The sequence below is a fragment of the Polypterus senegalus genome, chromosome 14, assembly GCF_016835505.1.
Source record: "Polypterus senegalus isolate Bchr_013 chromosome 14, ASM1683550v1, whole genome shotgun sequence".
In the NCBI taxonomy this organism is placed as follows: domain Eukaryota; kingdom Metazoa; phylum Chordata; class Cladistia; order Polypteriformes; family Polypteridae; genus Polypterus; species Polypterus senegalus.
The window spans coordinates 125,598,697-126,106,196 of record NC_053167.1 but is presented as its reverse complement, the minus strand read 5'-3'; the positions used below and the strand labels follow the sequence as shown (position 1 = coordinate 126,106,196).

General features: G+C 41.5%; 4 protein-coding genes and 1 pseudogene across 5 annotated transcripts in view; 1 reads left to right on the top strand and 4 right to left on the bottom strand.

Annotated features, from left to right (window-relative positions):
* Positions 1-920, bottom strand: part of uap1 (UDP-N-acetylglucosamine pyrophosphorylase 1) — a 118,499-nt gene extending 117,579 nt beyond the window's left edge. The window contains exon 1 of one of the 2 annotated variants that reach the window (XM_039734771.1): positions 714-920. The gene's annotated coding sequence lies outside the window, so the exon portion shown is untranslated. The remainder of the gene's footprint in view (positions 1-713) is intronic. The other variant, XM_039734769.1, reaches the window with a different exon arrangement.
* A 37,772-nt stretch (positions 921-38,692) lies between these two features.
* uhmk1 (U2AF homology motif (UHM) kinase 1) lies at positions 38,693-92,169 on the top strand. Its single transcript, XM_039735423.1, has 8 exons — positions 38,693-39,404; positions 45,957-46,249; positions 63,224-63,415; positions 68,508-68,602; positions 73,691-73,767; positions 87,309-87,407; positions 87,666-87,754; positions 90,131-92,169. Exons 1-8 carry the CDS (start codon positions 39,131-39,133, stop codon positions 90,275-90,277), a joined length of 1,266 nt encoding a protein of 421 aa, XP_039591357.1. The 5' UTR covers positions 38,693-39,130; the 3' UTR covers positions 90,278-92,169.
* A 46,741-nt stretch (positions 92,170-138,910) lies between these two features.
* Positions 138,911-162,247, bottom strand: LOC120515243 (uncharacterized protein C1orf226 homolog). Its single transcript, XM_039736063.1, has 3 exons — positions 161,391-162,247; positions 159,015-159,342; positions 138,911-141,767 (listed from the first exon to the last, which is right to left on the bottom strand). Exons 2-3 carry the CDS (start codon positions 159,329-159,331, stop codon positions 141,176-141,178), a joined length of 909 nt encoding a protein of 302 aa, XP_039591997.1. The 5' UTR covers positions 159,332-159,342; positions 161,391-162,247; the 3' UTR covers positions 138,911-141,175.
* A 14,767-nt stretch (positions 162,248-177,014) lies between these two features.
* On the bottom strand, positions 177,015-437,277 carry LOC120515242 (carboxyl-terminal PDZ ligand of neuronal nitric oxide synthase protein-like). The gene is made up of 8 exons (XM_039736062.1): positions 437,190-437,277; positions 397,229-397,287; positions 290,798-290,906; positions 284,254-284,395; positions 281,723-281,880; positions 215,197-215,355; positions 180,842-181,007; positions 177,015-178,106 (listed from the first exon to the last, which is right to left on the bottom strand). The coding sequence occupies exons 1-8, from the start codon at positions 437,235-437,237 to the stop codon at positions 177,667-177,669; spliced, it is 1,281 nt and encodes a 426-aa protein (XP_039591996.1). The 5' UTR covers positions 437,238-437,277; the 3' UTR covers positions 177,015-177,666.
* Positions 437,278-485,059: 47,782 nt separating this feature from the next.
* On the bottom strand, positions 485,060-485,467 carry LOC120514348 (annotated as a pseudogene).
* Positions 485,468-507,500: the final 22,033 nt, after the last annotated feature.

The following is a 507,500-nucleotide window of genomic DNA, read 5'->3' as shown; positions in this document are numbered from 1 at the left end:
CTACCCGTTATTGACAAAATGGGCACAAAACTGGGTGGATGGGTAGGTAAAGAATGGCTGAAGATGGCACACTACCGTCAGAGATTCAAAAGATAATTACTCATAATCACTGTCAATGCTGTAAAGGAATTGTGAAGGGTTATCAATTCAATGAAACTGACTTGTCATTTTGTTAGAGACGTTCCCTGTGAAAGAAGCTGCATAAGATGGAATTGCCGGATGTGGAGTTTCAAGAGAAGGAAAAATATGTTTATTTCGGCATCTATACAGTAAATTATATTTCATCGGATATAAGGAAGAAGAGTACTATTCGAAAATAATCAGACTCATAGTCATGAACTCGGCATGATTCGAGCGGTGTTTCGTTGTGCCCCAGCTCTTTGAATAACTGATTCCGTTTCCACCACTACTTTTTTCGGTTTCAGAATCATTTAGCAATTATGTGATCGCGACTAATAACACAGAATAAGTAACACAATAAGAAATCAGTCGCCGTGAACTTGTAACGTGGTCTGATTCTAGAGGGCTAGCGGAGCTTTTGGATGTTTCCAATACAGTACCACGAGCACGGAGGAGAACACGTTGAACAGCGGAACATCACTCCCAGAATCCATCCCTCGGACTAGCATCACACACACACACACACACCCTCCCCATGTAATGTGTTGGCCTGCGTATTTATGAGTCTTTCATTTAAATAATCGAAAGCTTACCTGGAGTATGATCCGTTTGAAAAAGCGGAGTTGCAAAGTAGAGTTAAGCTGATATCCACGCTAACGTGCCTCGAGCACCGCAGGCCAAGCTGTCACCACCGATGCTGCTCTAGTCGGCTCCAGCTACCAACGAGCAGTACAGACTGCCTGATACAAGTGCAATTCTCTCCAAATCCTTTCTTTTTCCTTGTATCCTCTTCTTATCGACTCCCCGCCCCTCGAGCTCTGCCCTCCCTGTTCTCGCCACCCTGTAATCCACCCCCCTCGCAGTTACCTCTCTCTCTCGTCACATCGACGTGGCACTATCGTTGGGTACCGCCCACTCGAAGCATAATCGGCGCCTGGGAAACGGTGAGCGTTTGGTCGTTAAGCGGAAGTCTGTGCAGCTTTCTGATACGATTGGCTAAAAGAAATAGATTTGGCCAATCATCTTCAAGAGCTGCGCAGAATTTTGCGCGCGAAATCGCAAGACTGCGTGTGAGTGGGGAGGACTGGAGACGCAGCGTTCTGTCTTCCACGCTCGTTAATCATTTGCATTTTATGGGGTTGACGCCCATTACAGATGTCGTCAGTTCAGTAATCTTAATTTCACACTCACACTTTTCCTATAGACAGATGGGCCTGATGAATGCGCTGATGTAATTTCATAACGCGCCCAGGCTGACGGTAAAGTAATCCTTAAAAGTTTATTTCAGTGGTTTTTAAATTCAGTTCCTGGAGTCCCCTGTGGCTTCTTTTCCGACCTTAGTTAAGCAAGCTGCTATTTCCAATTTCTATGTGTCAGTGTCAATCCAGAAATTACAAAACTAGGTTTGCTATTTTTTTAATTGGAATGGATGAAGTATTTATATATAGAGGTAATTTAGTGTTTTGATTTTTAGTGTTTTCATCACCATTATTATTGTCATTCTGATGTTTTAGGGGTTGAGATTAATCAACTTGTTATTTAATAATAAATACACTAGTGTATCTGAGGCAGAATATAGCCTTTTACCATTCTCTGTTATTTGACAAATAATAAAACAGAGTAAAACATTTAAAGCTATGTCAGAATTTATAGATTTGTAAATGTACGAGTTTTAACATTGAACAGTAAGATGTGCTTTAAACCTAGTCCCCTGGACTGAGGGCGGCACAGTGGCGCAGTGGTAGCACTGCTGCCTCGCAGTTAGGAGACCCGGGTTTGCCTCCCGGGTCCTCCCTGCGTGGAGCTTGCATGTTCTCCCCGTGTCTGTGTGGGTTTCCTCCCACAGTCCATACACATGCAGGAGGTTAGGTGGATTGGTGATTCTAAATTGTCCCAAGTATGTGCTTGGTGTGTGGTTGTGTGTGTCCTGTGGTGGGTTGGCACCCTGCCCAGGATTGGTTCCTGCCTTGTGCCCTGTGTTCGGATTCAACGACCCCCAACAGACCCCCCTGACCCTGTGTTCGGATTCAACGGGTTGGAAAATGAATGGATGGATGTCCCCTGGACTTAATGAGAATTTATTAGTTGTACTGAAATTGTACTGAATATTTTGGTATGGGGAACATGGACAGCATCTTGCTGGGGCAGGGGATGCCCTCACCGAAAATTAGGAATGGTGTTTACAGCTGGTCAATCCATTAGGAGTGCCATTTATGAAGGTTAAGGGGAGCACGCCCCATAAATTCTGCATTATGTACGTGGAGGGGCACCAGTTATGTAGCTGAAGGGTCATGTGCGCTCTGGACACTAAGGGAGACAAGATCGTTGTTAGAGCACCAGTGCCAATCAGGTTTCACATCTCACATTTCAGGGTTCACATCACAGCTTGCACGAGAGCACATAATATTAAGGGATGTATATTGAAGGAGATGTATGTACTAGTCATTTCCACATAAAGAAGTAGTAATTTGTAATAACTAAGAGCCCACAGTATCCTAAATCAATAAGAAAGTGTGTGTTTGATGACCAGAAACCACATACATACCTATTCAAATACATGTATGCTTCTTTATACCTGTATATCCTCAAATAAATCAGACATAATTCCTTTCTGAGCTGCTGTGTGGCATACTCTGAATCCTTTTAGCAGTGTTCTGACACTCTGGGGTGATCACAACATGTCCTGAACTCCTCACAGATATACAGTCTTCCTTTGTTACAGTCGTCAAAGTCTCATACTGATCTACCTCTATGGACAAAGAGAGGTGCTGTCCCTGTGCCCCCACCTTGGGCTCCAAATGGGTTTTGACCAGAACTGGGCATATCTAATCAACTACAGTATTTCTGAATGCAGAAGTATCTGAGAAGTGGAAAGTAGCAAATGCGACTCCAATCTTCAAGAATGGATCCTGGTAATTAAAAACCAATAAGTCTTACTTGTATAACATATAAAAATGATACATTAAAAATGTTGTTTATGAGAGGAGATCTTACCCAACCAATCTTTTAAATTTATTTTAGGAGGCTACTGTAGTAATTGGCAAGGGCAAAGCATTTGAAATAATTAGAAGCTATTAGCATCAGAGGAAACCTACCAAACTGGATCTCAAGTTGATTAACTGGCAGAAGACAAAGAGTGCACATTAGAGGAGAATGGGATGAGGTCATCAGTGGAGTCCCTCAGGGGTCTACGTTTTCTGATTTAATGGCATTGAGTCCTGTACAGTTAGTAAACTTGTGAAAATCAGTGGAATGGCAGATACTGAGGAGGCAGCAAAAACAATTCAAAAGACTTGGACAATATTTATAACTGGCAAACAGTACAGAAATATAAAAAAAGGACAATGTAATACACATGTCAATCAATCAATCAACATTTATTTATATAGCACATATTCATACAAAAAAATGTAGCTCAAAGTGCTTTACAAAATGAATAGAGAAATAGAAGACACAATAAAAAATAAACATAAGTCAACATTAATTAACATAGAATAAGAGTAAGGTCCGATGGCCAGGGTGGACAGAAAAACAAAAAAACTCCAAAGGCTGGAGAAAAAAATAAAATCTGTAGGGGTTCCAGACCAAGAGACCGCCCAGTCCCCTCTGGGCAATCTACCTAACATACAGTGGTGTGAAAAACTATTTGCCCCCTTCCTGATTTCTTTTTCTTTTGCATGTTTGTCACACAAAATGTTTCTGATCATCAAACACATTTAACCATTAGTCAAATATAACACAAGTAAACACAAAATGCAGTTTTTAAATGATGGTTTTCATTATTTAGGGAGAAAAAATCCAAACCTACATGGCCCTGTGTGAAAAGTAATTGCCCCTTGTTCAAAAATAACCTAACTGTGGTGTATCACACCTGAGTTCAATTTCCGTAGCCACCCCAGGCCTGATTACTGCCACACCTGTTTCAATCAAGAAATCACTTCAATAGGAGCTGCCTGACACAGAGAAGTAGACCAAAAGCACCTCAAAAGCTAGACATCATGCCAAGATCCAAAGAAATTCAGGAACAAATGAGAACAGAAGTAATTGAGATCTATCAGTCTGGTAAAGGTTATAAAGCCATTTCTAAAGCTTTGGGACTCCAGCGAACCACAGGGAGAGCCATTATCCACAAATGGCAAAAACATAGAACAGTGGTGAACCTTCCCAGGAGTGGCCGGCCGACCAAAATTACCCCAAGAGCGCAGAGACGACTCATCCGAGAGGTCACAAAAGACCCCAGGACAACGTCTAAAGAACTGCAGGCCTCACTTGCCTCAATTAAGGTCAGTGTTCACGACTCCACCATAAGAAAGAGACTGGGCAAAACGGCATGCATGGCAGATTTCCAAGACGCAAACCACTGTTAAGCAAAAAGAACATTAGGGCTCGTCTCAATTTTGCTAAGAAACATCTCAATGATTGCCAAGACTTTTGGGAAAATACCTTGTGGACTGATGAGACAAAAGTTGAACTTTTTGGAAGGCAAATGTCCCGTTACATCTGGCGTAAAAGGAACACAGCATTTGAGAAAAAGAACATCATACCAACAGTAAAATATGGTGGTGGTAGTGTGATGGTCTGGGGTTGTTTTGCTGCTTCAGGACCTGGAAGGCTTGCTGTGATAGATGGAACCATGAATTCTACTGTCTACCAAAAATCCTGAAGGAGAATGTCCGTCCATCTGTTCATCAACTCAAGCTGAAGCGATCTTGGGTGCTGCAACAGGACAATGACCCAAAACACACCAGCAAATCCACCTCTGAATGGCTGAAGAAAAACAAAATGAAGACTTTGGAGTGGCCTAGTCAAAGTCCTGACCTGAATCCAATTGAGATGCTATGGCATGACCTTAAAAAGGCGGTTCATGCTAGAAAACCCTCAAATAAAGCTGAATTACAACAATTCTGCAAAGATGAGTGGGCCAAAATTCCTCCAGAGCGCTGTAAAAGACTCATTGCAAGTTATCACAAACGCTTGATTGCAGTTATTGCTGCTAAGGGTGGCCCAACCAGTTATTAGGTTCAGGGGGAAATTACTTTTTCACACAAGGCCATGTAGGTTTGGATTTTTTTTTCTCCCTAAATAATACAAACCATCATTTAAAAACTGCATTTTGTGTTTACTTGTGTTATATTTGACTAATGGTTAAATGTGTTTGATGATCAGAAACATTTTGTGTGACAAACATGCAAAAGAATAAGACATCAGGAAGGGGGCAAATAGTTTTTCACACCACTGTAAGTCAAACAGTCCTCTTTGTATTTAGGATTTTCATGGAAGGACCTGATGATGATGGTCACGTAGACTTCTGGCTTTCAGTCCATCAATGTTGGTGCATCATGATGCTTTGAGTAGGTGGTGGTGGCAGGCGCCACCACAAAGAAACCGGAAAAAGAAACAGAAGAGAGAGTAGGGGTCAGTATGGATTTTGGAGCCACTGTGAAAAGTTATTATGAAGAATTGAACATACAGAGTATCAGTATTAAGTTAAAGTGAAGTTATAAAAAGGCCATGTTAAAGTAATATGTTTTCAGCAGTGTTTTAAAGTGCTCCACTGTATCAGCCTGGCGAATTCCTATTGGCAGGCTATTCCAGATTTTAGGTGCATAACAGCAGAAGGCCGCCTCACCACTTCTTTTTAGTTTAGCTTTTGGAATTATAAGGAGACACTCATTTGAAGATCTAAGGTTACGATTTGGAATATAACGTGTCAGGCATTCCGATATATAAGATGGAGCGAGATTATTTAAGGCTTTATAAACCATAAGCAGTATTTTAAAGTCAATCCTGAATGACACAGGCAACCAGTGTAGTGACATCACAACTGGAGAAATGTGTTCGGATTTTCTTTTTCCAGTTAGGATTCTAGCAGCTGCATTCTGCACTCGTTGCAAGTGATTTATGTCTTTTTTGGGTAGTCCTGAGAGGAGTGCGTTACAGTAATCTAGTCGACTGAAAACAAAAGCGTGAATTAATTTCTCAGCATCTTTCAATGATATAAGAGGTCTAACTTTTGCTATGTTTCTTAAGTGAAAAAATGCTGTCCTAATGATCTGATTAATATGTGATTTAAAATTCAGATTACAGTCAACGGTTACCCCTAAATTTTTTACTTCCGTCTTAACTTTAAATCCTAGTGCAACAAGTTTATTTCTGATAAACTCACTGAATCCATTATTGCCAATTACTAAAATTTCAGTTTTCTCTTTATTTAGTTTGAGAAAATTACTATTCATCCATTCAGAAATACCAGTAAGACATTGTGTTGGTGAATCGAGAGAGTCGGAGTCATCAGGTGCTATAGATAAGTACAGCTGTGTGTCATCAGCATAGCTGTGGTAACTCACGTTGTAACCTGAGATAATCTGACCTAACGGAAGCATGTAGATTGAGAAGAGCAGCGGACCCAGGATAGAGCCTTGTGGAACACCATATTGGATATAATGTGCAAAAGGAGAAGCAATTAAAATACAAGAAAGGGGACACTGGCCCACAGGAAGCAACCTCTGAAAAGGATTTAGGCATGTATGTTGCCCTGCGGTGGGCTGGCACCCTGCCCGGGGTTTGTTTCCTGCCTTGCCCCTTGTGTTGGCTGGGATTGGCTCCAGCAGACCCCTGTGACCCTGTAGTTAGGATTTAGTGGGTTGGATAATGGATGGATGGATAGATGTATGTTGACATAACATTTTCATCATCTAAACAATGTGCAGATGCAATTGAAAAAGTGAATAAAATGTTAGGTTATATCATTAAAACTGATGAATATAAATCAAGAGATATTATGCTTGGACTACATAATACATTGGTCAGACTGGGGCATATTGTGTGCAGTTCTGGTCACCATGCTACAAGAAAGGCATAGCAACACTTGAAGCTGCAACCAAGTGCATCCCAAGACTAGAGGACACGTCCTACTCCGACAGACTCAGAGGATTAAACCTGTATAGTGTTGAGCAGAGGAGACTACAAGGGGACCTAATCCAGGTCTTCAATATTCTCATAGGCATTGATAAAGCTGGTCCAGCTGAATTCTTTCAACTAAATGGTGAATCATGTACATTAGGAAGCCAGTGAAAATTAAGGGGTAAATGCATTCAGAACTGAAACCTGGAGGAACTTCTTTACACAAAGCGTTGTGGGAATTTGGAACAAACTACCAACACATGGAATTGAAGCAGAAACCCTGATAAGCTTTAAGAAGATTCTGGATGAGACTTTGGGACAGTTCAGCTATTAGCAAATCAAAGGAGCTTGATGGACTGAATGGTCTCCTCCCGTTTGTCAATTTTCTTATGTTCTTATGTAAATCTCCTATTGCTGCACTTTTCCTGACTCAAGTCAAATCAAGTTGGGGAGCATGCACTGGTACAGCACATTGCCGCACCCACCACACAACGAAACAGCTCGGGATCCTGGTTGGTAACCCCCAGGCAGACACGCAGTCCAGAAGACAAGGTAGCAGGTCAGGTCAGGTCATGTTGGGGAGCATGCACTGGTACAGCGGATTACCGCAACCACCACACAATGGAACATCTTTGGATCCTGTTTGGCAACCCCTCCAGGCACACATGCAGTCCAGTCCCACCCTCCAGAAATTACCCTCTATCTGCCACAGCCAGGTGTTACGTGGGCGACCCCTTGGCCTGGTCCAGCCACTCGAGTCCCCAACAGTGAGGATCTTACGAGCCGGATCACCCTCGGGGAAATGCGTCACATGGCCGTAGTGCCGTAACTGATGCTCCCTCACAATGCAGGCAATGGGCCTCATTTGGGACTCCATGAGCAACTGCTCATTCGACACAAAGTCAAACCAGCGGCACACAAGGACTCTCCAAAGAGACACAGTACCAAAGGAGTCTAGTCTTCATCTCAGGTCGCTGGATAGCGTCCATGTCTCACAACCATACAGCAAGACAAGAAGCACCTGGACCAAGACTTGTACCTTTGTCCTTTTGCAGTGATTTTTGGGAGAACCACACACCCCTTACCAGCAACCTCATGACCCCCCATGCTCTCCCAATTTGTCTACTGACTTCATAGGAAGAGTCACCAGAGACATGAACGTCTGCCGATGTAAGTAAACCTCTCAACAAGGTCGACATTCTCTCCACAGACAGACACACTGCTGATGGCTGTGCCCAAGAGGTCATTAAAGGCCAGGATCATCTACCAGCGACCGGAGCAGTCTGCTTGTATGCCTAAGAAGTCTACAATCAACCATATCCTGGAACTGAGGGTTCTCATGGAGCGCAAACGTAAATATTGGTAGAGTTTCTTTGTAGCCTTTGTCAGTTTTCATAATGTGTTTTATGTTGTTGATCGAGCTGCCCTGTGGGACATCCTAAAACTTTGCAGGATCCCCCTGAAGTTGCTGGAAACCATGGCCGGCCTGTCCACTGGTAGTGTGAGTGTTGTGCAGAGTGAAGGCAGAACCTCTTCTTTTTTCCCGGTTGATTCTGGGGTTTGTCAGGGGTGAGTTCTGCTCCAACTCTGTTCAACGCTTTCATGGACTGGGTGCTGGACAGGGTCATGGGGTCCAGCGACTGTGGGGCATCTGTTGGTGAAGAAAGATTCACTGATCTTGGCTTTACCAACAATGCTGTGATCTTTGCGGAGTCAATGGAGGCTCTGATTGGGGCTCTTGAGAGACAGAGTGAGGAGTCTGAGTGTCTGAGCTTGTGAGTGTCCTGGCTAAAACCAAGAGCCGGGCCGTTAATGTCCTCTTGGGCACAGCCATCAGCAGTGTGTCTGTCTGTGGAGAGAATGTCGGCCTTGTTGAGAGGTTTACTTACATTGGCAGACATTCATGTCTCTGGTGACTCTTTCTATGAAGTCAGTAGACAGATTGGGAGAGCATGGGGGTCATGAGTTTTCTGGAAAGGGGTGTGTGGTGCTCCTGATATCTCTGCACAAGGACGAAGGTCCAAGTCTTTAGAGTACTGGTGCTTCCTGTCTTGCTATGGTTGTGAGACATGAATGCTATCCATTGACCTGAGATGAAGACTGGACTCCTTTGGTATTGTGTCTCTTCGGAGAATCCTTGGGTACTGCTGGTTTGACTTTGTGTCGCATGAGCGGTTGCTCATGGAGTCCCGAATGTGGCACATTACCTGCATTGTGAGGGAGCGTCAGCTACGACACTACAGCCATGTTGTGTGACTCCCTGACTGTGATCCGGCTCGCAGGATCCTCATTGTTGAGGACCTGAGTGGCTGGACCAGGCCAAGGGGATCGATGTAACACCTGGCTGCAGCAGATAGAGGGTCATTTCTGAAGGGTGGGACTGGACTGCATGTCTGCTTGGGGGGTTGCCAAACAGGATCATGAGCTGTTTCGTTGTGTGGTGGATGATGTAATGTGCTGTACCAGTGCATAGTCCCCAACCTGATCTGACCTGACCTGCTACCTTGTCTTCTGAAATTTTATTACTTCAAGGAATATAAACGCTGGTCATAGGCAAGCAATGTCACACATCAAAACTGTCTGGCTGTTCTGTTCCAACTGCCATTATCAGAGCTTCAGTTCAAAACAAATAGTGAGAATGTCACATCTTCCTATAAATATTATTTTTAAAATTAATATGTACAGAAACTAAATGAGGTATTTAATTTGTAAGCAAGGTAGATTTTTAAGTGTGGTTTTAATGTTAGCGTCATTGGCAAATGTTCATCTGTTTTTACTATAGATCGTAGTTTCTTAAATTGTGGGTTGCTATCTATCCTGGGTCATGGTTTGACTAATTTTGGGACGTGCAGAGTCATGATTCACAATTTTATTAAATGGGAAAGGGTTGAGCATGGTTCACAGAATTTGTTGCGATGAGTTGCCATAGATAGATTAAGTAATTGACATTACTCCACTCTGACCCATGCTGGCGATTGTTCAAGAGGGCCCAGCAAGGATGATTGTTGGCAGAGATTCTGGGTCTCGCAGACACAAAGAAAGTATAATTCGGTCATAGGAAAAAAGTTTATGAACTCAGAACACACGAATTGTGTTTGACAAAAGTTCTATCTATCTATCTATCTATCTATCTATCTATCTATCTATCTATCTATCTATCTATCTATCTATCTATCTATCTATCTATCTATCTATCTATCTATCTATCTATCTATCTATCTATCTATCACAAAGCCATTCTAACATTGAGTAATTGACTCTAACTTAGTTCATTTTATGCAAATAAGTTATTCAGAAGAGTTTCTGCAACTGCAGCTCTTCCGTAACTCAGAAGTGTTCTTCACGGGAATGCAGTCAGAACTGTAATTAGTATTCTAATTCCATGGGAAGAGTAAGCCACTGGGTACACACACCACCTTTGGCCTCATGCCATAACATGGATTGGCCTGTTCATCTGCTAGTCTTCATTCCATTACAGTCATAATTCTGTCTGTTGAATCACATTGTGTTGCAAAACTTGGACAATTGACGTCTGTTAACTATGCCTCTGGGATTTCCAGTCTTTTCTAATTTAGTTGCAATATAGTGCAGCTTTGTTAACACACAAATAAACAAGAAAAAAATAGATGAAAGTAATCCACATTTATTCTGTAGTCACTTATTTCTGTCTAAATGTATAGGAAAATGGGGCCTAAACCACATGAAAGGGGTACAACCATTCATGGATGGGGTGCCTGTTATCACATTGTATTTTTGATTACTCTTGAGCAACCCATAATACAAACAAAACAGGCCTTAACAGTTAAAAGAGCTGTCACAGACATATTCCACTGCAAGTTTAATTGTATTATTAATGTTTTTAAAATGGTTGGAAGCATAAAGCCTTTGTGAACAAATGAAAGGAATCGAAGTTCACAACAACTACAACAACAGGAGGCAAACTGAAAATGTATCATAGCCTAATGTAACTATACCAAATTATTTCCTGATCCAAAATACAGCACATAATTGGCATATTAGTAGGAACCCCCTATCTCCCTGTGTTAATAGCCCAATACAAAAATCTGTAGGAAATATTACAAATTGGCTGATAGCAAAAGGGGAGTTAAGCCTCCAAAAAGACACACAAAATCAAGGACTTCCCAGAAATAGGCCTTACCAAAGGCAGCCTGACCCCAAACTATACCGTCATGCTTTGGCCTTTCCAGTTGCAAAAACGGGGAACAGGGTTTAAAGTTTAAAAATAACTTAAATGAACAAAATATATCAAAATTCACTATAAGGGAGATAATCTGTTAAAAGTCTCTGGCTGGGAAGAACAAAGCCAAAGAATAATCTTTAAACAAAGATGTTTATTTTAAAGTCACAAAACACAAAATGTTGAACAATTAGGGCAAAAAGGAGTTGCATGAAAAGGCAATCCAGAGTAAACAAGTCCCTATATATAATCCAACAATCAAAACCAAGGATAGAGACAAATAAATCAGAAGACAAGAAAAAGCACTCCAAACAACAATGTTATGAACATAAAATATAAAGTTCCGAACAATCACTCTAAAAGACCACTAGAGGGGTAAACCATCAACACAAAAAGTGCAACAAAGAATCTTTATAAGGAATAAAAGATTTAATTTCTATAAGCTCTGAAGAACGCAAAAGGCACAGCAGAAAATTCCTTTAAGAGGGAAAGGAAATCCAAGACAAACACATCCCAATCACAATCATCCCAATCAGAATATGAAGTCAAAAACAGAGCATTAGCTCAAATAATTCAATACTTCATAAAATGATCAACAAGCAATGTGCACAGGAGAACATGCCATCACCATCACCACCACTACCACCATGAGGGCATTCAATGAACTGCAAGGGACTATGGGTTTTCCTCAGCCTTTATAGGACTGAGGGCAGCACTCTGCCTCTTGGAGAACCACCCACAAAATATATGAAACATAACAAAATACACTGTGACACATGACAACCAAATAATCAATGCTGATAACATAAAAAATCAACAAAATAAACAAAAATCAAAGATTTCAACCCCAGTCAGCAGAAGACCCTGGCTGGAATGCAACAGACAATCGATCTGCTCCTCAGATTCACAATTTTTAGGCTGAGGGTGATCTCATCTCACTCAGAAAACACAAGGAACACAGGAGAAGATGTAGTACATATATAGTAAGTAATAGTTAAATAGAAAATGGCAACAAAAATACATAAATATAGTAAACATGTGAAAAATAATACTTTAAAAGAAGCATATTAAAGGAAATTACACATCAGTAATATCTTAAACGACAGGAGAAAGGTCTCTCGTGCAATGAAAAAACCTAGTAACCGCCAGTTTTTTCAAAATTGAGTTGTCTGTTGTTTGTTGTTTTTTTTTTTTTTTGGAGTTAGTAGGTCTTTTATGATGTTATAAGGTAGTGGCGATGGCCAAATATGCCTTGATTCCGGTCATAGCACGATGGAGGAAGTTAGTATGTACACAGTATTTTACATACTGCAAGCCAAAAACCTAGTAATTCTGCTGACCAATGAGGATAGAATGCCTACCAATGAAAACGTCGGATTACGATCACGTGATTTAAATACTGTGACCACGTGATTTAAATGTGTTGTTGATTCATGAAAAATACAATATTGTGCATGTGAAGCTCAGGAAAAATGAAATCTAGAGATCGTTAATTATAGGAGTGACAACATTTTCTCAATTTGCCAAAAACATGAAAGATGTGACATACTAGTTTTTTCCATAGTTGGTGTGATCAACTATTTTAAACATGCCATATTTCAGTGTTATAAATATTAAATACATTTTAGAACATCAGAACAACTGTGATAATAACGGACCATTCTGCCTTACTGGGAAGAAGGGTGGGACTAATTATTTAAACATATCCATCCATCCATTTTCCAACCCACTGAATCTGAACACAGGGTCACGGGGGTCTGCTGGAGCCAATCCAGGGCACAAAGCAGGAACCAATCCCGGGCAGGGTGTCAACCCACTGCAGGACACACACAAACACCAAGCACACACTAGGGACAATTTAGAAACGCCAATCCACCTAACCTGCATGTCTTTGGACTGTGGGAGAAAACCGGAGTGCCCGGAGGAAACCCACACAGACATGGGGAGAACATGCAAACTCCACGCAGGGAGGACTCAGGAAGCGAACCCGGGTCTCCTAACTGCGAGGCAGCAGCGCTACACACTGCACCACCATGCCGCTATTTAAACATATCATATTTCATAATATGCTAAACATTACTGAACAGTTTAGAGCACTGGAACAATTTTAACAAAAAATGTGCTTCTGCCTAATAAAAATTCTTAATCCTATCTAATTAATATCTGTAAAATAACATTCAACTGAGTTTTGAAGGTCTTTAAAGTTCTATTCTGTACTACAGTACATGGTAACATTTTCCATGTGTCTATAATTCTCTGTGTGAAGAACAGTATTCTAACTTTCTGTGAAATTTCACCTAAACCAAGTTTCCATCCATGTTTCCGTGTTTTTGTTGAATACATAAAGTAACAGCTTGGATCCATTGGGCTAATCCATCCATCCATTTTCTAACCCGCTGAATCCGAATACAGGGTCATGGGGGTCTGCTGGAGCCAATCCCAGCCAACACAGGGCACAAGGCAGGAACTAATCCTGGGCAGGGTGCCAACCCACCACAGGACACACACAAACACACACTAGGGCCAATTTAGAATCGCTAATCCACCTAACCTGCATGTCTTTGGTTTGTGGGAGGAAACCGGAGTGCCCGGAGGAAACCCACGCAGACACGGGGAGAACATGCAAACTCCACGCAGGGAGGACCCAGGAAGCGAACCCAGATCTCCTAACTGCGAGGCAGCAGCGCTACCACTGCGCCACCGTGCTGCCCTCATTGGGCTAATTCCTTTAATAATTTTAAACAGTCATGGTCTAGGATTTCCAAGCACTAAAGAGTTCCAAAGCATGCAGCCCGAAACACTAGAGGAGGATATTTATATTATAAAAGATTTATTTTTCACAACAGGCTCTGTTATATTGTAAATCTCTGAAGAGCACAAAAAGGAATAAAGGAGTTGCCAGCAAAGGTGAACAAAGTCCCAATACAGAGTCGAAAATAAGATCAAAACCAGAGCAAGAAGTTAGAAAAAAAAATCCATTATAACAAAAGGTGCAACAAAACACAAGTAAACTCACCTCTCCCAGGCACATTTGAAATGTCTACACTAATAAAGCGATGAAACACACCTGAAAAATCACAGGCACCTCCCATAGGAATGAAAAATCAAAAAAGAGATCTCCTTAATATCGTTTAGGTTTCTCCCAAGACAACAATGAAAACACAAAGAACTAAAATGGAGACATGTTCTTTTGTCTTCTGCTCCTCAGATGTTTCTCCTGAGACAAAACACCCCAGGTACTCTCACAAGCGTCTCCTCTTGAGTTTCAGCAGACATCTCAGCAAAGTCACCCAAGGGGCTCAGAGGTGTCTTGACATTTTTTTTTTTTTTGCAATTTGAAAGTTTTTGCATTGTGTGCTCAGTATGGATGGACCGCTGTTTGTGATAATAAAACATTTGATTTTGATTACAAAACTGTAGTCCTTGCTACTGAATGATGCTATTAGGTCAACGTTTCTCAACCTTTAAGTATTTGCGACCCGAGTTTTCATAACAGTTTTAATCGCGCCCCCCTAACGTTTTTTTGAAACCCTAATAAAATGTATTCCTATATTTTTTGCTGCCAATACACTGCTACAAGTTTTATTATACCTACTTAACTTTTATCAACATTTATCTAACTCTATATTTATTGTTCTAGTATCAGAATGTAGTTTAAGTTAATTTGTTTTGGTTTCAACAGATTTATTTTTCATATTTTCGATTCTTGTTTTCTTTTTTTCACATCTTCGCTCCCCCTTTTTTGTTACTTCGGGGGGTGCGCCGCACAGGTTGAGGACCGCCGTATTAGGTGCTCTAATTTATATTGCTGTGCTCCGATTAGGTCACACTCATTCTAGAAGAAAAGGCAGGTGGTGAGGCGTAGTGGTTAACATTTTGGACCTCAAACCCCGAGGTTGTGCGTTCAAATCCCACTACTGACACCACGTGGCCACGAGAAAGTCGCTTCATCTGCCTGTCCGCCAATTGGAAAAACAATCAAAATGTAACCAATCGTATCTCCAATGTTGTAAGCCACCTGGGATAAAGGCATCAATATGAATTCTTCAAAGAGATTAAAACAAGACTAGCGAGAGATCTCACAAAACCTAACATGCTTTTCAAACCAAATTCTCAATTTTGACTTTGGTTGTATCCTGAGTCTCCTTTTTGTCTAAAGCTATCTCTCCTAAGGAGTTTTAGGAGAAACATCTGTGGCAAAGTTGATTCTTAAATGAAATATAAATGAGAAAATCTTTTAAATCTGATGAGCCATCAAAGATCAATGTTTAAGCAGCAACATTTTCCTATGGGCTGTGACTCCAATTGTCCCAAACGTTAAGGTACCCTGAAATTTACCATGTAGAAAAAGTGTTGTCAATTCTACATGGAGTGACCAAGATCCCCTTAAATTGAAGTGTGAAAGGTGCTCTTTAATCATGCCTGAATTGTTTGCGTTGTCATTTTAAACTGTGGAGCAGAGGGGCAAATCAAGGAGAAATGTGTCTTTGTCTCACAGATAATGGAGGGTGCTGTATACTGTAGAAATACATTTCAGAATTCTACAGCACGCTTCAAACACTGCTCGACCTCAAGTTCACTACAAAGCCTCTGCTGCGGACATCCCTACATTGACCAAGCTCCATTATGTGGTGTTTTATGCAATCGGATATAAGGCAAGTAGCAAAATTAAAAGTGAAAGCAGAAAGCCTGCAAAGGTTAGTTAAAAGTAATGAGCGCTCATGTTAAGACTTGACTATGTGCTTGCAAACAAATGTAAGTATTTATTGCCCAACTTTACAGTCTAAAACAGGTTTACTGACAGCGAAGGCCATAAAACGTATTTATCTAATTTTTTGATCCCCTGGGTTAAACTGTCTGTTTTATAACTCTAAGTTTATACAAGATAATACGATGGTAGCAGAGTACATGTAACTTTAATTTCATTACTACCGGATTTAGAGTATGTGAAGGGTCACTTGTGGTGTGTGGAAGGCATCTGCTGTCTTACTTACATCAGATATGTTTAGATTACTTGACCTGACATCTGCACATTTTTATCAGTTTTCTGAATGTGGCCACTTTGGAGGCATCACCATATGGATATACTGGATATTTAGGGTGACCCTTGACCCTCGTCATTTGGAAACTGAAGGAGACATATGTGTGTGTATGAGCAGTCCAATCTGCTCATGATCAACCACAGCCACTAGATGGCGCACTTTTGCATTTTTGTTTTTGACGTTTGCATGCACCTCACTTCTCACTACGAAAGGCCCGTGTGTAGCAAACGCCTCCACGCAACAACAACGTCATGCTAATGACACAGATGAAGAGACACAACGTCAAAATGAAACAAACAATGCGGCTCACCAACTTGCAAGTGAAACACCTCAGCAAAGGAGGGCAAGGCTTGAAGTTTTCACTAAAAATGTTGTCTATCTGGAGGTATTTTCTCAAGACAAAGATTAATAGGACTCATATGCCAGTGATACAGTTAAGAAATGGCATTGACAGTGTCTTCTTACGAAAGCCAGGTGGGCAGCAAGCACAGGTGGGTCCACGTCCTATGCACTGGGGAATTCGTAAGGGTTAGCTGACACGCCTCCAAGTTCATGAATATAGTAAAACTGCTAAGGAGTCTCCAGGTTGTTTGAGGTCCCGAAGACCACACACAGCTAGTAGAAAAATAATAAATGGAAGAAGTAAGTCTGAGAAAAGTAGGTGGGAAGGGAAAAAGGCCATCTCTGTTCTATCAGACTGCAGTCAACCTCTGTGCTATGATTTGCTACTGTTACAATACAGACATCTTTATGCTTTTAATACCATATACTGTATACTCATGTTTAAGTTCTCCCATGGATAAGTCGGGGTTTGATTTTACTGTTTAAGTTCTGGTGTTTTATAATGTCGTTCATATAAGTCAAATGTGGAAAACTCGCGCTATTGGTCCAAGAGATTATGATATGCTAACGCCCACCTGAGAGAGGAACCATGGAGCACACAGCCTTTTTGTTTCTATGTATTGTGCCTACGTGACCACACAGTAATAACCGAACTATCTGAAGCGACATTTGCACTGTTTTGTGTTTTTTGTATCTCACGCCCTCATACACCTTTATTGTAAAAGCATCCCTCATCTACAATGGAGCGTTCGATCAGAAGAAAATATGAAGCTGGTTGTTGAAGTAGCGAAAGAAATTGGTAACTGCTCTGCTGCAACAAAATTCGATGTGCCTGAGAAACTGGTGCGAGATTGGAGTAGACAAGAAGAAGTAAAAAAAAAAAAAATTAAGTGTCGCATTTTTGAATGGATGTATAAGTCAGGGTCTGATTTTCTGATCGATTTTTAATGTTTTCTTATTAATTCTTATTTAGCATGTTTTAAGTTTTTGAATATCAAGGATTGTTTCACCACAATTATTTTTGTTATATTGGAATTACAGTATGTTTATAGTAGCCAAGTCAAGTAATAGAATAATTTAAAAATATTTGCTATTTCTTGCCCTATGTGGGTCTTTGGCACCTTTCCTCTGCATTTGCGTGTGTAAATGTGTCTTCACCGGTGTTCCCTCTCTCAAATTCATTCCTGTAAAACCTGCTTGTCAGGCTCTGTCAGTATTTTTGAGGCACTAATCTCACCTCCGGTCCAGTTTTATACTTTCCGTCTTTGAAGACAACTCTCTCAGCATGTGCCTTTATTCCACATTGTCCATCTCACACTTGAACACTTCACTTTTGTTGTGTCACCCAAAGCTAATCTGACAAATCACACCAAAGCCAAACTGACCAATCAGATTGTTCACAGGGACAGGAAGCACAGATCTTATGTTTTTTTGATTATATAGACGATAGATTGTAATGACCTGAGGGTGTGAGAGGCAAAAGGATGGAATTAGCCTGCTTATGCCAACTGCTGATCAGTGGCCCTAATAAAGGACCTTTGCCATCTTCAAGTGTCAATTCTGCTAAGCCATTTAGATGTTCTGTGGCAACACACCCTCTCAGTTGCTTTGTCCGCTCACACATGCCACCTGAGTCCACCTCACTTTTCACATCTTCTTGAGCTAACCCAAACCCATGGTCCAAATCCAAGCCTGGGCTGATGGGCTTTAATAGTTGGGAGAGATGACTAAAGTGCTCTCAAAGTGCTGTGCCTGCACCACCCATCCCATGGAGCAGCTTTTATGTCTTCTTCCCCAGGACAAGTCTCGACCACCTGAGGAGTGTGTCCCTCTCAGATCCGGACCCTGGGGTCACTACAATATTGTCATTATTATGTTTTCATTTTAACTGTGACACCATTTGGGTTTTTTTCTGCTCCTTACAGTAAATAGTGCAGCTCAGATCAACATTTCTGACAGGACATTTGCAGCCTTTGATGTTTTTATTCGACTGACATTAACGTCATCTGGAATGGCTACGTTACAACAGTAGAAAGGTTTAGACAAGAACAGGCCATTCAGACCAACAAAGTTTGCCAGTCATATTTACATAATTCTTCCAAAAAACATCAAGTTGTTACTTGGTAACTTCTTCTATATTTCTGTAGTTCTCTGTGTGAGGAAAAGCTTACTAATGTTTGTGCGTAATTTACCCTTCACAAGTTTCCAACTGTGTCCCTGAGTTCTTGATGAACTCATTTTAAAGTCACTGTCTCGATACACTGGACTAATTCCCTTCATAATTTTAAACACTTCACTCAGGTCACCTCTTAATTTTCTTTTACTTAAACTCTAAAGGCTCGGCTCTTTTAATCTTTCCTCATAGCTCATCCCCAGTAGCCCCGGAATCGGTTGCTCTTCTCTGCACATGCTATGTACTTTCTGTAGACCAAAACTGCACCCAGTACTCCAGTTGAGCCCTCACCAGTGAGTTATAAAGCTTGAGCAGAACCTCCTTGGCCTTGTACTCCGCACATCAAGGCGCTATATAACATCATATTCTGTTTGCTTCTTAATGGAGGTCTGGCAATTGATAGTGCTGAGTCCACTACGACTCCTAAATCCTTCTCATAAAGTGCAATCTCAATTTTCTGACCTCCCATTGTGTATTCAAACCTCACATATTTACTTCCTACTTGTAATTCTTTACATTTACTGACATTAAATTTTATCTGCCACAAATCTGCTCAAGTGTGTGTGCTGTCCAAGTCCCGCTGTAATGACTCTTCTAAATTATCTGCCAATCCACCTAGTTTGGTATCATTGGCAAGCTTAACCAGCTTGCTATTTATAGCTCTATCCAGATCACTTATATATATTATAACAGTACTCTTAACATCACCAAATTCAGATAAGGTTCCTCACACCCTCTGCTCCCTGTGTTTTAGCCAGTTCTGCTAACCCAACCTCTCATGTCGATAAACAAACATCACCTCTTGCTTCTGTCATGGAGAACAGGAAAAACTGCCTAAACCCTGGTGTGCAAAGCTTATACAGACTTACCAAGCAAACTAGAGGCTGGAATTGCTTACAAAGGGTGTGAATTAAGGGCGTGAATACTTACATGAATAAGAGATGTTTGTTTTTGATGTTTAATAAATTTGCAAGCCTTTCTGAAAACATATCTTCACTTTGTCATTACAGGCTATTGAGTACAGATTAGTGAAAGAAAATGGCAAATTATCAATTACAATGCCACAGGCTCATTACAAGTGTACAGAAAGTGAAGGGGTCTGACTATTCTCTGATTCCAATGTATATTGTGCTTTTAAATATATGTGGATTAAAGTGAGGCCATACAAAGTAACTTTATTGAAATGTCTAGACCATACTTAGAGAAACCTTGAATTAATCTTTTGCCATAACTGGTCAATGAGATATGATAACTGTATAATTTTATAATACACTGATTAAAAAAGATAAGGGAACACTTAAATCAGAGATTGGGTTTCGATATTCAAGTGGAAAATCTTTACTGAGTAATACTATGTAATTCATTGAGAACAAAATGATGTCAATAGAATGACATCAATAATCAATGGAATCCAAAATGCCCAACCCATTGAGGCGTGGATTCAGTCAAACACTGAAGTCACAGACTGATCCAACCTGTGTGAATTGTAGCGCAGTAATTCCTAATGTTCCTCAGTGGTGTGTGTGGCCCTCATGTTCCTGTATGCACTCCCGACAACGTCTGGGCATGCTCCTGATGAGATGGCGGATGGAGTCCTGGGGAAATTTTTTCCCAGACCAGGACCAGGGCATCAATGAGCTCCTAGACAGTCTGTGGCACTAGTTGGTGGCGTCAGATGCACTAATACATAACGTCCCAGAATGTGTGGGCCAGTCATTGCCTTCATCATCCAGGAACTGCCTACACACTCTGGCCACACAAGGCTGGGCATTGTGCTGCACAAGGAGGAACTCAGGGCCCACTGCACCAGTGTATGGTCTGACAACTGCTCTGAGGATTTCATCAGCCATCAGGGTACTGTTGCCTGTGTGACGCCTCCAAGGATATGCCCATCACGAACCGTACCACCAAACAGGTCAGGCTGGATGATGTTGCAGGCTGCATAACGGTTGGCACAGCATCTACAGACTTATCATGTCTGTCATATGTGCTCAGTGTGAACCTACTCTCAACTGTGAAGAGAATGGTGTGTCAATGGTGGAGCCAATGATGGTGTATTCTACAGCGAATGCCAATCAAGCTGCATGGTGACGGGCTGTGAGCACAGGTCCTACTAAAGGACATCAGGCCCTCATGCCACTGTCTTTGAGTTTGTTTCTGATAGTTTGGACAGAAACATGCATGCCAGTAGCCAGCTTGAGGTCATTGTGAAGGGCTCTGGCAGCACTCCTCCTGTTCCTCCTCACACAAAGGAGCAGATACCTGTACTGCCCTGGACTACTGCCCTGTCCAGCTCTCCTCATGTAACAGCCCACCTCAGTGCTCTTGAGACCGTACTGGGAGACACAGCAAATCTTCTTGCATTGGTATACATGGATGTGCCATCGTGGAGGAGCTGGACTACCTGTGCACCCTGATTCGGCTACAGGTATACAGCCTCATGATACCAATAATGACAAAGACAGTAGCAAAATGCAAACTAGAGAGGAATCAATCAGGAAGGATAAGGAGGGAGCAACTGTCCATAGCCATCATTCCCTTTTCATTGGTTGTCTTGCTTTTGCCTCTCCAGGTCACCTGTTGTCACTTTCACTTGCACTGAAGCAGGTGACGTTGATTCACAAATGCTTATGCTTCCTAACTAGACAGATGGATATCCCTGAAGCTTGGTGTCAGACTGGGTGATTAAGTGTTCCCTTTATTTTTTTGTGCAGTATATATACAATAATTATCATAGACCCAACCCACATACAGCACTTGTTTATAAAAGGAAACAAAAATTAGGAACGGCCTTTTGTTTCACTCCCAAATTAAGAAACCATTCCAGAATGATAACACACAAACCAGTTTTCAAGTGAAACTAGGTAGGGCTGCTGAATGTGAACAGAATGTACATACAGTAATTGATCATTGTGATTAGGCTTTTTTAAAATGTACTCTTGTGTGAAAATGCATGACCTGTAATCAAGGCCTGTTTTTTTAGTCTCATGGTAAGAAAAAACATCATCACAGCTCAGTGTGTGTTGGGTGTGTGAGAGTGAGAGTGCCGCACTGTCTTAATCGAACGCAAGAGATCCATTCTTACATCAATGTGTGTCTGTGCTTCCGTCTTACAGATACTTTAAGAGTTGATTAGGTGTCTGTGGTGACGCGTGAAAAGCCCAAGACCTTAAGAAACATAATATTTCCAAACCTACTTAATCTAATCATGGGGGCAAAGCCTATTCCGGCAGCAATTTACACAAAGTATGAACTAAGATCTTGTACAAGTCATTAACAAAAAAAGAAAACGCACACTTGTCCCATTCCAACAACAATGAACCCCCACCCAAGCTGTGGCCCACAAATAAATGGTGATTGATTCCACCATCCCAGCTGACTCACTGTTTTTAGAACTCATGTATTATTAAGAAGGAGTGCTAGTGGCTGAGCATCTGAATAGCTGTTTGTACGAGGGACGATCAAAAAGTTTTGCCACTTTTATATTTTCGTTGGAAACAGTTTAGGTGGGAGGAGTAGTTTTAGGGCAGTAGAAAGTTGGTACGACGCTGGGAAAATTGCATCGCAAAGGAAGGTGACTATGTAGAAAAGTGATGTCATTTGTTTTTGAAATTCTTAACAAATAGAGTTAAAAAAAAGTGTGCAAACTTTGTAAATTCACACTTAATTTTAAATAACAGTAAACATGCAGTGGAGCTGAAATATGAGTGAAAAAAATGATAAAATAGCAGCATGATATCAAATCTAATGTCACACATGTGTGCATGAGAGGCAGCTAAAGGGCCTGAATGAGAATAGTTCCATGCCAGACCAGGTGGTGGCGGACTGCACTAACTCTTTCTCTCACTTGTCTGCAGACCAGTTGCGGGAAATTCCGCCTGGCTCTGATGACATCAGTTCCAGTCCCGGCCTCAAAATTACGCCACTTCCTGTTTCTGCCCCCACTGATGACGTCACTTCTGGTTCTGCCCCAATGATGACGTCACTTCCAGTCCATCTTTGTGCCAGCAAATCAGTTCTGTCTTGGACTCAAACCTGTACACAACTGTACACCTAATTTTTGCAGCCAGGAAACAATATACGGGTGGCTGCCCTTAACCTTTTTATGACTCCAGTCTATTCTTGTGACACTAAATACAAATCACCAAAAATCAAGCTACAAAGGGGTGAGAAACCTGCAGGGCAGATCCAGCCCTGGGTTCTTTTTAAAGTGACCTCTTTAAAGCATTTATAGGATTTTTCCACATATCTATTTAATTTGTATGTTTGTTTTACGTTTTGAATTGAATTTAAATACATCCTCATTTTTACCATCTTTGTTTTCAGTATTTGTGAAACTCCTTGGTCCTGGTCACATGCCCTCATTGTCACATTTGTGACTCCACACAACACTATATATAGACATGGCAGCGGTTACGTATTCAGGTTATCCCTCGGCGGCGTTATGAATGGCAACTTTTATTCAGTTTTTGTGCTTCGCAAAGGTGCAACTTACTTTTTCATCAAAGGCTTCTCTGAAAAATTTACAATTTACTGCCATTTTCACTGCCTTTTTGGAGACTTGTGTTGTTCCTGCCATGGTAATCATTCCCATGATTCAGCAGGAGTGTGTGACACTCCTCATTAGCGAGAGCTTCAAAACAAGTAGGCCCTAGTGTCAGATTGTGATCTTTTGCTTTTGGACTCTTTGCTCCTCGACTCTAAACCTTTGTCATGCCATTTTGGTTCTGGTTGCTCAATTTCATTTTGCCTCAAAGTATTTTGACCTGTGCCTACAATTTTTTTGACTCTGATTATTGTTTTACGTCAGCTTTTGGCTTACAATAATCCTCTACGTCTTGTGTGTCATAACAATGGACTAGATCCTTTTTAAAAAAAGTCCACAGTTTGTGAGACTCGAGGACTGTGTTTCTAATATGTATGTGAGCACCACTGGAGCACCACAAGGAACAGTCCCATCTCCTTTTCTCTTCACTCTGTTCCCCTCAGACTATAAATACAGTAAATGTAACTTGTAGAAATTCTCAGATGATTCTGTATTTAGTGTATTAATAAGGGGGGGTGACACAGAAGAGAGAAGTCAGGGGGAGAACTTTGTTTCTTGGTGCAAAGAGAATTGTCTGTAACTTAACATCGGCAAAACTAAGGAACAGGTAATTGACTTTCACCACACCAAAGAGCCTGTATGTCCGTCACTATTCAGGGAGTGGATGTAGAGGTGGTCCACTGATACAAGTACTTGGGGGTCCACATAAGTGACATTGGACTGGTCTCGGAACACAGAGAAGCTATATAAGAAAGGGCTGAGAAGGCTCTTTTTCCTTAGTAGACTGTGTTAGCTTAACATGGATAGTGATATCCTTCATATCTTCTACAAGTCTGTGATGTCCAGTGTGCTTTTTCTACACTGCAAGAGAGTCCCACCAAATTAACAAACTAAGTAAAAGGAAAGACTCAGTTTTGAGATGCACTCTGGACCCCTTGGAAGTCGTAGCAAAGGAGAGAATTAAAACCAAACCGAGTGTCATTTTGAGCAACATTCTACATCCTCTCTGTGACACATCAACACTGAGGACTTTCAGCCATTCCACATAAGTGTGTTAAGGAACACTATCTATCTATCTATCTATCTATCTATCTATCTATCTATCTATCTATCTATCTATCTATCTATCTATCTATCTATCATATAGTGCCTTTCATATCTAGTTTATGTGCTATATAGCGTTATTCATATCTATCTAGTCATCTTTCTGAAAGATATGCTTGATTCCCATCAGAACTTCAGTGTGACAACGCACTACTGCACAGTTTTCATTCAGTGAGGCTCCTCATCAGGGGTTTTATCAGTTGCACCATGATTACTGCAGAGATCCTCGAGTAAAGAATAGTTTTTAAGACTAAATAAAAACCAAGAGCAAAACCCAAATTAATATTCTTTTCTTAAAATTAAATGTTAACAGTGAAAAGTAATATTTATTCATCCAATCCAGCCCCTGCTCCCTAGGCTTCTCTCTTCAATGTCTTTCTTCCTTCCATACAGCATCTTCAGCACCAGAGCACCACACAGAGAACAAACTAACTGACAGAACATTATCTGAAGGCAAAATGACCCTGGGGCTTAAACTTTCTGGTTTCTCTGTCTATCATTCTTCCCTTGTCCTTCTTGCCCCAGGGCAGTATCATTTTTCTCCTTCCTACTCCATTTTTGACTCCTCTGTTTGTAAATAATATCTCCCAGGGCATAACCTTTCATAAAGGTTGCGCAAAAATGCTACCTCTAATCTACAAAAGTATTCAGTTAGTGAAAACACATGACACAAACGAAATGACAAAATTAACACTGCAAAAAATAAAAAAAACAAGTAAGAAAATGTAGGTATGGTGTAATATTCAGATGTGTTCAGAGACTTGGTTATCTGGTTTGACAGTTGGACTATTTTTACATTTTCTTGTCACTTCACCAAAGAGTTTATCATCACAGTTTTGTTGATTACGTATTTTTGTAAATGTGCATCATATTCACAGATACCACCAGTAATATGAGAATGTAATTACATGTAGTGTAAATAAAGGTATAGTAGTGGCAGATGGCCAGGGCTCATGCCCAGCCGGAGAGCCCCTTAGACGCTTGGTCTGGGGGAACAGCCATGGGCTACAACAACAACAACAACATTTATTTATATAGCACATTTTCATGCAAAAAGTAGCTCAAAGTGCTTTACTTAATGAAGAAAAGAAAAACAAAAGACAAAATAAGAAATTAAAATAAGACAACATTAGAAAACATAGAAAAGGAGTAAGGTCCGATGGCCAGGGTGGACAGAAAAAACAAAAAAAACTCCAGGCGGCTGGAGAAAAAAAATAAAATCTGCAGGGGTTCCAGGCCACGGGACCGCCCAGTCCCCTCAGGGCCACAGGCATGGGACTCTGGAGCTCAGCCTTGTTGGGTTCCATGACCACCGACAGTGGGAGCTGCACGGGTTCCTGAGCCCGTCTGGGCAGCAATGCAGCCACACCCGGAAGTGTAGCCAGAGGCAGGTTATCAAGCAAGGTCTGTAAAAGGAGCCAGCAGCCACCACTCTGGCAGAGCCAGAGTCGGGAGGAGGAGGACAACGCTTGCCGGGAGGAGTGGTGGTGAAGAACAGTGTGCTTTTTGTTTGCTTTTGTGTTTCTGTTGTGCTTATGGGACTGTGCTGTGGCTGAGGGGCATGGGGAAGACGTGTCCCCCAGCTGAAGAAAAATAAATATTCGTTTGATTTTTACGCATGTCTCTCTGTGCCGGGTCGGGCGCCTACATAGCGCCTTTCACATAGTGTATATGTTTTTAATGCCATTTTACATTATCATTAGCAGAGCTGCCTGTCTAAGACAGGTTGGATTCTAAGTCATCAATATGGACCTTGTTGTGGCAAAACCTTTCCTCTATTTTCAAAGTCATTCTCGGAGACCAGATGAAAACACAGAACGATTCTTTATTTACACATATGGGCAAATATGCACAAATGTCTCTGGCCATGGTCATTCCATTTTATACTTTTCTATTGCAATTACCTTATCTAATAAATCACGTCATCTGACTCTTAATATATAGAATTCTGTCATCTTAGCCAGTTGACTACAGCCACCAGTAACTTAGTATGCAAGTTAACTTTTCCATTATTCTAAACATTGCTTTGTTAATAGGTGTTAGTCCTATGGGTTAACCCATTGATCTCATCACCACTTCACAATGTGGGTGTTTGCACTTCCTCACTAGTTTGTCCTTGCTAAGGGGGTGTTTATTACTCATTTACTAGGTTTTTACAGAAGCTCTTTAAATAACTTAAATACATAAATAGATAGGTAAATAAATATATATACACATACACACCAGAATGACTAAAAAGGAAAAAATGTAAAAAGAAATAAAAGTTCTGACTTGGCCATTGCAGTCACAGTGATGCAATGTACAGGCCTATCGCCGTTGTTATGAAGGAGCCCCTGTAGCATTTCTTGACTCACTTCTGTAAAATGGTTTGATTTATTGGCTGAAAGTCATCAGTGTTGATGTGTCAGAGAGAAGATGTGCAGCATTGTTCATAATGGCACTCAGATTTAATTCTCTCCTTTGCTATGACCTCCAGGGGGTCTATAGTGTGTCACATAACTGAGTCTGCCATTTTAATTGGCTTGTAAATCCTGAAGGAACTTGCAGGGTTAAAGGAGAAAATTTAAAAAAATCACAGATATGCATTAATAACGAAGAATTATTGTACTATGGTACACATACACATACTGTATATCAAGAATTAAAATGTCAAGTGATTAGAAACTGCACATACGTTGTCACACACGTGCGCTTAGGAGGCAGTCAACAAGCCCTGAGGTGTGTGATATAACGCAAGATAAGGGGTTGATTCTGGGTACTGATTCCTCTTTGTCTCTTCAGAATAAAAGAAGACAAAACCTAAACACATGCACTCACCGACAACACTTCCGGTCTCTCAAAATGGTTACCTCAAGACAACTCCTGTGGGTAACATCACGTCCGGCTCCTCAGGATGGCATCACTTTTTCCGGTACCTCAGTGATGGCGTCACCTCCGGACCATCTGTGATGACATCACTTCCAGTCCATCAATGATGATGTCACTTCCGCGTCCATCGTCATTTCCTCAAAACTCATTTCCTGCAGCCTTTTTGTATATAAACGATCATTGCATCTGTGTATTCTGTCAAATGTTTGTTTTTTTTGCATCAAATCTTATTTCCAACGTATTTCTACTTTGTCCAACGGACATTATACAGGTCAATTCCCCAAGTCTTTTTTGCAGTTTCTGTGTGAATTTACTTATTACAACGTATAAGTTACAATTTCACAGTACATGGTGCAGTAAATTGTCACAGTATATTGCATATAACATCATTTTCTGGTAAGCTGTCTGCTAGACCAGCTCAGTACAATTCAAGAAACAGGGAACAAGACCACCTTGGCCAAGGGGTGACTCATTATATACTCATTATAGAGTCTGATGGCTGAGGATAGAAGTGACCTCAGTTGTCTCAGTCTGTTAGTAATTGTTCCCCTGTGTTTTGCCAACGTTTCATGCATGGCATGAGAGTCATTGTGGAAGACAGTAAAGAGGTTCCTGAGTGACCTCAGTTCTACCACTTCCTCCAGTGAGTCCAGCCTGTCTCCCAAGATTAAACCAGCCTTTATTATTAATTTGTGTAGTCTGTAAAGAATGTCACAACCCACATTAATGGAATGCCTGCTAAGGAAAAAAACAAGCCTGCTCTGCCCTTTCTTATGTAGCTCATCGTTCGTTGTTGATGTGAACACCCAATAGCACACATCTGCAATATTAAAATAAAGGATATAACTCAACTTATAATCAGAAATTTAAACACTAAGCAGGTAAGAAGGCTCCCAGTGCACTGTTTTACATCAGCATATCTATATATATAATTCACTAAGGCAAGACAACCATTAAAAGCACGCCGGAAGGGGCGTGGATTCACTAAGCCGCCGACAAGTGAGACACCTATGGCGCACACAGGAAGGAGCCACGCCCACCAACTCCAAGACCATTGGATACGACGACAACTCGCAGGGCCACGCCCACCAACTCGGACACGATGACACAGAAAAAATGGTGTAGAGGCCACATGCAGTGCAGGTCAGGTTAATGTCATGTACCTCTGAGCTACGTTGACTGTTCATAGAGGCATGTTTCTCGCGGAGGTGAATCGGCTAATGCAGCATGTGAAACGGTTTGCGTGGGGTATCCCATGGGATCCTTAAAACAATCCTTTAAAACTGAGGTTAAAGCACAATGAAGGAATCAGTCTTTAAAAACCAATAAGCCCTGTGCCTCTGTTTCATTACCGTCTCACCTGCTTCACCAATGCAGGCCCTGCAACAGTCGAGACGCTCTGTCAGCAGCTGACCTTCACTGTGCCTGACCGGTTCACACAGAGGCAGCGCAAGAGAAAGCCGCGCCAGAGACAGACAGAGGCACACACACAGGCAGCTGGTGGGCTGCTCACCGTGAGTTTCTCTTGCGAGCGGACACATGATCATGCGGTGTGTATGCTTCGAGAACGAGGCTGGACGCGGCTTGCGACCGGGCACATGAGCAGGCAGTGTGTATGCTTCGAGTGCGAGGGTGGACGCGACAGGACCATCTAGGAAAAATCATGTTGCGGATGTGATTCGCTGTATGCAGTGTGTAAAACAGTTTGTCGCAGATGTGAATCGCTGTATGCGGCGTGTAGAACAGTTTGCGAGGGGTGTCCCTGTGTCTTTCCAGAAGTGTTCAACCATCAATAAATAATTATGCGGCGTTTGTTATGCCGCGGGTTCACTATTGTGTTGTATTTTGCTCTCTACAGAGTTCCATCTTTTCATTCACTTACTGTTGTATTCTCACACTAACCTGTTTTAGACAACCGTGTCTTTCCGGAAGTGTTTAGCATTCAATAAATAATTATGCATGAGATTGAGCATGTGTCTAGGCGTGGGTAAGCCGTTGAACCCCATTCGGGCTGCAAACCGTGGAATTGCCACTAAGTGCGACTCATACGCTCCCACTGTTTTCGTCCCTACCCTTTGTACACACCCCCCTCTCACACGTTGACTGTTAATAGAGGCATGTTTCTTGCGGAGGTGAATCGCCATGTGCAGCGTGTAAAATTGTTTGCGAGGGGTATCCCATTAGATCATTAAAACATTCCTTTACAACTGAGGTTAAAACACAATGAAGTGAGCAGTCTTTAAAAAACGAGTTTTCGGTTATGACGCACGACCGCGTGCACCATAGCAAACTGTTTTACACGCTACATACAGCAATTCGCATCCGCGACAAACATGCGTCATCTTAGATACTCCTGCACTTTGTACACACCCCCCTCCCAACTCGCTACGCCGCACGGACGATTGTGTGTTGGTTCGTTCCGTGCATTGTTACAATGTTGCTTTTCTTGATGATATATTACATTACCGATTTTGCAAATGTTAAATTTTCTCCATGTGCTTAAAAATTATTAAAAAACCGGCCTGATTATGCGGCATATGGTACGCCGCGGGTTGGCTAGTAACTCTCACGCATTAACTCGGAGTTGAGCACTTACCCTTTCAAATAGGACTTGGCCCAGCATCAGTCTTAAGGCAACACATAAACTTTATGGTCTAACTGGGGAATAACAAAATTTGGTCCTTCACCTCATTTGATGGCTTTGATCCATTTCTTTTCCATGCTGTTCTAATAAATCATTCAGCAGAAGTGTATCAGGAAACTCTACCTTTTATACCAATTGCAATATGATTGTGACGTTTCCTTTTACTTTAATGTTCTTCATTTTGAGTCATCCTGGTGTGTGTTCAGACTGCAGTGTCTGTGTATATCTTTAGTCACATACGTTCTCATGGAAGGTAGCTGATGGGCTCAGAAAAGGATAATTCCATGCCAGATCAGGTGGTGGCAGGGTGCAATAATCCTCCTTCTTTTGTATTGGCAGAACAACCACAGGAAATTTCACCTGGACTGGAGGACATCATTTCCGGTTCCTGCCCCAATTAGAATTAGAATTAGAATTAGAACAATCTAGACGAGAACAGGCCATTCAGCCCAACAAAGCTCACCAGTCCTATCCACTTGCTTCCTCCAAGAAAACATCAAGTCGAGTTTTGAAAGTCCCTAACGTCTTACTGTCTACCACACTACTTGGTAACTTATTCCAAGTGTCTATCGTTCTTTGTGTAAAGAAAAACTTCCTAATGTTTGTGCGAAATTTACCCTTAACAAGTTTCCAACTGTGTCCCCGTGTTCTTGATGAGCTCATTTTAAAATACAAGTCTTGATTCACTGTACTAATTCCCTTAATAATTTTAAACACTTCAATCATGTCACCTCTTAATCTTTCCTCATAATTCAACCCCTGTAGACCTGGAATCAGCCTAGTCGCTCTTCTCTGGACCTTTTCTAGTGCTGCTATGTCCTTTTTGTAGCCTGGAGACCAAAACTGCACACAGTACTCAAGATGAGGCCTAACCAGTGCATTATAAAGGTTGAGCATAACCTCCTTGGACTTGTACTCCACAGATCGTGCTATATAACCTAACATTCTGTTAGCCTTCTTAATGGCTTCTGAACACTGTTTGGAAGTTGATAGCTTGGAGTCCACTATGACTCCTAAATCCTTCTCATAAGGTGTACTCTCGATTTTTCGACCGCCCATTGTGTATTCAAACCTAATATTTTTACTTCCTATGTGTAATACTTTACATTTACTGACATTAAATTTCATCTGCCACAAATCTGCCCAAGCCTGTATGCTATCCAAGTCCTTCTGTAATGATATAACGGATTCCAAATTATCTGCTAATCCACCTATCTTGGTATCATCTGCAAACTTAACCAGCTTGTTACTTATATTCCTATCTAAATCATTTATATATATTAAAAATAGCAGCGCCCTAGCACTGACCCCTGTGGAACACCACTCTTAACATCGCCAGTTCTGATGAGGTTCCTCGCACCATCACCCTCTGCTTCCTGTGTCTGAGCCAATTCTGCACCCATCTAAAAACATCACCCTGAACTCCCACTTCTTTTAACTTGATGCCCAACCTCTCATGTGGCACCTTATCAAATGCTTTCTGAAAGTCCAGATAAATAATATCATAAGCTCCACTTTGATCGTATCCTTTGTTGCCTCCTCATAGAATTCCAACATGTTAGTAAAACACGACCTCCCCTTCTGAACCCATGCTGACTGTTCAGAATAACTCCTGTCCTTGTCATGTGTTGCTCAATCTTATCCTTAATAATTCCTTCCATTAATTTTCCTGTGATGCTTGTTAAGCTTACTGGCCTATAGTTGCTTGGATCTGCCCTGTCACCCTTTTTATATAATGGGATGATATTTGCCATTTTCCAGTCCTTTGGAATCTCTCCAGTGCACAGTGACTTCCTAAAAATATGTGTCAAGGGTTTATATATGTACTCACTAGCCTCCTTAAGAACACGAGGATAAATATTATCTGGGCCTGGTGATTTGTTTGATTTCATCTTATTTAATCTGAGCAGCACTTCTCCCTCTACAATTTCCAAATCCCTCAGTACCTCCTTAGTAGTTGTGTTTACCTCTGGCAGGTTATCCACTTGCTCACTTGTAAACACCTCAGAAAAATGTAAGTTTAGGGCATCTGCTATTTCATTGTCTGTATCTTTTAATTCCCTTTACTATTCCTGATGCACTTGACCTCCTCCTTAACTGTTCTTTTACTACTAAAATACTGAAAGAATCTCTTGGGGTCTTCTTTCGCCTTATCTGCTATATTCCTCTCCAACTGTCTTTTAGCCTCTCTGATATCCTTCTTAATGGTTGCCCTCATTTTCTCATACGCTACGGTTCTCTTTGCAGTCATTAGTCTTATATGCCTTATACAGCAGTTTTTCCTTTGCAACTTCTTTTTAAATCTTTATTAATCCATCGTGGAGATTTTTTAGTTTCCTATTACTTCCAAATTTAGGTATGTATCTGTCCTGCATTACATGTAAAACATTTTTAAACCTGTTCCACTGCTCCTCGACTGTCTCCACATTTAAAAGCTTATCCCAGTCTATCCTATTTAGACTTTGTCGCATCTGCTCAAAATTAGCCCTACTAAAGTTCAACTTAACAATTTTAGTCTTTGCATCTGTACTCTTACAAAATACTGAGAATTGTATTACATTATGGTCACTTGACCCTAGTGGTTCAATCACCTCTACACCCTCAATTCTATCCTGATTATTACAGAATACTAAATCCAGATAGGCTTCACCCCTTGTTGGTGCTTTAACATGCTGTGTTAAAAAACAGTCGCCGATTACTTCTAAAAACTCTTGTGCTCCTCCATCTGTAAGGTTATCCCAGTTAATATTTGGATAATTAAAGTCCCCCATGACTATAATATCCCCTGTAAACTTGCCTTTTTGATATTACTAAAAAGATGTGTGTTGAAATTACTGTCTGAATTGGGTGGTCTATAACACACTCCTAAAATAAGACCTTTTTCCCTAATATTTTCCAGGCGAAGCCACATGTCCTCACTAAGATGGGGCTCATCATCCAACTGAAGATGACTTACATTTAATTCCTGTTTGGCATAAATAGCAACCCCACCTCCTTTTCTGTTCTGTCTATCCTTCCTAAAAAATGTGTATCCCTCTATGTTACACTCATCCCCATCTTTGTTATTTAATTACATCACTTCCACTGCCTGGCTTTAAAGCCACCATCTTTACCTGTTATGGTTGTTCTATTGTTGGACTGATGTCTGTTGAGACCTGTTCTATGGAACCAACTTTTCAAATTTGGCAGCCTAATTCAAGTATACGAGCAGCTGTCCCCAAACCTCCTCCTGTGTCTGTCCAATCTTTTCACACTATCTATCTATGTACTATATAATGCCTTTCACATCTATCTATCTTTTATATATTGCCTTTCACATCCATCAATTATATGGTGTTCCTTCTATCTGTCTATTGTAACCACAAGAGGGTGCCACTGAAACCCAATCCACAGACACAATTTTCATCCATCCATCCATTATCCAACCCGCTATATCCTAACTACAGGGTCACGAGGGTCTGCTGGAGCCAATCCCAGCCAACACAGGGCACAAGGCTGGAAACAAACCCCGGGCAGGGTGCCAGCCCACCACAGGGCACACACCCACACACCATTCACACACTAGGGACAATTTAGGATCGCCAATGAACCTAACCTGCATGTTTTGGACTGTGGGGGGAAACCCACACAGACACGGGGAGAACATGCAAACTCCACGCAGGGAGGACCCAGGAAGTGAACCCACAGGTCTCCTAACTGCAAGACAGCAGCGCTACCCACTGTGCCATCATCTATGTGAATATCATTGGAAAAAATTTGTTTTGTCCTGCACAAAGTAAATGTCTTAAACGATATGCCAAATTTATAGTTTCTGAGTATAATATCTGCGGAGCAGTTATAAAGTGAGTTTTAAAGAATTCACCCTAAGTGCATGAACACTTCTGACTCAACTGTAGTTGTGCATCATCTGAATATGAGTACAAATTTAAGTTATGTTTTCCAATGATAGTTTCCAATAAAAGCATGCAAAGTAAAAACAGTTGAGGTCCCATGACTGAGCCACGCAGGACACCATATTTAACTTCTGGGTAGAATGACAGAGTGCTGATAGCACATTTCTATATGTGCTGAAATTTATTTGAAAAATATGAACTAAACCAGGCAAGGACAGGAGAAGAATGAGAGGCCAACATAATTTTTGTAGCCTATGTAACAGAACTGAATGGTCAATCGTGTAAAAGATCAATGGCGTTAATGGTATTAAACACCCTGTCAGTGGTTTCTTCCCTGTTCTGGAAGCTACCCAGGTGGACTCCAACCCTAAACTGGGTTCTTTAGATGGATTGATAGATGGATGGATGGAGGGATAGACAAGTGAAGGAATTGTTAGGAATGGCCACACCTCAACAATAGCTTAACAGAGATTGTGCCATTTACAATAAATTATTTAAAAGCGGTGTATCTAGGCTCTGGCTCGTGTGTGTCGCACTCCACTGCGTGATCTTGGGGAGTTCAGTGGGGGCAGTGTCTGGTGCATGCCCGTGCAGTTAACTCAGCTGTTCTCCATTGAGTCTCAGTGTCACGTTAGTCACGTGCCCACAGATAGAAAATGAGCCTGAGCAGAGAGTCTAGGAGACCAAGAAACACACAAGTTTAAGGAAAGAGAGAGTGACAGGCTGGATCGGGAGCGCCAGTGTTGTTTGGAATGACACAGGTGGTCAGGAGTGAGCCCCACTTATTAGGCCAGCATTCGATGGGGCTGAGGAGGGTTCTCCTACAGAACGACACTTTGGAGTATCAGCAGCCTATTAGGCGGTGTCTCTCGCAGATGCAGAAGGACTGGCAATGAAGATCCTAGCCAGGTATTAATGGCTGACTGCTCCTGTTGGAGGTCGTTTTGTTTTGCTGCAAAGCCAGGATGGGATAAGCAGAAGAGACACCAGATTTTAGAAGGAAGTACTGGGACTTGTGTTTTTAAAAAATAAAGAACTGTCTCTGGATTTTAACTTCTGTTTATTGGATCAATTCTTACTGACTTCTTAACCTCCATATGCACATTGCTTTAATGTTTTTTTTATTTAGAGATCAGCTATTTTGTGATTATCCATCCATCCATCCATCCTCTTCCGCTTATCCAAGGTCGGGTCGCGTGAGCAGCAGCTTGAGCAGAGAGGCCCAGACTTCCCTCTCCCCGCCACTTCTTCTAGCTCTTCCGGGAGAATCCCAAGGCGTTCCCAGGCCAGCCGGGAGACATAGTCCCTCCAGCATGTCCTGGGTCTTCCCCGGGCCTCCTCCCAGTTGGACGTGCCCAGAACAACTCACCAGAGAGGCGTCCACGAGGCATCCTGATCAGATGCCCGAGCCACCTCATCTGTCTCCTCTCGATGCGGAGGAGCAGCGGCTCTACTCTGAGCCCTTCCCGGATGACTGAGCTTCTCACCCTATCTTTAAGGGAAAGCCCAGACACCCTGTGGAGGAAACTCATTTCAGCCGCTTGTATTCGGATCTCGCTCTTTCGTCACTACCATAGCTCATGACCATAGGTGAGGGTAGGAACGTAGATCAACTGGTAAACTGAGAGTTTTGCCTTACGGCTCAGCTCCTTTTTCACCATGACTGACCGATGCAGAGCTTGCATCACTGTGGACGCCGCACCTATCTGCCTGTCGATCTCACGCTCCATTCTTCCCTCACTCGTGAACAAGACCCCGAGATACTTGAACTCCTCCATTTGGGGCAGGATCTCTCTCCCAACCCTGAGAGGGCACTCCACCCTTTTCTGACTGAGGACCATGGTCTCGGATTTGGAGGTGCTGATTCTCATCCCAGCTGCTTCACACTCAGCTGCAAATAGTTTCAGGGAGAGCTGAAGATCACAGCCTGATGAAGCAAACAGGACAACATCATCTGCAAAAAGCAGTGACCCAATCCTGAGTTCGCTAAACCAGACCCCTTCAACACCCTGGTTGTGCCTAGAAATTCTGTCCATAAAAGTTATGAACAGAATCGGCGACAAAGGGCAGCCCTGGCGGAGTCCAACTCTCACTGGAAACGGGCTCGACTTACTGCCGGCAATGCGGACCAAGCTCTGACACTGGTTGTACAAGGACCAAACAGCCCTTATCAGTGGGTTTGGTACCCCATACTCGGAGTACCCCCCCACAGGACTCCCCGAGGGACACGGTCGAATGCCTTTTCCAAGTCCACAAAACACATGTAGACTGGTTGGGCAAACTCCCATGCACCCTCCAGGATCCTGCTAAGGGTGTAGAGCTGGTCCACTGTTCCGCGACCAGGACAAAAACCACACTGTTCCTTCTGAATCCGAGGTTCGACTATCCGACGGACCCTCCTCTCCAGAACCCCTAATAGACTTTTCCAGGGAGGCTGAGGAGTGTGATCCTCTATAGTTGGAACACACCCTCCGGTCCCCTTTTAAAGAGGGGGACCACCACCCCGGTCTGCCAATCCAGAGGCACTGTCCCCGATGTCCATGCGATGTTGCAGAGACGTGTCAACCAAGACAGTCCTACAACATCCAGAGCCTTAAGGAACTCTGGGCGTATCTCATCCACCCCGAGAGCCCTGCCATCAAGGACTTTTTTGACTACCTCGGTGACCTCAGCCCCAGAGAGTCCAGGCTCTGCTTCCTCATTGGAAGGCATGTTAGTGGGATTGAGGAGGTCTTCGAAGTACTCCCCCCACCGACCCACAATGTCCGAGTTGAGGTCAGCAGCGCACCATCCCCACCATATATGGTGTTGACACTGCACTGCTTCCCCCTCCTGAGATGCCGGACGGTGGACCAGAATCTCCTCGGCCATCCAAATTCGCTCTCCATGGTCTCCAAACTCCTCCCATGCCCGAAGTTTTTGCCTCAGCAACAACCGCCGCATTCTGCTTGGCCTGCCGGTACCTATCGGCTGTCTGCAGAGACCCACAGGACAAAAGGTCCTGTAGGACTCCTTCTTCAGCTTGACGGCATCCCTCACCGCCGGTGTCCACCAACGGATTCTGGGACCGACCACCTTACGGCCACAGCTCCGGTCAGCCACCTCAACAATAGAGGCATGGAACATGGCCCATTCGGACTCAATGTCCCCACCTCCCTCGGGATGTGGTCGAAGTTCTGCCAAAGGTGGGAGTTGAAGCTACTTCTGACAGGGGACTCTGCCAGCCATTCCCAGCAGACCTTCACAACACGTTTGGGCCTACCAGGCCTGACCGGCATCTTCCCCACCATCGGCCAACTCACCACCAGGTGGTGATCAGTTGACAGCTCCGCCCTCTTCACCCGAAAGTGTCCAAGACATATGGCCGCAAGTCCGACGACACGACCACAAAGTCGATCATCGACCTGAGGCCTAGGGTGTCCTGGTGCCAAGTGCACATATGAACACCCTTATGCTTGAACATGGTGTTCGTTATGGACAATCCGTGACGAGCACAGAAGTCCAATAACAAAACACCGCTCGGGTTCAGATCGGGGGGCCATTCCTCCCAATCACATCCTTCCAGGTCTCACTGTCATTGCCCACGTGAGCATTGAAGTCTCCCAGCAAAACGAGGGAATCCCCAGAAGGTATGCCCTCTAGCAACCCTCCAGAGACTCCAAAAGGGTGGATACTCCAAACTGCTGTTCGCATACGCACAAACAACAGTCAGGACCCTTCCCCCCACACGAAGGCGGAGGGAGGCCACCCTCTCGCCCACCGGGGTAAATCCCAACGCACAGGCTCCAAGTCGGGGGGCAATAAGTATGCCCACACCTGCTCCGCACCTCTCACCGGGGCAACTCCAGAGTGGTAGAGAGTCCAGCCCCTGTCAAGGAGATGGATTCTAGAGTCCAAGCTGTGTGTCGAGGTGAGCCCGACTATAACTAGCCGGAACCTCTCAACCTCGTGCACTAACTCAGGCTCCTTCCCTTCAGAGAGGTGACATTCCACGCCCCAAGAGCCAGTTTTTGTAGCCGAGGATCAGACCGCCAAGGTCCCCGCCTTCGGCCACCACCCAACTCACACTGCACCCAACCTCCTTGGCCCCTCCCATAGGTGGTGAGCCCATCTTTTGCCTTAGTTTTAATTAACTTGACTCAGACCCCTTAGTTGTCTCTTTTTCCTTAATTAGCAGCCAATCAATAAGGAGAAACAAAACAAACTGCCACATGACCAGCTGTGCCCATCACACAATATCTGAAAATAAAGGTGATGGTCTCAGTAAGGTTGATCTCTCAGGTCACCTAAACATTTTGATGATGTTCTTAGCAAAAACAGAAAAATCAACAGTTTTAGAAATGTCTGCTGTGGCAGAATGAGAGCAGCAACAAGCCAAGGAATGAAGTAACAGGCTTAATTAACAGCAAGAATCGGCTTCTCATTAAGAGATTGGTTGGAGTTTGAAAACTCTGTTTAGTTGGTCATCTGTTGGCTTGTTTCACATCTCATTTCTGTTTGGCTACCATTTAATGAAGAAAGGAATACATACAGAGGACTGAATCCTTAAAAACAAGGCAATTAAAATGAAGGGAAAAGAAATTCATTAGCAGTGAAAACTAATCATTGATTAGGAAAAGGGTTGGAATGAAAACCTGCAGCCACTGCGGCGCTCCAGACCTAGAGTTCGACACCCCTGGCATATTGGATGGTAACTGAATTCATTTAAACGGATTTGGGATTGAATTGTCTTGTACTTTATACATTACTTTCCAGGGCAGTAGGTGGCGATATACTACCCTTCGAGTTGGAGCAGTCATACTCGATAAGGAGTAGAAGAAAATCGTCCTCCGGCACACAAGGTGGCGATAGAGACTAAATATTGTGGTGGCACTGGAAGAAAAACAGACCCGTTTCCGTCGGCAAAAAGATAAAAAAAAAAAACCGAAAAAGAAAGCAAGCGAGCCTGTGCAGCTCTTCTTTGGAGGATAACTTTTTCTTGGTTTTGCACAGAATTTAAATTTCATCTGATTATCATATCGATGCACGTACTTTTGTTTCGTTTATTTCTTCACCTAATATTTTTTTTAAAGTCCCAGCGAGATATGCAGTTGCAACTTTCCCGATTCACCTCCGAGGCGGTCTGTGGGATGCGCACTTCACCTGGCGAATGGAGCGAGAGAAGCTGCTGCAAAATGTAGACGCGAAGGCAGACGCACGCCAGGCGAAGCGCATTCGTCCTTTCTGAAGTCGCGGATTTCATTGTTTTATGTCTCCGACCCGCTAAAGGGAGCCGTCCACCGCCAACCTAGTTCTCCATGGCCTGTTATCGAGGATTGGCAGGCGGACACCTGCAGGGTCTGGATACGCTCGCCGCTTCTGAGGAGACCCCGGCGGTGTTCCAGGCATTTGGGCAGTTCTGGGACGTGCAGTGCAGGCTGGGCCGGGGGGTGTCCGCCTCGGTGTACAAGGTGTCCTCGGGAGTGGCCTCGGCAGCCGTCAAAGAGTTTGAGAGCAGCGCGCAGGCCGGAGATTACGGCTTTCGTAAGGAGCAAGCGGTGCTGGAGGAGCTTAAGGGCCACCGGAATATCGGTAAACGAAGGGAGATTTTGGCGTTGGGGTGGGTGGCAGAGTTGTTGGGTCTTACAGTGAAAATCCTCTCCATTCTGAAAAAACTTAACAAAACGAAATCTGCTAAGAATCGTTTACTGATTTACACGCTTAATAAACGCTTTAACAAAACGAATAACTGTTCTCTTGTTAGGAATGGTTTTGTCCGTTGTACACGTAAAGTACGTTGCTCAAGCTAGCTAGTTAACTAGCTCTGGCTACATTTGAAATAAAATATTTGAAATCGTTCTGCATAAAAGTCCATTCCAGCTTTCAGGGTGTATTCCTGTACAGCAGATTAATGGCATGGGTTTTGCAGTACATCGACTTGGGTTTGCAAAATGCCTGCATTTTTGTCATCTTTAACAGTTTAAAATACAGGTCAACCTTCCGTTAGAACGGAGTGTTTGAGACCGAAAAAATAATTCATTATAACGGAATTGAAACGTAGCGCCATCTTTCGGCACAAACGGGTGACAGAGCCTACTGCGGAATATCGAACTCGATGACGGCGTCCTTTTTCGTCTTGCTAGCACCCAGGGGTCCTCAATCACGGTCCTGGAGAGCCGCAGTGGCTGCAGGTTTTTGCTCCAACTCACTTGCTTAATTAAAAGCACGTATTGCTAAAGTAACACTTCTGCTTCACTTTAGTGATTTTGAGCCCTTATTGCTTAATTTTGTCTTAAACAGCTATTTTAATTGCTCCTTATTATCAATAACATGCAAATGACAAGAGAGAGCAGCATTTCTCCATTTAGCTTATTTACATTTACACCTGTGTGTATTTATCTGCACTATTGGGTTTAATTAAATACTTGAAAGAAAAATGAAGAGAAAAAAGTGAAGGACTGAGAATTACTCGTCCATTTTAGCCTTCAAGTCATTTGCATGATAGAAAGGGAAAGAAAATCTAGGATATGAGAATGACCTGACGTAGCAGAGTTAATTTAATTTCATATCTTGTTAGTGCTTTGTTGGCACGAATTGCTTTCTAATTAAGCAACCAGGTCAGAACAAAAACCTGCAGCCACTGCGGCTCTCCAGGACTGGGATTGAGGACCCCTGCTAGCACCAATAGCAGGGGACGTCCCACCTTTTTCTGTACATTAGTTAGTTAGATAAACGGTACCCCTCGGTGTCCTCCGCGCTTGGCCAGTATTATTGACTTGGAGGTCCGGCGGAGCCCCTCGATGTAAATAAATGAGTCTTTCCGGAGCGAGCGCCGCTCGGTGTTACTACTTTAACTTTTAAGAAAAATAGACCTTGTAATCAAATAAACACAGAAAACATAGCCGTGTTTAATACTGTATACAAGTCAGTCAGTCATTGTCCAACCCGTTATATCCTAACACAGGGTGACGGGGGGCCTGCTGGAGTCAATCCCAGACAGCACAGGGTGCAAGGCAGGAACATACCCCAGGAAGGGTGCCAGCCCACCGCAGGGCACACACATATACCCATACACCAAGCACACACTAGGGACAATTTAGGATTGCCAATGCACCAAACCTGCATGTCTTTGGACTGTGGGAGGAAACCCACGCAGACACGGGGAGAACATGCAAACTCCACGCAGGGAGGACCCGGGAAGCGAACCCGGATCTCCTAACTGAGGCAGCAGCGCTACCACCATGACGCCCTACTTTATACAAGGAATTTTCTAATTAAATATAACAGAAGCACATGTCCGCCAAATAAAGCTAAGTGTCAAAAAAAACAAAACATATTCCTTATAAACAGGAAATGTCAAATTCAAGCTTGGGAGCAGAACATTAAACAGGACTTGTCCTCACTCAAATCAACAACTTAAAATTTTCATGTTTGTAGTTTTTCAGTTTCTAACAACGTCGTTTATGGCACTGTCCTCCTTTAACGTCCTCAATGACAGATTTTGGTGACTTCCAAGTGTAGAAGTTGATATTTAATGCCCTGTTTTGCTATCAGCACATGACTGACTGACATTAAGGCTTGTGCACTATGCAGGGTGTGACGTCAAGGCACATGTCACCAATCAGTCAATCAATTTGGGTTTGCAATTACATTTTAGAGATGCGCAGAGTTGATAAGTTTTTGTTAAAATGTACGAAACAAATTTATGTAAGAAACTGTAGTTCAAGAATTGTGCTAAAAGAAATACATATAGTAATTGTGATGAAAAGACAGACTCGGGATACAAAAACAGAGAAACATAAGATGGAAACAAAAAAACTGAGATCTATGTGGAAAAACAGGGGGTAGTAACGCTGACAGTGTCTAAAAGCGCGCCCACCACCAGGGTGACATCGCCTAATAGATTGACCGGTACACTCTCTGGCTGCCGTCTGTTCTTTTGTGAGTCAACTTCTTTTTTAAGCCTGGAAAAGTTTTACATAAAAAAGATCATGATAAAATGTTCAAGGAAATTAAGGCCACATTTGTAAATAAGAATCATTGAATGCATGCATTTGCTTAACTCTCTTTTGTCATGTTTGGATTTGCTCTCTTAACTGTAATCCAGTAATGTCAGATAAAAGTCAGAGTAGACAACAGGTTAAATGAAACTGAATGATGGAAGTTCACAGCTGCTTTGGTATCCTTCCCACAAGAATGCTTATCTCTATATATAATCTTCATTTGGATCTTGATCTTTGTTTGTCCGCAAAATGAATTAGAAGAAGAAGCGCTAGATGGCAGTAGAGAGACAGCTAAAACACAGGCATTGCATTAAGAATCTCCTCCAGGCTTATACTACTGAAGACTGTAGTACTCCAGTCACACCTCAAAACACAGACATTCAAACTAAACAAATTGTTGTGCTTTAAATTAACTAAAGAGATCTTCATTTAGATCTTGATCTTTGTTTGTCCGTGAATTCCACGCATGCGTAGACCACCTTCCAGTTTAGTACGTTGTTGTTACTCACGGATGTCAGCAATGTGCTGGAATAACGAAAGGGGTGGTGGACAGTGTTACGCTGGTTAGCTCACGAGGCCTGGTTAGAGAATGAGATTGCCGAAGATAAAAGGTACGTGCCTACGTAACATATGAATGAAAGAAGGACAGTGGGTTAAATGAATGACAACGTAACAGCACGTTCTGGAAATTATTATTGTTACGTTGTAGCCAGCGAGTGCTGCGTGTCTCACAGTTGTACCGTGGCTTGCTCACATGTCAGTGAAGTGATCCATATTTATGCTTTAAAGAGCCTGGATACCTATGTGTCCCCCTTTTATAAGCATTGCTCCATGTATATTGCCTTACTCTTTGGATTGCCACAAAGCAACCTGCGAGATTGGAGAAAGGTTGAAAAGACAGGAGAGGAAACGATAGCGTCGTGAAAACGAGACGGACTGTGAACGGACAGGAGCAGAAATGCTCCCACACCACCACATAATTACTATTCAGACAGTGATCTATCGAATCAATGTCCAAGGGTTTTCTTTTGTAATTTTGTTTCCCTTATAAAAAATCATAATGCTGTGCGAAGGGCCCAGTTCACGACTGGCAGCCGTGTTTAAACAGGGAGCCCTTCACAGACAACTTTACCACGCGCAACGTAGTTGGACGCACATGGCTAGTTGGTATATAATAGATTAAAATAACAGGACTCAACAAACGTGTAATGAAAAACATAACCTAAAATACCAAAATAAAAAAAACACAGCTAGTGTGCCCCCTTATAACATTTATACATACAGTGCAAGTGATTTGTCTAAGATGTCAAACTGCACATCCTGTGTTTCTCCTGTCTGTGTGCTCATTGTAATACAAGGATTAAGACCTTTAGAGGCACTTAAAGCACTTAAAAGATTTTGGTGCCCCCATATATATGAGACGATGCACTCACTCTCAGTAGATAACTGAACAGGACAGGCGAAATGACCAAGACCAGAATGATCACGTGAGCCTCGGTGGACCGTATGGCACTTGCCAGATTCTAATTTTGTTGTATTCCCAAGAGTAATATATATGAATCATTAACGGCACACTGCATGAGAACGTGCTGTGAATACCCTTGACTCATAGTTTTCATCCTCTTTCTCTGCACATTAAGCATTCGTTTGCTCAGAAGTTGATGCGCTTGCTGCTTCCTGGGCAGCTCTTCTTTTCTCCACCCTAGCAGTCCGCTCCTTCTGTTCTTTCGTCGGCATCTTTTCGCGTTAAAACTGATTAAGTCAGTGTTTGTGTTGCAATTACTTAGTACGTTTTACTTAATTTTTCACTTAAGCTGGCACTTAAGTCTTCAAACTACCTCAAGAATGATTTAAGATATGAAGAGGTAGGGAAAGTGATGGCGAAGGTGGTAGGGATGTGAAATGGCCCCCGTACGCATGCGCCTCACTCTGCCGAGAGCTGATTCTATAATAAAATAAAAATAAAAAGAGGAATAACCTTGGAGATCAATCATCACCCCGAACGTGGATAGTAGACTTCATGCAGTATATGTGTTACCAAATTTCAGATCAACATGCAAAACGGTTTGCGAGCTACAGGTGGTTTAAAATCCTGGTCAGACAAACGGACAGCCACGGTAGCGTATTATATATAAAGATTTAATATTCAAATTGATAAGTACATATTAACCTTTATTATTACTATTTTATTATTATTTTTATGATTGTATACATATGTATGTCATTTTTTCATTTAATGTGGGAGCCCCTTTTTATGAAACCTGGTTCAGCTGCAACATTTGCATGTTTTGCACCCTATGGTCCATAATTAACCTGGCAATAGAAAATTTCCTTGCCTTGATGCCCTAAGCACAATCTTGTTTTGCTTAATGGTTAATCCAGCCTTGTACATATTTAAAAAAATGTATCTGACGCTGTTTGATATGATTTAGATAGGAATATAAGTAACAAGCTGGTTAAGTTTACAGATGATAACAAGATAGGTGGATTAGCAGATAATTTGGAATCCATTATATCATTACAGAAGGACTTGGATAGCACACAGGCTTGGGCAGACTTGTGGCAGATGAAAGTTAATGTCAGTAAATGTAAACAATTACACATAGGAAATAAAAATGTTAGGTTTTAATACACAATGGGCGGTCAGAAAATCGAGAGTACACCTTATGAGAAGGATTTAGGAGTCATAGTGGACTCTAAGCTATCAACTTCCCAGCAGTGTTCAGAAGCCATTAAGAAGGCTAACAGAATGTTAGGATATATGGCGCCTTGATGTGTGGAGTACAAGTCCAAAGAGGTTATGCTCAACCTTTATAATGCACTGGTGAGGCTTCATCTGCAGTTCTGTGTGCAGTTTTGGTCTTCAGGCTACAAAAAGGACAAAGCAGCACAAGAAAAGGTCCAGAGAAGAGCGACTGGGCTGATTCCAGGTCTACAGGGGTTGAATTATGAGGAAAGATTAAAAGAGCTGAGCCTTTACAGTTTAAGCAAAAGAAGATTAAGAGAAGACCTGAGTGAAGTGTTTAAAAATTATGAAGGGAATTAGTCCAGTGGATCGAGACTTTTATTTTATGAGTTCATCAAGAACACGGGGACACAGTTGGAAACTTGTTAAGGGTAAATTTCACACAAACATTAGGACGTTTTTCTTTACACAAAGAACGATAGACACTTGGTATAAGAGACCGAGTAGTGTGGTAGACAGTAAGACATTAGGGACTTTCAAAACTGGACTTGATGTTTTCTTGGAGGAAACAAGTGGATAGGACTGGCGAGCTTTGTTGGGCTGAATGGCCTGTTCTCATCTAGAGTGTTCTAATGTTTGAGAGTATACAGTCATGGTCTCATGTCTCTTGCCCAAGCCTCATGATGCTCATTGGTAATTTGATTAAGTTTAGTTTTGTCACGATTAATGCATGGTAGGGGAAAGAAATGGAGTGCACTCCATTGTGTGGTGAATTGAAAAGCAATGAATTATTTGATTTCTTTTTAATTCTGAAATTGGGGGATAGCATGCCAAAATTAAATGCTCATCATGAATATACAGTGGAGTTTTATGTATTTTACACGTTGGATTGCATTCAGTCTTAGCAGGGGGATAACTTATTGATAGCATTCCAGTGAGCGTTTCCTTGTACTTTGGTCTCATGACAATAAACTTGAATTTGTATATTCACAACTGACAACTTAAAGTTAAATTCACAAAAAGAATCCATAAAGTCATTTTTATCCAGCGATGTTGATGTTTTTCTTAAAGGAACAATATCCATTGAATGTCGCACTCAAGTCAGAACCTAACCTTGGCTGGAATGCCAGCACATTATAACTGATATACAGTTAGAGCAGACCATTTGAGAACTGGTAGTCAACCTAACCTGTCCCCTTTTGGAATGTGTGCCAATCTCATGACAAAGGGGAAGGACCCACACAGACTGCACACAGACAGAGTCACCCTGGTTGTAGAATCCATTACTGTGGTGCTGTGAGGCCGCAGTAGCACTGACCATTGCATCACTCGCATGTTTCTAATACTGATATTCTCCATGTATATAGCAGCCTTGAATTTATTTGATGCAGTTCCGAAGAAGTAAGAGATTAATGAATACTGATAGTGTTTTCTGTTTTTTGTCTTATTTTCTAGTTACCTTATATGGCACATTTACTAATTATTATGGTCCACACTTATCCACTAACTGCCTTTTACTGGAATTACTTGATGTGAGTGTCTCAGAGCTGCTGCTTCGGTCCAAGAGTCATGGCCACTCAATGTGGATGATTCAGCATTTGGCCAGGGACATTCTTGAGGCACTTTTCTTCCTACATCGAGGACACTACGTTCATGCTGACATTAAGCCCAGAAATATCCTATGGAGTGCTGACGATGAATGCTTTAAGTTAATTGACTTTGGCCTCAGCTTCAAAGAAGGAAATCAGGTAGGATTCATGTGTCAATTTACAGTAACTCAATATAATGTCGTTCTTTATGGCTGTGTTTTAATACAGTTTATAAATAAATTAGTGGTATGAGGTTAGAAGATGAAATTGTATGTATTGTCAGTGTGTTAGATGTTTATTGTAAAACACAAATAAAATGTACAGGACATAACCGAAGGTTAGGACTAGACTATCGGTTGGTGGTCCTGGCCCTGAAATAACAAACAAAACCAGCTTTTTCCGTGAGAGGTTAGTTTCCTACTTTGCATTAAGTCCTGGTTTCCATTGCTGTCAGTGTGTGCTGTGTACAATGTTTTATTCTTAACCTCAACACAAGCAGAACAAAGAACACTAATGTCTCAAATTTTGCAGAAAAAATATTGTCCAGCACGTGTGTTTCCTTACTTAAAGCTGTGATTTTAGCAGTAAAATATTGCAGGCCAATGTTTTGTTTTTCTATCCAGAAAAAATGTATTTGGAAACGAATGTGCAGCAGAAACACAGTCGTTATTTCTATATACCGGTAGATATATATACATTTTGGTCAAAGTCAGTCATTGTCCAACTCGCTATATCCTAACACAAGGTCACGGGGCTCTGCTGGAGCAAATCCCAGCCAGCACAAGGTGCAAGGCAGGAACAAATCCCAGGCAGGGCGCCAACCCACCGCAGGGCACACATACACACACACTAGGGACAAATTAGGATCACCAATGCACCTAACCTGCATGTCTTTGGACTGTGGGAGGAAGCCAGAGCACCCAGAGGAAACCCACGCAGATACGGGGAGAACATGCAAACTCCACACATGGAGGACCCGGGAAGATATTCAGGTGTCCTTACTGCAAGGCAGCAGCACTACTACTGCGCCACCGTGCCACCCACTTGGTCAAAGTCAATAGGCTAATAACATTTTACTGTTCTAATAACTGCGGCAAGATTAATCTAATTATTTAATGATGTTTACATACAAATATCTTGAAAGAGACACATTTTTTGCCTACACTGACAGGCAGGAATCACTCAAACACTAGTGGTCAATCATTGCTCTGGGATGCCTACAACAACAACAATTATTTCTACACTACTGGTCAAAAGTTTTAGAACACCACAGTTATTCCATGTCTCGATGCAAGCTCAATAATCAAGGCGAATAGCACAACACAGGAGAGCTACCTCATCAGGCCAGGACTCCACAGTCTGTTTACATCTACAGGACAGTGGTCACTCTTTCAGTGATGAAGATGTGCACATCCTGGACAGGGAGGAACGCTGGTTTGAGCAAGCAGTCAAAGAGGCCATTTACATGAAATTAATGACTATCTAGGAACCAAGGAGGGGTCCTAAGGGTACATCTCTCACCATCTTACAATGCTGTGATTGCAGCCAATCCCCAGATCTCTGTGAATGGTAATCATGGATATTGATCAATGGACAATTTGCATATCATTGATCACACAGCCCATTGTCAGTCAATGGTGCTAGTTTGGTCATTAGGCCAAGGTACTGTTTATAATGTTGGAGAAACCTGCAGTCAACTGAGACTAAGGGAGTCACTTGGATGAGTGATGAAACGTATCGGGGAAAGAAACCATGTCCAGATGAACAGAATCAACTTTCTAGAACACAGTTATTCCAGTTTATTTAAATTTAATTAGTTGAAATTCAGTGAATGACCTAAAATGGTGCAAAGGTAAGCAGTAAATTGGCAGAGGTTTAAATTTAAAGCTTAGGTTAGCAAAAAGTGAAAAGGGGAAATATCAGACTATTCCAAATGGGCCTTCTACACTGACCATCTAAAAGGTTACAGCCTACAGATGTTCTGCAGCAGTTAACGTAAATGAAGCCTTTCATGGTGAAAGAAACAATTTGCACAGGTATCCCAACCTCTGTTAATTTCTTAAAAACTCTCTTTGTGTCTTAAAGCAGAGTTGGAACAGACTGTGTTAACTGCACCCTCTGAAGTACCAGTTGGATAATATTACACTGTAGAAAGTGGTAAATTCCAGTGATAATAAATGGCAAGAAAATGACAATTAACAAATGAAATGAGTCAGAGCGTTGTTAACCTTAGAAGTGTAGGCCTTTCATTTAGAGAAATCGCAAAAAAATATTATATATATATAGCTATCAAAGTGTCAGTGAGCACAGTGTTGTCCCACACAGTTCAAAGAAATTCTGATAGAAAGAGATCTGGCAGACCAAAAGTCACAATCCAACCAGAAGACAAGTTTATGATAATCACCAGCACAGCACAGTCTCCACACTTCAACCCCATTGAGTTAGTTTGGGATGAACTGGAAAGAAGGGTGAAAGGAAAGCAAACCTACAAGTGCAACACATTTGTGGGAACTTCAGCAACAATGTTGGAAAGATCTTTCTGACCAGTATGTGATTTCCCTTATAGAAAGAATGCCATTTGTGTGTTTGGCTATTGTATCAGCAAAGGTTGGCTAATTTGATTAATGAAAAATCTGAAAAACTAACTTAATGATTCTTTGACTTATTTTTTTTTTTTTTATTTGTCCATGCTTATTGTTCTATGCCTTGATTTCATGATACACTAAGAATTTAAACTGCATTCTTTTCAATAAAAACTGAGGTTTTCTAAAACCTTTGACTGATAGTGTACAACACATCTCCATACAAACAGTGTAGCTCAACGAGCTGTACAAGATGTTAACAAAGTAATTGCATGCAAAGAAAAATTGATAAGAAAAATAATGCTTAAATAGTAAAAAAAAAAATGAATAATGCACTCTTACATAAGACAAATAAAAACTGAAGAGAAATAGAGTCCTTAAAAAAAAAAAAAAAAAAAAGAAATCTCTATTTAAGTTTCTAATTGATGGGTCATTGATAAGGTGAGTAGGCCAAGGAGGACAGAAAAAAAATAAACTCCAGTTAAGCTGGAGAGATAGAAAGAACAGAATCTCCAGGGCAAAACACAACTCTGCACCCACTGGGCATTTTACCCAACATAAATGCCCTTAAGTTGTTCATTGTTTTATTTTAAAGCTTTGTCTTGGAGGATTCAATGCAGTGGGTCTCATGGCAGGCTGGGGTATCTGCTTTCGTTCAAAATGTGTATTCCTTTGAAAAGATTAATTCTTGGTTTGTCTATGTATGAGATAATATAGAAACCTAGACAGTACATAAGTAAATAAATAGGCTGTCTTGTACTGGCAGTTTTATTCATATCAATCGCGTAAAACACAAATTAAATGAACAGCACACAACCTTTTTTTTTTCCCTTCCTGGGGGTCTAATATAACTCCTTTTATAGACACATTTCAGTTATAGTGGTGGTTGTTGCATGTTGCTGTATAAATTTTTAACACCTGGTGATGATCTTTTTGTTTAGCTAATGCTGTGGTTAAGTAAAGAAAGTGATTTGCAGTATTGGTCAAGAAATCAGATATCCTTTTTTTTTTTTTTTGAAATCTCTAAAAGAATATATACTAATTAAAAAATCTATATGGAAATTATTATTTTCATTTTAAAAACAATGATTTGACTTTAATTCCAGTCTGGCCTTCTGGGCTAAAATTGAGATTTTTAAAAGAAATATATGTTTTTGTTTAAAGGAAGAGAATGGCAGAATTATGAAGATAATGTCCAGAAAAAAATGAGCAGTCAAACTATTTTAGCTTGCACTACATGTACATTTCAATACAATATAAATGCAGTTGACAGCTATATTCAGTGCCAACTGTGCACAAATGTAATTACAAAAAATAAGAAATACAAGAAACGTCTCTCTGTAGGAGCCTGTATGTGCAGCAGCAGATGCAAGGGGGGATTGGAGTCCCATTTTCCCATAACTTCCCATAAGCACACATTCACCCATATTAAAGAAATTTTAAAGTTGTATGTTGACCTGACTAAGTGATTTGGATTGAAAAAGGAGAGCAACTGTACAAAAATGATGGGATTATGTAAACTCCAGATAGAAGACCCCTAATTCAAGTCAAGACCTCAGGATTTTCAGTTAGCACTATTGTGTAATGCAGACCATGTTTATTGGGAAGTTAGACAATAGATACAATAAGCTAACTTTGCACTAGCAGAGTTGTTCTAGGCTTTGCTGGTTATTTTAGTTTGCATGGTTCTTTTTTAAATGCTGCAGAAATTTGATGTATTCTTAAATGCGCGTCATTTTTACATTGTGGAGCTTGTTATCTTTAAGTGTACACACTATTTAATACGGGAAGTATGACTGGTTACATTTAAGACAATTCTAAAAATTGTACCTTAAAGCGAATAGCCACTTTGGATGAGTAAATGAATGTTCAGTTCAAGTTGTATTTGTAAAGTAGTACAAAAATGAGAAGGAGTGCTCAAAGAAAAGGCTTTTTTTTCTGAACATGGCAACTTTCCATATACAGTAATCCCTCGCTATATCGCGCTTTGACTTTCGCGGTTTCGCTCTATCGCGGATTTTATATGAAAGCATAACTAAATATATAACGCGGATTTTTCGCTGCTTTGCGGGTTCTGCGGACAATGTGTCTTTTTACTTCCTGTACATGCTTCCTCAGTTGGTTTGCCCAGTTGATTTCATACAAGGGACGCTATTGGCGGATGACTGAGAAGCTAACCAATCAGAGCACGCAGTTAAGTTCCTGCCTGCTGAATGCAGTGTTAACCAGGAAGTCTCGTCTCGCTCATTCAGCATCAACGTGTTTCGCTGTTTAAAGAGTTGTGCTCTTTTGTGTTTATCTTTGTGCATAGTCAAGCCCTTCATTATGGCTCCAAAATTATCTGCTACTGCTTCAGGGGCCGTGCCCAAGTGCAAACGGAAGATGTTAATGATTGCCGAAAAGGTAAACGTTTTGGATTTGTTGAAGGCTATGATTCTTTTTATTTAAAAAGTAGGAAAGGAATATAAGATCTACGGCCGCAGTGTCCTTTTAACCAGGGTGCAAAACGAGTTGTAAGTGGATGTAATAAGGCAGTAGTCTGAATGGAATCTGCTTTAGCGATTTGGATTGAAGACTGCCAGAAGAAGAACAACGGCAGTGCTACACATTCGCCTGAAGTGGCTCCTTTAAGGGCTGTAACGCTCTCCTTTGTTGTGCAGTAAAATAAAACTCATTGTTATCGGACAAGTCATCGTGTCATTGTTGGTGAGTAACCATAATTAATTTTCTACTTACAGTACTTAGTACATGTACGTGCGTTTAGTGTCACTGTACACACGTTTACTGTATACTATTTTTCTTGTATTGTACGTATTTATTGCTGGTGGCATGTCTATCGTAATGGCTGTAACATATGTGCTATCGGAGACACTCAATATCTTTAAAATAATATTTAGGTTTTACTGTATATAAACAGTGTGTTTATATACATAATTTCAATGAATCTTACCTAATATCTAAGAGAATACAAAGGGATTATGCTGTATAACTCTGCGGGGAATATTTATAAACAGTGTGGGAGAGTTTATAAGGGCTTAAAATATATAAAAATAACCATAGAAACATATGGTTTCTACTTCGCGGATTTTCACCTATCGCGGAGGGGTCTGGAACGCAACCCCCGCGATCGAGGAGGGATTACTGTACAGGGTTCTGTGAGACTGGCTGTGCAGTACGTGTGTTGCTGTGTTATGTCATAAGGGTCTGACATTTATTTGTATAGTCACACTTCATGGATTGATTGGGTTTGCCAGTAGTTTAAACAACTTTTTTAACATTTGTAATTTACAGCATGGCCTGCTACTGAAATTGGCTGATTATCCTTTTGGTTCTCATTTATCATGCATAGGTGTAAAATAAAGAGGCCAAGCCCAGTAGTGAGACACTAGTAAGTTATGTAACCCTTTCTGTACTCGAATCTGTGCTGTTGTCACTTGTCTATACATTTCTTTCAGTTGCTGATTAAAGTTCAGCGCACACCAGTGCATTAAGTGTTTCACTCACTGAGCAGTGATAGGAATGGAACTCCGTATAGCCCAAATACTTGTGTTTATTTTCTAAATTGGAAATATTAACCTTGACTATGCAGCAACATGTGCTCAAAATTGCAGAAATGACTTCCAGATGTCAGTCTAATTTGAAGTTCTGTATGACAGCTGTTGTGGCTCTGCTGCAATCTGTCACGATCAGTAATTCTGACATGTTGTAGAAATGTCCTTTTTTATTTTGCTTCTACTTGCATATTCTTCTTAAGAGACCTGAATTAGGGTTGTCAAAAATATTGATTTTTTTTTTTAATACATGTCAATTCTTAAATTTTGAATCCATACAAACACACACTTCTGTAGTATTGATTCTGTCCATTAAAGACAATTCTTTTGACAGCAAGTTCACATCCATAGGCTAACGCAAACAGACACACATATACACACTACACCTTGCATGGCAGATTAGCACCACCTCCCTTAAAAAGAAGGATTTAGTTATCTTACAATTTTTTTTAAATTTTATCCTTAATTTTGCATTTTGTATCTCACCTCCCCATGCGGCATAGAAAGCAGTTCTGAATATCAACATTTTTAAGTGTTGTAACGAAGTTTGGAATTTCAGTATTGTGACAACCCGTCCTAGATTATTAATTTACTTTCTCGGTGTGCTGTACAAAGCAGTGTACTGTAATGAGGTCAAAATTCAATGAATTTACTTGTTTTGGCCTCCCTTAACACAAGTTGGCCATTTGGGGCTCTGTGGCTGTCAAGATATTTGTCTGCCTATGGGATGTATCACTTTTTAACAGATCACTCAATCAAATTTAACACACTTAATTGCAGTCCTGAAATGCCAGAACACAATTTTAACATGGCAAAATCAATTCGTCAGAACTTCCATGTTATTGAATGCGATTGGGAGAGTTCGTAAAAGATCCCTTTTACGAACAGATAAATAGTCTGGAAGATCTGTTTTGTTCATGTCATGTATCTGAACATTTTAGAACACTCTAGACGAGAACAGGCCATTCAGCCCAACAGCTCCCCAGTCCTATCCACTTATTTCCTCCAAGAAAACATCAAGTCGAGTTTTGAAAGTCCCTAACGTCTTACTGTCTACCACACTACTTGGTAGCTTATGCCAAGTATCTATCGTTCTTTGTGTAAAGAAAAACTTCCTAATGTTTGTGCGAAATTTACGCTTAACAAGTTTCCAACTGTGTCCCCGTGTTCTTGATGAACTCATTTTAAAATACAAGTCTCGATCCACTGTACTGATTCCCTTCATAATTTTAAACACTTCAATCATGTCACCTCCTAATCTTCTTTTGCTTAAACTGTAAAGGCTCAGCTCTTTTAATCTTTCCTCATAATTCAATCCCTGAAGCCCTGGAATCAGCCTAGTCGCTCTTCTCTGGACCTTCTCTAGTGCTGCTATGTCCTTTTTGTAGCCTGGAGACCAAAACTGCACACACAACTCAAGATGAGGCCTCACCAGTGTGTTATAAAGGTTGAGCATAACCTCCTTGGACTTGTACTCCACACATCGTGCTATATAACCTAACATTCTGTTAGCCTTCTTAATGGCTTCTGAACACTGTCTGGAAGTTGATAGCGTAGAGTTCACAATGACTCCTAAATCCTTCTTATAAGGTGCACTCTCGATTTTCCCACCGCCCATTGTGTATTCAAACCTAATATTTTTACTTCCTATGTATAATACTTTACATTTACTGACATTAAATTTCATCTGCCACAAGTCTGCCCAAGCCTGTATGCTATCCAAGTCCTTCTGTAATGATATAACGGATTCCAAATTATCTGCTAATCCACCTATCTTGGTATCATCTGCAAACTTAACCAGCTTGTTACTTCTATTCCTATCTAAATCATTTATAAATATTAAAAATAGCAGCGGCCCCAGCACTGACCCCTGCTGGACACCACTCTTAACATCGGCCAGTTCTGATAAGGTTCCTCACACCATCGCCCTCTGCTTCCTGTGTCTGAGCCAATTCTGCACCCATCTAAAAACATCACCCTGAACTCCCACTTCTTTTAACCTGATGCCCAATTTCTCATGTGGCACCTTATCAAATGCTTTCTGAAAAGATAAAGTGTTAAGAATTCATTTCAAATATATTTTAAAGTTTCCAACTGTTTTTGGTTTGCTGTCATATTTTATTTACCGTGGAAAAAGGTTTTGACATCTGTGGTTCTGCTTGTTATGAATGTAATTTGGAGTATGAATGTTTGTAGTACTTGTTTGTAATCCTTGTCACTTTTGATCAGTGGAAACATTCTTCAAGTCACGGTCAAGAAGACCTGAAATGTCAGCTCTGCAGAACCTCCAATTTTAGTGCTTTACAGTTGTGTATATCATGTTTACCTTTGTCAAGTGATCACTGATTTCAGTTTCTTAATTTTAATTGTATATGGTGGAGCATAAAATATGCTTCCAAGAAAGTTGAGTGACTGCCATGATATGTTTTGAGCAATTAGTTAATAAAAAATTACGGTTACAAATGAAGTTTTATTACTTCATACCCAAATGTGAATCATATTTTATTTATTTTTTGCATTATGACAAAAAGTATTAGGGTTTATGGATGTGTTAAGAGAGGACATGCAATTGGTGGGTGTAACAGAGCAATATGCTGAAGACAGGACGACATGGAGGAGATGATCCGCTGTGACAACCCCTAACGGGAGCAGCCAAAAGAAGAAGATGACAAAAAGTATTAGTGTGATAAAGTGTTTATATCTATCTGTTTTAATGTATGTACTAGTTGAGCACACAGACCTCCAATCCTCAAATAAAAGGGGATTGAAAACCAAGTTACAGGGTGTGCAATATAAATTCTAAAGCAAAAGAAATGTATTGGGGGGGGGAAAAAAAGAGCACAGTAAACCAGAGCAAGAAGTAAGGAACACCAGATAGAAAGGTCCATAAGACTTCTTTGTAGACTAGATTAGTAGTTTAAAAACATTCATTCACTTCCCCATAAGAGAAGCATGTTGAAACATGACATTTTTATGTCCTCAAATCTAGAAACTTGCGGAAAAGGCAATGTGTAGTTGTCCATGAGAGAGAAAATGGGCAAATCTTGGAACAGTCCAGCTTTGTTGAAGGTTTGTGTTTAGGTTGATTGAATGGGAAATTGTCTGCATCAAATTTGAAAAGGTATTGTGTAGTGTTCGGTGCAGAGATCCATGCAAGGTCCTCCTGTTTTGGCTGCTCCTGTTAGGAGTTGCCACAGCAGATCATCTTCTTCCATATCTTTCTGTCCTCTGCGTCTTGTTCTGTCACACCCATCACCTGCATGTCCTCTCTCACCACATCCATAAACCTTCTCTTAGGCCTTCCTCTTTTCCACTTCCCTGGCAGCTCTATCCTTTAACATCCTTCTCCCAATATACTCAGCATCTCTCCTCTGCACATGTCCAAACCAACGCAATCTCACCTCTCTGACTTTGTCTCCCAACCGTCCAACTTGAGCTGACCCTCTAATGTCCTCATTTCTAATCCTGTCCATCCTTGTCACACAAGATGCAAATCTTAGCATCTTTAACTCTGCCACCTCCAGCTCTGTCTCCTGCTTTCTGGTCCGTGCCACCATCTCCAGCCCATATAACATAGCTGGTCTCACTACCGACCTGTAGACCTTCCCTTTCACTCTTGCTGATACCCGTCTGTCACAAATCACTCCTGACGCGCTCTTCTCCACCCACTCCACCCTGCCTGCACACTAACAAAAAAAATAAATCTAATGAAAGACCCTGTGACCTCTGCCTTAATCATGTTTTGAAGAAGATTTGGGAAGACACATCTGGTGATGTTGACTATACCTTTATTGCCACTGAGGTTTCTAGAGTTACTATTTGAGGTTGTAGTCCAGACTATGTCAAAAAGTGAATGAATTCAACAGGGAAGTTAAGTTGTTCATCTTCAGAAGTGATTATGACTCTGCTGAAGTGCGTCTTGTCAACACCCACCATAAGGTCGTATATGATGTGTGGTTTTGTGTCAAAACAGTTAAAAAGAATTACGCTGTTTTTGATGCAGTTTATGAAATCAGGGTAGATTTATCTATTCCTTCTAGATATTGAAGGATATGTTTGTTAGGGAATACTATGGACTCAAAATCTAAGGAGCTGTTGATACCGTACAAGAAAGATATCTTTCAGTATATTGCGGTGGTTCCCATAGTATAAGCAATACATTTCCATTTTGGCAACACAGTCTTTTGTCCCTCCTCAACTCTCTCTGGGGAAAATAGTGCCCCGCAGTGCGGACATAGCTAGTGCAACTTGCCCAACCTGATCAAAGCACCGTGATGTCTCTACATTGATGGGTTAAAAGCCAGAAGTCCACATGACCATTATCATTAAGTTCTTCCATGTGAACCCTGAATACTATGAGGACTGATTGTGAGGTCATTGATGTTAGGTAGAATACCTAAAGGGGGCTGGTTGGTCTCGTGGCCTCGGAACCCCTGCAGATTTTATATTTTTTCTCCAGCCGTCTGGAATTTTTTTTGTTTTTTCTGTCCTCCCTGGCCATCGGACCTCAGTTATATTCTATGTTATTTATTGTTCACTAATTCTATTTTCTTATTTATTTTGTTTTTTTTCTCTTTCTTCATCATTTAAAGCACTTTGAGCTACATCATTTGTATGAAACTATGCTATATAAATGAATGTTGTTGCTGTTGTTGTTTTTTATCTCAAATATTGCTGTGGGTTAGTAAAACCAACATTCATAAGTTTGTAGGAGCTGTTTTTGGTCCAGAGAGACATTTAACAGTGTTTGGCAGTCGGTATCAGGGGTTGAGGCATGTCAATGGGCCATGTTACACAGTGACTCTATATTCAGGCCTACCTCTTGCTTTGACCTGTGCTTAAGTATCTTTTTGTTTGTTGTTGGTTAGCAGTGAAACATTTTTCTTTGTGGGATTACTTTGTTTATGCTTTTCTTTTGTGATGAAGGGCATATAGTGTAGTTGTCAGTCCGTAGATAGCGCTGGTTTTCCTGCAGCCATTGATGTGCTATTCCCGAGCAGTGAGTTTCACAGGGATCAGGCGCGATTGTCGCCATCAGGTCATACTGTGGAATGTGCCGTTACCTTTGTTGAAAGCAGAAGGCCTTAAGGACTTGGAAGGGTTAATAAATATCTGATTTGCATGAGCATTGAAAAGGATCAAGTTAGCCTGCCTGTGTAATACAGGTCTCCATTAGCACATGTTGACGTGTTTCTTATGCCTTTTGGTTATGAGGCCTGAACATGTGTCTGAGCAGATGGTATGTGCACCTGTCATGAAAGCAAGCAGTCTCAGATACTCTGCTGAGATTATTGTGAGGGTCTTCAGTTACTGAAGTTAATTTTGTGTCAGACTGTTTCCTTTAGAAACAAAAGTTCCCTTGTTGGAATAAGTTATTATAAACTGTGGTGTTTTAAGTAACCTGAAACTATATAGATATAATGTAAAAGGCGATATCCTTCCCGTAGTGATATGGCGGTACACAAATCACATAAGAGAATTATAACTTAGCTTTCTTTAATGACGATTTACGCAGTATAACAGAAGAAAGGATGCCATAGCAAGACAATATCAAGGTAGGATATTGATCTATAGAGTCTGCCATTTTCATCACTGCGCTGAAAGGATTTTCCGGATGGATAACATCATCCATCCATAGGCTTCAAAGGATTTGGCCGACATCCAAGCCTTTTATATTGGCTGCTCCATGTGCTGGTCCTCTCTGGTCTCCAAACAAGGACAGTAAAGGACTCAACCCCACCTCCAAAAATACAATAATAGCACAATGCCTACACTGCAGTTGTTTATTCTTCAAACTGCTAAAGTAATGGTTTTCTAAATGCAGGCAGACTAGGCCCTGTGTGCCAAACTTAGCATGCACATGTGCATGAATCCTTTAAAAGTGTTTTACAGAGACAGTGACATTAACCTTTAATATTATAGCAAATGTATTATAACAAACCACCCTTTGTCACTGGATCTGTGACAAAACAATCCCAGTGGGTCTTATCTACAAAGCAAAAGGTACTTGATCCCCCTTCACAGTGTAGACATTTCAAGAACATTTCTGGAAATGTGAAGTGTAGTGCCACTATAGCTCCTGTTTCATTTATCTAATATACCAGCATAAATATTAACAATGATAAATTACAGTACATTTGGACAAACAGTTACATTTAACTTGGTAGTGATCATTGTATCTCACCAATGGTGTAGTTGGAAATTTCCTTTTAAGTCTTGCATAGTCAGTGTTGTACCTAAATATTACTGAATCCATGCAGTTGGTATCATAGTCTCAGAATATATTATAATTCTATATAGCATCTTGATGGATTTCACAATTCTTTGGCACTCAATACATTTCAAACTTCAGTATGTTGCTATATGTGTCCCACCCTTTGGTGTCTGATCCCTTTATGAGTTACAATAGTTGTAAAATAACTTGGATGCTATTCTAGATCTATTGCTATGATTATTAATTGTTCTTAACTAGTATTATTGCATAATTTTCTTTCACTATCTTTTATCCTCCCCAACTTCACTATCGGATGTTCTATTCCCTTTCAATTTACAATTCAACATCATTAATCATGTATATCCTCATACCTTTGAGCCCCTCTTGTAACATTTTTAAGTATATTCCTAAACTTTCTATATTTATGCCTTGTACAACCCAGTGGTTTGTTGGCAAAGTCTTTTGCTTGGTGGCTTTGCAGATCCTTGGAACAAACGTATGACTGCTTCAGGACACTAAAGTTTTTGTTATTACTGGAACAGACAATTTAACAGTCCTATTGCCATTAGAGAGCTCATGAGATGCACACATGGTAACTGTCCATTTTTAGTAGAGGAGCACTTTACTCTAGGCTTGAACTGGATACAGCAGTCATTCATGGGAGCCTTCAACAGCTGTCATCTCACTTCAGTGGCACAGACCTGCATCATGACTGTTCAGCTGTAGTTGACATGTCAGCAGTATAATGTGTTGCATGCTGGTGGCTTTGCCCGTCAGTGCTGCATGGGGCTGTACATGTTGTGTCGAAACTTCAAGTCGTGCTCACTGTGGGCTACACATACACAGGGGTCAGTGCTAGGGCCGTTGCTATTTTTAATATATATAAATGATTTAGATAGGAATATAAGTAACAAGCTGGTTAAGTTTGCAGATGATACCAAGATAGGTGGATTAGCAGATAATTTGGAATCTGTTATATCAATACAGAAGGACTTGGATAGCATACAGGCTTGGGCAGATTTGTGGCAGATGAAATTTAATGTCAGTAAATGTAAAGTATTACACATAGGAAGTAAAAATATTAGGTTTGAATACACAATGGGCGGTCGGAAAATCAAGAGTACACCTTATGAGAAGGATTTATGAGTCATAGTGGACTCAAAGCTATCAACTTCCCAACAGTGTTCAGAAGCCATTAAGAAGGCTAACAGACTGTTAGGTTATATAACATGATGTGGTGAGTACAAGTCCAAGGAGGTTCTGCTCAACCTTTATAATGCACTGGTGAGGCCTCATCTTGAGTACTGTGTGCAGTTTTGGTCTTCAGGCTACAAAAAGGACATAGCAGCACAAGAAAAGGTCCAGAGAAGAGCGACTGGGCTGATTCCAGGGCTACAGGGGTTGAATTATGAGGAAAGATTAAAAGAGCTGAGCCTTTACAGTTTAAACAAAAGAAGATTAAGAGGTGACATGATTGAAGTGTTTAAAATTATGAAGGGAATTAGTACAGTGGATCGAGACTTGTATTTTAAAATGAGTTCATCAAGAACACGGGGACACAGTTGGAAACTTGTTAAGGGTAAATTTCGCACAAACATTAGAAAGTTTTTCTTTACACAAAGAACAATAGACACTTGGAATAAGAGACCAAGTAGTGTGGTAGACAGTAAGACATTAGGGACTTTCAAAACTGGACTTGATGTTTTCTAGGAGGAAACCAGTGGATAGGACTGGGGAGCTTTGTTGGGCTGAATGGCCTGTTCTCGTCTAGATTGTTCTAATGCAAAATATAATGGAGGAATCATGTTTATGTTGGATCAGTGGCGTGTTCGGTTGGCCAAACTTGTCACGTCAGGTACGTGTGAAATAGCACACTTGGGGACATAGCCATGCCCTGTGAGGTCTGGTGCACTGTCGCCTCTTTGCCAGCTGTGTGAGGGACCAACTTCTGTCAGACCTGAGGTGTGTATATACAGTCCCCTCCAAAAGTATTGGAATATCAAGGCCAATTAATGTGTTCAGGCCTGTGCACTGAAGACATTTGTCCATGAGGTCAAAAAATGAATATGAGAAGAGAGATCAGAGTGTTAGCATTTATTGCCTAGTGTTTACATCTAGATATGTTAAACAACATAGAACACAACACATTTTTTTAACATACCACCCAGTTTTTCAAGTGAGTAAAAGTATTGAAGCAGAATGTTTTCAACTAAATTAACATCAAAAATACTTAATATTTGGTTGTATATCCCTTGCTCGCAATAACTGCATCAAGCCTACGACCAGATGTCTTGTTTCTTTAGAGGTTATGGTTTTCCAGGCTTTTACTCAGCATCTTTTAGTTGTCTGTTTTACATGGTTTTTTTTTTTTTTTCCTTCAGTCTTCTCTTCTGGAGGTGAAATGCATGTTCATTTTGGTTAAGATCTAGTGATTGACTTGGCCAGTCCAAAACCTTCCATTTTTTCCCCTGATGAAGTCCTTTGTTGAGGTGGCAATGTGTTTTGGATCATTGTCTTGCTTCATAATAAAGTTCTCCCCAATTGTTTTGGGTGCATTTCACAGTTATTGGCAGACAATTTTTCTGTAGACTTCGGAGTTCATTCTGCTACTACCATCATGAGTACCATCATCAATAAAAATGATTGAACCTATTCCTCAAACAGCCATGCAAGCCCAAGCTGCGACACAACCTCCACCATACTGCACAGATAATCTTATATGTTTAGGATTATGATCCCTTTTTTTTACTCCATTCTTTGTTCTTTCCATCATTTTGGTACAGCTTAATCTTTGTCTCCTCAGTCCATAAAACTTTCTTCCAGAACTGTTGTGCCTCATCTCTGTACTTTTTTTTGCAAATGCCAATCTGGCTTTCAGTTTTTTACTGCTGATGAGTGGATTGCATCTTGCAGCATGGTCTCTATGTTGTTGTTCTCCAAGCCTCCTTCAACAGTGGACTATGATATTTCCACTCCTGCTCTTTGGAGATTGTACATGATGTAGAGACTACTGTTTTGGGGTTTTTCTTTACTTCTCTCACCTTTTGTCTGTCATCAGTTGTTGTTTTCCTTGGACAACCGATTTGATGCCTGTTGTTCAGTACACCAGTGGTTTCTGTTTTTTTTTTTTTTTGCAGGACATTTCAAATTGTGGTACTGGGTATGCCTAATGTTTTTAAAATACCTCTGATGGTTTTTCCTGCTTTTCTCCCCTAGCAGCTTCCTGGTCTTCATGTTGGTCTACCCTTCTCAACTACCAATGCAGTCTTCACAGGTCAAAGCCAAAGCTCAGACTGAGAGTAGATATGCAGGGCAACTTAATGATTAAAGAATAAATCTTAAATGGCACACTTGGTTGGTTTTGTACAAAATGAGTTATGCTGTATGTTGTTTAACATATCGAGATGTAAATACCAGGGAATAAAAAGCTGAAACTCTGATCTCGCTTCTCATATTCATTTCTTGATCTCGCACACAAATGCCTTCAGTGCACTGCAAAAACGAATTGGCCTTGCTGTTCCAATACTTATGGAGTGGACTGTTTATACACACCTCAGGTCTGACACAAATTGTTCTCACGCCCGACTGGCACAGACAGGGCAGTGCACCAGACCTCACAGGACATAGCTATGTCCCCAAGTGTGCTATTTCACACATACCGTCCAAATGAATAACTAATGAATTTTAACGTTACTGTCTAATTAGAAATGCAAACATGCAATGAAAAAATAGCCACAGCGTTTTAACCCGTCGTATATCCATAGACTACCATGCAGTTGTTATGTCATGTAGTGATGCAATAGTTAAAACGAAGAAAGATTTATTGTGACTGACAGAGGCATTTCTCAATCACATGGCGCCCAGTAGCTGCAGTGGGTTATGTGTCTGTCTCCACTGTTGCAGCACTCATTACAATGTGCAAATTAATTATTAGGCTTCAGTTACCTTGTGCTATTAAGCTCCTGATTGGATAACATCTTTTACTTTTTTTTTAGTATCTTTTGCTCTCTCCCTGTAATCCTGGCGGCGGTTTAAAATGTTCAGACTGGAGAAATTGTGAGTGGGTGTTTAGGAAGAAGCCTAGGCTAGGGTGTAGTCTTTGCAGCACAGGATTTCACCTCTGTTCACTACACACTTTTTTAATGGGTTGTCCCCAGATGTGTATTCTCATTTGAGAATCCAGTCTTGTCCCATAAGTCTAGACTAAAGCTGATGTCACATGACACAACTTCTAATCAGAGGGGATGTGAAACTTGACAACTGCAGTTACTGATCTCGTTGTCATTGTATGTCAGTTAACACAACCACAAATCACTGGAGATGTCAAATTATGGAACTGCGTGATGATTTTCCAGCACAGTTTCACACTTACAAAGTACCATAAGCTCACACCTTTTTCTAACAGCCAGTAATGTGCTGCCTATCGAAGCCATTGGTTCTGTGAAGGGTTTACAGGTACGACTATTTATTTATTTTTTTTTTTCCACCATTCTGTTGTTGTATGAAAAACTTGAAACATCGGACGGAAGAGTCTCTTTTTGCAAGCTGGATAAAAATATTTGTTCTGTACCTTATTAATTACTAAGTGACTAAACAATATGGTTGACATCCGTATTAATTCCGTGTTTCTATTGAAATTACATGGAATGATATTGCAGAACAATTAGATATTTTGTTGTTTGGTTAGCTTTTCTAGGACTGTTGTATTACTTAAAATTAATGCCTTTCTGTACTCTTCAGACATATTCTGGGTTTACAAGTGATATGCCATCGCTTGTTATTTCAGGATGTAAAGTACATACAAACAGATGGCTACAGGGCTCCAGAAGCTGAACTCCAAAACTCCCTTGCTCAGGTTGGTCTGGAAAGTGATGTCGAGTGTACCTCAGCTGTGGACCTCTGGAGTCTAGGAATCATCCTGCTTGAAATGTTCTCAGGAATAAAGCTGAAAGAAACTGTTCAGTCTCAGGAATGGAAGGTATGCACATCTTTTTAACAATATTTAGTGTTTGGTGTGAGAATTTTGAGAAAATGCAAAATGTTAATTATTCAGTTTACTATGTAAGGCATTTTTGGCTTGATGTTTTATCCATCTGTCATTTTTTGTTCTTGATTCAGTATTCTGATGAACCAGATTATTACAAACAACACAATATTAATCATGCTTTAATAAAATGTATCCATTCTTATATTTGTTGCATGGTTCTCAGTTATAATATAGTGCCTCCATGTTCATAATTCATCATCAAGTTTATCATTATATTAGTGGACATCAGCCCTTTCAATTCCTTTTATTTGAGGACCAGAGGTCTGTTTGTTTCAATAGTTGTCCTTAATTGTATGGATTCTGTTTCCTGTGCTGTGGCACACACGTTCCCTTGGTCAGTATCTGTTCTTGAAGTAAGTGAACTGAGAACATGCTCGTTAATGGAGGTGTAAGATTTGTGTCTTTCATGGTAATATACCAAATAATTGTATTGGCACTCCTCTATTCCCAAGGTTGGTTCATTGGAATAGAACAAACCTCCCATCACATTAGGTCACAGTGTTCATACATGTCCTACCAGTGCTTTGTTTGGCTCATCATGATAAGCCAGACTTGTTATCTGTGCATCAAAGTTCTGTTAGTAAAGAGAAAAAGTATCTAAAAATAACATTGTGTCCTTGGATGAATCCCTTATCAATACTTGAAAATCAGTTTTCAGCACATTTATTTGAAAAAGTAATGCTCCTATCATTAGACAATACACATAACCACACTAAACTTTTAAACACATATTCATACAGTACATGTACTTAATGATTTGGAGTATGAAGCATTACAGTCTACTGTGACTGGTTGAAAGTCCTGCTTGCCTTGTAAGTACTTGCCCAGAGATGAAGTTAGATGATATACTGTGGTTTTTCTTTTCCATTTGTGAATCACTGCATTGTTATCAAAAGCTATAGGATGTTTAAGCATAAGGTTGACCCACTGTATATATCCTCAGTTAATTTTAGTCAGTTAGTCAGTCAGTCAGTCAGTCATTTTCCAACCTGCTATATCCTACCACAGGGTCACGGGGGGGATGTTCTGCTGGAGCCAATCCCAGCCAACACAGGGCGCAAGGCACGAACAAATCCCCGGGCAGGGCGCCAGCCCACCTCAGGGCACACACACCAAGCACACATACTAGGGACAATTTAGGATCTCCAGTGCACCTAACCTGCATGTGTTTGGACTGTGGGAGGAAACTGGAGCACCCAGAGGAAACCAACACAGGCACGGGGAGAACATGCAAACTCCACGCAGAGAGGACCCGGGAAGCAAACCCAGGTCTCCTTACTGTGAGGCAGCAGCGCTACTGTGACGCCCTCAGTTAATTGCATTTTGTGATTTAAAGTACAGTAATATTGCTTTGTTGTCATTTAAGTTTGAAACATTCTTTCTATAAAATTAGTAATAAAGCATGTGGTTTTGCTGATATTCCTGTTAATGAACTTTTTCAGTACATGTTCTGACTCAGGTTATGATAGCTTGCAAGAACAGAACTTTTTCCATATCCCTCGGGAGCTGACTGTATTACATCTATGATAAGCTAAGTATCAGGTTTGTGAAAGAAATCTGTAAGGTTTTGCTCCGAACAGAATTAAAAGGGAGCAATTGCAGATTTTGTATAATTTATAAGTAATATAACTCCCCCACCCGTTAGTCCCTTTACCCTGTCTTTTTCAGTTATTAGAACATTAGAACACTCTAGATGAGAACCGGCCATTCAGCCCAACAAAGCTCCCCAGTCCTATCCACTTATTTCCTCCAAGAAAACATCAAGTCGAGTTTTGAAAGTTGCTAACGTCTTACTGTCTACCACACTATTTGGTCTCCTATTCCAAGTGTCTATCGTTCTTTGTGTAAAGAAAAACTTCCTAATGTTTGTGCGAAATTTACCCTTAACAAGTTTCCAACTGTGTCCCCGTGTTCTTGATGAACTCATTTTAAAATACAAGTCTCGATCCACTGTACTAATTCCCTTAATAATTTTAAACACTTCAATCATGTCACCTCTTAATCTTCTTTTGCTTAAGCTGTAAAGGCTCAGCTCTTTTAATCTTTCCTCATAATTCAACCCCTGTAGTCCTGAATCAGCCTAATTGCTCTTCTCTGGACCTTTTCTTGCGCTGCTATGTCCTTTTTGTAGCCTGGAGACCAAAACTGCACACAGTACTCAAGATGAGGCCTCACCAGTGCATTATAAAGGTTGAGCAGAACCTCCTTGGACTTGTACTCCACAGATCATGCTATATAACCTAACATTCTGTTAGCCTTCTTAATGGCTTCTGAACACTGTCGGGAAGTTGATAGCTTAGAGTCCACTCTAACTCCACTCCTAAATCCTTCTCATAAGGTGTACTCTCGATTTTCCAACCGCCCATTGTGTATTCAAACCTAATATTTTTGCTTCCTATGTGTAATACTTTACATTTACTGACATTAAATTTCATCTGCCACAAATCTGCCCAAGCCTGTATGCTATCCAAGTCCTTCTGTATTGATCTAACGGATTCCAAATTATCTGCTTATCCACCTATCTTGGTATCATCTGCAAATTTAACCAGCTTGTTACTTATATTCCTATCTAAATCATTTATATATATATATTAAAAATAGCAGCGGCCCTAGCACTGACCCCTGTGGAACACCACTCTTAACATCGGCCAGTTCTGATGAGGTTCCTTGCACCATCACCCTCTGCTTCCTGTGTCTGATCCAATTCTGCACCCATCTAAAAACATCACCCTGAACTCCCACTTCTTTTAATTTGATGCCCATCCTCTCATGTGGCACCTTATCAAATGCTTTCTGAAAGTTCAGATAAATAATCTCATGTGCTCCACTTTGATCGTATGCTTTTGTTGCAACCTCATAGAATTCCAACATGTTAGTAAAACATGACCTCCCTCTTCTGACACCATGCTGACTGTTCCTAATAACTCCTGTCGTTGCCATGTGTTCCTCAATCTTATCCTTAATAATTCCTTCCATTAATTTTCCTGTGATGCATGTTAAGCTTACTGGCCTATAATTGCTTGGATCTGCACTGTCACCCTTTTTATATAATGGGATGATATTTGCCATTTTCCAGTCCTTCGGAATCTCTCCAGTGCATAGCGACGTCCTAAAAATATGTGTCAAGGGTTTATATATGTACTCACTAGCCTCCTTAAGAACACGAGGATAAATATTATCTGGGCCTGGTGATTTGTTTGATTTCATCTTATTTAATCTGAGCAGCACCTTTCCCTCTACAATTTCCAAATCCCTCAGTACCTCCTTAGTAGTCCCTGTTACTGCTCTGAGGTCATCCACTTGTTCACTTGTAAACACCTCAGAAAAATGTAAGTTTAGGGCATCTGCAATTTCATTGTCTGTATCTTTTAATTCCCCTTTACTATTCCTGATGAACTTGACCTCCTCCTTAACTGTTCTTTTACTACTAAAATACTGAAAGAATCTATTGGGGTCTTCTTTCGCCTTATCTGCTATTCCTCTCCAACTGTCTTTTAGCCTCTCTGATATCCTTCTTAGTTATGTGTGATTTATGACTATATCTTACTGGAGACATTACTGCAAATGTCTCCAGTTTAAATCCAAAGGGTTTTTGTGTTTTTCGCATTTTCTGCCCTGATTATGATCGAGCATATAGTACTGCACATGTGAGATTTTTAAAACTGCTGAAGTACCAAATATATCTTCAGATACATCTTTTGGCCTGCAGATTGTGTTTTGATCTCCAGCTTAACTGTTTTTTGTTTTTTTCTGTCTCTCTGTTATTCTGGCTATTTGACCTTTATCATTGTACTCCTCTGTAGAGACCTACAATATGTTATTATATATAAGGATCTTACTTTTCAACTAGTTTTATGTCTATGTTATATAAGCTTATGGATTTATCTAATTGAATAAATGAATGAATTATTGTTTGTTACCTATTCATTGCTATTCTTTAATTTTGATCTTCTTGTAAGTTTTGCTTTGGCATCTTGTAAGGCATTTTTAGCTGCTGTCTTTGTATGAAAATGTGCTACAGAAATACTGTTGTTGCTACTGTTCAAATTCAAGGTTGACAGTGCAGCATTTATATTTTATATGAATGTTTATTTTTTTTATCATTGCAGTTTTTACTTGTGCATATTGTTAATGTTTTACAGTGAGTGTAATTGAAAAAGTGTAAGTCTACTTTAAATGTATTAAGTCCTGTTATTTTGCTTCTGTTTGCTTCCGATGGTCCAGTTTTCATACACACCATAAGCAGGTGCGGGTTCAGTCGATTTACAATTCTGTCACAGGGCACACTTGCACACAACCCACCTTCACTTACACCGGGATAATTTTGAGTTCTAATTTAACCTTGCATGATTATCTTTCAAATGAAAAAATAAAATCAGTTTCCAGAGGTCTCTACACTTACCATTATTGACAAATGCTTTATATTCCATTAAATGTGTAGCTCGAACTTTGCATTCTCACAGCTGCCAACTTTTGGCATATTTTTGCTTAATGAGATGACCATATTCAGTTACAGTTTCAGCATTTGACATGATCAGTGCATTTCTTTGTCTTTCATATTGTGAACTTGTTAAAGTTCTATAAATCACAACCTGAACTTTTTTCTTTACAAGGGTAAAAGTAACTACAGCAACCTCAATTTGCTTGTGGATGAATTCAAGACTCACTGACCTTGTAGCATGTAAAAAGTAATGAGGACAGTGAACGAAGATGACGAGCAGCGCTCATACATGTGGGCATATTGTTTCAAGGTTGAAAACAATATAGTTTACTTTTATTTTCTGTATTAGTCAATCTTGTGAATAGTGCCATAAATGATGAAAAATGATCCCTGTTTTTTTCCAGAATGGATGGTCCTAGTTTGAATGTTTCTTGCATAATATTTTTTTCAAAATAGATTTTAGATAATGTTTAAGTATTATTATTAATGTGGTTTTATATATGCATTCTTAAAAATATAATAAAGTTATTTAGACATCCAGCGTTAGTTGTCTTTTTGTAACCATGTATTTCTAATGTTTAGGTCAATAGTTCTGCCATTATTGATCACATCTTTGTTAGTAAGATTGTGGTTGGTTCTGCTATCCCAGTCTATCATCTCAGAGACCTTATAAAAAGGTAATATATATATATATTTTTTTTTTCATTAATTTAAGTTTTAGCAATAAAAATAAGAATATAGGTAATATACAGGGTGTCCATAAAGTCCATGTGCAATTTAAAATATTTGTAACTTTTTAAGTATATGTAATAGAGAGAATTCATAAAAAGGATTAGAAGTTTTATTTTTGCCATATTTGGGGAACTGAAAATCCACATGAGTCTGTTGAACATGAAAGAGATTCTCCCAAAGTTAATGTGTGGTGTCAGTCAGTCAGTCAATTACCAACCCGCTACATCCTAACACATGGTCACGGGGGTCTGCTGGAGCCAATCCCAGCCAGCACAGGGCGCAAGGCAGGAACAAATCCCAGGCAGGGCGCCAGCCCACCGCAGGGCACACGCTCACACAGACACCCACACACCGAGCACACACTGGGAACAATTTAGAATCGTTAATGTACCTAACCTGCATATTTTTGGACTGTTGGAGGAAATCCATGCAGGGAGAACCGGGAAGCGAACCCGGGTCTCTTTACTGCAAGGCCACTGTGCTGCCCAACGTGTACTGTGTGTTGGGAAAAAAATCAAGTCATAGGGCCATTCTTTTTTGAAAGGTGTGTTGTTAAAGTTGTTAATGACGATAGCTATTAGGAAATGCTGCAAAATTACTTTATTCATCCATCCATCCTCTTTCGCTTATCCGGGGTCGGGTCGCGGGGGTAGCAGCTTAAGCAGAGAAGCCCAGACTTCCCTCTCCCCGGCCACTTCTTCCAGCTCTTCCGGGAGAATCCCAAGGCGTTCCCAGGCCAGCCGGAAGACATAGTCCCTCCAGCGTGTCCTGGGTCTTCCCCGGGACCTCCTCCCGGTTGGACGTGCCCGGAACACCTCACCAGGGAGGCGTCCAGGGGGCATCCTGACCAGATGCCCAAGCCACCTCATCTGACTCCTCTCGATGTGGAGGAGCAGCGGCTCTACTCTGAGCCCCTCCCAGATGACTGAGCTTCTCACCCCATCTTTATGGGAAAGCCCAGACACCCTGTGGAGGAAACTCATTTCAGCCGCTTGTATTCGCGATCTCGTTCTTTCGGTCACTACCCATAGCTCATGACCATAGGTGAGGGTAGGAATGTAGATCGACGGTAAATTGAGAGATTTTCCTTACGGCTCAGCTCCTTTTTCACCACGACAGACCGATGCAGAGCCCGCATCACTGCGGATGCCGCACCAATCCACCTGTTGATCTCACGCTCCATTTTTCCCTCACTCGTGGACAAGACCCCGAGATACTTGAACTCCTCCACTTGGGGCAGGATCTCACCCTGAGAGGGCACTCCACCCTTTTCTAGCTGAGGACCATGGTCTCGGATTTGGAGATGCTAATTCCCATCCCAACCACTTTACACTCCGCTGCAAACCGCTCAGTGGGGAGCTGAAGATCACGGCCTGATGAAGCAAAAAGGACAACATTCTCTGCAAAAGGCTGTGACCCAATCCTGAGTCCACCAAACCTGACCCCTTCAACACCCTGGCTGCGCCTAGAAATTCTGTCCATAAAAGTTATGAACAGAATCGGTGACAAAGGGCAGCCATGGCGGAGTCCAACTCTCACTGGAAACGGGCTCGACTTACTGCCGGCAATGCGGACCAAGCTCTGACACCGGTTGTACAGAGACCGAACAGCTCTTATCAGGGGTCCGGTACCCCATACTCCCGGAGCACCCCACAGGATTCCCCGAGGGACACGGTCGAACGCCTTTTCCAAGTCCACAAAACACATGTAGACTAGTTGGGCAAACTCCCATGCACCCTCCAGGGTTCTACTAAGGGTGTAGAGCTTGTCCACTGTTCCGTGACAAGGACGAAAACCGCACTGTTCCTCCTGAATCCGAGGTTCGACTGTCCGATGGACTCTCCTCTCCAGAACCCCCGAATAGACCTTTCCAGGGAGGCTGAGGAGTGTGATCCCTCTGTAGTTGTAACACACCCTCCGGTTCCCCCTTTTTTTTTTTTACTTTATTCCTCAACTTTAACAATTAGGACTGATAGAGAATACAGTGTTTCAACAAGATGGTACTCCTTGTCACTTTGCATGTCAGACAGTTTCTACATGAGAAATTCCCTAACAGATGGATTGGATAAGGTGGACCATTTTCTTGGCCTCCACGTTCACCAGATTTGACTCTTTGAATTTTGAATATTTGAATTTCTTTTTTTGGGGACATGTGAAAACTAATGATTATTCAGCCAAACCTTGATCTTTAGAAGACTTGCAAACGAGGATAACTGATGTGATTGCTGCTATTACTGAAAATCAGCTTGAAAATGTTTTTCTGAGAACTACAGAATAATATTACCCTTTGTATTAGTAATGATGATGGACATGTTGAAATTAACAAGAACAATAAAAAATGCAAGTGTTTCTTGTTTCTAATCCTTTTTACAGATTCTTTCTATCAAGTATACTTGCAAAGTTACAACTATTTTAAATTGCACACAGACTTTATAGACACCCTTATTTCAAATGTGAACATTTTTATAAAACTGTGAAAAGACTATTCTTTGTTTCTCCATTCTGCCTGAAAACAGGAGGTTACATTTTGTTCTTAGCATTCACTCTATAGTACAGTGATACCTTGAGATACGAATTTAATTCGTTCCGTGACCGAGCTCATAAGTCAAAATGCTTGTATCTCAAATCAATTTTCCCCATTCAAATTAATTGAAATGAGATTAATTCGTGCCAGCCTCCAAAAAACCACCCCAATTTTTTGTTAAATGTTTTCAACATAAGAAAAATGTATTTATAATGAACAAATATTGTATACAAACAAAATAAACATACATAAAAGAGAATCTAAAGAAATAGATGTTGGCAAAGCCGATTAGCGTATTGTAATGGTTTTTTTCTTTCACTTCACTTTTGCTTAATTTAATTTTCTTCTTCACTAGTTTTTTTTTTTTTTTTGCCACGCTTTCACAGGGCATTTCAATAGAAAGCTGTCCAAGGAGCTTTGTTTAGTCCCCCCCTTTAGAATGTTTCTGAAATGAGTTAGGCAAGTGTCATTAAATAGCGCCACTGCACGACCAGTTGCAACTTTTTCAGGGTGTTTCTTTTCACTAAAGTCAAGTGTTAGTCAAGTGTCATTAAACAGTGCGGCTGCACGGTCAGTTGTACCTTTTTCAAGGTGTTTCTTTTCTTTAAAGTTCGAAACTTTTTCCCACATTGAAAACACTTCCTTTATCTCACTTTAAGAGATAACCTCCTCCACGGTACCGATCTCCTGCAGAACCTACATATGTTGCTGCGTCTGTAGTTCCGTCAACTGCTCTGTTGTCAGTTCCTCGGAATGTGTGGCGACAAGCTCTTTGATGGCTCGTATTTTGAATTTTGGCTCGTAACTCAAGGCAAAAAATCGACTTAGTGATGGCTCGTATCTCAAAAAACACGTACGTTGGGGCACTCGTGTCTCAAGGTACCACTGTACAGTATATTGAACATGGAACATAACATATCAAACCTATCATTTTTGGGTGTATTTCATTTACAAACAAGTCAATCTATTCATAGAAGTAGTGTTTTGCATATTAAATTAATTGGTAAACTATGCCGAATATCCTTCTGGTACAGTGCATCCGGAAAGTATTCACAGCGCCTCACTTTTTCCACATTTTGTTATGTTACAGCCTTATTCCAAAATGGATTAAATTCATTTTTTTCCTCAGAATTCTACACACAACACCCCCTAATGACAACGTGAACAAAGTTTACTTGAGGTTTTTGCAAATTTATTGGAAAAAGTGATGCACTGTGAATACTTTCCGGATGCACTGTATATATAGAGTGCTGCACTCAAAAGAAATTCTCCTTCTATAGCAGGACATTCAACATGTATATTGTGTCATACTTGTTTCTTGATCTTCGCAATGCACCACTCTTATTCCAGTAACACTCCTAACTTTTATGGACTTAAAGGATATGTCTGGTATTTTTCAATTTGAAGTTATTTCTTCACCAACATAGTATATATGCATTTGCCATGTGAAATTGTGTTCTAAAGTTAATTATTTTCTATAAATTAATAAATAAAATAAATGTGAATTTCCCCTTGGGATTAATTAAATCTATCTATCGATCTATCGCCTGCTCTGCTGCTTTACAATAGAGGGTATAGGGCATGGAGGAAAAGCTTAAAAACATCCTAAGCCAAGGCAGTTGTGTGACAACAAAATAGATCTGGAAATACTAATTTTATCGCATATTTCTGGTGCTGTTTTTCACATGGAAATTAGGGAGTGGATTATTATTTTTCAGCAGAAGGGTCTTGCATCTTCTGTTCTCAGTTCATAAGGATAATTAGCTCTGCATGCTATGATATAGAAAGTGAATTTTGCATTCCTTCCTTTTAGAATTTATGTGTTATAGACTGGATTCCTTAATTACCTTGGTGATAGTTAAAACAGTGTTTGAAGTGTGGTGATCTGTCAGGAATGCTGTTCTGATCCATCTAAAATTTTTATTTAAGTTTTCTGTCATCCCATCCTTTTATTTTCAAACCTCTGATGGAACACCAAGTCCTGCACCTTGCAGTTTTAAGATTAGCATTACCTTTATCTATTGTGTGCCAAATCCACAGAGAATATGTAAGAAAATAACTACCTTTAACTAACTAACTGATGTATTCTCGAATTGGCATAGAATCCTGCGAAGTTCAGAATTAATGGTGGGGGGGTTGTACACATCTACTTCAAACACTGATTAACTGTGCACTGAAATACAGAAGTTCAAAATAAAGGAGTGATATATAATTTTTAAAAGAACTCTGTTACAAAAGTAAGCCATGAAAGAAGAATCGCATTGTTTTTTAAACAGCACATGCAAATCAGAAAGAGAACTGCTAATTAATTTTTTCTATAGCTGCTTTTGTTTTCTCTAAAGAGAAGTAGTAATTTAGCAAATAACACTGTTTTGAAGTTTATCATTTAACAAGATGTTGAGAGCACAAAACGTTTTAATGTAATCTTCTAAGTCCTTGAATTTTGAAGTGAAATTGTTGGCCAGTTAACTTTAAAATAACCCTTTTTTTATTTTATTTTAATATAAAGCATGCTTCAGAGTCATCGAGCACAAAGAATTACTGCTGAAAATGCCTTGTGTAGTCCATTTTTTAGCATTCCTTTTGGTAAGTACATTGAATATCAATGTTCTTTGTTTAATGCTCTGTTTCTGTAAGATGCTTTTCTTTGGAATGTTGAAAGATTGTGGTTTATGAAGTAAACACATGCAGACACTATGAGATAGATGTACAATTTCCACATGCAGTGCTGGTCACTATTCTGTTCAGTCTGGTTTAGTTTTGTATAATGCTGTACACCAGGGGTGTCAAACTCCAGGCCTGGACGGCCGTAGTGGCTGCAGGTTTTCATTCTAACTCTTTTCCTACTCTGTGATAAGTAAGTTTTCACTGCTAATTAACTTCTTTTCCCTTCATTTTAATAGCCCTGTTTTTAAGGATTCAGTTCTCTGAATTTATTCTTTTCTTCATTAAATGAGCCAAACAGAAATGAGACGTGAAAGTAGCCAACCGATGACCAGCTAAACTGGGATTTCAAACTCCAACCAACTAAAATGTGGTACCAGACAAGGATGCCCCTTGTCACCACTGCTATTTGCAATTGCCATTGAAACACTGGCAGTTCAATATCGAAATGCTTATGAGATAAAGGGGATTATCAGAGAACTGAAAATGTCTCTATATGCAGATGATATGGTACTGTATATATCAGACCCACAAAATACTGTGCCTGCAATCTTAACAACACTTACAGAATTTCAAAGGATCTCTCAGAATTAATTTGAATAAAAGTGTACTCCTTCCAGTGAATTCTCAAGCATACAATAATAGATTGGACAACTTCCCTTTTATCATTGCAGATCAGTTTAAATACCTATGGGTAAGTATCACAGGTAAACAAAAAGCTCTTTATCAGCAAAAGTTCGCCGTCTGTGTGGAAAAAATTAAGCAAGACTTGCATCATCGCATTCTAGTTGGAAGAATTAACTTTGTTAAGATGAATATCCTTCCTAAGCTTCTCTTTTTATTTCAAAACATTCCAGTGTCCAAAATCATTTTTTAAGCAAATAGATTCAACCATAACCTCATTTATTTGGAACTCAGAACATCCATGCATCCAAAGAGCGACCTGCCTAACTTTCATTTGTATTACTGGGCAGCAAACATACAAGTTATAAAAACCTGGACACAAATAGATGAACATACACGGGCTTGGTCCGCAATAGAAATAAAATCCTGCAGTACTACTTTATATTCTCTGCTTTGTGCCCCAACAAATGTAAGTTATCACCAATATACTAATAACCCACTTGTGCTTCACTCACTCAGAATATGGAACCAATGTAGTATTAAAAAATGCTTTAGTTGCCTCACATTTTTATGCAATCTTTTTGTTCAACCCACTGAATTAAAGCTGAAAGTCTGCACTTCAACTGCATCTGAGTTGTTTCATTTAAAATTCATTATGGTAATGTAGAGAAAAGCCAAGCAAAATGACACCTTTTATTGGCTAACTAAAAAGATTACAATATGCAAGCTTTCGAGGCAACTCAGGCCCCTTCAGGCAAGATGTAATCTGCCTGAAGAAGGGGCCTGAGTTGCCTCGAAAGCTTGCATATTGTAATCTTTTTAGTTGCCAATAAAAGGTGTCATTTTGCTTTGCTTTTCTCTACATTCGTAATGGCTAACACGGTACAACAACCTAGTATTATGGTAATGTACAGAACCAAAATTAGATAAAAGTTGTCTCTGTCCAAATATTTATGGACCTAACTGTAGACAACATCTTTGCATCCTATAAACAATTATGTGAATTTCCCCTTGGGATTAATACAGTATCCATCTATCTACATTCCAAATTTAACTTTCCAGCAACATATTTCTTTCACTATCTTCAAATTAGAAACTTTGTTAAACAGAACCTGCCCGAACCTGCAAAGCATACAATTATTCAACTCAAATTGTATATCGAGCACATCTGTCTCGCTTAAAACTATCCAAAATGTTTCCAGGGCAAGATCGAACCTGCGGACACTGCAGTCAAGTCCCAGCCTCACTGGGTCCCATGTTTTGGGCCTGCACCAAATTAACATCATTCTGGACAAAAATTGTAAGTGCCTTTCAGACAGCCTTGGTGTCACAATCCCTCTTAACCCGTTAACAGCTGTGTTTGGTGTTCTTCCAGATGGGCTTAAAGCAGAGAAGGACAAACAAACTGTGATTGCCTTCACTACACTATTGGCACGCAGACTTATTTAGCTAAACTGGAAGAATCCTAACTCTCCTCTTTTAAGTCAGTGGGTAACTGATGTTTTATATTATTTGAAATTGGAAAAAATCTAATTCTCAGTTAGAGGATCTGAACAGAACTTTTTCAAAACCTGACAGGATCTAATCAATAATATTTAGAATAAGCTGTTAAAGCACGGAGGAAGTAATTCTCTTCCCATTTCTTTTACTACTTCATTCATCTTTATTCACCTGTTAAACTCATCAATTTATGTATTTTTACAAGCTTTAAATTTTACTCCATTGGCCATGCACTCTTTCTCAGGATGGGGGTTGATTTGTTTTCAATCCTATTTTTTGTAAAAATTGGTCTATTTGTATGCAATGATTACAGTAAAATTAAAAACAAACAAACAAACAAACAAAAAACTCCAACCAATCTCTTAATGAGAAGTTGATTCTTGCTGTTAATTAAACCCATTATTTAATTCCATTGCTTGTTGCTGCTCTCATTCTGCCACAGCAGACATTTCCAAAACTGTTTTCTGTTTTTTCTAAGAACACTGACAAAATGTTTTGGTGACCTGAAAGATTAGCCTTACCGAGACCATCATGTTTCTTTATTTTCAGATATTGTGTGATTGGCACAGGTGAGCTGGTCATGTGGCGGCTCATTTTATGTCTCATTATTGTTTGGCTGCTAGTTAAGGAAAAAGAGACAATTAAGGGGCTGGAGTCAAGTTTGTTAAAACAAAGGAAAAATAAAATAATTAGCAGCAAAAAGCTGGTCACTAATAAAGAAGATGGTTAGAATGAAAACCTGCAGCCACTGTGTCCCTCCAGGGCCGGAGTTCGAGACCCATGCTCTACAGTAAGCATGCGTCCAAGTGTTGTAACAGTTTCTCAGGTGATATACAGTTATAACATTACAGATTACAAAATGCATACAAATTAATTTTTGTCTAAACACACAGTAAAAGATAGAAGTTCCAAAATTATTAAGTGAATTGACCCTAAAAATAGTATAACTTAAACCTCAGGTTTGATTTACTGTCCGTTTGAAATACAAAAACAAAAAACAAACTCCCGGAGACCACAGCCAACTGGCTTCCAACTCTGTCATGGGCATTCTTCAGCACAAGTCTGTGCTAGGCTGTCTAATCTGATGATGGAATCTTTCTTCCCTTTGTTTCCAAGGCTCTCAGTATCTCGGGTGCCTTTGCCATAGCCACAAAAACAGCTTAGAAGTAGATTAGTGGCACCAAGTGTCACACCACAGTAACAAGAAGAAAAACAGAATAGAGGATTATTCTAATACTTACATATTTGTAGAAATGACTGAAAAAACAATGCACAACTAGTCAACAGCTCTAATCAGGGAATGCTAGATTTAAGTAACGAGTATTCATCCCGGATTTAAAACCTGAGATCAAAAGGCACATCTCATACAAGCAGGCAGATTGTTCCACAGCTTTGAGTTACAGTGGTGTGAAAAACTATTTGCCCCCTTCCTGATTTCTTATTCTTTTGCATGTTTGTCGCACAAAATGTTTCTGATCATCAAACACATTTAACCATTAGTCAAATATAACACAAGTAAACACAAAATGCAGTTTTTAAATGATGGTTTTATTATTTAGGGAGAAAAAAAATCCAAGCCTACATGGCCCTGTGTGAAAAAGTAATTGCCCCCTTGTTAAAAAAAATAACCTAACTGTGGTGTATTACACCTGAGTTCAATTTCCGTAGCCACCCCCAGGCCTGATTACTGCCACACCTGTTTCAATCAAGAAATCACTTCAATAGGAGCTGCCTGACACAGAGAAGTAGACCAAAAGCACATCAAAAGCTAGACATCATGCCAAGATCCAAAGAAATTCAGGAACAAATGAGAACAGAAGTAATTGAGATCTATCAGTCTGGTAAAGGTTATAAAGCCATTTCTAAAGCTTTGGGACTCCAGCGTACCACAGTGAGAGCCATTATCCACAAATGGCAAAAACATGGAACAGTGGTGAACCTTCCCAGGAGTGGCCGGCCGACCAAAATTACCCCAAGAGCGCAGAGACGACTCATCTGAGAAGTCACAAAAGACCCCAGGACAACGTCTAAAGAACTGCAGGCCTCGCTTGCCTCAATTAAGGTTAGTGTTCACGACTCCACCATAAGAAAGAGACTGGGCAAAAACGGCCTGCATGGCAGATTTCCAAGACGCAAAACCACTGTTAAGCAAAAAGAACATTAGGGCTCGTCTCAATTTTGCTAAGAAACATCTGAATGATTGCCAAGACTTTTGGGAAAATACCTTGTGGACTGATGAGACAAAATTGAACTTTTGGAAGGCAAATGTCCGTTACATCTGGCGTAAAAGGAACACAGCATTTCAGAAAAAGAACATCATACCAACAGTAAAATATGGTGGTGGTAGTGTGATGGTCTGGGGTTGTTTTGCTGCTTCAGGACATGGAAGGCTTGCTGTGATAGATGGAACCATGAATTCTACTGTCTACCAAAAAATCCTGAAGGAGAATGTCTGGCCATCTGTTCGTCAACTCAAGCTGAAGCGATCTTGGGTGCTGCAACAGGACAATGACCCAAAACACACCAGCAAATCCACCTCTGAATGGCTGAAGAAAAACAAAATGAAGACTTTGGAGTGGCCTAGTCAAAGTCCTGACCTGAATCCAATTGAGATGCTATGGCATGACCTTAAAAAGGCAGTTCATGCTAGAAAACCCTCAAATAAAGCTGAATTACAACAATTCTGCAAAGATGAGTGGGCCAAAATTCCTCCAGAGCGCTGTAAAAGACTCATTGCAAGTTATCGCAAACGCTTGATTGCAGTTATTGCTGCTAAGGGTGGCCCAACCAGTTATTGTGTTCAGGGGGCAATTACTTTTTCAAACAGGGCCATGTAGGTTTGGATTTTTTTTCTCCCTAAATAATAAAAACCATCATTTAAAAACTGCATTTTGTGTTAACTTGTGTTATATTTGACTAATGGTTAAATGTGTTTGATGATCAGAAACATTTTGTGTGACAAACATGCAAAAGAATAAGAAATCAGGAAGGGGGCAAATAGTTTTTCACACCACTGTATGTAGCTGAAAGCTCAGACTCCCACTATTATTTTGTTAATCTTAGTAATCTTCAGCAGTCCGGAAACTTGAGATCTTAATGCACACTTTAGTTATAATAGGTAACCGGGGCCTTGGCCATTTAAGGCTGAATATTTAAAAAGGAGGATTTTGAAATCAGTCCTAAGCTTAACTAGAAGTAATTGTAATAACTTAAAATCAGGAGTGTTATGTTTGTTCTTGTTATTATTGCAGCAACTTTTTTGAATTAACTGTAAGCTGCATATGGAACAGTTTGAAAACTCTGAATAACGCATTGCAATAGCCAATCCTGTTACTAAGTAACAGTGTCATGCTTTTCAGTTGCAAAGAAAATGAGTAGCTTGCTATGAAAAAATGCTACAAACCCTTAACTGAAGAATTAATAATGAATTTGATTAATCCCTCATTTCAGCTGTAAAATAGTATATGTAGCTTTATATGAGCAGTTAATATTATTTTGTTACTGTGTGACTTGTATATTATTTTTCACCATTTTGCAAAGTCTTTGAAGCATCCTGAAGTAAATTTGCATGAATTATCTACAGTTGAAGCCAAAAGGTTAAATTTACCTTGGCTTAAGATTTTCAAACTCAAATGTTTCATACATTCCCTTTGTTAGGACCATTATGGGACCTACTTTATTTCTAAAAGTGGTCATGTCAAAGTAATAGTTAAGAGAAAGATTTATTTTTATATTAATATGTCAGATTTTCATTATGTCAAAACTTTACTTACACTGTTTTGGTATTTGGTGGCTTTACCTTTTAATTGCTTAATGAATCCAATGCTTAGGGTAGCCTTCCACAACCTTCTCACAATATGTGGCAGGGGTTTTTGCCCACTCAGTGGCCCTCACTTGGACACGCTTTTACAGTTCAGCCCACACATTTTCTCTGCAGTTTAGATCAGGCCTGGTGATTTAAGTCCTTTCACCTTGTCTTTATGGTCTGGTTTTGGGCTGCTCATAGTCCCGATTCACCATTGTATTTAATGGGAGTGGGTCACATATAGCTTGCAAATTATTTCACGATTGGTTGTCACGGGCATTTTAAGTAATCGACATTACTCTGCAGTGACCTCTGGTGGCGATTCTCAAAGGGGAATCAACCTTCCCCAGGATGATTGTCGAAGGTGATTCTCCAAGGGGCAATCGGGATGACGGTCAATGGCAATTCCAGGTCTAGAGGACACCAATCAAGGCAAAATTGGGTCGTGAGAGAAAAAAAAAGTTTAAGAAGTGCTGCTATTTTATTGTTATTTTGTTAAAAAATTTGGAGGACTTCCTGCCATCCATATTCTTCTGCATGTCAAATTTGCAACCCAAATTTGAACTTTCTCACTGATGTCATGAGGTGTTGCTTCAGTATTTCTTGACAATACTCCTTCATAATTTTATCAAGTGCCTTGGACCTTTCTTGCCACCTTCCCATGCTTTCACAGTTAGGATAGTGTTCTTTGAGACAAATGCCTCACCATTCTTCCTCCACACCTAGCAATGATTATTATGACGAAAAAGTTCCATTTTAGTTTCATTTTGACCAAAAACCACACCTCCAAAAGTTCAGGGGGCTCATGTATAATGCTGCGTACGCCTGTTTCCACACTCACATTGCAATGTATAAAAACTGAACTTGTCATAAAGCCACGCACATTCTTACGCCAGCTTAATCCATTGCGTACACGCGTTTTTGGCTCATTTTTGTAAACTGGCTGCACCCAGTTTTTAAAGCAGTGCTACTGTTCCTGTGTGGTTTTCCTTTATTTTTTAGATTCACACCCCTGATGCAGATTTATCAAATACACTGAAATTAACTGTATGTCGTTTATTAGTTTAAGGCAACCATATAATGGTGCACGGATTGGCCAAACTATTCCAAAAATCATAGCTGCTTTAGTGTTGTTACTTTCAGTGCACCACTGCACAATTTTAACCCACTGTATCTGAGTGTGGAATCACAGCTCTACAGTAGCTGATGGGAAAGTTCTATGGCAGATTGTGTCAAAAGCCGAGATAATTAACGGGATACAGCTTCTAGCACACGCTGCCTCAGCCATGGGCACAGTCTATTTGCACTTCTCCCTTACGGCAAATGCTTCAGAGCCTTTCCTGTAGGGACCTCATGGTTCAGAAAGAGTTTCATCCCAAGAGCTATAAACGGACACAACCAGTCCATCAAGTGCTCCTGGTAGAACTGTTTGTACTTATAAGTACAATCAAGTACAATCACCTCAGCTATAATATTGCACAACCTGAGCTACTTATGCTTTCATATTGTATTATTATTGTTGTTGTTTTATCATTTTATAGGAAAATAAGTGTATGGAGGATAGGCATATTGAATCTCATTGTACCATACAATAACAATAAAGGAATTCAATTCAATAGACGAGAGCATGTATTTACAGATGATGATGATGACTGGCAGTCAATTTAGATTTCCAATTTCTATCTTGGAGCTCTTGATATCATTTTTAAGAAGAAATGCAGTAAAGTATGTATATTACATTATACAGATACATTTTTAACTTCATTTAAACAATTTATACCATTAATAATTAAATGTGTGGACATGGTAGACAGAGGTAGTGATGAGCTGGCACCCCGTTCAGGGATAGTTCCTGCCTCACGCTGTATACTTCCTGGGACTGGTACGACCATGGATGGATAGATGGATGAAATTATTAAACATGTACTACAAAGATATTTCACTGTTCCTTAAAAGTGTGTAAGAATCAAGCTTACAGGTGGCTTGACATTTATTAAAGGACTGATTGTGCGGCGATTGGTTACTTGGAGAAAGAAAAGGAAGGGCAGGAATTAGGGGTTAGTACATTTGAAAGAGACAGTACTGCTGCAATAAATTATTTCATTGAGGGTCACTCATGGCTCAGCAAGGATCTTGCGGGAAGCAGGAACAATCTCTGGGCGGGGCGCGTGTCCCCATGTTTTATACATGCTTAAATTCCTATCATCATGAAATATCAAGTGTACATCTTAGTATTTAAGTTGTTCAGAGAGCTGTAATATCATGAATGTAATGGATTCTGTGTCCTGTCAGCATAAGAGAAAGCCCATTTAAGAAGCACGTAGTGATTCATACACATAGAGCACAGAGAGGAACACACAGAATGCAACACATTTAACATGCTATTTTAGTTACAGTTGGATTTGAGAAACTGCTAAATTAATCGATTTTAAGATGAATTTTACTTTAATGACAAAATACACTACGTGACTAAAGTGGAAATTTTGAGATTAAAGTTGACATTTCGATCTTCTTTTTTCATTGTGTCCCTATTTTTTTTTTTCTTTCCTCTGGACCTAATATGCTTCCGTATGACACTCAGATGGTGGGCTACGACTTGCCTTTTCACAATGACCCTGATATCTGACCACTTCTTTTCTATTTCGGGCACTGTGAACTTTCTGAACTTGAACCTTCGAGTTTTTCCTTCAGTTGATCAACTTCCTTCTGTTGTTTATACCACTGCTAACACCAACAAAAAGTACAGCTTCCCTTACCTCCACTAGGTATTCGCTGAATTTCTTCTATTTTTGCTGTGATTTTGCCATTCTCATTTCACAGATCACTGAACTTAAGGGACTATTTATATTTGTATATTCAAAGAGGCATAATTCTGGGAGGAGTCGGGGTGGGGCGGCAGGAGCATGCATGTGCGTTACATTTCACAGTGACCGGGATTTATGTATTAGAAGAACTTGGAAGTTGGCATACGCAACTTTTGCATCTGGATTTTTTTGTGTGTACGCACATTTCTGGTTTTGTCCGATCGCCATGTTTTAGTGTGAATTCTATGCACGGCGTTATACATGAGGCCCCAGGTCTTTGTTCTGGTAATCATCTGCAAACTTCAGTCTTTTTTTTTTTTTTTTTTTTTTGCGGAGTAGGGATTACTTCTTGCATTACAGCTGTACAGGTCATGGCAATGAAGGCCTCTTTTAATGGGGGATGTAGATACTTTGGTTTCTGATGCTTCCTGTAACTCCTTCGACAGTTCATTAGTTGTCTTAGGGCTCAGTTGAACTTTTCTCAACAAATTTCTTTCATTCCTGAAATGAATTTCTGACTCCTTCCTGAATGGTACAGTGTCAGTTTGGTCCCTAGATATTTGTTTTTGCATATAATTGTTTCCACAGAAGCCTGTTGTCCATCCATCCATTTTCCAACCCGCTGAATCCTAACTACAGGGTCACATGGGTCTGCTGGAGCCAGTCCCAGCCAACACAGGGCACAAGGCAGGAACCAATCCTGGGCAGGGTGCCAACCCACCGCAGGACACACACAAACACACCAAGCACACACTAGGGCCAATTTAGAATCGCCAATCCACCTAAACGGTATGTCTTTGGACTGTGGGAGGAAACCGAAGCGCCCGGAGGAAACCCACGCAGACACGGGCAGAACATGCAAACTCCACGCAGGGAGGACCTGGGAAGCGAACACGGGTCTCCTAACTGCAAGGCAGCAGTGCTACCCACTGCGCCACCGTGCCACCCGAAGCCTGTTGTGCCTTCAGTTATTTGGAAATTGTTCCCGAGGAGTAACTTGTCGAGGTTCACAATTTGCTTTCCGAGTTTCTTGGATTTTTTCTAAATTCACCAAGGCATTGGCTGTAAAGGCAGGCACTAAAATGCAAAAACAGGTGTACTAAACCAATTAAGACTTGCCAATTAGAGGCTTCTGGAAGTCATTATGTCAATTCCTATAATATTTCAGGCTGTCTAAACAGACATTGGTGTATGTAAACTTTTGACCCACTGAAAATCTGGTATTGTAAATAAAGGCTGCAATAAATCTGTCTCATAGCTATTATGTTGACATTACCAACTATGGTAATAAAGTTGATGTCCTGATTTACTAGGTATTTGTCTTTAGTCTAGGTATTATGTAAACGTTTGGCCTCATCTGTATATGCAGCAACAGTTCACAGCATGATTTTTTTGTCTTGATTTGATATGATTTGGGGGGATAATGATCTTTTCTTGTGACCTTTGGAGGTCAGCATGCAGGGTCTGCCATTGTATAGCACCCCGGAGCAATTTTTTTTCAAATTAAGGGCCTTGCTTAAGGGGCGCCATCAAGGTAGGATCCCCCAATCCCATGCAGTAATAGGATTTGAACCATCAATCTTCCTGATCCCAGTGCAGATCCTTAGCAACATTGCCATCACTCCGCCATAAGTCCTGGTTTTTGTCAACTGATTCTGATAGCTTTTAGATTTCTTGATCTTGCAAACATACATGTATCCATTCTATTTCGGGTCTCCATCACAAATAAGTTGTGACTTTGTCATAAAATGTTCACATACATAGGTGCATTATTGAATAAACTGAAATTTGGGAGCAGTCAATAATCTACCAACAAAAGTTAATTGTGTGTATCATTTACATAACTAGATTTCATTCAGCTTCAAGCATCTGCTGACATTTTAAAATTCACATTAGATTTGCCATTTAATTGATTTAGCATTCATCACATCCCACAATCCTATTTGAATAATATGAGAACAAATGTCATTAATAATTAACAACTTATTACTTATTTTAGGTAATGACATTTCATTCTCCCCCAAAGAGACTTTGTATATGAAGCTGTAAATTACATAGCATTGATGAAGAAGGCAATAAATGAATGGTGAACATGTAGGGGATTATAATGTTTATCTCAGTCCTAAAAAAATAATTTGAACTAAAATCTAAACTATTTCTGATCCTGCAAATAACACACCTTGACTTATTTATTTGTCTTTTTTCCCTGAAGTACAGGTGCAATAATCTCTTTGGATAGTTTGTCAGTATATCACAGGGCCAGTTTAGAGTTCCCATTTAACATTATCTGCACTTTTTTGGGGAGAAGATTGGAGAATCCAGAGTAGACCCTGTTTGAAAAAGGAAGTACATGTGATTGGACCCAGAATTCTTCACAAAAAGTACAACATCTATAAAAACATAATCCAGTGTTGCAGCTACATTGCTGGTGGTTTATTAGTCCCATATTATTTCAGAAACCTTTATTGCATCATTTAGTTTAAAATATCTTCCAGCATTCAAAACTGAAGCACGCTGTCAGTTCTTAATAAATTTGGTGAAATACTGGTTGTAAACTTTATGCCAATTTAACAAAAACATCCATCCTTCTTCCTAACCTTCCTATCCAGGGTCATGGGAAAGCTGGAAAGTATCCTAGCAAGAATAAAAGCGCAAGGCAGGAATGACACCTGAACAAGGCACTAGTCCACTGCAGAGTGAATACACACACAGAGGCCATTTTAACAATGACAGTTCACCTCACCTGCATGTCTTTGGACTGTGTGGTATAATCCTTAACACCCAGAGGAAACCTACGCAGAAATGTGGTTAACATGCTAACTCTACAAAGGGAACACCCTGGATGTAATCCCCTGTCTATTTGTCATGAGGCAGCTATCACTATAACACTGTACTAGCCACACCTTAATAATGAAAAATTATATATATATATATATATATATATATATATATATAATATATATATATATTTGTAACTATTCAGCATGCTTTACGCAGACAATGGAGAGTCGCTTCAACAACCACCAATTTGCACCAGCCACCTGGAATGATGCGATAGCAGCCAATTCTTGTGCCAGTACGCTCACCCAACATTAGCTATTAGGTGGTGAAGGGTTGTGATAGATAGTTAGCCAATAAGAGATGGGGGATCATAAGGGGGCCAGAATGACCAGGCTGTGGTGTGTAATTTAGCCCGTACATCAAGGTACATCCTTCTCTCTTTGAAAGATGCTCAGGGATCTTTTATAACCACAGAGAGTCAGGGTCTTAGTTTTACATTTTATCTGAAAGACGACACCATTTTTTTTTTCGTCGCAGCCTCCCCATCACTTCACTGGGACATTGGGATCCACATACAGACCACAGAGTAATCACCCTCAGATGGCCTCACCAACACGCCTTCCAGCAGGAACCACATTTTCCCTGGTTGGTCTCCCATTCTAATACTGGCCGGGCCCAATCAAGCTTAGCTTCAGGTGGATTGCCTGTTGTGAATTGCAGGCGGTATGGCTACTCCCTTAACAGAAACATTTAGAATGAATTTTGTGTCAGAGCTTTTGAAATGATTGGAAAATTTACCGTACAAATACTGCATTATGATTAGTAAATAAATAACGATTTATGCACATATTGATTCAATATAATATAAAGTTGGGTAACTTTTGCTTATTTTCTATTTAGCTGCTGAAAAGTGGAAGAATTTGATGTTAGAACAGCAAAAGGAGCATTCTGTATGTAGAGTTAAAAGTAGAAAACCTTAGCCATTGCATAACTTGTATTCTTCCTTTGAGATGACTGGATATTTGAAAAATCAATTCCAGCAGGTGATATTTAATAAATATATGAGGCCAGCATAGACCCATCATAGATGTTTATTGCTATTTATTTTATGTAGGTATAAAATTTTTGTATGTGTTATATATACTTGTCATTAGTAGTAGATCAAATACTACCAGCAAATCATGAAGTAAAGGAAGAGAAAACAAATTTTTATATTTCTTAAGTGTAACTTTCCATGGCAGGTTATGTTGTTCAAGCATAATTTCTTTTCTTTTCAAAATGCCTTCCTTTCTTAAAATGCTTATGAAGGTTTCAATTTTCTAGCCCAGTGTTAACAAAGAGATCACAAAATAAAAGCTTTACCATTGTATGCCTCTAGAGGTCAGTGTTTATTTAAAAATGTAGACCTCATCATAGACTTTCATTTCCCCGATGTTCTGGCAATTGCTTACTGTATATGTTGAGGTAAATTGCTGTTTGAAGATGTATATTTAAGAACATTTTAAAAAGTGGTTCTCAGGAGCTGCCAAAAAATACTTTGTATGCATTATTTTTATTATTAATTTTATTCTTTCTAATTAACATTGACACTTGTACTTAACAGATGATGTTAGTTTATAGAGCAAGTTGATATAAAAGAATAAAGTCTCTTGACTAGCATATTAAATTACTAAAAGACTGGCATGCTATTATTTTTGGGATAAAATGACAAAGCTTGTTTAAATTAGTATGCTTCTTTTGCCAGTTGTGATTGTGTTAATGTTAAATACTCAGCCTTTTTACAATTCCCAGTCTAGCATTCTGATCTAACCTCTTTAGTTTACCCTTCCAGATTCCCTAAACTCCTGCCTTTTCATGACATGATGTTGTGTTAACTGTAAAGCTGAGTAGGTTTAAGAATGCATAATGGATTTCTGCTTTATATATATTTTTTTAAATTTCTTTTCAAGCACCACATATTGAAGATTTGGTTATGCTTCCCTCACCTGTTTTGAGGTTGTTAAATGTAATTGATGAGCGCCATCTTCAGACTGAAGAAGAGTATGAAGGTTAGTATTTATCTGTATGGATACATTTCATGAATATACAGGCAAATTTTTTATCACAAGTTGCTGCTACAACGATAGGGAGTATGTAGGTTTATAGCTACAGGTTTTCAGTCAGTTTAATTTCATTAGCATATTCTTTTAGCATATCTCCCTTATTTCATTAGCTTTCCACTTCTCGTTTTAGTCCTGTAATCAGAAAGAGACCCCTAGTAGCAAAGTTAACTTTTCCATTATCTTTTATTCCTTTTCTTGTTTTAGATGTTGTTGAAGACATGAAAGAAGAGTGCAAGAAGTATGGAGTTGTGGTTTCTCTCTTAGTCCCAAAGGAAAACCCAGGCAAAGGCCAGGTAAAAGTGGGCTGGGACTGCAGGTTAAATATTTCACCCACACACTTAATTTAGTGAGTCACATCCTTGAACAAGTATTGTATTATAAATATACCACTGCATCCACAGACTTTTTTTTTTTTTTTAAATCAAACTTTATTGGGGTACTCAATTATAAACTTTTCATTTCATTGGATAAGCTCTCATGATATACTGAGACACTACTAGAAGCAGTAAGCTGCAGTTACTGCAGCTTTAACAAGCAGCGGATGTGAGAATGACTGCTCAAGGCATCAATACACATTTCTCTGATTCAGAAAGAGGCATGCAGGACTCATACAGCAGTGGATGTAGTTTTGCTCTTAATAGCAGTCCTGTAGATTGGTAGAGATAGGAAACTGCCAAATCCCCAAGGCTCACTTTTCTGGTCAAGTCAAATGTTTGTACCCAATGTGTACAGCAGATATTTGCAGAGCACAAAAGTTTGAACTTCATTCAGATTGTTGACGTTTTAATTTTTTTTAGTTCTCCGTAGATCTAGTCAGGACCCAGAGCTAATGGGTCAGCAAGGCATTCAGGCAGGAAAGAGAAGGCCAGCCAGTGGTGGAACAATTAACTTTATGTAATAGGTTTATAGACTCACTAGCTGTACCCCGTGATTTTGCCCACATAGTAATGAAACAGAACATACTTTCAAAATCAATAGACGGCACTATATCTGATTGTGTTCAGCTCTGACGGGAAAGCATTCTCCGCGTAGGGAGAAAAGCACATGGCTGTGATATCTATGGCAATCAACAGCTACCCTCTAAAACACACATAGCTCTGATCGATCTCTCTCTCAAAAACGTAAAATGTTATTCCTTAACAAACTCTAGATGATAATGTCTGTTGAACAAACAGGTATTGTTAGCTAAGCGAAGGCAAGGTGCACTCCCAACACTTGGTGAGACGTACACTAACTCGAACAGAAGCTGGCGAGTGAACGAGGAAGGCCCTGCTCTTGGCCCACAGCCACTCTGTTGGATTTGCATAAATACATCAGTACCGCAAGTGAACTATGGTACTTAGCGCGATGAGGGAAGTCGCAAAATCAACAGGGAAATTCAAGCAAATTATAGTAAACAACCAGATCTAAATCCATTAAGTAATTCTCTTGTGAAAAACAGACAGACAGACATACATACAGATAGAACGTGCTTGGATCACGAAATTTTTAAAACCGTTTCTTAGCGAGTACCTATAGGCCAAGTGTAACCTACATTCTGAATTTCAAGTCCCAAGTCCTCTTGGTTCAGCAGATTTTGTGATGAGTGAGTTAGTGGTATTTGAGATATATACAGTAAATATATATATATATATATATATATATATATATATATATATATACACACACACCAGTAACGGCGCCCTGCACGATAACATGCAGTGAGTACACTTGACTTAAACATTCCTAGTTTTCATCCTCTTTCTCTGTACATTTAGCATTCGTTTGCTCAGAGGTTGATGCGCTGGCTGCTTCTGGAACAGCTCTTCTTTTCTCCACCCCAATGACCCTCTTCTTCCGTCAGCATTTTTTTGCGTTGAAACTGATTAAGTCAGTTTTTGTGTTGCAATCACTTAATACATTTTTCTTAATTTTTTACTTAAAAGCTGGCACTTAAGTATTCAATCTGCCTGAAGAATGATTTAGTCGTACGCATGCGCCGCACGGCTGCCCTGCTGCTGAGAGTTGATTCTACAATAAAATAAAGTAAAAATTAAAAGAGTAATAAAAATCATCACCCCGAAATGGACAGTAGAGTTCACGTAATATGTGTGTACCAAATTTCAGGTCAATAAGTCAAATGGTTTGCAAGCTACATTTGATTTAAAATCCTGGACAGACAAACACGGTAGCGTATTATATAAGAGAATAGAGTATTGTCATGTGTACAGAGTACAGTGAAATTCTTACTTGCATGCCCTAATTAAAATACAACACATCATATGTCAGTGCAGTGCAAATATTTTATGTTAATATTTAAAATTATTTGTAAAAAAAAAAAAAAGTAAAACCTTTCAAAAACATATATTAAAACTTGAGTATTTGCACACTAATTTGAATTTATTTTTCATTATTTTGTTTCATGAAAGTGTAATTAACAGTAAACATAAACAGTACCTTTCTTATATGAACATTTCATATTGAGTGATTTACTGAAGCCTGCAGTGCAATATGAATTGTATTGAGTCTTAAGTTCATTGTCTCATGCCAAGGGTTAACATTACATCTTGACACTGTTCCTGTTTTCATCTTCATGTTGTAATTGAAAAAAAAATTATTGAGAAGTATTTGAATTTATTGACTTGCTTTTTTTAACAGTAAATTTCATAAAAAAACTTCCTGTGTTGCAGGTTTTTGTTGAGTATGCAAGTGCAGGTAACTCCAAAGAAGCCCAGAAGATGCTAACTGGAAGAACATTTGATGGGAAGTTTGTTGTAGCCACATTCTATCCTTTGAGTGCCTATAAGAGAGGATACTTGTATAAAACCGTGCTTTGAGTAAATTCCTTAAGTTGATTGGGATCGTTTTGCTTTTGTATTATGGAAAGAGGCTCTCACCAAAACCTTTATATTCCTAAAACCACTGCTAAATATCTAAATGTTTTCATATTTGGAAATGTTATGAGAATATGAATAGGTAAGAAATTTACCACCCCTTAGATAAAAGCCAAAGAGAGCCATCAGTCTTTAATCATGTGTGTCCAGTTTACTTTTTCATAAGAAAATTAAACAAACATTCAGGGTTGTCTCCTCAGGTAGATGAAGCAGGCAGAAGCTTATTGTTGTTGGCAGGTCATAATTTTCAGCAGGGTGTATCATTTTTTTCTTTTTCTTATTAACAAACTTCCTTTATTAGCACATATGTACCCAGGTACTTTGGAGATCAACTTGAAAAACTGAATTTTAATCCTGTGGATTCTTAGTTGAAAAAGTTAATGTTCATCCTATTTATTCTCATTGGTTCTCTAGAATCGTGCTGGCACTGAGAATTTTGTAGCAGTTTTAAATTATAGTTCGTAATATGACTTTCTGTTGCCTTGTAGTCAGTAGATTCAGAAAAAAGTAATTGGCATAATGAGGAATTGGGTTACATACACAATAATATATAAGGTTATATATACAGAAATAATGCAATCACTGATACGAAGGAGAATCTATATACAACTTATTGGCTCTGGCAGCAATTTGCCAGTAATGTACAAACAACTGTGTGTGTGTGTTTAGACATGTATGTACAGTATGCACTATTATGAGCTTGTGAACAGGAGCAGTTGTATTTTCAGCAATTGATCATTCGTGAAATAGAGTTAGTATTTTTAATGTTCTTTATTGGCAAAAAATGTATTTTACTAAAAAAAAAAAAAATTGTCACTTTTAAGCATGAGCAGAGAGACGTTTTTGGTAAAGGTGATTTTATAAGTACATGCTGTAATTTACATTGCAAAACATATTAAAAAAAAAAGGACCAAATGATTGTAAAAGTTAAAGTTGAAAGAAGCAGATGTTAACAAAACAATTTCCACTGCGTCCTAAGAATGTAATTGGTTGTACGCATTTGTAGATCACATTAAATTGTATGCACTGTACATTTTAATGTGATCCACGAATAGTGGCCTTTTCCAGTTCTTTGTTTATGTAGTCTAGTCATATCACAGTATCTCATTTTAGAATATTGCTGTAGGGATAATAGCCATTTTGATTTTAGGTTAAAAATTAAAATAAAAATTTCAAAGCATTAGCATGACAGTGTAATCCAAAGATATTAACAATACTACAGCTTAATGACCAAATAGGTGTACTTTTAATTATATGCACATTGTCTATACAATTCATCCAGAGACTCCTGCCGTTTAAAGAACTTGCGATTAAGAACGAAGTTTTCAAAATACTTGGTTTCTCTGGCTAAAAGCAGCAAATATTTCTGTTTCTAACATAATATTTAACATTCTGTACTGTTTACATTTAGCAGAAATCTTGTTTTAACTTTACATTTTTGCTAAGCACCACTTAAATTTAGATTGCTTAATGGTGGTACACTTTGTAGCTGTTTCCTGTTTGTCCAAAGTGTAATGAAATTGGACAAATTCCAAAAATCTAAAAACTACTGCATATATTTTAAAATCCGATTGTTTGTCTGTTGACTTGGAATTTACATGTGTTGGTTTGACCGTAGCATTTTAACAATATTTTAAAGTTTGTGTGTAAAAAGTGGCCTACAGTTGGCAAATAAGGATTGTTAGCAAATATTGTTTTGTTTATATGGCACTGCTGACTGTCCTAGCATTTTGCTAACAGCTTTAGTATAATTCATACTGTGCACTAAATGTTTTAACATATTTTTTAACTTTGTAAAGAGCCGTGAACTTGAAATACAGACATTCATGAATGTTGTCCCGTTTTATTTTTGAGACCTTACTGTCCGCTGTCGCCTCCACCCCTCAGGATGAATTGTGCAAGTTACTTGTCATTGTTCAGATGTTAATGCAGCTCCTTCACAGTCTGTGAAATTTGAATGTTCTCCATTTTGTAGAAGTAGCTCTTTTCTCAAGATATTCCTGTTTATTCCATCACCTGAACAATGATCAAGAGAAGTAATGTTAACTGGTCAATGGAATTTGGCCTGTTAAGCAAATATGTAGGAGTGTGCCCAGCAATGAACTGGCAGTCCCAGCTATTGTTTCTTTCCTCTTTTCTATTTTTCCATCAGCTAATTGAAAAAGTGAACTCAGAAAACAGCGTGATACATTCATTCGGCAAAATCAAAGTTTGAAAGTGTTTTTTCAAACAGAGGAAAATGTGTAGCTTACCTTTTCAAAACTGTTAAACATGAATAAAAAAGTAAAGCACAAAATGCATTCATAATTAAAACAGTGCACAAGAAAGCACCATGTATCTGTAATGTTGATTGCCTGAATCTCTGAATATCCTATAAATCCTTTGAACCTTGTGTTTGGAGCCATTAAGTATGAATGAGTAACACTTTGAAATTCATAGTGTGAATGTTATTTTCGAAGTCTTTTTGTCTCTTTCCTCATTGTTTTTAACCTCTTTAACTAGAGATAGTCGCACCTTTTATTACCTTTTGATTCTTTCCTGTTGGCCTTTGCATGTCTTGCAGCTCGTCACAGTCCATTTCTTTACTTTAAGGGCTGTGTTTCCCAATAAGTCTTGATATAATACACCTTTTCTTTATTCAGCATCCAATGGGAAATCTCACATGAACATTAGGATTAAACCAATTGTCAAATTCTAGATTGCACTATGATACACATTGTGATGTTAATGGTACTGTCTAATGTTATAATTAAGGATCGGTTTGTAAAGCCTATCCTTCAATATTGTTGCATGAATAATTAAAATGATAGAGAACGATAACAAATTATAAAGCATTCCTGACCTTGAATACAGGCCTTGCTGTATACAGATACTCAGCCATAGAAAGGATCATGGCAACAACAACATTTATTTAAATTGCACATTTTCATACAAAAGATGTAACACAAAGTTCTTTACAAAACAAAGAAAGAAAAATATAAAAATAAGATTAGGCAATACTAAGTAACAAAGAATAAAGTAAGGTGTGATAATCATGGAGGACAGAAAACGACAGCAAAATTTTCAAAATACAGTGGTACCTCTGGTCACGACCATAATTCATTCCAAAACTCTGGACGTAACCCGATTTGGTCACGACCCGAATGTAATTTCCCCATAAGATTTTATGTAAATAAGCTTAATCTGTTCCAGACCGTACGAACTGTATGTTAAGACTTTTACGCACAAAAATAATTAATTATACCATAGAATGCACAGTGTAATAGTAAACTAAATGTAAAAAGATTGAATAGCACTGAGAAAACCTTAAACAACAGAAAAAACTAACATTGCAAGAGTTCGCGATAGACCCTTACGAACTGTTCGTACAAGACTCTTGCAAACCGCTTGCTGTAAACATTTTTTTTATGAGTTTTAAGCTCAGGGTAAAAAAAAATAAAGTTTGAAAAATCCTTAATTTATACAAAAACTAACCCTAAACAGCCAAGAAAACTAACCTTGCATGACTTGAGTTCTGACGGAGAAAATAGGAAACGGAAAATGGGAAATCATTGGCACATACGAACTGGAAGGGAAACTGGCAGGCCAATGTTTTTATTTGCCACCCGAGCGGGTGGTCGTCAACAGATGCAAAATTTTGGTTAACTTTTTGATCGTAACCCGATTTGTACGTGTTTGAAAACATTCGTGACCAGAGGTTCTACTGTAAATCTCATTACATATGGAACAAAACTTGATTAAAACGTTTCTCGTTTTCTAAAAATAATAAACTGAATATTGTACTGTGAAAAGTCTCAATGTATACAGTACATCCTTGTCAATTCTAAGAAGCAGTGGCATGGCTAGACCTGTATTTTAGGGTTTGGAAAGTTGGTTCCCCCTTCAGATTTTTTTTTATAGGGAGTGTGTGCTTTTTTGTGATTATTTTAATGACACATGTATGTGGTTTTTAGGTGTCGTATTAGGTTCTCCTACATGACACTGACCGTGTTGGGACGTATAGTGTAAATGCTATTGCACAAGGCACAATAAATACTGTGACACTAGCTTTGCTCGGGGGAAAGTGAGGATAAAGCCATGGGATTTTTTTTCCTTGTAGCCTAACAAAACCTAATTGTTACATGCTGATCTGTTAACTCCTGATATAAATGTAACTTAAATTGGTATATTTGCATGTGTTTACACAAATACTGTGTATATATATATATATATATATATATATATATATATATATATATATATATATTAGCATATGGCAGGCATATGTTTAAGGTTGAAGAAATGTGGTCATCAGTTGTCCCACTGAGCAGTGATACAGTAGTGCAATATCAAAAATTACTGTTTTTTTTTAAAAATCCATTTGTATTTCCACCACTTTAAGTTTACATGATGTGGAAAATACTCAGTTTTACATTCCATCATTTCATAAGCATTTAGGTAGTGAACTTGCTGGTAAATATTTCCTAGTCTAAGTTCAATGATGGTGAGAGAAATATACCCATTAAAAGTTAATGACTGCTTATTTGTAACTTTGAGGACCATGAGATACTTAGTATGAAAATATATATAAAAAAAGATTTGCATTATTTTGTAATATCATTACGAGTGCAGGGAGCCTATTAATGGAGGTACAATTTATTAAAAATTAAATTTATTAAACATCAGTGATTTCCATGTGTTTGTTTAGAAATAGTTCAGATGTATTGGTCACTCACCAACGGGCAAGTGACCATTAAAATGACACTTGAATGCAATTTCAAAAGCATGTGCAATAAGCTGACTTTAAAATGGTAAACATAACATTCTCAAGCCCTTTTAGTTAACCAGTTCAGGACCGTGGGATCCAATAGTATGGTGTTCAAGGCAAGATGTAGCCCTCTGACAGGATGGCAGATCATCACAGAACTCACCTACGCACAACACCCACACTCACAGAAGGGGGGAAATTATGTTTATTCATTTCAAGCTGTGACAGCCTGTTCATCTTAACTTTGCATGTGCCATCTGACAAGGTTTTAGACCCAGATGGGCACCCATTGTTTTTGTGTTTACAGTGATTTAAAATCTTGCACCCTGTATTGTGCACTACTAATTAATTTAGCAGCAGATGACCACAGGCCTAGGTAATTTTCTCTTTGTAGCAGTCCTTAAGTGGGTATTTGGCTAGAATTTTGCTTTGCCTTAGAAAATGTTCTCCATCTTCGTTAAGCAGCATGTTTTTCTGACTGTGCTATTCTCTGATTTGAACTTTGAAACATGGAAAGTTATGATTTATTCAGGCCAATGTTCTTTCTTGTGGGCATGCAGTGTAAAGCCATTAGTATTCTGTTGATGGTGTGCGTTTTAAGCTGCTGTCTCCTTCAAGAGCCTTTGAAAGCTGACATTTAATTTATCTGCTTCTTCAGCCTGTAGAATGCCACCGGATACCTTTTTTAACTCCCCAATCAATAATGTTCATGTGGTTTGTTTATTTTAGTTTAAACTGATAATATACAGTCTGATAAATTTTCAGTTTGAGCAGAGCATATTTTGTTGGCAGGTTTAGAAAACATTTCTGTTTAGCCTGGAGGAGTGATGGCATTCCTGTAGCAAACAAGCAACTGGTTTCATCTAATATGAATGTTAGCACAATCTGAACTCTCCAGGTTTGACAATATTTATAGCATCTCTGGTACTCTGCATTTCAGAAAATGAACTGAATGTCATCATGGAATGGAAGAAGTCTTTCCTTTTGTTTGTTGTTTTTTTAAGATTGACAATCTTGATCTTAAGGTACTTGACATCAAAAAGAAGCAGTAGCTTACTGTCTCATTAATGGTCCAATACATATACTGTATTTGAAAGAGTGATGGCAGGGATAGATCTGTTTTAATGTAGATTTGGATTGTCTTATACTTTTTAGACTTTGCTTCTAAACGATCATCACGCTGCTGTATTTTTTTTTCCATTATTTGCTCTATTGAGATGAGCTTTTTTTGCCTTTTATAGACAAAGAACATTGAGAGTTCTTCATGAAAAACAATTTACATAGCAATAAGTTAAACATCTCTGCAACAGCCATATATTTCTTTTGACAAATCAAATAAAAGGAATGACAAGAAGTTCTTTTTGTGTGTGTGTTTATCCTCTTCACGCACATGGTTCACTCAAGAGCTTATAAATTACAGAAAGTAACTCAAAAGTATGTATTATGAAAAGTCTAGATTAAAAAAATAAATTGCCCATTTTATTTGTGTAGTAGGAGAGTGAAACATTTGCAAGACTTTAAAAGCTTTAGGAGAAGTCCATAGTTATTGGTGCTGTTTTAACAAAGTGTTTTAAGAAAATGACATGCCAAGAATACATTAGGAAACGTCAGTAGGTTTTTGCTTAATTAGAAGCCAGTCTTTGCTGATAACATAACTTATTTTATTGTATGAGCCTCACACTACAGTATGCCCTGAATCACATAGAGTGGAGGAAACCGATTTGAGCAACTGGCTAATCTAGAAAACCAGACCAGTGACTTGTTAATGTTTTCATTCTGCTATCTCAGGCCTTTCTTATATTGTAGATTTTTTTCCTTTCTAGGGATATCATTCAGATGCTGAAATTTATGGCCTGGAGCAAATTCGTAATCTCTCCTTCGTTTACTTTTTTAAAAATTATCCATTTCTTTCTAAAATTTTTTTATTAAAACCGATACTTCATGATGAACTAACACAGGTGTAAATATATCCAAGTTAAATGGTAACTTACTGGTTTCTTGGTCATTTTTATCATTGTGTTCATGGTGTACTTTTTTTTTTATCTGACTAAGAAAACAAGAAGCAATTACAAACTGAAAGAAGCAATTTACGTTTTGAGATTCTTAACAAGTGAATAATATATAATAAAGCACCAGAATGTTGTTTGAGTAGTAGTTGCTTTAGCTGCAGTATTTGGCTTTTAATTAAGAAACTGGGTTGGAACAAAAACCTGCAGGTACTTCAGCCCTCCAGGGCCAAATTTGAGTACCCTAATTTAAATAATCTCTGCTTTGGGCCATATTAATTCTTAAGTAAGCTCCTTAAACTTTACTCTTCCTAATGAAGACAGAGACATTATGATGTAACTGCTATTAGCCCATTCTGCTTATGGTTAATTTTTAGATTGCTTTCATTTGTTTAAGCTGCTTTAATTCCAAAATTCCTTCCAATTAAAGGGCAGCATTTCTCCGAGTCTGTTTCACACCAGCCAAGTACTGCTGATGTAACTGTGTTTCTATCAGAATTAACATCAATATACACTAGAATGGTATTTTGTCAGTTAATCTCAAAAATATGCTATATGTAGTGCAGTGTAGTAAAAAAAAAAATAAAAATAACTAAAGACATGCATAAAAATGCAATGTTATTAAAGTTGGGAAGAATATACCACATAGAGTCATTCACGCACTATAAGTGAGATATTAAATACTGAACTTGACTATTCAGGCTAAGGGCTTTACTTCTTCTTACATATTAATGTTAAATCTGGAAGTACAGTAAAAACTAATAGTTAAAAAAAAGCATTTCTTTTTCATTCCTACATTTTTAGAAGCTTGTATTTGTTTTAATTCTCAAAATGCACAAGCACGGCATTTATTATGTATGCATTACAAATAGTTTGATGGTAAGAAAAATGTATTTATTTAATCATTCACTTTTTAAGCATGATGGTCCTATTTGTGTTTGCATTTGTACAGTTTGTAAGCTAAATGAGTTCTTTGCACAAAAGGCACAAATTTGCACAATTCCATTAAAGTTAAAAATCTCTTCTGTGTTGAGTATCTGAATGTTATTCTCCACTACCCAAGAACGTTCTGCATTAAAAATCCGTCAGGATGTGTTTGCTGTATGGTCTAATATTTATTTTGATGTAGCTTTTTTTATTTGCTTGCTAATACTTTTGTGGAGAGTATTTGTTTTTGCTGACATGGCGAAAGGTGAATTTCCTGATAAGATTGTAATTGTCTTTCAAGTTCGACATTATCTAAAAAGTATGGATACTTATTGCAATTTCTGATGTGCATTGCTTTCATACACTAGCACTGAGATAGTATCTGATTCCCTATAGCCCTGTAATGGAGAAAATGGGATAGATGGGCCTGTCTAGCCATTGGCCTGACTCATTGTGAAATTTTGGCGAATCAAACCCAATGTACTTTTGCATATCAGCTGCTTTAATCAGCATTGCATTACATTGACACCTTAGAGTCTCCCATGTTTCTGGATATTTTGAAGTTTATATAGACTAAGCATATGATGTCTTTTTCAATGTAAAGTATAGTACAGTCAGTGTTAAAATGCATTTATTTTGTAACTGAAGGTCACGGTGTTGAATTTACAGAAATGCTGATGGATCCTTTCTCATCGTTGTAGGTTATGTCTTTTACACATGCTGAATTGATATTTGTTCATGCTGCACACGTCTGTGCTGCTTTTCTTTAGATTAATTAGCAGAGATATCGGACATCTTGAAGTGCCCATATATTGTGTGTGTTACAAAAGCTGAAAATGAGAAATCTAAAGTCAAGGTGAGGATGTATTGGTGATTGAATGTTAAATCTTTCAGGCAGTATAAATGCATACTATTCAATTTGCAGTTAACATGTTTTGGAATATAACATGACTCTTAAAGTGTTTGCAACGCTTTCATTGAAGAATATAATAATGTGAAATTCTTTAAGCCTTCATATGCACTTAGGAAAATTGTTAGTGTGGTTTCACCAGTAAAGGTGCCCTTCCTCACACCTGCAATGAGGGACTTGATTATGATATTTAAGGAAAGACCATATTCTGGCCTCTACATTTACTATGCTTAAGTCCTGATGACTTTTTAATGGGGATATTGAAAGGTCTAGAATTATCAGGTATAATTCCGGAGTTGTCAGAAATAATAATAATAATAATTATTTGCATTTATAAATGGAAAGATTATGTTAAGTGATTTTTTTTTTTATATATAAAGTAGGAGGCTCCCCCCCGATCGCTTCGCTCTTTCACCCCTGGGTTTGGTTTACCAGATATACAATTTAAAGAGATTATTTTCATGGGAATTGTTACATACATTATTTTCACTTTTACTTTACAACTTTTGTAAAAGCAATACTTGTCCTTTATTTCCGGGTCCAGGTGTGGTTAAATCTCTTTCTCGCAGGACATATAACGCTGTTCGCGTTGTGAAGGGGGGCGGCTGAATGCACGCTATGGTGAAGCGGTTGGATCATCTGCTGGCTTGTTGCTGCTGGCTCGCTGCGTCTTCAGCTTGTTGCGCTGCGTGTTGATCATTTAAAAGCCTGTACAGCAGCTGTCCTTTTGCCACTTCGTGTCTCTTGTGTTCGCGTTGTGAATGGAGTTTTGGTGGAGGTATGATTGCACGCTAAGGAGAAGCGGTTGGATCATTTGCTGGCTTCCTGCTGCTGCTGGCGTATTCTGCTTATCGCTTGTTGTTGTTTTAAGAGCTGGGAGCACATGATGTCTGCCTGCCAAAAGCATTCCAACAACTGCTAGCTCAGATGCCCGTGAACTTGTTTTAAATGTCTCAGTGCCTTGCTTTGCGTGACGTTAAAGAGGCTCTCGCGGGACATCAAATTACAATCTCTTGGCACCAAGTCTCATGTTTAAGGTCCCTGCGAGACACTCTGTGGCCAATCTCTTTCATCTCGCTAGGTCTTTTAAATGTCTTCCAAGAAGATCACATCTCGTCTCCCTGGTCTCTCTTCCACCAAGATTTTATTTTTAATAGAAGGAAAGTTTAGATTATTTATTTGTGCTGAGGTCAGTGACTTCTTACCAAACAGGGCCTTTAAGCTAGTCGCCCTTTAATGAAGTACTATTATGTAATGAACATGCCGGGCCAAACACCAAAACAGTAGACTTTTCTCAAAACCCAGGCCCAACATTCCCCTCAACCCATAATGCCCTCAGATTGATATAAGAACCAAGATCAGAAAGCAAAGTTAAAATGCTGTTGTATCATGGAAAAACTTTGGGGCGACCCTGCTTCTGACTAACCCAGCCTGTACTAATACATACATCCATCCATCCATTATCTAACCCACTATATCCAAACTACAGGGTCACGGGGGGTCTGCTGGAGCCAATCCCAGCCAACACAGGGCACAAGGCAGAAAACAAACCCCAGGCAGGGTGCCAGCCCACCGCAAGTACTAATACATATGTGTTTATTCCAATGCACACTGTATGTTCTTGTCTTTTAATCCATGCATTCACTAGTCTGGGAAGGAGACATGACCCTGCAGCCACAGTGCATTTACAGCTGGTTGCTGCAGTCCAGTTTCACCCAGGGTTGGCTGCTACTACTACTCTGCTTCCCTGATTGGAGGCAATCCCCACCTCACCTCTAAGACACCAGGTGACAAAATAGTGTGAGCAGGGGAGCACGCTCAAACTTTGTATTTATTTTTAATAACTCATTATGGATTTTACATTCATAATATGCCTGACGCAAAAAAAAAAAATATGACTAACATGCAATATAACCTGGATGGTTAGCAGCTTTCATTGATATTGCTGGGTGTGTCAGTGTTCAGGTGACTGTCAGTTCTTGAATTTCTCCTATGTGGGGTTCGTGGCATGGGTCTTCTGGTCTTCCTTCTTCTCTCTCCCTACATTTGCTTGAAGTTTCTGACATTTTATAGTTTGTTGGAGAAAAGGGTGAACACCCCTGGCCTTACTGTCTGTCCACCTACTTTTTGAAGATCATATCAGGACTTGTTCATATAGTGTGCATGCACAATGGTATATAGTTAATCAGTATTTATGTTGCTTGCATGTACACCAGTATGCAGTTGTTTGAGAGCCACGTACTATGTGCAAAACGTCCAGAAAGGATTATTTTAATTCTTTTCTTTAGTGCTCGACCTTTTGCTTGTCTTTCTTAAACAGCAAAAAATTCCCTTGCAAGCACTTCCTTTTTTGTGTGGTTTAGACTAGATGCTACCACAAATATATAAAATTTAAAAAATCAACTTAGTCTTGTGATTTTTATCATGTACTATCATAATGATTTTAACCCTTTAACATATGTAATAAGATAATGCATATTAATGATGCTAGAATGCTTGTATTTCCCATGCTTGCAAAGTTTATAAGGGGTAAGACTCCCTCATCCAAGTCAAGTGGCCATATTGTTATGCCATCCATACACAGTTTGAGATTTGGTGACCCTAATAGTCATCCGTTAGTCCAAATTTCTTTTAGCACTTTTCATAGACAGTACACTCACAAGACCCTTTCTAACACTAATTATATATTAACAGAAAGTCCTCTGAGTGTGCAGTACATTTGGCAGAAGCTGTTTTATAGCTGTTTTTTTTTTTTTTAAATATCCACAGACTATGCTAGGCTAAAATTGTAATGGAAAGCTTGGCGCACACTATCTGTATGTGGTATTAGACTTGTCAATCAGAAGAGAAAGAGCTGTATCAGTGTACCAGTGCCATCAGTCCTCTAAGGGTTCGCCCCAACCCTCTCCTTTATCTCGCCAACAGAACTCCACAAGGTAGCTATGCAGAAAACCATATTGAGTTGATTTCTGATTAACGTTAACACTATACAAGATTTTAGACTGTTACACCTGCCTCGCACTCGCCACCTTGCATTTTTTTACTTGCACTGCGCTTTTATTGCTCTTTAATTCATATTGTTATCATCAGTATGCTGCTGCTGGAGTATGTGAATTTCCCCTTGGGGATTAATAAAGTATCTGTATGTCTATCTGTCTATCTAAACCTATGCTTCCAGATTGCTAGCTCACTAACTGCTGTTTTGTTGTGGAATGATCTCATGCAGTGGCCTGTCAGAACTGTCTGCTTATGCGCTAACACACTAATTAAAGTTCTGACAAGTCACTTTGACACCCGTATTCTTTTGATCTGTTCTGTAGAAGCTTTTGCAAATCTCAGGGATTTAAAAGGCAGCAGCAGCGTAAATGCAGAATAGGACTAGAAACCAGGATCATTTCGTGAATTTTTTTAACAGACATAAACACTTCATCAAGCAGGTCATGTTAATCCCAGTAAGTCAGAGAAGCATTCCCTCTTGTCATTCTGCAGGAAACGTCCTTGTTACAGCACATGGTTTTACCTGCTGTCCAATCTTCCTGAACTATAGAAGACCAAAAGAAGTAATGTCACTAAATTGCCCACAATTCATAAGGAGTACAGTGGCACAGTGGTTAAAACTGTTGCCTCACAGTTCTAAAAACTGTCTCTAAACTTCAGCTGGGTCACTGTCTGTTCTCCCCGTGTTTGCCCGAATACACTGTTTTCCTTTCATATACTAAAGATGTGCAAGTTGGGATATTGTTGACTCTTAATCGTCATTAAATGAGTGTACCATGTGTTGAAAAATGAGCCCCACTCACAGCTGGAGTCTTGTTCCCTGGTTGGGCTTTGCTGTTATTTTGCTGGATTGTTAGCTTCCAGGGTTGCATTGGTGGACATTTTACTATTTTCTAAGTAGCTTTAAGAGTTCATTCTTCCACAACAGTTGCTTTTAAGAAGAGAAAGCTGTTGTATCTGTGATGGTATTTTCATACACTCCTAAAATGTTTATCGGTAAGTTTTAAAATCCTTGGTGCTAAAAATGGTGCATTACTTGCTTTACAGTAGCTGTACATCTGCATCTCACAGATATCTAGCTTTGTAGTTGCATATCTCTTTACAACTTATCTCTGTCACATATCATCTAGCCATCCACTTTCCGTTTTATGAACTTATTTAAACCAAGTTTATGGTAACATAAGTTTTGTGAAATGCTGGTAGTGACAGAATTTAGAGATCAGTGTCTGCATTTACCAAGCATCTCAGGATTACTCCTTGAAATTGCACTAAAAGTCTGACTAGAACAAGAGTTTGTATCACCTCAGAGTAGTTATAAAGTGTCCTACACCCACTCCATTCTTGAGTAGGATTTTGCGTTTGAGAATAAATAACGTTATAATATTACAGCAACCTGAGCCACAAAATGACACTCATGAAGGCGTTTTGTAATTTCCTTGGAAATTATGGTAACACTTTGTAGTTCTGTACGTCACTTTGTGATTAAAACCCTACACCCCCTTACGTATTTATCCAGTGTCCCAGGAGTCACTGCCTTCCTTCTTGAACCTTCTCGAGGTTGTAAAATGTATTGTGAATATTTCAGGGTTTCATGAAATGCACAACTCTATTTGTACCTGTGTGACATTTTGCTGTCAATATGCTGGCTTATACAATACAATTTGCATTCTTGACTAACTGTGTGTTGATACTTTGATTTTTGCTTGCAATTCAGAAATTCATGTTCATCCGTACTTGGGGCAATGATCTTTATGTGCATGCCAGTTTACATGAATGCACCTTGCTTTAACATTCCCTCACATTGAACTCTGGGGAAATGTATTAATCTGTAACTGCCTCACATATCGTAATGGTGTTCAAAGGTTGTTGCAGAAGTCATGAAATAGTTGGTTATGACATACCCATATCATTGCTATTACAAATCTGCATTTTCCCTGTGGCGAACAAATTTACGTGAGTGGATACAGACACATAGATGGAGAATCGTGTAACATACAGGATTTGTTACAAATATTATTCCATCTTTGTCAAATTGATACCTTCCTCAAGATCATTGTTGTCCAGCAATTCCAATCCCTTTTCCAAAGTGGGCATGTTGATCTTTGTCCGAAAAGCATCTTCTGACAGTTCCATAGCGAGTTAGGATAGCTCATGAGCTCTCCTAAATCCTGTTGTAGTCGGGAATAATGACCCAAATTAAGAATATTGATATGCTTGTACTCCTACTCCTTAAAGCAGGACCAAATTTTCGAGATGCTTGATAAATACAGGTACAGATAAAGAAATTATTTTATGTGAAAGATTTCCATGAGTGGTATGAAAATGAGAAATCTTAAACCTCATGATTATTTTACTACATTTGAATGTAAGAAAAGAAATTACTAATTTGACTGTCCTTCAAGGTCCTAGTCTGTAATATGTTTATCACTACTCTTGGGTTTGGGAAGTCTGGTTGGCACAGCGAGGAGCCGTTCATCTCATGTCCAAGATATATAGATACTGAGATATATGTATGTATGTGTGATTTCCAAAGCCTTTCATTATTTAATAATGTGGCTCTAGAATACTTTACATTATATTGTTCTGCAGAAATATAAGGAGGCAACTGCAGCTCTTAGAATAAAAGCAACACCTAGTGTCACCTCATTCCCCTCTAGATGCTAATGTGACAAGCTGGTGTGCACTTTTCTGTACTCTTGAGTGTTCAAAGGGAATAAACAAAATGAAAGTAGTTGTATGATACTGCTAAGGTTACTTACACAAAGGTGACAGTGCAGTACTCCACAGCGCTTTATTGTAATATTGAAAAACATTACATTATTTATTGAAGAGCTGGCTAAACTTTACTGGGTTAGGCCACGTTGTAGTCTTCACAGTCTTGTTCTTCTGCATAACATAATGAATTATTCTTTTTTTGCTTTGCAAATGAGAAGACCGTTCAGTCAGTTTGTTTAGCTGATAGCTAAGCTTTCCCAGTATCTCATCCAGATTCTTCTTAAAGGTTGTCAAGGTTTCTGCTTCAGCTCCATTTCTCGGTCGTTTGTTCCAGAGTCCCACAACTCCTTGTGTAAAGAATGCACTTCCCCTTAATTGCCACTGACGTCCTCAAGTACGTGATTCACCCTTAAGAATGTTGCTGGATCTTCTTTATCATTGCCATTGAGGATTTTAAATGACAAGATTACGCCACCGTGCAGTTTCTTCTGCTCAAGACTAAAACAGGTTTAATTCTCTGACTCTGTCACACTAGAGCATGTCCTTAAGTCCCATGAGGCACTTGGTAGCTCTCCTCTGCACTTGTTCCAGTGCTACTATGTCTTTCTTGTACTGGGGTGACCAGAATTGCACAAAATACTCTAGATGCAGTCTTACAAGTACATTGTATAGTGTGAGCATAATAAATGTATTTAATTCATAATTTAAGGGGACTTCTTACATGTGAATATTGTTTAAATTAAATTGTCAATAATGATCATTTCTTAGGATTTCAAATTGGTGCATCACTTGTAATACAAAAGAAAACTCTACCATCTATTGACAGAATGTGTGTAAGGAATGTACAGATTGACACAGTAAACATACTTGACTAATATGCATTCAGCTCTGCTTATTTCTAGACGTGCAATTTGTGGCGTTTATGAATTCATTGCCTTAGTTTTCCCTCTTCCTGAAGTTGATGGTTTGCTGGTGTAATCAGAAATTTTGTATGGTAGGCTCTTTTTTAATGGAAATGCTTATGTCTGAAAGTCAAAATTAACTAGCTGGAAAAAAAAAATCAATTTCTTGACTGCCCTGTTCCTTGTGGAGTTTTCGTGTCTAGATAACAAACACATAGCTGTGCTACAGGAAGTCTAGAGAAGAGCAACTAGACTCATTCAAGAACTGAGAGTTTAAACCGAGATTAAGAGGTGACATGATCGAAATATTTAAAATTATGAACTAGTACAGTGGATTGAAGCTGTTACTTTAAAAATAAGTTCATCAAGAACAGTTGGAAACTTGTTATGGATAAATTCTGCCCAAGCATTAAAATGTTTTTCTTCAAACAGAGAACTATAGATGCAGGGAGCAAGTGTGAACAGGACTTTAGGGATCTTCAAATCTCAACTTGATGTTATTAGTTCTATAGTTCTGATCACAGTTGTAATGTTGTCACTTATATTTATATGTCACCAGTGTGTAATGCAATTGTTTCCCCTTGTATCTGCAGTGAAGGTCCTGGCACGTGAAGTAATGTACCGAGTGTTCCATATGACCAAGTGGAGGAGATTATACCAGCAACCATTTTGAATTATATTACAGTATTTCAGCTACCAGTGGGAGGCATTGCTTGAATAATACCATTTTTTAAGTTCTAGTAATTTAGAAAAAGCCTTATTCTTCTAGGAGACCAGGTTTAAATGTTGGCAAGGTCACCACATAGAGTTTGCTGGTTCATCACATTTCTGCATGAGTTTTTCCTTTCACATCCCAAAAATGTGTTTAGGAGTAGTTGTTGATTTTCACTGCAGTGTGGAAAAGTGGTCTTAGTGACGGCCCCAACTAGAGTAGTTTACTTCCTTGCTTCCGTCACTTTTCGTTGAAGCTGTGCCTCTCCATGATGCTGAATTTGACTTGAATGGACTTGATAATGGTTGGAGGGAGGTTTAAATGAAGGTTTTGAAAGGTTTTTTCCTTTTTGTTTGCTTGTCCTTATTACATTGACCATCAATGGCGTAGCTTGGTTAAATGGTGCAGGAGAAAAAGGGTTAAATAATATATTGAACTAATATTAACATAAAGTACGCTGAATCCAAAATATGTTCCAACATTGCTTTAATAAGCCGTGAAACAGATTGTCTAATGAGTTAAATAGAGGTGTGATATGTTGCTTATAGAAGCATAAGAAAGGCACTTTATAGCAGTTATTTTTAAAGGAATACACCCAAAAGTATATACTTTTAAATACTGCCATACCCCTTATAGTTTGTAGTAGTAGGTGAGAAAAAATTGTAATCTCATGTTTTCATGCAGAACAGAGATAACAAAGTTTCTATGATTACGATTACCAATGCTGGACAACAATACACAATATCAAAAACCTCCATGAATGTTGTGTCACATAATCCATGCATCAGGTCGTCCAGTTGTGTGCTTAAACACATGTATTTGTACAAAAATTTAAACCACCACTTGAAGACAATCTTGTGAGCGAAAAATGAAGCACACTTAAATCCAGATAAGAATTTGAACTGAAGACTCTCCTACCATTGTTATATTCTTAGCAGAGAACTGCAAATAGACTACAGTGCGATTATTTAGCAGCAGTTTGTGAAACTTCAGCAGCGAATTGACCTTCTGTTTGTTGAAGCATCTTGGACATGCACAAGTCTGAGGCAGAGTCTCTTCCTGATAAGATTTTCACTGGCTTTTCTTTACCTCTTAATGTTAGTCGTACTCCTCTCCCAGTGTTTTAGCGATATTACATAAAGTGTGGTGTAAGCCAATAAATAAGCTGTTACTGAATTGAACTTCTGATGACTGAGTAAGACTGGTAGACGGATCTACAATTTAAATGCTCGAGCTTGATCATTTTTCTTCAGCCGTTTTCCAGAAGTGGTTTATTCAACAATGTTTTACTAAAACTACATAGGCTTGGAGCACAGTGAGCATGCAGCTGGTCAACTTGATATGTAGATTATGCAAGACGAGTAATGTGGGATTTTTTTCATGGAATTTTTCATTATGTTTGCTGGAGGTTTTGTTTATTTCTGTCCTCCTGGCCATCTGACATTACCCTTTTTTGTTACTTATTCTTTAATCTTATTGCCTAATCTTTTCTTGTAAATTTCTCTTTGACGTCTTGTAAAACACTTTGAGCTATACTGTTTGCATCAAAATGTGCTATATAAATTAATGTTGTTGCCCAGCGATTGTCACCATAGAACCTCTCGTATTATATCAGAAAACCTGTCTCTGTTGTGCATGTACAATAAGCATGAGATTAAAAGTGTTTTCTCCTTACAACCATCACAAACTACGTTGGATAAGTAAAATATGTATTCCTTTAAAGAGCAATCTGATAAGAAACCACGAGTGGGTTTACGGTAGTGGTTACAGTGTTCTATAAATCAGACAAATTTCCGCACTAAGGCAGTGCAGCAACTCTGGGGGTGGTGAATGTTTCAATTTTTACCCTTAATGGCCCGATGCACAAACTGACATTTTTACACAAAACAGTGTAACAGAGTGAGTGGAGCACTTTTAAGGTATAGGACACTGCAATTCATGCCTAGATTGATGTTTAGAGGTAGGATTAAAAGAGAAAAGGATAATTCATTTTATCCTGTTTGGATGCCTAGCGTGTATTTGTCAGATCTATTTTAAAATTGCAGGTTAGAATTTTAGGTGTACTTCTAAAATTTGATCAATCTGTGTGCATCTGTTTCTCAAAATTTTAAATATACTATTTCACTCAGAGATTTGCTATTTTTTTATATTATTGTTAATATATTTTTAAATTGTTTTATTCCACCCTATTTTTCTTTCTTTCTGTTTTGTTTTGTAGTGTTTTTTTGTGTGTATTTGCAAATATGAGTGTTTGGTTTCTTAGTTAGCGTGTACTGTGTAAACCTGAACGTTCTAAAAAGTCAATATATTTGACATCTCAAACAGATTTAGGTCCAACCAGGATATCATTCGACTCCAATCTCTCAATGATCATGTAATGGGAAGAAAAGTAATAGAAAAATGTTTTTTTTCTGTTGAGGAAGATCCATTGTGTGGTCACAGTGTGTGTGTCTTTCTTGCTCTTTATACCTAAATCCTTATTTATGACTTGACCATCTGCGTTTTCAATAGGCATTAGGTAAACAACGAGTGTCTTTGCATGTGCCTAAATAGCCCGATTATTCACCGAAACCCGGTTTTAGAAAATGCCATGTATTCCTTTATTCCAGATAGATTTCTGTGTGAGTAACTTGGTTATTTGGCAACGTAAACCTTTAACCAGGATGTACTTTTAAGTTATTTTGTTAGCCTCTGCAAGCCTGCGGCTTCGCACGCACATCCACCAGCTACGGGTGGAAAACTGGAAGCATCATCAAAGGTAAATTTCCAGTGGCAAATGCTCAGGCAATCGCATTATTCCTTCTCCTGGTTTAAATAATCTGTCTCGTCATTTAACAAATCACTAAATCTATGTTAATGAGCGGAACATACATTCTTAAAAACTCAGTAGCACAATCTTGGTAGTGGCGTAGAGGGGTATCGCACCAAATGTAACATGTTACTGCACATAGGTTACTCATTGTTTAAAAAAAAAAAAGAATAACTAACACAATACTTATTTTATTGTAGTAAAAATAACTGCGTTTTTATTCTCCTAGCAGCACTGAGTGTAACGCAAGAAGCACACGTGTCGGTATGCCGTTCTTTTACAGGGCTCAATCGCACAGTCAAGCTGTAACTGAAATAAATTAATGAAGTGTCTGTTTAGTTTTTAATCCAGCTATTTGCTGTAGCTATGTTGAGTCACATTACATTTTATAATAAGTGATATATTAACTTTTTTTTTTTCAAGTAATGAGTTATGTAACTAAGTTACTTTTGTAAGTGACGTTCCCACACTGCTCTGGAGACACAGGCTCCATGTTTGCTTTCGAATTTGTTGATGACGTTTGACTATATTTTTATTATATGGTAGGGTTTTACCAAAGGAGAACTTCGTAAGTGGTCTCACATATACACACAGAGTTTGTTTGTTTTTTTTTTTTTTTGTTTTTTTTTAAAAAGAAACCAGGTTTTGGCCTTTTACCTGATTACTTAATTTATCCCAGTTTTATGTGTCCATGTAAATGCACTCAGAGCTTGTTCCGTTTTCTATACTGCAGTGAAAATGGGGAAAATAATAACTCTGCCAGTATGTTTTTAAACAGACTTTTATGTAGCACACTCTTTTGTCCAATGTAACCAACGGGTTTAAAGCAAAGGAATGTAAATCATGCACTTACAAAGTGACTTGTGTTATGTTATTCTTTAATGTCTAATAGGCCATTTTCAGTACAGCGTTAGTTAAGAATAATGGTTGATAAGGCAGTTCATTTGCTAGGCAGCGAGGCTAATCTCTGTTTACTTAGCGTTCTCAATAAAACTACTAATTGGACGTTAAAGAGCTATTGTGACATCTAATGGAGAAAATGCAACAAATTATCCCATTAGCGTGACAAAACGATAAAGGCAAGTAGACAGAAAACGAGAGCAGTCTGTGTCAGAATCATTAGAAGTTAAAGACTGAAAGAAAGACATTGCTGACTGTTTTCGAAAACTGGAGTTCTAATCATGACAGGGAAAGTATTCAATTGCTGTGGGGTCAAGAATGGAAAAAACGACAAGCTGTAATTATTGTTAAAAAATTAAATCAAATAAATAGAGTTGATAGATAGAAGGCAGTTTAGCCATTAAGGTGGAATATTTGCATGTCATTCTCTAGAAACAGCACCGAGGTGTTTATGGTGCGTTTTTCATTGAGACAATATGGATAGTTCTGGTTTGGCCACAAATTCTGTATTGTGACACTAGTTTAAATACTTTTTTTTTTTTTATTAAGAACTTGTTATGTCTTTGCACTTCAATATTTAGAAAGAAAACTACTTGCTTTAGACACGCACAGCACTTATGCTATAGTGGGGAAATGCTGGAAAATGGAGGCCCTCGCAGGCTTAAAACAAATGGATGAATTACTTTTATTGTTTTTATAACCATTGCCTGTGTGACTCTCAGAATTAATAATAATAAAAGTGATATTAAAAATAAAAAGCTTTCTTCTGGTTTAAGTAATGTGCATGGAGTAATTTAAGAAGATAGAGTTTGTAAGCAAATAAATTTGTTTCATTTGTACCAGTACTTATCAGGAGCTAGAAACTCATCACTTGCACATTTAAACGACCAAATTGCAATAATCTGTACTACTAAACACCAGGCTTGCACTCTAGATACTGTGTGCATGTAAAATGTGCCATAATAGAGCCAAAAGAAAGCTTACCAGTGATGTCATTTAAAAAGGTAACGGAAAACATGTTGTTTTTTGAGCGTTGTGAAAATGCAACTTTGTTAAAATTGTGGTGCCTTGAATATGTGACATTTATCTTAAGAAAAAAGATCTTAAAAGTGATTTGGTATACTGTATGTGGTGTGAGAGAGTCCTGCAGTGGCGAACCATCCGGACCTGCTAAGCCTTGGTGAAAACTCCCCAAAAAATGTCCTGCATTAGTTTAGTGAGGTCTTCAGAGTCAAAGCAGACTCTTTAATGGCTACCTGGGGAATCTGAGTTTCATCTTTTATAATTGCAACTATTCTGGAAAAGCTCAGGGTAGTTTAGAAAAAAGTTCCGGTAAGGGCTTTGCTTTTGATGCTCTTTCATGCACTCATTGCAAATGGCTGCCATCAGTAGTTGGATTGACCACCTTTTTAGTTTTTTTTCTGACTGGTTGTTTAGCCAGTGATCACATAACGTAGGTGGGATTAGCGGCCCCCTTCTTTACATCACTGCATCACTCTGCTGAGTGTACCAGGTGAGTTCAAAGCTTGCATCATTTCATAAATGTGGTTCATTTCAACCATTTACAGTTCCATAAAGGACAAGAAGGGCTTTGTTTTCATTTGCTAAGTTTTGCTTTTTGATGTTGTTTTAATTTCACCCAGTTAAACACTGTTATATTTAGATTAGCTCTGTGTATTCCAAGATCTCTCTCTAGGTACCCTTATCCAAACAGGACCTTGGTGACCACAGGCCTTCCACAACTCTCTCTTCCTTGAGGAACACAGTCTTCTGACTGACCATTCAAATCTAATCAGAAAGACTTTTTGTAAAAATTAAGGCCATGTGACATTACGTGACTTTTCCAGCGATTTTCAGTCGCATCCTTCACTTACCTAATCTTAACGAGTCTGAGGCAGTCACAATGTGACTCACTCCCAACTAGTCCATGACTCGTTCCGGCAAACCAGTTTTTTTTCTCTTTAATTGTAGAGGTGGCTGTCTGTGCATGAGAACTACTAATTATGAATGTTCATCCGGAAGTACAATTGTAGAATTGAATTAGAAATATATTAAAGAAAGAAATTTGTCTTCAGTTTGGACCTCTTTGAGCCAGGAACCAGGCAGGAGGAAACTTGTTCAATGCGTCTTTTAATTTCTCTTCATGAAGAGGGATTACCACAGAACAGAGAACGACATTTATAGACAACTAGATTTCATAATAGAGCTGAATTAATGCTTACACAACATCTGACATTTACTCTTGATTGCTTTATGTGAAATTCAATATGGCAACATCTTTGTTTCCATAATAAAGCGACATTTTTCAAAAATCAATGTGGACTTTTAAAGATCAAGGACTACTCTTTAGCTTCAAGTAATTTTCATAACTTTTTGAGTGTTGGTTGCTTTTCAACACTTTCATCTTTATTGTTTTGTTAATTTTAAAAGCTCTTCAGCAAATGTAAGTTACTGTGACATTTGAGGCACTTATGGATTCAGAGCAACAGTTCAGTCAGAAGTTGAGGTGGAGATGTTTGTAAAGGGCTGGTGGATTCTCTGGAATAGGGTTTTTCTATTTTTTTAATAAAATTTTGGCAGCACTAATGATCCCACTGCAGGCCGACATAAGGTAACGTATGGTTCACCACTGGAGTATGGAGACTGGATGGTCATAAAACAAGTAAAAATGGATTTGTGTGCATTTGATGACATCTGGATTTCTGTGTGTTAGCTAAAGATGTCTGAGGCTAGTTTTACAATAAAGCATTTCTTATAATTAAACTTGTTCTCTTATGTTCTGTTATTCAGAAACTAAATTCTATAAGGCTGTCCGCAATTTTCACAGTTAAGTAGGTTACTTGCATTTAACGTCCATTTAACTTGCATTTTAATCTTAGGTACAGTGGCCTCTGTAATGTTTGGGTTCAAAGACACATTTTTCCTTGAATTCCCACTCTATGTTTTAAAATTACAACTCAAACAATTCAGACGCGAGTAGAGTGCACTTTGCAGACTTTCCTTTAAGGGGATTTGCACACATTACAGTCAAAGCATCACAAGAGAAGATCCTCAGCACCTGGTGATGTCTATGAATCTTATTGCATGCAAGGGCTATGCAACAGAGAACTAAATATGACGGCTTTAATGGACCTGCCTTTGCTGTGTGCCAGACGTTATGGTGTCCTGAAATGGTGGTGGCGGTGGCTGAAATGTGTGCAAACACCCATAAAGGAAAGTCTGCAATGTGCACTTTAATCACAACTGAATTGTTTGAGTCGGGTGCAGTGTGAGTTGGGTGGGGACCTTGGCGGTCCGATTATCGGCTAGAAGAATTGGCCGGGGAGAGGGAAGTCTGGGTATCTCTGCTGAAGCTGCTGCCCTTGTGACCCGATCTCGGATAAGCGGAAGAGGATGGATGAATTACAGTGGTGTGAAAAACTATTTGCCCCCTTCCTGATTTCTTATTCTTTTGCATGTTTGTCACACAAAATGTTTCTGATCCTCAAACACATTTAACCATTAGTCAAATATAACACAAGTAAACACAAAATAAACAGCGCTCTGGAGGAATTTTGGCCCACTCATCTTTGCAGAATTGTTGTAATTCAGCTTTATTTGAGGGTTTTCTAGCATGAACCGCCTTTTTAAGGTCATGCCATAGCATCTCAATTGGATTCAGGTCAGGACTTTGATTAGGCCACTCCAAAGTCTTCATTTTGTTTTTCTTCAGCCATTCAGAGGTGGATTTGCTGGTGTGTTTTGGGTCATTGTCCTGTTGCAGAACCCAAGATCGCTTCAGCTTGAGTTGACGAACAGATGGCCGGACATTCTCCTTCAGGATTTTTTGGTAGACAGTAGAATTCATGGTTCCATCTATCACAGCAAGCCTTCCAGGTCCTGAAGCAGCAAAACAACCCCAGACCATCACACTACCACCACCATATTTTACTGTTGGTATGATGTTCTTTTTCTGAAATGTTCTTTTACGCCAGATGTAACGGGACATTTGCCTTCCAAAAAGTTCAACTTTTGTCTCATCAGTCCACAAGGTATTTTCCCAAAAGTCTTGGCAATTATTGAGATGTTTCTTAGCAAAATTGAGACGAGCCCTAATGTTCTTTTTGCTTAACAGTGGTTTGCGTCTTGGAAATCTGCCATGCAGGCCGTTTTTGCCCAGTCTCTTTCTTATGGTGGAGTCGTGAACACTGACCTTAATTGAGGCAAGTGAGGCCTGCAGTTCTTTAGACGTTGTCCTGGGGTCTTTTGTGACCTCTCCGATGAGTCGTCTCTGCGCTCTTGGGGTAATTTTGGTCTGCCGGCCACTCCTGGGAAGGTTCACCACTGTTCCATGTTTTTGCCATTTGTGGATAATGGCTCTCACTGTGGTTCGCTGGAGTCCCAAAGCTTTAGAAATGGCTTTATGACCTTTACCAGACTGATAGATCTCAATGACTTCTGTTCTCATTTGTTCCTGAATTTCTTTGGATCTTGGCATGATGTCTAGCTTTTGAGGTGCTTTTGGTCTACTTCTCTGTGTCAGGCAGCTCCTATTTAAGGGATTTCTTGATTGAAACAGGTGTGGCAGTAATCAGGGCTGGGGGTGGCTACGGAAATTGAACTCAGGTGTGATACACCACAGTTAGGTTATTTTTAACAAGGGGCAATTACTTTTTCACACAGGGCCATGTAGGTTTGGATTTTTTCTCCCTAAATAATAAAACCATCATTTAAAAACTGCATTTTGTGTTTACTTGTGTTATATTTGACTAATGGTTAAATGTGTTTGATGATCAGAAACATTTTGTGTGACAAACATGCAAAAGAGTAAGAAATCAGGAAGGGGGCAAATAGTTTTTCACACCACTGTATTTGATTTGTAATTTTAAGATATGAAGAGGGGGTGTAATTCAAGGATAAATGTGTCTTTGTCTCAAACATTCTTCAGGGCACAGTAACAGAAGAACTCAAACAAGTCACATGCCGCATTCGATTTACCTTGGAAGTTGGATGTCAGAGAAGGAAATGAGGTCACACCCGAGTTGATCACAATCCATTAAAACATTTGGAAACTAATATTGTTGTGCTTGTTTCCATTTGAATAAACGGCCGTTGATAACAACGCATGACACAGTATTTCGCTTACTGTATACAAACACTGATGCAGCCTGTCCACTGACAGAAGCTGGACAGTACCGTGTGCACGACTGATTGAACAGTATAATATGACAGCTCTCACTAATGTTTGAGGTGTACGTCGCCATTTTGGATTGTCATCATAAATTGAAGTCAGACAAACTTGGACTTGACGGACAAAGCCCCAAGTTCCTGAGTTGGAAATCCAATATAAGGGGCCGTTCCAGTCGAAAATTACAACAGGAAACTCTGAGATTCTGACCTCCCAATTCAAATGGAGCGCAACAACAGTCCAGGAGACCCCGGCAAACTGGCCACCCCCACTCTCAGGGTACTGTATAGTAGAATCTATGCTGGACCACCTAAACCTTTCCATCCAATAATTCCAAGGCTTCTGGTATTACGTATGTTTCCATGGGCATATAAACCGCTTTGGCAGTAGAGCTGTCACCCCAAATGCCACAAGAAGAGAAACAATACAAGAGGGATAGTAAATGGCTTATACGAGGGGCGTTCAAAAAAGTTTCTGCACTTTTATATTTTCATTGGAAACGGGAAAGACGGGAGGAATATTAATTGATTGTGTCATGTGACTGGGGAAATTGCATCTCAAAGGAAGGTGACTATGGAGAAAAGAGATGTCATTTGTTTTTGAAATTCTGAATAAACAGAGGTAAAAATGATTGAATTACATACAGTGTAGTTAGGAAGTATTCAACCCCCTTCACTTGTTTCATATTTTGTGTTGCTGCCTTGTGTTTACACAAAAATGAAAAAAAAAAATTACATTTCTCATTGGCACAACAAAACAGCTCAAGATCCTGGTTGGCACCCCACCAGGCAGACATGTAGTCCATTCCCACCCTCTGGAAATTACCCTCTATATGCCGCAACCCGGTGTTACGTGGGTGTCCCCTTGGCCTGGTCCAGCTTCTCAGGTCCTCAAAAATGAGGGTCCTGTGAGTTGGATCACCTTTGGGGGAATCGGGTCACTTGGTCATAGTACCGTTAACTGACGCTCCCTCACAGTGCAGGTAATGTGCCTCATTCTGGACTCCATGAGCAACACAAAGTGAAACCAATGGTATCCAAGGATTTTCCAGAGAGACACAGTACCAAAGGAGTCCAGTCTTCATCTCACGTCACTGGATAGCGTCCGTGTCTCGCAACCATATAGCAAGACAGGAAGCACCAGGACTCTAAAGACTTGGACCTTCATCATTTTGCATAGATATCAGGAGCACCACCCACCCCTTACCAGTGACCTCATGACCCCCCATGCTCTCCCAATCCGTGTACTGACTTCATAGGAAGAGTCTCCAGAGACATGAATGTCGCTGCCTGAGGTAAGTAAACCTCTCGACGATGTCAACACTCTCTCCACAGACACACACTGCTGATGGCCGTGCCCAAGAGGTCATTAAAGGCCTGGATCTTGAGTTTTTATCAGGACACTCTGACTCCTAAAGAGAATCTCTGACCTCCACTTCTATAGACGGGTCTGTCTGTTAACTCAGATATCTAACGAGCCAATCACATGGCAGCAACTCAATACATTTTGGCATGTAGACCTCATCAAGACCACCTGCTGAAGTTCAAACTGAGCATCAGAATGGAGAAGAAAGGGGACTGAAGTGACTTTGAACGTGGCCTGGTTGTTGGTTTCTTAGTATTTCCGAAACTGCTGATCTACTGGGGTTTTCAGTGAATGGTCTGAGAAAGGGAAAATGTCAGTGAGCGCCAGTTCTCTGGGCGTAAGTGCCTTGTTGATGCCAGAGGACATTGGCAAGACAGGTTTGAACAGATAGAAAGGCAACAAGAACTCAAATAAGCACTCGTTACAAGTGAGGTGTGCAGAAGTGCAGCTCTGAACACACAACACATCAAACCTTGAAGCAGGTGGGCCACAGCAGCAGGAGACCACAACAGATGACACTTGTGTCAGCTAAGAACAGGCAATTGAGGCTACAATTCACACTGGCTCACCAGAATTGGACAACAAAAGATTGGAAAAAGAAGATTGCCTGGTCTGATGAGTCTCAATTTCTTCTGAGACATTTGGATGGTATGGTCAGGATTGGCCATCAACACCATGAAAGCATGGATCCATCCTGCCTTGTATCAGTGGTGGTGGTGTAATGGTGTCTGTGATATTTTCATGGTGCACTTAGGGCCCCTTAGTATTAAATGAGGATCGTTTAAATGTCACAGCCTACCTGAATATTTTTGCTGATCATGTCCATCTCTTTATGACCACAGTGTCCCCATCTTCTGATTGCTCCTTCCAGCAGGATAACACGTCGCAAAGCTCAAATCCTCTCAGACTGGTTTGTTGAACATGACAATGAGGTCACTGGACTCAAATGGCCTCCATAATCACCAGATCTCAAACCAACAGAGCTGGATTGTACTGGAATGGGAGATTTGCATCATGGATGTGCAGACCTCACCACAATGGTGCTAAATCCCAGCTCCAGTGGCCTGCCTTAGGCTTTGTAGGCCCAAAAGGGTTCCAAAATGACTGGAGGAAACCAAGCACTGCTCATCACTTGTGCAATACCATTCCAACAGTGATGCATGGTGCCGGTAGCACCATGCTGTGGGGTTGGGGACTGGGCGACTGTTCAGAGTTGAGGGAAAGCTGACAAGAGCAAAGTACAGAGATATCCTAAATGAGAACCTGCACAAGAGCCCTCTGGACCACAAGGTGGGCTGAAGGTTCACCATCTACAGGGACAGTGACCCTAACCACAAAGCGAAGACATCACAGAAGTGACTAGGGGACAGAGATGGGAATGTCCTTGAGTTATCCAGCCAGAGCATTGACTTGACCTCAATATAAAATTTCAAAGTGACCTGAAAATAGCTGATCATCGATGGTCTCCATCCAACCTGACAGAGGAGTTTGAGAGAATCTTCAGAGAAGATTGACAGAAGATCCCTAAATCACACCTTTGGGATGTGGTGGAACAGGAGATTTTCATCATGGATGTGCAGCCAACAGCTGCGTGATGCTATTATGTCAATATGGACCTAAATCCCTGAAGAATGTGTGCCACAAAGAATTACGGCAGTTCTGAAGGCAAAAGGGGGTCTAACCGGATACTAGCAAGGTGTACCTATAAAGTGGCCGGTGAGTGTATAAGCTGATGCATCAACTCCTGTGAAAGGTGAAGGGGGGTCTAGTGCTCCATGGAGGGGGGTGGGGAGGGGGCTCATCCACAATCATTTTCCCTTTTATCTGTCAGCCAGATCTCTATTAGTTCTTATTTTCATTCAATTAAAAGCTCATCTTTGTGCTCTTCTGGCTCCTGTCTTGTGTCACTCCTAACTAAAACCATCTCTCTTGCACAATTCAATTGGACTTTACTGGCCTTAAAGAGAATTGATTTTGTTTATTAGGCTCCTGCTTTAAATTGAAAAATAATTTGATTAAGAAGCCTTGTTATCTGCTGAACGATCTTCTATTGTGCTGTCATACGAATGAAACCTCTTAATAAGAAGACCTGCGCACGCATGTGCAGCTCTTGACACACTTCCATGTATTATCACACTTAAGAGGGATGCACTATCCCCTGACGGTGGTGCGCCCAGCATGGCCAGTTTTCTTCAGTATGAGACGGGCAAAAAAAAAAACAAGTGTTGTCTGATCTGTCATGCAATCTGTCCTTTGTGAACTTGTAGTGGGGCTACTTAAAATGTCGATCATGTTTGCTCAGTGTTTGTAAGTGATATGTTGCTCTGACCTCTTTTATGTATAAAATGTATATACAGTATACCTGAAAAAGAGTTTTCCTCGCTGCATTGGCAAGGACGTCACCCACCAAGCACTGCACTTGACCCTATAGGAAGTGGGGTTTTCCTGCTTAGTTCCGGGGTTGTGTACGTTATAAGCCAAGACCATGCATTTTCAAAGGAGGAAGAAGGAGAAAGCAGAGAGGAAGCATAAAATGACCATCATCCACCTCATCAAGCACTGCTGTTCTTTCAACGAAGGCAACCACAGATCATCACTGCTCATCAGGTTACACAAGACCATAAGGTATTTATTTATGCAGAACGTTTTCATCATCCACTTCCCGGGGCTGTCGGACTGCTAATCGGGTGTCATTCATGAGGCTGTGTTGGTTCGTACTTTGAAACAGCACTCTTTGAATTTGGGTTTTCTGTCATTTTTACTTTCTCGTATATGAAACATAGGTAAAGTAATGTAATGTCAAGATTTTGATGAAACTCCACATTTTAGACCTCCCTGACTTTCTCGTATATGAAGTATAGGAAAAGTATTGTAATGCTTCAGAAATTCGATATCGAGATTTTGATGAAACTCCACGTTTTAGACCTCCCTGACTTTCTCATATAGGGAAAGTATTGTAATCGTCCAGAAATTCGATATCGAGATTTTGATGAAACACCACATTTTAGACCTCCCTGACTTTCTCGTATAGAGAAAGTATTGTAATTGTCCATTAATTCGATGTCAAGATTTTGATGAAACTCCACATTTTAGACCTCCCTGACTTTCTCGTATATGAAGTATAGGAAAAGTATTGTAATCGTCCAGAAATTCGATATCGAGAATTTGATGAAACACCACATTTTAGACCTCCCTGACTTTCTCGTATAGAGAAAGTATTGTAATTGTCCATTAATTCGATGTCAAGATTTTGATGAAACTCCACATTTGAGACCTCCCTGACTTTCTCGTATATTAAGTATAGGAAAAGTATTGTAATCATCCAGAAATTCGATATTGAGATTTTGATGAATCTCAGTGTTTTAGACCTCCCTGACTTTCTTGTATATTAAGTATAGGGAAAGTATTGTAATCCTCCACAAATTCCATTTTGAGATTTTGATGAATGTCGACGTTTTATACCTCCCTGACTTTCTTGTATACTAAGTCTAAAAATACCATTTTTGAAATTATGTCAGTGTGTGTGTGTTCAGGTTGGATGTTTAGGAGACAAAGTCAGAGAGGCGAGATTGCATTGGTTTGGAAATGTGCAGAGGAGGGATGCTGGGTATATTGGGAGAAGGATGCTAAGGATAGAGCTGCCAGGCAAGAGGAGGTTTATGGATGTGGTGAGAGATGATGTGCGGGTGGTGGGTGTGACAAAGTGAGATGCAGAGGACAGGAAGAGATGGAAAAAGATGATCCGCTGTGGCACCCCTAACAGGAGCAGCCGAAAGAAGAAGTCGTCTGGCTCTGTGTGTCTGTATGTAAACACGATAACTTGAGTACGCTTTCACTTAGGTCAACCAAATTTTGCATACAAGTATTGGGAACAAAATTTAGATTTCTATAAATTTTTGGGCTATTTCTTTTAATCGGAAAGGGTACTTAGCCTTCTAATCATGCATCTGCAGAGTCCGATTTATTCAACTTCAGTAATTCAATAATTGCTCAGTCAGTCATTTTCAAACGCACTATATCCTAACTACAGGGTCATGGGGGTCTGCTGGAGCCAATCCCAGCCAACACATGGCACAAGGCAGGAAACAAATCCTGAGCAGGGTGCCAGCCCACCACAGGACACACACACACACGCACCAAGCACACACTAGGGACAATTTAGGATCACCAATGTACCTAACCTGCATGTCTTTGCACTGTGGGAGGAAACCCACGCAACAACATTTATTTTTATAGCACATTTTCATACAAAAAGTAGCTCAAAGTGCTTTACATAATGAAGAATAGAAAAATAAAAGACACAGTAAGAAAACAAAATTAATCAACATTAATTAACATCGAATAAGAGTAAGGTCCAATGGCCAGGGTGGACAGAAAAAACAAAAAAAAACTCCAGACGGCTGGAGAAAAAAATAAAATCTGTAGGGATTCCAGACTATTAGACCGCCCAGTCCCCTCTGGACATTCTACCTAACATAAATGAAACAGTCCTCTTTGGATTTAGGGTTTTCACGGAAGGACTTCTGATGATGGTCACGTAGACCTCTGGCTTTTAGTCCATCATTGTTGGAGCATCATGAAGCTTTGAGTAGGTGGAGGTGGCGCAGGCCTCCACCACAAAGAAACCAGAATAAGAAACAGAAGAGAGAGTAGGGGTCAGTATGGATTTTAGAGCCACCATGAATAGTTATTATGATGAACTGAACATACAGAGTATCAGGATTATATTAGAGTGAGGTTATGAGAAGGCCATGTTAAAGTACGCAGGCACGGGGAACACAGGAAGTGAACCCACAGGACCACAGCAGCGCTACCACCGTGCCGCTCAATATTTTATTCATTTGATTTGATGTTGATGGTTCTCAAATATCCATCCCCATATCCGAGTATACGAGAAGTCCAGAGGAGACGACTCCCGATATTTAGAATTTAGGACTTGGCCAGCTTTCATCCATTTCTCATCTCCACAGTTTCTGTGATTTCATTGAACATTTTTGTATATTCAAATGTTTGTCATTTTGTAAGTTATGCATATTTGCTGGTTGAAACAAGGGAGGTTTGGGCCGTGTGGTTTTATTTTTTTTTTCCTCTTCTCTAACACTGTGTATATTTGCACTTGTGTCGGGTTTGGGGGATACAGGGTTTTCTCTGTGTTATATTTCATTGTTCTTCCAATGTATTCATTTTTAAACATAATGAAGCTTTTGCTTGTGCCAATCTTGTTTGTTTTTACTATCGACTGGGGAGCTTGAGTGGAGGACAGGTAAGGAACAAAGGGGTAAGTACAGTTCGACGTGGCCAAGTCCGGACTTTGGTCCAGCACGGCTGGAGTTTGTAAGTTAAAGCCTCAGCGTGTGAGCGTGGTTGTTATTTTCATTACTTTCATTAATTAGAGCCACAGGAGGCCATAGTAGATCCCAGCAGCTTATGATACAATATGGAAACCATAGCTGGACAGGAGACCAGCCCACCATATGTCACACTCTCACTTACCCAGACAAGGCCAATGCGCATTACATGAAATTATGTTACGTTTTGTTACATCAATCCTCTTCACTCCTACTGGAGCATAACGTGCCAACAACTCTTCTTGAGCCCCCCGCGCGCGGTCTTGAGCAAGCCAGCTTATTTCATTCCAGGTCTTGCCCATCACTTTCATTTCTTCGTCAACAGTCTTTCTCCATGTGTCCAATGGTCTGCTTCTCTATCCTTTTCCAGATGATATCCATCTGTGAGCCGCATAATGGTGTCTGTTCTTGTCCATCTGCCGCTGCCAGCGCCTCTGCTTCACTTCATCTGTGACGTTGTTGAGACATGCTCTTCTATTGATTTTGCCGTTGGTGACACGCTGTTCCCTGCAAATTTTGAACATTTTTTAGAGGCCCCGTCCTTCAAAGCCTCCGAGTTGGCTTTGAAACTTCTTGTTAGTTCTCTGGGATTGTCTGATGCACAAATCGGACTTCTAGATCTTCAGCTCAATGCTGATAAACATTCTGGAGTCCGTTGAAGGTTTGGGGTTGCCAGACCAGTTTCGGTGGAAATCTCTCTTTCTGTGTTACTGTCAGCTGATATGCAGCTGCCCAGATGTTTGAAGTTTTTCCAGTTCTTTCGGCTCCATCCTGTGCACTGTTGACTTCATTGAACTTTTGGTGCTGATCTTCATGTTGTGATGGGGACACTGTACCGTCCTTCACATGAGACCTAAAACCGAGGTCCTGAGTCTCTGTGGTCATAAAAGATCCCAGGACATCCTTTGTAAACAGTAGAGTGTGTCCCGATGTCCAGGCTAAATTGCCCTTCACGGCCTAGTCCTTCTGGCCCCCTAATCATCCCCTCTTTTCTAATTGGGTATCATTCTCACTGCCTTACAGCTAATGTGTGGTGAGCGGACTGACATAAAAATGGCTGCCGTCGCATCATCCAGGTGGATGCGGTACATTAGTGGTGGTTGAATTGGATCCCCACTCGCTAAGTAAAGCACTTTGAGCAGTGAGAAGAGCACTATATAAATGTAAAGAATTATTATCATCATCATCATCATCTCTTTGGGGGCGGCATGGTGGTGCAGTGGGTAACGCTGCTGCCTCACAGTTAGGAGACCTGGGTTCGCTTCCCGGGTCCTCCCTGCGTGGAGTTTGCCTGTTCTCCCCGTGTCTGTGTGGGTTTCCTCCCACAGATCAAAGACATGCAGGTTAGGTGCATTGGCGATCAAAAATTGTCCCGTGTGGATGCCCTGCCTGGGATTGATTCCTGCCTTGTGCCCTGTGTTGGCTAGGATCATCTCCAGCAGACCCCGTACCCCAGTGTTTGGATTCAGCGGGTTGGGAAATGGATGTATGGATGGATCATCTCTTTGGTCTCGTCAGGGTCAGACAGGGCTTTGCGGTCTAACCTGTCATCATCCTAGTTGTCATAGACTCTGTGATGAAGAAGGCCACCAAGGACAAACCAAGAGGTCTGGTTTGGGTTCTGACAGCTCGACTGGAAGACCGCGACTTTGCGGATGCCATTGCCCATCTTGGACATGCAGAGAGAGATGCCCAGACACAGGGTCTCGAGATACAGCCGGGTCAATACACAACTGCCAGTTAACCGGAGCTGGACATGTTTCAATTCAATTCAATTCTTTATTGTCATAAGTACCATGTACAATGAAATGCTTGCTTGCATGTGTCCCTGCAGACCGTGGACATAGACAAAAAAAAGAAACAATAAATAAATGAATATAAATAAGTAAATAAATAAATAAATAAATAGACATTGAAACCCCTGCAGTGGGCTGGCGCCCTGCCCAGGATTTGTTCCTGCCTTGCACCCTGTGTTGGCTGGGATTTGCTCCAGCAGACCCCTTGTGACCCTGTATTAGGATATAGCGGGTTGGACAATGACTGACTGACTGTGGCTGGCTGGCAGTGCCAACATCTGTGCTGCAGTGCACCCCTTAAATGCACACTAAATACACCATGCAAGCATCATGGAGAACATCCTAATATGAAAACTCCAAGATTCACTTCTCGTGTATCAAAAATGAATATACTCTGAAGCAGGGCTGTTCAAGTTCAGTGTTGGGGGTCCCCCACCATGGCTGCAGGCTCTTATTCCGACAGATCTCACGATTAGGGTGCCATCTTTCCTGTTAATTGATCACATTCTTCAAAGAGTTGTCCCTTTTATTATTCAAAATAATTATGAAACGTTTGTATTTTTGCCAAAAGTTTAAAGGCTGACGCTGTCAGAGAGACGCCTTCGCGTATTCTGATTGGATTTCGATGTTTGTTTACAAAGACGTTATTGGCTGTGCAGTTTGATCACATGGGTAGCCTCGACGGACACGACACTTAACCTTTCAAGTCACGTTTAAGGAGACCCACCTCTGAAAGGATTGAAGCTCCTATTGGGAGTGTTTGGGAATTCTGGGATGTAAATGAAATATGTAGATAGAGTGAGGGCCTAGAAAAACTCTTCACCTCCATGGAAAGTCTCATTTTATTTTTATGTAACACTGAATTGCAGTTGACTTAACTTGCGTTTTTAGACACTGACTAACAGAAAAAAGATTTTTAAAGTCAAAGTGGGAGTAGATTTCTTCAAAGTGGTCTAAATAAACTATAAATAGGCCATCAAGTATTTTGTGTTTTATAAGTATTCACATCCCTCAAGTCGGTATTTAGTAGATGGCAGCCATGACAGCCCTCTCTGAGATTTCTCCCTATTCCTCTTTATTGAACTCTGTCTGGTGTCATGAAGATCGTGAGTGAGCAGCCAACCCCAAATTCTCAAGGGCATTGAGAATTCATCTGGGCTCTTGACTCGGCCATTGCAGGATATTTTCATTGTTGCCTTTAAAGCCATTCCTGTGTAGCTTTGGCTTGATCCTTGGGCTTCTTGTTTTGTTGGAAAACAAATCTTCCAAGGCTCAGGTTTCTTGCAGACTGCATCAGGCTTTACTCCATGCATTCATTTTACCCTCACAAGCAGGGGTGTCTTAACGCACGGGCACACTGGGCATTTGCCAGGGGCTCCATGCTCATCCATGTATGTTGTGAGTACCTGAGTGGTTGTATTATAGGTAGGGGCCCCAATGCACTGCTTTGCTGTTAAGCCTTCCAGGGCCTACTGCAGAGAAGCATCCCCACAGCTTGACGTTGCCACCACCATGCTTCACGGTGAGGATGGTGTTGTTTTGATAATGAGCAGAGCTCAAACATGGTTTTTAGTCTAATGGCCACAAAGTCCTTTGTTGGTATCATAAGACCACCAGACCTTCTTCCAAGTGATGGCCACAAAGCCCAGTATTGGTCTCATAAGACCATGAACCTTCTTCTAGTTGATGGCCACAAAGTCCAGTATTGGTCTCATAAGACCATGAACCTTCTTCTAGTTGATGGCCACAAAGTCCAGTATTGGTCTCATAAGACCATGAACCTACTTCCAGCTGATGGCCACAAAGTCCAATGTTGGTCTCATAAGACCATCTGACCTACTTCCAGCTGATGGCCACAAAGTCCAATGTTGGTCTCATAAGACCATCTGGCCTTCTTCCAACTGATGGCCACAAAGTCCTATGTTGGTCTCATAAGTACACTGGATATTCTTCCAGCTAATGGCTGGAAAGTCCAATGTTGATCTTATAACACCAGTGGACCTTGCCGGTCCCTCCGATGGTCTCAAACTCATGTCCTGGAGGGCCACAGTGGCTGCAGGTTTTCATTCTGACGCTGTTCTTAATTAGTGACCTGTTTTTGCTGCTAATTACCTTCTTTTGTATTCATTTTAATTGACTTGATCTTGAATACTCAGACATCTTAATTGTTTCTTTTTTCTTAATTAACATTCAAACAATAATGAGATATAAAATGAACCAAAACATCTGGTGTCCATCATTCAATATCTGAAAATAAAAAAAGATGAAGGTCTCAGGAATGTTGATCCACTCGGGCCCACAAAACATTTCAACAGCACTCTTAGAAAAGAGAAACTCAATAATTTTGGAAATGTCTGCTGCTGAGTAACGAGAGGAGTAACAAGCCATGGAATTAAAAGAACGGGTTTAATTAACAACAAGAATCGGCTCCTAATTAAGTAAGTGGTTGGAGTGAAATTGGTTGGAGTTTGAGGCCCTGACATACTTGGTCTTCTCACTTCACGTTTCATTTCTGTTTGGGTGCCATTGAAGGAAAGAAATGAAGCAACTCAGAGGAATGATAAAAAAATTCAGGGGAACAAATCTTAAAAAAACAAGTCAATTAAAATGAAAGGAAAAGGAGTTAATTAGCAGCAAAAACAGGACACCAATTAAGAAAAGGATTAGAATGAAAACCTGCAGCCACTGCGGCCCTCCAGGACTGGAGCTTGAGACCCCTAATTTAACTGAACTCCAAGGGATATTCGGTGACTTGGGACTTTTCACCGAGTTTCTTGGAGTGTTCTTTTTCTCTCTATTGTGTAGGATAGTCCACCATACTGACTCATCACAAGTGGGTCCTTTCATGTGTTGCTGAATGTTCCAAGTGGAATTTGCCACTACAAATTTTGGATTGGTGGAGACGCGGAAGCAGATGTCAAGTGTCAACTGGCTGGAGGGTGACAGCAGTCTTGTGGAGGATGAAAAGGATCTGGTCCTCATCGTCCATCTCCCTGAAGATCAAGCTTTAGCTACTTACCTCAGTTGTGATTCCTGTGGCCATTCATGCCGGTGAAACCTGGATGGTGTCAGAAAGTATCAACAAGAAGCCTGACGTCTACCATCAGAGGCGTCTACGCCGAATTCTCAAGGTCCGATACTACGATCACATCACCAACAGAGAGTTTCAGTGAAGAAGTGTCTCAGGCAAACTCCACATCAGCGTCACCCGCAGACTAATCTGACTGGCTGGCCACGTCCTTTGAATGGAGATCCTACAGATGGCAGTGACTTGGGTACCTCCTGACGCCAAATGACCACTTGGAGAAGAATGATGGTGTGAGATCTGAAGGTGCTGAACATCAGTTGGGATGAAGCTGAGACCTTTACTAAGGATCACAAAAGCTTGAGAGTGCTTGTTGCCTGATAGGCAATGTAGCATGGGAGGATCGAAGACTGCCAGACTAATTGGAATGGTTTTGGAGGTGTTGAATAATTAGACTCAACATGTGATCTCACCGATTCTTTAAATTAAGTTCTTTATAGCAAGTACGATTGCAACAGTTTGTCTGGTAAGAAGAGTCACAAGGAGATGTCCAAACAATTTATTTATTAAAATACAAATCCATACAAATACAAAGTCGTTTAGACCAGAGTTAAATAATGAGGTGTGTGTGGCTTCTTCTTATGGACGCACACTGATATGTTTCGGAGACGTTCTTGGAATGGAATAAATATAATATGCTTAATTTTGCTGCAGATCAGAATTTTTTCGAGAAGTCTCGTGTAACGATTAACTGGAGACAACAGGAGATGCTACAAGGCAGGCATTCCTCCGGAGTTGGCTGATGTGATAATCCTGGGGTCAAATATTAACTCCAGGGTAGAGCAAAAAGTGCTTGGGCCAGTCTCTTGAGGACTTTACAGATTGTCAGGTGTCACACACATGTTCATGGGAGGCAGCAAAAGGGCTCAAATAAGGGTGATTCCACGCCAGACCACGGGGTGGCGGACTGCACTAGCCCTTCTCTCTCTTTCCTCTGCAGAGCAGTTATGGGAAATTCCACCTGGCCCCGAAGACGTCACGTCCAGTTTTTCCGGTTCTGTACCCAATGATGTCATTTCCAGTTCTGGGCCCGAAGACGTCATGTCTGGTTCCTGGCCCGAAGACACCACTTCTGGTTCCGAAGGCATCACTTCCAGTTCCATACCTAATGACGTCACTTCCTGTTCCGTACCTGATAACATCACTTCCAGTTCCATACCTAATGACGTCACTTCCTGTTCCGTACCTGATAACATCACTTCCAGTTCCATACCTAATGGCGTCACTTCCTGTTCCGTACCTGATAACATCACTTCCGGTTCCGGCCTCAATGACCTCACTTTCTTCTGCCCGACCAACACAAAAACAGCATTTTGTTGCCTGTAAATCAGTTCTGTTTTGAACTCGGTGTGACTAAGATGGCTCATATCTTTTGCATTTTGCACCCAACTTACATTATATGGGGTGGCAAACCCAAACCTTTCTGTCTGTTCTTTTGAAACGGGTTATACTTAAAAGATTATTGGCTGCGGGCTGAATAGCAACCGGTCAGGGTTGCAAACAGGAAACGACTGCAGCTGAATGGCGAATCGTCTGTACAGAAACGGTTTGGGGAAAAGCTGCACCAGAATGTGTCTTTCAATCTGTGGGGATCGACGTAAAGGACGTTTATTAACCCTCCTTAGCATTACATTTTATTCCTCAAAAAAACACATAACACGCGTTGCATTTTTTGGCTTGAAAAATTACATCTCAGCTTTCTATGGTAAAATGTGCAAAACACGAAAAGTACAAACTCAATCGGTGACCAGTTTTCACTGCTAATTCACTTCTTCCCATCACTTTAATAGCCCTGTTAGAAGAGTTCAGCCCTCTGAGTTGATTCCTTTCTTCATTAAATGACAGCCAAGCAGAAATGAGATGTGAAATGAGCCAACAATACAATACAATACAACACAATACAATTCCTTTTTGTATAGCCCAACATCACACAAGAATTGCTGTAATGAGCTTTAACAGGCCCTGCCTCTTGACAGCCCCCAGCCTTGACTCTCTAAGAAGACAAGAAAAAACTCCCAAAAAAACCCTTGTAGGAAAAAAATGGAAGAAACCTCAGGAAAGGCGTTCAAAGAGAGACCCCTTTCCAGACAGGTTGGGCGTGCAGTGGGTGTCCAAAAAAAGGGGCTCAATACAATACAGTACAATAGAACAGAACAAATCCTAAATACAGTATACAAATAAAAATTTTAGAAGTATGTAGCAGAATTTAACAGTAGATGATATCACATAATATGATTTGGATTTGTTTAGAGTCCTGGAGACCTCATCCATCAAGCTGCCTCCCCCATTTGGCCATTCCACAGCTGAAATAGCGCTAATCTGATGTAAGGACCCCTCTTTCCCACGATTCCTGCGATCCACCATCAGGGATGACTTTACCTTAGGCAGGCAAAACAACTTGGCAGATGGGCCTTGGCAGATGACCATCTAAATTGGGGCTTCAAACTCCAACCAATTTCACTCCAATCACTTTCTTTTTGTTCACGAGTGAGGGAAGAATGGAGCGTGAGATCGACAGGTGGATCGGTGCGGCATCCGCAGTGATGCGGGCTCTGCATCGGTCTGTCGTGGTGAAAAAGGAGCTGAGCCGTAAGGCAAAGCTCTCAATTTACCAGTCGATCTACGTTCCTACCCTCACCTATGGTCATGAGCTATGGGTAGTGACCGAAAGAACGAGATCGCGAATACAAGCGGCTGAAATGAGTTTCCTCCGCAGGGTGTCTGGGCTTTCCCTTAAAGACAGGGTGAGAAGCTCAGTCATCCGGGAGGGGCTCAGAGTAGAGCCACTGCTCCTCCGCATCGAGAGGAGTCAGATGAGGTGGCTCGGGCATCTGATCAGGATGCCTCCTGGACGCCTCCCTGGTGAGGTGTTACGGGCACGTCCAACCGGGAGGAGGCCCCGGGGAAGACCCAGGACACGCTGGAGGGACTATGTCTCCGGCTGGCCTGGGAACGCTTTGGGATTCTCCCGGAAGAGCTGGAAGAAGTGGCCGGGAGAGGGAAGTCTGGGCCTCTCTGCTTAAGCTGCTGCCCCCGCGACCCGACCTCGGATAAGCGGAAGAGGATGGATGGATGGATGGCACTTTCTTAATGAGAAGCCGATTCTTGCTGTTCATTAAACCCGTTGCTTAATTCCACGGCTTGTTGCTGCTCTCACTCTGCCACAGCACACATTTCGAAAAACTGTAATTTTTCTGTTCTTTCTAAGAGCACCGATGTCCAAAATGAGAGATCAGCCTTACCAAGACCATCACCCCAAATCAGAAAAAGTTGGGACAGTGTGGAAAATGTGAATAAAAAAAGAAAAAAGCAAGTTATAAATTCTCCTCAAATTTTATTTCATTGCAGACAGTATGAACACAAAATAATTCATGGGTTTTTTTTGTCAACATCATTTGATTTGTAAATAAATATCCATTCTTGCCATTCAGGCTTGCAACACATTTCAAAAAAAGTTGGGACAGTACAGCATTTACCACTTTGTACAGATCCCCTGTCTTATAACAACACTTAAAAGACGTTTAGGCATTGAAGAAATCAAGTGACTAAGTGTTGCAGGTGTTAGTTTGTCCCATTCTTCCTGCTAACAACGTTTTAGGTGCGCAACAGTACGGGGTCTTCGTTGACGCATTTTTCGTTTCAAAATGCGCCAAACATTCTCTATAGGAGACAAATCAGGGCTGCAGGCCGGCCAGTCAAGCATCCACACCCTCTTCTTACGCAGCCATGCCTTTGTTATGCGTGCAGTATGTGGTTTGGCATTGTCTTGCTGAAATAAGCATGGGCGTCCCTGGAAAAGACGTCGTCTTGAAGGCAGCATTTGTTCCTCCAAAACTGAGATATACTTCTCAGCATTGATGGTGCAAGTTACCTTTACCGGAGGCACTGACACAACCCCATACCATGACAGACCCTGGCTTTTGGACTTGTGTCTGGTAACAGTCTGGATGGTCCTTTTCCTCTTTGGTCCGCAGCACACGGCGTCCATTTTTTCCAAAAAAAGATGTGAAAAACCGATTCGTCTGACCACAATACACGTTTCCACTGCACAATGGACGCCTCCGAGCCCAGAGAAGTCGACGGCGCTTCTGGACACTATTTATGTAGGGCTTCCTTTTGGCACAGCACAGTTTTTAGCTGGCATTTCCTAATGTAACTACGTACTGTAGTGCTTGAGAGCGACTTCCTGAAGTAGTCCTGAGCCCACGCAGTTATATCATTAATTGATGAACGACGGTTTTTAATGCAGTGCCGTCTGAGAGCTCGGAGATCACAGCCATTCAGTTTAGGCTTGCGCCCTTGGCCTTTGCGCACGGTAATTTCTCCAGATTCCCTGATTCTTTTCACTATGTCATGCACTGTAGAGGGAGAAATGCCCAAATCTCTTCCCATCTGTCTTTGAGAAACGTTTTTCTTCATCGTTTCAAAGATTTGTGCCCGCACTTGGTGGCAAACTGGCGATCCTCTGCCCATCTTTGCTCCTAAAGGAGTAGGCCTTTCCTCGATGCTGCTTTTGTACCGAATCATGATTGCAATCGCCTGTTAGCATCACCAGTTTCAAATCACGTCATCATTTAGTTATTATACCTCATTACTAGCCCTGAATTGCAACTTTTTTTGGAATGTGTTGCAAGCCTGAACGGCAAGAATGGATATTTATTTACAAATCAAATGATGTTGACCAAATAAAAACATGATCATACTGTCTGCAATGAAATAAAAGTTAAGGGAAATTTGTAAATGACTGCTTTATTTTTTTATTCACATTTTCCACACTGTCCCAACTTTTTCTGATTTGGGGTTGTAATTTCAGATATTGTGTGACGGGCACAGGGGAGCTGGTCACGTGGTGGCTTGTTTTGTGTCTCATTATTGTTTGGCTGCTAATTAAAGAAACAGAAACAACTATGGGGCCCGAGTCAAGTTAATTAAAAGAAGTAATCAGCAGCAAAAACTGGTCACTAATTAAGAAGATGGTTAGAATGAAAACCTGCAGCCACTGCGGCTCTCGAGGCCTGGAATTCGCCACCACTGATATAACATAAAAGACGATATACGATATGATACAGCAGTAAGAAATTACGTAGGAGAAATATCTTAGCTTTGTTTAATGTCGGCTTACACTGCAGAGAGTACAAAGACGAATGAAGCAAGTGACACAACCCGGTCCTGGAGTGCGGGTCTGAGGAATGGAGTCTGTCTGTGTCATCAATTCAGGCATTCTCAGGAAAAAAATGGCAATGTCTTCCATCCCTTCGTTGGCTTCAAAAGTGTGCTTGGCAAAGTTCAAAGGCTTTATACTGTGTCTCCACGTCCAGGGCCCCCCTTCAGATGAGCATGCAATGCCAAACAAGGCAACGGTTCTCTCCAAGTCTGTGCTGACTTAACAGATAGAAGCAGTACACGGTTACAGCTTCCCACAATCTGACTGGGTGCGGAGTCATCTAGAACAGGTAATACCACCCTGGGCCGAGACGGGGGGGGGTTGCTCATGCTAACCATCTTCTCCAGTCCCATCTGCTTGCCTGGCAGTTCTCTGTGTCAGCTTCTGTGCTTAATCTGGCTATGTGAGTAAAAAAATCAGGTTTTATAAGACTTACTTGCTCAGCTCTCAGTGACATTAAACTACAACTGCACATGTGCAAGTGACGCGAGTGTCATGTTTGGATTCCCAGAAGCCCTTTCAGTTTCACTGCCTGACGACAGATTGGCTTCGTCATCACTGCCGATGAGAGCCGTTTCTCACGAGACGCCATTATGAGGTCAGGAGAAGACGTGTCTGCACCGTTGCCCGGGTAACGCTTGGGCCTGACCATTGAACAAGACACGCCTCCACCGTCGCCCGAGTAACGCTGGGCACTAATGCTATTGTCACTTTTACAGCCTGTTTTGTCTTGGTGGAGTTCTGTTTTACTCGACTTTCCCCTTTTGTATTATTATTGTGTAGCCTTTTTCAGATTGCCTTTAGATCTCACTGACTTAATAATTCTTTATTTATTTGTCACATGCATAGCGTGTTTCCCCAAAAATAAGACAGGGTCTTATAGTCTTATTTCCTGTTCATCTGTGTACATTCGGTAGCAGTAGGCGCTTATCGCTCATTCAAAGTCGCCTGCGCAGGATCATAACTAGGGCTTATATTACGGGCATCCTGAAAAATCATGCTAGGGCTTATTTTCGGGGTAGGTATTATTTTTGGGGAAACACAGTAGTTAGACAGGACTACACGCAGTGAAATGCATCTTTTTCGCATACCCCTCGGAGTCAGAGCGCAGGGTCAGCCATTGTACAGCGCCCCTGGAGCAATTGAAGGTTAAGGGCCTTGCTCAAGGGCCCAGCAGAGTAGGATCTCTTTTGGCAGTGACGAGGATTTGAACCGGCAACCTTCGGGATGCCAGCGCAGATCCTTAGCCTCAGAGACACCCCTCTGCCCAAACTTACTACTGTTTATAAGGTATTGTAACATGTAACTTCTCCCCACCTTCCTTTCTACCTTTATAACCTCAGGCAACTAGGTGTAGTAAAAGACAAGCAGCAGTTAAGTTACACCAATGTATTATTGATAATATTCATAAATAATAACAATATACAAAGTACATTTGAATATTGGCAACCATACAACCTGATAAATGGTGATGTGTAGTTTCAGGCGGCACAGAGACTTGTTAGTTACTTAAAATGTGCTCTAGTTAAATTTGTGGTCAGCTTTCTTCAGAACAGGCCGCATGCCCGTCTCAATATGGCTGCCAAGCTGTGTTCTTCATTGTGTTGTCCTGTTCTGTTCATGATGTGAGATGGTCTTTCGTCAGTTTGGTAAGAGAGAGAGCGCTGGGTAAAGCAAGCCAATTTATAGGTTTTCTGTCCAGCCCCTACAGCCAATAGGGCATTGTGGTACTTAAAGGCTTCTGATACAAGCCAATTCCAAACAGCCATACTTCAGACCAATGGGGTAGAGAACACCTTCACGCCCGACCCCATGAAGCTTGCCAGTTTCCTGTGGTGGTTGACTGAGAGACTTTAGCAGAGAAATATTAGCCAAACTGGTTTGAGGGCACTTCCACCAACCCTGTTGTAAAATTACAAAGAGACTCAGTCCTAAAAGGGGCTTCTTAAACCATCAAACCATTGCTGTTCTTATCTATAATGTAACACTAATATTACATTTGCTTTGTCTAAGTTACAAATCAATATATACAGTGGAACCTCGGGACACGAACGTCTCTGAGCACAGTACAAATCGGGTTACGACCAAAAAGTTTGCCAAACGTTTGCATCTGTTCACATCCACACACTCGGGTGACGGACAAGCCAGTTTCCCTTCTGGTTCGTACATGCTGATGATTTCCGCACGTGTTCAGTCTCTCCCTGTGCAGCGAGCGAGTGAGAGGGAGAAAGAGAGAGAGAGAGAGCACGAGAGAGTGAGAGAGAGAGCGAGTGAGCGAGAGAGAGTGCGAGAGAGAGTGAGAGAGGGCGAGCAAGAGAGAGAGCGAGTGAGCGAGAGAGAGTGCGAGAGAGAGCAAGTGAGTGAGAGAATGAGCGAGAGAGAGCGAGTGAGTGAGAGAGAGTGAACAAGTGAGCGAGAGAGAGCGAGTGAGCGAGAGAGAGCGAGTGAGCGAGAGAGAGTGCGAGAGAACGAGCGAGAGAGAGCGAGTGAGAGTGCGAGAGAGTGAGAGAGGGCGAGCAAGAGAGAGAGCGAGTGAGAGAAGCAGTTAACGAATGCACCAGGCTTGTTTTTCAAGAGACTGTAATGTTAGTTTTCTCTGTTGTTCAATGTTTTTACATTTAGTTTACTATTACGCTGTGCATTCTATGGTATAATTAACTATTTTTGTGCTTAAAAACCTTAAAAATTTTTTAATTTACATACAGCTTGTACGGTCCAGAACAGATTAATTGCATTTACATACAATCCTATGGGGGAAATGACTTCAGGTCACGACCAAATCGGGTTGCGACGAGAGTTTTGGAGCGCATTACGGTTGTGACCCGAGGGTCCACTGTACAAAATATTTATCAACTTGTATGCCAAATTTCACATCACAACAGAGACTAACACGTCCAGCTCTGTTTTTACAGCCCCGAGTGACGTATGTCAGCGTACAGGGTGAGCGACTCCAATGCAAACCAAACGTTCCCGGCTCAGTACCACAACACACAGTCAAGATAGATACGTGAATAAATCATCTTTATTAACTTTCCGAATTTGCAATGAACAATTAAACGTCATGCCTAAGGCAAAACATTTTTACAGAGAATAAAATCCTCCCCCTTTAAAAAATACATTAAGAAGACAAATTTAAAGGATACATTTGAAAAAAATCAGCGTACAGTCATTTGATTATTCATTAAAATGATTCCTTGGTAGTGTAAAATAACGCTTCTCTCTCTATATAGAAAATCTAGACTTCCATTTCATTACCTGAAAAGAAAATAATAACTGAACATGACACAGTAAAATCATTCCAGAAAGAATTCCTTTCTCTCTTCTTCACAGGTTTAAATATATTAATATTATTATTATTATTATTATTATTCGGAGCAGGTGCAATACAAAGGGTCTTGCCTGGGTGGGTGCGGCTGCAGAACTTCATTTCCAGCCTGCCTCTCTCTATTGTACCTCACTTTCCAAACGGCTTCTTTGTTGAACAGCAGCAGCAGAAATGAATGTCGGAATGAGGGAATAATGCATGACGCCCTCTTTGGGTAGACGTGTGCCCCAGAAACGCCACTCACGTTGTCCTTCTGCAAGGATGGAATCTGCACTGCTGTATTCGGGGTCAGGGGGGAGTCATGAATAAAATACAGCAATAGTGCAATAAAAATCCGAGTCAAAATGAGCAAATGACAGGATCCTCCTGGCCGTCGTCTACGACCCTCGTCTCTCAGTTACTTTTTGTTGTTTACTGTTGCCTGCTTTGTACAGTTTGTTGAAATAGGACCCTTTATGAAAGGCACATCAGATTTTTCTCACCTTTACTTTCGGACACTTTGGTGTGAGTGAGAGTGCAAAAATGGCATTGGGCGCATCTGTCAATCTGTGGGTTACCCGTCGGGGTCGTCTAGAACAGGTGATACCACCCCGGGCTGAGAGGGGGCGCTCATGCTAACCAGTCCCTTCTGCAGCAGAGACCAGACGCCCAGGGAGGTCAATTGACTCCGCCCCTTTCAAGCCAGAGAGCGGCGATCAGTCCTGACTCGCCACAAACGATTGGCTTTTTTAGTCGCAGAGACGCACATCGCGGCCCTTTTTTCTTTGATTTGTTCGACCGCAACCCAACTGGGGACGCAGAAGGGATTCGGAGGTGTGCAGAAATATCGGACCTGACCTCAAGTTCCTGTAAGGGCTTCCAAACTCCCTGGACGACACTTCATTAAACAAATGGAAAGAAATTCTGGAATGGCCGAGCCAGTCACGTGATTTCAGTCCAGCCGAGCAGGCCTTCCATTATGCTGAAGGGTAAACTTAAGGGGGGGGTGCAAGACCCCCGGAAACAGGCCAGAGCTGAAGATGGCTGCATTTGAGGCTTCACCAGAGAAGATCCTCAGCATCTGGGGGTGTCGATGAATCACATGCTAGTCATTGCATGTAAGGGGTTTGTGGGGTTGTCTTTTTTGGGGGGTATGACACCCTAATGCTTCCTGCAAGGCCTTATTTCAGAGCACAGGCTTTAAAAATAAAGTAGTAATCCAAAAAACCCATAAATTGCTGACTTGACTGGGATAAATCTTAAAAAAGAAATAAACCGTAAAACAACGAGGCTGACTGGGGTTGGACGTGCAACCGAGACCCCCATACCTGTAAACGTATCGCCTAAACTTTAACTTTGAAACAGATTCAAGAATTAATTAGGGAAGGACGCCCGCTTTTAGTTGTTACAGAAGAATAAATAAAGACGACTACAGTGGATTACATGGTGGCATAGCAGGGGTGCGTTAACCCTAACTTAGCATAACGGAAAAATGGGCTTTTATGGTGGCGGTGGTGGGGGGGCAATTGCTTTTTTTATTTTCCCCCAGGTATGAACTCAGGTTACGCACTTCATTCTGCTTAGTGCCATTTATTCATGTGCAAGACACCATATAAATGTAAATCCCGCTGTCGTGTATTGGGTGGTCCCAGCGTCACTGCCCCGTCCCTCCGGCTCTTTCTTTCTATTCTCGTTGAATTCTCACGTATTCATAATATTGAATATGAAAGGAGCCTAATTAAGACAGCAATGCGGAAAACGAATCGGTCACTTCATGTAGGGGGCACCACGGCTTTAACTGGTACTGATTGATGCCCCTTGCAGCTCGTAGTATTATAACATTCATGCGAGTATAGAAAAGTAAAGGCCGACGCGGTACGGCGAGTTCCACAGCCCGGTAATCGTTCCAGATGTTCACAATGAAGACACCAGAAGAGGCAGCGCAGGAAAGACGACACAGCAGTGGGACTCAGATTTGCAACATTTTGTGTGGGATTCCCAAAATTTCAATAGGATTTTGTTTTTGGCTTAAGACAACAATTTTAACTTTATTACATAAAGTAGGTGAAGAAAGAGCCAGTCAGGTTTCTTTAAGGACAGTCCATCGCTCTGTGGAAAGAATATTAGTGGACAGAAAATGGCAAACAGTAAAAGGTAGACAGACAGCGTCCTCTGGGGGCCATAACTGGGAATGACGACGGTCACCGAGTAAGGGACATTTATTTACTGATTAGGGAAAAAATAAGATTTGGCAGGGAGGTTTAGTGCCCTCTGTGGGCCATTAGAGGAAAGCACAATATTACCAATAAAAATTAATATATGGCAAAGGAATAAGACAAAGTTACTACTCTGAATTGGTCATTAGCAGAAAAAAACTAATATTTAAAAAACTGGGTAGTTAGCTCCCTCTGTAGGCCATTAGAGGAAAGCAAAATATTACAAATAATTAAAAAATAAAATATATATGGCAATGGGGTATAAAAAAAAAAAAAAAAGGTAGGGCGGTTTAGTGCCCTCTGTAGGCCATTAGAGGAAAGCACAATATTACCAATAATTAAAATATATATATATATATATATATATATATATATATATATATATATATATATATATATATATATATGGCAATGGGGTATAAAAAAAAGGTAGGGCGGTTTAGTGCCCTCTGTAAGCCATTAGAGGAAAGCGAAATATTACAAATAAAAAGTAAATTATGACAATGGGGTGGAAAAGAAAACAAAAGGCAGCACAGTTTAGTGCCCTCTGCAGGCCATTAGAGGAAAGCAAAATATTACAAATAAAAATTAATATATGGCAAAGGAATAAGACAAAGTTACTACTCTGAATTGGTCATTAGCAGAAAAAAACTAATATTTAAAAACTGGGTAGTTAGCTCCCTCTGTAGGCCATTAGAGGAAAGCAAAATATTACAAATAATTAAAAAATAAAATATATATGGCAATGGGGTATAAAAAAAAAAAAAAGGTAGGGCGGTTTAGTGCCCTCTGTAGGCCATTAGAGGAAAGCACAATATTACCAATAATTAAAATATATATATATATATATATATATATATATATATATATATATATATATATATGGCAATGGGGTATAAAAAAAAAGGTAGGGCGGTTTAGTGCCCTCTGTAAGCCATTAGAGGAAAGCGAAATATTACAAATAAAAAGTAAATTATGACAATGGAGTGGAAAAGAAAACAAAAGGCAGCACAGTTTAGTGCCCTCTGCAGGCCATTAGAGGAAAGCAAAATATTACAAATAAAAATTAATATATGGCAAAGGAATAAGACAAAGTTACTACTCTGAATTGGTCATTAGCAGAAAAGAAACAAATATTTTAAAAACTGGGTAGTTAGCTCCCTCTGTAGGCCATTAGAGGAAAATGAAATATTAGAAATAATTAAAAAAAATAAAATATATATGGCAATGGGGTATAAAAAAAAAAGGCAGGGCAGTTTAGTGCCCACTGCAGGCCATTAGAGGAAAGCTAAATATTACAAATAAAAAGTAAAATATAACAAAGGAATTAAAAAAAAAAAAGTTACTCCTCTCAATTAGTCTTTAGCAGAAAAGAAACAAACAAAATAAAAAAAAAACCTGTCTTTTTAGCTCTCATTGTAGGCCATTAGAGGAAAGCAAAATATTACAAATAATAAACAAATAAGGAAATGGGATAAAAAAACATAAAAACAAAACAAAAAAAAACCAAACAATTACTGCTCTTCATTGGTCATTAGCAGAAAAGAGACAAGACAAATGAGAAAAAATAAATAAACTGACTAGTTAGCTCCCCCTGTAGGCCATTAAAGGAAAGCAAAATAGTACAAATAATTAAAAAATATGGATGTCCAAAAAAAACCAAAACAATTTCTATTCTCAAATCATTCAAAGAGACAATAATTTCCTTTTGGGGGTTTACAAAGTAGATTAAAACAAATCAAAAAGTAGTCATTAGCAGAAAAGGAACAAGAAAAATGTAAAAAAAACAAACTGGCTTGTTAGCTCCCTCTGTAGGCCATTAGAGGAAAGTGAAATCCTAGTAGTAAAAGCTGGTGTTGGTGATGGTATTGAAAATCAATCAGTGGCTGACTGTTTCTGCCCTCTAGAGGACTTTAGCAGAAACACTGTTAGTGCCCTCTGTTGGCCATTACTGGGAATAAATGTGGTAAATGAGTAGGTGATAGAAATGTTCTGCCTTGTGTAAGCAATTATTGGAAAAGGAATCGTTAAAAAATAAAATGCAATTTTTTAGTGTTCTCTGTAAGCCATCAGAGGGAAGGAAAAGACCAACATTAAATGTTGTTTATGGTAATTGTATATTAGCAGCAAAGATAACGAAAGGCAATTAGTTAATGCCTTCTGTGAAGCAGTAATGGGAATGGCAATAAATAAATAAGTGGCAGATAGTAACTGCCCTATGTAGGCCAATTGAAGAAATGAATCAGGAAAAATAAAAACCGCAGTGAACTATTGCCATCTGTAAGCCTCAGGGAAAGTCGTTCAAATTAAGTCAGTACGGTAGTGCCCACTGTTGGCCATTTGAAGAAAGGAAAAGAACAAATAAAAAGTTACTTATGCTAAGGGAGCTAAAAATAATCAATGACAGAAAGTTACTGCCCTCTACAGGTCACCAGTGGAAAACAAAATGCTACAATTTGTTCCTAAAGAATCTGTTCCCTGTGAACGGACTGTTAATCAGAGACATCACACATGGAAACACTGAAACACCTACAGGAAAACCTGCCATGTAAATGTTTCAGCCAGTCAGGTGTTTCTGGTGGCCATTAATGGGAACGACAATGAGAAACCAAAACAGTGACTGCCAGGTACCGCCCTCTGCAGGCCATTTATGGAAAAGAAAAAGGAATAATAAAAAGTCAAGTTATTTATATCTGTTGGTCATTAGCAGAAAAGAAAACCGCAAAGATTAAAAGTCGCTTAGCTAGTTCCCACTGTAGAGGAAAGGAAAAGAATAAAGATTAAGGTTAATTACATGAATGATATTATTTTTTAATGACTTAAAGACAGTTACTGCCCTCTGTATATCTTTACTGGAAATGAAAATTTAAAGTCAGTCAGCTGGTGCCCTCTGGAGGTGATGGTGAGAACAAAAATGAAAAATTAAAACAACAGTGCAGAGTTACTGCCACCTGCAGGCCATCAGTAGAAACGCATGAGCCGAGTAGTTTTACTGGGGTCTGCAGGCCATTCGGAGAAGGGAACTTCCACACAAAGGTACTTCAACATGTCAGCATTTTCGGGTTCACCTTAAAATGCTAAAGCAGCAAACCAAGAAACTCTTGGACGGCACTTCACACTTCAGCTAAGGTACTTCAATAATTCCCAGTAGTCTTTTGCACAACCTTCTTTGATTACAATACAAATGATAATAAGAGTTATAATAACAATAAAACAAATTCATTAAAAAATAAAGGAAGGACTCAAGTGGTTAAAGGAAGGGTTGAATGCCTGCCTTCGAGGACCACCGTGTTTCTGTCAGGCTCCAGCAGTTCTTCTCACAAGGTGGGCATTCCGAAATGGGCCACAGGAATGTATGTGTTTGAGGGGATGGCTATGCCCTAAACCTCCACCCCCTCAAGGTCTCTTATAAAAAAAAAAAATGGGTTGCATGATGGAAGCTCTCAGAAGATCAGATTTCCATTACACCAGTCAAGAGGTGCTGCAGGATCCTGGAAAGTGACATTTCCCACCTTGGAGGATACGTTTGTATTCCTTATGTCAATCAGATCATGAGGATGACAAGAGAAGTGATCTGTTTATAGAGTTCCTCGTGGTCAGCTTAGCAATCAACTCAATGGACGCCTGGAGAGCCTGCTAGCCACTTCAGAGGCATTTGGTGAAATCCAGGAAGAGGGGGCAAGAAGGGAGGTGGTGCTCAGCTTTCCAAAAAACTAAAGTCCCCTTCTGTTATGGAAATAATCCAAGAGGCCATGAGCACCTGTTTGCTCCTCACTCAAAAGACAGAAGATCGGGGTGATGCTCTTCCTCATCGACGCTGGAACTCCTCTGCCTCGGCACTCCGGAATCTTCTGATCCATTCTCCAGAAGGTCGTCCTCGCTGACGCTGATGTGCAGGCCCATCTTCCCAGACTGTGGTGTGGACGTCATCATCCTCCCCTCCTGCCCAGCAGACCGCTGCTTAAGGTCTAAAGTTTCCTTATGGATCAGGTCGGGCACAGAAAGCAACTGCTGGTTGGTGTCTTGCAAGATGTTGTTGTCCTCCTCCTCCTCCTCATCACACTGGTTGTCAAGCTCAGGCCGCAAAGCCTCACTGGTCTTGGCCTCATTTCCACCCTGCTCGTGGTTTGATGACATTGTTGGACTGCTTTGTTTCTCTTCATCTCGAGTGGCTTTCCCATTTTGGAGTAAAGGAGTCTTGTATGGTGACTCGTTGAAAGAAACATCTGAGGCTTCGGTGCTGTTGACCACGGGTCGGGAGGAAATCATCATGTCCTGGGTGGTCTTCAGTGACCGAGCCATGCGTTTCTTAACAATCGGAGGTGGCGGCTCCAGTCGAGGAAACGTATCCTGGAGCTTCACCCTGAGAACGAGAAGAGCAGAGTATGGAGTCAGTCTAACCATTGCCATGTCCCCCCATTGGGTCACACGTGTAGACAAAATGGACAACAAAATGTTAAGTTTATCGTCATGTTCATATGGTACACAGAAAATCATACTTGTGTGTCTCCTCAGGACAGATAAGAGAAAAAATGAAAGTAAATAAATACTGTCACGCATGTACGAGTAGGAGGACATTGTATGGACCAAACAAAGGTACTTCCACACCAGGCCAGGGGGTGGCTGGGTGTACTAAACCTTCTTCTGTTATCTCCACAGTCCAGCCATGGGAAAACCTGTCTGACTCATCGGTGAAAATGTCACTTCTGGTGCCCAGGCTGACCTCACTTCCGGTTCCGGCGCCCAGGCTGACGCCAGAAGGAGGTCACTTCCAGTTCCCCAACGTCACTTTTCAGTTAAAACCGCCATCGTTTCAAACCTCAAACAGTTCATTGTCTGGACTGCAACACTTCTATCAAAGACCAAAGTCATTGCAGCCAGGGATGATATATGGGTGGCTGCCCTAAACCTTTTTAAGTGTGTCGAGTCTGATCATTAAACAATACATAAAAACAACACTTAGTATGCAATCATAAAGAACTGCTTTTTTTACAAGCTTTATGGCAGGGGTAGTCAATTATGATTTAAGGAGGTCTGGATAGAAAATAATTTCCTCACGGACAGGTCCGCAGCGTCATCATGTTCAAGTTGCATTATAATTTTTACATTACAATTAATTTATATATTTTGAAGTAGCATTGCCATTGTATCAACACCTGCACTTTGTGAAGACAATGACTCAAATCAAACAAAGAAAGTTCAATGCCATTTCAACAATATTTGTTGAGGGCTACATACAATAAAATAAGAAAAAACAAATAACAGTATAAGTAAGTAAAAGCAAGGTAACTTTGACATTCAACTGAGAATTATAAATAACTAGCCGAAGCCGTAGCATATGGCGGTGTAAGAATAGGAACGGAAAACAGTGAGAAAGGAATTCAGTATAACAAAGGCTTAGGAAACCACCGTCGCAGAATAACGAAAATAGCGAGGAGTGAAACCAATGCCAATGGTCGAGAGAGTACCTTCCTGTAGCAGGCTACAGAAAACATAGACATATATAGATAAGACGCGGCATTCACTGTGTTGCCCAGTCGTCACGATAAGTCAGCGCGTCCGCCATATTGCGAGTGGTAAAAGTGCCATTTAAACTAATACAGGTAGACGTGGAAACCGGGTTTTCAGATGAAAAAACAATAACGTTTTAAACAGTATCGTTTACATACAACAGATTTTGGCGAATCGTTTACATGCAATTATTTATATCCATTTGTACACTAATAATGGCAATTATGAAATAATAATAATAAGTATTATTATTAAATAATTCCTCCCATATAAGTAACATTTCTCGGACTGCCTTCTTCCATCTCTGAAACATTTCTAGACTTCATCCTGTTCTTATGTAGCACAGTATTGAAGTACAGTGGAACAACTCGGTTTACGACCAAAAAGAGAGGGGGGAGGGTGCGTGCCTGCCTGGCTGGTTCATCTGCGCCGATTACTGTGTTTAAGCAGAGCCGCTCCCTGTTCATTGTTCTCAGTCAGACGTGCGTGCTTTACCTGCGCTCTCTTTGTGCTCTACAGTATTTCGTGTGCTTTTGCAGTTAACTATGGCTTCTAAGCAAGTGAAGAGTGGTGAGAAGAAAGTTTTGAAGAAAAGTGAAATCGAAGTAAAGAAAGAAATCGTAGATTTTGACTATTCTAAAGCAGAAAGAATCTACTGTATTAAAGCAGCTGATGTTGCAAAAGGAGTTAAAGCGTTAACCAGGCAGAGGCTTCAAGTGCTGGAAGAAGTGGAAAAACGGTTTACCAGTTTACTCATTTACCAATTTGAGAACCCTCGTGCTTTCAAGCAGTGCAATGTAAACACAGCCAGACTGCCAGTGATGTGGAGGGCAAACATGAAGGGTTGGGTCACAAGGACTTTGTTTTTGGAATGGCTGCATGAGGCTTTCGCTCCCACCAGCTAAAAACACCAGAAACCCAAGAAATCACAAGAGAGGAAACACCTGAAGGAAAACATCCCTCCATTGCGGAGCCAGACTCTTCCTCCTCTCCACCCAGTTCCTCCTCACTTCATGCCAGAACTCGACTCATGAAAGGTTAGTTTTCTTGGTGGTTTTTGTATTGCGGATTTTTCGAAAGTTAATTTTTCAGTTTGTAGCGTGAATTGTTGCAATGTTACTTTACTATTTTTTCAGATGTTCCTTTTTTTCCGCTCTGCTTAAAAATTATTTTTTAAAAAAAGTGTTTACAGCCATTGGGCTGTAAGGCTATTAGCATGAACTCCTGCAATGTTTTTTGGTTGCTTGTGGGTTGGTTTTTAAATTAAAGTTTGGATTTGTTCAAATGTTCCCCTCTGTTCAGAGCGAGCGAGCGCGTGCCGCTGACAGAGGGGGTTGTGTGCTACAGAAAGAGAGAGCGCGAGCGAGCGCGTGCCGCTGACAAAGGGGGGGATGACAGTGGGGGGGGTGTGCTACAGAGAGAGAGAGCAAGTGAGCGGTGAGAAAGAGAGAGCGCGAGTGAGTGCGTGCCGCTGACAAAGGGGGGGCTGACAGTGGGGGGTGTGTGCTACAAAGAGAGAGAGAGAAAGCGAGCCTGCTCGTGTAGCTGAGCAGGGAGCCTGGGTGTTTTGTGTCAGTGTTATTTAATGTTTTTACATTAGTTTACTATTAGACTGTGCATTCTATGGTGTAAATAACTATATTTGTGCTTAATCTTTACATATATTTACATAGTTACATACAGTTCGTACAGTCTGGAATGGATTAATTGTATTTACATACAATCCTTTGGGGGAAATTGCTTTGGTTCACGACCAACTCGGTTTACGACCAGAGTTTTGGAACGAATTATGGTAGTGAACCGAGGTTCCACTGTATTGGTTAATGCCCGAGTGGCCTCACGTATAGATTACTGTAATGCTATTCTATCTGGCATCCCACAAAAACGTATCCATTGCTTACAACTTCTTCAAAATTCTGCTTCCAGGATAATAACCTGCTGCTCTAAATCCACTGAACATATCACACCGATTCTCTCTCAACTTTACTGGCTCCCTGTTCACTACAGAATACAATACACAATACCGCTCTGAACATTTAAAGCTCTCCACAACCTCACTGATCTCCTCCAGACTGACACTCGTCTCGCTCACTCTGATTCTCATCTGCAGCTCTACTTTCTGTACCACACATCAAACTCTGTGCTATGGGAGCTTGAGCGTCTCTCATAGTGCTCCTCAACTCGGGAATTCTCTCCCCTCTCATATACGTCAGCTCGATTCAATAACACATTTTAAAGCTGCCCTCAAAACTTATCTTTTCAAACTGGCATACCCATTGTGAATTTTGCACTGTTACTGCCAGCTATCTTTGTTTGTTTGTTAATTATTGCTGTTGATCGAGAGTGACAGTGGACGCGAAGTAGGATTAGAGATGGTGGGCGGGGCTCTGTCGTGCGTATCTCATGGTCTTAGAATTGGTGGGCGTGGCTCTCTGTCTTGCTTGCCCTTAGTGAATTATATATATAGATAAATACTTTCATAATAACAAGTTTTAACGTTTCAACAAAAAAAAAAAAGACGGCCTCACATAAAAATAAAATATATAAGAGTTTTTAATATGGGCATAACCAGTTTCACAGTCAATCTGATCATCTTTAAATAACTGCATCGTATCCCCTGCCCACTCTCTCTTGTTCAGTGGCAGAAATGAGCTCTTGCTTGGTCTGCCAGGATTTGAAATCATCCTCATGCATGTGTGAAGATTGTCATCACTGAATGTTTTTTTGTGACGCCCCAAAATCTACGCAAGTCTGAGGTAAGACTCGTTAGCGAGTTGTTGGCCAGTAAATGAATGTGTTAAAATCCTCGTTGACCGATCGTTAGTTGGCCTCAACTGGCGAACTGGCGAATTTAGTGGGTAACTTTTCTCAAATGTAATTTTGCGCTTAGTTTCGTTGTGGTGTTTCACATTCCCGCTTTTAACCACTGCCACCGTCTCAGAGCAGATGAGACACAGCGGTTTCAAGCTTCCTACAGGAAGTATGAACATAAACGCCTCGGTCTATTCCGGATTAAAAGCCCGGTTTTCAGTGTCAAGCTTCCGCCGTTTAGCAAAAGCCATGGCTATTTCGTCGCTTTTCTCTCTCTTGTCTTCTCACTCCTGTATATTTTTCTCTCCAAGCCACTGCCGCTGCCACAAGAGTGCCAGCTGTTTTCACTCAGAATGCAGGTTTTCCGCTCCTCTATTCAGTGAAGGCCCGCCCTACGCTGCCTGTGATTGGCTGACATTCTTGCCTTCACTTTGACTGATATCAGTCTTCATGCTTAAACCCAACCAACTCGAACCCATGAAGGCAACAAGTACTGGCCAATCAGAGACACGTAGGAGGTCCAATTCACTGATTTGCGGTGTAGAAACACTGGCAGAAAAGAGTCGCCGGTAGAAATGTAATCTCCGGCAAAACTAAATTAAACTCAATGATATGTCTGGGTCCGGACAGAACAGAGTCTAGGTCCAGACCCGGACCGCAGTCCGCCTATTAGTGACCTGTGCTTTACGGTAATTTAGTCAGGAGTGTTCGTTTATGCAGCGTATTACAGTACTGCCAAAGACAGAGAGACGACTGCAGTAATGGTAAAGAAAATGGAGTAATAAACAGAAAAAAGAATCTGAGAAGTCATCCGGAGCATGGAGAGGAACAAAAATTCCCAGAATCGGTCAGTTGCATGGGAGTAGGGTGTAGTTCTAGAACATGCCTCTAGATGTCGTAGGTCTACAGTCTCGTTAATCAGCCCGCCGACTGACTTGTGCCGAGTTTGATTGAGTGCCTATTTCTGGGCTTCAATCTACTGTACAATCGGCCATGTGACTTTGACATTTTTTTTTCTCCTTGGTACCATGGCAGATTTTCAAAGCACAATGGCAATCGTGTTTTTCTACAGTCTTATATTTGTTCATAAAGAATCTGTTTCCCATAAATGGACTGTCAATCAGAGACATCACACACTGAACCGCTGAAACACCTACAGGAAAACCTGCCATGTAGATGTTTCAGCCAGTTAGTTGTTTCCAGTGGCCATAAGTGGGAACGACAATGAGAAACCAAAACAATGACAGACAGTTACTGCCCTCTGCTGGCCATTCATGGAAAAGAAAAAAGAATAATAAAGAGTCAGTTATTTATATCTGTTGCTCATTAGCAGAAAAGAAAACATCAAAGATTAAAAGTCGTTTCACTAGTTTCCATTGTAGAGGAAAGCAAAAGAATAAAGTTCTCTATTATAAAAGAGAATCTTGGAAGGTGACGAGACGTGATTATCTCAGTGACACTTTCACGTCCTACAAGATGAATCTTCGTGCCAAGCAATGTAACCACGACTGGGGCCGGAAGCTCATGCAAAGAGATTTGGAAAAGTCCTGCGTGGTTATATCAGACACATTTCAATTTAAATCCAAAGAGGACTGTTTCATTTATGTTAGGTAGACTGCCCAGAGGGGACTGGGTGGTCTCATGGCCTGGAATCCCTGCAGATTTTATTTTTTTTCTCCAGCCGTCTGGAGTTTTTTTTGTTTTTTCTGTCCCCCCCTGGCCATTGGACCTTACTCTTATTCTATGTTAATTAATGTTGACTTATTTTATTTTCTTACTGTGTCTTTTATTTTTCTATTCTTCATTATGTAAAGCACTTTGAGCTACATTTTGTTGTATGAAAATGTGCTATAGAAATTAATGTTGTTGTTGTATTTCTTGTAGAGAGAAAGAAACAATATTTACTCATGGGCAGTTCCATGTTGCGTTGTTACGATGTAATTCCAAACACGGAATCAAAATTCAATGTGATATCAACGAAAAGGTAAAAGCGAAAAGAGTTCAAATATATGGACATAGGTGATATGACAGAAGTGCGCCGTGCGAGATGCAGATCACGTGGCACGGCAGCAGCAGCAGCAAGCCAGCAGCTGATAGAGCAGAGAGGAGGTAAAAAACCAACTGTATGTGTTCCCCATTGTAATGCCGTTTAAGAGGGGGTGTCAGAGGAGCAAGCGTGTCGTCTTGGGGTGCGCTCAGTCCCCCTCTTCACAATGCGAGCGGGAGGGGAGGGCATGAGCGAAGTGAGCTGGGGGCGAAGCCCCCTAGTGATAATTAAAGAAAATCAATTTGAGACAATTACTGCCACCAGTGTATCATTACTGGAAATGACAATTTAAAGTCAGCCAGCTGATGCCCTCTGGTGGTGATTTTGAGAGCAAAAATGAAAAAGAATAAAAATACAGTGCAGACAGTTACTGCCACCTTCAGGTCATCAGTGGAAATGCATGAGCCAAGTAGTTACTGGGGTCTATGGGGCAATTAAGAGAAAGGAACTTCCACACAAAGGTACTTGTGATTACAAAAATGAAAACATACAGTTTACTACCATTTTAAAAAAAAAAAGACGTCCAGAGCGGTGATGCATCCTGTCACGTGCGTACTCATAGGGGACAGTTAAAGGACTCTGGTGATTGTCATTGTCTCCTATTCCAGGAGATGAAACTCTGTGATAACACCTTTTATTTGCTTCCCTCTGCAGACCAGAAGATCGACTGGCTTTTCCACTGCTGATGTCACTTCCGGTGTCTGGCTGATTGGACCCGCCTCTTCCTGCCAGAAAGAACTGTCATCTTTGGCAGTCAAAACCAGACTCCCGTCTGAAAAGGCATCTCTTGACATTCATACCCACGTTTCTTTTCTTTGTTATGGGATTCTAATTATACGAGGTTTGCCTCCGGCTGCCCCAACACTTCTTACTGTTTCTGAATTTTGCACCATGACAGTCGCCTGCAAACACCACATTTATCCGTCAAAGAGCTTTTGACCAAAACCAACGTGGTTGTTGCTTCATACTTTCTGTACTCACCAGATCTTGCTGCCTACGACTTTTTTTTCTTCCCAAAATTAATACGGAGACTAAAGTGAAGAAGATTTGCTACCTTGGAAGAAATACAGAAGAAAACACGAGAGGCTCTTAAAGAAAATGTTAACAGGAATGGGAGATGCGCTGGGTCAAGGGCATTGTGTCTCAAGGAGAGGAATTTGAAGGTGAATAAAAGGGAACTTCTGTAAGTTTTATAATATTGTTGTGTGTGTGTTTTTTTTTTTAATAATTTCTTCATACATGTTCTCCAGACAAACCAGAAGTAAAAGAAGGGTAGCCCTGGAAACTGAGAGGCAGAAATGAGAAGAGAAGCTGCCTTAATGAGTTCAGACGTTTTCATTTGGTCTGTTAATTCTTTTAGGGCGGAAGTCGACACCACAGGTTGAAGGCGGATGTTGACTAAAGTTGACACTCAGGGCCAGAGGGCGAAGAAAATGCTGTAAACATCAATTAAACTCACTGTTACGTTAAAAGTGGACCCTCTTTGCTAGGAGGACTGTTAGACTCATTGACCTGATGTTGAATCCCTGTGTGTGTGTGTGTGTGTGTGTGTGTGTGTGTGTGAGTAATGTGAAGTAAACAACATCTAGAATGGCATCGAGATCGGGGGAGACAGCAAAGCGAATGTGGAAAGCAAAATACTTTGTACGTATTATTTATGCATTGCATTTTATTGTTAAATCGGACTCTGACTTATCAAACTCCGATTTTGATGTAAGTGATCTGGAGATCAAAAACAAAAGTCAGGCACCTGCATCAGCTGCTACAGCAACATTCACCTAGGAGGACCACGCAGACACTTATCAAGCTCCAGTTTTGATGCAGACAATCTGGAAATCGAACACGAAAGACAAGTACCTGCATCAGCTGATTGGTCCACAGCTGATCGTAGTGCTGAACACACTTGTGTAGCTGACGAGCCTATGGCAACGTTCACCTTGGGAGGACCACCCAGGCAAAGACCCACGGGAGAAAAGCTGGCTGCCGGACTTCATCAAATGACAATGCTTGCTAGTGGACACTACGGACCACCAGTCACTCGACTATTTCAAGCAGTTTTTTTTCCAGAAAGTTCATTTGAGCTTATGAGTGATGAGACAGAGAGGTACTGTATGTAACAAGTATGTGAATTTATATACTGTAGAGGCTCACGGAATAAAAAGCATTTGTCATAAATACGTTGATTTATGTGTGAAACCATTGATTTGTGTGGTTTTTAGAAAATAGAGTATTTTGGAAAACTATTCAGCCCTTGGACAAAAGGAAAAAAAAAAAGTTAGGCCTAAAAGAGTTAATAAAACAGACAGCCATACTGTCAGTGTGTGGACGGTGAGTGAGCTCGTGTTTCGTTCAGCTGCTCCCATTTTGGAATTAGAAAAAGAATAAAGCATAATGGGACGGCACAATGGCGCAGTGGTAGCGCTGCTGCCTTGCAGTTAGGAGGCCCGGAGTTTGCATGTTCTCCCCGTGTCTGCGTGGGTTTCCTCCGGGTACTCCGGTTTCCTCCCACAGTCCAAAGAAATGCAGGTTAGGTGTATTGGCGATTCTAAATTGTCCCTAGTGTGTGTGCCCTGTGGTGGGTTGGCGCCCTGCCCGGAGTTTGTTTCTAGCCTTGCACCCTGTGTTGGCTGGGATTGGCTCCTTGTGACCCTGTAGTTAAGATATAGCAGGTTGGGTAATGGATGGATGGATAAAGAATAATGTGCTGTCGCGGCTTAGTAAACCGCAGGCTTGTTAGCTTAAGATTCAAATGTGTTGATGAAATCTTCTTGATAAACGAAAAATTTTAATTACGTTTGTGGCCTGTAATTATGACAAGCATTTTATCATCTCTTAGGCCCCATTTATTGTGGATTAATGCAAAGAGAACACTGAAAAATGTGTGATTTCCATTCATACAAATTGTAGAAATGTTGGTAGTTGCGATGTGAGATTTTGCATACAAGTTGATAAAAATTTTGTATATCTATCTGTAACTTAGGCAAAGTAAATGTAATATTAGTGTTACATTAGTGAGACGCATTCATGTTTAAAACCCCCCCGCCCCACCAGGACTGAGTCGTTTTGAATTTTACGACAGGATTTGGGAGGAAGTGCTTCAAACAAGTTTGGCAAGTGATTCTCTGCCAAAGTCTCTCTCTCAACTGCCACACAAAGCCAGGCTGCCTAAATGCCAAGCTTTACCTTAACATATTGTTTTTGGGGGGAGGGTAGGTGTGAAGGTATTCTGTCCCCCCATTGGTCTGAAGTAGGGCTGTTTGGAATTGGCTTGTATCAGAAGCCATTAAGAAGCTTTAAGTACCATGACACCCTATTGGCTGTAGGGGTTGGACAGAAAATCTATAAATTTGCTGACTCCCTCACACTCTCTCTCTCTTACCAAATAATGAAGGAGCGTCTCACACACCATGAACTGAAAAGGACAACACAATGAAGAGCACAGCTTGGCAGCCATATTGAGACGGGCATGCGGCCTGTTCTGAAGAAAGCCATAAAATGATGACTTAACTAGAGACATTTAAGTAACTACAAGTTACAACTTCACATCAGCATTTATCAGGTTGTATGGTTGCCAATATTCAAATGTACTTTGCATATTGTTATTATTTATGAATATTACCAATAATACATTGTTTAAATTGTAACTTAATTCCTGCTTGTCGTTTACTACACCTAATTGCCTGAGGTTATAAATGTAGAAGGGAACGTGGGGAGAAGTTATAAAGTACAATACCTTATAAAGAAACAGTGGTAAGTCCGTGAGATTTGAGGCATTCTGACAAAGGCCACATATTAATAATACAAAAGGGGAAAGCAGAGTAATGTATTTCTCTACCAAGACAAAACAGTAGTTTTACGTCTCTTTGGTCATTTCCTCTTACTACGCGGTCTTCTGGGGAGTTTTTATTCTCATAATGGAAATTAACAAAGGAGGCGCGGGGCCAAATGACACAAAACAATGAAGAGATGGACAGCGGAAACGTTAAAACAAGCTTTGTTAACTTTTACGGGGAACTCGTGTGTTACATGGAGAGAATGTAATCTTGGATTTGAATATTTTCACCACCTTTTCTATTCTCTTGCACAGTTGTTCTGGTTATATAAGCCATGGTGTGTTGGTGATCATATTAGTGGGAGGATGCAGCTGCTGCCTTTCTTCATTCTGTATACCTTTCGCGTCTGCGTCTTATTGGTAATTGTCATTAACATCGAGATGGCAAACTCAACAGAAGATGCTGAGTTAACAACATGACTTACAACTATGGCAAATATAAGAATGTGTTGAAAATTCTTATGAATGTAAATCTCATAGAAGTTGAGTATTGAGAAAGAAAAATTATTAGCTGTAATGATTATAAGTATTTAATTCACAATACCAAGAACTGTATTTTGTATTAATCATGCTGCAGAGAGCTATATGATTTATTACTTCTATATGATTTGTTCCTCAGTTATGCAGAAAAAGAATTAAGCTTTGTGAACAGAATTATGGGACTAATTTGCATCATTTATAAGAAACTGCTGACCTCTTGATAATAACGGTACACCCTGTGATATTACGAAATCAGCTGTGATCGGTTTCTGAACTCTTGCTTAAATTATTTTGAGCAAACTGCTAAAGACTTGGGTATTTAGCTAATTCCTCCTGGCTGTTGTGCAAAAACACTGCATACCTAAGCAAGATAAGATATCGATCACTAAAGCTTACTACGATAAGTTCTGCTTCGAACACGTAAACAGGTCGAGTATAAAACAAAGAATCTCCCTGTAATGTGAGGCTGACTGCACCAGACCAGCTGTATGCAGCCTCCTACTCACCAAGAATAAAAAGTCTCCTGTCATTCCTGACCCTCAGCGTCCACAGTTTCCCTTATCTGAAATGCCCAGGATCAGAAGTATTTTGGATATTTTCGGATTTTGGAATATCTGCATATACATAATGAATTATTTTGGGAATCACGTAGGGAAATGCAGGCAAACCCGCTAAATGATAACTCGCAAATATACTGTAAGTGCCTTGAGCATGGGAAAGGCGCTATATAAATAAAATGTATTATTATTACCTCCAAGCCAATTAATATTCTGTCATTATGTCACAACAAGTCAGTTGAAAATAAAGTAATGGCACTTTATAATGACGGACTGCATGATAATGTGCAGTGCATACACTTGACGTGAGCATTCCTAGTTTTCCTCCTCTTTCTCTGTACGTTTAGAATTCGTTTGCTCAGAGGTTGATGCGCTTGCTCCTTCCTGAGCAGCTCTTCTTTTCTCCACCCTAGCAGCCCGCTTCTTCTCTTCATCTGTCGGCATCTTTTCGCATTAAAACTGATTAAGTCAGTGTTTGTGTTGCAATTACTTAGTACGTTTTTCTTAATTTTTCACTCAAGCTGGCACTTAAGTCTTTAATATGCCTCAAGAATGATATAGCTGCACACATGCGTCGCATGGCCGCCCTGCTGCCGAGAGTTGATTCTACAGTAAAATAAAAATAAAAAGAGTAATAAAAAATCATCACCCCGAAAGCGGACAGCAGACGTCACGTAGTATATGTGTACCAAATTTCAGATCAATCAGTGAAACGGTTTGCGAGCTATACAGGTGATTTAAAATCCTGGTCAGACAAACAAACAGCCACGGTAGCGTATTATATAAGAAGATAATGTGACCAATAGTGGATCTTGCAGCAGCACAACCCCCAGACGCCACCTCACAGACAAAGGTTTCAGGTGCAAATGCAATTTTTATTGCAATAAAGTACTGTACATTACAAATAGGCTTCTTTGTAATATTAGCACAACACTTTATTTTTCTCTCTCTTGCTTCTCTTTGACTCCTCCAGGCGGGCTTTGCCCGTCCTCCACACCCGACTCCAACTCGATTGGATGAGGTTGAGTGGCTTCTTTTATCTTAGACCAAGGAATACTTCTGGTGCTAGGGCATGGCCCATTGGAAGTACTTCTGGATATAAGTGAAAGCTATACTAAGTAAAGATCATGGATCCTTGCAGCACCCCCTGATGGCACACATGGAACCAATACTCAATACTTTGTCGATGCACCTTTGGCAGCAATTCCAGCCTCAAGTCTTTTTAAATATGATGCCACAAGCTTGGCACACCTATCCTTGGCCAGTTTCACCCATTCCTCTTTGCAGCACCTCTCAAGCTCCATCAGGTTGGATGGGAAGCGTCGGTGCACAGCCATTTTAAGATCTCTCCAGAGATGTTCAATCGGATTCAAGTCTGGGCCACTCAAGGACATTCACAGAGTTGTCCTGAAGCCACTCCTTTGATATCTTGGCTGTGTGCTTAGGGCCGTTGTCCTGCTGAAAGATGAACTATCTCCCCAGTCTGAGGTCAAGAGCGCTCTGGAGCAGGTTTTCATCCAGGATGTCTCTGTACATTGCTGCAGTCATCTTTCCCTTTATCCGGACTAATCTCCCAGTTCATGCCGCTGAAAAACATCCCCACAGCATGATGCTGCCACCACCATGCTGCCACCGCCATGCTTCACTGTAGGGATGTTATTGGCCTGGTGATGAGCGGTGCCTGGTTTCCTCCAAACGTGACACCTGGCATTCACACCAAAGAGTTCAATCTTTGTCTCATCAGACCAGAGAATTTTGTTTCTCATGGTCTGAGAGTCCTTCAGGTGCCTTTTGGCAAACTCCAGGCGGGCTGCCATGTGCCTTTTACTAAGGAGTGGCTTCCGTCTGGCCACTCTACCACACAGGCCTGATTGGTGGATTGCTGCAGAGATGGTTGTCCTTCTGGAAGGTTCACCTCTCTCCACAGAGGACCTCTGGAGCTCTGACAGAGCGACCATCAGGTTCTTGGTCACCTCCCTGACTAGGCCCTTCTCCCCCGATCGCTCAGTTTAGATGGCTGGCCAGCTCTAGAAGGAGTCCTGGTGGTTTCGAACTTCTTCCACTTTCAGATGATGGTGGCCACTGTGCTCATTGGGACCTTCAAAGCAGCAGAAATTTTTCTGTAACCTTCCCCAGATTTGTGCCTCGAGACAATCCTGTCTCGGAGGTCTACAGACAATTCCTTTGACTTCATGCTTGGTTTGTGCTCTGACATGAACTGTCAGCTGTGGGACCTTCTATAGACAGGTGTGTGCCTTTCCACATCATGTCCAATCAACTGAATTTACCACAGGTGGACTCCAATGAAGCTGCAGAAACATCTCAAGGATGATCAGGGGAAACAGGATGGACCTGAGCTCAATTTGGAGCTTCATGGCAAAGGCTGTGAATACTTATGTACATGTGCTGTCACAATGTTTATATTTTTAATAAATTTGCAAAAATCTCAAGTAAACTTTTTTCATGTTGTCATTATGGGGTGTTGTGTGTAGAATTCTGAGGAAAAAAATGAATTTAATCCATTTTGGAATAAGGCTGTAACATAAAATGTGTAAAAAGTGATGTGCTGTGAATACTTTCCGGATGCACTGTATGTGTACCATATTTCAGGTCAATCGGTGAAACAGTTCGCGGAAGCCATTAACTGACCGGTGAGACGCTACATCCAATTTTCGTGCGGTGTGGGTGCACATCCATAAAACATAACCTGCTTTTGCCAACATAAAAGGCATTTTACAGCAGAGTCCAGTTCTCTTAATGTAATCAGAGCAATGGACTGCACTAATAAGGACACCTAGCGGGAACAAAGCTGCTTTTGCTAACTATAAGCAGTGACAATCCATGAACACATAATGCCGTTTGTAGTTTCAGAGGTGCCAAATGTTGTCAAGTGGCTTCAGTGCTGCACAAAGCTCATCATCCAATGTGTTTTGTGGATTTAATGGCACTCAATGCTTCATAGGGTCCCCTTGACTTCCCCCCGGATTATCAATTGTGTTGCTCTAACTTTGACAGACGACTCCCATTTTGTATTTTGGAGCATTTCAGATTTTGGATTAAGGATACTCAGCCTGTTAGTAGTGCTCTTTCCTGAATGCAGAATATGAAAAGAATATAAATATGAGTAATTATCCGTTGAGATCGGTAGAGGGACACGCAGCGCTTCATTTATGCTGTGGGGCTGCCCGGAGCTCATCTCTCGTAATTCGGATTTCCAACTTCTAGAATTTTGGCTGCTGATTGTTGACTCCATGATTAGAAATAAAAAAAATAAATAAATAATCATATAAAGAAACACTCCTGTTTTTGGGATTCTGGAGAAAGGCCAAGGGGTCCCCACATAGACAAACTGTACACTGCAAGGGGCCGAGCAATGCCTTTGAACGCTGGGCCTGTGAGGCGGCCGCTCTGTTACAGACCCTCGACCAGCACAAGATGATTCAAAAATAAAATTCGCTGCACACAGTGAAATGTACATGGCAGTAATATTCCGAATTATTGCTCAGTATTATTCAAAGTGTTTCTAGTGGGTCATCTGCTATGAAATGTTTATTAAAATGCTGATTTAAAGAGAGTCAATAAAATGTTCTGCCGAGTGCCAGAATGACTTAAAGAGCCGGCCGTTTATTCTCAAAACTTCTTAATCCCACTGGCCGTTGCAGGGGTTGAAATTTGGTGCAGTTTATGAGCAATAAGCATAAACTGATATTTTAAAATATTAATGTGGAGGTGATTCGGGAAGATATACCTTACACCCAAAGAAAATGGTAATAAATTAATAGTGTAATAAAAAAAATGCAATATTAAAGTGATCAAAGACACCTGACTTGCATCCAAAAACATTATTAAAATGTAATAAATGTTACAATAATAAATAAATATAATAGCAACAGTAGTAATATAAAATATATAAAAATAGCATTAATAGTGATTAAATAATGTTGTGTTTTAGTTATACGGCACATTTCCTAAAGTGGCAGTGCTAATTTTTAAGCCAGAGCGTAAGAATCAATTACTGTAACTGCGTTTGTCGAGGGTCTCCAAGCGGCCAGGCGGCCATCCCAGCCATTAGTTTGACCCACCATACGTACAAAAAAAAAAAAAACTCCACAGTCTAAGGGTCTTTGTTTTAAAGATTTTAGTGAAGCTCAAAGCAAACAAAAAATAAGGAAAATGTTGATAATACATCTTCTTGTCCCTGGTAAATACCCGGGTTACAATTCTTCAGGTTTCCATGTTTGACCTGCGTATGTAGCGGTCCGACAACTCTCTGCTCTTAACGCCTAACTGACTAACAGTTTGTGTTTCTTTCTGGCTGTCTAACTCCAATCCAAGTGCTGCGCTGCTGTCACACCGAGCTCACATTAAACACATTCCATTACTTTTAATTTACAGGGTTGGAACAGAACCTTCCATTATCTGCGTTAAAGTTGCACTACAGTCAGTTCAAACTCAGCTAAGTTCACCATTAACAATAACGTCAAGCTCTTACAGTTACTGTTACGTCACATTTATTGGGATAAACTCAAGCTTCCTCACGACCCTGGATGGACTGATTATATTAATATAAATATCAATTGTACAAATAACTTAGCAAGATGTGTGGAGTACAAGTCCAGGAAGGTTCTGCTGAAGCTTTATAACACACTGGTGAGGCCGCATCTGGAGTCCTGTGTGTAGTTTTGGTCTCCAGGCTACAAGAAGGACATAACAGCACTAGAGAAGGTCCAGAGAAGAGCGACTAGGCTGATTCAGGGGCTACAGGGGATGAATTATGAAGAAAGATTAAAAGAGCTGAGCCTTTACAGTTTAAGGAAAAGACGATTAAGAGGAGACCTGAGTGAAGTGTTTAAAATTATGAAGGGAATTAGTCCAGTGGATCAAGATGGTGACTTTAAAATGAGATCATCAAGAACATGCGGACACAGCTGGAAGCTTATGAAGGGGAAATTTCACACAAACATTAAGGAGTTTTGCTTCACAAAGAGAACCACAGAAACTTGGAATAAGCTACCAAGTAGTGTGGTAGACAGGAGGACTTGAGGGACTTTCAAAACTCGACTTGATGTTATTCTGGAAGAATTAAGTGGACTGGACTGATGAGCTTTGCTGGGCTGAATGGCCTGTTCTCATCCAGATTGTTCTAATTTTATGAAAATAATTACAATTTAGTACTGAATATGAAGAAGAGAACAATGGTAAAGTGCTCAGCACTCCCGGCTGTAAATCCTGGCCCATTTGTCAACCTCTAGCCGGTACTTAATTTGTAAATGACAAGCTGCTGGAGCTCATAGTGACTGCCTAGGGTGTACCAGTGACAGCAATTAGGGCACCGGAGTGCAACACTGAATTATGTAATCAATCAATCATGTAATAGATAGATAGATAGATAGATAGATAGATAGATAGATAGATAGATAGATAGATAGATAGATAGATAGATAGATAGATAGATAGATAAAGGCACTATGTGATAGATAGATAGATAGATAGATAGATATGAAAGGCAGTATATGATAGATAGATAGATAGAGAACTATATAATAGATAGATAGATAGATAGATAGATAGAAAAGGCATCATCTATCTATTATATAGTGCTTTTCCTATCTATCTAATAATAATCTATCATATAGTGCCTTATCTATCTATCTATCTTTGATGGACGTCATGCCGTTAGATGCAATGAATATCAAGTCACGTATTTGGCAGCCAGAAAAACGAGGCCCTATCCAAGCACTAAAGCCACAAAATGTTGCTTGTGATTAAATGAAAATAATAGTAATAATGATTTAAGTAAAGATCACATTGTTGTGAATAACAGAACTAACAAAATGACATGTAAAATGTTCAAATGCGTAACACGTCTGTTCTTCATGGCCCCCTACCTCTCTCAGGTTACACTCACACTACTACATTTTCTTTTATTAATGAAGACATTAATCTGCGTTTCCACCTTCTGGCCTCACTACCGGACATTTTTAACCCCCAAATTTAAAAACTGTTCGAAATGTTCTGTCAAGTCGTATATTTCTGAAATTTCTGAATGGATTAAAATGGAGAGTTTTGAGAAATGCAGACTGGAATTGCGCTCTGATTGGTTCCTATCCTTGTGTGGCCCTTCTCTGATTGGCTCATCACGTTTGCTCGCCCCATACTGTACTCGTGTATTACACTCAATAACAATTCCACCTCATTGTCAGTCAAACAAAACTATTTTTTTTGTAATATTTGCCATTGCTGTTCTCTTTACGTACGTACAGGCAAACAGCCTCATCTTATGTGTTTTTGGTCATTTTAGTGTGGACAAATTAATGTAAAAACTTTATTGTGGACAGAGCTCACTTTTATTTTTATACATATTTAACTCACCCGCCATTGCCGAGCTCTTTGCTTGCGCCGGTCAGCACGGCTCCCACGTTTTTGTTGACTTCGGTCACCCCAATATCTCCCAGGCTGCTCTGCTCCTTTCTACGCAGGAGGTCGTTGACTTTCGCTCCCATCGCCTTCCCAAGGTTGAGGGCATTCTTTAAGTGTTGGTGCCCACTGCCCGACTTGAGGCTGCCCGCTGTCGCGTCATGGGTGTTGGCTGGTGCCAAGGAGCTGGAGGACACACGCTTACTCTGGGCCGAGACTGCCCGGGCGGGCTGCAGTTTCGGCGTCTGGGCTGTGTTGGAATTCTCAAACATGCTTTGGTCAACTGGAAAAAAGGAAGACAAAAATAAAAAATTAAATTAATAAGAATTAAAGATAGGGAACTAGACAGAGAGAATGAACAAAAGAAAGGGACAATAAAAAAAAATGGAGAGCGAAGGAAGGAAAAGTGTCGCTGTATGTGTGGATGACAGTCACACCGAAAGGACAAAAAAAGATTAAAAAAATGAAAATGAAGTAAAGTAATAAAAACTGAATTGGAAAAAAGAAATGTGGATGACACCATTATGGGAGAAAAGGATCTGTGATAACAAATGGAGTGCAGGCTGGTCCAGAAAGAAAGGGAAAAGAAAAAAAATGAATATATGAGGCAGGAGGGGAAGAGAAAGAAAGACAAGCGGAAAAGTCAATGAGAAAGGGGAAAACAGAAATGAATGAGAGAACGAAAGAAAGAAAGAAAGAAAGAAAGAAAGAAAGAAAATTTTGAATGGAACTTTATTAATCAATACTCCACATGTCATTTACAATAGCAAAAGTAAAGCAAACATAGAAAACCCCATCTCACCCCAAAAAGAAAGAAAGAATGAAAGAAAGAAAGAGGAACAACAAAAAACACAAGAGTGAACAGACCAGTGAAAAAGCAAAGGAAAGGGAATATATAATGTAAATGAGAAAGAATGGTGAAAAAGAAGGGAAAAATTAAATTGGAAAGAAAGAATAGAAGCTGAAAGGAAAAAAGTAAGAGGCTGAAAGAGAACAAAGAGAAAAACAAGCAAAAAAAGGAGAAATTGAAAAACATGTAAGAGAATGAGAGCCTTGAAGATGAATGTGAAAAACAAATAAAACTTGACTGAGGGAAGAAAAAGAATGAGCCTAGTAAGAAAAAAGGCGTTTGAGAAAGAAAGAGATTAAGAGCCTTAAAAAATAAAGAATAACGGATTAAAGAATAATTGAAAGGAGAGAAAGTGATGAAAACCACCAAGCAGAATGAATGGTTATAAATTAAAGCAAGCAAATATTAAAAAAAAGGCAGAAAATGAAAAGTCAGAGGAGCAAATGTGTGAGCAGAGGGAGCAACATGAAAAATAAGGACATCTTAAAAAGAAACTGAAAAATGACAGTAAGTGAAAGAAAGAAGGAAGGAAGGAAATTAAAAGAAGGAAGGAAAGAAGGACCTGTATTAGTGAAAAAAGAAATGAGCAGGAGAGCGTGCCATTAAACACACCGTAACGCCTGCAGTGTTAAATTCATTCTTTTAGTGTTAAGTTATCTTTCAAGGTCTAAAACAGGGACGGGGGCCCGGCCCGTCTTTACTCTTATAGCGTTCATTTAGCACTTGTGATTTTTGTAGTGTAAACAGGGATGAGAAGACGGAGGAAGGAAAAATGATGATCTGAAACAACAAAAAGAAAAAAGAGAGACGGATACTTAAAACAAAATCGAGAAAATAAAAAGCGGGCAAAGGAAAGAATCCAAGAGACATTCAGAGGTGTGAGAAATGAATGAAAAAATGTGAAAAAAGCAAGAGAACAAGAAAAACAAGAAGGGAAGATATCTTATTTGGAAAAAGCTCAAAGAAAGATAAGTGACAAGAGAGAAGACAAAAGAAAGACAGGGAACAATGAAGGACAAAATGGAACTGAACTGAGATGTCACTGATTAATGAGAAAAAATAAAAATACAAAACACAGTGTTAAAGGCAACCATAGTAAAAATAAAATGCTGTGAAATAAAAATCCTAAAAATATTGAAAAGATGAAGACACCAAAAGTTAAAGTAGCAAGAAAGAAAAAGGAGTGAAGTTTGTGTGACTTGAGTTCTGCAAATAAGAATCACATTAACCCCACCCTCCTCAACTGGCTCCTCCAACCCACGTTAAATGAGATGCACATTAACCACACCCTCCAGGTTGTGGCCCCGCCCGTGGCTCCACCTATTCCTTTCCACCCTTGTTAACAGTATCATGATGGACAGATGGTGGGGCTTTAGGGTGGATGGGAGTCTGAAGACCCTAAAGCCCACATACACATGCAAACACAACCAGCACAAAACAACACTGAGCATCCATCCAGCATTTTCACACCAGGTTCTTACCTCACATTGTGAACAGCATTTCTCGGTAAGCAGTTATTAAATTAAAAAAAAAAAAATCCAATTTTAGGTTACAACAAAACAATCGGCTGGTACCTTAGTAAAAGTGAACAATGCAATGTTGTCCCAAGCATTACTCTCAAAATGCAAAAATTGCAAATAGGAGAGAACTGTATTGTGTTCATAATCCACCAGATGGCCTCTCTCTGGGACATTATTAGGACAGGAGCAAAGGACCACTAGCAGCAGATGGTGACACTCTTGACATTTTGTGTATTTAAGGACACAATCAGTTGTTAAATCATGTCATATGTGTTTATGCTAACTATACACCCACTTTATATATATATATATAGTTTTTGCTTTATGCATAGCTGCTTTTAAATTTGATTAACTGCACATCACTCTGAGCCAGAATACACAGAACAAAAAAAAATAAGTCTGAATCGACGGAATGGAAAAACACAACACCAAGTTTCCTGCAAATAAACACAAAGCCTTCTCCCAATCCCAATATTATCAGGTAAACATCTCCAAAAGCCGTTTGATTGGTTAAACCGAGCAGCTTTTCACATTTTTACTGAAGCATTCGTCAAACATGACCTACTCGCATATACTGTGTAGTCACTGCCAGGGCTGGGTGGGTAGCAGGGCTGCGGGGGCAAATCCCGGCTTGCTGCGTCTTCCCAGTGTCTCCGTGGGTTTTCTTCAAATCCCGAACACGTGTTTGTTAATGGAGGACTTGAAACAGGCCTGCTGTGCCCAGAAATTGTCTGCTTTGAACCCAATGCTGCCGTCACCGTCCTGCTCCACTGACAGACTGAGGTGATCGTTCCTCCCCCACACTATGCGACTCTTCAATTCCTCGCGGCCGGCGGGGTAAACGTTAATATTATACAAAGTTATTGTCTGTCTGTTATACCTTCATTGTTATCACTCTTTAACTTAATATTGTTCTTTATCAGTATGCTGCTGCTGGCGTATGTGAATTTCCCCTTGGGATTAATAAAGCATCTATCTATCTATCTGTAGAATGGATAAAGTGGGCTCCATAAAGTGAAAAGTGTAATCGCAGCACCCTCATGAGTGCTTTCTGCATACACGAGGGAATCCTCTGCTATTTTATAATCTCAAAGAAAACAACCGTGTGGTCATTGCTAGAGCTGTTAGTCACAGTAATGGAGGGAGAACTGGCAGCAGGAAGAGCCCAGCATGGAGCAGCTCCTCATCAATAATCCTATGAAGCATTTGGACTCAGGGCTGTGCCCCCAGTTTATGAATTAGGGGGGCAACAGTGACATGTTACCCGGCTAAAGATTTTGTTTTCAAAGTACAGTTTATACTCGCGTTTAAGTTCTCCCGCAGATAAGTTGGGACTTGATTTTACCGTATAATTTCCAGTATTTTATAATGTCGAATGCGGACAACTCACGCTATTGGTCCAAGAGATTATGATATGCTAAAGCCCACCTGAGTGAGTAACTACGGGTCACATGGCCTTTTATTTCTATGTATTGTGCCCACGTGACCACACGGTAATACCCAAACTATTTGAAGCAGCATTTGCACTGTTTTGTGTTTTATGTATCTCACACCCTCATACACCGTTATCGTAAGAGCATCCCATATCTACGATGGAGCGTTCGATCAGAAGAAAATATGAAGCTGGTTTTAAATTAAAAGTCATTGAAGTGGCGAAAGAAATTGGGAACTGCGCTGCTGCAACAAAGTTCGATGTACCTGAGAAACTGATGTGAGATTGGAGGAGGCAAGAGGATGTAAAACAAATTAATAATAATTATTGTATATTATTGGGCGTATAAGTAGGGGTCTGATTTTATGATCGATTTTTCGAGTTTCGAGACCATCCATCCATCCATCCATCCTCTTCCACTTATCCGAGGTCGGGTCGCGGGGGTAGCAGCTTAAGCAGAGAGGCCCAGACTTCCCTCTCCCCGGCCACTTCTTCCAGCTCTTCGGGAGAATCCCAAAGGCGTTCCCAGGCCAGCCGCGAGACATAGTCCCTCCAGCGTGTCCTGGGTCTTCCCCGGGGCCTCCTCCCGGTTGGACGTGCCCGGAACACCTCACCAGGGGGAGGCGTCCAGGAGGCATCATCCTGATCAGATGCCCGAGCCACCTCATCTGAGGTTTCGAGACCCAACTTATATAGTAATAATTCTTTACATTCATTTAGCGCTTTTCGAGTATATACGGTAAATGAAGTGTACAATCAATTTTAGCATTTCTGTTGTATCAGGCCCTCCACCATATCCACTGTCATGCCCAAAATAAGGATTTATACATAAACAGACTGTATATAAGGAAGGGGTGTGCGTTATCAACAACATAAAAAAAAGATATCTCGATATTTTCAGAGTTTTTGTCGACAGCGATAAGTAGACGATATTTTCAAAATATACTGCTCTAGCTCCGTGCTTCTTTTGAGCTCAAGTTGCTTCTCCAGGAGACGCCCGCCGAGACCACCACATTGGCTACTATGGACCGGCAGAACATTTCCAGCAGCTCGCCGCACACATCAGAAGATCAAGTCCAGCCTGCTCTGGCCTTTCTTGTCTAGCGGCCAGTGTGTGGTCAGACCAGTCCAGTTTGTTGTTCATGTGAACCTCCAGGTAGTTGTAGCTCTGCACCAGTACCATGTCCAACCCCCCAAAAACCCCCCAGATGTTGACTGGTGTCAGAGGCTCCTTAGCATACCTGAATGGTCAAGTCTCTTCATTCATCCTTAACTATCCATCCATCCATTATCCAAACCGCAATATCCTAACACAGGGTCACGGGGGTCTGCTGGAGCCAATCCCAGCCAGCACAGGGCACAAGGTGGGAACAAACCCCAGGCAGAGCGCCAGCCCACTGCAGTTCATCCTTAACTAACCCTCTTTAAAGGCTAACTGGTTATTAGAGAAACCTCAGTAAGTGTGTTAGCACAAATGAAACCTGTTTTACTGTTTAATAAAGCAACTCATTTGTCTTTCCTTGGGTTGCAAGATACGGTCGTCACTAAAGTTCAGTCATGGCTTCAAAAATGAATAAAATAACAAACCCACCTTCCCGAGAAACCTCAGCGTATTGTATTTCTTTGGCAGAGTGAAGATTATCGCATATGACAGATTACCAATAAAACTGAAGATTTCATACAAAGGTGTCTGTTACTATCTTGATGGAAGAAGGCAACTTGGATCTACCCAGGGTAGAAAAAATTAGTGGAGGGCCCAGAAGGATACGGACATCAGAGAAAGAGGAGCCTTTCAGGTCCTCAGTTGGCTGTACACTACAAATGTTGGTGACGTCTGCATCAGGGTTTTACAACACACACACACTGCACATCTCAAATACAGGACAAATACTAATAATACATTTTATTTCTATTTTATTTTTTATTTCAACTCTGTCCAGGAGTGGGTCCTGCCTTGTACCCCATGTCTGCGAGTCTGAAACAGATTATGCGATTCTCAGAATGTTCTGCTTTAAGTACTCAAAAGAACCCAACACTGCTGTGGGAGAAACAAAGTCGAAACGTCAAGATTTGAATTAATGAGGGTCCACCGTGCGCCCTTTCACTCGGCACTTTTATCTTCCATTTCCACAATGATTACAGATTAAAAGGGGGGTTTGCACAAGCAGAGCCTGCCTTTGAGGAAACAACGGAAGAAAAAGCCAAGAAACACAAAAAGTCGAAAGAAGAAAAAGCCGGACAGCTCTAAAGTCAGGAGAGAAATTTCACTCGGTAGACGCTGAGAAGGAAGGCGACATTAGCAGATTATATGAAAAATCAGCCGAGGGGATGCTTGATGAACCCCCTCAATCACAAGATGAGCATGTGAAGAGCTCTAATCCATTTCTTTTTCTCTCTCGCTCCTGATGGAGAAGAGGCTTCCCTGCCAGTACAGAATGTTCTCTCTTTTCTGCAAAATGCCATAATTACACGGCGAGGAGGTGCAAGAAATGGAGACTTAACTGTGTTCTCTATTGTTACCCAAAACGATTCTCTTTTCTTTATGCAGTTGTTTCACTCTTGGCAGGATCTAAAAGCCTCATTCAAGCTGTTAGGCTCTCAGTTGTGCCTCATCATTCACAATCAAATGGAGGCGAGCAGGTACCCGTCCTGCACTGTGCACTTCATAAAGCGACCATTAGAAGCACATTGAGGATTACTGGCAGTGTGCCGCCTAGTGGTCAGAGGGCTGCATTGCACCCTACAAGCCTCCTGCTCTGAATACACACACGCATTGGCTTCCCCTGCAGAAAGAGAGCTTGCTTTCTTATGGATAGTAGGGAGAAAACTCAAACAGTAGTATCAGTAAGGTCATGTCTATACGGAATGGCATTAGTGACAAAATAAAATGGCAACTATGAAATAAGTTAGCCATCTTCTAACATGCTTAGTCCTGCACAGGATTGTGGGAGGTACTGGAGCCTACCCGAGTGAGCACAGAGTGCAAGGCAGGAACAAACACTGGACATGGCGCCAGTCCATCACACACACACATTCGAACACTCTAGACGAGAACAGGCCATTCAGTCCAACAAGGCTCGCCAGTCCTATCCACTTATTTCTTCCAAAAAAACATCGAGTCCAGTTTTGAACGTCCCTCTTACTGTCCACCACACTACGTGGTCTCTTATTCCAAGTGTTTATCATTCTTTGTGTAAAGAAAAACTTCCTAATGTTTTTGTAAAATTTACTCTTAACAAGTTTCCAACTGTGTCCCCGTGTTCTTGATGAACTCATTTTAAAATACAAGTCTCGATCCACTGTACTAATTCCCTTCATAATTTAAACACTTCAATCATGTCTCCTCTTAATCTTCTTTATCTTAAACTGTAAAGGCTCAGCTCTTTTAATCTTTTCCTCATAATTCAACCCCTGTAGCCCTGGAATCAGCCTCGTCGCTCTTCTCTGGACCTTCTCTAGTGCTGCTCTGTCCTTTTTGTAGCTGAAGACCCAAACTGCACACAGGACTCCAGATGAGGCCTCACCAGTGTGTTATAAAGACTGACCAGAACCTTCTTGGACTGGCATTCCACACATCAAGGCGCTATATAACCTGACATTCTGTTAGCCTTCTTAATGGCTTCTGAACACTGTCTGGAAGTTGATAGCTTGGAGTCCACTATGACTCCTAAATCCTTCTCATAAGGTGTACTCTCGATTTTCCGACCGCCCATTGTGTATTCAAACCTAATATTTTTACTTCCTATGTGTAATTCTTTACATTTACTGACATTAAATTTCATCTGCCACAAGTCTGCCCAAGCCTGTCTGCTATCCAAGTCCTTCTGTAATGATATAACGGATTCCAAATTATCTGCTAATCCACCTATCTTGGTATCATCTGCAAACTTAACCAGCTTGTTACTTATATTCCTATCTAAATCATTTATATATATATATATTAAAAATTGCTGCGGCCCCAGCACTGACCCCTGCTGGTCACCACTCTTAACATCGGCCAATTCTGCCATTTGTCAAATCGGCCAGTTCACACACACATTGGCTTCCTCTAAAGAAACAGAGCTTGCTTTCCAATGCATAGTAAGAAGAAAACTCGAATAGTAGTATCAATAAGGTCATGTCTGTACGGAACGGCATTAGTGACAAAATCAAATAAATAAAATGACAATTATGAAATAAGTCAGTCATTAGCTAACCTGCTTAGTCCTGCACAGGATTGTGGGTAGTGCTGGAGCTACCCCAGCGAGCACAGAATGCAAAGCAGGAACAAACACTGGACAGGGCGCCAGTCCAGCACACACACACGCCCAGTGCCAACTTAGCGTCGCCTACCCACCTGACCTGCATGTCTTTGGACTGTGGGAGGAAACCCACAGAGACACGGGGGTAACATGCTAACTCTACACAGGGAACACCCAGCAGCACTACCATTGTGCCACCGTGCCAACTAATTACAAAAATAAGTAAGCACTTGAAAAAGTACAGCGATGTATACAGCGCCTTCAGAAAGTATTCAGAACAGGTTTGGCCTGGCATTGAACCTATTCAGGCAGCAGGAGCCCATCCGGGACAGGGTGGCAGTCCTTCACAGGGCCCATTTTTATTATGGGGTGTGTTGATAAGGGGGACGAGACAGAGGAGAGAAGTCAGGGGGAGAAGTTTGTTTCTTGGTGTAAAGAGAATTGTCTGCATCTTAACATCAGAAAAACCAAAGAAACGGGGAATTGACTTTCATCACCCCACTAATAGTGGCACTATGTCGGTCACTAATCAGGGAGAGGGTGTGGAGGGGGTCCATAAGTACTTGGGGGTCCATATTAATGACAGTTTGGAGTGGTCTCAGAACACAGAGGAACTACAGAAGAAAGGGCAGACTGCCCTCCTTTAATGTGGGGAGTGACATCCTTCATATCTTCTATTCTATTTACATAATACAGAGAATAAAGGGGACCCTGGGTCTGTAGCACAACAAACCTGCCTTACCCCAAACTTGAAAAGCAGACTCTTTAGTTTGCACAGGTCCAGCGTCATTAAAGGGGTAAAGGCTTCCACATCATATCTTGTGGGCCGAAAATACTTAAATAAATAAAACAAAACAAGGCACAGATCTAAGATGACAAAAACAAAGTTCCTCATATATTTCAAGATTTAATAACCAAATATATTCCACAAAACACATTTCAAGGCAAACATAACCAGTCTGTGACCCAACAGTCAGTACCCAAATAACAAAAGGACACTCAAAAAAGGAAACATCTACAATTATAATCCACAATTCTAAACACAAGCTAAAAAAGTGGAGTACAAATGAATACCCAGCACTAGAGCTGAGGCTGGCATAGCCTTAAAAAAAACGTCTGGTGGCAGTCCTGTAGCAGTGGCACCAGGTGGTGCCACCCTCTTAGGCTCAAACCGCAGCAAGTAAGGCTCATTACTCGAGTAAAAATTAGATAAGCTACTCAGAGGAGGTATGGAGACAAGATTCATGAACAAAACTCAATTACCATATCAAATTTAAAAAATAATATTTAACAGACAATAAAAAGATGAAGGGAAAAGAAAACACACCTGAGCCCTGAAACACTGGCTTCCCAACCATTTGTCGATGTGTACAACAAGCATTTGTCAGTGCGTCCAACTTTTGATGATAGATAGATAGATAGATAGATAGATAGATAGATAGATAGATAGATAGATGTGAAAGGCACTATATAGGATAGATAGATAGATAGATAGATAGATAGATAGATAGATAGATAGATAGATAGATAGATAGATAGATAGATAGATAGATATGAAAGGCACTATATAATAGATAGTGTGGTGGATGGCCGGCCATTTATCCCGGCCAATACCCCCAAGCCGCCAGGTGGAGCCCTCCTTGCAGCGTGGAGGTCCCCAGAAGTCCAGCAGGGCATCATGGACATTGGAGTTTTTATGCAAAGCCCTGCTGGATGCCGTGGGGGCCACAGGAGGGAGCTGCAGGGAGGACCGAGGGCTTCTTCGTGCCCTGTGACCCGGAGGTTCATCACAGGAAGAGCGACGGACTTCCGGGTTGAAGAAAAGAGCTTTTACCTGACCCGGAAGTGATTGAGGATCACATGGACTGGGGATTGAGAACACTTCCGGGTCAGGGAGTATAAAAGGACTTTGGGAACTCGCAGACAATGAGCTGAGCTGGGTGGAAGGGTGGCAACGCGTCTGGGAGCTGGAGGATTGGTTATTTGTGGTTATTATTGTAATTATATGAGTATTGTGGAGAAGAGTGTGCTTTGTACACTGTGGCATAAAAATAAAGTCAACTTGAGGACTTTTACCTGGTGTCTGGAGTCGTGGACAGGGGTTCAAGGGAGCGAGAGCGGCCCCTATTGTTCACAATAGATAGATAGATAGAGATAGATAGATAGATAGATAGATAGATAGAGCACTATATTACAGAAAGATAGATAGATAGATAGATAGATAGATAGATAGATAGATAGATAGATAGATAGATAGATAGATAGATAGATAGATAGATGTGAAAGGCACTATCTGATAGATAGATAGATAGATAGATAGATAGATAGATAGATAGATAGATAGATAAGGCACTATATAATAGATAGATAGATAGATAGATAGATAAACGGATAACAGAAAGATAGATAGATAGATAGATAGATAGATAGATAGAAAAGGCACTATATAAAAGATAGATAGATAGATAGATAGATAGATAGATAGATAGATAGATAGATAGATAGATAGAAAAGGCACTATATAAAAGATAGATAGATAGATAGATAGATAGATAGATAGACATGAAAGGCACTATATAATAACTAGCTAGCTACTGAACTATTTACTCATTGCCAGTTCTGTCCCATGCAGAACACTTCTGTCCACAGAGAGTCACAGACAGCCAGCCCCGTGTAAGTCAGAGTGTATTATATGCCTCAGTATTTCTAAAAGCTTGAAGAGCCGGTGTGGTGACGCCGTGTTGTGGATGATAGCCACAAGCAATTAGTGTCTTGCCAGGCCAGGAGAGGCCATTTTGAGTATCTTTTACTGAATTCTTCAGGTCTGGTAATGGACAGTAATTAAGATTTGAAGAAGCAGTGGTTGCTTGAGGGAAATGTAAGGAGCAAACTAATTACCCTTTCCTCTTTTTTCTTCTTTTTTTGCTGCTCTCCTCCTCTTGTGTGATCGCAGGTAGCCCGGAGGTCTTCCTTTCTGCCACACTTCACCGCACAGTAGACTTTGAGAAGGCTGCCACCTCCCAGGTCGCTCCCCCATTTCTGACGGATCAACAGGCTCCTCGCATACTGGCACAGGGTTCAGTCACCCTTTGTGGAGTGACTATGTGTCCCCATAAATTACGAGCTCCGGGTCAGTCTTTTCATGAGTTTTAACACCCTAGTGACCTACTCTGTGCTGAAGCGCAGGTAGCAATAACCAAAGCAAATAAATCTCAGAGATTACTTTCTCACAGAGCTTCCCAGGGGGCAATGAGGCATAAATCAAAAGCATACCCTTTGAGCACAAACCAGCGATGCTCCTTCCCATCATAAACTCTTTATTCCTTTAATGAATATTATTTTAGATCATTTAGATTGGACCTTTAATTACTGGGAACACATTTTTTTCTTTCCATTCATTGCAAGTAAAAAAAAAACCAAATGTTTAACTAAAGGAGTCTGCAGTTTACAGTTTGTTGCTCTGACTTTCTAAACGGACTTTCTGTTACAAACCCAACCCTCCAATTCTGCTCGACATCCATTGTCCGTAATGCTGCTTGTGACATGCAAGAGAAGTCAATCAAAATGACACCTTTGATTGGCTGACTAAAAGATTACAATATGCAATAAGCTTTCAATGCAACTCAGGCCCCCACTTCAGGCGAGATGTAAGTCGCTTCCATTTTTTTGGTCCGGCACCTCCTGGTTTTGCAAAGTTTCAAGAATAAAATATAAAAAAAAAAAAAAAAGATATCAGTGCACAGCTGTCCATTTCAAGTTTTCTAATCTTAATGGACAGAATTAGAAAGAGGACTGGAGCTCATCAAGCCACTTGAGCAGGTAACTTGAAAGAAGAGCCTTAATGGCACCAACGTTCGAGTGAAGGCCCCTGCAATCTACGTGAATTATTTAATGGGGAGGTTTATTAAGAATGTAAAAGCCGGCACTGCGCTGTAATGGGCTTTTCGGGGTCTGCGTGCGTTCATTTTAAGATTAAGTCAAACCCAGCGAGGGGTCGTCTTGGTCGACTGGGGTCCAGAGCAAGGGGATCTTTCATGAATACACCGAGGCGTGCTTTTTATCAGTGCTTCAGCAAAACCCATTTTACATAGAAAATCTATAAAATATTCATATAATGTACTGTAAATGAAATCAGTTATATAATTCATTACCATAGTATACAGTACAGTATCTTAAATTACATTTATATATTTTTTTGCATGTAATATGTGTCTACAAACACCAGATCTCCTGCTTGTTTAAAAATGTTACAGCATTCCTTATAGACAGTGTCTGGTGATGAAGGTGAGGAAGACTCTGGGTGGTCTCTGGCACTGCTGTGTCCTTTTTTATAATACAAGGACCAAAACTGTATGTAGTCCTTCAAAGGAGGCATCAGTAGTGCCTTATAAAGCTTAAGTATGACCACCATTGACTTGTACTCAACACATCAGGGCGCTATAAAGCCAAACATCCTACCAGCCCTCTGAATCATTTCTGTCCACTTGCAGGATGTGGACACTCAAGATTCTTATTGATTTTCAATATCAATAAGAATTTTTTTCTGTAAAGCTCCATTTATGTTATTGCCTTTATGATAGACGTGGTCACTGTGTCACCCCAAATCTTTATCTTTTCCTTTTTTACAAAAGATAGTGACGATTTGGGAATTTGGGAACATGTGTGTTTCCCACAAATGCCCAGCACCACAACGAAACCCCCATACACACTAGCAGTTAATGCAGGGAACAGAATTTACAACGAAGTACGCTGTAGTTTCACATCTCAAAAATGGCAGAAAAGTCCATCTCTCTCTCTATATATATATATATATATATATATATATATATATATAAAATCCAACGTCTGTCTGTCTGTCCGCTTTTCACGAGAGAACTATTTAACAGGTTTTAGATCGGGTTTTTTTCTATAATTTTCTTGAACATTCCATTTCATTTTGCGACTTCTGTCATCGCGCTAAGTATCATAGTTCGGTTACGGTACCGGTTTATTTGCACACATCTGAGAGACACGCAGTGGGCCAAGGCCCTCCTCACTTACGCACCAGCCTCGGGGTGTAGCTTACCTCCGCTTAACCAGCAAATGACAGAACTACTTCACGGATTTAAATTGTTTTTTTTTTTTCTAGAATTTGCTTGAACATTCCGGTTGATTTTGCGACTTTTCTCATCTCACTAAGTACAGTATCATAGTTTGGTTGCAGAAGCATTTTATTTATGAGAGTCCAAGAGACATGCGGTGGACCGAGGCCCTTCTCACTCACGCGCCAGCTTCGGGGTGTAGCTTACCTCTGCTTAGCTAATGAACGAGAGAACTACTTAACGGATTTAGATCGTTTTTTTTTTCTAGAATTTGCTGGAACATTCCAGTTGATTTTGTGACTTCTCTCTCAAGTATCATAGTTCGGTTGCGGTACCAATTTATTCTTGCTAATCCGAGACAGAGTCTGCGAGCTCAGGGGACGGGGAAGCGCGACGTCAGGAGTGGGGAGCCGGGCAGGGCCCTCCGAACTCACGTGCCAGCCTCTCTTCGAGTCAGTCTACCTCTCGTGATGTGTTGGAGCGTACCTTGCCTCTGCTTAGCTAGCGATACCTGTTTGTTTATTGATTTTTAAAGTTTGTCCTTTTACACTAGTCCACGGATGGAGTCGCGGGGTACAGCTAGTCTGTAATCAGTCAGTTAGGGGTGAAAAAAGACAGAGACTACTGACACAGACCAGAAGATAGACAACCCAAAAAAATCAAAATCAAAAATAGATCAACCAAAAGAACAAAACCAAATAGGCAAATCAGAATGAAACTGAAAGAACACACGAACATCATCCAAAGCCTGTAAATCAACACACTGCTAACATCCCCTAAAAGCTTTTGTTATCTGTAATCCTGAATCTTGGACAACCAGAAAATGCGAGACGCTAACCGTTATACCAACACAGTGATGATGTCATGTGTCAAGACCTAAAATGTTTCTGAGATGGACAAAATGATCTCAAAAAAAATAAGATTCTTCAGGTCTTATAACCCTGAACAGGAGGAACACCACCATGAAAATGAGAATGAAACAAATTAAAAAGAGTATAAAAAAAGCACAGCGATATCCAAATAACGCAATCAAAAGACGGACTCCTCGTGGCTTCTAGTAACACATTTAACTGGCGGCAGCCATCAGTATCAGAGCTGAGTGGGGGTCTTAACAGCGAATCACCACTGCCGATAAAGCAACAACTCTTAGGCCTTCTTTATGAAGATTCGATTATAGACATTAAGATCGAAATTTCTGAGTGAAGACTTGCTTCAAGAAAGGAAAAAAAGAGGTGTCTTTGGTATCAAAAATGTTCTTTCTAAGCTCTGCCATAAATATGAAATGTACAGTAGGTTATAGAAATACAGAAAGATAAACAGTATATTCAGAATGACATTTCTACTTCATGCTCTTATTAGTTTAAAATCATTTTACTGTTTGTTAACCTTACCATGCTGAATATTATGGGACAGACTTTAAGCTAAATTAAAAAAAAAAAAACAAAACCATTGGAGAGATAGCGGACCATCAATATAAAACCTACAATCGCATATTAGACTGAAACAGCATTTGAAGGAATTGCCGTCTAATGCTCATTTTCTGAAATGCTCAAATAACCGTAACTGTTCATTTCATTTATTGATTTTCTCTGGGACTTTACAAATAAAGGAAATGTTTATAAAGCTTGAGTCACCATAACTCACCTAACGGAACAGCTTTGGTGATTTTCACTGAAGATTAGTTCACTAGAAAATTGACAGACTCAATTGAGACACGTGCATTTTGACCATATCATGGCTCTCTGTACTCCCCCAAAACACCTCCCAGCTCAACACCATTGTGAAACTTTGGGAAATAATTTTCTTGCACAATGTTTTTCACAATGCTGTGTTCTCCCACAATGCATTGTCATTAACAGAAATACCTACAGTAACAAGTGTCAGGAGGAAGGCCATTTCAATTCAATCATCTCCACTGTATGCTCTAAATGAGCACGGGGGGAGTCAGACCTACCGAATCATCTCTACTGTATGTCCTAAATGATTATGGGAAAAAAGTACCTCAAGCATGGGAAAGGCGCTATATAAATAAAATGTATAATTGTTATTATTATTACTAAGGGGAGAGGCAGACTTACCAATTATATCCATTGTACATCAAAAATGAGTACATGGTGAGTTAAACCTACTAAACCATCTCCACTGTATGCTCTAAATGAGTACTGGGGGGAGTCAGACCTACCGAATCATCTCTACTTTATGTCCTAAATGATTATGGGAAAAAGTACCTCAAGCATGGGAAAGGCGCTATATAAATAAAATGTATTATTGTTATCATTATTACCATGGGAACAGTCAGACCTACCAGTCATCTTCATCCATCCTTTGTCCAACCTGCTATATTCTTACACTGGGTCATGAGGGTCTGCTGGAGCCAATCCCAGCCAGATTGTACATCAAAAATGAGCACATGGTGAATTAAACTTACTAAATCCTTTCCACTGTACATCCTAAATGAGTATGGGGGGAGTCGGACCTACCAAATCATCTCAATTGAACAATTGAAACAAGCACAGCGGCGGAGTTATTCCAACTGAATAATGCTTATCGAGTATGGGGTGAGTCAGACCTGCCAAATCATCACTCCACTGTGTGCCCTAAATAAGTACTTTTCAGGGGGTTAGACCTACCGAATTATCCCAACTGTATGTCCAAAATGACTATGGGAAAGGCACTATATATAAATAAAATGTATTATTAGTATTACTACTGCTACTATGGGAAGAGTCAGACCTACCAATTATCTTCAATATACATGAGTACATGGTGAGTTAAACCTACCAGATTATCTTCCCTGTATGTCCTAAATGAGTAATGACGGACCTACCAAATCATCTCCACTGGACATTTTAAACAAGTATTTCAGCTGAATCGTTTCCACAGTACATGCTCAATGAGTACAGGGGAGCCAGACCTACCAAATCATCTCTATTGTACATTTTAGATGAGTATAGGGGCAGAGTCATTTCTACTGAATAATCACTATTGTATGCGCTAAATGGGTACACGGATGTTGGGGTGAGTCAGACCTACCAAATCATTTCGACTGTAAGTCCAAAATAAATATTGTTTGGGGGGTTTGTCATACCTACCCTGTCATCCCAAGTGTCTGTCCTAAATGAGTGCAGGAGGGAATTGGACCTTCCAAATATCTCCATTCTACCTCCTAAATGAGTACCGGTGGGGAGTCAGACTTTTCAAATCATCTTCACTGTATGTCCTGAACGAGCATACGGGGCAGTCAAAATCCACCAAACCATCTCCACTGTAACCCTAAAAGAGTTTGTGAAGGAGTCATTTCTACAGAATTATCACCATTGTACATCCTAAATGAGAAGGGTGGGGAGTGGGGGTGGGGTCCAGATCTACAAAATGATCTCCACTTATTGTGATGCAAGATTTTGCATACAACTTGATAAATATTTTGTATGTCTTTATTTGTCATTTAGGTAAAGCAATGTAATTTAGTGTTTACCCCAAACTTTACGACTGAGTCTCTTTGAATTTTATGACAGAGTTGGGGGAGGATGAGTATTTCTCTGCTAAAGTCTTTCTACCCCTGCAAGAAAGCCAGGTTACAACAACATATGGTTTGGGGGCAGGTGTTAAGATGTTCTGTTCCCCCATTGGTCTAAAGTATGGCTGTTTGGAATTGGCTTGTCTCAGAGGCCTTTAAGTACCATGATGTCCTATTGGCTGTAGGGGTTGGACAGAACATCTATAAATGTACGTGCTTAACCTCACAATCTCTCTCTTGCTAACAACTGATGAAGACCATCACACCATGAACTGACAAGAACAGCACAGCTCAGCAGACATATTGAACAGGCTTGTGGCCTGATCTGAAGAAAGTTGAGCACCAATGATGCCTTAACTAGAGACATTTTAAGTAACTAACAAGTCTGTGTGCCACCTGAAACTACACATCATCATTTAATCATGTTATATGGTTGCCAATATTCAAATGCACTTTGCATTTTGTTATTATTTATGAATATTATCAGTAATACATTATTTTATGTGTAACCCCTGCTTGTCTTTATACTACACCTAATTGCCTGAGGTTATAGAAGGGAAGGTGGGGATAAGTTATATACAATAATACCTTATATATAAACAGTGGTAAGTCTGTGAGATTAGACATTGTGACAAAGGCTACATATTAATAACACAATAGGGGAAAGTAGAGCAATATATTACTCTACCAAGATAAAACACCACTATATGTCCTAAATTAGTGTAACGGAGGAGTCATTCAGTCATTCCAACTGAATTATCTCCATTGTATGGGCTTAGCGTGTATGAGGTGGCAGAGGGGCTGTTGGGGTAAGTTAGACCTACCAAATCATCTCCACTGTACATCCTAAATATGTATGAGGGGAAATCAAACCTACCAAATCATCTCTATTGTACATTTTAGATAAGTATTGGGGCAGAGTCGTTTCTACTGAATAATCACTATTGTATGTGCTAAACGAGTGCACGGCTGTTGGAGTGAGTCAAACCTAACAAATCATCTCCACTATATCTCCTAAATAAGCATAGGAATTGAGTCAGACCTACAAAGTTATCTCCATCGTATGTCCTAAATGAGTATAAGGGACAGTCAAGCCTAACAAATCATCGGCACAGTTCATCCTAAACGAGTTTAAGGGAGAAGATACCCCACCATATTTGCAATACTTTTCCAGCCCTCACAGTGCAGTCCCCGCACTAAGGAACATCATTATTATGCCCACTTGAGTTGGACTGACATTGACTATTCTCATGGACCACGACTGGTCCATTATGAAAACTTTCTAATGGGGCTTTTGAAAACAGTGTAGAGTTAGCTCATCGAGAATGACAAATTTGAATATAACATTAAAATACAAGGGTTCTGAAATTTATTTGTGTCACAATACAAGTTCATATTGCAAATAATCCATTTTTTTTCTCCACAATGTATAACATGGCTGAATGGTTCAGAAATGTGAAACTTGTCACAAAAGCAGTGAAGGTGAAACCTGGTGCCACGTGGCATCCATCATGCTTGCAAGGTTGGACGCTTACGAAAAGTTTCATCAGGACAAGGCTGCACTTTCACGAAACGTACAGAACGTTTGTTCTTTTTTTTTAGTCTGTAGATGGCCAGTCACCCATTAGGTCTCATTGCAGGAGGTTTGAAAGAAAAATCACCGAAATGAACATCTGCACACAGTGACTGAAGAGTAGACATCTACTGGTGTGATTCACAAATCACTGTTTGATGCATGCACACGAGAATGCCGTTACACGTCTAACACTTAAAGAGTTTAATACAGTGTAGGTGGCGTAATCTTCGTATTCGGTGCTGGAAACCTCAAAGTACTCTCCGGAATGTGTCGATAAAGGCAAAGACAACTTTGAAATGCAGGGAGAAGATTGAAAGATGGGTGCTTGCCGAGTCAATTATTGCCAAAGCTTGAACCAGGCTAGAAAAGACAAGTTGACGAAATGCATTTCTAGACTGCAATCTCATCGTCCAGGCAATCCGACGGGCTCTGCTTGTTTAACACGTTCAACAGCCTCAGATGGCCATCGTCGTGACCCCAGCTGTCCCGCTCATCGCTTTCATCCGTGTTGGATTCATACTCTGAGGCGATCCCCGACTCCCGGAACTTAATGAATTCCAGGCTACCCAAGAACTCATCCCTTGACGGGATGGGAGGCTGCTTCTCCTGGCCCTGCACTTCCTGAGGAGGCCCGGGAAGGAAGCGGAAGCATTCAAGTTTTACTAGACAGTTTTCCCTACCTAGGGGGCTGCCCAAGGGCAGTGAAAGCTGCGTTCCATCATTGAGCTGCGGCAGGGTAACTTCCTCAGGCTTTGGAGTAGTTGGGTCGCACAGCACCGGAGGCACATTTGCACGGAATGTGATTTCCAGCAAACTATCCTGAGATCCCACTGAAAGACAGAAGAAAAAAAATAAAGTCAGTATAGTAGAATACTTTGTTTAAAAAAACAGGGCATAAACAGCAAGAACGATACGGAATAAATAATGGAAATAACAATTCAACAAGGTTTGTGAATAATTGGACCAATAAGATGTGGAGGAAGAGAAGAGGAATCTGGGGGAGATATTGGGACAGCTTAGCTATTAGCTAAACAAACGGGCCTGACGGACTGAATGGCCTCCTCTCGTTTGTCAAATTTGTTACGTTATTATGTGACACCCTATCTGGGGAAGGTGGAAAAGAGCTTCAACTCTTGGAACCCGACAGGCCAGTTTTCAGTATAGCAGTATATACCCGTTGTCTTATCAAAAGGTTGTGACTACCGTATATACTCGTGGATAAGTCGGGACTTGATTTTACTGTATAATTTCTGGTATTTTATAATGTCAGTCGTATAGGTCGAATGAGGAAAACTCACACTATTGGTCCAAGACATTATGATATGCTAACGCCCACCTGAGAGAGTAACCACGGCGCACACGGCCTTTTATTTTCTATGTGGGTGCGGCAATGCACGGTATCAGTGTGTGCTACTATTCTCTCTGTCTCTCTATTGTGCCAACGTGACCACACAGTAATAGCCGAACTATTACAACGCAACGTTTGCACTGATTTGTGGTTTTGTATCTCACACCCTTTATCGTAAGAGCATTCCTTATCTACGATGGAGTGTTCGATCAGAAGAAAATATGAAGCTAGTTTTAAATTAAATGTCATTGAAGGAGCGAAAGAAATTGTTAACTGCACTGCTGCAACAAAATTCGATGCGTGAGAAACTGATGTGAGAGATTGGAGGAGGCGAGAAGATGTAAAAAAAAAAAAAAAAGAAATAAATAAATACATTTTTGAATGGCCATATAAGTCGGGGTCTGATTTTATGATCGATTTTTTGGGTTTCAACACCCGACTTATACTTGAGTATAATACGGTATACATTGTTCTCCTCTATTGCTAAATGAATCATACTCTGGACAGGTCTATTAATTTTTTTACATTTAAGATGTCTCAATTTAAGATTTACCAATGTAGTTACTTGTCAGGTGGCACGTGGCACAGTTGGTAGCGCTCCTTCCTCGCAGTTCGCTTCCCGGGTACTCCTTGCGTGGAGTTTCTCCCCGTGACTGGGTGGGTTTCCTCCGGTTTCTTCCCACAGTCCAAAGACATGCAGATTAGGTGCATTGGCGATCCTAAATTGTCCCTAGTGTGTGCTTGGTGTGTTTGTGCCTTGTGGTGGACTGGCACCCTGCCCAGGGTTTGTTTCTTGCCTTGCACCCTGTGTTGGCTGGGATTGGCTTCAGTAGACCCCTGTGACCCTGTAGTTAGGATATAGCGGGTTGGATAATGGATGGATGGATAGTTACTTGTCCTAGTATGTATATAAACACAGGGAACTCCAATTTATGTATTACTTCTTGCCTGAAGACGGGGCCTGAGTTGCCTCGAAAGCTTGCATATTGGAATCTTTCTAATTAGCCAATAAAAGGTGTCATTTTGCTTAACTTCTCAATAAATCCATAATGGCTAACACAGTACAACACCCTAGTACTGCAGTATATACCCTAAAGGCCAGTAAAATGGCCCGTATATCTGCTGTCACAACCCAGCTCTGCCTGAAAAATGGCCTACGCATATCTGTTAGGCTACACCACTGTTTAATTATTCTACAAGAGACACCATTCCCGAAAGACCGCTACACTTCTCTGCCGTCCCAACCTGGCTGGCTATAATACTTGCCTTTGCTATATTAGGCCACGCACATAAGATACTGCTGTCTTTTTATGCTACTTATGCAATTTACGCTGCTGCTTTTATTTCAGCTGCAGGTCGGTTTCATTTTTTCTTGTAGATTTCAAGAAGAAAATGGAAACTATTTCAGCTGGACTTTAACAGGGGCGCAGCTCAGAACAATAAACATGTAGTTTGTGCACAGAGAAGTACAAGCAGGCGAAGAGAGCTTCTGTCCTTCTGCTCCATGGCAGGTTTCTGTGACAGGTTTGTGCTCTGATTACATTTGGGATATAACCGGTGTCACGCATGTGTGAGTAGGACGACGTTGTATGGACCAAGTGAAGGCAATTCCATGCCAGGCTTCTCCTGTTATCTCAGCAGACCAGCCACGGGAAAATCTGTTTGACCCATCATTGATGACGTCACGTCCGGTTCTGGCACCTATGATGACATCAGAATAAAGTCACCGGTCTTCCCACTTAAAACTGCCATCTTTCCAAAACTCAGACAGTTCATGTCTGGACTCCAACAGAGACACTTCTGTCTACAAAAACAACCTCATTTCAGCCACGGATAATATATGGGTGGCTGTCCCAAACCTTTTTAAGTGTGTCGATTCACACTGGGGACACACACTCAGGATGAGAGGGTCTCAGTGCTGCACAAGAGAAGCAGAATCATAGCTAAGCAGACAAATGTGTCACTTAGTTGATGGAGATGTGCTTCAGTAGAGAAATGGGGGCTCTAAGGGTATGGGGACAAGCGGACACCTTGAGCCTTGACAGTACGAATCATTGGAAACATTCCATGGCAGACATTGAACACCCCGATATTTGCTGTCCAACACACTGCAACCTACAGATCTTTGACTTCTTTTTGTTGTTGTTGGTTGCACCACACCAGCTGAAATCTACTTTGAAGCCCCTCTTTCCCATCAGGATAAATGATATTTCTTACTTGAGTTGTGTCCCGAGAGTTTGAGCTCAAGCTCCTGGATCTGCTTGACCAGCAGAGAGATGTGCTGCAGCATGTCTTTGTTCTGAAGCAGGAGCTGGTGAACCCGGGCCTGAGCTTCAATTCGAGCCGCTGCTTCGGCAGAAAGCTGGTCTTTCAGTAGATGAACCTTTAGAGAGAGGAAGACATGTAGGTTAGCAATGCAGAGCTCTCCACGACTCCCCGGTGGCTTCAGCTTAGCCTTCAATCTCCCAGCTTGCAAGCTCAAGAATTATTAGAGCCTACTGATTACTTAAAATGTCAAACTATCATTTATAATGCAGGTCAACTTTCACATTCCAGCCTGCCTACTACACGAGTACAATTTACCCGTTTTTCTTGTGTCTCCATCTTGGGATAGAATTTTAGAATAAAACAAGATGCTATATGAAGTAGAGGTTGTTTGTCTGACTTCATACCTTCACCTCAACCACTCAGAGGATTCTGGAGAGCTAAAAGCAGTTATAGGTGGCACGCTCAGATGTGACCCACCACCAACGGAACCAGGGGTCATTCTTGACAGGACACTCTGAAGAGGCGTTGCCTGTTGATCAGACATGCAAAGAAGAATTTTACTGTACTCTGTGCACACGACCATACTGCTACTGGCATTATCATTTAGTAACCAACGTCACCGAGTTCAGGGTCATGGCAGGCAGGGGCGCCGTACCTGGGTAACCTGCAGAGCACCTTCAGCACACCTGTTGGTAGTCTTGGCTGTTTATCTTCTGCCATCAAACTATACAATTTATCCAAAGCTAGACATTAATTTTCTGCAGTTTTAATACTGTAATATTTTACGTTAAATAAGTTTTAGGTACATTTATTTATTTTACCATTTAGATACCATTATCTATCTTTCTACCATATAGTGCCTTTCATATCTATCTATCTAATACTGCCTTTTGTATCTATCTATCATTTCTATAGTGCCTTTAATTATCTACCTACCATATAGTGCCTTTCATATCTATCTATCTAATAATGCCTTTTGTATCTATCTATCTATCTATCATTTCTATAGTGCCTTTAATTAACTATCTACCATATAGTGCCCTTCATATCTATCTGTCTATCTATTATATAGTGCCTTTCATATCTATCTATCTACCATATAGTGCCTTTCATATCTATCTATCTATCTATCTATCTATTATATAGTGCCTTTAATTAACTATCTATCTCACATACATATATACATGGCAATGTTTCAGGTTTATGTGTTGAATATTGTGCCTTTCCTATCATATCTATTTATCTGTCAATCATACATTGTGTCTTTGTTTTCTTTCTACATAGTAACGGGCGCATGATGGAAACCAGCTGTAGACAGATTACTAGTATACTCTCTCACACACACACACACACTCTCTCACTGAAATGGTGCAAACTGACAGTCATAAGTTCAAATCCTGGCCTGGTCACTGTTGATGTAAAGTTAGTACTCCCCCCCCCCCAGTGTCCAAGTATGTTCTTGTCCTCTCACATCCCAAAGACGTACATGTTAGGTTAACTGACATCTCTATGTTAGCTCTGCATAAGTAAGTGGGCCCAAGAGTGAACCAGTCCTCCATCCAATGTCATTTCCCACTATGTGCTCCATGCTCATACTAATAACGTGGAGGTTTGATGTTCCTTATAACAGGTGGGTAGTGATAGTGGGCAGAAGTGCAGGTTTTATGACACTAGAGGTGCTTCCTCACAGGCAGGTGTCAATGCATGGACTGAGTTTGTGAGTGGCCTTGTTGAGTGTATTGCCTGAGGGACCTGCAGAACTTGACGACATCTTCAGCACTTTGGGTGAGGCTCATTCGTTCATTTTCATCTACAACCTCTCTTCTTACTCTCACGAATGCCCTTACTGTTTCCATGGGAATTTGGATCTGACTACCATCTACATGTGAAGATCTCAGTCTGAGCTCATTAGCTGCTCGGGCTCAAGTCTTGTGCAGAGGAGTGGGCAGTAGGAGCCTGAGCTGACAGTGGAGTCAGACCCACACCGCACATCCAAGCCAACTACAGATCATGGTACATCAGGTACGCAGGTGGGCACATTGTTCAAGACGTGGATAGAAAATTAAAGCACCCAAACGAGAAAAATCCAAATGACAAATGGAGGCTGCGCTCCGTATCCGACCCACTGCATGGGAAAACAAAAGGCTAGCAGCCTGAGTCGTGACGCTGCCATCTCTTCACAGGCGCTTATCTGCTTCTTAAGCGAATCACATGGCCGTTTTATTTGCTCCTAAGTCCCTGCGCAACATTTATCAAAGTCAGCCTAAATGAATTTGCTTATCCTGAAGCAGGCTGACCTGCGGCAGTAAAAAAAAAAAATAATAATAATTTGGTGTGGTTCGCTTGTACAAATTCTGTGGGAACTACAGAAGAGCTGATAAGAGACGCTGAGAGGATGTGGACATGGAGACTGAGGCCCTGGACGTGTGGTCACCACTGCCTGTGTGCCCACCTCATGAACTAGATTAAAGTCTGAATGCTCTTTATGAAACTCGACCAGCCTATTCATCAAGTACCAGAGGAGTGGAATTCTGCAATACGAATATGCCAGCGAGTGATGTCAAGGAGTTCAGCTGGAATTGGGAAAGCATTGTGGCCTGTCGAATGCTTGCCTATGGGCAGGGCCATCTTAACAGCACTATAGGCCCCTGGGCAAAACAGTCGGACCCCAAGGGGGTATGTGAAAACTAACAAATTCCTAATACAAGAAAGTGTGAAATAAAGAGCAAACAAAAAAACAGAAAAGAAATGAAGGGATAGGGAAAGTGTGAAAGAAGGTCAGGTGAACGAGTTAGCGTGGAGGACAGGAGGCACGACGATTGGGAGTTGGCACCACTGGGAGAGAAAGGATGACACTTCGGTGGAAGGTCGCCTTCAGTCTGGCTTCTGAGGAGCAGAAGACCGAAAGGGTTTTGGGACATCGACCTGCAGACGCCAGTGCCAGGATGGTGATTGGGTGATGGAGCTGAGCCTAAGCTCCCCGGCCGTGTAAAACAAAGGTGGCTGGGGTGCGAGCTACTTAAAAAGTTGACAGCGTATGCCGGTGTCTCAGCTTCCAATGGAGTGCACCGAAAGGGGTGGGCTGGAGCTGAGAGGCACTGGGGCTCAAAATCTGCTGGATCGGTTATGGATTGGTTTTTATCCTAACTGGTTTTTAAGGCCTTATTTATTGTTAATGATGCAACTGCATGGCACTTCATGAACAGGTTGTTTTAAATAAAAGCACTGCACACCTGGCACCTTACCTTACTGTGTGTGGAGGTCCTCATTGCTCAGCCCATCCCAGTCATACTATTGACAGTTTTAACCTTTGTGAATGATAGGGGGCGCTCTCGCTCCCTTGAACCCCTGTCCACGACTCCAGACACCAGTTAAAAGTCCCCAAGTTGACTTTATTTTGTCGCCACAGTGCACAAAGTACACTCTCCATCACAATACTCATTAAATCACCAATTCTCAAATAAACCAATCCTCCAGCTCCCAGACGTGTTGCCACCCTTCCACCCAGCTCAGCTCATTGTCTGGGAGTTCCCACAGTCCTTTTATATCTCCTGACCCGGAGGTGTTTCTGCCCAACAGTCCACAAGTCCTTATTCCTTCCGGGTCAGGGTAAATAGTCCTTTTCTTCAACCCGGAAGTCCGTCGCTCTTCCTATGATGAACCTCCGGGTCACAGGGCACGAAGAAGCCCTCGGTCCTCCCTGCAGCTCCCTCCTGTGGCCCCCACGGCATCCAGCAGGGCTTTGCATAAAAACTCCATTGTCCATGATGCCCTGCTGGTCTTCTGGGGACCTCCATGCTGCAAGGAGGGCTCCACCTGGCGGCTTGGGGTATTGGCCGGGATAAATGGCCGGCCATCCTTCACACCTTCCAGGAACTGTGGAGCCAACCTGAACCGTCACAAATTTAGGGATTACAGGGGGGGCATTTCACTTTTTTACAATGTTTAGGGCATGTAGGGATGGATGGATAAGGTGGACTATAATGGCGTAACGGTGGTGGTTTTTTGGGCGGGAGGACGGGTGGGGTGAACGCATGTCTAGTAATCAGGTCAGAATTGAAAAGATAGAAACAGGAAATCAAATTTGTGCTCATCACCGAAAGTAGATCTGTGCTTCAACTTTTCAAGAAAGCAAATTCTAGGGTGGCGATTGTCATGATGATCTGAATTTTGTTTTGTTTATTTGTATTCATTTATGTTTTTATTGGCCTCTAAAAATAATGAAATTAGAGGTAAAGGAATATTATGGTCTGGTCTGTTTTTGAAGACGTTAATTATGAAATTGGTCTCTCCATGGCATCATCTCGTTTTTAGTATTGGTGCCACCATCGCTTGCGGCTTGTACTACAGAGATGCCAGGTCATTGGCAGGCAAGATGGGTGCAACACCTGACGTAAATACTGTGACGGTTTAAAGGTCAGCGCCATCCACTCCTTTACTGTCCAAATTTGTGACTAATTCAAAAAACTCTAGCGTCATTACTGTTACAGATCTCTCGGGCTTGCTATTCCTTTCTGTTACATCTTACGTTTTGGCTTAAGCTACGCAAATCATTCTGATTTTGGACTTTCTTTGCTATGTCTCTCGATTTACGATTTTTCCTCACTTCCTGGTTATTGTTCATCTGATTCTCACCCTTCTCCGTTTTTCAACCTTTGCTATTGTCACTGACCATGTCCATCCCTTTATGTCCGCAGTGTTTCACTATTTCACTATTAAATCTCCTGATTCAGGTCAGGTCAGGTTGGGGAGCGTGCACTGGTACAGCTCGTTGTCACACCCACCACATGACGAAACAACTCGGGATCCCAGTTTGCAACCCCCCTGGCAGACATGCGGTCCAGTCCCATTCCCCTGGAAATGACCCTCTATCTGCCGCAGCCAGGTGTTACGTGGGCGACCCCTTGGCCTGGTCCAGCCACTCTGGTCCCCAACAATTAGAGTCCTGTGAGCCGGATCACCCTCGGGGAAATGAGCCACATGGCCGTATTGTCGTAACTGACGCTCCCTCACAATGCAGGTAATGTGCCTCATCTGGGACTCCATGAGCGACTGCTCACTCAACACCAAGGTTATCATAGTTTTGCCTTTTTATATTAGTTTTTACTCCTATATTTTTTGACCTTACTTGGAACATTCAGTTTAGTTTTAATTTTCCATCATCGCATATTTTTAGTTTTAATTTAGTTTTTATTTCACAAAGACATTTCTATTTTATTGTTATATCTGTTAGTTTCAGTTTTAGTTTTAGTAATTATAATATGGTTAAAGAGCTACTATGCAGTTCAGTTTTGTGTCATAATCAGATAGAACTGTAGACTTAATGGATTTGGATATGTTAGTGGAATCTTACTACACTTCATGGTTTACTGTCTGGTTTTGTTTCTGTCTGATAAAAACAAGCATAATCAAAACCACATACTGAATATGAGCAATTTTACACAATTTTCAAAATATTTTCTATGTCATTTGGGCTGAACAAATCTGCGCGGACTGCTGGCACTTTTAATCTTTTCCTTTAATTGCACAGAATGGGCCAATTTGTAATGAAATTTACGGTTTGAGGATTTTTTATTCAAAATATCTACAGCACAGTACATATCGCTTTCTATTTCACACGCTTTACGTGCCCGTATTCAGCTCACTCTGCCACCGCAACTGCCTTGTGTTGGCTGGGATTGGCTCCAGCAGGCCTCCGTGACCCTGTAGTTAGCATATAGCGGGTTGGATAATGGATGGATGGATTTTATTTCAGTTAGTCTTTCCAGTTACTTTAATAGTTTTGTTTAGTTTTATTTTTTCAACTAGGAAAATACCCGCGCTTCGCAGCGGAGAAGTAGTGTGTTAAAGAAGCAATGAAAAAGAAAAGGAAACATTTTGAAAATAACGTAACATGATTGTCAATGTAATTGTTTTGTCACTGTTGTGAGTGATGAGTGTTGTTGTCATATATATATATATATATATATATATATATATATATATATTTACACACACACACATAAACATATATATATACATATCTATACATATACATATATATATATATATATCTACATATATACACATACATATACACACACACACATAAATACATACACACACAAATACATATATATATATACATACATACACACACACATATATAAACATATATATACATATACATACATATCTACATATATACACACACAGCTATTTCAGATCAGTGCAATACGCTGCTTGTTAAAACGGATAACTCCGCTCTTACGTGCAAGTCTGCGTGGATATTATGAACTATATTATTTGTTCAAGTTCTATTTAAATTTTAAATAGAAGGAATTTTTATTTAGTCGACAGAAATATCTTTGGTAGGAATGGTAAAACAGACAGGAATATTATTCCTGAATAAATCAACTCAAACCTTAAACAACTTATAATATTTTGCTCTCCATAAAAATATATCCTGTCTAAATTATACAAGTTAGAAATAAAGTAAACGTTAAAAGAACAAACATTCAAATTTCTTTACTCTTATGTAATTTTATATAAAAATAAACTTAGATTTTAAATATCCCAAAAGATTTTGCTCTCCATAAAAATATATCCTGTCAAAATTATACAAATTCAAATATGAACATGCTGCATAACAAAACCTAGAAATATAAATAAAATGTGTTCCTTTCAGCAATAACAAATCAAATCATTCAGTTGTCTTTGCTCATATGTCATTTTAGAGCTGGACGCCTGGCATCTTTTTTTGGCCACAGGTTCGTTTCTGTTTGGTGTGAGGTTCTGTGTTGTGGAGATTCTCAGGATGGATTGCAGGTGCTCATCAGTGAGGCGACTCCTGTGTGCTGTTTTGTTAGTCTTTATCACTGAGAAGAGCTTCTCACACAGATATGTGCTACCAAACATGCACAAGGTTCGAGCCGCATGTAGACGGACTTTTTTTGTTCTTCAAAGTCACCAAAGCGCCGTGCAAACTCAGTGCGCTCAGTTTATCAGCAAAGTGCGATTTGGGAACACCGTAGTGACGACTTGGTTTAACATTACTTGGCAACAGGGAAAGTGGGGCAAGGTGAACTGGTGCATTTGTGTCTCCCATAAAAGCAGCTTCACTTGAAATCACTTTGTGATTGTGCACGGTAAAACGTCCGCTGAAGTGTCAGATTCTTATTTAATTATTCTGCTTTCTGTATCTTCTGCATTGCATTCAGGTTACCCTGATGTTTTGTCTCATAGTGCCGTCTTAGATTAAATTCTGTAATTACAGCCGCATTAGCTCCACAAATGAGACACACGGGTTCAGTAAACATATACTCAGCCTCCCATCGGTTTTAAAGGCTCTATTTTCAGAATCAACTTTTCTCTTCAGCATCGTGTGAGCTAGCTTCGCAATAACTTGCAGCATCATAAGCTAGACTTGATTAGCGCGTAAGTGTTGGCAAGGCAGCTGAAGCGCTGCATTATGGGATCTGTAGTTTATTGTGTTACCAGCGCTTCATATACCCGGGCCATTAATAACAATAATACAGTATATAAAATGATCTCGCGGGCCGGATATAATTACATGCGGATGTGGCCCGCGACCCTTGAGTTTGACACATATGGACTAAATAGAACTTGAAAAGATATATTTTTTCAAATGTGATCGCGCAATTCAGATAGAGTTGACGCACTACAGCCTGCATCCTCCCTCGCTCTTACTTTTTACCGTTCATCTAATGAATACACTGAGTATGGCTTTACCAAAACAATCATTGATGGCGAATAAAGTATCCATTATTCGAGTATGTAGATCGGGATATATATATATATATATATATATATATATACATATATATATACCCGTGTATCGCAGCGGAGAAGTAGTGTGTTAAAAAGCTAGAAAAGAAAAGGGAACATTTTAAAAATAACGTAACATGACTGTCAATATACAGTATTTGTTTTGTGAGTGTTACTGAGTGTTGCTGTCATCAAGGATTTGATTATCATTATTTGTTTCAATCAGGTTCGTATTTGTAGGATGTGTTGTGTTCAAGTTACATTCCGTGTTTGTCAATCGTTGTAAAGATGACAGGTTTCATTCATCGATTCGTTTCTTACTGCATCAATAAACAGCTCGTCTTCTTCTTTATCTGAGACCTGACACACTGCATGCACGGGTTTTTTACACTGTCTTCCTTTAGCGGGACATTGACTTTTTCCACCGTGTGCTTTGTTTCCGCAGTAGTTGGATTTATGAATATGCTTATCAGGCGCTTCATATTTTTGCTGCCTTTTCAATTGTGTAATTGGTTTTGTTCAGCGCTCTTTGGAACTGTTGCTTTTATCTGTGCACTCGTCAGTTCACGTGAGCCTCGGTGTACATGCATCGAAGTTTCCCAGCTGTGCTGGTGCCATCTTGTGCTATGTCCATGGCTGTATTTAATGTTACCTTAGTCCTGGCACTTAAAACTTTCTCTCGCAGTTTCGCTGAGTTTGTGTCAAACACCACGCTGACCATCTCATCTTCCTCTCCATAAGCACAGTCCTTCACCCGTGAATATTTAGTGGGAGTTTGCTATTGGATTGCCGCTGACGGACGGCCTTATATGGGCAGGCACTAAATTACAAGCGCCAGCGCAGCCTGTCTATGAACTTAATTTAAAGTGTAGGTTTACATGTGCTTTGTTTCAGTAGCAGAACTCATGAATATGGTTGTATATGTCACTTTCGCTTCGCTTCTTATTGTTTAGCTGCCTTCTCAATTATATAATGCATGTTTTCTTAAGCGCTTTTGGAGGTCTTCCTGGTTTTCTATGTACTGCGTGATTACGTGGGAGGCGTGATGATGTCACACGAAACTCCGCCCCCACGGCGTTGAAGCTCATCTCCATTACAGTAAATGGAAAAACTGCTTCCAGTTATGACCATTACGCGTAGAATTTGATATAAAACCTGCCCAACTTTTGTAAGGAAGCTGTAAGGAATGAACCTGCCAAATTTCAGCCTTCCACCCACACGGGAAGTTGGAGAATTAGTGATGAGTCAGTGAGTGAGTCAGTGAGTGAGTCAGTGAGTGAGTGAGGGCTTTGCCTTTTATTAGTATAGATTCTTTTTTTATTCATTATTTTTTTTCAGTTTATGAAAATGTTTTTTTTAATAATAGTTTCAGTTTTGATTTTAGTTTTCGTTAACTATTGTTACGCTTGGGTCACAGAATTGCACAGAAACACAGGAACTTCATTCAAACACCAAACAAACATGTCTCTTTCAGGAGTAAACCGAGCTCAGTATGCAGTTAGTTCTCGATTAAAAGAATAGGCAAACATCATAGGGGAGCACAACGTGTGCGGGACCCCCAACAGGAGCAGAGGATGTCTGGGGGAGGAGAGAGAAACAAAGCAATCAGCCAAAAAGGACAGGTGCTGTTCAGGCTTTTAAGCATGCGTACTGCAGTGCGAGACACATATCACGTGACAGAGCAACCACAAGTAAGCCCAGCAAGTAAGGGAGCAATGTGAAGATAGTCTATCTGCGTTTTTTAAGAGGGGTTTTTTGAAGAGCGTCAGTGTCTTCTAGGGGGGCGTTCAGCCCCCCTGCTTACACTATAATAACGTTATTCGACACAACATCAAACCCAAGTACCCAAGGGTTCTCCGATGAGACACGGTACCAAAGGAGTCCAGTCTTCATCTCAGATCACTGGATGGCGTCCATGTCTTACAGCCATATAACAAGACAGGAAGCACCAGGACTCTAAAGACTTGGACCTTCACCCTTTTGCAGAGATATTACCACCCTGTTCTCTACCCATTTGTCTCCCTCATTCAAAACAGACACGTGCTAACTGGATGGTTCCAAATTGACCCCATGTAGTTGTAGGTGGGTTTGTATGGGTAGGTGCATCCTGTCCAGAATTGGTTCCACCGGGTGCATCCCCCATACCCAAAGAGTAAGAAGATTAAAGAATGCTTCGCTGTGTAATACTTTCTATTACAGGGTTGTGGGAAACCACATTAGCAAATGGTGCAAGGCAAGATCTATCCTCCATGGTTCTTGCCCCACACTCATGTAAACTATGCCCATTGAGGGTCCATCAATTGAGGAAGAAAAATGAAAAACTCTCACTGCATTTAGTGAAGATACATCTGTAGTCATCCACAACTTCCCTTGAGCTCCTTGGTGTAGATGTATAGGAACTATTAGGATGGCACCTTTGTGACGGGGGCAGCATCAATCAAAAGCAAAGGCCGGCTCAGGTGACACGAAGAGATGAGCAGATGCCATCTGCCGATGCATCCTCGTCAGGGGAGAACAAAACGCGGGTCAGCAGCACGTTTAATCAAAATGAGCCTGGAAGCATTTAATGAAATTTTAACCCTTACACTTGGGCTGACAAGATAGGGGAAATGAAGGGCAACGACACGCGTGGGACTGGAGAGAAATAAGCAAGTCAATGCTTTCCAAAATGATTACAGCAATAGATGAGGGCGGGTGAGAAAAAGAAAATGCGGCCCACACTCTGTCATGAAAGTTGCTTGTAAGTGTCCCAGAACTTGAAAAACAAAGTCCTCAAAGGCAAAGCCAGGGTGTCACCTGATGAGGTGGTTGGGAGAGCGTGTGACACTGGATGGAGGGCACTGCTCATGCCCACTACCTAAAGTCAAGTCAAGTCAGATTTAATTACAAAAGCACATTTAAAACAACAGATATCAAGCCAACGTGTTGCACAAAGGCACAATAAAATAAAGAATAGAGTAAGAACAGTTTAATAAAACAATCAATTGATACCATCTCCCACACCCTTACATACAGTGAAAGGCGGGAGAGAAGAAGTAGGTCTTGATGTGGAGAGGCAGATCTTTCCACCAGTGTTATGTAAGTTCACACCTCACAAGAACTACAGATCACACAAATTAAAAGTAATAAATTCACGTTCACAGTTCACCATTTCAATGTTGAATTAGTACATGTTCAGTTCATTTTGTATTTTCTAAGGCAGGGGTCACCAATTCCAGTTCTGGAGGACCACCATGGCTGCAGGTTTTCATTCTAACCCTTTTCTTAATGAGTGACCTGTTTTTGCTGCCAATTCACGTCTTTTGAACTAATTTTAATTGACTTGTTCTTGAAGACTCAGACCCCTCAATTGTTTCTTTTTCTTAATTAGCAGCCAACCAATAATGAGATACAAAATGAGCCAAAACAACTGGTGTCCATTATACAATATCTGAAAATAAAGAAAGATGAAAGTCTCAGGAATGTCGATCTGCTCAGGTCCCTAAAACATTTTAACGGTGCTCTTAGAAAAGAAAGGAAATCAACAATTTCAGAAATGTCTGCTAATGCACCACGAGAGAAGCCACGAAATTAAAGAACGGGTTCAATTAATGACAGGACTTGGCACCTCATTAAGCATCTGGTTGGAGTGAAATTGGTTGGAGTTTGAGGCCCTGACTTAGCTGGTCTTCTGTTGGCTCCCTCACTTCACATTTCGTTTCCGTTTGGGTGCCATTTAATGAAAGAAATGAAGCAATTCAGATGAACGATACAGAAATTCAGGGGAACAAATCTTAAAAAACAAGTCAATTAAAATGAATTCACAAGAAGTTAATTAGCAGCACAAACAGAGCAAGTCAAGTCAAGTCAAGTCAAGTCAGGAAGCATGCACTGGTACAGCGCGTTGCCGCACCCACTACATGACGAAACAAATCGGGAGCCCGGTTGGCAACTCCCTAGGCAGACACGCGGTCCAGTTCCACCCACCGGAAATGACCCGCTATCTGCCGCCGCCAGGTGTTACTTGGGCGAACCCTTGGCTTGGGGTCCAGCCACTCGGGTCCCCAACGAAGAAAAAGGTTAGAATAAAAACCTGCAGCCACGGTGGTCCTCCAGGACCAGACTTGGCAACCTCTGGTCTAAAGAATGAGAATAAATGACCCATGAGTTTAGTTTTTTCAATTTTGCATGCCTTATATTAGGCTATTACAGTGTTCTTGAATAAAATACAATAATTATGAAGACTTTTTTTTATTTAAATACATAACCAAATATGCTAATACTGTATCCTTCCAATCAAAAAAGAAATTAAATAGATGCAAGTATACATATAAATTACCACTCTATTTCCTACCGTGTGACACAAATAGTGACTGTGGAACCAGCGTGTAGGTGAACTATCCTATTACGCTGCCGGTCTTTATTCACTTTACATATTGCATGTCCAACGGGGAAAAATATAAATTGGCCTCGCAAAGTACAACGTTTTCCGAAAAGAGAAAGCGGACCTTCACCGGCATGCTTGTGTCAGCAGGGGTGCAGCTTAAGCACAAGCAGGCAGACACAGACAGTACCTATTTGATTCAACGTTATTTTTTTCCCCGAATACAAATAAACAGCTAAAAATTCGTACAAAATAAATATTCGGAAAATCCACTTATTTGCGCTTATCCGAATACCATTTTTGGATTCGGCTCAACCCCTACATTACAGGGCAAAGCAAAACGTTGAATCTGGACCTAAACCAGATCCAGAATGTCACCTAAGACTGAACTAGCTCACGTTCAAGTTCTTCACTTGCAAATACGTTACGTTAAGTTCACCGTTCTTAGAAAAATGAGCTTGTTCAATGAACGCCGCACTCTTTTGAACTAGTTCACGCACAACACTGCATTCAAAAGCCTAGGAGTAACAACTGAGAATGCTCCGTGTTTCCTTGGCTTCTGCTGAGATCTCACAGCTATAAGGAGTAGGTATCCAGATGACCTCCATGTCCTCAGTGCAAGTCTGTCTCTGAGTTTTTTGCATTCAGAATTTGCCGTTGTTGCTTTTCCGTCAGCGGTAGATGCCAGATGTTCGGCTGTTTCAATTCAAGTCGTGAACGTTTGCTTAACGTCTTCCAACTGAACACCAAGTGCTCTTAGTTTACTCTCAAGCTTAGATGCATTTTCCTGACTTTGTTCCTCAATTTCTTCTAGCATATCTTCCTCAAAGGGATCATTTACACGTTTCTTTAATATCCTGCCGCAGCATCTTGTTTGTTTCGAGCAACACCATTTTAAAATCAACACAAAATCTACACCGGTACCCACTGGAGAGAGGCTAGTACAGGGCAGATGTGATCCTTTTTTCTAGTACGCGTTAAAAATCTAGCTGCTGCGTTTTGATCCAGATTTGGTCAGTGCCACACAATCGTCTAGTCGAGATGTGATAAAAAGCCCGAATGACTGTTTCCAAATCCTCCTGGGAGAGCAAAGATCTTAGTTTTGTGATTTTACTGTGGACTGGACTTTACTACCATGGAAATGTGGTTATGAAGACTCAAAGAGGATACCCAGGTTCCTGACAGCATGATCAATGATGGGTGTCCGTAACGGTGCCCGACAAGACAAACGATATTCTCTTAAGAGTGGGAATGTACACTCAATGGCCACTTTATTAGGTACACCTTGATAGTGCCAGGTTGGACCCCCTTTTGCCTTCAGAACTGCTGCAATCCTTTGTGGCACAGATTCAACAAGGTGAGGGAAACATTCCTTAGGGATTGTGGTTCATATCGACATGATAGCATCACGCAGTTGCTGCAGATAAGTTGGCTGCACATCCATGATGCGAATCTCCCATTCCACCACATCCTACCACATGGATTGAGATCTGGTGACTGTGGAGGCCATTTGAGTCCAGTGAACTCATTGTCATGTTCAAGAAACCAGTTTAAGATGATCTGAGCTTTGTGACATGGCGTGTTAACCTTCTGGAAGGAGCCATTAGAAGATGGGGACACTGCAGTTATAAAGAGATGGACATGGTCAGTGACAATACTCAGGTAGGCTATGGGTATTTAAACGATACTCGGTTGGTACTTAGGGGCTCAAAGTGTGCCAAGGAAATATCACAGACACCATTACACTACCACTGTTGATACAAGGCAGGATGGATCCTTGTTTTCATGTTGTTGATGCCAAATTCTGACCCTACCATCAGCAAAAATTGAGACTCATCAGACCAGGCAACATTTTTCCAGTCTTCTGTTGTCTAATTTTGGTGAGACCGTGTGAATTGTAGCCTCAGTTGCCTGTTCTTAGCTGAAAGGTGTGTCACCCCCTGTGGTCTCCTGCTGTTGTAGCCCACCTGCTTCAAGGTTCAACGTGTTGTGTGTTCAGAGATGCTCTTCTGCACACCTCAGTTATAACGAGTGCTTATTGGATTTCCTGTTGCCTTTCTATCAACTCAGACCAGTCTGGCCATTATCCTCTGATATCTGCCATCAACAAGGCATTTTCGCCCAGAGAACTGCCGCTCACTGATATTTTCTCTTTTTCAGACCATTCTCCGTAAACCCTACAGATGGCTGTGCGTGAAAATCCCAGTCGATCAGCAGTTACTGAAATACTCAGACACCAACAACCAGGCCACGTTCAAAGTCACTTCAGTCCCCTTTCTCTTCCATTCTGATGCTCAGTTTGAACTTCAGCAGGTGGTCTTGAGGAGGTCTACAGTCCAAAATGCACTGAGTTGCTGCCAGATGATTGGCTGATTAGAGATTGGTGTTATCAAGCAGTTGAACAGGCGTACCTAATAAAATGGCCGGTGAGGGTGTTTAGCTGTAGAGGAGTGTATAAGGAGAAGGCGTCTCACAAATTCAGATAAGAGGTGTCTGTCATGATCTGCGTTCAGGTCAGCGACTGTCCATTCAGCAGCAGTGTTAACGTTCTGCCCGCCCTTCCGTTCACTTACACAGACAAGGCCCAGCCTGGCATTTGAACCCAGGACTGCTGACCGCAACATCACTTGTGCCACCTCCCAGCACACCGTATGAATGTCACAGCTGTCAGTAAAATGCCACGCCAGGGAGCAGCTAACAGCCACAGCACTTCCAGTCAACTAAGAGCGGACAGGTAACTTAGTCCTTCTTCTGGGGGGGGGAGTCATCGGACCTGAATGCCGCTTCCCCCCCTCACCACATGGATTACTAATCAAAGATTTATTCTTTATTTTTTCATTCTGTTTTCACACAAACTACAATTCCTAATAAAAGTGAGCCGATGAGCCGATTTGGCTGGACTCCCAGCTCAGAGTTGTCTCCCGCGGTTTCCATAACGCTGCGCCAAAGTAAACTCTACAGAGCGACCCTCCCTGGGGGGTATCCGTTCAGCCTTTCATTTGTTGTGTTGTACCAAGGAGCCGGGGAAGCGAGTGTACAGATAAATGGCTGGAAATACAAAAAAACGATAAAAGTGACAGCACACATTGAATCTTTATCGCCATTTATTACTGCTTGACAGAAACATTAATGAATTTTCCCCCAGCTTTTACTACACTGGAGGTTTCCAATCCCAGGAACCATGACATCCAGGCACTGGCTATCAGTTAATCCAGCGGTGCGGATTGTTCTTTCTATCCTGAGGTCAGACAGTGTTGGGGGGGGGGGAATGTAAAATGCTGCATGGTAGGAGAGAAAGTGAGTGACATTACAGAAATGTTTGTCATTTAGGTCTTCACATATGCAGTTTACCCAGCATTCACAGGCTTTTTAATCCCCTTGAAATAAATTCATGACACTTTCAACAAATTAAACACAGACGGAATGATGATTGAGATACTTTCTCATCGGCCCTGTCGGCATTAATAACTGATAATCAGGCTGAACACAGACAACCATTTATAGGAGCCGCAGCCAAATCGTCATAAGATTGTGGCTTATAGTGCAGGTTGGAGTTTATTGTCACAAACCTGATAGCAAAATACCATAAACAATTAAACAATTCATTCAGTCATTCTTTTAGGCAGAGCCTATCAGTCAAGGGGCCGGAACCCACTTTGGATGGGCGGCCAGCAGTCCGGGCACAATGCACACTTGAACTCACACCAGTCCAAAGGACAGGAAAATAGAAGACGTCATCCCGTTATAGAAAAAAGGAGGATCGGGCAGATCCAAGTGACTTAACGTGCATCCCAGTAAATTAATGGAAGGAATGTTTAAGGGAAGGTTTAGCAACACATCGCAAGAACAGGAGTTTTAATGAAAAACAAGCCGGGCTTCAGATAAGTGAGCTTGCGTTTTACTAACACGCTGGAATTCCGTGAGGATGCAACAAAAGGGAATGACCAGAGTGGTGCCACCACAGGCTCATCCACCTGCATATCTCTCATTGTACCCCTTAACAGCTGTGGTAGGCTGGTGCCCAGCCCAGGGTTTGTTTCCTGTGTTGGCTGGTATTGGCTCCAGCAGACCCCCGTGACCCTGCAGTTAGGATATAGCGGGTTAGATAATGGATGGATGGATACCCCTTAACAGGGAAGGCTGGAGGGCACTGAAGACTCTGGAGAAGTCAAAAAACAGAATTGTCACAGTGCTGCCAGCTTGGTCCAGCTGGGAATAAGCCTCGGGGCGCAGACAGATAACTGCATCCTCTACTCCAGTCTTTGTCCAGTAGGCAAACTGCAGTGAGGGTCCAAGTGGTCTACCAAAAAGAGGACTGATATAGTCCAGGACCAGCCTCTGAATGGTCCTCATGGTGTGAGATGTAAGTGCCACTAGTCTGCAGTCACTAGGCGAAGAGGTGCCTGGTCACACATGATTGACATAGCATAGTAGGCAGGAAAGGCACTATGTGACAGACAGACAGACATGAAAGGCACTATGTGACAGACAGACAGACAGACAGACAGACAGAGATAGATAGATAGATATGAAAGGCACTATGCGACAGACAGACAGACAGACATGAAAGGCACTATGTGACAGACAGACAGACAGACAGACAGACAGACAGATAGATAGATAATGTCACACACATGCGCATGGGAGTCAACTAAAGGGCTTGAATGAGGACAATCCCGAGCAGACTGGGATCTGGCAGAGTGCACAGACTCTTTTTCTCACTTTTCTGCAGACCGTTCATGGGAAATTCCAGTTGGCCCCTTTGACGTCACTTCTTACACTGGCCTTTAAAAGCCTCCACCTTTCCCTTATCCCCTCAGTTCTGTTTTGGACTATGATCTGTGCACACCAGTGCTATCACTTGTTTTTTTTTTAATTTTGCAGCCAGGATACACAATATACGGGTGGCTGCCCTAAACCTTGCTATGGCTCTTTGTCGAGTTTGTGCCAATAGATGGATAGATATGTTAGGCGCTATATGATAGATAGATAGATAGATAGATACATACATACATACATACGTCTGAACATACACCAGAACGACTTAATCAAAGAAAGTTCTGACTTGGAAGTCCCATTCCCACTGAGGCCTCAAGCAGGTGTATTGCCTTTTGGTGTAGAGGAGCCCCAGTCACGTTTCTTGACACACGGCATACAGGATGGGCAGATAAAATTTAATGTAAGTAAATATGAAATATTACATATAGGAAGTAAAAATATTAAATTTGAATATTTGAAACCTGAGAGTACATCTTATGAGAAAGTCCTTGAAGTAATAGTGGCCTCATCCCAAAATCTTTGCATGCCTGTCAGACAGCCTTGGTGTCCCAATCGCTCCAAATCTGCTAACAGTTGTGTTTGGTGGGCTCACTGAGGGGCTGAAAGTGGAGAAAGACAAACAAACTGTAGTGGCCTTTACTTCACTATTGGCACGTAGACTTATCTTGCTCAACTGAAAGAATCCTAACCCACCTTTTTTTAAGTCAGTGGGTAACTGATGTTATATACTACTTGAAATTGGAAAAAATCTAATTCTCACTTAGAGGATCTGTGCAAAACATTTTTAAAAACCTGTCAGGATCTGATAAATAACATTTTAGAATATACATTTAAATTGGGGAAAAGGATTTTCTCCCCCTTTTATTGCTACTCTTAAAGTTTTACTCAGGCTGTTGGCCTTGCTCTCTTTCTCATGGGTGGGTAGTTGATTTGAAGTTAATTTTGTCAAGTTTGATTTGCTTGTATGTAATATTACTTGCTTTTAATAACTTTAATAAAATGTTAAAAAAAATCTTTTGTACCTGTAACCTTGAGATGAGGTAGCTGTTTCAGATAAGGCAGACAGATGTTTTGAGGTGTTAGATGTTGATTAACTTACGTAAGTAACAATGTCACTGTACTCAGCCCATGTGACAATACTGACCATATGGCCTCTCTAACCAGACGGTGTTCAGAAGCCATTAAGAAGGCTAACCGAATGTCAGGTTATATAGCGCCTTGACGTGTGGAGTACAAGTCACAGGAGGTTCTGCTCAAGCTTTATAACACACTGGTGAGGCCTCATCTGGAGTACTGGGTGCAGTTTGGGTCTCCAGCTACAAAAAGGACACAGCAGCAATAGAAAAGATCCAGAGAAGAGCAACTAGGCTGATTACAAAACGTCAAGGTATGAGTTACCATGTATGATTGACTGAAAGAATTTTCAGTTTAAACAAACATTGATTAAAGGGTGACATGATTAAAGTGTGTGCTTGGTGTGTGGGTGTGTTTGTGTGTGTCCTGCGGTGGGTTGGCACCCTGCCCTGGATTGGTTCCTGCCTTGTGCCCTGTGTTGGCTGGGATTGGCTCCAGCAGACCCCCGTGACCCTGTATTCGGATTCAGCGGGTTAGAAAATGGATGGATTGATGGATGGATGGATTAAAGTGTTTAAAATGATGTAATAAATAAGTACAGTGGACCCTGGATGCTAGTTTAAAAAAAAAGTTCTTCAACAACAAAAACAGAGGGATGCTCATGGAAACTGGTAAAGGGTATATGGTATTCTGCATAAACATGAGAACATTTTTCTTCATACAGAAAACCACCGACACATGGACTATGGACTTGGAGTGGTGTGGTGGGCAGTAAGACTTTTAGGAACCTTCAAAACTTGACTTGATGTTACTTTGGAGGAGTCAGCTGGAAAGGCTTGACACTCTTGCTAAGGCCGAACAGCCTGCTCTTGTCGTGCTCACTGTAAAGATAACATGCCCTCGATCGCTTGAGCAGACTGGCTTTCTGTGGTTTATGGACCCAAATTCAAATATCAGGCGTCCAGTGTGGATGAGCTCGATGGGAATGCCATTACATTCATAAATGTTCAATTTTGCTTTCAAACACAGTTTGAACTTAAATAAAAAATAATAACATTTACTGGGACTTAAAAAGGGGAAAAGTTATTGTGAAACAAGTGCAAAAATGAGACTTGCACAATGATCATAATAAAAATAATGGCTAAGATTCCTTTGCTACATGACATTCCTCCCTTTTGTTTAATCCTCGAGTCACTAATATGCTTTCCAGTGTTACGAATAACCTCTTCTTCTAATTAACTCCTACCTGATTGCCGTGCTCTCATTAATTAGCTTTTCTTTTTGTTCTAGTCACACTTGGCATTAATGCAAAACTGACTTTCATTCCATGCATAAGCAAGTGGCTTCAAACAGAACAAGAGCCATCAGGTAATCCTTGCCAAGTCTAATTCATTTTTTAACCTGCAAAAATGAGGAATTTGCACACATACAAAACAATAAAATACAAACAGGTGTCAGATGATTTGCAGGTCAAATGGGATGGAGAGGAGGCACTCAGATCTGCTTCAGAAGATCCTTGTCATTCCTCTTAAGCCCTCCTTGCTATGATGGCCATTACAGACTTAGAGTTTAGAGGTTTGGTTTTGATCACCTAAACTCTGACATCTTAAAATTTCTTTAAATGTTACAAAAAGTCATTTTATTTTGGTTAGAAAATGCTAAGATTCACAGCATCCAAAAACTATTATTTGTTTATTTAATTATGGGGATCGCAGGAATATATAGAGCCTTGACCCGGCAAGGATGCATACGCTCATATAGAGTTGCGAAAAAAGTGACTGAAAATGAGTAAATGATAAAGAATATATTAAGCAAATAATAATGAAAAAAAAACCCAATTATTAAGAAACTTATGCATACACAAAAGCCTCCCCAATAGCCCTGACGGCAATAACTAACTAAAAAACAAAATCAATGATAAACGACGCAGTACAAAGTCCAAACACAAAACTGTAAGGACAAAACAATCAATGATAAACAACGCAATACAAAGTCTAAATGCAAAACACAAAGTACAAAATGATCAATCATAAACAATGCCATACAACGTACAAATGCAAAACAGAAGTACAAAACGATCAACAATAAACAACGCAATACAAAGTACAAATGCAAAACATGAAATACAAAACGATCAATGATAACGCAATATAAAATACAAATGCAAAGCACGATGTACAAAACAATCAACGATAAACAACGCAATACAAAGTCTAAAAACAAAACTTGAACAAAAAGATCACCAGTAAAACAAATACAAATAAAAAAAAACAAAGTCCAAACGTAAAACACTAAATACAAAACGATCAACGATGAACAATACAGTAAAAAGTCCAAACGTAAAACACTAAAGTACAAAAATCGACAATAAACAATACGATACAAAGCCCAAACGCAAAATACGAAGTACAAAATGATCAACGATAAACAACGCAATACAAAGTACAAACACAAAACATCAAGAACAAAACGATCAATGATAATGCAATACAAAGACCAAATGCAAAACACAAAGTACAAAACAATCAACGATAAACAACTTAATACAAAGTCTAAAAACAAGACTTGAAGAACAAAAAGATCACAAGGTAAACAAATACAAAAACAATACAAAGTCCAACATAAAACACTAAACACAAAACGATCAAAAATAAACAATACAGTAAAAAGTCCAAACGTAAAACACTAAAGAAAAAAAATCGACAATAAACAATATAATACAAAGCCCAAACGCAAAACATGAAGTACAAAACGATCAACGCTAAACACTTCAATAGAAAGTCCATACACAGATGCAATCCAGATGCAGATGCAGACTGAAGGTGATAAATGAACGGAAATCCCAAGTGAACCGCTTTCAGTACGATATGTAAAGTTTGTCCTACCGTGATGGGGTGATGATGTTTATCAACTCTGATCAGACCACATGAACATCAGACACAAGACATGAACGCAAACTCAGAAACTGTAAGCCTCAGAAAACCGTAGTAATCCATTACTGGGGTGAAGTGTTGAGACACAAACGACAGACGACTGAGCACCTTTAAAGCCCGCATGATGCCTTATTTTGCCCAGCAATTCCAGCGGCAACACCTACAGTTGACCAATCGCGAAGTACAGTAATCCCTCCTCGATCGCGGGGGTTGCATTCCAGAACCCCCCGCGATAGATGAAAATCCGCGAAGTAGAAACCATATGTTTGTAAGGTTATTTTTATATATTTTAAGCCCTTATAAACTCTCCCACACTGTTAACATTATTAGAGCCCTCTAGACATGAAATAACACCCTTTAGTCAAACGTTTAAACTGTGCTCCATGACAAGACAGAGATGACAGTTCTTTCTCACAATTAAAAGAATGCAAACATATCTTCCTCTTCAAAGAATGCGTGTCAGGAGCAGAGAATGTCAGAGAGAGAGAGAGAGAGAGAGAAAAGCAAACAATCAAAAAATCAATACGTGCTTTTGGGCTTTTAAGTATGCCAGCGGCAGTTTTTAGAGGAACGTCCGTATCTTCTAAGCAAACAGCCTCTGTGCCAACAGCCCCTCTGCTCACATCCCCTCTGTCAGGAGCAGAGAATGTCAGAGAGAGTGAGAGAGAACAAGAAAAGCAAACAATCAACCACCACGCGGGAAGCATATCGTATATCATTGAGGAGTTTTATTTAATACGTAATACATGCTCTGATTGGGTAGCTTCTCAGCCATCTGCCAATAGCGTCCCTTGTATGAAATCAACTGGGCAAACAAACTGAGGAAGCATGTACCATAAATTAAAAGACCCATTGTCCGCAGAAATCCGTGAACCAGCGAAAAATCTGTGATATATATTTAGATATGCTTACATTTAAAATCCGCGATGGAGTGAAGCCGCGAAAGTCGAAGCGTGATATAGCGAGGGATCACTGTACTATCAGGGCCACTGGGATTTGCAGTTATTTGGAGTTTTATGCTGAAGTGTTCTCAGGTTATGTGACAGGATTTTATCATTTTTTGCAAAACTACTGAAAAGCAACAAACTTAAATACCCCAGTGACACAAGTATTCAGACCCAGTGCTGTGACACCATTTGGCTCAAATGAATCCCATTCTATTGATCATCACTGAGATGTTTCTACACTGTGTTTGAAGTCCACCTGTGGTCAATTGAATTGATTGGACGTGGTTTGGACAGGTACATACTTGTCTAAAGACGGTCCCACAGCTGAGCAAAAACCAGGCCATTAGGTTGAAGGAATTGCCTGCAGTAGTACTACAGTACCAGGGCTGCTGGGATTTGTAGTCATTTTGAGTTTTATACTGAAGTGCTCTCAGGATATGCAACACTCCTTGGATCAGACAGTGAGTCATTTGTTAGGACTCTCCACCAGGAGGAGCTCCAAGCAGCACAGGACTGTGACATACTCTTTTGTGAAAGCTGAACTCTCCCTAATCATGGCGCCAGAAAATGATGAGGTGTTAATTAGCTCATGCAAGCAAAGAAGTCACTGAAATGTGACAGTAAGGATCCTAGGACCTATGGAAATATAGAGCTTTAAAGTATGGAATTAGACAATTGTAGAATATAGACTGCTTACTGAGTCTTCAGTGGTCCGCCCTGTGGGACTGGTAACACAGAACTGTGTAGAAAACCATCTGTTAGGATGTGTCAACATTTAACAACCTCTTCATCTACTCAGAGTGCATCTGTCCTGTTGTTATGATTTGTTTTTAGAATCTTCTTGTCCTTTAAAAATGATTAACGTCTTTGAAACTTCAAGAATTCCTATACACATTTGTTTTTAAAGGATGGATTAGTTTACGTTTTATTAATTGTATTTTTATTTTGTTTTTGAAAATATCCTGATGCCTGCATGTCCTCTTTCACCACATCTATAAACCTTCTCTTAGACCTTCCTCTTTTCCTCTTCCCTGACAGTTCTATCCTTAGCATCCTTCGCCCAATATATCCAGCATCTCTCCTCTGCACATGTCCAAACCAGCAACATCTCGCCTCTCTGACTTTGTCTCCCAATAGTCCAACTTGAGCTGACCCTCTAATGTCCTCATTTCTAATCCTGTCCATCCTCGTCACACCCAATGCAAACCTTAGCATCTTTAACTCTGCCACCTCCAGCTCTGTCTCCTGCTTTCTGGTCTGTGCCAACATCTCTAACCCATATAACAAAGCTGGCTTCATTACCGTCCTGTAGACCTTCCCTTTGACTCTTGCTCATACCCGTTTGTCACAGATTACTCCTGACACTCTTCTCCACCCATTCTATTCTCTTTTTCACCTCTCTTCCACAATCCCTGTTACTCTATACTGTTGATCCCAAGTATTTAAACTCATCCACCTTTGCCAACTCTACTCCCTGCAACCTCACCAATCCATTGACCTCCCTCTCATTCTCACACATGTATTCTGTGTTGGTGTTACTACTGAGATCTCCACATCTCCAGGATCTCCTCAACCTGCTCCCTACTATTGCTACAGATCACAGAGGTCATCAGCAAGCATCATAGTCCACGGGGACGCCTGTCTAATCTTGCCTGTCAACCTGTCTGTCAACATTGCAAATAAGAAAGGGCTCAGAGCCGATCCCTGATGTAATCTCACCTCCAATTTAAATGCCTAAATAATGAGATAAACAGTACAGTATATGGCTGAAAATAAAAACGGCAGATTTATTTAATATGTGAATGGACCCGGAGAAACGGTGTCAAAAATATGGGCAAAAGTCAAAACTTTAAATTTATCTGATCTATTGAAAAATCAAAATGCAAATCTAAACCATAGTCAAAAATTCAAAGCAGATATTTCCATAACGCTAAAGACTAATTGAGGATTGCAATAACAACGTTTTAACGCGTGTTCACAAAATCGGGTGATGTGGAAGAGACAATTGCCAAACTTTATTCTGCCGCAACCATGATGTCACGTGCTGTGCACATCTGTTTGCTGGATAATTTAGAAATAACAATTCCCAAACTTTATCCCACTGCATCCATGACATCAGGTGTCGTGCACTTCTGTTTGCTGGATGATATAGAATTGGCAATTCCCAAACTTTATTCCACTGCATCCATGACATCAGGTGTTGTGCACTTCCAGTAGCCTAGATGATTTAGAATTGGCAAGTCCCAAACTTTATTCTGCCACATCCATGATGTTGGGTGCTGTGCACATCCGGTTGCTGGATGATTTGGAAATAGCAGTTCCTAAACTTTATCCTGCCACGTCCATGACATTAGGTACCATACACTACTGTTTGCAGGGTCATTTGAACATGGCAGTTGTCAAACCTTATCCCGCTGCGACCATGACATTTAGTATTGTACACTTCAGGATCTCTGAACTTGGCAGTGTGGTGGCGGCTTATCAAATGCACCACAAACTCATGGAAAACAAAACAGCACTCAAAAAAGACACGAAATATTCATAACTCTTAGAAATACTGTTGTAATTCAAAAATAATACATCCTCAAAAACAAAGGAAGCAACAAGCACATAAAATTACTGAAGAAAAATGTGAAGAGGAAATGAAACATTACACAGAATCATGGGAAACAGGGGTGGTGTGCACCAGATAGACAGATGCAGACTCCACGTACAGTGGGTTCAGAAAGTATTCAGACTCCTTCACTTTGTTCACATTTTGCTGTATTGCAGCCTCAGGCTAAAATAATTTATTCATTTTTTGTTTCCTCATACCAAGCAACACTCAATATCAAAGTGAAAACAGAATTTTAGAAATGTTTTCAAATGTATTAAAAATAAGAAATATCCCACTGACACAAGTATTCAGACCCTTTACTCAGAACTTCACTGAATCATCTTTGGCAGCCGTTGCAGCCTGGAGTCTTCTACGGTATGAAAGGACAGGCTTCACACGCATGGATTTGGTGATCTTCTGCCATTATTCTCTGCAGATCCTCATAATCTCTTTAAGTCTGAATGGAACCCATCCACAGACAATCAATTGTCACCGGGTCCAGGCTCTGTTTGGGCAGCTCTAGGACATTTTCAGAGTTGTCCCTAATCCACTCCTGTGTTGTCTCTGCTTTGCACTTAAGGTCATGGTCCTATTGGAAGGAAACCCCATTCTGAGGTTCAGAGTGGTCTGGTGCAGGTTTTCATTATGGATAACTCAGTATTTTGCTCCGTTTGGTTTTCCCTCAACCCTGACTAGTCTCCAGGTCTCTAACCCCACAGTGTGATTCTGCCACCACCATCACTGTTAGAAGGTTATTGCACAGGTGAGGAGCGGGGCCTGTTTTCCTCCTGATATGATGCTAATCTTGGATTCATCTGACCAGAGAATCTTGTTTCTCATAATTTGAGAGTCCTTTGGGTGCATTTTTTGTATACTTCAAGGAGGCTTCCATGAGTATTTTACTGAGGAGAAGCTTCTATTTGGCCACTCTGTCATAAAGTTTTGCAGTGATGGCTCTCCTTCTGGAAGTTCCCCCATCTCCACATAGGTTCTCTGGAGCTCAGCCAGACAGACTTTCTGAATCAACTGTAAATATGACTAGGCAGGGGATCTGAACCCACAATGTTGTACGTGTGAAGAGGCAGCACCACCCACGGCGTCACAGTGACATCCAATGTAAGTATCAAGTGGTATTAATTTCTGCATAGAAAGAACTGGAAAGTGAGGGGACTCGCTTATCCCTACAGTGAGGGTTAGTGTCAGTGTCAGGACAGCCCAGAAATCATGCGTCGCCTGGCCACTCTTCATAAAACAAATATTGGTGGAGTGTCACAGTGATTATTGTCCTTCTTAGAGTTTCTCTCATCTCTACACAGGATTTTTGGAGCTCAGAGTGATCATCATTTTCTCTGACACCTCTCCTTCAGGGTACTTCTCCTGGATTGATCATTTAGATCGAGTGGCCAGCTCTAGGAACAGTTGTGGTTCTTCCAATCTTGGCCCATTTTAGAATTATGGAGGCCATTGTGCTCTTTGGAAACTTCAGTGCTGCAGTATTTTTTGTGTAACCTTCCCCAGATGTTTGCTTTAACACAGTCCTCTAAACTCTGCAGTCAAATGTTAATGAAATTTTTACTCGCATGAGCTAATTAACACCTCACCATTCTCCGGCGCCATGATTAGGGAGCATGGATCCTAAGCTTAGCTCAAAACTTCTGCCTTCCTTACCTGAACAAAATCTCAGGTTTGAGTGTTTGGCTTTCACAAAGGAGCATTTCACAGTTCTGGTGGAGAATTTTAAGAAATGACTCACTGTCTGACCCAAGAAGAGTCGCATAACCTGAGTGCACTTCAACATCAAACTCAAAATGACTACAAATCCCAGCAGCCCTGGTACTGCAGTACTACAGCAAGCTATTCCTCCAAACTAATAACTGTTTTTTGCTCAGATGTGGGCCCTTCTATGGACAAGTATGTACCTGTCCTAACCATGTCCAATCAATTCAATTGACCACAGGTGGACTACAAACACGGTGTAGAAACATCTCAACGATGACCAATAGAATGGACGGATGCACTTGAGCCAATTGGCAAGTGTCATAGCACAGGGTCTGAATACTTGTGTCAATGGGGTATTTCAGTTTTATTGCTTTTCAGTAAAGTTGCAAAAAATTATAAAATCCTTTTTTCCTTTGTCGTTGTGGAATATTGAGCGTTGCTTGATGTGTAGAAAAAAATGAACTGAAAGGATTTGAACACAAAGCTGTAACATAACTAAATCTGAACTAAGTGAAGGAGTCTCAATACAGCAGGAAAAATAAGTATTGAAAGCATCAACGTTTTTCTCAGTAAATATATATCTAATGGGGCTATTGACATGAAATTTTCACCAGATGTTGGTAACAACCCAAGTAATCCACACATACAAATAAATCAAAACAAACAAGTCCTGAAATTATGTGTAATAAGTGGAATGAACACACAAACTGAAATGTATTTAATACTTAGTAGAAAACCCTTTGTTGGTAATGACAGCTTCAAGACGCCTCCTGTATGGTGAAACGAGACGCATGCATTGCTCAGGTGGGATTTTGGCCCATTCTTCCACACAAACTGTCTTCAAATCTTGAAGGTTCCAGGGGCTCTCCTATAAACTTTGATCTTCAGTTCTTTCCATAGATTTTCAATTGGATTCAAGTCAGGTGATTGACTGGACCATTCTAGCAGCTTTACTTTCTTTCTCTGAAAACAATTGAGAGTTTCCTTGGCTGTGTGTTTGGGATCCTTGTCTTGCTGAAATGTCCACCCTCGTTTCATCTTCAGCATCCTGGTAAGATGGCAGCAGATTCTTATCAAGAATGTCTTGGTACATTTCTCCATTCATCTTTCCTTGAATTATATGAAGTCTGCCAGTACCATATGCTGTAAAACAGCCTCACACCATGATGTTCCCACCTCCAAACTCCACTGTCGGTGTGGTGTTTTTGGGGTGACGCGCAGTGCCATTTATTTCTCCCCCAAACATGGTGTATGCAATGACATCCAAAGAGTTCAATTTTGCTCTCATCTGACCAGACTCTATTCTCCCAGCATTTCATTGGCTTGTCCAAATGTTGTGCAGAAAACTTTATAAATGAGCTTCAACGTGTTTTTTCTTCAGCAGTGGAGTCTTGTGCTATGAGCATTCATAGAGGCCATGGCGGTTGAGTGCATTACTTATTGTTTTCTGGTGTTTTTGAAGCTCTCCACGAAAGAGTGGTCCTTGGCTCTTGGACAACGCTTCCGACTCCTCTGTCATAAATCTTGTGAGGAGCACCTGGTTGTGGCTGGTTTATGGTGAAATGATGTTCTTTCCACTTCCGGATTACGGTCCCAATGGTGCTCACTAGAACATTCAGAAGTTTAGAAGTACGTCCCCATCATCAATGCCATCAGGATGTTTGTGAAGGTCTTGAGAGAGCTCTTTGCTTTTACTCATCATGAGATATTTCCTGTGTGACACATTGGGAATGAGAAACCTTTTTATAGGCCATCAATTAGGACTAAACCAGCTGATATTCATTTGTGCTGATAGGGGGCTATCAGGACTGACAGATGTCAGCTGCTTTCTTGGATTTCCACTCATTTTCGCACATCCATTTTTTCCGGTGTTCAATACTAGTAAGCTTGATTCCATCTGCACTTTTCTGTTGACCATACGACTTTTCGTTTAAAGTAATAATCCACCCAAAAAAAATTTTTTTTATATGCTACTAGGGGGCTTCACCCCCTGCTCGCATCGCTCGCCGACCTCCCCGGCCTGTGCTATGCACCTGCCACTTCGAGTCTCTGCCGCCCGCTCGTATATGTGGATTTCACTTTCACCAAACAACAAATCTTTTCATTTTAATTCTCGCGGATATGCCTCTTCATTGGGAAAGAACACTACTTTTCCCTGATAGCAACACAAATTAAACGATCTACAAGTCTCCGACTTAAAGTTTAAATCTGAACAATATCTACATACTTCTGTCATATCACCCATGTCCATATATTTGATCTCTTTTCGCTTTTCGGTTATTTCACCGAGTAATAATTTCCGTTTGTTTGCGCTAATGTGATCTTTACTATCATTTTCTTGAGACTTTCGAATTTTAGTACTTTCATTATCTCTAACCTGCTCTGCATGTGAATCATGCCAACGTTTCTGAATTCTTTACGACATTCTACTTTACATCTACTCTTTGTCTTTTACTTCCGGCCCCGGGCGTGGTTAAATCTCTTGGCAAAAGTCTCGTGTTGCCGGACATGAAAGCATTTCTCTGAAAAAAATCACGTCTCGTCCCAGGATTTTTGTATTATAACAGAGAGATTTACATATAAAATGGTGAAAAAAAATTTTAATCTCATGTTTTCATACAGAATGGAGAGAAAGAAAAACATTTAGGAAATATAATAATAGAAGTCAATGGTGACCATGCCTGTACAATAGTGGAATACAATGTGGAAAATGCTGATGGAAAAAAAAAAAACAAATCTCACAGTGCTGGTAAAAACTGCCCCCTCACAGTCCTAAGTGTGTTCATTCCACTTATTACACATAACTTAATTTATGGACTTATTTGTTTTGATTTCTTTGTATGTGTGTGGATTACTTGGGTTGTTACCGACATCTGCTGATAATTTCATGTCAATAGCCCCCCATTAGAAATATATTTACTGAGAAAAACTTTGATGCGTTCAATACTTATTTTCCCCGCTATACCTTCTGAATCCACGTTAACTACTGACAAGGCAGGTGATTTGGACTCAGGACGCGGAACCCGTGAAGAGGTAGCACTACCCACTGTGCCATGGTGACATACAACGCAAGTATCAGCTGGTATTTATTTCTGTACGACTATATCTGTTTTACTTTAATGCGAATCCTGGAATGCGAATGGACTCAATAACTGCCAAACTGTGGTTTGGCTGTCAGGACTGCACAGGAATCTTGCAGCATTGCAGTTTATTACCTTGGCCACTAGGGGGTCATGTTGTCAACAAGTGATCAGATCTTTAGACAGGGGCTAGATTGTCGATTGTGGTGGAGTGCACTTTTTAGTATGAAGCAGACATTAATTGATATGCTCTATAGTTTGCTTCTTGTTGTGGAATACTTGAAGAGCCTTTCATTTTTCTATGCCTAATTTTTTATCTAGTTTTCAGCAACATTAAAGAAATGCGTTTCTCCTCATTCATTAGTGGCAGCTCCTCTACTAACACTGCGGACCTTTTCAGATGCAGCTCCTTTCTCTATTGTAGCATGTGCAGATCTGAAGGGGCTGACAAGTCCTCAACTGTGCGAGTCGACTCAGAACCTGTTGTACTCACCATGCCCACCTACCTACATCCATCTGGAGAAATGGAGCCACCAATTGCAGTCGTGCTGAAATCCCCTCTAACTAACAGACCCCTAAGAAAGCACCTTCTGGAAGTGTCAAGAGGGCTGGACCCTAAACTGAAGTGGACAAACGTCACTAGAGGGCACCATCTACCTGTCTGCCTCCTAGAGCTTTTACAAATGCCATTCCCAGCCTGCTGCTAATTACATAACCGGGCCTTAGCAGACAACGTCTGAGCACTAATGAGACAGCAGGATGCCACAAGGGAAGCCTTTCATTTACAGGACAAGTTATATAAAGTGCCACCGGGCAGAACTGGAGGAACTGTCACTTTGGATCAAGGAGAGGTGACGCAGCAATTTTAATGATCAACCATTTGACCGAGTTAAGAAAATGAGCCTCGTTTAATTGGAGGGATAGGGGTGGGCATATAAGGGCACCCATTCTATTTAAGGGTCACTGACAATTTCAAGGCTACAGGTCTATTAAAAATAAGCAACACTGTAGAATTTATATATTGTGACAGGCTGCCCAGAGCAGAATGGATATCTGGGCATTGAGATGCAACCAGCGCTTCGTGAATACAAAAAAGTCAAACTAGTCATCCATAAACCAGTGACGGAAAAAAGGAGCAAATCGAGGGCTTTAACTCTCTGATGGTGTTGCCAGGGCTGGGATGGACTGAAGAGATGAGCCCAGTGGGACCAGGTGAGTGCCAGCTGTTTGTCCTTCAACCCACCCAGGCTATATTTCCTTATGCTGCCCACTGTTAATGTGTGGACCAGCATATAAACCCTTTATTGTTCCCATTTTCTAGTAAACTCAATCTCATCTGCAGTTTTTCGCTCGACAACCCCCCGGCCTGCACTGCGTGTCTCTGCCGCTCGCGTATGTGGATTTCACTTTCACCAAACAACAAATTTTTTAATTCTTGCAGATACGCCTCTTCATTGGGAAGAAACACTACTTTTCTCTGACGGCAACACAAATTAAATGATCTACAAGTCTCCAATTTAAAGTTTAAATCTGAACAATATATTCAATCTGTTTTTGCTGTTCCGTTATTTCACCGAGTAATAATTTCGATTTGTTTGCGCTAATGCAATCTTTACTATCATTTTCTTGAAACTTTTGAATTTTAGTACTTTCATTATCTCTAACCTGCTCTGCATGTGAATCAGGCCAACATTTTTGAATCCTTTACGACGTTCTACTTTGTCATCTACTCTTTGTCTTTCATTTCCGGCCCCGGGCGTGGTTAAATCTCTTGGCATAAAGTCTCGTCCTGCGGAATGTGAAAGTATCTCTCAGAAAAAATCGCATCTCGTCCTAGGCTAAAAAGTCTCGTCTCATCCCAGGATTTTTTTTATTATAATAGAGAGATTCACATATAAAATGGTGAAAAAAATTTTAATATCATGTTTTCATACACAATGGAGAGAAAGAAAAAACATTTAGGATATATAATAATAGAAGTCAATGGTGACCATGCCTGTACAATGGCAAACAATGTGGAAAATGCTGATGGAAAAAGAAAATAAATCTCACAGTGCTGGTAAAAACAGCCTGCACCTGCCCCTTCACAGTCCTGGGTTCAAGTCCAAGTATCAGCTTGGCCCAGCAGAACCCAGAAGAACAGATCCAGATTGAAAACGGCAAAAGACTTCTTGTAACATACAAATACCGAGGGAGGGATCAGAACAATCGACAAGGGGGGGATACTACTGGGCAGAGAATGGCTTTTCCATGCTATGACTTTGAAAATCGCTCATCCGTCACCAGTTGAGCTGTGCCAGCTAAGAGGCCACAGATTAGGAGTTTAGAGGAGCTCAGATAAGCCGACTGCAGAAGAAGAAAAGTTCACATTGAAAAGGGAGAAGAAGAGGAAAAACAAAGAAGCATTCTGTGCTTGTTGTTATCTCAGTGAAGCGCTGCTCTCACAAGAGCACCATTGTTTTCCAGGGCTCCAAAAACATGACTTCTCTATATCTGGGACCACCAAAAAAAAAAAAAAAAAAACAGAAAGCCAGGAAAGAATTTTTCATTACAAGAAACACCTCAACTTGAGCTCATACTGTGTGATAGTTGGATGTCACGGATGGCTGCGGCACTTGCTCAGCCGGGAGGCCGATATAACAAAGGACCACCCGGGGAAGCAGATATGCATAGGACACTGCTTCCCCCGAAACGCTAAAAGGGGCAGCCCCCTGGTTGCTGTGTCTCCATGGATTCCTGAAGGGCTTCATGGGAGTTGGAGTTCGGGACAGCGCTGCTCAGTTCCGTGGGAACCGCAGAGTGGTCCACCACACCTGCGTAACGAACCACCTGGAACACTCCCTGGGGAAGCCTCACTTCACTCAAGGAGCCAGAGTTGGGAGGAAGCAGGATGAAGCTTGAGGGAGGAGTGGAGGTGGAAAAGATAAACAGGACAGAGAGAAAAAAAGAATGGAGGGACTGTACTGTCTATTGTGTGATTGGCACTATATACCGTGTTGCTGCTGGGGAGTGAAGCCAAAAAGCTTCCCCAACTCTGAATAAATGTGTGTTGTGTCCTGGACTTGTGTCGGGTTGGGGCGGCTGTACGCCCCCTGGTGTTCCACAATAAGAACCTTTGATCCTTAAAAGAAGATATATAGAGTGAAACAGGAATTACATCTATACATTCCCATTACGTGATTAATTTTCTAAAGCTATTTATGACCCCACTTTTAGGGTCATTAGGATCTAGAGCCTGTCTTTGCAGCACCAAACACAGACTGGCTGAAATCTCCAGCAAGATACTCTCCCAGACTCCTTCTCTCACGTAGCAGACACCTTTGGGTTCAACAGTTTGTGAATGTAGAGAAGAAAACAGGAGGACCCTGAGCCGTAAGGAGAGGACAAGCTGTCCTTCTGGCCATGTAAAAGGCATTTGAGATACTGGGAGCCTTGAAATCCCTGGATGGAAAGATTCTGTCATCATATTGGATGGCCCAGCACTGATTCTACTGTATAATGCCCAATAGGGGGAGAGTGGCCAGATGACAGAGGTCTCCAGGACCGTGGCTGTGTCTGTGGCCCCCACCTGAGATTTATCTTCTCCAGGGATGCTGATGACCAGAGGTTTTGTTTTCCTCTCCTCTCCTCCATTGTCAACTGGCCACAGTTCAACTGCTCATTAATGGACAGATACTTCTGGGCTCCATTTACGCAAATCGGTTTTCAAACTACTTTGTTATTTTGTGCGCTTAAACAAATCTATTTTCTAATTCTGCATTTAGTAATTGGTCAAACGTATAGTTGCATTTTATCTGTGACTTTGTCACAATGCTCTTTGCCTGCACAAAATAAACTGAATTTAATTGTGACAGACCATCACCACGAGTCACCTGGAGGTGTGAGGCCACATTGCTAACCACTGCATCACCGTTAGTTTAACTGAACGAGCATCAAACTTATAGTGTTATTTTTTACATCGATCTGTCTTTCTAAAAACACACTTAATATCTAAATCATACTTTTTTAGCAAAAGAAAAAATGAAAATAATTTCTAAATATGGCGGATGGCCAGAAAGTAAATCACATTTATTTTTTAGTAAAAGTGACTACTGCAACAGGTTATTCACAGGCTGTTTAAATCATTCTTTATACAGATTTCAGTTATTTCAAAATGCTGTAGCAAGAAACATTACAAGAACTAAAAAGGATAACCACATAACCCCAGGCCTTGAATCCTTACAGTGGCTTCCAGAAAGTTTTGAGTTGATTTCAAAATTTTCCTTCTTACACATAAGGCTTTAAATAACCAGGGCCTTACTTACATAACTGAAATAAACTCCACATACAAAAACAAACCCACTGTGCATTAAGATCTCCTAAAGATTCCAATGGCTAATAAAACAGCAGTGGGAGGCTGAGATTTTAGCCACTGGGTCCCCAAAGCTGGTGAAGGACCTGCCTGCCTTTAAAGTCACGCTTACTACGTGCAGGCATTAGTTTCTATTTATGCCTTTCTTCCACACCACCTTGATGTTTTTGACTAACAAAAATGGAGACTACTGAAAGAGCGTGCCAGAACTGTATATACTGTATTTGAAAACACCGGCTCGGCACTGTAATGAAATCGTAGGCTTTTTAAAAAAGGCAGACTCTTAAATGTGCTAATGGAGCCAGTGCTCGAGCGTCAGAGGATTTCGGCTGTTGCTGTGCTGTGGCGTATCCTCAATTTGTTTTGTGGGGTTGACATTTTTCCTGGATTTCAGTTTGGTCAACCCTGTGGCGATGCTCGATTTCTCACCTGGTACACATTTATTAAGGCACTCAGACATTCAACATCTCAGATGAGGAGTGAGAACGTTCACTTACGGCCTGATTCTGAAACTTATCCTAGGATTGTGTGACACTCAAGATCTCTCCATCACTCCTCCTGATGTTATTTGCATGTCTGGTGTCTGGTCGAGCAGGCTGGATTTTTGTCCACTTAAATAACAGGCTACACTTCTAGAATCTTAAGACTGAGTCTTACTCTAGGTGGTTTCTACTCAAGGCGGCTGGGGGACTCACCTGGGCCACGGCGACTTGCGTCTGCTGCTGCTGCTGTTGGAGCTGCTGATGGAGGAGCTGGATTTGGTGATGCACAGAAAGTGGGGCTCCCGCCGGCAGCTGGCTGGAGGTTGGAAGGAGCATTTTTGGAGTTGCCAGCAAAATGTTCTCCTCAGGAACCTGAAAAACATTGAACCATACAATAATCAGGACATTCTTTTTTGTTCCATGAAGCAAAAAAAGAAAACAATTTGTGAAGCACCCTCAACCAACATGCTCTGTCGCTCATCATAGCAAGCCACGCTGGCCCAGGAAATGTAACCTCAGATCCAGGAGGGCTGCATTGGCTACAGGCCTTCAGTCCAGCCACTTTCTTCATTTAGACTCCCGTTAACCGCTGGTAATGATGCGCACGTCTCATGTCTCACTATTAGCAGACTGACTTTTTTAAATTTCAGGACACTTAATTGTTTCTTTTGACCTTCACCAGCAGCCAAACGATAACGAGAAGCAAAGTGAGCCAACAGTTGACACACACTCAGTTCCTGGGCCACTTACTTAATTTAAAAGCTGACCCACACTGTGTAGGAAAAGGCTTTTAGTGTGCCACGGTGATCTGTAAGGGTTATTCATACACATAATTTTATTTGCAATGAGAATCTAAATGACAGGGTGAATATGACAGGGAGACAAGATGAGTCAAGTGTGACACAATGCTGAAGTGCTGATGTGCCATGTTTGCTCATGATCAATACTATGGCTGGGGTCATCAGGGTTGACAGCTATTTCAAGATTTCCCAAAGCAAGCAACCTCGGCAATAATCAGCTTGTCAGCAAACCAACTGTACCCACCTTTGGAGGTTGCATGTTTAAAGAGAAGGTATACAAATCGAACAACTGCAGGGAATTCCAGAGCTCACTTACGGACGGATGGAAGACATCACTCCTGCCCGTGCCGATGACACAATGTTTTCCCACACTCTGCCAAAACTGGACAAGCGCCGATCGCAGGAAACCCCAACTGCATCATGCTTTGCTCAAGTTTAGCTCACCTTTGACTATTAAATCCTTGTGATTGTTAAACTAATGTTAAAACAGAAGCAAGTATAATCTTCCATTACAGTGTTTTTCGATCACCGCTGTACCACTAGGGTATGAAATATATAATGGTATATAGTGAACCACCAGGGGGCGTACAGCCTCCCAAAAACCCGACACAACAGACACAGAGCACAAGTCCAGCACACAACACACCTTTATTAAGAGTGGGAAACATTTTTCCCTTGTTTCCCACCACGTCAGCACAATACCAACAAGCACCGATACACCAAATACACAATCCCTTTCTTTTCTCTCTCTCTTCTGCTCCCTCAAGCTTTGACCGCCTCCTGCTGACTCTGGCTCATTGAACGGAGTCAGGCTGCTTATTTTAAGAGCACCTGGAAATGCGCCAGGTGTTCCACAATCTCCTTTGGGCCGCACTTCTGGGTAGATGTGGGCTCAGCTGCTCTCCAGGTGCCCCCTTGTTCAGTGACCATGGGCCCTGAGAGTGTTGAGGTTCCACACTCCAACCCTATGGCACCACAGTCAGCCAGGGGGGCTTGCCTGGTTGTCCCAGGGGAGGTATTGTCCCGTGCAAGCTCTTTCCCCAACGAAGGCGTCCACGAGATATCTTATATATAAACGTCTACGCGTGGAAGGGTGTCTGTCTGTCTGTCTGTCTGGAAATGTGAGGCTACAGCATAAAGCTCAAAGAACGCGACTCTGTCACCAAAGTGAAACGGCAGAGAAAAGAGAAACTCACTTAGCCGCTAATATACAACCGAGGCGAGCACATCGGCAAAGCGAAATCTCTGAGGAGAGAGAAACTCGCTTAGCCGCTGACAGACAACGGAGGTGAGCTCGTCGGCAAAATGAAACTTCCGAGGAAAGAGAACCTTGCTTAGCCGCTAATGCACAACCAATGTGATTGATTGATTGAAGTGCCAGAATGCATTGTTTCTAGGGCTTACACTGATAGTGTGTGTGTTTGTAATAATATATATATATATATATGGGTTTATTAAAGATTAAATGCTGCAATCACTAGTGAACCTCTGTCAGGGAGCACGTGCCCCCTGCTGGATATACACTGTCAGTGTTAAACTCGATACCCTAGATTATATACAGTGGTGCTTGAAAGTTTGTGAACCCTTTAGAATTTTCTATATTTCTGCATAAATATGACCTAAAGCATCATCAGATTTTCACTCAAGTCCTAAAAGTAGATAAAGAGAAACCAGTTAAACAAATGAGACCAAAATATTATACTTGGTCATTTATTTATTGAGGAAAATGATTGAATATTACATATTTGTGAGTGGCAAAAGTATGTAAGTACTTTTGATCATTCCTGCACACCGGCAAGCCCATTCCTCTGTACAGAACAGCTTCAACTCTGGGATGTTGGTGGGTTTCCTCACATGAACGGCTCACTTCAGGTCCTTCCACAACATTTCGATTGGATTAAGGTCAGGACTTTGACTTGGCCATTCCAAAACATTCACTTTATTCTGCTTTAACCATTCTTTGGCAGAACGACTTGTGCGCTTAGGGTCGTTGTCTTGCTGCATGACCCACCACCTCTTGAGATTCAGTTCATGGACAGATGTCTTGACATTTTCCTTTAGAATTCTTATTTTAAAACCTACATGTATATGTTTGGTATCATTCTTCTAAGAATTTATCAAACTTTATTGTGATGTTGTTAGATTTTCAGATTTTTATTCTGTTTTTAAATTATAAACTAAAATATCAAGAACTCACGTCCCACGAGACAAGACTTTATGCCAAGAGATTCAACCACACCGAGGCCAGAAATAAAAGACAATGAGTAGGACAGCTGCTGTACCGGCTTTTAAATGTTCTGGTAGTGGTAATACCACACTGCTCCAGGGGTTGGCGCTGTGTATTTATTGCCTCTCTCTCTTCCTCCTGACAGCTGTAACACCAAAGACGTCACTTGTCTGCCTGGACCTGCCTCTTCCTCTGGAAGATCCACCATCTTAGAGAAGTCACAACTGGACTCATGTTTGCCAAGACATTAATGCTTGTTAATCATAGTTTTTTTGTTTCCTTAAAATCAATTATATGGGGCTCACCATTTTAGTGCCCCAAACCATTATGCTGTCATGTCTATTCTCTTACAATAAAAAAAATAAATAAAATAAAAAAATGATTGATTGAATACATACAGGAGGAAAAAAGGGAATACTTTTATGTAGGAATGAAGAACAAGGTTCTGAGTATCAGTCGATTGGGGACACATTTCAAAGCATCCAGTGATGTACTTCATTTCCATTTAAAAATACATTGAACATTGGCTTTCTGAATAATTAAAGCTCATTAGCATTTATTTACAGCGCGGTGAGCCCAGCCGTACACAGCTGTTTACAGACCTGCCTTTTAAAAATGTGAGCAACCCACCCAAGTGGATGTGAAACACTCACAGCCCATCTGCTTCGGTGAAAAAAAGGTCAGCACAAGAGACAGCAGACGGGGCACTGTGACCCGTTTATGTAGTCAAAGCAACATGCACGGCTTTCTCTTTAATAACGTTAAGATTGTCAAACCCTCTTAAATCCAGTTGAGGGTCTCCAGGGAATGGAGCCTGGCCTGGTAGGGCTGGGTACAAAGCAGGGAAGAGAAAAGTGCCATCTCGTGCAGACACCCACACCGGTCCAGCTAGCCTAACCTGCAAGTCTCTGGGGACACGGCCCTTACGACCCCGTTTGGGTTTTAATTATTCTTATTTTTTTCAGCTAGTTTTCTGTTTCTAAGGGGGTTCTGAGTTATGTACTATTCAATTTTTGCAGCAGTTTTTCTTTATTTAAAAATGTATTTAATGTTATTAAACGTGTCACTTTTTTAATGCCACATTTGTTTGACCTGATCTTTACAATTCTGGAGCTTTTCTTGTAGTGTCACTGGAGTAACACACTGGAGATGCGCGGCACTTGACGTCAGTGGTGCTACGGTATAAAAGGTCAGGACTGACATTCCATTTCTTGTCCGAGATTGTGGATGAGACCTTAATGAAACTTTATGTGTGTGGACAATAGACTTTTGACTTCAAGTGAGGCATCAGACTTTATGCTCTAATTTCTACTACATCTCATTTTCTGGTCCGTCTTATTAAATATGCTGCCTTGTCATACCCCATATTTTACTCCAGTCTATCTTGTAGTCCCGGACTGAACAGATCAGAGTGAGAGATGGAGGAACTGACCAAGCACAGTGGGGCAGTTTACTTAGAAAGAGTAAAAATAGAATTCAGCGGCATGTGGTTCCCAGGATACGAAAGCCGACAGAGGACGTGCAATATCGTTACTTTTTTAAATTGCTTCCTCGAGATAACGGACTAATTTTATTGAGATCTCGAGAAAACAAACTTTGTTTTCTCAAGATAATGGAATCATTTTATCGAGATCTTGATAAAACAAAAGATCTCATTTTCTCGAAATTAAGAAATAATTGCATCTAACGTTTAATGTTAGGCGTTGCAATCTATGCGAGCCTGATGCCAGGAGCAAAGGTCAAGTTTCGTTTTCTCGAGATTGCGATAAAATTATTCCGTTATCTCAAAGAAACAAACTTTAGTTTTCTTGAGATCTTCATAAAATTATTCTGTTATCTTGAGGATTAAAAAATAACGATACTGCACGTCCTCTCTCGGCATCTATACCAGGACACAGTTCTCCACAAAAATAAGTGTGGCCTGTAGGGGGTGTCACTGTGCCCCGTGCCCCAGACACAACAAGACCAAACACAGTTCTGGGTTCAGATCAAGTGCTTTTGTTTTGCGGAGTACCTTAAACAGGCGTCCTTTGCTCCTTACTGTAAAGCACCATACAATTCTCTTTCACGTCCTCTTTCTTCTCCCCTCATCCCAGACCAAGTGCTGTTCTTCCCCTCTCCCGACTCCGACTAACCTGGGCAAAGTGGAGGGCCCCCTTATTAACCCGACCTGGGGGTACTGCCTGTGCCCAAATCACGGTCTACAGGAAGCACTTCTGGGAAAGGTTGGGACCATCTTGGAACACGGTATTCACCTCTTCCTAATCCCCTGCAGCAGCCCCTACGGAATTCAATAGGGCAGCCCTATGGGATCACAACTCCCATGTTGTCCTGCAGGGGCTCACCACAAGGGATGCTACCATCCAATATATAGGGGCACGACCTGTGCATGAGTGATAGTCTCTCACTTGCACACAATTCTGGCCTCCCAACTGGGAAAGTGACTGCTAACCATTCTGGTTAGGACGCATCTCCATCCAGGTGACTTATCTACTATGGCTGCCTCTCGTCCATTTCTGCTGGGATGCCAGTCCTAGTGACCCATATCACATACCTCCCTCCCTGACCATCTGTTATACTGGCCTCCCTGCCAGATAAGGGAATGGTGTCCATTCATCACAAGTGACCATAGCCAGTATTTAAAGTACGGTACATTCTCCAAAATCCAACAAAATAAATAAAAAAGAAACTCAAAAGGCGGTCTTCCTCTATAGCAGGTGGGCAATGTCAGTCGTGTCCAAACCCAATTGTATAATTAGAAACCAATCCTGGCCAATCTTATTTCATTTTATGGCTGGTTGCTCTGCAATGCTAGGCTCTTATATCGTAGATTTTTTTCGTTTCCAAGGATATAATCCAAATTATTTGAAGCCGAAAATGGACAATTTTCAGTCTGTCACATTTTTTTTTTTTAATAAGTCAAACAGTGCACGATGAACACAGACAGGTGTAAATGGAAACAAGTTAGATGGGGCACTGCTGGCTGCTTTGTCATTTACATCTCATTGCATTCAAGAGTGGAGAACCTTAACAAGCGAGACCACTAAAATGAAGCATCAAAATTGTCACTTGAGCAATAAGAGCTTCATCAGCAATAATTGATTTCTCGTTAAGAAACTGGGTTGGGACAAAAACCTGCAGCCACTGTGGCCCCCCAGGACCGACATTGCCCACCCCTGCTCTACTGGCAATACAGATCAGGAAGATATTCCTTTAAACAAAAACAATGTAAAATATTCAAAAATAAAATCCCAGAAATGTTCTACCAAAACTAACACTTGGAGGGTTATAAGAATATGAGATCTGTCCAGAAAAGTTCCAGCCATCTTTTTATATAATATGCTACCGTGGCAGTTCGTTTGTCTTTCCAGGGTTTTAAATCACCTGTAGCTCACAAACCGTTTGACTTATTGACCTGAAATTTGGAACACATATACTACGTGACGTCTACTATCCACTTTTGGGGCGATGATTGACCTCCAAGGTTATTCCTCTTTTAATTTTTATTTTATCCTATTGTAGAATCAACTCTCGGCAGCGGCCAGCCGTTCGGAGCACGCGTATGGGCGCTGTTCTCATCCCCTACCACCTTCGCCGTCACTTCTCCTACCTCTTCATATCTTAAATCATTCTTGAGGTAGATTAAAGACTTAAGTGCCAGCTTATGTGAAAAAGTAAGTAAAACGTACTAAGTAATTGCACCACAAATACTGAGTTAATCAGTTTTAATGCGAAAAGATGCCGACGGAAGAAGAGAAGAAAAGAAGAGCTGCTCAGCACATCAACCTCTGAGCAAACAAATGATAAATGTACAGAGAAAGAGTAGGAAAACTAGGAATGCTCAAGACAAGTGTATTGAGTGCACAGCTACTGGTTGTTAATATAACAAGAATGGTTTGCACGTCAATGATGTACCCTGGCAGCCAAGGAGAGTGAACTGAAAATGCGCATGCGTGAACAATGATGACTTCACTGTACTAGTGCTAGACGCCATTGAGTGAGCATGTGTACTGTGTGACCGTAACATTCAAAATGACTGACAAACAGAGCAACAAATCTGCATCAAATTTTGTGTTAAGCTTGAACATTTGTCAGCGGAAACTCTTCGGATGATTCAGAAGGCATCGTACTGAGGTTTTTGCCAGTTAAACACTTCAACACAGACTTCAACTGTGAGGACTGTGGCAGGGTGATGCCTTCATCTGACTGAATGGAGGGTAGGTGGTGGTGGTGGTGGTGGGGATGTAGCAGGCTGCATTCTGCTAAATCACACATCTGCAAAACAAAAGCGGGCTATTAGCGCTGTGATAAGGAGCTACCAGCTTCACGGTGTATGTCCAGAAAATTTAAGGAGGTCAGGGACAACGTAAAAAATCGCAAGCTTCGGGGATTCTAGTGTTAATACATGGATGAATGGCATGCCCATTAACTCATTTTGGTGTTAGTAGTGGGACTGGAAAACTGCAACAACACATTTCATTAGTCAGTAGGCCACAATACGCAGCATTACAGTTGACGAAACGCGTTCTCTTTGCAGTTTGAAACTATTTTGTTTTCCTATGTGTTTAAACAAATCTGTATTTTATGTGTACTAATCATGTAATTATTACATTTACTCTTTACTTATTTTGCTGATGCCTTTATCCAAGATGATTTATCCATCCATCCATTTTCCAACCTGCTAAATCCGAACACAGGGTCACGGGGGGTCTGCTGGGGCCAAACCCAGCCAACACAGGGCACAAGGCAGGAACCAATCCCGGGCAGGGTGCCAACCCACCGCAGGACACACACAAACACACCAAGCACACACTAGGGCCAATTTAGAATCGCCAACCCACCTAACCTGCATGTCTTTAGACTGTGGGAGGAAACCGGAGCGCCCGGAGGAACATGCAAACTCCACGCAGGGAGGACCTGGGAAGCGAACCTGGGTCTCCTAAATGCGAGGCAGCAGCGCTACCACTGTCAAGATGACTTATAACATCTATAATTATAATTATCTATATTTATGTATCTAGATTGCAAATACCATACATTGCATCCATGTTCATATTGCTAACTACACGTCAATATTGCTGCTACTTCTTTGTCTTGTCTTTGCACAATGTCAAGTCTTGTTTGTGTTTTCATTTTAAATTTTAATTTAAATTTTAATTCTATTTTTAATTTATTATTTGCACTTCATGTTGTTACACTGTGGACCCTGAGCTTCGCAATTTCGTCTATCTGTATACCTGTATATGGTTGAGATGACAATAAAGTTCACTTTGACTTGAACATTTGAAATACAATTGGTTCAATTTCTTTTGGAGTACAGGCAGGTCAATTGACTTACTCAGGGTCACACCGTGTCAGTAATGGGATTTGAACCCACAAACTCAGGGTTTGAAGTCCAAAGCCTTAACCACTTACACCACACTGCCTGTCTATTATTAATTTGTAAAATGTATAAACTGCTCAAAAAAATTAAAGGAACACTTTGAAAACACATCAGATCTCAATGGGAAAAAAAATCCTGCTGGCTATCTCAACTGCTATGGACTGATTTGGTAACATGTTAGGAACGAAAGGATGCCACATTGCTTGATGAATATGAAAATTATCAACATACAGAGAGCTGAATTCAAAGACACCCAGAAAATCAAAGGGAAAAAATGATGCGGCAGGCAGACTCGTCCATTTTGCTGAAATATCATTCCAGCAGCTCCAAATCATACTCAGTAGTTTGTTTGGCCCCCACATGCCTGTATGAATGCTTGACAATGTTCAAATGAGACGACGGACGGTGTCCCGGGGGATCTCCTCTCAGATCTGGACCAGGGCATCACTGAGCTCCTGGACAGTCTCAGGTGCCGGGCAACCTGGCAGCATCGGATGGACCAAAACATAATGTCCCACCCAGAGGTGTTCTATTGGATTGAGGTCAGGTGAGTGAGCGTGGGGGCCAGTCAATGGTATCAATTCCTTCATCTTACAGGAACTGCCTGCATCCGGGCACTGTCGTGCACCAGGAGGAACCCAGGACCCACTGCACCATTAGGGTCTGACAGTGTGTCCAAGGATTTAACCCTGATACCTAATGGCAGTCAAGATGCCGTTGTCTAGTCTGTAGAGGTCTGTGCGCCCCTGCATGGATGTGCCTTCCCAGACCATCATTGAACCACCACCAAACTGGTCATGCTGAATGATGTTACAGGCAGCATAACGTTCTCCATGGCTTCTTCAGACCCTTTCACATCTGTCACATGTGCTCAGGGTGAACCTCCTCTCATCTGTGGAAGGCACAGGGCACCAGTGGTGCATCTGCCAATTCTGGTATTCTATGGCAAATGCTAATCCAGCTTCACGGTGCTGGGCAGTAAGCACAGGGCCCACTAGAGGATATTGGGCCCTCAGACCACCCTCAGGAAGTCTCTTTCTGATTTTTTGGTCACACCAGTGGCATGTCTGCTGGAGGTCATTCTGTAGGCTCTGGCAGTGCTCATCCTGTTCCTCCTTGCCCAAAGGAGCAGATACCGGTCTGTCCTACTGATAGGTTAAGGACCTTCTATGGCCCTGTCCAGCTCTCCTAGAGTCTCCTGGAATCTCCTCAATGCCCTTGAGACTGTGCTGGGAGACGCAGCAAACCTTCTATGAATGGCACGTATTGAAGTGCCATTCAGGAGAAGATGGACTACCTGTGCCACCTCTGTAGGGTCCAGGTATGGCCTCATGCTACTAGTAGTGACACTGACTGTAGCCAAATGCAACACTAGTGAAAAAACAGATGAGTAGGGAAAAATGTCAGTGGCCTCCATCTGTTAAACCATTGCTGTTTTGGGGGCCATCTCATTGTTGCCCCTCTAGTGCACCTGTCGTTAATTTTATTAACACCTGCCTTGTGCCCTGTGTTGGCTGGGATTGGCTCCAGCAGACCCCCGTGACCCTGTGTTAGGATATAGCGGGTTGGATAATGGATGGAAGTTGATAAATATTATATGTCTTTATTGGTAACTTGTAACACTAATGCCTAATCACTGAGAAGAACAACAATGGTTAGATGGTTAAGAACTCCTTCCCCCCTTTTTAGGAATGAGTGTCTTTGAATTTTACGACAGGATTGAAGGAAGTGCCTGAAACAAGTTTGGCAAGTGATTCTCTGCTGGACTTTCTCAATCAACCCCAACAGGAACGCCAGACTGCCTAGCTGGCAAGCTTAATGGGGGCAGGTGTGAAGGTAATCTCTGCCCCACTGTTCTGAATCTTGTATCAAAAGCCTTTAAGTACCATGACGCCCTATTGCACGGCTGTCAAACTCTGGTCCTGGAGGGCCGCAGTTGCTGCAGGTTTTCATTCGACCCATCTTCTTCATTAGTGACCAGTTTTTGCTGTTAATTAAGTTCTTTTTCTTTAGTTTTAATTAACTTGACTCAGACCCCTTTGTTGTTTCTTTTTCCTTAATTAGCAGCCTAACAACGAGACACAAAACAAGCCGCCACATGACCAACTCACCCGTGTCCATCACACAATATCTGAAAATAAAGAAAGGTGATGGCCTTGGTGAAGTTGATATCTCAGGTCACCAAAACATTTTGACGGTGTTCTTAGAAAAAACAGAAAACTCAACAGTTTTGGAAATGTCTGCTGTGGCAGAATGAGAATTAAATAACCGGTTTAATTAACAGCAAGAATCGGCTTCTCATTAAGAAAGTGATTGGAGTGAAATTGGCTGGAGTTTGAAGCCCCAATTTAGCTGATCACCTGTTGGCTCGTTTCACATCTCATTTCTGTTTGGCTGCCATTTAATGAAGAAACGAATCAATTCAGAGGGCTGAATCCTTAAACACAGGGCTATGAAGATGAAGTGTAAAGGTGTTAATTAGCAGTAAAAACTGATCACTGATTAGGAAAAGGATTAGAATGAAAACCTGCGGCCCTCCAGGCCCAGAGTTCGACACTTCCTGCCCTATTGGCTGTAGAGGTTAGACAGAAAACCTATAAATTTGCTTGCTTTAACCCTCCCTCTCTCTCTTACTAACTGATAAAGGAGCATCTCATACACCATGAACTGAGAAGGACAACAAAATGAAGAGCACAGCTTCGCAGCCATATTGAGACAGGCATGCGGCCGGTTCTGAAGAAAGCTGACCACAAATGAAGACTTAAGTAGAGACATTTAAGTAACTAAGAAGTCTGTGTGCCACCTGAAACTACACATCAGCATGGATCAGGTTGTATGGTTGCCAATATTCACTTGTACTTTGCATATTGTTATTTTATGAATATTATCAATAACACATTGTTTAAACTGTAACTTAACTCCTGCTTGTCTTTTACTACACCTAATTGCCTGAGGTTATAAATGTAGAAGGTAAGGTGGGGAAAAGTTATGTGGTGCAATACCTTACAAACAGTGGTAAGTCTGTGAGATTTGAGGCATTCTGACAAAGGCTACACATTAATAATACAAAAGGGAAAAGTAGAGAAATATATTACTCTACCAAGACAAGACAACACCAAAGCAGCTGAAGCTGATTAACAAGCCCCTCTGCTACGTAACTGACCAGATCAATAGCCCAGAGGTTTCACTGACTTGATGCTATACTCTCATTAAAAAGTGTTCCTTTCATTTTTTTTTTTGAGCAGTACATTATACTTGCATTTTGCCGAGAACTTGCCACAGAGCTCTGCACCTGAACTAAGTGAAGAGCGTTACACAGAAACAAATTAAATTGAATTAGAGGAGGACAATACAGACTCTTCTACTTAGGAGATTCTACTTCTTTACGGAACAGAGCTATTCCATTTAGTGATTTACTTCTTCTGCTTCTACTGGGCATTTCAATCATTTAATACTCAAAGGCACTTTACATTAACATTAAAAAGCACCTGAAAAGAATGACCTTTTTTTTTTTATTTCTTTCCCATTAAGAAAAGAAGCTTCTGAAGTGACTTGTTGAAGGTGGCAGCGGTGGGATTTGACATTTATGCTTTTAAGCCCAATTCCTTCGCCGGCAAATCATATTTCCTACCTACATATGCAAAAAAAAAAAAAAATTAAAGTAAAAAGTTTTTCAGGAAGTAAACTGTTAAAATATTAATCCATCTATCTGAATATCTAGCTATCATTTCTCTTTCCAAAGCTCCATTAAAAAGTACTGAGATGAGTCTGATTCCAGCACTCTGGGGAATTCTGCCTTATGACACTGAAATCCTACACGGCCATTTAGGCCCTCCATTTCTACTGGATATTTCAATCATTTAATACTCAAAGGACTTTTAAAACGGAATGGAGCCACAGCCAGGCTAGTCAGGAAAAGAAAAATATCCATCAAAGTTTTAGCATTAAAGAAATTCAACTGTCAGCAATGATCAGGGCACTTTTAAATTGTTATTAATGACATTAAATCTTTAATGGATTTCAAAAGTATTTGTTCCTGCAGGAGTGCTTCCTGGCGAAAATGGATTTCATAAGTCACCCCAGCACGGCCCCGAATGCACTTAAAATGTGAGGAATTCACTTTTACTGAGAGTGACTCGAGGACAGCACCCTTTGCATAAGCGGATAAGAAAACTTTATATTTAATAATATTGTTAGGATTTCAGGTCTTTGCAGTGACTTTTGATGTCTTCCTTTTTGTTTTTTTGGTAATTTTCACCCATTGCCAGGTTTACTTACCTCGGCAGTGACATTCATGTCTCTGGTGTCAAAACATTGTAATGACTGCACAGGGCAGCAGAGGTTTTAATAGGATGGAATCAGCAGCAATGACATTCTTGTCTCTGGTGACCCTTCCTATGAAGTCAATAGACGGATTGGGAGAGCATGGGAGGGTCCTGAGGTTGCTCAAGATGGGTGTGTGGTGCTCCTGATATCTCTGCAAAAGGATGAAGCTCCAAGTCTTTAAGAGTCCTGGTGCTCCCTGTCTTGCTATACAGTATGGTTGCGAGATATGGACACTATCCAGTGACCTGGGACGAAGATTGCAAATTTGGTTCCGCATTACGTTAACCAATATCCGCCTTTTCACTGCATATTCTCTGTATGACTGCATGTACTGAACCATAACACCCGCACCGTGGCAGTTCAGTATAGATACACATACTGTTACAGCTTAACTGATGGGTAAAGAAAACGCTGGTAAACGTCATCTGATGTGTGCAATTTGATTGGCTCCTCGCCGGAGTGGAGCTAAACTTTACTGTAGGACTGTAGACACAAGGCCTTTAATGAGCTCTTGGGCAGTGTGTCTGTTTGCAGAGAGAGTGTCGACCTCATCGAGAGGTTTACTTACCTTGGCGGTGACATTCATGTCTCTGGTGACTCTTCCTATGAAGTCAGTAGACGGATTGAGAGAGCATGGGGGGTCATGAGGTCGCTGGAAAGGGGTGTGTGGCGCTCCTGATATCAATGTCTTTAGAGTCCTGGTGCTTACTGTCTTGCTATATGGTTGTGAGACATGGACGCTATCCAGTGACCTGAGATGAAGACTAGACTCCTTTGGTACCGTGTCTCTTTGGAGAATCCTTGGGTGCTACTGGTTTGACTTTGTGTTGCTCATGGAGTCCCAAATGAACAACATTACCTGCATTGTGAGGGGGTGTCATTTAGAGCACTACGACCATGTGGCACAATTCCCCAACAGTGATTCCGGCTTACAGGACCCTTATTGTTGAGGACCCGAGTGGATGGACCAGGCCAAGGGGACTCCCACGTGACACCTGGCTGCAGCAGATAGAGGGTCATGTCCGGAGGGTGGTAACTGGACAACGTGTCTGCCTGGGGATCTCAAGCTATTTTGTCGTGTGGCGGGTGCAGCAAAGCGCTGTACCAGTGCATGCTCGCCAACCTGACCTGACCTCACCATTGTCTTGGATTGTCTTTGCTTTGTTTTCTATTTAAATAAATAAAGATTGAAATTAATCTGGCATCCTAATGAAATTAAAGCTTGGTTGTGTATGACAAGTGTGTGTTTTAAATAGCGCGCAAGATGAACACAAAATACACTAAATAAGTACAATGACTTCATGCCATCAGATTTAAATACAGTAAAACCTCGCTTATCCGTCAGGGGGTCAGGACCGAAAACAGAACAGCTACTTTAAAACTGATATACAGTAGAACAGTTTAGCGTATAGTCATATTTATTTACAAAACAAAATTATATTAACAAAATACAGTATAATATAGCATTAACAAAATTAATTAAGTCATATAAAATTGTAACAATTATAATTAATAATAAGCAAACACAACTCAGAGGCAATTGAGTTTTCTACTGCATGGGTTTCCTCCCACAGTCCAAAGACATGCAGGTTAAGTGCACTGGCGATTCTAAATTGTCCCTAGTGTGTGCTTGGTGTGTGTGTGCCCTGCGGTGGGCTGGCGCCCTGCCCGGGGTTTGTTTCCTGCCTTGCGCCCTGTATTGGCTGGGATTGGCTCCAGCAGACCCCCTGTGACCCTGTAGTTAGGATATAGCGGGTTGGATAATGAATGGATGGATGGAGTTTTCTACATTTTACTTGGAGTCTTTGTTCCGTAACAAATGGTGCCCTGTCTTACACCCCGTTATCTGGGTTACTGCGCACACCTCCAAAACAATAAAAGAAAGCTCTCCCTACCAATCAGTTTATCTCCAGCCACTCACGTTCTGTCTTTCTCTTTAACGCAAACACTTCTGCTTATTGTCTCCTGGCTCCCTGCTCAAAACTCCCTTCGGCAGTATCTTCCTTTTTCTCCCAACTTCTCCCCGTCCCCCCTTACAGAATAGAAGCCCCTCATTCAGTCCCATCACTTACAGCACTCATTCCACCCTTGCTGCGCAGCGCATCACAAGCTGCCTGCACACCGCAATATATTAACAAAACATAACAGAATTTAAAATGAAAATTACAATGCAGAAGAACATTAATACAAAATAACATTACCGTCAGTGGTTTCTGTGTTTTTCAACTTTAATAATAATAATGATTCATTTTATTTATAAGGCACTTTACATTTGCAGAAAACCTCAAAGTGCTACATAAAAAAATTGAAACAAAGACACAACAAGATAAAAACAAAGAGAAAACATTAATTAGAGGCAATTTTATTAATATGCTTTCCTAAACAGAAAGGAATTTTGTCGGCATCACGCTTTTTATATCGTTCACTGTTGTTCTTCCTACCCCGTAAATTGAACCAATACTTGAAGCACTTTCGCCGTTTCGTGAACATTTAATAATTTCAGTTTTTTGTGATAATTCCAGCACAACGTGCATACATTTATCAGCCATACAAAGTATGGTAGATTAATTACAACAAAAGAGAAAAGCCACAAGACGCTATTAAAACTGAAGGTACATAACTGATGCCATGATTTCGAAATGCAGCCTGACACGTTGTGCTGGCGGAGAACACAATGTGGTAGCACGAGGGAGAGCTGTTTGAAAGCGCACAGCTCGTAGGGTACCGCGAAGCAGTAGGGATAGGTAGGCACTGGTGTTTTTCCCTTGGAGACTGACGGTTAATCGAAAGACGGATAATCGAGGTCTTACTGTAATATAATTTGTCATGTGAATACTGCTACCCTTCAGCTTTCTTAACATGTTGTATGGCGGTCTCTAAAAGTAAAAGCTCCCATTCACTGTCTCACCTCACCTGCCAGGGCTCATGTTACTGTGAAAGCATGGCAGTAGATGCGTTACAGCTTGGACTCTCATAGTCTCGCAGAGCAAGGCGTATAACACATACAGTGCATCTGGCGATCCCAAGTTTAAAAGTGGGTGGGAACAATTAGATGACTCACTGAGTGTCTAAACCAATCCAATGCCTCCTGAAGAGGGCATTGAAAGTAGGGGTGGGGATTTGGAATGGGCTGCTCCGACCGAGAGCAACGACAAACTGTCCAAAACATCTCCTAAAATAAAAAACCTTATTAAACATAAAAAATGTGTGTCTCGAGTGTAGAGAACAGATTTCAAGTGTTAAAACTAAACATAACTGGTAAAAACAGATTATAAATTGACAGTCAAAGACATCAATAGACTAGCAGTGAAAGAGAATGAAACATTGTCACTGCTGTTCATTGTTACGATGATAACGTTGGATGGAATATTGAAACAAATGGCAGCTATGTCCGTGGAAAATATGAAATGCAAAATACGCATTCAAAGTAAACGATGCATCACACCCCACCCAAAGGAAGTGAAGAGGACTGCCGTAAACAGAGTGGATAACAAGGAACCTCAGGAGATGCAGTTTCAGACCTTAGTACTTCTGAATCAGTAAATGTGCCTCATGACGCGGACAGAACTATGGACAAGGGTGCAGAGCATCCACCTTCTGAATGAATAACTAAATGAAGTCACCAATATAGCCACCACGATTCAACGAGTAGTATATTTATGGGCCACAATCCTTATCTAAACTCTATTTGTTGTTGTTATGCCGTATACTGCTGCAATGGTCAAAAGAACAAAAAGAAATCGTAGCTGACAGAGGCATTTCTCAAATGCATGGAGCCAAGTATCTGCAATGCCCTTGAGAAAATAAAATACAGTGGAACCTCGAGATACGATCACCTCTGTATACGAGAAATTCAAGATAACAGGAAAGTATGAGCGAAAAATTCAGATCTAAATACGAGCATTGGCTTGCGTAAAGAGCCACGAGCCAGGCTGTGGGTATGCGTGACGCGTTTCCCGATCCGCCTCGACTCGGGGATTCACCCAAGCTGACGCTGCCAGCCCGTCAGCTCACTCAGTGTTCCTTGTTCTCCTGTAGCGTGAGGATCTACATGTTTTTTGCGCTTGTGATTTCATTGTTTCGCTGTAGCAGTTCGCCGTGTAAGCGTATCCAAAAATATCGTGGACATGCAGACGGAGAATAGGAGATGATTGCCCTCAAGAGGAGAGAGAGAGAGAGAGAGAGGCGCGAGTGAGAGAGATAAGGAGAGAGAGAGAGAGAGAGAGGCATGCGTGTGAGCGAGCGAGATAAGAAGAGAGAGAGATAAGGAGAGAGAGTGAGAGAGACGCGTGCGCGAGCGAGAGAGATAAGGAGAGAGAGTGAGAGATAAGGAGAGAGAGTGAGAGAGACGCATGCGCGAGCGAGAGAGATAAGGAGAGAGAGACGCGCACGAGAGAGAAGAACCATCAGCTTAGCTATGATCACATGACGCTCAGCAGACAAAGTGTATCTATACTACTTGTATTGCAAGACATGGTCGTTTTATCAAGTCAAAATTAATTAAAAAATTTAGCTCATCTTGCAAAACACTCGTAAACCAAGTTACTTGCAAACCGAGGTTCCACTTGTATATATTATCAGTGTTATTTGTTAGGAAAATTGATTTTTATGTTGATATTTTTGGGGGTGCGGAACAGATTAACTGGATTTCCATTATTTTCAATGGGGAAGTTTGTTCTAGATATGAGAAATTTGCTATACGAGCTCAGTGCTGGAACGAATTAAACTCGTATCTCGAGGTTCCACTGTATATTGTAATACAATGTGGACAAGTTTTTCAGGATAATGTAAAATATATGTGGATCAAATATATATTTTTAAGATTATACAAGGGTAATTCAAAAAGTAAAGGCAATTTGAAAATTATGTGCTAACCACTATGGATACAAGCTGACGCAATACAACACATTCACAATGACTTATGGGTAGTTCGAACACACACAGTGCGGTAATCTGCCATTAGTTTATTTGAAGCCAAGGTCAAATGAACATGGACACTTCGCTATGGGACTGCGATATTGTTGAACAATGTGCCATACTGAGGTCTCTTTACGCAGAGGGTGTGAAACCTGCTGAAATTCACGGAAGGATGTTGGCCTGTGCAGTTCATTAAGCTGTTTCGATACCCATATTGTGCAAACTTTATGGTACCCAAAGTCCTCATGCGCAGTGACATGTGCAGATCTATAGCTGATATCCAAATGTGCAGCAACAGAGGACAACGTAATACACTGGTCTATGTGTGACACATTCTCCTGTGTTCCGTGTGTTTTGTTAATAGAACCCCAAGATGTGGGGCCACCACCCTGAGGCCACAACTAAAGGTCTGCCTCATTGATTGTGAGAATGGGAGTGAATCCTTCAATGGATCATTGTCTTCTGAATGCTTCAATCTTTCTTCTTCCTGAGGGTTTTTTCCAAGAGTGTCAAATTTGGGGCATATGCAAAATAGACATAGACAAGAATTCTGGGAATTTAAGTATACCATTGTTTGCTAGAATGTATGTTTTTGCTTCATTTTTTCCCACTTCTGTGTGGGGTTGATGTCCTTCATTAACCTTCTCTATACAGCTCAGTCCCTCACCTCCATGTTGGTCAGCCTCTTTTCCTTCAGATTTTCTCTTACTTTTTCCATCCATCTCTGCTTTGGCCTCCCTCACTTTCTCTTCCTCTGTACTTCCATTCCCATCACTATTTTGCCCATATAATTCATTGTCTTTCCTCATCACATGTCCATACTACTTTAGCCTACTTTCCTGTACTTTCTTAGATGTCTTGTCCACTTTTGCTGCACCTCTGATTGTCTCATTTCTTGTTCTGTGTTTTTTGTATCATCCATCTTAACATTATCATTTCTGACACATCTGACCTCTTCTCCTGCTCTTCCTTTACTGTCCATGTCTCAGCTCCATACGTCATTGCTGGTTTTATCACTGTCTTAAAAACCTCACCTTTAACCTTCGCCTCAATTCTGTGCTCATACAATACTCATGATACCTTCTTGCAATTGCCCTATCCACACTGCACTCTGTGGTTTATCGCTGCATCTAGTTTCCATCTTGGGTTACCACTGATCCTACAGATTTAAATTTATCCACTCTTTTCAATCGCTCTCCCAGTAGGCTAACTTCTGAATCCTGATTATCATTAAAAATCATATATTCTGTCTTTTTCCTATTTATCTTTAATCATCCATCTTCCAAAGTAATCACTTATGAGTATTCATTTTCTGCTTTATGTTTTTTTTTCTTTTGGATATTGTCTTGGGATTGCAGATTACGACTTGTTTGCAGTGGATTGCCTTTTTAGACAGCCCCTTTGTCTTGTTTTTGCGATTTTTTGTACTTCTTTTCAAATAAATTCCTTTTTATAAGATTCTTGATGGACTTGTTTCTCATGTCATTGGATTTCTATCTATCTATATTATATAGAGCCTTTCCTATCTATCTAATCATATAGTGTCTTCCATATCAATCTAATAGTGTCCTTCAATTCTATCTAATAGTGTCCTTCATATCTATCTAATAGTGTCCTTCATATCTATCTTATAGTGTCCTTCATATCTATCTTATAGTGTCCTTCATATCTATCTTATACTGTCCTTCATATCTATCTATCTATCTAATAGTGTCCTTCATATCTATCTATCTATCTAATAGTGTCCTTCATATCTATCTTATACTGTCCTTCATATCTATCTATCTATCTAATAGTGTCCTTCATATCTATCTATCTATCTAATAGTGTCCTTCATATCTCTTTAATAGTGTCCTTCATATCTATCTAATAGTGTCCTTCATATCTATCCATCTATCTAATAGTGCCCTTCATATCTATCTAATAGTGTCCTTCATATCTCTTTAATAGTGTCCTTCATATCTATCTAATAGTGTCCTTCATATCTATCTATCTATCTAATAGTGTCCTTCATATCTATCTATCTATCTTATAGTGTCCTTCATATCTATCTTATAGTGTCCTTCATATCTATCTATCTAATAGTGTCCTTCATATCTATCTAATAGTGTCCTTCATATCTATCCATCTATCTAATAGTGTCCTTCATATCTATCTAATAGTGTCCTTCATATCTATCTATCTAATAGTGTCCTTCATATCTATCTAATAGTGTCCTTCATATCTCTCTAAAAGTGCCCTTCATATCTATCTTATAGTGTCCTTCATATCTATCTAATAGTGTCCTTCATATCTATCTATCTATCTAATAGTGTCCTTCATATCTATCTTATAGTGTCCTTCATATCTATCTTATAGTGTCCTTCATATCTATCTAATAGTGTCTTTCATATCTATCTATCCATCTATCTTATAGTGTCCTTCATATTTATCTAATAGTGTCCTTCATATCTATCTATCCATCTATCTAATAGTGTCCTTCATATCTATCTTATAGTGTCCTTCCTATCTAAGTGTCCTTCATATCTATCTAATAGTGTCCTTCATATCTATCTATCTATCTATCTATCTATCTAATAGTGTCCTTCATATCTATCTAATAGTGTCCTTCATATCTATCTATCTAATAGTGTCCTTCATATCTATCTAATAGTGTCCTTCATATCTATCTATCTATCTAATAGTGTCCTTCATATCTATCTATCTATCTTATAGTGTCCTTCATATCTATCTTATAGTGTCCTTCATATCTATCTATCTAATAGTGTCCTTCATATCTATCTTATAGTGTCCTTCATATCTATCTAATAGTGTCCTTCATATCTATCTATCTAATAGTGTCCTTCATATCTATCTAATAGTGTCCTTCATATCTATCTATCTAATAGTGTCCTTCATATCTATCTTATAGTGTCCTTCATATCTATCTATCTAATAGTGTCCTTCATATCTATCTATCCATCTATCTAATAGTGTCCTTCATATCTATCTTATAGTGTCCTTCATATCTATCTTATAGTGTCCTTCATATCTATCTAATAGTGTCCTTCATATCTATCTATCTATCTAATAGTGTCCTTCATATCTATCTAATAGTGTCCTTCATATCTATCTATCTAATAGTGTCCTTCATATCTATCTAATAGTGTCCTTCATATCTATCTAATAGTGTCCTTCATATCTATCTTATAGTGTCCTTCATATCTATCTTATAGTGTCCTTCATATCTATCTAATAGTGTCCTTCATATCTATCTATCTAATAGTGTCCTTCATATCTATCTATCTAATAGTGTCCTTCATATCTATCTATCCATCTATCTAATAGTGCCCTTCATATCTATCTAATAGTGTCCTTCATATCTCTTTAATAGTGTCCTTCATATCTATCTTATAGTGTCCTTCATATCTATCTATCTAATAGTGTCCTTCATATCTATCTAATAGTGTCCTTCATATCTATCTATCTAATAGTGTCCTTCATATCTATCTAATAGTGTCCTTCATATCTATCTATCTAATAGTGTCCTTCATATCTATCTAATAGTGTCCTTCATATCTATCTTATAGTGTCCTTCATATCTATCTAATAGTGTCCTTCATATCTATCTATCTAATAGTGTCCTTCATATCTATCTATCTAATAGTGTCCTTCATATCTATCTAATAGTGTCCTTCATGTGTCCTTCATATCTATCTAATAGTGTCCTTCATATCTATCTAATAGTGTCCTTCATATCTATCTAATAGTGTCCTTCATATCTCTTTAATAGTGTCCTTCATATCTATCTAATAGTGTCCTTCATATCTATCCATCTATCTAATAGTGTCCTTCATATCTATCTAATAGTGTCCTTCATATCTATCTTATAGTGTCCTTCATATCTATCTATCTAATAGTGTCCTTCATATCTATCTATCCATCTATCTAATAGTGTCTTTCATATCTATCTTATAGTGTCCTTCATATCTATCTAATAGTGTCTTTCATATCTATCTATCCATCTATCTAATAGTGTCCTTCATATCTATCTAATAGTGTCCTTCATATCTATCTAATAGTGTCCTTCATATCTATCTAATAGTGTCCTTCATATCTATCTAATAGTGTCCTTCATATCTCTCTAATAGTGCCCTTCATATCTATCTTATAGTGTCCTTCATATCTATCTAATAGTGTCCTTCATATCTATCTATCCATCTATCTAATAGTGCCCTTCATATCTATCTTATAGTGTCCTTCATATTTATCTAATAGTGTCCTTCATATCTATCTATCCATCTATCTAATAGTGTCCTTCATATCTATCTAATAGTGTCCTTCATATCTATCTATCTAATAGTGTCCTTCATATCTATCTAATAGTGTCCTTCATATCTATCCATCTATCTTATAGTGTCCTTTATATCTATCTAATAGTGTCCTTCATATCTATCCATCTATCTAATAGTGTCCTTCATATCTATCTAATAGTGTCCTTCATATCTATCTATCTAATAGTGTCCTTCATATCTATCTAATAGTGTCCTTCATATCTATCTATCTAACAGTGTCCTTCATATCTATCTAATAGTGTCCTTCATATCTATCTATCTAATAGTGTCCTTCATATCTATCTAATAGTGCCCTTCATATCTATCTAATAGTGTCCTTCATATCTATCTTATAGTGTCCTTCATATCTATCTATCTAATAGTGTCCTTCATATCTATCTAATAGTGTCCTTCATATCTATCTAATAGTGTCCTTCATATCTATCTTATAGTGTCCTTCATATCTATCTTATAGTGTCCTTCATATCTATCTAATAGTGTCCTTCATATCTATCTATCTAATAGTGTCCTTGATATCTATCTAATAGTGTCCTTCATATCTATCTATCCATCTATCTAATAGTGTCCTTCATATCTATCTAATAGTGTCCTTCATATCTATCTAATAGTGTTCTTCATATCTATCTATCTAATAGTGTCCTTCATATCTATCTTATAGTGTCCTTCATATCTATCTATCTAATAGTGTCCTTCATATCTATCTAATAGTGTCCTTCATATCTATCTATCTAATAGTGTCCTTCATATCTATCTAATAGTGTCCTTCATATCTATCTATCTAATAGTGTCCTTCATATATATCTAATAGTGTCCTTCATATCTATCTATCTAATAGTGTCCTTCATATCTATCTAATAGTGTCCTTCAAATCTATCTATCCATCTATCTAATAGTGTCCTTCATATCTATCTTATAGTGTCCTTCCTATCTAAGTGTCCTTCATATCTATCAGTGTCCTTCATATCTATCTAATAGTGTCCTTCATATCTATCCATCTATCTAATAGTGTCCTTCATATCTATCTAATAGTGTCCTTCATATCTATCTAATAGTGTCCTTCATATCTCTCTAATAGTGCCCTTCATATCTATCTTATTCTATCTAATAGTGTCCTTCATATCTATCTATCTATCTATCTAATAGTGTCTTTCATATCTATCTTATAGTGTCCTTCATATCTATCTATCTAATAGTGTCCTTCATATCTATCTATCCATCTATCTAATAGTGTCCTTCATATCTATCTTATAGTGTCCTTCATATCTATCTAATAGTGTCTTTCATATCTATCTATCCATCTATCTTATAGTGTCCTTCATATTTATCTAATAGTGTCCTTCATATCTATCTATCCATCTATCTAATAGTGTCCTTCATATCTCTTTAATAGTGTCCTTCATATCTATCTAATAGTGTCCTTCATATCTATCCATCTATCTAATAGTGTCCTTCATATCTATCTAATAGTGTCCTTCATATCTATCTAATAGTGTCCTTCATATCTATCTATCTAATAGTGTCCTTCATATCTATCTAATAGTGTCCTTCATATCTATCTATCTAATAGTGTCCTTCATATCTATCTATCTAATAGTGTCCTTCATATCTCTTTAATAGTGTCCTTCATATCTATCTAATAGTGTCCTTCATATCTCTCTAATAGTGCCCTTCATATCTATCTTATTCTATCTAATAGTGTCCTTCATATCTATCTATCTATCTATCTAATAGTGTCTTTCATATCTATCTTATAGTGTCCTTCATATCTATCTATCTAATAGTGTCTTTCATATCTATCTATCCATCTATCTTATAGTGTCCTTCATATCTATCTAATAGTGTCCTTCATATCTATCTATCTAATAGTGTCCTTCATATCTATCTAATAGTGCCCTTCATATCTATCTAATAGTGTCCTTCATATTTATCTAATAGTGTCCTTCATATCTATCTATCCATCTATCTAATAGTGTCCTTCATATCTATCTTATAGTGTCCTTCATATCTATCTAATAGTGTCCTTCATATCTATCTATCCATCTATCTAATAGTGTCTTTCATATCTATCTTATAGTGTTCTTCATATCTATCTATCTAATAGTGTCTTTCATATTTATCTTATAGTGTTCTTCATATCTATCTATCTATCGTATAGTACTTTTCATGGCTATCCCTCCATCCACATATGTGTACTGATATCTGTGAAGCAAATTCAGAGGGAATTGTCACCAAAAAACTGCAGTGAAGACAAAATTAAGAGCACAATCACGGAGAAGTGTTATTAGTGATGCATACTGTATATTGTAGGTGTCAGATACACAATGAAAGTCTGTGTGAATGACTCACAAACAGGCACAGCAGACATTGAAAATATGCCCAAGTGGATGACACATTTAGTACGAGCAGAGCCTAAATGGGCAGCCCAACGATGGATATTAGTGAAGCACATGCTGTAGACAGGATAGTCATTGAGAATCTGCTTTAGGGAAGCACATACAGACAATCACATAACACTCCTGTCAATGAACTTAAGAACATAATACATTTGACAAAAGAGAGGAGACCACTTAGTCCACCAAGCCTGAGTGTTTAGCTAATTGCTAAGCTGTCCCGATATCTCTTCCAGATTCTTCTTAAAGCTTGTCAAGGTTTCTGCTTCATCTCCATGTCTCGGTAGTTTCCCCTCCCAGAGTCCCACAACTCTTAATGAGGGGCATAAAAGCAGGGCAGTTGTGGAGAAATGTGTATTTTTGAATCCCAGGCAGTCGGGATTAAAGCTGAGAATGACAGTAATGGCATAGAAGAGGAGACATTTTGGAAGGACAGGCACACAAAATGAATATTAGCAGAGCACACAAGGTCAGGGTGGCCATGGTTGAACCCATGCTTACATAGTTAAGGCAGCTACAGCAAGCCCAGATGAGTGCTGCACACACGTTATACAAGTTGAACTGAAGTTGAAAGCCTGTCTGGATAAAGTGCTGTCAGGCAAGGCCATCTTGGATTGCATATGTCAGTAGATGACCAAGCCGCAGGGCTAACTCTCTTTGTGTAAGAGCACAATCACGGAGCCTTTCATGCCGCAGTCACAGGCACATCGTCTTCTTTGTTATCTTAACACCCTGCATACCTTACATGAAAACACTCTGGCCTTTACAGGCACAGCGGCTACAAAAAGACGGCCATTTCATTTGGATGGAGCCTCTACCCGGAACTCCGCGGCAGTGTGAGTGTATGTGACAGTAGGAGTCCAGGATCTTCTGAGACTCCACTTTGTTCATTTGCCAAGAAAACAAGGCACACACACACATGCTTTTCATTCGAGGCACTGGAGCAGAGGGGGATTAAAGAGGGCCACACAGGAACCGCACCAAACTCACTCATTTACTTTTACGTGTTGTGACAGAGGAATGCGATTTTGAACAAACACAGCAATTCTTGTTCAACTCTGAGAGTAAAATGTACAGCAGCGCTGCTTAAACGCTCACATTCTATGACACAAATTCGAAAGAACTTTGCCGAGTATACTTTGTGATCCATTGTCTTCTTTTGTACAATTTAATCGACTTACAGTTTGATTTCAAGTACATTTTATTCTCCCCTCTGATCCACAAAAAAAAATTACCGTATGTGCCTCACGTCTGTTTGGGTTAGGGTTAGGGTAGGGGATAATGCCATAAAGGCCCGCAATGGCACACTTGGTTCCCTAATTAGACTCTAATTATTTTTCAGCTTTATTCCATCCCCACTAACTAGGGATCTGCACTGGCAATCGTGAGGTTGCCGGTTCGAATCCTGTAAATGGCAAAAGGGACTCTGCTCTGTTGGGTCCTTGAGCAAAGCCCTTAACCTGCAATTGCTGAGCGCTTTGAGTAGTGGGAAAAGCGCTATATAAATGCAAAGAGTTATTATTATATAGATTTCTTATTTTTAAATAGTGAATAAAATTATTTAGAAATTATTGATAAAAAAGGAATCTTATTTAATAAAATTAATAATATTAATATTGATACAATCAATATTAATAAAATGAATCATAATCCTAAAAATTTTAAAACTCCCTGACATGTTTTTAATAATCCATAAATACCCACTCATGAATTCCCCACTATTATTTTTCATTCAATCCTATTGGGAAGCATAATCCATTTATTTTCTGCTTTTAATCTTCTCGTTTTATTCCAATTAGCCTGCTGCTCCAGCCCAAACATTATCGGTTTATGTCCTTCTTGTGCAAAGTGAAAGTATAGAATTGTTTTTATCTTTTGGTTATTAAAAAGTCTGAGATACTGGACGAATCTTTCCCGTAAAGCGTTTTTAGTTTCCACTATATAGATCATTCCACAAGTGGAGCACTGTATCCCACATAGTGATCCCCCGCCATATCGCGGTTCAGCTAATGAGCCCCCACTATATTGCGTATTTTTCTGTGGAACATATCTACTTTTCTATCGCGGAAATCTGCAGTTTTATAGTGATCGTTTTTTTATGGGTTTTTGACAATTGTTAAGTTGAAGCAAGCATTTTTCTATGCTAAACTATTAATAATAACAATGTATTAATTATAACATATATATACCTGTACTGTATATAAATAAAAAGAAGTAAAAATTCAATAAGTACATACTACCTGTAGTGTACTTTGCAGCCAATTCATATAACAAAGCATACGCTTTTCATTTGTCATTACGTGTGCTAGACAAGAGTTCATTAGAACAATTATAATTTATAATAACTACAACATAACTGTAAATATTGACTAAAATGCAGTAAAAAGTCAATATTTAAATAAAATAATGAACATTTAAGCAATACAGTACAGTGAATCATTAAACATATGTACATTGTACACTACGGTAGACAAAGAGTTTTGCGTTGCAGTACCCAGATGATTTCTTACAAGGCCCGTTATTGGCTGAAAGAGGAGACTCAACCAATCAGAACAGGATTTTCATTCCCTTGGGCTCTGATTGGCTGATGCTAACGTCGTGTAATCTTGTTAGAACAGCAAGCGCGGGTTTCCGACGCATCTCAGTTCTCTGTGTATCGCATACGTTGCTTGTGGTCAGATTGTTGTGAGCAAACTTTTTGTGAACTTTTCGTTTTGTTTTAAGCCTATGATGGCTCCCAGGTGTCCTCTGCATCTTCTAAGCCTTCTGGTAGTAGTGAGCCTAAGCGCCAGGGGAAGACCTTGACCATTCAGGAGAAGGTAAAACTTTTGGATATCCTTCGGGAAGGAAAGTGTTACGTGGACGTCGCTCACCATTACAAGTTTACATGTGTTTACAGCATGCGGGAGGGGTATTTTAAGGCTTAAACTATAACAAAATGTTTATTTAAATGGTCTTTCTATATCGCGGATTTTCACCTATCGCTGATGGGTCTGGAACGTAACTTCTGCGATAGGTGGGGGATCACTGTATGTGGAATTTTTGTTTATCCCAGAGAGAGATTTGTTTGCAGCAGGAAAAAACAAAAAAAAAACAACAAACAGAAGGCCTTGCTACAGAGATCCAATAAATAAAGACACAACGTTTGACAAGCAAGGTTATTGCATAAACACACGCTCAAGATTAATAGAGAGAGGAGAGGTCAGGAGCATACACTGATACAAGGCATCACCGCACCCACCACATGGCAAACCACCTCACGACCCCAGATTATGACCCGAGTGCAGCCATGCAACAGGTGACATCTCAGCACCACACTCGTTCAGATGGAATGGAACCAGTGTGAGGTTTTTTATGGTGGCTAGAGTGCCAATTCTGCCACCAAGTTTTTCCCTGCAGGTTGGGGGGTCTACTTGCAGGGCTGGATGCAGGTTAACATCCTACCCAGGATGGAGCAATTGCAGATTAACTTTTTGAGGACTGAATATTTTTTCCAGTTTTCTGAAAAGCACACAAAGCAACACTTTCACAAACAAATAAATATAAAACGTTATTTACTGCATGTCATGGCTGGGGTCGGCGCCCATTCAGCGACTCTGGAAACAGCAGGGGCAGCTCAATGACCAACAAGAATTTGCGGTGGGCCGGATGCCTGGCTATCTTCGTGCAGCAGTAGCGGTTGCAGTGTGACACAATTTGGTTTGCAGCTCTTTTCATCGTAAGAGGTGGGTGAACGTTGGAGTAGGCGCATTAGCTACACGGACATGTTCATCACCACGATCAGCTGATGCTGGTCCCTTCACTTTTGTTTTCGACCTCCTGCTGTGTTTTAGTGAAACATGGCTAACGTCGATCATCCCAGATGCTAACGTGGAGCTACCCGGGTTTAGCACAGTTAGAGCGGACAGAGACGCAAATACCTGTGGAAAGAAGAAAGGAGGAGGACTCGCTCTCTATGTCAATACAAAGTGGTGCAACTCAGGACATGTAAACGTTAAAATCTCCACTTGCTGCAAGGACATCGAACTGTTGGCCGTAAGTCTGCGTCCCTATTACTTGCCTAGAGAGTTTAGACACGTGATTGCTGTTATTGTTTACATCCCCCCTCAAGCGAACGCGGAGATGGCGAGTGACATCATCCATTTTTTTGTGAATTTCCCCTTGGGATTAATCAAGTATCTATCTATCTATCTAGATCACTTACATCAAAATCCGACACCTCAGAGTCCGACTCAGCGATATGATAGGCAAGATGTCGTCCATGGAGTATTTTGCTTTGTGCATTCGCTTTGGTCTTTCGCCAGATGTCGATGCCATTTGAGGGGTTTGCCCTTCTATTCATGCACGCGCAGGAAATCTCGGTCATATCAACGTAGCTAACTTTAAAGAGAGTCAAACTAAAATATAATGGCGAGTTTTGTCCCATTTTACAGCTGGTTACCATCCTCTACCCCTGAATTTCGACAAAAGTCGACATCTGCCCTGAAACAGTTAAGGGCCTGTGAATATCCGGATTCTTCTCCAAGCTCCCGTCTCCGTTTTGGGAGCTCTCGATCCCAACACCATCTGTAAAGTCACCGGATGAGCTGGACTTTGAAGACATCACAACAAAGCAAGGGGATGGTGCAAAAAGGTGTAAACAGTGCTTTTATTTAAAACAAAAACAAAGTGTTCAAATAAATAGTGCAGTGTTTCTAAAAGTCATCAAATAATCCATTAAAACGGTTAAGAATGAGGAGGTTAAAATCCAACAAACAAATCAATCCTTCAAAAACGAGGTTAAAACAATGGCTGGAAGCAATCCTTTAAGACCAAACCCGGCGCCATCTTTCTACCTGGCGGGTCCCCTGCTTCACCCATCCAGGCTATGTATGCACCAGGGTAGTCGTCCTACCTGCAGCTGACCTTCTTGTTCCAGTCTTTAGCCTTGTGGTCCTAGACTCTCCTGACAGACTTGGGTTCCCCAGTGACCAGGGCACTCACGCTAGGGCTTCCACCTCCAAAGCCTCCTGACTCCTGCTACCTTTTGTGGCATGTCAACCATCTTCGGTAACTCCTGCTTCTCCAAAGCGCTCAGCAGGAGCGACCACTTCTAGCTGCCCCACCCGAGTGTTGGTTTAATGCTCCCGAGGGGCTCTTCTCCCAGCTGCCTGATATTATAGCGAGCCTGTTCTTGCTCGCTCACACTGCTCTTCTCCTTCTCTTACTACTTCTCTTTCTTCCTCCTTTAACCTCCGTTCGCTCAATCAGATTTTTCTCCCCCTCTGCACTTGCGCTCCTACTGATATATAATGGGGATGTGGCTCAGGTGTGGCGATTAGCATGTCTCAGCATCAATTATGGATGTGGATGATTCCTCACCTGTGCACTTAAGCAAGGATGCCCCCGCATCAAGCAGTGCCCGAGACCCGCTCTGGTCACACTACCACACCCCCTCTTTAAGCTGCAAGTGTGGTGATTATCTATTGTGATAGACTGCCGGGGTCCTTGCCACACTGGGAGGCCTGGAGAAGCAGGGGACTGGGAGTGGGGCAATTCTTTCCCCAGGATGCAAGAGGGCAGCCATCCTGGATTGTGCAGGAGCCATGAAACAGGGAGGCTCAGCCCTGTGAGGATCCGTGGCCACCAAAGGACCAAGGAGCCTTGGACTGCAGGAAGTTCTGCCGAGCCAAAAAGCAGGTACACCACCCGGAGTGCTTCCAGGTGCCCATGTAGCACTTACACCACACCAGGAAGTGCTGCAGGGAGATCATCAGGGAGCACATTCTGGGTGCATTATGAAAGGGGCCACCTCACACCATTCAGGGAGCCGGAGTTGGGTGGAAGAGGACTGAGCTTGCGAGGAGCGGAGTAGAGGTGGCAGAAGAAGGAAAGTAAAGGACTGAGTAATCGTGTGAGTCTTTGGGCACTGTGGTTGTGCTGTGCTGTAAAGAAGAATAAAAAGAGTGCTTTTTGGACATCTGGCTGTCTCAGTGCCTGTCTGTGTCCGGGCTGTTACACTACTTAAAAACTGGGCTTTGTCATCTGAGCTGTGGACCCGCTATACCGCAAGGCCTCACCCAAGGGCCTAACGGAGTAGAGTCACTTCAGCTGTTTTACACGATCTGAACTGGCAACCGTTCAATTGCCAGTGCAGATCCGTAGGCTTAGAAGCCACCACTCCGCCTAAAATTAATACAAAGTTTAATACCAAATCCTAAATTTGCCCGTGTGTGTGTGTTTGTGTCTTCACCTTGTCCAGAGTTTATTCCTGTCTTGCCTTCTATGATTGCTGGGATAGGCTCCAGCACCCTCCTCAACCCCCAGGCAGGACAAAGTAGTTTTGAAAATGGCTGACTATACAGTCAATAAGGGGCTCATGCATGATATGTGCTTTCACTTGGAGAAAGTTGGTAAAACTTTCATTTTACTCATTTACTGTTACGTAACCAGAACATAACAAAGACTTTGTCTACTCTTCATGACGCCCACAGAACATCAGTAGAGTGGTTACTCGTCCACACAGTACGTGCTTCACTCGATCAACTTTCTTTATGGTTGTCCTGCCTATTTAGGTCCAACTCGTACACATCTTCTGTGAGAGGTCTCAACGTGTGCATTCACTTAGGCACAATTTCAATGTCCGCCGCGCCTGCATGTGAGTCACTCGCACAGATTTTCTCTGCCTGTCTGACATCGACATGGCCTGCATTACTAATGAAGATTTTTCCGTGATTGCACTGTAAATTTTTTTCCTTTCCTAATGCTGTTTTTTTTTTGTAATACATCTTACACATGTTCTCTGACATCTCATATACGTGCTTCAGATTTTCAGTCATAGAGCTCCACAAGTTTCCATCATGTGGGTTTCTGGGAGCTCCTCATTATAAAACAAGGGATTTCTGCCAGCGGACAGTTTCCAGTCAGTCCAAATTAAAAACAAAACAAAAAACAAACAAAAAAAAAAAAACCGTTGGCCGAAATTTCTGTACATAAAGCTGTGTTGAAAACACATGCCAAAATTCTACAAGCTTTGCAGGCAGCACAGCCAGCTCCAGCACTTATTTCACAAGTCCATTATTTCCAAGAATTACTGTTCACAAAAACAATCCAATGTAGGTCAGGAAGGCCAGTCTTCGATGATTAAAATATTAATCTTTCATGATTTTTTTAATCTTCTCCAAATAATGGGAGACAAAAGCCAGAATGACGTGCAAAACTGGATCATCGACAGGAGGTCAGGTCACTTTTCCACGTTGGAGGCCCTGCAAGGCGTTACATTCCGCTTGTTTACATGGCGATTCACAGCAACGTTGGTCTCCGAATTCAAAATAAAAGCCTTTAGCAAACAGAAAAATGTCATGTTAAGGTGATTGCTCTTTCTGGGCAACCACAATAACGGACACTTGAAGTTTGTGAGACTCAAGAACTGTGTGAATAGCACAAGGAACAGGCCTGTCTGCTGTACTCTTCATTCTGTGACACCTCTAACTACAAGTATAGCAGCAGGTCAGGTCACTTGCAGATATTCTCAGATGGTCCTGCAGTTATGGAGTGTATTGATAAGGGGGATGAGACAGAGGAGAGGAGTCGGGTGGGAACTTTGTTTCTTAGTGCCAAAAGAATTGTCTGCAACATAACATCAGCAAAACCAAGGAACTGATAATTGACCACAGCAAAGAGCCTCTGTATCTGATCACTACTCTGGGAGTGGATGTGGAGGTGATGCACTGCTATAACTACATCGGGTCCGCATTAATGACAGGTTGGACTGGTCTTGGAACACTGAGGAGCTATATAAGAAAGGTATTTTTCCTTAGGAGACTGCTTTCCTTTAAAGTGGGAAGTGACATCCGTCACATCTTCTACAACTCTGTGATGGTCAATGTGATTTACTACTCTGTGGTGTGCTGGGCACGTAACATAACTTCAAGAGAGGCCCACCTAATCAACAACCTAATTAAAAGGACAGGCTCGGTTATGGGACACACTCTGGACCCCCTGGGAGGTCGTAGTGGAGGAGAGAATGAAAACAAAACTGAGTGCCATTATGAACAACACTACACATCTTCTCTGTGACACAACACCACTGAGGACTTTCAGACAACAAATCAGTACAGCAGAAGTGTGTGAAGAAACACTACAGGGGGTCCTTAATACCAACAGCAATACACCTGTATAATGCTTTACAATGACTGAGAAGTTTTCTTTCTTTTTAGTCATTCTGGTGCATGACTCTAATCATTGTGTATGAACACAAGAAGGTTATAATTGAGTCTAGTTTCTTAAATAATGATTTGTTCATGTATATAAGGATGCTTTGAAACAGAAACAAAAACTTGGGAAGGATTTTCATCTTCATAGTACTGATTCTCTCTGCTAAAGACAATCTTTATAGCCTGTTTTGGTTTTTATTTACCAAGTGTGTCAGTATAAGTGGAAAACTATCATATAGAATATCACCATATAGAATACCATGTGTCACTGAAGTATAATTACCACAACTGACAAAGAATTTTCTACCTGTCAAGTAAGACTCAAACCAATTTAAGACATTACTAGAGAGGACCATCCACTGACTAAGGTGATTTCTAAGAATATTGTGATCAATGGTATCAATGGCACTCTATCTATATATGTATTTATTTATTAAAAGAGATTCTGTAAAAGGTCAAATACAAACAGATAGATAGATAGAGATATTTATTTATCTATCTATCTAAATACAATGCAAAATAATACAATGCACAGAACAGAACAGAAGTCATCCTCAATACAGTCACTAGCACATAGCCCAATGTTGCACCCTGAACACTACCAGCAGGTTTCTTTGCGTAAGTTTTTTATAATTTTTTTGTTGCCTGAGCAAGAGAAGATAAAAGTAAATGCCTGACCTGCACAATCAAAGTTCTCCTTGTGTTGTTGTAGCCTTCGACAGCGCAAAGCATGGTGATTTTCACATTTCTCCTAACTTGAATATTGACAGTTGCTGCATTGTGAACAGTGCTTAGGGTGCCGACATCTTCCTTGTCCTCCCACTCGACTGCAATCATTTTGCCTTTTTGATATGCACTTGCACTGATGGGACTGAATTCACCAGGCATATCATGGTGGTTCAGTCGTCCAGTGCCACATGCATCAGTTTCACTCTCTGTGTCAATGTCTGATGACCAATTCACCTTGTCATTACTATTGATTGATTCAACTAATGGTAACATTTTAGAATGTTCTAAAACTGGCTTTACAGCTTCTTGTTAACACGCCATTCTGTATTTTGTTTGAAGGTTTCACACCCTCATGAATACTGATGAGGGGCAAAACACATAGAAATATATTCATGATTTTATTAGGGCATGATTTTTTTTCACCCACTAGCTGGCAACAGAATACCGTCCCAAGTGTTATTCAGGCTTATTGCTGTACATTCTACACTCGGGCTTAACCGTTTTTACATACAGTTTCGAGCCTCAGAGATGTTCGGGGTAAACACCAAGGAAGTTAAATGTGCAGCCATTCCTTGTGTTTTAGGGGTGGAGCCCAAGGAGGCAAGGCCACCCTGGCATCACTACTGCTTGGTCCTCTGTCTGCCTTTAAACTGAGGTCACAAAGAAGCCTCCAGCAGTGCTTCTTTGAGTCTAAGTATTGCTTTTCATTTTGTTATTTCTGATTTCTGGATTTTTTGCTTGAATTTTTGGACTTCCCTTGGGAATATGTATCGGGACTTGCTCTTTTTGTGCAATTTCCACTCATTTTTGCTCCTTCCTGATTTTTGTTAATAAATTCTCAAGCTTCTAAAGACTCCAGAGAGGACTGTATCTACAAGTCAGAATTTTACAGTTTTCTATTCTTCAATCTGTTTGGCTCTCTTCGTGCAATTGTCGCTAATTTTTGCTCTTTCCTGATTTTTGTCAATAAATTCTCAAGTTTCTAAAGGTTCCTGTCCGTATTGTATCTACAAGTCAGAATTTTACAGTTTTCTCTTCCTTGCATGACATTTTGGGCCTGCGTAGGCCAAAGCTTCTAGGTAGTAGTTGGGGGGCTGTCTGCCTAAAGGTGAGGCTACATCTAGACTGACCAGTGAAGGCCCTGGCCTGCTTTGTGGACTATTTGCAGGCCTCACACCCCATTTCTGTCATATTTGAAACTCCATATCACAACAACATGGTATCGAAGTTCTCTCTGCTATTGCATAAGAAGTAGCTTAATGATTGAATTTTAAAAATGGGAAATATCATGCAACTTATATGATGCAATCAATTTAGGATAGGGTTGAAATGAAAGAGACAATACAGAAATTAACTACAGTGGAACCTCGAGATACGAGTTTATTTCGTTCCAGCACTGAGCTCGTATAGCGAATTTCTCGTATCTAGAACAAACTTCCCCATTGAAAATAATGGAAATCCAGTTAATCTGTTCCGCACCCCCAAAAATATCAACATAAAAATCAATTTTCCAAACAAATAACACTGATAAATAATATATACTGTAGTTTACCTTTAATAAATAACACTGTTAAATAATATAACTGTAGTTTATCTTTATGAAGAGTCCTGGCTGGCTTGAGGGAGACAATAGGGAGGTGGGGAGGAGGAAACTTAGCCTTAGCGCAAGTGATAGCTTCTGACACCGAATCGTGTTTTAACTGCTTCTCGTTAATCCACATCAACAGCTTCTCAACATCTTCTAGGAGTTTTAAGTGGTGCTTGGATGTCACGGTAACTCTGGCCACATCAAGTTCCTTAATTTCTTCCTTCTTCTTCAGAATAGTGAGGATCGTCGAACGGCCGTAAGTCTTCACCAGTTCCGTCACTCTTATACCACTCTCATGTTTATCTGTGATTTCTTTCTTAATTTCAATGGCCATGGCTTCCTTTTTTTACTTTGCAGCACTATCTGAGGCAACAATCTTCTTGAGAGGCATCGTGGAATAATTATTTTCACGTCAAATGCAAAAAAACCAATGAAATCACAAGCGCACAAACGCGTAGATCTTCACACTACGGGAGAACAAGGAACACTGAGTGAGTGGACGGGCGGGCAGCGTCAGCTTGGGTGAATCCCCAAATCGAGGCGGATCGGGAAACGCGTCACGCATACCCACAGCCTAGCTCGTGGCTCATTACGCGAGCATTTAGATCTGAATTTTTCGCTCATACTTTCCTCGTATCTTGAATTTCTCATATACAGAGCTGTTGGTGCAAGTCTGCATGGTAACACCTGAGAGAGCTTCCCATCGAAACACGAAAATTTTATCAAAGCTAAACATACCGCCATCAAGGCTCAGAAATTCTATGACTTTTACTGCTACTACTGCTGTGCTGCAGTAATAATGCTGCTGACGTAATAATACAGGTGCCCTGCTGCACATTAACACTGTCAGTCCTTAAAGGGTGAATGTGCTGTAGCATTTCTACAAGATTGACTACCACAACCACTGCTAAAAATCACAATACTAGCATCTTCTAATAGTACTACTGCAATCCAACAGCAAGAAATATACACTGCTACAAGTAAATATGTAACCGCTGATAATAAATTGTAGGACTACAATAATCGGCCTATTTATCCATGAATTTTTATACATACATGCACTACATACATCAAACGCACTGTGAGTGCCATTGTGGACAGGAGGGCATTCAGGCTGGTTGACAGCATGAAGTCCTATCAAGGTGCTAAAAGATGGATGAGCAGAAGCAGGAGGCCAGAAACAGTTCCACCCACCATACGTTTGGGAGCAGTGGTCAGATGGAGGCATCCCAGCTTGGACACCCACAGAGGTTCATGGGAACTGGAATCTGGAAGTGTAACACCCTGTCAGTGTCCCTGGGTACCACAAGAGGGTGCTGTAGGGGGAGGATCGCCCTGTTCTCAAACAACCCAGAAATGCTCCACAAATGTCATGCCAGATCATCAGAAGTGCTTATACAAAGAGCCGGCTGCCTTGCCTCAGCGAGTCAGAGTTGGGAGGCAGCAGGGGGAAACACTCAAGAGTGAGAGAGGACAGAGTTTCATTGTTTGTATGGTCATTGGCTGTACTTAATTATATAATGTGCTTGGTGGATTAAAAAATCCATTATTTGAATTTGTGACTTTGCTGCATATTACTGGGTCTTGGGCTCGTTGGTGCCCCCTACTGGTTACACCATTTACTCTGATTCAGGGACATGGGGCCAAGAGTTTACCCCAACAGTATTAGGTGCAAGGCAGGAACCAACCTGGCACTGAACAACAGTCTGTTACAATTAAAACAATAACAACTATACTGGGCAGTACATCTCTTCTAAAGTTTTTCTTACTGCAAAACTTTTTGTTGATTATGATAGACAGCTTCAAGCTGAACACAAACATAATTTCACATTGACTGAATCATGCAGAGATTGGGAGAAATGTGACATTAACCTTTACTGAATTTAGTGTGTTTAATCACCTAATGGTGATCTTCAACTGAGCTACAAATGTACTGCTGTCGACTTTCATTTTTTATGCCATGTTTGTTGCTTCTCACTTCAGCATCCAACAATGGTCAGCTAGCATTGATGGATTCCATTGGTCCTGATGCCGCTTATCCATCTTGACAATGTCCTGCTGAAACCATTCACCACGTTTGTCACTGACTGCACCAAGAATTGCAGGGAAGAAGTCCAAGTGTGAATAAAGAAAATTAATCTTTATTGACATGATGCCCTTTATGGTTTTGTATACTTGAAGCATGTTGTCAATCACCTGGGCATAGTATGCTGCTCTGTAGATGCCAAGAAAATTCTCAGCATGTACTGCCGCCCTGGGAGAACAACTAACCCCGGGTCGCTGCACGATCAGAATACTGCTAGGGAAGTGCAGTTTATTATCAAAATCTTTTGGGGTAATGTGACCAACGCACATCCTTATTTATGACCCACTCCCTACATGCCCCAGATCGGCATAAGATAACAAGCATTAAAGTGATGAAAGGAAAAAAAGAAAAAGGTATATTTACATATTAAAAAACAAATCAGGTTAAGTAATTCCCCTCAAAAAAAAACAAGTACATAACAAGAATCAAAGACAAACTTTTACAGATTAGGGTGTGAGATGTCCTCGTCTGAGATAACCCGGTTACCTCAAAATTGGATCACTCTCCTTACAGTTCCTGAGCATGGTGAAATGCTGGAAGTCCCACGGAGTACGCCGTCAACCGATCCCAATAACAAAACGTTCTGTCCTACTGGTCCCAAAAGTTGAACGCTCCAGGGAAGCCACAAAAACGTTTGTCTTCAGAGACGCTTCTCCCCTGTATCCACGAGTAAAATAAAACCTTCTTCTAGCAGGCGGCACGCAGGTGGGTTCTTGGCACTAACTCGCTGCTTCTCCTTGCTCCACCACTTGATGTCTCTCACTATCCCTTTTCTGTTTTGGTTAAATTGTCTTCAGCCCCAACCATCCCGTCTGTGCTGTGTCTTCCCCCATTTTTGTGGAACCCTCAGCAACCCATTCCCTGATGTATATCCTATGAGATGCAAACGGAGTATGGGACAATAGAAAAGCCTCCCTTAGTATTGGCACCCACCCTGTGGGCAGACTCGTCTCCATCAGTGATCAGCCCCATTATTGTTGTATTGTCTGCAAATTTAATTATGGCACTTGTGTTGTGGGATGGTATTCAGTCATATGTATACAGAGAGTAAAGGAAAGGGCTCAGCACACAGCCTTGTGGTGCATCCTGACTGACTATGGCCGGTTTGTTAAAAAGTACCGTATCCATGGGCAGAAGTTATGCTGGAGGCCTAGGTCGGATATCTTGGGAAACAGTCTGCAGGGTATGATGGTATTAACAGAACTGTAATCCACAAACAGCATCCTCGTTGTTCCATGTAGAGAAGTACAGTATGGAGGAGAGTGGAAATGCCGTTGTCTATTGACCAATTAGATCTATAGAATTTATCACAAGGTAACCGCAAGAGTTTCGTATTAGTATGTTTTCCAGTACTAGCAGTGGTCATGTACTAAATACTAAACTTTTTTGCCCTCTAACATGTTGTATTTGGTATCATATCATTTGAGTAGCACAGTCTCGAAGGTAATTCGTTTTTCTTGACTATCTATCTCTGCTCTTAACCCCTTCCGAAATAATACTGCTGTGCCAGGACATGATGAATGTTTAATAGAGTCTTCCGTTAAAGTTCACACCATTAATACTGTAATAAGCAATCTCAATGCACGTAGAAAACCTAGGAAATACGGCATAAACTCCAATAATCTAATTAAAATCACTATTTTAGAGGAACAATGTATTAAAACTATAAAAACAGATCAGATCAGCTGCTCCTAACCGTTCCCAAGGCACGTTTTAAAGCTCGTGGTGAAAGGGCTTTCTCCGTCTGTGCACCCAGGCTCTGGAACTCCTGCCCTTAGTGGTTAGGCAAGCCGCTCAGTCGCCACATTTAAATCTCTCTAAAAACGCACTTCTTCACATTGGCTTTTAATTCTTAACCTGTTTCATTTTCCACTTGTCTTTTGCTATTTTCTCTATTTTATTTGGTCCCTTGACCTGTTTTTAGTATCTCTGTTTTAATTCTCTCTTAATGTTTATTTTTAATATTTTGCTTTTAGTCCTGCTTGTTGTAACTGTACAGCGCTTTGGTCAGTTGTAATGCTGTGTTTTTAAGCGCTCAACAAATAAATATGGTATGGTATGGTATGGTAAAAACAGATCACAGATTAAACAAAAAATATACACAGAGCGGCGCTAATAATAATAATTTAGTTCCTATTCCAAATAACAATAACGCACATAGTACTCATCTCTGCACCTCCGAAACATTAAATATGGCACTATTAAATGTCAGAGCTTTAACTAACAAAACGTTTTTATCAACGATCTTATTAGTGATAAAAATAGATCTTATTGCACTAAATGAAACATGGCTGAATTCAGATGCGCGTCAGTTTTAATCGAATCTGCGCCCGGATTACAGTTTTACTCATGCAAACCGCCAGGGAAAAAGGGGGGGCGGATTGGCTAACATTTACTCGAGCCGATTAAAATGTAAAGATATCAGTTTTGGTAAGTTCAAGTCCTTTGAGTATCTCGCTGTTGTTATTCATGGAGATTCTCAAGTTCTAGTACTATCCGTGTATAGACCTCCTAAATATAACGCGTTTTTTGAGGAATTCTCTGACTTAATGTCAATTTTAATTACTAATTATGACACACTCCTAATAGTTGGTGACTTTAATTTTCATATAGATAATCAGTGTGATCTAAAAGTAAAAGAATTTATGAACCTCCTGGATTCTTTTGATTTGAGACAACTCATAAATCAGCCTACACATAAAGCAGGTCATACATTAGACTTAGTGATTACTAAAGGACTGAAAGTTGATATAAAACAGATCATTGATATTGGTCTATCAGACCATTTTCTTCTACTTTTTAATATAGAAATAATGATAAAAACACTCATGAGAAGCATATTGTTAAAAACGCTTCTTTGATTCGCAGCAGCTTTAAAACTTACAAACATTTTAAGCAATCAGTCCGTTTATAGTGCCAGCTATAATAGCGAGGACAATGTAAATAGTAAGGTGGAAAGATTTAATTCTAAAGTGAGAGCTGCTGTTGACATAGTTGCACCTGAAAAGACAGTGAAAAAATCTTCTAGCATTGTTATACCATGGAAGACCCAAAGAGTGTCTGATTTAAAGAGAACATGCCGTAGAGCTGAGCGTCAATGGAGGAAGAGTAAACTTACTATCCACCATAAAATATTAAAAGTCAAAATAACAGAATACAATAACACTGTCCGTCTTGAGAGACGCTGCTATTTCTCTAATATTATAAATAACAATGCTAGTAATCCTAGAGTCTTATTTTCAACAATTGATCACCTACTAAACCCAGGTAGCTCAAAGGAATGCCTCCTAAGTGCTTCCAGTGAAACCTGTGAGGCTGTCGCTGTATTTTTAATCAAAAATTAATGATATTAGAAATAACATAGTATATCTCCCCAACACTAAGGATCCCCTAAACCCCAACATCCTGTTATAAACAAATTAAACTCTTTCACTAGGATAGATTTACCTGATTTAAAGAAAATAATATCTCAATTAAAACCCTCCACCTGCGTCCTTGACCCGATACCAACAAGGTTTTTCAAAGAAGTATCAGGCGTGCTAATTGATAATGTTCTGGACATAGTAAATTGTCACTAGATACTGGGGTCTTCCCAGACTGTCTTAAGACTGCTGTAGTTAAACCCCTACTTAAGAAACATAATCTTGACCCCTCGCTCTTGAAAATTTTAGACCCATCTCTAACCTGCCCTTCTTAAGTAAAGTTCTAGAGAAGGCAGTCATTATGCAGTTAAATGACCACCTAAATAAACATACTATTCTTGATAAATTTCAGTTGGGTTTTAGAACAAATCACAGCACAGAAACTGCACTCGTTAAAGTAGTAAATGACTTGCGGTAAATGCAGACAGAGGCCATTTATCTGTTCTCATCCTCTTAGATCTGAGTGCTGCATTTGACACCATTGATCACAACATTCTTAGAAATCGCCTTAGTCAATGGGTGGGCCTCTCTGGCAGTGTCTTAAATTGGTTTGAATCCTACCTGACAGGGAGAAAATATTTTGTTAGTTGTGGGAATTACAACTCGAAGACACATGATATCCAATATGGTGTTCCACAAGGCTCTATCCTGGGTCCGCTGTTATTCTCAATCTACATGCTTCCGTTAGGTCAGATTATCTCAGGGCACAACGTGAGCTACCACAGCTATGCTGATGACACACAGCTGTACTTATCAATAGCACCTGATGACCCTGATTCTATTGATTCACTAACACAATGTCTGACTAGTATCTCAGAATGGATGAATAGTAATTTTCTCAAGTTAAATAAAGAGAAAACTGAAATTTTAGTGATCAGCAATAATGGATACAATGAGGCTATTAGAAATAAACTGGATACATTAGGATTAAAAGTCAAGACGGAGGTAAAAAGCTTAGGGGTGATTGTTGACTGTAATCTGAATTTTAAATCACATATTAATCAGATCATTAGGACAGCATTTTTCACTTAAGAAACATAAGTAAAGTTAGACCTCTTATATCACTGAAAGATGCTGAGAAATTAGTTCACGCGTTTGTTTTCAGTCGACTAGATTACTGTAATGCACTCCTCTCAGGACTACCCAAAAAGATATAAATCGTTTGCAACTAGTGCAGAATGCAGCTGCTAGAATCCTAACTAGGAAAAGAAAATCAGAACACATCACTCCAGTTTTGATGTCACTACACTGGTTACCTGTGTCATTCAGAATTGACTTTAAAATTCTGCTTATGGTTTATAAAGCCTTAAATAATCTCGCCCCATCTTATATATCGGAATGTCTGACACCTTATATTCCAAATCGTAACCTCAGATCCTCAAATGAGTGTCTCCTTAGAATTCCAAGAACCAAACTTAAAAGAAGTGGTGAGGCGGCCTTCTGCTGTTATGCACCTAAAATCTGGAATAGCCTGCCAATAGGAATTCGCCAGGCTGATACAGTAGAGCACTTTAAAACACTGCTGAAAACACATTACTTTAACATGGCCTTTTTATAACTTCATTTTAATCTTAATTTAACTTAATCCTGATACTCTGTATGTTCAATTCATCATAACAACTATTCATGGTGGCTCTAAAATCGGTACTGACCCCTACTCTCTTTTCTGTTTCTTTTTCCGGTTTCTTTGTGGTGGTGGCCTGCGCCACCTCCACCTACTCAAAGCTTCATGATGCTCCAACAATGATGGACGGATTAAAAGGAAGAAGTCTACGTGACCATCATCATCATCAAGCCCTTCCGTGAGAACCCTAAATCCAAAGAGGACTGTTTCATTTATGTTAGGTAGAATGCCCAGAGGGGACTGGGCGGTCTCATGGTCTGGAATCCCTACAGATTTTATTTTTTCTCCAGCCGTCTGGAGTTTTTTGTTTTTCTGTCCCCTGGCCATTGAACCTTACTCTTATTCGATGTTAATGTTGATTTATTTTTTATAATTATGTCTTTCATTTTTCTATTCTTTAATATGTAAAGCACTTTGAGCTACTGTTTGTATGAAAATGTGCTATAGAAATAAATGTTGTTGTTGTTGTTGTTGTTGTTGTCTTCAGTGGTAATGCTACTGCTTTACAGTACGGAGACTGTGGTTTGTGTCTTGGATACTCCCTGTGTGGGGTTTACATCTTCTCCCTGTGTTCAAGTGAGTTTTCTTCAGGTCTTCCAGTGAGATCCCTAGCCTCAGAGTCACCACTCCATCCACAAAAGATGGATCCCACAAAAATGAAGCTCGCAACCTGTTCCACTGTCTGCCCATCAATCTTGATTTCGACCTTTTCTTGCTTCTCTGCACACACCATTTTATTAGTCTTTTTGACACTGATTTGTAGACATACGCGCCTGCTGGCCTCATTACCTCTATTAACTAAGTGTTGTAGATCTTCTTTTGTTGCTGCAATTAAAATGACATCATCTGCATCTTGTAAATTATTTAGTACTCTTCATCCAATTTACAATCCCTTTCCATAACCTTCCAGTGCACACCAGACCACAAACTAAACACAGAAAAAATGTCCCAAAACAAACTGTACGAATAAACGTACCTGGGGGGCTCAGGGAGCAAAAATGACAATTAGGTCAGATGACAGTCCCCAAACATATTGTTAATCAGTGGACAACTTTAAATTTTAGGAACAAGGCAGAATACATGTGTGTGAATGAGAGGGAGGTCAGTGGGATGGTGAGGACGAGGGAGTAGAGTTGGCGAAGGTGGATGAGTTTAAATACTTGGGATCAACAGTACTGAGTAATGGGGATTGTGGAAGTGAAAAAGAGAGTGCCGGCAGGTTGGAGTGGGTGGAGAAGAGTGTCAGGAGTGATTTGTGACAGACAGGTATGCGTAAGAGTGAAAGGGAAGGTCTACAGGACAGTAGTGAGACCAGCTATGTTATATGTTATATGGGCTGGAGACGGTGGCACTGACCAGAAAGCAGGAGACAACGCTGGAAGTTTGTGTGTGGTCATGTGACTGCATGGCTACATCTGATTGGTGAAACAGTCATGCAGTAGATCCACTGGCAACTTCTCTCTTGCAAAAATATAGTTTCATGTATAAATGGACAAAAAGTAACAAGTTAAGTGTTGCCCAATGTAGCAGAGTAAGAGTAGTGTTTCTTGTTCACAAATGTACTCAAGTAAAAGTAAAAAAGTATGGTGCAGTAAAACTACTTTTAGAAGTGCAAGTTTTTAAAAAAGTTAACTCAAGAAAATGTAACGGAGTAAACGTAACTCGTTACTACCCACCTCAGGGCACTGTATAACCGATACAAAACTGTCAGAAAAAAACAGGGTATACAGTAAATAATATACAGGCAGAGACGCCACTAGATATGTAGATAAATAGACAGACATAAAAGGCATTATATAAGACAGATAGATAGGAAAGGCACTATATACTAGGCAGAAAGGGAAACCAAAAAGTAATAATACTATTATTACTACATAGACAGATAGACAGGGAATTCACTAGACAGATAGATCTCAGCATTAGCAATATATTAGTTTTATTATATATATTATATATATATATATATATATACAGTATATATATACAGTATATATATATATATATATATATATATATACAGTATATATATATATATATACAGTATATATATATATATATATATATATATATATATATATACAGGGAGTGCAGAATTATTAGGCAAGTTGTATTTTTGAGGATTAATTTTAATATGGAACAAACACAGTGCTATCAGTCAATCCAAAATGTTAATAAACCTGAAACCTGAATGTTTCACAACGGAAATGTGAGTGTGAACATCATCAGGGAATACATATGTGCACAATTATTAGGCAACTATTAGTGTGCAGATTTATTATGCAACTAAACGAAAATGAAAATTTTCCCATCTCACTTGTTTATTTTCATCTGTTATAGTGAGAATAATAAACAAACACCTCAAAATTTACAAATAAACATCTCTGACATTTCAAAAAAAATCAATCAATGACCAATATAGCCACCCTTCTTTCCAATAACAGTCATGGAGTCTGTCAGTTTCTTGATCTGTTGACGATCAGCTTTTTGTGGAGCAGTGACTACAGCCTCCCAGACACTCTTCAGAGAGGTGTATTGTTTTTCTCCCCCATAAATCTAGTGTTTAAGAAGTGCCCACAAGTTCTCGATAGGGTTTAGGTCAGATGAGGAAGGGGGGCCATGTCATTATTCCTTCATCTTTAAGGCCTTTACTGGCTGGCCACGCAGTGGAGAACTTCGATGCAAGTGATGGAGCATTGGCCTGCATAAAAATCATGGTCTTTTTCCTGTATCACTGTTTGAAGAAAGTGTCTTCGAAAAACTGGCAGTAGGTTTGGGAGTTGATTTTGAGTTCATCTTCAATGCAAAAAGGTCCAACTAGCTCATCTTTAAAAATACCAGCTTATACCAGTACCCCACCTCCACGTTGGAGTGGAGCTCTGTGCCCATTACTGATCCACAGGTCCATCCATCTGCTCCATCAAGAGTCACTCTCATCTCATCGGGTCCATAAAACCTTTGAAAAAATCTGTCTTCAGATATTTCTTGGCCCAGTTTTGACGTTTCAACTTATGTTTCTTGTTCAGTGGTGGTTGGGTTTCAGCCCTCCTTACCTTGGCCATGTCTTTGAGCACTGAACACCTTGTACTTTTGGGCACTCCAGGTAGGTTGCAGCTAAGGAATATGAAAGTACTGGAGGATAATGGGTTCCTGGTAGCTTCACGTTTGATTCTTCTCAAATCTTTGGCAGCTAATTTGCGTCTTTTGTTCTCAACACGTTTCTTGCGACCCTGTTGACTATTTGCAACAAAATGTTTGATGGTTCTGTGATCACACACCAATATCTTAGCAATTCCAAAAGTGCTGCATCCCTCTGAAAGACTTTTTACAATTTTTGACTTTTCAGAGTCAGTTAAATCTCTTTTTTGGCCCATTTTGCCTGAGGAAAACTAGCTGCCTAATAATTCTGCACACCTTGATATAGGGTGTTGATCTCCTTAGGCCACACCCTCCCTCATTACACAAATACACATCACCTGACGTGCTTAAATCCAATAAGCATTCAAGTTAAAACAGCTTGGAGTTGGAATATACTCATAAAAATGATGATATGGTCAAAATACTCACTTGCCTAATAATTCTGTACTCCCTGTATATATATATATATATATATATATATATACACACACAGTATATGTGTGTGTGTATCTGAGATTTATGTCAATAACATAAATGAAAAATGATTCAGTCTGTTTATTATTCAACACACGCTGCAGGAAAGCAAGAAGGCCGTTAGAGTACATATAGATCTGAAAGGCACTAGATAGAGAGATAAATAGGAAGGTCACTGTATAATAGATGTGGGATGCTCTTTTTAAAAAAAAATAAAAATTGAGACTGCAATTAACATGAACAAGTGTCCTTATAACTGTTCTTATTTTTAAGTTCTGTAAAACATACACTGTCAGACAGATCACTGAATAATGCACAGACAGAGAAGTTACTAGATAGATAAACTGGAAAGGCACTGTATAATAGAAGATATAAAACTGTCAGGAGAAAAAAACAGCTAAAGGGATAGATAGATAGATAGATAGATAGATAGATAGATAGATAGATAGATAGATAGATAGATAGATAGATAGATAGATAGATATGAAAGGCACTATATAATAGGTAGATAGATAGATAGATAGATAGATAGATAGATAGATAGATAGATAGATAGATAGATAGATAGATAGATATGAAAGGCACTATATAATAGATAGATAGATAGATAGATAGATAGATAGATAGATAGATAGATAGATAGATAGATAGATAGATAGATAGATAGATATGAAAGGACTATATGACAGGTGCTGCAGAAAGGCAAGCAGGCAGTGAGAGTGGAGATAGATGTGAAAGGCACTAGATACTGTAAATGGATAGATAGGGAAGGCACTTATATAACAGGCAGACAGAGAAGGCACTAGACGGATACACAGTATTAGCTATATAGTAGTTTTGTTTTATATACAGGTATAATATATATGTATTTTACAACATGGAGAATTATGTCAAAAATAAATACATTAAATCATATATCAATCGACACACGCTGCACGCAGGCAAGCAGGCAGTGAGAGTGGAGATAGATGTGAAAGACGCTACATAGATTGTATACAACAGGCAAAAACAGCAAAAACTTGATAACAGTATTAGCTACAATCAATGAAAACATGAATTAATCAACAGAAATAACTGCAATCGACATTTTAAACTTAACGATTTATTTAAGAAAGAAAAAAAAGAAAAACACCCAGCACGTCTTTGAAGGCAGTTCGCTGCAGGCAGGCAGAGCGGCGAAAAGTGCAGAACAGCGCCACCTGAAATGGAAGTGGCAGAAAATAGACCACATTGGTAGAGGTTTAGCATTACCATAGAAAATGAATGGAAAACGGTTTAGGGAGTTTTAGCATTAGATTTTAGATTCCCGCTCTAGACTCCTGCTAGTAGCATATATAATGGAAAAAAAGTAATGATTCGAGTGTTGCCCAATGTAGTGGAGTAAGAGTAGTGTTTCTTCTTCACAAATGTACTCAAGTAAAAGTAAAAAGTATGGTGCAGTAAAACTATTCTTAGAAGTACAATTTTTTAAAAAGTTACTCAAGTAAATATAACGGAGTAAATGTAACTCATTACTACCCACCTCTATTTAAATGACAGTGGGTGATGTGATGCCTTACAAAGCACTGCATATAATGTATAGAGGATGGCCTGCGACTACGGGACACATCAAGAGAGAAACTGTAGTAGGATTCACTACTGCAATTTGGTGATCACTGGATGTTCAAATTGTTCTTTATGCAGCTTCCAGTTAATCCAAAATACTGCTGCAAGAATTATTACAAGAGCAAGAAAATACAAACAAATAACTCCAGTTCTTAAATCCATACACTGGCTCCCAGTTAAGTTTAGGGCAGATTTCAAAATCCTCCTTTTAACATATAAAGCATTAAGTGGCCAAGGTCCGGCTTACTTGTCTGAACTTATCATGACTTACAAACCAGAACACACATTAAGGTCTCAAGATGCTGGTCTGCTTAGGATTTCAATGATTAATAAAATAACAGTGGCAGGTCAAGCTATTAGTTGCAGGGCCCCCAAACTGTGGAATGGTCTGCCTGCTACTATAAGAGATGCCCCTTTAGTCTCAGCTTTCAAATCCTAGCTGAATACTCACTACTTCGGTTTAGCATACCCTGACTAGAGCTGCTGATTAACTGTACAGACTGCATCTCTGTAGTTAGTCATTAGCACTAAAACATAAGTGACATGACAGTTGTAATTTGTTACTAACCCTCACCTATTCTGTTTCTCTTCTCGGTACTCAAATGTGGCACTTGATGCCACTACCTACCTTCCAAGTTGTTCTGACTGCCTATGGTAAAATCATCTCTGAAGGAGGATTGCAGAAATCGTCGGGTAGAGGGGTCCTTTCATTGGATTGGCTGGCCCAGCGCTGTCTCAGCTGTGGAATGGCCAATAGGGGAAGGCAGCTTGATGGCCGAGGTCTCCAGGACTCTGAACAACTCCAAATCGTATTATGTGATATTATCTACTGTTGAATTCTGCTCTGTACTTGTATTGAGAATTACTGTGTTCATTTCTCTGTTTTGTATTGTATTGACCCCATTTTTTGTGACATCCACTGCATGCCCAACATACCTGGAAAGGGGTCTTTCTTACAACTGCCTTTCTCAAGTTGTCTTCCATTTTTTTCCCTACAAGGATTTTTTTGGGAGTTTTTCCTTGTTTTCTTAGAGAGTCAAGGCTGGGGGGGCTGTCAAAAGGCAGGGCCTGTTAAAGCCCATTGAGGCACCTCTTGTCTGATTTTGAGCTATACAAAAATAAATTGTATTGTATTGTATAAATAACACAAAGGATGGGAAGAAGCAAGTGCAGAAGAGACTGGAACCTCACAATCTTTGAAGGAACAGAAAAAAGATGATGCGTGGATAGAAAAAGAAAATCTTAGAGACTGAAATGCTTCAAAGGCCTGACTAATCAAATAAACCAGCCAGTATGATAATACCTTTGAGCATGGCAAAGGCGCTATATAAATAACATGCATTATCCATCCATTATCCAACCCAATTTTTATGATCATTATTATACCTTTACTAGATCAGGTCTGGAACATACTGGGACCCCCTTTCAATGCACATGGCCAGGTTTTGAAAACTAGGAGTGTGTGTGCCTTTATACACACACACACACACACACCACTGAGATATGGCAGGAGCTCCGAGGACATGGAGAAGACCCGTAAAGAAGTAATGAAAATTCCACACAGGCAGTGATCATTTTGAAAATCGGACATTAGGCTTGTATAACTGTGAGGTAGTAAGTGTTAATCACAGTGCCACAGTGTCAGCCATGATAAAGCGTGCACGCTAGAATAGCCACCATCAATATACAAATGTTTCTTTAATTCCAACAATAATACCCTGATCACGTTGTCCCTTCAAGTCCCCTCTTTGATTCTGCTCGCTGGTATCGCATATGCTTGCAAGCTTGGGAAGAAACTTTATTTTTTTTTCCCTTTACTTTTTAAGACTTTCCCAGCATTCAGTCCCACAGGAGCCATTACTTGCATTTATTGCTCGTTATGTAAAGGTGTTGTCTGTGCACTCCATTTTTTCTCCCCCTACAGCATTTGCTGAATTTTAAACACCTCAGCGGTGTCTCATTAAGCATTTTCAGAAAATGCTGACGTTCTACTGGTAATTAGGCCTTCTTGCGCCATTTCAAGGACAAATCGTGTGGGCTGTTTAAAATAAAAAGCAACAGGTTTAAGGATTTAAAGGGTCTTGACTTGTGACTTGGTCACTTGACCCATAGAGATTAGTAAGGCCACCTCAAGTGTACTCTACTGCTGTTAACACGGGACCGTTATTGCTATTGGAAATGTTGTCTCTGCCTCCTACAGATTACAAGTGATATATTTTTTAAAGAAAATGTGATAAAAGCTACTTGGATGTAGCTCTGGGGAATGCACCTGAATGAGAAGAAATGGGCCAACATCATTAAAGTGCTTTTAAAAATGGAGGTGGACATCTATTGAGAAAGCTACAATAAACAATCGACTTAGTCAGGCTTCAAGAGGGGGTCATTCCACCAAGATGGCTCTACTCACAACTGGCTAGAGCTACCAATAGGTCATCCTGCTAGATCCTTCCTCTACCTTTGAGAAACTCAATCTCCAGATCCTCCTTGCCCCCCTCTCTGACCTTGGCATCACTGGAACTGCCCTCAAGTGGTATGAGTTCTACTTATTGTGAAGATCCTACTGTGTGTCCTGGTGAGGAGAAACGTCAAGGGTGTACCAGACCAGCAAGAGGCTACCCCAAGTGGTATGAGTTCTACTTATTGTGAAGATCCTACTGTGTGTCCTAGTGAAGAGAGACGTCAAGGGTGAAGTAGGCCTACACAAGGCTACACCAAGGACTGGTGCTGGGTACCTCTTCACTGGGCCTATCATCCCTTCGCACGGTTTCTCATAACAGTGATATGCTGATCATACACAGCTGTACCCATCATTCCCTCCAGAGGACCACTGGGTATCATCTAGAATCTCTGCATGTTTCACTGACATTGCAGCCTGGATGTAGGAGCATCATCTCCAGCTCAAACTGGCCATAGATGGACAATTGTTGTTAGCCCAGCTTGTCCACCTATTCAGCACCTCATCTTTGTTAATTGTGGCTCATTATTGCCATCCCCCACCAAGTCTCTATGTAACCTTGGGATGGTGCGACCAGCTATCTTTCACTGACCATGTTGCAAAACTGTCTCTTGGTCTTGCAGATTCACTCTATACAACATTTGAATGCTCAGGCCATACCTGACAGAGTATGCAGCACAACACCTGGGCCAGACTTGGTCTGGTCACTTCTGAACTCTGTATCACTGGGACTGCCCTCAGGTGTTTTGAGTTGTCCTTTTTATGAAGATCCTACTGTGTGTCCTGGTGATCTGTTTATTTTTTTTTTTTTGCACACCTCTCTGTACTTTCATTTGTATTGAATGAGTGTAAATTGTGGAATTGTAATGGCAAATTTAGAACACATGGAGGGCGCGGAGCAAATGCGCTCTCTCCGCTCTCTCTCGCTGCTATAAATGTAACGTTCTTTCTTAGCCAAATAAGCTCCTTACCGGTGTGTGTGTGTGTGTGTGTGTGTAAAGAATGCTAATGAGATATGAAACATAACCAGTAGTCAACTGAATAGTCAATAAGCTACTCTTTGGGGTTCATATATTTGTAAATCTGACTCTGAAGGAGTCAGTGCCTCCCCAGCCATGAACCTCTCGGCACGTCACTGGATGGTAGGAAAGGCATCCATACACCTGTCAAAAATTGTTTCCAAAAGAACAATGCTGCACATCTACCACATAATTAAGATACATACTGTTATTTATAAGAGAAGTGTCAATGGGTGCCACTTAATAGTGTCAGGCGTTTTAGTAAAATAGACACTTTTCTGCAGCACTTCCACTGTCTCTTTTTAACACGCTAGTGCTAAATTTACACTCACGTACATAAGAAAGACTGAGAGATGTGAACGTGCCTGTCGAGTACTGGTTTCCAAGAGTTTTGTGTCTCTGTCACATAATAAGGAGCACATAGCATCATTTACAAGAGGACTGACAGTGGGTGCCAGCCAGTATTTCAAGCACTTTAATGAAGCGGACTCTTCTGTCCCGGCACTTCCAGTGCTTCTGTTCAACAGGCTTGTCCCACACATACACTTGTATACGTAACAATGGTCAAGAGACATTCAAATTCAAACAGATGCAAATAACACTTTAGTGCGTCTACCACATAATAAAACACATAAGCTTACTAATAACAGGAGTGTCTGTGGGTGCCTGCCAGTCATTCAAACACTTCAGTGAAGCCGACACTTCTGTACTGGCATTTCCACCGCCTCCTTTTAATGAGCTTACGGCCCACAGACACTTGTACAACATATATGTTAGAATGCTCTCACTGCCGTACACTTGTTGAACTGTGTAAAAAGTCTCAATTGTTTGGTTTGCTTGCAGCGTGTGAAGTTTAAGCTTAAGCGGGCAGGATAAACCATCACCGACACCTTGACTTTGCTGATGATATTATGATGCCTTCTTCAATACTTTCAGCACCAAGTAAGGTTCCCCCCCGACTCCTCTCTTCTGTCTCATCCCCCTTATCGATACGCCTCATAAGTGCAGAATCATCTGAGAATTTCTGCAAGTGACCTGACCTGCTGTGATATTTATAGTCTGAGGTGTTAAGCAGGCAGGCCTGTTCATGTGGTGCTTCAGTGTCGCTCACGTCTGTATCAGAAACACAGTCCTCAAGTCCCTCGAGGGTCCTTCCTGTACCTTCTGAGACGTCTCTCCCACTTTTGTTGTACCTCTGATTATCTCATTTCTTATTCTGTCTTTTGCTGTAACTCCACACATCCATCTTAACATTCCCATTTCTGCCACATCTAAATTCTTTTCCTGCAGGTAAGTCCACTATCCAGGACCCCACAGGCCCATCCACCTGCACATCTCTAAATTTAACCCTTAACTGAGAGATGGCTGGATTGCATTGAAGACATTGGAGAAATCAAAAAGACATCATCCTCACAGTGCTGCCAGCTTCGTCCAGGTGAGAACGAGCCTTGTGGAGCAGATAAATAACTGCATCTTCCACTCCAGTTTTTGTCAATTAGACAAATGACAGTGGGTCAGGGTGGTCTACCACAAGAGGGCTCATATAGTCCAGGACCAGCCTCTCAAAGGTCTTCATGATGTAAGACATAAGGGCCACTGGTCTGTAGTCATTAGGTGACAAGGCGTTCTTTGAAACAGGAACAATGCAGGATGCTTTCAACAGAAGTGACACTTTATGAAGTCTTACGGACAAACTGAACAGGTGACAGAGGACACCACAAGGTTGGTCAGCACAGGCTTTAAGATCTCAAAGACTGACTCCTTCTGATCCTGTGTTTTTTGTGTGTTGCTTCCTGGGTTGTCTCCTTACTTAATCTTCAGTTATGAAGAAACCATACTGACAGTTTGAGGTGGACTGGTCACTGGCCATTTCAGTTGACGTGATTGTAGTTGTGGATGTAGTAGGAATTGTGTGTGTAGGAATTTTAAAGTCACTGTCTCGATCCACTGGACTAATTCCCTTCATAATTCTAAACACTTCACTCATGTCTCCTATTTATCTCCTTGTCCTTAAACTGTAAAGGCTCAGCTCTTTCAATCTTTCCTCATAATTCATCCCCTGTAGCCCTGAATCAGCCTCGTCGCGCTTCTCTGGACCTTTTCTAGTGCTGCTATGTCCTTTTCATGGCCTGGAGACCAAAACTGCAACCAGTACTCCAGATGAGGTCCCACCAGTGTATTATAAAGCTTCAGCAAAACCTCCTCCGCGCTATATAACCTGACATTCTGTTAGCCTTTTTAATGGAACACTGTCGGGAAGTCAATAGCTTAGAGTCCACTAAGACTCCTAAATCCCTCTCATAAGGTGGACTTTTGATTTTCAGATCTCCCATTGTGTATTTAAAAGTCACATTTTACTTCCTACGTGTAATTCTTTACATTTACTGACATTGAGCCACAGATCTGCCCAAGGCTGTCTGCTGTCCAAGTCCCTCCATGATGATTCTTTGGATTCGAGATGATCTGCCAATCCACCTACCTTGGTATTATCTGCAAACTTAACCAGCTTGTTACTTTTTGAAGTAAAAAATACCCGCATTTGTATTATTCCATCAGCACTTAAGGCCAGAGGGACACGTATTGGTATGCCGCTCCTTCGGAGGGCTCAATCTCACAGTGAAGCTGTAAACCGTGTGCTCCATACAATCCGGTAACAGAAACCTAGAAATAAAGACGTGTCAGTTTAGTTCTAATTCGGCTCTTTGCTATTGATATGCTGAAACAGCGTGATCAAGTGACGCAGTGGCCGATGTTCAAACCGAGAATCATTGGTGGCTCACATCGAGGATATAAAATGAGGAGGAGTGCTATTTACTTCACAGCAGATGAAGGATTAATCTATGTAGCCCTAGGCTCATATAAAATTCCCCTTGATGGTGTTTGCTGGTTCCTTGGAATAGAATAACTATTATTATTTAGTTATGTCAGTGTTTCTGTAATGTGATTGAGTGGGCGAGAGGACAGGCTGGGCTCATACTAGGATAAGAGAAGATTATGAATACATGGAGGCTTGGGGAGTTTTTACGTTGTTGCGGAGGCTTTTGAGCTCCTGGTGGTGCACACATGAGAACCTGTTGGACGCGAGGACAGGAAGAAGCCGTTGTCGAAGAAGCAGTGTAGTTCAGATTGGCATTGCAGGCGAAATAGCTTGGTTGGCCTTGAAGAAGGTACAGGATACTTTGGATGGCGCTCCAGGTGACCAAGGGAAAGCCTGGCAGCTCCTCTGGCAACGAGAAAAAACAGCAAGTTTCACCCCATTTGGACGGACTAGCTCCTTTGTGCTTGCAGCGTTTTGCCGTGAGCCTGCCTGTAGGATGACTCCATCGTTTTTCCCACAACGTGGAAGTGCTGCGTTTGGATAACGGACACTGACATTCACTCCGCTTATTTGTGAGTACTGTGACACTTTATGTTGGCTTATTAGAGTGAACGGGCCTTAACGTTTTTGGCCACCACGTTCCCGAGCGTCAACAAGGCCTGCAACAAGGTGGCCGCTGGCTTGTGTGTGTGGGCCCCTAAAGTTGTTAATGTTAAAGTGAGGTTTTAGTAATTAAGTATGCTCATTTTATAGATTTGGTTATTGTGTTTTCTTTAACAGTGGGATGTTTTAAGTGCTGGTAAAAGCAAAGAGTTAAAAGTACATTTATAAGGTTTAAGTACACTGCTGAACCTGTAGGTATTTGTTGTGAAGGGTAAATATACTGCCATTTGTTTTCTAATTTCTGTAATCTAAAATTTGTGGGAATTTTGATTGGACTTAACTATACCGTAGATCCGGGAATACAGGCCGACCCGGTATATTAGCCGAACCCCTTCTCCACCTACTAAATTACATGTATTTGCCGATGACCGGTATTTAAGCCGACCCCCTTCCCCAAGCAAAATTTTCTAAATTTCCTTAAAAGTGTCTCTTCGGGTATATTTAGAATGTTTATCGCCGAGAATTTGAGACTGCCAGCATTTTTTATATATAATATAATGTGCATAATTTACCAAAACACCAATAATTTTTCTAATGTATTAACCAAAAAGTTATAAAAAGTGCCTAGCCTACTTCGATTAAGCTAGGAGCATGGCGGCACGCATGGTCGCAGCGGCTCAGGGCTCTCCTTTTCAGTGCACTTTTTTGTTGTTTTTGTACTTTTTTTTGTCCTTATTTGTGCACGATCGGTTTGGTGAACATCCGCTACACCATTCAGAACCTTATAGACATCGGTGTCCAGAGCCAGACATCTGTTTCGAGTGTTTTTCATTACACGCACAACATCCCAGACAACATAGCGAGACCAGCGGGCTCTCCGTGGATTGTTGTCGGGTCTAGGAGACAACACAGACGGAGGAGGGAAAGAAAGCAGAAGCGGGCCGCAGATCCGGCGTTATGCTAAAGCTAAAAAACAACCATACAAGCCCTATACAGAACTTTTTTCTGCACTGAAGGAGCTGCTTTTAATCTCATTGTAGCTGCGTATAGTGACAATAAAAGGCATTCTATTCTAGAAACAATTTCATACTGTACTCACCATTTAATTTGACATCTTTGGGCTGCAGTAAGGAAGGAGATATTTCCACACAATGTCCATCCTTCGTTTCGATTGCGATCGCTTACTTTAACCTTCTCTTCCTTCCTTAGCAATTATGTGTCTTGCTTGCATGGTCTTAATGAATTATATATATATAGGTAAATCACTGCAATGACCGAAATTACATCCACAAACACATGTATCTGGGCTCCGACTGACACTACTAACGCTCTCGGTTGTTTGTTTACAATCGCGCAAGCGGATACACTTGACCACATCCGTTTCGTAACGCAAGATGTCGATCGTAAATTAAAACAAAAAATTTCATTTTAAACTTCCCGATAATTTATTATTAATTTTATTAAAAAAATCAACAACTAAAACACTTTTTTGAATGAATTCTTTATTTAATTTAAAGTACCGGCATGCAAAGTTACTTCTTCATCTGAAAGATGGCTCTGTGGTTTCGTCATTATCTACTTCCGTATTCATCGGCAAAACTGGCATTGCGCTGGAAATCTTGAATCTGAAACAATACTCGTTGTATAAACCGACCCCCAAACTCCAAGCCAAAAATCTAGGACGAAATTCTCGGCTTATATAACGGGATCTACGGTAAGTAATTTTATAAAAATTTTTTTTTTTTTAGATATTTTTCCAATTTAGTCAATAAATGTTATATTTTGGGAACATATTTGTATTGTGAATTGTGTTACAAGTTACTAATTGTGAACCAGCAGGTAGCTTATTACTGGGGAGCAGGTATTAGTTACAGGATTCTAATTTATCCTCTAAAAATACGTATTTAAAATTAAAGGGGTTTTCATAAATCAGCTCAGGGGAATAGAGTTTACAAACTTAGGGTGCTATCCTATGGTTAAAGGGTAAAAAAAGAGCTACATGTATTTAAAAATAAAAAGACACCAGAACATTACCACAGGCTTCATGCTCGTTTTCAGATTCACAGCAGCTGACGATGACGTTTATCGCTTTTTTGTGCAGCTTAATGACATCAGACCATTTTATTAAAGGAGAGCTCCATAAGCGGGCTTGTGCTTGCAAAGTGGAGATTTTTAACAAATCAGGTTTTCTCCTTAAGCGGGTTACTCACCTTATCCTGGTGTTGAGTAGACAAATGCACTGACTGATGACAGGCCCTAAGCTTAGGGTTATGACTACACAGTTCATTGAACAACTGTAGTGGCCGGGTAGTGTGACTGGATCAAGTGCTCCGTTATGGGAAAGATGAATGAAGGAAGAAAGTGTGGCATGATTAACGCTAGCGGGACTGACACTGTTAAGAATGCTTCAGCTACGTCTCAATCCCTGAGGAGGCCCAATAACAATTCAAGTTCACCGTCCCTGAACCCCTAACGCAGTGTTTCTTTAACCAGTGTGCCTCGGAGAACCGGAGAGGAACAAGATCATCTGGAGGGTCGAGACCTGTCTGAGGAGATGCCGACATAAGAGCAGCTCTGTAATCGCTGTGATGGGGACACAGCACTTAGAGCGTCTCCTGGGTGCTACAGTCCATCTGACTGGCTCACCAATCTCACTTGGCCGGTAGATTGTGGTCATATGAGTCACCTCTGAAGTAGAGAGGGTCGGGCAAAGGGACGAAGCAGCTGGGAGATGCCACCAAAGTGCTCACTAAGTGCTGTGTTTGTGACGGTTGATCTAGTTGCTGCTTTATTTTTATAGGCTTCTCTGGTAGACCTGCACCTTTGAATGGTTGAGCACGTGCTATGAGATACAATGTGCTTGTGGTTAGTAGAAATGTGGTGTGCCTTGGGATGATTTTGGTTCTAAAAAGTGTGCCACCATAGAAAAGATGTTGGAAAACACTGCCTTGCTGAATTACGTGAGAAAATATTAATCGATGGATGTATGGATGGATGGATTTCTCAGATGCACACTGAATGGGGTAATACAATGCACCATTACTGCTCCATAGCATTGACCTCACGGGCATCCGGCTGCATTCTGTCATAAGTAGACTTCAGGAAATGCCAGCCAGCAAGTGATGGGATTGGAGGGGAGGAGCAGACCTTTATGACATAGCAGAATGGAAGGTAAAGTACCCCCAGGCCCCCCAAAGTAATTTAAACAATTGATCGGAAATGACTGCTCCCAGTGTTTGCTGCAGTTAAGGGGCTGGTTAATGTATCAACAGACAGACTGCCAAGAAGGTAATAGAAAAATCCCCGCATCACCTCCACTGGCCATGATGTTAATCTGTGGTTACAAACCATGGAAATGTTATATTAATCTATAATAATGTCTTCATTTCAGTGTCCCAGGAAACACAATTTCAAACATATTCAGACACAAGCAAGGAGTCAATATGGCATTTCATTTTGGAGTCTTCTGGCATAAATTTCATTTGTCCTATTAGTGCTGCACAGTTGTGAGTCCTCGGGGGATTATAATAAAGATGGCATGTTATGCGTGGAGCCAAGTCGACACCTCGGAAATTAGAAAAGGTAGAAGTGTGGCTTAGTGGCTTAGGATCTCAACTGTCGGCCTCAAGGCTGTCAGTGCAATTCACATAATGGGACAGAATTCCAGTTCCACAAATTAGAGCAATAAACATCAATGCTTCTCACTTGCCATAATCGTTAAATTTACAGCAATACAGTATTTGGAGGCTATGAGTTACAAGCAGCACAGCAGCAATAAGGTCGAGAGTCCACTTCATACGCAAGCAACTCACAGTCTACTTGTGCCTACTCACGGCAATGAGCTGTAGAAGAAAATTTTGAGATGTGCATCTTTCAGCAACGCCATGTGAGATTAATCAATAACACATCTGTGATGCCCTCAGATGTCTGGGGCTGCATGTGTGTTACACTAAATTGGGGGTGCTTGCACCCAAACTGCTGCTGGGGGTGCCAGAATCCATCGAGGAACAAAAATGAAAAACATTACTTGTACAAAATCTTAATTTATCTATCCATTCCTAAATAATTAAATCAGCAGGCTATTTTGTATCAGTGCAATACGCTGTTTGTTAAAACGGATGACTTCCGCTCTTACACGCACTTAGTGCTGCATGGGTATTATGAACTATCGTATCTGTTCAAGTTCTATTTAAATTTTAAATATAGGTAATTTTTATTTAGTCGACAGAAATATCTTTGGTAGGAATGTAAGTTAAATGTAGTCATCATTGCATACATTTTTCTTCACCATAGAAATTTAAAGACTAAATTCGACTTACATTCCTACCAAAGATATTTCTGTCGACTAAATAGAACCTACTTATATCCAAATAGAATTTGAAAAGATATATTTTTTCCAAACCTGATCGTGCATTTTAAATCGACTTGACGCGCACTACATCGAGCCCGTGTGGTATTGAGCTCTCGCCTGCCCGCCTCAATAAGTCACCCTCACTTCGCTCTTACTTTTTTACCGTTCATTTAATCATGGCTAGTTGCGAAAAAATTAGAAAATGGAACGAGGATTACACTGAGTATGGCTTTACCAAAACAATTACTGATGGCGAATAAAGTATCCATTATTCAGAAAGCTTCAATTGGTGATTTGTTTTTCTGCATTAACCTCATATTTTTTCATTCTTCTTCTCAAACCAAGGGGGTACGAAATCGGCCTCGTCCGTCACAGTGGGTGCGAGGGTAAAACGAATCGGGAAGCGTTGCAGTAAATGGATCAACGTGTGTCTACTGGGTGAACCCCATTCATGATTGGGATCGGAGCTTGCAATTGTTTCCGACAAACGAGGAATTCCCAGTAAGTGCGGGTCATGAGCTCACACTGATTAAAGCACCACTCCTCTGTACCCATTGCTACTACCAACTGGATGGTTTAGTGAGATACTAAAGAGGGTTCTGCGGTGGGCTGGCGCCCTGCCTGGGCTTTGTTTCCTGCCTTGCACCCTGTGTTGGCTTGAATTGGCTCCAGCAGACCCTTGTGACCCTGTAGTTAGGATATAGCGGGTTAGATAATGGATGGATAAAGGGGGGTATTCAGGATGGATTTGAGCTGACATCCCGTCAATTTTTCAGGAATGTAACCTTCGTAGGCAATGAAAACTGACTGCATCATCTTCTTATTGTATCCATTATGTAAATTTATCTTATGTACCTAGGCCTCTTTATGTTGAGTCCAAGGGGGTAGGGCCCCAACACAGCATCTGTAGGTCCACCCCCATACCTTTATAAACCCAAAGTCACTGTAACGTTGCACTTTGATGTGGTGGGATTCTCTTGCAAGTATTTGTTCAATTTTACCAGTTTTCAACTCCTTTTTGCATCTCTTTTTGACTTTGGTTATGGATTGTGGACGGGGTTTTGTTTTGCTTTAACTTTTTCAAAGCCATTATTTACTTTGCTTCTGGTTTTATGAATTCCTCTTTGTCAATGAATCTTTGAACTTGAAGGAATGTTGTTTTTTGTTATAGTGGGCTAGAGGTTTTCAGAGTCTCTCTCTCCCATTTTGGTTTTCTCTTTTGAAATTGAAAGCCTATTACTTTTGTTGGATCTGGGCAGGCCAAGTCGCCTGTTCCCCGAGTTTGGAGGTGAGGTTCATTTTAAATGCTAGGCCTAGATTTTTGAGAAAAATTCCCATTCTGAAGTTTATGTGTTGACAGAATTATAACACTGAGCGTGAGATTCAGACCCAGGCTGGTAAGTCTGCGGGGCAGCAGTGCCGTTCATTGTACCACTATGGCATCCCAGGTACAATGAAAATGTTTTCAAAGTTTAGTTGCATTCACATAAAATGCGAGAAGCACCTACTGCAATGACCATGTCTGTCTGTCCAAAAGTATGAAACAACGCAGTCCCACAAGGACCAATTTTATTAAAATTTGGCGCACTTGGTCTTTGAAGAAATCTATCAAGACCATTCAATTGTCATTGTAATATCTTACACAGATCACGCTGTATAAAGTTTTGCAGTTTCAAAATTACTCATTGCAAAGCACTGGTGAATCGGGACACTCATCTATTTTAAAACAAAGTAACATTCTGCGCGAGTTCAACTACAAATTAGTTTATTATGTCAATTGTACCTTAAAAGCAGTTTCACCAACTTGAGTATGTAGCAGTGCTACCATTGGTTAGAACTGCATCTCCCAGCAGTCCTTGCAGGGGCTGTTGGGGGCAAAGGTGGCCAGAGGGGTTTAAAAGGAGGGCAGGGGTCGAAGAGAGGAAAGTTTTTCTTCTTGTTTGTTTGGTGCTTGTACTATCTGTTGAACTGCCTGTCGTTTTCCTGCTTTACATCTTCGTGTCCTGGATTGTATCATTTGTCTACCTGTTTACTGTTACTGAGGACGTTGTCTGGATTCATTGGCTTTCACGGAAGAAGGAGCGCTCATGAACCATTCATCAGTCATCATACTTCAGCAATTACCGGTAGGACTGTGTTTTTCCATTTCCCTCGCTTCATACAAATCACTGGACATAACTTCACCGCTGATCATTTCATACATGGACTTTTCTGCGTGTTTATCTGTTAATTGTAATATCGCCGAAGGGATCAGGGGTGGTATTATTGTTTTCATTTAGTTAATTTAATTTCATTATACTTTTTTATCGTTTAAGTTCCCAGTGCGTCTTCTTTGTCTCTGTAGTGTGTGTGTGTCGTGCCAAGGCTGGGGTTGTCCCTGGTAATCCTCATATAAAATAAATAAATCACGTCTCTCACGACGGTGTTTAGTATATATTTTCCTCTTTTTGCCTCTGACGGCAAACAGATCCCCAGTACAAGTTTATTGAAACACCAGCAGACTCAGACTGCATGTGCAGGTCTTGCTGCCACGAGCGTCTCATGTGTGTGGAGCGGGTGATCCTGCATGTGCATGTCCAGATGCTTCATCATATCTGCTTTAAGAAATCTTCCCAGCTACCTCAGCGCAACTGGAATAGAACCAGTGCATCAGCATCTCTCTCTTCCTAACGCTTTGAGTCATAACAGTTAATATAACTGATCATCCTAAAAGTATAAAACGCAAGCAAGGAAAACAAAAGGACAGATATGAATGAGGTACCCTGTGGTACTTGAGTTTCTTGACACACTTCTCCTGAATAATTTGTTGGATGAATGTCCTCAGTGCTAGTGTGTCATAGAAAGGGAGGTGCAGCATTGTTCATAACGGCCAGCAGTTTTCTTTTTACTCCACTACTACCTCCAGCGGGTCCAGAGGGTGTCCCAGAACTGAGCCTACCAACCCAGCAAACCACAGACTGGCTATCATGGTGCTAAAAACATATACAGGATGTCGCTGTCTACAATAAGGATAAGTAGTTTCAAAAATAAAAAGCCTGCTCTTACATTTTCTGGTTATCATCTCCCAAGTTTCTATCCTCTGGCGCTCAAAGGGCTGATGTTCATGTCCGCCAATGCGCCAGTGTTGAAACACCCTAAAGACGTATTGACTTAGCGAGCTGCTGCTGCCCAGACCAGCGAAAAAAGTACTAAAAGAACGGCGAATGTAAAATAGGCAAAGGATTCATTCATTCGTCAGTAATGATGGCAGATAAACTTGGAAACAGACTCCATGACCTCCATGTGATAGGAACCAATTAAAGTAATAAACTCAGACATCCAACTAAGAGAAATAAGGGGGGCAAATATGAAGCCACTATGATACGTATGGCAAGTGTGTTAAAGAAATGCACAGAAGAAAAGAAACAAATCAATAATCACATAATCCTTCAGTTATGACCAATGCCAGACACTAAATAGCCACTCCAGTAAGTCTGCCTGAAGTCCCCTGGTGTAGGAGCTACTGATGTTGGATTATCCCCCCTAATGCCATACAGCAAAGATCCAGAGCAGGAGATTTGAGTAAAATCTATGGGCACAGAAGCCTTAAATCCAGGAGCACGGCTGAGACGTCACGACTGAGCGGATTCAAGAGATTGTTCAAAGGGAAGCTCAGCTGTTCACGCGTAGCCTTGGGAGAAAAAGGTTAATACCTGAAAGTCTTTGAAAAAAATTTAAAAGACTGATCTCATGGCGGCTGGGGGCCAGGGGGCAGAAAGGCGGTGTTGAAGCTCAGGTGCAGGAAGCTTATACTGGGCAACTTAGTTACAGTGGATTCAGAGTCTTCAGATGCCTTCACTTTGAACATGCTTGATTGCATTGTAGATTTAATTTTAAATGGATAAATTTGCCATTTTTGCTCATCAATTGACACTCAATAATCAAAAATGACAAAGTAAAATTACATTTTCAGAAAGGTTGGCAAGTTTATTATAAAATCAATACCTAAAATATCACCTTCATCTAAGTACTCAGACCATTAATGTAGTACTTTGTTGAAGCCTCTTCGGCAGCAATTCCAGCTTTGAGTCTTCTTGAGTAAGTCCTTACAAGCTTTGCACATCTGGATTTGGGCAATTTTCCCCATTTTTCCAGGCAGATCCTCTCAAGATCTGTTCGATTCAATGGGAAGTGTCTGTAAACTGCCATCTACAGGCCACAGATGTTCTATCAGGTGTAAGTCTGAGCTGAACACTCAAAGACTCGTCCCACCACAGGATACAAAAAAGTCACCTAAAAAGTTCAAGCAACCTCTACTTTGTAGGCAAGGTGGACAAAATAAAAGAAACATCACCTGCAATGGGATTTGAACTTGACAGCAGATAAAAGCACAAATACAAGATGTGAGTCCCATTAGGTCACCTGTCAATCAGCAGTATGCGTCAGCGAGAATGGAGACCTGACAATCCGCATTCAGACATGGGAGTCTTCAAAGTAGCCGGAGGTGACAGACAAGTGTTTTAAAGTGTACAAACAGTCACCACCCGAATTGCAGGTCACAAAATCAGCAAAATGATGTCAGAGAAAGAGAAACAATTTCAAAAATTAGGATGGCACATGTCAAAGAAGGAAATAGTGCATCAGAGGTTACATTGTGAGGTTCAACAACAAAGAGAGATGGACATTTCACAGGTTAGTGAAGATGCATAGCCATGCAATCCAGGAAAAGAGGAGGTGATGTGGGGCACAGCACAACTGGTGGAGAGCTAGTAGACCAAGAGCTTCTGAGATATCCACTAGAGGGATGGCTTGGCCTAGCCTAAACTAGTTTGTCCGGTAACATAAACACATATAGTGTACATAGCATATAAATGAATATATACACACACACACACAGAGTCATGAGCTGATATAAGGATGACTGATTTAAGGTGATTTGTACTTATGGTCAAAAGCCCTAGGAAAATAATAGGGTATTAATATTCCAAAAATTGCCAAAACCAGCTGCAGTAATACAATTTTGTTATTATCATGATTATTTCGGACTCTGGAAAGCCCTTTAAGGTTTGTTTTGATCGGTACCACTCCACTTCCCTAATGCATTCAGCACACATCGTCTTCCTTTTGCAAGTGTTTCTCAACTTTTATGGTCCTGCGACCCAGTTTTGCCTTTTAAAGTTCATCGAGGACCCACTAGAAACCATTGCAGACCGATCTCTTGGTGAGCCAAACACAATCTGGTGCCCCTCTTGGTAAAACAAGCTAACTTAGAAACAGGGAATCCCATCCCACAGAGCTGCCAACCATTTAGGTGACCCACTTGTGAACCAACAATAGCAACCAATGACCCATCAGCGGCCACTAGAGTCGTGACTCAGGGGTTCAGAAATACTTGCTTAGGCGACCCACCTGTGAACCAGTAGTGTTTGAGAAACAGTTCCTTACATGATGACGTGATGTGCGGACACACAGACCCCAAAGATCGGTTTGTGCTACTCGTACCAGCAGTTAAAGTACTCACACCAGACCCACAGAGCCTCAGTGTGCACTTTATGATTGACATATGGACAAATAGCTGGTCCGAAACAGAGCCGTAAGTCAGCCAAGGATTGGTTTTGCAGTATATACCTCGAGTTTTATAGGCTTTGTCTCCTTTGGAGTGCAGGCCACAAAGCCTGCTCCTTGAAATTTTGAATGTCAAGCCAGTGCTTTGAAAATGAAGCCTCATTCTGAAGATGATGTCTTCTTTTAAGGTTCATAAGCCCTGCAAATGTATAACAGCAATGGCACTGCCCCAGCTTTGCAAAATTATAATAAGAATAAGAATGAAATTAAACACATATGATGTAATCATTAACCTCAGAAGCAGCAGAATTTTGACCGAATAATGTGAACTATAGAGGGTGACATGGGAGACAAAATAAATGTCAAGCACATTATGAGGGATTTTGGCTGATCTGTATGCCAATGCCATCTAAACTTCAACAAAGACAGTCATTAATAGCTATGTACGACTAATTCTGTATAAAAATGTATAATGTCACATGCAGCTGAAATCTGAGATGGTAGGAATGACCGCAAAATGACCAAGAGCCTAGTTTCACCCCTTACTTTCACCCTTCCGCAGTTGTGATTACTAAAGTCTTTAACATGAGTCTGAACCTCCTGATACTACCTTAAGGCTCCTCGGACATCAAAACCCCCCAAACTATTAAAAAAAAAAAAGGCTTTGGACTATGCTAATTAGGAGGGTGGAAAAGCTTAAAGAACACTCAGAATCTCCAAAATAATCAGAGGCAGGAAGAGAACTGTCAAACTACTAGATCCAAAATAAGAAAATAAGTATATTTAACAAATCTTCAAAATGAATAATCAAAAGCGAAAAACGGATATGCTTAACCTCTTTTGTGTTAGCCCAACTGTCTCTTGGGCAATGGCATAGATGGGTTTTGCATAAGTGTTATACCCGAGGATTACTTGGGCTATAAATGTGCCAACTGTGCTAGTACCAAGCATTACTCGGGCAACGGTATAGGCGTGTCTCACATAAGCATCAGGCCTGTAATCAGAATATAAGTTTATATGTTTAATATGTCACTGTGCTCTGTACATAAAATATTTTATAGATCTGCTTCTTCTCATATGTACAGCTAAAGGCCAGATTTAGCACACACGGGCTTATCATTTAGAACTGCTCGGCAAGCATTAGAAGACACGAAAGGGACAACTACGAAAATGGGCTTTGTACTATTTCTGTGTGACAGAGTCAGCATGAAATGTAATCCTCTCTTTGCCTTGTTTGGAATGGCATGATTTACAGAGAGAGAGAGAGAGATTACTGTTATTTGTATCATTATGAGGTGTGATCAAAAAATGCGGTGAATGTTTTAAAAAGAAACGTTTATTGCAGTAAAAGATTTACAACTACTAGTCACCCTCAAAATACTTCAAACGCACTTACCCCAATGCTCCTGCCATTTTGCGAAGCAGTTTTGGAAGTTTTCTTTCGAGAGTGTCTTTAGTTGGGCTGTCATGGCTTCCTGGATGTCCTCAATGGATTGAAATCGTTTGCCATTCATGGTCATTTTCAATTTAGGGAAGAGCCAGAAGTCGCACGGTGCCAGATCTGGTGAATAAGGTGGATGTGGACACAGCGTAATGTTTTTATTCAACAGAAAGTGTCGTATTAGAAGGGGTGTGTGACAAGGAGCGTTGTCATGATGAAGAATGAAACCATTTCAACATTTTCCTCGGTTATTGATGTTGAAGGATGTCCTGATAATTTCTAGTCTTCAACCGAGTCAGATCCAATACGAAATCGATCATACCACTTGTAAACAGTCTTAATTGTCGGTGCAGTGTCGCCATAAACCGATTTTAACATCTGATGGTTTCCTGAGCTTTTTGTAATTTGAAACAAAATTTCATGTTAACGCTTTGCTCGTTATCCACTATTAACGACAAACGTGAAAAACGCTCAACAGTGGCTCACAAATGACTGACAGTATCAAACAAGCTGAAACTTTTTAAAAACTAGGTTCTAGGATGGACGTGTCAGAGCCGGCATTGAATTGTTTTGCGTTGCTCTTGGATGGTGTTCTGCATCAACATTCAAAATACTTTTTGATCAAACCTCGTATTATACTTTCTACACTTCAGACTCTGTATTTTTAGTGTTTTGCACACTTTACAGTAGAAAGATGAGTTTTAATAAAAATGTCAATTTTCAAGGCAACAAATGCAGTACCTTTTATGTTTTTTTGAGAGAAAATGTAATGCTAAGGGGGTTACCATAAATCTTAATCCTCAAAACAAGTTCAATTTCAGTAATCAGAAAAACAAAAAAAAAAAACAAATCCAAAATGATAGCACTAGCAGAAAAATCCATGAAATCAAACTGAACCAGAGCTCACAAGACACCAGTGATCCCACTAGAGACACAACAACTCAGCTCTGAACCGATAGGCTGAAGGCGGGTCCATAGCTGTGATGTTACTGGGGCACCGCCCCCTGAGGTTAAGAAACAAGGCAGGAAATATATTAAAAGAGAATACACATGGCTCAGAAATGTAGCAAATCCAATTTAACTAAACAATATTAATCAAAGCAATTTAAGAGAAAACAAAAACAATTTTTTAGTGAATTATCAACAGACAAACACAAAATGACTGAATAAAAACAAAATAAACTACAGCCAGGGGTAAAATTCTGGCCATGACATAAAACACCTACACTTCAACAAATCTTACCCAACCCATAAAACTCCTAAATAAGTCTACCTTTTTCTCTTTGTTGGTGTCCTGGTCACTCTTGGCAGCGTCCAGATCTGTCACCCCCCGGTTGAAATCATCGATGGTACTGTCTGGTAAGGGGGCTTCCTCAGCATCGATGTCGGTTTCTTCCAAGACAGTTTTCTCTGCACCGGTCAGCTGGCGAGCTAATGGGCATAGAATGTATGGCGTGAAATCACTAGACTGAGTATTTACAACAAAGAGTAAAAGTAACTAATGTGTTATAACGTGGTATGATAAAGCAGGTAGGCCTGCAAATGCATAATAATAAAGGCTCAGGCAAATAATATTAACTTTAAACGGCGTGCATTTGTCCAAGTGGTAAAGTGTTTTCCCCCCAAGATAAGGTAATTCATCTTGAATGAATACACCGGAACCTTTCAAACATTTTGCTTTCTTTCAAATTTTTGGTGATTCTTATAGGCAGCTTCACGCTGAACACATGAATTTGGAGAAACACGACATTAACTTTTATTGAATTTAGTGTGTTTAAACACTTAATGATACTGACACACTGTAGAGTTTAAATGAGCTAAAAATGTTTCTCCGTTAATTTGTATTTGCACTCAATATCTGATGCTTTTCATTTCATTTTCCAACAAGAAAGAAGAAGAATCTCAACAAGAACAGGTCATTCAGCCCAACAAAGCTCGCTAATCCAGTTAATTCTTCTAAAATAACAGGGATCAATCAGTCAGTTGTTTTCCAACCTGCTATATCCTAACTACAGGGTCAAAGGGGTCTGCTGGAGTCAATCCCAGTCAACACAGGGCGCAAGGCAGGAAACAAACCCCGGGCAGGGCGCCAGTCCACCGCAGGGGATGAATCAGTTTAGGCTAATTTATGTGTATATAGCGAGTACGACAGTGTAAAAAGAAATGGACCAGTGAAAAGTGGACACTGGGGAAATGGTCACATAAATCACACCAGTAGTCTCAAATGCTGTGCCCTAACATTGAGGGGCATTGCTGTGCTTTCTTCATGGGGTCGGATGGGCTGTTCCGCCATTATAAAGTCTGTTAATCACCTCCATCCAAAAGCTTCTGCTTTGTCACCTGGGAAACCTTGTAGTAAAAATACTTGTAGGAGATCACGACGGAGATGTGAAATGATGTGACTTTCATGTCAATGTCAACTTTATTTATATAGCACATTTAAAACAACATAGGAATGCTGTGGCCAAAGTGCTTTACAATAAAAGAATAAAAGCAAAACATACAATTCATGAATAACAAACAGAAATAAAATAAATGAACATAAATAAAATAAGTAATATAATAGAAATAATGTTACATAATCATAATGAGGAAACCATCAGTATTACTGAAGGTCACAGAATGCAAGTGAATAGAAATGAGTCTTTAATCTCGTTTGAATCGTAGACGACTCCTTTATGTGATGAGGTTACAGAGTTCCACAGGCGAGGAGCAGCAGCTGTAAAGCCCTGTCTGTCCCCATTAGTTTGACACTCGGTATGAGGGACAACGAGAGACAACTGACCAGAAGATCTAAGCACTCTGGATGGCTGGTGTAAAGCACACAATTCAGATGAATAGGCAGGAGCACACCCATGTAAAGATTTAAAAACTAGCAGCAAGGTTTTAAAATCAATTTGAAAACTGACAGGCAGCCAGTGTAAAGAAGCTAATATTGGAGAAACAGAATCAGACTTCCTTGCCCCAACCAGAAAGCGAGCGGCAGCATTCTGGACCAACTGTAACCTGCGTATCAGGGATTTGCTAATCCCAGAATACAGCGAGTTGCAGTAATCAAGGCGAGAAAAGATAAAAGCGTGAGTAGCTTTCTCAAGATTCCTAGAAGATAAAAAAGGCTTGATCTTACCTAATAGACAAAGCTGGAAAAAGCAACTCTTGACTACAGAATTAACTTGTTGCTCAAAAGAGAGGTTACTGTCAAAGATAACACCAAGACTGCAGACTTGAGGTTTGCAAAAGACAGAGAAAGAGCCGAGAAGTCCAAGACCAATTTGACTTTAGCTGATGGACCCGCTATAAGCACCTCTGTTTTATTTTGATTCAGATCAAGAAAATTATTAGCCATCCAGGATCTTAGTTCAGAAAGGCGGTTGTGCAGTTGATTTATTGCAGAGTTGCAGTCAGGAATATAAATCTGTGTATCCTCAGCATAGCAGTGAAAAGAAATGTTAAATTTCCTAAAAATAGCTCCAGTAGCATGAAGGTATATAGAGAATAAGAAAGGACCCAAAATGGATCTCTGAGGAACACCACATTTAAGAGGAGCAATCAAAACTATCCACTTTCCCATGGTGCCACATCCACTTTACAGACTACCAACAAGCTGATACATTCTACAGTCTTTTTTTCCACCATTTTGGTCACTTGGTCACTACCTGTATGCATAGTAGAGGCCTTGTACATTTTAAGCTTTAAGACAGCAACTGCTATGGCACTGCAAAAGAGACACTAGCTAAAAAACAGACTAAAAGCTGGCTTCTCACCCTGAACTGCACTTCAGAAAAAAAAGACCACCTTCATTACCTGGAACGCTTGCTTCATTGTTGTTCTTCTCACTGTCTCCATCTTCCTGCCCATCGGCATTCTGTTGGGTATGCTGCAAACTTAGCTTGTGGCACACTTCAAAAGCCTGGCCCACCGTACGCACAATACGCATGGCTTGACTCTGAAAGGCAAACAAGAGAAGATCAAAAGTTATAATGTGCCGACCAGCAGCAGCTCACGTGACACTGGGGAACCGAGGGGAAGACATGGAGTGCATGCAAATGTATGATGGGACTAGCAAAACACTAGCAGCAGTAGTAAGAGCCCAACTGCCAGGGGCCACTGAGAAAATGAACCTGTGAAGTGAGCTGAAGACAACAAGCTTAAAACAGAGAATAGGAGAGGGACAGATAGATAGATAGATAGATAGATAGATAGATAGATAGATAGATAGATAGATAGATAGATAGATAGATTCAAAAATCATTATATTACATAGGTAAATAGATAGTGAAACACAAGTCTGACAAAATGATAGATTAAAATGATATACTGTATATACAGATATAGTGTATAGTGAAAGACACTTTTAAAAAAATACACATATATGAATTTTATCTATCTATGACAAGTATATATAAAAAGTCCTATACTAGATACTGTAGATAAAAAAAGCCCTATATAAAACAGACAGATACAAAAGGCATTGAAAGACATAGATAGGTAGACAGATAGTAAAAGACATTGTATAAGGCAGATAAACAGATAGAAAATGAAATTATATAAACATGAAAGGCAAAATTAGAACAGGAATGACAAAAGGCAAATATATTAGAAAATCACTATATTAAAGGAACAGATAGGAAAGACACAAAATATGACAGTTACACAGATTGTGAAAGACATCATGATAGATAGATAGATAGATAGATAGATAGATAGATAGATAGATAGATAGATAGATAGATAGATAGATAGATAGATATGAAAGGCACTATATACATTATGACAGTTTTTACAGAAAAATGTTATAAATTAACTGCTGAATCATCAGATGACTATTAGAGTAGCATAAGACAACACCACATTGCACACAGTGTGTCACTAAGTCATTTTCCCTGCTATTGCTGGCTCAAGTTAACCTTTATAATGGGGCATTGTCTCTGGTGACTGTTCAGTAGACGGATTGGGAGAGCATGGGGGGTCATGAGGTCCCTAGAAAGTGGTGTGTGGCCCTTCTGATATCTTTGCAAAAGGACGAAGGTGCGAGTCTTTAAAGTCCTGGTGCTTTCTGTCTTGCTATATGGTTGTGAGACATGGACGCTATCCATTGACCTGAGATAAAGACTGGACTCCTTTGGCACTGTGTCTCTTTGGAGAATCCTTGGGTACCGCTGGTTTGACTTTGTGTTGCTCATGGAGTCCTGAATGAGGCCCATTACCTACATGTGTGAGTGTCAGTTACAGCTCTATGGCCATGTAGCGCAATTCCCCGAGGGTGATCTGGCTTAAAGGATAATCATTGGTAAGGACTAGAGTGGCTGGACCATGCCAAGGGCATGCTGTGGCAGATAAATGGTCATTTCTAGAGGGTGGGACAAGACTGCATGTGTGCCTGAGGGGATGCCAACCAGGATCCTGAGCTGTTTCGTCCTTTGGTTGGTGCGTCATCTGCTGTACCAGTGCCTGCTCCCCAACCTGACCTGACCTGTTGTGCATGACACTAGTGCCGATGTGCAGTGCCTACTTTGGGAACAGCCTGTATTTGCACAATTTTCTTTCAATAACTTCTTAAACACTCAACACTGATGGCAAATCTGAAGGGTGCGGCTCAGTAAAAAAAAAAAAATAAATAAATAAACAAGAACAACCTTAACATGGTTGATGCCCCGCCCCTAAAATGTAACCAATTGGTGATTTCCCTCCTGTATTGATTCTTGGAAAACCACATCAATCATTAGTTGTGGCAGAGGCACTCTCATATTCCAAGATCCTCCGTTTCAGCAAAAAAAAAAACAAAAGCTAAAATGAAGTCAGCTCTCAATTGTAGACAATGCAGTTTACAAGCTCAAGTCCCTCTGAACAGAAGCAGAACAACTGAGAGTTTTGTCTGAGTGATCGACTGCTTTCCGCGCTGAACACAGCAGATGCATCATGTAAAGTGTCCACCAGGGATAAACACGTCAGGAAGACGGACGCCCTGATTTACTCAACTATTTCATTTAGCCACTTGACTTTGGAGTTTAAGACAAAATGACACCTGATATTGAAAATTCTCAGCAGCTCTGTAGAGGTTGGCCAAATTTGGAAAGGATGTCTTTATTTTTTTCTTGTGTGATTAATTTCCTGGCTCTGTATTTGCAAGGACAACAGCACTAAGAGAGAGACTTCATCTGTATTCAGTTTAATCATTGTTGGCCATTTCTGCATTTGCATTTCCTCACAGGCCCTGTGATTTATGCGCCTATATTAAATATGCAACAATACCTCACTGGCATAATAAAGCAGCTCAACACAACGCTTTATATAACACTTTGAGGGAATTCTAAGCATTAAGTAGTTGGGTCCAGGAAGCCACCTTGGTGTTAGAGGGACATGGAATAGAAATGTGTGCCACCCTTTAATGGGACAACAGTTCTGCACTTGAATGAGCCCCCTAGCGGCACACCACATCTCTTTCAGTGAGCATCTCTGAACCAGTAGAAGAGTTTAAGAACCAGTCACTTCAAGCAAGAAGATACGGTGTACTGCACAGAAACTCCGACTGGAAGTGAGTGGAGCGGTTGTGGATTTAGGGAAGATGGGGTATAAGGAGTTGATGGGGGTGAAGAGATGAAGACAAAGTGCTGATACGGGAATGGGTGAGGTCATGAAAGAAAGAAGAACGAAGAACGAAGGGATAATGGCTAAGGAAAAGATATGAAAGAGGAGTAGGTGATGGCGAAGTGAGGATAGTATAAATTAAACAGGATGGTAGGATGATGAGGGAGTAGAAGGAGGTGATGGTGCACAGAAGGATGGTTCCTGCTAGGTGGCAGAGACTATGGGGTTGGCGGTTGTACGAGTTCTAGGGGGAGAGAGTGAATCCAGCAGAGAGCGTTAGTTCCCTGTGAATGAGCTCTTTCATGATTGTGGCATGTTACGTAACCCAAATCTATAGAGATGCAAAATAAAAGGCGTTACCCCTCCCTAGTGATATGGTGGCAAGAAATCACGCAAGAGAAATAACTTAGCTTTGTTTAATGTCAGCTTACGTTGCATAACAGACAAAGGAACCCAATGACAAAACCCAGTCCGGGAGTGGGGGCCCGAGATGTTGAGTCTGTTGATGTTCGCCGGTGCAGTGGAAGGCATTTTCAGGATCGCATGACGATATCTCCAATCCACCCGTCGGCTTCAAAGATGTGCTTGGCTGCTTTCCAAGGCTTCATATTGTTTTCTCCATGTGAAGGCCCCCACTTAGGTGAACATGCAATTCCAAACAAGGCAACGTGGACACAGTTTCATGCCGACTTTGACAGACAGAACAAAGTATACAGAAATTCTCAGTCTGACTGCACGTTTTCCAGATGTTGTAATCTGTCTTATAGTACACTGCTTGCCTTGAACCCCTGTGCTGGCTCTGTGTCAGCTGTGCATGTGAATAGAAAAAAACAGATGTATAAGACAGATTTGCACCGAGCACTGTGACATATTAAAGTTATGCTCTTATTACAGAGAGGTAACTGGTTGCGGTGAATGGGGTTTCTGCATTGGAGATCAGGGCTTTGATTGGTTTAGGGCAGTGGTTCCCAGGGCACCGCAAAATATCACAAAATTTTCATAATTTTATTGCCATTTTCTATTCATAGTGATAAGACGTCACATCGGGCGGACCTGGTTCAAACCAGTAACTCTCTTAGTATTAACTGTTTGCGGAAGTGCCTACAAATGGTTACAAGATGGCGCTTTACAATAATTACATTTCTCGATTGTTTAAGTAGTTTGTCAAACTTCTCGGTACTTCGTGTTCGTATATAAATAGCTGTTGGTTTCACGCGGTCTTAGTGTTGAATTAGTTTTCGGAGACTGTATCAACTGTATATTGTTGTGATTAAGTCAAGTGAAGTTTTTGAAGTATTTCTTCTCGTATGTATTTTTAAAAATGGATCGGTTTTTACTAAACAGTAATACATTGTAAAAGTATCGCTGCTGGTGCTAAGGCTCAAGACTTGTTCGAGATACTTGATACTTTTATATCTGAAAATAATTTGATGATGGTGCTCGTTCTGTGTGTCTGGCTGATTGCAGGCACTTATTGAAGCAAAGCCCCTGACGCACTTCATCCCTCAGATCCCTAGGGAGGACTCCTTCACGATCGTACCCACTCTCCCATTCAGTGGGCACGATCTGTCCCATGAGCAACCTTCGCTTGTCCCGGGACCCCTGAGCGTGCTGACTGCTCCCATTCATGCTGGCTGGCTGGCTCGTCCTCTTTTTCGCCCCAATGCTGCACCCTTGCTCTCCGAGCCTTTTTCCTTTCCTTTCCGTCTCTATTTTTTCCCTCTCCTTCTGTGCCGGCCCATTCTTATATGCCTCCGTTGGCGCAGCATCTCAACCGCGCACCGCAGAAATCCAATTAAGCAATTGAGAACGATCGCCCCCTTAGGTGCAGGTGCGACTTGCCCCAGTTACTCCATCAACTCCCAAGGAGACTGACACAGCGAAAGGATTACTTAAAAGCCGGCAATCTTTCGTAGCCGTGGACCTGCTGCACCACAATCCCACTAATTATGATTAGTTGAATTTGTTCAATTACATTTTTCTGTGATCTTAAATATGTGTTTTATTTATTTTTAACTTAACCATCCATCCATCCATCCATCCACTCTCTTCCGCTTATCCGAGGTCGGGTCGCGGGGTAGCAGCTTAAGCAGAGAGGCCCAGACTTCCCTCTCCCGCCACTTCTTCCAGCTCTTCCGGGAGAATCCCAAGGCGTTCCCAGGCCAGCCAGGAGACATAGTCCCTCCAGCGTGTCCTGGGTCTTCCCCGGGGCCTCATCCCGGTTGGACGTTACTTAACCGTTTAATGAAAAAAAAATAATGACTATTTTGCAAATTAGATTGGATGGGCGGTGCGCCTTGGGAAAACCTGGATTCAGCAAGGACGCCGAGAATCAACAAAGTTTGGGAACCACTGGTTTAGGGTTCCAGTGAGTTGGTGGACTGGATGGTTTTCCATGAAAGACGGGTGATCAGTTGCAGTGGATGAGTTTCTGCTTATTGGCAGAGACTATGGGGTTGTTGGAGGTGTATGAGTTCTAGGGGGAGAGAGGTGATTGTTTGTGGTAAACGTTTTCTGCAATGGTGGGCTCGGAAGAAAGGGGGCATCAGTTTGAGTGGACGGTTTCTGCTCGTTGGCAGAGACTATGGGGTTGGAGGTGTATGAGTTCTAGGGGGAAAGAGGTGAGCGATTGTGGGGGTTTGATTGGTTTTGGGTTCCAGCAAGTGGTTGCAGCAGATGGTTTCAGTGGGGAGGTGGGCGGTGGTGATCTGATGCAGTGGGAGGTTTTGTGGGGTTGAGTGGTTTGGCGTTCATGGACCCCCGGGTGACAGGCTCCACCACGGATTATGGGATTTTTTTCACTTTGCTCATAACACATCCATTTTCTAACCTGCTAATCCAGTTCAGGTTTGTGGGAGCTGGTGGCCAAGTTGGAAGCACATCCACAGATCCTGGATGTGGCAGCAGTCCATCAAATATGAGATGTGGGGAAAAGAACAGAAGTATCTGAATAGAAATCCAGCAATATGGAAGCGTTCAAGGCATCTTGGGCCCCTTCTTCAAGCAAGATGTAAGAGTTGCCTCAAAAGCCTGCATATTATAATCTTTCTAGTTAGCCAATAAAAGATGTCATTCTGCTTAACTTCTCACCACATCCATAATGGCTGACACGGTACAACACCCCAGTACTAATAGAAATCCAGGAAGACTTGGGAGAAATGCGCCAATTTCACACAGGCAGGACATCAGTGAGACAACAGTGCTACACTGTGCCATCCACAGTCAGCTTTACGATTTAAATCAGGACGTGCAAATCCTTCAAAAGAGGCCTTCTGCCGGTAGTTTATCTTTTACTTGTATGAAAGCTCCTCATAAAAGATGCCATTTTGTCAACTGGTATGCACGCTGACATGACGCTTGTCATTTCACAAATCAATTTTAGAAACAAATGCAAAAGTAGAACAAAACAAACTGAGGAGCATCGTAACTCACGGCAGAACGTCAACTGCCTGCTGATTCAACACACGCCAATTAATTCACTTGGCGCCTGCCCTCCTTCCCAACTTGAGATGCTTTCATTTGGAATCTACGGACGGAGCAAAGCCAGCCGTTCCACGTGTGAAAAATGAAAGAACTGCAGGCAGGCAGGCAGTAAACCCACACGCTCATCCGGTGAGCAATTAGAGCAGCAGATGCCATCTCTTATACTCACAGCAACTCAAGGAGGAAGCGGCGAATTCAGTAGAAACGAGCCAGAGAATTGCATGAGGATGGATGGCGTGCGGCCCAGAAGACGTCGTGGTCACCTGACTCGACTCACCTTCTTCTTGGACTTGAACACGTTGCATCGGAACACATTGGTTGCTCCATCCCTGGCAATGTAACTAAAAATCTTCAGGTCCTGAGAATCATGCGATACGTAGAAAATCCTAAAGATGAAAAAGGAAAAAAAAATATAATTAAGAAAACTTGTTACTTTACACTGGGAGATCAATATGGATGCCAGTGCGCACCCAAGGACCTAATAAGCTACTGGGAAAGGATTAACTCCACATTTGGAAATCAGAATAAAACCGAGACTTATTTGTATTAAAAATACTAAAAAGTTTTCCAAATTCAAATGATGCAAATAAGGAAACTGTTCTTCTTTAATTTCTTATTTTTATTTTCTTTTCCCGAATGAATTTTACATTTCCAACATATCCCACTTTGTGAACTTTCCAGCGATTTTCAGTCATGGCCATCATTAGCCGCGTTTCCAACAATCTCCTTAATGCACATTTTAAAATTGCAAATTAAAAAAATAAAATAAATGGGAATAGACATACGTGAAGGTCAGAAAACAAAAAACCTCTTGATATTAACAAAACAACTTATATGTTCGCTTGAGGTGGCGATTCGACAAAACGATAATTCACAAAAACGCAATGGAAAACGCATTGAGGTCACATGACACAACGTGACAAACAAAATATGGTGTGCTCAGACGAGGAGACTGAAATGTTCCTAAAATTAGTGCAAAAACAAAAAACACAAATTACATCCATTTGAGACTCAAACAACAAAGAAATGCGATTATTTATAAGGAGCTTGCAGCAGACAGGAGTTGAGACGGGTTCAGACTCAATTAGTTGCTGAATGAATGCTTACATATCACACTCTGATTGGTTAAAATACTAAAGGTGTTTTATCAGAGAGCACAAGCAGCCTAAAATAAAAGTCTTTCTCTGTTATATCCTTGGAACTCAATAGCTCTTGAATTCAGCTCTTATTCTGCTATGCCAACTCTATACGTGCCAACAAGCAAGTCTTACTGGGCGCACGAAAGAACGGCTATATTGACCAGTTTTTGAACCATCCCCACCCCGGGGGATATTTAGCTTGATTACTTGACCATTTCAGCCGTCTCTACATGACACTAGGAAAACAAATGCTTATACAGATCACTGTGTATTGCCAACCAAAATACTTAACTACTGTTACCTCTAAATGATTCTCTCCCAAGGCTGTGATGGGACATTTAGGACTTTAATGACCACAGAGAGTCAGGACCTCGGCTTTAAGTCTCATGGAAAGGACAGTGTTTACGGCACAGTGTCCCCGTCACTGCACTGGGGCATTGGAATCCACATTGAGACCACAGGGTAAGAGCCCCCTACTGGCCTCACCAGCACCTCTTCTACCAGCAACACAAGCTTTTCCTAGACAGTCTAACATCTAAGTATTGGCCAGGTCTGAACATGCTTAGCTGCAGGTGGCCGACCTCTTCAGAAGTGCATGTGGCGTGGCTGCTGGCACAATGTAATTAGCAGACGGTTTATACAGTGTGTCATGATCCGGGCTGAATTTTAGGGCCTTATGGCCTTTTCCATGTAACTACATGCCATTTGGCATAATCATCGTTAGAGTCGCATCCTGTGTTTCTAGGGAAGTGGTCTCTGGGGTCATGACCTCTGGTTTATCTGAACAATGGGATAAGAGGTCAGTGTTTGCATCAAGCTTTATCAGATCTGTGGGTAAATCCTTTAAACATGAAAAGAAACCCTCTCTTAGCCACTGACGTTCATGTCTTGCCTGGTGTTTGACTTGGATTCTTGCCTCTCATCCGGGTTTCAGTTCCCTCGTTTACATTTTATTTGTTTTGCCTTTTGCATACTTCACCTGATTTGTCTCAAAAGATTAGTTATCTGTTTCCGAGATTTCCTGTCAAAGGACAAAAAAATTGGATGTTTTGGGTAATTCATAATTTGGGTAACAAGTGTGAAACTTTGCTTTTAATGTACTTAGCTTAAAACTGAGCCCACCCCTTCATACTGGGGACAAATGTTCAATCTATCTATCTATTATATAGTGCCTTGCATTTCTATATATGTTATATAGTGCCTATCATACTCCACCTATCTATCCATCTGTTATATATTGCCTTTTATACTCTATTATATCTTATAGTGCCTTTCACATGTATATTTATCTATCTATCATATAGTGCCTTTCACATCTATCTATCAACATATCTTAGTGCCTTTCACATCTATCTATCTATCTGTTATATAGTGCCTTTCACATCTATCTATCTATCTGTTATACAGTGCCTTTCACATCTGTCTATCTGTTATATTGTGCCTTTCAAATCTATCAACATATCTTAGTGCCTTTCACACCTATCTATCTATCATTATATAGTGCCTTTCACATCTATCTATTTATCTATCTATTATATAGTGCCTTTCATATCTGTCTATCTATCTGTAATATAGTGCACTTTCATACTCTAACAATCTGTCTTACAGTGACTTTCAAATCTATCTATCTGTTATATTATTCTTCTGGTCTTTTTTCACTCCATCTGCTCTGCATAACAGAAACCAGGGCGACCACCATAGAAAGTTCTCCATGAGTATCCTAGTGATGCCTACTGTTGTACGTGTCCAAGTAATCAGACTGGTCTCTTTGATATATTTTGATATGATAAATTAAAGTAACAGGCAGACAGAAAATCAGCAGGTTAACAGAAAATATGAAATATCAGGTGAAAAATCAAGCTAAAGTGAGAGGTTGACAGAGACAACAAGAAATTTACAGGATACATCGAGAGGTCAACAGAAAAAAAAAATAAAACAGTGACCTGAAATGTTAAGAGATGAACAGATAAACAGAATGATGGACACAGATGAGGCACAGATCACCAGACACATTGAGAAAGAGACAAAGATAGAAAGTTCAAGCCTGACAAACACAAGGAAATCGTAGAGAAACCAAGAAACTGACAGGCACAGGGAGATCGATAGGCAGAGAACAGCAGACACATCAGACAGAAATAATGACAGAACAACAGAAAAACAGGGAGATGGGTAGGAAAAAAGAGAGATCAACAGACATATTGAGACAAGCAAAAGAAAAACCAAGAGATTTACAAAACATCAAAAAAAAAATTGACAGAAAAACAGAGACATCAATAGAAAAAAATGAAAAACTGACAAAATTATCAATGAGCATGGAAAATAGAAATTAAATAAGAATGTATGTATTAGCATAAATAGACACAAAAGTAATTAACAGCTTCTGAAGCATTAGATTGAGTATAAATTAGACATGTCAAGCAAATAGAGACATTAGTCATATTGCATTTTTTAGTTAAGCTTGAAGCAAAATGACCAATATTGGGAAACTTAGAAAGATAGAGCAGGAAGAAAATAACGTACAGAAACTACCACGAGGACAAAAGAATGGGGAATAAGAACACCTGTTGTTTGAAGGCCAGGAAGCAAGGAATGATACCAATGACGAAATACCGAAAATGTTGATGGTCATGGTAGACACGTGAAAAACCAGCTGCAGAAGGGAGTCAGGAGATGATAATGATTCCCATGAAAACGTGGGAAGCCAGCAAGCCAGCTGGAGTAGTGAGTCAGAATAGACAGCAAAGGCATTGTTTCAAGCGAGGTCAGGATGATAGGGGATCCGAGTTCGCTTCCCGGGTCCTCCCTGCATGGAGTTTGCATGTTCTCCCCGTGTCTACGTGGGTTTCCTCCCACAGTCCAAAGACATGCAGGTTAGGTGGATTGGCGATTCTAAATTGTCCCTGGTGTGTGCGTGTGTGTGTCCTGCGGTGGGTTGGCACCCTGCCCGGGATTGGTTCCTGCCTCGTGCCCTGTGTTGGCTGGAATTGGCTCCAGCAGACCTCCGTGACCCTGTGTTCGGATTCAGCGGGTTGGAAAATGGATGGATGGATGGTAAAGCACATAGAAGTCAGTCACGTTGCCGAACACGAGGAGTTACAACAGAAGTGAGCACAGACACTCAGGCTGAAAAACCTGGCACAGCTACCAAAGGGCTGCAGTCGACTCTTAAAGAAGCCTTAAAGAGAGGTAGGCTGTACCCAGGTAACGTTAGTAACGTTAGGACTGTAAACCGGCGTAGGGTTATTGTAGTTGTTTGAATAGAAAATAATCAATGTCTGTTTTAGTGAGGAGTACATTATATTTATAGCCTGATAAATGGACATACTTAGAACACATTTTCAAACTTTCCAAATTTATTACATCTTTACTTCATTTGGGCTGTAAAAACAATCCCAAATGCGGTAGTCCCGAGCATTAACCAGGCAACTGTATGGACGTTTCTTCTTCTCTCACCTATAGGCAATCCTAGTAATAATGACTTCTCATAAAAAACCAAAAAAACAAACAAGTTTTTAGCAGCCAGGTGTTGCACGATCTTGATAGTGATACGAAGAGTGATGGCGAAGTTAATCAGTCATCAGGCAGTGTCATTGAAACAGACAGTGAAAGCGAAAGTAATTGAGATGATGCTGAAACTGACGCTCGCTTGGTACAGAGTGGTGCGGGGAAACGGGAAATTTTCAATTGACGTTGAATGCACCAATAAACACATTACAGAATACATTTAATGATGAAATGTATTGCACAAGATATGCAATTAATGTTGGTAATCAATATTCATTTTATGTTTTGAAGAAAACATCATGAAGCTGTTGTCCATTTCTCCATACACATTGTGACAGCCTGTTTTGGAAATTCTGCATTGCTTGAAGTAACACGTCAAGAGGAGTACCGCCGATATCCTCTTCAATCCTCCTTTTTAGATGCGCAGTGGTTGCAGGATGTGGAGGCCATGGAATGCTATCATTGTGTGAAATGACGCGCCTTCCAAACAATCGTCTAATAGCTGTTATCGATTTTTGGGCAGTATGCAAAGTGGCTCCTCCAGGGAACTCCTTTTTTTAAGGCTGAACCCTTTTCTTCGAAAATTCCACACCCATGTTGTAAATCGCATGAGCACATGGGACACGATCATGACGTTCTAACTGGTAATGACGCCGAAATTCCCTTTGCGCAGCAGTCACACTATCACCATTCTTAGAAAAGACTTTCACAGCGAACGCTCATCGTGCACAACTCCTCTGCTCTAAACGAGGTCGCATTGGTCCCAAAGATCTGCCGACGCCCCAGGGTCGCCAACACCTAGTTCCAAAATTTCCCGTTTCTCTGAGCCACCCTGCGTTTGCATCATTATTATACTTTCTACACTTCTGACAACATACTTTTAGTGTTTTGTACGACTTACAGAAACGTCAAAAAAATGCAATGCTTTTTACATGTCTTTTGAGAAAAAAAATGTAACCATAACACTTGTTGCTGTTCCACAGATCATTGAACATCTTCTTATATAAAACGCTATGGTGGCTGTCCGTTTGTCTGTCCAAGATTTTAAATCACCTACAGCTCACAAATCGTTTGAACTACTGACCTGAGATTTGATACACATATACTACGTGACCTTACTGTCTGCTTTCGGGGAGATGATTTTTATTACTCTTTTCATTTTTTATTTTATTGTAGAATCAGCTCTTAGCAGGGCGTAGCAGGGCAGCTGTGCGGAGCATGCATATGGGCGCCATTCTCATTCTCCTACCTCTTCATATCTTACATCATTCTTGTGGCAGATTGGAGACTTAAGTGCCAATTTAAGTGAAAAATTAAGGAAAACGTACCAAGTAATTGCAACACAAACAAACACTGACTTAATCAGTTTTAACGCGAAAAGATGCCGACGGAAGAAGAGAAGAAGGGGCCCGCTAGGGTGGAGAAAAGAAGAGCTGCTCAGGAATCGGCAAGCGCATCAACCTCTGAGCAAACGAATGATAAACGTACAGAGAAAGAGGAGGAAAACTGTAAGTCAAGGGTATTCACTGCACGGTATCGTGCAGTCCGCCATTACTGGTGCTTAAGAATTTCTTTTTTTTTTACCGTGTCCTGTTCGGCTGTGAAGCAATCAGAATTGATGTCTGAATGCTGGCGACCAGCATTACAGTTTTTCTCTCAGGTAGAGCGTTACAGCTTCTGCTGACGTCACGCCTGATACCAAAACTTTATTAGAAATATTTTCAGATGTTCTTAAGATTCGAACCGGACACGGAGACAAAAGTGAAAGAAAAAGAACAGCGAGAAGGAACAGATGGAGGTAAAGGGGGTTTTCGTATAGAATAAACAATAAATGAACCAGAGTCCGCTTCTAGACCTGCAGAAAGAGAGGGGGGGAAAAAAAACCAAACCACAAGACAAAAACATTGCTGCATCAGCTACATGAAGATATATAAAAGTAAAAATGTTTGGTGACAATCATACAGTAATTATTACTAAGGCATTTAGGGCCAACCACAACCTTAGATCATGTGCTGAAGATGTCCAAGTCATACTTATGAAATCACCATGTGAGCACCTGTGTGCGTACGCACGCTTGTATGTGTAAGGTTTCTTTATCGGAGCATCCAATAGCGAGTGTGAAAGGCCACAGACCTGCCCCCAAAAACGTGCGGAAGATGGAGGGAGTTCCAAGCCCAGAGATCCAGAGGTCACCCCAGAGCGCGGAGACCCCAGGGAGGCCGTCACCAGAGAAGCCCCAACCCCCACTCGAGAGGCGCAGAGGATCACCCCGGGGGTCACAACCAGTAGCCGGCAGAGTCCCGGGAGATATCAACGGCAAGCCCTCAGGCCCGCCCACAGCCACTCACCCCCGAGTCGGCCGGGCCCGGAACCCAGCAGCCCAGGACCCAAGGGCGACCCAACAGAGCCCAGGGAACCAGATCTCACCAGGCAGCCACCGGGAGCGACCAGACAGATGCTTAAGGCAGAGGGAGGGTAGGCAAAGATGTTGTAGTATTGCCAGATGTCCCAGGAGAGGATAGGAGTCCAAAACCCCACCTGACATATACAGTCACACACAAACACAGTCATACACTCCCTCCCTCATGCTCTCACATACACATACAACCCAAGACTTACAAGGATGTACGCCAGACACCCATTCACACTCCCCATACACACCCTACCTAACTCTGGTCCCGGTGCTGCCGTACCGAAGGCCCAACCATTCCCGGACGCCAGAGTTAGCCCCGTTCCGCAGGGGTAATAGTGAGCAGGCACCCCCGTCCAACGCAGAGCAAAGCAACCCACCACTCCAGACCACAGGCAGACGGCCAGCTCCCACTCCTAGCCTCCAGCCCCGGGCAGCTAACTGAGAACAGAGGTGTAATAAGACCTCTAGTCTCCCTCCGCCTGCTCTAATGTAGTGTTGGTGTGTGTTGATAAGGTGCTTTTTGTGGTTGGGGGGGTGCGGGCAGTGCTTAAGAATTTCTGTTAATAAACAGGCAAATAGGTCTGATCTTTGGCACTATATGTAATAGTCTACTAATGCAAAGTCTTTGAAATGTGACTTTTTGATATTCACACATACTGTAAGTTTTTTATAGATGATTAACCATTCTTGGAAGATGACACTCTAGCTCCATCAGCATTGGTATCAGTATCGGCTGTGGCAGTAGGGGGCGCTAGTGCTCCCTTGAACCCAAACACCAGGTAAAAGTCCAAGACTCTTTATTTTCTTTTCCCACAGAAGTGCACCAAGCACCTTCCACACTACTCATAAACTATTCAATATTAATCAATAAACACAATTATATTCTCTCCTCCTCGCCCAGACACTTTGCTCCTCTCCCACCCAGCACAGCTCAGCGTCTGGACTGAGGCACCGTCCTTTTATAGCCCCTGATCCGGAGGTGTTCCTGTCCCATCAATCCATAGTTCCTAATTCCTTCCGGGTCAGGGCAATCAGTCCTTTTACTGAACCCGGGAGCACGACATTTCTTCCCGTCACGTGACCGTGACGTACTCCCGGGTCATACAGCCTCACAGGGCCCATAAGCCCCCCCCACAGCGACTCCTGGTGGTCCCCAAGGTATCCGGCAGGGCTGTGTAAAGACACTACAAAGTCCATAAGGCCCTGCTGGACCTCGGGGCACGATCCTGCTGTCGGGAGAGCTCCTCCTGGCGGCCTGGGGGTGCTGACCAATATGGGAAGCCGGCAGTCCTCCACACGGCAATACCGGCCTAAGTATCACCTGGTATCGGATCAAAAAGAAAATCAACAGGATTGCCTGTCACTACTGGGAGCTCTAAATCTTCCCAAGCAGCTGATATAAAAAAAGCCATGGGGGTCTTATTCAGCTCATCTGTGGTATTTACAGTTGCCATAGTGACTAATTTCATAGCTTATGTTTAACTTGTTAAAGACTTACAGTTTAAGGTTTCCACGTGGAACTCACACTTTCATTACGTTAACCAATCTTCGCCCTTTCACTGCATATTCTCTGTACGACTGCATGTACCGAACCATAACACCCGTACCGTGACAGTTCAGTATGGATACACATACTGTTATAGCTCAACTGATGGGTAAAGAAAACGCCGGTAAACGTCATCTGATGTGTGCAATTTGATTTGCTCCTCGCCGGAGTGGAGCTAAATTTTACTGTAGTACTGTACAACAAGGCCTTTCATGAGCTCTTAGACACGGCCATCAGCAGTGTGTCTGTTTGCGGAGAGAGTGTCGACCTCATCGAGAGGTTTATTTACCTTGGTAGTTACATTCATGTCTCTGGTGACTCTTCCTATTAAGTCAGTAGACGGATTGAGAGAGCATGGGGGGTCATGAGGTCGTTGGAAAGGGGTGTGTGGCGCTCCCGAAATCTTTGCAGAACGACGAAGGTCCAAGTCTTTAGAGTCCTGGTACTTCCTGTCTTGTTATATGGTTGCGAGTCATGGACGCTATCCAGTGACCTGAGATGAAGACTGGACTCCTTTGGTACTGTGTCTCTCCAGGAAAATCCTTGGGTACCGCTGGTTTGACTTTGTGTTGCTCATGGAGTCCCGAATGAGGCACATTACCTGCATTGTGAGGGAGCGTCAGTTACGGCATTACGGCCATGTGGCGCATTTCCCCCGAGGATGATCCGGCTCAGAAGATCCTCATTGTTGGGAACCCAAGTGACTGGACCAGGCCAAGGGGTCGCCCACGTAACAACTGGCTGCGGCAGTTCATTTCCGGAGGGTGGGACTGGACCGCGTGTCTGCCTGGGGGGTTGCAAACCGGGATCCCGAGTTGTTTTCGTCGTGTAGAGGGTGCGGGAACACACTGTACCTGTGTAAGCTCCCCAACTTGACTTGACTTTTATACACAAAGTTCAGCCAACTACAGAGCTGTTAGAAACAATAAGAAACGTACAGAGACACTGATAGAAAAATTAAAAAGCTGAGAAATGAATAAACAAATTCAGAGAATTTGAAAAACAAGAGAAGAATAAAATGGAAAACTTGGCAGAAAAAAAAGAGAAAATGACAAAAAAAAAAAGAGATCAAAGATAAACAAAGAGACTGAAAAACACCAGGAGATCAGTAGGCAACGAAATCAGCCGACATATCAACAAAGTACTACTGACCGAGGAGCTGTTAGAAACTATAAGAAGCATATAGACACAGAGAGGGGGAAACATTGAGAGACTAATAGAAAAACTGTCACACAAACAAAGAGATCAACAGAAACACTGAAGTCTGGCTGAAAAGAAAGAGACAAAAAAAAAAAAAGGAAAAATCAAGAGAAACTGACAAAAAGCAGGACATCAATAGTTCAGTAAGTACAGAGATCAGCCGACACATAAAGAAAATACTACAGACTGAGGGGCTGTTAGAAACATCTAGAAACTGACAGTCTCAGAGAGGTCGAGACAACAAGAGACAGTAAAACCATCCACTATCGCTAAGAGATATAATCCTAAAAAAATCAAAAGAAACATCGATATTGACAAAGAAAAAAAGGTCAAGACACAGAGAGGTGATTACATCGAGAGACTCAAAGAAAAACTGTCCGACAAACTAAAGAGCTGAGAGATCATTAGACAAATTGAGAGACTAACTGGCTAAGAGTCAATAGAAATTTGAGAGATCCGTAGAGAAATGAATGGAAAGGAAAAAAAAAATTTGGATAGAAATATCGAAAAACCAACCCATCGAGAGATTAAAAAAAAAAAAAAATGAAGAGACAAGAGATGAATTCAGCCAGAGATCAGCAGACACTAATTCACCGTATAAGCGAATTGTAAACTTTGCCTGTTTCGCTCATCATTATCGGTGAATTACACGGGTATGAGAAAAAATTTAATTTACGGCTAGGTGGCACACCACAAAACAGCATACAATGATGGCCATGGTCGGGCTCAGATGCAATGAAAACTGATATGCCTTTGCCACTTGTCTGCCACTTTGCTTTATACTAATAAAAATACATTATGGATGTAATAAGAAGTCAAGCAAAATGACCCCTTTTATTGGCTAACTAAAACGATTACAATATGCAAGCTTTCGAGGCAACTCAGGACCCTCCTACATCTTGCCTGATGAAGGGACTTGAGTTCCCTTGACAGCTTGCATATTGCAATCTGTTTAGTTAGCCAATAAAAGGGGTCATTTCTCATTACAATAATAATAATAATAACAAATTTGATTTATATAGCCCCTTTCCCATGCTCGAGGGGCTTTGACAGACTGGCCCACTGATGATAGCAGAACATCACCAATTAAAGAACCATAAAAGCAGACTTCATAGCCAAGGCAGCACAAAAACCACCATGGGCAGCGCCACCAGCACTGAAAATGGGCATGAATTTGTTTAAATGTTAGATGCCTAGTAATAATACTTGAAATTATTCTCGCTCATTGCTCTTTCCTCATCATCACTCCAAGCGTGTCTATTCCAGATAATTCCAAATGTCTCGCCTCATCTCAAATCTTTTTACACTTAACAACAGTTATGTTACAAATCTCTTCAAGTGCTTAATTCAATCCTGCAGCCTTGAAAAGTCAGCCGTACACAATGCGACTGGATGCGGTCATGATGTGCATGCAGAGGAGCTAAAATTTCATAAAATGGAAAAAAGACCCGGCAGACGTGCTCTGAATATTATCAATCGAGTGCATACGTTGACCCGATTGTACTGTACCTACTGATATGGCAGGCCATCGGGAGTTTGCAAAGAAAAATATTACTTAAGAGTGTAGTGAACGCAGTCAGGATACAAGCCATGGATTCTGCCTGTGATAAAAAGGTATCAGTGCGCCCCTCAGATATACAACACAGGTAAGAAATGGGAGAAAGAGCTTTGAAAGCACCACGAAATGGGGTTACTGAGATCATACCCTAATTCTTGTACCTTCATTACAACAGGGGTTCCTAATAATTAATCACTTTGTGTTTCGATTGGCTGCTTTGAGCAGAACAATCATTTTCAACCTTTATGAAGTTGCGACCCACTTTTTCACACGCAATTGTCTTCACAACCCACTGAGAGGACCATCTTGGTGAATCAAAGATTATCTTTGTCTAGGGGCTCCCACTTGGTGAATTGACTGCTGGGAGAGGACCATTTAGGACTCACTACTACCAATAGAAAGAATAGGAACATGCGACCCACCGGAACCAGCCCACGACCAATTGGTTGGGAAACACTGCCCCAGCAGTCACCTCGACACACAGTGTCCATACCACATGCACTTCAGAAGTGACTATCCACCTGAAGCTAAGTATGTTTGGGCCTGGCCTGTACTTGGATGGGAGACCATCTAGGAAAAAAGCTTGGGCTGCTGCTGAGGCTGTGATGGGTCAGCCTCATGCTACCAGGTCCTTCCGGCGGTTCTCTTGAACCCGCTACCGCCAATAACCAAGGGATGAGCCTAGCAAATGAGGACACAACACACAAACATAGCAAGGGGTGGAATTAGTGCCTTGGTGCTTTTAATCAAATCATTGAAAACAAACAATGTGCAAAAGTGCAGTGCTCTTAAACTACAATAAATAAACAAATAAATAATCCAATAAAACTGGTGACAATCTGTTAGATTAAAAATCCAGAATAAAACATCAACTATCGTGTCCTTCGTGGTCTGATGGATGAGCCCACCACAACTCTCTCTCTCTTCATCTCCCCATTTCGCCCATTGCTCGCTCAGCTGGTGGAGCCTCCAGCAGCTATGGTCCTCACGACTTGCCTGACACGAGCAGCATCAACCAGACAACTCAGGGTCGGTTGTCCTGCTGGACCCCTTGGGTAGAACTCCACCACGATCGCTCCCACTCCACTGCAATAAATCAGTGGAGACAATCCATCCCGGGACTGATGATCCTTCTCTCCGTCACAGGGACATCAACCGTGCTGCCTTCACAACCCTGGCTGCCTGGCCCATCTTGCTTCTCCACCTGATGCTGCTCTCATGGTTCTAGTTCTGTCTTTCGTCGTCACCCCCAACCTTTTCCTCATGCCATCTCCCCCTTAAATGGCTCTGTGGGCACAGCATCTCAATTACGTACCACAGAAAGCCGATAAAGCAACTGAGACAGACTGCACCTTCACATGCTGGCGTGTCTTGACCTAATTACTTCACCAACCTCCTGTGAGCACACACCCCCACGGAGATCGAGCCAGCCAGTAATTTATTTATTTAAAAACGGGCCACTAAAATGTTAAGCTGCTACACCACAGTGGCCAGCAAGGGGGTGCTTAACCTGTGGTCTGAGTGTAGATCCCAGTGCCCCCCCAGTAATATGAATGGGACAGTGTGCTGTTAAAATGGCACCGTTCTTCAGATGAGACATAAAACTGAGGTCCTGACCCTCTGTGGCCATAAAAGATCCTTGGGCATATTTCGAAAAGAGTAGGGGGGTCTATCCTGATGTTCAGGCTAAATGGCCCATCACAGCCTGTGAGAGAATAATTGAAAAGGTAACAGTAATTAATAATTCATTCATTCTTTATTTGTCATATACATAGTTATACAGGACAACATGCAGTGAAATGCATCTTTTTGCATACCCCTTGGGGTCAGAGCGCAGGGTCAGCCATTGTACAGTGCCCCTGGAGCAATTGAAGGTTAAGGGCCTAGCTCAAGGGCCTGGCAGAGTAGCATCTCTTTTGGCAGTGATGGGGATTCGAACTGCAACCTTGGGGATGCCAGCACAGATCCGTAGCCTCAGAGCCACCGCTCTGCCAAGTAGTTTTGTATTTTGGTTAGCAAAGCACAGTGACATATATAAGCATTTGCATTTCTAATGTCATGAAGAGACTGCTGAAATGGTCAAGTAAACAAGCTGAATGATTCAAGAAACTAGCCGATATAATGTTCTTTCAAGCACCCGATAAGAGTAGAATAAGTAGATAAGTTTTCACAGTAGAATAAAAGCATTAAGTAGATTAACATTTTAAAAGCATTTCAAGATTAGACAAACTTCACTTTATATACCTCCTTATCACAACTTCATCAGAGCTTTCTCAGATCACAACTTGCCTCAGTGAAATTAAAACTTTGAATGGAGCAGAACTCTTTAAAATTAAACTGCAACAAAACTGGACTGCTGCAAACTGGCACTAAAGCGCAACTTAAGAACACGAGCTCCTTCTCAGTCACTCTTGACGGTGAGCTCATCAGACCTTCTTCTGATGGAAGGAATCTTGGTGTCATTTTTGATTCCTCCCTTTCTTATTCCACCCACATAAACCACATTAAGAAACTTTATTACTTCCATCTCTGTAACATATCCTGTGTTCGTGCATTCTTCTCCTTTTCTAATGCTGAGAAACTTGGCCATGCTTTTATCACATCCTGCATCGATTATTGTAACTCCACTGGCAGGTGCCGCTTCTAATCTTCTATCACAGCTCCAGTTGATTCAGAACACGGACCAGCAACAGCGAGCACATCACACCCATCCTGCATCGCCTCCACTGGCTCTCTATGTCTTATAAGATCCATCCATCCATTATCCAACCCGCTATATCCTAACTACAGAGTCACAGGGGTCTGCTGGAGCTAATCCCAGCCAACACAGGGCGCAAGGCAGGAAACAAACTCCGGACAGAGTGCCAGCCCACCACAGGTTTTATAAGATTGAATATAAAATTCTATTAATAATCTACAAAGCGTTAAATGGCCTCACATCGGACTACATCAGTGACCTTCTCCATCACTAGGCTCCTGTTCGCCCACTAAGGTCCTCTGATTCTGGCCATCTTGTTGTGCCTCACACTAACCTGCACTCTGTGGGTGACAGCAGGGCCTTCAGCTGCACAGCGCCCAGACTTTGGAATGACTTCCCGAAATTCATGAGATCAGCTGACTCCATTCATTCTTTTACAAAACAACTTAAAACTCGTCTGTTCAGGAAGGCTTTTAACCGAATCTGACATTCTGACACTTCTTTCAGTTTGCTTCTCTGTCCAGATGTCAAGGATAGTTTGTGGGTGTGTGCTATATCCTAAACTAGCTGTCCTCCGCGGCTCTGCCCACATAGTAGTGAAACAGGACAAACTTTAAAAATCGATTAAACAAAAAAAAAAACGTAATTCTGTCCAAGCGAAGGTGGGTATACTACAACGTCAAACGCTGGCACTGTATCGTGATCGTGTTTTATTGTGATGGGAGTATGTCTCCCACTTGGGGAGAAAAGCACGTGGCTGTGATATCTCTGGCAATCAGCAGCTCCCCTCTAAAACACACGTAGCTCTGATCTCTGTCTCTCAAAAACGTTAAACGTTACTCCTTAACAATCTGTAGATGATAATGTCTGTTGAACAAACAAGTATCGCTAGCTAAGTGGAGGGAAGGTGCACTCCAACACATGGCGAGAGGTAGAACGACTCAAATGGAGGCTGGCGTGTGAGTGAAGATGGCCCCACACCCTCCCCTCGGTCCGCTGTGTCTCTCCCAGATTCTCGCAAATAAAATCGGTACGTCAAGCGAACTATGATACTTAGCACGATGAGAGAAGTCGAAAAATCAACCGCAATGTTCAAGCAAATTGCAGACAAAAACCCAATCTAAATCCTTTCAGTAATTCTCTCATGAAAAGCGGGCAGACATACATAAATACAGATAGAAGAATGTATATTTTATATATATATACTGTGTATATACTCTGTATATATATATATATATATATATATATATATATATATATATATATACTGTATATTGTGACAAGTCTACGGGACATGCCAGCCATCCAACCCGACAGCAGGCACACTTACAAAAGCACACGTGATTTTATTTTCTTTTCTTCTCTTCCCCACCTCCCACAAGCACAACAACACCGTCCTAAGCTCAAAACACTGCTCAATGCTTTCCTTCTTTTCTTCTCTTCTCTTTTCTCCTCCTCAACAAGCTTCATCTTCCTTCTCCTGACTCTAGCTCCTTGAGTACTATCTGCTGGCTCTTTTTACTGTATATGTTACCTGGAAGTACTCCAGGTGCTTGATGATCTACTTCCGGCAGTATTTCCGGGTGTGGTGAAACGATCGCCCATATGGGCTCAGGAGAAGCTGCAGCACCCTCTGGTGGCACACCTGCATCCCAACAGGGCTGTAGACAACTCCATCTCCCATGAAGCCCTGTGAAAGTCCCAGGTATTGCTGCAACCCACGGGGACTGCCATCTAGCGTCCCGGGAAGGTAATGTTCTTCCCAGGCTTGCTCCCCAAGTCCTTACAACAAAAAGGTGGCCCAGCTGGGTAAGGAACATGGGCGTATATGATATATATATATATATATATATATATATATATATATATATATATATATATATATAAAAATCCTAAGCCTAAAAGTGCAACATTTTATGTGATGTTTTATTTTACGTTTTTTGTCACACCTTTAAATCAGGCTTATTTTAAAACCTACATATATATGTTTGGTATCATTCTTTTCAGAATTTATCGAACTTTAATGTGATGTTGTTAGAGTTTCAGATTCTTATTCCATTTTTAAATTATAAACTAAAAAATATCAAGAACTCACATCCCGTGAGACGGGATTTTGTGCCGAAAGATTTAATCACGTCAGGGTCCAGAAATAAAAGACAAAGAGTAGTACAGCTGCTGTACAGGCTTTTAAATATTTTAAGTGCTGCGCGAGATGCAGATCACACGACACGGCAGCAGCAGCTGATCGAGCAAAGAGGAGGTTAAAAAAAAACAACAAAAAACTATGATATGTGATTCATTTTCTCCCTTTGTGGATCTCCAGCTGCATGCATATATATATATATATATATATATATATATATATATATATATATATATATATATATTATGTGATTTGTTCAGACATTTCTTTTAGTATTATACTCTGGTTTATTCTTTCTTTTATTCTATTTAATGCTTTTGTATATCCTGTGTTTATCGTTCTATGTAGAAACTATTTTTATCTTTTTCTTTTAAGTGCACTGAGGATGGGACTATATAAATAAAATGTATCGTTATTATTATATGGGGAAAAGAAATTTATGTACATCTTAGCTAATTCCTATTTTTTTTTTTGAAACAAACACCATAAAAGCAGAGAACGAGAGGTCTGAAACAATTTTGCGTCTATGACGGCTGCACGCTGCTATAATAAATCTTTCCTAAGATAATCTGCGGCTCCCTGCAAAAGAAACACGCGCCCATGATAACGGCAGCTGCACAATCATGGCACCGTGCCAGAGGATAAGTGCAATACATGTACATTGTTATGCAAATGAATCTTCTCTAATTGTTTGGGATATCGAGATGTGAGCACTGCTGGTATATCAAAGGAAAAAGCCAGAGCGTGTTTTGACTTCCCTTCATCAGTGAGTCTAACTTTATTTTACAAGTGTCGGTCCCGGAGGAGAATGAAGCTGTACAGTCTGCGGTTTAAACCAGTGACTGTTGAAAGAGCTGGCATACTCGTGTACATCACATACATACCACACAAGTAACCAGAGAGACAGAATTGTGGACAACTAGCAAGGCTTTTTGATTGCAGCAATTCATTATGAAATCAATGGTCTTGATGCACTAATGTTCTTCAAAACGACTAAATCATACTGACAGATCTACTGAGCAGTACAGAGTGATAACCACACTGACAAATAACTTGAAGTAACAGAAGCGATGATACACTGTTAAGATTTGAACCTGACTTTCAATCCTTTAGGACTTATTGCTTTATGTGAGACATAGCAGGCAGCTCTGCAGTTAATTTCACAGTAAATCTGCCCATACTGTGGTTAAGGAATTCAGTCGGAAACTACGAGGGACGTTCAAAAGGTTTCTGCACTTTTTTCTAAGTCTATTTATTAAGAATTTCAAAATTAAATGTCGTCACTTTTCTACATTGCCACCTTCCTTTGAGATGCCATTTTTCCCAGCATCGTACCAACTTTTTAATGGAATCAGCAAAAAATGTTTTTGGTTGAGCGCGTAGCCACTGATGCACCGCTGTTTTCACGTCATCATCACACGGCTGTAGCTGGATGTCCATAGAGCTCTGCATCCGTCACACCAGTACGGCCATTTTCAAACATTTCAATCCGCTCATAGACGACTCTACGAGACAGAACTTTACCCCATACTGAGCCGACATGCCGAGATGAATTTGTGCTCCCAGCACACCTTCTGCCCACAAAAAGCGTATGAAAGAATGTTGTTCCTCTTTGTTGCAATTTCTAAGTTTCGCCGCCATCTTCACCACAGGGTGACGGCTCATATAATAAACTTCAAGGGCAGCCGAAATAAAACTTTTAGTTATATAATACGAGAGACGTTCAAAAACTTTACACACATTATTAACTCTATTAATTAGGAATTTGAAAAACAAATGACATCACTTTTCTACATAGTCACCTTCCTTTGCGATGTCATTTTCCCAGTCACGACACTCCCGATTACACCTCTCTCCCGCTTTCACCATTTCTAACAAAAATATAAAAGTGCAGAATCTTTTTGAACGCCCATCGTATAAGGATATCACTTAATGTAATACTTCAGAAACAGGGGGAGACTCTGAACAAGTCACTTCGAACATCTCCCTTGCACAGACCACTGTACCTTCTGATCTCAAAAACAATATTATGGCCAAAGGAAGAAAATGGTCAGTCCAAATAAAAGGGACGTAAGATAAAATAAAAGAACGTTAGAACAATCAAGATGACAACAGGCCAGTCAGCCCATCAAAGCTCACGAGTCCTCTCCACTTCATACTTCTAAAATAACATCAAGTCGAGTTTTGAAGGTCCCTAATGTCCTACTAGCCGCGTTTCCATTGCAATTAACGACAAAACAGAAGTGACACTTATAAAAAGTCGACAAAACACAAATGCGAATTGTCTGTGCTTCCATTGAGTGATTTTATGAGAATAAAGTTTGTTTTATCACCTGAAGTTAAAAACGGCGACCAATATGATGGGTGTTGGTTCTGTTACATCAATTGCGTCTACAATCGCGATGATGTGACAAGAGCGGGTGAATAAAATAAAGGGAAGACAAACTCCCTATACTTGGCAGAGGCCATGTATTATGAATTTCTTTCAAAATCATTCACAGTGATTTTACTGAGGAATTCTGGGTACAAAGATTACCGGCTCAACATTCATGGAATTATGTAACGCAATAGGCCGTCTTGTGTCCATTGGCGTAGAATACACGAGGGGGCCAGTCCTGACTGAGAAGCGCCTAGTCGTCGCACTTTATAAACTGGCTACCTGTGCAGAGTACGGGGTCGCTGTCGAGACTTTTGGTGTGAGCACAACCACCAGTCACTGGTGTGATTATGGGGTGTGTCAGGCCATATATCACTTTACCTGATGTGGAAGAGGGACAGCAGATTTCACAGCACAATTACGAGGCACACAAAATAACTCAGGTGTATGGAGGAACCGACGGCTCACATTTCGCTCCAAGTCGCAGGTATCGGGATTATGTTAACAGGAAAGGCTTAGGTTGCCATTAACGATTGGGGACATTTGTGTTGGGTCACCCGGTAGTGCTCATGATGCTGCTGCAACATCACCACATCACATCAAATTTATGTCGTTATGTCATGTGACTTAAATGCGGATAAAGTCTTCCCATTGCAGTTTTGTGAATTACTGCTTTGTTGACTCGCCAGAAAAAGCACCTCAAGCGAGCATGTAAAATGTTTTGTGATTTTTCAAAGTTCGTGTTTCCATTACCATTTTTTTGTTTTGCAGTTTCACAATGTGCGATAAGGAAGTTAAAGGAAATGTGGCTCTCTTCTACCACACCATGTGTATGTGATTTCCTGTGTAAAGAAAAACTTCCGAATGTTTGTGCAAAATTCACTTGTAACAAGTTTCTAACTGTGTCCTCGTATTCTTACTGAAATCATTTTAAAGTCGCAGTCTCGATCCGCTGGTCTGATTCCCTTCATAATTTTAAACACTTCAATCAAGTCTCCTCTTCATCTTCTTTTTCTTAAACTGTAGATGCTCAGCTCTTTTAATCTTTCCTCATAATTCACCCCCTATAGCCCTGAATCAGCCCAGTTGCTCTTCTCTGGAGCTTCTCTAGTGCTGCTATGTCCTTTTAGTAGCTTGGAGACCCAAACTGCACCCAGTACTCCAGATGAGGCCTCACCAGTGTGTTATAAAGCTTCAGCAGAATCTCCTTGGACTTACACAACACATCAAGGCGTTATATAGCTTCACATTCTGTTAGCCTTCATAATGGCTTCTGAACACTGTCTGGCAATTGATAACGTTGAGTCCATTACATCTGCTAAATCCTTCTCATGAGGTGTACTTTTGATTTTCAGACCTCCCATTGTGTATTGAAACCTCACATTTTTACTTCTTACATGTAATTCTTTACATTTACTGACATTAAGGCACAAATCTGCCCAAGCCTGTCTGCTGTCCAAGTCCTTCTGTGATTATTCAACGGATTCTAGATGATCTGCCAATACTCCTATCTTGATATCATCTGCAAACCTTAACCATCTTGTTACTTATATTCCTGTACAGATCATTTATAAGTATTCAAAATAGCAGCAGCCCCAGCTGTGACCCCTGTTGGACACCACTCTTAACTTCACCCAATTCAGATAAGGTTCCTCGTACCATCAACCTCTGCTTCCTGTGTCTGAACCAATTCTGTACCCATCATCCTGAACTCCCACTTCTTTAAATTTGAAGCTCATCCTCTCATCCGGCACCTTATCAAATCAGCATGACAAAGAAGCAAGCGTCTGAACCTAAAGGTCTGAAAAAGCCAGCAGACTGAACTGGAAAGTTGAAACAAAAACTGTAGATTTAAAATTATGGAAATGGAGGTCCTTAACAAACCAGAAAGCCATTTCTTAATGATCTAAGTGAAGCACACTCATGTATTTAAAAGCTTGGACACAATGTGCAATGTGCTGCCATCTTAAATAATGTGGATATGTTGGTATCAGGCATCACATAAATGTACATTATATGGCAAAAATTTGTGGACACCAGACCATCAACACCTTTGGGAGTCAAAAGCAAGAAAGTACGCTGTAGTTATCGACTAATCGGCTAGGTATCGTATGTCTACCATCTTGTTAAATCAGTCCGCCGAATGGCACTGTGCCGATTTCATGCTGTGCGTATTTCTGACATTTTTTCTACAATCGCACACGTGACATCTGCAATTTTTTTTTCTCCAAGGCAAAAATAAAAAGTACTTCATATCGAACATCAAAGCGATAACTAAGTTTTGCAAATTGTTCCATGAACAGACCGTTATTAAGTAACACTCAACCGCTGAGGGAAAACATCGTTTGGGGAATTGGGAACGTCTGGAGCAGTGGTACACATAAAATATTTCAGTTGAGTTTTTTATTTTATGTAATTTTTCGGTCATTTATTTATGTTGGTGTTACTTTTGCTAATTATTGGATTTGTTTTCTAATCCCTTGTTATGTGCCTTGTGGGACCACCTACCCTTCACCACCAAGGACTGCTGTCAGCCCTATAAAGGCGAGAGTTTCCTGCAGCTCCTGGCGGATCATTTCGATGCACTGCAGTGAGGTACTGTGATTTTGCTATGCTGGTGTTTTTGTGATGTTTGATCTTTTGACCACCTACTGGATTCTTATATTGGGACTTTGTTCACCTTGAATTACCTTTGCTGGCAACTCCTTTTTGTACTCCAAGGAGCTTCATGGTGTTTCAAAAAGAATAAAATCTTTACTTTAATAAAGATCCTGTGTTTGTCCTTATATCTAGCTGGCTTTTATGGCTACTTTTAAGACTCTCTTGTGTTTTGGGATTCTCACGTCATAACACACATCTGCACTCACCCAAAACAGTGGTCCCGCACACACCGCGTTGTCAGTCAGAGAGCTTTTGACCATAAACAATGCGGTTGTTGCTTCTCACACCTCTTTTTCACCAGATCTTACTCCCTGTGAGTTCGTTTTAATTTGGAAATAAAAAGGAGACAGGAAGGAAGATGATTTAGTATCTTGGAAGTGTAGAGAATGTTAGGAAAAATGAGAGTTGGATGGTGACTAAAATGGAATTGCTCCAAGTTATTTAATTTTTATATACAGAACTAGCAAAATACCCGCGCTTCGCAGCGGCGAAGTACTGCCCTAAAGTTTTTATTAAGAAGAAAATTAAACCTTTTTAAACTGAGGGAAAATATACCAATAATTATTTGTTAAGGATCTCTTTGTATGTCACATTGTGAGTTCAGCCCTCCGGTTGTAATATGACCAAGCTGTGCGCTCAGCACAGTGTCCACTACTCAAATCGTCACCTGTCAATCTAAGATGTTTAAGAGGCATTGGCGGTTCTCCAAAGGTGTAAAATATTTGGACATTTCGGTACACTTGAAAGCGACAACTGAACAATTCAGCGGCAGCCATCAACTCACATGCAGAACCATAGGTGAAGGGCTTAAGCATTTCACTCTTCTAGTGCTTCTGTAGTATAATTATCTCCTGTACCGTCATCAGTCCACACCTTGAACCTGTCCCAGTCATTCAATACATAAGACACAATGTTCCTCCGGATATCAAGAGTGAGCCTGATATGGCCGTGCAATATGTAACAAAGAGAATGGAAAAGGTAGGTGCCATCTCCGGGCATGGAAACCACTCGGTAAGTGACAGTTCATTGATCGATGGTGATCACCTCGATAGACATGCTAATGGGGGTTGGAATGATAAAGGAAATGGGTACCTGAGAAATGTAAAGTAAGTCTAAAATACCTATACAATAACTATAACTGTAATAAACAAACAATAAAACAGCGGAGAAGCCGTGGATTAAACAAAAAGTCTGTAGTTATCAGCAGGGAGATGTGAATCCCGTGGCGAAGCAAGGAAGGGAATGTAGAGACCGGAGCGACGGATGGTCTTATATAGGCAGGCAGCCAACAACGTGGGAGGCGTTGAGATGGGGACCGCGCCACCTCACACGGTGGCGAGCTGCAGGCTATGGACGATATATATGTACGTAAGTAGGATTCAGTTAGCGTTGGGAACCCGCGTACCAAATTTCTTGAAGATGGGCCCATAAGTAACAAAGTAACAAAGACCGTTGGAAAGTTCAATATGGCGGCCGACAGTGGCATCATACCACTGAAATAAGTATGTACATTGGTTTCGGTTAGTGCAGGGAAGCCGCCTACCAAATTTCGAAAAGATGGGGCCGTAAATAAGAAAATTCAACTTGGCAGACGTTGTTGACCATTATGACCGTTACGCGTAGAATTTCGAAATGAAACCTGCTAAACTTTTGTAAGTAAGCTGTAAGGAATGAGCCTGCCAAATTTTAGCATTCTACCTACACGGGAAGTTGGAGAATTAGTGACGTTGGAAAGTTCAATATGGCGGCCGACAGTGGTGTCATACCAATGAAATAAGTACGTACATCGGTTTCCATTAAAAGTTCAATATGGCGGCTGACAGTGGCATCATACCACCGAAATAAGTACCAAATTTCTGCCTTCTACCTACACGGGAAGTTGGAGAATTAGTGACGTTTTGAAAATTCAATATGGTGGCCGACAGTGGCGACATACCACTGAAATAAGTACGTACATCGGTTTTGGTTAGCGCAGGGAAGCCACCTACCAAATTTCGTGAAGATGGGGTCAGCCTTCTACCTACACGGGAAGTCGGAAAATTGGTGACGTTGGAAAGTTCAATATGGCGGCCAACAGTGGCGTCATACCATCGAAATAAGTAACTACATCGGTTTCGGTTAGCGCAGGGAAGCCGCCTACCAAATTTCGTGAAGATGGGACCATAAATAAGAAAGTTCAACATGGCGGACGTTGTCGATTGTTATCGACCGTTACGTGTAGAATTTCAAATGAAATTGTAAGTAAGCTTTAAGGAATAAGCCTGCCAAATTTCAGCCTTCTACCTACACGGGAAGTTGGAGAATTAGTGATGAGTCAGTGAGTGAGTGAGTGAGTCAGTGAGAGCTTTGCCTTTTATTAGTATAGATATATATATATATAATATATATATATATACACACACACACACACATACATGCACACACATACATGCATACATACACATATACTAGGGGGATTCCCCCTACTCGCTTCGCTTGCCAGCCACTTCACATCTCTGCCACTCGCATTGTGAAGAGGGGGGCTGAATGGACCCAATGGAGGAGTTGCTCCTCCGAAACCCCCTCTTAAACGGTGTTACAATGGGAAACAAGTACAGTTTTTTTTTTGTATCTGCATCTGCATCTGCATCTCGCGCAGCACTTCAAAAATTTAAAAGATTGAACAGCAGCTGTCCTACTCTTTGTCTTTTATTTCCGGCCCCAAGTGTGGTTAAATCTTTTGGCACAAAATCTCGTCCCTCAAAGTGGTTGTTATCTTTTGGTTTATAATTTAAAAATAGAATAAGAATTTGAAAATCTAACAACTCACATTAAAGTTTGATAAAATCTGAAAAGAATGAAACCAAACATATATATGAAGGTTTTAAAATAAGCCCGATTTAAAGCGTGACAAAAAAGTGACATAAAAACTTCACCATTGCACTTTTTACAGCTTGGGGTTACATGGCTAGTGTATATATAAATATATTTTGTATTTTAAAAAATTCTAGGAATTTTCAAGTTCCTTCCCTTATATGAACTACTTGGACATCTCATTCCAAAAATATATGTATTAATATGGAGTTGGCCTCCCTATAACAACCTCCACTCTTCTTTCTGCAGGATTCTGGAGTGTATCTGTGAGAATTTGTGCCCATTCAGCCAAAAGATCATTTATGAGTTCAGGTACTGATGATGGGAGGAGTGGTGGTTGCCGGTTTGATTCTCGTAAACACCAGAAGGCCCATAACCTGCAATTGCTGACATTAACTTGCATCTAGCCCTGTAAGCAGGTCCTCCAACTTGCAGGGAAAACTTAGGAGGTTGTTGGCAGGATTGGCACTCCAGCCACCATATATAAAAAAAATAAATCTCACCCTGTTCTATTCGATTCAGACTAGTGTGGTGCACCTGTTACACGGCTGCGCTCGAGTCCTAATTTGGGATCCTGAGGCGATTCGTCGTGTGGTGGGTACGGAAATGCGCTCCATCAGTGTATGCCCACAACTCTCTCTCTTTCTCTCTGCACTGATGTTGGACGAGAAGACCTGACTCGCCCATCGACATTCCAGCTCATCCCAAAGGCGTTCAGTAGGGTTGAGGTCTGGACTCTATGCAAGGCACTTGAGTTCCTCCATGTCTTTATGGACCTGGCTTTTGTGCACAGGGGCACAGTCATGCAGGGGCAGAAGAGCATCTTCCCCAAACTGTTGCCACAAAGTTGGAAGCCCATAATTATGAAAGGAGTCCTTGTATAATGTAGCGTTAACAGTAAGCAACATTCCAAGCGCAAACCCTGAAACCATTATCTCCCTTCTCCAAACTTAACAGTAGGTACTATGCAGTCTGGAAGGTAAAAGAGTGGAATGGAGGACCTCAGGATCTTGGTTTATGAGTGATGGATGAAGAGATGATGAGATCAACAAGAGGACTGAAGCGGCAGCAGCTGTTCTGTGGGTACTGTACTGTTCCGAAAGGGTGAAGCAGGAGATGAATTTAAGGACAAAACTCTCACCTTATCGGTCAGTCTATATCCCTGTCCTCAGCTATGGGTAACAACTGAAAGAATGAGATTACAAATACAAGTGTCAGAAATGAGGTGTCTTCACAGATTGGCACGGCCGTCTCTCTGGAACAGGGCAAGAGTCAGATTACAAATCACTGTTCCCTTAGATGTTGTAAGGTTGCCCCAAAGAGGTGGTCTGGGTACATCCCACTGGACAGAAACCTAGGACATGCTGGAAGGATAATAACTCGGTTGGATGGATTGAGAGCTCCTGAGAATTGCTGGGGACAGAGAAGTTTGGGCTGACACGCTTGTCTCGCTGCCACCGCGACCCTCAAAAGGAAAAGCGGCTTGAGACGCTCAGATAAGCAAAAAGAAACAGATGTAAGCGAAACGTTTCATTAACGTTCATCTTTAGCAAGCTGCTCGGACTTGAATCTCCAGTTGTAGTACATGAGGGGTCTGAAAGCACACGTGCGTCGTGCTCGAATTGCAGTGCAGTTATCCCTGAAAGCAATCCTCCTGCTTCCCTGTAACACATTAGTTTCAAGTGCATAATGACAGGGAAAAAAACAGAAAAAATAAATAAATAAATGAAAGATGAATCTCGCAAGATATGCATTTCTTTTTGTTTAATTCAATATTTTCATATTTCAGTCAGGCACTCATAGATGAAAACGGTAAGCGTAGCACAGCGGCGACCTGTGACACTCCGGCGGCCACATGCTGATATACTGGCAGCTCTTTGCAAGTGTTGCCGAGATGGGCTGTGCTGAAAAACAACTATATATGCAAATAATCATTTCATAATAGGTAGGCATATGGCGAAATGACTCTTTATAATTTTAAACCATTGTGCAGTCTTTTTTTTTATTTCCTTGAGAAATAGAGAGGCACAATTTAAAATGTGATTACAGCCTGCATGTCAAGGTTCTATTAAAATGACAGTATGGAGATGTTATACTGCAAGCTTTGAAATCCAATAACTATGAAAGTAACATTAAAATGATGTCCTCGTATCTCATTCAGGCTTGGGGTGGGGGCTGCAGTCTAACCTGGCAGCACCGGGCACAAGGCAGGAAGCCACGCAGTCGACCGCAGGGCTCACTGACGTATACAACAACAACAACAACATTTATTTATATAGCACATTTTCATACAAACAGTAGCTCAAAGTGCTTTACATATTAAAGAATAGAAAAATGAAAGACATAATTATAAAAATAAATCAACATTAACATCGAATAAGAGTAAGGTTCAATGGCCAGGGGACAGAAAAACAAAAACTCCAGGCGGCTGGAGAAAAATAAAATCTGTAGGGATTCCAGACCATGATACCGCCCAGTCCCCTCTGGGCATTCTACCTAACATAAATGAAACAGTCCTCTTTGGATTTAGGATTCTCACGGAAGGGCTTGATGATGATGATGGTCACGTAGACTTCTTCCTTTTAATCCGTCCATCATTGTTGGAGCATCATGAAGCTTTGAGTAGGTGGAGGTGGCGAAGGCCACCACCACAAAGAAACCGGAAAAAGAAACAGAAAAGAGAGTAGGGGTCAGTACCGATTTTAGAGCCACCATGAATAGTTGTTATGATGAATTGAACATACAGAGTATCAGGATTAAGTTAAATTACGATTAAAATGAAGTTATAAAAGGCCATGTTAAAGTAATGTGTTTTCAGCAGTGTTTTAAAGTGCTCTACTGTATCAGCCTGGCGAATTCCTATTGGCAGGCTATTCCAGATTTTAGGTGCATAACAGCAGAAGGCCGCCTCACCACTTCTTTTAAGTTTTGTTCTTGGAATTCTAAGGAGACACTCATTTGAGGATCTGAGGTTACGATTTGGAATATAAGGTGTCAGACATTCCGATATATAAGATGGGGCGAGATTATTTAAGGCTTTATAAACCATAAGCAGAATTTTAAAGTCAATCCTGAATGACACAGGTAACCAGTGTAGTGACATCAAAACTGGAGTAATATGTTCTGATTTTCTTTTCCTAGTTAGGATTCTAGCAGCTGCATTCTGCACTAGTTGCAAACGATTTATATCTTTTTTGGGTAGTCCTGAGAGGAGTGCGTTACAGTAATCTAGTCGACTGAAAACAAACGCGTGAACTAATTTCTCAGCATCTTTCAGTGATATAAGAGGTCTAACTTTACTTATGTTTCTTAAGTGAAAAATGCTGTCCTAATGATCTGATTAATATGTGATTTAAAATTCAGATTACAGTCAACAATCACCCCTAAGCTTTTTACCTCCGTCTTGACTTTTAATCCTAATGTATCCAGTTTATTTCTAATAGCCTCATTGTATCCATTATTGCTGATCACTAAAATTTCAGTTTTCTCTTTATTTAACTTGAGAAAATTACTATTCATCCATTCTGAGATACTAGTCAGACATTGTGTTAGTGAATCAATAGAATCGGTTCATCAGGTGCTATTGATAAGTACAGCTGTGTGTCATCAGCATAGCTGTGGTAGCTCACGTTGTGCCCTGAGATAATCTGACCTAACGGAAGCATGTAGATTGAGAATAACAGCGGACCCAGGATAGAGCCTTGTGGAACACCATATTGGATATCATGTGTCTTGAGTTGTAATTCCCACAACTAACAAAATATTTTCTCCCTGTCAGGTAGGATTCAAACCAATTTAAGACACTGCCAGAGAGGCCCACCCATTGACTAAGGCGATTTCTAAGAATGTTGTGATCAATGGTGTCAAATGCAGCACTCAGATCTAAGAGGATGAGAACAGATAAATGGCCTCTGTCTGCATTTACCCGCAAGTCATTTACTACTTTAACGAGTGCAGTTTCTGTGCTGTGATTTGTTCTAAAACCTGACTGAAATTTATCAAGAATAGCATGTTTATTTAGGTGGTCATTTAACTGCATAATGACTGCCTTCTCTAGAACTTTACTTAAGAAGGGCAAGTTAGAGATGGGTCTAAAATTTTCAAGAGCGAGGGTCAAGATTATGTTTCTTAAGTAGGGGTTTAACTACAGCAGTCTTAAGACAGTCTGGGAAGACCCCAGTATCTAGTGACAATTTACTATGTCAAGAACATTATCAATTAGCACGCCTGATACTTCTTTGAAAAACCTTGTTGGTATCGGGTCAAGGACGCAGGTGGAGGGTTTTAATTGAGATATTATTTTTGTAAATCAGGTAAATCTATCCTAGTGAAAGAGTTTAATTTGTTTATAACAGGATGTTGGGGTTTAGGGGATCCTTAGTGTTGGGGAGATATACTATGTTATTTCTAATATCATTAATTTTTGATTGAAGAATACAGCGACAGCCTCACAGGTTTCACTGGAAGCACTTAGGAGGCATTCCTTTGAGCTACCTGGGTTTAGTAGGCGATCAATTGTTGAAAATAAGACTCTAGGATTACTAGCATTGTTATTTATAATATTAGAGAAATAGCAGCGTCTCTCAAGACGGACAGTGTTATTGTATTCTGTTATTTTGACTTTTAATATTTCGTGGTGGATAGTAAGTTTACTCTTCCTCCATTGACGCTCAGCTCTACGGCATGTTCTCTTTAAATCAGACACTCTTTGGGTCTTCCATGGTATACCAATGCTAGAAGATTTTTTCACTGTCTTTTCAGGTGCAACTATGTCAACAGCAGCTCTCACTTTAGAATTAAATCTTTCCACCTTACTATTTACATTGTCCTCGCTATTATAGCTGGCACTATAAACGGACTGATTGCTTAAAATGTTTGTAAGTTTTAAAGCTGCTGCGAATCAAAGAAGCGTTTTTAACATGACGTACATGCCGTGTAGACGGGCAGGAGGCCAGAACAGAAGGACAGATGAGTTGGCCACCAGAACAAAGAAGTGACTTTGTACCCAGCAGGAACAAATGAATGTGTGGACCAGTGGCAGCATACAGCCGGGAGCAGTTTCATCACAAGTACAACAGGTGGCAGTGGTCCTCTTGTGGAAGCCCAGTCGGGACGCACGCAGGGGTGCTTGGGAGTTGAAATCCAGAAGTGCAACCCTGTTGGGGTCCCCGGTATCAGGGGATTGACCAATAGATTCTTGGTCTGGCCTTCTGCTGCTATGCACCTAAAATCTGGAATAGCCTGCCAATAGGAATTCGCCAGGCTGATACAGTAGAGCACTTTAAAACACTGCTGAAAACACATTACTTTAACATGGCCTTTTTATAACTTCATTTTAATCGTAATTTAACTTAATCCTGATACTCTATATGTTCAATCTCCTCAAAATAACTATTCATGGTGGCTCTAAAATCCGTACTGACCCCTACTCTCTTTTCTGTTTCTTTTTCCGGTTTCTTTGTGGTGGTGGCAAAGCTTCATGATGCTCTAACAATGATGGACGGATTAAAAGGCAGAAGTCTACGTGACCATCATCATCATCAAGTCCTTCCGTGAGAATCCTAAATCCAAACAGGACTGTTTCATTTATGTTAGGTAGATTGCCCAGAGGGGACTGGGCAGTCTCATGGTCTGGAATCCCTACAGATTTTATTTTTCTCCAGCCGTCTGGAGTTTTTGTTTTTCTGTCCCCCCTGGCCATTGAACCTTACTCTTATTTGATGTTAATTAATGTTGATTTATTTTGTTTTATAATTGTGTCTTTCATTTTTCTATTCTTTAATATGTAAAGCACTTTGAGCTACTGTTTGTATGAAAATGTGCTATAGAAATAAATGTTGTTGTTGTTGGTCAACTCCCCAACCAAAGCCATTCTTATCGGGCTGCTCAGTTTAGCTAGATGGCCAACTCTAAGGCCGGGTTTAGACTTCACGCGACACATGCTCCAGTGGGCACTACTGGAACGCAAGCGTTTTCCTGTTCATACTTGTGCATGTACTTTACCTAAATCTGGAAGAATCCACCAGGTGTCAGTGCGAGATATCATCACGGTCAGAAAAGGTTTGTCTTTGCTGTGTTGTGAATTGCCTGAAACATCCATTAAATTTCCGATGACACCTGGCCGCAATATCTGTAAAAAGGATGTTTAAGGATTAAATCCATCAATCCAGGGATGTGCTCATTCCAGCTGGCATTGGGCACGAGGTAGAAACAATCCCTGGACGGGGCATCAGCTCATCGCAAGGTGAATACAAGCACTCACATACACACGCTGGCGTCATTTTAGTGTCACTAGATCCCCAAACCTTCATTTCTTTGGAAGGAAACCGGAACACACTGTGGAAACCTACCAGGAAAACATGGAAAACTCCAGGCAGGGAACACCAGCAACGTGACTCCCGGTGAGACAGTAGCATAACCGCTGCGCCAACGTGTCTCCCCCGTGTGTGCAATTATTAGCAGTGTTCATTATTTTAACGAAACTAACGATTTATCTGTAAAATGTAACATACATGCTTTAATGCATTTCATCATGAAAGTGATATCAAATATAAATCTAAGGATTCTAAATGTGCAGAGAGCTGGAATATCATACATGTAATGCGTTCTGTGTGGCGATCTAATGCTGTTAGCCGCCGCTGTCAGGTCAGGAGGAAGCCCCAGAAGCTCGTAGCGATTAACAACAGGGATGACGTTTGTGACGGTCTACTTTAATGATAAATTTAACTATGAGGTTAAAGTGGACATTTCGAAATCCATCCATCCATTATCCAACCTGCTACTGCATATCCTAACTACAGGGTCACGGGGGTCTGGTGAAGCCAATCCCAGCCAACACTGGGCGCAAGGCAGGAAACAAACTGCTAGCCCACCGCAGGGCGCACACACACACACACACCAGGGGCAATTAGAATCGCCAATACACTGTCACACACGTGTGTTTAGGAGACAACTAAAGGGCCTGGAGTGCAATACTACACCAGACCAGGGGGTGGCAGGGTGTGCGGACTGTCTCTCTCAGTTTCTTGCAGACCGTTCCCGGGAAATCTCACCAGATTCCGCAGCCTCTGATGACGTCACTTCCAGCTCCGGCACCTCTGATGACGTCACTTCTGGCTCCGGACTAGATGACATCATTTCCTTCCCAAGCCCTTAAAACCGCCATCTTACCTCAGAATGATCAGTTCTGTTTTGGACTCAGTCTTGCGAACATCCCTGTTCAAATATCTAAAAACTTTCTGCGGCCGGGATAATAATATACGGGTGGCTGCCCCAAACCTTTATTATGTCTGGAGACTCATTCTTCTCATGGCACCTAACCTGCATTTCAAGATTATAGCTGAAATTTCCATTTTAAACACAAAATACACCTTTTCCTTAATTATTTTCTCTGTGGCTCAAATACATTCTGATGCTGTTGTGAAGTTACAAAAAAAAAAAAAAGACGGCACGGAGTCTCTTAAAATGTATCGTGTCATTACTTTGGGGAACATGTGACGCTTGACAATAAAAGCACCACGAATGCATTTGTATGTTGCCATTTTGCTTCACCGCATTGAACCATTCATCAAACTTCGAAGCGCGCACATCGATCTCGTAGGATCTCCATAGAGGCTTTCTGTCACATGTAGATAGTAAAACAGAGACTCTGACGTCACGTTACGACTTTTATCACACTGCGTCCGCCAGCTTTTTGCTGGTACTGCAACTCACGCACGCATTGCGTTAATTTCTGAGCACCTGCTCAGATGATGTAGAAGAGAAGATGGTGAGAAGTTATGAAGTACAATACCTTCTAAACAGTGGTAAGTCCATTCTGATAAAGTCTACACAATAAAGAATACAAAAGGGGACAGTAGAGGAACAAAGAACTCTACCAAGACAAAAGTTCACAGGATGGATCTGAAATGCCACAAACGTGAATCAGCACCTCTGCGTGACACAGTTCTCTACGAAAACTGTCCATCGTCAGCCACCCTGAGTTGGAATTTTATGACAGGTCTGCCATCTGGAAACTGCGTGTAGCCCACCAAGAGGCATAAACTTTGGGTAAGAAGCAAAATATCTGGACCCTGGTGTAAAGAAGTAAGAGAAACGGTCCAGTGAGTCACCTTTCACACCATTTCTACCATCTGGATACCCGGGTGAACATTTTGAAAGAGTCAAAGGCTGCCAAACACTGTGGGTGATTTGTAAAGATCTGAGCAGCCATCTCACATGAGTCATTAGGCCAGATGATTAGCTGTCTAACGGCCAAGGCTGTTTTACAGGACCTGGTGCACACTATAATGCAAACGCCATTACCTCCTGATCTTCTCCTATCCCACCATGATAATGTTCATTACGCACTGCTGAACACTGTGATCAACTCAAACCCTTTCTATTGCCTTCTCAGTCACCAGGTCTAAATATCAATGAACTTGTATGTTCTTGTAGGTCTGGAGCACAGACAGCAAAGTAAACTTCCATCTCCATCAACACGAGCAGGGGTGGGCAGTGTCAGTCCTGGAGGGCCGCAGATGCTGAAGGTTTTAGTTTCAACCCCAGTTTCTTAGTGAGAAGTCAATTATTGCTGATGAAGCACGTATTGCTCAAGTGACATTCTGAGACTTCATTTTAGTGGTCTCGCTTGTTAAGATTTCCCACCCTGTCTGGGTGTCTGTCTCTGTGTCCATCTAGTTACTTTGTCATTCCAACAGAGGGTGCATCACAAACATTTGTAGTAGTCAACTGTATTGCATATACCATTCACAAAAATCAACACTGCTTTTACAAATCCCATACCAAATGGCACATAACAGGGATGAATGCATAGCATGGTGCACTGCAAATGTTAACACTGCTGTCTAAGTTGATTAGATTTCCATCAGTCTTAGACGGGTAGCACAGCTAGTGCATAAATAAATGGATTATCTCCCTCATAAAGAGAAAGGAGAAGAAGGAAAGAATAAAGTATTGTGGTCCAGCCAGCACTATAAGGAAGTAAAAACTCCAAAGGTGTTATTGTGGATGTTGTGTGTCCCCGAGTGCTTCTCTTCACAGGCTATACGGTTGTGTCTTTGTTGTGAAGGTCAAAGCTTTTTGATGTCCGGCTCACAATGAACACCGGCTTTCAGCAGCACAGTTCTTAAAATAACCCATTCAATGGAAGAGCTGGAACTTTCAGGGCCAAGCCAGAAGTGAGACAGGCTGGTAGTGATCACACTTCTCCTCACTGACGCTGGCACCTAATATGGCGAGGGGGCTCCCAACTCACTTGCATGCAACGTTCTGCACTGGATTTATAAAGCGCCTACAAATACTGTGCAGAAGAGTTCAAATCACAGAAATAAGTAAAGCCATGGAAAATAAATGGATCAATAAAATAACCAAACAGTATGCGGACAGACAGACAACAACAAAATTCATTTATATAGCATATTTTCATACAAAAAAAAAAGTAGCTCAAAGTGCTTTACATAATGAAGAATAGAAGAATAAAAGACACAGAAAATAAAATAAGTCAACATTAATTAACATAGAATAAGAGTAAGGTCCGATGGCCAGGGTGGACAGAAAAAACAAAAAAAAAAAATCTCCAGACGGCAGACCGATATGAAAGGCACTATATAATAGATAGATAGATAGATAGATAGATATGAAAGACACTATATAACTCTTAGATAGATAGATAGATAGATAGATAGATAGATAGATAGATAGATAGATAGATATGAAAGACACTATATAACTCTTAGATAGATAGATAGATAGATAGATAGATAGATGTGAAAGACACTATATAACTCATAGATAGATAGATAGATAGTAGATGTGAAAGACACTATATAACTCTTAGATAGATAGATAGATAGATAGATAGATAGATAGATAGATAGATAGATAGATAGATAGGAAAGGCATCATATAATAGACAGACAGACAGGACTGTATAATTGATAGATAATGTGAGGTGAAAATAAGGTAGAGGAAAACAAAAGAAAAGTTGGGTTGCCAGCCCGGTCACCCCATTTACAAAAATTAAGCAACAGCGTCCACCTGTGGCTCGGAGTGTTATTACCATTAGAGAAGCCCTGAAGTTGTCTCCTAAGTGCATATATGTGATGGCAGATGGACAGATAGATAGATAGATAGATAGATAGATAGATAGATAGATAGATAGATAGATAGATAGATAATCAGGAGCATCTTCACAGCATTATAGAGATAAGGACATAGGTGTGAACATTGGGAGGATGCGTGATTACTAACAGCCTCTCTTCCTTTAGCGTGCAGCCTAGTTGACGAAGCCCACTGACGTCACTTCCTTGATGTATGTACTTTAATTCTTTATGATTTGAAGAAACACTTTGCGGGTCCATTCTCGGCCATCGAATTGCTAGATGCCCCATCATGGGCTGTTGGCACAGGACATAACAACCACACCTCCAGAGCTCTGGTTTCAGATCCTGACCGGCGGGTTCACTTTTAGAGTGGAGTTCAGACCTTTCTGGGTGGTCTGTTTAGAGTGTGTGTGATTTTACACGAGTTGAGTGAACCCAAACCTGGCAGGGTGGGCTCCCACCTTGTGTCCGATACGTACTGTACACTCACTTCCCGTGAGTCTAACATTGGATTAAAGGATGTTCAGTGAATGAATGAATAGATGGATTGTGGTTTGTTGCGATACGTAATGGATTTTATGACTTTTATACACAGGTTAGCAACTTCAAATACAAAGTCAATGACGTGATTTTCTTTTATAACTGCAGAAAGCGTTCTGCTCAGGGCTGACTCCTACCGTGAGTCTGATCCTGCCAGATTTGGCTTCAGTTTCCCCTCACAATCTCAAAATTCGGTGAAGCCGGTTTGATGGATTTCAGAGAATGCCATGCAGATTCATTTGTTCGCTTAATGAGGAGCAGTTCAGCATGTACACCCAGCTTGATGTTAAAGCATACAAAAGCCATCTGCACTTTGAAACGGCTGCTTAATGACCCGTTCCTATGTCACTAATAAGCATGGATAACAGCTGATCAGCAGGATCGAAACAAACCAATTGGGTGTCTAATTGTTACTGTAATTTGAACGGAAAATTAATTTGACCAGCCGCAGTATGAAGTGGGCACTCCAGACTGAGAGAGTGCATCACGTACGCCAAAGCCTAAGCGGGTACAGTCAGAAAGCCTATTAGATTTACAGAACAGTCCAAGCTGCCCCCCTCTCCAGGTGCAGCAGTAGGGTCGCCGGGGGCACAGCACTAACTAGAAAATGTAGTGTTGGCACTCAAGTGCCACTCCCTATACCCAGCCCCACCTGCCCACACCACCACCGCCAAGTGTCACAAACACTCCAGTGGGATCTTTCCACCTGTTTCAATAAGGTGAAGAAGCAATCTGCCACCATTGGCATGGATGGCACTCGCTCCCTCACAGTCTGTGTTTATTCCTTAAAATTAAAATAATATTAAAATTCCTGGCAACCAGAAACATAAGATTCAAGTCTGTTTTTGATGGAATTAGGCTTTAGGAGAAATGAAAGAGAATGAACAGAATGAGCCGCCCTCCCGCGACCCTGACTCGGATTAAGCAGGCTTGAGATTGAATGGAGTGGCGGATATAAACAGAAAAAAAACAAAAACCGAGCAGACTGCCACTGGGAGGAATTAATGGCTTCAAGCTTTTTAAATACTGTTTCTAAAGAAATTCAGACTGTGTCTAAAGGAAAAAAAATGACAGCATGTAAAATAAAGATATATGGTGCCAATAAAAAGTATTCTCCCCCTTGGAAGGTTTCACATTTTACTGTTATACAACATTGGATCTCGGTGGATTCCATCTGGCCTTTTTGACACTGAGCAACGGAAAAAACAACTGCTTAATATGTCAAGGTGGAGACACATCTCTGAAAAGTGGTCTAAATTAATTCACTGATCACGTCAGGTCAGTATTTAGCAAACACATCTTGGTCAGCCATGACAGCCGTCCAAGTCCGAGTGCTCCATTTGAACTGGGAAGTCAGAATTTCCAAGTTCACAATAAGAAGTTTCAAGTGGAACACAAAGGTGTCGGAGTTCCTACTTGGAAAGCTGGGATGGCCTCCCCAGGCCTGGACTCAAACTCCATGCAAGATGGCTGCACAACATATCAAATGAAGTGAAAGCATTAGAACAATCTAGACCAAGGGGTCTCCAACTCCGGTCCTGGAGAGCTACTGTGGTTGCAGGTTTTCAATCTAACCCTTTTCGCAATTAGTGACCAGATTTTGCAGCTAATTAACGCTTTGCCTTAATTTTAATTGATGCACAACTTAATACTCAGGTCCCTTAATTATTTCTATTTTCCTTAATTAGCAACCAAACAATATTAGGACCCAAAATGAACCCATAAACAACAACCTGCGTCCATCACACTATAACAGAAAATGAAGAAAGGTGAAGGCCTCAGTGATGTTGATCTGCTCAGGTCCACAAAACATTTTGATGGTGCTCTTAAAAAAGAAAATCAACAGTTTTGGAAATGTTCGCCATGGCAGAATGAGCGCCATGGAATCTAATAACGGGTTTAATTAGCAACGAGAATTGGCTTCAAATTAAGAAACTGAATGAAGTGAAGTTGGTTGGAGTTTGAGGCCCCAACTTAGTTGGTCACCTGTTGGCTCACTTCACATCAAACTCATGTTTAGGTGACATTTAAGGAAAAAATTATAATAATTCTTTGCATTTATATAGCGCTTTTCTCACTACTCAAAGCGCAAATCAATTCAGTGGCTAGAGTCTCAAGAAAAGTCAATTAAAATAAAGGGAAATAGTTCATTAGCAGAAAAATTGATCACAAATTAAAAAAAGGGTTAGAATGAAAACTTGCAGCCACAGCAGCTCTCCAGGACTGGAGTTGGAGACCCCTTGGTCTAAACGAAATCAGGCCATTCAGCTCAACAAAGCTCACCAGTCCTATCCACATAAATCCCCCATTATAACATCAAGTCCCCAAAGCCAACCTGTCTACCACACTACTTGGTCTCTTATTCCAGGGGTCTGTGGTTCTTTGTGCGAAGACAAACTTCTTAATGTTTGCTTACTGCATTTACTCGCATTTACGTTCTCCCGCGGATAAGGCGGGATTTGATTTTACCGTATAATTTCTGGTATTTTCTAATGTCGGTCGTATAAGTCGAATGAGGAAAACTCACGCTATTGGTCCAAGAGATTATGATACGCTAACGTCCACCTGAGAGAGGAACCATGGAGCGCACAGCCTTTTATTTCTATGTATTGTGCCTACGTGACTACACGGTAATGCCCAAACTATTTTGAAGAAACGTTAAAAAAAATTAACTGTCGTATTTTTGAATGGCGGGTGGCACGGTGGCGCAGTGGTAGCGCTGCTGCCTCGCAGTTAGGAGACCGGGTTCACTTCCGGTCCTCCCTGCGTGGAGTTTGCATGTTCTCCGTGTCTGCGTGGGTTTCCTCTGGGCGCTCCGGTTTCCTCCCACAATCCAAAGACTTGCTGGTTAGGTGGATTGGTGATTCTAAAATTGGCCCGTGGGTGTGTTTGTGTGTGTCCTGTGGTGGGTTGGCACCCTGCCCAGGATTGGTTCCTGCCTTGTGCCCTGTGTTGGCTGGGATTGACTCCAGCAGGCCCCCGTGACCCTGTGTTCGGATTCAGCGGGTTAGGAGATGGATGGATGGATTTTTGAATGGCTGCGATGGGCTGGCGCCCTGCCCGGGGTTTGTTTCCTGCCTTGCGCCCTGTATTGGCTGAAATTGGCTCCAGCAGACCCCCATGACCCTGTAGTTGGGATATAGAGGGTTGGATAATGGATGGGTGGATTTTTAAATGGGCGTACAAGTCAGGGTCTGATTTTATGATCGATTTTTCGGGTTTCAAGACCCAACTTATACGCGAGTATATACAGTAAGTATCTAACTCTGTTCTTGATGAACTTCAATCATGTCACCTCTTTGCTTAAACTGTAAAGGCTCAGCTCTTTTAATCTTTCCTCATAACTGTAGCTCTGGAATCAGCCTAGTCGCTCTTCTCTGGACCTTCTCCTAGCGCTGCTCTGTCCTATTTGTAGCCTGAACTCCAAAACTGCACCCAGTACTCCAAATGAGGCCTCACCAGTGTGTTATAAAGAATTGAGCAGAACCTCCTTGAACTTACACAACAGTCCATCATCAGGCAGAGAAAACAAAACTTTTTTTGTCCAAACTCTTGGAAAAAGTCATCTGCACCCAACTGAAGTCCTTCCAGGACGAACATGCAATTCTGGAAGTGTTCCAGTCTGGGTTTAAAAATCACCACAGCACTGAGTCCTCTCTGTTAAGGGTTTTTAATGATATTCTTTTAATGGTGGAATCTGGTGACTGTGTACTACTTATGCTTTTGGATTTAACAGCTGCCTTTGACATGATAGACCATGAGATTCTCATCTCCAGATCTGGAGCAGTGGATGGGCATCACAGGTTAAGCTCTCCAATGGTTTAGGTCCTGTCTCTCAGATAGAGGTTTTTGTGTTTTTGTGATTTTACCTAAACCCCTGTTGCCCTCCCCTAGGGGGGGTACCACAGGGCTCCATCCTGGGACCTCTTCTGTTCTCCTTGTACCTGCTGCCACTCGGCACTATTTTCCAGAAACATGGTATTTCCTATCATCTTTATGCGGATGACCGTCAGGTTTATTTCCCTCTAAAGCATCCATGTTCTGCCCAGCCCCTGCTTGATTGCCTTATTGACATAAGGAGTTGGATGTCATTACATTTTCTAAATTTTAATGAGAACAAGACAGAAGTCATGCTATTTAGACCCAATGGCACCAGCGGGACCCCCTGCATCGACCTGTCCACTGTGGCTCAATATGAGAAATCCATGATGACAAATGTAGGTGTGAAAATGGATTCTACTTTAAAACTTGATAGCCATGTGAACTCAGTGGTAAAATCTCACTTTTTCTAGTTGAGGCGGCTGTCAAAATCAAACCTCTTTTGTCTAAACGCAATCTTGAAACAGTGATCCATGCTTTTATATCCTCTTGTCTAGAATACTGCACTGCGCTTCTCTTTGGAATTAGCCAGGCCTCCATTGCTCTCTGCTCAGCAAGCATGAGCACGTTACCCCGATTTTGGCTTCCAGTTCATTTTCGAATCCATTTTAAGATCCTTACATTTGTTTTTAAATCCTTTAATGGTCGTGCCCCATTTTATTTGTCAGAACTGCTGCACCCTTATGTACCGTCTCACTCTCTCAGGTCAGCAGGCCAGATGCTTTCACCTCACTCAGAGGTGATCGGACTTTCAGTTGTAGCCCTAAAACACTGGAATGATTTGCCATTGCACATTAGGCCGGCTCCTTCACTTGCTATCTTTAAATCTTATTTAAAAACACACTTTTATTCCCTGGCCTTTAACACAGTATGATATGTTGGCTATCTGTGTATTTTTTATTATGAATCTCTTCAGCTCTCGTGTGTTTCTGTGTTTCTGTTTCATTTACCCTTGGTTATTGTGTGTCTAATATGTTGGGTTTTTATTGTACAGCACTTTGGTCAGCCTTGACGTCGTTTTTAAACTGCTTTATAAAATAAATAAATAAATAAATAAATAAATAAATAAATAAAACACAACACCTTAGAGAGATAACAGTATCACCAGGAGTGGTCAAATCAACCATTTGGTAGATTCGTTGAAGTCGAAGGAGCACACTGGTAAGCTCAGCAACACCAGAAGGCCTGGACAACCACAGAAGACAACAGTGCAGGGTGATCGCAGAATTCTCTCTTTGATGAAGGAAAAACAATTCACAACATTTATTCAAACCAGGAACACTCCCTCTTGGGGAGACCGGTCATTGCCAAAATCTACAATCGAGAGAAGACTTCTTGAGAGTAATGACGTAGGGTTAGCCATAAGGTGCAAACCACTGGTAAGCCTCAAGCATAGGAAGGACAGATTAGACTTTTAGACTTTATTTTGGAAAAGGTTTGGATTTTTTTTTCTCCCTAAATAATAAAAACCACCATTTAAAAACTGCATTTTGTGTTTACTTGCGTTATATTTGACTAATGGTTAAATGTGTTTGATGATCAGAAACATTTTGTGTGACAAACATGCAAAAGGATAAGAAATCAGGAAGGGGGCAAATAGTTTTTCACACCACTGTATACCAGAATGAAGGATAGAGAAGAGTATGGAGAAGAGAAGGAACGGCTCATGCTCTTCAGCATACCACATCATCTGTGAAACATGGTGGAGGCAGTGATATGTCATGGGCATGTGTGGCTGCTAATGGAAGTTGGTCACTGGTGTTTATTGATGATATGACTGCTGACAGAAGTAGCAGAATGAATTCTGAAGTGTACGGGGGGCTACACTGTCTGCTCAGATTCAGACAAATGCTGCACAAGTGATAGGAGAACACTTCACAGTACAGCCAAAACATCCTGGGACAGCAAACCAAGTGCTTTTCAACACACAGAAGTGGAATATTCCTCAATGGCCAAGTCCATCAACTGGACATGCAGTTCACTAGCTGAAGATAAAACTCCCCCACCCTAAACCCACGATGACTTCACTTCCATACCACCCCAAACACTCCCCACCCTCCTCAAAAACCATCATGATGACATCACCCCCTCTCCCCCAAAACCATGGCAACGCCACTTGTTCCGGCCACGATGATGTCACTCCCCCACACCCCAAAATCCATGACGAAGTCACTTTCGGTTCCGGCCACGATGACGTCACTCCCCAAGACCCCCAAACACATCCAAACAAACAAAACCATCATGAAATCATGAAGACGTCATTTCCGGTTTCCGAACCCTATGACGTCATTTCGAGTTCTGGCCACAATGACGTCACTCCTCCCCCAAACCCCAAAACAATGATGACGTCACTTCCGCACCACCCCAAACACCCCCGCACTCCTCAAAAACCATCATGATGACGCCACTTCTGGTTCCGGCCCCATATGATGTCACTTCCGCCGGCCTGCCTTAAAACCCCAACAACTTCATTTTGTAATCAGTTCTGTGTTGGACTCAAACCTGTTCACACCATTACACATATTTAACCATTTTGTGGCCAGGGATGAAGTATACAGATGGCCGCACCAAATTTTTTCTTTTCCTGGGTGTCAAGGTCGTTTATTTCACAGCACTTTAAATTAAAACTGCAGGTTTACACTTCAGTACCCGTCTTGATTGCTTCATTTCAAATCCATTGTGGTGGCGCACAGAGCCAAAATGATGAAAAGTGTACCGCTGTCCAAATACTTCTGGACCTGACAGTATGTTGAAACTAATCCGTAAATTTAGACAGAAAAAAAGAAGAAAAAAAGGCTGTATGGCTCAAAATATGCAGTAAAGAAGAAAGAAAGAACTTGTTAAGAACTTTACGTTGAGGTTCATTCAGCCAAATGCACGTTACTCAGCTACCCTATCATAAGACACACCCGATGATTTGTGCAAAGTCGGCGACCTAAGCTGGTTTGGTGGGCACCGTACAAATACATCAGCGTTTCGTGCTCTTTATTGTTACTGAAACACTTGACTTTTTTTTTGCTACATATTTGACATTATTACACCCCATTTGTCAGGGAAAACAAAAGGTCATACGCTCTATCAATTAGTCGCCCATAATTCTATGTTTCACATTTCATAGTGAGACTGTCAGCAAGTGCTTAACATTAATCAGCAGGCGGTCAATAAGCTGTACATGCAGAAAGAAACGGACGCCATTACCCTCGAGATGATTCTTCACCGTTTTCAACGCTTCACGGAAGCCAATTAGAAGCCAATCACAGCGTGTGAGTATGTACTGCCTGGACAAACACACGTGTCATATACGTGCGTCTACACATACAGTAAGGTGGCTAAATGCACTGTATGTATGCATTCACATATAAGGACAGTGGAGATCTCCATAATGTTAGGCACCAAGTCACATTTCTTTTTTTCTTGATTTCCCCCTCTGCTCCACAATTTAAAATTACAAATCAAACAATTCGGCTATCGTGATTAAAGTGCACTTTGCAGGCTTTCACTTAAGGGTCTTTTCACACATTTCAGTCACGTCACGTAGACATGTCGACGCTTTTTCTACATTTTCCCCCCAAATTAAAAGTATAATTTTATTTAAAAAATAAACGAATGCAACGGACATCTTGGGGTACAGTAAACAATATTCAGATTAGGAGTCCCTACCACTAACTGGACATTGACCCTAAACACAAACACAGCTTTGGGACAAACTCTGGGGATGTCCTTGAGTGGCCAGACCCCAATCAAACATCTCTGGAAAACACCTGAAATGAGCTGCCCAGAGACTCTCGACATCCAAAGTGACAGAGCTTGAGGGGATCCACAGAGTTGAATGGCAGAAAAACCCCAAATCCAGGTGTGCAAAGAATCCAGGCGGGAATCCCTGCCAAAGGAGCTTCAACTAAGTACTGAGGGAAGGGTCTGAATACTTGTGTCAATGGGAGATTTCAGGTTAATATTTTACATGCATTTGCAAAATCGTGTTTCACTTTGCCATTCTGTGCTACTCACTCTTGCTCGAAGTGGGACAAAAATGAATTTAAATGATTTGAGCAGAAGGCAGCAACATAACAAAATGTGAAAAAAGTGAAGGAGTCTGAATACTTTGTGAAGACATGGTATATTCTGTAAGTGGCATTCGAGATGGGCGGGCACCCCGACCAGGAGAGGGGATGGTACCTTACCCAAATGGGAGGCTCCTGGAGGACAGACAGATGTCCCGGCAAAGGGAGAGAAAGGCACCAGACTCAAAAAGGACTTCTCAAGAGAAGGGATGAACATCCTGGATGGGAAGCCCCAGGCAATTTGAAAGGCGCCCCGACCAGACAAGTTTCAAGGACCTTCCTTGGCCATGAAGAAAAAGAAGGACAGGGAAGAACTGCCACTGGGGACTGTTTATTCCCTGAGGCTGTTATATGGCAGTGGTCCAGGATATCGATACCCAGTTGGGAACCAGTAGGGCAGGCTGGGAAATGTAGTTTAGCAGCGCACCCCTGCTGGGGTCTATAGGTGCCACAAGAGGACGCTGTAGGGAGTATCTGGGACTTCCCCATGACCTAGAATCGGAAGTACTCCTGGGTCCTCAATTAAAGGGAATGCACTCCCTTGCACTGGCGAGTCAGTTGGGAGGAAGACACTCAACTGAAGGGGGGCAGAGTGGTCCCTTTTATTGAGGCCTTTCTCTCCCTTGGCCAGGATGTGTGTCAGTCCTCCAGGAGCCGCCTGTCCGGATTAGGTACCGTCCCATCTCCTGGTCGGGATGCCTGTTCCTCCTGTATACCACCTACAGTATACACATACACAACAGTATAGACAGTATACTTAGTTTATATGAACCCTAAGATTCCAAATCAGAACAGCAGAAACATATCTAGTAAGGAAGATGCAAGTCATGGTTGAACCCCAGACAGGTGTCACTCTATTGCAGGGCACACTCCTGCACACCCACACTCACTTCTACATAACAAGTTGTCAATCAACATAACCTGAATGTCTTTGGATTAGTGGAGGAAGGCCTGGAGTACCTGTAGAGGACCCAGCGTGAGGGTGTATGCTGCCCACAGATAGTGACCTTACTGAAATCTGAACCCGGGAGTCTAAAGATATCAGGCAACAGCAGTGACTGAAGCACCACCAGAGACTCCTTACTACAGAAGATATTCAGTAATGGTACCAAGATACACATGTGGCATAGGCTTTAGACTTCAAACACCTTGGCTGTAAGCTTAAATCCCACTTCTGACACCAAGAGTGTGTGACCACACTGGGCTCCAAATGGAAACAGAAACAAAATGTAACCAATTGTATCAGAAATGTCGCAGTGTCAGCCAAATAAACAAAAGCAACGTAAATTCCATTCCACACCTGAGACAGCCAATCCGATGAAAGGACCCCCCTACAGTACAAGACGATTCCTGTGATCCTCCTTCAGAGCGGACTTTACCACAGGCAGGCAGAACAACTTGGCAGGTGGGCAGTGGGCACCGAATCGAGATTCATTAAAATCTCGAGGTCAAGTTTTTGAACGATTGCAATATTTTCTCGATATTTAGTATACGAGAAAGTGAAAAAAACAAAAAAACAAAAAAAAAAAACAAACAAAACACTGCGAAGCACTTTTTGCAGGAAATGTGTTTACAGTGAAAGCAAAGAATAAAACCACATGGAAGAACACAAGTGTGAAGTATAAAAGGAAATCAATCGGCAACTAGCAAATTGGTCTCAAGCTTTATAAAGTGCCTTTCAAAATAACCAGACAGAACAATCCATCACAAAGCAAACCAAGGTAAGACTGATTTGTAGCTGAAATAAACATATTTACAGAATTCATTCTTTATGTGATATACAAACCTCCCCAGGGGTTAACACAGAGGAACACAATCTGCCAAACAAAGTACGGGGCAGAGCGAGCCAACATGGCAGCGTCAAGTCAAATCAGGAGAAGAGTGACAGCGCAGTAGAGTCAGCACAGGTACGGCAGGAATAAAATGAAATTCAAAAATTAAAATGAGGCCGAGCAGGAGTGCTGAATGAACTGTCCGAACAGATGTGCCTGGAAACCATCAGTCCTGGCTGGCAGTCGTGGGGGGTTTCTGACTGCGGCCGCTTGCTGGTAATTCAAGGTTCAAGATGTCACAGAGTCCACCTTCTCATTATTGATTATTGAGCAGTAGAGTGCTACTTGGCAAGCTTGGAGAAATCTTCCTCCCTTGTGACCCTAAACTGGATAAGATGGTACAGAAAATGGAGTGGGAGAAAGAAAGAAATACTTTGTGTCTCACAGGAAAGAAAAAGGGAAGCCAAAAAATACTGCAGACCCAAAAACCTAAGCTGGAAAAGCGTATAAGGGAGAAGACAAATAACAGTATACAACCAGTGCAGCCCCCCACCCCCCAAAATCCCCCATCACCTGATTATTAGGCTAATGACACACACACCCATCCGCAGCGCTCTGTCGTTTACATCGGGCTCATCTGCCGCTTGGAATAAATGGCCTACACTGAGAAACAGCTTAAATCCATTGGAAACATTGATTTCATAAGGATGAAAGAGCGGCGAGAAGAGCAATTACTTCAACCTAATGATGGGAGTAAAAATGTTTTGACAAGAATTCAAAGGTGGAGACATGCAGTGATTTACAAGCGGATTAGAATACTGAGCACCAGCTGGTACCCTCTCACGCACTCGATCTGTCGCCACGGCGGCCCCCTAGTGGCAAGGCTGGTGAACTGAAAATCACTAGCATGCCAACTGGGGCAGCAGCACTGGTGCAATGCGTGACCCTGAGAGAGCCACATGTCTGAGTGGGCTTCATTTATTTAGGGAGGGAAATGGGGAGTGCGTGACTGGTGAAGTTACTTTGGATTAAGTGAAGGTAATAATATGAGAGAGGGAGGGATAGATAGATAGATAGATAGATAGATAGATAGATAGATAGATAGATAGAGTCATTGACGAATAGTAACAATAGGACCTCAGGCAGAATGTTGGGGTGCCAACCAGGCCACCCCGTTTACTTCTTTCATACTGGAACAAAATAAAAAAAACACAATGTCACAAAAATAGACCAGAAATCAAACAAGCCATTGGCTATTATAATGTTTTCGAATAGGTTTGTCAGGCTTGTCGTTGAACTGCCTTGTTTTTAGGAGTGCCCTTTTATTTACAGCTCTAGGACTGGACGTTGTGGGATTAGTTGCCCTCACCGGGTGGCTTCTCTGGCCCGTGGGTGGAAAAAGAGACAAAGTAGTTAGCAACTGCACCCCCTGTTGTCCCTGGGTGGTAGTGCTTACCTTTGAGGAGCCAGAAAGGTGACACTCTAATGCACATGCATGGAGATAGATAGATAGATAGATAGATAGATAGATAGATATGAAAGGTACTAGATAACACAGATAGATAGATAGATAGATAGATAGATAGATAGATAGATAGATAGATAGATAGATAGATAGATAGATAGATAGATAGATAGATAGATATGAAAGGTACTAGATAACACAGATAGATAGATAGATAGATAGATAGATAGATAGATAGATAGATAGATAGATAGAGGAACTAATGTAATTAATGTAATGGTTAATTTAATTAACACAGTTCACCTCCAAGCCATCTTTGTGAACTTCATTTGGGACTGAAGTCTTTTTTGGGAACAAACTACTGAGTCATGGAGTTGAAACAGCAATATTGCCAACGTTTCTGAAGTATCTGGAGGAGATATTGGCACAGCTTGGACTTTAGCTAAACAATTGAGCTTGATGACCTCTTGTTTGTCTCCTCTTGTTTGGCACATGTCTTCTGTTCTTATTAATGCTCTGCTGCTCGAGTGTAGGTATTCATCTCTCTTTAACCAATGATGGCACAGCTTCACTTTCACTCACTTGCCCATTTACACTGTTGCTGCCAAGCAAACCCAGCACAAGACGCGGCTTCTTCTTGTCCCCACTTGCCAATCATGTTAAACCACACAGTACTCTGGTGATTCTCTTAAAAAGGAAGGTTCACTTATTAAACAAAGATCACATACACATCCGAACATAAAGGTATTACTCATAGGACACTTAAATCACAGTTTGGTTTCCTTTCACATTCACATTTTGTGTTTTACGGTTACATGCATTTGACTCATGTTTAGCATACCAATAAAATGGTTTTCTCAAACTCCATTCCAGACAAACCAGTATATCACCCACTACTACACAGAGCTGAACATCACAAAACTCCAAGTTATCCAAGACACATCTAACAAGTTGAGCCACTGCAAGTCATTTAACTGGGAGTCCGAGGGAAAACTGCAAAGGAGTTCTTTTCATTCCTAAATCCCATGGCTGCCATGACTGATGGACAGAACCCACACAAGAGCCAGAGAGGGAAAAGAAGACTACAGATGTCTTGCCCTTGTTACTCATTTCACTGCTACAATACCATACAGTGCCATTTTTAAACTCAGTTAATCCTTTACAGGGTCAGGAAGAGAGGGCTGGAGACCAGTCCCAGTAAGTGCAGGGCAATCCACTGGTCAGGACACCAGTCCATCACAGGATAAACACACACATACATGCACACTCACACACAATGGCCAATTTAACTTTGCCAATCTACTTAACCTGCATGCCTTTGGATTGTGGGAGGAAACCCACGCAGACACGAGAACAATATGCAAACTCCATTGACGCGACGTGAACCCCAATGTCCTTACTGTGAAGCAGCACCACCACGACTCCGCCACCATACTGCCCTATTTCATTGATGATTCGCTTTATGTTTTCTTGTCGTCAGCTTAGCTTTCTTGAGCTTGACAGTATTTTTGATGCCCTGAGCAAGTCCACTGAGAAAGGTGCTGCATAAGAATAACTTAAATTCAGCACTGCTGCAGGCTTCACGTTATTCGTGTCCAGTTTGTAAAAGGACAAGCCTTACATGTGCGGGAAGACAATTTTATGGTTTTGCGCTTATTGGACAGGCTTTAACAAGCATTAATAACAACATGGGGACCAGTGTGGCGACTTTGATTTTCACTGAGGACAATTAAATCTTCATTAGCTTTTAAATGAGTACTGGATGTGAAAGTCACAAGGGGAGGAAATGTTTTAATTAAACTGTGAATTAGAATGTGTGTGACGCCTCATGTTTGGCCACTGCTGCATCAACAGACAACATGGTGCTTATGTGTGCGATACAGGAGGCTCGAAGATGAGCAACAGTGATGTCAAGTGGGCTCTTTTATATAAAACATTTTATATTAATAAGGTAGGTAGGTAGGTAGGTAAATAGATAGATAGATAGATAGATAGATAGATAGATAGATAGATAGATAGATAGATAGATAGATAGATAGATAAGGCACTATAAGATAGATAGATAGATAGATAGATAGATAGATAGATAGATAGATAGATAGATAGATAGATAGATAGATAGATAGATAGATAGATAGATCTCCCGCAGGGCTTTATGGGAGTTGGAGTTTGGAGCAGCTGAGCTTTTGAATAGTTTTTTCCGTCACACCCGGAAGTGCTGCCAGAAATGTGTAATCAATCACCTGGAGCACTTCTGGGAGCCAGCAGCCACTACTCAGGGAAGCCAGAGTCGGGAGGAGAAGGAAAAGACTGGAGAAGGAGTATTGTTTGTGTGCTGTGCTTTGGACTGTGTTGTGCCTGTGGGAAATGGGAAAGGCGTTTCCCATAAACAAAAGAAAACATAAAACCTGTGTGCCTTGAACTTGTGTCCCATGCTTGTCTATATTGGGTTAAGCTGGCGGTGCCAGCCTGGTGGGCCACAGTAGATAGGTAGATAGACAGGAAAGTCACTGTATAATACATGATAGATAGATAGATAGATAGATAGATAGACAGATAGATAGATAGATAGATAGATAGATAGATAGATAGATAGATAGATAGATAGAGGCACTATATCTATCTGTTCAGCCATCCTTTTAGCTATACTGTATATATTACGTAGTAACACATGCGAGCCTTGGGAGGTTACAGGTTTAGGGAAGCACATGGGGAAGACAGAGCATGAAGCACAGCCACTAACATGGTTTCTTTTTTATTACAGAGAGGAGGAGAAAATGCTGGAATATGAATGACATCACTTTAGGTTGTAATGCCACAAGCCCCACCTCCTCTGGCTCCCACAGTACTTAAACCATCACCTTCCCTGACGTCAGGGTACATTATTGGAGCCAAGTACTGACTGTATAAATGACCATACCTTTCAGAAGTTGGTCATTTCCGTATTGTGAGTCCTTTTTTGATTGATCACAGGTAATATTCTAAAAAGCTGAGATACTGAATTTCTGATTTTCATGAGCTATCTGCTATAATCATCAACAAAAAGAAAAAAAGGCTTGAAATATTTCATTTTATGGGTAATAAATTTAGCATAAACAAAGGTTTACCTTTTTGAAATAAATTATGAGAGCAAATAACCTTTTTCACGATCTTCTAATTGTTTGAGATGCACCTGTATGTTGCACTATGACAGCACAACTTCACATTCTGAGTTGTCAGTCAAAGTTGTACAGTTGCACGCCCCGAATTCACCAAATCTCTCACTCTTTGTGACTTCTTTTTGTTCCAGAAATTAAAACCGAGTCTGAAAGGAAGACGATTTGCTGTCATGTTAGAAATACAGTAAACTCTTTACATGCATGAGTACAGGAAATGTGAACAGGGAGGGAAGACTTGCTGGGACAAATGTATTGCATCTCAAAGGGATTATTATGATTGTGACCAAAACAGAACTGCTGTAAGCTGTATAATAATTTTTTTTTCTTTAACTATTCTGGGAATTTTTAGATCCCCTGTCGTAAGAGTACACCAGCGGAGTAAATGTCAGCTTTCCTGTCAATCAGTTCTACCGACCTCATAACAGCAACACTTGGTAGTGCAATTGTGGAATACTGTACATGTCAAGGATTCGTCGCAAGACTAAATGACACGCTTCAGCGTGATCGTAACTTCATGGGATGTAGAAATGTGTAATTTAACAAACTCCCAACCGATACTCGCCCAACTGCAATCGGGACTTCACAGGGAAGTAATGCTTCTATGCGATTGGGACTTCACGGCTATCAAGAGGGAAGCGATGCATAGTGCAGCATGATGGCGTGGCACACCAGGGAGGCCAGCAATTGTCTGGTGGACCAAGAACCTGGAGTAAGATGGTGTGGGTTTTGGAGTTAGCTGGTATTTGCTTCTGAAACCTTTTAGCACCAGTATTGAGGGCCGATAAGCTGGTATCAATACTAAAAGTTAAAATTTTAGTATCAACCCAACACTAATACACACACACAGGCAAGTATTGAGATTGTTATCATCATCATCACCACAGGTTGAGCAGCCATTTTCTGGGTTTACTCAGGTTAGCTGGTTGCCCTCCCACATTTTTTTCCCCACACTCCTAAACATGCTGGTTCTTCAATGGCATTTAATTGTTCTTTATTGGGTTGTGTGGTTCCTTGTAGAACTATTGCACCATTTCTTTATTGGTAGAGTTTTTTTACATATGTATTTAGCTCTTTGTGCTTTGAAAATTTCCTAATATGTGCAAAAAGCTGGACACTAGCAGAACAAGAACACCTGAACTTGGCCTGTGTTAGGTTAGTGGAGGATGCTCTTCCGAGGGGGAAAATGCACAAGTACACTAGATAAGAGTATTCAAATTAATTTTAAACAATCTTTGACATCAGACAAAGAAATCTCCAAAAATAAATAATTAAGTTATATTAGACTGTAAAATTGGTATCATTCAATTATTTAAAAAGTGACTATTAAAACCCCATAAAAAGTCCTAAAATTATACAAACTCAATAGGAGGTCCAGTAAGGGACAAACCCATGCGTCTGATAAAACCATGACTTAAATTAGGCCTAAAACAGTCCTTAAAATAAATATTAATAGATATACTATAAAATACAATCCATACACATAACTAAAGCCTCATAACCAGATCGTTCATAGGGTACAAAACCTGCTGTGTACTGTTTAACATCAGGGCTATTATTGTGAAATTTCAAATTAGGGATTAAATATAAAAATGTAACATTAGGCATATGAAATAGGGTTTAAAATGTCCATTAATAATAGCCCTATCCACTGACTTAACATCAGGGACCGTATTCACTAATTTTAAGTTTAGTGTTTGGGTGAGGGGAAGACAGTCTATAAAACTCTAGAAAGTGGCATTATAAGATTTGACTCTCATAATGGAGCCAAGTCTACCAAATATTCAAAATCTTGTTGTGCAATCAGCCAGGCAAAATCAGGTTTTGTATTATCTAAGAAACTAGCACTAAGTAAGACACTAGGTCCAGTGAGTGTTTCCTCAAAAAGATCATCTAATTCCTCCCTTTCTTTCTTAAATTTAAAATCCCTCAAAATAGGGGGTAATAAAAACGATAAATAAGCTGATGGAAAACAATTTCTGATAACCTTAAACTCTTGTAAAAGTTTCTGATTTATTTTATTCTGCCATACCATATATTCCAATCCTACACAAAACATGACGTCCTTAACGTGAGCTTAGGGTGATACCTTTTTAAAAAACTTAATAAAATCCAGTATATTATTGTTCTCAATGATCTCTAGGATTAGGCTTAGAGATAGGGTTAGGGTTAGGACTCTGTACAAATACAAGCGTCCTATAAAAATCATAAACAACTGGTATTTCATAAATCTGTTACCATCCATTTACGGTTGTTTACTGTATGGAGCCTGTTATGGATTTAAATAAATTAAAGGTTCTTTCTGGAACTTTCATGTAGATGGGTCTTTCAGGAGCCAAACTTGGTTCCCCTCTGGCATCGCTCTGAAGAGCCCTTCTGGGACCTTTAGTTTCAAGAGTGCACTCTCTCTACCCCCTTACCATCCTTTGGGGGTGAAATTCATTCTTTTTATATTATCTGACTTCACCTCCAGCCATATCTTGTGTGGCCTACTGCTCAGCTTCATCCCCTCCACCTCCATCTTGGTGTACATGCACTCAGCCATACCCTCCGCCCAGTCTGCTTTTGCCTCTCTCAAGTCAACAGTCATTCGAGTTGAACCCAGGACACAATCTGTGAGGTGTTATGTGAATCTACTGAACTCCTGAGGTGTTAGCTAGAGCAGGGGTATATATATATATATATATATATATATATATTATATATACACACACACACACACACACACACACATACATATATACCGTAATCCCTCCTCGATTAGGGGTTGCGTTCTAGAACCCCGATAGATGAAAATCCGCAAGTAGAAACCATGTGTTTGTATAGTTATTTTTATATATTTTAAGCCCTTATAAACTCTCCCACACTGTTAACATTATTACAGCCCTCTAGACATGAAATAACACCCTTTAGTCAAAAGTTTAAACTGTCCTCTATGACAAGACAGAGATGACAGTTCTTTTCTCACAATTTAAAGAATGCAAATAGATCTTCTTCTCTTCAGGAGCAGAGAATTTCAGAGAGAGAGAAAGAGTGGTTCAAAGAAAAGCAAACAATCAAAAATCAATACATGTGCTTTTAAGTTTGCAGCGGCATTTTTAGAGGAGCGTCCGTATCCACTAGGCAAACGGCTTCTGTGCAAACAGCACCTCTGCTCACAGCACCTCCGTCGGGCAGAGAATGTCAGAGAGGGTGAGAGAGGCAGAGACAAGCAAACAATCGGCGCCGCGGAAGCATATCTTATAGCATTGAGGAGTTTTATTTAATACGTAATACATGCTCTGATTGGGTAGCTTCTAAGCCATCCGCCAATAGCGTCCCTTGTATGAAATCAACAGGGCAAACAAACTGAGGAAGCGTGTAGCATAAATTAAAAGACCCACTGCCTGCAGAAATCCGAACCAGCGGAAAATCCGTGATATATATTTAGATGTGCTTACATTTAAAATCTGCGATAGAATGAAGCGCGAAAGTCGGCGATATAGCGAGGATTACTGTATACATATTGTAGCGACCGCAGTCAGCGCTGCGGAGTGATGCATTGTGGGAAGGTTGTACGTTCATTGCTTTTTATAATGTTTTCCTGTTGTATTTATTAATGTCTTAACTTGTAAATAATTGTTGTGTTTGTGTTCAATTAGTTGGGTGGGTTTGGGTCATCGCCGTCCGGGGTTATTTATTTTGTAAAAAGTACCGGTTATGTGAAATGTGTCTTCGTGCATGACCTTGACCATGGCAGTGCAATAATTTCGAGCTTTGTTTACTGGCTATCTGTGAATAAAGAGATACAACAGGACAGAGCTGTTATTTATTGCTAAGATTTTATCTAAGCAATTAATGCCGAGACACTCGGAGTCGTGCGGTGTATGGGACACGAGTGCTCGTTACTTGAGAAGCTGGGTACAGCTGCGTGCTGCCGAGACACTCGTAGTCGTGCGGTGTATGGGACACGAGTGCTCGTTACTTAAAGAGCTGGGTACAGCTGCGTGTAACGCTGGCAATCCGCTAGCCGACAGCTTGGGAAAGGTGCGGCAGCGATCGGCTTTAAAACTTCAAGACTCGACCCCAGGTCGCTACAATATATATATATATATATATATATATATATATATATATATTTTTTTATTTTCGGAAGGAAGTCAGTTTCGTAGTTTTTATGAACAGTTCGAAAGTGCCTTTCCACATTTTCCTTCTTTGGAATAGCAATGATAGATTGACAGATCAGACAAACGCATTTCGATTGTGACATTGTGAGAAAACAATCCTTTTCCAATTCCACATCCAGCCCATACCCTCCCTAAAAATTTTTTTTTTAAATCCCTTCTTTAGTCGAAATAAATTGGAAAGCTAACTAGATCACAGCTGGAGTTTTGCAGTAGTCCGTGCGCTTGATCATGCGTGCGGGATGACCAGTGTGTTAGAAGAAAAGAGATCTCAGACTGGCCGCCCTGTATGTCAATCAAGTGGCAAACGCCATAGGGAGGATATATGATAGGCTAATGTTTAAAAATTTTTTTTTGAATGCAACGCGATCTGCCTGCACTACCTTTGCGATCTACTGGTCGATCACAATCGACGCATTGGGAACCCCTGAGCTAGAGTCTCTGAATGTCTTACTAGGTGGGCAGTGTGTCTGGAGTCCCAGGAACATCTTAAAAGCATCATAGACCCCTAGGAAAAGTAGTGCGCTGGGGACCCTCTTTTTATAGCAAAACAGAAACATACATAGGCATCAGAAACATCATGGACCCCATTCTCCTGGGGTCACCGGCCAGTGCCTCTACGTTAAGACGGCCCTGGATCTGGACTACTGCAACTCGTTCCTGGCAGGAATACCCGCATGTGCTATCTAGCTGCTGCAGATGGTCAATGTATTGCATTTACCTGGCCGAGGCAGGCACACATCACTCTACTCTTCAGGTCGCTACATTGGCTCCCTGCAGTAGCACACATTAAGTTCACATCCCTGATGTTTGCCTTCAGAGTAGTCAGTGGGTCAACACCTGCATATACAGAGACACTGGTGAAGGGCTATACACCTGCTGTGCCAGGGTATGGCATCTGGTGATGCCACCTCTATGTGGCATCAAGTCTCAATCTTGTATGGACTGGGTGTTGGGCAAGGTCGTGGGGGCCAGCAGCTGTGCGATATCTGTTGGTGAAGACAGATTCCCGGATCTTGACTATGCTGATGATGCTGTGATCTTTGCAGAGTCAATGGAGACTCTGCTTGGGGCTCTTGAGAGACTGAGCGAGGAGTCCGAGTGTCCGGGCTTGCGAGTGTCCTGATAAAAAACCAAAGATCCAGGCCTTTAATGACCTCTTGGGCACGGCCATCAGCAGTGTGTCTGTCTGTGGAGAGAATGTCGCCCTTGTCGAGAGGTTTACTTACCTCGGCAGGGACAGTCATGTCTCTAGTGACTCTTCCTATGAAGTCAGTAGATGGATTGGGAGAGCATTAGGGGTCATGGGGTCGCCGGTAAGGGGTGTGTGGCACTCCCGATATCTATGCAAAAGGACAAAGGCCCAAGTCTTTAGAGTCCTGGTGCTTCCTGTCTTGCTATGTGGTTGCGAGTCATGGACGCTATCCACTGACCTGAGAGGAAGACTGGACTCCTTTGGTACTGTGTCTCTTCGGAGAAGCCTTGGGTACCGCTGGTTTGACTTTGTGTTGCTCATGGAGTTCTGAATGAGGCACATCATCTGCATTGTGAGGGAGCGTCCGTTACGGCACTACAGCCATGTGGCTCGTTTCTCCGAGGGTGATCCAGCTCATAAGATGCTCATTGATGGGGACCCGAGTGGCTGGACCAGGCCAAGGGGTCACCCATGTAACTCCTAGTTGCGGCAGACAGAGGATCATTTCCGGAAGGTGGGACTGGATCGCACGTCAGCCTGGGGGGGTTGCCAACCGGGATCCTGAGTTGTTTCGTCGTGTGGTGGGTGCGGCAACGCAGTGTATGCTCCCCAACCTAACCTGACCTGACCTGCCCTGAAGACCCGCCAGTTCGGTGAATATCTGTCTAATTCTGGGGGTTTCAAACTCGGTCCCACTGGAGACCCCCTGTGGCTGCAGGTTATTGTTCCCGCCAGATTCCTAATCATTTAGAACACCTGATAACACTGATCTCATTTTAATTAGCTGCTATTTTTCTCTTTTCTTATTGTACATTCAGTAAAGCACAGCAGCACGATCTTCACTTCTATAAGACATTTAGAAGCTCTATTTTTGCTATAAATTCAAATGCTTAACTCTCTTTTGTTGATTTCATTCGATTTTGCCCTTCCTCTGTGCAGTTTGCTCCTTTCATTGAATCTTAATAACGATAAGTAAAAATGAGCAGAGCAGACACCCAGGTAAACTACACTGAATCATCAAAAGCCACAACTACTTTAGTGTCAGACCCACTAATTAATGGATTAGTTAAACAATTAGAACATCCGGAAAAATCGAATAAAAATCAAGATGAAAATATGGCTAAACAGAAAAAAGATTATTTCCATTTAACAACTTAGTACATTTGAATATACAGTAAATATATACTTTGTTTACCAAACTTAGTTTTCTAATTTTTATATTGTTCCCAAAGCATAGAATCTGGGAAATAACAGTTCGCTTAATTAGCCCAGGAGCCCAATTAAAAACGGAAGCTGCCTGGAAGAAAAACCTGCAGCCACAGGGGGTCCCCAGGACCGAGTTTGGGAAGCGCTGGTCTAATAGACTGGAGAGAAGAAAAAAAAAGAAATTTTGCTCTGTGATCTTTCATACTGTTGATTGTTTGATTGATTGTTACATTAAATTTAATTGCCTTATTGATTGTTAATCTATTTTTGTAAATGTATGAGTTATCACACCTTTTCACTCGTGGTGGTCAACTCTTGTTACCGGTCCTTCTACACTTGCTGAACAGACAGGCCGGAGCCTCACGTTACTCATGTGTTTCTCTCATTTTCAAGTCGCTTTGGATAACAGCATCTACCGAGCAAATAAACGTAAATGTTGTACTCTCGGGGAGGAGGACCCTGACCTTTCGGGAATCATCCAGCGCTCTATTAGACCAAGTAACCTCCCGCCCCGTCTACTAAGCAGGACTGCACTTGAGAAACACCCTGGAGGCCCGGCATGTGTTACACAATCTACTGATTAGAGTACGAATTAAGAAGCTTAGCAGTTTGTTCTGTTTCATAGCCAAAGGATTTAAGAAGAAGAAGAAGAAGAAAAAAAAAAGTGCTCACTTAAAACTGATAAAATGGAAAAATGTCTGCCTAAAAAGTAGGTCAAGTGTCATGTAGTGGGTCGTGGACAATTTATTGTCCAGCAAACGTGATTAACATCCTTAGCATTGCATTTTACTCCAAAAAAACATGTAAATACTGTTGCATTTGTTTGGCATGAAAAATTACATTAAAAATCTCAAAAGTATAATAATGATTCAAACAACAATAGTAATGATGAATAAAAATAATAATATGAAAGAGTTAGGATATAGTGGGTTGGATAATGGATGGATGGATGAATAATAAGAAAAATATAATAACAGTAATAATGATACTATTAATGATGCCAAAACAGTATATAGTCTCAAAATGAGTCCTTGTGTGGTAAATCTTAAAGTACGGTGAAAGACAATCCAACGTCACAGTTGGGACAATAACAGTGTGTTTAATTTCAGATTTTCTGTTCTGTCAGATTTTGAACAGCATACTGCACAGGTACGAGTTGAATTCTGTTTTTTTTTTTTTTTCTTTCCTGTTAGAGGTATATAATCAATAAGACGTTCTGAACTGGTCCGTGATGTGCTGGGTCAACCGCGTCTCTTTAGCGGTAGTGTGGATGTGTAGCAATGATTTATTCTACAAGCTGGCATGTCAAGTTTACATGAGCTACAGACAAGCTTTGCCAGCTTTTCCTTTATTTATAACACAAATGCATTCCCAATGCACCGTTCCACCAGATGACAATACATCTTTTAGTACTATTTTTTTTGCTGCCACCGCATAACAGGCTAGAAAGATAATTCTTGATCCAGACGATCCACGCCATCCATCGTACTACTGTAGTCGACCACAGCACAAGGCCTTACAACCTGCGTGTTGCCTTTTGGTGTAAAGTGATTATAGCTGCTTTACAGCTACAGTACAGTACAGTGCTAAGAGGACAAACTACTTTATTGTCTTTCCATTTCACTTTACCCTTTAGCCAAGCGACTAGCGCACCTCGCTGTAATTTAGCTCGGCCAGAGTCTTCAGGCATGCCATGACGGTTGGGACGCACTGTTCCACAAGCGTTAGTCTTTCTTTGCAGCAAAATGTCAAATAGCTCTGGTGAAGTATAAAAATTGTCCTAGATGGTTACACAGTAACTTTGATCCAGCAGAGCATCTATCAAAGTCAGCACCGATAACGTAGCAACATCATACTGATTGTACTTCGGATCAAACATCATCAATTTCCATGTGTACAGAGCTGAATTCCAAATGTATTCCGTTTTAGATTCACAAAGCTTGTAAAGCTTTATGCCAAATCTTATACTTTTTGACACGATGCACCCTAACCCTAACAAAAATCCATGACATTCTGCCCTAATAAGCCATGAGACTTTCATCGATGCGGACATCACGGTCCGGAATGTAAACGCTCTGAAATTGTACTACAATGGCTTGGTATATCTCCCAGATTTTCTTCAGTTTGGGTGCTGGATGGGTATTCTCATCAAAATGTTCATTGTTAGTAAAGTGCAGATATTTCATAATTAGTGACGTAATTTCTCTAAGGAACGGCAGCAATGACAACACTTTTACAGCTCGACTGATTCATGGTTCTAACACCTACACAAGACGCATCTGTACAGTTGTACGAGTGACACTCGGGATTAACACTTTTAGCTTGGTTTTCACAGCCTGAGTAACGCTCGGCCCTAACGCTAACGAAGCTATGAGCTACAAAGAATAAATAGTAAAAAAAAACAATCAATGAACACCGGACACATCACACATTTTGTCAGCAGGTAACTTAAGTGGATTTTCAATTGGGGAGAAAAGGTACAGTGTGGGTTTTACAAATCAGACGTTGGTACGTTGATTTTCTCTAAATTTGGGCGTTAATAGCTGTTCCCGGGCTATACCATCTTAGTATTTCCTCAATGGCAGCTGAAAATCTGAAACTGGGCAGACAATCTCAGCACGTTTGTTTGCAGGATTAATGTAGGAAGGTGACTGAAGGAAAGAAATGCAGTGATTAGGAAACAAACTCTCAAGAGACTCAAGGCCTGAGCCTGATAGGCCAGACCGAGCAACTGGCAAATTTTTTTTTTGCACTATTTCACCCTAAGAAGATAAAGGATTGAAGGCGCGTATCCTCCCACTTCTCACAATTTCCTGTCCGTCTGAAGTTCATTCCCTATTATTTGTCTGTCTCCGGCTTGTTCATTTCATTTCTGTGTCATCCCACAGAATGTTAACCTCATACCATTCATCACCTTCAGTGTTGATCTCTTGACCTCCATGATCTATTCCCTTCTTTTGCAGGTTTTGCCTTCTGGATTTTGTTATATGCCATCTTGTTTCAATCAACGATGGAGTTGCTCTCATAACCTTCTTCTGCCTTGCTATCTCATTTTCCTTCTTCACCATCATTGTGGCCTCCTCTTTAGAACATTAGAACAATCTAGACGAGAACAGGCCATTCAGCCCAACAAAGCTCGCCAGTCCTATCCACTTGTTTCCTTCAAGAAAACATCAAGTCGAGTTTTGAAAGTCCCTAACGTCTTACTGTCTACCACACTACTCGGTAGCTTATTCCAAGTGTCTGTCGTTCTTTTAGACTTTCGACTTGTTAGCTTTGGTCCATAACTCTCTCGCTTTGTTTGCATGTTGCTAAGCTCTGCCTCCCAGAAGGCACTGTGCTCCACATTGTCACCCATGGGCCGTGGAGGACTCCTCCGAGACCTAGGGAAAGGTATGTAATAACTCACCGAGAGAAGGGGGGCTACCGCTGACTTTGTCCTGTTTGTTTTTCTTCTTTTTCCCTCACAGCTCCAAGAGACCACCCAGTAAGGGCACTTAGCGCCGCCTCTTCGAAGAGTTTCACCATAAAAGACACGCAGCCTAAATAGAGGTGTCATTTGCTGGAAGACCAGAATAAGTCAGACGGTGGAGCACGAGATTAAAACTCCAAAGAAGGAGGAACCCCGCACCAGGGAGCAACACATTTCCATGTTTTTTTCTTTTCTTTAATTTTGTTCATCTCGTCTTGCGACGAATAAAAGAGAGAAAACAAAAACTGAATGTAGTGCCTTGCCAGTCAGTTAATGACTTTGAGAACAGCAGACATAATGGAGTGAATCTTGACGGAGAGAAGTGACAAACCAAAAAATGTCTTCTTGTGCAAATGTGTAGCATTGGCCCTTTTAAAGGGGAACTAAAGCACAATCTGGACATCAGATTCAACACTTTTAAGATGCGTTTCTCACATCAACGCATATCAAAATAACGGCTCAGAGATATGAATTATTATGCATGTGAGTCGTCCTTTAGCTGGTTTGGTTGCATTTGTAAGGGTGCTGTCATTTCCCAGTTTCTCTGAAATGCCACGTACGCATGGGTCAGAGTTGCCGTAAATATACGCAAGCTTTTGTGTTAGGATTTCTTTTATAAATTCTGACATTTGCATTTGTAACCAGAATGTAAGTTTAATGTCACTGTGCTCTGTACAAGAAATTATTTTATAAATTTATTCACATGTGCAGGCCAAAGTTAGCACACAGGGGCTAGTCAGCATTTAAAAACTGCTAGCATTTGGAGAATGAAGGAGACAACTGCGAAAATAGGCATTGTACTATTTCTGTATGTTAGAGATGAAACTGAATCCTTTCCTTTCCTTGTTTGGAAGCCAAGGAAGGGCCTACACGTGTAGAAGACAGCATATAAATATATGCGACATAAACACTTCAAAGCTGATGGCCGAATGAGTGATATCATCATTCGTCTCGAAAATCCTTTCAGCGCAGCGACGGAAAAATGGCACACTGTATACATCAAGCTCCCACCTTGGTATTGTCATGCTATAGCTTCCTCCGTTTCTAATGCCGCGTAAATCGTCAGTAAAGAAAGCTAAGTTATTTTCTCTTATGTGATTTTTACCACTGTATCACTATGGGAAGGATATCGCCTTTTGCATTATATCTGTATAGATTCTGGTTACTTAAAACGCCACAATTTAAAAGAACTTATTCCAATTAGGGAGCTAGATTGCCCCCTAAAGGAAACAGCATTTCACGCCTGTTTTTGTACATACGCACGCTTTATAAATGAGGCCGCAGGACTTTCACACTGTTGTTTTGAAGCCATCGATGCTATCCTGTGACCTGAGACGAAGACTGGATTACTTTGGTACTGTGTCTCTTTAGAGAATCATTTGATACCGCTAATCCGAGAGGCTGAACCAGGCCAAGGGCACACCAATGTAACACCAGGTTGCAGTAAATAGATGGTCATTTCCAGAGGGTAGGACTGGTCCACATGTCTGGGGGGTGGTTGCTTGCCAACCGGGACCCTGAGCTGTGGCAAAACACTGTACCAGAGCATACTCCCCAACCTGACCTGACCTGACCGGTTTTGAAGCTATTCCTTTGTGGCTATGCCTTTATGTTTGGGGGTGGATATTTTCCCAAGGTACAGATTACTTGCAGAATGCATCAGGTTTTCCTCCAGGAGTTCCCTCTATTTTGTTATATTCATGTTGCCCTCAAATGTCTTCCCCAATAGCATGATGCTGCCACCACTATGCTTTATGGTGGGGATGGTGCCTTTTTGATAATGTGGGGTGTTCAAAAATTCTCACGTTACTGACGTCACATGATCCACATGTCTGTCAACCAGTCTGTCCAGAATGCTCAAAACTTGCAAAATGCCTACACTTTTTTGTTAAAATATTATTAATTATTTCCGGGGAAAAAAAAAAAAAACTCAAAGTACATCATCAACAGGAACGTACCGCATAGTGCATGGAAAAATGAGACAAATCTCACATTTCTCGTGTCACATAATCCAAATGTCTGTTACCCTTGAACCTGTCAGAATATTCCGGAGTCAGAACATCTGGTGCCAAACGGGTATACAGAAACCACTGAGTGTACATACATGGAAAAACCCTCTTAATCCAAGTCAAGCTTATGCCATGAATAAATCTATCCCAGCAGCACTAGGTACAGAGTGAGACCCCATCCTCGAACAGGGCATCAATCCTTTGCCGGGCCCGTTCACAAACACACCCTAAGGAGCAACATCTAACCTGTGTATTTGAGTGAACCGCTGCAGCTCTCTCAAATCCGCACCAGAATTGGTTCCTACCTTATGCATCGTATGCTCCAACGATGTGAAAAACATCCATGGAAAAAACAAACAATAAAAATTCTCACGTTACTCGCGTCTCACAATCCACATGTCTGTCATCCAGTTGTGTGCTCAAAACATGCAAAAGACGCGCATATTTTGATAATCTATTTACAGTTATTTCCAGAAAAAGTAAACTGTATTGTAAACAGGAAAATGTGTTCCCATAATTCTGGCCTTTTTGAAAACAGTACAGGACTCTTGACCAATGAATGAAGGAGAGAGGCGGGAAATCAACTCAAAAGCGCAGACTTATAACAGCACGTTTTCAAATTTATGATGTACATTGCTTTTTCGGGAAGTAACTGTAAATATTTTATAAAAAATGCATGTCTTGCGCATGTTTCAAGCATACAACTGGATAACACACAAGTGGATTCTGTGACGTAAATAATGTGAGAAACGTCCCATGGACGTTTTTCACTATTTACAGTTCTACAGCATGGATCACCATTGGCTTTCTGTTACAACATAATTGCTTTTCTTTCTGTTCTGCATGAAAACGTGAGGTCAAAATTTGTTTTTCTCTTCGCGTCACTGCAAACTACATGGAGTGAATCACATATGAAAAAAGGAATATGACTTTAGGGTGGAGTATCCCTTTAAGGTTAGTTGTACTTGTTCTAAGTTGTGATGTTCCTTCTCATCATATCAGCACAAGCAGAGGCAATTCATCGAAAAAGCCATGCTGACCTTGACGTTTTGCCTTTTCTTTTTTTCCCCCTCCAACATACATCTAACCTTTACCTCAAATATCATTAATTCATTCAAAAAAATCATCATCATTATCATCCAGCCAGCCTGTTCAAAGAGGCACTGCCACCCATTAGGGACCTCACGCTTCTGACAGCTTGAATTTTTGCTTGAGGTCTGACAGAAACCAATAAAATCCAAATCAATACTTTATTAAGAGTTTGAACACGAGCACTCGCACACGCATGCACACACCAACTCCAGCATTACTCCGACAAAAGCGACACACATTAATAAAGCAAGTGACAAGCCATCGACTGCCTCAATTAACAGGAGTCAGGGTCATACCGAATATTTCATCACGGCCTAGTTATCTGTTTTAAAAGTATAACTTGCAAAACAGTAATGTGTGTGTGTGTTGGGTGGGTGGGTGTGTGTGTTGGGTGGGTGGGTGTGTGTGTGTGTTCTGGGGTGGTCCTTAGTTCAAAAAAATCAAGGCTGCCTTTAATCAAATCAAATGTAACCACTAGAAAGTAGAAGGGTGGAGGAAGATTTCATCATTCTTAGCGTGAAAGTACCTGTGTGGCTTTGAATTGGTGGTCAGCACGTCCATTTTGGATGTCTCAGGTGGGACACGTTAATAACACTTGATTTTGTGCTGGAATTCTAGTTAGGTCATCTACAAGTGCGAATACTGCCATGGTGAAGAACACTCGGTGGGACTGAAGCTTCACACTGTGGACCCTCTGTTGTTCCGATTACATGAAAACCTGCACAGAGAGCAGGTGACATCTGAAAAAGGAAAAGAATTTCAAAACCGAACACTGAGTCAGAACATGATGGCTGTCACTGGTGGGTTAAAGCCCCTTCGCAGCTCTGTGCCACACATCTGTCGAGCCGAAGTCACAGGCTAAGTTTCAAGTTGATTGAATTACAACTCTGATGTGCTTCCAGGAACAATATGCTTTACTAACAACGTGGGGACCAGGCTGGCAACTTTGATTTTACAATGAGGGCAATGAAGTCTTCATGAGCTTTTAAAAGCGTACTGGATGTGACCGTCACAAAGGGTGGGAGTGTTTTGATTAAACTTTAAATTGGCTTACATTTGACTACTGCTGCGTCACCAGACAATATGGTTAATGTTTGGGATACACAGGCTCAAGACAAGCCATAGTAATGCCAAGTGGGCTCTTATATATACAACGCAGTACATACACTAGTAATATACACACTGAATGATAATGTGCTGATTGGCTGAAGCAGAAAGACGGTCCTGGGACAGCAACTTTGAGGAATTTCCAACAACAAAACAAATCTGATGAGATCACATCCACCATCACACAGAGGCCAAAAGACCTCACCAAACTCTGTGCAACTGCTCCTCTGTAGGGTGTGGAACAGACTGCATTGTGGGTAACATCTCAAAATGGCTTACAAATAAGACTGCCAGAGGTAGTGCTTTCAGGGACTAGTACAATACAATTTATTTTTGTATAGCCCAAAATCACACAAGTAGGGAAACAACGGGCTTTAATAGGCCCTGCCTCTTGACAGCCTTGACTCTCTAAGAAGGCACGAAAAAACCCTTGTAAGGAAAAAATGGAAGAAACCTTGGGAAAGACAGTTCAAAGAGAGACCCTTCTATGTAGGTTGGGTGTGCAGTGGGTGTAAAAAATACAATACACAGAACAGAACAAATCCTCAGTACATCCATCCATTATCCAACCTGCTATATCCTAACTACAGGGTCTCGGGGGGTCTCCTGGAGCCAATCCCAGCCAGCACAGGGCGCAAGGCAGGAAACAAACCCTGGGCAGGGCAGGGCATGCACGCACACACACACACACACACACACACACACAAAGCACACACACACACACACACACACACACAAAGCACACACTATGGACAATTTAGAAACGCCAATGCAACTATCCTGCATGTCTTTGGACTGTGGGAGGAAACTGGAGCACCAGGAGGAAACCCACACAGACATGGGGAGAACATGCAAACTCCACACAGGGAGGACCCGGGAAGCGAACCCAGGTCTCCTAACTGCGAGGCAGCAGTGCTACCCAAAGCGCCACCGTGCCGCCTCCTCACTCTCACCCTAACCCTAAAAATTTTACAAGTACGGAGCACAATTTAATAGTAGATGATATTACATAATATGATTTGGATTTTTTTTTTTAGAGTCCTGGAGACCACAGCCATCAAGATGCCTTCCCCAATTGGCCATCCCACAGCTGAAACAGCACTGGGCCAGCCAAACTGATTAAAGGACCCCTCTTTCCCACGATTCCTGCGATCCTCCATCAGGGATGACTTTACCTTAGGCAGGCAAAACAATTTGGCAGGTGGGCAGTGGCACCATATTTGAGTACCGTGAAGAGTGTCCTGGGGCCTCATTTATAAAGCTTGTGTCTGCACAAAGAGGCTTGAAATGTGTGTACGACTTGTCCCACTCAAACACTAGCATTTATTAAATGGTAAATGGCCTGTATTTGATATAGCGCCTACTAGAGTTCAAGAACCCCCCTAGGCGCTTCACAACACAACAGTCATTCACCCATTCACACACACATTCACACGCTGGTGATGATAAGCTACTTTGTAGCCACAGCTGCCCTGGGGCGCACTGACAGAGGCGAGGCTGCCGAACACTGGCGCCACCAATCCTTCCGACCACCACCAGCAGGCAAGGTAGGTTAAGTGTCTTGCCCAAGGACACAACAGCTGCATTCTCATGCCGGGAGCCAGGATCGAACCTGCGACCCTCCGATTGCTGGACAACCCGCTCTACCGCTCTACCGACTGAGCTACTGCTGCCCAAAAAAAATAAAAAACACTTGATGGGGGAACGTGCAAATATTTACAGCAACTCTGACTCATGAGTATGTAACTGGGAAATGACGACACACTTGAACAAGTACAGAAATATTATAGAGTGCACTATATAAACTATTAGCTTTGCACGCGTAGACGTGAAACACGACAGTGAGGAGGGCCCTGCCCGGCTCCCCACTCCTGATGTCATGCAAAGCTACGCCTTGCCTCTGTCTTTGGATTAGTGCAAATATATCACTCAGGCAAATGAACTATTATTCTTGGTGCGATGAGAGAAGTCGCAAAATCAACCGTAATGTTCAAGCAAATTATAGAAAAAAAAAAAAAGATCTAAATCCATTAAGTAGTTCCCTCTTTCACTAGCTAAGCAGAGGTAAGCTACACGTCCTGAGGCTGGAGTGTGAGTGAGGAGTGCTGGCCCACTGCGTGTCTCTCTCAGATTCACTCAAATAAATCGGTGCCGCAAGCAAACTTTGATACATAACATGATGAAAGAATGTTCAAGTAAATCTTGTTGTGCCTCACACTAACCTGCACTCTGTGGGTGACAGCAGGGCCTTCAGCTGGATTGCGCCCAGACTTTGGAATGACCTCTAGAAATTAATGAGATCAGCTGACTCCATTCATTCTTTTACAAAACAGCTTAAAACTTGTCTATTCAGGAAAGTTTTTAACTGAACCTAACTCTCTAACACTTCTTTCAGTTTACTTGTCTGCCCAGATGTCAAGATAGTTTGTGGGTGTGTGTTATATCCTACACTAGCTGTCCTTTGTGGCTCTGCCCACATAGTAGTGAAATAGGACACACTTTAAAAATCAAAAAAAACAAAAAAAGAAAAACGTATTTCTGGCCAAGGGGAAGGTAGGTATGCTCCAACATCAAACGCTGGCACTGTAACTGATCGTGTTTTATTGTGATGGGATAGTGGGAGAAAAGCACGTGGCCATGACATCTCTGGCAATCAGCAGCTACCCTCCCCTCTAAAACACACATAGCTCTGATCTGTCTCTCAAAAATGTCAAATGTTACTCCTTAACAATCTGTAGATGAGAACGTCCACTGAACAAGCAGGTATCGCTAGCTAAGCGGAGGTAAGGTGCGCTCCAACACGTGGTGAGAGGGACAGCGACTCGAACGGAGGCTGGTGCGTGAGTGAGAAGGGCCCCCCCACCTCCCCTCGGTCCACTGTGTCTCTCTTGGATTTGCGCAAATAAATTGGTAATGCAAGTGAATTATGATACTTAGCGCAGTGAGAGAAGTCACAAAATCAACCGGAATGTTCAAGCAAATTACAAAAAAAAAACAGATCTAAATCCGTTAAGTGGTTCTCTTGTGAAAAACAGACAAACAGACAGATGTTGGATTTTATATATTGAGAGAGATATAATGTATATATATACTGTATATATATATATATATATACTGTATATATATATATATATATACTGTATATATATATATTGTATATATATATATATATATTGTATATATATATATATATATATATATATATATATATATATATATATATATATATGTATATTTATACACACACACACACACACTACAGTCCAAAGACATGCAGGTTATGCTAATTGAAATTGGTAAATTGGCCCATGTCTATGTTTGTGTGTGTTCACCCTGTGTGGGACTGGCACCCTGTTCAAGGATTCTTCCTGCCTTGCACTCAACGCTTGCTAGAACAGGCTCTAGCTTTCCCATGAAGATGATAAAGATAAGATGGATAGATGGATGTGTTTTATATATATATATATATATATATGTTGCATAGTTTTACTACCAAATAATGCAAAGAGTATGCAACACATGTTTCACCCTAATTCTGGGCTCATCAGGCATACACACTCACACTATACACCCTCTCGGGGATCAAACTTCGGACATCAGCATCAGAGACGAAACCCCTTTACGCTGCGCCATGGCGTGTGGTTCATTTATTTGACAGCATGTAGATCAGGGTAATTACATTCATAGCATTCATAGTCTGAATCACAGTCTGATTGTATGGGTGGTTACCTACCAGGTAACGCTTGAGGTTGGTCTGCAAGTCGGCAAACATTCGCCATGGTGCCCTCTTCAGTTGCGAGAAGCAGATCATAGAATGTTGCATAGTTTAACTGCAGACCAACCACAAGCGTTACCTGGTAGGTAACCACCCATACAATCAGATTGTTATATCTGTCTAATGAGAGTGAATATTTTTATAAGCGTTTTATATGTGTACATACATAAATTTTCATTTAATGCGATTCAGGGTTGAAAAGGCCAGAGCCTACAGCAGGAGCACCTGGCACACCACTGTGCTACCATGAATGCAGACAGATAGATATTTATGTAAGACACTATATGATAGATAGATAGATAGATAGATAGATAGATAGATAGATAGATAGATAGATAGATAGATAGATAGATAGATAGATAGATAGATAGGGCACTATCTATATATATATAATTCACTAAGGCAAGACGACCATGGAAAGTACGCCGGAAGGGGTGTGGATTCACTAAGCCACCAACAAGTGAGACACCTATGGCGCACGCAGGAAGGAGCCACGCTCACCAACTCCAAGACCATTGGATACGACGACAACTCGCAGGGCCACGTCCACCAACACAGAAAAAATGGCATCATTTACATTCGTCTGTCGTAGAGGCCATATGCAGTGCAGGTCAGGTTAATGTCATGTGCATGTCATGCACCTCCGAGCTACGTTTACTGTTCTAAGAGGCATTTTTCTCACGGAGGTGAATCGCCATATTTCATATCGGTTTGCGAGGGGTATCCCATGGGATCCTTAAAACAATTTTTTACAACTGAGGTTAAAGCACAATGAAGTAAGCAGTCTGTTAAGAAGGCTCCTGTGCCTTTGAGGCGCTGAAGCATGATCACGTGAAAACCGTGGCGTGTGCAGTGAGCATGTGCGTTTCTTAGATGTACCTCGTGAAAGCTGGAACTACTGGAACCACTAGAGAAAGTTTAAGTTTGTGCGTTGTTGACCAAATGTAAGTGCTTATGTACATATTTAGAAGTTAAGTGTTAAAAGTTAGAGAGAGAACTGTTCTGAATTAGTAATTAGGTTAATATTTTACGTTACCACATTGAAATTGTAATTGCAAACACCTTACGTTGAAAGTGTGAAGCTATAGTGCCACCTATTGGACATTTGTGTATGGCATAGTGAGATAACATGTATATATGTACTAAATGTCTTATTTTGTTGTTTGCCTGTTAGAACCACACATACATCTACTCACCTACCTGTACAGTTGTTCTACTTCATGTGAAATTTTGGCACCTCAACATTAAAGCGATGTTCCTGAAATGGTTGGATTAGTTCCTGTGTTCTAACCGACACACCACAGCGACTACAGTGTATTGCAAGTCTGCCATCTCAAAATTTCTTCATAACAATTTTGGTCCTTCGAGTCGGAACGCAGTGGTTACTGTGGAACATGTATCCTTACTCCAACCAGCAAGCTGGAGCGACCTATCCAAGAAGACAGTCGCGCCCTCCGCGTTACTTAGAGGATTTTGATTTAGGCTATGCAGGCTACAGGGTTCTAGAAGCATCATCTTCACTGAGGCCAGAAGTACTGCACACAATTTACCAAGAAGAGGATTATGATACCAGCAGTATGTTGTTACCTCAAACTCTGCAAGCTCAAGCAACACCAAATCGTAGAGAACTAGAGATAACTTCACCAAGAGCACAGTATAATTTTCATAGAAAGCTACAGCTTGAGAGAGACTATGAACACTCACGATCAAAGATGGCTAGCCTTTCTAAAATTAGTCCTGACTCATTACGAAGGGCTGGACCAGTTCTTGCACCACGGACTGTCTATCGAACACCAGTGCCATCTCCTAGGACTTCAAATGCCCCTTGTAACTACAACTACAACGAGGACCTGCCAAGAATGCAGAAAAATAGTGGGAAGGAGATAATGTAAGTAATAACAGTTTTAATGCACCTTTATCACCTGTCCACGAGCAGGAGGATCCTCCACCTAGCCAGAAGTCTGATGCGATGCTTGACCTAATGGAAGAGATGGTGGCACGGATGGGTGAAATGAGAGCCCAAAATAGACAAGCCAGAATTCCGTCCTGCTCTTCTCCACCTAGACCAGATTCCCTTTCCCATTTGAATCGTGATGCACTTCCTCAAAGGACACCAACCAGGCAACATCCACCCTTACATCAGTACTGTGTGGATCCTAACACACATACACCTACTCACCTACCTGTACAGTTGTTCTACTTCATGTGAAATTTTGGCATCTCAACATTAAAGCGATGTTCCTGAAATGGTTGGATTAGTTCCTGTTTTTTAACCGACACACCACAGCGACTACAGCGTATTGCAGGTCTGCCTTCTCAAAATTTCTTCATAACACAGTCTTTGAAAACCGAGTTTTCGGTTACGACGCACAACTGCGTGCACCATAGCAAACTGTTTTACACGCTACATACAGCTATTCGCATCCGCGACAAACATGCGTCTTCTTAGATGCTCCTGCAGGAACACGGAAGACGTTTCCCTGCCCACCAACACTCCTTTTTCACCGGCCGGCGTCTACCCTCGCTCTCTAGGCATTCACACTGCCTGCCCATTTGCCGGACGCAAAAACTCACCGACCACCCAGTTAGTCCCTTTCGTCTGTGCTAAGAGTCCACATGCACGTCTGAGCCACGCGGCGTTTGTTATACCACGGGTTCACTATTGTGTTGCATTTTGCTCTCTCCAGAGTTCCATCTTTTCATTCACTTACTGTTGTATTCTCACACCAACCCGTTTTAGACAACCGTGTCTTTCCAGAAGTGTTTACCATTCAATAAATAATTATGCATGAGATTGAGCGTGTGTCTGGGCGTGGGTAAGCCGTTGAACCCCATTCGGGCTGCAAACCGTGGAATTCCCACTAAGTGCGACTCATACGCTCCCACTCATTACGTCCCTACCCTTTGTACACACCCCCCTCCTACCGTGGTCGGGTGTCTTGGTGGATTATATATAGAAAGGCAGCCAAAACCGCACGGAGCAATGAAAAGTCTACGTGAGTCACAGGTGCATGTGGACTGTGCAAAGACGACGAGTTGGAGGTGGGCACAAGAGCAGCCAGTGCATACTGAGGGAGAAATCAGCACACTAGCATGACGGAGGCAGCGGAATGGACGTCCTTCTCCTCTCCTCCCGTTCCGCGCCATATGCAGCGTGTAAAACGGTTTGCGAGGGGTCTCCCATGGGATCTTTAAAACATTCCTTTACAACTGAGGTTAAAACACAATGAAGTGAGCAGTCTTTAAAAAATGAGTTTTCGGTTACGGCGCAACGACCGCGTGCACCATAGCAAACTGTTTTACACGCTACATACAGCAATTCACATCCTTGACAAACATGCATCTTCTTGGATGCTCCTGCACTTTGTACACACCACCCTCTCACCTCGCTGCTACCGTGGTCGGGTGTCTTGGTGGATTATATATAGAAAGGCAGCCAAAACCGCACAGAGCAATGAAACGTCTACGTGAGTCACAGGTGCATCTGGACTGTGCAAAAATGACAACGACTCGAGTGACGAGTTGAAGGTGGGAACATGAGCAGCCAGTGCATACCGAACGAGAAATCAGCACACTAGCATGACGGAGGGAGCAGAGTGGATGTCCTTCTCCTCTTCTCCCGTGCCACCCTCCACGCCTGAGCGCCGCACAAACGATTGTGTGTTGGTTTGTTCCGTGCATTGTTACAATGTTGCTTTTCTTGCTGATTTATTACATTACCGATTTTTCAAATGTTAATTTTCTCCCTGTGCTTAAAAATCATTAAAAAACTGGCCTGATTATGCGGCGTATGGTACACCGCGAGTTGGCTAGTAGAGTATAATAGATAGGCAGGATCACCAAGACGCAGAGGCAGCGCTGGCACCTCATGCATCCATCAGTTGTTGTCCATGTGAAATCTGCACATTTTGCCAATCCACATGGGTTTTCCTCTCACATCCCTAAAGATTTATATGTTACGTTTACTGGTGATATCAAACTGCCCTTTGTAGGTGTGGGTGTCTGTGTGAGTGGTCCCTGTGATGGATTGACATCCCTGTCCTAGGCTGTTTATTTGATTAGATTAAATTTATCTGAAAATTAAATATTATGTTATGTTACTGTATATTTGAAGCCTGAATGAAGACAATACATAATACAGTAGGCATTCATTAATTTCTTGTCTTCTAATAATTATCTGCTAACAGTAGTGCAGGTGACTTCTCAGTGGGGCACATTGTAGCAGAAGTCAGTTCTTGCCTCGCCTCTTGCGGGTATTTGCTGCCTTTGCTTTGGGATCAATTGAGCCGCCATGCTTGCTGTGTCGAATGTTTTTCTCCTGCTGTATTACAGGATTGGGCTCCCCTTCCTCTCTCTTTGGCCCAAAGAATGGGTCACCCATGGGCATGTGGAATGCTCTACTTGCTGTCACAGATGAGAATGTATAATCGGTTTAGGAAAAGGCCTTTTTATCTGTTGGCCAAGGGCAGGGGCTTTGCTTTATTTATTTTGACAGGATGTTAAAGTGAAGGGCATTTGTTCATGATTACCAATAGAAAAAAATTAGATTCAAAAGAGACTTAAAGGCAAAAACACGTCATATTTCAACCGAACCAGTCGAGCTGTCACTTAGACTTTCAGATTTGAGTCTGCAGGGACTTATCACCCTCCTCCTCCGCCTGACAATGGAACGGTTGACTAATCATCAGCTGTGTTGCATCCTGAATGGTGCCAACTTAACCAATAAATGCACATATTAAGCTCCTGGAAGGCACAATTTTTCTAGGCACTGACCCCAAAGGAAATAATCATGCAGTATACAGGATGATGGCGGCGCGGTGGCACAGTTGTAGTGCTATGCTACTGCCCTGCAACAAGGAGACTGGGGTTCATGTCCTGGATGATCCTTGCATGTTCTCACTGGGGCCATGTGGGTTTCCATCGGGAGCAGTGGTTTCCACTCACAGTCTATGGACATGCAGGTTAGGTGAAATGGCGATGCGAAATGGGCAAAAGTGTGTGTGTTCACCCTGCAATGGACCGGTGCCCTGTCTGTGGATTATTCCTGCCTTGTGTCATATGCTTGCTGGGATTGGTGCCAGCTTCCCCACAACCCTGCCCTGAATAAGTAGGTTAAGAAAATGATTGGATAGATGGAATACTGTGTGCTTTATTAATGTACTGGTAACGGAAATTACCAAAATTGTCAAAAACAAAGAGAAATCCACTACAGGTAGTCCCCAGGTTACGGACATCCAACCTACGACTTACGAATGTGGCCGCAGCTGTGATGCATGCACCTCATTAACTGCCACTCCGTCATCTTTGGCCTGGGGACGCTGCAAGCAGTGGCTGGAGGGGGGCGATTTCGCTGCTCGTGCAGTGTAGTGTCCCTCGGGTGGCTCACGGCGGCAAACAGTGACCCGTGGTCCATAGTCACAGGGGCCACAGCTATCGCTCATGTGCAGGACGGAGGCTTGATGGGGTGGTTCGCTGTCCGCCCACCACGCCACCACAGCTACTGCTCCTGACTAGCTGGATGGAGCGGAGAGGGGGCGTTTCACTGCCCGCCCACTACACATGGCTGCCCCCTTCATTCTCGGTGGGGGGCTGGTAATGCTGCAAGCGTTGACCTGGTTGTGGCTGAGTGGAGGCCATTGAGGGTGAACGGGGCGGCAGGGGGTAGCATTGTAGTGTGCTTCAGGTGGCTGCCTGTTGAATGGGGGTGATTCATTACACGCCTTTGGCTGCACCGTGTTCGTTCTTGGTGGGCGGATGCTGCAGGCAGCATATTGTAGTGGAGCTGACTGTGAGGTGGGCTGGTGATCTGCCCATCGATGCCCCCATTCATTCTCAATAGCAAGCCTGCTTGTACTGTTACACACATAGCAGGAAGTTGTCTCTTGTCAGTACATCTGACGTGTTGACGACGGGTGCCTTCCTGCTGTAATAGCGTGGACTGTGCTGTGCAGAAGAGGTCATCTTAACCTTTTGTCTTCACCCTTCAACAATGTCTCTGAAACACAAATCTGATGCACGTGACGGTGATACAGTAAAGAAGAGAAAAACCATCACCATGGAAAATAAAGTAGAAATAATAAAAAGGTCAGAGAGAGGTGAAACTCCATCATTCATTGGTAGAGCACTTGGTTACAGTCAGTCAACAACAGCATTTATTAAAATAATGTACCTGTTCCGACTTACACACAAACTCAACTTAAGTACAAACCTGCAGTCCCTATCTTGTACGTAACCTGGGGACTGTCTGTATATGCCACTACCTAGAGAGCATGACAATCACAGGCAGGGCCTTGTGTGAGGCAGTCCATGGATGTGTTTTCTGCATTCCCTTATCCATTTCTGGTGTTTGTATATAAAGCACCCCCATAATATTTGAGACAATGATACATTTATTTCCCTCATATTCTCCTCTGCTTCATAGTTTAAAATTAAAAATCAAACCATTCAGAAAGACATTGTGATTAAAGTGCACAATGCAGACTCACATTTAAGGGGATTTGCATACATTTTGGTTACCGAATGTAGAAATGACAACACTTTTTGCACTTGACCCCCATTTCAAAGCACCATAATGTTTGGGACAATTGGCATTCCAGGTGTTTGTGATTTCCCAGATGGGTTTCTTTGCTTCATAAGATACCTCGGCTTACTTATACCCTTTGGGGTCTGCAGTTGCCATTGTTCAAGATGAGGACAAGAGCTGAGCCAATGAAAGCCATTATAAGGCTGAAAAATGACAATAAAACCATTTGAGACATCAGGAAACCCTTAGGATGACCAAAATCTGCTGTCTGGAATATCATGAAGAAAGAACACACTGGTGAGCTTGGTAATCACAAAGGGACTGGTAGGCCAAGGAAGACCACCACTGCTTAGGACAGAAGAATCCTCACTATGGGAAAGAGAAAGCCTCAAATGCCTGTCTGATAGACCAGAAACAGATTTCAGGGGGCTGAAGTGTGTGTGTCAGAGACGATGATCAGCAGATGACTTCATGAACAGAAACACAGAGGCCACACTGCAAGATGCAAACCACTAGTTAGTCACAAAAACAGGATGGCCAGATTACAGTTTACGAGGAAGTACTTAAAAGAGCCTGTAGAATTCTGGGAAAAGGTCTTGTGGACAGACGAGACGAAGATGAACCTGATCAGAGTGATGGCAAGAGCAGAGCGTGGAGACAAACAGGAACTGCCCAATATCCAAAGCAGACCACCTCATCTGTTAACCATGGTGGTGGGGTGTTATGTCTTGGGCATGTATGGCTGCCATAGGCCCTGGCACACTTCTCTTCACTGATGATGGAACTGCTAACAGCAGTCACACAATTAATTCTGAGGTGTACAGAAACATCTGATCTGCTCAAGTTCCAGCAAATACCTCCAAACTCACTGGACGGCACCTACATAAGTTAATGACCCAAACACACAGCTGAGGCAGCACAGGAGTTTATCAAAGCTAAAAAATGTAAAATTCTTGACCCGATTTAAACCCAACTGAGCAGTCCTTCCATATGTTGAAGAGAACACTTAAGGAGACAAGCCCCACAAAACAAGCAGGTGCTGAAGATGGCTGCATTAGAGTCTTGGCAGGGCATCACCAGAGAAGATCCTCAGCACCTGGTGACATCGATGAATTACTGACTTCAAGCAGTCATTGCATGCAAGGGATATGAGACAAATAACTAAATATGACATCTTTCATAGTCCTGCCATTACTGTGTACCCAAACGTTAAGGTGCCCTGAAATAGAGGGGGACACCATGTAGAAAAAGTATGGTCGTTTCTACACGATGTGACTGAAAAGTAAGCAAATACCTGAAAAGTGCACATTAACCATGACTGAATTGTCTGATTTGTAATTTTAAACTGTACAGCAGAAAAATGTGTCTTTGTCCCAAACATCCTGGACGGCACTGTATCTATAAAGGAGCGATTCATCCCTTCGTCTTATCCATCGACAGGTCTCCTGAAGCCACTAAATTCTAACCGTTCTCATGGGTGTCAAGACAAACTCTTTCCATTCGGTCTAAATCAGATCGGCTTAAATTTCACATGCACTTGTCATGTGGCAGGCTCAGAAGGGGGATTAAACCTTACCATATAATCAGAGGTGGGTAGAGTAGCCAAAAATTGTACTCAAGTAAGAGTAGCGTTACTTCAAAATAATATTACTCAGGTAGAAGTAAAAAGTAGTCCACCAAAAACTTACTCAAGTAAGAGTAAAAAAGTACTGAGTAACTGTTTGAACATAATAAATGATTTATTTTTTTTAGAATTATTATAATAAGACAGACATAAATATAAAATTCTGTGCAAATTCTGCTATTTCCAAATAATAAAAAAATGAGTAAAAATAAATCACATCTTTACAAAATAAAGATGCACAAATAACACAAAGTTCCAAATCTCAGTTTTTCACAACAAAGCTTTTGAAGCCGAGACTTACAGCAGGTAACATGTATGTTTGAACAGTGCAAACTACTTACAGTGACGAGATATCCTGTACACTGACAGTATAATACTGCATATGCACTTTGTGGTGTAGCGGGTCTGCGGCTTCAAAAATAAAAAAAAAGGGCAGTTTCAAATCCATAAAGCCGTGTCACTCTCCGTTGGCGCAATTGCACGACCGCAGGGAATCAATGAGGTAGCTGGAGCGAGTCACACCTGCTGGTCCGATCATTCTCAATTGACTTATTGGCTTCCTGCAGCGTGTCCAAGGCCCACGGAGACAGGAGCGTATACAAGGTGGTCCAAATCTAATTATGCAGATCCAGATCGTCTGGCTGACTTTGATTTATGCGGAGACGATTCCAGTTCGGCGCAAAGACGATTCTTCATGTCGTCAGTTCGCACACTTTCTCAATGGTCTGGGATTTTTCGGGTGATTTTCTATGTAATAAATTTAATAAGTTATAGTATAATGAAAATTGCATAATTAGATCTGGACCACCCTATATATACGGGTCAGTACAAAAAAGAAGGGGGAATCAAAGAAAAGGAGAAAAGACATGAAAGACAGGCTTGGGAACGACGATCTGGTTCTTGCAGTGAAGCTGCGACCGTTTAGCAGTGAACAGGAGCCCCGCATGACTAAAAAGTCTCTCGCAGGCTGCAAGACGCTGGAAGTTTGTGTGTGGTCATGTGACTGTATGGCTATGTCTGATTGGTGAAACAGTCATGCTGTAGATCCACTGGCAACTTCTCTCTTGCAAAAAGATAGTTTAATGTATAAATGGAAAAAAGTAATGAGTCAAGTGTTGCCCAATGTAGCGGAGTAAGAGTAGCGTTTCTTCTTCACAAATGTACTCAAGTAAAAGTAGAAAGTATGGTGCAGTAAAACTACTCTTAGAAGTGCAAGTTTTTTTAAAAGTTACTCAAGTAAATGTAACGGAGTAAATGTAACTCATTACTACTTACCTCTGCATATAATGAACTACAGTATACAGTACCATTACAGGCTTACTACAACGTGCTGTCAGGTCTGCTTGGAGTTGGTTCTCCTTCCTACCCTGCCAAGCTCTCTTCACATTCTCCCCAGCCCAGAGAGTTATGTGTCACAAGCACTTCTTGGGCTGGAAGACCTCCATGTCAGAATGTGGGATGATGCCAGTGGTCCTAGACCTTATTTATTTATTTACCAATAGACTCTATTGGATCAAGAAGGAAAAAAAAATGAAAAAGGAGTACGTCACAAGGTTGCTGACATGACTTAAATGTCAAAATCTCTTACATATATTTCTCTATCTTGTTCGTCCTGCTTCCTCTTTAAACCCGGTCATCTCACGGCCCTATATCTAGCCTGACCGCGTGACCTTTCAATTCGGCAGTGACGCGACATGACGGGGTCATGAGAGAGGAGTGGGGAACGCGGTAGTCCGAAGGAGGAATAGGAATCGAGAAAAGCTGGGTGGGGGTGTATGAGAGGGCACAGCCAGCGTGGGGAAGGGTTTGGATGAAGAGGAATAGGAATCGAGAAATGCCGTGTGGGCTGCGTGTGGGGGGACCGGGTTCGAAGAGGAAGCAGGACAAACCAGAAGAGAAACATGAATATCAACAAGTCCCAAGGACAAACGTTTGCAAAGATTTGCGTTAATCTACAACAACCAGTCTTCAGCCACGGTCAGTTGTACGTGGCTTTTTCTAGGGCTAGATCTGTCGTCTCCAGCAAAACACCTATTCACAACTGCGTCTCTCAAGAAGTATTTCTTTCTTCTTGATTTCTGAATTACTTTGTCACCGTTTTTCGTTCCTACACTGTGTGCACAATTATTAGGCAAGTTGTATTTTTGAGGATTAATTTTAATATGGAACAAACACAGTGCTATCAGTCAATCCAAAATGTTAATAAACCTGAAACCTGAATGTTTCACAACGGAAATGTGAGTGTGAACATCATCAGGGGAATACATATGTGCGCACAATTATTAGGCAACTATTAGTGTGCAGATTTATTATGCAACTAAAGGAAAAATGAAAATTTTCCCATCTCACTTGTTTATTTTCATCTGTTATAGTGAGAATAATAAACAAACACCTCAAAATTTACAAATAAACATCTCTGACATTTCAAAAAAAATCAATCAATCAATGACCAATATAGCCACCCTTCTTTCCAATAACAGTCATAAGCCTTTCCATTCATGGAGTCTGTCAGTTTCTTGATCTGTTGACGATCAGCTTTTTGTGGAGCAGTGACTACAGCCTCCCAGACGCTCTTCAGAGAGGTGTATTGTTTTTCTCCCCCGTAAATCTAGCGTTTAAGAAGTGCCCACAAGTTCTCGATAGGGTTTAGGTCAGATGAGGAAGGGGGCCATGTCATTATTCCTTCATCTTTAAGGCCTTTACTGGCTGGCCACGCAGTGGAGAACTTCGATGCAAGTGATGGAGCATTGGCCTGCATAAAAATCATGGTCTTCTTCCTGTATCACTGTTTGAAGAAAGTGTCTTCGAAAAACTGGCAGTAGGTTTGGGAGTTGATTTTGAGTTCATCTTCAATGCAAAAGGTCCAACTAGCTCATCTTTAAAAATACCAGCTCATACCAGTACCCCACCTCCACGTTGGAGTGGAGCTCTGTGCCCATTACTGATCCACAGGTCCATCCATCTGGTCCACCAAGAGTCACTCTCATCTCATCGGTCCATAAAACCTTTGAAAAAAAATCTGTCTTCAGATATTTCTTGGCCCAGTTTTGACGTTTCAACTTATGTTTCTTGTTCAGTGGTGGTTGGGTTTCAGCCCTCCTTACCTTGGCCATGTCTTTGAGCACTGAACACCTTGTACTTCTGGGCACTCCAGGTAGGTTGCAGCTCTGGAATATGAAAGTACTGGAGGATAATGGGTTCCTGGTAGCTTCACGTTTGATTCTTCTCAAATCTTTGGCAGCTAATTTGCGTCTTTTGTTCTCAACACGTTTCTTGCGACCCTGTTGACTATTTGCAACAAAATGTTTGATGGTTCTGTGATCACACACCAATATCTTAGCAATTCCAAAAGTGCTGCATCCCTCTGAAAGACTTTTTCCAATTTTTGACTTTTCAGAGTCAGTTAAATCTCTTTTTTGGCCCATTTTGCCCGAGGAAAACTAGCTGCCTAATAATTGTGCACACCTTGATATAGGGTGTTGATCTCCTTAGGCCACACCCTCCCTCATTACACAAATACACATCACCTGACGTGCTTAAATCCAATAAGCATTCAAGTTAATACAGCTTGGAGTTGGAATATACACATTAAAAATGATGATATGGTCAAAATACTCACTTGCCTAATAATTGTGCACACAGTGTATTCTTACACCACCATAAGCTACGGCGGGCGTCGGCTAGTAGCACAATATTCTTAGTCCTGACAGATCCAATATATTGCCATGACTGGGCTGATCCAACTAATTAGTGGCTAGGAAGGTTAACCTGCAATTATTAAGGGAGAGAGAGAGAGCGCTGCATATCCTGAACAAGTGTGGTAGCAATTACCACGGGTTCAGATGAGGAAGGTCCAATCTTAGAATGTTAAATTCACACAAGTGTCTGCTAATTTAAACAGAATATCCGTTTCACAGTTACTTAGATAATGGTATCATCTTTTACCCCCATGTAAGAGAACTTTCTTTGTTATTCCTGTAAAAACAGAGCATTCATTAAGTCAGTTAGGAAATGCTGCAGTCTCTCTGCTAGAAGCACAGGCTGTTAGATTAGTGTACAGGTAGAACTTTTCTGACCGTTTTATAAAATGTTTAATGAGCAGTCAGTCATTTTCTAATCTGCTTTGTCCTGAACAGAGTCGAGGGGGCCTGCTGGAGCCTACACCAGCAAGTACTGGGCACAAGGCAGGGAACAAAGCCTGGACAGGGTGCCAGTACATCACAGTGCAAATACAATGGGCCAATTTAGGACTGCCAATTTACCTAGCATATATGTCTTTGGACTGTGGGAGAACATATGAACATTTAAAATTATGATGATATGACCCTATAGAAAGAGATATGAAAAACAAGATAAGAAATCCTTAAACAGAACTTTTTTTAAACCTTTCCTTCCTTTGGAATATCAATTTTTTATTAACTTTTGTGTGAACTGTGTTTCTTTGAATTTTACCAAATCGTTTAAAATGAAGATACAGGGACTGTGGAATTGCGAGGGCTGATTACCGCATTTTCCCAACGATTGGCCGCGGCTTATACATTAATTTTACAAACCTGCGTATTGGGTGTGGCTTGCTTAAATGGGGCGGCCGATCTAAAAACATTTCAGTCGCCATTCCTCGTGCCTTCATTTTGTTGAAACTATCCAATTGTTCTCACGCTGCGCGAGAATCCATTCTTTAAGTCGCTTCTCCAAGTATGGCCATTTTGCTTCCCTTGTACGCCTTGCACGCCTACATGGCGGAAGCGCGTGCAAAGCTTCTTCATCTCTCCGCCAACTTCTCACATGTTTTTCATCTACTTCAAAGTTGCATCCAGCTGCATGATTGTTGTTTTCTTTCACGAAAGCAACTACCTGGATCTTAAATTCTGCAACGTTGGACTTGCGTTGCGGCATGATATCGGTAAGTGCAAAATCTGATCAATTTAATTGTTCACGCTCAACTATAATATCATTATAGAGTTACAAAAGCCTACAGGGATGTGCCGAATTAGATGCTTTTACTCCAGATTGGTAAATTCAGTAACGCCGCGGCTAATAACTTGGGGTGGCTTATCTTAGAGTTCTAAAACATAAATGACCATTTTCTGTGGCTTATAGAATGGGGTGGCCTATAATGTGGGCAGCTTATCGTTTAGGAAATAAGGTAACCTCCTTAGAGTTAGACCCGAGCGTCACTCGGGCTGTAAAAACAGTGCTAAAAGCATTAGTCCCAAGTATCACTTGGGCAGCAGTATAGATGTATCTCACGAGGCTTACTCGAACTGTAAAAGTGCCAACAGTGTTAGTGCCGAGCATTTCTTGGGAAACGGTATTGATGAGTCTTGTGGAAGCGACAGGCCCAAGTGTTATCCAGGCATCGGTGGAGACACGTCTTCTCCTAGTCTCATAAGAAACGTTTATCAGCAGCCCTGTTGTTGCATGATCTTGACAGTGATAAGAGCAGTGATGACAAAATGAATGTATTTTCGGATAGTGAAATTGAAATGGACCTTATATAGAGCGATATGAAACAAGATAAGTAATCCTTAAACAGAACTGTCTTTAAACCTTTCTTTTTTTTGGAATATAAATTTTTGTGTGAACTGTGTTGCTTTGAATTTTACCAAAACGTTTAAAATGAAGATGCTTGGACTATAGAATTACAAGGACTGATTAACCCAGGGGTTCTTAAACTGTGGGGTGGACCCCCCTAGGGGGGTGCGAAGTAACAAAAAAGGGTGCGCAAAGATGTGAAAAAAGGAAAACAAGAATCGAAAATATGAAAAAATACATCTATTAAAACCAAAACAAATTAACTTAAACTACATTCTGATACTAGAAAAATAAATATAGAGTTAGATAAATGTTGATAATAGTTAAGTAGGTATAATAAAATATGCATCTATGATATATCATTAATTAAAAAAGAACAAATTGGTATTAGTGCGCTCCTTTCAAAAAAACCTTAGGGGGGCGCGATTAAAACGGTTATGAAAACTCGGGTTGCAAATACTTAAAAGGTTGAGAAATGCTGGATTAACCTCCTTAGAGTTAATTCCGAGCGTCACTCGGGCTGTAAAAACGGTGCTAAAAGCGTTAGTCCCAAGTGTCACTCGGCAACAGCATAGATGCATCTCGCGAGGCTTACTCGAACTGTAAAAGTGCCAACAGTGTTAGTGCCGAGCATTGCTTGGGAAACGGTATAGACGAGTCTTGTGTAAGCGACAGGCCCAAGTGTTATCCAGACACATCTTCTCCTAGCCTCATAATGGCATCTCGTAAGAAACGTTTATCAGCAGTCCAGTTATTGCAAGATCTTGACCGTGATATGAGCAGCGACGACAAAGTGAATCTCTCTTCTGACTGTGAAATCGAAAGCGATTCTGATGAATCTGAAAGTGCCGCTCGGGTCAATTGGACACGTGCAGTGTGCTGTTCAAAAGCTGATAAGTCTGGAAAGAAAGTCCACAAGGAATCACACTACTATTGTCCCGACTTTGTCGCTGTTTCAAGATGTATTACAAAAACAACACAGCATATATAGTATTAGCATTATTTGTATTATTATCATTATTACACTTTCTACACTTCTGCCTTTGTACTTTTAGTCTTTTCCATGCTTTACAGTAGAAACATGACATTTAATAAATACATCATTTTTCAAACCAAAAAATGCAATGCTTTTTATGTTTCAAGAACAAATGTAACACTATGGAGGTTAAGAAGTAATGAGTCTGTCCCTGTTTCTCTTTCAGGAAGGTAGACACAGGAATGTCTTGCAGGCATTTGTGAACGGCATACATCGAACACGTGTGAACCTGCAGTTGGACCGCCGTATTCTTCACCGTTCGGTCACAGAGAGTGGAAGCACCTCGTATGTGTTGTCATGGTGGATGAAGATGACGTTTTCATGAGAGTATGGCAGAAGTGTGTGATTAAATTTGGAAAGAGCGGTAATGAGACTCTTGAAATGTTATGGCAAGCATACGGTGATGAAATGATTAGCCATGATGTCGTACGTCAGTGGTGGAAGCACTTTCGGGTCGGCAACAAGTAAGTGGATGACGAAGTGCATTTGGGGAGGTCATCCACTGTGGTTATGGATGTCAACATCACCCAGACTAACAAACTGTTGAAAGAAGATAGAAGGCTCACTCATTACAATCAAGGTTAAGAAATTTCATTTTCGTAATCACATTTTTAGTTGTTTTGTCACAGAACATCGAGTTTGTTCAAACAAGGCGGCAAAGGTTCACGTAAAGTGAGCAATCCAGATGGCTTCTTACGGCTCCCTTTTAAAAGTAGCACCTCATCTTATTTGGTGGGTTGGCACCCTGCCCAGGATTGGTTCCTGCCTTGTGCCCTGTGCTGGCTGGGATTGGCTCCAGCAGACCCCCGTGACCCTGTATTCGGATTCAGCGGGTTAGGAAATGGATGGATGGACCTCATCTTATCTTGTCCAGCAGCTCTCATGGCAACCACTGAAGCTGCCCAATGGAGCACAATCCTCCAGTTTTCTTCCACACAAAAAAACTCAGACACGTGGAATAAATTAGCAAGTGGTGTGGTAGACAGTGGGACTTTAGGAAAGAACTTCAAAACTTGACATGAAGTCATTTTGGAGAGATTATGAAGGTAGGATTGGTTTGCTTGCTGGACTAAGTGGCATTTTCTCGTCAAATTGTTCTAAGGTCTCGTGGGACCCAGAGTTGATTCTAGTAGCACTGGGTACAGAGAACCAGAGATCATCCTTGTGTGGGGTGATACACTCTGGCAGCCCAAACACACAATAAACCAAAAGACAGCGTGGTGAATGGCCAGGATGCCCTGATCATGGAAGAACCCAGGGGAGAGAATATTTTCGAGACCATTTTATCCCCAGGACCGACAGAGGGCAGCCTCCTTGGCTTAAAGCGGGACCACTGATTATGAGCATGGAAGCCCTGCCATGCTGGGGCCCGTGGTCACCGCCAGGGGGCACCTAGACGTTTGCAAGGTCCTCTTCGGCAGCACTTCCACCACACCCAGAAGTGCTGCCAGAAGAAGCTCATTGGGCACCAGGACTCCGCCACTCAATGGCCGAGTCTGGAGGAAGCTGACAGAGCTCATTAGGATGAGTGGAGGCAGAAGGACTGGACTGGGCTGTGTAAATCAACCATGTGCTGTGTGGACTAGAATTAGTGTCCTGCCTGTCTGTGTCGGGGTTAAGGTAGCTGTATGTGCCATTTGGCATCAACCATCTGGTAAGACATTCACTCAAGTACTAAAAACCATGGAAATAAACCTATTCATCCCATCAACCCCAGATGAGTATAATAGAGAGGACGCTATTGAACTATCAAACTGAGCTCAGTATCACTGAGTGTGCTTCACAAAATGATGCGACATATCATAATGGCTCAAACTGGGAGTGCGTGCTGCCATGCCATTAAAGGCTAAAGCTTTTATAATGAGCAATATAATTCAGACTCAGAAAAAGACAGTGATAGGATGATGATAATCATGCTCCAACAACGATCTGGCACCCCTTAATTCATGTGCAGCCTCCATTCTAGAATGTATACAAATCCGACAAAGGGAGTTGAAAATGGGAAAGGGCACGTTCAGCAGGCTAATTCAGATTTCACTGCTGGCTGAAGCCCATTTAAAGGCATTGGGGTTTGTACCCCTAGGTGTCTATAGTGGGAAGTCAGTATTATGCCAGAGTGCACGCCCCTGTATGTACATGATTTTGATATACGGCACCCGTAACGGATTAACTGGCTCTGGCTATAATCACCATTCTGAATTTTTTTTTTTTTTTAATGCGAGTGTCCCGTGCCAACCCCCAGGCAAGATGCCACCCTAGGCGGTGGCCGATGTCGCCCATTCCTAAATCTGCCACTGCTAATTCTGATCATCATTCCTCCATCCCTGAAAATGCCAACGTGCCAGCTTGCCTAAGCGGCTGTCATGCAAGTATACACACTTAATTGCTTTTGAGCTCTTCGTTTTTTTGGCTGAACAGCACCTCTTTTATTTATTGCACTTCTCTAGTTTTTAATTTGCCTTGTAATTGAGGCGATGACGCAGCCTGACCAGAACCTGTCAGGGAACAACTCATACATGACGAGCGGGTGCCTATTAGAAGCAAAGCACATTTTGGATTCATTTAAACCATTTTCAGCATTTTTTTTCCTCCTTCTTCAACATTAGTCCTTCCACAAGGATGGATATTAAAAGTTGAACACTGCATGCATTCACTTGTTGTGTTATCTTAGCTATTAATCAGGTCAGGTTGGGGAGCATGCACTGGTACAGCGTGTTGTCACCCCCACCACACAATGAAACAGCTTGGAATCCTGGATGGAAAAATCCCAGGCAGACACACGGTCCAGTACCACCCACCAGAAATGGCCATTTATCCGCCGTAGCCAGGGGTTACATGGGTGTCCCCTTGGCCTGGTCCGGCCATTTGGGTCCTCAGCAACGAGGATCCTGTGAGTCGGATCACCCTCAGGGAATCACGCCACATGGCTGTAGTGCCATAACTGATGCTCCCTCACAATGCAGGTAATGTGCCTCATTCAGGACCACCTGAGCAACCAACGGTACCCAAGGATTCTCCAAAGAGACACAGTACCAAAGGACTCCAGTCTTCGTCTCAGGTCACTGGATAGCGTCCATGTCTCACAACCATATAGCAAGACAGGAAGCACCAGGACTCTAAAGACTTTACATAGATATCAGGAGCGCCACACACAGCTTTCCAGTGACCTCATGACCAAATGCTATCGCAAACCATCTACTGACTTTATAGGAAGAGTCACCAGAGACATAACCTTGTCCCCCTCTACCTCACAAAGCTCCTTACACTCCTTGTCGCTCTCTCGGGTCCTCAAACAGTAATCCCCTTACTGTCCCACGTGCCAGACTCTCCAACCTAGCAGGCAGGTCCTTCATTGTTATGGTCCTTCAACTATGGAACTCTCTTCCTCAGTCTCACCAAGATGGCTCCTCTTTCTCCACTTTCCTCTTCTGTGTAATTTTTTTTTACTCTGTATGTAAAGCAACCTTGGGTTTGTGAAAGGTGCTCTATAAATACAACTTATTATTATTTGTCCCTACATGCATGAGTGTAGTAGTTGTCCTCTTACTCATTGTGTAAAAGGAGATGCTTCAGAGGGCCTTTGTAATCCACACTTTGTGAGTTTGTGACTGGCTGTGAGAGGTTATCACCGTACAACAGTCTAAACTGGGACAGACAGTAGTGTGAGTTCCACCTACTCCTCAACAAAACACTTAGCGTAGTTGGCAGGATTTGCACTGTAGAAAGATGGAGTGCAGTGGCCCATCTGTGCTGGGAAAAAAAAGGCAGGTGCTGAGTGAATGGCAGAAAGCTCATCAGTTGCAGTGTTTAAAGGTCATCCCTGTCGCAAGAATGTCAAACTCCAATGCAGAAAAAGTTACGGAAAATGAAAGAAAAAAAAATAGAGATTCTTCAATTTACTTTAACTTTTATTTGATTGCAAGCAGTATGAGGGCAAGACATTTCATGCTTTGTCTGGACAACTCCATTTCATCTGTTAATACACATCCACTGCTGCGACATAATTTATGGTAATGTGTGGCGGCTGGTCATAGGTGGTCCTCCATATCATTGACTTTAACAAGGTGGTCCTCACTTGAACACTTTGAGAATCACTGCTCTAGAGGCAGCACCCAAGGCCTACTGGTGATTGATGACAACTTGATTTGAAAAAAATGCATTAAAATATGATGTGATCCTGTTATGAATGTTCACTCCCATCACCATGAAAAATAAAAGCCTCCTAAAGCGCAATTACCCTTTTTTCTTTGGGATGACACATGAGACTTCCAGCTGCAGCTCCTTCACTGATACTTAACTTCAGCTAAAGAGGGAGTTTCACAAATGCTACACTCTTTGGATTGCACATTTGTGAATCTGACACAGTCCAATGATACTGGATGTTTGTTTACCACCATGGTTGCAAAGCAATATGATCATAAGTCAAACGTCGCCAACCATGATGGACAAAACCCTGCACCATTGTCATTTCAAAAGGTTGGGCTTATGTGTACTGAAAAAAACAATCACAAAATGTCAGCTTGTTTCTCACTCATTAAACTGCTCTGAGCCCCTCGACCAAACTGGGATTAACCTTTGTGGTGGACAGCCAGGGCCCTTACCTGGCTGGGACACCTATGAACTGGAAAGATCGGGGAAGAGAGCAGACATAGGGCACTACCTCCCCAGGTAGGATTGTGGATTCCCACAGGGGTCCATGGAAGTTGGAGTTTGGTGATGCCCTGTTAGGTTCTATGGGTGCGGCCAGGGCCCTACTTTGTTGGGCTTCCACCTCACCTGGATCATGCTAACGGACCACCAGAAATACTCTGGGGTGTGGCATAAACCCCTCTCCCACTTGGACAGAGGCAGTGGTAGTGTAAGAATTATTTTTCTGGACTTCTCCAGCACCTTCAACACCATCCAACCTCTGCTCCTTAGGGACAAGCTGACAAAGATGGGAGTACATTCACACCTGGTGGCATGGATCGTGGACTATCTTACAGACAGACTTTAGTATGTGCGTCTCGGGACCTGCAGGTCTGACATTGTGGTCAGCAACACAGGAGCGTTGCATGGGACTGTACTTTCTCCGATCCTGTTCAGCCTGTATACATCAGACATCCAATATGACTCGGAGTCCTGCCACGTGCAAAAGTTCGCTGACAAAACTGCTATGGTGGGCTGCATCAGGAGTGGGCAGGAGGAGGAGTATAGGAACCTAATCAAGGACTTTATTAAATGGTGCAACTCAAACCACTTACAACAGAACACCAGCAAAACCAAGGAGCTGGTAGTGGGTTTTAGGAGGCCCAGGCCCCTCATGGACTCCGTGATCATCAGAGGTGACTGTGCAGAGAGTGCAGACCTCTAAATAACTGGTGAGGAAGGCGGGCTCTATTGTAGTCATGGAGCTGGACAGTTTGACATCCATGGCAGAGTGACGGGCGCTGAGCAGACTCCTGTCAATCATAGAGAATCCACTGCATCCACTGAACAGGATCATCTCCAGACAGAGGAGCAGCTTCAGTGACAGACAGACTGCTGTCACCGTCCTGCTCCACTGACAGACTGAGGAGACACCACACTATGCGAGTCTTCATTTCCACCCGGGGGGGGTAAACATTAACATTATACAAAGTTATTGTCTGCTACACCTTCATTGTTATCGCTCTTTAATTTAATAGTTTTTTTTATCAGTATGCTGCTGCTGGAGTATGTGAATTTCCCCTTGGGATTAATAAAGTATCTATCTATAAGGAGCCAGCTGCCATAACTACACCAGTCTGGAGGGAGAAGACAAAGCCTTCCAGAGGAAGAGTGGAGGCAAAGAAGGAGAGAAATAGAAGAGGAAAACAAAGGCAAAGACAAGAAGACAAAGTGCTGTGTGCCATTTTATTCTGCTCTGTTACTGCGCTGATTGGGAATAGTTTCCCATTGAATAAAGCCTGTGTCACACTTCTGTCTGTTTCTCTCTGTCTCAGGTTTGGGGAGCTGGTGCACCTCCTGCAGGCCACAATTTCATGACCCCTACCGACCAGGTGAGCTGAAACAAAGGTGGGATTGAGCCCTCTACTCCAAAATTTAACTTAAACTAGTGCCATACTGTAAGACTGTGCATAACAGAGTTGGACGTGGGTGCTACACGGAGCCCGGTCTTGCTAAAGAACAGCACGGTGCGCAAGAAAATGAGACAAGATATGTAAAAGAAGCACGTTCGTCACACTGAAGAAGGGAGTTGCTTGATCACCAACTCTCAATAGGCATATTTTAATGCTTGAAAAAGAAGACCACCATGTGTTAAATGTCAGTGTATAATTGCTGTACGGCCAACAGCTGCAAAGAGAAGCTGCAGCTAAAAGAGAGTAAAGCCTCACAATGACAAATGACAAAGTGTGCTAAGCATTCTTATATGTGTGTCAGTCCTTCGGATTGAAGACATAGCATTGGCTCCTTAAGAGGACAGGAATCGAGACAAAGCATTAGAGCACTGCTTATACAGGGTGTCCCAAAAAGAATATTGGAGTTTTAAAGAGCTGTAGCTTGGCGCCCATTCATCGGAGACTACAAAGCAACCTAGTGGCATCTTGAGGAATTAATCTAGTTTCATTTTGTATATAAAAAAAGAATATCGGAGTTTCAAAGAGCTATATTTATTGAATTATACAAGCATATACTGTACAAAAACTGTTATATTCACGTGTTTCCCACATTGTCTATAAATGTTCTATGTGCCCCCCATGAGTAACTGTAACAATATCGAGGCGGTATTCAAATTACTGCCAAACTCTCTGTAACATATCGGGATTGACACTCTGAATGGCAGCTATTATCTTCAACTTCATTTTGTCCAAAGTTGTAGGCATTGGTGGTTGGAATACTAATCTTTTGACGTATCTCCAAAGGAAAAAGTCACATGGGGTGATATCTGGGGATCTTGGAGTCCAATGGTGGAGTGACAAATCTCGATTCTCAGATCTTCCCATCCAACATTGGGGATAGGTCTCATTTAGGAAATGCCGCACTGGAAGAGACCAGTGAGGTGGTGCCCAATCCTGTTGAAAAATGAAATCGGCTGGTTCTTGATCTTCCAATTGAGGAAACAGCCAATGTTGCAGCATTTGCAGATACACAGCCCCTGTTACTGTGGTTCCTTCAAAAAAGTAAGGCCTGTAAACTTTTGACTTGGAAATCGCGCAAAAAACATTTGTCTTGGGGGAGTCTTGTTCATGTTCGATAAATGCATGAGGGCTTTCTCCAACCCAAATTCGTACATTATTACGATTTACCTTCCCACTAATGTGAAACGTGGCCTCATCGCTGAAGATAATCAAGTAACAACAATCTTCATTGGTCTCCAAATTTTGCAGGATGAAAGCTGAAAACTCAACTCGACTCGGCTTATCCCCTCGTCTAAGGGCCTGAACCAACTGCAGACGACGCGGTTTCATAACTAACCGGCGTCCGAGAATTCTCCATACACTTGACATTTTTATCTGTAATTCATGACTTGATCGTTGAACTGATTTCTATGGGCTCCAAGTGAACACAGCACTCGGGCGACATTCTCAGCAGAGGAGTAAGTTCGAGGTCACCCGGTGCTTTTACCTTTGTAGATACATCCAGTATCACCAAAATTGCTGGTACCATCGACGGATGTTATTGTCATTCGGAGGGTCAGTACCATATTTTTGACGAAATGGCCGCTGCACAGTAATAACCGATTGAGTTCTGGCGAATTCGCAAATGCAAAAAGCTTTTTGTTGTGGCACAGCCATAACTGCAAACGTAACTATTAGAAACAACACACTGTTAGCTTTTTGATAAGCACTAGCACCATCTACCGGCAACAAAATGAAACTAGATTAATTCCTCAAGACGCCACTAGGTTGCTCTGCAGTCTCCGATGAATCGGCGCCAAGCTATAGCTCTTTGAAACTCCGATATACTTTTTGGGACACCTGTTATTTTTGGTTCTGAGATTGTATTGTGTGTAACTAGGAGTTAGGGTAAAGACAGCTGGTGTATAAAATAAAAATTTTTGGTTATTGGCGTTGCCATAACTAAAACAAGTAAACAGTATGAAGGAAAAGTCTAACCCTAAACCTAACCCTAAATTCAACAGGAAAACTAAATTAACCTTCCATTAATTCATACACACATCTTCACAAGGAGCCGAGATGGGAGAAGCGAGTGCAGCCAACACATGTTGTAAATCATCGCCAACCATCAGGGGAGGTGAACACTCAGAAACCTACAGCTAGATAAGGGCTGATCTGCCTAATATTTACGAGCTGGTTATTAACAAATACGCTTTTCTAAGGCAAGCATGTAAAAAAAGAATTATTCATTATAAGTCTATCCTTTTCCCCTGTAAGAAACAGGAGATGAAATCAAGCTAACGTAGACTGAAGTTTTGTGTGGTTTATGTATTGTAGTCTCTCTTTCTGTATGTATACATTTTGGCCACCTGGGGGAGCTCCATCTCCCAAAACACCCGGCCCAGACTGATGCAGCCACAAGTCTAGCACAAACAGCATTTATTTGAGAAACTCTTCCCAGAAGCGTTTCCCACAGAATAAAGCACAGTACAAAAGTAATTCAATACTTTGTGTCTTCTTTCATTTTTCTCTCTTCCTCCGCTCCTCCCAGCAAGCTTTGTCCTCCTCCCTCCCGACTCTGGTTCCACGAGTAGTGGCAGGCAGCTCTTTTTATATAATCTCCATAAGTCCTTCTGGTAACTGAAAGGCTTGGTCTGGGAGCACTTCCGAGGTGAGGCGAGAGCCCCATGAAGTGGGTCTCGGTAGTCCCTGCAGAACCCTCTGGCGGAACCCACAGAACCTAATAGGGCTGAGCCAACGAACTCCAGCTGGAATGAAGCCCTATGGGGATCCGAGGAGCTGCTGCAACCCAGGGGTGCTGCCATCTAGTGTCGCGGGGAGACGATGCCCTGTGCATTAGAATTATAAAAGTTGTCCATGTATTCATTAGCAAAGGAGTGCAATAACAGATTGCAACACCATTCATACCCATCACAGGGCACTATCACACTCATACCCATAATCACTCAATGGGGTCAATTTAGAGTCAAAAGTTTAACATGCAGAGACAGACATCTTTAGGATGTGGCAGGAAACCCAAGTATAAACACACAGAGAAATTGAGAAGGTCTGTAAATTCTATACTGGTAATGTTTAGGTGGGAATCTAAACTCATGAATCAATTTAAAGCACCTCCTAAACTAAAAAGTGAGATTTGTTTTGTGCTTGTGGCACCGCAGCAGAGCTCGCTATGGAGTTTGGTCCCATGGCTGCTTGATAATCCCTTATCTTCTCTCCCAGACCGTTCTCAGAATTAATATTTGCCTCTCTTTCACGGTGATGAAGGAAGGTCAAATTACAGCTGGTGGCTCATTCAAAACTGACATTTATTCAAAGGTGACATAATCGCAGGGATCTGGATTTACATCACATTCTCAAGTCCACAACTGTCTGTTGCCAGGGTACAAATAGCGACCATGTGGGTTCTTCATCTGTGAACAATTACGGCACAGCACTTGATCTGAACCATGGGGAGCCTCTCTCCATTGTATGCCGACCAAACATTAGTAGAGATGCATGTCAGAAGAGTTTGAACTTTACTGAGAAGAATTCAAACTGTGCCCACTTTAGGAGATCCACTTACACTTCATAAATTACCAACTGTTCAGTCAGAGACATCATCAAATATTGAGGTGAAATTGTTTAAACAAAGTTGAGGGAATCATCTGTGTGTGTGTTCATGCACAGTTCAGAAGAAAATGGCTAAATATTTGACTGTCTTTCCATGAAAAATGACGGTGGGTGCCAGAAGAGCCAGTATGAGGGTATCAGGGCAGCGGTCCTAAAAAAACAGAGCAAGGCTACATGCTGATCAAGGATGGGCTATAACCAAAATGGCAAAGACAAATACATGAGGCTGCAGTCGATGGTACTGAAAGTGGCACATCAGAACTGTGATCCAGCATAGAACTTTGAACTGTTATGCCAAACAAGAAAAAGGCGGCCACAAGGGCAAAGAAAAAAGGACTGGGAGAACAACAGGAATCACAAACAGACACAACAAGGGCCTCCTCAGTTTGCAGGTTGGCACTGTGGTAACAGCTGGTAGGCAGTCACAACCCCAGAACATGTGGATTGTAATGGTCCTCTAAATCAGCCTCCTTGGTAAGTGTCATTTTGAGCTAAAGAAGAAACCCCCTTATTCTCTAGACGCAAGAACAGGCTGCAAGTAGACAGCGACTTGCTGATATTGGGTGGGCTCCAGAACCCCCACTCTACTGTGCAGCTCTGCACCTTCACCACACTGCACTCACACTACAGTGCAAACACTGCCGACTATGCCAATTGTTCTGTCATGATTTCATACACACAAGTGGGCGGAGTGGTGGCTCTTTGGCTAAAGGATAGGGGCTGGTAACTCAAAGGTTTCCGGTTCAAATCCTGGTAGTGACAGAAGGAATGCTACTCCGTTAATCACTTGAGCAAGGCCCATAACCCAGGGGAGCTGAACAAATAGATGACCCTACACTTTGACCCCAAAAATTCTTTGGAGAGTAAGTTGGGGTATGCGAAAAATGACAAATTCCTATTACAAGATATAATATATGGCAAATAAAAGATTTTAAAACAATAAATAAATTCTGACCCTTTTCAGTTTACAGATTTGCACTGTGCAAACCAACGACTTCTGGATTCTAACAGCCCTGCAAATCAGCCTCCTTTACAGGTTTCAGGGGCTAAAGGAGAGACTCCATTAGCTCTAGGCAGAAGAACAGGCGGTAAGCGGATCTCCTCCTGGTGATGCCAGCTGGGCTCTCTCTCACACCCTGCCACCACTCGACTGCGCAGTTCTCCACCGACGCCACAGCTCGTTATCAGGGAGTAGAAAAATTTATCACCCAACCCAAACCAGAAGTTATTACTCAAAAAGAATACACTAGATTTAAATCGCGAGTGAAACTTTTTCTTTATCTGCAAACTCAGGGAATTCAATGGTCTAGATTGTGTGCAGTCTTTACGTAATGATTTGTGACATCACATTGGGCACAGGATTGGGCATCAAGTCAAGTCGGGGAACATGCACTGGTAGAGTGCATTGTCACACCCACTACATGGCGAAACAACTCAGGATCCCGGTTTGCAACTCCACAGGCAGACACGCGGTCCAGTCCCACCCTCCAGGAATGACCCTTTATCTGCTGCAACCAGGAGTTACGTGGGCGACCCCTTGGCCTGGTCCAGCCACTCGGGTCCCCATCAATGAGGATCTTACGAGCAGGATCACCCTCGGGGAAACGCGCCACATGGCCGTAGTGCCGTAACTGACGCTCCCTCACAATGCAGGTCATGTGCCTCATTCGGGACTCCATGAGCAACAAAAAGTCAAACCAATGGTACCCAAGGATTTTCTGGAGAGACACAGTACCAAAGGAGTCCAGTCTTTGTCTCGGGTCACTGGTAATGGGCATCACTTCATGGCAATTGCACTGCAACTAAAACACAACCTGTGGAAACTGGCGATGCCCATGAAATTAAAAAAATGGTGTCATGGAAGGAAATAAAAAATAATTTATATCTTCAATGCAGTTGAAACAACAAAACCCAATGTCAAAAATGGATTCAGCACCTTGAAAATCGGTACACGGAAAAGAAAGACACTATACAACCAAGTGCCAGTTACAGCACTAACAGCAGACTTCGATACAAGGTAGGGACAGGGCTAGGCACAAAGTGACAGAAATGGAGGACACCAGCTACGTGTGGCGAAAGAGTGTCTGGAAGGTAACCACTCCATGGGCACAGAATGAGAAGAACGGTAGAGGAGGCAGGCAGCAGTATGGCAGACATTCTCCATCTTGGTGTGTCGCAGCCGCTTTGTGCCAGGTGATGGCTCAAACTCAGTCATGGCCATTATTTTTGTCCACCATTTGCCCCAGGCCTACCTTTCTATGCACGTTAATGTTGCAGTCACAAGGTCACCAGACTGGAATGTAATACAAAAATGGAAGCTAAATGGAGGAAAATGCAATTGAATCCCAAAGTGTATTGTAGGGCTGCACCTAACAGAAATATTTTTTATTTTACTCTAGAAGTCTTCTGCAGTGTTTTACATGAAGGACCTGTGGAGGAACCAGGCGCTGCCATGTCGATTGTTTGAAAGATGACAAAAACGTGATTGGTCAAGGTATGCCGCACCAACCGATGTACTGTATTTAAATAATCGATGCACTATAACAGCACTAGTATTTTGCACATACGTTCAAGATGAAAGCTTTTAGGTTGAACCATCCATCATTAGAACAACCAGCCAGTGACTGGTGGGTAACAGCATGAAGTTCAGTAACTCAAGAAGGGATCACTTGGGGGCCGTAAAGAAGAAAAGTTCTTCCAGCTGGACATCAGCGCTCCAGCCCAACTTCTGCATCAAGACAAGACTCCTGAAGACGTTGGCCCACGGACGTCAAAAAGCAAAAGTATACAGCAGGGTTAACTTTAGGATTAGGCACCTCATCTAAATTTTAAGAATAGGGACCCTTGTGTACCTGGCCTTACCCCCATGAACCTTAAGTTCAGGGTTTGTAGTAGGGGTAGGCCAGTCTAAGTGACGTCCTCTTTTTGAACAAGACCCTCATGCAGATACATCCTTTATGGACACTACTCGCCACCATTTGGTTCCTTCCTGAAAGTATCATTTTTTATTCAGCACTGTGAAGCTTTTCAACGTTGAGACAAGCATGTGTTTTAATTATGGCTTTACACTCAGACTTTCCTATTATTGATTTACTAGCATAGTGAATCGCTCATTTATTTAGAAACGGGCCAAATAGTACAATGGTCTGTTTTCGATCGCACTGCACTTGAATGAACCTCCATTCACCAGATATTCCTTACATTCCTCTTTCTTTGTGTTTCTTGTTGCCTTTCATCATCAGGCTCTCCGGCCCTGTTGTGGAAGCCAGGCGACATAACGCACAGACGTTTGCTGCATGGTTTACTGTCTTACGTTGGCCACTTGCCTTTGTTCATGGGACATTCCCGTCCTCTTGTGGATGCCAATTAAGAACCCACCCAAGATTACATAAATAATAACAGTCACTTCTTGCCACCCCTCTTTGACCTTGGCATCACTGGGACTGCTCTCAGATGAGTTTTGCATCTCGGGCAGATCCTACAGCATATCCTTGGCATTGAGTGTTGTCAAAGGTGTACCAGACATACACAGGTGTGCCCCAAGGACTGGTGCTGGGTCATCTACTTTCCTTTCTGTACAGCACCACGCTGGGCTCAATCATCCAATCCCATGGGTTCTCATATTAGTGCTTTGCGGATGATACACAGCTGGACCGGTCATTCCATCTGAAGGGCAATACGGTATCAGTTAGAACAGGGGTCCCCAACTCCAGTCCTGGATGGCCGCAGTGGCTGCAGGTTTTCATTCTAACCCTTTTCTTATTTAGTGACCTGTTTCTGCTGCTCATTAACTTCTTTTGAATGAATTTTAATTGACTTTCCCTTGAAGACTCAGACCCCTTAATGATTTCTTTTTCCTTAATGAGCTGCCAAACAATAATGAGGTATAAAATGAGCCAAAACCTGACTAGCAAACTGTGACCATCACACAATATCTGAAAATAAAGAAAGATGAAAGTCTCAGAAATGTTGATCTGCTCAGGAAACTGGTTGCAGTTTGAGATCCTGACTTAGTTGGTCTTCTGTTGGCTCAATCACTTCACATTTCATTTGTTTGGGTGCCATTGAAGGAAAGAAATGAAGCAATTCGGAGGAACAATGAAGAAATTCAGATGAACAAATCTTAATAAGTCAATTTAGATTCATTCAAAAGAAGTTAATTAGCAGCAAAAACAGAGCACTAATTAAGAAAAAGGTTAGGCCAGGTTTATACTTCAAGCGACGTGACACATGCTCCAGCGGGCGCACCTGCTACACAAGCGTTGTACCGTTTATACTTGAGCGCGCACTTTACGTAAATCTGGAGGAATCCACCAGGTGGCAGTGTGAGATATCATCACGGTGAGAACAGGTTTGGCTTCGCTGTGTTGTGAATTGCCTAGAACACCCATTAAATTCTGATGACACCTTACCGCAATATCTCAGAAAAGGATGTTTAATGATTAAATCCATCCATCCAAGGATGTGTCCATTTCAGCTAGCATTGGGCACGAGGCTGAAACAATCCTGGGACGAGGCCTCAGCTCATCGCAAGGTGAATACAAGCACTCACGTACACTGGCGTCATTTTAGTGTCACCAAATCTGCACATCTTTGGAAGGAAACCGGAGCCCACTGTGGAAACCCAGCCGGAAAACATGAAAACTCCAGGCAGAGAATACCAGCGACGTGACTCCCAGCAAGACAGCAGCACTAACCGTGTGTAATTATTAACAGTATTCATTATTTAAATTAAATTAACAATTTATCTGTAAAATGAAACCTACATATTTAATTGCTTTTCATCATGAAAGTGATATCAAGTATAAATCTAAAGATTCTAAATGTGCAGAGAGTTGGAATATCATACATTTAATATGTTTTGTGTGGTGATTTATTGCGGTTTGCCGATGCTGTCAGGACCGGAGGAAGCCACAGAAAAAAAAGATGGCACAGAAGATGGTATGTGAGACTTTTAAAACGTATCGTGTCATTACGATCGGAAATATGCAACGCTTGAATATACTGTAAAAGCACCACGAATGCATTTGTATGTCGCCATTTTGCTTCACCACATTGAACCATTCATCAAACATCAAAGCATGCCATCAATCTCACAGGATCCGCAAAGTGGGTTCCTGTCACATGTAGATAGTAAACAGAGACTCTGACGTCACATTCCAACTTTTAGCACACTGCACTCCCCGACTTTTTGCTGGTACCGCAACTCGCGAACATGTAACGTTAATTTCTGAGGATCTGCTCAGAGGACGCGTCAAATGAATGCTGGGAACGTGTGGCAGCCATGATGTGTGTGCGTATGCGTTCAGTGTGTGAAGTATAAACGAACCCTTAGAATGAAAACCTGCAGCCACTGCGGCCCTCGAGGACAGGAGTTGGGGACCCCTGAGCTAGAGTCTCTGCTGATCTTACTGATACTGTATTTCACCTTGGATGAAGAACCACCATCTACCAATCGAGCTTCTTGTGATCCCGGCCAGCCAGTCTGTTCAGCTTGGCTCACTGACGCCAACACCCGCCGGGCAAGTATGCCACTTTGGGGTGGTGACAGATGAGCAGCTGCCACATTTCTACTGTTTCTCATTCATGCAGGTTCAGCCTCTACAACATCACACCTCATCTGACAGAGCATACAACACAACTTCTGGTCCAGACTTTGATCTTGTCGCGTCTGGACTACTACAACTCATTCCTGTTGTTCTATAAAGCCGCTGCAGATGGTCCAGAATGCAGTGAGTGGCCCATCTTGTATTTAACCAGCCGAGGCGGGCACATGCCACTCCACTCTTCAGATCGCTGCACTGGCTCCCTGTAACAGCCTGCATTAAGTTCAAATCCTTGATGACTGCCTACAGAGCAGTCAGTGGGGCAGCACCTGTGTATATGGAGACACTGTGGTGAAGGGGTATACGCCTGCTCGCCCACTCAGGTCTAACAGGGAACAGCGTCTGGTGATGCCGCCTCTGCGTGGCATCAAATCTCAATCCAGACTCTTTTCCTGTGTGGTTCCTAGTGGAACGGGCTGCCCACCTCCATCTGTACTGCCGACTCCCTCAATGTATTTAAGAAGTGTTTGAAGACCCCTCTGTTCTGCGAGTATCTGTCTACTTAAAAACAGAAAAAAAAACTTTGTAATATTTTATATTGTCAGTTAATTTGTATTTATATTGGGGTATTGATTGTAATCTATGAATGTAAACTTATAAGTTAACTTTTCACTTGTGCTAATCAGCTCTTATTGCCTGTCTTGTTACACTTGTTGAATAAACAGGCCCGAGCCTAAAGTTACTCGACTATGTTTACCTATTTTGTAAGTCGCTTTGGAAAAAAGCATCGGCCAAGCAAATGAATGTAAATGTAGTAACAATACAAATAAAATGTTCAGAATGGGGCAAACCTCAAAATGTTTCACAATCACACCAAAGTTTCACAGGTAAGCAAGCGATCCTTAACAGACAAAAATGAGCCGTGTGGAGTTTCGATTCTACAAATACCAACTCATCAAATTGGTTTGTGGACCCCCACCCTCTTCTGAGGTTGGCTGTCTAATGAAATAACACAATCCTTTCACAGTATCTCTGGAACTCATGGATGCTTCCATGAAGAGAGAGAGAGATAGAGAGATAGAGATAGATAGAGAGATAGATTTTATTAATCCCAAGGGGACATTCACATACTGTACTCCAGCAGCAGCATACTGGTAAACACAATATTAAATTAAAGAGGTAAAACAGAAAATAACTTTGTATAATGTTAACGTTTACCCCCCCGGGTGGAATTGAAGAGTCGCATAGTGTGGGGTCTCCTTAGTCTGTCAGTGGAGCAGGACGGTGACAGCAGTCTGTCTGTCACTGAAGCTGCTCCTCTGTCTGGAGACGATCCTGTTCAGTGGATGCAGTGGATTCTTCATGATTGATAGGAGTCTGCTCAGCGCCCGCCGCTCTGCCACAGATGTCAAACTGTCCATCTTTATTCCTACAATAGAGTCTGCCTTCCTCTCCAGTTTGTCCAGGCCTGAGACGTCCTTCTTCTTTATGCTGCCTCCTCAGTGCACCACCATGTAGAAGAGGGCGCTCACCACAACTGTCTGATAGAACATCTGCAGCATCTTATTGCAGATGTTGAAGGATGCCAGCCTTCTAATGAAGTATATTCGGCTCTGTCCTCTCTTACACAGAGCATCAGTGTTGGCAGTCCTGACCAGTTTATCATCCAGCTGCACTCCCAGGTATTTTTGGGTCTGCACCCTCTTCACACAGTCACCTCTGATGATCACGGGGTCCATGAGGGGCCTGGGTCTCCTAAAATCCACCACCAACTCCTTGGTTTTGCTGGTGTTCAGGTGTAAGTGGTTTGAGTCGCACCATTTAACAAAGTCCTTGATTAGGTTCCTATACTCCTCCTCCTGCCCACTCCTGATGCAGCCCACGATAGCAGTGTTGTCAGTGAAGTTTTGCACGTGGCAGGACTCCGAGTTGTATTGGAAGTCCAGTGTATACAGGCTGAACAGGACTGGAGAAAGTACAGTCCCCTGTGGAGGTCCTGTGTTGCTGACCACGATGTCAGACCTGCAGTTCCCGAGACGCACATACTGAGGTCTGTCTGTAAGATAGATAGATTAAAGCACTTTGTACGAGGAAACTTAATAATAATAGATTTTATTTATATAGCGCCTTTCCCATGCTCAAGGCATTTTGTTTATGGTGGACAATGATCGAAAATACTCCCAGGTACACTTTAAATGTCATCCATGTAGACCACCCAACATGCCCATCTGCTCTATCCATCCATCCATCCATCGTGTTCATTTTCTTCCACTTATCCAGATTTGGGCCATGAGGGCAGCAGTCTAAGCAAAGATGCCCAGATGTTCCTCCTCCCTGCCACCTCCGGGATGATACCGAGGTATTCCCCACCCAGCTAAGAAGTATAATTTCTCCAGCATGTCCTGGAGTTTGCCTTGAGGTCTCCTTCCAGTTGGACATGTACGAAACATCTCCTAATAAGATGCCTGAACCACCTCAGCTGGCTCTCTCCAATGTCGAGGAGTGCTGGTTCTTCCCCAAGATCCTCCTGAATGTCTGCTCTCCAAGTCGAAGTCCATAAATTCTATGAAGGATGTGCATTTCCAATGCATCTCTCTGTAATCCAGTTCATTTGGTCACAAACCACAGCCCCTGACCATACAGTAGGTGAGGACAGGGATGAAAATCGACTGGTAAATCAAGAGCTTCAGCTTCCGGACACCTGATCCAATCACCTTCATATTTGGGATCTAAACAAGACGACTTTAACAAATTGGAAATTAAAAGACAGGTGAGAAATGAACGGAGAAGATCATTGAGCTTCTCTGCCGTCTGAGATCTCTGTGTAGTACTTGAGTGTCCTACAAGTCTACCATCAGGGAAAAATGCCAGAAACGTCAGGTGAGGACATTTCTCAAGTTACAAAGATGAAGTTGGTAAACCATCCCTTTTTTTAAACCTTCTTTTAAGTTTTTTGGCTGTGTTCAACTTTGAAGAAAAGATTCTTTAGAAGTTATGTGGGGGAGACAGGAAAAAAAAAAAAACGCACAATTATCTTCTGTACTTCCACAGCCCTGCCAGGGGCACAAAGGCGTTTTGTTGGGATAAATTCAGCCTACGAAAGGGAAAAAAAAAATTTTTATTGTGGGAAACTAAAAAGAAAATGACAAACCAGTCAGCCAGAAAGGGGTTTCATGGTGTCATATCCAAGGAGATGAATCACTTCTTTCTGTGCATGCCAGGCTTGACTGGCAATTCGGAGACAGACAAGGAAGGGCCCAAGAGTTTTAGAAAAAGTTCTGATGAACAGTGCGACATTCCTCTATTACCTCCACACACAACTAGACTGTAGACGTACAATGAAAGAGAATTTATGGCCACATTTGTACAGTATCAGCACATGAAGGTTAAGTGACTTGAATGACGTCAAAGCCTGAGTCAGTGGTCAGGACTGAAGTGTCAAGCTTAGCATCTTCTGTAGCGCCCACCTGGAATGGAGCACAAGCTAGGAGTTCCATTATTGTGCTTATTGTGTTACAGGAAGTTGATAGCCAGGAGTGAACTAGCTAGCTTATGATCTTATATAGCGCCCCTCCAAAATGTCCTGTTAGTGGTACAGTTGATCTTGTAAGTCTATAATCTGTTGGCTTGATGGTGTGACTTGCTTATTGTGTTATAAGAAATTAACAGCAAGGAATGAATCAGCTCAATTATGATCTTATATAGCGCCCCACTGTGATGGAGCACATGCAAGGTCTCTTAGTGGTGCAAACGTTCTTGCAAGTCTATAATCTGTGTCTTTGCAGAGTCACTAACTTAGTGTGATATAAGAAGTTAACAGCAAGGACTTAACCGGTGAAGCTTATGACCAGAGCCTGGTCCTGGATGATACGAGTCCTCTTGTGGACCCACCGCAGTTTGCCTGTCGAACAAAGACTGGAGTGGAGGAAGCAATTCTCTGTCTAATCCATGAGGCTTATTGGACAAAGCTGTCCGCACTGTGACAATTCAGTTTTTTGCCATCTAAACCATCCGGCCATCCCTGTTAAGGGGTAAACTCATAGATATGCAGGTGGGCAAGCCTGTGGTGTCCTGATGATGGACTATCTGTCAGGCAGACCACCATCTATAAGACTCAAAGACTGTGTGAGCAACACTGGAGCAGTACATGAACAGGCCTGTTACTCTTCACTCTGTGACACCTCCGACTACAAACATAACAGGAGGTCAGGTCACTGGCAGAAATTCACAGATGATTCTGCACTTATGGGGTGAAATGATAATGGGGTGAGACAGAAGCGAGGAGTTTCTTGATGCAAAAAGAATTATCTCCACATTAACAAACCCAAGGAACTGATTATTGACTTTCACTGCACCAAAGGGCCTCAGTGTCCGGTCAGGGAGTGCCCATAGAGGTGGTCCACTCCTGCAAGTATTTGGGTATCCACACCAATGATAGGCTGGAATGGTCTCATCACACAGAGGAACTACAGAAGATAGGGCAGAGCAGACTCTTAGGAGACTACACTCCTTGAGTGTGTGTAGTGACATCCTTCACATCTTCTATACTGTAATTCTGTGATGGCCAGTGCGACTTTCTACACTGTGGTGTGCTAAGCTGGTAACATCACTTCAAGAAAGGCTCAGCAATTCAACAAGCTAATTAAAAGAGGGGATTCACTTATAGGACCCACTCTGGACTCTGGAGATGATTAAAACAAAACCAAGTGCCATTATGAACAGCGCTACACATCCTCTCTCTGACACACTGAAGACTTTCAGCCAACGAATCATTCAGCAAATGTGTGTCAAGAAACACCACGGGAGGGTCCTTTATATCAAGAGCAGTATGCCTGTATAACACCTCACTGGGACTGGGACTGTCAATCGGAAGTTTTACTTTCTTTTTAGGTTTTTCTTCTTTTTTAGTCATTCTGGTGTGTGTTTAGACTCTGTGTGTATGTGTGTGTATATATTTAATTATTTATCTGTCTACCCATTTATGCATTTATTTACTTAAGGAGCTTCTGTATAAAGCCAAATTTAACCAAACCATCTATCTGAATGTGATAAAATACAATTTTAAAATCCATCCATCCATCCATCCATTGTCTAACCCGCTGAATCCGAATACAGGGTCACGGGGGTCTGCTGGAGCCAATCCCAGCCAACACAGGGCACAAGGCAGGAACCAATCCAGGGCAGGGTGCCAACCCACCGCAGGACACACACAAACACACCCACACACCAAGCACACACTAGGGCCAATTTAGAATCACCAATCCACCTAACCTGCATGTCTTTGGATTGTGGGAGGAAACCGGAGCACCCGCAGGAAACTCACGCAGACACAGGGAGAACATGCAAACTCCACGCAGGGAGGACCCGGGAAGCGAACCCGGGTCTCCTAACTGCGAGGCAGCAGCGCTACCACTGCTACTGGGGACTCCTTTATAAAACAGACTATATTCTGTGTGTGTGTGTGTATATATATATATATGTGTGTGTGTGTGTGTGCGCGTGTGTGTGTACACACAGTAAAGAAATACATGTAGTTATTTATTAACTATATTATAAATATATATGTAGTTATTTATTAAAATAGCTTCTGTACAAAAGAAAAATGTCTCCCTGGGAGGAAGGAAGGAAGGAAGGATGGATGGAAGGTAGGAAAGAAAGAAAGAAAGAATTGTTCATTTATTCCTTTGTTTGTTTGTATTCATTCTATCTATCTATCTGTCTATCAATCAAACATTTCTTCTTCTTATTATTCAGTAGAGTACAGTTGTTTCCTCAATGTATTTTTAAGCCTTGGCAGGTTTAGGACTTTACAGTATATAGCATATTGAACACCACAGCACATACATACTAAACGCTATGCCAACGCTTTTTATTGCCATATACACGTATTCATACTTCCAATTTATGAGCACGACCGAGTAAAGAGACATGACCCGGCTAATTTAAAGGTCTAGACTGGCACATTTACACATTTCAATATCACTCATACAATATAAGAAAAGGGGAGTTTATCTACCATAAGTTAGTTGAAGTCATATTTGTTAACATAAATCTCATGGATATCACATAAGTATAGGATACATGAAACTCCATGTGTGTCATTTTTGCATTTAATCTGTTTTTTCTTCCATGTATAGAATTGAATTCTTCAGTTTGTTTGTTTGTTTGTCATAATTGTGACCATTTTGTTTGTCAGTAATTACATGACGCCTTGGTGTTTTGGTGTTTTTCACCCAATTCCTTCAAGACGTGCCCAGACTTACAGTAAAAGATGAGGATTTTGTCATCCTCCTCCGCCTCACCTGGTGTGTCATCCTCTGTCGGCCACTTTCTCCTCTCCCAAACCCCCTGGTCTCGAAAGTGGAACAGAGAAATAGTTCCACTCCAACAATGCAGGAGAGCTGCTCTCTTCTTCAACAACTGCCTCCCTGAAAATCCTCTTTTTTTAAAAATGTTGGCTACAAACTCAGGTATGCGGACTAACCGTAAAGCTCTCTCTCCGGACAGCGATGATCCATTTAGATCGAATTTCCGCATCAGAGGGAAATGTATGAGAACTATGCACTTTGTTGCACATACTGGAAAGCTCGACACACAAAGGTACAGAACAATCTTCAGCTGTAGGTCCATCTGTACCCTGAAACATCAACTTCTTTTTCTTGGACTTTCTCACCACTAAACAAAAATCACAAGTGCAGTATGGACAACAGAAGTGACTGAGCCGGCTGAGATGTCACCGGAGGTACGTCAGTCCTACTGTCTGCATATAGTCTATTAGGGAAAAAAAAACCAAACGTAATCACTTATATTCAAAATGATGGGAAAAGATGTCAGTCAAATAATAAGTAATGATAATAAGTAATAACCTTTCCACAGGGAGTCTCTTTAGAAGTACAGTTGCTCAGATAGTTTTAGAATTTGAATGCAGACAGGTTAAATGACTTAGAATCGCATAATAAATAAACCAGTCGTAAGGAGTAAGCTGTCATCCTTCTGGCTTCTTGTAGCGTCTTTCCATAGCGAGTCCCTCGCAAAGATGCTTTGGTAGAAAAGCACAGCTCTTGTATGCTGTTAGAAAGTGGCTTAGCGACTCGGCCTGCATCACGGTCATGATGGTTGAACCCCCGTAACATGACGATATGACAGAGTGCCATTTCACATTCAGTGTGCGTAAAGCCTTTTAATAGTTAACACCATGCCAAGGATCATTATTAGAAGGACATACAAATGTCTCCATACTCGGAGTAACACCACCTGACAGGAATCATTTGAGCCACAGAGCCAACAAGCCCATGCCATCCAGTAGCATCTTTTCACAGTGAATCCCACGCCAAGGAATATTAAAAGCAGAACGCAATTTGTCTTATACAACTCTAATGAACGCCTTGGCAGAGAGGCTCACTTGTGTCACTAAGTGTGGTGGTGACAGATCCAGAATCTTTGTGTTTTACAACGCAACGCCTCACTTACCATAGGGGGGCACGCTGCCATCGTTCAGATGAGCCTAATGTCTGCAGTGCCCAAGTCTTACCATCCACAAGCAGGGCGATATTCACATGCATTAGCAGCAGAGAGACCACCAATCGATGCCTGCCTGTCGTTCAGCTGCTGCATTTAAATCGCCGAGATGGTGAAGAGAAGACAACTGAACAAGCAGCGGCTCAAAGCCACTTACACCGAAAGACGCACTGAACCTCGTCGGGTGGCACACAGCAGATGTCTCAGTGACAGCTCCGAGATTGTTCTCCCAGAGGGAAATGCTCTTCTACACAAAGTCATTACTCATTAGCGGGACGGAAGCAGAGACTTTTTTTTTTTTTTAACAACATTTATTTCTTCTGTACTAAATGTCGTTCATGCTGCCTTGTAAAACCGCTCTTTAAGTAAAGAACAAAATATGCAGCCACAATGTTAGAGCTCTCAAATACCGGCTAGAGACGAACAAAAAGCAGGCGAAGGTAACAAACAGTAAGCGTCTGTCCTGGAGTTTAAAGTAAAACTGCAGACTGCATAGGTTTTAATTTTGCTCAGATGAATTTACAGTACAGGGGCAATTTTCACTGAAAGTATCGCGCCAATAATTTACAACTTTAATGCATCTGTTTCAGTCAGTTTATAACTTAATGGTTTATAACAGGTTTATAACTTGCACAGGGAGACGCATACAGAATCAAAAGACTATGAGCAAAGTCGAGCATCACACAGTCAGCCGGCCAATGACATGGGTGTAATATCACATGACCTGAGCCCCCCATGTGGAATTATAACATCAATAACGGCCCACCCAAAGGACCGACAAAAAGAAAGCAAAGAGCGGAACGACACGGGAAGCAGCGTCAGAGACCAAGACACGTCAGAAAAAGAAAGAGGGGCCGTGTTGTCTGAACTTCTTCGAACAGAACTTATGGATCACACTGACCACTAAATTAAAAAGGCGCCCAGGCCGACATCCATCTCTAAAATTGCTGATTGATATCCAGACTTTTATATTCTGTTATGTTTTACTCTACTGCAGGGGTGTTGAACTCCGGTCCTGGAGGGCTGCATTGGCTTTTATGGTTTTCATTCTAAACCATCTTCTTTATTAGTGACCTGTTTTTGCTGCTAATTAATTTCATTTGCCTTATTTTTAATTCAATTGACTCGGGCCCTTTAGTTGTCTCTTTTTCCTTAATTAGCAGCTAAACACAAAACAAGCCGCCACATGACCAGCTCACCTGTGCCCATCGCACAATATCTGAAAATAAAGAAAGGTGAGGGTCTCAGTATGGCTGATCTCTCAGGCCACCAAAACATTTTGACAGAAAACAGAAAAATCAACAGTTTTGGAAATGTCTGCTGTGGCAGAATGAGAGCAGCAACAAGCCATGGAATGAAATAACAGCAAGAATCAGCTTCTCATTAAGCGGTTCCGACATTAAAGGCGCACACCGCTCAGTTGTGCGTTTACATATTAGTGGCCTGGCGGTCTTCAAGCAGTGCGCCATTCTCATTGTTATTTTAATTAGAACTGCACTTTTATTTCCAGTAATTCGGCTGTGATTGTAAAAGACAATATAAACACATTTCAATGTGCAAGTTGTTTACAAAATCATAAAGAGTAAAGGGAAATATCTATAAAAGTTTTACTAATTTTCGGTGATATTAATGTTTTTATTATTATTTTTATTTTCTTCTTTTTAACCTGAAGCAACTACATCGTCGATCGCAACTTTCGAAGATCGGCGCCTGGTGTGGGTGCACAGTTCGCACCACCACTCCTTAGAAAAGACGCTGACTGCAAACTGGCGAGCAAAAAACGAAACACCTAAGTACTGGCATCATATCTGCAGCCACTCTGTTTTTCAGATTTCAAAAATGTATACAAGCTTGCTCGGTTCCAGAAATCTCAATAAAAACTGAACTTTCCCAACACATTTCCTTGAAGAAACACTGCAAAAAATTGCAACAAGATCAGTCAGCTGGGAGCCAAGCTTGTTCATGAGGACGGACAGACATGGTGGCGACAGCAGTAGGTGCTTTTCACATTTTATCCCAATGCACGCAAAATGAAAACACTTGAAGTGACAGACCGTAAAACATCCGACAAGCAATTTCTGAGAAATTCCCACCACTGAAAAAAGCTAAATAAAAACCAGGGTTATTTACCGATAAATGGGATCCTGCATCACCATCATCTTGCTCTCATCCCAGGTCCACTCTTTTTTCTGTAAAGGCAAATAAAAACAAATTAGACAAAGTATGTAAGGTGCAACAATCAGGCGCGTTCTTCGACTAAGCAAACTGACATGAAAGTCGGAGCATTTCACATTTTTATTTATTTCATCTCAAGAGTCGGTTGTCACATTTTGGTTGATTACATATTTTTGTAATGATGAGTCATATTTGAAAATAGAAGCAATAACAGATTGCAATTCCTTGCGTCAGTAGGCACCATGAAATATGTGCTTTTCAACAGAATTTTACAATGGAGTTCAAAACGGAGCCCAATGGCTTCAATACACAGCAGACTACAATTCAAGTGATGGGACAATGTTAGAGGTAGAGAGGGTCTGTGACGAACTTTTCCAATTTTCTTAAACATAAAAATTTTGAAAGTACACCGAATAGAGTGGTACCCAATAAATTGCAACTGCAAAATATCTAATAACCTCCTTAGCATTACGTTTTCTTGAAAAAACATGAAAAAAGCATAGCATTTTTTGGCTTGAAAAAAGACATTTTGACGTGGAAAACACTAAAAGTACAAAAAAGAGAAATGTAGAAAGTATAATAGTGATACACTTAAAAATATTAAAAATAATGCCAATGCCATATATACAGTACACCCCTGAAATTCACGGGGTTACATTCCTAGAGCACCCGTGAATTCTAAAAAAAAAAAACGCAAATTATGGATGTGGTTAAAAAAATGCCTATTTTATAGATTAAACCCTAAATATGCCCCAAAACAATTTCATTTAATTTCAAACTTAGCTTAACACATTACTTAAAAAAAGAATGTACAGGTAAACCCGTATACTGTACAGTACTGTACTGCTATGTCTCCCGCAGTGCTAGAATATAAAATATCGATGTTACCACTATATGTACTGTAATTCATGCAAGCGCGTTTTCATTGCCAGAAGCCTTAGAAGGTGCAGGGTGTTTCGAGTGCCATCTTGGGGCTTTAAGAAGAAGAAAACGGAAAACACGAGAACACTCAGCTGGAAATGCATCAAAGGGCAGCAGTCAATCAGCAGCAAGGAGAAATGAATAAAGTTGTAGCGGTCCGGTGCCGCTAAGATTCACACCATCGAGAAGATGGTGATTTATTTATTTTTATGGTGGAGATTCCAGGGACGCACCCAGCCTTGGCCCGACCCGCACGCACTCACAAACAGAGACAAAAACAAAGCAAACCGGTAATCAAACAGCAAAGAAAGAATGTAATGAAAACAAATGAAATAAATGAAAACAACGATACAACCCCTGTTCCCCTTACGGCGATTATACATTAAATACAACAAAGCAGAAACAAAACAAACAGTAAAGTCCATGAAAAACGGCAAATAATGAAATGTAATGATGAAGATACAGTGGGATGCAAAAGTTGGGGCAACCTTGTTAATAGTCATTATTTTCCTGTATAAATCGTTGGTTGTTACGATAAAAAATGTCAGTTAAATATATCATATAGGAGACACACACAGTGATATTTGAGAAGTGAAATGAAGTTTATTGGATTTACAGAAAGTGTGCAATAATTGTTCAAACAAAATCAGGCAGGTGCATAAATTTGGGCACCGTTGTCATTTTATTGATTCCCAAACTTTTAGAACTAATTATTGGAACTCAAATTGTCTTGGTAAGCTCAGTGACCCCTGACCTACATACACAGGTGAATCCTATAATGAGAAAGAGTATTTAAGGGGGTCAATTGTAAGTTTCCCTCCTCCTTTAATTTTTTTTGAAGAGTAGCAACATTGGGGTCACAAAACAACTCTCAAATGACCTGAAGACAAAGATTGTTCACCATCATGGTTTAGGGGAAGGATACAGAAAGCTGTCCCAGAGATTAAAGCTGTCTGTTTCCACAGTTAGGAACATATTGAGGAAATGGAAGAGCACAGGCTCAGTTCAAGTTAAGGCTTGAAGTGGCAGACCAAGAAAGATTTTGGATAGACAGAAGCGACGAATGGTGAGAACAGTCAGAGTCAACCCACAGACCAGCACCAAAGACCTCCAACATCATCTTGCAGCAGATGGAGTCACTGTGCATCGTTCAACCATTTGGCACACTTTACACAAGGAGATGCTGTATGCGAGAGTGATGCAGAGGAAGCACAAACAGAGCCGCTTGAGGTCTGCTCAAGCACATTTGGACAAGCCAGCTTCATTTTGGAATAAGGTGCTGTGGACTGATGAAACTAAAATTGAGTTATTTGGGCATAACAAGAGGCGTTATGCATGGAGGAAAAAGAACACAGCATTCCAAGAAAAACACCTGCTACCTACAGTCAAATATGGTTGTGGTTCCATCATGCTGTGGGGCTGTGTGGCCAGTGCAGGGACTGGGAATCTTGTCAAAGTTGAGGGACACATGGATTCCACTCAGTATCAGCAGATTCTGGAGACCAATGTCCAGGAATCAGTGACAAAGCTGAAGCTGCGCCGGGGCTGGATCTTTCAACAAGACAACAACCCGAAACACTGCTCAAAATCCACTAAGGCATTCATACAGAGGAACAAGTACAACGTTCTGGAATGGCCATCTCAGTCCCCAGACCTGAATAGAATTGAAAATCTGTGGTGTGAGTTAAAGAGAGCTGTCCATGCTCGGAAGCCATTAAACCTGAATGAACTAGAGATGCTTTGTAAAGAGGAATGGTCCAAAATACCTTCAACCACAATCCAGACTCTCATTGGAACCTACAGGAAGGGTTTAGAGGCTGTAATTTCTGCAAAAGGCGGATCTACTAAATATTGATTTAATTTCTTTTTTGTGGTGCCCAAATGTATGCACCTGCCTGATTTTGTTTGAACAATTATTGCACACTTTCTGTAAATCCAATAAACTTCATTTCACTTCTCAAATATCACTGTGTGTGTCTCCTATATGATATATTTAAATGACATTTTTATTATCTTAACAACCAATGATTTATACAGGAAAATAATGACTATTAACAAGGTTGCCCAAACCTTTGAATCCCACTGTAGATAGTCCAGAGACCCGCACGTCGAATGGGAATGTACAGATAGTCCTACCGGTAGTTCCTGAAATGGTGAAAACGGGTGGACGGGTTCAGGAGCGCTCCTTTCCTTGCAGGATGGCCATGAATCCACTTACAGTCCTCATGTACACAGGCAGACAATCCAGATGCCAACCACAAAACGATCAAGGACAAAATGAATAAGTACAGGTAACCCAACAGAAGGCAGGCAGACAGACAGGAACTTGAAACACAAATTATAAAATCTTTTTTTTTTTTTCTTTTGGTCACCGGCCCCCTAAAAGCTGCGATGACATCCTTTGACCCCAACAGCCCCTGCACCCTCAGCAGAAGACCAATCAGAGTCACTGCATGATCTCACACACAAACTGTGGTGGCATAGTGGCACAAAACTCCTCACAGACAGTGGACAGGGAAAGAAAGAATACATGAAAAATGGCAGAGGCAACTCTCTCTAATGCTAAAACTGAAGAGGATGAGGATGAACACCCCTGGCCTCATATAAAAAGCATGTTTCGCTTACACACAGTGCAAAAGAACAGTTATATAATGCAATGTCTTCTGAGTCTGCCAAAACAAACAGACATTTCAGCATACAAAATCTCAGCGTCTAACCTGAGGAAACACGTTGCAGTAAGTTTTACTTAAATACACTTTTTACTGTTAGGCGGATGTTAGTCTTGTTAGCTTTGTTGTGAAAAACTGAGATTTGGAACTTTGTGTTATTTGTGCATCTTTATTTTGTACAGATGTACTTTATTTTTACTCATTTTTTATTTTATTATTTGGAAATAGCAGAATTTGCACATTATTTTATATTTTTGTCTGTCTTTTTACAACATTATGATCAAAGTTACTTGAGTAGTCTTTTCACCAAATACTTTTTGACTCTTACTTGAGTCATTTTTTGGAGGACTACTTTTTACTTCCACTTGAGTAACATTATTTTGATGTAATGCTACTCTTACTTGAGTACAATTTTTGGCTACTCTGCCCATCTCTGGAGTAGCACCGTGGTCGCAGTAGTAGCGCTGCTGCCTCACAGTAAGGAGACCTGGGTTCACTTTTGCATGTTCTCCCCGTGTCTACGTGGATTTCCTCCGGGTGCTCTGGTTTCTTCCCACAGTCCATAGACATGCAGGTTAGGTACATTGGCGATCCTAAATTGCCCCTAGTATGTGTGCTTGGTGTGTGGGTGGGTACGCCCTGCGGTGGGCTGGCACCCTGCCCGGGATTTGTTCCTGCCTTGCGCCCTGTGCTGGCTCGGATTGGCTCCAGCAGACCCCCGTGACCCTGTGTTAGGATATAACGGGTTGGGAAATGACTGACTGACTGACTGACTACCCACCTCTGATGAGAACAGGATGTTCAGCCCAACAAAGTTTGCCAGTCCCATGCACTTACTTCCTCCAAAGTAACATCAAGTGGAGTTTTGAAAGCCTCTAAAGTCCTCCTGTCTACCCCACTTCTTGGTCACTTACTCCATGTGGCTTCACTGCGTAAAGAAAAATTTCCTATTTCTGCGAAATTCACCCTTCACAAGAACTCATTTTGAGGTCACCGTCTCGATCCAGTGAACTAATTCCCTTCCTAATTTTAAACAATTCCATCATGTCCCATTTTAATCTCTGTTTGCTCAAACTGAGAAGGCTCAGCTCCTTCAATCTTTCCTCATTGCTCATATCACTGTGTTATTCCAGTCACCTTTCTGTGGACGTTTTCTAGCACTGAATGTGGTAAAATGAGTAAGGGGTCTGTGGTAGTGCGCGTGTGTTTAATTAAACACTTAGGCTCAGGGAGGGGGATGTAAGTGCATGTAGTAGCATTGCCAGGCTGATGGGGAAATTGACTGATCGCACATTCACATCCATTTCAGAACAGTACTATATAGGGTGGTCCAGATCTAATTATGCAATTTTCATTACGCTATAACTTATTAAGTTTATTACATAGAAAATCACCCAAAAAATCCCGGATCATCGAGAAGTGTGCGAACTGACGACATGAAGAATCGTCTTCGCGCCGAACTAGAATCGTCCCCGCATAAATCAAAGTCAGCCAGGCGATCTGGATCTACATAATTAGATCTGGACTACCCTGTATTTTGTTCTTAGCCATTCTTGGGCGCTCTTAGCTGTATATTTTTGGCTTATTATCCTGTTGGAGGATCCAAGACCTGTGACTGAAACGGAGCAGTACGTTTCCCTCTAGAATGTCTTGATGGTCTTAAAATTTAGTTGTTCCCTGCACAGACTCAAGGCACACCATGGCAAAAACAGAAAACCAGCCCCATAACATAAGCGAGTCTTCTCCATGTTTCACAGTAGCTATGCTGTTCTTTTCTTTGAAAGCTTCTTTTTCGTCATCTGTAGACACAGAGCTGATGTGTCTTGCCACAAAGCTCTCAACTCATCTGTCCAAATCTCCCAGAAGCGTTGTGGATTGACAATATGAATTTTAACAAACTCTAGACTAGCTTTTTATGTGGTGTCCTCCTGGGTCTTCTTCCATTGATCCCAATGTTACTCAAAAGCCACAGAGGGTGTAATCAAACCCTGATGGACCTTGACCTTGGAGTTCAGCTTGCATCTCTTTGGAAGTTTTTTTTATCTGCCATTCTCACTCTCCTTCTGCCCATTCTGGCGTCGATTACCCTGTTGTGGTCGTGTCCAGGCAGGTTGGCTACAGTGCCATGGACCTTAAAGTTCTTCATAATATTTGCAACTGTTGGAGTTGCTGTTGGAGAGATGATGGTCTTCTAAGCCTTTACCTTTCATGCACTTGTCTATCATTTTCTTCCTGATTTCCACTGATGACTCTCTCCTCTGCGTTCTCTGGTTCATGTTCAGTGTGGGGCACACAAACAGCAGAGTGATGACTTTTCTCCATTTATATCGGCGGAATGACCGACTGCACGATTGGAGACGTCTGGGATGTGAATTCAAGAAAACAACATCTACTTTGAACAATCACTCAAATCCAATTATTAAGGATCTTTTCTAGGGGTCCGAATGAGAAGACCATACCTTTGCAGAAGAAGCAACACTTGATCTCCTTTCACACTCGCTTTGCTGAAAGGTGTACAGGGGATAATGGCTTTTCATTTCATCCTTTTCAAGAGGCACAAAGCACTTTTCCAACGAGCTCTAAGGGGACCAACAAATTTGCCCACATTTGTACGATTATAAACTTAAGCATAACCTCCTTTAACTCCAAATATCGGGACACTATATAACCAAACATCTTATTGGCCATTTTAATCACTTCTGTACATTGTCTAGATGTACAATAGACCAGTGGTCTCAAACTCCAGTCATGGAGGACCGCAGTGGCTGCAGTTTTCATTCTAACCCTTTTCGTAATTAGTGACCTGTTTTTGCTGCCAATTCATTTCTTTTGAATTCATTTTAATTGACTTGCTCTTGAAGAGTCAGACCCTGTGACAATGCAGGTTCGCTGCATGCTCCCATCGTCCGTCCAGGAGACCTTGAACCCTGCACCGTCCGTAATGTTACCGATGAGCCCAGAAGTGAGGCACAACAATGGAGCAAGGGGATGGTGCAAAAAGTGCCAAGTGCTTTTATTTAAAACCAACAACAAAAAGAAACAGTGTTCAAATAAATAGTGCAGTGTTTCAATAAGTCTTCATTAAATAAATAATCCATAAAAACAGAAGTGAAGTGGTGGTTAAAATCCAACAGAAAAAAGACTTTTAAAAACAACGAGGTTAAAACAATGCTGGAAACAGTCTCTTTCAAAAACAAAGCCCGGTGTCTTTTTATCTGGCGGCCCCCCTGCTTCTCCCATCGGCCTTTGCAACAGGAGAGTCGCCATACCTGCAGCTGACCTTCTTTCCACTGATCTGGTGGCCTTCCGATCCCTGGCTCCAGTTCAGCTCACCTAGATCGAAACTTGGCTTCCCTGGCGACCAGGACACTCACATCAGAGAATTCACTGCCCCAGCCTCCCGACTCCCGCTGCCTTCTTGGCCTTATGCAGCCAACCGTCCTTCTGCCGGTCACTCCCGTTCCTTCATAAAATGCTCAGTGGGAGCGACTACTTCCAACTGCCCTAGGTGTTGGCCAAACACCCCTGCTAGGGCTCACTGTCCAGCTGCCTACGAGCGCTCACTTGCTCGCTCTTGCTCACATCGGCTTATTCTCCTCGCTGATTCCTGCAACCTCCGTTCTTCCTTTTCTTTCTCTTTCTAACTTCCTTCCCACCACCTCACGCTTCTATTTATGATGGGGACGTGTTTCACCTGTGGCAATCAGCGACTCCTGGGAACAATTACAGATATGGACGACTCCTCACCTGTGCACTTAAGTGAGAATCGCCCACACCGCAAATCACCCCAGGAACCACTTCAGCCGCACATCACTTTGCCCCCTTACTAAGCCACGAGCGCGGTGATTATTTATTTTAAAACTGGCCTCTTGACGTGAGCTGTGGAACCGCTATACCACAGACCCCTCAATTGTTTCTTTTTCCTTAATTAGCAGTCAAACAATAATCTATACTAATAAAAGGCAAAGCCCTCACTCACTGACTGACTGACTGACTGACTCACTCATCACTAATTCTCCAACTTCCCGTGTAGGTAGAAGGCTGATATTTGGCAGGCTCATTCCTTACAGCTTACTTACAAAAGCTGGGCAGATTTAATTTAGAAATTCTACACGTAATGGTCATAACTGGAAGCTATTTTTCTCCATATACTGTAATGGAGTTGAGCTCGATGGCCATTGGGGGCGGAGTTTCGTGTGACATCATCATGCCTCCCATGTAATCACGTGAACGTGAGAAGGCAGCGAAACAATAAGAAGCGAGCGAGTGACATATACAACCATATTTATGAGTGCAGCTACTTCGGAAAGAAAGCACGGTGTAAACCTAAAGTTTAAACTAAGTTCATAGACAGGCTGCCGCTGCCGTTTGTCATGCCCACGGCTAATGCGGGATACAAGTTTAATGAGAGGACACAGGATATAAAAGAGAGTTTTGATCACTTTGTAACTAAGTTAAAATTGTAGGTGAAGGGGTGTGCTTATGCAAATTCCGAAAGACTGTGTTTGTGGGGATTGACAGTTAAGGCGGGTGGGGGAGTCACGTCATCATCTCCCCTCCCATTCACCTCATTTCTCTCTGAGCTGAGCTCTGCAGGCAACGCAGACTTGCGGAACCAACTTTGTGACGCTGCCACCAAATACTCACAGAAAAATCCACAAGTTAATACACACGCTGTCTCTACAGTTTCTCCACACTCTGAATCCTCCAGGCACTACTTACAAAAGGTTACATTGACAATCGTGTTACGTTATTTTTAAAATCTTTCCTTTTCTTAGCGCAAGCACAGCTGAGAAGCTTCGATGCATGTGCTCCATAACGCGTTAAAAAAATAACGCATTTAATCACACTTTGCATTACAAACAAAGGGGAACTTCTCTCAATGCATGATTTCCTGGTACACCGATTACATTGATGCACACATCAGAGCTACAAAAATGTAACAGTCGGAAGAAAGCGCATTGCTACGACTGATTGGAGGAAAATTTCATTTCAAAAGACTACCCGATGGAAGCCTTGATAAAAGCGTGGTTTTCTGCACATATATATATATTGTCACGCACGCGCGCATGGGAGGCAGCTAAAGGGCTCGAGTGAAGGCAGTTCTGAGGCATGTCGGGATGTGGCAGAGTGCACTAACTCTCTTTCTCACTTCCCTGTAGACCAAACCCGGGAGGCTCCACCTGGCTCTCTTGACATCACTTCTGGGACCGAACCAATGGAAACAGACCTTACCAGCTCCGGCCCCCCTGATGTCACATCCGGGCCTGATCCAATGAATAATAAACACGTGCCCGATCCTTATGACCTCACTTCCTGTCTTCCCCTTTAAAAGCCTACCCTTTTCCCTTCTCCCGCAGTCTGGTTTTGGACTCCATTGTATGTACTTCAGTGCTAGTTGCTTTGAAAACGACTTTTGCAGCCAGGATACCAAATTATATGGGTGGCTGCCCCAAACCTTTATCTGTCTTTGTCTCGTTTTGTGACAGTGGCGTAGTCGGCAGGATGGAGAAGTCCCAGAAGAGAAGGGGACAGGACCTGCAATACACCCAGGTGGGAGCGTACCGGGGCCGAGTATTCAGGCGGGGAGGGTGCCTCGTGGTTCGGCGAGACCCGGTGCGGGTCCCGCTCCCAGCACGCAGAACTAGGCCACCTAGAGAGGCCAGGGAGTGTGCGGGTGGGGCTCACAGAGTTGGGCTGCCCTGGAGGGGGGAGGCAAGAGGGACTCAGTATGCTCCCTTGGGGGAGAGTGCCTGCCTCCCAGTGAAACCAAAGCCCCATTTACCACCTAGGGGTGCCCCAGACTGACAGGTGAGTGAAATAAAAAAATGGAGGTTGGACCCTGAGCGGCCGACCAGTAAACAAGCCTGGTCCTTATGGGCAAAGGTATGGCAGTGGCTACAGCCGTTAGAAAACAAGCCCTACCAGGTAATAGAGCAGGTAGCTTGCTATCTGCTTCTGAAAGCGCTTCCCCATGGCTTCACCCAGCCAGTCTGGGGCAAGCAGTTCTACGAACATGTCTGGGCTCATAGAGCTTATGGAGACGCAGAGGGCGGCCTCACACTCTGGGAGAGAAGAACCGTCCTTCTGTCAAACTCAGCCGGGGTACGTCCCAAGACCTAGCCCCTCCCTGTACAACACGGAGCTCGTATGACGCGCAACCCGCTTCGAGACAACGAGGAATGCAGGTGGAGGGGGAGGAGGGGTTGGTGTGCTCTGATAAACCCGTTGACGGTCCCGCACACAGACGTGGTAATCGTTAACGGGTTTAAAACTTCCACTCTGCTCGATTCCGGCAGCAACATTTCCATTAGTGCCAGCCGTTTTGTGCTCCCGCGACAATGGCTAAAGTTCAAGACCAGTATAACCTGTGTCCACGGGGAAACCCGCTGGTACAGGACCGCCGCTTGTGTCATCAGCTACGGAGGATCGGTCCAGAAAGTAACCGTGGCAATTCGTTCTGATCCTCCACACCCGGTGATACTGGGGCGGGACTGGTCTGAAATTAAAAGCGGTGAGGCACATACCACACCCGGGGTTAATTTGGGCCTCGTTATGGACAGAGATGAACCGTCTCAAGCTGCCTCCACGCCATGTAATCAGCTGGCAGAGAGAGACGAAGTGGCCGTCCTTAATGACGTGGAAACTCCCGGGCCGTCACAGGCTGACACGTCATCCACCAACGCCGAGGCGGAGCGGGAAGAAACCATGCCCATTGAGGTCGACGCTGACCCTCTCTCCGTGTTGCGGTTTCAATTTAAAAGGACGCCGGCTTCTTTTAGAAGGGAGCAATGGAACAATATCTGAAAATAAAGGTGAAGGTCTCAGGAATGTTCATCTGCTCAGGCCCACAAAACATTTTAGCAGCGCTCTTAGAATAGAAAAGATGAACAATTTCAGAAATGTCTGCTATTGCACAATGAGAGTAGCAACAAGTCATAGAATTAAAGAACGGGTTTAATTAACAACAAGACTTGGCTCCTAATTAAGCAACTGGTTGGAGTGCAATTGGTTGGAGTTTGAGGCCCTGACTTACTTGGTCTTCTCACTTCACATTTCATTTCTGTTTGGGTGCCATTGAAGGAAAAAAATGAAGAAATTCAGGGAAACAAATCTTAAAAAACAACTCAATTAAAATGAATTCAAAAGAAGTTAATTAGCCTACGGTGGGCTGGCGCCCTGTCCGGGGTTTGTTTCCTGCCTTGCGCCCTGTGTTGGCTGGGATTGACTCCAGCAGACCCCCATGACCCTGTAGTTAGGATATAGCGGGTTGGATAATGGATTGAAGTTAATTAGCAGTAAAAACAGGTCACAAATTAAGAAAAGAGTGAAGAATGAAAACCTGCAGCCACTGTGGCCCTCCAAGACCAGAGTTTGAGACCCCTGCAATACACAGTGACCAGTCCACTATGACTCTCAGGTCCTTCTCATGTGGGGTACTTTTAAGTTTCAGACCTTCATTGTATATTCAAACCCAACATTTCTACTAGCTACAAGTAATACTTTACCTTTATTTATAAGACGGATAAATCAAATGATGAATCATGCTGGCTGGCAAATGGAACAGTAAAAAAAATAAATAAATATGTATATACAGTATATATATATATATATATATATATATATATATTTTTAATTTCCTTGCATAGGTTCACTCCAGGCTATTTCAGTAGCCTCAATGTCTTCTGGAACTTTTAGTTCTTTCAGACAGAAGAAAAGAAACTTTCACTAAATACTTCACCACAATTTTACTGATATAAAAATGAAGCGTCCATTAAGACCATATAAATAGCTTTCACTTCACCAATCAAAAGTACTTAATTTATTCATTCAGAGGAAAAAAAAACAACAAAAAAAAACTTAAGCAAATGCATTAGTCATTTTACCGAGACCTTACCTAAGTCTTACCTTCCCTAGACTTATAAAAAGGGTCATTAGTTCTTTTTTTCTTCCGAGTTTCTCTTCGTCTTTTTACAAGTCTAAGCTCTCCTTTATTCTGTTAACCCCTCATTATCACTCTGACTTACTTTAGTCTGAATCTTATTTTTTGATGTTGTTATTTTATCTGTGTTGTTTTCGCCACCTTTTTGGTTTCAGCCATTTTGTACCATCTTGTTGTTAGGACAGCTCAGTGTTGTCAGGGGGCGTGTCCTCAGAGGTCATGAGCCGCCAGTAATAACGTGACAGGTTAAAAGGTCATCGTTTTGGACACTTCTTTGTAGTGGGGCTACATAATAGTAGATGTTTTCTGTGTCTTGTGCCGAGTCACGTTTTGTTTACATCATCCCATTTACTATCGTGGGTGTGTATGTAAATGTTGTCCCCGGAAAACAAACGGGAAAGGACGATGTAAGGAGACAGCGACCCCAAGACTGTTACCACCAATTAAATCTGGAATACTTGTTATTTAAACGAGAGGAGAGAAGAACCAAAAAAAAAAAAAAAAAGAGCAAGGAGAGAGAAGGTGAAAAAAGATCAAGAGGAGAAAGAAGTCATTGTTTCACATTCATTTTCTAAATCGTCACCAACGTTCAGTGTGCAACTTTACCACTTGCTTTATTCTTTATCCAGAACGTCATAACGACAGCCAGTGCAGAGAAACCCCCGGGGTTCGGATTTCATTCAGCCATTGCCGAGGACTCACACGGTGAGATCGTTTTGTATTTTTTCGGGAAGCAGCAAAATATCATTTCAGCCAGTATTCGTTTAATTCAGGACTTTAATAACTCTGGACTCATATACCACATCCACTCCAATTGCCATTTGCTTTTGATCTGTGTTTGTGTTTTGTGTTCTGTGTGTGATTCATTTATTGTTTAGGGGCCCCACGAGAGGGCTTTGTATTTTTTTTTTATTGCGGTATATTCGTGTGCATGTACTAAATAGTATATACACATTTCACTGTTGTTTTTGGAATAGTGGGGTATTTTGCATGCATATATATATATTATCACACACGCGCACATGGGAGGCAGCTAAAGGGCTCGAGTGAAGGCAGTTCTGAGCCATGCCGGGATGTGGCAGAGCGCACTAACTCTCTTTCTCACTTCCCTGTAGACCTAACCCGGGAGGTTCCACCTGTCTCTCTGGACGTCACTTCTGGGACCGAGCCAATGGAGACAGACCTTGCCAGCTCCGGCCCCCCGGATGTCACATCCGGGTCTAATCCAATGAATGATGAACACGTGCCCGATCCTTATGACCTCACTTCCTGCCTCCCCCTTTAAAAGCCTTCCCCTTTTCCCTTCTCTGACAGTCTTGTTTTGGACTCTGTTGTAAGCACTTCAGTGCTGGTATTTGGGAAAAAGAAAACGACTTTGCAGCCAGGATACCAAATTACATGGGTGGCTGCCCCAAACCTTTTTCTGTCTTTGTCTCGTTTTGTGACAGTGGCGTAGTCGGCAGGATGGAGAAGTCCCAGAAGAGAAGGGGACAGGACCTGCAAACACCCAGGTGGGAGCGTACCGGGCCGAGTATTCAGGCGGGGAGGGTGCCCCGTGGTTCGGCGAGACCCGGTGCGGGCTCCGCTCCCAGCACGCAGAACTAGGCCATCTAGAGAGGCCAGGGAGTGTGCGGGTGGGGCTCACCGAATTGGGCTGCCCTGGAGGGGGGAGGCGAGAGGGACTCAGTATGCTCTCTTGGGGGAGAGTGCCTGCCCCCCAGTGAAACCACAGCCCCATTTACCACCTAGGGGTGCCCCAGACTGGCAGGTGAGTGAAATAACAAAATGGAGGTTGGACCCTGAGAGGCCGACCAGTAAACAAGCCTGGTCCTTATGGGCAAAAGTATGGCAGTGGCTACGGCCCTTGGAAAACAAGCCCTACCAGGTAATTGAGCAGGTAGCTTGCTATCTGCTCCTGAAAGCACTTCCCCAGGGCTTCACCCAGCCGGTCTGGGGCAAGCAGTTTACGAACATGTCAGGGCTCATAGAGCTTCTGGAAACACAGAGGGCGGCCTCACACTCTGGGAGAGCAGAACCGCCCTTCTGTCAAACTCAGCCGGGTATGTCCCAAGACCTAGCCCCTCCCTGTACAGCCGGAGCTTGTATCGGCGTCGCGCGCTGGCACGCAAACCGCTTGGAGGCGAGGAGGAATGCAGGTGGAGGGGAGGAGGGTTGGTGTGCTCTGACAAACCCGCTGGCGGTCCCGCATACAGACGTGGTGATCGTTAACGGTTTAAAACTTCCGCTCTGCTCGATTCCTGCAGCAACATTTCCATTGTTGCCCGCCGTTTTGTGCTACCGCGACAATGGCTAAAATTCAAGACCAGTATAACCTGTGTCCACGGGGAAACCCGCTGGTACAGGACCGCCGCTTGTATCATTAGCTACGGAGGGTCAGTCCAGAAAGTAACCGTGGCAATCCTTCCTGATCCTCCACACCCGGTGATACTAGGGCGGACTGGTCTGAAATTAAAAGCGAGACACATACCACTCCCGGGTTAAGTTGGGCCTCGTTATGGACGGAGATGAACCGTCTCAAGCTGCCTCCACGCCGTAATCAGCCGGCAGAGAGAGTGAAGCAGCCGCCCTGGCTGACGTGGCAACTCCCGGCCGCCGCAGGCTGACACGCCATCCACCAACGCCGCGGAGCGGGAGGAAACCACGCCCATTGAGGTCGGCGCTGACCCTCTCTCCGTGTTGCGGTTTCAATTTAAAAGGCGCCGGCTTCTTTCAAAGGGAGCAATGGAATGACGACTCCCTGAAGTTTGTAAAAATGCAGTGGTCCTTGTCAATGGCCAGCGCACTAGTCAGTCGATGCCACAGGGCCCCTACTTTGTGTTAGATAATGACCTCCTTTACCGTGTAGCAATGCATGGCGGGCAGGAGGCGAGGCTGCTGCTAGTGCAGCGTACCTTCCGGCGGCAGGTCTGCGAGCTAGCACACGCCCACCTCCTAGGTGGCCACCTGGGCACCGAAAAAACTCTGGAGCGGATCAAGCTCCGGTTTTACTGGCCAGGAATTAATGAGGAGGTTAAGTAGCTTTGGCGCTTCCTGCCCGGAGTGTCAACTGCGACAGATTCCTAGGATGGACCGTGCTCCTCTTGTTCCTATTCCCTTGATTGACGTTCCCTTCCACAGAATCGGGTGACCTGGTGGGACCCTAGAGCCCTCAGCCCGAGGACACAAGTACATTTTAGTCCTCGTGGATTATGCTACACGATACCCGAAGCTGTTCCGTTGCGCTCAGCTACCTCTAAAGCCATCGCATGGGAATTACTAGGGTATTGGCGTGGGGATCCCCAAAGAAGTCTTGACAGACCAGGGGACCCCCTTCACCTCGGAGACGTTCAAGGAGACTGCCAGGTTACTGAAAATAAAGCATTTAAAACCTCGTGTATCATCCTCAAACCGGCGGATTAGTAGAGAGGTTTAATCAAACTCTCAAGCAAATGCTGCGTAAGGTGGTCAGCGAGGATGGAAGGAACTGGGATCAGCTCCTCCCCCTCGTCCTTTTTGCCTATCGGGAAGTCCCACAAGCCTCCACGGGTTCTCCCCTTTGAACTACTGTATGGGCGACAACCTCGGGGCATATTGATATTTTGAAAGAAGGCTGGGAAGAAGAGGCTCTTCCCACCACAACATACTGGAGTATATCGCAGTTACGCGATAGATTTGGAAAGATTCGGCCTGTCCTTAAAAGTCACATGGAGGAGGCTCAAGCAGCACAGGCCCGGTACTACAACCGCGGCACGTCTCTTGGGTTCGCGGGAGATCGGGTCATGGTCCTAGTGCCTACCTCCCACTCTAAGTTGCTTGCCCACTGGCAGGGCCCCTCTGAAGTTAAGGAGAGGAAGGGACTGGTCGACTATTTGGTGAGTCAACCCAATCGTCGGCCAAAGGAGCGGGTTTATCATGTGAACCTGCTGAAACCGTGGAAGGACAGGGACCCCGCTCCCTCCTCCGGCCAGCCCCGCTCACTCTTCGCTCACACACACGACCTTAACTTCGGCACGGACTTGAGTCCCAGACAACGGCAGGAGCTGGAAACAGTTATCCGGACCGTTCGAGGTAGTCAGTGAACACCCCGGAAGGACCTCTCTGATTGAGCACAACATTGTGACAGAGCCCGGGGTTGTTGTCCGAGAACGCCTGCACCGTCTTCCCGAGGCAAAAAAGGCTGAAGTGGAGCTTGAGATCAAGCGCATGCTGGAACTAGGTGTGATTGAGGAAAGTTATAGTCCCTGGTCCAGCCCCATTGTGCTCGTCGGTAAGCCTGGCGGAGTTGGAGGTTCTGCAATGACTTCCGTCGGCTTAATCAAGTCTCCCAATTTGATGCCTATCCAATGCCACGCGTGGACGACCTCCTCGAGAGGCTTGGACAGGCTCAATACCTGACCACACTTGACATGACAAAAGGGTACTGGCAGGTTCCTTTAACGGACTCCGAAGGAAAAACGCTTAGTACCCCTAGCGGACACTGGCAGTATCGTGTCCTTCCATTTGGGTTACACGGGCTCCAGCAACCTTTCAGCGTCTGGTGGACAAAGTGCTTCGCCTCATAACTCATACAGTGCTGCCTACCTGGATGGCGTGGTCATCTATTCCAGCACATGGAAGGAACACCTACAGCATGTCCAAGCGGTATTACGGACACTTGGTGAGGCGGGCTCGGATTAATCCCAGAAATGTTTCTTTGGATTAAGCGAGGCCAAATATTTAGGCTACCTGGTGGGTCGGGTACCGTAAGGCCACAGTGCTCCAAAATTGATGCCATTCTGAAATGGCCCGTCCATGAACCAAGCGGCAGGTCCAAGCCTTTCGGGTTAGCGGGTACTACCGCCGGTTTGTACCCGGTTTTGGAGAAGCGCGCCTTGACTGATTTAACAAAGAAGAGGGCCCGAACATTGTGGTATGGACTGCAAAACAGACACTGCATTTGGTGACTTGAAGAAGGCCCTTACGTCCGCACCTATTTTGATGGCACCTAACTTTTCTTTGCCTTTCATCCTCCAGACGGACGCCGGACACAGGCCTGGGAGCCGTGCTGAGCCAAAGTGTCGATGGTGTGAACACCCGTCATGTTCCTGAGCGGAAACTGTTGGACCGGGAGACCAGGTATGCGCGGTGGAGAGGGAGGCTCTGGCGATTAAATGGGCGATCACTCAGCTGAGGTACTACCTGTTGGGCGGAATTCACCCTTGTCACGGACCATGCACCTCTACAGTGGATGGCCCTGCACAAGGAGTCGAATCCGCGGGTCACCCGGTGGTTTCTTGACCTGCAGCCGATAAGTTTTCGCCGTTCATCGCCGGGTGCTCTCCATGCCAACGCTGATGCTCTCTCGGGTTCACGACCTCTCGGTTAGGTCGCCCGACCCGACGGGTCTGGGCTGAGGGGGCCTTGTCACACACGCCGCATGGGAGGCAGCTAAAGGGCTCGAGTGAAGGCAGTTCTGAGCCATGCGGGATGTGGCAGAGCGCACTAACTCTCTTTCTCACTTCCCTGTAGACCTAACCCGGGAGGTTCCACCTGTCTCTCTGACGTCACTTCTGGGACCGAGCCAATGGAGACAGACCTTGCCAGCTCCGGCCCCTGATGTCACATCCGGGACTAAACCAATGAATGATGAACACGTGCCCGATCCTTATGACCTCACTTCCTGCCTCCCCCTTTAAAAGCCTTCCCTTTTCCCTTCTCTGACAGTCTTGTTTTGGACTCTGTTGTAAGCACTTCAGTGCTGGTACTTGGAAAAGAAAACGACTTTGCAGCCAGGATACCAAATTACATGGGTGGCTGCCCCAAACCTTTTCTGTCTTTGTCTCGTTTGTGACAATATATATATATATATATATATATATATATATATATATATATATATATATATATATATATATATCCATCCATCCATTTTCTAACCCGCTGAATCCGAATACAGGGTCACGGGGGTCTGCAGGAGCCAATCCCAGCCAACACAGGGCACAAGGCAGGGAACAAATCCCAGGCAGGGCGCCAGCCCACCACAGTTGCACACACACACCAAGCACACAATAGGGACAATTTAGAATCACCAATGCACCTAACCTGCATGTCTTCGGACTATGGGAGGAAACCGGAGCACCCGAAGGAAAACCACGCAAAGACAGGGAGAACATGCAAACTCCACGCAGGGAGAACCTGGGAAGCGAACCCGGGTCTCCTAACTGCGAGGCAGCAGTGCTACCCACTGCGCCATATATATAGTGGTGTGTGGCGGGGGGGTGGTACCCAGCCGGAACACCCAGCAAGATTGGAGGAGGGCTTACGCCTCCTCCAGACCACGTGGGGGTGACCGCCCTGGTTGGTTTGGGGACCACGGTAACTGAGCTTGGAAGCTCAACCCTATAGGGGCCCTGTGTTCACCACCAGGGGGTGCCCCAATACCTGAGGAGCCCTGGCCCTCAGCACTTCCATCACACCCGGAAGTGCTGGGGGGAAGAAGACCAGGGACACCCAGAATGTTTCCTGGTGCTCAGTCAGTACTTCCGCCACACTGGGGAGTGTCGGTGGAGGCTAATCGGGAGGCACCTGGCGCACGTCCGGGTGTGTATAAAAGGGGTCGTCTCCCACCATTGGATGGCTGGAGTCGTGAGGACGAGAGATGAGGTTCTTGGTGGAGACTCATGGAGGTGGCCTTAAGAATGAAAGAGGCTTTGTGAGGCCTGGACTTTGGGGGTGTTTTGGGGGTTTGTGTGCACTTGTGTAAATATTAAGACTGTAAATAAATGTGTGTGTGGTGCTTAAACCATGTCTACTTGTCTGTGTCCATGCTGTCTTCCACTATATATATGGTCATTTATATAATATTGAACATTTCTCTGTCCTTATATATTCATTTCACTTAGTTTTACATCACTGATTTGCATTGCCTATTATTTCGTCACTTGGGTAAAAAGAGTGCTTGTAAGGGGTACGGCTTATTATCTTGAGATTCCTCAGTTTAGCCAAGTCAATAGTCTTGGTTGTGTAGTTGACAGTCTGGGTAAAGGGGTCGGCCGTTACATCCTCTGTTCTAAACCACTGAACATATCACACCGATTCTCTCTCAACTTCACTGGCTCCCTGTTCACTACAGAATACAATACACAATACCGCTCTGAACATTTAAAGCTCTCCACAACCTCACCGATCTCCTCCAGACTGACACTCGTCTCGCTCACTCTGATTCTCATCTGCAGCTCTACTTTCTGTACCACACATCAGACTCAGTGCTATGGGAGCCTGAGCGTCTCTCATTGTGCTCCTCAACTCGGGAATTCTCTTCCCTCTCATATACGTCAGCTCGATTCAATAACACATTTTAAAGCTGCCCTCGAAACTTATCTTTTCAAACAGGCATACCAATTGTGAATTTTGAACTGTTACTGCCAGTTATCTTTGTTTGCTAATTATTGCTTTTTGATTAATTGTTCTCTTGTTTTAATTTTACTAATGTTTAATTTTATTGTAAGGTGACATTTGGACTTTGATTTTTGACTTTGGGAACTGTGTGGTGGACCTCTGGGATGGATGGCCACCTCAGCTGGGATAGGGCAAGGTTCCTTATCTGGATGGGAGGCCAGCCCTTCAAAGGCATTAGAAGGAGGGTGAAGACCATCCTGCCTCAGCCAGTGGACAGGCAGACAATGCCAGTGCAGTAATGGGTACACTGGCATCCCATCAGGGTTGGACAAAGAAACAATACCTAGCCTGAACAACAGTGTGGTGGCAGGACAGTGGGGACAGCTTGGCAGGGACAACATTACCTGCGTGGACTCCCACAAGGTATGCTGGGAACTGCAATCTCATAGAATAGCCTTATCTCGCTTCGTGGGGGCTGCCTGAGGGTGTTGCAGGTATCTATCATCCCTACTTTGTGAGGCTTCTGGATTAAACAGATGTCCAGACAGGTAGCATGGCCACCTTGCATGTTTGGGGAGCCATTTAGCCCTGCCAGGTTGTCTCCCCGCTGTCCACCCCCCAGTATGGGGACTGTTTCTCGGTCCAACCCTGTTGGTGGTCCAGTGTACCCACTGCCACATTGGCATCTCCTGCCTGTCAACAAGCTGAGGGAGGACAATATTCACCTTCATTCTTGTGCCTCCGAAGGGCTGGCCTCCCATCCAGGAAAGGAATCTTACCCCATCCCGGCTGGGATGCCCACCCATCAAACCTCCTAGTTTTTGACTCTTTTTTGATCTATCAATACATCTTTTCTCCTGGTTACTTTAAAAAAAAATATTCTTACTAGGGCTTATAGAGTAACACCCATTATTATATAGGGCAATGTAGGTGTGTTACACATAATTTATAGACTTATTTGTTTTGATATCTTTGTATGTGTGGATTACTTGGGCTGTTGCCGACATCTGATGAAAATTTCATGTCAATAGCCCCCCATTAGAAATATATTTACTGAGAAAAACGTTGACGCGTTCAATACTTTTTTCCCCCCGCTGTACATAATAGCAAATGAGTAAAAGATGGATCATTGCAGTACATGAACTAAAGTGTTACCAATACAATTTGTCAGCGCCGTCACAAAATTAATGGAGAGATACTGCTACAATCTGTTTGAGTCAATCACTATAAAATAACTCGCTTTACTGTCGCTTTCATCTAATCTGTTGATTGATGTGTGCTTATGATATAATCTCTAAAATTATTATTCTTCTTGTATATTGTATTATACCCATAAACGTAGCTAAGCCAGTACTCAGTATAAAATAAACTGAGATGGGGTGGCTGTGTTGAGGGTATGTGAAGAAGGCCACCCATGCCAGGGCCAGCCAGCTCATAAGATGAAAATCCAGTGCAGTGGTGGCACAAAATCCCAAATCCAGGAGCTTGGTGGTCAGCAGTGATGAAATGAGAGTGTTACAGTGTAGTCTAGTGACACACAGACAGACAGGCAGATCTTTATTTACCCCATGGCGTTCTCTATGAACGGTTTATAAAGATATGCATGCTGGAGGTGGTCCAAACTACAGTACCTGGAATATGCCAATAAATGCTTCCCATGTCCAGACTTTTGATCACAGTGGGAGTGAGTGCCATCGGTACGTAATCATTGAAAGATGTGTCTATCGGGAGGAGTACATTGAGGAACAACCCACGCAGACGAGGAGAGAACATCAAGACCAATTACAAAAAACAGCAGGGTATGTTTGAAACAAGTACGTGAAGAATGTTAATGTTATCTGAATCGAATATTCTTGTTTGGGGTAGTCGCAGGATCCTTTAGTGTGGACCACTTATCATGACATTAATTTGTATAAATGGCCTCAACTACCTTAAGTGGTTTAAGTAACCTAAACTGAGAAATTATATTGGACGAATCAGGAAATAAACACTGTAGTGCCACGTCACCATTCTCTCAGGCAGTTCAGGACTGAAGACACACTAAGGATATATACGAGGTGTGGCAGAAAAGTAATGAGACTGATTTTTTATTTACCAAAGTTTTTATTTTTTTTCAAACATCAATGTTATCCCCTTCAAAGTAGTTTCCTTGGGCAGCTACACACCGATGGAGAAGTTGTTCCCACTGTTGGTCGCAGCACTGGAAGTCTTCAACCGGTATGGTCTTCAGCATGTCCGTTACACTCTTTTGGATGTTTTCTAAAGTCCCGAAATGACGTCCTTTGAGGACATTTTTCAGTTTAGGAAAACGAAAAAGTCACACGGACTGAGGTCAGGTGAATAAGGGGGCTGGGGAACCACAGGAATGCCTTTTGAGGTCAAAAATTCTGTTATGGAGAGGGCAGTTTTTCGGCACCATTTTGGCACAGACCTTTCGCATGTGCAAATGTTCAGTCAAAATTTGATGAACGGTAAATCTGTTCAAATTTAATTGTTCACTCAACATTCTTAATGTTAAACGACGGTCTGATCTCACAAGAGTGTTCACACGTTCGATGTTTTCATTGGTTTTCGAAGTTGAAGTCCTCCCTGAACAGTGTTCATCTTCAACGTGTTTTCTGCCTTCCAAAAATGATTTGTGCCAGCGAAAAACTTGAGCTCGGGATAAAGAATGTTCCCCATAGACCTGTTTTAACTTTTCAAACGTCACACTTGCCGTTTAATGGCACAACGTTGCTCCAAATTCCGCTGTTCCATTTTGCGTGACGCACAACCAAAAACACAACTTCGCTAATAGCAGTCACAAAAATCACGTAGTTAACGGAAGGAGTTGAAACTCGCACTGAGCTATGGGAGGGTAACTGATACACGTGCTCTATCAAGGACAACAGCGCAGCGTTGCCAGATCGCTTGCAGTGTTGCCAGTCTCATTACTTTTCTGCCGCACCTCGTATATTCACACTGGTGAATTATTGCCTTTATTATTATGATATTTACTGTAATTTCATTGGTAGTTGGTTACATTTTTTATAGACTTTGAGTGATTTTTGATTGTCTGCCTTGCCCTGAAGAAGGTAAGCAACGATAAAAGAAGACTTAATTGGATGTTAATGACCGGACACTTTTTCCAGGTCCCTGTTGAAGTCTATCTTCATGTGTGCATTGGGATCATCTGAGTGGCTTTGGAAAGTCAAATACCACCATGAGGCAGGAGAGGGAGCTCTCGCTAACAGCATCTCCCGATTTCTCAGAGAAGTCACCAGGAGAAGTGTAGCCCCGCCCCCAAAAGTGCAGCGGTAGTTCCGCCCACCGAGGCCCACATAAAGGTGGAGCAGGCAGAGAGACTTTACTGATTTATTTGTCTCACAGGGAGATATTTTTACAGAAGATTTTTAAATAAATTAATACATACATTAGTAGATAGATAGATAGGAAAATCACCATATAATAGATAGATAGATAGATACAGTATCTCATCAAAGTGAGTACACCCTCACATTTTTGTAAATAATTTATTATATCTTTTCACGGGACAACACTGACGATATGACACTTTGATACAATGTAAAGTAGTCAGTGTACATAACAGTGTAAATTTGCTGTCAAAATAACTCAACACACAGCCATTAAAATCTAAACCACTGGCAACAAAAGTCAGTACACCCCTAAGTGAAAAATGTCCAAATTGTGCCCAAAGTGTCAATAATTTGTGTGGCCGGCCACCATTGTTTTCCAGCATTGCCTTAACTCTCTTGGGCATGGAGCTCACTAGAGATTCACAGGTTGCCACTGGAATCCTCTTCCACTCCTCCATGACGACATCACGGAGCTGGTGGATGTTAGAGACCTTGCGCTCCTCCACCTTCTGTTTGAGGATGCCCCACAGATGCCCAATAGGGTTTAGGTCTGGAGACATGCTTGGCCAGTCCAGCACCTTTACCCTCAGTGGTCATCTTGGAGGTGTGTTTGGGGTCGTCATCATGTTAGCATACTGCCCTGCGGCCCAGTTTCCAAAGGGAGGAGATCGTGCTCTGCTTCAGTATGTCACAGTACATGTTGGCATTCATGGCTCCCTCAATGAACTGTAGCTCCCCAGTGCCGGCAGCACTCATGCAGCCCCAAGCCATGACACTCTCACCACCATGCTTGACTGGAGGCAAGACACGCTTCTCTTTGTACTCCTCACCTGGTTGCCGCCACACACACTTGACACCATCTGAACCAAATAAGTTTATCTTGGTCTCATCAGACCACAGGATGTGGTTCCAGTAACCCATGTCCTTAGTCTGCTTGCCTTCAGCAAACTGTTTGCAGGCTTTCTTGTGCATCATCTTTAGAAGAGGCTTCCCTCTGGAATGACAGCCATGTAGACCAATATGATGCTGTGTGCAGCGTATGGTCTGAGCACTGACAGGCTGACCCCCGACCCCTTCAACCTCTGCAGCAATGCTGGCAGCACTCATACGTCTATTTTTAAAAGACAACCTCTGGACATGACGCTGAGCACGTGCACTCAACCTCTTTGGTCGACCATGACAAGGCCTGTTCTGAGTGGAACCTGTCCTGTTAAACCGCTGTATGGTCTTGGCCACCGTGCTGCAGCAGCTCAGTTTCAGGGTGTTGGCAATCTTCTTATAGCCTCGGCCATCTTTATGCAGAGCAACAAGTCTTTTTTCAGATCCTCAGAGAGTTCTTTGCCTTGAGGTGCCATGTTGAACTTCCAGGGACCAGTATGAAAGAGTGTGAGAGCGATAACACCAAATTTAATACACCTGAGACCTTGTAACACTAATGAGTCACATGACACCGGAGAGGGAAAATGGCTAACTGGGCACAATATGGACATTTTTCACTTAGGGGTGTACTCCCTTTTGCTGCCAGCGGTTAAGACATTAATGGCTGTGTGTTGGACCCATATCCGTCAAATCATTCACAGCGTTTAATTTAATATATCTGATGCAGCAATGACAATTTTTTTTTCATTAAGGAAAAACTGTTTTCAAAGAGGGGCGGCATGGTGGGTAGCTCTGCTGCCCCGCAGTTAGGAGACTCGGGTTCGCTTCCCGGGTCCTCCCTGTGTGGAGTTTGCATGTTCTCCCCGTGTCTGCGTAGGTTTCCTCCCACAGTCCAAAGACATGCAGGTTAGGTGGATTGGCGGTTCTAAATTGTCCCTAGTGTGTGCTTGGTGTGTGGGTGTGTGTGTCCTGCGGTGGGTTGGCGCCCTGCCCAGGATTGGTTCCTGCCTGTGTTGGCTGGGATTGGCTCCAGCAGACCTGCGTGACCCTGTGTTCGGAATAAACGGGTTGGAAAATGGATGGATGGATGTTTCCAAAGAGGAGTAATCAAATCATTTTGATGAAGGTTATTTTCATTCTCGTTTGTCCCATTATTCATTTACACAACACAACAGATGTGTCACATGACTGTGATCGTTGCACCGGCGGTCTCACCAGAAATTACGGTATACGCAAGGCGGCTGATATTTTAGGCAGGGTTCCTCCCCTAGCCGAGATTCAAATTATTTTAAGTTTTCTTTGTTTGTGTTTGATTCTTTTGTTTAAGTTAATACAGTGGTAGATATTTGATATAACTGATGTATTTTATTGATTTGGTGTATTGTTTGGTTTCTTAGTGTATAAGCTGCCTTTTAATACCTTGTGTTTTGTGGGTGGTCCCCTAAGATCTAAGTAAATCATATCTGGAGGGTCTCCCACAGTTCCTGGCAGTTCATCTTGAATGTGCTTAAGAGTGTTTGGCGAGTTACTGCGATTTTTTGGATATTTTAAACCTGTGCTCTGTTTTTTATTTGACTTCACTTTGGATTCTGTACTTGGCCTTTGCTCGTTTGGATTCCCTTGTGTTTGTAGCTCCTTTTTACCTTGTGTGCTCCACAGAGCTTCATGATTTTTGTGGTGATAAATCTTTGATTTTTTTTACAATTCTACGAGGTCCTTTTTTGTAACTCGCCAGGGTTTTTGATGGAATTTCCCCCTTTAGTGGCCATTTTTAAAAGTGTGCTTTGGGATTCTCAGCCCTTAATATTGTCAGTTCCATTAGGCATGATCTCCCTGCTTGGACACTTCTTTGAACGAGTATTCCTAGCATTCACTTTCATTTTGGTTGCCAGCACTTCGTCCTTGACTTCTGACTCCCGTTTTGTCCGTGTGCTTCGTTCATTTGATCATTCGTTTTGGTGTTGACCAAAGTCACGCAAAACAAAATTCCTTGTCTCCTTTTTTTCATGTCCTGGTTATGTTTTTTTTCTCACAATAATCCTTGGAGACATGAGTTTTGAGAGACAGGTCTGCACGGTTATGACGGCAAAACACAATGAGAAGCCTGCGGGCTCAACACTGGTAGCTGTAGAGATCCAATGAATTGTTCGTTTTGGAGGTTCTTCACAAATGTGTTTCAGTGTACTATCTGTAGTGCTAGGATGTTGTACCATGTTAGCCGTTATGAAAGTAGTGAGAAGTCAAGCAAAAGGACAGCTTTTATTGGCTAACTAAAAAGATTAACAATATGCAGGCTTTCAAGGCAGCTAAGGCCTCTTCTGCAGATGTATTTGAAGAAGGGGCCCGAGGTGCCTTGAAAGTCTGCATATTGTAATCTTTTTAGTTAGCCAATAAAAGCTGTCATTTTGTCACTACAATGTACGGTGGGCATAGAAAATACCCCCCGCCTTCGAAATATTCCCATTTTTTTGCTTTACACCCTAATGAAAAAACACACAAAAAATATTTCTTCCCAGCTTTAGTTACGCAATGCAACCTCTAACATCCAAGTGAAAGATATCACAGCTCAGAAAAATTATAAAAAAATATAAAATTAAAAGTGAGATTAATAAAGGATCCCCCCCATCAATGTCAATGTCATTTTGTTGGACCACCTTTTGCTTTAATGACAGCCTTGAGTCTGTTGGGATGCTTCTCTATCAGCTTTGCACATCTAGATTGAGTAATATTTGCCTCCCACTCTTCTCTACAGAACTGTTCAAGTTCGGTCAAATTGGATGGTGAGCGCTGGTGGACTGCTGTCTTCAAATCTTTCCACAGATTTTCAATGAGATTTAGCTCTGGGCGCTGACTGAGCCACACCAGGACATTCACTTAGTTCTCCTTTAGCTACTGTGTGGTCCATTTTGCTGTGTGCTTTGGGTCGTTGTTGTGTCGAAAGGTGAACATTCTGCCCATCTTCAATTTTCTGGTGGAGGGTAGCAGGTTTTCCTCAAGAATTTGATGGTATTTTGCCCCATCCATTTTTCCTTCTACCCTAATTAGGGCCCTGCGGCAGAAAAACACCCCCACAACCGGATGCTGCCACCTCCATGCTTTACTGTAGGTATGGTGTGTTGTGGATGGTGAGCTGCATTGGTGTACTGTTTGGTGTTGAGGCCAAATAGTTCGATTTTGGTCTCATCTGACCATAAGACCTTTTTCCACTTGGCATCAGAATCTTCAAGGTGCATTCTGGCAAAGCTCAAATGAGCCTTAATGTGGTCTTTTTTTGAGAAGTCGCTTTTTCCTTGCAACCCTCCCGAACAAGCCACCATTGTGGACCGCTTGTGAAATTGTTGTCACATGCACACAATGACCCCGACTTTCCAATAAAATCCTGTAACTCCTTCAAAGTGGCCATTGGCCTCTTGGGTCTTCCATTCAGTTTGGAGGGACGGCCGGATCCAAGGAGGGTCCTAGTAGTACCAAACACTTGCCATTTCTTTATTATGGACTTTACTGAGCTCCTGGGGATTGATAAAGCCTTTCAGATTTTTTGTCTCCATCTCCTGCCTTATGTCCGTCCACAACTCTACTCCTGAGATCGTTTGAGAGTGGCTTGCCACCCATAGTCGTTGTTTGCTGTCAGTTGCACTACCAAGAAAGGGAATAACTTCTCCAGGAAGAGCTTCACTAATCACACTCATTACAGATGATCACAGCCGGTAACCACGGTGGGCACTTACACCTGATTGAGTTTTGGGGGGTGATCCTTTATTCATCTCACTATTTCTTGTTTTTTATTTTTTAAAATTCTTCTGAACTGTAGCTGTGATATCTTTCACTTGGATGTTATAGATTGCATTGAGTAAGTAAAGCTGGAAAAAATATTGGTTTGTGTGTTATCACTTAAGGCTGTAAAGCAAAAAAAAAATGGGAATATTTCGAAGGGCTGGGGGTTCTTTTCTATACCCGCTGTACTTTCTGTAAATACACTCGGCTGTTTTTTGTAATCGGTGGTGTTAATATTGCAGTGGGCTCCATTAAAAAAAAGGATTGTGGTATGAGAGAACTGAACTCCGTACAGACAGTGACCAGGCACAGGGAGCACCACGATGCCATGATGCCACTCACCTGAGAGCACAGACAGTAATAAATAGCCTGTGGACGTCTCCTCTCCCATTAAATTGCCAACGTCATAAAATTCGCCAGAAGGCTAAGAGTGCCACCGAAATGGGCGAAGCTTTATAAAAAGAAAACAAAAAAATTACAAAAAAGACAAGCTGAATGCGAGTTCCTCAAAAGTGTGAAGAGCCGGCCAATGCTACAAGGTCAGAAAAGGCCACTCTGGTGGGCAAAACAGGCCCACCCACCCTTTCCTATTCACTTTTTGTTCCATTCTAGGAAGTCTCCATTGTTAATTCATGAAAATTTCTAGGAGGGCTGGCATAGCTTACTTAGCACTTCTCCTCCAGTGCATTTAGAGTTCGGGCTCTGCCTGAAGGGTCTTTTATATTCTTCACAAACTCATTCCTATGAAGGCATTTTTATCTTTCCTTATGATTTATGGCAGGATAATACACTTTAAAAAAGCTGCTAAAAACCCATTAATTTAATATGGCTTTCTCATAGCTTCATTTTAGTGTAACTCTGATATTCTGTATATGCATTGAATTATCGTTTTTATCACGGCTCCCCAATCTGTACTAACCCCTACTTTCTCTGCTGTTCTTTTTCTAGTTATCTGTGGTGCTGATCTGCGCCACCACCACCTGACCAAAGCACCATAATTTCCCTCCTTTGATGGATTGAAGGCCAAAGATCCACATGACCGTCATCATCATCTAACTCTTCCACGTGAAGCCTGAAACCCATGAGATCATTTATGTTAGGTAGAATGCCCAGTGGGAGCTGGGTGGCCTTGGAACCCCTGCAGATTTTGTTTTTTTTTCTGCTGCCCTCTGGAGTTGTTTTATTTTTTTCTGTCCCACCTGACCACTGGACCTTACTTATTCTTTGTTACTTAGTATTGCTTAATTTTTATATTTTTTTCTTTCTTCATCTTGTAAAACACTTTGACCTACATCATTTGAATGAAAATGTGCTATACTCGCGCATAAGTCGGGTATTGAAACCCGAAAAATCGATCATAAAATCGGACCCTGACTTATACGCCCATGCAAAAATGTGACACATTTTTTCGTTAACATCTTCTTACCTCCTCCAATCTCGCACCAGTTTCTCAGACACATCGAATTTGTTGCAGCAGTGCAGTTATCACGACTTCCACGACTTTTAATTTAAAACCAGCTTCATATTTTCTTCTGCTCGAATGCTCCATCGTAGATAAGGGATGCTCTTACGATAAAGGTGTATGACAGTGTGAGATACAAAAAACACAAATCAGTGCAAACGTCACTGCAGAATAGTTCAGGTATTACCGTGTGGTCACGTAGGCACAATACATAGAAAAACAAGGCAGTGTGCTCGGTGGTGTCACAGATGTCTGGGGTTCTTACCTGGCCGGGATGCCTGGAGGGACCGAATAGAGACATTAAAAGCTTCCGGGTCAGGAGGACACAAATGCCCTGGAGCAGGAGAGGACCACGGGAGAGGAGAGACTTTCCAACACGTTGGGACCCGTGGCCTACCGCCAGGGGACGTCTTAAGCCTCCTAGAACCCGAGATGGAGGAGGAACCTGCCAGGGACGCCCGGAGTGCTTCCGGGGCAAAGGGCAGCACTTCCGCCACACCAGGAAGTGCTACCGGAAGTTCGTTTCCAGCCACCTGGAATGCATCCGGGCGGGGATAAAAGGGCCTGCCTCCTAACAGTTGGGGAGCTAGAGTCGGGAGAGGGAGCAGGACGAAGCTCCCCAGGAGGAGATTGGCGGCTAAAGTTCAAAGAGGGGTGATTATTGCAGTGAGCATTGTGTATCGTGTTTGGGACTGTGTTTATTTCATGTTTAATAAACGTGTGACTTTTATAAAGATGTGGTCTCCGGGCAAGTCTCACAGTGGTTACTCTCTCATTTGCGCGTTAGCATATCATAATCTCTTGGACCAACATCGTGAGTTTTCCGCATTTGACTTATACGATCAACATTATAAAATACCAGAAATTTTATGGTAAAATCAAGTCCGGACTTATCCGTGAGTATATACAGTATTCATCTGTATAATGTGGCCCATTAAAGTAATGCCACTTTGGGACGATCCAAAGTGTCTTAAGTGAGACACGCATCTCTTGATGCTGCATATTTCAATATATGGCCAGTAATTCCACCATATCCATAAGTCACTTTGCCAATATGTCAAATGCCACACAGCACAGAGATGAAGAGCCACCTTACTGATGCTTTGAAAGTGTCATTAACACCAGAGGAAGCCTTTGCTAATTTAAAACCAGCTTCCTATTTTCTTCTGATCGAACGCTCCATTGTAGATAAGGGATGGTCTTACGATAAAGGTGTATGAGGATGTGAGAAAACAAAAAAGCACAAGTCAGTGCAAACGTCGCTTCGGAACAGTTTGGGTATCGCCGCTTGGTCACGTAGGCACGATACCTAGAAAAACAAGGCAGTGTGCTCGGTGGTTACTCTCTCAGGTGGGCGTTAGCATATCATAATCTCTTGGACCAATAGGGTGAGTTTTCGCCATTCGACTTATATGACCGACATTATAAAATACCGGAAATTATACGGTAAAATCAAGCCCCGACTTATCCGCGGGAGAACATACAGTAAAAGTTGTTGCTTCTATAAATGAGCACCACAGAAAAGTCAACTTTATTAATGTCATGCCTACGTAGTGCTGTGAAATCCGTACTTGCATGTCTCATTAGACCAGTTGACCAAAATACAAAACAAAAGAAATTAAATGAAGAGACAGAATAAGCATACAACGTGCAGTGGATTCAGAGAGTATTCCGACCCCTTCACGTTCTGCACACTTTATTGTGTCGTAGACTTCATTTGAAATGGTTACATTTGATATTTTTGCCAATCAATCCACACTCAATAACCCAGAATGACAAAGGGATTCCAGGTTTTCTGAAAGGTTTGCCGTCCTCCAGAGCAAAAAGTGATGAATACATGACCTACTTAGGCGTCCATTTTGTTGGTTTTAATTCCAAGAGTGGTCTCATAAATGTGACGCTTTTTGTTATCGGTGATGTGAACGTAATAAAATGACCCTGGATGCCGTTTCGGAAGACAGATGCTTTCACATCATACAGGGTGATTCAAAAAGATTCACCCGATTTCAAAAAGATTTATTCCACTTGGAAATCATCACAGAACAATGTAGTTAATGGTAATGGTTTAGGTGAACATAAAGTTTATTATTTAATTTTGCAATTGCTCAATATGACCTCCTCCAGCTGTACAGACAACCGTCAACGTGATAGTCAAATTCATCGCATACTCTATTGAGCATGTCAGATAGATGTCACTGTACTCACGGCTCTTCCAATGCGATTTCAGAGATCATCCAGTGTGGTTGGGAGTGGTGGCACATAAACAGAATCCTTAACGTACCACCAACAAAGGTGAAGGTCTGGTGATCTTGGGGGCCAGAAATGGAGGGCCATATCGTGGGCTCCTTAATGGCCAATCCAGTGACAGAAACTCTATGACCCCCGTCTTTCAATTGCCATGTGATTGGTTCCTAGGCACATCACGGTTGTAAAAATATGGCACTTTGAAATCGGATGAATCTTTTTGAAGTTAGGTACAGCAGGTGACTTGGAATTATGAATGTGATCCATCAAGATAGGCCAATCTCATCTGAGCAAAAGGTCGGAATTGAGCAATGAGGTCCGTAATATGAACGTAGCCTAAGTAATCAACATAGAAATCGAAATAATCGACCCAGACCTCATGTTTTTTTATTAATTTGTAACCCTGAATCCCACCATACCCTACTGTCTATGATGGAGGAGCAAAAGCTTTAGTTTCGTCAAATATTCCTATCTCCGGTTTTCGATAGATCTTGACGTTTTAGGGTCCCCTGATACCGAAAACGTCAATATCTTGATGATGGGTGTGTCACAGTTTCTTCAGGACAGTCTGGAGCTAAATCAGCTGGATGGAAAAATACCAAACTTGAGACTTAAACCTGTTATGGGATGACGATGTGTTGATTAGTTTTTAATCCAAATCGTGCAAGCGAAAGAGGCACTCTAGAGAAATCCACAAATATCGTAATTCTGCAATGAAGTATGAATTCTCCTTGTCAATTGCTACCATAATGACCTATTTTATGATCAGAATCACAGCGGTAAATAATCACTGCAATGTTATAGAATAGTTTTTTGATATTTGGGTTGTCCATTCGGTCTGGTATAATAATATGCACCTGTTCCGTTTCCCATACAGCAGCCCGTTCCTCTTCAAACAAAGCTGACCATTTTCACTGCTTCCTCTCGGTGTCACTTGTTGAACTGACCACTCTTATAGTTGAAGTGTTTGGCCAGGAACATGAGCCAAACATTGTCCTAGTCATGGTGGAACTTTTGCTTCCAGACAGCACATTGATTTACCATTACTTTCACTTATCCTTTGCCCACTATGTGAAGTTATCAGTGTGGCAGATTTCCGGGGTCATTACCTGGCTGGGATGCCTGAAGGGACCGTAAAGGGACAGTAATAGCTTCCGGGTCACGAGGGGGCAACCGCCCTGGACAAAAAGAGGACCACAGGAAAGGGACAAAGAGGTTCTGGCCTGTTGGGAACCGTGCTCACCGCCAGGGGGCGACTTAAGACTCATTGGACCTGGGGAACTGTCACTTCTGCCACACCAGGCAAAATGGCGGATGAACCTACCAGGGATGCCCGGAGTGCTTCCAGGGCAAAGGGCAGCACTTCTGCCACACCACACATCTGGGCGGGAATAAAAGGCGCTGCCTCCTTGCAGTCGGGGAGCTTGAGTCGGGAGTGGGAGCAGGACGAAGCACCCAGGAGGAGATAGGCAGCCAAGGACTGAGGAAAATAAGGTGTATTGTGGTGATTTATTTGCTGAGTGCATTGTGTGGTGTTCAGGACTTCAATCCTGTGTTTATTAGTGATTAATAAACGTGTGCTTTTTTGATAAAGATGTGGTTTCCAAGTGGTGGTGTCCGGGCAAGTCTCACATCAGTCATTAGCATTACAGCTATAAATCTCGTGGCCTAAACGAGTGCGAGAAAGTCATCACTGCACTACTGTTGCTGGCGTATATTGTCAGGGAAAACTGAATAGGCCGATGTGACCAATTTTCTTCATTTTACACCCTTATTTGGTATTTTTTATTATCATTTTGAATTTTTGACCTCTCTTCTACATGTTTTGTCTATTTTAAAAAGTGTTCTTCTTAACCCTAGTAACCAGCTGGACGCACAGACACACACAGAGACACTTGAACGTTTATTAAGGTGGATAAGTCGATTTCTATCTGACCAGCAATTATTACCTGTTGGAAGTATTTAACATTAATTTTTGCAGGGCACCACCTATTGGAATTTATTCTGTAATGCATGTAGTAATAACATGCACTGAATTTTTCATTCCAACAGATGGTGCATTAGAAATATTAGTACTGCTTTTACGAATCCCACACCAAATGGCATTTATCAGAGACATAGCGTCCAGACAGACTCACAGATTCACACACACCTGAACTTTTCTTAAGGTAGATAAGCTAATTTCAGTCTGTCTGGCAGTTACTCTCTGTTGGAAGTATTCAGCATTAACGTTTGAAGGGCACCACCTATTGGAATTTATTGTAATAATAACATGCATTGAATCTTTCATTCCAACAGATGGTGCATCATAAACATTAGTACTGCTTTTAAGAATCCCATTCCAAACTGCATTTAACAGAGACATAGCATCCAGACAGACTCACAGATCCACACACACCTGAACTTTTCTTAAGGTGGATGAGCTAAATTCTGTATGTCTGGCAGGTACTTTCTGTTGGAAGTATTCAGCATTAACGTTTGCAGGGCACCACCTATTGGATTATATTCTGAAATGCATATAGTAATAACATGCACTGAAATTTTCATTCCAACAGATGGTGCATCACAAACATTAGTACTGCTTTTACGAATCCCATACCAAATGGCATTTATCAGGATAAAACACGATTATTTGAAGGAACGGACTGAATAATGATTCTTATGAAAGACGAGGGTTAAGTAATTCACAAATCCCTACTTGGTGATTCTGCCAAGGATTTTATAAAAGGGCCTTCAAGGAGATGTGCTGTACTATAATGCGGCATAGTGGTTAAGGCTTTAGACTTCAAACCTTGAGGGTTTAAGTTCAAATCCCACTACTGACACCATGTGACCATGCGAAAGTCACGTCATTTGCATGTACTCCAACTGAACAACAAACACAAAAGAATTGTAACAAATTGAATCTCAATGATTATAACTCACCTTAGGTAAAGGTATCGGCCCCATAACAAGTTACAATAATAGTGATTTAATAATTAAGTGGTGTGCTCTGCAACAGCGGTGATTTATAAAGTGCCTTGTAAAAGTACTCGCTGTGATGGATTCTCAAGAATTTCACACAAATGTTAGGAATGTCCTTCACTCACAGACACATGGAATACAGCGTAGTGTAGTGGACAGCATGACCTCCAAAACTGGACGAGATGCTTATTTGGAGGAATTAGGGGGATAGGAATGGCCAGCTTTTCTCACCTGAACAACATGTTGTTGTCAACATTTTTCCAATGTTCTAAAAAAAAAAAGACAATAAATAAAAAATTCAGCAGCGGCAATATAGTGCTTTCCATTTCTGCTACTGCCGAGTGCATTCTGAGATTAGAACGCTGCAAACCAACTGTAACAGGCCCTGTTGGCAATCTGAAGGTAGCTAACTATGGCTCTCCAGTTACGCTTTAGGCCAGAAAGGAAGAGGATATGGAAACCCAAACAGTTATTGTCAGCAAAATGTAAATACGCTGGCAAAAAGGTACCCATTAGAAGCGGAAAGAGGGATTTACAAGAGACGCTTATCTACCAGGATGCATGAGGGCACATGGGAGAGGGAGGGGGCAGGTTGCTTTGAGGGGCAGGTCACATTCTTAATATTACCCACAGCGAAAATCTGTTTGGGACCTTAACCCTTAAATTTCCACATACTTTGGGGTTAATGTACCCCCGGGATGCCAAATACTTTTTTGCTGCACTTTTTAAGTAACAATTCACAATTCACCAAGAAAAAGTGAAATTTTAATGGAACACTTTTTTTTTCTTCCCATGCAAAGAGCATCACAATTACTGCAACACTGATAATTTTACACACTGCCAATGAACTGTAAAAACTATTAAAAAACTACCAGAACAATGTGTACAAGGTGCAAATGACGCCATTGATGAAATTCAGTTAATTTACCGAGCCAACTGCACTTGAACTGCCTACACGCAAGCAGACAGAGGCCAACACTGATGCTGGCAGGCTAGTCGAGTGCAGCAGCTGAATCCCAGGGACAGTGATGCTGATTCACTAGGGGGCGCCAGTGGTCATGAGCTGGCTGCTCAACTAAACGTACGGCACTGACTGATCAGCTCCGATGTGCTGGCAAATTGCACCGGGAACTGACTATAGCCGGTTGCAGCAGTTTAAGGGTTAACACATCACAGTTGTTGTAAATTCAGTTCCATTTATTGTTATTGTACCATATTATACAATGACAGGCCTTTATTAGTCATAACACTGGTGCAGAAGACTCAGCTACAGAGTAACAAATGAGGAAGAGGGCCAATTAAAAGTATTCACCACTTTGGAGGTGTGAAATTTTGTATATAACTGGATAAATATTTTGTATGTCTTTATTTGTAAGACCCCCATGACCCTGTGTTAGGATATAGCGGGTTGCATAATGGATATATAAAGCAATTTAATATTAGTGTTAAATCATTGATAGGAATGGTGGCATGGCTTGTTGAACTGAGTCTTTGTAATTTTATGACAGGGTCGGGTGGGAAGTGCCCAAAACCAGTTTGGCAAGTGATTCTCTGCAGGACTCTCTCCATCAACCCCCACAGGAAAGCCAAATTAACAACAGCTCATAAAAATGGCTTTGGGGGGCAGGTGTAAAGGGTGTTGTGTGCCCCCCGTTGGTCTGAAGTAAGGCTGTTTGGAATTTGCTTGAATCAGAGGCCATTCTGTAGCACGATGCCCTATTGGTGTAAGGAATTAGACACAGAATGTATAAATTTGGTTGCTTTATCACTCTTTCTCTCTCTCATACCATCATGATGAAAAAGCATCTAACACAGGGGTGCCCACACTTTTTCGGCTTGTGAGCTACTTTTAAAATGACCAGGTCAAAATGATCTACCTACATTAAAAATTACATATATATATATATATATATATATACACACATATACATATATAATATACATATATAATATATATATATATATATATAATATATAATATATATATATATATATATATAGATATATAGATATATAGATATATATACTGAGTATACTTTATAAATAAAATATATGTTGTTGTACCGGGCGGCACGGTGGCGCAGTGGTAGCACTGCTGCCTCGCAGTTAGGAGGCCCGGGTTTGCTTCCCAGCGTGGAGTTTGCATGTTCTCCCCGTGTCTGCGTGGGTTTCCTCCCACAGTCCAAAGACATGCAGGTTAGGTGGATTGGTGATTCTAAATTAGCCCTAGTGTGTGATTGGTGTGTGGGTGTGTTTGTGTGTGTCCTGCCGTGGGTTCGCACTCTGCCTGGGTTTGTTTCCTGCCTTGTGCCCTGTGTTGGCTGGGATTGGCTCCAGCAGACCTCCGTGACCCTGTGTTCAGATTCAGCGGGTTGGAAAATGGATGGATGGATGGATGTTGTTTTACCTTGCATAACTGAATAACCTTTATGGCAAAATAACAATTCAATACATTTATGGTCACTACAGTACTTGGATTTAATAATCTTCATGTGGGAAAAGGCTGACTCGCATAAATAAGTAGAGTTGAATAATGCAGTCAAGGAGCTTTTGAATTCAGCCGAGTGAAAAATGACGGCTGTCCGATTAACTGCGATTTTAGTTTCCTCTCCTTTCTTTTTCTCAGATCGCTTTTCAGAAGGAAGTCGGTTTTATAGTTTTCATGAACAGTTCAAAAGTGCCTTTCCACATTTTCCTTCTTTGGAATAGTAATGAATAGATTGACAGATCAGACAAATGCACTTTGATTGTAATATTGTGAGAAAAAAATCATCTTCCAATTCCACATCCAGGCAATAACCTCCCAAAACAATTTTTTTTTAAATTCCTTCTTTTGTCGATATAAATTGGAAGGCTAACTAGATCACTTAGATAGCCAGAGTTTTGCAGTAGCTCCCGCGTTTGATCATGCATGCTGGATGACCAGTGTGTTAGAAGAAAAGAGATCTCAGACTGGCCGCCCTGTATGTCAATCAAGTCGCAAATGCCATAGGGAGGATATACTGTATGATAGACTAACATTTAAAAAAATGTTTTTGGAATGCAACGCAATCTACCTGCACTACCTTTGCGATCAACCAGTCCATCGCGATCGGCGCATTGGGCACCCCTGATCTAACACACCATGAACTGAAAAGAGGACTACAATGAGAAACCCAACTCAGCAGCCATACTGAGACAGGCATGCGGCCTGTTCTGAAGAAAGCGGACTAGAAATGATGACTTAACTAGAGACATTTTAAATAACTAATAAGTCTGTGTGCCACCTGAAACTACACATCAACATTTATCAGGTTGTATGGTTGCCAATATCCACTTGTACTTTGCTTATTGTTACAAGTATTATTTATGAATATTATCAATAATACGTGTACATTATATAAGTTGTAACTTAACTCCTGCTTGTCTTTTACTACACCTAATTGCCTGAGGTTATAAATGTAGAAAGGAAGGTGGGGAGGTTATGTGATAGAATACCTTATAAACATTGGTAAGTCTGTGAGATTTGAGGCATTCTGAAAAAGTCTACATATTAATAATACAAAAGAGGAAAGTAGAGGAATATAGAACTCTACCAAGACAAAACAGAGGTTTTCATATCTTATCGTTCTACAACAGTGAATTTCAAAAGGCTTTTTCATGAACAGAAAAGGACTCTTTAATGTCAAAGGGAAGACAGATTTCTGCAAGGTGAGCTAAATTAATTATAAATCTAACACAAAAAACAAATATTTATCCCCTTTAATACGACACCCCTAAAATATCAGTGGTGCAGCCCATTGGCTTTAGAGGTCACATGATTAGCTCAACGGAGATCACCTGCCAGGAGCTTCAGATGGCTGCAGTATAAAGGCACCTGACTGGATGTGGAGGGGCCAACTTGTGGTGTGAGTCAGTATGGGGGGGCTAACCCTGCATATTGAAGACCAAAAACAAAAAAACAACACAACAAGCAACTCCATGAAAAGGACAAGTCAGGGGATAGAGACGAGAAGATCTCCAGGTAACAGAATATCCAGATAAATCAGTCAGGAAGAAATGGGAAGAGTCTGGCCGAGCTGTAAGTCTCCCAAAGCAGGCCATCCACTAAAAAACGAAAAGGAGACGTCAGGGAAGCCACCAAGAGACCTGTGAGAGATCCGAAGGAGCTACAGTGGCTCAGATTGGAGGGACTGCTGCAGATTTATGGTAGAGAGAGAGAAGAAAAGAGTGAGAAGATACTTTGGAGACTCTGAAATGGAAGAAAGTTCAATGGTCTGATGGTACCAAAGTTTTCAGCTTAACTGACAGGACTAAAGGCCATGTTGGACCACTGCACGTTTTCAACAACGGACCATTTCCACCTTGAAGCATGGTGGTGGTGGTGGTGGCGGCAGCATTAGGTTTTTAGGGTGATACTCCTCTGCAGCAGGTCCCAAAAACTTGTGATTGTAAAATGAATACAGCAAAATACAGGCTAATCCTGGAGAAAAAGCTGATGGAATCTACAGGAAACCTGCTCCTCGGGAGGAGATTTGTTAACCAGCAAGATAGCGCGCCTCCCATGATGTAAGACAAAGCTACACAAGAATTGCTTCAGAACAACAGTGGCCGAGGCACAGCCCAGATCTCAAACCAACAAAGAATTTGTGGCTAGACTTGGAAAGAAGGCTTCGCCCTCACGATCACCATGACACCTGACACTGTGGAGTAGCTTAGCAAAGAAGAAGAACGGAGGAAGACAGCAGAGTCCAGATGTGCAAAGCTGACAGAGAGAGAGAGGCCTGAGCACACAGACTCAAGGCTGTCATGGCTGCCAAAGGTGTATGTGTGAAATACTGATGTGTACACTTAAGTGTGTTTTATATTGGTCATTAATTTAGACAACTTGGCAGAGATGTGTTTGCACTTTGACATTAAAGAGTCTTTATCTGTTGATCGGTGTCAAAGAATCCAACTGTAATAAGAATAACTAGTTCTAAATAAAATACTTGTTAACAGCATTGCCCATGGATATGGATGGCATCTCCACCGGACGGACTGACAGACAGACAGACAGACAGACAGATAGATATGTAAGGCACTAGATGACAGACAGACAGACAGATAGACAGATAGACAGACAGACATGTAAGGCACTAGATGACAGACAGACAGACAGATATGTAAGGCACTAGATGACAGACAGACAGACAGACATGTAAGGCACTAGATGACAGACAGACAGATTCTGGTTTCATGAACATAACCATGACTTCAGTGTTCTACAGTGGCCTTCTCCATCACCTTTAGGACGCAGTCTCAGTATATAACGTGCTAGTGAGACTATCTGGAGTACTGTGTGGAATCCTGGCCACCATGCAGCTGTGCAGAGGAGAGCAACCAAATGCATCTCAGGATTTAAGGACATGCCCTGCTCTGACAGACTCCTTCCTATAATGAAACTTGTTTAGTCTCGAGCAAAGGAGACTGCATGGAGACCTAATCCAGGCCTTTAAAATTCTCAATGGCATTGATGAAGTCGACCCAACAGAACTCTTTCATCTTAACAGTGAGTCACGTACTCAAAGACACTGATAGAAATGAACAGAAAGTGTATTGAAAACTGAAGCTAGAAAGCACTTCTTGACGCAAAGAGTTGTGGGGCTCGGGTTCAAACTACCGAGACATGGAGTTGAAGCAGAAACCTTTAAGAGGTTTACGGATGAGATACTGAGACAGATTAGCTAATAGCTAAACAAACAGGCTTAATGGACTGAATGGTCTCCTCTAGTTTGACACACTTCTTATATGGTAGAACAGGAGATTCTCAGCATGAATGTGCAGCTGACAAATCCAGAGGAACTGCGTGATGCAATCGTGCCAACATGGACCAGAATCTCAAAAAAAGGAATGCTTCCAACATCTGGTGGAATGTATGCCATGAAGAACGGAGGCTGTTTTGAGAGCCAAAGGAGGCCTTATCTAGTATTAGCTTAGTGTTCCTAACAATTTGCTGAGTGAGTGCGGATTGCACTTTATTTGTCCCCAGGGAAAAATCTGAGAAGTGTTTTCCGTAAATGTTACAGAGGATCTCAGCCCACCAAAAAAAAGAAAAAAAAAATATCTGACAGCTGAGCCACCTCTGCACAATGCAGTGAAAAAAAGAAATTGAAAGCCAAAGCAAATGGCGGCACTCCAGAAAGCTCCGTCAAACAAAGCGGGTCACTGTAAATACTTTTCAGAAGCGTGTAAAGCAGCATGAAATTGGAAGCTTGAAACAGAGAGACTGCAATCTAGCCGGCGATCATACAGCAGAGTGAGGGGGAAATAAAGCACTTTGAAAGCACAAGAAATAAACGCTACTTGCCTTTTTTTTCTTCCTGAGAGCCACCTTGACTCCGTCCACGGACACCATAATGTACACCTTCTTCTTCTTTATATTCTTAGCTTTAAATTCATACTGCAAAAGAAAGAAAATAGAAAAATCAGGTGGTTGGTGGGTGACCTTGATACGTTTTACAAGCGTGAATAAGTAAGCGCCATTTACGGTGTGGGGATGATTAAGCCTGGAATTTTTATGGGTTCTATGCATGAAAGAGGCTAATGGGACAATTACGGTATATGTTGGGATGGGACGTGGGGGAAGCGCAGACGATGGAAATACGAAATGATGGAACAAAAAAAAATCTCTAAATTAGCAGGTGAGCACAACTGGAGGGATACAGAGGGGCCAGGCCATCTAGCCAAAAGGAAGGAGGCACAAGTTGATCACAAAGGCAAAAAAAAAGACACCAGGAGATGGCTGGGAGGGCACATGGAAAACCAAAATGTCATGCAAGACTATTTATTATTTATACACTATATGCCGAAAAGTAATCAAATTCTTGATTTCATTGTTAAATTATCCATTGGCAGTAGATGGGTCCCCATTGCTGAGCAGCTGCACACCAGCCTAAACTCACTATGAGCAGTGCCAAGCATCCACCACTGGACGCTGGAGTGATAGAAATGTGCCCTCTGAAGCGATGAATCACATTTTACTATCTAGCAGTCTGATGGATAAATCTGTATTTGACGGATATCAGGAGAACGCTATCTAGACTGCAGATTGCCCACTATAACGTTTGATACAGGAAACATGACGGACTGGTATGCCTGTACCTTCTGGACTGCAGAGTGCCCACTATAAAGTTTGGTGGAGGAGACATGGGGGTCTGGTATGCCTCTACCTTCTGGACTGCAGAGTGCCCACTATAAAGTTTGGTGGAGGAGACATGAGGGTCTGGTATGCCTCTACCTTCTGGACTGCAGAGTGCCCACTATAAAGTTTGGTGGAGGAGACATGAAGGTCTGGTATGCTGCTACCTTTTGGACTGCAGTGCCCACTATAAAGTTTGGTGGAGGAGACATGAGGGTCTGGTATGCCTCTACCTTCTGGACTGCAGAGTGCCCACTAGAAAGTTTGGTGGAGGAGACATGATGGTCCAGGGCTGTTTCTCAGGGTATAGGCTCGGCCCCTTGGTTCCAGTGAAGGGTACTGTTAATGCTACAGCATACAAAGATATTTTAGACCAGGGGTCCCCAGCTCCGGTCCTGGAAGGCCCAAGAGGCTGCAGTTTTTCATTCTAACCCTTTTCTTAATTAGTGACCAGTTTTTGCTCCTTACCTCTTCAGTGACATTCATACCTCTGGTGACTCTTCCTATGAAGTCAGTAGATGGACTGGGAGAGCATGGGGTTGCTGGAAAGGAGTGTGTGGCACTCCCGATGTCTTTAGAGTCCTGGTGCTTCCTGTTTTGCTATATGGTTGTGGGACATGGATGCTATCCAGTGACCTCAGACGAACACTGGACTCCTTTGGTACCATACCGCTGGTTTGACTTTGTGTCAAATGAGCGGTTGCAGCCAGGATTCTGAGCCTTTTTGCCATGTGGTGGGTGCAGCAACACGCTATGCCAGTGAATGCGCCCCAATTTTGCCTGACCTGACCTGGAACATCACCAGAGCTAAGGGACAGGACCATAGGATAGGCTGCAGATAGGCATGCCATATGTCAGCACTGCCAGACTCTATGGATTGAGCTGCTCCATAGTGTCCTCAATGCAGGCAAGGGTTCAGGACACCATCAAAGAGCTGGTCATCCTTGAGTAACCACATTAGAATGGCAACAACACATCGTACTGGTCCATCAGATGGTCTGATCAAGTCTGCCTCTCATATTGCTACTAAAACTACTGACAGACATAGCACCAGGAGAGCCCAGGACAGACTTCATGACGACTGCCTTTGTTTACACCACCTACAGCAGGGCAATGCCAGGCTAAACACAGCTGCTGTGGGCACAACTGTCCCGAGGAGTGAGAGCTTCAGGGCCTTCTTTCCAGATTTCAACCCTTTGGAATCACGATAGTCAGAGACAGGACACTTCTCCATGCCAGCTGATCAGGCGCCTTTGTAAAAAGTGCACTTACATTAAAAGGTCATTGGTTCTCTGTGCCAGAGGTGCCCAGCAGCAACGGTCACACAAGACTCCAAAGATCTGCTTGACAACTGGCATTTATGTTCACAGCTGTTCTTGCTGCTGTTTGGACTGAAGGTGGCATAAGAGTTTTGCTTTCATAGAGTGGCGGTGGTCAAGCCTGCATTTTACTTATCGCCTGATTTGTGTGCCGGATGCATCATTTTATTCTATTTAGTTTTATTGCTTTTTCAAAGAAACGAGATACGTTTTACTGCCTTATTTCACCTTCAGCTCTTACTGAATCTTAATGTCCTGCCAGTTAAGCAACTGAGTGGACTTCACTGTTGGGCTGGGCTTAGGGCATCAGTAGGCCATAATCTGGCCCTGACAGTATGACGTGATGAATATGAGCAAGCAAAGTATGTAGTTCTGTGTTTAATAATGCAACATTCTAAAGTGATGATACAAATATAACAAGATAGTTAAAACATTGATCAAAATTTAAAATAATTAGAGGGCTGTATCCTGTATATCATCCTGTGACTCAGTTGTTCGCAGCCTTGAACGTTTTCTCTTTTTCCTAACAAATACGAGGACAATGAGGTTACAAACAGCAAGGTATTTTCCAAAAGTGCATAGTGTCGATTCACAGCGATCAAAAGTCAAATCGCTTTCATCAGAGTGCAGCTCTTTCAATAAATAATCCTTAGAATAGTGCAGTGAAGTTTAAAGTCAATAAATAATTAAACAAATCCATTAAACAGTTAAAACCAGGAATAATAACAATGATTGGATCTGCTCTTCCCGTTCGTTCCCCAGTGCTTTTTCTTTTCTTATCTCCTGCTGCTCACTGATCAGACGTCCTCAGCACGGCCGAGACGACAGCAAACGCAGTCAACCCTCCAGCTCATATCCCAGTCATCTCAGCCGGTCGCCACTGGGGTCCGCCACTGGGGTCCACCGAGCTCTGCTCCTTATTATTTAGAGAAGCAGCAGTTCACTCCAACCTCACTTGGGTTATTCTGGGACACAATGCCCAGGTGACAGTCTGCTTCCTATGTTTTCATTGGCTAGTACTATTGCATTAATGACTTCCTGTTTTTTTTTTTTTTCCTACCCTGCCCACATCCCCCCCAACCCAATATTCCCGTCCTGGACTGTGTTTGTTTGTCCGTGCCGGCAGGAACCCAAACTACACGCAGCAGGCTCTTTGACAATTCACAATGTGTGACATACTTCCAGTTAAACTGCTTCCATGCAATTATGAAACTGCTCAGTGCCAAGTACTGGGCAAAATTTATGACTCACATAGGGATGGCAAGCAGACTTTGGAATATCTCAGAAAAAAAATACAGGAAGAGCAAATCTAACGTGCCATGCTCAGCTTGGTAAACCAGTAACCTCTGCCAAGGCAAGTGCTCTGCACAATGGATGGATGGATGGATGGACAGGAGGGGCAAAAACAGCCATTTTTCTTTATTTACTTCAACAGTTAGACACACGGGCGGCACGGTGGCGCAGTGGGTAGCGCTGCTGCTTTGCAGTAAGGAGACCTGGGTTCACTTCCCGGGTCCTCCCTGCGTGGAGTTTACATGTTCTTCCCGTGTCTGTGTGGGATTCCTCCAGGCGCTCCGGTTTCCTCCCACAGTCCAAAGACATGCAGGTTCGGTGCATTGGCAATCCTAAATTGTCCCTAGTGTGTGCTTGGTGTGTGTGTGCCCTGCGGTGGACTGGCACCCTTCCCGGGGTTTGTTTCCTGCCTTGTGCCCTTTGTTGGCTCCGGCAGACCCCCGTGACACTGTAGTTAGGATATAACGGGTTGGATAATGGATGGACTGACTTAGACAGACACACACACACACACTTGCACACTTAGGAAATTGCAAAATTTTCAATGAGTTGAGAGATAACCCTCCTAAAAATCTTTAAAACGTTGGATAAGTGAAAATCTTCAATCTGACCATATATTTAAACTACACCTTGGCATTTCTCACTGTTAATACTTAAAAAAAAAAAAAAGTAAAATGCAAATGCAAAATGTATCACAGAAAAGACTCTGCACTCACAGAGACTGACACAGCTAGATTATTTATTAAAAACTGGCCTTTCGTTTGGAGCCGTGGACCCACTATATCACACTCCTCACCCCTTAAGCCACAATGGTCCACTACAATTGATAACACATTTTCACATTTTGACCATAAACAGGTTAAGGTTACACGGCGCGTTCAACGCAGAGTACCAAATGGAGAATTTTTCAAAAATTTTCTACCACCCTATTAATTAAACAAACGCTTTCCTTAGGAAAAATCTCAATACACTTGAAGCCACCAATGCCAAAGCCCGCTCTCTGTTCTTGACTAGTGCCCAGTGCCTGCTGGGATAGACTCCAGTTTTCCTGTGATCCTTTTCAGTACAAACAGGTTAAAAAAAAAAAATGAAATAAATTCATGTACCAGAATAAAAAATTAAAAGTTATTTTCAGAACATGGAAACCTGACAAGATCAGATCAATCCCAGGCAGTCAGGCTGTAGCAACACTGTAGTTTGCAGTGCACCAACATAACCAGGAGGGGGCAGCACTGCCTGCCTTAAACTAAAGCTGAGCACTGCATAGACCAGGGGTGTCAAACTCTGTCCTGGAGGGCCGCAGTGGCTGCAGGTTTTCATTCTAACCCTTTTACTAATCAGCGCCCAATTCTCACAGCTAATTAACTTCTTTTCCCTTAATTTTAATAAACTTGTTTTTAAGGATTCAGTCCTCTGAATTTGTTCTTTTCTTCATTAAATGGCAGCCAAACAGAAACGAGCTGTTGAACGAGCCAACAGATGACCAGCTAAATTGGGATTTCAAACTCCAGCCAGTTTCACTATCTCTTAATGAGAAGCCGATTCTTGCTGTTAGTTAAACCCGTTATTTAATTCCATGGCTTGTTGCTGCTCTCATTCTGCCACAGCACACGTTTCCAAAACTGTAGATTTTTCAACTTTTTTTTTTTTTTTTTAAGAACCCCGTCAAAATGTTTCAGTGACCTGAGAGATCAACCTTACTGAGACCTTTACCTTTCTTCATCATAATAACTATTCATAGTGGCTCCAAAATCCGTACTGACCCCAACTCTCTCTTCTGTTTCTTTTTCCGGCCTGCGCCACCACCACCTACTCAAAGCATCATGATGCTCCAACATTGATGGACTGAAAGCCAGAAGTCTACGTGACCATCATCATCGAGTCCTTCCAAGAAAAACCTAAATACAAAGAGGACTGTTTGATTTATGTTAGGTAGATTGCCCAGAGGGGACTGGGTGGTCTCTTGGTCTGGAATCCCTACAGATTTTATTTTATTCTCCAGCCGTCTGGAGTTTTTTTTTTGTTTTTTCTGTCCATCCTGGCCATCGGACCTTACTTATTCTATGTTAATTAATGTTGAGTTATTTTTATTTTTTATTGTGTCTTCTATTCTATTCTTCATTTTGTAAAGCACTTTGAGCTACATTTTTTTGTATGAAAATGTGCTATATAAATAAATGTTGTTGTTGTTTATTTTCAGATATTGTTGGGCACAGGTGAGCTGGTCAGGTGGTGGCTTGGTTTGTGTCTCATTATTGTTTGGCTGCTAATTAAAGAAAAAGAAACAACTAAAAAGCCTGAGTCAAGTTAATTAAAAATAAGGCAAAAGAAGTTAATCAGTAGCAAAAACTGGTCACTAATGAAGAAGATGGTTAGAATGAAAACCTGCAGCCACTGCGGCCCTCCAGGACCAGAGTTCGACACCCGTGGCACAGACCTAATGAGTGGGCACTCGACTTCACATTCTGTCGGAGTGGGCATTTACAGGTCAGCTTTATTGGTATTTGGTGTGAGTGTGTGTGTGTGTGTGTATAACCTTGTGTTATCCTTTTAAAAAATTTGAATAAAATTGCAAAAGGCAGTTAATGTTCCATGACTTACACAAAGCACTCGGGCGAGAGCCGCTTCTGTGGAGGCTCGTTTTGATTTATTTTTTCTTTACGCCCATTCTATCGCATCGCTTTGAAAAGTGTCGTCAGTCTTAACTGCGTTTCAAAATAAAGATTGATTACAAATATAAAATAAAAAAAAAGAATTGCTTGTGGGTTAATGGAGCGTTTTGGACAAAACTCATGTTTCACAATAAGTTATTATGACAAAATTAGCTTTTAAACAAGCTCCGAGTTTATGAAGCTAAAGCTTTGCGCCCCCCTCTCCTCCACTGGTCTATCCTGATCATCCATCTAGTTCTTCTTGTTATGTCTCATGATGAACATCCACTGGGAACACAAAGGGTATAAAAGTGGGATTAAAATTCAGCAAAGGAAAGGAGAAAAAGAAAGAAGCACACAATTGGCATGGATGGATGGATGGATAGGGGGCCGGGGGTACATCAAAATGAGCTTTGCCCCGAGATCAAGCCTCTCTTGAAAACAAATTGAATTTTCTTCAGAGTCGCTTGTACTGCCCGTCTATTAGAGCAGCGGCCCTCCATCCCGAGTCAGAAGGCAATTCAAGCAGCACTCGGCACCCGCCGGTTATAATCTTTTTTCTTTCGTTAACGCTGAATTATTTCGCCTCTTCATCTTGCAGCTGCAATCATGATACATGGGGCTGCTTTGGAAGCCAATGCCGTCCGCTGCGATGCAGATGATTTATGCACACCTACCTCGTGGCCTTGCATTGTATTTTCTTCTTTCATATAGCAAACTGTAGTCAGTATGAAAGGCACTCCTTAAAGACTGTTATTCCAGTAGTGTGCAATCATCCAATCAGAAGTGAGTTTTTTTTTAATTGGTTGAATGTAGCAAGGTATCATATACCCCACAATTGGGACCCTCTGTCATCTGTGAGTGCTCAGAACTACAGTATATCAGTGAGACGATTCACAGTGCTGGAAAGCTGCAATGGAATCACGGAATTTGTCATATCCTGCGATTTCCGATTGTGGGTTACGAGATCAATGATGGCAGTTAACGAGTTTGACATTCCCTTGTGATTAGAAGTCGTGCAACGTGACGACAGCTGGACACCCCTTTGTGACAACTTTACAGGTGAAAAGATTGAGGAGCACATGTCTAAAACAGGAAATGAACCAAATACAGCACATAATATTTGAATACAGTTATGGCGTTATTTCAGTGCCACTATTCTGAGCGCATGTAAAAAAATATTGCAAGTGCAAGTGTTGCATTTTGAGGAGAAATTTATTTTGAGCGTACAAAAGCTGAATTTGAGTGAACAAAATTCATTGCTGCGTGCAAAAAATGTATTTCAGTGTTTGCGCTTATCCATATACACACACACAATAGCACCCCTCTCGCTCAGTTTTTTCATTTGCGCTTGCTCGCAATGTGTTGCTTGCGCTCACAACATTCTCTGCTGCAAGCGCTCAACTCTCTGTACACCGTTATAAGTGTGCCACAAAACCAACCAATCACAGACTTGGTTTCAAAAATTCTGATTGGCTCTTACGGTCTCCAATCAGCTCGCTAGCTGCTGCTTCTTGTTATCCCTACCTACCAAACAACCAACTAATTGAACTCCCCATCTCTGTACAGCTTGACTCAATGTCACTAACACCTGCCAGATCACTACGCAACCTTGGGAGCTCATCAACCATCACCCCCCATCTTTCTTTGACCACATTTCAAATGTCTGTCATGGTATAAAATCTGCAAAATCAGACCTTATCATGGTGAGTATGCAGCACAACTTCTGGTCCAGGCTTTGGTCTTTTTTAGGTCTGGATTAATAGATAGATAGATAGATAGATAGATAGATAGATAGATAGATAGATAGATAGATAGATATGAAAGGTACTATATGATAGATAGATAGATAGATAGATAGATAGATAGATAGATAGATAGATAGATAGATAGATAGATAGATATGAAAGGTACTATATGATAGATAGATAGATAGATAGATAGATAGATAGATAGATAGATAGATAGATAGATAGATAGATAGATAGATAGATAGTGTGGACTTGACCCGGACACAGACAGACGGACATGTTGTTTGTCACCACCACACGTTTTATTATTTACAATATTTACAGATATGGTCACTCAGACCCAGTCCAAAATCAGTGCACAAACCCCACCACAGCAATTCACATAATCCAGCAGCAGCATACTGATACAAAGAAACAATATTAAATTAAATAATAATAAAAATGAAAAGAATTAAAATAAAATTAATGTTTGCATTTACTCCCCCGGGTGGAATTGAAGAGTCGCATAGTGTGGGGGAGGAACGATCTACTCAGTCTGTCAGTGGAGCACTCGCCACAACCGTCTAGTAGAACATCTGCAGCATCTTACTGCAGATGTTGAAGGATGCCAACCTTCTCAGAAAGTATAGTCTGCTCTGAGCTTTCTTACATAGAGCATCAGTATTGGCAGTCCAGTCCAATTTGTCATCCAGCTGCACTCCCAGATATTTAAAGGTCTGCACCCTCTGCACACAGTCACCTCTGATGATCACAGGGTCCATGAGGGGCCTAGGCCTCCTAAAATCCACCACCAGCTCCTTGGTCTTGCTGGTGTTAAGGTGTAAGTGGTTTGAGTCGCACCATTTAACAAAGTCCTTGATTAGGTTCCCATACTCCTCCTCCTGCCCACTCCTGATGCAGCCCACAATAGCAGTGTCATCAGCAAACTTTTGCACGTGGCAGGACTCCGAGTCATATTGGAAGTCTGATGTATATAGATTGAACAGGACCGGAGAAAGTACAGTCCCCTGCGGCGCCCCTGTATTACTGCACACAATGTCAGACCTGCAGTTCCCAAGACGCACATATTGAGGTCTGTCTGTAAGATAGTCCACAATCTATGCCACAAGGTGTGAATCTACTCCCATCTCAGTCAGCTTATACCTAAGGAGCAGAGGTTGGATGGTGTTGAAGGCGCTAGAGAAGTCCAAAAACATAATTCTTACAGCACCACTGCCTCTGTCCAGGTGGGAGAGGGATCGATGAAGCATATAGATGATGGCATCCTCCGCTCTACTAGTAGCAGGAGGACCCGCGTGTGTCATCAAGCAACTGCTGATGTTCCAAAATGAAGAAGCCCATCTTGTATTCAGCTAGCCAAGATGGACACATGTCATTTCATTCCTCAAGCTGCTACACAGTCCCCTTGTAGACGCACATGTTAAGCTCAAATCCTTGATGTCTGCCTAAAGAATGGTCAATGGGTCAGCATGTGCGTACATGGAGACATTTGGGAGGTCTTATGCTGCCACTCCACCACTCCGGCCTGCCAGTGTATAGCGTCTGGTGATGCCACTTCTGCATGGTATCAAATCTCGATCTAGACTCTTTCCATTTGTAGCTCCTAGTTGGTGGGGCGAGCTGCCCACCTATATCTGAACTGCTGACTACCTCAACACGTTTAAGAAGAGGTGGAAAATTATTTCTGTGAAGATCTGTCAAATTCTTAATGTACATGTTTTCTTCTTTGCATATTGATAATTTATCATGTTTTTTTGTTATGCTAGCTTTAGCGGTCGTCACATGCTGGTCAAGTTTTGTAACCTGTCCCACTACACTTGCTCAAAACAGTTCCTAGAATGGTGTAACTCAATTATATTTCTTCCTTTGTAAGTCACTTTGGATAAAAACATCTGCTAAGCAAATAAAGACAATAAGATCCACAGATTTACAGTTTTTTGTGAGAGAGCTGTGACCACATGGGTGACTCTCCAAGTACACTATAGGGTGACCTCAGGCTTCGGAGCTCCATTTGGAAATGCCGGACTCCAACTCTTACCATTTCACCATCATAAAAAGACGGTGACCAGTTTCACGGAATGGAGGGTCTTTCATTTACCCCTAAAACCATGGTCTGTGCCATGAGCTACCTCTACTGTGGGCCACATCCTCACATTTTAGTTTCATCAGTTTCAACACTATTAGCAGGCATCATTCTTCAACTCCTTATTTCAGCCCTCATAATTCATACTCTTCAGTGTCGGAGTGAAGGACACATAAAATGTGGCACTCCAAAGGAAACAGTTCACCAGTATCAGACAGATCTCTTGAATTCATTTTGCCCTCTCTGTGTGTTATTATTGCTTCTGGCCCTAATGAAGAGCAAAGGGACTCAACAGCCACAGGGCATAACTTGGTGGGAACATAAAAAATATATGAAACTGTACAAAGATAACGCAGCCACATATACATGAGCTAATATTTCAGCAAGCTAACAATATACATAAGACAGATAAGTAATGGAGACCCTCATGTATAGTACATGAACGAATAATACATGGATACACATGGTATAGCGACGACCCCTGGTTTCAGAACATCTGGACATTCAGCAGTTTGCCTATCAGGCACAGATAGGTGTGGAGGACGCTCATCTCCATGCTCCACAAAGCCTACTTTTACCTAGACAATGCCAGTACTACAGACACAATCACCTCCTTAGAATGGTGTGAAAGACACTAGAAACATCAAACTCATCGACAGGGCAAAAAGCTCAAGGCAATGCATCTTGATGCCCTCCCCACAATCTCCTGGATCATGGACTACCTGACTAACAGAGAGCAGTTTGTGAGGCTGAGGGACTGTGTCTCAGAAATGGGGAGGTGTAACACTGGAGCACCTCAGAGAACAGTCCTATCATCTTTCCAGTTCACCCCTCTACACAACTGACTTCCAGTACAACACCAGCGACTCCTCCATCACAGGCTACATTAATAATGGAGATGAGTCAAAGTACAGGATGGCTATGGAAGACTTCGCCTTGTGATACAGGGACAACAACCTGCAACTCAACATCAGCAGGACAAAAGGGCTAATGGTGGACCTCTGGTGTGCCAAGAAGCCTCTTGAGACCTGTCACCATTCAGGAGGAGGATGTGGAAGTGGTGCAGAGCTACAAGTACCTAAGGGTTCACATTAACAACAAAATGGACTGGTCTGACCACAATGTACAAGAAGTGCCACAGCAGACTGGACTTTATGAGGAGACTCTCAGGTCTTTTGATGTGTGCAGCGAGCTGCTGGAGATGTTCTACCAGTCCATAGTAGCTATTTTGGTGTTCTACACTGGGAAAGCAACTTGAGCTCAAAAGAAGCACAATGCCTGAAAAAACTTATCAGGAAAGCGTGTGCCATCACAGGGCCAACCCTGGACACACTGGAAGCTGTAGTACAAGAGTTCCCAAAGTGGTCGATATCGACCCCCTGGGATTGATAGTTTCAATAAAAAAATTTGGGGGTCAACGACAGCAAAAATAAACCCCCTTACTACTGCTATTTGTTTGTTACTTCAAAATATCTATGATTCCAATAGGTACCTAATTAAGAAGTAAAATAATTCAAAAAACACTTTTTTGATAAAAACACATTACATACCAAACTTGCAAATGAAAAGGTAAAATGCGTCATTAAAAGAGTCACACGTAAGAATGCATGAAAATACACGTAGCGCAAACATGTCTGTGCATCGTCTTATCGAAAGTATCAAAGCAAGTGCGGACTTGAAAGACTGTTGCATGTCCTCACTTGCTCGCGGTGGGACGAGACGACGGATATTCGATATTAGCAGAATCTATCAGTCTTGTACGGTCGAGCTTTCATAAAACAATAGAAACTGGTATGTTTGATGTGACATGTACTTATTTGTAATTTGAACTTTGAATATAATTATTTATTGAGGAGCAGTACTACGAAAAAGAAAATCAGAGGACGCAGTTTATGTATTCGAGTTTGAACAAAAATCTGTTTCAAGTAAGTACATACAGTATTTTATTGTTGTTTTTTTTTATCACAGGGGCTGTCGAAATTGTTTGTTAATAAAAGTTTTTATTTCTTCAGATAATAATATGATTGAACCAAAAAAGAAATGCAGACAGTGCAGCTTGGACTATTTGTACCTATTTTGAATGTACATATTTATTTCATAAATGTCAAAAATATTGGTATTTTTTTTTGCTTTAATTTTTGTTAGTGCAGGTTTCGATATTAAATGTTGCACAAGATAATTCCATATTCCGTAGTCCATTTATCTTTTTCAATCATTAATTACAAGTGGTTAAAATGAAAAGTTTGATATCTAGTGAAATATTTCATATCGAGTACTGTACAAATGTATTAATTTAAGTAAGTAAAGTAAATGACTAGGGGGTCGATGGTTTTAAAAGTTTTTGGTAAAGGGGTCTGCGGCCGAAAAAAGGTTGGGAATTCTTGCTGCAGCAGAAAAGAGGATGGTGGAAATAGAAATTGGAGGCCATCATGAAAAATCTCCTCCAGGAGGGGCCCTCTTGGAACACTTTTAGCCACAGGCTCATTCCACCACAGTGTGCTAAGAAGCGCCTCTGGGGGTCTTTTCTGCCCACTGCTATCAGGCCATTCAAAGCTCCCTCCCAATGTACTCATTAAGTTGTTTTTGAAATATGTGCACAATACACATTTATTTATTGATTAATTGACTGATTGCGTTATTTATCCTGTGAACGTGCATCCTTGTTTTTTTACATTTCTGCTGCTTAATGCATTTAAAATTTCCCCATAGGATTAATAAAGTTTACCTAATCTAATCTAATAACTGAACAATACACATAAAAGTCAAAGAACAAAATAAGTAGGTAGGTAAACAAAACATGCACACTTGTACACGAAGACTGACGTGTAGTGTGGATGGCTAGTAAAACCAAAATAATAATTACATAAAGAATTGGGGACAGGTACACAAAAAGGACAAACTCAGCAAAGCTGACGGCTACTTGAACATCCCCATAGGGTGGGCTTACTCACTCACCCCTGTATGCCCATTCCTCTTCACCTGATCATATACAGTACAAGGGGGAGTCAAGCTAAAGTTACAAAATGGAACGAACCTTAACAAAACTGATCATGTCATGTCTCAATGTTGTCTCCACCCTTCTCAATGCACTTGTGCCAACCTGCCTGGCAGTGCCCAGATTCCAGCAGAATAAAAGATTGTTGTCTCATCCTATCAGCCACTCGTGGGCTGCTTTCTTCGTGTCATCATCTGTCTTGAATCGACGACCAAGCGGGTTTTTTTTTTTAGCCGTGTAAAAAGGTGGACATCACACAGTGCCAAATCTGGCGCATGAGGAGGATGTAACAATACCTCAAAGTTCAGTTTCTCCAGACAAGCCTCGGTGTTCTTAGCTGTGTGTGTCATTGTCTGGCAGTAAAAGGACTCCTTGAGACAGCAGTCGCCGCCGCTTGGATCAAATAGCAGGCTTCACATTGATCTCCAGCACGTCGCAGTAACTTTCACTAGTGACTGTAGTACCCCTTGGCATGCAGTGTTCGACAATAACTTTTATTCTGCTGGAATCCAGGCAAGTGCATCGAGAAGGGTGGAGACGACATTGAGAAACGACATGATCAGTTTTGGTAAGGCTTGTTCCATTTTCTAACTTTAGTTTGACTCCCCCTCGTAAATTGCCATCTCTGTATCACCTCAAGGCTCCCAGTCCCCCTTTATCCCCTCAAAGCCCCAAACTCAAAGTACGACTTGTGCGGACTTATAATCAGGAGTCCCCCGGTTCATTTCTGACTGCCTCGTATTTGCCGTTTTCAGTAGTGAGTTGCTCTTATTGTTAATATTATACAGTACACACATACATTTGGTTTGCATCTGTAACAGACCGTGTACATTTATAGTACTGTACTTGTAAAAGTTACCGTTTTTTTTTTTTTTTTTACTTCACTTCATGATCACGATATACATACTACCACCCTAGGGATCTGACGCGGTTACTTTTTATCTGAAACTGGGAGTAACTGTAGATGTGAGTGGTGTTTTGAGGCAATCGAACTGTAAATTCTCCGATCTGGATGGACACACAAACGCTGGCGAATCGGCCTTCTTCGTTTCTGTCACTTGATTTTTTTTTATTCAATTTTATTGAGTGTTCCTGCTTTCGCTGAATTAGTGTGCGCCTTATGGCCCGTGATATCAAAGCCGCACTGACAAAAAAACAGAGACATAGGTATACATGATATTTGGAATTATTCATTTTATGACCTGTATAGTACATTTCGAAAAAACATTGTGGCACGGATGCAACATTATTCATATTCATTCGCGTACCTTCTGGCGGTTGTAATCAGTGACCGCGTTTTTTATCCCCCCGATCTTGCCCAGTTTGCACAGGACATGCAAGGTGAGCCATGACTGCTCTTCTTTTCTCAGTGGACCGCGTTCATGCCTTGCACAGTACATGTGCTTTGTTATAGCACAAGCGACCGGCCACCTGCGTGCTGCTTCTAGCACTCAATAAACTCACGCCTTCTGGTGTCAGCGCGCAGCACCGGAAAAAAAAAAAAAGAAAGAAACAAATATATGTGACATTTTGAAGAAATCATCATATGACCTGAATAGTACGAATCAAAAAACATCATCGCGCTAATTTGAAAACGGGTGTAAATTTGGTACTTGTAAAAGTTAGCGTTTTTCACTTTTATTTTCTCAGTCTCGCTCATGCTCTCCCTCCCCTCCTGATCTGACCCTAACTAACTAACTAACTAACTGCGCCTGCATAAATTCTCAAGAGACGGCGGCATCACAGCTCCAGGATGCTTGTGTTTCAGATGCTCATGCATCGCGGTGGTGCTGCCATGAAAAGAAACTCCGCTTTGTATAATCTGCATTCAACTTTATTTTCTTTTTTGCTGAAGTGCTCCCTCACTTTATAAAGTTTCTGTCTCCATTTTTTTCCAACTCCTTCTCCCTCCTCTATCCGACTCTCCATTGCAACCACGTTTATATTCCTCTACATTCTTCTTCTCCTCAGACGTTCTTCTTTGTTGGTAGGACTGTGTGCAGTCTTGACAAACATTAACAAACGATACGGTCCCCGGACGTTCATGTAGTGCATTACTGTTACAAAAACCAATGTGGTTCTTTGAGTCTGGAGTGTCTATTGAAGGTTCGGTTTATGATGCGTCAACAATAAAAAAAAAACACGTCAACGATTTTTTGTAGTAGATGTCGTCGATCACGTCGACTAATCGTTGCACCTCTATTTATCTGACATCTCTACATTTTAATTTTTTTCTGATGATTTCAATAGTTTCTAGGACCCCGGGCTTACACAGCTTGTCAGCTAGTAAAAATCTAATCATTGTCTTGCAGTTTACTCCTCAAATATCCATCCCCATATCTGAGTATACAAGAAAGTCTAGGGGAGCACTCTCGATTTTTATTTTTCTAACTGCGATCACTTCAGCTGCCTTTCAGGACTTTTAACTATTAGACTCCACACAATCTGAGGTTCTAACACAAAGCCCCAAATCAAGCAACTATCCTGGCTAACAGCAGGGAGGCTCATGCTGTCTCAATGGCTCCAAGCACTCCTGGCCGGTCTGCGCCTGCAGAATGGCTTGCTGAATGTCCGACTCTCATGGCTCCATAGAAGCTGTGTCAGCTTCTCCAATCTCAAAAGAAAATTTTAGTAACACAATTGTCAGCTCTAAGAAAGTTCCTCGTAAAAAATAAATAGCAAACCAAATCCTATTTTCTAGGTGTATTGATATAGATGGCCTTTCTGCATTACAAATTTACTTGTCAGCTTCTAGTGGTACAGGCTGTTATAACACTTCAAAAAACATGTTGTCCTTTTTCATGGCAATGCTCTAAACAGCTTCTCAAAGGACAGTGTAATATATTATAATTTTATATATATATATATATATATATATATATATATATATATATATATATATACACACATACATACAGACAGGGTGGTCCTGATCTAATTATGCAGATCCAGATCGCTAGGCTGATTTTGATTTATTCCAGTTCGGCGCAAAGACGATTCTTCATGTCGTCAGTTCGCACACTTCTTGATGGTCCGGGATTTTTTGGGTGATTTTCTATGTAATAAACTAAAGTTATAGCATTTTATATACATATATTTATATACATATATTTATATATATATATATACACACACACACATATATATTTTATATATATATATATATATATATATATATATACACAGATAGATATATACAGATAGATAGATATGTAAGGGACTATATAATACATGATAGATAGACAGACAGACAGACATGTAAGGGACTATATAATACTAGATAGATAGATAGATAGATAGATAGATAGATAGATAGATAGATAGATAGATAGATAGATATTCTCACACATACATGTCAGTGGATCATCCTCTGGGCTCTTCTGATGTATATACTTTAACCCCGGGTCGAGAGGGAGCACTAGAACTAACCTTATCCCCTGTTTTTCCCTCCACAGTGCCAGGAAGACGCTCAGTGAGGGTAACTGACTCTGCCCCTTCTGCTTATCTCCCCCATCCCATTACAATATCCCATGATTCCCGAAAGGAAGGCATCATTCGTTACAAGAACACACTGCAGAATGGAACTCCTTTCCACCATGACTGTCACAGACTTACCAGACAGGAAAGGGACCCTGACTTTTGTTTTTTTTTTAGCGCCACTGAGTGTACATTTTGCACCGGTGATTATCCTAATTAAATGAGGATGACCAGGTTAGTCCTCCAACATTTTCACTTTGTGGATCTGCAGTTCCTACCAATGACTACAATATATATATCTATCTATCTATTATATAAAAAAAATTTTGGGTCGAGACGTGATCATCTCAGAGAAACATTTTGAAGTCCCGTGAGACTTCTTGCACGTCATGCCCTACTTGCAAACAATTTCTCGGAGACTCTAACATCCCATGAGACAAGGAAGTGAGACAAAATGACAGCTGCTGTACAGGCTTTTAAATGATCGACACGCAGCATGACATGCAGATCACACAGCTCGGTAGCAGCAAGCCAGCAGCTGATCTGTCTTTAGCATTTTTCAGCCCTCCCCCTTCACAACGTGAGTGGCAGAGACGTGAAGTGGCGAGCGTGAAGCCCACCCACGGGGGTGGGAGTTGGGCAAGCGAAGCGAGTAGGGGCAAAGTTTGGGGCTGCATTTCCACAAACAGCATTGGTAATTGGATCAAAACTGATAGCAAAGATGTACAGGCAGAGTCTTATTCATCACACGATACCATCATGAAGGCATGTTTCAATCTTCATTCTGTAGTATGACAATGATCCAAAAACAGAGACAAAATCATAAAAATAGAAAAAGGGATCCCTGCACCAGAACATATGGCCACCACAGGGCACTGATTATAGAGCCAATTTGGGACTACAAGTGAGACGTCCAAAGTCTGCAGTGGAGAAGGGCCAAGGGGACAAGAGACAGGCGAGGACCTGCAGAAATTGCATGACAGTGGAGCTGAGAGAAGGCAAAGAGTGGGCACACCAAGCTTTCATTTCATTTACACATTTCTATCTGTTTGCTGTTCTTTCTGAGATGTTTATTGATTAATAAAAGTTATTCTTGCCTTTGTTTTTGAAAGCATTCATGCTTTACAGCAGTTTTCACAAGTGCTTAAGGCTTTTGCATAGTACTCTATTAGATAGATAGATAGATAGATAGATAGATAGATATGAAAGGTACTATATGATAGATAGATAGATAGATAGATAGATAGATAGATAGATAGATAGATAGATAGATAGATAGATAGATAGATAGATAGATAGAACACATGGATCTATGGCCCTAAAATAAAACAACATTCAAACCCAAGTTAAAAAATAAATAATTTACGAATCCTGAACATGTATGTTCCATGTTATTAGGGAATATCAATAAATGTGTTGGTGGGGACCGTGCTTAAATTGGAATTAAGTTTTCTGCCCACAAGAAAAATGGCCCCCATGTTGTCACTCCCTAACATCTATTGAAACTCCAGAACATATTAGGTTATGAGCTTTCAGTTAAGACAAAGAGCAAAGTCTTAGCCCCATTAGTTTGTAAGTAAAGGTGTAACAGACATACAGACATTTGCATCTTATACACACATTCATTTTATATACAGTATACAGCATTAGTCAGCCAGTCAGCAAACATCTCCCACGCCCTCTCAGTTGCAAGAAGCAGATCATAATCAAGTTATATATGTGTGCTGATTGGCCAACCAATCACAAGCGTTACCTGGAGGGTAACCACCCAAATAACTATAAATATTAATTAGTCAGTCAGTCATTTTCTAACCTGCTTTGTCCTGAACAGGACTGCAGGGTTCTGCTGGAGCACAACCGGGCACAGGGCGAACACACAAAATCACACCCAACTCCCACCCCTGCCCAAACCCAATCACCTACTAGGGTCAATTTAGGATCACCCATTTACCTAACCTATATGTCTTGTATATGAAAACGTAGACCTCAGTATTATTTTTTACTACATACATTATGAGAAATGTGTGTGATGCACCACTTGTTGGAATGACAAATGCAATGCATGCAATTACTACAAATGTTTGAGATGCACCATTTGTTGGAAAGACAGAGATACAGCAATCAGATGGACATGCAGATAATCTTTTTTTTTTATGGTGTATATGCCAAGTCAGTGCATTCCAGAGACCTTTAAAACAACTGTGCACTTCAAACCACCGTCAGATACAGGCATCTCTGGAGGGTCTCCTATGCCGCCACCTGCTAGGCCAAGGATGACCAAACAGCACCTTGAGAGGTTCTCATGGTCACACCAAACACCTCACTCTCACACTTGTCTATCTTTCAGCTTGCAGGTGTAGCCGTGCTCATGAGGAATAAGCCCACTTTAAAGAAGAGGCATCTTACCACTCATTTGGGGTGATAGAGTTTTTGGCTCCACTGGCTAAGTATAGTTTGGAGGCCTCAATCTGCATTCCTGGAGCCCAGCAGGAATATGGCGTGATGGGAGTGCCACCCAGGCCAAGAGACCCCAGTTACAAAGTATCTGTATTAGAGGCACCTTAATTAAGGATGGCCGCCTTCTGGCAGTCCTTTAATCCCACCCTGGCATCTACAGGACCACCTATGTAGGTTGTTATTCGTTCTAATTATGGACCTTCTTGGCTCTCTCCTATCCCATGCCAATATCCTGCCCTTTCTACAGCTGGCAACAACAAAATAAAGATGTCACTCTAATCTCAGCAAAATACGACAGAGATAAAACATCTAAGGATATTAGCATTTGGGGGTTTGGGCTTCTTTAATTCTTTTGCTAACATATTCTATCACATCTGACTCTGGAGGGTAACAGTCTTGTGAAACAAGCCTGGCAGACATTTTCTTTTAAGAAGAGTGATGATGATTTGAGACAAAAGTGTGCAGCTGCATTCAAATGATCAAGCACACGTGCCAAGCACTGCAGATGGCCTTTGTTATTTTCTTTTTTTAAATCTGAAGAAAATTAAGGATCATTTTGTGTGCATTTTATTATTACGGGCTGGAGGCAGATGGAGGCACTAGAGGCAGGAAGATGAAAGCCCTCAATTTTAAATGGCATGCCCAGGTGCCCTTGTGAGAGTCCATGATAGCAGCAATGGCTGCCCCCTACAAGACCTGCTTGTGTTAGCTTGTGGGGCAGCAGGGTGGCACAGTGCTTAGTGCTACTGCCTCAAAGCCCCAGCAGGTGGGTGAAACTCTGAACTGGTCACCATCTCTGGAGGGTGTGCAGGTCTTCTCTGTTACAGGGATTTTGAATTTGCTACCAAAGTAAACTTATTTGGCCTCACAGGAGCCTGACTGGTTGTGCAAGGGTGCTCTGGTGCTACATTCAGAGTTGTTCTAGGCTTGAACTCAATGTGGGTGGGATAGGCCCCAGCTCCCCACAATCATGGCCTGGATTAAGGTGATTTGAGAATTTGTAAATTTAACTTGCTGTGGTAAGAATAAGTGTGCACTCCGATGGCTTGTGCCTTCCTGGGTGGTCTCTCTCTCTCTCTCTCTCTCCAAAAATACTGGAATAAGCTGGTTCTTTAAATGGTTTGTGGACACAATGTACCACTCATAAATCTTCCACCAAATCCAATTCAAACACTCTTTCCTGAAACCATTTTCCCTCTGTGGCCATAAATACTGCCTCTTAGTGGCTCACTCGTTTGGAAAAATGTCGCCGTACTGCAAAGACGAGATTCACAATGTGATCCCTTATGGTGGTCTTGACCTGTGAGGCTCAGACTGGCACATATTATCTGGAATGCATTGCTGAGCTGGCATCCTCCCCACAGGCATACGATTCTGTCTCAGTGCTGACTCATGAAGGACCAGCTGGCATCAAGGGGGCATTTCCATATGGCAGCCTCTCGATAGTAAGAACGTTTTCAGGGCCTTCATATGTAGCATCAGTAGGGCACTTGAATGCTGGCCAATCTGGGCTCTCGTGCCACAGTGCGCAGAGAACAGGGCACGTATTGTGCTTCTGGGCAACACAGACGTTCTTTGTCAAATGGCACAGTCAGGAACAAAATGACAGCACTGGCTTCACTGGGCTGTAAGATGTACAATTTAATTATCGGGGGGGATGTTGGGGGGTGCCGACAATCATAGCCATTCAGGCTTTTTGGCCGTGGCATTGTCGACCAAAACAGTGGACTCTTGTCCTGAACACTTGGCGGAAATGGGGCCCAAAAATACTGCTCCAAAAAATGACAACCCTCTTAAAAGACATGAAGTAGTCATTTAGTGAAAAACACGGCTTCACTCAGCACACTGGTCAGCTTCTGGTCAATGCCAGGCGGGTTCACCAGCAATCTGCCGCTCTGGATCAGAAGAAGAAGACGACATCTTTAGGGAGATCAGCTCCAAATTCAGCATAGTCAATATCAGCAAATTTGACATTTATCAAGTGTGATGCTTAAAAAGATTCCTAACACGTATGTGTATATCTATGTATATGTGAATAAGTGTGGGTGTGTGTGGGTGTATATATATATATATATATATATATATATATATATATATATATACACACACACACACCCACCCACACTTATTCACATATACATAGATATACAGTACACATATATGTGTGTATATGTATGTGTATATACACACACACATTATATGTATAATGCCATATATATAAGGCATTCGTAGTCTGAATCACAATCTGATTGTATGGGTGGTTACCTACCAGGTAACGCTTGTGGTTGGTCTGCAAGTCAGGAAAAAATCCGTCATGGTGCCCTTTTTCAGTTGCGAGAAGGAGATCATAGAATTTTGCATAGTTTTACTGCATCATTTGGCAATAAAACTATGCAACATATATATACATACTGTATATATTTTCTCTCTCTCTCTCTATATATACACATATCTATATATATATATATATCTATATATATATCTATATATACACATATCTATATCTATCTATACATATATATACACATATCTATCTCTATCTATCTATCTATCTCTATATACACATATCTATCTCTATCTATCTATCTCTATATACACATATATATATATATATATATATATATATATATATATATATATATATATATATATACACATATATATACACATACACACACACACACATACACATATACATATATATACACACATATATACATCCTTATATTATTTCGCTTGTGTCCATCCGTGCTCGAAATAAACAATGGTTGCTCACAACTTCTATATCTCTCCACAACAATGGTGAGGAATCTGTGCTCCTGGCAGAGTTTTGTTCTTAGGCTTATCTTAAAGTCTTCAGTTCTTCAATGCGGTATTTGACTGTTTATTCGGTGCATACTGTACTTTGTTACTGACTGAAACTGCATTATGACACTACCTCTTTACACCTCCTTTTTCCTTCGCTTCAAGGTAAGCCTCCTGATAAAATGAAAAGGCACATACAGCCGAACTGTGACCAACAGAAATGGTCTTGCTGGCCTACATACTCACACCAACATGCAGAAACATCTACATCATGCCAGACCAAACCAACCAGCAGAGGCAAGATGCCTTACAACAACAAAGACAAACCACAGAGCGACATCATCTGAAGATCAGTGGCAGCAAGTCTCACTCCTAGACAGTAAACGAAAAACAAATCACACACACAACCTTTCTGAAGAGCAGCGGCAAACTGCCAGACAACAAGTAACATTACGATGGAAAAAATACAGGGATTTCATAACACTGACAACTCAAAACAAGATATTCCTTTTATATTAAGGCGTAGAGAATTCCCCGTTCCTTTAGCACATCGGACGACTATCACCAAGTCACAACAACAAACATTTAATAACATTGGAGTTTATTTACAAGGCCCAGTTTTTACCTATGGCCAGTTGTACACTACATTTTCCAGAGTTACATCGAAATGCAGGTTAAACGTACAGATTCTTGCAGGTTACACACAGGGGAATATTCTCGCTGACAATAATGTTTATTCAACAAATTGCGTTTTTTGACAATTATTAGAGACACCGGAATACTACATCACCTGAAGGCCACACTTCACACATACTGACTTACATGTGCCCTACATTTCCCTTCTTATCCAATATGTTCTGTCAACCTGTTCATGTTACAACAGCATGAATATTTACAATACAAAGTGTAAGTGACTATAATAACATCCCATATTAAATCACGTTACTATTCTAATGTTGAGTCCTCTGACAAGTCACTACTTATTAAAATAATCTCCTTTCTTACTGTAACATGTGATGTTTTTTTCTTCCTCATCATTATTTCATTAACACTTTTATACAGATATACACATATACTGTATATACATATATACTCACCTAAAGGATTATTAGGACCACCATACTAATACGCTGTTTGACCCCCTTTCGCCTTCAGAACTGCCTTAATTCTACGTGGCATTGATTCAACAAGAAGAAGCATTCTTTAGAAATGTTGGCCCATATTGATAGGATAGCATCTTGCAGTTGATGGAGATTTGTGGGATGCACATCCAGGGCACGAAGCTCCCGTTCCACCACATCCCAAAGATGCTCTATTGGGTTGAGATCTGGTGACTGTGGGGGCCATTTTAGTACAGTGAACTCATTGTCATGTTCAAGAAACCAATTTGAAATGATTCGAGCTTTGTGACATGGTGCATTATCCTGCTGGAAGTAGCCATCAGAGGATGGGTACATGGTGGTCATGAAGGGATGGACATGGTCAGAAACAATGCTCAGGTAGCCCGTGGCATTTAAACGATGCCCAATTGGCACTAACGGGCCTAAAGTGTGCCAAGAAAACATCCCCCACACCATTACACCACCATCACCAGCCTGCACAGTGGTAACAAGGCATGATGGATCCATGTTCTCATTCTGTTTACGCCAAATTCTGACTCCACCATTTGAATGTCTCAACAGAAATCGAGACTCATCAGACCAGGCAACATTTTTCCAGTCTTCAACTGTCCAATTTTGGTGACCTCGTGCAAATTGTAGCCTCTTTTTCCTATTTGTAGTGGAGATGAGTGGTACCCGGTGGGGTCTTCTGCTGTTGTAGCCCATCCGCCTCAAGGTTGTGCGTGCTGTGGTTTCACAAATGCTTTGCTGCATACCTCGGTTGTAACGAGTGGTTATTTCAGTCAAAGTTGCTCTTCTATCAGCTTGAATCAGTCGGCCCATTCTCCTCTGACCTCTAGCATCATCAAGGCATTTTTACCCACAGGACTGCCGCATACTGGATGTTTTTCCCTTTTCACACCATTCTTTGTAAACCCTAGAAATGGTTGAGCGTGAAAATACCAGTAACTGAGCAGATTGTGAAATACTCAGACCGGCCCGTCTGGCACCAACAACCATGCCACGCTCAAAATTGCTTAAATCACCTTTCTTTCCCATTCTGACATTCAGTTTGGAATTCAGGAGATTGTCTTGACCAGGACCACACCCCTAAATGCATTGAAGCAACTGCCATGTGATTGGTTGATTAGATAATTGCATTAATGAGAAATTGAACAGGTGTTCCTAATAATCCTTTAGGTGAGTTTACATATATGTATAACGAAGAAGGGTCAATAAAAAACAGAAAAGTTTGGGATGGCAACGTGGCTCTCCCAGTTTACTAAAAAAATCCAAAAATAAAAACAACGCTCAGTGGCGTGAAATTGATAAAAAGAGGCAAGTGCCACGTAACCAAGTGTTCTCTAATTATTCAGTTGTGCTGTCAGGTCCTTCAGCTTGCAGCTCCTCCCTCCAGGCTGCCTCTATGATCAAATGACACCTCCTCCCAGGCAGTTGTCCCTTTCAAGTTTGGGACCGGAAGGGGCGGAGTCAGTTGCCCTTACTGGGATGGTGATTTTATATTATATATATATATATATATATATATATATAATGCATTTTATGGGTCCACTACAATTAATTCCACGTTTTTGTTTTGTACCCTCCTCGACCACAGCCTATCATCTACAGGGGAGGAGTGAAAGCTTTACATTCATCTAAAATCTCGACCTCCGGTTTTCAACGGATCTCGACATCTTAGGGTACCCTGATACACGGTTTAGTTTTCATCAACAATGATTATGTCTCAGTTTTCATTATTAAAGGTGCATTTTGTTCAGTTTTTGTTCCATTTTCGTAACAGAAAAAATTGACGAATTTTTCTGGGCTGGGCAAGTTAACGTGTTATTATCGCGTTAACGCATTAATTAATTAACGCTGACAATTATTTTATCGCATGTTAATGCAGTTTTTATTTATGATTATTATTATTATCATTATTATTATTTTGAAAGCCTCAGTTTCGGTAGCAATCGATAGAGATCAGTGATTTTCTTGTTACAGCGATTTTCGATATGCTTTTGCTAGAAGGAAAGTTAGCTTTGTTGATTTGACCTCGATTCCCTGTGCATGCGTGAGTAGCGAAGGACAAACAGCTTCTAAAATGGCACGTGGAGAGATACCAAAGTGAATGCTCGCAGCAAAATAATCCATGGATAACTTTTATATCTATATATACTGTATATACACTTATATTTTGCATTGCATCTGCATTTTTCAGATAACTGCATTCACCAAATGGCAAAAAAAGTATTTAGATTCGCTTAAACTCTATGACGTTAGGCCGTAATCTTACTGCTTTGTTGATTTTCAGTTTCATAGATATATTTTTATATGCATGTTTGCTTATTGTTGGTTTTACGATTTTATTGTGTGCACAATGTCTTTGGGTGTTTAGAAAGTTGACTTTAAATAAAATGTACTGTTATTAAATGTATTATTCTGAGCACAGTCTAGGGACATGGGGGGCTTGGTTTAAATTAAGCCGTATAGCAAGTGTCAAGTCCACTACGGCTCCTTCTCATAAGGTGTAATCGGTTATCGTTAATCTCTCTTCTCTCATTCTTTCTGTTTTGTATTTGGTTCTTGTAGTGCTTAAAGTTTAATGAAACACAAGTAACTCCAAGAGTTCAAAAACTTTGACTGACTGAATCTCCTATGAGACAAATGAGGAGTATCTCTGTGAAAACCTGCTACTTAAAAATGGTGGTCTTTGAAACCTTATCAATAAACATGTGGTAGCAAAGCCAAGAGGTTCTGGAGACCAGATTGACGAAAAGGAAAAATCTAAAATGATAATGGACGTGTTAGGTTAACACTAATCACAATGGGCAGTGCATTTGTTTTTTAGAAAGTTGGATTAGATTTTGTGAAGTTTAGTCACTGTCCTCTTGATCTTTCCTCCTCGCTCGTCCTGAAGGTAAGAGGTCCAAATCCAACAGTAATAACAAAAACAGTGGCAGCTGGCTGGACGGATCTGTATTGTCTGAGTGGTCAAGGTTCTCATTTGGGGTGGACAGGCTCAATTGTGTTGTCAACTGAGCGTCTCTCTTATTTGGATACCTCACTTCCTGCTTTATCCGTTATTAGCTGCATGTGATCGTTGGGACTGAAAACAACCTGAAGACTCCCTATCAGTTTTACTGTATTGGTGAACTTGTAGATAGCATCAGCTAACTCTTAAGAATTACCCCGTGAAGAGGACATGGACACCCATCTGCAGTCGGGACAGGTTGTATCTCGTCTGACACGGACATGTAGTCGAGTGCAGCTGTGGCACAAACTGAGCGGGACAGGCGGCAAATGTATGGCAGCTCATTGTGTGAACTTACAACATGCGTGTACCACAAAGATGAGTTTGTCTGCTTGGGTTGAATGTGAAGTGAGGTGCATGCACAAAGTTGAAAAGTGTGTGCATGCGCCATCTCACCAAGTGCAAGTCTCACTTGTATAAGCTTCTACATCTTCCATAGAATTAACACCAACTCCTGTGGCTGTGGTTGGGCGTGAGCAGAGAGGACTGCTCCATAAACAAACACACACATACACGCATGCATGGATCTTTCATTTATATACAGTATGTCGAATATCGTCTAATTTTTTTTTATCAATAGCGCCTGATGACTCCGACTCTCTTGATTCAATGACACAATGTCTTGTGTTTCTGAGTGGAAAAATAGTAATTTTCTCAAACTAAATAAGGAGAAATCAGAAATCTTAGTGATTGGCAAAAATGGATATAGTGAGGGTATTCAAAATAAACATGATCCATTGGGATTAAAAGTCAAGACGGAGGTAAAGAATTTAGGGGTAACTATTGACTCTGACCTGAATTTTAAATCACATATTAATCAGATTACTAGGACAGCATTTTTTCACTTATAGCTAAAGTTAGACCTCTTATATCATTTAAAGATGCTGAGAAATTAGTTCACGCTTTTGTTTTCAGTCAGCTACATTACTGTAACGCACTCCTCTTAGGACCACCCAAAAAAAGACATCAATTGATTGCAACGAGCATAGAATGCAGCTGCTAGAATCTTAACTGGGAAAAGGAAATCTGAGCACATCACCCCAGTTCTGATGTCACTACATTGGTTACCTGTGCCATTTAGAATTGACTTTAAAATACTGCTGTTGGTTTACAAAACCTTAAATAATCTGCTACATCTCATATTTCAGAATGTCTCTCACCTTACACTCCAAATTGTAACCTTAGATCTTCAAATGAGGGTCTGCTTAGAATTCCAAGAGCTAAATGTGCAAGAAATGGTGAGGCGGCCTTCTGCTGTTATGCGCCTAAAAACTGGAATAGCTTATCGACAGAAATTTGACAGGCTAATACGGTAGAGCACTTTAAAAAACTGCTAAAAACTTCATTATTTTAACATGGCTTTCAAAGCTTCATCTTAGTTTAATCCTGATTCTCTGTATATTCAATTAAGGATCATTATTATTCATGGTGGCTCCAAAATCTGTACTAACCCCTACTTACTCTTCTGTTTCTTTTTCCGGTTTTCTGTGGTGGCGATCTGCACCACCACCATCTAATCAAAGCACCATGATGTCCCCACATTGATGGATTGAAGGCCAGAGGTCCACATGACCATCATCATCAAGTTCTACCAAATGAAGCTTGTAAACCATGAGGACCGATTGAGATCATTTATGTCAGGTAGAATGCCTAGAGGGGGCTAAGTGGTCTCGTGGCCTCAGAACCCCTGAAGACTTTGTTTTTTTTTTTCTCCAGCCCCCTGGAGTTATTTTTTTTTGTCCTCCTGGCAATTGGACCTTACTTTATTCTTTGTTTCTTAGTATTGCCCAACCTTATTTTTAGATTTGTTTTCATTTTTCATCTTATAAAGCACTTTGTATGAAAATGTGCTCCATAAATAAATGTTGTTGTTAGACTTAAAGTTAATCAGCGTGAAACCAAACGTGTCTGAAGCTATTTAGAGCAATCTGATCTTTTGAAAAAATGGTTTCAAAATACACAAATATCCAGGGTGTATATATAATTTTTATTTTTCTGTCCTCCCAGGCACATCGGACCTTCCACTTAACATGCACACGTACCGGTCCCGGTACATAACGACAATTTTACGACGTCACAATCATGTTACAGCCATGTGTGCATGCCCCTCTGTCATGCACCTCGACATACTACACATCAAATGAAAATTCAGAGTCTCGTCTTTCCGATGATAGAAACCATTTTGACACACAACAACCACAGCACTGACACTAAATCCTTTTTTACAGAGAAGTAAATACTTTTAAGAGCTGACTTTTCCTACCTTTGAAGGCTCTCTGCAAGTCAAACATCAATATTTCCGTGCAATATTGATCTCATTCTGTCCGTAAGGCTCCAGGGAATATAATCCAGTAAAACGATTAGGTCCAAAACACAAGATAGATCCTCAAAGGAACAAAAACTCCAGAAAACGTTTCTTAACTTGAGACTAGCTCCGACATTTTTTTTCATTTCTATTGGTCATATCAGATGTAATTTGTTTCTGTCGGCAATAACCATGCTAAAGCATGTTACACGGAAGTGTTAGCTTCTGATTGACACCTAAGTTGGCCAATTAAGAGGGGTCTGGGGTGACTGGCACCTCGTATAGCCAACGAGTGTCACAGACAGCTGAACGATGACGCACAACTCCAAACTCTGGTAGAATCTACCAGTTTGATTGGACGCTGTGGGTGACACTCCAAACTTACAGCCAATGAGCAGCTGAGCACGCCGATATGTAACTTGCCATGCTAACTTGTAAACAAAACCGATCGGAGCTGCGCGAAGCTGGCATTTGTGCCAGTCTGCAGACTTGGTGCGTGGTTGTTTATTGTGATTTCACCTAGTTTTTCGCATTTTAAATATGGATAAAGTACAGATAAACGTAAATACACTCTCGATTAAGTCGTAGACGCATGTACGCGGCGTCACAGTGATCAATCGGACCAGGATAAGTCTGAGGCAGAGAGCGACATGTGACACGCCTTGTGCTTTCTGCCTGCTAGGGATTGCTACAATCAGTGGCACATGGAAAAACGCTGAGCTGTGTTGTAACAGTTTGTAAAAATGTATATAGTTTGTGTGCATTTTATAAAAAAAAAAGTAAAAAATAAAATATACTGTATGTATATTTTTGGCCTATAAGACTTGTTTTGACTATTTTTATATTGAAATGTGTATTTTTATTGTTTTATTATGGAATATGAATTTCCATAACTAATAGAGTGACACTGTGTGTAGATATAGATTCCTTTAGGTGTAAGCTTTCAGTAGAGCCCTCATTGATATCTGTGGGTTGAAGCATTCAAAAGTTATTACACTTTTTCCATACGTTCCAAAATGTGGATAATGGATAAACCATCGGTCCCTCTAAAAAGCACCTGGACATGCCCACATACAAACTGGTGTAAAAAATGTCATTTTTACAGGTATTCTTTTCAAATTTGAAATGTGAGTAGTCAACAAGTTATTCTGTTGGTACATAGTGTGTTTCTGTCCCCACCTACCTACTGCAGCTATAGAGGCCTTTATTTTCACAAAAAAACTTAGGCGAGAACAAAAAAATTCATTTTTTCTGTGAGTTCTAATGTGCATAACTTTTGATCAGTCACACCTACAGTGATTCTGACTACTAAGGGTGAAACTAGAGAATGTTACCTTTACAAAGAGACCACACATGTGTTTATACTCCAGATAGTTCAATAACAGCAATGATTCTAATTTGGAGAGGTCGAATTACAAGCGATTTAGCAAAAATGACCCCGCTTGATAAGGGGTTTTAAATTTATTCTATGTTAGCTAGTATTGCCCAATTTTATTTTTTTTATATTTTGTCTTTTTTCATCCTGAAAAGTACTGTGAGCTACATCTTTTGTATGAAAATGTGCTATACAAATAAATGTTGTTGTTATTGTATTAAGGTGCTATGTAATAGATAGATATGAAAAGTACTATTTAAGTGAAACATGCTATAAAATAAAGATACATATAAAAGGCACTATATGATGGAAGAATAGACAGACAGATATACAACATAGTGTATGATAGACAAGCTGCATGTGGCTTTCAGGACAAAAAAAAAAAACAACCCAAAGATTCCCCATCAGTTTTACTCTATTGGTGAACTTGTAGGTGGCATCAGCTAACTCTAAAGAATCACCCAGGGCAGAGGATGTGGACCCCCCACTGCAGCCAGGACAGGTCGTATCCTGTCCGAGACGGACGTGTAGTCGAGTGCAGCTGTGGCACAAACTGAGCAGGACAGGCTGAAACCTGGCTCAGGCAAACCTACGGAGGCTCGTTGTGTGAACGTACAACATTCACGTACCACAAAAATGAGTTTGTCTGCTTGGGTTAAATGAGAAATGAGGTGCATGTGTGGCTGAGTTAGTTTATTATGTTTTACTAGCCAACCCACGGAGTACCATACGCCGCATAATCAGGCTGGTTTTTTAATGATTTTTAAGCACAGGGAGAAAATTAACATTTGAAAAATCGGTAATGTAATAAATCAGCAAGAAAAGCAACATTGTAACAATGCACGGAACGAACGAACACACAATCGTCCGTGCGGCGCTCAGGCGTGGAGAGTGGATCGGGAGGAGAGGAGAAGGACGTCCACTCAGCTCCCTCCATCATGCTAGTCTGCTGATTTCTCGTTCAGTATGCACTGCCTGCTCATGTGCCCACCTTCAACTCGTCACTCGAGTCGTTGTCGTCTTTGCACAGTCCAGATGCACCTGCGACTCACATAGACTTTTCATTGCTCTGTGCGGTTTTGGCTGCCTTTCTATATATAATCCAACACGACACCCGACCACGGTGGTAGCGAGGTGGGAGGGCAGTGTGTACAAAGTGCAGGAGCATCCAAGAAGATGCATGTTTGTCATGGATGTGAATTGCTGTATGTAGCGTGTAAAACAGTTTGCTATGGTGCATGCGGTCATGCGTTGTAACCGAAAACTCGTTTCTTAATGACTGCTCACTTCATTGTGTTTTAACCTCAGTTGTAAAGGAATGTTTTAAGGATCCCATGGGATACCCCTCGCAAACCGTTTTACACGCTGCATATGGAGATTCACCTCCGCGAGAAACATGCCTCTATGAACAGTCAGCGTGGGTCGGAGGTGCATGTGGCCTCTACGACAGACGAATATAAATGATGCCGTTTTTTCTGTGTTGTCGCGTCCGAGTTGGTGGGCGTGGCTCTGCGAGTTGTCGTCGTATCCAATAGTCTTGGAGTTGGTGGGCGTGGCTCCTTCCTGCGTGCGCCATAGGTGTCTCACTTGTTGCCGGCTTAGTGAATCAACGACCCTTCCGGCGTGCTTTCCTTAGTGAATTATATATATAGATTTTTGTGAACATTCTCAAAACTGTTTTTTTTTTATACTGAAATGCTTCTGTTTTATATATTGTGAATTTTGTTTAATGTGAATCATTATCAATGTATCTTTTGTATATAGTTCCTGTTTGCCTGTTGTAGCGGGGGGACTTTAATTAAAGTAACACCCATAGGAAGAACATGTAGCATAAAGCAGACCCCTGGCAAAAGCTGGATGACGCTTTTTGCAGGAGACTGAGAGAGCGCCTGTGGCTGCGTGTGCTGACTGTGCCCTACTGCTTGATTTGTAGTTGCAGAATAAACGGCAGAATCCGGATATTGGTGTGTCTGTCTTCTTTTAAATCATCAGCAACCATTTTAAAGCAGCTACACATGCAAGTGCTGATAAAATTGAAAAGTGTGTGCATGTGCCATCTCGCCAAGTGCAAGTTTCTACATCTTCAGTAGAATTCACACCAACTTTGGTGGATGTGGTTGGTCGTGAGCAGACAGGACTGCTCCATACACACACACACACACACAATTCTTTCATAATGAGAACTGAGGCGCATGCAAATGCTGAAAAAATGCAAAAGTGCATGCATGCGCCATCTAGTGGCTGTGGTTGAGCGTGAGCAGAGTGGATTTTTCCATACACATACACACACAGGTCTTTTGCAGTGAGAAGTGAGGTGCATGTAAGCGCTAAAAAAAATGTAAAAGTGCCTGCATGCGCCATCTAGTGGCTGTGGTTGAGCGCGGGCAGAGCGGACTGTTCCAATCTCACACACACACACACGTCTTTCGTTTACATGTGTCTGAAGCCTACCAGATCTAAATGGACAGCACAGCTTTCCTTCTTGTATTCTGGGAGGATGATCCTTGGTATCACAGATGGCGCACACACTCTGTCCGCTACGTAAAGCCGATGACTACCTGCAGCTCCCACTTTACAGACTTTACCTGACTACTGGTTTCGTTCAAAGAGCGGAGGCGGTTGCATGTGGCGCTGCGGTTACTTCAGCTGAGGCGGCTGCACCTGTTTGTTTCAATTTAAGCATCAAAGAGTTTGCTCGAAAAATGAAGGCCTGCATCAATTCTAGCCTGAATAGCCTAGGCGCCACTCCTGAGGTTGAATTATTGAATGCTTTCGAGAAAAGACACCCTGCAAGCTGAGTTTGGATGCACAGACTAGCAACAAGAAGTACGGCTCACTTGGAACGAGGACCACAAGGCTCAAGTACGGTTGCTCTAGTGAGCCCCGGACTCGGTGGGTTAATTAGTCAAAATGACTGGAGGTAGAAGCTGGAGAGGCTTACACTTTAAAGCGTGCTAGAAAATAGAGCCATCTTGAATTCTTAAGGAAAGAGAAGAAAATGACGGCTCTGTGGCACTTTGTGCGGGATGAATAGGAAAGCGTTTTGCTATTGAACTGTCATCCACTTTAGGCCGATGTGAGAGCCTCTCAAAGTGTTCTCCATCAGACACTTGCTATACAGCCTTAGTTTAACCAAGCTCCCCACATCTCCTGGTCCCACGTCGTTCATAAAGGCAGGCAGGCAGGCTGTAATTGCCAAAGCTGGCACCATGCAGCACGTGGCAAGTTCACCGTGACTAATGAGGTGCCTAAGTGCTGCTGCTGCTGCTAAAGTGAAGAGCCAAGCAAACGCACAAAGCAGCGTCTTCATCATGGGCCAGTGGCTCAGCTGCCAGCAATGTGCTGCAGAGGGGCTGAACGAGTGGCAGGAGGCTCCCTGAGGACAAGTTAGAACAACCTGGATGAGAACAGGCCATTCAGCCCAACAAAGATCACCAGAATAACATCAAGTCGAGTTTTGAAAGTCCCTCAAGTCCTCCTGTCTACCACACTACTTGGTCACTTACTCCAGGAGTCTGTGGTTCTTTGTGTAAAGAAAAACTTTCTAATGTTTGTGTGAAAGTTTCCAACTGTGTCCCCGTGTTCTTGATGAACTCATTTTAAAGTCGCAGTCTCGATCCACTGGACTAATTCCCATAATGAAATTAAACACTTCAATCAAGCTGTGATGGGCTGGTGCCCTGTCTGGAGTTTGTTTCCTGCCTTGTGCCCTGTGTTGGCTGGGATTGGCTCCAGCAGACCCCCATGACTCAGTAGTTAACATATAGCGGGTTGGATAATGGATGGATGGATGGACTTCAATCAAGATTCTTCTTTTCTTAAACTGTAAAGGCTCAGCTCTTTTCCTCATAACTCATCCTCTGTAGCCCTCTAATCATCCTAGTCGCTCTTCTCTGGACCTTCTCTAGCGCTGCTATGTCCTTTTTGTAGCCTGGAGACCAAAACTGCACATAGTACTCCAGATGAGGCCTCACCAGTTTGGTATAAAGCTTCAGCAGAACCTCCTTGGACTTGCACTCCACACATCAAGGCGCTATATAACCCGACATTCAGTTAGCCTTCCTAATGTTTGTGTGAAATTTACCCTTCACAAGTTTCCAGGTGTGTCCCCATGTTCTTGATGAACTCATTTTAAAGTTGTCGTCTCGATCCACTGGACTAATTCCCTTTGTAATTTTAAACACTTCAATCGTGTCTCCTCTTAAAAGCTCAGCTCTTTTAATTTTTCCTCATGAATCATCCCCTGTAACCCTGGACTCAGCCTACACGCTCTTTTCTGGACTTGTAGCTGCCATCTTTTCCAGGTTCCCAAAATCGAGCAGCTACTCATTTGCCAAGGTAGGATCCAGCATGAGTCAAACACGTAACAAAAGAACTTTCACAGTCTAAAAAAACACTCATTTTTAAAGTTTAGTGGAAATTTTAAAAGTTAACACTCAAAAAAAAAATCAGAAAAAAAGTTATTACACACACAGAATAAGAGGCAAAAAAGGTTTCTTCTGCAATCGTAGCTTTTTCCTGTTAAACTTCAGTTACTTTCACTTCTTAAAGGTTGTGTTATTTCTCTGTAGGCTTCACATAATACATTCAGTATTTTCTGTCAGTACATGCGGTACGGTTTGAAATGGTTTGCACTTCATGCCTTGCCAACAGCAAGGCAGATCATAAACTGGGACTAATCTGTAGTCAGAGGGACAAGAAATAATTAGAATATTCCACTTATAGTTTATCTTCTGGGGGTTATAATCGAACCTACCACATGCTCCAACATATTTAAGCAAACATTTTAACATAACTAAGAAAATATTTGCATCCATTTAATATAACCTTACTAACTAACAAAGGGCTGGTACATAACTTTTTCTAGCACTGTGAGAACAGGCCATTCAGCCCAGCAAAGCCCGCCAGTCCACTTAATTAATTCTTCTAAAAGTATTGAAGGTCCCTAAAGTCCTCCTGTCTACCACACTACCTGGTCACTTACTTCATGTCTCTATGGTTCTCTGAGTGAAGAAGAGCTTCGATCCACTAGACTAATTCCCTTCATCATTTTAAACACTTCAGTCAGGTCTCCTCTTCATCTCCTTATGGCTCAGCTCTTTTAATCTTTCCTTATAACTCATCCCCTGTAGTCCCTGAAATAACCTAGTTGCTCTTCTCTGGACATTTTCTAGTGCTGTTATGTCCTTTTTATATCCTGGAGACCAAAACTGCACACAGGACTCCAGATGAGGCCTCACCAGTGAGTTATAAAGTTTGAGCAGAACCTCCTTGGATTTGCACTGCACACATCAAGGCGCTATATAACCTGACATTCAGTTAGCCTTCTTAATGGCTTCTGTCTGGCAGTTATGAAATCCTTCTCATAAGGTGTACTTTTGATTTTCTGACCTCCCATTGTGTATTCAAACCTCATATTTTTATTTCCCACGTGTAATACTTTACATTTACTTACAAAAGATGCTGCTCAATATTACCGTTTATATAAAGCGAGCACTGAGCTGCCAACCAGCAGCACCATCAAGCTCTGGGTGCCGATCTCAACACAGACTGATGATGTGACTTGCCTCGTCTTTTTATTAAATTTAGGGGCTGTGCTGGGATAAGTTGATTCTTAAAGTTTATCCAATGGTGGGCTACAATTACCCATGATTCAAGGCTGGAAAAAGCCAAATTAGACAAGTAAGAAAATGAAGGCAATGGTGTAATTGTAATCAGAATATAAGTTTAATATGTCACTGTGCGGGGAGACACGGTGGCACAGTGGTAGCGCTGCTGCCTCGCAGTTAGGAGTTTGTTTCCCAGGTCCTCCCTGTGTGGAGTTTGCATGTTCTCCCCGTGTCTGCATGGGTTTCCTTCGGGTGCTCCGGTTTCCTCCCACGGTCTAAAGACATGCAGGTTTGGTGCATTGGCGATCCTGAATTGGCCCTAGTGTGTGCTTGGTGTGTGGGTGTGTGTGCCCTGCCCGGGGTTTGTTTCCTGCCTTGCACCCTGTGCTGACTGGGATTGGCTCCAACAGATCTGTGTTAGGATATAGCGGGCTGGATGTCACTGTGCTCTGTACAAATATTTTAAATCTGCTTTTCATTTCTTCTCACGTGTACAGCTAACACAGAGCCAGATTTAGCACACAAGGGGCTCAACATTTAGGACTGCTAGGCAAGCATTAGAAGACAAGACAGGGACAACTGTGAAATGGGCATTGTACTATTTCTGTATGTCAGAGTCAGCATGACATTGGATCTTCTTTTCATTGTTTGGAATGGCGTGATTTACCTAAGTCGGGGCCTGCACGTGGAGAAAGAGTATAAAGCCTTGGGACATTGCCCGGCACACCTTTGAAGCCGACAGACGGATGGGAGATAACGTTATCCGATCTGGAAAATCCTTCACAGAGCAGCGACGAAAATGGCACCCTCTATACATCAGGCTCCCAATTCGGTGACGGTCTTGTCATGGCTTCCTCATTTGTTATACCGTGTAAGCCGTCATTAAAGAAAGCAAAGTAATTTCTCCTATGTGATTTCTTACCGCCGTATCACTAAGAGAGGGGTATTGCCTTTTTATATTATATCTGTATAGTTTCAGGTTATGTAACATGTCGCAATTACAAAACAACTTATTCCAACCAGGGAGCTAGCGCCCCCTGCTGGATTCAGTGCATTCAGATACTTGGTCAACTTGGTCAATTTGACAAACGAGAGGAGACCCGTTCAGTGCACCAAGCATGCCTGTTTGTGTAATCTGCGAAACTGTCCCAACATCTCATCCGTATTCTTCTTAAACTTTTTCAAACTTTCTGTGTTGGTAGTTTGTTTCAGATTCCCACAGCTCTTTACGTAAAGAAGAACTTCCTGGTTTCAGCCCTAAATGCACTTCCCTCAATTTCCGCGAGTACGTGATTCACAGTTATGATCAAAGAATTCTGCTGGATCAACTTTATCAATGGCTTTGAGGATTTTGATCACCCGGATTAGGTTACTACGTAGTCTCCTCCGCTCGAGTTTAACTCTCCAAGTCTGTCAGAGTTCAGTCCCATGATGCACTTGGTTGCTCTCCTCTGCACAGCTTCAAGTGCTGCTATGTCTTTATTGTATTGTGGTGACAAAAACTGCGCACAATACCCCAGAGGTGGTCTCACTAGTGTATTAACGATTCTAAGCATAATTACCCTTGACTTAAATTCAGCAATTTTTATGATATAACCTAACATTTATTTTATTTTCCTTTTTAATTGCTTCGGACGTAGTGGTGACTTTCAGAGTTGGGATCTGAACCAGCAATTGGAAGGTTGCCGGATTCAAATCCCGTAAACACCACAAATGACTCTACCCTGTTGGGCCCTTGACCAATCAACAAAATGTAACCATGGGCAACCAGGCATAATCCGTATTATGGGATTCATTCCTATACACAGCTAAATATGAGTTGTAGGCAACCAGGTATTTGCTGTTGCCATGATAACAGTTTACTGATGCTTATTATAATTATAATGTGTTGAAAATACACTCACTTATTCTGCAGCAGTAGTGTCCATACAGTGTGTTATTTCTGCACACGGACTCATTGTGTTGGCGGAACACACACCCTGGAAAACAGTGGCAGGCGAAAACGTGACTGATTAAGGTTGTCGTCAGATTTAAATTTAAATGAAAAACCGGGACTCACTTTGGATTTCACAGAGTAAACGGAGATCTTGAAATGACTGCGGCCATGTGCAAAATTTGCCACGGCAAAAGTCACGTGTTATGGTAATACCACTAATATTCACCCTTATCTCGCTCGACCCCACCCGATGGCGCCAAACCCGCAGCAAACTCTAGACGCCACTTAAAATCAGTTGGATAAAGAAATCGATTGCATATTTTATTTGAAACGACCTTCATCCACACATGTGGGATTCTGCAACATGATTCATACTTGTGAGCCAAGGTACGTTATTCTATCGTGATTCTTCTTCTCAGTATACAACAAGGCTAAATCGGAACTAAACAGGCAGCTTTGTAAAGAAGAAAGAGTTACCTGGGGCCCTATGATTTCCACGATACGGAAAACATGGACAGAATCACGGAATTAATGCTTAAAAACAGCTTTTAGATTTAAAAATGGAAATTTGTGGAATTTAGACACTGAAGAGGTGACGGTTACAAAACTTCCCATTAAATTAAAATGATTGAATAATCTACAGTTCTATCATTCAGATACTATTTTCTAGTTTGTTGTTTTTGAAGCGAATTTCAAAATTCGTAGAAATCCAGTCTGTTTGTGTGCGTGTTTTTTTGTATGTTTTTGCATTAAAGGCACGCAAATTAACCCGCTGCACAAGACAGAAATGTCAAATCGAGCAGTATCAGATACCATAACTACATCGAAACAACTAAGAAAAGCAAGATTAACTGCCAAATTCAGGGCACAACGATATCCGGGAGACTTTTATGAATCTGGACAACAACATTTGTGCAAGTTTTGCCAGCATACCATGGACTGGACATGATACTTGCAATGACCACGTCAAATCTAAAACCCATCTCAAGAACAAGGAGGAAATTAAGATCAAAACGTGATCCCCTTCAGGTAACAAGAGAGGAAACAACAAAATCGTCAGATGCAAGACGCCAGTTTATGTCCATGCTGCTCAAAAAAATGAAGACGACGCATCCTTTCTTTATTAAGCATTGCAAACAGGGAGGGGTGCTGCCAGAAAATGAGTGGTCTTTGTCAACCTCATTTGCCCCGTGTCCTTGAACAACATATGAACGCCGTTCTTCAAAAGATTCATGGCAAGCAAATACAATAAAATACAATTTATTTTTGTATAGTAGCCCAAAATCACACAAGAAGTGCCGCAATGGGCTTTAACAGGCCCTGCCTCTTGACAGCCCCCCAGCCTTGACTCTCTAAGAAGACAAGAAAAAACTCTCAAAAAAAACCCATTAGGGACAAAATATTAGAAACCTTGGGAAAGGCAGTACAAAGAGAGACCCCTTTCCAGGTAGGTTGAGCGTGCAGTGGGTGTCAAAAGGAAGGGGGTCGATACAACACAATACACAGAACAGAACAAATCCTCAATGCAGTATACAAATAAAAATTTTAGAAGTACGGAGCAGAATTTAACAGTAGATGATATCACATAATATGATTTGGATTTGTTTAGAGTCCTGGAGACCTCAGCCATCAAGCTGCCTCCCCCATTTGGCCACTTCACAGCTGAAACAGTGCTGGGCCAGCCAATCCGATGAAAGGACCCCTCTTTCCCACGATTCCTGTGATCCTCCATCAGGGGTGACTTTACCTTAGGCAGGCAAAACAACTTTGCAGATGGGCCGTGGCACCGAGTATCAAATTATCACTATCATGTTACTTATGTTTTAGTGCTAATGACTGACAACAGAGATGCAGTCTGTACAGTTAATCAGCAGCTCTAGTCAGGGTGGGCTAAACTGAAGTAGTGAGTCTTCAGCTGGGATTTAAAAGCTGAGACCGAAGGGGCATCTCTTATAGTAGCAGGCAGACCATTCCAAAGCTTAGGGGCCCTGTAACTAAAAGCTCGACCTTCCACTGTTATTTTATTAATCCTTGGAATCATAAGCAGACCGGCATCTTGAGATATTAATGTGCGCTCTGGTTTGTAAGTCATGATAAGTTCAGACAACTAAGCCGGACCTTGGCCATTTAATGCTTAAAATGTAAAAAGGAGGATTTTGTAATCTGCCCTAAACTTAACCAGGAGCCAGTGTAAGGATTTAAGAACTGGAGTGATGTGTTCGCATTTTCTTGTTCTTGTAAAATAAATAACTTAAATATACTTACATATAAATATATGTTTTAAGTTGATGAAACCACAGATAGCCAAGAGCACAGCGTTCTCATCAGAGTGATACATTTGCTTGTATGGTAATTCTTTTATGTAGGCAGTTCTAATCGTACGTGATGTATTTACTGTGAATCATTTAACCGATTCAATTACACAGGTATTTAATTAGTATTAACAGTCGGCACTGGTTAACGGGTTCCCTTTTCAAAATTAACAGCGATATTTCGGGATTTAATAAACGTTTTGCCTAGCGGTGACAAGGCACACAAGGTCCACATTTGTCTCTTCCGTTATAAACTCGGCACCTACAAACCTGGGCAGAAGAGCAGGCGTCTCTTCATAGGCCACAGTCCCTTAAAAGCAGGTCACTCTTTCTTTTTCCTAAAAGTCACCTTCATGTCAGAAGGTTGCACCAAACTAGTAACAGCTGTTACAATTCTGGAGGCCACTCACTGCCCTACTGCAATCTCAGCATACAGCATCATGGAAGATCTGGGCTCCTACCTGATGTATGGTACTTGTGCTAGTGAGCAGTTTCATTAAAAGGAATGTAAAGTGACATTTCATTATTGCTTGTTTTGTTGTAGCTGTTACTACTTTCTTTTAAACCGTAAAAACCCAAAAATCAGATTCAAGGAAAAATAAAATGGTGAAAACCGAAAATCAAAAAAAAAAAAAAAAACGGAATTTGTGAGGCAATAAAACGGATTCCATAGGACCCTAGTTACCCCGATCTATGATTCATGGACTTGGAGAGCCACTAAGTGTTATGTTACAGTAACATCACATCATATAACTGAAGAAAGGTGCTTTTCCTCACAGATCCTACAAACCTTAGTCGTTGTGAGTGCTGCAGGAAATGGACGAGTGTCCCAGAGGGTAATCATTCCCAGATGGAACGCCATGAGAAAAGAAAACAAAAGGACAGGCTCTCTGACCAGATGGGTGCAAGAATCCTTAGCCAACAGCATGATGGCAGGGCCAGTATCCAGGTACTATGGCCCCCTGATACGCTAGACGGTCAGCTTCCCTGGGAGTTGGGTCCCCTTAGGATATCTACAAGGCATCATGGGAACTGAAGTTCTGTATTAAAGCTCTGTTGGGTTCCATGTGTGCCACCAGGGGGTGCTGCCGAGATACAGTCCCTACTTTGGGGGAGGGGGGAGACTCTTGTCTGACCCGGAAGTGCTTCTTACGGACCACGTATTAGCCCCAGAAGTGCTGCCAGGTCAAAGTTAAAAGGAAACTTATCATCTTAACTGGCTGACAGAGTTGGGAGGAAGTGGATGAGTCTTCACACTCATCCTGTCAAGCAACAGGATTGTTTTCTGGGCTGTTTACTTTGGAAGTTCTTATTTTGATCTGTGGAGCTAACATTTATTAATAAAAAGGGACTGTGTTTGAACCCGTAATTGGTTTCGGTATGATTGTGTCTGGGTTTTGGGGCTCAGTTATTTCGTGTATGAAAGTCATATCGGGGCCTAAATGGGCGAGTTACTTAATAATGTCACCGAAGAATGGAGAAATGAAGAAAAGGAGCCAATGTTAATCCTCAATAATGCACTGAATATGCTTGTTGCATATATAAATGTCATTCGCACACATTAAACTTGACAGCTCAGCACACACTTAAACTACCAGCTGTTGTACAGATCCTAGGAAGAACAAGGCACAGGTTTTGTGACAGAAGCGCCCAAGGTCAGCAGTCTCTTCAGCAAAATTGTTGGATCTGCTACAGCGCAGGCCGAGTACCGATGTGCCAGCCCGGGGAACAGAGCACATGGTATGGCACTGCCTGTGTGAAATTCCTTAATTCTATACACTTCAATTGTTCAATTGGATACCATTATGATGTTTACTTGTTAACTCAATAAAAACACTATAAAATGTATGTTTAATTGTAGTACAACGACTTGAAAATGTCAAGTTGGAAAGAAATACCAAATCGTAAAACTTGAAAAATTACACCAGCAGGCAAAAATCATTTCAATATCAAATAAAGAGGTCTTCTGCCGAATCCCACCCCTAGTATCAGTGCACTGAGGGACATAACGCCCTCACGTATTCAGCGGGCACAACAAAAAGTGCACCAGCATTTCTTTATTTTAATTTTATGTACTGGTTAAAGTAATTACTACCAGAGGACCTCCTTTAATTTTGTCTCATTTGAATGCCTCAAATGACCGAATTTTTTTTTTTTTTTATTAATTTTATTACAATCCATACAAAGCAATGAAGATTTTACAAAAAGAAAAATTATGTTAAGATCGATCCCCACCCCTGAGAGAGAGAGCAAGCCAAATAACGTTAAAATTTAAGGCTTGTAAACATACCTAATTTAAAAAAAAAATTCTCTGTGCTTTATGAACTTATTTTAAAATATTACTGATTAGATCCTGCCATGTTTTGAAAAATGTCTGTACAGATCCTCTAACTGAGTATTTGATTTTTTCCAATTTTAAATAGTATAACACATCAGTTTCCCACTGACTTAAAAGAGGAGAGTTTGGGTTCTTCCAGTTTATCAGAATAAGTCTGCGTGCCAACAGTGTAGTGAATGCAATCACAATTTGTTTGTCCGTCTCCACTTTAAACCCCTCTGGAAGAACACCAAACACAGCTGTTAATGGTTAGGAGGGATTGTGACACCAAGGCTGTCTGAAAGGTAATTAAAAATTTTGGTCCAGAATAATGTTAATTTGGTGCAGGCCCAGAACATGTGACCCAGTGAGGCTGGGGCTTGGTTGCAACGTTCGCAGGTTGGATCTCGCCCTGGAAACATTTTGGACAGTTTTAAGCGAGACAGATGTGCTCGATATATAATTTTGAGTTGTATAATTGTATGCTTTGCGCATATGGAGCTTGAGTGAATTCTCTGCATTGCTACTTTCCACTCCTTTTCTGATATATTAATTGAGAGATCTTTTTCCCAGTGTCCTCTTGGATCTTTGAAAAGGAAGGGATTGTAAAAGGATTTTATATATTGTAGAGATGGAGTCTAACTCCTTAAAATTGAGCAATAATTTTTCCAGCATGGTTGAGGGTGCAAGATGAGGAAAATCTGGAAGGTTCTGTTTAACAAAGTTCCTGATTTGAAGATAGTGAAAGAAATGTGTAACTGGAATGTTAAATTTGGAATGTAATTGTTCATAGGATGCAAAGACGTTGTCTATATAAAGATCTCTAAGCAAGTTAATTCCAAATTTTTTCCAGATATTAAAAACTGCATATGTTTGTGAAGGTTGAAAGAGGTGGTTCTCTTGCAGAGGTGCCACAGAAAGAAGCTTCTCCGTCTTAAAATACTTTCTACATTGGTTCCAGATTCTAAGTGAGTGGAGCACAATTGGGTTATTAGTGTATTGCCGATAACGTGTGTTTATTGGAGCACAGAGCCAAATGACCAAATTTTACTGACATGTCGATTCGCACAGGCCTAGTTTAACCTGAGGTTATTGTTTTACAGACTTTATACAAAAGGTAAAAGTCTCTGTAATTTTTGTAAATCAATGGTGATTATGAGCAATGTGGCACAGGTACACTAACACTGAGGGCTTTTTTTAAACGTTCAACATTATACAGTGCCTTTCACGACTATATGTCTGTTATATAGTGCCTTTAATATCTACCTAGCTATCTCTCTATAATATAGTGTCTTTCATATCTATCAGTCTAGCATATAGTGCCCTTCATATCTACCTATTGTCGCATACGCACATTTAGGGGACAGTCAAAGGGTCCAACACAGAGAGTAAAAGACATCAGGAAAAGGGTTCGTAATGAGCATTAATGTCTTTTCTCTTTCCGAACCACAGAAGACTAAGCAAAAATTTGTCACTTCCCTTTCTTTGCAGATGACCTCACTTCCGTCTCACCCTGATAACCTCACTTCCGGACCATAACGACGCCATCTTTTCATTTCCTTGCATTCTGTATAAAGTCAACCTGTTTGCCATATTCACTTGTCTGTTATTTTACAGAAAGACAGATATCAGTCTCTATTTACTACTCAAAGACAATACAAGGAAAAATCCCCAAAACTTTGTTTTGTGTCGTCTCAAGTACTTCACAGACAGACAGACAAACACACACACAGACAGACACAGACAGACACACACACACACACACACACACAAATCCCAAGGGGAAACTCACATAATCCAGCAGCAGCATACTGATACAAAAAAAAATATTAAAGAGTAATAAAAATGCATGTAAAAGCAGACAATAACTTTGAGTAATGTTAGCGTTTACCCCCCCGGATAGAAATGAAAAGTCTCTTAGTGTGGGGTCTCCTCAGTCTGTCAGTGGAGCAGGACGGTGACAGCAGTCTGTCGCTGAAGCTGCTCCTCTGTCTGGAGATGATCCTGTTCAGTGGATGCAGTGGATTCTCCATGATTGACAGGACCCTGCTCAGTGCCCGTCACTGTGCCACGGATGTCAAACTGTCCAGCTCTGTGCCTACAATAGAGCCTGCTTTTCTCACCAGTTTGTCCAGGCGTCAGGCGTCTTTCATCTTTATGCTGCCTCCCCAGCACACAACTGCATAGAAGAGGGCACTCGACACAACCATCTGATAGAACATCTGCAGCATCTTATTGCAGATGTTGAAGGACGCCAGCCTTCTAAGGAAGTATAGTCGGCTCTGTCCTCTCTTGGACAGAGCATCAGTATTGGCGGTCCAGTCCAATTTATCATCCAGCTGCACTCCCAGGTATTTATAGGTCTGCACTCTCTGCACAGTCTCCTCTGATGATCTCGGGGTCCATGAGGGGCTTGGGCCTCCTTAAATCCACTACCATTTCCTTGGTCTTGCTGGTGTTTAGGTGTAAGTGGTCTGAGTCACACCATTTAACAAAGTCCTTGATTAACTTCCTGTACTCCTCCTCCTGCCCACTCCTGATGCAGCCCACAATAGCAGTGTCGTCAGCGAACTTTTGCACGTGGCAGGACTCCGAGTTGTATTGGATGTCTGATGTATACAGGCTGAACAGGACCAGAGAAAGTACAGTCCCCAGCAGCGCTCCTCTGTTGCTGACCACAATGTCAGACCTGCAGGTCCTGAGACGCACATACTGAGGTCTGTCTGTAAGATAGTCCACGATCCATGCCACCAGGTATGAGTCTATTCCCATCTCTGTCAGCTTGTCCCTAAGGAACAGAGGTTGGATGGTGTTGAAGGTGCTAGAGAAGTCCAGAAACATAATTCTTACTGCACCACTGCCTCTGTCCAAGTGGGAGAGGGATCGGTGTAGCATATAGATGATGGCATCCTCTGCTCCCACCTTCTCCTTGTATGCGAACTGCAGAGGGTCGAGGACGTGGCGGACCAGTGGCCTCAGGTGGTGAAGCAGCAGCCGCTCCATGGTCTTCATCACTTGTGACGTCAGAGCAACAGGCCGGAAGTCATTCAGCTCACTAGGACGTGACACCTTTGGGACTGGGGTGATACAAGATGTTTGCCAAAGCCTTGGGACTCTCCCGTGTTCCAGGCTCAGGTTTAAGATGTGCTGTAGAGGACTCCCCAGCTCCAACGCACAGGCCTTCAGCAGTCGTGGCGATACTCCATCTGGACCCGCTGCTTTGCTGGCATGAAGTCTCCTCAGCTCTCTGCTCACCTGCGCTGCTGTAATTGTGGGTTGGGTGAAACTCTCTCCTATGCTGGTATCAGCAGAAGGATGGCTGGAGGATGCAGTACTCCGAGGTGAGAGTGGGTTAGATATCTAGTATCATATAGTGCCTTTTCTGTCTATCTATCTATCGTTGTTGTTATGAACTTGAGAGATCCCAAGCACAAAAGTCCCAACTAGAGGGGACAACCATCAACCCCAGCTATTCACATATAAACATCAAAGAAGAAGCTTAACGAATAACAAAAAAAGATAGATTTTACAAAAATACAATACAATACAATTTATTTTTGTATATAGCCCAAAATCACACAAGAAGTGCCGCAATGGGCTTTAACAGGCCCTACCGTTTGACAGCCCCAAAGCCTTGACTGTCTAAAAAGACAAGAAAAATGCCCTGTAACACAAAAAATAAGATCAGGGGAGGAGATGCTTTCAAAACAGCAACCCAAATATCAGTCTTAGTCTCAATACAAAATCCAAGAGCACAAAAGGCTCAAAGCCCAGCAATCACAAAAACAGAAGAATAATCACAAAAGAAACTCAGCACACCCCGAACACATCCACAATGAACCGCAAGGGACTGTGGATTATCACTGCCTTTATACAGCTGAGGGCAGTCCTTTATAGGTGACGGACAGGTGGCTCCACCCACAAAACAGATGGCATATCACAAAAGATGCTTAAACATGAAGAAACGAAATAATCAACAATGTTAAAATAAACAATAAACAAAATAGACATAAAAATGGCATTTCAGCCTCAGCCAGGATAGGAACGTTGGCTGAAATACAACAGCTGCAGCCAAGAATTTTAGCTTAAGACTTGAACATAAATTTCAACCTTCCATTGAAGCAACTTAATGTTTAAAAAAATATAAAGTAGCATTAGCTAAAGATTCTGCAAAAACAACAGCAGCATAAGAAATGACATTTGTATTCCACTTGTATTAGACTCGAGTGTCTATGAACGCTACTTGAACAAGCACAAACCAATTTGGGTTTGTTTTGTAAAATAGCATTAAAAAAAAAAAAAAACATGTATTTAATGTACTCCAATGATAAATGTAATTACATTCTCCGCATTGGCAGTATTGGATATGACTCATTGAATGTGAAAATATTTTAATAAACAAGAATGCAATATCACGGTCTTTGATGAAGAACACAAATTAAAAACGCTCCAACTTTCAAAACAGCTCACTAAGCCCCCAAATGCCCCTCTATATGATGTCAGGAGTACATGTTTCTAATTTGTTTTATGTTTTCGGAGAACATGATGATTGGTTCAGTGCTAAACTAACTAACAAAAAGATGCTTCTCTAAAGGACTCCAATACGCCTCACACGCCTGATCCTATGATTTATAGCCTCGAAAAGCGGCAGGCGGTCTTACTCAGCAGTACCTTCTCTCTCACTCTCAGAGAGCTGGAAATCTCAAAGTTGGGAGTTCAAGTCCATTAGGGTTCCCATTTGTGGAGGCAGTGGCCATAACTTGTTCTAGTTTTGCTATCCCGTCTCTTCATTCTTTTCAAAGCCCACTTATCCAGTGCAGAGTCACGGGGAAGCTGAAGGCAGCAAGTATCAAGCAGGGACGATCCCTGGACAAGGTTATCTTCACTGTTTTACAAGTTAAAGTTATTTCTACACAGTCAACAACAGCAGCGACATTTATTTCTAGAGCATGTTTTCATACAAATGATGCAGCTCAAAGTGCTATACAAAATGAAGAAAGAAATGTTTCTTAAAAACAAATAAACATAAAAATAAGCTTAGGCAATACAGACGATCCCCAAAATTTGTCGTGGTTACATTTCTTGAGCACCCACGAATTGTGAAAAACTGTGAATTTTGGATGTGGTCAAAAAAATGGTTATTTTTATAGTTTAAACCCCAAATATGCCCCCAAAACACTTTAATTTCATTTCAAACTCAGCTTAATACATGACCATAAAAAAAAGAATGTAACGGTAAACCTCGTATACTGTACAATACTGTACTGCTAGAATGTAAAATACCGATGTTTCCCCTATATGTACTGTAATTCATGCAAGTGCGTTTTCTTTGGTATGCACTGTCGTTTTCTGTGGTGTAAGTAGGGTAAATACGTAATAATTTAATTTAATAAAAATACAGTAAAATGTACGGGTACTCACCAATGATTAATGATATTGCTTGAAGATGATGATGATGATGATGATGATGAATTAGCTGTGCAGTACGATGAAGGTATGTAATGAAGATAGTGACTGCACAGCAAAGCAGAGGATTTGCAGCTCCTCAGGCTACTGTGGCAGAACTTTTTAGTTTCCAGGAGCAAATCCAGTAGTTCAACCTTCTCCTGGACTGTCAAACTTTTTTCTGGCGCTTACATTCATTACCAGACGCCTTAAAAGGTGTAGGGAATTTGGGTGGCATCTTAGGGCTTTAAGAAGAACAAAACAAAAAACACGGGAACGCTCAGTGAAACACTCGAGATAGCTACATGCGGTAAACTGTTATGATACAGGAATGCTGGGCTGCATCTGCCGGAGATGCGTCACAGGGCAGCAGCAAGGAACAATGACTAACACTCTCGGATTGACTACTTTCATCATCCCCAGCCGCGTTTTCATCTACGGTTGTGTTCTTTCTACAATACAGTATTGCCACGAAAAAAGCCATAAAAAAAAAATGCAGAGGGTATTTGCAGTTTCCACTAACAATTATTAGTTAGGTTCTAAGGAATAATCCTCAAACGACTGAGGTCACGAACTCTGAACTGTGACTTCGCAGGGGTCTACAGTGCTAAGTAACAAAGAATAAAGTAAGGTCCGATGGCCAGGAGGACAGAAAAAGCAAACAGACAAAAAATGGCAGAGGGCTGGAGAAAAAAAGAAAAGAAAAAAAAAAACAAAATCTGCAGGGGTTCCAAGGCCACGAGACCATCCAGCCCCAACTGGGCAACATTTACTTTTACAATAATGCGGAAACAACTTGGAATCTGAGCTTTTTGCAGAACCACTTATTCTTGCCAGTCTTGTACCTCTCTTCAGACTCAATCTTTGCCTCCCGCCTAGCTTTGGGTTTCAGGGCTGGATCTCTGAATGCATCCTTGTTGACAATGGTTTTATCCAATGGAATATCAACAGAGTATCGGGGAGGTATCAGGCGGTTATAGTTGTAGACCCTGACACAAGACTTGATCTTGGATCACTTTGCAATTTTCTTTTTGCCCATATCTGTGGTAAATTTCAGTAGGTAGCGGTCAACTCCTGCCACAAGTACACGCCTGTAAGGCCTGTCGGACGTGTCATTATCTACATTCTTCATGATGACAACTTTGACTCCTGCATAGCACCCTGCAAGGACCATAACAACTTTTTTCAGGTTTCATAAACTTCCCATTGTGACGCGGTTCAATGGCTGCCATGGACAATAATGAAAATAAAAAAAAAGTCTATTAATGTGCCACGTAAAATGGCGTTTACAATGCGTAAGGGTAACTGGGTCCACAGGTGAATTTAAAACCCTTAAAACTTACCAAATACGACTACTTCGAAACAGTAAAGGTTTAAATTTAATTAAACAATACTTCCACATTTATGTCGTCGAAAGAAAACTGGGAACAATTGTTTTATCATATACTTGGAACTATTTTTCGTCAGGTAAGAACACATTTCTCATTCACTTATCCGTTCACAGCTGCCATCATGGGTGAACCTTAGACTTAAATAAGAAAGTTGATCAGCTTGAAACCAAACATGTGTCGGAAGCTATTTAGAGCAATTTGATCTTTCAAGAAAATGGTTTGAAAATGCACAAATATCCAGGGTATACACATCTCTCTATTATAATAAAAAAAATCCTGGGATGAGGCGAGAGTTTTTCTGAGAGATACTTTCATGTCCCACAAGACGAGACAAGATTTAACCATGCCCTGGGCCGGAAATAAAAGACAAAGAGTAGATGACGAAGTAGAACGTCGGAAAAAATTCAAAAATGTTGGCGCAATACACATGCACAGCAGGTTAAAGATAATTAAAGTAGTAAAACTTGAAAGTCTCAAAAAAACGATAGTAAAGATCGCATTAGCGTAAACAAACGGAAATTATTACTCGGTAAAATAACGGAACAGCGAAAAGAGATTAAATATATTGTTCAGATTTAAACTAAGTCCGAGACTTGTGGATCATCTAATTCGTGTTGCCATCAGGAAAAAGTAGTGTTTCTTCGCAATGAAGAGGCGTATCCACAAGAATTAAATGATTTGCTGTTTGGCGTTAGTGAAATTCACATACGCAAGCGGCAGAGACGCAAAGTGGCTGGTGTGTAGGGAGGGGGTTTGTGTGGTTGGCGAGCGAAGCATTTACAGTTATCATCGACTTCCTGGTGGTAATCACGATACTTAAAATTTATGTCTAATAGTGAGCAGGCTGGATGTGAACACTCAAATGGAAGACCTGACCTGTAAGGGTGTGACGGCTCATTCCTCCGTGAGTGACTGCTTACCGTCGAAGAGGAACAGAAAATGTTCTTTTGATCCGTCATCGTTGAAGCCAATTCCAGTTCTGACCAGATTTAAGGCAAGTCATTTCGCTGTGGCGGCGGAGACATAGCACATTCACAATGGAAGTGCTGTGTTTGAACAAGCTTATGGAGGACAGTAAGGTAGAACAGCCAGTACTGGTGCAGCATCACGGAACTGGAATCAGGGATTTGGATTGTGCGCTGGTCGATGTCCATGTGGAGTTTGTCCAGTCCACCAGACTTAGCATCATTTGTAGCTTTGAGGCATTTATTAAAGTTTTAAAAAAATATGAAGTACCATTAGCGACAGATCCTGCACAAATAACAACTGCATTAAAAACTGCAATTTGTAGTCCATTTGTGTTAGAACCGCATGTCTATTAAAGCTACCTGAACCAGCACGTGCATATTTGTCTTGAGTTTTAACTACATGATATTCTGAAATGCTATTTAAAAAACATGTATTTTATGTAGTTGAATGATAAATGTACAGTAATTATATTCTACTCATTACTAGTTTTGGATGACTCATTGTTATGAAAATATTTAATAGACAAGAATACGATATCATGGTGTCTGATGAAGCAAATAAACACAAATTAAACACGCTTCAACTTTCCAAACAGTTCACTAAGCCCCCAAATGCACCTGGATGTTGTGCCAGGCATACATTATCTAATTTGTTTTAGGTATTTGGAAAACAAGAAGATTAATATTTCAGTTCTATGCTAAAAAACAGATGCTTCTCAAAGGGACTCCAGTACCCCTCACACGCCTCATCTTGTGATGTGGAGTAAAAGCATCAATAAGCAGCAGGTGAAAATAGCAAACTGGGAGTCCCCCGAGCACAAGGACCACCACCTGGGGTCTGCACGGTCTTGCTGATTTACAGTCACAGCATGGGGTTATTAACATTAGGCATTTATGTATAATAAGAAGGCACAATACACTCAAGTCAAACAAAAAAAAAAAAAATCTCAAATTAACTAATAATCCTCGCAGATAGGAGACCTGGGTTTGCTTCCCGGGTCCTCCCTGCGTGGAGTTTCCATGTTCTCCCCATGTCTGCTTGGGTTTCCTGCCACACTCCAAAGACATGTAGGTTAGGTGCACTGGTGATCCTAAATTGTCCCTAGTGTGTGCTTGGGGTGTGCATGTATGTGCCCTGCGGTGGGCTGGCGCCCTGCCCAGGGTTTGTTTCCTGCCTTGCGCTCTATGTTGGCTGGGATTGGCTCCAGCAGACCCTGTGACCCTGTAGTTAGGATATAGCAGGTTGGATAATGGATGGATTAATGGATGTTCTCCTAACTAACTTAAATATATTAAAATATCATGGAAATGTTTTCCAACCAGAGGATGTGCCATAAGATCTGAGGACAGTTCAGACCTGCAATAACTCCTCCTGGTCCATTCACACTGCAGGCTGAGCAGGGTGCCATGCAGGGAGTGAGACGCAGCGATTCAACATGCAGCAGAGTTCCAATTTCTGAGGGCAGTGACAACGACTTGTTCCACTATATCATTATGCCATCAACCAACTGTTTTCAAAACCCACTTATCTGGCGCACAGGTCACAGGGAGGTTAGAGGCTATCCCAGCAAGAACTTGGCACAGACAGGAACAATCCCTGGATGGGGCAACAGCCCACCACATGGCAGTGCAGTGGAGTCAGAGTAGGAAGCAATAATTGGGTCATTGGAGTCAGAGTTGGAAAAAAATGTACCGACTCCGACTAAATGTAAAGTTTAATATGATGTGTTAAAATCTCAAATATACTAATTTGATTAAACTATTTTTTCCTTAAAGTTTTGATTAAAACAAAGCTTCTTTTTGAATTTTGTAAATTTAGTTTTATGTTTAATGTTACAAAAGTGACAGCAGCATCACTACAGACTTTAAAACCAAACTTTAACAGATTAACGTGCTAAAAAGTAGCACTTGATGATTATTACAGGCAGTAATGAAGTGCTTTGTATCTTTTATGTTGTGTGTTTCAATGAACACAGTAAATATTTGATTCTAATTACAAAAAGAGGAGTCAGAGGAACCAGAAATTGAGGAGTCGGAGTCAGAGGTACCAGAAGTTGTGAAGTTTTAGGTACCAGAAACCAAGGAGTCAGAATCGGAGGCACCAGAAATTGAGGAGTGGCAGGTACCAGAAATTGAGGAATCCGAGTCAGAGGTACCAGAAATTTAATAGTCGGAGGTACCGGAAATTGACAAGTTGCAGGTACTAGAAACTGAGGAGTCGGAGATATCAGAAATTGAGGAGTCAAAGGTACCAGAAACCAAGAAGTCAGAATCAGAGGTACCAGAAATTGAGGAGTGGCAGGTACCAGAAATTGAGGAATCCGAGTCGGAGGTACCAGAAATTTAATAGTCATAGTCGGAGATATCAGAAATTGAGGAGTCAAAGGTACCAGAAATTGAGAAGTCAGACGTACCAGAAATTGAGGAGTCAGAGTCGGTTGTGTATCAACTCCACGGCCCGGTTGCATGGTGTGTCTAATTATTTTTTATCTTAAATAAAATTTACATGACTAAGTAAACAATTTGTGAGGCTCTAGGACTGCGTGAGCAACACTGGAGCAAAACAAGGAATGGCTCCATCTCCTTTTCTCTTCACTCTATGCACCTCCGATTACAAAAATAACACCAGGACATGTCACTTGTAGAAATTCTCAGATGATTCTGCACTTACAGGGTGTATGGATAAGGGGGATGAGACAGAGGAGAGGAGTCAGATGGAGAACAGAAAGAATTGTCTGTAACTCAATATCAGAAAAAACCAAGGAACTGCTTACTGACGTTGGCTGCACCAAAGAGCCTCTCTGTCCAGTCACTATTCAAGAAGTGAATGTAGAGGTGGTGCACTCCTGCAAGTACTTGGGGGTCCAAAACAATCACAGGTTTAACTATTATAATATTCATTTTCTTACACTTGTGTAAAAAGCTTATTTTCCCCATTGGGTCACATAAAAGGCAAATCTATTTATCAAGGAGAAACCAAGAAACAGTCTCAACTTTATATAGCGCCTTTCTGTAGTAGCCACCAGCCCGATGTACTTTATAACTACAAAACAACAGTGCCGTCCTGCCCTCAAGTAAACTCCTGTTCCTTGTTCATTTTACAATGACTTGTTGAGCTGGTGATTTCATTCAGAACACAAACTACAATGGCATGATTCTCTAAAGGAGCACTGGCAGGTGAAATGACTCACGCCACGTCATGGAGTGGGCCTGCAGAATTCATCAGTCCGGTACACAGATAAAGTCCAACTCCTTAACTACTAGGCCACCATATTTATCTACACGGCACCTTCTGTGGTAATGGAAAAAAGGCACTTTGTGTATCTGTTTTCTTGTTTTATATTTATCTACAGGAGTTGTTCTGTTCTGTGCATTGTATTGTTTCTTTTTGACACCGACTGCATGCCCAACCTACCTGGAAAGGGGTCTCTTTTTGAACTGCCTTTCCCGAGGTTTCTTCCATTTCTTTCCCTACAAGGGTTTTTTTGGGAGTTTTTCCTTGCATTAATAGAGAGTCAAGGCTGGGGAGGCTGTCAAGAGGCAGGGCCTGTTAAAGCCCATTGCGGCACTTCTGGTGTGATTTTGGGCTATAAAAAAATAAATTGTATTTTATTGTACAGGGTTTTCTGATATACAGCATATGGTACATACAATAATTTATGATCTCTCATAGAGTGAGGTTTATACTGTACACAGTGCATATACAGTAGCAGTTCAGTAGGGCCCGATTTCTAACGCAGCAAGAAACACTGATGACTCAGCATGTCTTACTGATACACACCCTACAACTTAAACAAGACAGCGTGGCTTTCTGCTTCCTGCTCACAACTTGCACTTTCTCACTTAATCCACCAGGGGGTGTAAGGATTGCAAATATTTGTTTTGTTCTATGCGTGGAAACAGCCGTTTTAAAAAACTTGACTGAATAACAAAGAATACATCCCATGAAACCATTAAAAAAAGGCTAACAATGTCGGGTTATATAGCACCTTGATGTATGGAGTACAAGTCACATGAGGTTCTCCTCAAGCTTTATAACTCACTGGTGAGGCCTCATCTGGAGTACTGGGTGCAGTTTTGGTCTCCAGGTTACAAAAAGGACATAGCAGCGCTAGAAAACATCCAGAGAAGGGTTTTTTTTCTAGAATTTGCTTGCACATTCCGATTGATTTTGCAACTTCTCATATCATTCATAAGAATCATAGTTCACTTGCCGGAGCAATATACAGTGGTGTGAAAAACTATTTGCCCCCTTCCTGATTTCTTATTCTTTTGCATGTTTGTCACACAAAATGTTTCTGATCATCAAACACATTTAACCATTAGTCAAATATAACACAAGTAAACACAAAATGCAGTTTTTAAATGATGGTTTTTATTATTTAGGGAGAAAAAAAAAATCCAAACCTACATGGCCCTGTGTGAAAAGTAATTGCCCCCTGAACCTAATAACTGGTTGGGCCACCCTTAGCAGCAATAACTGCAATCAAGCGTTTGTGATAACTTGCAATGAGTCTTTTACAGCGCTCTGGAGGAATTTTGGCCCACTCATCTTTGCAGAATTGTTGTAATTCAGCTTTATTTGAGGGTTTTCTAGCATGAACCGCCTTTTTAAAGTCATGCCATAGCATCTCAATTGGATTCAGGTCAGGACTTTGACTAGGCCACTCCAAAGTCTTCATTTTGTTTTTCTTCAGCCATTCAGAGGTGGATTTGCTGGTGTGTTTTGGGTCATTGTCCTGTTGCAGCACCCAAGATCGCTTCAGCTTGAGTTGACGAACAGATGGCCGGACATTCTCCTTCAGGATTTTTGGTAGACAGTAGAATTCATGGTTCCATCTATCACAGCAAGCCTTCCAGGTCCTGAAGCAGCAAAACAACCCCAGACCATCACACTACCACAACCATATTTTACTGTTGGTATGATGTTCTTTTTCTGAAATGCTGTGTTCCTTTTACGCCAGATGTAACGGGACATTTGCCTTCCAGAAAGTTCAACTTTTGTCTCATCAGTCCACAAGGTATTTTCCCAAAAGTCTTGGCAATCATTGAGATGTTTCTTAGCAAAATTGAGACGAGCCCTAATGTTCTTTTTACTTAACAGTGGTTTGCATCTTGGAAATCTGCCATGCAGGCCGTTTTTGCCCAGTCTCTTTCTTATGGTGGAGTCGTGAACACTGACCTTAATTGAGGCAAGTGAGGCCTGCAGTTCTTTACACGTTGTCCTGGGGTCTTTTTGTGACCTCTCGGATGAGTCATCTCTGCGCTCTTGGGGTAATTTTGGTCGGCCGGCCACTCCTGGGAAGGTTCACCACTGTTCCATGTTTTTGCCATTTGTGGATAATGGCTCTCACTGTGGTTCGCTGGAGTCCCAAAGCTTTAGAAATGACTTAATAACCTTTACCAGACTGATAGATCTCAATTACTTCTGTTCTCATTTGTTCCTGAATTTCTTTGGATCTTGGCATGATGTCTAGCTTTTGAGGTGCTTTTGGTCGACTTCTCTGTGTCAGGCAGCTCCTATTGAAGTGATTTCTTGATTGAAACAGGTGTGGCAGTAATCAGGCCTGGGGGTGGCTACGGAAATTGAACTCAGGTGTGATACACCACAGTTAGGTTATTTTTAACAAGGGGGCAATTACTTTTTCACACAGGGCCATGTAGGTTTGGATTTTTTTTCTCCCTAAATAATAAAAACCATCATTTAAAAACTGCATTTTGTGTTTACTTGTGTTATATTTGACTAATGGTTAAATGTGTTTGATGATCAGAAACATTTTGTGTGACAAACATGCAAAAGAATAAGAAATCAGGAAGGGGGCAAATAGTTTTTCACACCACTGTACTCATGCTAATCCGAGACAGAGGCTGCGGGCCAAGGGGAAAGCATGCCATCAGTCTACCTGTGCGTTTTTTAGTGTACCTTGCCTCCGCTTAGCTAGTGATACGTTTTCGTTTATTGGTTTTTAAAGTTTGGCCTGTTTCACTACTAAGCGGGTTGAGCCGCGGTGGACAGCTAGTAGTTTAAAAAATGAACCTCTGGTCTTTGTTTCTCTGATCATTCTGACCAGGCTGTCACTGACTGCTTTTGAAGAATGCTCCTTCTAAGGCACTCTGCCAAGGAGTAATTAAAAGATATAATGAAGATTAGCGATTTGTCTTGTTAGAGGATGTTTCTTTCTTTAATAAGATGTTAAATTTCTACCACAGGCACCGATTTTGATCTCAATAAAATATTTGTAAAGAACAAAACCAAAGTCTGAGCAAGATTGTCTATAAAACATTTGAAAGGAACTCTCAGAAAAGAACAAATCAACAGTTTTCGACGAGTATGGTGTTGCAGAACGAGAGAATCAGTAAGCCACAAACTCACACGTGTTTCCATCAACAGTTAAATAGGACATTGGTTGAAGTTAAAAATGATGGCCCTACAGGACTAATTGAAACCCTTGACTTTGCTGGTCATCTAGTGGCAAGCTTTGCATCTCATCATGGTTTGGCTGCTGGATATGAAAATCAGAAAGCAATGAAGATAGCAAGTCCTTTAACACTAAGGCAAAAGCAGCCATTTTATTAGCAGCAATAATTAAGGAAGAAGCTGGAAAGGAAACCCACAGCCACTGTGACCCTCCAGGGTCTGAGGAGTTTGACCTCCCCGATGTAGCGGTTTGTGGTGCCGACTCACAGTTTCACTGCCCTGGTTTCATCTCTTGGCCTGGAGGACACTGCCTACATGGATTCTGTATACTGTAACTACACGGGGTTGTCCTTTGGGTAGCCCACGTTTTCTTCTCACATTCTCGAAGTGTGCTTGTTGGGATTACTGGCGACTTCCCATGGGCCCAATATGGGTGTCTATGTGACAATACCCTGCAATGGAGTGGACGGGGTCCTCACCCAGGGTTGGCTTTTGCCTTACACCTATTACTTCTTGGAAAATCACCAGAGTTTCTATGATTCTGAACCGAAAAAAACGATTAGGAGATGGATGGATGGATGGATGATTGATTTTGTAAAACATTTGTTAACAATAATCACTCCAGCAATTGCTCAGCAGTGCGCAAATTTTTTCTGCATGCAAAAACGCAACTTGAGCTGGAGGTGGCCCAGCAGGAAAAGTGGGAATGGCACCAAGGCCCAGGCAAGGAGGGTGTGGCTTTATACTTATGTGGCATGTGCACCTTTAACCAAAAATAAATGAACCATTTATTATCATTATATTTTGGCTGACGCCTTTATCCAAGGCAATGTACAACATTTGAACAATAAAATTGGTTGCATTTCTTTTGGTTTTCCAATTGGAGCCCTGGCAGGTCAAATGGTTTCCGAAGTGGGATCAGAACCTAAATACTTGGGAAATGAACCCTATAACCTTAAACCATTAAGCCACACTGTCTGTCTTTAGGTGAAAGCTTCTGGCGCCCTGGCAGGTCACATGGTGTCAGTAGTGGGATTTGAACCTAAATCCTCAGAGTCTGAAGTCCATATCCTAACAGCACTATGCCACACTGTCTGCCTTTACGTCAAAGCTTCTGTTTTTACTTCTATGCTATAACAGGGTGGGACAGTGGTGCTCGGGTTTGAATGCTTGAAGAGTTTGCACATTTTGCCCGTGTCTGTGTGAGCCACCCCCCGTTCCCCAAAATACACTTGTGTTAGGTTGACTGGCAATTTTAACTGAAGAACACGAGTGTGGGCTCTCCGATCGACCATGGTGAGTCCCCACCACCCTGAACTGAACTATCTGGGTTTGAGAAGGTTTCACATGTGTGGTATTAAAGACAGAGTAAAACCAAAGCACCAGGAGGAAAACCAATGTGGACCTGGGAAGAAAGTGCAGATTGTACACAGATATCAACTTAAACATGGGTAGCAGGAGCCATGACACTATAATGCTAACCACTGCGCCACTGGGCTACTCCTTGCCATTAAACTACAGGCAAATCAAATATCATAAAGATGTGCACCATATAAGGAACAGGAACTCCTGCCAACTGCAAATGCCAGTTTAGAATCCGTAGACGAGGGCCACCTAGAGCAATGCAAAGCGCCCATTCACACAACATGGATCCTTAACATCCAGTCCGTAGTGTCACAACGTTCTGCATCTTTACCAGAATAACACCTAATGTAGAAAACACCGGCTGACAGACTCGCACAACATGACGTTAGACGTGAAATGCAGCCCTAAAACGTTAGTGCACTGATAGCCTCAAACAGGATTAGCACTTGAGACGTATCACATTCAACAAGTGTGTGCAAACTGGTGGCACACCCTGAGAAAGAGCGAGCGTTAAAAACCTTTTGGGATGGGCCTCTGACAGACTGAACAAACAGGATGAGCCAGAAACGGTGCCAGAATGACATCAGCTTTTCCTGACTGTGGTAGAAACAAATTCACACATCTGGCTGTAGAGGGGCAAGACGTCAATGGCACATATAAAATATACACTAGAGGACATGGGACAGGGCACTGGGAGGCCCTGACACAGCTCGGTTGCCAAATCATACTAAGAAAAGGTTTAAACCTCAAATGTGTATAGTGCCTTTCACCATAGACAATATCAGTGAACGCTATACACAGAAGGTGACATTAGAGTACATGTACGTGACCACAAAGATAATCATCAGATGGCACTCCCTGAAGACATGACCCCTTACCAGACAGACTAAATCTGGATAGGATCTCTCCTATATGATATTCATCTGTCCTGCATGTCGGTCTCATGCTGACAAATGGAAAATGACCCTCAGAACAAGCAGAAACTGCTTATAAAAAGCCTGGAAGTTTTCACATTTTATCGTAATACAATTTCGAACCACAATGCACTTCATTTGGCTTTGTTGACACTGATCAACAAAGGTCAAAGTGAAAACAGACCCCTGCAAAATGGTCTAAGTTGATCACAAAGAAAAAACAAAATAACTGAACTCATAAAAGTATTCACCCCCTTTAAACTGCCAACCCTGAATCCTCACCGGTGCAGCCCACTGGCTTCAGAAGTCACAGAATTAGTTCAACGGAGATCACCTGTCAGGGGTTTCAATGGAGTGAAGTCTGAATGAAGAAGAGCCAGCCTGAAGGGCTAACTCACACATAAGGAGGACGCGAGAACACTCCAAGCAACTCCTTGAAAAGCACCAGTCAGGGGATGGAGAGAGGAAAATGCAATGCACATGCGCAATTAAAAAGGCAAATAAAACATTAGGTTAAACCATAAAATATGCTGGATTTAAGTCAAGGGACATTGCAAGATATGGACATTATCCAGTGACCAGAGACGAAGACTGGACTCCTTCATGTGTCTCTCCGCAGGTTTGACTTTGTGTTGCTCACGGAGTACTGAATGAAGCACATGACCGGCATTGTGAGGGAGCATCAATTACGACACTCCGGCCACGTAGTGCGATTACCCGAGGGTGATCCGGCTCAATGTTAAGGACCTAAGCGGCTGGACCAGACCAAGGGGACGTCCACATAACACCTGGCTGCGGCAGATATAGAGGGTCATTTCCGCAGGGTGGTACTGGACCACGTGTCTGCCTGGGGGAGCTGTTTGGTCATGTGGTGGGTGCAGTAACACACTGTATCAGTACATGCTCCCCAACCTGACCTGACTTGGACATTATGCTTAAAATATGTAATATACAGTGGTACCTCAGTATACATCCACTTTGGAAGAAGTCCAACTTGGTATATGTCCTGTTTGGACAATTTTGCTTAGTATACGACCTTCGTCTGGAATACGACACGCGTGCTAGAACACTCTCGAGACAAAGGCACGACTGCCCACGAGCGTCAGTACGCCAGTTGCTAGCACTCAATGAACAACCTGCGCTATAACTCTTTGTGAATTTTCACGTGATTTTGTGTTTTTTCTCGTAAATTTAAATTGATTGTTGAAAAAGTATGAAGGTGGCATGCGTATCCGGGACTTGTCTGCTGCATATCGTATGTCGAGAACGACGGTATTTACGATTATGAAAAACAAAGACGTTATTAAAAAGTGAGGTTAAATTTTCATTTATTTCATCCAATTGCTTTTGTACTTATGTATTTTGGTATTAAGCAGTGTTTAAATAATTTTATACAACCCCATCAATGTATAATATGCCAATAACAATAGGACTTTTTTTTCATGGCAACGGATTAATCATTTTCCCTTTATTTCTTATGGGAAAAATTATACTTGTTTGGTATAAGTCTAAGGATCTGGAACGGATTAAGGGTGTATACCAAGGTACCACTGTACTCAAAAGACCGCATATGGAGTATTGTGTGAAGTTCTAGTCACTACAGTACAAGAAAAATATAGCAGCACTTAGAAGCTGTGCAGAGGGTAGCAACCAGGTGCATCATGGGACTTAAGGGCATGTCCTAAACTGACAGACTCAAAGAATGAAACCTATTCAGTCTCAAGTAGAGGAGACCTAAACCAGGTCTTCGAAATCCTCAAAGGCATCGATAAAGATGACCCCACAAGTTTCTTACAGCTAAAGCATTGTCGGCAACCGGTGCGCTGCGGAATTTTCTAGGGGCGCCGCAAAAACTTTGTAAAATATTTAAAATTGCTAGTGTTTTTGAACTTTTGGTTGATTAAAAAGATAAGTTTAAAAAAATATAATAACGGAACACTTACGGAAATGAAGTCTAAGAAACGCGAGAGACATCAAATGATCGACAAGGAAATGCGCGTCTGTCTTTCGAAAATTGATCCTCGCATCAATCTCATACGTGCTAAAAAACAATCTCAACGTTCGCATTAATTAAATTTAAGATTTATCCTTTGATTCCTTTATTAATAACGTCTTTCAAACTTGTAAAATGAACTGTTTTTGTTGGCGATTGTCCATAGATTGTGTCGTCACGACTTTATTTATGGGCAGTCCCTCAGGTGCGCTGCAAAAGAAAATTTTTGGACTTAGTGCGTCGCAACTCGAAAAAGGTTGCCTTTCACTGAGCTAAAGTGTGAATCAGGTATTTGAGGACATCACAGGAAATTAAGGGGAAGTTCATTTAAAACTGAAGCCAGGAAGTTCTTCTTGACACAAAGTGTTGTAGGACTCTGGATCAAACTACCGAGACATGGAGTTGAAGTAGAAGCCTTGATAACCTTTAAGAAGAATCTGGAGGAGACATTGGGAGAGCTTAGCTATTAGCGAAATAAACAAGCTTGTTGGAGTGAAGGGTCTCCTCTTATCCGTCAAATTTCTTATGTTCCAATTCAAAATACACATCCAAGTCACTGAATATCCAGTGAAATCAATGATGAAAGAATGGAAAGAGTAAGACAACAGCTGGAAGTCTGACTGGAGCAGGCCGTTCACCAAAACTATGTGATCGTGCAGAGGACAAGCCAGGGAGGCGACCGAGAGACCTCTGAAAGACAAAAGCAGAAGTGGCCGAGACTGGAGAGACTGTGCCGACAGCAACCAGTGAATGTTTCACCAGTCACAGCTTTATGGGACAGCGACAAAGACAAAGAAAAACACGCAGGACACCTCAGCAGAAGACACAGGGGAGACTCTGAAGTCACCTGGAAGAAGGAGATTCAGATTTGTGGCCATCAGACTAAACGCCCCTGCCTATTATCAACACACACACACACCATCTCCAACCGTGAAGCATGGCTGGTGGCAGCAGCAGGCTGTGGAGATGCTTCTCAGCAGGACGCCCTGAAAGGCTTGTGAGGGTGGAATGAAAAAGTAATGGAGCAAAATATAAGGAAATCCTGGAGGAAAACCTGATCCTTGGCAGAAGATTTGTTTTCCAGCAAGACGATGAGTGAAGGTGAATGTCCTGGAGTAGCGGAGTCACTGACCAGAGCTCAGTCCCACTGAGAAGTTGTGGCTGCGCGTCATTAAGGCTGTTTACTCACAATTAACAGGGCACCTGACAGAGTCTCAGCGGTTTAGCAAAGAACAATCCGGAAAAATGTCAAGAGTGCAGATGTGCAAAGCTTATAGAGACCTGAGCACACAGACTCTAGGTTGTCACGGCTGCCATCTACTAAATGCCGACTTGAAGGGGGTGAATACTTACGTGAATCATTATTTTGTGCTCTATGCTGTCCAACCGGGTAGTAGTGAAACAGGACAAACTTTAAAAATCAATAAACAAACAGGTAATGCTAGCTAAGTAGAGGCAAGATACACTCCAACATGTGGCGAGAGGTACAACGATTCGAACAGCGGCTGGCGCGTGAGTGAGGAGGGCCCCGTCTGGCACCCTACTCCTAAGGTCCTGCTGCCCCCTCCCATCGGCCTACACTCTGTCACTCGTGATTGGCATCACGCAAATAGATTGATGCCGCAAACGAACTATGATACTTAGTGTAATAAGAGAATCAACCAGAATTCATCCATCCATCCATTATCCAACCCGCTATATCCTAACTACAGGGTCACGGGGGTCTGCTGGAGCCAATCCCAGCCAACACAGGGCGCAAGGCAGGAAACAAACCACGGGCAGGGTGCCAACCCACCGTAAATCAACCAGAATGTTCAAACAAATTATAGAAAAAAACCCGATCTAAATCCGTTAAGTAGTTCTTTCGCGAAAAGCGGACAGACATACAGACAGAAAGACGTTGGATTTTATAAATCGATTTAGCCCACTTTGAAAAGATCTTATGTCACTTTGCTATTAAAGGGTCGTTTTTTCTGTTTCAGTGTCAAAAAAAGCCAAATTAAGTCCAATGTGGTTCAATGTTGTATAACAGGAAAATGCAAAAACTTCTACACACGCATACATATTGGTATTATTATTTAATTATTTATTTAGCAGTGTCAAACATAAAAATACTTTCAGCATCTCTTACATGGAGTCACACTCTGCTTTCATGTTAGTTATTTTCACCTCATGTCTAACACAGCAATTAAACAGGAGCCCCAGGTGAAACTGCTTCATCTGCCTTGTAGGAGCTTTTATCTGAAAAGCCTTTTTTGGGAAATCACTAATGGCATTAATTAGTGTGAGCGCTGCAGAATTTGGGTGCTCTTTTTTTTCGGTTTTAAATTTGAAAGCATTTGAGCATTAAATTCTATTTAAGGAAAACTTAAATTTAGCAGAATTGGGTATAATTTTTTTAAACGTTTGATTAACTTTGAAAAAAAGAACCATGGAGCATGCCACACTGCACCTGCTCCCAATCACATTGAGGAGCCTGTGATGGATCTACAAAAAGCAAGCTAGCTACATAGATAACTAGTTGCACAGACAGAAAGATGGATAGTGAAAGGCGCTATAAAATGAGGCAGACGGACAGATAGATATGAAATGCACTATATAACAGACACACAGACAGATAAGATAGTGAAAGGCACTAAAAATGATAGATAGATAGATAGATAGATAGATAGATAGATAGATAGATAGATAGATAGATAGATAGATAGATAGATAGTGTGGACTTGACCCGGACACAGACAGACGGACATGTTGTTTGTCACCACCACACGTTTTATTATTTACAATATTTACAGATATGGTCACTCAGACCCAGTCCAAAATCAGTGCACAAACCCCACCACAGTCCTGGCCACAAATGCCACTTCTTCGGGCCGCCTCCACTCTCCTCTCTTGCCTTGTCCTCCTTCCACCCGACTCTAGCCCTGAATGAAGGGAGGCGGCCCCTTTTATAACAGCCCCGGATGAGCTCCAGGTGTTCTGAACACTCCCCCGTTGGCCACGCCCCAGCGTGGCGGAAGTGGCGACTGTTCTCCCGGCAGCTCTCTGGGTGTCCTCCTAAAAATTCCCCCCAGCACTTCCGGGTGTGGCGGAAGTGCTGAGGTAACAGGTCCCCAAGGCATTGGGGCGCCTCCTGGCGTTGACACGGGCCCCTACAGGGTGGGGCTTCCATGCTCTCAACCCGTGACCCCCAAAGCAACCAGGAAGGCGGCCCCCACATGATCCAGGGTGGGCGCAGACCCACATCCGGTCCCTCATGGCGTCCCGGCCGGGTCGTGGCCCCTAGCATCCCTGAAGATAGATAGATAGATAGATAGATAGATAGATAGATAGATAGATAGGATACTAAAAATGACAGACAGACAGACAGATAGATAGAGTCACACACATGCGAGTAGGAGGCAGCTTAAGGGTCTGAGTAATTGTAATAAAACATCTAACCGGTGGCAGCAGAGTGTGCTGACTGTCTTTCTCAGTTCCCTACAGACCTTTTCTTGGGAAATCCTGCAAGGTTCCAGCGCCTCAGAAGACATCACTTCCGGAGCCGGCCCTTTGCAGATGTCACTTCCAGTCCAGACAACATCACTTCTGGTTTTAATGACGTCATTTAATCTAAGGGCCTTTAAAGCCTCCATCTTTGTCTATTGTAATCAGTTCTGTTTTGGACTCTGCTCTAAGCACATCGTGCTACTTATTTCAACCTTTTGCAGCTGGGAAAAACAATATACGGGCGGCTGCCCCAAACCTTGGGTCTTGGACTCTTACTTGTGACAATAGATAGATAGAGTTACAAAATCTATGCTTAATAACACAGCTTTCCTGCACTATTTCTTTGTATCACCTGACTCGCACACTTTGGGGGGTTATATAAAGAGAGATCTACTCCTGTCAATCTTATGACCCCACCAACACCAAGCTGCCCTTCTGATCCTGTTCTGTCTCCTAATGCCCATCCATGAAGCTCCCACAGTCCTCGCCAGTATACACATCCAGGGAAAAACACATCCTTGTTAGTAAGGATCCTCCTTTAGGAGGCTCTGAGGCTAGAGATCTGCACTGGCAATCGGAAGGTTGCCGGTTCGAATCCCGTAAATTCCAAAAGGGACTCCGCTCTGTTGGGCCCTTGAGCAAGGCCCTTAACCTGCAGTTGCTGAGCGCTTTGAGTAGTGAGAAAAGTGCTATATAAATGCAAAGAATTATTAAGGATCCAAAACTGTAAAGAAGTGGGGGATTTAGTGACCGAGGGTACAAACTATATGACTGGTGGAAGGGGTCATCTCATTAAAGTAGAGAAAGACTCTGGAGATACAGGTGTAAACCTCTATTTTCCTTAATAATCCCCTTATCAAGCGGGGTCATTTTTGCTAAATCGCTTGTAATTCGACCTCTCCAAATTAGAATCATTGCTGTTATTGAACTATCTGGAGTATAAACACATGTTTGGTCTCTTTGTAAAGGTAACATTCTCTAGTTTCACCCTTAGTAGTCAGAATCACTGTAGGTGTGACTGATCAAAAGTTATGCACATTAGAACTCACAAAAAAACGAATTTTTTTGTTCTCGCCTAAGTTTTTTTATGAAAATAAAGGAAAATAAAGCTGCAGTAGGTAGGTGGGGACAGAAACACACTATGTACCAACAGAATAACTTGTTAACTACTCACATTTCAAATTTGAAAAGAATACCTGTAAAAATGACATTTTTTACACCAGTTTTTATGTGGGCATGTCCAGGTGCTTTTTAGAGGGACCATTATCCACATTTTGGAACATATGGAAAAAGTGTAATAACTTTTGAATGCTTCAACCCACATATATCAATGAGGGCTCTACTGAAAGCTTACACCTAAAGGAATCTATATCTACACACAGTGTCACTCTATTAGTTATAAAAATAATAAAAACAATAAAAATACACATTTCTATAAAATAGTCAACACAAGTCTTATGGGCCAAAAATATATATATATTTTTATTTTTACTTTTTTTTTATTAAAATGCACACAAACTATATACATTTCTTTTACAAACTGTTACAACACAGCTCAGCGTTTTTCCATGTGCCACTTGATGGCAGCAATCACTAGCAAGCAGAAAGCACAAGGGCGTGTCACATGTCGCTCTCTGCCATTAGACGTCTCCTGGGCCGATTGATTACTTTCACGCCGCGTAAATGCATCTATTATTTAATCAAGAGTGTATTTACGTTTAAACTTCTACTTTTATTCATATTTAAAATGCGAAAAAACTTGGCGAAATCACAATAAACAACCACGCACCAACTCTGCAGACTGGTACAAATGCCACCTTCGCGCAGCATCGTTTTGTTTACAAGTTAGTATGGCAAGTTACATATCAAAATGCTCGGCTGCTCATTGGCTGTAAGTTTTGAGTGTCACTCACAGTGTCCAATCAAACTGGTAGATTCTACCAGGGTTTGGAGTTGTGCGTCATCGTTCAGCTGTCGTATAGCCAACAGCTGACACTCGTTGGCTATACGAGGTGCCAGTCAACCCCAGACCCGTCGTAATTGGCCAACTTAGGTGTCGATCAGAAGCTAACACTTCCGTGTTACATGCGGTAGCATGGTTATCGCCGACAGAAACAAATTACGTCTGATATGATCAATATAAATGAAAAAAAATTACGTAGCTAGTCTCAAGTTATGAAACGTTTTCTGGAGTTTTTGTCCCTTTGAGGATATATTGTGTGTTTTGGACCTAATCGTTTTACTGGATTATATTCGCTGGAGCCTTACGGACAGAATGGGATCAATACTGCTCGGAAATATTGATGTTTGACTTGCAGGGGGTCTTCAAAGGTAGGGAAAGTCAACTCTTAAAAGTATGTACTTCTCTGTAAAAAAGGCTTTAGTGTCAGTGCTGTGGTTGTTGTGTGTCAAAATGGTTTATATCATCGGTAAGACGAGACTTTGAAGTTTCATTTGATGGGTAAGGTGTCGAGATGCATGGCAGATGGGCATGCACACATTACTGTAACGTCGTCAAAACGCTGTTATGTCCCGGGACCAGTACGTGTGCGCGTTAAGGGGTTGGGCCAGGGTTATACAGTACTTGCTCCAGTTTTGTTGCCATTATCCTTTTACTAAGGGTGCTTAGCAACACCAGGAACACTTCACAACTTCAGAGGCTGCTAGTCACTGATCACATTGCAATGGTCTCTCAGTCTTGCAGAATCATTAAATACAAAATCCATAAAATCAGATTGTATCTAACAGAGTACGCATCACAACTCCTGGTACAGGCTTGTCACATCTGGACTACTGCAACTTCCTGCTGACAGGTGACACCTTCAGCCGCTGCAGAAGTCACTACATTATTATGAATATGGAGGAACTTGTGAGGTTGTATACTGCGCTACTCGACCACTCAGGTCTGTATTGAACTGTGTCTGTTGATGCTACCTCTATATGACAGACAAATAGATAGGAAAGGCACCATAAGACAGACAGACAGATAGATAGATGTTACTATATCTATGCTTAATAACACAGCCTATCTTTACTGAAGGTGTAGCTATGGCTCTTCCCTGAATCCCAATTTCTTTTTTTAGCTGTGCTTCCCAGTTATTTACAGACCCAATTTCAGTTTGCCCATCATTAAAATTTTAGAACATTAGAAAAATTTTGATGAGAACAGGCCATTCAGCCCCACAGAGCTGGCCAGTCCTATTCAGTTTATTCTTCTGAAGTAACGTCAAGTCGAGTTTTGAAAGTCCCTAGTCTTACTGTCTACCACACTACTTGGTCTCAAATTCCAAGTGTTTAGGGTTCTTTGTGTAAAGAAAAACTTCCTAATGCTCGTTTCAAAATTTACCCTTCACAAGTTTCCAACTGTGTCTGTGTGTTCTTGATGAACTCATTTTAAAGTCACTGTCTTGATCAACTGGACTAATTCTCTTCATAATTTTAAACACTTCTATCCTGTTACCTCTTAATCACCTTTGGCTTAAACTACTATGCATTAACTATGTGTTACTCCATATAAGAGTTATATCAGGAGTTTGGTATCTGATCCGTATTGTTCTGACTTCTCTTTCAATTTTACAGGCACTATTTTCACACCCGTTTTGGAAATGCTCTCTGGTGCTTTGTTTCTGGTCTAATTTTTCTAATTTTCTAACTTCAGAGAGAGAGCGCAAGTGCGTGAGCGAGAGAGAGAGAGAGAGAGCGAGCGAGCGAGCGAGAGAGCGAGAGAGAGAGAGAGAGAGAGAGCGCGCGTGTGCATGAGCCCAAGCAGAAGAAGTAAACATTACAGAATTACATTTCCTTGTGTATGACGCGCACCTGATTTTCTAATGCTAATTATTAGGAAAAAATGGGTGTGTGGTACACGCGTAAATACGGTAATCACTTACCTAATAATTTTGCACACAGTGTAAATCGTCTGCAGTGATTTTACTGAGGAGCTGTGGGTGCAAAATTTTAGGATGAGCAGCTCAACATTCATGGAATTAATAGGCCCTCGCATCCCCTGCAGTAGCATACACGAGGGAGCCAGTCCTGATCGACAAGTGCACAGCCATCGCGCTTTATAAACTGGCTACCTGTGCACAGTACAGGGTCGTTGTCGAGACTTTTGGTGTGAGCAAAACCACCATTCAGATCTTTGTTTAAGGGATGTGTCAGGCCATATATCACGTTACCTGATGTGGAAGAGGTACAGCAAATTTTGTATCAGGATTACGAGGTCCGTCTATTAAATAACGAGACTGACACAATAACTCACTTTTATTTATATAACAATTCTAATGCTCGTCTCCTTCAATATACTTCCCCATAAGCCTCTGCAAACATTTGAAAAGATTCTGTTGGAGTTTTGTTCAATTGTTCTAAAAATTTCAAATTAACATGTTGCTCAACTTTGAAACTTGGCATAATTGCGGCACACAAGGGGAAACACAACTGCATGAAACAGTGACTGGCAATCAACTAAACGGCAGAATGCGCTATCATTTGTTGTGCAGGTTCGGGCAGATTTAAAGCTGCATGGCTAGTGCTCATAATCAGTTCTCACTGCTTTGATTACGAGATTTCTTCATAATAACTATTCATGGTGGCTCTAAAATCCGTACTCTCTTTTTCTGTTTCTTTTTCCGGTTTCTTTGCGGTGGTGGCCTGCGCCACCTCCACCTACTCAGAGCTTCATGATGCTCCAACAATGATGGACGGATTAAAAGGCAGAAGTCTACGTGACCATCATCATCATCAAGCCCTTCCGTGAGAACCCTAAATCCAAAGAGGACTGTTTCATTTATGTTAGGTAGAATGCCCAGAGGGGACTGGGCGATCTCATGGTCTGGAATCTCGACAGATTTTATTTTTTCTCCAGCCGTCTGGAGTTTTTTTTGTTTTTTTTCTGTCCACCCTGGCCATTGGACCTTACTCTTATTCGATGTTAATTAATGTTGATTTATTTTGTTTTCTGATTGTGTCTTTTATCTTTCTATTCTTTATTATGTAAAGCACTTTGAGCTACTGTTTGTATGAAAATGTGCTATATAAATGAATGTTGTTGTTGTTGTAGAAACACAGTCTTGTTATTTAATAGACAGACCTCGTATGTTAGCAGGAATCGCTCGGCAGGCAGCCATTGATGACAGATTAATGATCGGGGACATTTGTGTTGGGTCACCTGGTATGCTCATGATGCTGCTGCTGCAGCAGCATTCGCCATATTACGTTTACACAGGTATTTGAAAATGTACATTATATCCATCCATCCATCCACCCGCTATATCCCAACTACAGGGTCACGGGGGTCTGCTGGAGCCAATCCCAGCCAACATAGGGCACAAGGCAGAAAACAAACCCTGGGTAGGGTGCCAGCCCACCTCATGTACGTTACATCATGTGACCTAAATGCGAAAAATAGTTTGTAGTTTTGCAAATGATTCCTTTGTCAAAACACCTAAAAACCACCTCAAGTTAGTGTATAAACTTTTTCTGAGTTTTGAGAATTTTTTCGAAAATGTACTAGTTTTTCTATTACCGTTTTTTTCTTTCACAATTTCAAAATGCACATTAAGGAGATTAATGGAAATGTGGCTAACGTCAGGACTTCTCAGCTCTGTTTCAGATTTATAAAAGTTATAAAAGTAAAACCGCCACAGCCTGTCAGCAGATTAATGTTGATAGCCGCCTGTGCAAGTGCCTGAATGAATGCTTTCAAAGTATGGCAAGTTCAGCCACAGTCTTCAACTTATTTGTTTTCCCTTGTTACAATCTGATATTGGATGGACAGTCGTTTCTTCTGTCTGTGCTGTCCACATTTCCTCCTTTCCTTGTAGTCATATTTCTTCAGGATAAGAAATTTGACAAATGAGAGGAAACCATTCAGTCCATCAAGGCCATTTGTTCAGCTAATAGCTAAGCTGTCCAAACATCTCCTTCAGATACTCCTGAAACTCTAGCGCACACACACACACACACCATGCAAGCCCACCCCTTTAACTTACGACACCAGTTTGATTTTTGTTATGATGAGTCGCAGACGAGTGTGACCAGGTCACTGGAGATGACAGAATGCTGCGACTACACCTGACTTGGTAAGATCATCTAAATGAAGACTGTGAAGAATTGCTGGAAAAGTCGTGGAGTGTGACTGGGACTTTAATCTGCACACATCCATCCACTTATATGAAGTCTGGCAAATGTAACAGCATTGGCCCCTTTAGACTGCTTTGTGCTAATTTGGTATTCCTATTGGAAGAACGCCATAAAGGATCAGCGTCCGTAGACTGCACAAGTCACGTCTCTTCACAACGCATTCAGAAATTTAAGTAAAACCTTTAAAGTCTGGCACAGCTAGCTGTACACAATTAATAATGAAGGAGCTGGCAAAGCTTTTCATTCCACCTTCAACAGAACTGACTTTAAACAAAGCGGCGAGAAAGCAAAATCTATTGAAATCTATATCTATCTATATTCTTGGCAAGGAATAAGAAATTAGTCAAAGTCGGCCGCATGGCACAGTCAAAATATTTGAAGGCTCAATAGGGAAAACTCTGATGGCTGGAAAATCCAGGGAGGGAGATGGACCCTGAGATGATTTAATACCTTCATAGACTGACAATTAAAAAAACACAAAAGAAAAGAAATCAAACAATGGCACAAAAAAGGTAAATGATGTTAAAAAAAAGAAGGTTG

What these genes read in the sequence shown, in the direction of transcription:
- LOC120515242 (XM_039736062.1), bottom strand. Translation starts at nt 437,237, where the DNA reads ATGGTGTCCGTGGACGGAGTCAAGGTGGCTCTCAGGAAGAAAAAAAAG. An exon ending in ATGCAGGATCCCATTTATCG is followed by an intron (nt 290,907 to 397,228) that starts GTAAATAACCCT and finishes TTTCATCTTTAG; the next exon opens with GATTTTCTACGTATCGCATG. An exon ending in CAATGAAGCAAGCGTTCCAG is followed by an intron (nt 281,881 to 284,253) that starts GTAATGAAGGTG and finishes TATGCCCATTAG; the next exon opens with CTCGCCAGCTGACCGGTGCA.
- uhmk1 (XM_039735423.1), top strand. Translation starts at nt 39,131, where the DNA reads ATGGCCTGTTATCGAGGATTGGCAGGCGGACACCTGCAGGGTCTGGAT. An exon ending in ATTTTTTAGCATTCCTTTTG is followed by an intron (nt 73,768 to 87,308) that starts GTAAGTACATTG and finishes TTTCTTTTCAAG; the next exon opens with CACCACATATTGAAGATTTG. An exon ending in GACTGAAGAAGAGTATGAAG is followed by an intron (nt 87,408 to 87,665) that starts GTTAGTATTTAT and finishes TTCTTGTTTTAG; the next exon opens with ATGTTGTTGAAGACATGAAA.
- LOC120515243 (XM_039736063.1), bottom strand. Translation starts at nt 159,331, where the DNA reads ATGTTTGAGAATTCCAACACAGCCCAGACGCCGAAACTGCAGCCCGCC. An exon ending in AAAGAGCTCGGCAATGGCGG is followed by an intron (nt 141,768 to 159,014) that starts GTGAGTTAAATA and finishes TCTCGTTCTCAG; the next exon opens with GGTGAAGCTCCAGGATACGT.